Source organism: Pinus tabuliformis, chromosome 9 (assembly GCF_031772625.1).
Source record: "Pinus tabuliformis cultivar Carrire ecotype Pingquan chromosome 9, CPIR1, whole genome shotgun sequence".
NCBI lineage: Eukaryota > Viridiplantae > Streptophyta > Pinopsida > Pinales > Pinaceae > Pinus > Pinus tabuliformis.
The window spans coordinates 1,565,544,137-1,566,120,852 of NC_142307.1; the positions used below are offsets into that span (position 1 = coordinate 1,565,544,137).

The window sequence follows — 576,716 nt, forward strand, 5'->3', positions numbered from 1 at the left end:
TTCCTGAAAGCTCTATCCTCCATTAACTTCGCATCTCGTCTCACTACAATCTTCCTGCTACTAGAAATGTAGATTATGTATGCCTTTGAGGTCTCATTATATCCTATGAGGTACCCCTTTTCTATAGTTTGATCCAGTTTATTGCACTTTTCGTTTGGAATGTGACAATATGCCATGCTTCCAAATATCCTAAGATGACTTACTTCCATCTTCTTCCCCAGTGAACACACCTTCAGGCGTTCTTTTCCCCAACGCTCTATGAGGAGTTCTATTATGGATATATATCGTTGTGTTGCAAGCCTCTGCGGATAAGAATCTAAGCAAGTCTTCATCATACAACATAGCTTTTGTTGCCCCAACAATAGTTCAATTTTTCCGCTCTACTACTAGATTTTGCTCTAGGTTGTTATATGGAGTTGTCCATTCTCTTTTGATGCCCTCCTTTGCGCAGAAATATGTGAAGTCTTTGTTCATTTATTCTCCACCATTATCTAAATGCAATACCTTTATCTTTTTCCCTGTCATGTTTTCAACGAGAGCCTTAAACTCTCTGAATCGATCAAAGACCTCATCCTTGGTCTTTATGAAATAGATCTAGGATTTTCTAGAGTGATCATCAATAATGGTGACAAAGTATTCGCTACCACTAAGAGCTCTTGTGGACATTGGACCATAAATATCTGAGTGTATCAATCCAATACATATTCTTCTCTATTGTTGCTTCAGGAAAAAGTTGCTTTAGCATACTTCCCTAGTACGCATCCTCTACATAGATCACATGTTCAGTAATAAGGTCTGGAACTCCTGTAACAGTCTCTCTAAGCATCCTCAGTGCTCCATGGTGTAAGTGTCCCATTCGCCTGTGTCATAATTTATTCAGTTCCTTCTCACCATTATGACCGTTGTCTATCAGTGCCATTGGAGACTTGAGCTACAACCTATACCGTTTGTTCCTTCGAGCTCCAATTTGTCTCTTCTTCTTCCATCTTGGATGTTTGACATATACTTTCTTTCCAATGAAGTATACATCATATCCCTTGTCCTGTAACAGGGACACTGAAATCAGATTCGTTCTTAACCCAGGCACATGCAAAATGTTGTTGGGTCAGATGTTGGTCCTTGCTTCCGTCTAAAATGCTATGGTGCCTCTCCCTAGTGGAGTACATTTTGTTATGTTTCCCATATAAATTTGGAAGTCCATTTATTCTTCCTGATAGCTTGAGAAATATTCTCGCACTCCAGTCATATGGGCTGAAGCCTTGCTATCAATGTACGAAACATTTGTTGATGTTGAACTTGCTAAGCATGCGAATTCTTCTCTTAATATGGAATACAATTCGGAGACATCTTGAGTTTCCAGCTTTGTGCTATTTTTCTAACGATCTTTGACGCTATCCTGTATTCAGGAAAATATGTCCCACCAGAAAAACCTCTTTGTTGAAGCTTCTGTTGTGCTTCTCCCTTTACCACTGACAAATCTCGATCTGGCAATCTTACCTCTATGTTGACTCACTCAGAGAGGTTTCCCTCGAAAATCTAGCCCCCTGGTCTGAACTGTGCAAACCCTCTAGGGATTAGAATTGTTGCCTCTGCAAGAATTTTGAATTCCTTTCTTCCTTCAGCGTTGGGTCTTCCGACTCTGTTCTTTTTTCTTCACATGTCACTCTGATACCATGTGGAAATTCCTAAACCCGAAATCCCTACTACAACAACTAATATTACTTCTCATACTTGTTAAACCATATAAGTTATTTAATGTGTTCTACGGTAAATATCAAAGTAAATACAACTGTGGCATTCACTATTTAAAATTAATATGTCAAAACAAGAAACTGAACAAGAAAAATATACAACACAATAACAGTTATTTTTGGACAAATGTCCCCAGAAAAACCTAATGCGGGAAAACCGGTGTAGTAGATGAGGGTTTCTTTATTATTCTTCAGCAAAAATCTCATGTATAAGATACAACCAGCAAAATAAAAGAGGATTCTCTGTGAAAATTTTTACAGACACTTCTCGATGAGTTTCTGATCCAGGAGAGGACCTGCTGCCCCCTCTGTGTCTCACTGTGTTAGCCCCTGCGTAAGAACTACGCTATCCCAACGTCAAACAACCTCTCCGCTGCAGCCTTTGCATTGTCCTCCTTCTGCTTTGCGTCTTCTGCTCCTGACCTTCAAATTGATATTGATACCCTCTCTCCTTCTCACCTGCAACTCTCCCTCTAGTTCGATTTTCTCTTGTCGAACTTTGACGAGTGAGAAAATCAAACTTACTTGGGTAACTAAATATCTGTCTTTGGTGTTTTTCCAAATGCCCCTCGATGTCCTTATAATCTTCCAATCGAGAACCAACAACCCAAATTAGATTATAATCAATGACTTGAATCAGTTGGACTCAATCTTCATCTTCTTCTAGAAGTTACACCCACAATTTAGATTAATATCCATTAATTATTTTAATTTCGAAGTTTAGACTTAGGGTCCCATTAAAAATAATTAATTATTTTAATAAAACTGTCTCCGAGTGGAATTTCCCAAAACGATTTATGGGTATTCTGGAATACATATGTCTAAGCCTCCCTGCAAAATTTGACACTTAGAGTACATTTGATGCTACCAGAAATCAACACAAACTCCTAACACGAAGCCGATGACCACTTCACATTATGTTGCAAAATTGATAGTTCTACTCACGCAGCTCCATAACACAGCTCCCCAATTGAGCTATCTACGATCACTACATAAACCAAATCAAATCTACAGGCTCATAATGTTAATATTCGTCGTGCTCCACACTAACACTTCAACTCTACCCGACTCGACTCCAAGCAATGATGCTTTTCATTTATTTTCCCCAGTTGTGCCTAGTCGCAAGGTTGCAAAGGTGGACAAAGCCATCGTCCTCCAGGTGACAGAGGCTTAGATAGACAGACACAAAACTTAGAGATACGCTTACTAACACGACTGAAATTACACGATCGATATGCATATCTTCTACAAATACTTCCTCTAAGATGTCACAATCGGAGACACTAAAAGTGGCACAACGGATTATTTTGTCGGGTCCTCTCACAGGTGCCCTTATGGCGAATCTAGGAAAATGCCTCGGTGCCTGACGCTGATAACTTTTAGACTGTCAACAAGAGCTTGAGAGATCCTTACCTCTACTCACAAACCCTCGGCGCTCGGCACAAACATCAAAACTTGTCTCTTCAACGCTAAATACCAACAACGTTGAATACCCACTCACTATCGCGGCTGTTCAACCACGCTGACAAATTGGTGACATTATGGCTAGACATATCTAATGCAATCAGGGTTTTCATAACACGCAACCGAGCTAGGCCACACCTCACACCAAATCATAAAAACAAATCTACAAGTCGTCACACAAAATTCCTACGCACACTTCACAGTGATCCGGATTTAAACAGGAACGCAACAAATTACAGAGATAACCATATACACAGGGATGCAGCAGAAATAATACTTCATTTCATTAATGGAAAATACTGAAATATGCTTACAACCAGAAATGGAAATAAACCAGCTAGGGCGATGGTAGCTTATCTCTGAGAAGAGATGTGATGGCTACATGCCTCTGAACTGTGTTACAATGAGGCTCGAAGGCCTATTTATTGTGGAGAAACAATGGAAAACCCTTAACATTCCAAAACCCAACCCTAGGAGATGAAACGCCAAACTGTGGGCCCCATTTGGGGTAAATTGGTACATCAACTTCCCGGGGTCGTAACTTTGGCATATGATCTCTATTTGACGTGTACAATAGCTCATTAGAAAGATCTATCCCGGATTCCCCAAAAAACGTCGTTTAGGGCCTCAAAACAGCTCCGGAAGTTCAGGACCCGAAAAACTGCTAAAAATAGTAAGTTGTGCTACAATTAAGGAAACTGAAAATGCTGAGAAAGACAATGGTGGGGGTCCAGGTGGACTTGGCAGGTGGCCACCAATATCCACCTGGATCATTCCTCCCCCCTTAGGAAGCAATGGTCCCCATTGCGTTGAGCTCCTCCATGAGATGAGGAAACTTCTGCTGAACTTGTTCCCTGGTGAGCCACTTGCCCTGCTGAAGGAGTTGGCCTGCTTTGACAACTCGATACAGTTGGATATTCTGTTGGCGAGTGTTCTTGATCTGTGTGTCCATGATCCGATCAATTGCAGCTTGTTCCATGCAATCTGGATTTAATTCTGTGGGTTTGAGCTGTTCTGCAATGTCGGATGTGTCTAGCAATGGTGGAAAGTATGGCCGAAGGCGGTCCACATTGAACACTGGGTGCAGGCCAAGGAATGGGGGAATGCTGAGCTCAAATGCATTGTCTCCCATCGCCTTAGTAATGGTGTACGGACCATATCGTGTAGGAATTTACAGGGTAAGTTCCTCAGAAAGAACACCAAAAGGACACCGCTCACAACCAGATCACAGATCAATACACCAGTATTTTTGACGTGGTTAAAACCCTCAAAGAGGGAAACAGTCCACGGCCTGCGCCAACGTGGCTACTACAGGCAATTTATTAATCAAAGAATGAAAATTTACATAAGCTTCTCTCATGCACGGATTACCCGAACAATGACCATCCATGCGCTTTAAATAGAACTCATGGACCAATCGGGTGTCAAGCCACGGATCAAGTGTCGGTAATACCGAGGAGAGAATGAACCGTCGGATCACTACATATCGTGACCGTCGGATTGTAAGTTACAAAATGTACAACGGTAAAGAAATACACTTTACCTAACTCTATACCTAACTCTAAACTAGACCAAGTTGTACTTAACTATTTCCTATGTGTTGGAATATCCTAACATCCCCCCTTAAGAACAACTTGGGATAGGATTGAAGGATTTACAAATATGACACAATAGGAGAAGGAAGGAGGCACTAGAGCCTATCCCCCCTTAGTGACAACTTCCTGAACTCCAAGCATATATCGAAGTTTAGTGAACTTCGCCTCTGTGAGAGCCTTTGTGAAGATGTCTGCAACATGATCATCTGTTGAACAATATTGCACTTCAAGAACATGGTCATGAATGAGCTTTCTGATGAAGTGCATGTGTGGTTCAATGTGTTTGTTGCGCTGATGCTGGACTGGATCTTTGCATAGCTGAATGGCACTTTGATTATCACACCAAAGTGTGGTTGGATGCTGCTACTCAAAGCCAAACTCTGATAGGATCTGACGAAGCCACAAGGCTTCCTTACTAGCTTCCACGGCACCACGATACTCTGCTTCTGCTGACGAAAGAGAAATGGCAGCCTGTTTCTTACAAGCCCATGTAATAGGTCCTGAACCAAGAGTGAAGACATAACCGGCAGTAGACTTCCGATCATTAGGGTCACCAGCCCAATCAGAATCAGTGAAACCAACTAATAGAGGAGCTGCTTTGGCACTGTAATGAATCCCAAACTGTACTGTACCTCGAACATAACGAAGTATTCTTTTAGCTGCTTTCCAATGACTTTCACGGGGGTTTTGCATAAAACGAGCAACAAGGCCAACAGCAAAGGAAAGGTCAGGACGAGTATGGGTTAAATACAAGAGTTTTCCTACAAGTTGACGATATAAGGTAGCATCAACTTCAGGAGAAGTACAAGAGACTGAAAGTTTGACTCCAGACTGAAAGGGAGAAGGGGCTGGCTTACAGTCTTCCATGTGAAAATGACGAAGAATATCACAAGCATACTTGGACTGGGAAAGGAAAATACCCTCCTTGGATTGCAAGACTTGAAGACCGAGAAAATAGTGTAAGTGTCCTAAGCCTGTCATTTCAAATTTCTTTTTAAGGCTGGACTTCACATGGTTTATAAGGTTGGGATCACTACCGGTAAGAATAAGATCATCAACATAAAGAACAAGGATGATAAGAGAGTTGCCCACTTTCTTGGTGTAGACAGTATTGTTAGAATAACACCTAGAAAAGCCAGATTCTAAAAGAAAGCTATCCATTTTGGCATACCAAGCCCGAGGAGCTTGCTTGAGACCATAAAGGGATTTCTTAAGTCGACAAACAAGGCTGGAGTCTGTTTGTATGAAGCCAATGGGTTGTTCCATATAGATTTCTTCCTGCAAGTCCCCATGCAAGAAGGCAGATTTAACATCCATCTGATGGACTTCCCATTTTAAAGAGGCAGCAAGGGAAAGAACAAGGCGGATAGAGTTCATTTTGGCAACAGGGGAGAAGGTTTCAGTGTAGTCAATGCCTTCAACCTGTGAAAAGCCCTTAACAACAAGACGAGCTTTATGTTTATCAATTTTCCCATCTGGTCCATACTTGGTTCTGTAAACCCATTTACATCTAACAAGTTTGCGTCCCTTTGGTAGAGGAACAAGATCCCATGTATCATTTGCCAACAATGAATGATATTCTTCATTCATAGCTGCTTCCTAATGTGGATGGCCTGAAGCTTCTGCAAAAGTGTCAGGATCATGATTTACTGGAGCTTGAGCCAGTAAAGAAGAGGCTCTTTCAAACTGAGAACGTGTACGTCGCTGATCTGTAGGATCACCGGCAAGATCACCTGCTGCATCCCGAGTAGCACGGACCCATCTTGGAAGTTGAGGATCCTGAGAAGGTGGGGGAGGATTATCATCCTCACTTTCATCATCTGAAGAAGAAATGTTTTCAAAAGTAGAAGAGATAGGAAGAGGTGGCACATCCGCCGGACTAGGCTCGCAGGCCGATTTATTTTCATCAAATTTTACATCTCTTCTAATGATAACATTTTTGGACTTAAATGGAATAAGTCTATAACCTTTTACATCTTCAGAATATCCAATAAAAGTGCATTTCTCACTCTTAGGTTCTAAAGCTTTATGCTTTTCATCTGGAATATGGGCCCATGCTTCACTTCCAAAAACACGAAAGTGACTGACATCTGGTTTAATGGAACTCCAAGCTTCTTCTGGAGTGATATTCTCTAGAACCTTAGTAGGAGTGCGATTGATTATATAATTTGCACAATTAATTGCTTCGACCCAAAAACTAAGACTGAGTCCTTTAGATTGCAGCATACAATTAGCCATTTCCTTTAAGGTGCGATTTTTCCTTTCAGCTACACCATTTTGTTGTGGAGTGTATGGAACAGTATGTTGCATTTGAATTCCATTTTCGGTGCAAAAGTTGATGGATGTGTTTTTAACATATTCTCCACCATTATCAGTTCTTAGCTTAAGAATTTGATGTCCAGATTTTTTTTCAGCAAAGGCTTTGAAGGCCAAAAATGTGTTAAATACTTCGCTCTTGAGTTTTAAGAAGTATACCCAAGTGCGTTTGGAGAAATCATCAATGAAAGTTAAGAAATACTTGCAGCCAGAGAATGAAGCAACAGGAAGTGGACCACATAAATCACTGTGCACAAGTTGTAAAGGGGCTGAGGCGTGCCAAGAGGCACGTTTGTCAAAACTGTCCCGATGATGTTTTCCGAGTACACATCCGGAACAAACACCATCTCTGCAAGATACCATAGGAAGACCTGTCACCATATTTTCTTTACATAGATGCTGAAGGGAGCGATAGTTTAAGTGACCAAATCGCTCATGCCAAAGTTTGCTCACTTCATCATTATGAGCAACAAATACTGAGGAAAGATTTGATGACCCAAAGTTGTGAAACTTATACAACCTTGTGGAATCATCAGCAATACCAGTAGCTAGAATCTGTTTAGGATCTCTTAGATCCTTGATTACAACATCATGAGGTGAAAATTCAACAATTTTACCTTCACCTGAATGAGTTATCTGATATACATATAGAAGGTCGCAGGATAAGGTTGGAACACATAATACATTATTAAACTGACCATTGTCTAGATGAACAGTTCCAGTCCCGACAACATTAAGAGATCTATCATCACCAACATATATATTTTTGGTGTTACAATCATTTAAAGAAGAAAACATGGCTTGGTTTTTGGCCATGTGATAAGAGGCTCCAGAATCAATGAGCCACTCATGAGAAGGAGAGGAAGAAGATACATTTAATGCATAACCAGACTGAGATGATTGACAACGACATGCAGAAAGTGCCATTCCGGAAGTTGAAGTTGAAGTATGCTCCACATGGATGTTATGTTTCTTCATTGCGGCTTCCAAGGCTTCCATCTTCTTAAAGCATTTAGATTCTAAGTGGCCATCTCGATTACAAAAGTTACAATGTCTATCAGTCTTCTTCCATTTGTTTTTATTGGTCTTATCATTTTGCTGAAATGAACTTTCATTTTGAGGCTGAGTTGGTTTAGGACCATTCTTTTGAGGATATGACTTCTTAGGATTCTTTGAATTTGGTTGCTGCTGGGCGGCTACCGCTTTCGTGGAAGAGTTTCCAAGATTAAGAAGACCAAGGTGTAAGAGTTTTTCTTGTTCTCTTATTAAAGAATCACAAAAAGAGTCAAAGGAAGGGGCCTTGTAGTCTTTTCCTTGACAAATGAAAGCTTCCCTTGTAGAATGGAAGGTGGAAACAAATACAGAGTAGGTTGGTCCCAACTTAGTAAGGATGGAATAAATAAGGTTACTATCTTCTTTCTTAACCTTAACACCTTCCAAAAGATATCTAAGGGTCTTGAATTTGGACAAGAAATCTTCAATGCAAGAAAAATTATTAGAATCCAATGTAAGCAACTCATTTTCAAGTTGATGGGCTCTAATTTCTTTTTTAATCCCAAAAACTTTAGTGAATTTTTCCAATGCTTCATGAGGAGTCTCAAGTTCTGCAATATGGAATCTAAGATCAGGAGAAATAGACATCCCTATCAAACCACGTGCTTGATCTTGTCTATTTTCCCATTTTGCAGCCTTGCCTTCATCTTTTGGTTTCTTCTCTTGGTCTGTGACTATTCTGTAAAGACCTTTATTTCTAAGTAAATCTTCCATGTAGGCTATCCATTGGAAGTAGTTAGTGCTGTCAAGAATGACTTGGTATGGACTTTCCATTTTTTTAAAAAAACTGAAGCTGAAGATGCTGAAAGTAAGTGTTCCAATGGATAGATCTCAAAAAATTAGGCTGTTTTAAAAAACACGACTCTGAAAAAGGCTTTCGGATGAAGAAGTTATGGCTTTTTGAAAAAAAATTGTTGAAGTTGCCGGCAAAGTGCGCGAATGTGCGGGAATGAAAAAATCCGCCCCCACAAAATGGAGACTTGAACCCAAGATCTCTACTCTCTTAAAATAGCTTTGAACCAATTGATCTATACAAAAAATTTGAGAGAGAGAGAGAGAGAGAGAGAGAGAGATAGGGGGGGGGGCTTGGTTTGCGTGCTTGCCTTGAGAAAGCTCTTTTTCCCTACAAAACACAAAACACAAAACCCAACACGAATATGCAAAGAAAAACGAACCTTGCGGCTCGAAGTTAGCTTTAGCCAAAAAACTAGATATATTAAAAAAATGAACCTTGCGGCTCAAAGTTAGCTTTAGCCGAAAAACTAAATATTTTCCTCAATGTTTCTGATTTTCCGAGATCACACTAAGGTGCAGGGAAACGAGCATACGCATGAGAAAAATCCTTCTTTTCTGTTTCTAATTTGCCCAGATCGCACAGAGTCGCAGGGCAAAGAGCATACGCAGAAATGAAAGGTATAGATCCGGTTAAAAAAGGCTAAATAAACCGAAACCGAAATAAGCAGAGAGAAAATAACAGTAAACTGCAAATAAACACTGTATACCTCCCGATCTGAAAAATGACGCAGCTAGGGCTACCGGAAACCTTTTCGCGTGAAACGAAAGGGGTTCCTCACTGGAACAGATGCTCCGAACGCAACAGAACAGTCCTCTCGGCCCGAAAGCAGTCAGAAACAGCAGATCTAGGAAACGACAGTCGGATGCAGTTCTACCGGCTTCAGATTTGGATCACCAACGGACACAGCCCTCAAATAGCTCTAATACCATGTAGGAATTTACAGGGTAAGTTCCTCAGAAAGAACACCAAAAGGACACCGCTCACAACCAGATCACAGATCAATACACCAGTATTTTTGACGTGGTTAAAACCCTCAAAGAGGGAAACAGTCCACGGCCTACGCCAACGTGGCTACTACAGGCAATTTATTAATCAAAGAATGAAAATTTACATAAGCTTCTCTCATGCACGGATTACCCGAACAATGACCCTCCATGCGCTTTAAATAGAACTCATGGACCAATCGGGTGTCAAGCCACGGATCAAGTGTCGGTAATACCGAGGAGAGAATGAACCGTCGGATCACTACATATCGTGACCGTCAGATTGTAAGTTACAAAATGTACAACGGTAAAGAAACACACTTTACCTAACTCTATACCTAACTCTAAACTAAACCAAGTTGTACTTAACTATTTCCTATGTGTCGGAATATCCTAACATATCAAAGTGGTCTCAATTTCCGATAGGCTCCAGTAAGGCGTTCCTTTTGCAAATGCAACCAGACTTTGTCGCCCACCTGAAACTTGTGTGGCACCCGGTGTTGATCATGTCGTTGCTTGTACTTGGCATTTGATTTCTCAAGAATGTCATGGACCTGCTGGCGAATATGTTGGATGCGCTCAATGAAGCTGGTGGCCTTATCTGTTTCGGACTGGACATGAGCTGAATTCATGTGAGTAACTGCAAGTGGCATGGCCACATCAATGGGGCATAGTGGCTGGAATCCCAAACCCACCTAAAAAGGGCTATGGCCAGTGGAGCTGTGAAGAGCTCGGTTGTAGCTGTGCTGAACATAGGGGAGGCTCTCGTCCCATGTGCGTGGATGCTTTGAGTTATCCATGCGCAGAATGTGCACAATCATCCTGTTGACAACCTCTGTCTGGCCATCAGTTTGAGGATGGAAGGCTGTGGACTTCGTGAGTTTGGTGTCCAGCATTGACCAGAGACTGGACCAAAATGTGCTGAGAAACTGACTGTCCCAATCTGAGATGATAGACTGTGGGATCCCAAAGTGCACCCACACTCGTTCAAAGAAGAGTTTAGCAGTGGCTTCTGCTGTGATATTCTTCTTGCAGGCCATCATAATGGCCATCTTCGAGAACCTGTCGACGACCACAAAAACACAATCATTTCCATGCTTAGTGGAAGGAAGGCCTGACATGTAATCCATGGAGATGGATTCCCAAGGTCGACTAGGGGTAGGAAACGGGGTATAGAGGCCGTGCTTCTTAATGGTCGGTTTGGCAATGGCACAGGCAGTACATGATCGGATGTACTTCCCAACATCCTGTCGAAGATTCGGCCAATAGAAATAATTTTGCAGCACTGCCACTGTTTTCTCGACCCCGAAATGCCCAGCAGCCCGACTGTAGTGTGCTTCCCAAATCATCTTGGCACGCTCGCTTGAAGGAACACAAAGGTGACTGAGGTGGCATAATAGGGCATCCTGGAGGTGAAAATCTGCAACATGCCGACCCTCCAAGAGTGTCTGGTATGTGTGGCCGAATTTTGGGTCGCTTTTGTAGAGAAGTGGCCAATCAGAAGTCTCGTGCCCACAAGAGTTGAGCACGGTGGTTAGCGCCATGATCGGTGGCCGACTGAGGCAAATCTGCAACATTATTGGTGCTGCCCTTTTTATACTTGATGTTCAAGTGAAACTGTTGCAGGTATGTAGACCACTTCTGATGGTGATCATTCTGCAATTTCCCTTGGGTCTGTATGAACTGCAGAGGTCGGTGGTCTGTGTGGATGACCGTTTCCTTCCCCAAAATGTAATGCTTCCATTGTCGGCAGGCCTGTACAATGGAATACATCTCTTTATCATAAGTGGGGTACTTCCGGACTGTGTCTGAAAGTGTTTCACTGTGATATGCCACTGGATGTCCATGTTGAGTAAGGACTGCCCCAATAGCATAGTCAGAGGCATCTATCTCGACCTCAAATGGTTGTTGTAAATCTGGTAACGCGAGCACTGGTGCCGTGCAGAGGCGATCCTTCAACTCCCTGAATGCCTTCTGTTGAGATTCAGACCAAAAGAATTTTGCTTTCGCCCCGCCCTTGGTGACTTGACTCAAGGGCCAAGAAATATGAGAAAACCCCAACACAAACCTGCGGTAGAAGTTGGCAAGACCTAGAAAGCTGCGGAGCTCTGTTAGAGTGGTTGGAGAGGGCCAATCCCGAATGACTTGGATCTTGGCTAGATCGACATGCACCCCCTGTTCATCAATGATGTATCCCAGATACTGAACCTGGGTCATGCCAAAAGTGCATTTCTCCAAATTAGCACATAGCTTGTGTTGCCGCAGTGTTTGGAGAACCTGTCGGATGTGGTGGAGGTGCTCTTCCCAACTCTGGCTGAAGATCAGAATGTCATCCAAGTATACTACTACAAAGGAGTTGGTGAATGGCCGCAAGATGTCATCCATTAGCCTCATAAAGGTTGCAGGAGCATTCGTCAATCCGAAAGGCATGACCAACCATTCGAAGAGGCCCTCCTTGGATTTGAAGGCAGTCTTCCACACATCGGAGGGTTCGATTGGTACCTGGTGATATCCTGACTTCAGATCGATCTTGCTGAAATATTTCGGCCCCTTTAGTTGGTCTAGGAGGTCATCAATCCGCAGGATCGGGTACCTATTACGGACAGTGATCTTGTTCAGCGCCCGATAGTCAATACAGAGTCTCCATGTCCCATCCTTCTTCTGTACCAACACGATCGGGCTCCCACAGGGCGATGAACTCGGACGGATGTGACCTTTCTGCAGGAGCTCCTGAATCTGCCTCTTGATTTCATCGTTCTCCAGAACGGAACGCCGATAAATTGGTCCATTGGGTAGCGGCGCACCTGGGGTCAGATCGATGGAGTGCTTGACTTGACAGTGCAGAGGAACCCCTGCCGGGGAAGTGAAGATGTCTTCGTACTCCTCCAGAACCTTGTCCATCTGTAGTTGTCGTGCAGAGGGACCCCGTTTGGAGGCCGCGGCCACTGTCTTCTTCTTTCCTTGAGGGCGTATCATCAGGAAAACAAATTTCCTGGTTTTGGAAATGATCTTACTGCATTGTTTTGCAGTAATCAAAGAGATGGCGGCAGGTGGTGCTACCTCTGGTATCCTGAACAACTTATTTCCCAATGTAATAATAACAGCACGGGGCCTTGATTCATACACAGCATGTCGCTTCCACAAGTATGGTTGTCCTAGTAATACATCACAAACTTCAAGGGGAGCAATGTCACACAATACCTCATCCGTGAAGGGCTTGATGTTGTATGGAAGGTGACACTGCTGGCTCACGCGAAGATCTCGTCCTTGGTGAAGCCACCCAATGGTGTATGGTTGTGGATGTGTTGTGGTCGGTAAGCCCAACTACTTCACAACCTCTGCCGAAATGAGGTTCTTTTGACTCCCGCTATCAACAATGAACTGTATCGGGGAGCCCTTTACCCACATCTGGGAGTGGAAGAGACGCTCCTCCTCCTCTGGATCTTCGGATTCATTTTTCTGGATCTTTGCGGTAGCAACAGTGGCGCTGGGATCCGCATCAATGATCTGCTTCCCTTTTTCATACCCCTTATCGGGTTCTGACTCAGAGTCGGAACATGCATCTGATTCTGAAACCTTTAGCTCAGCCACCAGTGACTGCTTGGCCCGACACTCACTTGTGTTGTGAGTGGAGCTCTTATGGAACTCGCACCATTTTCCAGTGTCCTTTCTCGGCTTCGCGACGCTGTTCTTTGCTTGCAGCTTCGGCTGGTTGTCTTGGGCTGTCCCGCCTTGGCTTTGTCCTTTGTTCTATGGTTTAGGGGCACCTTTCCCCTGCTTTGGATTCGCAGATCCAAAGTCTCGCTTCTTTTGTTTAAACTTCTGCTCGACTTTGACGGCATATCAGTATGCTGCGCCGAGCGAGGGGATGTTTAGGAACTGTATTTCTTCCTGGATGTACTTGTGCAGGCAGCCACGGTATTTGAGTATCAAATGTTGCTCCGAATCCTTGATACCCAACTTTGTGCGAAGGGTATGGAAAAGATTGGTGAACTCCGACACGTCTTGGTCCCTTCCCTGCCGCAGCGTGGTCCACTTTATGTATTCATCCTCATAGCTTCCGACAGGGTAGTACTGCTCCTTGATGGCATCCCGGAACGAATCCCAGGTGGTGCGGCTGAAAATAGTGAGCCAGTACTTTCATCCTTCTGCTCGCAGTAGGTTTCCCACCAGTCTTTGACGTGGGGGGTTGCTTTGAGAAGAGCAAAAACAATCTTTTCCCGACTCGAAAATTCATGAACAGAAAAATAACCCTCTAACAGATTTAACCATTTATCTACGGCATCTGCGTCTATCTGACCCTCGAATATGGGGATTTCAAAATTTACTTGTACCTTAAAGGGTGTGGCATTTCCAGAGTAGCTGCTGGAAGCCGATGCGTTGCTTCTGGGTAGCCGCTGAAGGATCTGGGCAAAGTTGTCCATCATCGCGTTCCATTGTCGCTCGAGGGCTTCTTCGAGTAAGATTTTGATGGGATCTCCTGCCCCCTCGTCTTTCTTCTCGTCCGCCATGGGAGGCCGTCGGGATTTGCGAGGCTGGTCTTGCAAAGGTTCAACCAGTTCAAGCCCTAACTCCTTATATCCCGACCTTGTTGGGGACATGCAAAGAAAAACAGAGAAAAAACAGACCGCTCTGATACCACTGATCCGGATTTAAACAGGAACGCAACAAATTACAGAGATAACCATATACACAAGGATGCAGCAGAAATAATACTTCATTTCATTAATGAAAAATACTGAAATATGCTTACAACCAGAAATGGAAATAAACCAGCTAGGGCGATGGTAGCTTATCTCTGAGAAGAGATGTGATGGCTACATGCCTCTGAACTGTGTTACAATGAGGCTCGAAGGCCTATTTATTGTGGAGAAACAATGGAAAACCCTTAACATTCCAAAACCTAACCCTAGGAGATGAAACGCCAAACTGTGGGCCCCGTTTGGGGTAAATTGGTACATCAACTTCCCGGGGTCGTAACTTTGGCATATGATCTCCGTTTGACACGTACAATAGCTCATTAGAAAGATCTATCCAAGCACTATCATTGTTGGAACAGGCAACATCCCACGGATTCCCCAAAAAACGTCGTTTAGGGCCTCAAAACAGCTCCGGAAGTTCAGGACCCGAAAAACTGTTAAAAATAGTAAGTTGTGCTACAATTAAGAAAACTGAAAATGCTGAGAAAGACAATGGTGGGGGTCCAGGTGGACTTGGCAGGTGGCCACCAATATCCACCTGGATCACACAGTCACATCATGGCTTTTCACTGCTCTCCACGTACGAAGACTTGATTTTGCAACTTTTCCACGCTATCTCCATCCACATAGCAACAACAAAGGATGGGAAAACAAGCAAATACTCATCAAACTCTCTATTTCCCTCGGCCCATAAGGGGCCAAGGCCCAAGCCTTCACGGGCTTTGATACCAAGATAAATTTTGATAATTGATCAAATAATATTACATATATACATGAATTGTTGTCTCAAGATAGGTAAATTATCTTGGACACACAATCAATTTGTTGAGAAAATATCTCAACCACACACCAATCTAAAAAACAACTAGATCTAAACAACTCCTAGAGAATAAGAGTAAACTCTTGTACATTGAATAAATCACAACAAAGACAAATAAGAATTATATTTCCAAATATTGCCAATTAAATTTTTCCACATATATATATATATATATATATATATATATATTATTACATATAATAATTACAAATATAAATTATTATTATTTAAATTAAATTTTATTTTATTAATAAATACAAAATTACAATATAAAAAATTAAATCAAATCAATTTTTTTTTTTTTAAATTAAATCCATATTATTATTATAATTTAATCTAACACTTCATCTATTCATCTATACAACATCTCTTTGAACCTCTCAACATAATAAGTAATCTAACTATAATCTCCTAAACCAACCCCTTTCATATTTTTCATTATATATTACCTTTAATCCCCCTCCACATTAAAAATATAATCCCCTCCGCATTTTGAATTATCCTCCCCTCCACGTTTTGAATTAGACACAAAAAGATAACAAGTACTCTAACTACAATCTCATAATCCAACCCTCTCATATTTTTCATTATATATTACATTTAATCCTCCACTCCACATTTTGAATTAGACACCAAAATATATATATATATATAAATAATGGTATAGCGCTAATTTAAAGCTCAATGGAATTTTCTTTGAAATAGCTACACCGTCGGCAAGTTTATTTATTCTCTTATTTTCATCCTTACAAAAAGGGCTCTTAGTTTCATTTTTGTAAGTTCAATTGTATTTGAAGAATGGTTCTCTCAAAATAATAACCTGATATGAAATCATAATAAAAGTTATTTCAATACATGAAAATGTAAATTCTCAAAATAATAACCTGATATGAAATCATAATAAAAGTTATTTCAATACATGAAAATGTAAATTCCTCTTATGCAAGTAGAGATGCAAATGTTCCAATTAATTAATTCCTTTTGTTTAAGTGAAGTTGCTTGCGTTGAATTTATGCATTCGAAATTACTAATCGGTAGAGTTACCATTGTGGTGGGGAGCAACATGCCCCCTTCTCATAATCTTTTCTTTTTATTCCCGGTTTGACCTGGGATAATGTAATCTTTATGCATTGTTTGTGATAGGTTGAGAAAAGAAAAATTTAGCTAGGTTAAGGGGTAGGTATTGGTAAGAGATTTTATTGTATAAAACGGATGTTTTATATTTTTTTTTTTTAAAGAATACCAGAAGAAACAGGGTTAGGATTGGACTACAAAATCTATGAAGACTAAATCTGTCCACCTAATCATTCGAACACATACTCAAAACTAAATATTTTATATCCTTAAAAAAAATTAAAAAACAAATAACAACTAACAACCAATTATAAACTAATTCATGAAAGTATATAAAATTATTTCCAGTTTTAATCAATTTGGAATGGCCATGCGATTTTGGTAAGGATGTAGGAAAGTGCCAAGGTACATATTACTTTTAAGAAGAAAGATGTCCTAATAGTGCCAAATGAAAACTCCTTGGAGTAAAATGAAATAATCTTTTGACAAAGCATCAATCAAACATGAACCTCGTTTAATATCACAAGCAATCATGTGCCGAAAAAAATAGATGGAATAAATAATAGAATAAAAAATATTAAGTTCACAGACCATTAAGAACGCTGCCCTGGAAAATATTATACAATTAAGTTGTAATAAACTGCTCAGTAATGTAGCATTCTTATGCATATCTAAAAGATAAGCGACAACCATATGGGATGGTCTTCAATGGTGTGATATGATGAACTCCTATTTACACAGAGTCGTCTTGTGCCTCTGTGGTTTACTTGGAGGTCTTGTAGAGGTCATCAATGATGTCCTACATCAAGAAAAATAGATCAAGTTTATAAGGATTGTGTCCATATTTGTGTAGTATGATAAACATAAACATCTTCAGAAAACAATATAGATATATTTCCAGCTGCAATGGCTGTATTGCATAGAATTTCGGGGAAACAATATCTATAAAAGGTGAGGTTGAAAGCACCACAAAGAACCAGCAACAAGTACAGTAAATATTTCAACAATCTTACCTTGTAGTACTTCAGTAATTGAGGTCGCTTCAATTTAAATGTTGGAGTGATCAGGTCCCTTTCCACATCAAATGGCTTAGGTTCAAGGTGAATACCTTTCAGCATCTCGAAACCCTTGAGCTAGATTCAACATCAAAAATTCCAACAATCATGAAATTAACAGATAACTAATAAAAATGAATCAGAACTGAAAGAAAGTTCCCAAAGATGTACTTGAGCTAGATTCAACATCAAAAATTCCAACAATCATGAAATTAACAGATAACTAATAAAAATGAATCAGAACTGAAAGAAAGTTCCCAAAGATGTATTGGAAAGGGAAATTCAAAACATGAAGCGACATCATGACGGATGATTCAGAATGTGTTACCTTGTGGTTTTTCCCAGTTGCATTGAGCTCGTGTAGGATGTATTGCTTTGCCTTCTGATTTTCGCACAAAGATTCAAAATTCCCTATTACCTCATTGGTGGCAGCCCAGCTTTCAAGTGCCTTCTGATCAGGTATAACAATTGCCACAAGAAAAGATTCGAAACTATTGCCATAAACCCATATCTGAAACATGACCAAACAAGAATGAAGAGTGAACAAACATAGCTGGCAGTGCTGACAATAAAGTTTCGTTTAAGGACCAAATTAGAAAGAAAGTGCAGTGTTCCCCCTCACAATGCATGTCCATTTTGGAGATGCTATTTTCAGCATAATAATGTTCAGGAGTTTGTAAACAAGGAGATGCATAGCATCATTGAAGTTTTGCAGGTGGATCTTCTGTAAACCAGGCAGGTCTGGAAGTTGGTTCAATCTGTGAATAAGCAGACATCTGCTGTGGGCAATTTTAGTGCTGATTGCATGTTGCTTGATTTGCAAGAAACCTGAATTTCAGGCCAGCATCTTATAAAGGTGTCTTCTGGGTTCAGAACAGAGAATTCTGACGCAGATTTGGAGGAGTTTGAGCCAGAAAAACAGTCACAACACATTCAGCATCAGAATTTCTGGAAATTTCAGCCCATAATCTAAGTGATGGTTTAGAAGTATTTGTGGCATATCTAAAGGACGCATCTGCCATGGAGATTACTTTCAGATCCGTCAGGCAACATGAATGCTCTGCTATTGAAGAATATTTTGGGCATGAATTACACACCTATCCCTACAAGCAGGGAGGATCCACTTAGAGGCTATTTGCAGACCTATATCAGTTATTCATGGCAGAAGTGAGGGCAGTAACCTTTGTGCCTATTCCAGGCAGCAAACAGGTTATAGCCTATTCCTTATTCTTGGCGGCAAGCAGGTTATAATTAGCATTGTGTTGTTGAAATATCAATGTAGATCTATCCGGCATTAAAAAGGATCAAATTTTTTTAAGTGTAAATTTTTTTGACCATTTAAAATGGATTTAAGCTACTGGCAATATCATCCAACTCCATAGAAACAGAATTTAAAATACAAATTTGATTATAGAGTCTTAATTTATGTGTAAATATGATATATTTCTAATTCTTTATATAAGCTACTCATAATATCATCCAACTCCATAGAACACAAATAAAAATACAACTTTGATTATAGAGTCTTAATTTATGTGTAAATATGGTATATTTCTAATTCTTTATATACCAGTTGTTATATGAGGTGTAAATATCAAAAATATATATATATCAGGCGATCGAGTTCCAGGAAGCCTTTGGATCGATGCAGGCTAGGGTTTGAAAAACAATTCGGTGCATTATTCTATGGCCTTGCATTTTGTGGACTGAACGTAGAATTGCACGGTTTACGGCGGCTCGGCTCGGGTTTCATCAGGTCCCGTAGTGGCATTGAACTTTGCAATAAGAGATGCGGGGTTAAGATCTTGTGAAGCGCGCAACCAGACTGTTATTTATCGTGATGAGCAGCAAAAGTCGCATTGTTGTTTTGTGATAGTTATGGCAAACAGTTTTGTGAGCAATTTGGGCAGCAGTGAGAGCAGCGAGCAGCGAACAGTGAGCAGTATGAGCAGTGAACAGTGAGCAGAGCAATTTGGGCAGCAGTAAGAGCAGCGAGCAGCAAACAGTGAGCAGTGTGAAAGCAGGGAGTTTTTACGCAGCGGAAGTATTGAGCAGCAAGCAAGCAACAACAAATGCATTCAAACATGACAAAGGAACCAGAAATTTCAGAACATGTGGAGACAAATGATTTAGGACAAGTGAAAATTGCATCATCCGCCAAAGCTGGGAAGTGGGTTTGGGTCAATGCCAAACAATATCGGGGCATTTTAAAACGAAGAATAGCTCGTCTAAAATGGGAGCAAACAAGGAAGAAACTCCCTCGCAAAAAGCACCCAAACAAGTCTCCTCCACAAGCACGTGGCAACAAGAAGCCCAAAGGAAAAACCATTGATGATTTTGCCTTATATAGTCCCACATCCACACCTCTCACCTGGTCATCTGATCTTTATGTGAAAGAATTGTTAAATGCAAAACAAAGGTTGGAGGTTTTAGAAGCTAAAGGGCAGGAAATAGATCATAAAATTCATATAATAACGGCTGAGAACAAGGCGTTAGCAGAAAGCAATAAAATTTTAGAAGAACAAGTGGCATTGCTACAGGAAGCTCTCCTGATAGGGAAGACAGAATGGCAACGCATGAAGGTGGATGTGCAAAATGTAAAGAAATCTGTAGTGGAAAGTACAGAGGTGGTGAATGTGAAATCATCCCAGGATAAAGGGAAAATGATTGTCCAAATAAACAACCATGAAGAGAACGCAAGAGAAGAAATGAAAGAAGATTCCACCAAAGTTTCCAAAACTTGGGCTCAAGTTATTAGTAATTCTGCTAATAATGTTGACAACATGCAAGATAGTGAAGGCAAGGAAAGACAAAATAGGGCAGCAAACATAATTATTAAAGGGGTGAAAGACTATGGAAAAAATGAATGTACTCTTGACCTTGCAAGAGACTTCTTGAAAGACAAGTTGCTATGGCAAGGACAAATATACCAAGCATGGACGGTGGGTAAGTTTAACAGGGAGAGAGCCAGGCCCATAAAAGTCATTATGCCTAGCTCACGTGATAAATATATTATTCTAAGCAAGAAGCATCTCTTGAGGGGTTCTCGTTTTTTCCTAGAAGAAGATTTAACTGTAAAACAACAGGAGGAAAGAAGAGAAGAAATTTTAAAGGTTAGGGCAGCAAGAGATGAAGGAAAGAGAGCATGGGTTATAAAGGCAAAGCTGTGATAGCGCAATTTGGACCTCCTTCCAAAACAGAGCAACAAGATGGTAATAAAGAAGAGGCAACAAACTCTTCAACAGGAAATCAGAAAGCAAGGTCAGTACAGGAAAACAGGGACAAAGACTCAAATGTGAGTCTTGCACGTCAAAATAAATAGCAATCAAGTCATACCCAGGTTTCCTTGAGATTAGTTTGTTGGAACTGCAGAGGTTACCCATGGAGACGAGGACCTGGGTTAGGGCCTATTGCGGAAAATAGAGACATAATTTGCCTCATAGAAACACATGAGCATGAAGGGTGCAAGACACCTTTGTTTGAAGGATACTGGAAGATGGCAGTGTGGAACAAGGTAGCAGGGAATGGCAAAGGGCACGGAGGTATCATGGTTTTAGTAAGGGAGAAAGAAGGTCATCTCATTCAGTTAGAAAAAGAAGACTCAAATAAGCAATTCATTTGGTTCAAAATATCAGAAAATGGAAACCACATCAGAATTGCAGCATGCTATTTTGCGCCACAGGTCTCAAAAATCTACAAAGGTAGAGGGCTTGACCACAAAGATCCATTTGCAGCTTTAAAAGCGGATATTGCAACATATTCTCAGCTAGGTGAAGTCCTTATAGTGGGTGATTTCAATGCTAGGACTGCAAGTGAGCAAGCTAGCATCTTTGTTGTAAAGATGATTGTGACCCTATTTGGCTTACACAAGAAAGCAATCATTAGTGGGAAAGAATTTCAGAGGACAAGGGCTGCAATCTCTTTGGTGAACAATTGCTTACTCTATGTGGGGCCTTTGATTTAGTCATTTGTAATGGCTTGACTAGATGGGCAAAGTCCGGTAATTTCACTTGCAATACTTACAATGGAGCAAGTGTGGTAGATTATGTAATTTGCTCGCATGGTTTGTGTGAGAAAATGGAAGAAGTTTTGGTTGGAGATCAGCTGTGGGATTTGAAATCAGATCACAAGCCAATTTATTTATGTTTCTCTTGGATTGGAAAGAAACAATTAGAGTCAAAAATTCAGCATGTCCAACAAAATTTCCCACAGGGCAGAATTCTTTTGACCCCAGAAAATTGTAATACCTTCAAAATGACGTTAGAGAGGCTCTTTGAGAAGGAGAAAATTACAATTCACAGCCTTCATAGTCATGAATTAACACATTTAATTCAATACGCACTTGCAAAGTGCAAAAGAACAAAAATCAAGAAGTCTGAAACAAATTGCTTTCCGGTTAATGCTTGGTTTGACGAGGAATGCAAAAAGGCAAGGAGAATCTGGAAAGAGTCAAACAAGGACAACATAAAGCTCAAATCTTACAAGCATTTATTAAGCAAGAAAAAGGTTGATTTCATGGTTTCAAGGAGGGAAGAACTAATCTTCCTTGGGAAAAATAATCCCAAATTATTTTGGAAGGAGCTCCAACCGAAAAAGATACAAATTGGAAATAATATTACAGCTTCTAAATGGTTTGACTATGCAAGACAACTCTATGAGCAGGTTCCCAAGGTTGACCCTCCCCCCTTGGTCAACACGGATACTAAACTCTTCACGGTACAAGAGGTAGAGATGGGTATCAAAAAGTTGGGTGTTGGAAAAGCAAAAGACTTAGCTGAACTCCAAGCAGAATATCTAAAGTGGGGCTCAAAGATCCTTGCACCTCACATTACAAAAATCTTCAACAACATCATACAACAAGGGCTCCCCACAGATTGGACAACTAGTCTGGCAATACCTCTTTTCAAGAGCGGTGACATCAATAATCCCTCCAATTATAGGACCATCATGATAAACCCTTTGTTTGCAAAGCTATTTGGAAGCATGCTAGAAAACAAAATTAGCAAGTGGGCAGAAGAAAGAAATAAGCGTGCTAAAGGGCAAGCAGGTTTTAGACCTAAGCATTCAACAGTTGATCATTGCATAACTTTAAGGCACATCATTGAAAAAGTTTGGGAGAATAAGGAAGAAGTCTTTTGTTGCTTTGTTGATTTCAGAAAAGTGTTTGACTCGGTTCCTAGGGATAAACTTTGGCAAAGAATGGAGGAACTTGGGGTTCCTAAACATTTGAGAGCAGTTGTGCATAGGCTGTATGAAGAGGTGAAAGTCAAAATTAGAACTTTGGCAGGCATTTCTGAAAGTTTTAGAAGCGATATCGGGGTCAAGCAAGGTTGCCCACTGTCTCCTACCCTTTTTGGTTTATATATCAACAAGCTTGAGGAGTGGTTAAATTCGCAAGGGGGTGATGGTATCTATTTGTGCAAGTTTGTTATAAGGCTTCTTTTGTATGCAGATGACCTTATTCTGATTGCTAAATCGGCGCTTGGTTTGCAAGAGCACTTACTATCCCTTGAGCATTTTTGTAGAAGTGTGGGGATGCAAGTCAATATCAGCAAAATGAAAGTAGTGGTCTTCTCCTATGTCACAGGGTTCGACGAACCTGAAGGTTCAAGTTCGAAATTCGGCGAACCTGAAAAAAAAATTGAAATTCGTTCAGGTTCGCCGAACCTGAAATTCGAACCTCAAGTCAAACCTGAACGAACTCGAACCTAAACGAACCTCAACGAACCTGAACGAACCTGAAGGCGAACTTTAACGAATTTTTTAAGGTTCGATTTTTTTAATGATGCACTGAGAACTTCATTATGACAGCCATGATAGCTGTTTTATCCTACCTTCACCACTGTACTCTAGACCATCATGTTGACTGTGATCATGCAAGAGTGTATTCCATTACTACAGGATCATTGTGATCTTTCTTACACCAAGACAGTGAGATCATGTAAAGATAGTGAGGGATCCGAAGATCTTTCCATTACATATATATATATATACATTGACTGTTAAGAAATAGATCCACCGAGATGAGATACTATTCCTCACTATACTGAGGTCCTTACTGTCTCATTTATTTCGAGACTGTAATGGTTACTGTGGCTCTTTGTTATGCAGGGATTGTATCCTCCGAGAATGATCATTTCTATGGCTTTGTTATTGTGCCACAATTGTAGTATATATATGTGTGTGTGTGTGTGTGTGTGTGTGTGTGTGTGTGTGTGATTGAGACAACGTCTAACATCAATCTTATTAGGCCGAGAGAGAGGTTCTATCACTGCTGTTCTTTGTCTAGAATCTAGACTTCTACAGGAGTATCACTGAGGCCTTGATGCCAAGACTGCTATGCGAGATCCATTGACACTGTGCCTTTGTCCTAGATCTTTGCTACTCCATTCAGCTGAGATCCTCACAGGTATGTCAAGATCACTAGCTGTGCAATTGTGATATGTCTAGGTAGATTTGTATGCTAAAACAGATATGCCGAGAATGTCTAATCCTTCAATCTTTGCAACGTCCATTATACAAGGTTATTCCTGCTCCATTAGACCGAGGTCATATATATATATATATATATATATATATATTGAAAAATATGTATAGTCGAACCTAATGTCGAACCTCATTCGAACCTGATCAGAAAATTCGAATTCGAATCGAACTTAATCGTTATCGAACTCGAATTCAAACTCGAACCATGTGACATAGGTCTTCTCTAAGAAAAGAAAACATAACCAACATAAGTTCTACTTTGAAGGCAACATTCTGGAAGAAGTTGCGGAATACAAATACCTCGGAGTTGACTTCAACAAAAATCTAAGCTGGAATGGTTGTAGAAAGAAAAGAGCTTTGGGGGGTTGGAAATCATTTTATGCTTTTCAAAATAGGTGTAGAGAGGCAGAGTTATGGGACTGGGAAACCACTCAAACTCTTTTTGGGCTTCTAGTGATTCCAGTGATTCTATATGGTTGTGAACTGTGGGCTAGCAGTACTTCCGACATGCAGTGGAGACAAATTGAGAAAATTCAGAAGAGTTTGATTACAAACAAATTTAAGATTAAAAGTGCAGTGCCTTATGATATCTTGTTAAGTGAAACAGGGGCTGCTCCTATTGAAGCAATTGCTATGGTGCGAGTCATAAGTTATTTAAAAAAAATTGAGCAAATGGAAGAGGGTAGATGGCCTAAGGTTGTCTTTAATGATAGATTGTGCAAGAGCAAAAAAACTTGGATGCAACAAAATAACAAATGGTTTAGTAAATGGGATATTTGCTTGAACGCGTGCCCCATAAACAACAAAGAGATAAAAGCTTTTGTTATGGAAAAGTTCCACAAACGTACTTGGGAGAAGGAGCTAAGAAGAAAGAAAAATTACTATATTGAAGTGTTTAATCCCACTCATAATCATCAACCAAAAGCATACATAGAGGCCAATATCTCTTGGAGAGCCAAAATTCTTATTGCTCAGTTAAGGACTAATTCTCATCAACTCCGTTGTGAAACAGGGCGCTGGAAAAGGCCAAAGGAAGTGTGGGAGGAAAGGGTATGCATTTTTTGTTCTTCCGAAAAAGTGGAAACAGAAAAACATTTCATTTTACAATGTGAGGCCTTCAAAGACAACAGGGAAAGTTATGCAGATACGCTGGCAGCTAGCTCTTGGGATAATCTATTTAACGAGGGGTTTGTCGAGAAGACGGGAGCATTTATTGTGAAGCTTCACAAAAAAAGGGCCGAATACATCAAGCAGATGAAAAAGCAATCTGACCCATAGGCTATCTTTAGCCTCGTGGACGTTAAAATAATTTCTTTCTTCTTCTTTCTTCTATATTTGGATAACATATGATATTACAATTATTATTTGTTATGAGTATTATATTTTTTTCAAACCAAGGTATGATAATGTAAATGTTACTAACATGACAAAATTTTTATCATATTAGGCTATAGATGCACCTTACTATTCTGGGTGCAACCACTTCTTTGTGACCTAGATGATGATGCTATCGATGAGTTGAACTTTTCCTTAAAACGGTTATGTATACAGAGAATATTAAGATAGTCATTATAAATACTTTATTTAGCTACGGAGTTTTGAATCTTGTAATATAGTCAGTATTCATTATATTTTTATTTGCATTTATAAAAGAAAATTTATTTAAGACATATTCTTTATGCTTGCCCTAAAAAAATATATATTTATTTTATATTTAAAAAAAAAAAAAAAAAAAAATTATTATAAAGCTCATCAAAAGCGAAAAAAATGAAAATTTAAATTTTTGTATTTGCCATAGCAAGTGACGAAGTAGGCCCTCTAAGTGACAAGTCAGTCTTCCCATGAGACACACCCATTCGCAAGAAAGAGACAATAAATAAGCCTATTCTCTCTCCTCCAAATAGACATCTCAGATCACACATCTATCTATGTTCAAGCGATAAAGACAAGGAGTATTTGAAGGACGAAAATCAGAAGCAGAAAGATCATATTATAGCCCTCGCTCTATTGATCAAAGGAAGCTAAGTTCTGGATGCTTTCTTGAGGTATATCTCTCTGAGGTACAGTGCGAAGGTTCTGTGCCATAAACGTGCAAGTCGGAGGCACAACATCCGTGATATCATTATGTGGTATAGTGCGAAGGGTGTACAATTTAAACCGCAGATATGAGACACCATTTCTGTGGCATCACTCGAATTTGGAGACTGAGATAGAGGACGTGATTTGGCCCTCTTAGAGACATTATCTTAGTGATATATCTTTGAGACTAGTGTGAGTTCTGAGGCAGACTTGGAGGATGTTTCTTGACCGTGTAACAAAGTTTCTGTGCACAGAATTGTGGAGGGTTGACTTGGTCCTTGGTGGCTGGTCATCTTGTTGGTTTGTTGATTTTGATGTCCCTGGTTGCATTGATTTTCTAAGGAAAAGGTCAACTGGAATTTTCTCATTGCAATTTTTCCCAAAGTAAAATCTTGTCTCCATGAGCACTGTGATCTCTATTGCTCTATTGTTTATTTGGTTGAATTTTTGAAGTATAATTACTTAATGATCTCACTGTTGTGCTCATTAGAAGTAATTGTCATAGTTCAGAAATAAAGTACTTATATCTATTATAATAGAAAAATCAACAATCCGTAGTGGTATATATTTTTGGAGGGAAAAGAAGAAAACTAATTTCTTTAAATGGATTTTTGGCTTATCTCCTTGTAAAATTACTCAAATGTCAAGTGTAGACACCAGTTGTATGAAGAATTATGAGTATCCACTTTGCATTCTTTTGACTACATACTTTTGAGTAGGCCCTCACCAAAAAAAATTGAAAATACATGAAAAAATATGTTTTTTTTTTCATTTTTCCAGTATGGGTTCACTCAAAAGTATGAAGAGATGGTACCTGTAAGATGTGGAATTTAATTCTACATCCAATGAGTATCTACACTTGACATTTGAGTAAACCTATAAAGAGATAAGTTGAAAATACAATAAAAAAATTAATTTTCTTTCTTTTTCTTTAAAAATTCATAATTATTATTTTATTATTTTACCTAAGAGTCCCATTTTAGACCTCAAAATTGCCCTAATGGCTTCCCACTAGTTTCAAATTCATATTATGGTTTCATATGGGGTTGACCTTCATCTATGCATGGTTCCACATTATCACTTATCACTTGACTAATATTAAATTCGTGTGAAGTGATGATTGTAAATGGAGGAACAATAAATTGCTCTGGAAAGTGCCATAATATCAAGCTATCCATGGGAGAATATGTATTGACTAGCCCAATGCTTTCCATTCCAATGGGAGGTGCTGATGTTGTACTAGGAGTCCAATGGCTACAATCCTTGGGTACAATATCTTTTAATTTTCAAGAACTTTTCATCAAATTTTCTACGGAAGGAAAGGAAGTCGAATTAAGGGGTATTGCAGGGAAACCAGGAAAGATAATCAGCTCTAATGGCATGACAAAGCTTCTAAAAAAGGAGCAAAGAGGTGTAATTGCACAATTATGTTCGTTAGATGTTTCCACATTGGAATCATCTATTTCTCCAGATCTCCAAAAAGTCCTGCACAATCATTCCAAGGTATTTGAGACTCCAAAAGGTCTCCCACCTATGTGTGATCATGATCATGCTATTCATCTAATTCCAGGAAGTGTTCCTCCAAACATCAGGCCGTACAGATATCCCTATGTCCAAAAAAGTGAAATTGAACGTATGGTTGCAGAAATGCTAGAGGCTGGTATAATTCAACCGAGTCAAAGTTCTTTCTCAACTCCAGTAGTATTGGTGCACAAGAAGGATGGATCATGGCACATGTGTCCGGATTATAGGGAGCTCAACAAGCTCACTATTAAAGATAAGTTCCCCATTCCTGTTATTGATGAATTACTGGATGAATTGCATGGATCAATTTACTTCACCAAGTTGGATCTTCGTTCGGGATATCATCAAATCAGAATGAAGATTGAAGACATTCCGAAAACGACATTTAGAACTCATGAGGGTCATTATGAATTTTTGGTCATGTCTTTTGGCCTTACCAATGCACCTTCAACATTTCCAGGTTTGATGAATTCAATTTTCAAACCATTCCTTAGAAAATTTGTGTTAGTATTTTTTGATGATATACTAATCTACAGCAAGTCTTGGAAGGATCATGTTGAACATGTTGACAGGGTGCTACAACTATTGGAGGAGAAACAATTATATGCAAAAAGATCCAAATGTTTCTTTGGAGTCCAGGAGGTGGAATATTTGGGTCATATTGTATCTCATGAAGGAGTTAAGGTAGACCCTAGAAAAATTAAAGCCATTAAGGAATGGAAAATTCCCACATCCATAAAGCATCTGCGAGGATTTCTTGGGTTGACAGGGTATTATCGCAAGTTTGTTAAGAATTATGAGAGAATAGCAGCACCTCTAACAACATTATTGAAGAAAGATTCATTTTCATGGACACCGGAAGCAACAAAGGCCTTTGAACATCTTAAAGAGGCAATGTGCCAAGCACCGGTCTTAGCTACACCAGACTTCACAAAAACCTTTATTGTGGAATGTGATGCTTCAAGAAATGGAATTGGTGCTGTTCTAATGCAAGATGAAAGACCCGTTGCTTTTGAAAGTCGTCCAATCAAGGGAAAGTTTTTAAGCAAAGCTATTTATGAGAAGGAAATGTTGGCAATACTCCATGCACTTAAGAAATGGCGACCCTACCTAATGGGAAGACACTTCAAGGTAAAAACGGATCATGATAGCCTTAAATACTTTTTAGAACAAAGACTATCCTCTGAAGAGCAAGAAAAGTGGGTCACAAAGATGTTGGGTTATGACTTTGAAATCATCTAAAAAAAGGAAAGCAAAATGTGGTGGCAGATGCACTCTCAAGAAAGGATGAGGATGTGGAAGCATTGTTGTGTGCCATTTCTATTATCCAACCAGATTGGATAAACGAAGCAAGGGAGGAATGGAAGAATGACGAAGAAGTGTGGGCACTTATTCGAAAGCTACAACAAGATTCCAGTACTCCTGATACATTTAGCTGGCAAAATGATTCGTTATGGTACAAAGATCACTTATACCTCTGTAAGAATTCCCAGCTAAAACAAAAGATTCTTATGGAATTGCACACTTCTCCCTTAGGAAGGCACTCAGGATTTTTAAAAACTTACCACAGGGTTAAGAAGGAATTTTTTTGGGATGGCCTTAAATCAGATATTCAAAAGTTTGTGGCGGAATGTTTGGTTTGCCAGCAAAATAAAGTTGAAACAATTAAGACACCGGGTCTATTACAACCTCTATCCATTCCAAGCCAACGTTGGGAGGAGGTTTCAATGGATTTTATCACAGGTTTACCCAAGTCTGAGGGAAAGAGTGTCATCATGGTGGTAGTTGACAGACTTACCAAGTATGCACACTTTTGTGCATTATCACATCCATTTAAAGCCAGTACAGTTTCTACTGCATTTATGGAAACTGTTCAAAAGCTACATGGAAACCCAAAGATTATTCTAAGTGACAGAGATCCCATTTTCACTGGAAATTTTTGGACAGAATTATTTTCTTGTCTTGGTACTCAGTTAGCTCATAGCTCATCTTATCATCCTCAATCTGATGGGCAAACTGACATAGTAAACAAATGTTTGGAAGGATATCTTCGTTGCTTTGTATCTGATAAACAGACACAATGGGTCAAATGGTTGCCTCTGGCTGAATGGTGGTATAAGACTTCCTTCTATACAGCAACAAAAATGACCCCATTTATGGCACTTTATGGGTATCAACCACCATCCATCACATCATATTTAAGAGAAAATTCTAAGGTTCAGGCAGTGGAACATCACATCGAACATCAACAACAAGTCCTCCAACTCTTAAAGGATAACCTCGTGTTGGCACAAAATATAATGAAACAACAGGCAGATCAACATCGCAGTGAAAGAAGTTTTGATGTAGGTGATTGGGTATTCCTACGGCTACAACCATATAAGCAAATGTCCCTAAAGCAAGCTAAGAAGGATAATAAATTATCACCAAAGTATTATGGTCCGTACAAGGTGTTGCAAAAGATTGGTACTATGGCATACAAATTGGAGCTTCCTGCAGCTTCTTGATTGCACCCAGTTTTCCATGTTTCATGTTTAAAGAAGGTTATAGGTGACAAGCTCCCAATTCAAACAATATTGCCAGAACTTGACGAGGAAGGAAAAATTATATTGAAATCGGAAGCAGTCACAGAAACAAGAACTCGACAACTACGAAATCGATCAATTTCAGAGTATCTTATCAAGTGGAAGAACTTATCCGCTGAAGATTCCACATGGGAGGATGAGAATTTTATGCAGAAGTATCCAGAACTACTCAAGTGTTGAGGACAACACTTTTTTGAAGGAGAGGGGCATGTTGGGTCCCTATAATACTAGTGATTACCCCATTACTATTGTAGTTATACCCCTTATTTATATTGTTGTGCCCCTATTACCCCCATATTGTTATTTTTGTGCCCCATAGAATCCCTCTATTGTTATTTTTGTGGCTTTATATTATTATTGTTAGGTCGGCAGGATTTTATTGTGACTCCTTAGACTCCTATATATAGAAAGGAGGTTTTGTCATTTTTATCATCCAAGAATTGTTCATTTATGTAATGTAAAGGAGGTTGCCCCCTCGAAGAGGCTGAATTCTAAGGCGTTGATCTATCTTTTCTATCTTTTCTTGAGCTGGTTTCATAACATACTATAACCAAGATTCCATAGAATAATTTCCAACAATAACTAGCACATAAAAGCCCTTAATAATTGACCATTCCATACAATAGCCACAAAATGCAAATATTTATCAAATACAAGGTAACTTACAAGATAGAATGCATGAAAAAATCCTTTATTACTCCAAAATGACATCTCCAAAGCCAAAGAATAGCTCCATAAGCAAAAATCTTTAATAGATCGCATCTCCACAAGATACAAGATCATAATTCAGCTAGGCCAAATTCTCTAAGAGGGTTGAATTCGATCCCAACTGATGATGAAAATGATTTGAGCATATCCTCTATTTATATGAGGCTTAGGTTTCCTAATTTAGGCTGGCAAAGCCCCTAAAAACAAGTTTGATCATTGAAGGAACTTGCGTTACAAGCAAACCCATTAGCTAAAGACAAAATAAGCGTAATAGCCCACACATGTGACCCGTAGCCTCCCAAATTGTTGAAGTCATTTCGAATTAAGGCTCCAAATGCTATGCCAAAGTGTGATGAGATGTCCAAATATGTGTAGATGTCTATATGACCCAAAATTTGAGGGTTGGCCCTGAAATCCACCTCAATATATCCTATGGGGTCCCAAGTGCAATTTAGGTGCCATCAAGTGATCTATGGATCTCCAATTGTCAAATAAGGCCTCTTATTTATGAATTTTCTTTGTAATGCACTGGAAATCATTCTTGTAACCAGTTAAATATTAAGTAGTTTATTTGCTATGACAAACAACAAATAATTCACACCGCAATTATTCACAAATAAAATACCTCACGGAAATTAAAATGTTGGAAGTTGAGAAATATAGAGTGCACACAAAAAAAAATTGACACCGTTATTTTTGGACAATTATCCCCGGAAAAACCCAATGTGGGAAAAGTGGTGCAGCAGATGAGGGTTTTATTATTATGCAGCAGTGAAATTTTGAGTACAATCTATGGATGCCCAAATTGGCAATCCAATCTAAGAAAAATACTCAAAAAATTACTCCCTCCTCCACAAGCAATCCCGACTCAGTCTAGCCACTTGAATTGCCTAACTCAGACTGTTTTGCACAACTTTTGTGCAAGCCTTGAACAATCACTCACATGAACTGCTTGGATCTGCCTCGAATCTGCCTCTAACTGACTGCTACTACTCTGAAAATGATCCTCCAGCCCTCTGGAAAATTATCCCAGCTCTCAACAACTAAATCCACCTCTTGCTCTGCAAAATCGAACTGCCTCTATGAGGCTATGTGAAAGCCCCTACGTAGCCTCCTGGAGAATAAACTCGGCCCCCTCTCACTGCGTCTTTGGAACTAGAAATATTCCTCAACACTCATTGTCTCTACGCTTGACTAACTCTGCTTCTCTTCTAGCTCGAACTCCTCTTCCCTACTCAATTGTTGTTGTTGGATAGCTCGATCTACCAAAATCAATATCGAGTGTATTTTGCTCTATTAAACACACACATGGAGAAGACAACAGGGATGATAAACATTCATTGCGTTTATTATTCACTGTTCACATTCCACACCAACCCTTAGCGAATTAGGTGTCCAACATTCCCCCCCCCAATCTGAAAGGGTATATACGTGTCCAAGAAGAGCGTTGTAATACAAAAATACAACAATGCATGACAACAATAAGTTGAATGTGCTCTCTAAGATGAGAGCATAAGGTAGGAGAAATCGAGGTATGAACCTGTAGTGGTTTAAGGATGACCACCATCATTAGAACGCTTAGTGCAGTGCCTGGAACTCTTCCAAATCTGGCAAGAAGCTGAAATCTTTTGCTAGAGGAAGTGTCCCTAATGCTTTGAAGAAGGAGACCTTCAACCTAGAAAAAAAGGTGGTCTTCAACCTACGGTGGTTTAAGGAAGGCCACCAACCAAAGGCATTCTTAGGGGCTTCTATGTCTCTAGCTACAACTTTGAATCTAGGTATCATTATCTCTGGTTGTAGGCTCAAGCAGAAGGTTCAGGTTGTGGCTCAAGCTTGCTTGATGTGGCTCTGAAACTTGTAGATGACCATCATTACCCCCCTATCCGATACAAGGCGAGAAGATGAAGATAACTCAACTGCAAGACTTTTTAGTACTCATGAACAAATTCTGTGGTATGATTTAAATATCTTGTTGGTTGTTGAAGCCCATTTCCAAGAAGCAATCCATCCAAGGTGAATCTTTGTTTTTGTAGGAGGCTTGGTTTTGAAGAATCTGTTTGAAGAATGAGTATGCTGACCACAATGCTTGCACAGGTGAAGATCAAAAAAATGATCTTTCACATGGGTAACTCGGTCACAATGTTGGCAGTTCAAAATCTGTTGTTGTAGAGGAGGAGGAACAGGTGAAGTTGAATCGTCCTAAAGAAATCCAGCGCTTTGAAATTGGATTGGCTTGGAATAGTCTAGAATATGAAAGGACACATCCTTGTCATATCCAAGACCGGTTTTGTGCTTGTTGTTGACAAGCTCTTCCCAAGTTCTGATGATGGACTTGAGAAGGGCACACTGAACTTCTGCATCTTTTTGCACATTTTCTCCTGAAATGGGTACTATATCTACAATTTCTTGTTGTTGATGGGAGTCTGTCTCAATGTTCTGAACAAAAATAGGTTCAAAATGATGTCTATTCTGTTGTAGCTCTTCTTGCTAGAATTGAGATTCGAGTTGTAGAAACTCGATCTTTTCTTGAGCATCTTGTAGACATGTTTGAATGTCAGCAAGATTTGATTGTGTCTTCAACAATGGACAGAATTAGAGTGCTTAATAACTTTAATAAATTTTTAATTTGAGCCATTCAAAAAATTTCTTGCAACTCCACTCTTCTACTACGTAGTGTTTTCCAATGTTGGCAAACTTTACATATCTATACGTGCTCACAACAAATTTAGTGATAATATGAAGCTGGATAAAAAGATTATATAAAATGGATATACACCTGTGCGCATGAAAAATGTTTGTAAACATGTGTTGTGATCTTTTGAAACCAACTCTAGCTATTACAAGCTCAACAAATCATTTCAAAAAGTGCAAACATAACTGCAATCGCAAAATACAGACTAATGCTTTACTAGACACGAACTTCTGTATAAGCTTATGAAATTGGGTGCCAAACAAATTCTTACCAAAGCTAGACCTACTTCTCTAATAATCCCAACTCACTGGAGAGCTTGGATTTCATCGATTTCACGAGATACCTGTGTTCTTCATAGATGTTCTTGCGTGCTTCTGCTCAACAAATTCTTTGTCCTCGATGGAACCCAATTTGAATACCTCAATCATTTAGCAAATACCACAAAGAAGGAAAAGCAAACCCAAAGTTGTATGAGAGAGCAATGTTCTATAGACTTCTACGTTTGATGCTTGATGATGGGAGATGTCACAAGTTCGAATAGTCAACTGTGGAGAACAAAAAAGCAATTTACCAATCTTCAAATGAGGTGAATGGTCCCTTTCACAAATGCAACACATGACGTTCACTCCACATCGGCGTTAGATTGCATTATAATATATCTTGACATTAGTTAATTTTGTTGTTAGTCGCTCTTAGAATTCTATCAATTGCCACCATGATGAAGCAAATTGTATGCCACCATATCAGGATGCAACATGGAACACTAACAACGCACCAACCATAATCTATACCATCGTATATGATATGACCTTTGAAAAAAATCCAACGCATGTACGCCCACCATAATGCATATATCGCCTTCAAGAGTAAGTTAACGCAAAATGTATATAAAGTTCAAAGCATATACCATATATCCATAGCATACCGTACCAGTAGCTCTATGTAATCGACCTCCCATCACAAGAGTTTCGATCGAGTGCATAGTTCACGATATTTGACACTAAATATAATTATTATATATGCTAGGAGGAGTCTTGAACGCAAAGATTCATCACTAGTTCACAGGTAATTCATCAACGCACTGTACATATGATATATATATATTCTCTTGTAGGAGCACACACATCATTGAAACCACAATCACGTCTTGCAAATATTTGACCAGCGTACATACATTCCAACAAATATGAACCAGCTTGAATAGCAATGTTTTAACCATCGCAGAGAAGGGACTGCGTGCACCATTCAACATAGAGAAGGAAAATCACAGGTGGAAAACGTGCAGTTGGGCTAGTCAACAGTGTTTAAGAATCAACATAGAGAAGGAATAATTTGAGATATAACCAGCGTACATATCAAGAGCGACCCGCTATCAAATGCACAAAAAATAGAGACATAGGTTATAATTAATGAAACGACTAGACGGATAGTGGACGTTGCAAAGGAAGAGCATTAACAATTGCAGAGAATGCCCAAAAATGAGAAAACAGGTTTCTAACAAAGGCCAAATTAGTGGAGCGTTATGTCAAGCATACAATTAGAACACTAAAGTTTTGGCAAGTAAGATAGAGCCAACAGAGCAAAACTGAAAAATCAGTGGCTCAGATTGGAGCAGGGCCAAAATTCGTCTGCTTTGATACCATGTTAAACACACACAAGAGAAGACAGTAGGTAAGATAAACATTCATTGCATTTATTATTCGCAATAATGTACATTTATACATTTCCTTGTGACCCATGGTATTCACATACCAAGAGGTCTCTTGGACTCTGGTGATTATTCACATTCCGCACCAACCCTTAGTGGATTAATTGTCCGACATGCTCCAACCCCATCGACCTCATCTTATAATCTCTCTTTGGCTCACCAAGAACCATGATTAAATCCTCATCAACGACTAAGATCATTTTTAGTCAATCCATGTGAGTTTCTAGAGAATTCTCACCTTTCTCAATTGATTCCCATTACTTAATCGATTTCCCTAAGTTAGACCTTGGCCCTTCTCCTTTCTGTAATTCTCTAGCTATAGCTCTCTCTTCGTAGGCCTTCAGACCTTTCTCATCTAATAGGAAAGACATTCTGGCTTTCCAGATAATGTAGTTGGATGCACCTTCTAGCCTATCCTGATCTCGAAGTCCTATTGATGCCATTTTCTGCAAAACTCACAACTGGGAAATAAATAGGAATATCCTCCTCTCCTGCTTGGCTACCTGCTCTGTAATTCGCACTCCCTTTTGGAATGCGCAGTCCTTCCTGTTGGTTTTGCCTCTGAAACTGGAATTCAAGTTTCCTTCAAGACTGAACTGGAAACCCTCTAGGAAAACTCCCTTAGCGTGTGAAATTTCTCTTCCACCCAATGTTGATTCTTCAAGTACAAAACTGTCGCAAGAATAATTGCGCCTAGATCTACTCTGAGAATTCATTGATCTTCTTCACTGGAACTACTTCCCAGCTTTACCACTACCAGTTGGAACTACCACTGGGCTCTGCAAATTTTCCCTGCCACCTACACTAGAAAATCGACCCCTTTGCCCAACAGTTCGAACCACTTGGCTGGCTCTACGCAAATCTGGAGAAATTGTGTTGTTGCTCACTCTGAACTACAAATTTCTCCCTCTTCGTCTCTGAGCCACTGATCTATCAAACTTGCTCTAATACCATGTGAAATTTTCCTTGAAATGCAACAATTGGAAATTATTCTTCTAACTGGTTAATTATTAAGCAGTTTATTTGCTACAACAAACAACAAATAATTCACACTACAATTCTTCACAAATAAAATACGTTGCAAAAAATAAAATGCTGGAAAATGAGAAATATAGAGCAGACACAAAAAATATGACACTGTTATTTTTGGACAATTGTCCCCGGAAAAACCCAATGAGGGAAAATTGGAGCAGCAAATGAGGGTTTTATTTTGATACAACAGTGAAATTCTAAGTGCAATCTATGAATTCCCAAACTAGCAATCAAATCTGAGAGAAATATTGGCAAAATTACTGAGGGAATTTTACCCTCCTCCACAAACAATCCTAGCTCAGCCTTGCCACTCGAACTGGCTAATTCAGACCCCTCTGTATCGCTTTTATGCAAGCCTTGCACAGTGACTCACACGCACTACCTAGATCTACCTCGAATCTGCCTCTAACTAACTATTGTTGCTCTGGAAATGATTCTCCGACCCTCTGGAAAATTATCTTGGCTCCAGGCAACTGAATCCACCTCGTGCTCAGCAAAATCAAACTGCCTCTATGAGGCTCTACGTAGGCCCTTGTGCAGCCAACTAGAGAATGAACTCGGCCTCCTCTCATTGCCTCTCCAGAACTAGAAATCTTCCTTGACCTCACTGTCACTGCCCCTCACTGATTTTGCTTCCCCTTTGGCTCAAACTCTTCTTCCTTGCTCACTTGTTGTTTCCGGATAACTCAATCTACCAAGGAAAATCGATCTCGAGTGTATTTTTCTCCAACCCCATTAACCTCCTCTTATAACCTCTCGTTGGCTCACCAATGGCCATGATTAAATCCTCAACAATGACTAAGATCATCTCTGAGTCGATCCATGTGAGTTTCTAGAGAATTCTCACCTTTCTCAATTAATTCTCATTAATTAATCGATTTCCCTAAGTTAGACTTGGGTATTTTTAATTATCGATCAATTAATTTAATTGAGCTATCTCTAGCTAGAAATTCTAGAAACTATTTTTGGCTTATGGAGATCTCATGTGTTTTAGCCTCTTGACAAAGTTTGAGACTATACCAATTCTCTGATGCTATCCAACCATCAAAAACTAACACCCTCCAACATTAGGGTTTCCTCTGGTGTAACAAGCCCTCTTTAATATCTCAACAGGAGACCATCGTCATCTGGGCTCTGAATCAGCTCCTTCCCATTAGGTTGTGTCAAGACCATTCTGGGGCATACTAGGTCCAGTGGTGTCATCCTAAAGAATCCTAAAAACCCGGTCAAAGTTTACCAATGTCCTGGGTCCTTGAGGTACTTTATGACATGTCATCTACTAGTGCTATTAGGAGGATCGAGTCTCTCAATGTTGCACCCGATTAATCCATGTACTTCTCTAAAGGAAGTTGGTACATGTGGAGTGGGTTCCCAAGGCCTAGACTATAGTGACCAACCTAACAAAAACAACGTGGATTCTAGTGAAAGCAATCGTCCGTCAGTGAATAACACTAATAGTGCATCTAAGTGAAGTAAACCTGGATGCCAAGAGCATAAAAATTCTTCAAACAAATATACCCTTCCAAAATTAGGACCAAGTTCTCACAAAGGTGTTTTCTCCCTTGGTAGGGGTGGCTAATGGTCAACCATATTACGTGCGTCCAACCCCTAAGGGAAGTGACATTTCCTCGGTCCACCCTTCAATTGATAGGTGTTAGTGCATAAAAATGTGATAATGGATGGGAGCAGACTTCAAGGTCAAGTTCCATTGTCAAAGGGACAAGTTAATGGGGGTGTCCACATCTTGAGTGTATAGATGTGAGGAGGGAGCTTTCGTGGATGTATGAGTTACCAGCTCAGCCTGATTTCTATGCAACTAGCTTCATTTCTCTTCAACCTCTCTACGATTGGATGTTGGAGCTGCAGAGGATGTTTCTCTCAAATGGGTGGAATGCTTGTGTCTATAGAAGTGGATGGGCAAGCCATAGCCCAACTTGTGAGACACAACCAAAGTTTTTGGATGGGAATGGAGCTGTTGTGTGTTATCACATAACCTTTAGTAAAGGTTCTTTGCTTGGTCGATGGCGAGAAGTCCGCAATGGACTACTTGTATGAGGCCATGGATAGGGCCAAGGAAGTTATCCATCGATACTTTCAGGACAAGGGCGAAGAGGGATTCACTAAATGAGATGAGATATGGGGTGTGATTGATGAGCGATGGAACAACACTCTCCATCATTTGATTCATGCAACAAGGCTCTTCCTCATCCTTGCATTCTCTTATGTATGTGGATTTAGGTTTGATGCAGAGGTTATGGATGGACTTTACCAATGTATTCAGAGGGAGGTTATGGATGGACTTTACCAATGTATTCAGAGGATGGTGTTGACTTCCGCTAAACACAATGAGATTTCCAAACAGCTTGAGGTATATAGGTTGAGTTCTGGGACATTTGGGTATGATATGGCTATCCAAGACAACACCACTAGGATGCCAGGTAAGCTACAAGAACAATCTATTTCAATTCACTTTCAAATTTCATGTGTTTTCTTTTTATGACTATCTATGATTCTATTTGAAATTTTGACATTTGTTACTTCATGGAAAATTGAAATATAAGTCATAGTCTTTCCTTGGAAATTTGAATCCTTTCCATTTATTTGTTGTAGATGTTTGGTGGGAAAACTATGTTAGAAGAGTCCTACAATTGCAAAAACTTGCCATTCAAGTGCCAATTCAATCTTGCAGCTCTTCAGCATGTGAGCGCAATTGGAGTGTCCAAGAAGCGCAAAAGGTTAGAAACTTGGAAATTTTCAAATTTAAATTTAGTTTTTTTCATAAGTTCCTTAATTTAATTTATGACATATGTGGAACATCACCCTAAATCCTGATTCATCTAATGATTAATCACAAAACTCCCCTCATTCAGGTTAGATGTCCACTGCCTCAATGACATGGTATATGTGTGAAAATTTTATCTATTGTAACTACTGGAGATTATTCTTCTAACTCAAAAATTAATTCTGTAGTTTATTTGCCTACGGCAAATAACGAATAAAATCATAGCTACAATTTTCACCATAAAAATACTACGGAAAATAAAATACTGGAAATAGAAAAATTCTAGCACACACAATAAAATTGACAATTATTTTTGGACAATTGTCCCCGAAAAAACCCAACTTGGGAAAATCGGTGCAGCAGATGAGGGTTTTATTATTAATGTTCAGCAACAATTCTAAGTACAAAGATTTAGATGCCCAACTAGCAATCTAATCTGAAGAAAACAGTGGCAAAAATATTGTAATAATTTTTTCTCACCCCACAACTATTTTCTGCCTTTGAAATAGCTTCCCTGACCTCTGCATTGAAGTGCCTGCATTAGCCTCTGCGCAATCCCTATGCTGGCCCTCTAAAGATTTCGGCCTTCCTTCCTTCAACTCTTTTGAGAGCTGAAAAACTTCCTCCCAGAATGTTGTTTCTTTCCTCTTCCTCCTGCTACTCACCCTATGGCTCTATCTTCTCTGTTGAGTTGTTGCTGCTAAGAAAATCGAACTGCCCAGGACGCTGAGTATTTGCACTGGGATGATCTCCATCACCACATTGACTTTCTTTTATAATCCATTGTTGGAGCACCAACGACTAAGATTAAAACTTAATCAATGGCTAGGATCATTTCTCGGTCGAACCATGTGAGTTTCTAAATGACTCACGCCTTATCTCAATTAATACGAATTAATTAACCATATTCCCTAAGTTTAGACTTAGGATATATTTAACTCGGTTAATAATCTAATTGAGACACTTCTAGGCGGTATTTCCATAAACGATTTCGGGGTTTTGGAGATCTCGCATATTCTAGTCTCTCCACAAAATTTCGTGACTAGAACACTTCCGATGCTACAAAAACTAACACTCCCTCTTAGTGAGGAATGTGTTCTAGCGTAGCTGCTTCCTGTAGCAACACTCTGTCTCTACATCATCTTCTGTTACGCTATTGATGTATGGTTGTCGCTGCCCACCAATTACTACACAACTCTGATATAAGTTGCATCTGTGTTGCAGCCGACCCTGTCATACTGCTGCCAACACTGCATCTGCACTGCAACTCCCTCTCATATGTCGTTGCTGCAACTTCCACATCTGCAACATCCATTATAGCTTGTCTCTGCTACTGAAACAGGTTCTCCACCATACCCATTTGTTCTTTGAGATAGACAAACTTAGCTCTCCCTAGAGCTTTTGTGAGTGTATTTGCAACCTGCTCTTCTATGGGAACATACTGTAGTTGGATTGTTTTTCATGTACACAATCTCTAATGAAGTGACACCAAATATCGATGAGCTTCGACCTATCATGAAACATTGGATTCTCATAGAGCTTTATGCAACTCTGCGTATCACAATAGGCACTGGTCGCCTCCATCCTCTGCCTAAACAAGCTCACTAGTAACTTCTGAAGCCATATAGCTTCGCACATAGCTGTGATGGCTGCCATATACTCTACTTTTGCAGAGCTCAATGCTATTGACCTCGGCTTCCTGCTAAACCAAGAAACCATCCCTAATCCAACATTGAAGCAGTACCCGGAGTTACTTTTCCTGTCCACTGAACTTCCTGCCCAATATGCATCTGTGTACCCACAAAATCAAACATCATCCTCTCGAGTATATTTCAACCCATACTCAACTGTGCCACAAATGTACCTCAGAATATGCCTTGTTGTTGCCCAATGTACCCTTTTTGGTTCCACCATGAACTGACTAAGGGTATTGACTGCGAAGCAAATGTCTGGCCTAGTGTTGACCAGATACATGAGAGACCCAATGAGCTGTCTATACAAGGTGGGGTTGACATCCTTGTCATCTGATGCATCTATCTTCTTCCAGTTGGTAATCGTGGGTGTAGACATGGGTCTGCAATCTTGCATTCTGAACCTCTTCAGAATATCTGTAGCGTATCTTCCTTGTCTAAGAAATATCTCCCCATCCTTCTATCACACCTCCAATCCTAGGAAATAGTGCATCAACCCCTAATCCTTCATGTCAAATTATGTTGCCAGGTTTCTCTTTCAATCCTCTATGGGTCCTGATGATCCTGTCAAGAATAAATTATCAACATACAAAACTAGAATGAGAGGCTCATCCTCCACCATCAAATAGTAAAGGTTTGGATCTACGTCACTTTTGACGAACCCCATCTGTTATAAGTAGGTGTCAATTCTACCATACAATACTTTGGGAGCCTACTTGAGCCCATATAGAGTCTTCTTCAATTTGCACACGTGTGTACCTCTCCTGAGTCTCAAATCCCTATGTTCGTTCTATGTACATTTCCTCCTCTATCACTCCATTCAAGAAGGTTGTCTTAACGTCCATCTGGTGAATTTGCCATCCCATCTGAGCTGCTAGAGATATAACTGACCGGATAGATGTGTATCTAGGTGAATTTTCCATCCCATCTGAGCTGCTAGAGATATAACTGATCGGATAGAAGTGTATCTAGCAACTGGGGTGAAGGTTTCCTCATAATCTATCCCTTCCTTTTGTGCATACCCCTTTGCCATGAACCTAGCCTTGTACTTTTCTACATTGTCATCTGCCGCATATTTGATTTTATAGATCCACCTTGAACCTACCACTAATCTGTCTTCTGGCCTAGGCACTACCTCTGAAACATCATTCATCATGATAGAGCTATACTTTTCTACCATGGCATCTATCCACACTTGATGTTGTGCGGCCTACTAAAAGTTGGAAGGTTCTACAACCTGAGCTACCAATGCTTGGTACCTATCAGGCTGTCTGCATTGTCTCTTGTTCCTCCTACGAGTTCCAAACTCCTTTGCATCTCTTAATGTCTGATGAACCTCTCTATTGGCTCGACCACTAGTCGTGGGAGGTTCTGCCAAATCCTTCCCATCTCGTCTCTGCTACTCCATCTGCTGAGAACTCCTCGGATTTCCTGCACCTAAGGAAATCTAGTATTGGTCACAGTACTTGACCTTTTTGATTGTCCTCCTGCTTATCCTACTAGTTGCCCATGTGGCTACCCATATTGCTGGACTAAAGGAACTTCTGATGACTAATCTCGATCACCCACAGGCATATCACGAGACCTCCTGAAAGCTCAGTGCTCCATGAACTTCATTTCTTGCCTTACTACTATCTTCTTACTGCTAGGAATGTAGATTCTGATTGCCTTTGAGGTTTCATTGTACCCAACGAAAAACCCCTTCTCTACAATCTAATCCAGTTTGGTCCTTTAATTGTCTGGCACGTGACAATAAGCAACGCTGCCAAAAATTTTGAGGTGGTTGACTTTTGGCTGCTTCTCTATGAAGACACCTTCTAGCGTTTTCTTCCCCAATGCTCTATGAGGAGTCCTGTTCTAAATATACATTGTTGTGTTACATGCTTCTACCACAAAAATCTTGGTAGATCATGGTCATATAAATAGCCTTTGCGGCTCCAACAATGGTTCTATTTTTTTGCTCTGCTACACCATTCTAGTATGGATTATATGGAGTTGTCCATTCTCTCTTGATGCCTTCCTCTGCATAGAAATATGTGAAGTCTTTATCAATGTATTCTCCACCATTATCTGAGTGAAGAACCTTGATTTTCTTCCTTGACGCATTCTCCACGAGAGCTTTAAACTCTCTGAAACGATCGAAGACCTCATCCTTGGTCTTCAAGAATTAGATCCAAGTTTTCCTAGAATGATCATCAATAAAGGTGACAAAATATCCAGCACTGTTGAGAGCTCTAATGGACATTGGGCCACAAATATCTGAGTGTATAAGTCCTAACACGCCATCAGCGCTGCTGTCACTCCTTGGAAATGCCGTCTTAGCATACTTCCTAAGTACGCACCCTCTGCACACATCATCGTGTTCGGTTCCAAGTTCGAGAACACTTGTTACAATTTCTTTGAGTACCCTGAGTGATCCATGATGTAGATGTCCCATTCTCCTATGCCATAATTCATTCAACTCCTTCCCACTGCTACTATTACTACCTATTAGTGCCATTAGATAATCGATTTGTAATCGGTACAACCTGTTACTTCCAACTCCAATTTGTCTTACCTTTTTCCAGCTTGGGTGTTTGACATACACTTTCTTCCCTACGAAGTGAACAACATACCCCTTATCATGTAACTGAGATACTAAAATCAGGTTCATACCCAATCCTAGCACATGCAATACATCTGAAGCGTTGGTGCTTGCTCCTGACTCCCCCTGAAAATTCATGGCACCTCTCCCTGCTAGAGTACATTTTGTTCTATTTCCCATAGTACTCTGGAAATCCATCTGCTCCTCTTTGTAGTTAGAGAAATATTCTCTAACCCCTGTCATGTGAGCTGAAGCTCCATTGTCTATATACCAAACACCCTGTGCAGTTGATCCCGCTAAGCAAGCAAATTCGTCTTCCAATCTGGAAGACAAATCTGAAGTCTCTTGAATGTTACTTTCGTCCATGACTATATTGGAACAATTTTAGTGTGTTATTTATCTTTTCTCCCGACACGGATTCTACTCTGCAACCTACAACAAAACTCTCTGCGTCCAACCAAGATTATGCTCAGTGAAAAATCTGAGTTGCAACTCTCCTTGTGACTGTTTGAATCACTAATTTGGGTAATTCGATTTTCCTGCCTCACTTCTTCTAAAAAATCAAACTATTGCCCTAGTATCTTGAACTGCCTATTTTGGGCTCTTCGCAGTCTCCTCTAAGAATTTTGATCTATTGCTCCCTCTAAACAATGAAATTCCTTTATGCTTCTGAGCTTCCCGGCTAATCAATTAAGCTCTGATAACATGTGAAAATTTTATCTATTTCAACTACTGGAGATTATTCTTCTAACTCAAAAATTAATTCTATAGTTTATTTTCTTACGGAAAATAACAAATAAAATCAGAGCTGCAATTTTCACCATAAAAATACTGCAGAAAATAAAATACTAGAAAGAAATTCTAGCACACACAATAAAATTGACATAGATATTTTTGGACAACTATCCCTGGAAAAACCCAACTTCGAAAAACCGGTGCAGCAGATGAGGGTTTTATTATTAATGTTCAGTAGCAATTATGAGTACAATAATTTAGATGGCCAATTGGCAATCTAATCTGAAGAAAACATTGGCAAAAATATTGTGAGAATTTTTTCTCACCCCACAGTTATTTTCTTCCCCTGAAATAGCTTCCCTGACCTCTACGCTAAAGTGTCTACGTCAGCCTCTGCGTAGTCCCTATGCTAGCCCTCTGAAGATTTCAGCCTTCCTTCCTTCGGCTCTTACAGGAGCTGAAAAACTTCCTCCCAGAATGTTGTTGCTTTTCTCTTCCGCCTGCTACTCATCCTATGGCTCTATCTTTTCTGTTGAGTTGTTGCTACTAAGAAAATCGAACTGCCTGGGCATTTGAGTATTTGCACTAGGATGATCTCCATCACCACATCGACTCTCTTTTATCATGCACTGTTGGAGCACCAACGGCCAAGATTAAAACTTAATCAATGGCTAGGATCATTTCTGGGTCGATCCGTGTGAGTTTCTAGATTATTCATGCCTTATCTCAATTAATATTGATTAATTAACCATATTCCTTAAGTTTATACTCAGGAAATATTTAAAACTCGGTTAATAATCTAATTGAGACACTTTCAGGCAAAATTTCCAGAAACGATTTTTGGGTTTTGGAGATCTCATGTATTCTAGCCTCTCCACAACATTTTGTGGCTAGAATACATACGATGCTACAAAAACTAACAATATGTCTACAACAATCTTAGTTATGAGACAGAAAGATAAACAAAGTACCTGATACAGATTCCATTTCATTTGAGGCACTTGACACCACGAGTCCGTGGAGGGTGGAGACCAAGAATCTTATCATGGAGGAGGCACTCGAGTGGTTGGAGCAAGAGAATGAGCAGAGGGAGGCAAAGGAGGAGGAGGAGGATGCTCCACTTGTAGGAGAGACAGATTTAGAGCAAGGGGAGGATATTGAATTTGAGAGTGTGTCAGAGCCACAACCACTACTACAACGACCACCGCCACAGAGGCTGCCAACTAGGGGAAGAGACAGAAGGCATCCCACTTCATATTCCACATTTTCCCAAAGAGTTTCACATTTCACATCAGGTTCAGGCTCAACACATCACACCTACTGCTTCTAGAGGAAGAATGACATCAGTGACCTTGCCCGTAAAAGGGGTAGAGGGAATTGTTGAAACCTGATATTTGAGTGCATCATGATTAGCCTTGTAGGCTTTTAGTATCTAGATGCCTCATGATGATCATCTCATGAGATACACATTTTTGTTTTGATGTGATTTTCTTTGATCTTATTAAGACTTGTGACAAAGGAAGGTCAGAACAGGTATCATATTTCAGTATCAATGTTTGATGCACCACTTGACATATTATACATTTTACACAATGGTTTTATCTTCATATTTATGTGACAATGTGTTTGTTTGAAGTTGATGTTGCTTCAGAAGTTTAAAATTTTGAAAAAAAAAGAGTATTTTTTTAATTTTTTCAGTTCCCTGATAATTTCCCCAATATTGTTGATAATTAAAATTTTGGACCCCCAATGATAAATTGCTGATAACGATGAATGTAACACTTATGGAGTCTATGGGATAATTAAACTTAAGAGAAAACAACTAAAGCGTAACAAGGATTAAGGGAAATATGAGACCCTAGGTTTCAAACCCTAGATATCCTTTTTGTGAGGGAGCAAAGTCAATGGGGAGAGCTTGTTGAAAGTTTCACCCATAGGATTGTCATACAAATTTTATAAGTGGGTAATGCATGCAATACTCTTACCAAGATTCCATAGAATAATTTTCAACAATAACTAGCCCATAAAAGCACTAGATAATTAACCATTCCATACAATAGCCACAAAATAAAAATATTTATCAATCACAAGGTGTACTTACAAGATAGAATGCATGACCAAATCATTTATTGCTCCAAAATGACATCTCCAAAGCCAAAGAATAGCTCCAAAAGCAAAAATCCTCAAAATATCACAATTCCACAAGGTACAAGACCACAATTCAGTTAGGTCAAATTCTCTAACAGAGTTGAACTAGATCTCAAGTGATGATGAAAATAATTTGAGAGTATCCTATATTTATATGAGGTTTAGATCTCCTAATTTAGCTTGACAAAGCCCCTAAAAGCATGTTTGATCATTGAATGACCTTGGGTTACAAGGAAACTCATTACCTAATGACAAAATAGAGATAATAGCCCACATGTGTCAGTCATTGCCTCTTAAATTGCTAACGTCGTGCCTACTAAGGGCTCCAAATGCCATGCCAAAGTGTGATGAGGTGTCCAGATGTGTGTATGACCCAAAAATTTGAGGGTTGGCCCTCAAATCCACCTCAATATCTCTTGTGGGGTCCCAAGTGCAGTTGGGTTGCCATCAAGTGATCTCCATGGTTCTCCAATTGTCAAATAAGGCCTCCTTTTGTCCAACATTAGGGCTTCCTCTATTGCAACAAGCCCTCCATAGTCTCTCAATGAGAGACCATCCTCATCTGGGCTCTAAATTAGCTCCTACCCATCAGGTTGTGTTAAGACCAGCGTAGCGGCATACTGGGTCCAATGGTGTCATCCTAAAGAATCCTTAAAACCAGGTCAAAGTTGACTAACATCCTAGGTCCTGGAAGTCCTCTAGGATGTGTGATCTACTAGCGCTATCTGGAGGCTCCAATCTCTCAATGCTACACCTGCTTAGGCCATGTACTTATCTGAAGGGCATAGGTGTGAAAAATCGATTACTCGATACCTACTGCAGCAAACTGATTGTATTTCACCTACTTGTTAAATTAATTGAACAAGTTGCAGTTTTCTACGACAAATACTGAAATACATACACTGCAGCATACACCAAAATAAAATTACAGAAACTAAATACAGCACGGGAGAGAAATAAGCATCACACACATGTACACAGTTATTTTTGGACAAATGTCCGCCGCAAAACCCAATGCGGGAAAACCGGTGTAGCAGTTGAGAGTTTGTATTATTAAGCAGTAGTTTTATGAACACAATATTTGGATGCCTTGCTGGCTATCCAGTACAAAGAATATCATTGACATAAGAATAGTGAGAAGTACCTGACACTATCACAGGCGATCCCGACTGATCCAACCACAGAATGGTTTGCCCCTTGCTGCCTCTACGCAGTGACTGTGTCAGCCCAACATCACAGCATCTAGGGACATCGTCACTCCCTCTATTGACCGATTTGCCTCCTAGGAACTTCGATTTCCACCTCTCGGTCTCACACCCCGGCTTCTGGCTTCAAAATTTTATTCCTTCAACAAAATATAGACCTCCTCAAGGCTTTCGAGTTGCCTCTGCGTGGCCCTACGTCAACCTCTCTGGCTCTGCGCTGCCTCTGCTGGATCTCTCTCTGCCTTCTCTGCTGAGAACTTCCAGATTAGGAGAAATCTCCAACTAGAACTATCCCTGCCCCTCACTGTAAAAGATCACTTCGAATTCTGTTCCCGGCAACTCCTGTGCTTTAGAAATTCGATCTTTTGATCTCCCACTCGATGTGCTTTCCAAATGCCCATCCAGCCTCCTCTTATAATCCTTTTGTTGAGAACCAACGGCCCAGATTAGATCCTAATCAATGGCTCAAATCATTTTGGCTTGATCCTCGTCTTCTTCTATAAGTTTCACCCACAATTAGATTAAAATTTAATACCCTTTAATTATTTTAATTTCCTAAGTTTAGACTTAGGAACCCATTAAAAATAATTAATTATTTTAATAAAACAATGCTCGAGTGGAATTTCTCAAAACGATTTATGGGTATTGTGGAATGCACGTGTCCAAGCCTCCCTGCAAATTTTGAGGCTTCGAGCACGTCAGATGCTACTAGAAATCAACAATGGGTACTTATGGAGTGGGTGCATAAAGCTTGGGCTGCAGTGACCAACCTGACAAAAAGAACATGGATTCCAGTGAAAGCAACTATCTATCAGAGACTAATATCAATAATGCATCTAAGTGAACCAAACTTGGACATCAAGGGCATGATAATACTTCAAACAAGATCCTCTTCCAAAATCAAGACCAAGTTCTTGCAAAGGCGTTTTCTCCCTTGGTAGGGGTAGTTAATCGTCAACCCTATTAGATGCTTCCAGCCCCTAAGGGGAAGTGACATCTCCCTGGTCCATCATTCAATCGATAGGTGTTAGTGTATAATAATGTGGTAATGGAGGAGAGAAGATTTCATGGTCAAGTGCCATGATCAAAGGGACCAACTAATGGGGGTGTTCACATCTTGAGTGTTCAGATGTGAAGAGAGAGCATTCGTGGATGCATCAGTTACCAGTTCAACTTGAATTCTCCACCCCTCTTGTGCGCCTTTTACTTCTTTTTTATTTTTCCTTGTATTACCGCTCATAGCTCATGGGTTAGAGCTTTCTTTGTATGATGTAACAATTTTATTACCCCTTTAAGATGAGTTAGTTTATTGCTCATTAGGGTTGGGACATGCAAGGGTTCCTTTTTTATGTAATCAAGCATCATGTGCTCAGGCAATAGATGATGAACATATGAGGGAGGTAGATCTCATGCTAGGCCTTTGCCCACATACTAATCTTTATGTATCAACCATATTTTCCATTTTGATTTTCCTTCTTTTGTTACATTGTGGCCATGATATGCTTTTTCTTTTCTTTTAGCTGCATCAACGTCCCAGGGTAAAGTTTTCGATCCCTACTCAAGTTATGTAAGCATATCAGTGTCAAATCCCCAAGAACCAATGACAAGTTCTACCCGAAGAATGGAGGTATGGGGCTTGTAATGTGGAATGGGAAGTGTTAAGTATGGTAAGGGGAGAATGGGACATGCTATCTCAAACATGGTTTTCCAAGTGGTGCCCATCCTATAACCCAAAGGACCTTAAGGGAGGTCTCATTGGACTAATTTCAAAGACTAACCCCAAGTAAGGTGAGAGAACAAAATAATGGTCAAGGTTTGTCAATCTTCCAGATCACCCCATTATACATACTAAATGCCCAGAACAAGCAAGTATAAGCACCGGATTGCAAAATGATCAAAGTACCCTTTAAAAAGCAACCCACCTTCATCCAAGTGCCAATGTCGAAGGTGAGAGGTAGATGGATGATGCAAATGGCACAGGCACATGGCATATCATCGTTTAATGGTGGATGGTAGGGGCTGCTGGCTTTCTGTCTGAACAACTGGCTGTCAAATGTAGGAGAAAGTTTTCTTCCTATGGAGTTACCCATTTTGGTGGGTAACACCCCACACCTATAGAGGTCTTGGCTTTGGGTTTGGCTGATGCAAGAATATGTGACAATTATATTATATAACTTCAAAAATTCATACGAAAAAGTCAAGCTAGATTTTATCTGTTTATATTCATAATAGTTTGGATAAGTAGAAATATTGGTATTGTTCATAAGTCTTCCCATGTCATGATGAAATCTCTGAGGACACAGTGTTAAAGTCAGCGTGCAAAACGGGCATAACTCGTTATGGTTAAGTCTAATACGGGCGCTCTTCAAATTTATGAGTAATAGAACTCAGAATCCAATCCTGCTCAGATTTTATGTGTTGATTTCTGGTAGCATCAAATGTGTTCTGTCTCAAAATTTGCAGTGAGGCTTAAACACATGCATTCTCCGATACCCAAAAATCGTTTTGGGAAATTCCATCGAGAAACAATTTTATTAAAATAATTAATTATTTTTAATAGGACCCTAAGCATAAACTTAGGAAATTAAAATAATTGATGGGTATTAATCTAAACTGTGGATGTAACTTCTAGAAGAAGACGAAGATCAAGCCAAAATGATCTAAGCCATTGATTAGAAGTTAATCTGCGTTGTTGGTTGTCCAATAAAAAGATATAAGAAGAGGCTTGAGGAGCACTTGGCGAACACACGCAGAGAAGATCAAGAGTTCGATTTTCTGAAGCAGAGCAGCTACCGAAGAGATTTTCGATAGTGATTTTTTGCAGAGAGGGGCAGGGATAGTATCTAGTGAGGATTCTTTTCTTTGGCCAGAGAGTACAAGGCAGAGAGGACAAAACAATGTCCAAAGAGAGACTAACATTGGCCCACGTCGTGCTGATGCAGCAGCAATGCAGAGCCTAGAGGGAGATCGAATTTCCTGTTGAGGAAATCGAGTTTCAGACGCTGGGATCTGGGGTGTGAGACCGGGAGATCGGAAATCGAAGTTTCTAGGCAGCAGAGGATCAGAAGGAAGAGCAGCGTAGTCCCCAGTAGAGGTGACGCAGAAGTTGTGCAGGGTTGATGCCATTTTGTGTAGAGGCTAACGCAGAAGGGACACAAAAGGGACGCAGAACCTCTTTCCAGCGAGATCAGGGTCTGATTCTTCCAATGACAGGGTGAGAGCATCTCACTACGTGTTTTGTCCAGTTTTTCTCTGTATAGGATAGTCAGTTGGGCATCCAACAAATTGTACTCAGAAATTACTACTACTTAATAATAAAACCCTCATATATGTTGCACCGGGTTTCCCGCATTGGTTTTTTCCGGGGACATTTGTCCAAAAATAACTGTGTAGATGTGTTGTATCTCTTTCCTGTTCAATTTCTTGTTTCTGCTTATAATTTAAATGGTGTACACTGCAGTGTATTAGTTTTGATATTTACTATAGGAAACAGCAAGTAACTTGATTCATAAATTATCAAGTAGGAGAAACTTAATCAGTTGTTGTAGTAGAAATTTGGGCATCCAAATTTTCACATTATGTTGTAAGCTAATGAGTTTACTGCATGTCCGTATGTTGAACACGCTTCTTGCCGAAGAAATTCTCTTGGATAACTTGTAAATTATGTATAGTACAATGATCTAATATGTGCCAATTATCTAGAGATAAAGAATAGTGGCCTTAATAAATGTGAACGTATTTTAGTGCAAATGAAATTGCTTTTATCTCTTCATTTACCAACTACCAGATATTTGTGAAAATTTCTAAATCTACACATCAGAAATCCTACTGCAATCATTGGTTTATCATCTCCTACTTGTTTTTACATTCAACAAGTTATTTAATTATTTAAACATTGTTTAAAAACACTACTATAGACTACACTGACATAGATCATAAACTGAAATAGATATGAGAGAAACACACAAGGGCACCGTTATTTTTGGACAAGCGTCCCCAGAAATACCCAATGCAGGGAAACCAATGCAACAGCTCTAAGGGATTTCTATTATTAAGCAGTAGTTTTGAATACAACTCTGGATGCCCTCTCGGCTATCCAGTTACAGAGATAAAATATACTGGCAGAAACCTAAGTGAGATTACCTCACTTCACTCGGCAAAATCCCTCTGATCTGGCAACTGGACTGACTATCCCCGGCTACAACTGCACTGCCCCCTCACAGTAGCTGCATGGCCCTGCGTGGAGCACTCTAAGACTCTGCGTCAACTCTGCGCCGCCTCCTCTACCTCCTGGAGCTCTGACGTCAACCTTCTTGGTTGATCTGCTGCTCCCCGACTGAATTCAGACTTCTACAGGACAGCAACTCTTCCCCTCCGCTGGCACTGCATCAAGCAATGCATGGGCCCTCCTGGCCCAGCTTCAACCTCCCTGGTCTGTGCTGCCTCCTCTGGCTTATCTCTGCCTCTCTTTGTTGTGTATTCGAGGTCCTGGAGAAGATCCTCCAACCCCAACTATCCCTGCCTCTCTACTGCAACTCTGATCACTAGTTCAATTTTCTCAGCAAACCACGCCCCAGAAAAATCGAACTTCTTTGATCACTTGGTGTATCTCCAACTGACCCTCAAGCCTCCTCTTATACTTTTCCTGTGGATGAATCAACAACTGATATTAAGTCCCTAATCAACGACTAAAATTAAAACAGACTTGATCCTCGCCTTTTAGAAGCTTCTCACCCATATTTTTATTAATACCCATTAATATTTTTATTTTCCTAAATTTAGACTTAGGAACCCCATTAAAAATATTAATTATTTTAATAACTCATCATCCGGGTGGAATTTCTCCAAACAATTTATGGGTGTTGGAGATCTCATGTATTCTAGCCCCTCCACAAAATTTCAGAGCTAAAGCACATCCGATGCTACCCAAAATTAACACTCCCTCTTAGCGAGGAATGTGCTCTAGCAATACTTCTAACTAGAAGCATCACACTGATCTACGACATCGGAACTCTGTGTTGTTGATGCTTGGCCTGCTGCCCTTCATCCACTGCACTGCTGCAACCTGTAGTGTTGCCCATGACACTACCACTGTCACTACTACATCTGTATTGTAGCTCCCTCTCAATACGCTGCATGATTTTGCTCATAGCACTGACACTACTAACTGCTGCACTGCAACTTGGTTGCTGAGAAGTAGGCAATTAAAAAGCCACCCAAAAGCTGGCATGCTGGTCAGTCTGGATACCCCGTGATGTTGAAGCTACCTCTGCTGCTAATCTGTGTTGACCCTTTGTTGCTACTGCATTGCTGCAATATGCATTGTGCCTCCTGCACTGTTGCAACCTCCACTGCGCTGCTTCAGACTCTGGCACTCTAACTCCACCATTGTTGCTCTATCATCCTTCGCACCAAATGACTCCCGTCAATATGCTATGGTCGTTAAGGGCTCCCATAGCCGTATGTGATCCAAGAGTTTGGGCACCTCAAGCATCCTGCCCCCGTGTAGTCCTCTTGACTACAGCTCGATGTCACCCCACCTCTTCTCCAAAGGTGCATGAGCACTCATGGCACAATCCTCGTCATCATCCTCCTTGTCAGTTTTCGTTGGAGCAGCCTTCGAGTCAGAAGCCTCTTCCTTGCCCTTCTTCCGGGGGCACTGAGTTGCGAAATATCCTAGTTCACCACACCTGAAGCATCTAACCTTCGATATATCCTTTTTCTTCCTTTTTTGCGCCCATGTTGTCCCGATAATGCAAGATTAGCATCCTCCTCCTCCCTCCTTGACCCAGGCTCCTTTGCTACTACTTCCTGCCTTGGTCAACCTCATGATCTCTTCATGTCGAAGAGCTGCCCACATTTCCTCCCAACTATGAGAGAAGCTCTGCCCAAGATACTCTGGACAAATGTCTCCTAGTCTTCGGTGACTGCATTCAGGGCAATCCTGACCATGAACTCAGGATCTGGTGTAGACCCCACGGAAGTCAGCTGGTCTCAACTCCCTTGCAACCTAAGAAGGAAGGGATTGATCTCTTATCCCTTCTGCATCTAGTACTGTCTCAACTGATTCTCCAATAGCATCTTCCATTGAAAGGAAGTCCCCTGGTACAAGGTGGTCAACGTCTCCCACATCTCCCTTGTTGTTTCCTTCTTAGCAATGTGTGGGACCACATGATCTTTGACCCCGTCTATAATCATGCATTTAGCCTTCCCTTGGGCCTCCTCGTACTTCTAAAGCGGATCAGCGTCAACCAAAATAGCAACTACCTTCAAGGCATAGTCCTTGATGCGATTCTTGTGTAGGACTGCCAGGATCCTGGCCTTCTAGATGACAAAATTGGATGCTCCATCCAATTTGTCTTGATCCCTCAGTCCATTGACTTCCATCTCTGCTCAACAAATATAAGACTAGTTCTCTTCTCCCTCTCCTGTTGTTAATCTAGTCAAGACTCGTATTTGGATTTCTTCGGCGCTAGAAATCCTCTAAGGAGCAATTTCCTATAGACTCCCTCTGAGTCCTAATTTCCTTCACGAAAATCCTCCCAACAAATGCCGAATCACTCCTCTTCAATCCTCCTTTGCTACTGCAACCCAGATCTAGATTTCTTTGGCTAGAAATCTGTCAAGGCAATGACTCCCTCTACCTTGGCTTTGTCTCCACAGACATTGTTCTGCACCAATAGCAACAGCACCCACCAACTCCACTGATCGAATCTGCTCTGCTCCTCCAACTCCGACAACTGACTGATTTGAGCCTCTCAGGCTCTACGCTTACCCAGAGAGCTAACACAGTCACTGCGTGAGCTCCTCTCGGGTACTGTGTCATCCTCTATAGGTTCAAAATGATGATGCAGGCACTGCATGAGCCTCTGCGTCACATCTCTAGCTCTGCATCACTCCTTCAACTGCTCCTCTGCCTTTGAAACAACATTGTCACTCGGGACCGCTGCTTCTCTGTAGCAAATTCACTGGTTTCCTAGTTGATGTCTTCAATATCCTATGATCTGCAATTCTCTGATACCATGTGAAAACTTCTGAATCTACACATCAGATATCCTACTGCAATCACTGGTTTATCATCTCCTACTTGTTTTTAAATTCAACAAATTATTTAATTATTTAAACAATGATGAAAAAGACTACTGCAGACTACATTGACATATAAATCATAAACTAAAATAGATATGAGACAAACACACAAGGGACATCGTTATTTTTGGACAAACGCCCCTGGAAAAACCCAATGCGGGAAAACCAGTGCAGCAGCTCTGAGGGTTTTCTATTATTAAGCAGTGGTTCTGAATACAACTCTGGATGCCCTCTCGGTTATCCAATTACAGAGATAAAATATACTAGCAGAAACCTGAGTGAGATTACTTAACTTCATCCAACAAAATCCCTCTGATTCGACAACTGGACTGACTATCCCCTGCTATAACGGCGTTGCCCCTTCACAGTAGCTACGTGGGCCTGCGTGGAGCACTCTGAGACTCTTCGTCAGCTCTGCTCTGCCTCCTCTACCTCCTGGAGCTCTGACGTCAACCTTCTCGGTTGATCCTACTGCTCCCCGGCGGAATTCAGACTTCTGCAGGAGGGTAGCTCTTCGCCTGCGCTAGCACTGAGTCAAGCAATGTGTGGGCCCTCCTGGCCCAGCGTCAACCTCTCTGGTCTGCGTTCCCTCCTCTGGCTTATCTCTGCCTCTCTTTGTTGTGTATTCAGGGTCCCGGAGAAGATCCTCCAACCCAACTATCCCTGCCCCTCTGCTGCAACTCTGATCAGCGGTTCGATTTTCTCAGCAAACCACGCCTCAAAAAAATCGAACTTCTTTGATCACTTGATGTATTTCCAACTGACCCTCAAGCCTCCTCTTATACTTTTCTTGTTGATCAATCAACGGCCAAGATTAAATCTCTAATCAATGGCTAAGATTAAAACAGACTTGATCTTCACCTCTTAGAAGCTTCTCAACCATATTTTTATTAATACCCTTTAATATTTTTATTTTCTTAAGTTTACACTTAGGAATCCCATTAATATTAATTATTTTAATAACTCATCATCCGTGTGGAATTTCTCCAAATGATTTCTAGGTCTTGGAGATCTCATGTATTCTAGCCCAAATTTTGGAGCTAGAGCACATCCGATGCTACCCAAAATCAACAATATTAAACGAAGTAAAATAAACTCATGAAACCGAGGCATTCAGGTTGCCATGTTAATCCCAATGTAGCACGACTCTTATAAGACCTGCGAGTACACGCAGGTCTTGAAGGGTTCTATAGCGAGATGGGTCACTCGCATAGGACCCGCGATGTCTACCTGTACTCGTCCAAACCCACGTAGAACCTATCTAATCGTATTGAACCCGTGAAGACCAGCATGCGACCCGCATAGGGGATCCACCGTGAACCCACCCAAAATTCATATTTTTTTTTTTTTGGAGATCATATTTTTTAAGTTTTTTTTGTATTTTGACGAGTCTTATACGGGTCATTCCCGAGTCTTATACAGGTCACCGAATCAATACCCAGACGAGTCTTATATGAGTACGAGTCATGCAACATTGGTTAATGCAGAGACCATCGAAGATTTTCCTCAGATATTCCTATACAAATAAAATTCATTCTAAAATCAATTGCTGGGAGTTAGTGAAAAGAATGGATGCCATCTCCTTCCTAGTTAACATGGGCTAGAAAATAATAAGCCAATCAATCTGGACAAGTAAGTGGAATAGACCCATTATGTCAGTTTTGTCTTGTCGGCCATTGACCCAAGATTTTTTAGATTGATGCACTGTTATGCAAGCCTTGTATATTAAATTTCTTTGTTTTGACATGTGATTTCTGAAGATATCTGATTTTCACATATTTAGTTTGTGTGTGAAGGGTTGTACTTAAGGTTCTTAAATTGCAATGGATGTAACCGATATCCCATAAATGAATATGACATTGACTTTAAATAACTACAAAGACAATTGTCTTGATAGTATACAATTGTTACAATTCTATATATCAAACTTTCCAAGAAGATAAACTATGGACATTCTATGCATGTTTCCATACGAAAATTCCAGAAAAATTCTGGCACGTGTTTACCAATGATTATTGTTAACAAATTACCGATGATGTCTCCAAAAGATGATTTTGGATCAAAGATTTAATCACATACTTGTCAAACACAGAAGAATTTCTATTTTTAATTCAAAACTATGTTCACCCAAACGATGAGTAAAACAAAACTTCATTATTTTCAGACTTTTTTATTATAGGATTCTTCTAGGTTTCCATATCCATAAGACAGAAAATCTGCATACATTTAAAAGTTGCTAATCATGAAAGTGTTTCTAAAGTCATGCTGGCAGACTTACTGTACAGGGTTTATGTATGCACATTTCATAGATTCAGAAACCATTTGTAACTAGACTCGGAGAGAATTATGATCATTAACCATTGCTTTCAAAAAGCACAAACGTAAATGGGTTCTAGCAGCAGAAGATATATAGCACTATCTAACTTCCAACAAGGTCAATAGTTTCACTTCTTAGATGCTATGTCTGTTTGAAGTTTCTAAGAAAACAACATATGTTAGACCTGCATACCGAAGCAGTAGCAGAACAACGGCTGTATACATTCTCTAAATTTTCCACTGCAACGTATTCACCCTGTGAAAGTTTGAAAATATTTTTTTTCCTATCAATGATTTTCAATGATCCATTTGGTTGCCACTCGCCAATATCACCTGCACCAATCAAGACAAATTTTATTCCTGGGTTAATATTCATTGAGACACGTAAGGGCATGGATACAATGAGTCACTCATACTATCATTTAGGTGCTGTCATAATTAAAATATTCAGCCAAGGCCAACAGAAAAATGCATCTTGAGATGTTCGACTATGCTTGTTACCTGTGTGAAACCAACCATCCATAAGAACGTCACTAGTCAGATCTTCACGCTTGTGATACCCACAAAATATGGTGTTTCCCCTTATACAAATCTCTCCACGTGGTGTTCCGGAAAGTGCATCATAGCCCATCTCAGGGACCGACTTAAGCCGCACATCAATGGATGGAACAGGCACTCCAACTGTTCCAACCATGGAGAAGACATTGGCCAAGGAACTAAAACTTCCAGCACATGTTTCGGTCAAACCTGGTTATATTAAATAACAAAAAAGCACTCGTTTAATACATAGACAATTGTAAATTATACTCCAGTCAGTAATCAGTACTTCTTAACTGAAATGAGAACAATGCTTCAGCTTAAAATGTATGCTTTTTTTCTCTCAAGCACAAGCTTTATTGAAAATAATATGCCTTTTACAGATGGAATATATTACAGCCTGTGCAAGACAAGTTCGACTGAGAGTTGAAAAAGAAACATAGTGAGGACCTAATAAATTAAACCTTAATGGTAGTTCTCATGACACAAAGACAGTCAACAATAAGAAAACTGATAATTAAATATAAAGTGAGTTAATAAGTAGACAAACTCGCCATTTCCAATGAGTCTTTTTATTCTCATGAGGCAACTTTCTGCCCTGATCCACTCGTTTTGTTGAAATTTCAGCGATTTGAGTTGTCTTAAAATAAGCCAAAACCCTTGATAGGAAAGCACCATGGTCAAAGCCCTCATCAATCAGCAAAATCCTACCAGATTTGGAGAAGAATATCGGGTGGAAAGAAGTTAAGTTTTCCCACTAACTAACTTCATTAAATATTACCACACTGGAAGGTCTCACATGCTCTGACAGGCAGCGTAGTAATAGGCATTGAAGAGTCACCCAGGGGCATGAATAAATAATCCAAAGTATTTAAGAGAGGATATTCCCCTTCTATCCTTGACTGGACAGCAGCACAGTTTTACTTCCAAATCTTAGATTTGTTGTAGAACTATCTCAACTTGTGTAGAGGAAAAGGTTGTTCTTGCTTTGCATGGAATAAGTGCCCAAAAGTTTGGAATTTTTTGGCAAAAACTAGTAACAGTTATTGGTGATGTTCCCTTCATGTTTATCCTATTGCCATATCTTATCTAACATGGTGATGCTCTTACCTAATTTCATCTTATCTGATTTATTAGAGTCGGATCTTTTAGGGACTCTACTACTAGGAGAGAGTGGTGACCCCATATTGCACTTTACTCCTTAGAGGTCTTTGCCTTGGATCACTCCACAGACCGTGCACAAGGTTAATCTTCAAAGGCGTTCCAACTTCTCCAGTCAATGACCATCTCCCTGGAGCATCTTCCCCCCTTCAATACTCCTTAGATGTCTTGGTCCATCTCTAGCCACCTAGCCAGATAGTGAATCGGGACATCAAAGAGGAGATATACAGATTATATATTCATGTCACCTAGACCTTGTTACTCCTCTTTCAGCAGAGTTACTTTAGAACCTTTTGGCCACGCCATACAAGCCCAAAGGATGTGCCTTATAGCCCTGTAAAGCCATATTGATGTGTGTTATTTGTGAGAGTGACTCTTAGATCCCTGTCGCTGTGGACGGCCATGGCTACACCCAGTCTTGTTTATTTCATGATATGTCTACCTTTGTGGCATTGTATGTGAAAATTCCAAACTGGAACCCTATTCAGCTACTGATATTATTTCTCCTAATTGTTAGTTAATTAACAATTTATCTGCTACGGCGAATATCGAAATAAATACACTGCAACCTTATCAAATAAAACTGTAGAAAAATAATGCGTTGGAATCTAAGAAATGCTAGCACACACATAAAAATAACACAATTATTTTTGGGCAAAAGTCCCCGGAAAAACCCAACTTGGGAAAACCGATGCAGCCGCTGAGGGTTTTTATTATTATGCAGCAGTGAAAAATTTTGAATACAACTGGATGCCGAAATTTGGCAATCCTACAAAGAAAATTATTGGCAAAAATCTAGTGAGGAATTTTCCTCATCGTACAGGCAAACTCCCAGCACAACTTGCCTTCAGAAATTCAGCAGTCTGACCCTCTACGTTGCTCTGTGTAGCCTGCTGGACATTTATCCTCAGATTAGTCTCTGATGAAGTTGTTTTGCCTTTTCCTGATGGGAAAGATGCTTCTTCGACACTTTGGGACTCCTTCCCTGCCTCTGAAACTGAAGACATCTCTCCCTCTTAGCAAATCGATCTTGCCTCTAGAGGCTGCTACGCTGCCCCATCGTCAGCCTCTCTGTGGCTCTTCTGCCTCTCTACAAATGCACTCCCTAGATTTGGAATGCCTCATCCAACCTCATTGTCTCTACTCCTCTCTTGTTGCTTCAATCTCTAACTCTCTTTCCGACAACTGACTGCTGCTACTCTGGAAATCGATCTACCAATAAATCGAATTGCTGAAGTGTTCTCTCCATCACTACATCGATCTCCTCTTATAATCTTCTGTTGAAGCATCAACAGCCAAGATTAAAACATAATCGATGGCTAGGATCATCTCTAGATCGATCTGTGTCAGTTTGTAGTTGATTCTCACCTTGACTTAATTAACACTAATTAATTAACGATATTCCCTAAGTTTAGACTTAGGAAATATTTAAAAATTGGTTAATAATCTAATTAAGTCATTTCTAGGTGGAATTTCCAAAAACGATATATGGGTTTTGGAGATCTCATTTTTTCTAGCCTCTCCACCAAATTTTGTGGCTAGAACACTTCTGATGCTACAAAAACTAACATTGTAGACTTCCCCCTAGTGGGCAATAACTCCTTGCCTTGATGGATATTCTTATACCCTAGGATTGTCCAATTTTGGTAAAAAAGGGGAAAATATTGTTTTTATTAGAAAGTGCAGCAAAATAATATTTTATTGGAGAATGATGGCAAATTAATATTTCATTGGAGAATGCTGGCAAAACATTATTTTATTGGAAAATGGAGCAAATTATTATTTTATTAAAATGGCGACAAAAGTCACTAAGTGGAGAATGGCCCCCACCAATGAAATAATATTAAAAAGGAGTCTAGAAGGATGGAAAGAAAAGATAAAATGGGGATGGACTCATTTTGTTGATCATCTCTTGAATATTACAATTCAACTTTGATCTTCTCTTGGAGTTGTTTAGCACAAGAAGATGTTGATTTGGGGTAGCATCGGATGTGCTCTAGCCACAAAATTTGGTGGAGAGGTTGGGGCACATGAGATCTCCAATACCCAGAAAGGGTCTGGGCAAATTCTAAACAGATCAGGAGATATTAAAATAATTAATATTTTTAATGGGGTCCCTAAGTCTAAACTTAGGGAAAATAAAATATTAATGTGTATTAATATGAATCTGTGTTAAAGTGGTCCAAAACACATGTATCAAGCCAGATCTAATCTTAGCCGTTGATTAGGGACTTAATCTCGGCCGTTGAGATGTCAACATGAAAAGTATAAGAGGAGGCTTGAGGGTCATTTGAAGAGTACACCAGAGTGATCAGTGATTATATTCTCTAGAGCGGGGATTGCTAAGAGAGATAGAATCAGTGATCGGGAGAGCAGCTAAAAGGCATTGAGTACAGAGAAACATAGAAGGCAGAGATTGTGTCGGGAGAGCAGCACAACAGCCAAGGAGAGTGACGCAGAGCCAGCAAGGGCTCACGTAGGGCCAAGCAGAGGCAGCGAAGTGTTGCGCAGAACACCAGAGAGGCCAGTGTGTCCAACGCAAAGGCCCAAAAAGCTAACGCAAGGCCTCCTGGGGATGACGCAAGCCAAGAAAGGCTGACACAGGGCCAGCGTGAGACATAGAGGGGCTGACGCAGTCCAGATTGGGCAGACGTTGGGGTTGCAAAGCAGTTTTGTGCTGAGGAGCTGCCTGAAGGATTTTCTGGGGTTTCAGCCAGGAGATTTCTCTCAAACAGTGAGGTGTAGCTGCTAAGAAAATTCTCTGTTGGGTAGGCCAGTTTGGGCACCCAGATTGTACTCTGATATTGCTTAATAAGAAAACCCTCAGATAGCTGCACCGATTTTCCCGCATTGGGTTTTTTCCGGGGACATTGGTCCAAAAATAATTGTGTCATGTGGTGTGTTTGTTCTTGTTTCTTTTAGTTGTTGATCTGTAATATGTTTAGCATGCTTTGGTGTTTATTTTCAATGTTTACCTTGTAAATAACTTGTTAAATAAAAAATAACAAGTAGGTAGGAATAAATCAAAAAAAGTGCATGAAGGGTTTCTAAACTAAGTAAACTTAGAAACTTCAACATGGTATCCGAGCATGATTGCAGATCACAGGAGGACTAAAAGACATCAACCGAGCGAAGCAATAGCAGCAGAAAACAACTGTCCGGAGGTGACAGAAGCTGTTTCTAGCAACGCAGAAGCCAAGAAGTGTGACGCAGAGCCAGCCAGAGCCACGCAGTTCACAGAGAGGCAATTGTTGGAGTCTACAAGGCTGCAGAAATATTGTAGAGTGGAGTTGGTGAGGTACTGTAGTCAACAGTACCTGACAGAGCAGGGCTAGAGGAGTTGTTACCGAGGGTTTCTAGCCGAGGAACCTGGATCAGCAGTGTAATTGCACAAGACGATCAGAGTAGAGGGCATCTTGACAAGCGGCAGAAGGATTTCCAGGAGGGAAATCAGGACTTAGAGAGAGTCTAGAAGAGAACTTCAAGACGGGAACTAGAGACTCAGAGGAGTCGAACAGAGAACTTCCAGGAGGGAAGTAGAGAAGCGTCCTGGCACTACACAGAGTAAGAGACCAGGATAGACTAGACGGAGCATCGAACTTCGCAATCTGGAAGGCCAGAATCTTATTAGTGCTTGATAGGAATCGTGTCAAGAACTTCGCCTTAAAGGTTATAGCTATCCCAGCCGACCCCAATGATAACGACAAGTACGAAGAGGCGATGGCGAGGGCCAAGTGCATTATCCTTGACGGGGTCAAGGATCATGTGGTACCACATATAACCGAGAAGAAAATAGCAGTTGAGATGTGGGAGGCTCTCAAGAACTTGTACCAACATACTTTTGTGCAGAGAAGAATGCTGCTCGAGAACCAGATGAGATCGTATCTCGGAGGACTAAATGAGATCTGAGACCAGTTGACTGCTATAGGGGCGACACCGGATCAGGAACTTATGGTGAGGACAGCCCTGAATGTTGTCTCAAAAGATTGGGAAGTGTTTGTCCAGAGTATCCTGGGTAGAGGGACTCTCCCACCTTGGGACGATATGTGGGCAACTCTTCGCCAGGAAGAGATCAGACGACAGTCAAAAATAGGTAGCAGCAGCAAAGGGATCAAGGTCAAGCAGTAGGAGGAGGATGTGATCTTAACATCTGAGAGAAAGTAGGAGAAGCAGATGAAGAAAGATCTCTCCAAGATCAAGTGCTTCCATTGTGGGGAGATGGGTCATTATGCGACCCAGTGCCCAAGGAAGAAGAGTAAGGAAGAATCTTCCGAGACTAAGGCAGTGCCAGCACAAGTAGAGAAGGAAGTTTTGACAAATGATCATTGTGCCATGAGTGCACACGCACCACTTGAGCGGAAGTGTGGAGACATCGAGCTGTAGTCAAATGGACTACAGGCAGTAAGGGGCAGAATCCTTGAGGTAACCAACCTCTTGGATTAGACCTTGCTACGGGAGCCCCGACGAGGAGTAGCAAGACTGGCTGAGTGGGTAGAGACGGATGTGGATGGAGCGATAGAGAGAGCTACAGTGCAGGAGTCCCGAGAAAGCGCAGAGCTAGCAGGCTGCAGCAATGCGAGAGGCACAGGAGTGTTGCACCAGTGCAGGAAGGCACAGAGTGGTGTGCAACAATGCGAGATGCAAGGAGGTGTTGCAGCAGCGCAGAGGTCAGAGAGCGGGAGCACTTGTCGACGGAAGAGGGAGCTTCAGCATCAGTGGGTGTTTCTAGCCCAACAAGGAGGTCAGTTGGGAGATCAGTTACTTCCTTCTCAGTAACTGAGTTGCAATGTAGCAATGGACAGCACGATACAGCGTGATGAGAGGACGTGCAGTGCGGATGCAGTGCTGGGAGAAAGGACCAACAGCAACACGGATGCAGAGGGAGCTATCGTATAGATGCAGCAGTGGAAGTGGTAGAACCATGGGCAGCAGTACAATATGCAACAGTGCAGAGGATGTTGGGCAGGAAGGCCTAGCATCAGCACAAGTACCAATGCCGGATGATCAGAGTAATACTCAGTGAGGAGTATTGCTAGAGCACAATCCTCGCTAAGACAAAGTGTTGATTTGGGATAGCATCGGATGTGCTCTAGCCACAAAATTTGGTAGAGAGGTTGGGGCACATGAGATCTACAATACCCAGAAAGGGTTTGGGCAGATTCTAAACAGATCAGGAGATATTAAAATAATTAATATTCTTAATGGGGTCCCTAAGTCTAATGTGTATTAATATGAATCTGTGTTAGAGTGGTCCAAAACACATGAATCAAGCCAGATCTAATCTTAGTTATTGATTAGGGACTTAATCTCAGCCGTTGAGATGTCAACAAAAAAAGTATAAGAGGAGGCTTGAGGGTCACTTGGAGAGTACACCAGAGTGATCAGTCATTCTATTCTCTAGAGCGGGGTTTGCTAAGAGAAATAGAATCAGCGATCGGGAGAGCAGCTGAGGGGCATTGAGTACAAAGAAACAGTGAAGGCAGAGATTGTGCCGGGAGAGCAGCGCAGCAGCCAAGGAGAGTGATGCGGAGCCAGCAAGGGCTCACGCAGGGCCAAGAAAAGGCAGCCAAGTGTTGCGCAAAGCACCAGAGAGGCCAGCGTGTTTGACGCAGAGGCCCAAAAAGCTGACGTAGGGCCTCCTAGGGCTGACGCAAGCCAAGGAAGGTTGACACAGGGCCAGCGTGAAACAGAGAGGGGCTGATGCAGGCCAGATTGGGCAGACGCTGGGGTTGCATAGCAATTTTGTGCTGAGGAGCCGCCAAAAGGATTTTTTGGGGTTTCAGCCAGGAGATTTCTCTCAAACTGTGAGGTATAGCTACTAAGGAAATTCTCTATTGGGTAGGCCAGTTTCGGCACCCAAATTGTACTCTGATATTGCTTAATAAGAAAACCCTCAGATATCTGCATTGGTTTTCCCGCATTGAGTTTTTCCGGGGACATTGGTCCAAAAATAATGGTGTCATGTGGTGTGTTTATTGTTTCTTTTAGTTGCTGGTCTGTAATATGTTGAGCATGCACTGATGTTTATTTTCAGTATTTACCTTGTAAATAACTTGTTAAATAAAAAATAACAAGTAGGTGGGAATAAATGAGAAAAAGTGCATGAAGGGTTTCTAAACTAAGTAAACTTAGAAACTTCAATAGAAGAGAAATGTTGTTTAGTACAGGAGTTCCAAGCGGAATTTCCACCCTTATTTTGGAGAACTTCGAGTGTCTCCCTGTTAATTTTTCTTAGGGCTATATTGTCCTTTGCTTTGATAATTGCATTTCATTATTTCCATATTAAATTCACCCCACAACATCATAACATTATTCGGATTTACATCATTATCCAGCAACATATGCAACTATATAAAAAGAACAATATCATCATCAATGCGGTGGAACAAAAAGGAACAATAGAAGAAAAGAATTCACACATAGAGACACAAGGATTGGTCGAAGACCAAGGCAAAACCCACTATGGGGAAAACCCTTTCAGGTTCTTCTTTTTATTAGATTTCCATTGAATGATTCAGCAAAAAAGAGTACAATGATCCATATCTTCATCCATACAACTAAACAATATCCATGAAAATGATCCCAGCAAAATCAATTTAACAAGATCCAAAAGACGATTCCAACAAAAGTACTAATCAAATATCACTTCATCAAACTATGGTCAACTTCAGTCATCTACGATCAACTCTGGTCAATTGCGGCAATTCATGAAAAACAAACCCTACTTTACAACCGCAGGGAGGGCATTTTGTGTGTGCGGTTGAGAGGTTTCAACCGCACAGATGAGTCGGCCTGCATGTGGTTGCAACTGAGATTTCTCCATGACATGCCTGCAATTGAGACCCAAAACTCTAAAACAGAGATGCGAGCTTTGGACCTTGCAATTTCTCCTTCATGTGAACTAATTCTCTGCAGACTTGCCTCAAAACTATGTGAACCAAAATCAAGGAAGAGAATAGAAGAATGATCCAAGATGATTGTCTAAATGAGGGTCACTTGACTCATATTTACAGCCTTCCAAGGGAGTCCAATTTACTTTAGGACCGACCTGATCAAATATGCACATGGGCTTTAATTCAAAAATGCATTTTCTCTTGTCCAAATTGAGCGCTTCAAAGTCAAAATTGGTCCTCTCGAAAAGAGGAATATCATCCCATGGTTGGAATTTCTCACTAAGATACCAAATTAACACTCCCTCTTAGCTAGGGAGAAATTCCAAATGCATCATGTAATCATCACAACTATCCTGGCATCAAATCATATCCAATCTCAAGTATCTCCTCAACAAATGTCATCACTGCTCATCTCTATTTATCTCTTGATTATATCTACTCATATGTTGAAGATTCTCGAATCTAAAAGAGGAAGAATTTGATATCGGAGGGGAGCCTAAGCTGCCACCCTCTATACATCGAGGAGCCACTACTACCACCCAGAATCACATCCAGCAGGGAGCTCAATGCTACTACCTAGGAAACATCAGCGAGCTTAACATCAGGGAGCACATCTCAACCTGAAACCACATCAAGGTGCTTGGTCTCAAACCAGAATCACATTGGGGAGCACATCTCAACCCGGAATCCAATGACAATGAGGAAGGTCCTATTGGACACTCTCACGCCATGTCAAGCAACAGGTGAGATACCACTTACCAAGCAAGGATCACAACCATCACATGATGCAATCAATGGGCGAGATACCACTTGCTATACAAGGTAAGGATCACAACCATCCTATTGCCCGCTGATCTTCCCAACAATGACACTCAATAGTCATGTGGTAGAACACCTGCATCATAATCAACTTGGGTGAGATACCCGACTTACCAAAGGTAAGGATCACACAACCCCAAGCACTCTCTCAACCTATTGGCCAGACAAGAAGCGGTAATACCAACAAGCCTAGCTTGTGGGTATGATGTCAACTGGGGTATACTCTGCATAGACTAAGATACAGGTAGATACCCAACTTGTCAAAATAGACAAGGATCACACACACCCTATGGCAGACAGTTAGGGGAGCAACATCTACGACCCTATTGTCTAGATATCCCTCAACCACAGGAGCCTTCCATCTCAATTCCTCACCCTGGGAGCTCAGACAGGGGGAAGAGTTGGCTTAGTTTTCTTGATTAGTCCTGCTCTCTATAGATCAGAAACATATCATCGTGCTCATATCTGGTATCGGTTTGAAAAATTCACTGAAGAGTTCAGTCATCATGTCTCAATAGCAACAGTCTCCTATTCATATAGGACATCAAAACAAATATTACATTAGAAAAAAATATATATCACAAAAATGATACCTTATTCATCCTCCCTCTCACGGAGGAAGCAACCACAAACCTAAGCTTGTCTAGTACAACATCGACTGAAGATATCTCAATCCCAACTATATGAAGGATTCGATACCAATCAGATCCCACTCATTATTATCACAATGTATCCTTGTCATATCCAGAACCTGCTCAAACAACTCTCCAACAAGCTTCTTCAACCTTCCTCACAACTAGCCATGCCAACAACATCTTACTCAACCTCGGCCATGCTTAAAGCTATAGACTTCTCATCCAAAAATATCATGGTAGATCTCATACTAAAGCAACACCCAGATATACTCATCTTATTAATAACGATCCCAAAACACATCACTACATCCATGTATTCACATATCATAGGAAGAATATCTCAAACCAGAAATTGATCATCCGGTGCTTGGAGGCAATCCAATGTGTATGAAGCAGCTCAAACATGAATTGACTTTGAATATATGGACAGGCTTTCACACAGAACATCAATGCTTCAACCAACCGTGAATTTCCAAGGCAGGTCCAACAATGTGAAAGTTCCAAAACTGGAATCCTATTGCAACAACTGGAAATTATTCTTCTAATTGTTAATTAATTTTAACAATTTATTTGTTATGGCAAACACTGAATAAATCACACTTCAACCTTCACAAATAAAATATTGCGGAAATAATAACGTTGGAAACTGAGAAAATATTATCACACATACACAAAAAATTGACACCGTTATTTTTGGACAATTGTCCCCGGAAAAACCCAATGTGGGAAATCTAGTGCAACAATGAGGGTTTTTAATATTATGCAGCAATGAAATCCTAAGTAAAAACTATGGATTCCCAATTGGCACTCCAAATAACAAGAAAAACTAGGCAAAATTATATGAGGGAATTACCCTTCTTCCACAAACAATCTCGGTACAACTTCTCGTCAGAAACTCATCCTCCTGGGCCCTCTGCGCTGTTCTGCACAGATCCTGTGACGTCTAGCCTCTGAATTGCCTTTGATGAAGTCGTTATGCCTGTCTCTACTGAGGAAATCGCTTCTCTAAGTTCTAACACTCTAGACCCTCTACCCAGCCTTTAGAACTGAAAACGAATTCCTCTCCAGCTAAATCGAATTGTTTCTTTGAAGCAACTACACAGTCCTCTGTGCAACCTCACTGGGAATAACTCGGCCCCTTGCTTCTTCATCTCCGGATCTGGGAAACTTCCTCCGAATTACTATCTCTGCCCCTCACTGTGTCTGCTTCAATCTCTGGCTCTCTCAAAACTGATGTTGCTCTCTGGAATTCGATCTATCAAGGAAATCAAACTGCTGATGTTCTAGTGTGTCTTCTCCAAGTGTCCATCGACTTCCTCTTATAATCCATTGTTGGAGCACCAACGACCAAGATTAAAACTTAATCAATGGCTAGGATCATCTTGGATTCGATCCTTGTGAGTTTCTAGATGATTTGCACCTTGACTTAATTAATTTTGATTAATCAACCATATTCCCTAAGTTTCGACTTGGGAAATATTTTAAAAATCAGTTGAAAATTTCCCAAGTCATCCCAAGGTGGAATTTCTAGAAACCATTTCTGGGTTTTGGATATCTCATGTACTCTAGCCTCTTCACCAAATTTCATGGCTAGAACACATCCGATGCTACAGAAACTAACAATCCCTCTTAGCGAAGACTGTTTTTCCTCTCTAGTGTTGTTTTTCCTCTCTAGTGTTGATGTCTGGCTGCTACTTCCCACCAAATTATTGCACAATTCTGATGTTGCATCTGTGTTGTTGCTGACACTGTTGAACTACTGCCAACACTACATCTGCATTGCAACTCTCTCTCATTTGTTGTTGTTGCAACTGCAACTACTACAACTAAGAAGCATCCAAAATACTGAATCAACTATGTTAAGTATGATGCATTTGTCTCCCGAGCCTCTTACTGCTACTAGCATCTGCACTGTCACTAAAGAATCTGCGCTGCTCCCAACTCGACATTGAGCCACCTGCTCTGCTGTCAACACTGCACTGCGCTTCTCAGCGTCTAACTACTACTAGTCTACAGTTGCCACTATGGTACAGACTGCATCAACTGCCACTAATCCATTTTGCTATTGAATATTGTGGACCCCTGTAGCCAGGTAATGATCCATGAGGTGGACTCCTCAAGGACCCTTCCCAAGTCTGTAGCTCTTCTAGGGCTACAAATCCAAGTCACCCCACCTCACTCCTGGAGGTATGGATGCCAACATTGCGAAGTCCACCTCCAACCTAAAGGACATCTTATTGATTTCAATTGACGCTGCTTATTGGTCTTGCTTCTCTAACTTGTCCTTCTCCCTGATAGGACACTACGTGTTGTAGTAACTGAGCTCACCACATCTAAAGCACTTGACCTTTGACAAGTCCTTCTTCTTCCTTCTTTCCCCCCCTACCCCTAACTGGGACCCTTTGATGCGAGGACCACATTCTCCTCCTCTTTCACCACCTTTAATCTAGTGCTACTGCTACCACTGATGGAGCTCTTTAACAAAGCTTGCCTCAACTCCTCCTGTTGCAAGTTTGACCACATCCTGTCCCATTCTGGTAGCTTGTCTCTACCCAATATACTTTCGACAAAAACTTGCCACTCCTCAGAGACATTGTTTAGTGTCAACCAGACTAGCTCTTTTGGTTGAGGCACTGCCCCAACAACGGCAAGCTAATTTCGAACCTCCCAAATCCTGGTGAGGAAGGGATCTATGCCTTCCCCCTTCTGCATCCTGATGCATCCCAGCTTTTCTTCTAGGAACATCTTCCTCTGCTCGGAAGTGCCCCGATATAAGGTAGAGAGAGCATCCCACATCTCTTTCGCACCATTTTTGTGAGCTATGTGTGAGATTATATGGTCTTGGACTCCATCCAGGATCAACCGCTTCACCTTCGCCATTTCCTTCCTATATTATTTTAGTTGATCTACATCCTAGGGAACTGCAACAACACTGTCTATGTAGAGCTTCAAGCCATATTCATCCAACAGGAAGGACATCCTGACCTTCCAAATGACATAGTTGGACGAACCCTCCAATCTATCTTGATCTCTAAGCCCTGTTGTGGCCATATCAAAAAAATTGTCGAAAACCCACTCTTTCCTTTTGCTTGGTTGTTGCTCTACTAATCACACTCCCTTTTGGAATGCACTGATCTGCTAGCTGCTACTCCCAATCTATCTGGAAAAATCGAACTTCTAAGACTTGAAGTTCCTTTAGAGAAATTTTTCCTCTATTGTGTGTGGCTTTCTCTTCCACCCGACATTGATTCTGCTACTGCAAACTATTGCAAAACCCTCCGCGTCTAACCAAGGAATCTGCTCAACGAAAATCTGACCTACAGCTACTCTATCTGACAGCTGAAATCACTAACTAAGGCAACTCGACTTTTCTGCAACCTTGCAACTGACAATCAAAATTTTTCACCAACAATTCGACCTACTTGTGTAGGCACTGCACTGAGTTAAAAATAATTGATATTATTTTGTATTAATGGAGAAAATGGTTACATTGTTGTAACGTTCTCCCTAGTTTAGGATTAGTTCCTAAAGTTTAGGGCTTTGGGTGCAACTTCCTAATTTCTAGTATTGTATTTAATGATGTAATCTTTCATTTGATGAATAATAGAGTGTACGAGAGTGATCTCTCTGTTTTTGGTGAGTGTAGTCTCCAGGTGCAGGCCACACCTGAGAGCTACATCTCTTTCTTTTCAATTTTGTTCACATTTTATCTTGGTATCGGAGCTCAGATTGGGTGAGCCTGATCTTTTGTCACCTTGTGGCTGAAGTGCCTTTTTTGTAGCTAGCTTACCTGTGTGGTAGAATTGACTGTGTGGCAGAATTGCCTATGTGGCTTGAAGTGCCTTTGTGGCCGCGTGTACACAAGAGCTCTGTGCTCAATTGAGCAGGTGGACTGCAGAACACCTGGCTCGGACTCAGATATTTTTTTTTTCTGAGTGGAGAGGATATTGGCGCGCTTTTTGCGCTGACAGAAGCGCCAGGAGGAGGAATTAGCGCGGATTTTTTGGGATTAATCGCGCCAGAGCGCCAGAACGTCCAATTGGCGCGGAATTTAAGGAGGAAATCGCGCCAGCAAAAATACTCTAACCGATTTTTAATTGGCGCGGATTTTTCGCTCGGGATAGCGCCAACACAAAGAGGATTTTTCGCTCGCTGATTGAGGACGCGCCAATCTTCCTTCAAGGGGATCTGCGGGAAGCCTCAACTTCGTTTGGCGGTTTGCAAGGGGTGCAGATCGGCGAAGTTGCAGATCTATCCGGGAGAGGCAGATCGGATCAATTTTTTATCAGATCGGATCTTCGGCTGTATTGAAGACGCCGAATTTGCTCGTTGGAGCGGGATTGCCAGACACTGTAGATCGGTGGCAGAGGTGACAGATCGATCTGACAGGTATTGTTTTTTTGTTGTTGGGTAGATTCAGAATGAGTAATACGATGGAATCTTACCTTAACGAGTCTGGTAAACTCAATGGATCTAACTTCACGAATTGGAAGTTTAAGATCCAGACCTTGCTCGAGGGTGCGAATGCATGGTCCATAGTTATAGGCGATGAGCAAAAGCCGAACGGAGGGCCACAGGAGCAAGATTGGGAAAAACGAGAGAACAAGGCCAAAGTCTTGTTGAAGATGTCTGTGAAAGACAATGTTATTGCGCACATCAGAGACTGTAAAACGTCCGCGGACATCTGGACGAAAATCAAAAGTCTGTATGAGACCCAGAATACAAGCCGAGTCTTGGCACTTAAAAGCAAGCTATTTTCAATGAGGATGGACGAAAGGGAGACTGCTACTGCATTTGTTGCGCGAATTAAAGATGTGAAAGACGGATTGGGGGCCATAGGAGTGGCGGTGTCTGATGAAGATCTTGTTGCAATCACAATGAACGGGATGCGTGATGATTTTCAAACGTTCATCATTGGAGTGTCGGCAAGGGAGAAAGCGCCCTCATTTGATGATCTCACTGGGATCTTGCAGCAAGAGGAGGAGCGGCGGCAGAACTTGAACCCCCAGAGTGATGATCTTGCACTGATGGCGAAACGACGATCATCCAAAGGAAGGCAGTCACAGCAGCAAACAAAGCAGAAAGGAGGAACATCACATAAGAATCTGCATTCTCATAAAGGTATGCTTGCAAATCATTCTGAAAAGAAATGTTATTATTGTGGAAAGAAGGGTCATATACAGAGTGAATGTTATAAGAAGCAGGCTGATGATGCAAAGAGGAGGCAGGCAAATGCAAAGCATAGAGGATACTTTGTTGAAGAAGAAGACTTCAGTCATGAATTTCGACTGTTCACAGTTGACTGTGCCCTTTCAGCATCTAATGAAGATGACATTTGGTATGTCGATTCTAGAGCATCCTCTCACATGACAGGTAAAAAGGAATTTTTTGTAAGTCTTGAAGAAAGTATAAATGGATCAAAAATATATCTAGGAGATGATAGTGGATACGAGATTAAAGGTCATGGGGTGATTTCAGTTAAGTTACCAAATGGAAAAATTAGTCACCTTACAAATGTTTTATATGTACCTGGAATTAAGAAAAATCTGATATTAGTATCCATGATGGCTGATCAAGATATGCAAGTCGAATTCTTCAAGACTCATTGTGTGATAAAGGATTGCAGGAATGAAATAGTTGCAACAGGCATGCGAGTTGGAAGCCTATACAGACTGGATGCAAAAGGCATACCAAAGCAAGCCATGGTTGCAGGAGGATCGACAGCTGAACAACTCTGGCATCAGAGGTTCGGTCATTTGAATTTGCAGGACCTCATGTTATTGCAGAAGAAAGGTATGGTCGAGGGACTCCCTATCTTTCGTAATATTCAGTTAAATTGTGATGGTCGTGCCTTAGGAAAAATGCATAGAGAATAGTTTCATGTGCATGATAGGAGGAAGGAAACAGACATTTTAGAACTAGTGCACACTGATGTATGCGGACCTATGCAGACAAGGTCGCTAGGAGGAGCATATTATTTTCTGTTATTCACTGATGACTGCACTAGATATTCATGGGTTTATTTTTTGAACAAGAAAAGTCAGACTTTCCAGTGCTTTATAGAATTTAAAACCTTGGTGGAAAAGCAGATTGTTAAGAGTATAAAAATTCTCCGATCTGATCAAGGGGGAGAATACAAGCTAAAGGAATTCATGAAATTCTGCAAATCTCACGGGATTGTTCAGCAGTATACAGTGCCACACACACCACAGCAGAATGGAGTTGCAGAGCGCAAAAACAGAACCTTGGTGGAGTGCGCAAGGAGCATGTTACAAGGTAAGGGTCTGTCTAATAGCTTTTGGGCAAAGGCTATTAATACTGCTGTATATTTGAAGAACAGAAGTCCTACCAGGTATCTTGGCTTCAAAACCCCTTTTGAAGCTCTATATGGATTTAAACCAGCAGTAAACCATCTAAGAGTATTTGGGTCAAAAGCATTTGCCCATATACCCAAAGCTGATAGGAAGAAATTAGATCCTAAAGCTGTGAAATGCATCTTTGTTGGTTATGGCACAGAATTTAAAGCATATAAATTATACAATCCTGAGTCTCGTAAGACATTTGCAAGCAGGGATGTAGTGTTTCATGAACAGGTACAAGAAGGGAAAGATGACGTTGGTGATGATTGGCACATTCCATTGTTGTTGGAGGAAAGCAGCGAGGATGAAAGAGAGCAGGAGCAGAAAGAAGAGCAAAAAGAAGAACAGCAAGAAGGTGACAATGCAAGCCCAGTTTTAGCAGAAGAAAACAAAATTGAGGTAAGTCCCCTACCAAGGAGGTCAGGTAGGAAGACTCAATTACCATTAAAATTGAGAAACTATGCTTTGATGTCAAAGGTTTTGAACATTGTAGAACCCTCTAATTACAAAGAAGCTAGTCAATTTAAGGAATGGAGAGCTGCAATGAATGAAGAAATGGAATCAATTCTTAGAAATGATACTTGGGATTTAGTTGAGCTGCCTAAGAATAAAACACCCATAGGATGCAAATGGCTGTTTAAACCAAAAATGAATGCAGACGGAAGTATAGATAAGTTAAAAGCTAGGCTGGTTGCAAAAGGATATTCACAGCAGGAAGGTATAGATTTTGATGATACTTTTGCACCTGTAGCAAAGTTAAATACAATCAGAATGCTTATTGCTTTAGCTACTAAATGTAATTGGGAATTACACCAGCTTGATGTTAAATCTGCATTTTTAAATGGTGATTTAAAAGAGGAAATTTACTTAGTACAGCCAGAAGGATTTGTAAAGCAGGGGCAGGAACATCTTGTTTGCAGATTGAAAAAGGCTTTATATGGTTTAAAGCAAGCACCCAGGTCTTGGTACGAAAAGGTTGATTCTTTCTTTGTAGAGTATGGTTTCCATAGAAGTTTAAATGACCCAAATTTGTATACCAAGTACAATAATCAGGGGCAGATTATTTTGATTTCTTTGTATGTGGACGATATGATTATAACAGGAAATGTAGATGATTTAATCAAAGGAATCAAAAGGCTTATGGCACAAGTTTTTGAGATGAAGGATCTCGGAAGCCTTCACTATTGTCTGGGATTAGAAGTATGTAGAGATACTGGGCAAACTTTTCTTACCCAAGGGAAGTATGCCAGAAATCTGTTGGAAAAGTTTGGTATGGATCAGTGTAGAGCAGCAGCGACACCTTTGCAGCAGAATCTGAAATTGAGCAGTGACGATGGCACTAAGGAGGTTGATGCCACAATGTACAGACAGCTGGTTGGCAGCTTGATATATCTTACAACAACCAGACCTGACTTGGCATACTCTGTTAGTGTATTGAGCCAATTCATGTCGAAACCGCTTGAAAGTCACTGGATAGCAACAAAGAGCGTGTTGAGATATCTTTGTGGTATAATTATGGTATTTTATACACTGATGTATCTGATGTTACTCTAGCAGGTTTTTCAGACTCAGACTAGGCAGGTAACCTGGATGATTGGAGGTCCATCACAGGTTATGCATTCAACATAGGTTCCGGGGTCATAGCTTGGAGCAGCAAGAAGCAGAGTACTGTAGCCTTGTCTTCATGTGAAGCTGAGTATCAAGCATTGTGTGCAGCTATGTGTGAAGCGATCTGGTTGAGAAGGCTTCTCAAAGATGCAGGAAAAGAACAGAAGAATCCCACTTCCATCAAAAGCGACAACCAGAGCACCATTAAATTAGCATACAATCTAGTGTTTCACAAAAACACCAAACATATAGACACTCAGTTCCATTTTGTTAGAGAGAAAATACAGTCAAAAGAAATTGTTGTTGAATATTGTAAAACTTGTGACAATGTGGCTGATATTTTCACAAAGCCTCTTGCACGAGTGAAATTTGAATTGCTTAGAAAGATGCTAGGAGTCCAGGAGAACCCTTTCTCCATTAAGGGGGGGAGTAAAAAATAATTAATATTATTTTGTATTAATGGAGAAAATGGTTACATTGTTGTAACGGTCTCCCTAGTTTAGGATTAGTTCCTAAAGTTTAGGGGTTTGGGTGCAACTTCCTAATTCCTAGTATTGTATTTAATGATGTAATCTTTCATTTGATGAATAATAGAGTGTACGAGAGTGATCTCTCTGTTTTTGGTGAGTGTAGTCTCCAGGTGCAGGCCACACCTGAGAGCTACATCTCTTTCTTTTCAATTCTGTTCACATTTTATCTCACTGCCTCTGAAAATTTTGACCTGCTACTCCCTTTGAGATGCGAAATTTTCTCCTTCGCTTCTAAGCTTTCTGGCGGATCACTCACGCTCTGACACCATGTGAAAATTTCAAAACCGAAATCTTATTGCAACAATTGGAAATTATTCTTCTAATTGTTAATTAATTTTAACAATTTATTTGCTATGGCAAATATTGAATAAATCACACAGCAACCTTCACAAATAAAATACTATGGAAATAATAGCACTGGAAATCCATTATGTCTAAAATGAGAGATGCTTGCCAAATATGAAGTATACCAATATATCAAAAATCAATGTTTCTAAGTAGCTTTATCATGACTTAATAGAACGTAAGCAACTTGTCCAACACTGAGTGCATCATCTCATCATAGGTACCATAAATCATAGTTTTAAAAACTAGAACTGGTGACCGGACTGGTCCACCTAATAAACTGGGTTTCAAACCAAAACCAATCAAACCAAGACTGGTTAGATCTCAATGAACCAGTTTTAAAAAAACACAAGAAATAATTAATTTTTAATGAAGAAAACTATTGTAAGATTTAAAACCATGATTCCAAACCAATAGACACAAAATATGCAAAGTTTGATCATATATATACCATGTAAAGGTGAATATATCAAAATGGCACCAAGTGCAGTACATATCAACAACAAAATATATAATCAACGAGGCTCTAAATGGCCTCTAGAATCCAAAAACAAAGCCTACAAGCTATGGCACCACTGGCCTGCTACAAGTATACATATATGATATTAGTGATCAACATTATCACTTGAAACTTTTCATCGCGATCAAACTCAGATGGTTGAGTCTTAACTCCCAAACTTTGCAACTGCTTGAGTCACAAACTTCTTAGCTGGTTCAGTGACTTGAGTCTCAAACTTCTGAAGATGTTATGCCCTAATATGCCCTATTACTTCATTCGGTGCTCCATATGGCTTTACATGGCCTCCTATCCCAGCCAAGTGTTGCTTGAACCTGTTAATACCCCCTCCTTCAATAGGTTCTTGGCAATATTTGCAGATTATTTTGCTATCAATCATATCACAATGACCCCATGCAATATCTTGGCTTTTGGAGGCATGGTGGCTACTGCTTAGCTCAAATTCTCTATTGTTCCACTACTCCAGCGAGAACTCAACACTCTCCAAGCTCACAATGAAGCTCATTAAAACTCTAAATGAGATGTGTGAGGCACATGAGAGGGGAGACCTCCTTTTATTGGATGAGGGACCCACAAGGAAAGGTGGGGCAACAATTATAAATAGAAGTTTGCAGGCAGCGTTGAGGACCTTTTCGCTAATTTGACAAACTATACCATTGTTGCTTAAGCTGTTTAGCTAAGTCACAAAGTGTTGTTCAACACCAGAGATCTCTGAGGGGAAATCTCACCCTTTCTTCAATGGACCACAAGTGCCACCCTAGGGAGGTATTGCCATAATTTCGTGGAGGCTTGGGGAATAATTTGCAGGTGGTACAAGTTGCCTTTGCCTTAGTTTGGATGCAAGAAAGGGAGCCACGTAGTCTTGTGGGAGAGCATTTCAGTGACAAGAGCACTCAACCTCTGCAGGTCTTTCCCTTGGTCAATTTGTAGTGCATTTCCAGAGAATTTACAAGCTGGGAGAGTGTGATTTTCTTAGGTCGAAATTTCCTTGCAGTGCCCTACGCAATAGTTGTCCTGGGCTGCGCAGTTCATAATGGAAATTCATGGGGAAGCCTTGGGGAAGGATTTTGAGGTAGAATTGAGTTGGGGGTGTAAAAAGATTGATTGGGGAGGATTTCTCAATATTTTGGAGGGGTTGTAAGATTTTGTAGAATCAGATGTGTTCTAGACTTGAAATTTTGTGGAAAGGCTAAAATACATGAGATCTCCAAAACCCAAAAATTGTTTTTGGAAATTGCGCCTAGAATTGACTTAATTAGATTGTTAACCAATTTTTAAATATTTCTTAAGTCTAAACTTGGGGAATATGGTTAATTAATAAGTATTAATTAAGTCAAGGCGTGAATCATCTAGAAACTCACACAGATCGACTCCAAGATGATCCTATCCATCGATTATGTTTTAATCTTGGTCATTGGTGCTCCAACAGAGGATTATAAGAGGAGGTTGATGTGGTGATGGATAAGACACTTGAGAGGTTTGATTTCATGAGAAGATCAATTTACAAAGTAGCAGCAGTGAGTTGTCGGAGAAATACCTGAGATCGAAGCACTTAGAGAGGGGCAGAGACAGTGAAGTCGGAGGAATATTTCCAAATCCGGTGAGTGCATTTGCAAAGATCCACAAAGAGGCTGATGTTGGGGCAGTGTAGTAGCCTCTAGAGGCAATTTCTATTATGTTGGGGAAAGACAAGTTTCAATTCCAGAATTTGGACAGCGGTTCTGGAGACCAAGAGAGACATTTTCCCAGAAAGCAACAAACCAGACGGCTTGAGGAGAGGTTGATTCAGACCGTGTGCAAAAGGGATTGCGTTAGAGTGACGCAGTAGTTACACAAAAGAAGTTTGGATCACTCACTTGGAGCTGAGGTCAGAGCTCAGATGTGCTTATTGGGTGAGGAAATTTCCTCACTAGATTTTTGCCAGTATTTTCTCTGCAGGATTTCCAGTATTTGGCATCCAGATTGTACTCAGATTATTTCACTATTGCCTAATAATATAACCCTCAGATGTTGCACCTGTTTTCCCAAGTTGGGTTTTTCCGAGGACTTTTGTCCAAAAATAACTGTGTTATTTTATGTGTGTGTGCTAGCGTTTCTTCTAGAGTTTATCCTTTCGCAGTTTTATTTGTGTAGATTGCAGTGTAATTTATTCAATATTTGTTGTAGCAAACGGTAAATAAATTGCTAAATTAAATTAACAATTAGGAGAATAATTTTCCGTTGCTACAATAGGATTCCAGTGTGGAATTTTCATAGGTGCTGCAAAGACAAAATTCATACAGGCCGTAATTTTCAAGCAATGGAGGAGCTCATAGGATTTGGGGGTGATTTTGGAGCATCAAAAATAGATCAAACCCTTACTTTTTTTTTCTGGGTTTTTGGTGGAAAGCCCAAGATTAATTTGGTAGAATTTTCTAGGCATCTTTGGAGGCTCAAATAGGGGTTCCTTTCAGCGAACATGGCAAAAATTCCAAGGCTAGCACAATACCTTTTTGAGGAGTTGTTCCTTCTACATCCGGGCAACATTTTCTCACCTGGAATTGTCTAGCTTGCCTTGGCAAGACCAAGTGCACGCATTGCATGCATTGTACTCTTTATATATATAATAAAATTGTTGAATTTTAGCGCAGTTCCAGTGCAATTCTGGGTGTTTAATGGCTATCTGAAAATTCATGTTTGCATGTGTATCTTTGCTTAATATCATTGTCAATTTTCCTATTAGGAATATTACACAATCCATATTCCAAAACATATGAAACATCATGTCAAAGTAAAGCATATCTGTGATCTATCAAGAATCATGTCAAAGTAAAGCATATCTGTGATCTATCAAGAATCATGTCAAAAGGCCAAATCTTGTCAAACCCTTGCAATTGCTATCAAATATTGTCATATACTAGCTTCAATGATCAAATCAAAATAACATACTGATATGCATATTCCAGTCCCCAAAAAACACAAGTTTAGTCAACACATTCAAATTCTCTATAGTAAGTAAAATATTCAAACTTCCTTGCTCATAGGTCATTCTATTGTATGCTCCATGTTTTGTAGGATTGTCATACACCAGGTGCACTTATGATTTCGTGCATGAGACTTCAAATTTTATGACCTACGGGCATAACTGTGCACATAGGATTTCTTCCATGCAGTTGGAGGCCTATAATCGCACTCTTAAGCCTTATTCCATGCGGTTGGCGTTTAGACTAAGAGAAACCCTCTCTTTTCACACCAGAACTTTTTGTAGACCAAAAACATCAGATATCAGTCAAAAATCTTACTTCAACAATAAAGAATCTTCTACACATTTAATGCAAATGACAATAGGTGTAGGAATCTTATGAAGAGTTTCTCCCTCTTGATAGGCAGCAACTTTAGTCACCATCATTCAAGTCATCAACCTGTCTATCATAATACTTGTCATGTATCAGCGAAATGTTACATCATAAAATTAAACTATATCAGGTTCTAAAACATATCCATCATATTCAAAACATGTCAGCATCAACTTCTTCATCATCATATATGAACATGACATCAAACTTTCATCAAGGGCTAGAGTCTTATGATTGGGAAAGCTGACAAGTGTAACATCATACTTCAAAGATCATGAACACAATATCACTTACATAGCTTAGTCCATCAAGTCAGGGCATCCGGATTTACCATAGAGACCAATTTACTAAGTTAAATGAGGTCAACAAGAAGATCCTGAATATCAATCTTATTGTTACACTTCTATCATCATGGTTACCATGTTTGTTACAAACACTATCAATAGTATCAAGCTACCATATATAAGGATCAATGTGCTAACCTTCTTTATAAGATCAGGAAATCCATTATGTCTAAAATGAGAGATGCTTGCCAAATATGAAGTATACCAATATATCAAAAATCAATGTTTCTAAGTAGCTTTATCATGACTTAATAGAACGTAAGCAACTTGTCCAACACTGAGTGCATCATCTCATCATAGGTACCATAAATCATAGTTTTAAAAACTAGAACTGGTGACCGGACTGGTCCACCTAATAAACTGGGTTTCAAACCAAAACCAATCAAACCAGGACTGGTTAGATCTCAATGAACCAGTTTTAAAAAAACACAAGAAATAATTAATTTTTAATGAAGAAAACTATTTTAAGATTTAAAACCATGATTCCAAACCAATAGACACAAAATATGCAAAGTTTGATCATATATATACCATGTAAAGGTGAATATATCAAAATGGCACCAAGTGCAGTACATATCAACAACAAAATATATAATCAACGAGGCTCTAAATGGCCTCTAGAATCCAAAAACAAAGCCTACAAGCTATGGCACCACTGGCCTGCTACAAGTATACATATATGATATTAGTGATCAACATTATCACTTGAAACTTTTCATCGCGATCAAACTCAGATGGTTGAGTCTTAACTCCCAAACTTTGCAACTGCTTGAGTCACAAACTTCTTAGCTGGTTCAGTGACTTGAGTCTCAAACTTCTGAAGATGTTATGCCCTAATATGCCCTATTACTTCATTCGGTGCTCCATATGGCTTTACATGGCCTCCTATCCCAGCCAAGTGTTGCTTGAACCTGTTAATACCCCCTCCTTCAATAGGTTCTTGGCAATATTTGCAGATTATTTTGCTATCAATCATATCACAATGACCCCATGCAATATCTTGGCTTTTGGAGGCATGGTGGCTACTGCTTAGCTCAAATTCTCTATTGTTCCACTACTCCAGCGAGAACTCAACACTCTCCAAGCTCACAATGAAGCTCATTAAAACTCTAAATGAGATGTGTGAGGCACATGAGAGGGGAGACCTCCTTTTATTGGCTTGACCGGTTGTTTTTAGAAGGAAATAACCTTTATTTTCCCTCCAAACCACCTCACAAGCCTCCAAGAATGCCTCTGGTGGGTTCGCGGCCTGCTTGGCAATAAACTGGTTGGTTTGTGATGGAACCAGCTGATTTACGGGAAAACCAACCAATTTTGTCATAAATCAGTCGATTTATGCCTGGTTTGTCTTAAAAAAGGGCGAATGATGCACCGAACCAGGGTTTTTGACCAGTTTGGTTGGTTTAGCAAATGAACCGGTCAGTTTGACCGGTTTCTAGTTCAGACCAACCAATTTTTAAAACACTGCCATGAATTCAACCTACTTTCTATCATGAAGGTGAAATCCCCATCATACCTTAGGGTTTATCTTGCCATCCAATATTGCAGTTGAAACATAACAGTGAAACAATACACCATACATACCTTGTAGTGTTCAGATACATATGTATCTTCTTATTTGACATTGGCAGCGGGAGCACTTTGTCAACTTCCTTGTCATGGGCAACTGTAGCTCTTCTCTTCCTGCACTAGCCATCTTTTCATGCACCTTAGATGATCCTCAAGAAGGATCCACTTATCACATCTCATCAAAATGTTAGAAGTATCCAAGTACTAAAATATACATGCAAGAGGCCTAATCAATGATCTAAAAAAAAGTAAAGACATAGAGGAGTAACATAAATCGAGAAAGTATTTATCTTCAATGAGAGGTGATCATCTCCCTCTTGAACCAATTTTCAAGAGTCGTGACTATCCATCATCCATATAACATTGTTACCTTCAATATATTCATATACTTCACCAATAACCAAGGCCTAATTGAGACTATCCCATCTAGGGCTACAAGTGCTTGAACATCCTCACATTGATCATGCTAGGGTTTCTAGATTGCATATCTCAAATCTTTTCCATAAACCAAGGTTTCTCCCAAACCCTAATCTCATAATATTCATCAAACCCTAATAACCAAATTGTCTAGGGTTTCCTTCAAACTTTAGTATTCTTTTAGGTCTCCTCCATCTTCTCTTGCTTCCATTAATGGTGTCTTCAAGGGGTGATCTTCAATGAATTTTCTTTAGCACAACTCTGAAACCATGTTAATTTTTCTTAGGGCTATATTATTATTTGCTTCGATAATTTCATTTAATTATTTATATATTAAATTCACCCCAAAGCGTCATAACATTATTCAGATTTACATCATTATTCAACAACTTATGCAAGTATATAGAAAGAACAATATCATCATCAATGTAGTGGAGCATAAAAGAACAATAGAAGAAAAGCATTCACACATAGAAACACCAGGATTGGTCAAAGACCTGGACAAAACCCACTGTGGAGAAAACCCTTTCATGTTCTTCTTATTAGATTTTCATTGAATGATACATCAAAAGAGAATACAATGATACATATCTTCATCCATACAACTAAAGAATATCCATGAAAATGATCCCAGCAAAATCAATCTAACAAGATCCAAAAGACGATTCTAGCAAAAGCACTGATCAGATATCACTTCATTAGACTGTGGTCAACTTCAGTCATTTGCGCTCAACTTCGGCAATTGACGAAAAACAAACGAAGACGTGTCGTGAGTTCGGATGAGAGGCTTCAACTACACGGATGAGTCACCCTGCGTGTGGTTACAATTGATATTTCTCAGCGACATGCCTACGGCTGAGACCCAAAACCCTAAAACAGAGATGCGAGCATCGAACCCTGCAATTTCTCCTTCATGAGAACTAATTCTCAATAGACCTGCCTCAGACCCGTGCAAGCCAAACTCAAGGAAGAGAATAGAAGAATGATCCAAGATAATTGTCCAAATGAGGGTCACTTGATTTATATTTATAGCCTTCCAAGGGAGTCCAATTTTCTTTAGGGCCGACCTGATCAAATATGCACATGTGGGCTTTAATTCAAAAATACACTTTCCCCTGTCCAAATTGAGCACTTCAATAGTTGAAATTGGTCCTCTTGAAAAGAGGATCTTGTCCCATGGTTGCAATTTCTCACTGAGCTTCCAAATTAACACTCCCTAGTGAGGAAATTGGAATGTTCATTACGAGCACTCATAGAGCTGACAGCTAGGGTTACAAGGGCCACAACAAGGATTTCAAGGCCGAGAAAGGAAAACGGCTCACCAAGGAAGGCAGAAAAGACCACGACTAGGGCTAAGAGGGCTAACGCTAGGCCTAGAAGCCCTAAAAGGAAATTTGGAACCCATGAAAAAAATCAAATTTTGATTCAGATCTTCAAAATCCCTACAAAATGCCACAAAATCTCCTCAAAAGGATAGCATATTTCTCTTTTGCTTGAGCGTTGGCCTTGGAGAGTAGCCAGAGGCTATATCTTGCCTTCTAGGCCTAGATTTGCCTCAAAACCCTAACAATTTCTTCCAAAAGAGCTAGATGTTTCACTTGGTTGAGAGAAACCCTCACAAGATTTGAGATAGCTTAAGAATTCAACTACATAGATAAAATAAAATTTCCCAAAACCCAAATATATACAAAATTTAAAATAAACCCAACACTCCAACTACTGCAAACAAGGGTTAGAAATAATTTACAAAATATTTACACATATACAATGCTTGAAAATTTTAATTTTTGAGAAATAGATCTTGAACAAAAATGGTGGATAAATGTACTCTTCGAAAAATTGGGATATTAGCCACAAACCCTTTTGCAAAGTTAGAATTACATATAAAAATTCCTAGAGAACAAACATAGTCGGCTCTTTCCCAAAGTTTGTGAACTTGGGGCCCAAGGGCCAGTGTACCTGCAGATCTCTATAAAATTTTCTCAATTCAAATCGTTAGATCATATGATGAATCAGATCACCTAAGATAATAAACACAAAAAAAAATACCAATAGAATGTCTTATCATTGACAAATGAAATAACGAATCATATAACAATTTAGCACAATATAGGATTAGCACATAACTAGCACGTACCACAGATCAATGGAACAAGAACACCATGAACTGAACCCCAAAGTCTTTCTATTATGATATTAAAATGTTCCCAGCAGAGCAATGGCTCAATACTAGCATTACAAATTTACATCATCCAGAAAATAGCCCAAGATCCCTATATCTTGAGAATCAAAATGGTTTCTATTTATAAAGAAATACTCCAAGTGGAAAATAGCAGCTAGTTGGTTTGATCCCGTCAAAATAATCTAGACTGTTGATAATAATTTGATCATTTTTTCCTCATTCACTCCCTTTCCTCCTGGCTCCCCAACTGGACTTTCCACGCACTGGATGCATCAGGGAGATCCGGAGGCCTGGCTATAGGGGTTTGCCATAGATCAGTGGACATTCGCAATTTTTGGGGAGGCAAGGGCTTCATAGGCCTCGACATTTTTGCTCATACTATAGAGAGGGATCTTCGCATCATCAATGTCTATGGCCCTTGCTCCGATCGTGCCACCTTCTGGAGAACCCTTCTTGGATCTGAGCTCTTTCAAGCGGATAACATTATATTGGGGGGGGACTTAAATTTTTCCCTGGGTTACTGCGAATCCTGGGGGCACATGGCACAAGTCGATTCACTCTCTGATACCATCTCCTCCCTTTTGGAGGACCACCACTGGGTGGACATCCCATCTGCTCGTCTTCAGTATACCTGGTCAAATAATAGAAGTGGAGATCAGAGTTTGGCCAGGAGGCTCGATCGCTTCCTCATAAAGGAGCCTTTATATAATATTATCCCCAGAATGCGTCAATGGGTAGGATCTGGCGGATTATCCGATCACAGGCCTATCTTCCTGGAGGCAGATGGCCTCACTCACAAAATCAAGAGCCCATTCAAATTCAATGCAGCCTGGCTACAAGATCCTTCATATATTCAGCTGGTTCATGAATATTGGCAGAACAATCCCAACCGGGAAGATGAGGAACTATCAGCTGGTTTTGTTAGGAAACTCACAGAACTCAAGCAGATCACTAAAAACTGGGCACACCAGAAGAGAATCCAGGATAACCTCACACTCAATGAGGCGGAAAGGGTCATTGCTGAGTTTGAAAATTCGACAGCTGGGACCTTCACTTCACAGGAGCACAAGGATCAGTATAACCTCCTTATCGCCAAGCGCTCACAGATCTTGAAGGAAAGAGAAGAAAGCTGGAGACTGAGGAGCAGGGCCATTTGGCTCACTGAGGGAGACAACAACACCAAATTTTATCACAAATTTGCCAATGGTCGTAAAGCAATCAATACCATTTGGGAATTAAAGGATGATCGCGGCCAAACTATTACATCCCAGCAGAACTTGGCCAGGCTTGCCAATGAGCACTTTAGGGGTATATACAAGGCACCTGGAATCATAAACATATTGGAAATCATGAGAGTGGCAGAACTATTTCCTAGATATGTGGATCAGGAAATGTCGGAAGAGATACAGAAGGAGGTGACCATGGAAGAGCTGGAAGCTACACTGAAATGGTTCAAAAAGGACAAGAGCCCTGGCCCGGATGGATGGACCATTGAATTCTACATCGCCTTCTTTGATATTCTGGGCCATGACCTTTTGAACATTGTGGAGGACAGTAGGAAAAGAGGTCGGATATCATCTGCTATCAAATCCACCTTCATCGCCCTCATTCCTAAGACCGATGACCCGAACTCCTTCGATGATTTTCGCCCCATATCACTCTGCAACTGCCTCTATAAGATTATAGCTAAGATTATTGCCAACCGCCTAAAGCCCATCCTCTCTATGCACATATCATCTGAGCAATTTGCTTTCTTGCATCATAGACAGATCCATGAGGCCATTGCTACTGCTCAAGAACTCATACACTCCCTACAGATCAAGAAGCAGAAGGGAATGATTCTCAAAGTAGACCTATCCAAGGCTTTCGACAGAACAAACTGGCTGTATCTTAGATTGCTACTCACTCATCTTGGATTCCCATATGATTTCATCAAATGGACGATGAGTTGTATCACTGATGTATCTTACAGCGTATTACTCAATGGGGAAGCTACACCCTTCTTTACTTCTGAGAGAGGACTTAGGCAGGGATGTCCTCTCTCACCGCTGCTGTTTCTCCTGATTATGGAAGGGCTGAGTCGGATTATTTTATCCACCAGAGATCGGCACCAACTTACAGGCATCAAAATTGTGGACAATTTTTTCCTCACACACCTATTATTCGTTGATGATATTTTAATCTTCCTGAATGGCAGCATCGGTGACACCTCATCATTACATAACTCTTTCCTCCTATTTCAGCATGCCACTGGAATGCAGATCAACAATAATAAGTCCACTATCACATCGGTTGGATGCTCAGTTCATGAAACCACCTATGCCACACAGCGCTTTCCATTTGTCAACTTGAATCTAACCGATGGTATAAAATATCTTGGTTTTCGACTTAAACCATCTGGCTACAGAATTGCTGACTGGTTATGGCTTATTACAAAAGTGGAGAAGCGGCTTCAGGTCTGGTATCATCGATACCTCTCGCGGGCAGGCAGATTAGTACTCATCAAAGCTGTAATTGAAGCCACACCCGTCTATTGGATGGCCCTTGCTTGGATACCAAGGGGCATCCTGAACAGGCTCCAAAGCATATGTTGTAGATTCCTATGGAAAGGACACCAGCCTGGGCGACTTTTTGCTTGGGTAAAATGGGACACCATCACCAAGCCTAAAAGATGGGGTGGCTGGGGCATCAAGAGACTGGCTATTTTCTCAAAGGCATTGGCTGCCAAGCTCGGATGGCGATTACTCACATCAGACAGCCTCTGGTCACAGGTGGCATACGCAAAATATATTAAGCCTCAATCCGTATTAGATTGGATCTGCACTAGACAGGGAAATAATCACCAAATTTCCAATATCTGGAAAGCTGTCATTGACACCATACCTCTGCTACGAGAAGGAATCACATGGCGTATTAAGGAAGGGAATGCTGTTCGGGTTGGGGTCGACCCATGGGTCGGATGTGGTAACGCCCACAGATTACCTGCAGAGCTCATCCGACATCTCCATGACAGAGGAATTACTCATATCAAACACATTGGTGATCAAGCCAACTCCACCTTCCTCCAGCAGGCTTGGTTATCCGCCCGAGCAATAGACCTGCCTCAACAATGGATTAACGAATGGATGGATTATACTGCTGCTCTCACTCAAGCGCAAATCAGACTCACTGAGGGACCTGATGAGATTATCTGGGCTTATGCTAAACATGGTGTTTATACTCCAAAACTGGGATATCTCAGGCTCATGGAACCTTATAAGCCCCCAGACATTCAACCTACCTGGAAGGCGATCTGGAAGCTTAAGGCTGCACCTCGGACGAGACTTCTGATGTGGAATATCCTATTTGACAAAATACCTACTGGCTCCAACCTCATGAAGCGGTCCTTCTATGGACCTTTCCGCTGCCACCTCTGTCATGATGCTGAAGAGAGCACCGAACACTTGTTTCTTTCATGCAACTCTTCCCGAACTCTTTGGCAATCACTGTCTTCACATATCCCACTTCTGAAAGAATGGCACGGGAACAACCTTCCTGAGGCATGGTCTAACTGGTGCCTTGAGCACACAGGTAAGGCTAAAAATCTGCCTCTGCTGCCTTGTTGGGCTATCTGGATCGCCCGGAATCAGTCAATCTTCAATCTCAAAGATCCACACTGGCCCTCTATCATCCTCCATACGATCGCAGATCTCAACATGCTACCTGAAGATGACCACCCCGCCCCACCGAGAACCCTCAGCCCTGTGCCCATCGACAAAACCAAACCTTGGGCTTATTTCGATGGCTCAGCTCAAGAAGATGGATGCAGGGGGGGAGCTATACTCCATCTTAATGACAAGCATTGTTACAAACTCCAAATCAACCTTGGCAGAGGCACTAATAACTTCGCAGAGCTTTGCACAGCTAAACACATCATCCATTTTGCTATCCAAAAAAATTGCAGACACTTACAGATATTTGGAGACTCTAAACTTGTTTGTAATTGGCTCAATGATGCATCATATTGTCATGCTTTTTCTTTAAGACATATTCTTGATGAAGCAAAGAGATTGACAACTTCTTTTGAATCCTTTGTCTGCCATCACATCTACAGGGGACAAAACACCATTGCAGATCAGCTCTCCAAAGAGGCAGCGCACAGAGTAGGTGAAGATTGGTGGATCCAAGAGGAAGTTGAGGGCACTTTTTATCAGTATTATCATCGCCCTTTTGATGAACAGATGGAAAATGGGCCATAAAGCCCTTACTTTATCAGTTTTGTTTATTATAGCATGTAGATAGACACTGTTAGACAGAAGAATCAGTACATCTTTTTGTTTATATTCAGCAGATATATATCGCTCTCTGCGAAGAGCTAGCCACAATTTTGATCACAGCTAGACTTATTTTGAAATGCTCCCTGCGTGGAGATATCTTGTTTATACTCTTACCAGTTATTATGAACTCGACAGGGAACTACCTGCATATGAATATGCTTCGACATCTGCAAAATGTAATTTTCTTAATCTTAATGAAAATTACGACTTTTTCCCAGGGGAAAAAAAAATTTGATCATTTTTTAATTTTTGCCGTTGAAAATATTTATTTTGAGGAAAAATTTGAATTTCACTTGAGACTCATTTTTTATTAATCCAAAAATTAATATTTTGGATTAATTTCATCAAACATTTGACTTTGACTTAACCACCAAAGTCCTAGGGCTCAATTTTCCTTAAAATATCTATTTTTCCCTTGGTGGGGGACCTCCAAAATTTGATTTTTCTTTACCCACGTTTTTTTTCCACATGGAGAAAATTTAATTTTTCTATAATTATTTTTTACTCTAAATTAATTAATTTTTGGGCTTAGGATTTAGTATTGATTTAGCCAGAGAAATTAATTAATTGACACAAGAAGGGATTAATAATTTTTCCACCATCAAACACTTTCACCATTGTGTCTAAATATGAGGGACTATCCACTAAAATATTTTGTACATTAAATATTACAAATAATTCAACCCTCAAAGGGGAAACACACATTCGCTATAGACCCTCATGACATTAACCAATTTTGCGACACAACATGATCTAGTATAGACCAACTGATTTATAATAAAATAATTTAGCCAAATAGCTTAAATTATTCGCAAACCACTTTTAGAAAGGTTTTATATAACACCAGGATTCATCTAAGATCTTTTCAATGAATTCCAACCTAGCTTTAGGATTTAAGCTGGAGCAATAACTCTGTCGATTATCAGTGTTTAGAAACACACATAATTTGGTGAAGTTAAAAAACCTCCTAGGATGAAATTCGTCGTCAAAATCAAAGGCTTACCTAGGTGTTGTTACAAAATTAAACAGTCATACTAAAATTTACATTATAACTTGCTGAAATTGTGTTTAAATGATAGAACATATGTTGGCTGATGAATCTGAATTTTGAAAAAATTTCTTCATGTCTTCACATTCTGCTTCCTTGGACTGTTGAAAAAATGTGGTGAACAAGACCCATTGACTTTCTTTGGGATTCATTTAATTTCCTCTTTCTTGATACCTCTCAATATCTCTCTCTTTTTTAGGTAGTCATAGCAATTATTAGGGCATTTAGGCTCATAACCTTTGGCTTATGGTGGCTGTCATACATCCCATTTTTCTTTTGTAAAAAATGGCCAATCCGTGCATCAATGAAGCAATTTATATAGAAAAGAAAGAGTGGCGTACCATATCCTTGTACTACAACACTACAGCTCGTAACTCTCAAAAACTCTTCTACGTGTCTAGCCAGTGGGGCTGCTCCAGAAAGGATCAGACGAAGACAACCTCCTAGACCTTGTTTTACCTGGAACAGAAGAAATAACATTCATCATTACATAAAAGTGAATGGAAGAAAATTTCATTTTAAAAAAGTTGACACAAAGATCGAAACATACTAACCTTAGTAAAAACAAGCTTATCAAAAAGTGGTGCTGCTTCATCCTGCTTCAAACCATTCTGCATGTTCTTTAACTTGCTGTATTCAGTACACCATTGCCAACTATATTAGAATTCAAAAAATGTTGATCTCAAAGAAACAAATAATGAGCAGAACAAACAAAAGGTGCAAGCTTTTAAGTTTTCCTTTACTAGACAAGATATGGTTTTTTTATGCATAAAACACAAGGCTCTAGCAGTAACACATACTAGCTGTATGAAAAATCAAACAGCATTTTCTTTAATGCTCCGCCAGTTGATATCTTCTCATTTATACCTGCATGAACCAAAATGTCAAAAGTACATTGCATTGCACTTCTTTAATGTAAACACAAGTTTATAATTGTTTATAGAATACATTAAAAAAGGACCTGTGTATATACGATCAAACACACGAGGGACACCACATAAAATAGTTGGCTTTAACTCCATAATATCTTCCACCAAAAGCTTCACATCCTGTGGAAATAACAAACAAATTCAAGACCAAAAGAATACTACAAGATTTTATCAAATTACAATTATGAGGAGAGATGTATTTGAATAAAAGCAAACAAATCTGGTTATACATACCCCACGCCAGAAGCCTATTGATGCACTTTTAAAAATGCAATATTCCTCAATAACTCGATCAAATACATGTGCTAAGGGGAGAAAAGAAAAGTAAATGTCTGTTTCTATCACCTGCATGTGAATGAAGTTAGATATAATGTCAAAAATGTACTGTCAATACAATTATTTACAAATCATACAAGTTTTCACAAATCTACAAAATTTTCAAGATTCAGCAAGAAAAAGCAATCCAACATATAAAAATTAAATTTATACATGTTATCATAATATTAAACAGAAAATACACGTTAAAGGAATCTTCATCCTTAGAGAAAATCCATCTACAAATGTATAGTGTTCAAGATAAGCTAATTGTTTGATAGGGCATTGTCTTCAACACACTCTTTTGGGAAACAAGGTCCCACTAATATCAAAGGAGAGATATTTCAAAAGAAAATGGAGCCTCTTGAAATCGCTAAACAATGATAGCTTACAAACACATTTTTCTGCCACCCACAATAAAACGGGTTGGCTCAAGCTTCTACAGATTTGATATTTTTTTTGTATAGATGAATTTAATGTAGTTGATGAGATTTTGTTTATTGATTTTTACTTTTAACCTTCTACAATCCCTGTTACCCATCATTTTGTGGGTGATATCCCAAGGAGAAATTTTTTCTCCAAGATGGTCCTCAGCCGACAACGACGAACTAGGTCGTTGTGCCACTTCTCTACCACCTGATCCATCCATATGGTCCCTCACTCATCTGTCATGATCGCATGTTTGAAGGTGGGCCTCCCAAACCTAAAGGTATGCCTTGTCATTTGGTAATTGAGTATTGTAGCTTACTTATCATGGAAACTTTTGGGCATGAATTAATGGGGGCATTCGGCAGAAAGAGTGGGCTAGGTCTGTACCCTTGTCCCATCGACCACTTTTGGATGTTACCCTTAGACCCTAGTCTCGTGGGATCTCTTTTACTGACCTTTGGGCTCTCGGGATGGTACTTCATGGGAAACCCCGATTTTGGTTGTGTGGTCCCGCTCCCTCATCCACATACATCACTCCCCCTCCACTTATTATAACCCCATTCACAATTTCTCCCATCTGGGTCCACATTCCTCCACTAGGTCCACATAGGGTTAGTTTCCCCTTCCCCTACCCAAACCTTGGGTCAGGCCTAGAACGATGCCCCAAAGGTTGACACAACTGAAAAGAAGAGTAAAAGCATAATTGGCCACATTCAACAGGAAAATGTATCACAAAATGCAAAAGATGGTTGGGACAAACACATTTAGCACGTGAGCAAAAGCCAATGCATGAGCTCTACGCCATTCTCATGGCCATCACCCTAGTTCCTATAGGCCCTAGATGAGCCTCTTTATCATTCAAGAACCCATGATTTTCCCAACCCCTGGTGGGAAATGAACCGCCCCACCTCAAAGGGGGTATCCATTGTTGTACTTTACATACCATGCTCTTACTCCTTGAGCCCTGACCAGTTAACCAAAGAAAAATCATAAAAAACAAAAGGCATGTGAAAAAGGGTGGAAAAATCAAGGTCGGGGTAACTCATGTACCACGATTGCTCCCTCCTATACATTATATACCCAAGTGTGGGCTTCCCCTTTATTAGCTACCCTTGTACCCCGACATGTGGCCTAGGATTGCCCCTTACATTCCCTACTCCATTCATTTCTTTATCACATGCCACCTCCTTTGAAGGATGTACCTTGGACATACTATCCCCTTTAAAGGTAGAAACCACCTAATAGGGTACTTGGTTAACCCCCTTTGGAGTTTGGAGACATTAGCACATGTTAAAGCCCATTATGGAAGGGCATGCCATTATGAATTGCCCACCTGTTGTCCATAGTTTGTAAGCTCTTTAACTCAATTTCTTCAAATGACTTGTTGTACTAGAAGGCTAGGAGACGCATTGGATCTTATGCTTGTAGAGGGTCTTCATTTTGGGTTTGGTCTCCCTATACGGGGTCCTAACCCTCCAGAGGGCTACATTGGCACATGTAGGGTGTGTGTAGAGAAGCATGGGCCTCCACAGTAGTAGACAACACTCCATGGAACCCCAAAGATGTTCAGAGATTTCTCGTGATTCACCTATTGGACAAGGAAGATGCACCTGGTTCACCATGCTCAGTCGACCCCACAGTTGTACCATGCACTTAGCAAATGACCCAGGACTTGTATGCTGATGTGGCATCACTTACACCATCATCTGAGCCCTTACAAATGGTCTACAAGCATATTTGATCTACTTGGAGACCCATGAGGTTACTTGTGTGCCCCCATACCCATTAGGAGCACCATAAGTTTATAATTTGGAGAACAAGGGGCTAACCCCTTGTCCACTACTTTTGAGAGTCTTCTTCATCATTATGGCACTCATGGACTTCATCAAGCTTCTTAGAAGGCCCAACAACATGTATTATTGATCATTCGACCTCTTGAGAGGCTTATTCTTTTGTTTATGAGTTAGTTTGGTTGGCTTGTCATCAAAAGTTAGTTATTTTGCCTATTATTTTATTCTATGGGCTAATGTATGCCTAATTAGCTAAATCAAACTCGTTAGAAATGCATAAATACAAGTGATGTGAATTCATTTTAACATCATCACTTGGATTAGACTTGTATCTCTCTTGAGAATTTCGCTATCCTTCTTGGAGGACAAATTTTGGAGCATGGAATGAATTTTGATGTTTGGATTATTTTCTCTTTGTCTTGGAGCTTCTTGATTAGCAAATTCTTGATGGTTGGATATACTCTTAATACATGTAAGTACAATTTAATGTTATATTATTTTCTATTCTTGTCACATACATTGTTGCTGGGATTTCTCTATACTAGGGCTAATTCACTGCATCCATTTATGCGAAATTGTGGAAATTTGGTTTATAGATAGTGATGCTTCATGTATGGTCCATGTATTATGAATGAATGTTCCTAGAGATTCTTCTTCATTGAAATACATCTTGATAAGCCATCAATTTTGCAAAACAAAGTATAAAGTTCTTGAAGTTGCTTTTGTTGTTGCCCTAATGCTACACAAAGTTATCTTTGAGGCCTCTTTGACATAGAAATTCAATGTCCATAGTCATAATTACTCTTCTCCAAATATCCCCAAAGAATTAGGCAATAGTCCACCATAAGGTGATCACCTTAAATCTATTTTCCTTCTCCCCTCTCCTCTTATCTAGGTCTAGTCCTCTAAGTCACCTAGGGCATTAATTATTTCACAATCTAGCCATCCAAATACTTCGATTATTGGTCCACAACTGTGTTGGTGTGTCCTCAAGAAGCAATCCAAATTTCATGAGATTCCGGCAATGGAATCTTGATATATCACAAGCACTAGCTCGAAGACCAATTCTTGCCCTTGATTTCCCTTAGGCTAGAAACCTCACTGGGATCCTTGCATTGCCTTTCATTGAAAACTCATTCCTTAATCCCTTTCCCCTCTCTAATTAGGTCAAACATATCATTGGTTGCTAAATCCTATCCCCTCGACCTAACCTCCGGTCCACTTAGTCCCATGTGGTACCATGCACTATCAAGGTTAATTCTTCAAAGATCACCTGGAACCCAAGTTTCCACAAGAATTCAGGGCTTAGGGATCTCTTTATAAGACACATTCTCAAAACCTAACCGTTGAAATTCTGCCCAAGCCCTTCCTTGAAATCCTTCCATCTTGTCTTCCAAGACAAGCAAGCCACATATTTAAGCCTCTCTTGTAAATAGGTTTCCAAGATCACTCATCTTCCTATCATTGGTCCATCCATTTCGTGATCCTTATCATAATGGGTCTCTTCCCATCGATGAAAGTCCATAAAGAGCAGGGAGCCTTAGCCGAAGTGACAGTGGATTATCGCTCCATTGTTTCCCTTAGCCTAGTAGTATCCCATCAAGAATCCCCTTTTAGGACCCTTGCCAGTTTGAGCAATAACATTTTTCGGGTCATTTTTGAGGAAACGAGACATGTGTTTTGTTCCCCATACGACATATTGACATATCATTATTGGCGATTCCATTGGAAGAACGAAGCCCTAGTTGTTCATTGAACTTTAAGTTCGATGTTTGTGGGGTGAAGCAAGTATTTTTCTAGGCATATTTAAATTCACCCTGGCAACTCCTAGAAAATTTACATGTATAACCACAGTAGGGTGTCTTTATTTGATGATTTTCCTACTTTGGACATCACTAGCATGTGTGGGCACCCTAATCATGTCACAGGAAGGATGGTGCATGGGGTGCCCGTGTTTGATGGTGATCCACTCTCTACAATTGACCATGTACAAAAATTAATGCACATACTTCAAAATAGAAAGTGGGTCACCAAGATGCCCTTATGTTGTTGTTCATGAGATCTCTCCGTGGTCATAACTCATGGTTTCTTAAACATGGACCTAAGAGTATCTCATCTATTGAAGAGTTCGTTGATGCCTTTCTTAGACATTTTCAAGTACACCCGACATTAAGCATTCAAGAGGAAGCCTTCATCGAGCATCATCAAGACATTGAGGATCTAGCCGATGAGCAGGAAGACAAGTCCTCCTTGGGTCCACCTGATGAAAAGGATGATTTTGGGAACACGTGCTGGGAAGGATGAGTCTATGGAAGGGGAAGTTGACACTAACCTTACCTTTCTCAAGGATATCACTCCTGATGACTTTCTTTTTGAAAACCTTGAGTAAGGTGATCCCATTTGCCCCTTGGAAGATGTTATTGGAGATTATTTCCACATTGAAAAAGAGAAATGGGAAATTATTGGTCCTCGATTTGATTGTGCTCCCATTTACGACACCGACCAGGAAGATGAGGTTGATCTCCCCTTTCTTTCAAGTACTATTTATGATAAAATATCCATTGACACCCTTGGGAAGGAGAATTATTATTTTCCTTGCATGAAGAGGGGCAATTGGAAGCGATTGATCCTCCTTTCAAGGGAGACCCAATCTGTGATACCAAGGAAATCGATAAGGCTCCTATCTATCCTCCATATGATTTTATATTGAAATCACCTGAGCCTTCAGATTATGACTTTGGGGAAGAGAAACCTATTGGATATAGCATTCCGCCCTCCCCTTTGCCTTCTTCTCTTGGTCATCATTTTGATGAGTGATTCCCGAACCTGTTCTCATATGATCTCAAGTGACCTTGATCCCTCTCCCTTCTCTGAGTATAGGGTCAAGGAAGACCCCCTCATTGAGAATTATTTGTCTCCTTGGGCACCCCCAAAGAATCATGATCAATCTATAATCTCCCAATTTCAATGTGATCATCATGGACAGCCTACTTGTGTTTCTCCATCTCACCAGTCTCCCTTTCCTACTAATCATAACCCTGTCAAGGCCATAAGATATGAGGACCATCATGGAAATAATATGTCCAAAGTTGGCATCCATCAAAATTTTATAAGCCTAATCATTGACATCTCTATATTTTGGTTAGAAGAGAAGATCTCATGGACTAGATTACATCCTTTTCTTACCTCTTCTCACATGATCATCCATGTGTTGGAATTCTATTTTCCTGGCTCCCACCAGCCTTATCATTCGTGTCATTTTGTAGTATACCTAGGGGGGGCAATATGGGGTACAGAGGGAGGTACCCAAGGTAATAATGAGATGTAAGGATAATAAATAAATGGGCCATAGTTAAAAAATAAAGTGGTTAACCCGCATAATGTAAGGTACGACAAGTAGTTAGGAAATAATGTGATAAGCCAATAGTATTGGATATCTGGTATTGAGAGTCTCATCGTTATTACCCATGGTATTGTATGTATGAAACCTATATAGAGGCTAGAGACTCCCCATTGAGGAGGTCAAGTATTGGTTTTGTATTGACAAGCGATGGCTTGTGGAGTGATCTCCTTCCTTAAGGAGTAATTGTATGGTGTTACCCTACCTCAAGAGTTTTATTAATAAGCTAATGTAAGATTCATCAAGGGGATTGTCATTCACATATCATATAATGAGTAATGCACACAATAATGAGACCTGTTGAAATTGGCAGCGAGGGAGAAATTCCCATAGAACCCCTTCCAACACCACATATAGAGATCCCACACTTGATTAAATAAACAATTATTAATTGTTAATTGATATGATTAAATTCATTTTGGGTTAAGAGCACATTATTGAAGTCTTCATCAAGTCAGCTCAAATTCAAAGAGGGAAATATATTAAATTTCAAATTTCAAATTTGGTCATGTCAACTCACCTAAAGTCGTGACCCATTGCATGAACTACCAACTATATATTGGCATCTAAGTTTCACAACATTACAAGAAGATTCGATTATCTTCTGACGCAGATAAAACTCAGTTTTGTGGTGGATATTCGACCTCCTTCTGTGACAGACATTCGGCCTATCTCAGTGACTAAACTTGGGTCTATCTTTTGTGATTTGGACGCATCCTTATGGCATCCTGATTCCTCTGTGGCTCGCTTCACATTTCAGTGGTTCATATGACGTTCTTTGTGGCTCATGCTATTTTCTCTAAAGACTCGCATCACCATCTCTACGGCTCGCACCATATCTTTATGTAATTCTCTATACAATCTTGTAAGTCGTATTTGACTCGTATGGCTCGCTCACACATTACAGTGGCTCAGTCTTACGTCCTGTACCTAGCATTTGGTTTGTATGGCTCACTCACACAGTGGTTAACACTCTCTAACAGTAACTCATATATCTTTGTGTGGCATCGCTTCAACACTCAGTGTGTGGTTTGTAGTTGGTTCACATTCTACAATTCTCTTTATGTTATATATACTTGTGGAAACCCTCATATTACCTTTGTATGTGTTGACCACTACGTGTCAACGACCCATAGTAGTACACCCCCTTTTTTCGCAAAAGGGATAGCACTTAATCGATGTGTTCCTACCATCTAGCTATCATGTAAACCCAGTCTGCATGTGTATAATGTAAATAATCTCAGCAAATCTGTGTCGTGTATGTAATCACCTAGGTAAATCTACTTTTCTGGTGACGATCTACATTCCGGGAGGTTTTTTGTCTAATCGATCCATTCTCGAATGGTCAGCAAAGTTTTCCTTCAACCTTACCCCAAAGCCGAAATGGATTTTGTCACAGAGATCTTAGGGGAGTCCTAGTGTTATAAATCAAGTCTATATAAAAGTGATTTGGGAATAATCATTACTATTTGGTTAGGTTATTTTATTACAAATTGCTTGGTCTGTTGGATTATATTTGTGTCGTAGAGTTGGGTAGTCTGTGAGGATCTTTTACAAATGGGTTTTCTCCTTTGAGATGTAAAAAATATGAAATCACGATGTAAAGTGTCTTGAGGGTTGGAAAAATAATTTATCCCCTCATAGGCTAATTAATTAAATTTTCTGGCCAAAAATTTAATTAAAACCCTAAGCCAAAAATTTAATTAATTATAGGTCCTAGGTAAATTTAAATTTTCCAAAGGCAAAATTCGTAGGTCCTTTAAAAGTTAATTTTTAAAAGGTCTCAGGACTGAGGTAAATTAATTATATTGCTAAATTTTAAACCTTTGGTCCTTGGGGTTTAAGTCAAAGTCAATTTTTTGAGGAAATTAATTCAAAATTTTTATTTTTGAGTTAATTAAAATACATTTAATTGAAAAATTCGAATTTCCTCAAGAATTTAAAATTTCGAAGGATGAGATTAAAAGAAATTTTAATCCTCATCAACGGTCGAGATTGCTTTGCCAAGGATCACTCGAACTAGCCATTGGAAGATTTATCTTTAAATAGGAGGTCATTTGTCATTTGATCCATCCAATCTCTGGATCATGTACTAAGCTCTTAAGCTCTCTTGTATACTTTTTTGAATTAATGCAAAAGCCTTTGGGGTTTCAATGTGCTGTAATGTTCCTATTCATGAATTTAAGGTAACATTGTTTTAGTTTATGCTTAATATTATGTGAAAACTATCAATCAATAGCTCTCTTAGAATAATCTGAATACAAGTATCTTATTCAATTTTTTGGATCTAGGGTAACATTTTTTATTTTGATTGAAGTAACAGGTATCTCTATTTCTTCATAATTTTATTGTTGTTCTATTTCTCTACTCGATTTGATGGTTGATCTAGTGTTTTCAGAAGATCTCTCAGGTTCTCATTGAGCGTTTGGGGGTAGTTTTCGATTGGACCAGCCAACTCTCAACATATATTTTCTGAAGAGCCTACTTCATATAAGCCTCAGGATTTATCTAACGATAATATTTTTTCTACATGGTGTTTTTGGGCTAGTACCTCTCTAAAATTTCAAAATCTTTTAAATATTTTGTGGAAATTTTGATAGATCTGGCTATTAAGAGCCTTCGATTATAAGATTTGGGAGCGGAGTTGGACTCATACTCCTAAGATCTGATAGATCTATAAATTATTTGTATATATCTGTTGTTTATGTGTCTAGATCTGAAATTTTGTAACATAATTTTGTATTTTAACACTAGATTTTTTGGATTTTTTCTATTTTTATACATTTGGGTATTGTGTTTTTCTCTTTTCACTTGTGCAGAAATAGATCTAGGAAATCAGCCAAGAAAATCTCCAGATCTAAGCTAGATCTAGACCCTGGAGGGCAAGATCTGGGCTCAAAGATTGTTTGCATGAATAGATCTGAGAAATCATCCAAGTAAATCTTCAGATCTGAGCTAAATCTAGACCCTAGAGGGCAAGATCTGGGCTCAAAGATCGTTTGCAAGAATAGATCTAAGAAATCAGCCAAATAAATCTTCAGATCTGAGATTTTACAAATAGATTTGGGGGTTTTGAGACAGATCTAGGCCCTGGAGGGCAATATCTTATCCCAAATTTACAAGGCCAGTCATTAAATATTTTGCAATAAATCTGAAGATCTGAAGCAAAATATTTTTTTTCAAAAGAAGGGTTTCAAATTTTGTGGCTTCTAAGCCCAGATCTACCTTCTCCTAGTCCAACGCTAGTTCTATTGGGCCTAGTGCTAGCTCTCATTGGCCTTAGATTTCCTTGCTCCATTTCTGATTTGAGTATTTGATTTTCTGAAGCTAATCATTGGTGGGTTTTTGCAGAATATATGGTAAAAATTTGTGTTTCAAATATTGAAATTTTTTTCGCAACTTGGGCAAGTGATTTTCAAGGCCTAGGGCATAAGGGTTTGATCTCTAAACCATCTTTTTCCTCACTGTTTGCCACAGCATCCATATACCTTTCTAATAGTGGTGAAAAACACATCTAAGTGGTTTGAAATTAACTAAAAAATTGCTAAATACACTAATAAGTCATTTATGTTTGATGTGTATCAAGAATTTGGCCTAGATCTACATTTTGGGTCACTGTTATCTCTGAATAATTCTATTTCTAAAGTCTGCAATATAACAGTGAAAAAATTTCATGTGGATTAGCCTAAAATCAGTTCCTAAGTTGTCTAATACATTAAGGAATTAATTTCTTGAGTTGGACATTCATCATTAATCTTATTTCATGTTTTAATTGCTGGTTGTAATAAGTATATCAGATCTGATATAATTCCGGAAATCACATCACAACAGGCTAAAAAAAAAATTATAATTCATGTGGGCAAGTTGGAAAAATTTCGGTAAACTTTTTGCATAAAGATATCATTGATAGCTTACTGTTTTCATTGTCATATTGCTGCTATCATAGAGTTTTTCTTACTGTTGTCCTAAAAATTAATTTCTGAAAATTAAGTACTCTGTCATGGAATTGTGATAAAATGCATATCCTTTGTTTCATAAACTGAGTATTTTTTTGAGCATCTGTTGACATTGATATCGAATTGCAAAGTTGTTTTTGTTCTCTTTGAGCTAAATTTTATCAAGAAGATTTGAAATAAACTGGTGTTTTAACTATAGTATCTTCAAGAGTTTATTTCCTAAGTCTTCATCTAAAAAAAGGCAAGCCTTTCATTTGGGTAATTGAGGGCTTTTGTGGCATAAATGTTTTCCCATTCTCAAGTCTAACTTCATCTCATCTTCCAATGCATTTGCATATAACTTAACTTTGCATAAATAAAATTTACTTCCAAGCATAAGCTTGGTCGATAGACAGATAGATCTCCATCTATCTTTTCTTGATAAGCATGTTTTAATAGTACTTAAAATGGTGACCTTGCAATGGTCAGAGCCACAGTTCTCTGCAGCGTCAGAGGCACCGGGTATGTTAGAATATCAGGAGAGGTATCATTAGTCACACCTTAGTGTGCTTCTCTTGATCTTCTCTCTGCCAATTACTACGAAATCAGGCTCAACATAGAAAGGATTGAAGAGTTCACATTTAAGTAGGCATTTAACTAAAAGTAACCAAGATTCTTGCATCTCACATTAGTTTTAGGATCTGCATTTCATATAAAATAGTCATTCATCTAAGCAGCAGTTGCTAATCGATTACTTGGTCTTAATTTCCCTAGCAAGAATGTTGACTCCATAACGCATCGGTATCAATCGTTTAAAATCTAATCAAATCCTATAAGTCTTGCTAAATCTTAATCAAGTACTTGATCGCTTCACTGTGTCTCCCGAACTCGCTGGTTCCCAACTAGTTCTTCTTCATTCCACTTTGCCATAGGGTCTACCCCCCTTAGCCTATCGTAGGGAGACAGCTTAAACAGAGAGATTGGGGATCAGGGTGACAACCCCCAATCTGAGCGTTGTCGTGGTGCCTTGACATTCTATGCGACAACATTTTTGGCGCCGTTGCCAGAGATATTTTATTCTCGGTGCTTCAACGACATTTTATCTTCATTCTCATATCATCTTTATCATTTTTACCAGCAACAACAACATTTTTTGGCGTCGTTGCTGGGGACCGATTTATTGGGCCTTGGCTTCACGACATTCATCTTTCATCTTTCTCATCTCTCCTTCGAGCTGGCAAAGCCAACAATTCTTGGCATTGACATCAGGGAAAGAATTTTTCTGTCCTTGGTTTCTCAACATCCTTTTGATCATCTCATATTTTCTGCCATTCATTAATTGGTCAAGCGACACAACATTTCCTGGCGTCATTTGATCTTTTCATCGCCCTATCTTTCGTGATTTCTTTAATTGTTTCATCTGCGCCTTTAACACCTGGACATTTCGGTTCGTTTCTTGTTTGGGTGGCAACTCCAATTCTTTCATTTATTATTTCTCAGACAAGAAGCTCTACCCTATATCCAGTTGTTTTTGCCTTTTGGATTCTAGAGACTCATGCTCAAGGGGCGACTCCACTTCTTTCATTTCTTATAAGAATTTCTACTAGAAACTCGCTTCTTATAGATCCCTTGATTTTCTTGAGCAGGGGTCTCTCTCTATCATCCATTTGGTCCCTCATTATTCCTTCAGGCAATTCATCATGGATGATTCGTTTACCCCGTGTCATTTTACTGATGTTCTCCATGATATTCCGGAAGTGGCCATTCATAAATTGTCTTTGTTCTCGGGTGGTGATTCAGTTGTTGTTAGAAAGCATCTATGTAGGTTTACTCGTATGATACTCAGATATTGTCGTTCTCCCCAATATGATCATGAAGATGTCAAAATGTGTCTATTTGCCTTTTCTTTAGAGGGTGATGCTTTGAATTTGTTTAATAATTGTCCTAAAGATTCTTTCGCTTCTTTACAAGACATCGTCAATGCTTTTAAAGATAGATATGGTTATCAAGATAGCTCGCCTTGTGCCCCTAAAACTATGCAACATAATGAAAGTGATTTTGTGAAGGATCCAGCTGTCGATGAAAGATTTCAAGACAATTCTACATATCTGAATGTGCCATCCACTTGTGCCATTGCAGATCAAATCCATGACAGTGGGAAGACAGGGACAAGTTGTCAAATCAGTATCAACAATGAAAGGGAAAATCATAAGCAAATTATAGAAGAACTAATGCGGCTAGTAAAAAATATATAGCTTAATCAAGAAAAATTTCTAACTGATTATGTCAAGGATATACTTTATACACCCACTTGTAAAAACGTGATAAGGAGATGGAAATCATGAAAATTAAACATTCTGATCACGTAACCAACATGCAAAGACAGCATGCTAAGGAAATGGAAACCATGAAAGCTAATCATGACAAGGAAATTAATTCTATACGAAACAAATTATTAGCCCTAGAGGAAACATGACGATCATGGAATTCAATCATTCAAATCAAGTGACTGCCATGGAAGCAAGTTATCAGGAAGAAATAAGTGCGGTCTAGAACAAGTTGTCAACTATGAGATTCGATTATAATAACCAGTTAGCTACCATGCAAGCAAATCACAAGAAAGAGATAAACTATATGCAAAACTGTTTCGTGGACATGAAAGCAAAGAATGAAAAAGTAATTAAAAATGTGGAAGTTGGTCAGATATGTCTTCAGAATAAGTTATTGACCATGGAGGAAAACCATGCCAAGGAAGTCAATGCTATGAAGGTTGAACACTCTAGCCAAATGGATGCCATAACAATACAGGTAAAGAAATTTCAGCATCGGTTACAGGATTAAAAAACAAGGAAATGTCAACAGATCAGAAGCCTCCTTATCTGCTACAGCAAGCTCCATCTTATTATGAGGAGGTCATTTGTTCCATTGAAAAGTGGTTAATTGGAGGTGACCTGGATAAAATTGAAATTGATAAAAATCAGGTTGATGCTCACATGGTTAATCCACTAGTCATAGAAGATCAAGTTATAACTCATTACACCTCTGAGACTGATCCATAATTCTTGACAGAGCAGATGCAGAATGAAGAGAGACATGCCGTGCATATATTACATACTTCATCTGAGAGTTTTGAAGCAGAATGTTTCACGTCATCAGTGATACAGCCTGCGACAAAGAAAAAGCGCAAGAGAAAGAGAATGAGAAAGCAATTTGATACATCAGATGGTCACGAACAGCTTGATTTTCGGATAGGAAAAAGTCCTACCGTATGCATAATTGGACATGGCACATCTGAGAAACAACCGACAAATTTGCCTAAAAGCAGGCAAATGCTCAGTATGCACTATATTGAACGCATCTAATGTCATGGGCATCTTTGTATTGTATTTCTAACCCTATGCCCTATTATTTCAATATTTCATTTTGTAGTTAGATTTGTGTTTTTCATGTTATTAAACTAGTTAATAAATGAAGAGCTTATATATTTCCTGTGCTTAATGTTATATGATGATTTCTTGATGGATGCTACTTATGTTATATTTTGTGTTGCATGGATGCAGATTCTGGATTCTCACATTCCCCCATTGTAGCAACGTGTCCCCAAGTAGAGCCAGATGTTGACCACTACGTGTCAACAACCCATAGCAGTATACCCTCTTTTTTCGCAAAAGGGATAGCGCTTGATCAATGTGTTCTTGCCATCTAGCTATCATGTAAACCCAGTCTGCATGTGTAAAATGTAAATAATCTCAGTAGACCGGTGTCATGTATGTAATCACCTAGGTAAACCTACTTTTTTGGTGACGATCTACATTCCAGGAGGTTTTTTGTCTCACCGATCCATTCTCGGATGGTCAGCAGAGTTTTCCTTCAGCCTTACCCCAAAGCCAGAATGGATTTTGTCACAGGGATCTTAGGGGAGTCCTAGTGTTCTAGATCGAGTCTATGTAAAAGTGATTTGGGAATAATCCTAACTATGTGGTTAGGTTATTTTATTACAAATTTCTTGGTCTATTGGATTATATTTGTGTCTTAGAATTGCGTAGTCTGTGAAGGTCTTTTGCAAATGGGTTTTCCCCTTCGAGATGTAAAAATATGAAATCACGATGTAAAGTGTCTTGAGGGTTGGAAAAATAATTTATCCCCTCATAGGTTAATTAATTAAATTTTCTAGCAAAAAATTTAATTAAAATCTTAAGCCAGAAATTTAATTAATTATAGGTCCTAGGTAAATTTAAATTTTCCAAAAGCAAAATTCGTGGGTCCTTTAAAAATTAAATTTTAAAAGGTCCCACGACTGAGGTAAATTAATTATTTTGTTAAATGTTAAGCCTTTGATCCTTGGGGTTTAAGTCAGTCAAATTTTTGAGGAAATTAACTCAAAATTTTTATTTTTGAGTTAATTAAAATGCATTTAATTGAAAAATACGAATTTCCTCAAAAATTTAAAATTTCGACGGATGAGATCAAAAGAAATTTTAATCATCATCAACGGTCGAGATTTTTTTGACAAAGATCACTCGAACTAGCCGTTGGAAGATTTATCTTTAAATAGGAGATCATTTTTCAGTTGATCCATCCGATCTCTGGATCATGTACTAAGCTCTCAAGCTCTCTTGTATACTTTTTTTAATTAATGCAAAAGTTTTTCGGGTTCCAACGTGCTATAATGTTCCTCTTCATGAATTTATGGTAACATTGTTTTAATTTCTGCTTAATATTATGTGAAAACTATCAATCAATAGCTCTCTTAGAATAATCTGAATGCAGGTATCTTATTCAGTTTTTTTTTTGGTGACTAGCGGAATCGGCAACGACGATGGTATCGTACTCGCGTTACACGAGGTCGAATCCCACTGGCTGCCACTATAACCTCTAGGAGGAACTGCCCAGCCCGCAAGGATGGCCCTTGGTTAAGACGAGACTCAAACTCGTGACCTGCACAGCGGCACAGACGACTTAGCAGATTGTCCGCTGGCCACAAGACCAAATCTCTGCGGGCTATCTTATTCAATTTTTTGGATCTAGGGTAACATTTTTAATTTTGATTGAAGTAGAAAGTATCTCTATTTCTTCAGAATTTTTTGTTGTTCTATTTCTCTACTTGATTTGATGGTGATCTAGTGTTTGCAAAAGATCTCTCAGGTTCTCATTGAGCCTTTGGGGATAGTTCTCGGTTGGATCAAACAACTCTCAATACATATTTTCTGAAGAGCCTACTTCATATAAGCCTCAGGATTTATCTGAGGATAATCTTTTTTCTGCAGGGTGTTTTTGGGCTAGTACCTCTCTAAAATTTCAAAATCTTTTAAATATTTTCTGGAAATTTTGATAGATCTTGTTATTAAGAGCCTTAGATTATCAGATCTGGGAGCAAAGTTGGACTCATACTCAGATCTGATAGATCTGTAAATTATTTATATAGATTTGTAAATTATTTGTATAGATCTATTGTTAACTTGTGTAGATCTGAAATTTTGTAACATAATTTTGAATTTTAACACTTGGGTTTCTGGGATTTTCTCTATTTTTGTACATATTGGGTATTGGGTTTTTCTCTTTTCACTTGTGCAGAAATAGATCTGAGAAATCAACTAAGAAAATCTTCAGATCTAAGCTAGATCTAGACCCTGGTGGGCAAGATCTGGGCTGAAAGATTGTTTGCAGGAATAGATTTGAGAAATTAGCCAAGTAAATTTCAAACCTGAGCTAGATCTAGACCCTGGAGGGCAAGATCTAGGCTCAATGATTGTTTTCAGGAATAGATCTGAGAAATCAGCCAAGTAAATCTTCAAATTTGAGATTTTTCAAGCAAATCTGGAGGTTTTGAGACAGATCTAGGCCCTAGAGGCCAATATCTTATCCCAAATCTTTTTACAAAGCCAGCCATAAAAGATTTTGCAATAAATTTGAAGATCTGAAGCAAAATAATTCTTTTCAGAACAAGGGTTTCAAGTTTTGGAGCTCCTAAGCCTAGATCTGTCTTCTCCTAGCCCAACGCTAGTTCTATTGGGCCTAGTGCTATCTCTCATTGGCCCTAGATTCCCTTGCTCCATTTCTAATTTGAGTATTTGATTTTTTGAAGCTAATCATTGGTGAGTTTTTGCAGAAAATTTGGTAAAAAATTGTGTTTCAGATATTCAAATTTTTTTGGCAACTTGGGCAAGTGATCTTTAGGGCATAGGGCTTAAGGGTTTGATCTCTAAACCATTTTTTTCTCACTGTTTGCTACAACATTCATATACTTTTCTAATAGTGGTGAAAACACATCTAAGTGGTTTGAAATTAGCTAAAAAATTGTTAAATACATTAATAGGTCATTTATGTTTGATGTGTATCAAGAATTTGGCCTAAATCTACATTTTGGGTCACTGTTATCTGTGAATAATTCTGTTTCTGAAGTCTGAAATATAACAATGGAAAAATTTCATGTGGGTTAGCCTAAAATCAGTTCATAAGTTGTCTAATACATTAAGGAATTAATTCCTTGAGTTGGGCATTCATCATTAGGCTTATTTTATGTTTAATTGCTAGCTATAATAAGCACTGTTGATAATATCGGCGATATATCGGCGATATTCGGAAATATCGCGATATTTTCGGCAAAACGATATATCGCCGAGAAAATATCGCGATATTTTCTGTTTTGAAAATATCGGCAAATATCGGCAAATATCGGAAAATATCGGCAAAATATCGCGATATTTTGAAAATATCGGCTATATTTAAAAATTTGAAAAAATTATTTTTTATGCTTGCCGATATTTGCCGATATTTTGCCGATATTTTTGCCGATATTGTCGATAAGATATTTTCTGGACCCTCGCCGATATTTTCCCGATACCGATATTATCAACACTGATAATACGTATATCAGATCTGATATAATTCCAAAAATCACATCACAACACTCTTAAAAATTTTGATAATTCATGTGGGCAAGTTTGGAAAAATTTCGGTAAATTTTGGCATAAGAATATCATTGATAGCTTACTGTTTTCATTGTCATATCGTTGTTGTCAAAGTTTTTCTTACTGCTGTCCTAAAAATTAATTTCTGAAAATTAAGTACTCTGTCATGGAATTGTGATAAAATGCATATCCTTTGTTTCATAAACTAAGTATTTTTTTTAGCATCTGTTGACATTGACATCGAATTGCAAAGTTGTTTTTGTTCTCTTTGAGCTAAATTTTATCGAGAAAATTTGAAATAAGCTGGTGTTTTAACTATAGTATCTTCAAGAGTTTATTTTCTAAGTCTTCATCTAAAAAAAGGCGAGCCTTTCATTTGGGTAATTGAGGGCTTTTGCGGCATTAATGTTTTCCCATTCTCAAGTCTAACTCCTTCTCATCTTCCGGTGCATTTGCATATAACTTAACTTTGCATAGATAAAATTTACTTTTAAGCATAAGCTCGGTCGATAGAAAGACAGATCTCCATCCGTCTTTTCTTGAAAAGCCTGTTTTAATAGTACTTAAAACAGTGACTTTGCAGTCGTCAAAGCCACAGTTCCCTGCAGCGCCGGAGGCACCAAATATGTTAGAATTTCAGGAAAGGTATCGTTAATCACACCTTAGTGTGCTTCTCTTGATCTTCTCTCTGCTAATTACTACGAAATCAGGCTCAACACAGAAAGGATTGAAGAGTTCACATTTAAATAGGCATTTAACTAAAATTAACCAAGATTCTTGCATCTCACATTAGTTTTAGGATCTGCATTTCATATAAAATAGTCATTCATCTAAGCAGCAGTTGTTAATCGATTAGTTGGTCTTAATTTCCCTAGCAAGAATGTTGACTCCATAAGGCACTAATATCAATCGTTTAAAATCTAATCAAATCATATAAGTTTTGCTAAATCTTAATCAAGTACTTGATCACTTCACTATGTCTCCCGCACTGGTTGGTTCCCAACTAGTTCTTCTTTATTCCACTTTTTCATAGGGTCTACCCCCCTTAGCCTGTTGTAGGGAGACAGCTTAAAGGAAGAGATTTTGGATCAGGGTGACAACCCCCGATCTGAGCATTGTTGCGGTGCCTTGACATTTTGTGCGACAACAGTATGTCAGCGATAAATGACACTAGTGGAAACCTTCATGACTAAAGGATATTTATTAAAGTATCTTTCAGTGATAATGATATGTTATAACTTGATCTATATGTGTATGGCAATGAGCTATGATATGACATGACTGTAATTTATATGATGGCAGCTTGAAGGCATGGAAGTGATGCTTGATATAGAGAACAATAACCCTAACTATGATAATAACCCTTGTTGTGTTGATTTGTGGTAGCATTGGATGTGCTCTAGCCACGAAATTTGGTGGAGAGGTTGGGGCACATGAGATCTCCAATACCCAGAAAGGGTTTTGGTAGATTCTAAACATTTTAGGAGATATTAAAATAATTAATATTTTTAATGGAGTCCCTAAGTCTAAATTTAGGAAAAATATTAATGTGGATTAATATAAAACTGTGTTAGAATGGTCCAAAAGACATGGATCAAGCCAAATCTAATCTTAGCCATCGATTAGGGACTTAATCTCGGTCGTTGATATGTCAATGAGAAAAGTATAAGAGGAGGCTTGACGGTCACTTGCAGAGCATACCAGATGATCAGTGATTCTATTCTCTAGAGTGGGATTTGCTAAGAGAGATAGAATCAGTGATCAAAGTTGCAGTTGAGGCGCAGTGAGTACAGAGAGACACAGAGGAAAAGATAGTGTCGGGAGATCAGCGTAGGAGCCAGAGAGAGTGACGCAGAACCAACCAGGGCTCACGCAGGGCCACACAGAGACAGCCAGGAGCTGCGCAGTGCTTCAGAGAGGCTAGCGTCGCTGACACAGAGGGCCAAAAGGCTGGCGTAGGGCCTCCTGAGGCTGAAGCAGACCCATTCAAGGTGATGCAAGGCCAGCGCTAGGCAGAGAGAGGATGACGTAGTCCAGAAAGGCTGAGGCTGGGGTTTCTGGGGCAGATTGGAGCTGAGGAGCTGCCGGAAGGTTTATCCGGGGTTTTATCCAGGACATTTGTCTCAGACTAAGAGGTACTACTGCCAAGGGCATTCTCTGTTGGGTAACCCAGATTTGGCACCCAGATTGTACTCTGAAACTGCTTAATAAGAAAACCCTCAGATTGCTGCACCGGTTTTCCTGCATTGGGTTTTTCTGGGGACATTGGTCCAAAAATAACGGTGTCATTTTCTGTGCTTGTTTCTGTTTCCTTCATTTGATGACCTGTAATATGTTAGCATGCACTAGCGTTTATTTTCAGTATTTACATTGTGATTAACTTGTTAAGTAACGGAACAAGTAGGTAGGAATAAATCGGTAAAGTGCATGGAGGGTTTCTAACTGGTGGACTTAGAAACTTCAACATGTTGACGTTTGACAGTTGCAGTAACAGTGAACTGTGACATTGATATTTTGATATATGATGACAATGACCATGTTTACATGTTGACAATAGCCTTTGATGGCAGTATATCTTTGATTATAACACTTGACAATGATGACCTTTGATAACGACATCACTTATTTCTATGACATAAATGTTACTTCTTATATGGAAACAACCCTCCTGAGATCAGATCGTTCATTTCACAAAGATAGTTGTGAACCAACTTGGGTTGGCCCTAGGAGCTCTGATGTGATTAATGTATCTCATTCTCATTATACTTTGCATCGCAACTGCACAATTGATGAATATCTAATAGAAGAAGAATCTGGTTGGGTTTTCCCTATGGTGGGGTTTTTCCCTGATCTCAAAACTACATTTTGGTGTCTTTATTGTGCATGTTTTTCTTCTATTGTTCTTTACTATTCTGCTGCATTGTTGATGTTTATTATTCTCTACATAATTGTTAATGATGATATGATGTTATGGGGTGAATGTTATATGAAAATGTGGAAAAAGTTCATAAATGCAATTACCTACAACAGAGAGCAATCTAGACCTAAAAATTAACATGGGGTCAGAGCTGGGCAAAAGAAAAGTCACTGAGATCACCCATGTGAAGACACCAATGGATTAATTAGAGTGAATGAGACGAAGATGGCAGAGAACTAATAGAATGCTAGGGTTTGAAGGAAACCCTTGTTCTTACAATAGAGGCTAGGGTTTTTGAGAAACCCTTGGAATGGCCTTGATATGGAAAGGCCCTAGTGTGATTCAAAATTTCTTCAGGTTATGATGCGATCATTAAGAAGCCATTTTGTTATTCAAATACCTCTAATAGATTCAGAGAAACCCTAGGAGTAGGGTATGCTGCAAATTTAGAGGTAATTGATGGTTGGACTTGGTTGTCGATGAAAGATATAAAGGATTTAGGTGGTACTCAAGAGGAAGCATTTCTTTTGAAGACGGTATTGACATATGGTTAATGGACAGAGGCGACTCTTGGAGGCAAGATCAAGAGGAAGTTGAAAGCTTCCTACAAATGCTCGTTAAAGATAAGTGCTTTCAAATTTCATGTTATTTCTTTATGACACTACTCTTGTTTAGATTTATTATTCTAGACTATTGTTCATTTTTCCTGCATGAATATTTGGATGATTCTTTCACTAACTTCTGGGCTGAGGATGTGATCAAGGAAAGAAGATCCGAAGGATCATCAGGATGCAAAATAGTGCAGAAAGAGTAAGCTCCAAGAGGGAGTTTGTGCAAGAAGAGCAAACTCTAAGAAGGAGTTGGTGTACGAAAAATAAAGGAGCCACCCTCATTTCTAGAGAAGAAAGATAATCCTGCGTCATCAACACGTACATTTTCTTCATGTTTGTTTACTTTGTTATGATTGCTCTTGCTCTTGCCTTGGGGTCATCAAGTACAGTGGATAAATGTAAATTGAGATGGAGAATGATGCAAAGCCAACCCTTGATTAGATTGACACTTGAAAGATGGACAAGAGCTCAAACCTTTAAGGAAGGATCCCAGTATCTCACGTATATATCTATGGCTGAACAGGCTTCCTATTCAAAGGGAGTAGACTGTCGGGTTGAAGCAACAATCTGACGAGATGATGAAAGCAAGATGTCCTTCATGCAACAACCATTCTTGATGACAAAGATATTGCAGTGTCAAATGCTTCCGCTATATTAAATAGTGATAAGGAATATGCTATGATGAGATCCTAGCTCCTATGCATGTAAAGTTGGCATCCTCTATAATGTGTTTAGGTAAGAAGCATAGCTACCTCAAGGGATTTGAGGCTATTAGATAGAATCTCATGATTAACTGAAGAAAGTCCGATACAAAGTCTAGCAAGGCCCCTGAACTTGGCATGTTTGGAATGTTTGACATTTGGTGTAGACTCCAACCTCTCTTTAAGATTGCAAGTATGTCCTTGATATTTTGTTTTTATACGCTGACAATTTATTTTTGACATGATCAAATCATCCCCATGTTTAGTACCATAGGGATTTACCTCTGAGCCTTGATGGATTAGAAGTGTAAGGAAGCGATGATGAGGACTGTTGACACCTAATCCTCAACGGATGGGTGAACTGGAACGTGAACAGTCATCAAGAAGATGAACTGTTCCGTCTCCTTTTTGTATATAAACAATAGTTCTCTAATGAAATATATATCAGTTTTTCTTCCGCTCATTCTGGAGTTACCCTGGCCTGACATGGTATCAGAGCACAGGTCCCAGGTTCTAAAAATAGTTGTAACTCCTGCCTCTGTCCTGAGCGCTGCTCAGTCCTGAGCGCTGCTCTCTCCTGAGCGTTGCTCTCTCCTGAGCGCTGCTCTGAGTGTCATTGATTCTCTGCGCATCATTGATTGTCTGCGCCTCTGTCCTGCGTCTCAATGATGATTCTCTGCGCTCTCTGACTGCCAGAGACTGCGCATTGTTTTTATGAACATATCTTACCGTTTTAGCATCCATAAGCACTGAGCTATTCAAACGTTACACATACAATCGCCTCAATTGTTTAGCTGAAACATTGGGCGGATATCTTTGTGAAAAACGTATTGCAGGACGATCCCTTGATCTCCTCCGAACGATTACACGCCTTGTATTCCCATTCTGTCAGTGAGAAGCTCGTAGGCGGTTTGTATCTTCTGGAAGAGGGCAGCCGCGTTGGGGTCGTCGGGCCTTTTGTGGGGATGGCAAACAAGGGTTCGAGCTCTGTAGGCCTTGCGTATCTCAACCACTGAAAGCTTTGAACCCTCTCGGCCATGTCACGCCCTTGCTTTTTTTTTCACTTCAGCAGTCCATTCATTCGATGTCTTCATGAAAAACTCGAATATTTTTTGAATGTGGTTAGGAAGGCGGCTTATTAGTGAAGTATCCCATCTTCTCACTCCCTCAGTGAAGATTTTGATTTCGTCCAAAGTTCCGTGAGTATCATATAGGTCATCTATAACTGTCATCGAGGTTGAAAGTTTTGTGAAGGCGATTCTGCTACTACGAAATTCGGGCTCGAATGTGCCTAGAAACGCCCAAAAGTAAAGTTCCACGTGACGTTTCCTATAGAAATCCAGCTGCGGCAGATATGACTCTGACCACCACCTCGAGATAAGTTGCATTTCCTTCTTATGTGTACATGTTGAAGCTGGCGGAAGAAATGTAAGACCGAGCTGCTTATGGTGATTCGTTCTACGTAAGTCGTTTGATCTCTGCGTTCAAGACCGAGCTGCATGGAATGTATGATCGTTGATCTGACCTTATACTCATGTGTTAATTGCTGCCTTGAATGGTATATGATGGTCCATGTTGTTGTGCGTTACAACTGAGATTGTATGTGCGTTGATTGCATGCTGGTGTATTTACAATACATTGAAATTTTTTATGATCGCTTTATATGCGGTGTTCCTTTTATCTGAGATAGCGGTGCTGAGTTAACGCTGTCGCTGTGGCGGTGCTTTATATGTGCACTAATGCTGTATATATGTGTGCATTGTGGTTACATTAACCAGCGTTTGAGTTTTGAATGCGTAGTCTATACATATGTAATATGGTGAGGATCTTTGGAGGGATTTGAAGAAACAGTAAAGTATTTGCCCTTTTTTGAGTACAATTTCACTGTACATCAGTAGAAGTTTTTTTATCAGCAGAAATTTCTTATCAGCAGAAGTTTTTTTAGCAGAAATATTTTTTTACAGAATGCATTCAATCATCTCTATGGTCGGAATAGTTCTCACTGGCAAGGAGAACTATTCTGAATGGTCTCGGATGGTAAAACACACCCTCATCTACAATGAGTTGTGGAAAGGAGTGTGTGTCGGAGAAGAAGACAAAGACCCTGTGCAGCCTACATCAGATAAAGAACTTGTCATTTGGGAAAACAAAAACAGCAAAGCCTATGCATTGATCGCAGCATCTGTAAATGAAGAAGTAAGTCGTCATATTTCATCCTATTCCACTGCCTTTGAAGCTTTACAAAAGCTGAAAGAACTCTATGATTCACATTCTGCACTTGAAGTTGTTCAGCTCATGATTAAACTCTTCACTCTTGAACTGAAAAATAATGATCCCCTTGCTCTTGCATCTGAAATAAAGTCTATAATGCATGATATTAAATCCACTAAGGTTGAGCTGGATATCTCTCTTATTGCCTTTCTCAAAGCACTCTATCCTACCTACTCCAATTATCTTGAGTCTTTACAAGCAAATGGAAATCTTAAAGACATAACCTTTGAGTCTCTTGTGAAAAAGTTTGCTGAAAGAGAGAAAACCTTTGGAAAGAAAACAATCCCTGAATCTTCTGAAGAGACTGTTTGCCTTGCTCATAAAGAAAAGCATCCTGCTCAAGATTCTACAAGAGGAAGAGGTGGACGAAGAGGAAGAGGAAGATACTTCAGAGGCAGGGGGCAGACATTCTCAAGCAGAAAAGGCAGATCTGCATTGCATTCGCTGCAAACGAAATGGATCACATGATGCTTCTACATGCAAGCTACCATGGGACAAAATTGAGCAGAGAAGAAATCAGCAGAAAGGTAAAACTGATGACACAGACAAAGGTAAAGCACCTGAATCCGCTCACTATATTGAGGCACAATGTAACATTGGAGTAAATGAAGATTTGTTTAATGCTTCACTTGCTTCTTCGAAAAATGGTTGGTTGCTTGATTCAGGAGCAACCTGTCATATGACTCATAGGAAAGATTTTTTTGAAGATTTCACTGACAATGTTGATGGAGCAGTATACTTTGCAGATCAGTCAAAAACCAAGCCATCAGGGCTTGGCACAATCAGGCTTAAACTGCCTGGTCTTCCAGACTTTCTTCTGGATCATGTTCTATATCTCCCACAGCTCAAGAGAAACTTGTTGTCCCTGGTCCACATCCGCCAGCAAGGTCACTCCATTCATATGTTTGATGGAAAGCTTGAGGTAAGAAAGGCATCTGACCACTCACTTGTCATGAGGGGTATAGAAGAAGAAAGACTTCTTAAACTGCAAGAAACCTCTGCTCATGCACAACATTTCTCATATATTTCTCATCATCAAGAAGGTACACTTCCGTCAAGTTTATTATGGCATGCTAGATTTGGACATTTAAACTATGATAGTCTCCGCTTGTTGAAGAAAAATGGTGTTGTTGGTTTGCCTACAATTCCTAGAAAACATAAGCAATGTGATGCTTGCATTCTAGGAAAGCATAGCAAACAGTCTTTTCATGATTCACATTCAAGAGCACATAGGAAGCTTGAACTCATTCATTCAGATTTATGTGGTCCAATTCATGTTCCTTCTGCAAATGGAAATAAATATATCATGACATTTATTGATGATTACACCAGAATGTGTTGGGTTTATTTATTGAAGAACAAATCTGATGCTTTTCAAACATTCAAGAATTTTCATAAGTGGATTGAAAATGATGCACAATCTCATATTGGGTCTATTCGCACTGATAATGGAAAAGAATATACATCAAATGAATTTGAAAACTATCTTCGCCAACATGGGATCAAACATCAAACAACTGTACCTTATAATCCCCAACAGAATGGTGTAGCAGAAAGAATGAATAGAACAATCTTGAATATGGTACGATCCATGCTTTTCTTCAAAAATGTAAAGATAATGTTTTGGGATGATGTTGTTCTATGTGCTGCATATATAAAGAATAGATGTCCATCTAGTGCTATAAGAAACAAGACTCCTTATGAATTGTGGTATGGACATGTTCCTTCGGTAAAACATCTCAGGATCTTTGGTTCCACCTATTATGCGTTAATACCAAAGGTACATAGAAACAAACTTGGTGCTAGAAGTCGTAAGTGTATCTTCCTGGGGTATTCAAACACCTCTAAAGCATACCGTCTCTATGATGAAGTAAATAAAAAGTTTGTTGTATCTAGAGATGTCATTTTTCTTGAATCATCCAAATCTGACAGTGTTGTTGAGCGGCAACTTGATCGCTTGGATAGATTCACAAAAACGAAATCATTTCAAGAGTTTGAGAATCAGATTCCACATCTTGAAGGGGGGATTCCTATACTAGATCAACATATGGAATCTTCTTCTGAAGAACAATCTCCCTTGCATGAAACTCCAACACCGGATGATCCTTTAAGTGATGTAATTGATAGAATTGGGAGACTCAATCTTGATTCAGTCCCAACTCAATCAACAGAGCAGCCTGGACCATCTCAGAAAGGTCCCCCAAAGTGGCTGACAAAGACACTTGAAAGTGTTCATCCTGATGAAATTGGAAAAACAGGAACCAGAAATACAAACCGACAAGATGGAGGTGATGTAGATAACTCTAATTCACCTGTTGATATGGATGTTACTTATGATTGTGAATTGAACTTGTCTACAGATTTTGAACCAACTTCCTTCAAAGAAGCTTCTTCTCATGATGAATGGAAAGAAGCGATGCAGAAGGAGTATGATGCCCTCATAAAGAATGGCACTTGGAAGCTGGTTGATCCTCCATTTGGAACCAAACCAATTGGCTGCAAGTGGGTCTACAAGAACAAGTACAAAGCTGATGGCTCACTTGACAAGCACAAAGCTAGGCTTGTGGCAAAAGGTTTTGCACAGAAGGAAGGGGTCGATTATGAGGAAACTTTTTCCCCCACAGCAAAATGGGCCACCATCCGGACACTCTTTGCACTAGCTGCTCAGAACGGTTGGAAAGTCCATCAAATGGATGTAAAAACTGCATTCTTGAATGGAGATCTAAAAGAGAATGTTTTTATGTCCCAGCCTGAAGGATTTGCTGTGAAAGGTCATGAACACAAAGTATGCAAACTTGTGAAGTCCTTGTATGGCCTCGAACAAGCACCACGAGCCTGGTATGAAAAACTAACTGAGCATCTTCTGAAACTCAACTTCAAACATTTTGATCTTGATGATGCAACTTTATTTGTCAAGAAAGTTGGCAAAACAGTTGTATATCTTGTGGTATATGTAGATGATCTTTTAATGACAGGGAACAATGAAAGCTATATTGCATCCATAAAGAAAGAATTAGGAAAAAGTTTTGAAATGACTGATTTGGGCTATGTTCATTACTATCTTGGCATTGAAGTAACCCAACATCCAAAATCCATATTTCTTTCTCAAAAGAAATACATTGGAGATTTGTTAAACAGATTTGGAATGACAGAGTGCAATCCTCTTTCTACTCCAATGGAACAAAACTTGAAGCTCACATCTATTGAAGGAAAGGAATTTGAGGATGCAACAAAGTATAGACAGCTTGTAGGAAGTCTCATCTACCTCACTACTACCAGACCATACATTTCATTTGCTGTTGGAATCCTCTCCAGGTTTATGCAAAAGCCTTGTGAGGGACATTGGTCTGCTGCAAAACGAGTTCTAAGGTACTTGAAGGGAACTCAAGACCTTGGAATCAAGTATACACAGGTGGACGACTTCAACTTGATTGGATACTCTGATTCAGACTTCGATGGAGACAAAGAAACTGGGGTATCTACTTCAGGATATGCTATGAGTCTTGGATCAGGAGCTGTCTCCTGGATATCACGCAAACAATCAGTACCAGCAGATTCCACAACAGAAGCAGAATACGTGGCAGCAGCTGAAGCAACGAAAGAAATTGTGTGGCTCAGGAAAATTCTTGAAGATTTGCAGGTAAAACAAATACAATCAACTCCACTCATGATTGATAACACCTCTGCAATAAAGTTGGCCAAGAACCCAAAGTTTCATGATCGTACTAAGCACATCAATACTAAATATCATCTGATCCGACATCATGTTGAGGCCAAAACAATCCATCTCCGTCATTGTTCCACAAACGAGCAAATTGCAGACATCTTCACCAAAGCGCTTGGAAGAGAAAAGCTTGAAAGATTCAGAACGATGCTTGGACTCACCAACATCCCTTCAGATTAAGGGGGGGAATGTTGACACCTAATCCTCAACGGATGGGTGAATTGGAACGTGAACAGTCATCAAGAAGATGAATTGTTCCGTCTCCTTTTTGTATATAAACAATAGTTCTCTAATGAAATATATATCAGTTTTTCTTCCACTCATTCTGGAGTTACCCTGGCCTGACAAGGACTTCCTTGTTAAAGGAAGTATGCTATCAAAAACTTTGGCATGGTGATTTACACTAAAGCAGTTGAGAGAGACTCCTCTTCAGATTTAGATTTCATGATGAGCTGGCAGCTAGATGGATACTTGTTCTGCATTATGTACTCTGAGCCAGATAGAGCCTATACATGTATATTGGATCGTTGCCAAACATGTGTTGAGACAACTATTAATCATGGATTGAGATACACTGTTGGACTCTATGGATACACAGATGTTGATGGATTGGATATGTTATCAACAGGAAGAGCACATCAGGGTGTTGTAGCTTAGGGTCTACCATGATTTCTTGGATGAGCCAAAAACAAAAGTTTGTTGATTTGAGTACGGCAGAGGCAGAGCATATTGTTGCTAGCATGGCTAGGTGTGAAGCAGTGCGATTGAGAAGGCTCTTTGGAGAGTTGTTTTGAGGGTGTGCTGGCCACAACTATGATATATTGCAATATTAAGAGTGGGATATGACTTTCAGAGAATATCATGTTTAAGAATTGGTCCAAGCATATTGAGATTAGATGTCACTATATCCAGGATATGGTATAGCGAGGAGCAATAAGGCTCCAACTCATCTCCTGATGAGAAAATAGCTGACATTTTTACCAAGCCTTTGTCGAAAGGGAAGTTCTTGGTCTTCAGAGAGCATCTTGGACTAGTAGATGTGACCCTTCCGGGAAACACTGACAGCTGATCAAGAACACTAACTTATGCTCTTCCCCCCTGTTTGAGCTCCCAGGGAGAGGAATTGAGCTAGAGAGCTCCTGGGGTTGAGGGAACTCTGGACAATAGGATAGGGTGTGATACTTATCCCTTGCAGTAAGTGTATCTCGCCTATTGTCATTGTAGGCCGTGTGTGTGATCCTTGTTATATAAGACAAGTGGATATCTCCCCCTACCATCAAGTCTAGAACATGACAAAGTATACCCTAATATGCATCCTCCCCACAAGCTGGGCTTGTTAGGATTTCCACCCATTTGGCCAATGGCTGAGGAGACTTGAGATAGGGTGTGATCCTTACCATTTATGGCAAGTAGTATCTCGCTCAAGTGATGGGATGCACGTGTTCTACCACATGACTATTGAGGGGCAAGGTGGGAAGACCAATGGACAATAGGATAGAGTGTGATCCTTACCTCTCATGGTAAGTAGCATCTCACCTATTGTCACAGGTCAATAGGATAGAGTGTAATCCCTACCTCTCATGGTAAGTAGTATCTCACCTATTGACATTGGATATAGGGTGGCAGACGTATCTCCCCTATAATGATTCTTGGATGCTACAATACAAATGACAGAAATTCCAAGTAAAGATCAGTGAAGCAACATCAAAAGGTAAAAGAAATCATATACCTATAGTGAATCAAGAAATTGCCACAAGCATGATAAAAGAAAATCATATTACAAGAACTCATTATCAACATTCAAATCATAAGAGAAAATATCTTAACCAGTCAATGAGCCAACATCACTCAAAACAGAAACAAGTGACTTATCTTCTAAAAAATATTGAGGTCAACACAATTAAGTCTCATGATAACAATTCATCGTGGAAGTGCAACATTCAACAAAGGATTGAATTAAGATCATTAAATCCTTTTTCAATTTGACAATTTTGTTTTAGCACTCAAAGGTTCATATCATCTCATATCATCAATTATAACATCTCCAAGAATTGAGAAAAATGCAAAGAATTACAAGAAAAAGAAGAATATATCAAGCTTTTTCATCAATATGCTTTGAGGACAAAGCTTTTTTAAAGGGGAAGGCAATGTTATGAACATAAATATAAATAAGAAACTATATAAATAATAATAACTCATAACTAAATAATAGCATATAATTAATGAAAGGACATGTCCCAACTAAAAAACGTGGCTCTTAATGAAAGGGCACTCCCACCTAGTTATATATATAAGGCCCTCATTTGCAATATCATATCTACTTATACATTTATATATTATTTATTTATCCTAATGGATATATTTATTTTCCAAATATTTTGGGATTTTTAATTCGTGAGTCAGGTTTGGCTGTCACATCCTGCCTTAGGGAAGTCCCCCTTCAATTGGAGAAGACCCAACCTAAAGTGTGAAGAGGGTTGATGATGTGGCATTGCCCTCCCTCTTAGTTTCCCACAAGCTAGTACCAATCTTGTGGAATTTAATCTAAAGGTGCTAGCTTGTGAGGTAACAACGAGCACAAATATGTTCTTAGGTTTTGGAATTATGTGCTGATTAGCATGCCCACTACAATATGAAGTTCACAAATGCCCAAGACAAACTAATAAATTATGAATCCGATCATATTTTTTTGATACACTATGCCACTACATACAAATTAACAATTAACATTGCAATAAAGCAAACATGCCCAATTATAACGGGTCTAATTTTCATATCTATAAACATGAATCATCCAAATAATTCACCCACATGCCAAAGACAAATCATGTACTAGAGAGGGATAAATTCATGAGCTATGTTTCTATTCAATTTCCATGTAACAATGGTAGTCTAGACACAACTCATATCTAGGAACAAAACATCGATGAAATAGGAAACTACCAACTCACTAGAATCTTTGCAAATTCACTAGGATTTTGAAAAATTAAAGACCGCCATGATTTCTACTTAATCACTTTTTATTCGATTTATGACTACATGTGTTAGTAGAAGACTCCTAGTGGGGAAAAAATACCTATTTACCTCTTTAAATGTATTAGAAAGCAAATGATCAATTGCGGCAATTTCTGCAATGATGTTTTCATTCGTTAACATAACACCTTTAGGTTCTCCTGTTGTTCCACTCGTATACATAATTGTGCAAATATCACTCTTCTTGGGTGGTGAAGGGACACATCTTGTCTTCTTTCCCTGTGTACAAAGAAGCAAATCAAACAGTTTATTGACTGCAACAGAAAATTTGTGGTATATTAAAATATAATAAATGTTACGATAAAATGTGTTTATTAAGATCTCAAAAATAAATTATTTCAAGGGTTTAAAAGCAACAGTTGTTTAGGGCATTCTTTAGCATAGTTTCAAAATCAAATCTTCAGGTAACTCATGATACTGATCTCGACATAAGAATAGCAACATAGTTTAGTAATATTATTCAATCATAAAAAATTTAGTAATACTCTTCAATGACATAAATTCACATTTTCATTTCGTGTATTTCTAAGGGTGGGGATACATTAAACATATAGGTGAGGATACAAATCCCCAAGCTATCCTCAATTCAGATATTTGGAGAATGATAATCCTTCAAGATCTAACAATGAGTTAGTTCTTTGATTTCGTTTCCTGATATAAATTGTCTCTAATTTGGAGACGAGAATGAATACAAATATAAAAGGAAAAGGAATCGAACCACCACAATGAAAAATAAAATGCGACGAGATTAACAAAAAAGAAATGATTAAAACATACAAATAGGGCAAATTTATGGGAAAAGTTAGCTTAAAATTCAATATATGGGAATTTCATAACCCAAAAGGTGGAACTTCGCGCACATAATATTCTGTATAGGGAAATGTTATTTAAAGGAGACCATGAATGTTGAGTTTTATAAGAAACCTAACAAACACTTTCAAAGGATTTTTGCTTCTATAGGGTGCTAAAATATCCAATATTCCCTTGGTGGAGGACCTCCAAAAATTAATTCTTTTAAGACCCACGAATTTTCCACTTGGAGAATTTAATTTTCCTATCAATTTAATTTTGACTCTAAATTAATTAATTTTTTGGCTTAGGATTTTAATTTTTTTTGCCAGAAAAATTAATTAATTGACACTTGAGGGGATTAATATTTTTTCCACCCTCTAACATGTTAGCCTTGGTGTCTAAATACAAGGGACCATGCACTAAAATATCTTTTACATAAGATTTTTACAATCTCAACTCTCAAATGGAGAATACCCATTCGGCTTAGACCCTCAAATCACATACCCAATTCTGCGACATAATATGATCTAGTAGACCAAGTGATTTGTAATAAAATAATTTAATCAATTAGCTTAAATTATTGTCAAATCGTTTTTACATAAGACTCTACTAAAACACTAGGATTCACCTAAGACTTTGACCACAAATTCCACCCTAGCTTTGGCGTGAGGTTGGAGGGAAAAACTTTGTCTACCATCAGTGTTTATAAACACAAATGAGTCAGTGAAACGAAAAACCTCCTAGGATGAAATTATTGCCAAAATAATTGGCTTACCTAGGTTGTTACATACATCATGGTCTTACTATCATCATTTACATTAAAAATTTGCAGAATGGGTTTACAACAACTGTGTTGATAGTTGATGATCTCGATCCTTTGAAAAAAATATGGTACATCTGCTTCCTCAGAACCTTGACGAAATGAATGCAATAGAGTCCTCCTACTCATAATGGCACATGAGGGACTTCATTTGGCCTTCCAACAACACTTCTAGTTATCTTTCTATCATTTCGACCCACTTGAGAGGCTAATTATACTTATTATGGAGCTATTTGGTGAGCCTGTCACAAAGAGTATTATTATTTTGCACATTATTTTATTATAGGGGCATCATTAAGCTAAATTAGGCTATTCAAACCTCTTAGAGGATTGTATAAATATAAAAGAGGTGTTCTCTGTTAAAATTTCTGAATCTACACATCAGAAATCCTACTGCAATCATCGGTTTACCATCTCCTACTTGTTTTTACATTCAACAAGTTGTTTAATTATTTAAACAGCGATGAAAACACTATTGCAGACTATACATACATACAGATCATGAACTGAAAATAGAACGAGACAAATACACAAGGGACGCAATTATTTTTGAACAATCATCCCCGGAAATACCCAATGCGGGAAAACCGGTGCAGCATATAGAGGTTTTGCATTATTAAGCAGATTTATGAATACAACTAGGGTGCCAAATCTAGCTCACCCAACAGAGAATAAACCCGGCTAGCACCTGGATGAACAAACCCCACAGGTGACTACGTTGTTCCCAGTGCTGGGCAGCGATAGCTATGCCAAGCTCTATGCTAGAACTGTGTCACCTCCTCTAGGAGCTACTCATTGCGTCACTGAGACCCCTTAGCCTCCACTGCGTCACTGCATCTTCACGTCACAAAGACACTGCATTACTGTGGCACTGCGTAAGAGCTCTCCCTCTGCACTATCTCTCCTGGTGATGCTCTACCTCTCTACTATGTATTCTCAGCCTTGGAATGACGTCCCTCTGCCAAATTGCCCCTCTCACTACAACTCAGATCACCTATTCGATTTTCTCAGCAAACCACGCCCCAGAAAAATCAAACTCATTGATCTCTCAAGTGTATCTCCAACTGACCCTCAAGCCTCCTCTTATACTTTTTCTGTTGATGAATCAACGGTCGAAATTAAGTCCTTCATCAATGGCTAAGATTAAAACAAACTTGATCTTCATCATTTAGAAGTTTCTCACCCATATTCTTATTAATACCCATTAATATTTTCAATTTCCTAAGTTTAGACTTAGGAACCCATTAAAAATATTAATTATTTTAATAACTCCTCATCTTGGTGGAATTTCTCCAAACAATTTTTGGATTCTGGAGATCTCATGTATTCTAGCCCGTCCACAAAATTTCGAAGCTAGAGCACATCCAATGCTACCCAAAATCAACATTCTCTCTCATTCATCATCACTTGGATTTAGCATATATATTTCTAAAAAATTTGGACCTGCAATTTGTGGAATGATTTGGATGATTAAATGCATTTTGATGTGGAATATTTTCGCTATCTCTCTTGGAACTTCTATTTTGCAAATGTGATGGATGGGATGGATGGGTATACTCTCTTGTCATGTAAGTGTTCTTTTCATGAGATTTTTTTTGTATGATTTATGTCTAATGTATGGAACGTTATGCTTTGATTTTGCTTGTGCCCTCAAAATTAATGTGAATTTATGACACTTGTAATCTTGGCTCGTTGCATATGTTATTCATCTTGGCAAGAAGAATGAATTTTCCGAGGGGTAGGTTTTGCACCTTTTACCTTGAGACTCCATCAAATCTTGCATATCAAAGTATAAAAGTCTAAAGTTGCCATGTAGTTGCATCCATTAGTAGTGAAGTTGCTTCTTTAGGCTTCCTCGAAGAGCGAAGTTCATAAATCTTGATCATTTTGGCTACAATCTTCCCAATAGCCAGACACTGGTCCTAGATACTTGGTGATCACAATAACTTAACAAAATATCTTTTTTTTTGTTGTAGCAAGAGCCAAACCTTCTATTTCATTAATTCAGAATATGGTTACATTATGTACACAAAATTGTCCGATAACAAGAACTATGGACAAACAGTCCCTTACAAAAAGCCAAAACCTTACATCCAACCTCAGGTTAAACCCAACCCGCGGGAGCCATCTTATGAGTTTATGATGGTTATCCCCTGCCTCAAAAACCGCGCCAAAGGGAGATTAAATCCTTCCGGCCCCACAAAACAATCTGCTTCTTCCCAACCGTTGATCCGGGCGCTTGGATCCAACGACCAGGAACCATATTGCTCCACCCCAATTAACCAAACGATAGTCAGCGATGAAGGGTGGTAATCATAACAACCCTCTGCCACGTGTTGATTCCTCAATGGAATCGCATCCAAAAAAGTGAAACCACTTACCATGCTAGCTGCGCGCGATCACCGGAAAACCACCATGGCGCGGTTTTCCACCCGAACACGGCCCGGATAACAACTCTGCTGACTGTAGGAACAAATCTCCCGCTTCTCCTGATCTTACCATGGACCCCAAGACTGCTCTGATGCAGAAAAGCACCATCTTGAATCCAACCTAAAATCATGGGAACCCAAAAAAGGTACTTTATGGGAAAAGCGGCCAAACTAAGAGGCAGAGGAAACTCTAGCAAGGAAAACTCCATTCGTGCTCGACACCCTCCCACGATTTCGATCCACTTCATTGTCCTCTGCAGCTTGTTCATCACAGAGTGCCTTTAAACGGTTCTGGGGCATTTCCTGCCACTTCTTCTCCATCCTGCAATCCGCATTGTTCACACCTTGGTTGGCCAGAATGTCCGCAAGCTTATTAGCATTTCGGCGCACATGATTGAAACTAACAGTACGAAGTCCCTGAAGGTGTGCTTGAATTCTTTGATAGACCTGAATTAGTCTCCAATGATTTGAGACTTTCTCCGGTTTAGTGCCACGGCTAATTCTTTTTACAAAGTTGATGGTTATTTCAGAGTCTGCTTCTATAATGACATTTGAGCTGCGGTGAAGAATCAGAATCTCTAGACATTGCTCTAGAGCCATTAATTCTGCCATATTATTGGTGGATTTACCTAAATGGCTGTGGAAGATTAAGATGATTCTGCCTTCTTCATTTCTTAAAACTCTGCCAAAACCAGCTATTCCCGGATTGCCTTTAGAGGCCCCATCAATATTGAATTTCAGATAGTTTTTCGGAGGGGGGTGCTAGAAATCCTTCTCTATATACTTGGCAATGTTCTTTTTTTCGAGCCCTTGGGGAATAATCTCTTGCAATCCCAGAAGCCTGAGAGACCTCAGTTCCATCTTTGATGGAGTATTCTTTGGGATATTGCGAACTGTGGAGCTGACTGTCTCCCTGATCTGTTTCAAAATTAACTCATAAAGCCTCTGAGTGTTGGATTTTTCATTCTTGAAAATTCGTTTATTCCTTTCTTTCCACACATTCCAGATAATGAATCCTGGCGTGAGGGCCCAGGCCAAATTAAGTGATTCATTCTCCGAAAAGATCCTTCTCCATTTATTTAGGGTATTAGTGATGCTTCCTCTGTCCCTGTCTGTTTGTTGGAAGATGTTGGAAAAAGAATCCCATAGCCAGGTGGTGTAAGAGCAGCATAGTCTCCTCTTGCTCCTCACAAAGTTGGCATCTGGAAGGACCCAAAACACCCCTTTTTATTATATTGTCCCAAGTCAAGATTTTCTTATGATGAACCAGCCACATGAAAAGCTTGATCTTCATCCACCCTTGGTATTTCCAGAGTTGCTGCCAGGTTTTTCCTGGAACACTGGACTCTAGCCCAAGGATGATACTCTTTGCCTCCTTTAGATTAAAGGTACCTTTATTGTTGTTGCCCCATCTCAATTGATCCTGCCCCTCTGTAACCAAGATCATCCTTTGTTTTAGTAAGCTTCTCAGTGCCTCTGCTTCTATTGTTATGGGGTTGTCATCTCTGCAGTCAATGTTTCTCCAGCTTCTCCACTTTCCCTGTATATGAGAGATATCCCAGAAATCCTTTACTTTGTTTAACCCTTGGGCATCGGTTACCTGTTTGAGACTTAAAAAGTCCTCTTTTAACAACACTGGTTCTTGTTGCCATTTGTCCTCCCAAAAGAGTGCTAGATCACCTTCTTTGATTTCCCAAAAGCTGTGTTGTTGCACTATGCTTCTATTATCCCAGGCCCCGTTCCAGATGTGAGAGCCCTTTATGTTTCCTGACATTTGTATGAGATCCTTTGTGTGCCAAGAGTTGGCATATTTCTCTTTCCAGATCCTTGCCCAATGGGCATTTGGCTCTTGCACCCAGTGCCACCAAAGCTTGGCTCCTAGTGCTTTACTAAGAATCTCCTGATCATCTAAACCAAGACCCCCATGGCTCTTGGGTTTGCATATTTTATCCCAGGAAACCAGGGCCCATTTCTTCCTGGTTTCCTCCTTCCCCCACAGGAAATCTCTTTGAATATTCCTGAACTTCTCTAAGACTCCTTTGGGAGCTGGAAGGACTGATAACATGAAAACCGGGATGGATTGCAGAACAACCTTTGTCAAAACTAGCCTACCGGCCAAGTTTAAGGCTCTGAAGGTCCATTTTTTAACTTTATCCTGCATCTTATTTAGGACCGGTTCCCAGATACTTTTGAGCATTGGTCTGGCCGTGAGAGGAACTCCCAAATATTTTGAGGGGAGGGAGTCCCTTTGGAAGCCAAGGATTCTTGAGATATTTCTTTGAATAGCAATGTTAGTGTTTAAGAAGAAAATTTTTTATTTTGAAAGATTAACTTCCATACCTGTTGCCATTGCAAAAACCTTAAGGATTTGATTGTAGGCTGAAGCTTCTTTGACTGTGGGGATTCCTTGCAGCATGGTGTCATCTACAAATTGTTGGTGCGTCAGAGTCTGACCATTCTCAGTAACTTGAAGGCCCTTAATTTTGCCCATGGCTTTGGCCTGCTTGATAGACCTCCCAAGTCCTTCCATCATAAGGATGAAGAGAAAGGGAGAGAGTGGGTCTCCCTGTCGAAGGCCTCTGGAAGGAATGAAGATCTCTGAGGGAGAGCCATTGACCAAAATTGAAAAGCTGGAAGTAGTCACCAGAGCCATCACCCATCTGACCCAATTGTGATCGAACCCAAAGGCCGTGAGTACCTTCTTGATGTAAACCCAATTGACTTTGTCATAAGCTTTGGCGATATCCAGTTGCATGATCATCCCCGCCTGCTTTTTGCTTGTGAGAGAGTGAACCACCTCATGGGCTTGAATGATGTTATTCAAAATTTGTCTGCCCTCCACATAACCTGATTGCTCCTCCAACACCAATGAAGGAAGGAGAGGTTTGAGTCTGTTAGCCACTACCTTGGATATTATCTTGTATACTACATTGCATAAAGCTATGGGTCTGTACTTATCTGCTGTTTGAGCTAAGTCCTATTTGGGAATCAGGGATATGAAGGAGGTATTTAGAGCTTTTAGGATAGTTTTACTACCCCTTGAATCCTCTACAACATTTAAAATATCCAGTTTGACTATATCCCAACATGCTTTGAAGAAATCCACATTAAAACCATCTGGGCCTGGTGCTTTGCCATTCTGCATTTCTTTGAGTACCTCGCTGACCTCCTCTTCAGTAACTGGTCTATTTAGGTTAATATTGTCCTCTCTAGACACCAACATAGGGATATATCTTGTAATTTCCTTTATTGATTGCTCCCTGTGTGGATTGTTTTCTCGTGAAATGTCTCGGAAATGCTGAACCAGCACCGCTTCAATATCCTTATGTGTGTTCTGAAACTCCCCCTTCTTATCCTTTATCCCCGAAATTCTGTTGAATGCTCTATTTGCCATAGTGGATCTATGGAAAAATCTTGTGTTACACTCTCCTTCTTTGAGCCATTGTACTCTGGACTTTTGCCTCCAAAATATTTCCTCTTGTTTGCATAGGTTTTCCCATTCATGATGAAGTTTATCAGCCTGCTCATTTTTGTCTTTGTTAAAGCCATCTTGGATCAATTCCTGGTTGAGTTCCTGAATTTTGGTTTCCACTGATTTTTTGTCCACAAAAATGTTACCGAAATCCTTCTTATTCCATTCTTTGAGTCTAAACTTAATGTGCTTTAGTCTTTTATGAAGGAGAAACATTTTAGATCCTTGACACTGCAAGTCCTCAATCCACCATTTTTTGATATTACTCAAGAAATCCGGGTGGGAGAGCCAGATATTTTCGAATCTGAAGGGTCTATTTCTGGGAGATTCCAAACCCTTGATTTCCAATTGAATCGGCCAGTGATCTGAACCTCCAAAGGGAAGAATTTTTGTTGTGATTTCATTATTTATAAACATAAGTTCCTCTGATATCATGAACCTATCTAACCTAGAGGCCACATGTGCTTCTCCTCCTCTCTTGTTTTTCCAAGTAAAAAGGCCATTGTCCGAGTCTGAGTCAACCAGTTTCATACTCTATGAACGATTGAAACTCTGATGAGTCTTTGTTTAGCGCTCTGGTTCCTCCTTTCTTTTCCGAAAGAGATTTGATCATATTAAAATCCCCTCCAATGATCCAAGGAATACTAGCTTGTCTGTTTCTGAGATCAATGAGGGATTCTAGCAATATGAGTTTATCCTCTATTCTTTGAGGACCATAAACATTAGTGACTAGGAAGGTTTCAGAAACCCCTACTGGTTGAATGACTATTGATAAGTAATTTCTGGATGCCTCTACATCTATTACGCTGATTTTTTGGGGGTTCCAAAGAGTAAGAATACCCCCAGCTGTGTTTTCCACTTTAACTTCTAAAAACTCAAATCTATTGAGCCATTTGTTGTGGATTAATTTTATTTTCTGGATGGAACACTTCGTTTCCTGGATGAAGATCATATCCAACATGTCTTGTTTCATTCTAAAACTGAGCATTCTTTGCTTTCTTTTACTACCTAAACCTCTTATATTCCAAGATGTAAACTTCATAATTAAAGATTTGTGAAGGAGTAACTAGACAAGTCTTTCATCTTACCTGAGTCTATCATCAGCTTTCCACACTCCATCAATAGCTCCTTCTGCTTTTTTCTGCCCCTTTTCTTGCCTGCATTTCTAGTAGCTAATCCTGGATTTGATTTCATTGTTTTCACCCCTCTGCACTCCTGCACATCGATTATTTTTCCTTTATCTGACCTCTTTTCCTGAGTTTTCCACAGAAACAACTGTTGTATTCTATTGCATTCATCTTGAGGTATTGAATCTATCCCCACCATGGTTCCCTGCTGCAGAAATCCTTCCAGATCTAGGTGTTCTTTATCTAGAATTTCATGAAGTTCATGATCCTCCAGATCTGTTTCACTCTGGGTCATTTCCTGGTCCATCTCTAGCTCTATTTCATTCATCATGGTTTCTTCCTTATCATTAGTAATTTGTACTGGAGTGTAGTTTTCCTCTTTCTCCTTTTCGTTAGGGCCTTCCTCCATAGCTTGGTCTTCATTTGGCATGTCTTCAATCTCTACCAGAGCTTGGAATTTATTCTGACTGTTCTTTTGCCCTTCATTATGTTGTTGCTTTGGTTCTTTTTTACCTCCTTTTCCTCTGCTTGCTACTTTCTGAAAGCTTTCTGTGTCCTTCTTTGCATTCTGTTTACCTTTGTCTTTTGCTTTACTGAGAGGGCAGTCTCTGATCAAGTGTCCATGTTCGTGGCATTTACGGCATCTAAACAGAATATGCTCATAGTCCACCGTTTGCACCCATTCCTCATCTAAAACTTCCAAGATAACTTCGTCTGGAAGAGCTCCTGAAAGATCCATCTCCACACAAATCCTTGCATAGGAAGTATATTTACCCCTTCTGGTGGCTTCCAAGGCTTTGACAAAACGACCTAGTTTGTTGCCTATTGCCGCAAGTGATTCATTTTGCCAATAATCCAGAGGTAGAGAATAGAGCCTTACCCATACAGGAACTGAGGTGAAAGTCTCCCGCTCTGGAACGAAGTTCATCACCAAGGACGCATATAGAGTCCAGCTACTGCAAAAAAGTAGGGTCCTCCTTCGAGTATTCTATCTTTGTCTTCAATGTTTGTGAACACCATGGTGAAGAATCCCTTCGACCCAAGATGCAGATCGATGCTGGCCTTGGGTTTCCAGTGATATTTGATCCATGTCTGCAAAGCCTTTTCAGTGGGCCATAATCCCATGAATTTGCAAATTATGGCGTAAGTCTCCATATGTTCCCTGTGCTCCTACAGTGCAGGATTATTTAAAACTACTCTCGGAGTGATTTTCGTTCTGGGTCTACACGGTCCCTTTTGTTTTTCTTCCTTTTTTCCCTGGTTTTTGTCTTCTTCCTCCTTGTCTTTTGTGCTGCTCTTTTCCTTGGACTCTGCACCATCTGTCTCCTTTTCCTTATTTCTGCTTTCTTTCTCCACTGAACCTCTGACATTACCCAGATGTGACTTGCCTCTGCTGGCCACTGCATCTTTGTAGGAGGGAGTGGAGCTCCCTCCTCTGCGGACCTCCATTAGGGTTAGACTCTGAGATTATCAGAAACAATGCGCGTTTTCCCCAGTAATTGATCTTACTCAAAAAGACCTCTTTAACCCATGCTAAAAAAATAGAAAAACATTACTAGTCGAAAATATCATAACTTAACGAAATATCATTCTTTCACCTCTTTTCTTCTTCTTTTTTTCGTCCCTTAAGGATAAGAAGATTTTCTAGGGGCTTGGTTTGAAATTTTAGGGAGGAGGAAATTTTGGATTTCGTCTAGACAAGTTTCTTCATTTATGTCTCCCCTAGGCATCCTCGAGTTTTAAACGAATTTCGACGGTGGAATTTCAAAAAAAATGATGCCCTAGCTATCACACCAAGAGGGAATTCTTGAAGTTGCTTTAACTTGGGGATATCTTGAAGGTTTGCACTTTGTAGTTCATCACTCAAAACCTATTCTCTTAACTAAAGGTGATCATTGGATAAGCATTTACCATGGTATATCTCTCAACCCTTGGTTTCATATAGTATTTCTCTCGAGGATTTTTTCGTGGAAAGTCACCCTAGCTTCTCCCAAAGCTCATACTTTAATTGAACCTCTCCATTGAATGAGCCATCCTTGCCTCACTTTGAACCCTAGTATAAACACATCAATCACAAGTGAGGGATCTTGGAAGTTTTGATCTAAGGCATTCATCGTTATTGAATATTCCTTAGCTTGAGGTCATCCTTCATAGGTATTTCGTGGGGAGCCTTTCAAATTTCTTCAAGCATTTGAACCATTAATTGACCCTCTCCTTTGAATGGGCCTTGGAAATCATGTTATACCTTGCCATTGATCGTATCATTCAAGTGATTTCCCCCATACCGAGACTCCTCCCATCAGTGAAAGTTTGTAAACAACAGGGGGCATTGACTGAGGTGACAGTGGGTCTTTGTCCCATTGTTGCCATTTGGCCTAGCAGTTATACGTTAGGTACTCCTCCTAGGGCCCTTGCTAGATTGAGCAGTAACACTTCTTATTATGTTCTTTCTCATCAAACAATTACCAAAACCATGAATATCACAAAAAGGCAATGAACACAAGATATAGGCTCCAAGCCAGGGCCAAACCCCTCCAAGGGGAAAACTCAAAAAGAACTACTTCTCTTCTTATAGAATCAATTCAATGTCCAACAAAATCTCCCACAGGGCATAATTCTTTTGACCCCAGCAAATTGTAATACCTTCAAAATGATGCTAGAGAGGCTCTTCGAGAAGGAGAAAATTACAATTCACAGCCTTCATAGTCATGAATTAACACATTTAATTCAATGCGCACTTGTAAAGTGCAAAAGAGCAAAAATTAAGAAGTCTGAAACAAATTGCTTTCCGGTTAATGCTTGGTTTGACGAGGAATGCAAAAAGGCAAGGAGAATGTGGAAAGAGTCAAACAAGGATAACATAACGCTCAAAGCTTACAAGCAGTGATTAAGCAAGAAAAAGGCCGATTTCATGGTTTCAAGGACGGAAGAACTAATCTTCCTTGGGAAAAATATTCCCAAATTATTTTGGAAGGAGCTCCAACCGAAAAAGATACAAATTGGAAATAATATTATAGCTTCTAAACGGTTTGACTATGCAAGACAACTCTATGAGCAGCTTCCCAAGGTTGACTCTCCCCCCTTAGTCAACACTGATACTGAACTCTTCACGGTACAAGAGGTAGAGATGGGTATCAAGAAGTTGGCTGTTGGAAAAGCAAAATACTTAGCTAAACTCCAAGCAGAATATCTAAAGTGGGGCTCAAAGATTCTTGCACCTCACATTACAAAAATCTTCAACAACATCATACAACAAGGGCTCCCCACAGATTAGACAACTAGTCTGGCAATACCTCTTTTCAAGAGAGGTGACGTCAATAATCCCTCCAATTATAAGACCATCATGATAAACCCTTTGTTTGCAAAGTTATTTGGAAGCACGCTAGAAAACAAAATTAGCAAGTGGGCAGAAGAAAGAGATAAACGTGCTAAAGGGAAAGCAGGTTTTAGACCTAAACATTCCACAGTTGATCATTGTATAACTTTAAGGCACATCATTGAAAAAGTTTGGGAGAAAAAGGAAGAAGTCTTTTGTTGCTTTGTTGATTTTAGAAAAGCGTTTGACTCAGTTCCTAGGGATAAGCTTTGGCACAGAATGGAGGAACTTGGGGTTCCTAAACATTTGAGAGAAATTGTGCATAGGCTGTATGAAGTGGTGAAAATCAAAATTAGAACTTCAGCAAGCATTTCTAACAGTTTTAGAAGTGATATCGGGGTCAAGCAAGGTTGCCAATTGTCTTCTACCCTTTTTGGTTTATATATCGACAAGCTTGAGGAGTCGTTAACTTCACAAGGGGGTGATGGTATCTATTTGGGCATGTTTGTTATAAGGCTTCTTTTGTATGCAAATGACCTTATTCTGATTGCTAAATCGGCTCTTGGTTTGCAAGAGCACTTACTATCCCTTGAGCACTTTTGTAGAAGTGTGGTATGCAAGTCAATATCAGCAAAACAAAAGTAGTGGTTTTCTCTAAGTAAAGAAAACATAACCAGCATAAGTTCTACTTTGAAGGCAACATTCTGGAAGAAGTTGCGATTACAAATACCTCAGAATTAACTTCAACAAAAATCTAAGCTGGAATGGTTGTAGAAAGAAAAGAACTTTGGGAGGTTGGAAAGCATTTTATGCTTTTCAAAATAAGTGTAGAGAGGCAGAGTTATGGGATTGGAAAACCATTCAAACATTTTTTGGGCTTCTAGTGATTCCGATGATTCTCTATGGTTGTGAACTATGGGCCAGCAGTACATCCGACATGCAGTGGAGACAAATTGAGAAAAATTAGAAGCGTTTGATTACAAACAAATTTAAGATTAAGAGTGCAATTACTTATGCTATCTTGTTAAGTGAAACAAGGACTACTCCTATTGAAGCAATTCCTATGGTGTGAGCCATAAGGTATTTAAAAAAAATTGAGCAAATGGAAGAGGGTAGATGGCCTAAGGTTGTCTTTAATGATAGATTGTGCAAGAGCAAAAAAACTTGGATGCAGCAAAATAACAAATGGTTTAGTAAATGGGGTATTTGCTTGAACGCGTGTCCCATAAACAGCAAAGAGATAAAAGCTTTTGTTATGGAAAAGTTCCACAAGCGTACTTGGGAATCTGGGATAAAGAGCTAGGAAGAAAGAAAATGTACTATATTGAAGTGTTTAATCCCACTCATAGTCATCAACCAAAGGCATACATAGAGGCCAATATCGCTTGGAGAGCCAAAATTCTTATTGCTCAGTTAAAGACTAATTCCCATCAACTCTGTTGTAAAACAGGGTGCTGGAAAATGCCAAAGGAAGTGTGGGAGGAAAGAGTATGTATTTTTTGTTCTTCCAGAAAAGTGGAAACAGGAAAACATTTCATTTTAGAATGTGAGGCCTTCAAAGAAGCTGGGAGCATTTATTTTGAAGCTTCACAGAAAAAGGGTCAAATACATCAAGCAGATGAAGAAGCAATCTGTCCCATAGGCTATCTTTAGCCTCGTGGATGTTAAAATGATTTCTTTCTTTCTTCTTTCTTTCTATGCAGAATCCAAGGATTACACCCTAAATCCTTGGCAATTCAGGACACTCTCCGAATATTCTCTAGTAGCAAGTTTACACCCTAAATCCTTGGCAATTCAGGACGCTCTCCGAATATTCTCTAGTAGCAAGTTTACACCCTAAATCCTTGACAATGCAAGACACTCTACAAACATTTTCTAGTAGGCCGTTGGGAATAAATCTACTGGCGTTATTTTTGATGAGGAGGCAGCCCTTGCGCACAAATCTACTGGCATTATTTTTTATGAGGATGATTAGCTTGTACTCTTCTATATATTTGGATGCAATTAACATCTGTCTACTCTATTTTGCATCACATTCTATGCCATTTTCTTCCTGTGGCTGTTTCAAACCCCCTTTGTAGCTTCTTTTTAAAGTCGGATTTTTCTTTTCTACGCTCCTATTGCTTTGGTTATCTGCCTATGTATTCGAGGCAGAACAATCTACTTCAATATTTGTGGACTCATTTCTATGGACTAATACTTGCATTATAAAACATATGGGCCACTAGCATTGTGTATCTCATTCTGGACACCTAATCTAGTTCATTGCATCAACCACTGCATTTGCAACTAAAGCAAGCTGATTCTCTCAAACGTCAATACTTTCAACCATTTTTAAGAAGAGCAACGAACAAATTGCATCAAAATAATAATGTATACATATACAAGATACTAATAGAAATTAAAAGACATTTTGCAGACAAGAGACTGAAAATCGAAAGATAGAATCATATTGTACCAATGTTCTGTGCTTCTTGTTATACGCACGTTTTGAAACAATTGAATTGAAAAGTCTCTTAGAGTAAACTGAAATTCTGAAATTCCTTGCATATGTATTGGACCATAATAATAAGAGGACTCGTATTTTCCATTAGGAAAAAAATAGAAAATGCTTTTTGGAGGAGAGTCAGAGCAAATTAAAACATTGATAACTATGGAAATCTAACAAAATAAACGAAACTGTGAACATAATTGTTGATTAAATGTCACAACAACCACAATAAATAACCTGCTGGATGCAATAATAATATACAGAGACTAGTGCAGAAGAAAATACAGAAAAGTCTGAGGGTCGAGCATGAATACTATATAGTATATACATGCAAGAAAGATGGACCAGTAGTATTTCCTTCGCAAATGTTCTGGATATATATGGGTTGCTTTAGTTTATTGTCCTAAAGGATGGCACGGTCTGTTTCTCACATTCGAATGAACTCATGGACTGAAAATGCTCAAAACATCTTCTTAAAGAAAAACATAAGACTATGAGTTCAACTTGGCTTTACAAGGAAACATAAATTTGTATATAATTGTTCATTAAAAACAACAAAACCCTCAACTAATTCCCGGCCTTAGCCTAGTATCTATAGCACCATCCTAAGGTACAATAACTCCTACATATTGCAACGTGTTAATAACAATCATCTACATCAAATAAAACCACAGAAGCCTCCAACACATGCAAATAATGGAGAGGACAAGCAGCATTACTTGGAAAAGTCGACTAGCCAAAAAGTGAGTCATCCGTTATAGATACTAGTCTAGGAATTTCATTGTCCATTGATGGGAATGTTAAGTTGATACCAGAAATAAGAATTCATGCCAAGAGTATGCTTTCACTCCAAGACTATCAGCTGCTTCTTTATGGCCATCTGTTATGTTACCAAAGCTTACTAAAGCTGCAAAAGGATTTACCCATCAGACATTCATCACTCTAAAATGCTCCAGGTTAATTTCAAACTTCATAAAGGAGCACAAAGAACATTTTTTGCTTACTCTTTAAATATCCTGTACACCTCGGCAAACAATTCAGCACCTGAAATTCAGCAATTTTTGGAGAATATTAAGAGATATAACCAACATATTCTCCAATAACATACGCAATTCATGCATACTAAATCTTTTCTTGTATGTAACATTTGGGATACATGCATGTTGAGTTTGAATCCTTGAGATGCAACAATTTTTATTTAATGTACTAATCTGATTATTAAAATGTTTAAAACAATTCTTTCGCCACGGGGAATTTGACTAATTAGTCGAGTCTAGTGGGTGGTGATATCCGCCCACCAGGATTCAAGTCCTCCAAAGGATGTGGAATATTTGGCCCTCTGAAAGAGCAGGAGACATAGTTCTGGGCCTAGTGCCAATGACTATTCCTTGACATAGTTCAGGAGACATAGTTCCTTGGCATTGTTTTTTCAACGAGGGGACTGTTAGAAGGTTGGGCCAGCTCATCATCAATTTGAATAAGAAAAGTATTGAATTGCAAAAGGTGAAACGCAGAGAGACTGGTAGTCTCATAGACTATTTTTAGTCCCGTGGACCTTAAAATATCATTTCATTCATCCTCGGCATTGAATAAGCACAACTGGTTAATAGTTCCTCCAATTCTGCCTCAGCATTGAATATGCAGCACTAAATAAAAAGTTAATGGGAAGCATCCCCGAAAGTTTCGAACAGAAATTCTTTCAAAAATAATTTGACCCCCTTTTTACGTTTATATCAAAAAAATTGACACTTAATACAGAAAAGTGATGATTCAATAATCTCATATTCAAATATCAGTGTTTATGACACACCCACTGCAAATATCATAGCATGTATCGAACGTCAAGTACATTGTAATTTAGCATATCCAAGACAAAGATGGATCATCTACGATTTATATTTAGAGTTCGAGTAGCAAGAAACCAGAATACAAAATCAAATGTAGTTATCAAGAAACTCTTTCAAAACATTGTCACCAAATTATCATCCTTTCACTTTATACGATTCTCAAACTTTGGTATCTACTAGCAAAAAGCATGGGTCAAGTATTTTAGCTTCAACATCCTATTCTTCTAAATTCTTTGTGTTACCTCTCAAGTTCTCTCTCAAAGTGCAGAAATCTCAATCACCAGGTGAGACCCCAAGGGAAACTTGAAAAGACACGTGACCCACTATGACCTTGCTAGTGCTTTCCCTCTCTTGGTTGGTTGGAGTCACCTAAGGAAGCCTCCCATAGCCATTTTTATAGGAGTTGGGCTTAAAAAGTGGGTACTTAGGCCGAGGTGACAGTGGGCCTTTGTCATGTGTGTGCCAGCCTAGTAGGTTGTACAGATCTTCAGCAACTCTGCTAAAAGGAGCAGTAACAAGGACAATCGGCATTTCCAGCCGCTTCTCAGGATATTTTATTAATTTTTCTCAGAGAAAAAAAATGATGTAAGGATTTCTATACTTTCCTGAATAATATTTCATTGTAAAAGAAATTGAAGGGAAAAGGCTATAAAAGGAGGAGCTCTCCTCACTTGCACATTAGAGATTCAAGTGAAAAACATTTCCCTTCAAGGACAAGGGTATTGTAAATGTACAAGTTCAAAGGAAAAGCTTAGTGAATTATATTAGTTCTTGCTTGAGCATAGATCATATTGATGGTATGGATGCCATATCAAATTCTGATGGAAGATATCTCTATCTTCATATTCATTACATACCGTCATCAAATATTCTGGATGCTAGAGGGAGACATTGTGGAGAGGTACTCATGCACTCCTTATCCCTCACTGTAATTAATTGTTTCTCAATTACAATTAAGGTTGTTGTTCACTCTCATTTGATCATTTTTGCTGTTCTCTTTGCTTTAATAATTCCATCAAACATTGGTTGGTTTTGAGTTGGTAAATGACAAAGCATATTAATGAGCTTATCATGTAGATTTTTGCATCAATATGGTTGAGCTGAGTGATGATGTTTATGTATAACAGAACTTGCTGACTTTTTCTTCACATTACAAACTTCTTCACAATGTTACTTGGGAGCGGGAGCGGGAGTGGGAAGTGGGAGCGAAAACGGGAGCGGGAGCGACCATTTTCAGAAGCTCCCGATTTGGGAGCGAATCCGGGAGCGATTTTTTAAAAATATATATATTTTTTATATTTTTTAATTTTTGATACATATATGTCAACAAAAACATGTAGAATGATGAATTAGACATAAAAAACATAAAAAAACATAGATTGATCATTGAACCATATCACATCAATCATCTAGAAATTATAATCGTCATCAACCATGTCCACAAGTTAGTAAAATACATATTACAACTGCAACATATTGAGTCTTGTAAATCATGATTCATCAAATTCAATCTTAAAGTTTCAACTTCAAGCTTTCAGAATTGAAAATTCAATAACATTTATCATCATTGATCACCAAAGTTGTACTTGTAAGCTAATTTTAACTATTACAAGAAGTAATATCGAAGATATTTCTAAGTCCTAACTTCTAACTGTTAACATGATATGAAATGTTAAAAATTTATAAAATGAAACATGAATAATGAGATGAAATGAAACAACTTTAGTCTTTCACAAAGCATCCTATTCATAATTCACAATCATTACCAATGAGTTATAATTGCCAAGGCCCAACTTCAAACTTCAAATTTTCATTGTCACAGTGATATAATGTTTACAAAAAATATCATTATGATATGAAAGAGTCAAGAGTCAAGAGTCAAGGACTCAAAACTCAACAGTTATGAAAACTAAAGTCTAATAGAAACTAAAAAAGACAAGTAAACTGTAAATCTACATGTGGCCCTTGCCACGAGAGTCTCCAGGAGTATAAGCAGGTCGTGGTGGTCTTCTAGGAGTCTCCTGCACAGACCGACGACCAGAACTAGAACCTCCACGCGAGGGTGTAGATGGAGGTGGCGACAGCAAAGGAACAAGACTCGGACCTCGAGCACTGCTACTGGATGGTGGAGGTGGAGGTGGAGGTGGCATGCCTGCTGCTTCATTTTCATCCCTTACAAGTTCCTCTTCTAGTTCTTTAATATCTACAATGCCATCCTCCAAATTGTCATCCTCTGGGTGATTGTCCCAAATTTTATATGTGGGATCCTCATTAGCCCGATCACAGTAATGACTCAACAACCTCAAGTTGTAGTGCACATAAACCAAGCTTTTTGCTCGGTTTTCATTGAGTCTGTTTCTTTTCACATTATGTATATAACTGTAGGTTCTCCAACACCTCTCTGCAGAAGAAGAATTTACAACCTGTGAAAGAACTTTTTTTGCCAATTTTGGCAAAAGTCCGTGGCCGCCATATGTTTCCCACCATGTGAGAGGTTCAAATTTATCTTTGTCGTCCATTGCATGGAAGTTACCATACAAACCAGTGCCACTGAAGTATCTGCCTATTTCAAGGCGCACAGCTGCACATTCCTCCCTGTCAGGTACCAACTTTTCTAATGCTTCCAAATATCCTTTAGTTACCTCTGGATCTAAATGGGGTTTGGTCCTAACCCCACCCCCTGCTGTAGGTTGGCCCAACCAAGATGTAGAGTAGTATTTTGGCGTAAGGATATATGCCAAGCAATGTAGTGGAAGGTTAAGCCTATTCCACCATTCACACACACAATCATGAATCAGTTTGTACAAGTTGGGATCTCTATTATGAACAATGTCTTTTATTTCCCCCAACATGGTATCCATTTGCTCATACACCTCGCTAATCACTGGTTTGTCTGTATCTGCAAACCGAATCATGTGATAAATTGGCTTGGTGAAATCCAATACCTGCCTCACACTTGTCCAAAACTGCCCATCAAGAGCGGCCTCCTCCACCATTTCAAAACCTGCCATGTCAGCTACATTCGTAGCCCTTTCCTTTAACACCTGCCAATGTGGACTTGATACCATGCTAGCTAATGCCTCTCTTACCTTCAAAAGGCGCCTGAAGGTGAGGTAATAGCTACCAAATCTAGTCTTCGCAATCTTCAGCAACTCCAATCTCGAGTGACTGCGGAAAAGGCCATGGGTATTGCTATGATTTGTAATAAATTTTATCATTTGTTTGCCTTTCTTGTACAAATCACCAATCCATTGGTATTGTTCATTTTTGTTTTTGACAATATCATGCAACAGAAGGTTCAATGTGTGAACCAAACATCCAGACCAAAATATGTTGGGGTATTTATCCTCAATAATTGCTCCCGCTGCCTTACAATTAGGAGCATTATCAGTGATGACTTGGATGACATTGTATGGGCCAATACGCTCAATTGTTTCAAGTAATGCTTCTGCAATGTTGATGGCGGTCTTGAACTTGTCTGAGTAATCATGTGCAGCTAGAAAGATGGGACCACTAACAGACACAGCAAGAACACTTATCAATGGCTTGCCTTTTACATTTTTCCATCCATCAGATACAATGGACACCCCATGGTCAGTCCAAGAACTTGTCATTTTATTCAAAGAATGTGATATTTTTGCTTTTTCATGATCAAGGCCAACGATTCTTGCCTTGTCATACCCAGGGCTCTTGTATCCTTTAGGGGCATCATTTATGGCAGAAACCATTTCGTGCCAATAAGGTGAGCGTAGAACATTGAATGGTATCCCACATGCATAGAGAAACCTGTAAACTTTTGAATCCACATCATTCCTACACCCCTCATCAAGGAAATCTGATATGGTTCTAGGCCTTAAAGATGATGACCCTGTGCCTCCATGTCCATATCCACTTCCTTGGGAGGATGCTGAAGGAGTTCTTTGTGATTGTGAGCTTGGTTCAAAGAAACCCCTTGATTTTTTTGTTCTGTATTGGGCTTCCTCCTCTTCCCTTATGTATTTGGCTCTATCCGCTGTTGACACCGCTGTACAAGTTTTGATTCCTATTTGTTTCTCTCCATCCCATGGCCTTTTCCCGCAGAGGTGTCTTCTAGCACGGGTGTATGAACCTGTGTAATCAGTGTTGCAATGGGGGCAATGAAATTTAGTGGTTTCACCCCCTCTCCCTGTTTCAGCCCTGTGAACATATTTCCACAATGGAGTTTGGTCTTGTTTAGTTTTTTGAGGGTCATGTTCACCCTCCTCCAGCTCCTCCTCATCGAGGTTTTCACCCATTTGACTTTCTCCGGCTTCTTCATCCCCCTCTTCAGTTTGGGGCCCCCTCCGTTTCCTACTCTCCAGCACCATAATAACCATAAAAGGGACCAGGAAGAGGAAAATGCCAATAAATATAGCCAGGTCGATGGTGTTTGATGTTTGTAGGGTTTTGATTCTTGAATCTGCAAATTAATTTAATTTATTGGGATTAATTAATTTAATTTATTAACTTAATTTAAATACATGATTTTTAAACTCAAACAGTTAAATTAAATTAACTAAATTACTATATAACCAGCTAAACTAAATCACTAAGTTACTTACCTCTGCAGGCTTGCTCCTCGCTCCTTGGCACTTGCTCCTCGCTCCTCAGCACTTGCTCCTCGCTCCTTTGCTCTTGCTCCAGCTCCAAACTCAAGCTCAATGAAGTTAGAATGAATTCTTTTTGGCCCATTGGGCTTTTAAAACCCAAAAAAAAATTTAAATTTTTTTTATTTTTCGGGTCCGCGGATTTTTTTTCCGCCGAACCACTCCCGGCCGGCTCGAATTGCTCCCGGAGCGATTTTTAATGCTCGGGAGCGCCAGAGCGATCGCTCCCTAACAGACCAGGGAGCGCAAATTTTTTTAAGGGAGCGCGCTCCCGAGCCGCTCCCCCCCCCGGAGCGCGATTCAGGAGCGGGTTCGGGGGGGGGCGCTCCCCCGCAACATAGCTTCTTCATCAAGTAATGCTTTGACTCTATTTGCGCAAAGCACAAGGCACTCGGTCTTCTTGTCTTCTCACTCTTTATTTAAAGAAGGTCATTAAACATAGAAATCACTAATCTGCTTTTCATCTCTGTACTAATAGACAGATTAATGATTTGATGTAGGGAAACCCCCCCTTGTGTTGGAGGAGAGCTGGCCTAAAGTGAACGGAGATTCTATTGAAGTGATAGCAAGTAGAACTTTCAAAACTTCCAAGAAGTTGTCCTAGGCTTTCTACTTGGAAAATTGGATTTATCTTGTGTGTATATCTTGGACGTACCAACTAATGTGAGGTCATTGGTGCAACAAAGACATCAACAGAAAAATGGAAAACAAGAAATAAAGATGTCATAACAAGGCTTCCCAAAAACAACAAGAGCAAATGCACCTACAAACACATCTTCATTGCCGATGTTGAAATGTAGCCACAAATTGCCATCTTGGAGAGGTTACTATATTGTTAATATAAGAGATGGAAATGCATCCTTTTGTTGATTGCCATCTTCCAAGTTACCTGACACATCCTAAACCCTCATGTCTCACGAATCTAGCATGTAGGACACATGCATGTTTGGAAAGTGTCCTATTCACAAGAGACGTGCCAAACATGTGTCCGACACATGCCCTCAGTGTGTCCCGCAATTCAGACACCTACCCCTTTAAAAAGCCAGAGAATAGATGCAAACATGTGATGGTCATTTTCAAAAACCATAACTTTCAAACTATGATTCTAGTGAAATAAATTATTGCCTACAACTTCTAAATAGTTTTCCTGATTCTCAAACACAAAGGCATACTGAAACTAGGTAGATATTGAGCCTCTCCAATCAGAATTGATAACCAATGATAGCTTCCTGAAACATGCCCAGTAATTAGGCTCAGGTGTTGTTTTTGTTGAAATTTTTTAAGTTGAAAGAGATAAGACCTCCTTCGGGCGAGGAGGGAAAAATATATTTTTCGTTACTTCTACTCCAAGCCAAAAAGTTCTTTGCACATTCTGTATCTAGGTTGGAAATAAAAACAAAAACCTTTGATGTTGGTCAAAATCCAGGGATTCCTTCAACTACTGAATGACCTTTCAAGTTTCAACAGCAGAGGCAAGACAAAGTTGCATGTTCATTCCTATAGTTAAGCTTAGCAACAAATTTTTACTATTGTAATCTGTCCTAGAAAGATACATATCAGAAGGAGCTATGGTACAAAAGCCCTCGAGTCTCAACTTCTATTAGCTAATCGATCATGGTAAATTCTAACTTGGGATAATTTGACTGGGAAGGACATCAAGGAATCCCTCTATATTTCATTTTGGTTTTTGTAATTCACTAATATTTTGTTGTTTTTAATGTATATATAGAAAATGTGTCTATGTCCTACTTTCGAGGTCGTCGCATCTCATGTTGGACACATATTTTTGTGTCCTCCATGTCTCATGTCATCGTGTCAAGTGATTTCAGGTATTTTTAATATACACTTCATGAACTAGAGTGTTCAACCACTTTCTCTAAGCATGATGTGTTTGACAACCCTCTGGATCTTGATGGTCAACAAAATCAAGAGGAAAACTGTTTATGTAAACATGAAGGCACATCTATCGCAAGCATGACAGAGCATCAAGGAGGAATCATCTTGAAGCAATTTCTAACAAGAAGTTAGTTTTTTGGTATGTGTACACTACATGACAAGCATACCATTTGAAAGCTTGGAGCAAGTTGGATACTCTACCAGAAGCCACCACTAGCATTTTGAGCAATATATCTTGAAGAATTAAACAAGATGGGCAAGCCACTATGATATTCCTGCTTAGCAACTATTGCCGGTGAGAATACAATTTTGTTCAATTTTTTTATAGTTTTAGATCTCAAACTTAGGAGAAGTGGGTTGGAGGACCCCACTCTCAATTTTTGGCCAAGGAAGGCATTCACATAGGGAAAAAGAGGAAAATCAAACACTTAGTGGGTTGTGGGGGCAACCCAAGGGGGAAATATGTACCCCTTGGACAATTCATGCTTTTCGATGAAGGGGTTCGATGCATGGGTCCCACATGTGGAGGAGGCAGCCCAAGGATAAATAGAGGAAGCACACATCATTTTGGGACTTTTTGACACTTAGACAAACTCACTCACCTAGCATGCTTGAGTTGTTGAGCCAAGTCTGCAAGTGTTGTTCAGCACAAGAGGTTTCCAAGGAGAAATCTCAACTCTTCTTCGGTGAACTCCGAGTGCCATCCTAAGAGAGCCACTATTGTCTGGTGGGGTTGTTCTAGGGTGATTTTTCAAGAAAATTTGTGGCTATTTGGAGCAATGAGGGCACAGAAAAGAGCTACGCTTTCCTAGGGAAAGCGAGTGACATTACAACTATATTTCTAGGCTTTGAGGGGTCATCACTAAGGTGGATTAGCAACTATTTTGTAGGGTTTTGTAGGGTCTTTGGAGAGGCCACACTTTAGGCCAAATTTCTTTCTTCTAGGCAGTGCAAAGGTGTCTTGTCTAGGAACCTACGTAGTCCTTGGTGGAGGCTGCTCATTGTGGAGGTTTGGTCAGTGATTTGGGAGTTGGTTGGGGAATTTGAGGAGAAATTTAAGGGGAAATATTTAGCATTTTTGGGAGGCAGAAGTAGCAGCATTTCCAAGTGGGTCGAATTAACAGAGGAGACAACGTTTGATAGCCTCTTAAAGGCCCTAAATGACTTGGCCAAAGGGCAGAAGGAGATGTTGGAAGAAATCAAGCAGCAGAATCGAGACAAGGGCATGCATCGAGAATTCCTGTTTGGGGAAACTTTGGGGGCTTCCCACCAGTACGACCACCATTCACCAATGACTCACCCACATGCTTTCAGTGGGCCGACCAAGACCACTCTGCCCACGTTTTTTCCCTCAGGACCAGGTGAGCAGGGTGGGCAGGATGAGATGCCCATGGGAGACTATTTCCGGGAGTGGCAGTCTATGGGGGATGATTTTCGAGCTACACTCTCCTTCAGAGATTTCTGCCAGCTCAAGCAAAATGATAAGGACAAGGGCATAAAGGGTTCTCGCGTGCAGAACATGCAGCTACAATGCACCATAGGGAGGACGTACATCCACAAATTTGATGAGTCTTCCACATGCACAGCCACGGTTTGGGTAGAGAATCTGGACACATATTTCCAGCTCAGCCAAAAGACAGAGGTGGAGGCCATCAAGATGGCTACTTTACACATGGAGGGAGAAGCCCACAATTGGTGGTTCCAACTTCCACGAGCTAACTACGCTTGGACATGCAAGCATAACTTCTTACGAGGATTTCGCACGGAGGTTTGTGCATCGTTTTGACAAGATGGACTCAGAGGCACACTTTAGACTCTAGAGAGCTCACACAGCTCAAACAGATCAACACCCTCGAGCATTACATATTAGAGTTTCTGAGGGTAATCGTGATGGTGCCAGACCTATCCGAGGCTAGGAGGGTCTACACTTTTGTAGAGGGTTTGCTTGAGCCTTTACGTGGGTTGGTGAGATCTTGCACACTAACCATACTACAAGAGGCCATGACTTGTACCTGAGATTTGCAAGACGCAATTCCCAAGACTAGTGCATCGATTCCACCATGAGCTCCTTTTCCTCTTAGGGGTCATCACACCAAGACCCCACCACCGAGAGCCAACCAAGGGCATGGACAGTTGGATGAGGAGACTAGGGGAGATCTTCGGAGGAGGAAGCTATGCTTCACCTGCAAGGAAACTTGGGCACCAGGCCATAGATGCAACATGGGCAAGGCACATTACATTGAGGTCTTCTCTGATAGTGACCAGGAGGATGACGTAGAGTAGGAGGTAGATGGGGGTGATAGTGAGCCACATGTAGCAAGGGGGCCACCTCCACCTCCACCACCTTGGGGAGCACCTTTCACACCTCCCGGGGGAGTGCTTGCTTCATTGCGTGGGGTTCCCAAACTTTGGACCCTCAGGATCCGAGGCACAATTCAAGGATAGAGTGTCTCAGTTTTGGTAGATAATGGGCCTACCCACACCTTCATTTATGCATAGATGGTACAGCGGAGGGGCATTACTACATAGTACTTTCAGGGGTTTTTGTCCTTGTGTCAGGGAATAGGACCATGCAGTGCACCCGATATGTCCCCTCTTTGACAGTGACCATGGGGAATTACTCAGTGACCAACCAATTTTTCGTTGTGGATGTGTCGAACACCAACGTGGTAATGGGTGTCCAGTGGTTCTACTCTCTTGGGTGAGTATCCGCATACCAGATGGAGGCCGACTTGAGGCATGGGGACATCAAGTGGGCGGTGGAGTTGAGGATTTCAGAGGTTCCAGATATTCAAGCCATCTTAGACAAGTACCCTATAGTGTTTGGGTACATCCCACCAGGACGACCACCTGACAAAGCGTTTGCGCACACCATTGAGCTAGAGCCAAGGGTCCAGGCAGTAATCACAACCCCTTACAAACATCCCAAGGCCTACCAAGATGAGATTGAGCGATCCATTCAGGAGTTGTTGGCATTGGGGCACATCAGGCCCGGTACCAGCCCCTCATTTCATTAGTTGTCCTGGTGAAGAAGAAGGATGGTATGCTGAAGATGTGCATTGATTATGGGGCCCTCAATAAGAAGACTTTGAAGAAAGGTTACCCCATTCCCCAGATACATGAGTTGATGGACGAGCTTAGAGGATCCAAGTACTTTTGTAAGATAGATCTATGTTCAGGGTACCACCAAATTCGAGTGAGGGATCAGGATATCCCCATGATCCAAAATGGATTTTGAATAGACTCCTAAGTCTAAGTGTTCCTCAGTGAGGAAAATGAAAGTCCAAGGAAGTTCCTAGAACTAGCCCCATTACAGAGATTGTCTCATTCTGAATCTACTGCAACTTGAATGGGCAAAAACTGACTTAGGATGCAGAAGTTATCACAAAATGAAGTTGCCCTTTTCCTTTGGAAAAAGAGGCAAAATCCCCTAAGAATGGGTCCTAAAAACCCTCTAAGTCTTCAAAATCTTCAAAAATATTCAAAACTAGCGCAAAAGGAGAACCTTCAAAAAAGGCGGAAAACACTATTGGGACCCAAAAATATGAAGAAATAGTGGAAATAAGGCCTATCAGAGGCTTAAACCAACAATGAACAGGAGTCGTCGGATCTGGCCGATCAATGGTCCAGATCCGATTGGAAAATCGCAATCAGCGGTGGCAGGCGGAGGATATCGGAGCAACACAGAGGAGCGGCTATATATATATATATATATATATATATATATATATATATATAGCCAGATACATATGCGATGCGATGGCCGGACTCGACAGAAATATGAACCAGATTTAAAATATTTTGAGTTCTGTCAATGACGGTTTTCTATGTATTTTCGCATATTTCGTTTAATAAACAAAAAGCGAAGGGATGCGTTGATGCGATGAAACCGGACCCGAAGGGGTTTATAAATACTACTGCATATTATTTCAAGTCCGTCTAAAGCCATTTCAAGGGATTTTCCATTGTTTTAATGTATTTTTAAAATACAAATGGAAGCCACATAATGGCCATTGCGACTTGCGATAAGCGATTTCAGCCGGACCCAATAGTGTTATAAAGCAAAATTAAGGACTTCTGAAGTTCGAAAAACAGTGATTTGGCAAAAATTTCCCGTGTTTTACAGTGTTTCTCTGTGTAAACAGAGAACACTATTTTTGGGGATTTCAAAGGCCGATGGTCCCTTCCATTACAACACAGGTGGCCACCATCCCTAAAAGGCGTTAACAATGATTATTTAACGCTCAGAGAGAGGATTTGACCAAACCAAGGCTGGAAGATAGAGAGCCCGAGAGGGAAACTGAACAGGCAGCGCCGATTGGCTTTAAAGCCACAAACTGACAGAGAACAAAGGAGGAAGAGGGGGTGATTACTAAAACAAAGAATAAGTGAAGCCAAAGCAAGAAGCTAAGGCAAAAAGAGGTAGTGTAGAAGCAAAAATAGCAGCCGAGGGAGTCACTTGGGAGTCAAGTGAAAAGCCAAGAGAGCTGTAAACTGATAGAGAGCAGAAAGAGCCAAAGAGCCAGAGCCAGAGCCAAGAGCCAGAGCCAGAGAGCCAAAGCCAAGAGCCAGAGCCAAAGAGCCAAAGCCAGAGCCAAGAGCCAGGGGATAAAATGGTGTCTGAACCCATTGTTTCTGTGTAAAAATAGCAGGAGTTCAGCCAAGAGCTTGTAAAAAGGACTTATACCATAATCCCAGAGAGCCTAGTTGAGTTGACTAGAGCTCACGGAGACGTAGCCCAAGAGTTTTGGGTGAACTCCTAATTAAATTGATGTCTTATGTGTTTTTTTTACTGCTACATTATTTACTGATATATTTATTTATATATCAGTTCAAGCACATTTAAATATCAACACAAACAACAGATTTTAAAGCATATAATCAGTTTAAAACAAATACCAGCATACGCTATATTGTCAAGCATATTATCAATTCCGCATTGGTTAATCAAAAAGACTTGGGAATATTCAAGCTTTGGAAGTGGGAGAGGTTCTTGTAAGTTAGACAAGAAGCCTAAGAGCCCCATTTTCAGATCACCCCAAGATAGCATTCAAATGTCACTACGACCACTTCGAGTTCTTGGTTATGCCCTTTGGGCTAACCAATGCTCCTGCCACCTTCCAGTCTTGCATGAACCACGTGTTCCGCAAGCAGTTGCGCAAATTTGTGTTGGTGTTCTTCGATGATATCTTGATCTACAATAGGACATGGGAGGAGCACCTACAGCACCTAGAGGAGGTGCTTAGTATTTTGGAGGGGCAATAGTTCTATGCGAAGTTGTCCAAGTGTGAGTTTGGGTTGACGAAGATGCTCTACTTGGGGCATATTATTGGAGAGGATGGAGTGTGGGTGCATGAGGAGAAGATCAGAGCCATCTGGGATTGGCCAGTTCCCCAGAATGTGACTAAGCTGAGGGGATTTGTGGGCATCTACACGTATTACAGGAAGTTCCTTAAGGGCTTCTCACAGCTAGCGCCCCCCTCACAAATTTGACCAAGAAGGGGGGGTTTGCAAGGACAGACAAGGCACAATCTGCATTTAAGCACTTTAAGGAGGTGATGAGTAGTTGTCCAGTGTTGGCGCTACCTGATTTTACACAACTTTTCACCTTGGAGTGTGATGCATCAAGTGAAGGCATTGGCGTTGTTTTGTCATAGGGAGGCCACCCGATAGCTTTCGAGAGTCAGAAGCTCCTTAGTTACAAGTGGTTGTACTCGATCTATAACAAGGAGATGCTGGCCATCATGCATGCATTGGCCAAATTCTGACAGTACTTGGTGGGAAACACCTTCAAAGTGAACACTAATCACAACAGTCTTCACCACTTTCTGGGGCAGAAGGGCCTCAATGATAGATAGCCAAAGTAGGGTCAACAAGATCCAGGCCTCCGACTTTTGACATAGAGTATGTCAAAGGAAAGCATAACGTGGTGGCAAATGCCCTATCCAGGAGGCCAACGACACTTTCATTCATAAGCATCTGCCTGGATTGGAAGGCAAAGTTGTTGGTAGAATACTCCAAGGATCAGCGGGCATGTGAGATCTTGCAGGGTACCCATGGAGATGAGTGTTACAAGGTGATGGTTGATGTCATTTACTACAAGGGTCGCATATTCTTGGTACCTAGCTCGCAGTTGAGGGAGAAGATTCTCCATGCAGCGCATGATTCACCATTATTAAGGCACCAGGGGTTCCGAAAGACTTACAGGGCAGTCAGAGAGCATTTCACAAGGAAGGGTCTCAAGGGGGATATGTTGAGGCATGTGTAGGAATGTGAGGCTTGCCAAAGGAACAAGGGGGAGTTGACCCATCCTGTCAGGTTACTGCAGCCGGTCCCCATTCTGAAGGGGAAATGGGAGAGCATCTCAATGGACTTCATAACAGGACTGCCCATGGTGCAGGGTTGTGACTACATATACGTGGTGGTGGACAGATTGACGAAGTATGCCCATTTATTCGCTATCCCCACAAAGTACTCTACTTCACAAGTTGTCGAGCCGTTTTTCAGGGAGGTTTTCTGTTTGCATGATCTCCCCAAGACCATAGTCAATGACAGGGACAACCATTTTATGGGGGAATTCTGGTAGGAGCTCTTTAGGTTGGTGGGCACTGAGCTCACTCCCAGTACCAGCTACCATCCTCAAACGGATGGGTAGACTAAGATACACAACAAGTGGTTGGAGGGATATTTGAGGAACTATGTGACAGGGCAGGAACGAGCTTGGATGAGATGGTTGCACTTGGGAGAGTATTGCTACAACACAACCTACCATATGACCATCGGTGTGTCCCCCTTTCGTGCTTTATATGTGTATGATGCTTTGTCTTTTGCTAGCCTTGTTTTTGGAGACAATCAGGCCCCAAAGGCCAAGGATTGGATTCAGGAGAGCCAAGACATACTTAAGGCCCTCAAAGACAACCTTCAGACCACCTAGAATCAACAGAAAATGTACGTAGACAAACACAAGGTCGAGAGGCACTTTGAGGTGGGAGACTTCGTGTTTTTGCGTCTCCAACCATATAGACAGTCCACGTTGAAGCAAAAGGGGGCCGAGAAGCTATAGCCACGTTTTTATGGGCCCTACAGGGTGGTCAGGCAGATTGGAGAGGTGGCATATGAGTTGGAGCTTCCACCTGGGAGCAAGGTTCATAATGTTTTTCATGTCTCATGCCTCAAAAAGGTATTGGGACAGCATGTGACAGCAACCACTGAGCTACCCCCATTGGACGATGAAGGACATTTAGTACTTGAGACGGAGGCCATTCTGGACACGAGTGAGAGAATGTTGATGAGCAGGACTATCAAAGAGCATTTGATATGGTGGAAGAATTTGCCAGATGAGAATGCAACATGGGAGCACATATTACAACATCTAGCATTGCAGTTGCTTAGGGACAAGCAACATTTGGGAGGGGAAGACTGCGATATTCCGCTTAGCAACCATTGCTAGATGAGAATACATTTTTTTGTTCAATTTTTTATAGTTTTGGATCTCCAACTTAGGAGAAGTGGGTTGGAGGACCCCACTCTTAATTTTAGGCTAAGGAAGGCATTTAGATAGGGACACAGAGGCAAATTGAATACTTAGTGGGTTGCGGGGACCACCCAAGGGGGAAATATGCACCCCTTGGGAAATTTGTGCTTTTTGGATGAAGGAGTTCGATGCACGGGTCCCACACGTGGAGGAGGCAGCCCAAGGATAAATAGAGAAAGCACACATCATTTTGGGATATTTTGACACTTAGACAAATTCACTCACCTAGCACACTTGAGTTCTTGAGCCAACTCTGCAAGTGTTGTTTGGCACAAGAGGTTTCCAAGGAGAAATCTCAACTCTTCTTCAGTGGACTCCGAGTGCCATCCTAGGAAAGCCATTATTGTGTGGTGGAGTTGTTCCACAGGTGATTTTCAGGCAAATTCGTGGCTATCTGGAGCAGTGAGGATGTAGAAAAGAGCTACGATTTCTTGGGGAAAGCGAGTGACATTGCAGTTATCTTTCTGGGCTTTCAGGGGTCATCACTAAGGTGAATTAGCAACAATTTTGCAGAGTTTTGTCGGGTCTTTGAAGAGGCCACACTTCAAGCCGAATTTCTTTCTTCAAGGCAGCACAGAGGTGTCGTGTATGGGGGCCTGTGCAGTTCTTGGTGGAGGTTTCTCATTGCAAAGCTTGGGCTAGTGATTTGGGACTTGAGTTGGTTGGGGCATCTGAGGAGAAACTTAAGCGGAAATATTCAACATTTTTGGGAGGCAGAAGTAGCAACACTTCTAGGTGGGTCAAATTACCCAGCAGTTGGAGGAGGACACTAAAATTGGGGGTAATTTCGAGGTTCTGAACTAGGTCAAACCCTTTCTGGGTTTTGGTGGGTTATTTCAGAGGAGTCTGAGGTTAATTTCCTGGAATTTTCTAAGCACCAGAATTGGGTCAAGCAGCATTTCTACTTCAGCCAGTAGTGCAATTTATTGTTTTACTATAGCAGCGCAAAACTTAGAGAGGATTGAAGCTACAACACCCGGACATTCATCTTTTCCACTTGGGACTTGTTTAGCTTGCCTTGGGAAAGCCTAGGTGCACTCATTTCATGCTTATATGTACCCCTATTGATTTATAATAAAATGGCTCAGCTGGTGCATTTCTGGACATTTAATTTTGTGTGGGTTTGTGTATTGCATGTACCATTGTATGCTTTGTTCATCACTGTTGATTTTTCGTTAAGAATATTACAGCTTCAAGGAGAAAAAACCATTGTGGAAGTTTCAAGGCTTGAGTCATTAGTATTTTTTCAATGGTACATCATGAAGAGTTCAACAAGCATGGGAAAGAATTAGGAGGACAAACCATTGTGGTTACAAGACTTGGGTAGGGAAGCGTGTCACAAATTTGACAACCATAATCAACGTTGGTATAGATATCAACATGTTATCTATGGTCAACCAAGGGGAGAGTATGGTGAAATCCATATGAAGGCAACCTCCCCAAAGGACATATACTTCAAAAGGCAAGCATCTAAGAGATGCAAGGGAAGAACGAAAGAAATCTTAGCATATGACTATGAGGTATTCTTCAAGATGCAAACCTCTAAGAGAGGCAAACCTAAAGTGAAGGCAAATCAAGTTATGACGCAAACCCAAAATTAAAAAAAAAATAATAGGTTAGGCATACTTCAAGAGGCAAATGTGAAGAATGAAGAAAACTTTACCAAATGATGCAAACTACATAGATTAGGCAAACTTCCAAAAGGAAATCTCGAAGGAGATAGATTTCAAGGGGAGGCATAGTCTATGAAGGAAAAAATAAGCAAAGGTAGACATCAGTGAGGCAAACTTCATCTTGTAAAATTTGATGAAACTTTTAATGATCTAAACCCCCCCCCCCCCCCCCCCTTCCCCCGCCCCCTAAAGGGAGGTTTGATCCAAATTTGAATCGTAGAATTGAAAAGGCCAAAGGCATGTTTTGGGTAAAGGCCAGGAATAAGGTGGAGTCCTAGAGTTTAGATAAGGTGAGTGTACATGAAGAAATTAGCCAACAACAAGAATGACCAAGTTTTCATTGACAAGGAGCTTTTTCATGTCGACAACCTCTGTAGGTCTACGTTGACGACCTTTGAAAGTTGACATTGACGATCTTTGCAAGTATACGAAAATAATCATGTGGGTTTGTCAACCACAATTAAGTGAGCCACTTCCTGATTGCCATGCTACAGACCTATAAACTCTCTTAGAGTCACATGTCATATGTAGAACACACGAACGCGCCCATCAGACAATACAAGGAAAAACACATGTCAAGAGGTCGTGCTTTAAGATCGGTGTGTCACTATCACAAGAAGGGAAAAAGGAAAATTAGCATAACCCCATCTTTGAGAGATATTTATTAAAGGGGGAAATGTGAGATGAATGCAAGGTGTTCCCTAGACAATGTTGGTAAATTCATTGGACTAAACAACAAAAGCAAATACCATCAATTGTTATCACACAAACTCACACATATAGAGATAAATTATGAAAGCTTGAGTGCGATCCGAGCGTAACTTAAAGGGAGGCCACTGTCACCTCACCAACCATCTTTGACTTCAAGTTGGCTATCCGCCAACTCAAAGGGTGTTTCCTTAAGTTAAGATTGTTGGGTTTTAAGGCAATAAAGCTCAAGGTGATATGCAGAATAAACCTAGCAAAATGCTTTTAGAATGTTAGTTTTTTTATGGTTGGGCAGCGTTGGACAGGCATTCTAGTCCCGACTTTGGTCAGAGAGGCTTAAAAACACAAGAACTCTAGAACCTAGAAATGTTTTCAAGAGAAAACACCTAGAGATGCCTTAATTAAGTTAATTAGTCAATAATTAAATTTTTCAAAAGTCTAACTTAGGAAAAATGGTTAATTAACAGGAATTAATTGAGAAAGGTGAGATTTCTCTAGAAATTCACAGGGATTAACTTAGAGATGATCTTAGTTGTTGATGAGAATTTAACCATGGCCATTGGTGAGCCAACGAGAGATTATAAGAGAAATTCAATGGGGTTGGAGCAAGATACACCAGTGATCAAGGCAGATTGAATTTCTCAGAGCGCAGAGCTCAACTAAAGAAGAATTTGAGCAAGTGATCAAGTGTTAATGGTTGAGGGAGCAACACAATGACTTGTTGATTTGGGGTAGCATCATGTGTGCTCTAGCCACGAAATTTGGTGGAGAGGTTGGGGCACAAGAGATCTCCAATACCCAGAAAGGGTTTGGGCAGATTCTAAACAGATCAGGAGATATTAAAATAATTAATATTTCTAATGGAGTCCCTAAGTCTAAACTTAGGGAAAATAAAATATTAATGTGTATTAATATGAATCTGTGTTAGAATGGTCCAAAAGACATGGATCAAGCCAGATCTAATCTTAATCGTTGATTAGGGACTTAATCTCGGCCGTTGAGATGTCAATAGAAAAAATATAAGAGGAGGCTTGAGGGGCACTTGGAGAACACACTGAGGGAGACCAGTCAGGTCAATTTCTGGAGCGGGGTTTGCTAAGAAATTGAACCAGTGGTTTGGAGAGCAGTCAGGAGGCAGCAAGTATGGAACAGAGAGATAGGAGATCAGCACAGAAGAGGTAGACGCAAAGCCATAGGAAGCCACGCAAAATCCTAGAGAGGTTGCGTAGAGCCTTAGTAGGTTGACACAAAGGGTTTCAAGCTATAGCAGAGGTCAGTAGGGCCTATGTTGGGCTTAGGAAAGTGTTGGAAGTTTGTCTATCTGTTGGTAAGCCAATTTGGCGCCCTGTTGTACAAGAAAATTGTTGAATAATAAAATCCTTCCTTGTTGCATTGGTTATCCCACATTGGGTTTTTCCGGGGACATTAGTCCAAAATCACTGTGTCAATGTGTGCATATTTTGTTTCTGTATTACGATGTGATGTCTGCAGCAGTATTTATTTTAATGTTTGTTGAAGTAATTTCATGAATAACTTATGATGAAATAAGTAGGAAAAGTAAATCAGTCGCTGCAGTGATAGAATTTTCACATGACTGAGCGAGTAGCAGAGCACCAGTGGTTGGGAGGCCGAATTATTTCTACAAAGAAGCCACGTAGCTTGTGCAAGGAGGCAAAAACCCCAGTTCGAAGTGCAAGAAAGAGATCGTTTCAGTTGCAAGAGGTCATGAGATCACCTGGAAGGCAAAGCAAGTCACTTCCAGGGCCAAAAGAAGCTAGAATGGCTCATCCAGAGCCAAATCACAAGTAGTACGAATTATTTGGGCCAAGCAGTCCGCATTTCCAGCCAGTGCGAGTTGTCGGGAGGAAGTGCAAGCAGGGCCAAAGGGGCTGAGTTTGGTTGCAGAAATGAGGAATTTCCTCCAAATAATTTTGGTGATATATTTTGCTAGAGGATAGCCAGATTGGCATCCATATATTGGACTCAAAATTTCACTGTTGCATAATATTAAAACCCTCATCTACTGCACTAGATTTCCCGCATTGGGTTTTTCCGAGAAGAATTGTCCAAAATTAACGATGTCATATTTTTGTGTGTGCGCTCTATATTTTTCAGTTTCCAATATTTTATTTCCATGGCGTATTTTATTTGTGAAGAACTACAGTGTGAATTATTTGTTGTTTGTCGTAGAAAATAAACTACTTAATAATTAACAAGCTAGAAAAATAATTTCCAGTTGTTGCATTTCAAGGAAAATTTATGGTATGTAAGCGTGTTCAAGACAGATCAATGGCTCAGAGATGAAGAGAAATTTTGGAGCTTCAAAGGGAATCTCTAAGGAGAATTTTAGGGTCGGCACAGAGGGCCAACCAGGCAATGCGAATTGTTGGGTAGAGGTCGATTTTTAGTTGCAGGTGGCAGAAAAGTTTGAATTTGTCCAATAGCAGTTCCAGCAGCTAGTGGTGAAGCCGAGAAGCAGTCCCATTGAATCAAAGAAGGTGAATTCACAGGGCGGATCTAGGTGCAGTTAATTTTGCAACAATTTTAAAGTTCCAGAATTAGTGTTGGATGGAACAGAAATTGTACACACTGAGGGATTTTTCTTAGAGGGTTTCTAGTTTCAGTGTTGAAGGAAACCTGAAATTTCCAGTTGCAGCGACAAAACCAGCAGGCAGGACTGCACATTCTAGAAAGGAGTGTGAATTGCAGAGCACCTAGCCAAGCAAGTGAGAAGGATATTCTTGTGTATTTCATATTTTTTTAGTTTCACAGATTTTGCAGCTTTCTAGAGATGGTCGTACGAGATTGCCAGAGGAGGTCGTATGAGTTAGCTAGGATGGAGATCTATGCAATAGACCGACTTCCAGTTGTTGGAGACAACTTTTGAAGAAAGTACGAATTGTCTAGTGTGAGTTGCAAAGAAAAAAAGGGTCCCAACCAACAACCAACCTCAAAAGGAGATAGTGAGGCACCAGAGGCAAGAGGAGGAGATGCTTGATACCTATGTATATCACGTTGGGCAAGATCCAATGTAGATGCAACAAGGAGATCAATTAGATCTGTTCTAGATTGTTGTTGTAGGACCATCACCTTTGCTATAGGGGCCCATAGTATCATAACAACAAGTTCAGTGTTAATAGGTGCAGTCAGTTATTCTGATGACAATTGCACAACTAGTTGCAGTCAGAACTCAAGAGACGATTGTAGAACTAATTGTAGTGACACAGGCAATGAGAATTGCCCAGTTGCATTATGCAAGTGCAATTCCAACTAGAATATTCCCAGCACAAAGATTCGCAGTCTAGTTTCCAAAGCAGGAGGACAGTGTGAGTTTTCAGGAGGGCGCAGGGAGATTTCCCACATGGAGATTGAGACTCAAAATGAGTCTTGCTTTAGAGGGAGCAAGCCTATGGAAGCTAGTTCTTTAGGATCTGAGGAGATCAGACTCATCATTGAAGTAGTTGCAGCAGCACCATAGAGATAGCAGAAAAGTAGTAGTAACATGTAACAGCCCATCTTGAATCATAAGCTCTATATGAATATTAGCATGCATACGAGACATGCATATGATAGCTACATATGCATGTATCGCATGCACTGCACTAGTATATGTACTAAATAAGTATGAAAAGTCTAAGTATAGGGTAATGAATTAATTATTAAAGTACTGAGTGAATACCTAACCCATAAGAAGGTATTGAATATATTGTGAGGTACCTATTATATATGCCACCATCATAACATATAACTAGTTTATTGTTAAAAAAAAAATGCCTTATGCAAATAAAAGAGAATCATAATATGATATATTTACTATTTTAATTAGGAGAGTTTATATATTAACTAAAAAGAAGGATTATATTGAATTTATTAAAACTCGGTAGGCTTCTCTGCGGCGTTACGAGGGTTCTCTGCGGCGTTGCGAGGGTTTCGAATGGCGTTAACAGGACGCACCAGAACCTCTAGCTACCTGGGATCGAAGGGCCTGATTCCAGCCCTTTCAGAGCACGAAGAAAGACTGAAGGCCGCGCTTAAATGGCAGACCAAAAAACCCAGGCAGCAACCGATGGTTTCGCTGCACGAAGGAGAAATGATCTGGTCGAAAGCGGTTGTGTCCGTCCGGATACTGGCTTCGGCCCTGCATTTCGATGAGATCTGGATGGTCAGAGTTAAGATAACTTTCAAAGCCGTCGACTCAGTGCATACCGCCGAAGGAGCAGTGAACGCCAAGAATACCTACCCGAAATCGAGATCCAGATCTACAGAATTGGTCACGCCGCCACGGATCAGGCCTCCTTCTACGGCGGATCGGTCCTCGGCGGCAGATCCATCATTCTCTTGGCCATGGACAAACCCCCTTTACTTGACCCAGGGTTTCTCACGCAGTCCGCAGTGGGCTAGCCATTCAACAGGGCATGGAATGGAAGCTACAGAACAACAACGGCCAGATCCGCTCACAAATATACAGAAACAACCCGATATTGAGCTATTAACCGAGCACAAGGGTAAGGAGACAACGATCTGGACGGTAATAAGCGCGGATGTCCCAGATCTATCATGGCTGCCACTTGAAACACCACGGATGTATCCAGGAACAGAAAGAAAGGCCGTTAACGCAGAAGGGGGACATGCAAACCCCAGATCCGCCATCGACCCACCAGATCCGGAGAACAAACAGACAAATCAGGGCTGGGTTAAGGCAGATCCGACAGATCTGAAACAAATATTCATCAGATCGGTAGACGGCAAACACTACTGTGTTCAATCCAAGGAAGGGATGGATGTTCTGGAATTAAAAAAACAGATCCAGAATAAATTGGGCATTCCGATATCATACCAAAATCTTTTATTTTCAGGACATTGCATGCAGGACCTACACACCCTCCAGCATTATGGAGTTGCTAATGATTCAACCATCATCCTCAACTTGAGACTTCGAGGAGGATGCAAGGGAACTACCTCAAAAAATACTGGTTCTTTTCGTGATGCAGTCAAAGGAAAAGATCCACTGCAACACAGACCAGCACCCACAGCAGAGCTTCCAGGGCCCTATATTGTGGAACAGAGGCCAGAATCACCCATGCTCACTGTATCAATGCCTGAGGTAACAGATCTGTACATGGATTTAACGCACAATGCTGTTATATGCAGATTTAATGGCTATTGGCCCAAAGCTGATGCACTGCATCAATGGGTATTTTCTTCATGGACACCCAAATGTGAAATATATCTATGCCCTAAGGGCTTCTTCATAGTGAGATTCAGCACAGAACTGGAACGAGACAGCATCATTAACCAAGGGCCTTGGTTTTGGGGCAATGCTGGTCTCTTTATCACTCCCTGGTTCTCGGACTTTGATGCCAATAAAATGGTAGTATCGACAATGCCAGTTTGGGTAAGGCTTCATAACCTCCCACTGCATTTCTGGCATCGGAAAGCACTAACAGCCATTGGGAATTCCATAGGAAAACATCTTAAAATAGATGAGGACAGAGCCAACCGGGGAATCTTCACATATGCCAGAATATGTGTCGAGGTGGATCTAAGTCAAGGGCTTCCAGATCACATCACAATAAACTTCAACAATTCACTGTGGACGCAACAACTTGATTACGAGAACACGGCATTCAGATGTCGCAGCTGCCTGCAGACAGGGCACCTACAATATGCATGTCCTCTGTCTAGTAAGGAGCCTAAAGGAAACAAGAAGCAGCAGAAGAAACCAAAAGGTTGGCAGCACACTGAACCATTGGAGGAGGAAGCACTGAACACGGAACCCACAGATTTACAAGGAAGTCAGGAAAAAACGATGGAGGAAAACAACGAAGAACCCAAATTGGAGCCAACCAACTCGGAACGGCAGCAAGATCTTCAGCTGGAAATAAGCGGAGCCAAAAGAGCACACAGCCCCGAAGGATCTGACTCGGACAAAGAACAACCAGTGTATGCAGGGGAAAATCAGCTTGCTTTAATCGTCCCCACTCCCAACGTGGGAGTCTGGCGCAAAGTAGAGAAGAAAAAAGGAAGGAAAATATAGGCCTGTAGACACAACTTTATCATTTCTGTTGTATTCCTGTACTTACAGGAACAATTTTTGTCCTTTTGTGTTTATTTCTGTTTGCTGCCTGTTATCACAGGAACAGCCATATGCATATGCGTCAAGCATCTACAAAATGTAATTTTATCAATATGAATAAAATTACGACTTTTTCCTAGGGGAAAAAAAAAAAACTAAAAAGAAACATGATATATATTATATTAACTAAAAGGGAATATATATATATAAAAGGATGAAGGATAAAAACTTCAATAAGTTATATAAATTTATAAGCTTTTAATTAGGTTAATAAACTTTAAACAAAAGGATTGTAAATTATAAATTATCAAATATCTCATGGATTGTAAATTATTTAAGTTAGTTGTCACTTGAACTAAAAATCAAAATTATGACGGTCAACTCTTAAATGTGACCACCTCGAGAATTCATAAAAGACCCTTCTGGGTGCCAGGTATCGAGGGAGAAAATACTGGAAACCCTTTTATATTGAGAAACGCTGAGACGGTGGAAAGGAGAAGGCAATGATTTTGAACATATAAGGAGAAGGGTTACAACATAGAAGGGGGAGGGAAACAGTGAAGGAGATTGGGAACTGAAGACTAAGTTGTTGAGCTGAAAGATTGGAATTGAGAAACGGAGATCTGAGCAATTGTTCTTGAAACCTTTGGGCATGGGGGTCAGAGTACTTCGATTACGAAGTATTTTGGAGTTGGGTACCAAGGATTGTACCCAGTTTGGCTGGGAGGTTTCGGTCATTTGGTAACAAGAGAAAAATTGGGAATGAGGACAGCCTGGGATCGACATCAAATTCAAAGAAAAAAAACCAAGTATTTTCCTAAATTTCACTGTCAACAGAACTAGAAGAAATTTCATAAATTTTTGTACTTAGAGATCTCACATAGCAACAGTATGAGTAGATTAGAGTTCAGAATTGCAGGTTTGGGAAAGGTCCAAGGAGGATAGCATCAGACAGGGTTTCCTCATGGATCATTGACTTTGCTACGAGGGGCCACACTACCTAGTAGCAGATGGATCAGTGTCAGCATAGCCTAGTCAGATCTTGAGGGACAATTGCAGAATTAGTTACAGCTAGTTTTTGAGGGGCGCAAAACCAATTAGGGTGTAGATAGATAATCAGTAGACAGTGCAGAGGCTAGTTGCAGTTAGAGAGGATTATAAGAGGAGATCGATGTGATGATAGAGAATACATTTGAGGAGTTCGATTTTCCTTGGCAAATATATTTCCTAGGTAGCACCAGTCAGTTGCCAGAGAGAGAACAAAAAATCGAAGCAGTGAGTGAGGGGCAAGGGCAGAGTGCTCTGGAGGAAGCTTTTCCAGAACAGGAGAGACAACAGCAAGAGCGTCGAGTTTTCCCAGTGAGGTAGTACAGAGGACTGTGCAGTTGCTTCAAAGAGGGCAGTTCGATTTGCTAGGGAGAAAATTCATTCTCAGTTCCAGTTGTCGAGCAAAGGTTTTAGAGGATCGGAGAGACGATTTCCTCAACAGCGAAAGGTAGAATGAATTCATTAGAGGCCAGTCAGAGGCTAAACGAGATAGATGTTGCGCGATGCAGCGTAGAGGCTTCAAGAGGCTGAGTTCTCTGTAGGCAAGTTGTGTCGGGATTGCTAGGGGAGGAAGGGTAATTCCCTTCAATAATTTTGCCCAAATATTCTTACTGTGGATTACCAATTTCAGGCATCCAGATTGTACTCAGATTTTCACTGCTGCATAATAATAAAAACCCTCACTGTTGCACCGGTTTTCCCAAGTTGGAATTTTCAAGGACATTCGTCCAAAAATAATTGTCTCATATTTTATGTGTGTGTGCTAGTATTTTCTCAGTTCCAGCGTTATTATTTCTGTAGTATTTTATTTGTGAACGTTGCAATGTGTTTATTTCGATATTTTTCATAGCAAATAAATTGTTAAATTAATTAAAAATTAGAAGATATAATACCGGTTTCTGCAATAGGATTCCCTATTAGAATTTTCACATGGTATCAGAGTGCAGTTAATCAACCAAGAGCTTAGAGGCGAAAGAAGGAATTTTTGTGTTTAGTAAGAGCACAGGCCAAAATTCCCAGGAGCAGCGTAGTCCTTTGCCAAGCAGGCTGAAATTCCCAAGAGCAACCTAGTCCTTTTCCAGACAGGACGAGTTACTTGAGGAAGTTCGATTTTTCTGAGCAAAGAAGCTGAAAAATTCGATTTTCAAGATCAAGTAATTCCAAAGGAAGAGGGAGTAGCTCAGATTCTTTCGTTGGGCAGATTTCAAGCTGACACGGAGGGTTTTTCAGCAGTCCGCTAGAGCAGAACCATCGTCGGGTGGAAGAGAGAAAATCACACACATAAGAGGGAAAATTTTCCTTGTGGAACTTCGAGCCTCAGAAGTTCAAATTTCCAGTTGCAAATTGACAGTAGCAACTAGCAGAGCCATAAATTCCAGAAGGGAGGGAGAATAGCAGAGTAGCAATCGAGCACAGGGAAAGAGAGAGTTTTCGACATTATCAGAGATGGCCACTGCTGGGCTTAGAGACCAGGATAGGTTGGATGGAGCTTCCAACTATGTCATCTAGAAGGCTAGGATGTCCTTCCTTCTAGATGAATATGGCCTGAAAGCCTACATTATTAATGTAGTGGCAGTTCCCGAAGATGCAGATCAGTAGAAAGAATACAAGAAGGAGATGTCGCGGGCAAAGCGGTTGATCCTAGATGGAGTCAAGGATCATATAGTCACACATATAGCTGGGAAAGGTACTGCCAAACAGATGGTCTCTCCACGTTATACCAAGGATCTTTTGAGCAACAGTGATGGTTCCCTCGCCCATCGAGTTTTTCGTAAGAAAACTCATACGGAGCAGTATCTTCATGCCAATTCCCACCATTTCCCGGCTCAAAAGATGGGTGTCCTCAATACCCTTGCTACTCGGGCCCTAAGAATCTCCGACAAAAAGAGCTTTGAGAAAGAAAAATCCCATCTGCTTGATGTCTTTGTTGAGAATGGTTATAGTAGATACTTGGGTCAGAGGGCTTTTCTTAAGGCTTCCAAGAATTCTCTGACTAAAAGGGAACCTAAGGAACGAATTCCAGGTGTCCTTCTTCCGTATGTTCAAGGGACCACTGATAGAATTGGAAGGATTCTCAGGAAGCATAGTATCCCTGTGACCTTCAGGCCCCTGAACACCATTCGTGAGTCCCTAAGATCTGTAAAGGATCCTATCGACCCTAAGGATATGAAAGGTGTTTATTTGATCCCTTGTTCCTGTGGGACCCCCTATATTGGAGAGACTGGTCGCTCCATTAATCAAAGGATTAGCGAACACGCTGCGGACCTTAAACATAGGAGAGCTAAGTCTTCCGCTTTAGCTGAACATGCTGAGAAAACCAATCATCATGTTTGTATTGAGGAGGCTAGTGTTATTGCTAGGGTTTCGCATTTCCATCATCGTAAATTTAGGGAAGCGCTTGAGATTGAAAAAAGGCCTTGCAATCTTAATAGAGACGATGGCTGGAAAGTTAGTAGATGTTGGGTCCCTGCTCTCTCTTCCTAGTTGGTTTCCGCCCTCCTCCTTAGGGTTAATTTCCTTTATTTATTATTTTATTTATTATTTTTATTTATTATTATTTATTTAATATTAACTTATTTATTTTAAATGATTTATGTTTTATTGATTTATTTTTATTGATTCGTTCTATTATTCCTTTATATTTTTTGAGTCTTTTTAACTAATTTATTATTTTTTATTCTTATTTTATTTATTTATTCATTCTATTATTACCATTTTTAACTAATTTTCTATCTAACCTAACCTCTTAATTATTAATTTTATTTATTTATTTTGTTTTTATTTTATTTATTTATTCGTTTTATTATTTTTATTTTCTGAGACTTTTTAACTAATTTTTTCTAACTAACCTATTTATTTTATTCTTATTACCATTTTTAACTAATTTTTATTTTTATTTTTATTTTATTTTGACTTATTTTTCTAACTAACCTAACCTCTGTGGTTTTCTTCCATTTTATTATTAATTAATTGATAATTTTTAATAATATTTATAGGCTTTTAATTTTTAGGTCCTTTGTTTTTTGATTTGATTATTTTATTTTTATTCATTTTAATTTATTTTGAGTATTTTATTATTTTATTATTATTATTATTATTATTTTTATGTTTTTCATAGTAACTAATTTATTTATTGATTTATTTACTTATTTATTTTTAATTTAATTTTCATTTACCTATTTATTAGTTTTATTTTGAATATTTTTAACTAATTTTTTCCTAACTGACCTAACCTCGTTTTGACATTTGTTAGGTCTTTAATGCATCTATTCATTATTATTTTATAATTTTTAATAATATTTTTAAATAATATTATTTTATATATTGCTTTTAGTCCATTATTTAACTAATTTCTAATTTTTATTAATATTTGTGAACTAAGTACCCTTCAATATTATGTTTTAGTCCTAATTCTTACTAACTAAGCTAATAAAATATTTTTGACCCCGGTCCTAGAGTCAAACTAGCCGTTGGTCAGGAGGCTCCGTTCTGCCTATTTAACTTGTTTAGCTGGATCTGTTTCTTCAACTTGTCCTAACGATGAACCACACTTGTTGGTTCGAAACGCGTCGACAAATGGTATTCCATGTGATTTTCGCCAAAAAATCTCTCTAAAAAAAAAAAAAATCAACAAGATGTTTCTTAAGGAGAAGGTAAGACTCATCCGAATGCAGAAAGGGGAAGGCATAAACCCCTTCCTTACGAAGATTCGAGAGGTTTGAGACCCGCTGTCAGCTGTTGGGGCAGCACCTCAACCCACAAAGCTGCTGCAATTGGCACTCAATAGCATCTCGAAGGATTGGCAGGTCTTTGTCCAAAGAATATTGGGTAGATATAGGCTAACAGACTAGGATAGAATGTGGGCCAATTTGCAGCAAGAGGAGTTGAGATGAGATTTGTTAAAGAACTCCATCAGTGGCAGCAGCAGGAAATCGAAGACAATGAAGGAGGAGGAGAATGTAGCCCTCGCATCAAAGGGTCCCAGTTAGGGACAAAGGGAGCAAAGAAAGAAGAAGGACCTATCAAAGGTCAAGTTCTTCGAGTGCGGTGAGCCCGGTCACTACGATACCCAGTGTCGTCTAAGGAAGAAGGGCAAGGAGGAGAAGCAGGACGAGTAAGCAGCTTCAGCAGAGATTGATAGGCTTTCCTCCAGGCTAGAGGAAGACTTCTCTATGTTTGTCGATATGCCTCCAGGGGTGAGGTGGGGTGACTTGGTGTTGTTGCCCCAGAGCACTACAGATTGGGCAAAATCCTTGAGGAATCCACCTCATGGATCATTACCTTGTTATAGGGGCCCACAGTATTTAGTAGCAAGATGGATCAGTAGCATGCGATGCAATCAGAGATCGAGTGATAGTTGCAGAGACTAGTGGTAGTCAGATGCTAGGGAGCGAAATGCAGAGTTGGCAGCAGTGTCGTTCACACAGAGCAAAGCTAGCAACAATGCAGATTCTTTAGTGACAGTGCAGACGCTAGTAGCAGTCACAGACTCGAGAGACAAATGCATCATTTCGAACACAGTTGGTTCAATATTTTGGATGCTTTTCAGTCGTGAATATTGCAGTTGCAGGAGCTACAGACGAGAGGGAGTTGCAATGCAGATGTAGTGTTGGCAACAGTATGGCAACATCAACACCAGCACAGATGCAACGTATATCAGAGTTGCGCAGTGGTTGGTGGGCAATATGGCCAGACATCAGCAGCATGACAGGAGATGATGAAGAGATAGTGTATTGTAGCATGGAATGCAACACTAGAACACATTCCTCGCTAAGAGGGAGTGTTAGTTTTTGTAGCATTGGATGTGTTCTAGCCATGAAATTTGGTGGAGAGGCTAGAATACATGAGATCTCCAAAACCTATAATTCGTTTTTGGAAATTCCGCCTAGAAATGACTTAATTAGATTATTAACCATTTTTTAAATATTTTCTAAGTCTAAACTTAGGGAATATGGTTAATTAATCAGTATTAATTAAGTGCAGGCAAGAATCTTCTAGAAACTCACATGGACCGATCCAGAGATGGTCCTTGCCATCCATTATGTTTTAATCTTGGTCGTTGGTACTCCAACAGAGGATTATAAGAGGAGGTCGATGTGGTGATGGAGAATACATTTGAGCAATTTGATTTCCTTGGCAGATCGATTTCTTGAGTAGCAGCAGTCAGTTGCCGAAGAGAGCCAAAAATTGAAGTAGTGAGTGAGGGGCAAGAACAGTGATTCGGAGGAAGTTGTTCTAGATCCGGACAGGTAGCAGCAAGAGGTTCGAGTTTTCCCAGTGAGGCAGCGCAAAGGACTGCGCAATTGCTTCAGAGAGGGCAGTTCGATTTCTTGGGGAGAAAATTCATTCTCAGTTCCAATGGTTGAGCAGAGGTTCTAGAGGGTCGGAGAGACGATTTCCTTAGCAGCAGAATATAAAACGACTTCATCAGAGACCATTTATAGGCTAGACGTCATAGAGGTTGCGCCAGTGCAGCACAGAGGCTTCAGGATGCCGAGTTCTCTGTAAGCAGGTTCTGTCGGGATTGCTTGGGGAGGAAGGGCAATTTCCTTCGATAATTTTGCCCAAATTTTCTTTTTGTGGATTGCCAGTTTCAGGCATCCAGATTGTACTCAGATTTTCACTGCTACATAATAATAAAAACCAGTGATGCGAAAATCACGATTTTATCGTATTATCGTGATTTTTTAAAAACAATGATATAATCGCCCGATTTTTACGTGTATTTTTTTTTTTTTGCGATTTTTTGCGATTTTCGTTTTTATCGCGATTCGATATGGTTTTTATCGTCGGGCCAGTGGGCAGCGGTTATATAAACCCAAGAAAAAAAAAATCATTTCATCAGACAACGACAACGGTGGATTGGGAGTGACCTAGGAGAAAAACCTTGCTCGAATGGGTGCTAATTGGAGGAGAAAACGACTCAAAACCCCCTGTGGATTGAGAGCTGAGAAGAGGATCAATTTTCTCCAGCAAACTGGTACCGACAGCAAATTTATGTGTTTTGTTTTGGTTTTTTTTGTTTTTGGTTGGGTTTGAATAACCCATTGGTTTATCAAATATTTTTGAGTTGATGTGATGGTGTTTTTGTTTGTTAAATTATCAAAAATTCAATGTGTTTTGTCATGTTACTCATGTATGTAAATTTTTTTAATTTTTGTAACTTGCAATCCTTATTTTGCCATAGGTTCACCATTCAACTTCAAAGTTCAAACTTCATCTTACAAATTTAAAACTCAAGAGTTCAACCAAGTTACAAACATCCCAAGGAAATTGGACCCTCTGTGGGAATTTGGTGAACCTGATGGAGGGTTTCATAGATTAAATTTGTCTTGCAAGTTGTGTGGACAACATATGTCAGGGGGTTTATAGATTGAAATATCACCTTGCACAAATTCCTGGATTTGATGTAGGGCCTTGCTCAAATACAAATCCGGAATTCATCCAAAGAGCCATGAGATCATTGGAAAATTTAGATCACAATAGAGAGGCCAAAGCAAAAATGAAGAAGCAACTAGCAAAGAGGGTGTTAGGCTCAGGTGAACAAGGAAGTGGCACTGGTTCTACTTCAGCATCAATATCTACAACCAACCCGGTAGCTACCTCATCATTTTTTCTTCCTAGAACCACGCCTGGTTCACAACCATCTATCACTTCAATGCTTAAAAAAACTGAGAAAGAACAAGCTGACAAGTTGTTGGCCAAATTTTTCCTTTGGAGTGATATTCCTTTCAGTGTTGCAAGGAATAATCCATTTTTCCAGCCTGTTGTTGATGCTATTGCAACTGTTGGCCCATGGTACAAAATCCCTTCTTATGATGACTTTAGAGGCCCAATTCTTCAAAATGAAAAGGTTGATTGCACCAAAAGATTTGAAGAGTTTAGGGCATCATGGGCACAAACAGGATGCATTGTGATGTCAGATGGTTGGACCGGCCAAAAGGGGAGAACCCTTATAAACTTCTTGGTTAGTTGTCCCAAGGGCACAATGTTTATGAAATCTATTGATGCATCTTCACATATCAAAAATGCAAAAACTTTATGTGATTTGTTGGATGTGTTTATTTTGGAGGTGGGTAAAGAACATGTTATCCAAGTCATAACGGACAATGCTGCAAATTATGTTGTTGCTGGCAAGATGCTTATGGAGAGGCATCCTACTTTATTTTGGACACCTTGTGTTGCACATTGTATTGATTTGATGTTGGAGGACATAGGGAAATTTTCCTTTGTCAAAAATATTGAGTCATCAAAAAGCATTACAAAATTTATATATAATCATACATCTGTGCTCAACTTAATGAGAAAATTCACCAACAACAAAGAGTTGGTGCGCCACGCCATTACATGGTTTGCCACCAGTTTCATATCTCTTCAATCCCTCTTGAATTCTATGTGGGATGTGAAGGGTATGTTTCTTTCAGATGAGTGGCGTGCTTTGACAATGACGCGCAAACTAAAGGGAGAGGCCATATGCAAATTAGTTTCATACCAAGAAGACTTTTGGGCGGGAGTGCAGGAGGTGTGCACCGTTACTGAACCTTTGATAAAGGTTCTTCAATTAGTTGATGGTGAGAAGCCCGCAATGGGCTATTTGTATGATGGCTTGGACAAGGCCAAATAATCCATTTGGGCCTACTATGATGATAAGGAAGATGAGGGGTTTTAGAGACAACTCCTCCTATGGGAAGTGATTGATGAACAATGGAACAACACACACCATCGTCCCATTCATGCTACAAGGATCTACCAGAACCCCACATTTTCTTAACCATGTGGGTTTGTATTTGATGCTGAGATCATGGATGGATTCTTAATCTGTGTTCAGAGGATAGTGTGATCTCCAGCAGAACGTACAGAAATCTCCAGAGAAATTGAGACATACAAGATGGCAGGTGGCACATTTGGCTTTGACATGGCTGTGACTGATAAGACGACTAAAATGCCAGGTATTTTTTAGTTTGTTTCAAATTCCATTGTCTCTTCAAGTTCATAACTTCATACTTTGCTTCAACTTTCAAATTTCATTTTTTTTCTTATGTTTATCTAAAATTTTATTTGTAATTTTGTTGTAGATGCATGGTGGAGAATGTATGGTGCCAGGGTACCCCTTCTGCAAAAGCTTGCCATTCGAATCCTCAGGATGCGAGCGCAACTGGAGTGTATTTGAAAAAATACACAACAAGAAGCGCAACAGGTTAAACTTAAAATATTGCAAATTTCCAAATAATTTTTTGAATCCATTAAACAATATTTTTTTTATAATTATTATTTCATGATCTTTGTACAAGTTGGACTCCCAGCGACTTAATGACATGCTCTACGTCTACTACAATCTTCGATTGTGAGTGAGACAACTTGAGAGGATACCTAATATGGAGGCCATCTCATTGGATGGGATTCACACCACTGCTACATGGAGGTTTGAGGCCGAGAGGCCTTTCATGGAGTCTGCCAATGATTGGTTAGAGCAGGTGGTAGCAGAGGGGGAGGAGGAGGAGGAGGAGGAGGTGACACCACCTACCCGGGCTACCCCTGCCACCAGTAGAGGACATGGTCTACCTCCTATAGCTCCTAGTTCTTCATCTTCTAGAGCACAGCAGAGTCCACTGCCAACTCCACCGGCATCTACATGTAGAGGGAAAGGGAAAGCTATTGCATTTTCTAGCAAGAGGGGCAGAAGAAATCAGTAGTATTAGACTTTAGTTATTTGGTTCATTTCATTGTATATGACATTATGACTCGTGATATGAGATACATTATTATATTTTTTGTTGATATTTTGAGGCTCAGTTCGGACTCAGGAGTCAGGACTTACTATTCAGGACATGATTCACTATTATGTGTGATGTAGCACTAGAAATGATATTAAACATCTTATATATTAGTTCTTTTATCATATTTACGTGTCAATGTATTTATTTTATGTTGTAGATGATTTAGATATTAAAAAAATTGAAAAAAAATGAATATTTTTGTATTTTACAATTTTTTCCTAATTATTTCCCGATTTTTTCCCCTCGCTGATAATATCCCGATAACGATAACTGCAACATTGATAAAAACCCTAACTGTTGCACCGGTTTTCCCAAGTTGGGTTTTTCCGGGAACATTTGTCCAAAAATAATTGTCTCATATTTTATGTGTGTGTGCTAGTATTTTCTCAGTTCCAATGCTATTATTTCTGCAGTATTTTACTTGTGAAGGTCGCAGTGTGTTTATTTCGATATTGTCGTAGCAACTAAACTGTTAAATATATTAACAATTAGCCTACTAGGAGAAATAATATCGGTTGTTGCAATAGGATTCCATATTGGAATTTTCACAATTGATGGGGTTGGAGGAAGATACACCAGTGATCAAGGCAGATCGAATTTCTCAGAGAGCAAAGTTCAACTAGACAAGAATTCGAGCCAGTGATCAAGTGTCAGTGACTAAGGGAGAAACAGAGTCATTTCCAGCAGAGTTTCTCAACAACAAGGTAGCATTAGTTGGGAGGCCGAATTATTTCTACAAAGAGGCCGAGCAACCAGTGCAAGCAGCTAGAAACCCCAATTTGAAGTGCCGGAAAGAGATCATATCAATTGCAGGAGGTCGGGAGATCACCCAAAATGCAAAGAGAGTCACTTCCAGGGCTAAGGGGAGGTAGGACAATCATCCAAAGCCGACACACAGGTAGTACGAACTATTTGGGCCAAGCAGTGCGCATTTTTGGCCAATGCAAGTTGTTGGGAGGAAGTGCGAGCAGGGCCAAAGGGGCCAAGCTTGGTTGAAGAAAGGAGGAATTTCCTCAAAATAATTTTGGCAGTATATTTCACTGAAGGATTGCCATATTGGCATCCATAGATTGTACTCAGAATTTCACTATTCCATAATAATAAAACCCTCATCTGCTGCACCGATTTTCCCGCATTGGGCTTTTCTCGGGACTATTGTCCAAAAATAATGGTGTCATATTTTTGTGTGTGTGCTCTATATTTTTAGTTTCCAACATTTTATTTCCACAATGTATTTCATTTGTGAAGAATTGCAATGTGAATTATTCGTTTGTCGTAGAAAATAAACTTCTTAATAATTAAGCAGCTAGAAGAATAATTTCCAGTTGCTACATTTCAAAGAAAATTTCACATAGAAAATGAAAGATGATGAGAGGATTGGACACTAGTGTCTTTTCATTAGGCAATGGGGTCAACCAAGTCTTTCTTGAGAAGGTAATGAATGTATAAAAGTGATGACTAATATTATTCACTACTAACCTTAGAGGATCCTCCTATACGGTGATAACGAGAGTTGTTCATTACTAACCCTAATATATTCTCCTATGACATTTACACAATTGAATACAACTTCAAGGGAAGGTTCTCCACTAGAACTCTTCCTATGGTTTGCACGATAGGATCAATCCAAGAACAATAAAAGGAGAATGCGCCTGCACCTCTAGATAAGCATCCTTGCACTTAATACACCCAACAAATAAATCCACAAAAGTTCAAGAGATTATTTACTCAAGAAATTGGTGCTCATCCATAAGCCAGAGCCATGAAACATCAAAGAAATCGCAAAATTTCTGACTTGTTAACGGATTTCTTGTTAGTTTTTGTAGCATCGGATGTGTTCTAGTCTTGAAATTTTGTGGAGAGGCTAGAATCCATGAAATCTCCAAAACCCAAAAATCGTTTCTGGAAATTCCACCTAGAAATGACTCAATTAAATTATTAACCAATTTTTAAATATTTCTTAAGTCTAAACTTAGGGAATATGGTTAATTAATCAGAATTAATTAATTCAAGGCATGAATGATCTAGAAACTCATACGGATTGACTTCAAGTTAATCCTAGCCATCGATTAAGATTTAACCTTGGTCGTTGGAGTCCCAACAGAGGATTATAAGAAGAAATCCATGGGCACTTGGAGAAGACACTTGAGCAATTCGATTTCATGAGCAAATCGATTTCCTAAGTAGCAGTGGTGTTAAATTTTGCAACTACGGTCAAACTCCACCTTGGACAGCTAATATGATGCAGCTGGTATTTTTATTGGATTCCTCTCTTCGAGAGGTGTAGGATTGATCTAAAGATCATCTCATTCAGACATGTATAAATGGAATTATGAATTTATTTTGTTTATGGACAAATTGTCAAGGTCGATCAACAAACTAATCTAGGTTCAGAAGCCCAAAAGTCGCGTCTATTCATCCTCAACGTTTGCATATAAATAAAAGGTGCCTTTACCTCATTTGGACATCACTCATCTTTTACACATCTCTCTCTCCTCATCTGATTGGGTACAAATTTCTGGGCAACTTCTCTCTCCACACGTGGAAAGGAAAGGACACCAATTTTGGACGTTGACCAGCGTTGACCGAATTTCACGAAGGGTTTGACCAGCATTGACTTGTTTGACTGTGTTTTTGTTGGGGAAAATTTTGTATGGGCAGGCCGCATTTTTGGGCACAAAAATCAAGGCAATGCGCACTGCTTGACCAATGTTGACTGCAGAAGGGGTTGACTCAGTGTGGAAAAAGTCAGCGAAAAGTCAGGATTAAATCCCAAAAACTCGTTTTTTTTCAGCAAAACGATTAAATCGGCCTATTTTGTAGACTTTTTCATTGCCAAAAAAATCGTGATTTAATCGAATTAATCTCAATTTTATCAGGAGTCGATCGAAAAAGTCTGCCATCTTGAGAGTTGAGACTTAGACAACACTCAAGATTCAAGAGTTGATTCACTATTTTGATATGTGATGTAGCACTAGACTTCATATACATATTATATATTAGCTTCCTTTACATGTTTATGTGGAAATGCATATATTTGATGTTGTGGATACTCTAGATGCTAAAAAAAATAAAAATAAATGAATATTTTTGAGTTTTTTCAATTTTGCCGACTTTTTAAAAAAACTCCCAACTTTAACGAGTTTTTCAACTTTTGGACCCTTGCCGATTTAATCTGACTTCGACTTTTTCCACATTGGTTTGACTGCAGCGTTGACCTTCGTTGACCAAGTTTGACTGAGATTTTCAAGACTGTTTTGGGTCGATTCGGATTACGGTTGGAAGCCGAATTGATTGGGTTTGACCAAGTTGTTTTGAAGGATAGATTCTACCCTGTTGACCAGCATTGACTTTCTGGTTAGGGCTTCCTGCGACTATTGTTTGACTAGACAGATTTCACTTTGATTGGGCAAGTGAATATTACATATTGTACTCTTTCTCTCTGCTGAACTTTCGAAGAAGAATCAGAAGAATTGATCAAATGGTTTCCCCACATTGGGGTTTGTCCCTAGCTGGCGCCATATCTTGTGTCCTCTTGTCTTGGCTTGCCTTCTACTATTTTATTTATGTTTTATCTGCATTTACTATTGTGTTAATGTGATTGCTAATATGGAAATTGATGTTGGGCTAATAAGAAAATTGAAGTAAATTGCTCTTAAGCATAGAACATACCATTGTTATCTAAAATTAACATGGTACCAAAGTTAAGGTGAAGACAAAGCCCAACCAAGAGTGAAAAGAGCAATCACTGAGATTTGTTGGACAATGTCAAGAGTCAATGGCCTCCACATCCTACTTCAAATCTGATGACAAGCTTCATGACAACTCTTATTATCATGCATGAAAGATGTCTCTTGATTTGACTTTAGAAGAGCAAGATGTTATGGACTATATGCTAGGAAAGATTACTAAACCTCCTTCTAATGCACTGGTTGTTGCTAATGCAAAGTACAAGAAGGGTGAAGTCAAAGCAAAGAAGATCATCAAGGATTCTATTCATAAGCATTTAGTTGCTTACGTCTCCGATTTGAACACATCAAAGGAGATATATGACAGGTTGGTTGGCATGTTCAAAGCTAGCAATGCAAACCATGTTCTCTATCTCAAGAACAAGCTGAAGGATATAAAAAATGGAAGAGGTGAAGACACTCAATCCTACTTCATGAGGATTGCTAAGATCAAAAATGATCTTCTTTTGATTGGAGAAGCTATTGCTAATAGGGAGCTCACTCTCATTGCCCTTGGAGGACTCCCTCGTGAATGGCTCGTGTTCAACACTACTATTGTTAACAACAACAGGATTCCAAGTTTTGAAGAATTGTTGACTAGATGTTCTCAAGAAGAAACAAGGATGATGGAACGAGATATGCCTTCAAATAGGAATGATCCTACTGCATTCTTCGCTCATGCTAAAAAGAAGAACAATGCAGGGTCAAAGAAGCAATGTCAAGGAAGATCGGGTTTCAAGAATGGAAGGAATGGAAGATGCTTCATTTGCAACAAGTTTGGCCACTATGCTAGGGAGTGTCCTAATAGAAGGGATACACCTCATGATGATGACAACCACAACAACTACAATTTCAGGGACAACAACAATCAAAGGAATGGCAGATTCAAACACAGAGGAAAAAGGAATGCTCCCGCTACTCAACATGGAAATGGTCGCCCTCCCAAGAGATCAAGAAACCCCAGGTATGATGAATCTAATGTTGTTGATAAGAAGCAAAAAGAATTTTATCTTATAGTTGCCCTCTCTACTGCATCTCCTCCAGACACATTGGGAAATTGATTGATTGATAGTGGTGCCTCAAGGAACTTCACTGGGCATAAGGAAGCTCTTTCAAATCTGATTGAAAAGGATACAAATTTGGAAATTATCCTTGGGGACAATACTACCTATCCTGTGAAGGGAGTTGGGAATGTTACTCTTCAATTGAATCAAGGTAATACCATTCATCTACAAGAAGTACTATATGTACCCGATCTAAAGAAGAACCTGGTATCTATCTCGGCAATGGAGGACAAAAGATTCAAGGTGGCATTCATCAATGGAAAGATACATTTGTGGAATAAAAATTTCAAAGATGCATTTACACTTGGATTCAGGGTTGATAGCCTATAACAAGTTGGAGGAAGTCCACTGGGAGCTATGTCTTGCAACACATCTCTTCAATCCGAATTATGGCACCGGAGGTTTGCCCATCTACATTACAAGGCTCTACCCACTGTGAGGAAGATGGTGACAGGTATGCCCGAATTTAAAGTAGAACATGAAAGTGTTTGTAAGGGTTGTGCCAAAGGAAAGCATACAAGGGGACCATTCCCCTCCAATGATAGCAAGACTACCGACATATTGCAATTGGTTCATTCTAATCTATCTGGTATGATGCCTGTCAACTCTTTGGGAGGATATTTATATTATGTTATCTTTATGGATGATTTCTCTTGCAAAACTTGGATTTATATCTTGAAGAAGAATGATGAAGTATTCACATGGTTTCGTTCTTTCAAAGCTCTGGTCAAAAATCAAATCGGGAAGAAGATCAAAATATTGAGGACCAATAATGGAACAGAATATGAATCAAATGAGTTCAATGACTATTGTAGAGAAGCTAGCATTAAGAGGGAGACTACTTCTGCATATACTCCCAAGCAAAAAGGTGTTGTTGAAAGGAAGAACCGTTCTATTATAGAAGCCACTTGTGCCATGCTTCATGATCAAAGCCCTCCAAAGTTTCTATGGGCCGAAGCTGCAAACATTGTCATGTATGTTCAAAATAGATGCCCTCATCAAGCGCTGGACTCCAAAACTCCCAAAGAAGTTTTCAGTAAGAAACTTGATGTTTCTCACTATAGAATTTTTGGTAGTCCCGTATATTTTTATGTGCCGAAAGAAACGCGAAGCAAATTGGATGCTTTTGGGAAGAAAGGAACATTTGTGGGCTACAGTGAAACTTCTAAGGCATATAGAATCTATGTGCCTGGTCAACGAGAAGTGGAGATAAATCATGATATCACCTTCGATGAGGATGTTACCCTTGGGAAGATTAGTAACCTTCCTATTCCAAGGAAGGACAAAGAAGTAGATTCAGGAAAGCAGGGAGAACTGCAGGATGAGCCGATGCCCAATGCTGAAGGACCAATGGATCCCATTGATCCACCCCCTCATGAGCCCTCCTCCTCAAAAAGGAGACCCTCATGGCTTAGGGAAACTCTCGAAGATGTCGAGAGACATGTTGCACCAAGAGGGACATTTCATGAAAGTAAGAAGTCGAATAGGTACCAAGGGTACTTAACTTCCATGAGCACCATTGGTTAATCTGAGCCTTGCACATTTGAAGAAGTTGCAAAGCACCAAGTTTGGAAGGATGCTATAAACGAAAAGTATGAGTCGATTATGACAAATGATGTTTGGGATGTGGTCCTTAGACCCAAGGAAAAATCTGTTGTCACCTCGAAATCGCTCTACAAGATCAAGCACGACGTTGATAGAAGTGTTGAAAAGTTCAAAGCTAGATTTGTTGCTCGAGGCTTCTCTCAAAAGGAAGGTGTGGACTACGATGAGATATTTGCACCTATTACTCGATATACCACCATCCGTTCGATTATAGCCCTTGTTGCCTCGCAAGGATGGAATGTATGCAGGTTCAAAGTTTAAGATCATCAGACACATCTATGCAAGTTGAACAAAGCCCTCTATGGGTTGAAGCAAGCTCCCTGAGCTTGGTATGAGAGGATCAACAACTATCGGATGAAGTTGGGATTTACAAGAGTGAAGCAAATCCAAACCTTTATTCTAAGGTTGAGAATGATAGACCTCTCATCTTGGTACTTTATGTGAACGGTCTCTTTCTGACTAGTGCAGACCCTCTTATTCATCAATGTAAGAGGGAGTTGGCTTCCAAATTTGAGATGAAGGACCTAGGATTGATGTGTTATTTCCTAGGGTTGGAGGTCTCGCAAAAGCTAGGTGAGATTTTCCTTTCACAAGGAAAATACATTGTGAAGCTACATGAAAGATTTGGGATGGTGGACTGCAAGTCCGTGACTACTCCGATGGAACTTAACTTCAAGAAGTTATGCAAAAGTGTTGTTGGGCCCGATTTGAGAAATCCTTCTGAGTATTGTCAACTCGTAAGGGCCCTGATGTTCTTGGTGAACTCCCATCCAGACATATGTTTTGCAGTGAATACATTGAGTTAGTTTTTGGTCAAGCCTCATCACATACACTAGATTGTTGCCAAGAATCTCTTGAGATATCTCCGGGGCACAATCACCTACGGACTAAGATACACTGTCGGGAATGTAAGGCTCCATGGTTATTATGATGTTGATTGGGCTGGCAGTGTTGTGGATCGTAAAAGCACATCTGGATGTTGCTTCTCTCTAGGGTCTGCTTCGATATCCTGGATGAGCTAGAAGCAGAAGTCGGTTGCTTTGAGCAACGCTGAGGTTGAATACATTGTTGCTAGTAAGGCCTCCCGTGAAGTTGTTTGGTTGAAGAAGCTCTTTAGTGAGATGTTTGGACATGTGTTGGATACCACCATGATCTATTGCGACAACCAAAGTGGGATTCGTCTTTCTGAGAATCTCATGTTTCATGATCGCTCCAAGCATATTGATATTAGTTACCACTTTATCCGAGATATGATACAACGGGGAGCAATAAGGCTTAGTCATATTAGGACTGATGATCAGGTCACAGATATTCTTACAAAGCCCCTAGGGAAGGTCAAATTCTTAACCTTCCGTGAACTCTTCGAGTCGTGGAGAGACCCTCTTATGAGGGTCGGTATGAGATGGATGTTGAACTCTGGAGAGACCCTCTTATGAGGGTCCGTATGAAATGGATGTTGAACTCTGGGAGCTCCAGGGGGCTTGGAGTACTTCTTGGAGCAATGAGGGACCATAGGGTGAGTGGTTCACCATCCCTTAGTGGTGCGCGATGTACAAGGTGAGTGGTTCACCTTCCCTTGTGATACCTCATGTTGAGATATGCATAGGATGAGTGGTTCACCTTCTCCTATGGCATATGAGCAGGATGAGTGGTTCACCTTCTCTTGTCGGTACATCCTACCCATGTAGTCTGGGACTCATGGGAAGTACCTCTCATCTGGCCAATGAGTAGGGAAATGAGGATAGTGACAATAGTACTATCGATGGACGCATCGTGTACTACTGTATTCCCTATGCTAATATGTTTGATATTAATCTGGGACCAAAGGAGACTAACGTTGGATCAGTGGAGAGTAGTATGATGCACTCTCGATTATTGGAGACTAACTTCAGGCTAGTGGAGAATGGCATGATACATTCTTGATCAATTCTTCTTCATTATTTCTTCATGGTTCAGCAGAGCAGAACAAAGCAGAGATGACAAGGATGGTACTGATTGTCAGATGGTTTGGCAGGTGGAGTTCTTCCTAGTTGAGAGGGAGAGTTAAATTTGGAAACTAGGGCCAAACTCCACCTTGGATAGATCATATGATGCAACTGATATTTTTATTGGATTCCTCCCTTCAAGAAGTGTAAGATTGATCTAAAGATCATCTCATTCTGACATGTACAAATAGAATTATGAATCTATTTTTTATATGGACAAATTGTCAAGGTCAGCCAGCAAATTACTGTGGGCTCAACATTTGCATATAACTAGAAGGTGCCTTTGCCTCATTTGGACATCACTCATCTTCTCACACATCTCTCTCTTCTCGTCTAATTGGGTACGGATTTCTGGGCAACTTTTCTCTCCACACGTGCAATGGAAAGGACATCAATTTACTGTTTTGGACGTTGACCAGTGTTTACCGAATTTCAGGAAGGGTTTGACCATCACTGACTTGTTTGACTGCATTTTTGTTGGAGAAAATTCTGTTTGGGAAGGCCACATTTTTGGGCACAGATATCGAGGCAATTCGTACTGTTTGACCAGCGTTGAATGCAGAAGGGTTTGAATGTAGTGTTGACCAAGTTTGACTGAGTTTTCCAAGACTATTTTGGGCTTATTTGGATGATTGTTGGAGGCCAAGTTGACTAGGTTTGACCAAGTTGTTTCGAAGGATAAATTCTACCCTATTGACCAGCAATGACTTTCTGGTTAAGGCTTCCTGTGGTCGTTGTTTGACTGGACAGATTTCACTTTGATTGGGCAAGTGAATATTACATATTTTACTCTTTTTCTCTGTTGAACTTTCGAGGAATAATAAGAAGAATTGATCTAAGGGTTTCCCCCTCGCTGGCACCATATCTTGTGTCCTCTTGCCTTGGCTTGTCTTCTACTGTTTTATTTATGTTCTATCTGCATTTACTGTCATGTTAATGTGATTGCTAATCTGGAAAATGATATTGGGCTAATAAGAAAATTGAATTAAATTGCTCTTAAGCATAGAACATACCATTGTTATCTAAAATTAACAACAATATCTGGATAGAGAGCTGTGAGATTGAAGTAGTGAGAGAGGGGCAAGGGCAGTGAAGCCGAAGGAAGGATTCCAATTCCGATGAGTGCATTCGCAAAGAGGCAAGTGAGCCACAGTGAGGCTGACGCAGAGCAGTGCAGTAGCCTCTAGAGGCAATTTCAAATCTGTTAGGGAAAAGCAGAGTTTTAGTGCCAGAAGCTGGGCAGAGGTTCTAGAGGCGTGAAGAGACATTTTCCCAGACAACAACAAACCAAACGACTTGAGGAGAAGTTGGTTCGAGCTGAGTGCATAAGTGATTGCGCTAGGGTGACATAGTAGCTACGCAAAGCCAGTTTAGATGACTCAATTTGAGTTGACGTCAGAGCCCAGATTTTCCTAGTGAGTAAGGAAATTCCTCACTAGATTTTCTTGTTAGTTTTTCTCTGTAGGATTGTTAGTTTTGGCATCGAGTTGTACTCGGATTATTTCACTACTACATAATAAAATAAAACGCTCACTATTTTTTCCCAAGTTCGGTTTTCTGGGGACATTGGTTCAAAAATAACTGTGATAAATTTATGTGTGCGCTAGCATTTCTTCCAACATTTATTCTTCCGCAGTTTTATTTATGTAGATTGCAGTGTGATTTATTCAATATTTGTCATAGCAAACGACAAATAAATTGTTAAATTAAATTAAGAATTAGGAGAGTAATTTCCATATGCTATAATAGGATTCCAGTTTTCGGAATTTTCACATGGTATCAGAGCGCAGTTGATCAGTCAGAGAGCTCATTAGCGAAGACAGACGAAGTTTCGTTATTTAGTGTCGGTAGCAGATCGAAACCCCAGAGGCAACGCAATTACTTTTTCGGAGAGGCCCAGTTTCTTGAGGAGTTTCAATTTTTCTGAGTGAGGGACTCTCTCCAAATCGAGGGATTCCAAAGACAGAGGAAGAAGCCCAGTATTTTCGCAGAGCAGATCTCTAGCTGGATGCAGTAGTTTTGCAACAGTTTGCTAGAGCAGAGCTAGCGTCGGGTGGAAGGAAGAAGAGCACACGCTGAGGGAAAAATTTTCTCAGGGAACTTCTAATCTCAAGAAGTTCAATTTTTTCCTTGCAAATCAACAGTTGTTGTGAGCAGATTTTCTCACTCCATAAGGGAGTGCGATAGCCTAGCAACAGTTGAGTAGAAGGGAAGAGGATATTTTCAACATTTGTTGAGATGGCCACTGCTGGACTTCATGACCAAGATAGGTTCGATGGTGCTTCCAATTATGTCATCTGGAAGTCTAGGATATCCTTCCTTCTGGATGAATATGGCTTGAAGCCATATATTGATGCAGTGGTAGCAGTGCCCCACAATGCAGATCAGGTGAAGGAGTACAGAAAGGAGATGGTGCAGGCGAAGAGGTTAATCCTAGACGGAGTCTAGGATTACATTGCTTCACACATCGCTGGCAAAGGAACTACCAGAAAGATGTGGGAAACTCTCTCCATGCTACACCAAGGCACTTTCGAGCAGCCGAAGATGTACTTGGAAGAGAAGTTGAGATGCATCATGATGCAGAAGGGGGAAGGCATAAACCCCTTCCTCACCAGGATTCAGGAGGTCCGATACGAATTGTCAGTTGTTGGGGCAACAACTCAACCCATAGAGCTAGTGCGATTGGCACTAAACAGTGTGTCTCTGAGGAGTGGAAGGTATTCCTCCAAAGGATTTTGGGCAAAGAAACCTTACCAAGTTGGGAAAGGATATGGGCTAATTTGCAGCAGGAGGAGTTGAGTCAAGCTCTTTTAAAGAGCTCCATCAGTGGCAGCAGCGACAAACATAAACAAGTGAAAGAGAAGAAGAATGTGGTCCTCACATCGAAGGGTCCCAGTCAAGGGCAGGGGGTGCAGCGGAAGAAGAAGGACCTATCAAACGTCAAGTGCTTCAGGTGTGGCGAGTTTGGCCACTACAATACCCAGTGTCCTCTCAGGAAGAAGGGAAAAGAGGAGAAGCAAGACCAGGCAGCAGCTCATGCCGAGATTTATAAGTTGTCCTTCAAGTTGGAGTAAGACTTCGCTATGATCATCGACATACCTACAAGAGTGAGGTGGGGTGATTTGGAGTTATAGCCCCAGAGCACTACAAATGGGCAGGATCCTTGAGGAATCCACCTCTTGGATCAATACCTTGCTACAGGGGCCCACAGTGTTCAGTAGCAGGATGGATCAGTGGCAATTGACGCAATCAGTACCAGAGTGACAGGGGCAGACTAGTAGCAGTCAGAGGCTGGGGAGCACAGTGCAGTGTTGACAATAGAGCAGGAGGCATAGTGCAGAGTTGGCAGCAGTGCAGATTCTTCAGTGATAGTGCAAATGATAGTAGCAATCAGAGACTCGCGAGACAGATGCATCACACTAAACACAGTTGATTCAGTATTTTGGATGTTTTTCAGTTGCAAATGTTGCAGTTGTAGCAGCAAAGGATGAGGAGTTGCAGCGCAGATGCATTGTTGGCAGCATCAACAGCAGCGCAGATGCAACGTATATCAGAGTTGCGTAGTGGTTGGTGTGCAGTATGGCCAGACATCAGCAGTGTGACAAGAGATGATGCAGAGACAAAGTGTTGCGACAAGGTGAGCAGCAACACTAGAACACATTCCTCGTTAAGAGAGAGTGTTAGTTTTTGTAACATTGGATGTTTAAAGTCTTGAAATTTTGTGGAGAGGCTAGAATACATGAGATCTCCAAAACACAAAAATCCTTTCTGGGAATTCTGCCTAGAAATGACTTAATTAGATTATTAACCAGTTTTTAAATATTTCCTAAGTTCAAATTTAGAGAATATGGTTAATTAATCAGAATTAATTAATTCAAGGCGTGAATGATCTAGAAACTCACATAGATCGACTTCAAGTAAATCCTAGCCATCGATTAAGATTTAATCTTGGTCGTTAGAGTCCCAACAAAAGATTATAAGAAAAAAGTTGATGGGCACTTGGAGAAGACACTTGACCAGTTTGATTTCATGAGCAAATCGATTTCCTGAGTAGCAGCAGTCAGTTGCCAGAGAGAGAGCTAGTGAGATCGAAGCAGTCAGAGAGGGTCGGGGACAGTGAAGCTGGAGGAAGGATTCCAGTTCTAGTGAGTGCATTTGCAGAGAGGCAAGTGAGCCATAGTGAGGCTAGCTCAGAGCAGCGCGGTAGCCTCTAGAGGAAATTTTGAATCTGCTAGGGAAAAGCAGAGTTTCAGTGCCAGAAGTTAGGCATAGGTTCCGAAGGCCTGGAGAGACATTTTCCCAAACAACGACAGACCAGACAACTTGAGGAGAAGTTGGTTTGAGTTGAGAGTAGAGTTGACTGCGCTAGGGTGAAGCAATAGCTGTGCAAAGCCAGTTTGGACGGCTCAATTTGAGCTTGAGGTCAGAGCCTGGATTTGCCCGGGGAGTGAGAAAATTCCTCACTAGATTTTTCTTGTTAGTTTTTCGCTGTAGGATTGCCAGTTTTGGCATCCCATTTTACTCATATTATTTCACTGCTGCATAATAAAATAAAACCCTCACTGCTGCATCGGTTTTCCCAAGTTGGGTTTTTCCAAGGACATTGGTCCTAAAATAACTGTGTTAATTTATGTGTGTGCTAGCATTTCTTCCAGCGTTTATTATTCTGCAGTTTTATTTGTGTAGATTGCGGTGTGATTTATTTAGTATTTGCCGTAGCAAACAACAAATAAATTGTTAAATTAAATTAACAATTAGGAGAATAATTTCCATTTGCTGTAATAGGATACCGGTTTTCGGAATTTTCACATTTCCCCCCCATTTTAACAATTAGAAAATGAGAGGAACTGCATCTCTAATTGTAAACAAGATGCTCAACCTCATTTACATTAAAAGATTGAATTTTTTAGCTAAAAGCCCTTAATCTAGCCTATGGAGGGGTAAAAGGCCCTCTTCTCTAATTGTTCATCTGAAATATACAATTTGGGCTTTTTAAAGCCACTTTACAAAATCAAGCGGCACAAGCTGTCAAAGTGACCTATCTCCATAAATGAGGGGAATAAGGAGGGCTTCATCACAACATACAACCTCCAAAGGTGCTTGAAAGGTTCTCGAAAATGGATAGATGCCTGCAAACTTTTCAAGGGGTACCAATCACGATAATCCAAACCCCTTCCAAGCCATTATGTGGGCATATAGGTTGTACCGTCCAGCCTTCATATGCTCTTTAACGATCTGTTTGCTCCATAAAGTATGCACACCCAATTTTAAAATGTCATCCAAGGTTAGCAAATGGGCTTCAAATTTCATGATGAGCCTTCAAAGATGCCAGCAAGTGGTGAGCTCCCCTAATATACAGTGATATTAGGCCTCAAACAAGTCTGACCTCTCCCTTATATGCCCATTAAAGTTGGCTCCATTTAGTAGTTCAGGTCATCCCTAACATACACATACACACACACACATATATATATATATATCACTCTTATCCATCACAGTGCACTCTGTTTTTCAAGGTGGGAGTGGTCCACAGCTCTGAAACAAGGCTTACGGCCTGATTTTCCAACTGTATTGAATCTGTGCATTTAGCACCAGAATCAAGGTCGCCAGCAGGCATTGGATGCACCCTTGGGTCACTTATCAGGTCCGATACGGCACTGCTTTAATACGCTTGTAACTCCCTTCTCTCGGCTTCACCACAACCAAACTCACACAAAGAGTAGTTTTCCGACTGTATTTAAGCTGCACACTTAACACCAGAATCAAGGTCACCAGCAGGTGTTGGAAGCATCCTTGGGTCACTTATCAGGTCCAATATGGCAATGCTTTGATACGCTTGTATCTCCCTTCTCTCAGCTGCGCTACAACCAAACTCACACATGCAGTAGGCCTCCACATCAGTTTCATTCCTTAGATGTAAATTTGCCCAATTAAGCGTTCATTCATCCTTCGCATCAACAATGCACCAGTTTCCTGAATTTTGGGTATAAATTTAGAACATGGAAATTGCATTTACATCTGCAATCCAAATGGTAATCGCTCATGTATCGATGCCGAGACTTTATTTCTTACATAACCATGACTTCCTTTAAGTCAACAATAGGCCAATAGTCAGAATCGCAGAACCGTCTCCTTGTTTTATGACGTCGGACATTTGTGGCAATGATCTTCTCGTTGTAAGCACACATGCATGCATTGATTAACCATGCAGGCTTTCCCAAAGTGAACAAGGGAGCTCTTCTAATCATCACGAATACGCACGCTTTTCTTCCGAATTCAAGTTCACAAAATCGATAGTTTGGCAGTTCCCAAATAAATTCCATAAATATGGTCGAAAGCAATTTAACAAAGCTTAAATCACCCAGCGGCAAGTAACCAAAATGTTAGAAGGGATGGCAGTCCAATCATGAAAGCCAATGCAGATAAAATTTCATAAGCTGACTAAAATTGGGTACGTAAGCCTCTCTTTATTAACAATGCATACGCATGACGAGTTGCTAATCCAAAACTCCAGTATAATTATAAGTGCATTGCTGTCCCTAGCATTCATGGCAGGTTCTTCACTGCAACCCCTGGAAATCACACCCTGGATTGCAAACATCAGAGCCATTGAGAGGATGACAGGATTCTTTCTCATAACTGCAATCGCTTCACAGTGCTATTCCTCTGCAAAAAACTTAACAACATGGTCAACCGACGGACTTCTGCCTTGAAACTCTCAGAGCACCTATATCATAGAGTTTGCTGCTTCATTTGATAATTTCATAATTCTGCATCTCAATTACTTCAACTCTGCTACTTTCCTGGCTACGAAATTGCAAATAAGCAATCACACAGGCCTTCCAAGTATCCTTTGGATAACAGTGTCATTGTCAAACATTTCCCTATTACAAATTGGTGGATAACAGTGCATTGAGGAATTTTTAACTCGCTCACTGGATACAGATCATAATTAGCATTTATTAATATGACACTATCTTTTAATTAGGATTTGTTAACTGTAAAATTATGGTTTTGTTCAAAGATAAAGTTTGATTTATGTTACATAGTAACATACTCATCATTGCATTTGTCCTAGTACCTTTAAATAACTATATTCAACCAAAAACATACAAGCGCTACACTAATACAATGCACAACTTTATTCGCGAGTTATGAAGAGACCAAAATCTTTCAAAACTACAAACTAAAGGAGGTTGAAATTATTGCATACTGCAGGTATCTTGCTCTCTTGTACAAAAACCAGTGAAACTTCAGCATGGCAAATAATGAACTCAATAGCGTCCGCACCTACAGTCACAGATAGAATGGTAACCGTTCATCAGAATGGTTATTTCATTATTTAAAGGAAAACGGTTTAATATGGATCATTTTCGTAACCTCTCTATCCATATAGAGCTAAAAATAGACAACACTAAATGAATATTCGGAAAGTAAAAAGATGAAGAAACTGTACAAAATAATGTAAAAGGAAGCACAAAAATTGGGATGCAGAGACTTTTTGTTAAAATATCAGTTAATGTAACTCAAAGATTGCAGAAAGGAGAGGAGAGCAAAGGCAATGAGGGAAAAAGCAATCAGTGAGGGCTTATGTTCACTTCAGAAAATCAACGCCTTAAAAAGTAATTGTCATTCATGTGACTGTACACCACAGTGGTATATATTTAAAGCACATTAGGAAGAAATATGTGCATATAGAGCTAGAGAAGAATTAAATCTTCTAAACAATGGGTTTTTGTTATGGTCTTGCATAAGAAATCCATTGTCAACAGAAAATTCATCATAAGAAAAGAAAATCTATTACTGATCAATGATGGCCATATTGCTCACTTACTACTCTAGAGCCTATACATTTAATAACTGTTGTACTACGTATATAATAACACTATTGTTAATGACTACTATATATTAAATGGCAGTTACCTATACATAAAAACCAGCTGTACTAGACCTGTAATTCCAAGCCAAACTACATAAATAGTATGTCATACTACAACCAATGCTACGCTGATCTACTCTGAAGTAGGTTACCAAGAAAATTTTATGATAGGTCAACCGGGATAAATTGCAATATAACTTCAAATGCAATACATTTCAATACTTGCCAATTCGGGAAACTGTGTATAGACTCTTATCCCCTAACTTGTAGGGATAACTAGAGGATTTTTTCACTTCTGATTTTCATCACAATCAGTACTTCCACAGATGAGATCTATTGTTTTCCGGGACATTTGGCCAGAGATGCTCCCTACATTTATTCAACTGACCCTCATAATCAAATTTTTATGAATATTGTACCATGCATTGCTATATCTTATGTTTTGCTCACATTTGATTATATTGCTCCTTATATCTATCATGAACGTGATGATAAAAAATGCAACTTGATAATGGCTCATAACACTCTAAAGTCATGTCTCCTATTTAGTTTTACTTGGGTGGGTTCATATTCTCCAACATATAAGTGTTGCCACTCTTGGCTTGAGTTGCACTATTATAGGCCCACGAAAGTGCAGCGAGTCCATATCCCAAATCATAATTAACACTTCATTTTCCCTATTATTCCATACACATATTCCACTGTCTTGTTCATGGTTGCATTGTCAAATGTCATAGTAAGGTTCATACCTCATAGTCCCATAAAAAAACCCTCATCTTAATTGCTCAAGATCAATGGAACCAATGAAACTCAAGAGTGTAGGAATTTATAGGGTAAGTTCCTCAGACAGAACACCAAAGGACACCGCTCACAAACAGATCACAGATCAATACACCAGTGTTGTTGACGTGGTTAAAACCCTCAAAGAGGGAAACAGTCCACGGCCTGAGCCAACGCGGCCACTTCAGGGAATTTATTAATAAAAGAATGAAAATTTACATAAGCTTCTCTCATGAACGGTTACCCTACAAATGACCCTCCATGCACTTTAAATAGAGATCATGGACCAATCGGGTGTTAAGCCACGGATCAAGTGTCAGTAATACCGATGAGAGAATGAACAGTCTGATCACTACATATCGTGACCGTCGGATTGTAAGTTACAAAAGTACATAGTAAAGAAACACACTTTACCTAACTCTACACTTGACCAAGTTATACTTAACTATTTCCTATGTGTCGGAATATCCTAACAAAGAGCCAAATAACAAAGCTTGAACTATGCCATATCACTGTGAAGTCAATGCCCAAAGTCCCATGTTTGAAAATGCAGATCTAAAAGAAAAGGGAAAGATCAAGAATCAAGAAAAAGACAATAGAAGGAGCAGTAAGAAATAGTGTCAAGGAAATGGTAGCTCAATGCAAAAAAGTGAACCCTCATTTTTTAAGGCACTCATGTTGATGAACATCTTTAAAAAACCTTTCTTGGCTATGCAAGTCAACTCACGAAAATACCAACCTAATCATAACATCCATTACTACACATACCCTTGCTTAATGTTTGTTACAACAAAATCTAGCAGCTCAATGGAAAGCCTCACTAGGCAAACCTAGGTCATATGGCCACAAAGAGATCAACCAGCATTATCACCTTAGTGGCCTCTCTCCTGTTGTTTTGTGGTTGGATGTTACCCACACAAGGGAGGCTTCACTAGCAAGACTTAGAGGTTGGATTACTTAGGGTTTCCAAGCCTAATGGGTCTCTAAAAATCTTGCAAATACAATCACCTAGAATGATCTTCAATAAAGGAAGGCTCAAGGGTGATATGAGTTTAATGGTTATGGAAGAAGGTACTGGCCAAGCCTTGGAGGCCAAGCTTTACAAAAGTTTAGACACACTTTCCACCAACCCCAATAAACTAAATGAAGACTATTATAAGTTAGAGTTTTAACGATATGCTGATTCATAACATGCAATAGCATATAACAATGAGAAAATAGCATCTAAAGAACGAGATCAACGAAGGCCTTATGCTATTGAATAAAGTAAGCAAGGGATACACAAACAAGTAATTTTTAATCGCTAAAGATGCACAAAACAACATAAAATACCTAAACTTCAACACTTTTTATTGGAAAAATATGCAATAAATGATAGATTTTTCCCTTTTAACATTAATAAATGGAAACTTTACCTATAGGACAACAACTTATAGGTGCAAAATGCTAGTAAACGCATATTTAGACAAAACCCTAACCCTAGCTACTACAAAATAAAGGAAAAATGAAAATTTAAGTTAATTGACACACACTAGTGCCTTCATTCAATTGAGCAATGGAATCAATTAGGGTAACGTCAAGATATGAGGACCCTGGATAGAGAGGTGGCAAACAGTTCACTTCACTTAGAAACCCTGGCAACATTCTTGTTAGGAGATTTAAGTAAAAGGATACAAGAAAACTAGTTCCTTTGATGGATTCTTGATGAAAATTTTTGCATAAATACATAGAAACAATAATTCATTAAAAGATATTGCACTTTTTAATATGGCATACGACAAAACCTAGTTTCAGAAATTTCATGCATAATGGATGAAAAATAGCATTAAAATTACACCATTCAAACAAGAATCACTTCATCAATCCATAACAAAGCCTCTTTACCTATGTTGCACAAAATGCCTTCTTGGGCAGTGTACCAATATTGGAAACATACCAGTATAGTGTAACTCAGCGGAAACTTCCTCGAAACACCATTGGTTGTACCATATGGCATTTCGTGATTCGAAAACGTTGTATGGTACAACCGGCGCCATTTTGGGGTCGTTTTGACAGAAAACGCATCGTTTCAATGAGTTAAGTGGTTGTTTCAAGCCCACTCAAGCAACCAAGAAGGGTGTGGGTCCCTTCTATAACTAAAAAACGCTTAATTAAACATTTTTCATAAAGTTTATTTCACTCCTAAGCTAATTTCATTAAAAAAAATTACACTTAGAGCTCTTTCTTATTGCTCTTGATATTAGTGGTGATCAAGTGGAACTAGCAGTACTAATAGAATTGCCTCTTTCGATGAACAAGCATCTTGTTACATTTTTGTTGATGAGGATGAGGATTGTTTTGTTAGATTTTAAGCCTCTGTGGAAGTTTTTTGTAGTGTCAAGATCCGGATTATCCACAGTTTCTAGTTCATTCTGCCAACGTTTCAAACCCCAAAGGGGGTCCATCATCAAGACATATCAGATAGAATATGAGTGAAAGATTATTGAGAGAAGAGAACCTTGCGACCTGGATATAAATAAACAAAAACCCTAATTTTATAAAGGCCAACACATGATTCCTTATTTTTATTAATTATTATATTATTTTATTTATTATTTCTATATAATAATTTTACTTATTTATAAAAGTTTTATAAAAACTTTAATTAATCATTTAATTATTCATTATTACTTTAGGTTTAATTATTTAATCATGAACAAATAAGTTAATTTATTTTAGTTTATTAATTTTGAACTTCATTTATTAACTAATTAATTCTTTTTATTTTTACTTAATTAATTACTTAATTTAAATTAATTTATAAATTATTTCTGCCTACCTTTAATTAATCAATCATCAATTAATTAATTAATTAATTAATCGATTTATTAATTTCTAATTATTAATATATTTTTATTTATAAATTAAATGTTAATTCAATTTAATTTTAAAAATTGACTAATAAATTACTTAATTAATTTATAAATTGTATTTGCCTTCCTTTAATTAATCAATTATCAATTAATTAATTAATTAATTTATCTAATTAATCGATTTATTAATTTCAAATTATTTTATTTATATTTTTTATTTATAAATTAATTGTTAATTCAATTTAATTTGATTTTAAAAAATTTTGACTAATTAATATAATACAATTTTTTTTTTTGGATTTTAATTAATTAAAAACAATTAAAATTGATAAAGAAATTAATTTATAATACTAAAGTTCTAATTTTTATTTTATTATATTAATTTATAATTTCAATTTCTATGATTAATTGATTAAATTAAATTAATTTATTTTGATAAATTATTCCTTATTGAATTTAATTAAAAACAATAATTCAGATTTCTTTAATGTCATATAATTCTAAAAAAAAAAATATTTTTTATTTTCATATAATTCTAAAATTCCTTATTTTGATTAATATTTATTAGAGTTTTACTATCATAATCAAAGTTATTTTTGGTTATTATTAATAATTTGAGAAGATATGTTTAATTTTATATTTTTATTTATTTTATTTTAGAATTAATTAAATTAAATTAAATTAAATTAATTAAATTTATTTGTTTTAATTTATTAAAGACCCCTTATGCTCCGGAGGGGCTTATTTGCTTGATGAGAGGAAGCCAATTTCCACTGATTTCACTCCCATTGTCCCTATTGAGGTTCTGAGGAAATTTTATAATTTCAATGGCCTCTCTGATTTTTCTTCTATGATAGTTGTCTTCTCTTGCAATTACCTTGGCGTCTTCCAAACACACATGATGCTTGGTTTTGGACGAGTACTCTGCAAGGGCTGATGTACGGGATCTTTCATTCTTTATGTCGGCGGCATGCTCTTTAAGTCTTATTTTCAGAGACCGACCTGTTTCCCCAATATAACTCTTGCCACATGAGCAATCGATCTTGTACACTCCCTTGAGTTGTTGTCGATCAATGTTATCCTTAACCGACCTCATCATTTGCCTTATTGTTCCACATGTTGTAAATTGAGTGTCTATGTTTTCCTTCCTTAAAATTTTTGCAATCTTATCTGTAATCCCTTGGATGAATGGAAGGTAAACTCTCCCTTGATTTTCTTGCTTGTCTCCAGGGGTACGCTCAGAGAGGGGCCTATCCTGAGCCCTCCTTATAGCTCAGAGAGGGCCCTATCCTGAGCCCTCCTTATTATTTATAAATAAAATATAAATAATTTGAAATTAATAAATCGATTAATTAATAAATTTATTAATTAATTAATTAATCAATTAATTAATTAATTGATAATTGATTAATTAAAGGAAGGCAAATACAATTTATAAATTAATTAAGTAATTTATTAGTCAATTTTTAAAATTAAATTGAATTAACATTTAATTTATAAATAAAAATATATTAATAATTAGAAATTAATAAATCGATAAATTAGATTAATTAATTAATCAATTAATCAATTAATTAATTAATTAATTGATGATTGATTAATTAAAGGTAGGCAGAAATAATTTATAAATTAATTTAAATTAAGTAATTAATTAAGTAAAAATAAAAAGAATTAATTAGTTAATAAATGAAGTTCAAAATTAATAAAATAAAATAAATTAACTTATTTGTTCATGATTAAATAATTAAACCTAAACTAATAATGAGTAATTAAAATTTTTATAAAACTTTTATAAATAAGTAAAATTATTATATAGAAATAATAAATAAAATAATATAATAATTAATAAAAATAAGGAATCATGTGTCGGCCTTTATAAAATTAGGGTTCTTGTTTATTTATATCCAAGTCGCAAGGTTCTCTTCTCTCAATAATCTTTCACTCATATTCTATCTGATTTGTCCTGATAATGGACCCCCTTTGTGGTTTGAAACGTTGGCAGAATGAACTAGAAACTGTGGATAATCCGGATCTTGACACTACAGGATGAGGATTGTTATGATTACTAAATATGTAGTCAATATTTGTCTTTAGTTCATGTTTTATATTAATTTTAGCATATAAACTCTCATGTATAAAGGCTTATTTTGGAACCTTCGATGTACAACCTCATCTATAAAGGCTAATTTTGGATTTTTGCATCGTGTAATCATCAGTGAGAATTAATAAAGACTTGGTTTTCCTTCAAAAATGTCATTTATGTGTCTCATTCTTTCTTTTCTTGCAAGATGATGTGTTAGTAACTTATTTGTTATATATATGACATTTCGCTGAACGTTTCAAGTGACGTTTACATTTTCCGAGGGTGACATTTCAATTTGTACCAATTTCAGAAACTTCTAGATGTTTTGGAATTTTGTGCAACTTAGATCTCCATGCAATACATATCCTCCCAAGACAATTCACAATTTACTTAGCCATTTCATCCAAGAGAAAGAAGAAAGAAATAGTGTGCACTCCTTTAAGGGAAGAATGATGAGAGTGTGTGACAATGATCCAAAGGAAATTGACTCCCCTCTATTTATATGAGGCTAACCAAGTCAATTTTCCTTAATTTACAATTTAAAGCCCTAAAAGGTTGCTCAAATCAATCAACAACACTATGAGGTCACAAGTCAACCTAAATATAGCTTTAGAAAATGATAAATCATAACAAAATGACATAAATTTTCCATATGTGTAGAAGGATTATCTTTCCAACATAAAATCATCCTCCATAAATGAGCATCTCCATCAAGCAAGGTGATAAAATAGGTCCAAGAGTGCTCCTCACTCCAAGTTACCTCATCAAAGTGAATGGGTCCATTTCAAAGTAACATTTCCTCATCCATGACAACATCATCAAGAAGCCCCGCATCACCTTCTTGTTACTTTCATGGGTGATGTGGCAACCCTAGGACATGGCGTTAGAACCAAAAGGGAGTGTGTCAACCCTCCCAAAGTGTCTCAAGTGGTCTCATCATAATCTGGGCTCATGAATAAAGCGATGTCCATAAATTAGGTGTAAGGTTAGCCTAGGGGCATCCTAGGTCCTCTAGGGCACATCATCAATCAATCTAATGCCCTAACTTATTAGTTTAGCATTTCAGCATCTTGAGGTGTAGAAGGGGCCATACATCCATGTGGAGGTTCCTCAAAGTCAATCATCGATCTCTAAAGAGTAAACGTTGGCGCTGTAATGTCATAAATCCTCTCATAGCTAGGCTAGATGTCCTCTTCAATGTGTTGGAAAGGTGTCAAGCCATCCCACAAGTGATATCCAATGTATCTGTGAGAAACCACCTGAAACCATAGTATTCAAAACCGGTCGCTCTGAACCAAAAACCGGTCAAACCAGCGGATTCATTGGCTAAACCGACTGGACCAGTAGAAAAAACGCTTTTGTCACCCTCCCTCTATAGGAAAATCAAGAGATAAATGTAGTTAAATTATTTTCCTTAACTTGATAATTACTTGTGATAGGTGTTGGCCTTTTTATTACTTTATTAGATCTTTGTTCATCAAGCAATTACCAAAAACAATGGACATCACAAGGTACACAAGATATAGGCTCTAAGCCAGGGAAAAACCCCTCCAAGGGGAAAACACAGAAAATGCTTCTCTTCTTCTTTAGAATCTGCTTACAAAAGAGACTTCCAAAACCCAAAGACCAAAGCCAACAAACCCTCCAAGCCCCAAGTTAGCCCCCAGCAAGATCGGTTTCAACGCAACTTAAAACTTCAATACTGCAACAGACTTTCGGCCCCTGCAATTTCGGCCATATATATTTCTTTTAACTTGTGTATATTTTTGTTTTATTTTATTTATTTTCCATTAATTGTTTTTATTTTAGTTTATTTTATTTCCATTAATTATTTTTATTTATTAAATGATCTTGTCTCGATTAGGGTCTTGACTCCTTTTTATAATTTTTTACTTCCCTCCTTGTTTGGAGTTTGAATTTGTTTTTTTATTCTTGTTATTTTTTTTATTATAATAATATTTGATTTTAATAAATTACTTTAAATGTTATTTTTCAAAAACTAGCCATTTAATATAGTTGTTACTTAATAATATTTTTTTAATATATTAATAAATTAATATCATAATTTAAATATTATTATTCAAATATAGTTGTTACCCGAAATTATGGTCTCTACATTGCTCTCTATTTAAGCCTTTTCCATGGTCTGCCTCTTCATCTGGTCCTCATGATGAACCACACTGGTTGGTTCGAAACACGTTGGCCAAAAATTTCTCTTATGTCATTTCTACCGAAAGACGTTTCTTAAATCTTTGACAAACTGTTAGTTTTTGTAGCATCGGATGGTGTTCTAGTCTCAACAGTGGTAAGAGAGGCTAAGAAACACTAGGACTCCAAAACCCAGAAAATTTTTCAAGAAAATCCACCTAGAAATGCTTTAATTAAGTTAATTAATCAGTGATTAAATTTTTCCTAAGTCTAACTTAGGGAAAATGATTAATTAACAACAATTAATTGAGGAAGGTGAGATTTCTCTAGAAACTCACACAGATCGACTAGGAAATGATATCAACCATTGATTAAGATTTAATCTTGGTCGTTGGAGTCCCAACTGGAGATTATAAGAAGAGGTCGATGGGTAGATGGAGGAATATAATAGCGATCGATTTCCTTAGGCAGTGTGATTTCTCCAAAGAGCAGCAACAGTTGTTGGAAGAGTTCAAGCCGAGAAGGGAAGCATAGACAAAGAGGGGCAGAGACAGTGAATCCGGAGGAAGTTTTCCAGATCCAAAGAGTAGCTTGCAAAGAGGCAAAAATGGCCACAGAGATGTTGACGCAGGGGTTGCATTAAAGTCTCTAGAGGGCAATTCGATGTCGCTGGAGGGAAAGCTCATTTTCAGTTCCAGAGGCGGAGAATATTTTCCAAAGTGCCGAAGAGACAGTTTCTCAGTCAGTCGCAGACGAGATGGTTTGAGGAGCAATTGTTCCAAGCAATGTGTATTCCAGTTCTACGTTAGGGTGACACAAGGTCTGCGCAGGCCAGTTTGGACGGCTCGCTTAGAGCTGCTTGTCAGAGCCCAAACTGCCAGTGGGGTGAGGAAAATTCCTCATAATATTTTAGCCAGTATTTTTCTCTATAGGATTGCCAAATTTCAGCATCTAGTTGTACTCATAATTTCTCACTATTGCTTAATAATAAAAACCCCCAACTATTGCACTGGTTTTTCCCACATTGGGTTTTTCCGAGGACTTTTGTCCAAAAAAGTGTGTGCGCCAATATTTTCTCAGTTTCGAGTTTATCTTCGCAACATTTTCATTTGTGAAGATTGCAGTGTGATTAATTCGTTGTTGCCATAGCAATAAACTGCATAATAAATTATCAATTAGAAGAATTAATTATAGTTGTTGCAATAGAATTTCAATAGTGAAATTTTCACATCTTATCAGAGCAATTTTGATTAGACGAGGAAGCTTAGAAGTGAACGCAAAAATTCGTTGTTCAGAGGGAGCAGCAAAACGAATTTCTGGGGCTGCACAGAGCCTAGGCCAGACAATGCGAATTGTTGGGCAATTCAATTTTTCGGTGCAGGTTTGGCAAAAAATTTCAGCTTGCTTGAGTGAGTGATTCCAGCAGGAAAACGAGACAGCAACTCAGTAATTTTTGCTGAGCGGATTCCTTGTTTGGGCACAGAAGGATTTTGCAGTAGTTGCTAAAGCAAAATCCAAATTTCTCTCAGAGGGTTTCTAGTCTAGAAATCCAAATTTTGAGTTGCTGCAAGCATATTGTCTCACTCCAAAAGGGAGCACGAATAGCAGATTCAACGACCAAGCAGGGGGAAGAGGGATATTTTCGGTCCAGATTCAGAGATGGCCACAACTGGGCTTAGAGATCAAGATAGGTTGGAAGGAGCCTCCAACTATGTCATTTGGAAGGCTAGGATGTCCTTCTTACCTTAGTCACCAGATTCGCCGAATTTCAACCATTAAATTCGAAATTCGGCGAATTTCAATGACAAACGAACATATTCGTTCGAGTTCGCCGAATTTAATGGCGAACTCGAATTTCAAGCCGAATTCGATTTTTTTCGAACAAAATCGCCTGACATTCGTTGAAATTCGCATTAAATTCGCCTACAGTTTGATTAAATTCGTTTTTTTCACGCGTTTTACGCTTTAGGTTGCGGCCCGGGGGTTTTACAGTTCGATTAAATTCGTTTTCGAGCCCAGCTTTGGACGTGGTGTGATAGCCTTTGGTGCTTAACTATAAAGGGTACCGTCGTAATACGAATTTACAATGCAACTCAACTGTCCACGATACGTCGATGTGAGCTTAGTGCTACTGGTGGTTTTTGCTGCACTTATTCGTCCGTGAAAAGCATTTCCCATTTCATACTATGGTCCTTGTATAAAATATAAAATGTGGTTAACCATTTTCATTTAAATGAGAGTTTTGAGAACGTTTGTAATTTCATAGAATATATTATAATACAATATATCTTAAAATATGTTTTAGTATAATAAATTTTCATTAAGATCCAAATGGTTTATTTTATTTTTATTAATTTTCTTATATTTATTTTATAAGAAGATAAAATATATTGCAGTTGTTTTATTTAGGTGATTTTTTAGGATTTACCAAAAATAATAATATAAACCTATTTTGAATAGGTACTAAAACCTACAGGGTGTCAGTAAGTTGTAACCACAAAAAGCTTAATTCGATAGATTCAAATTGCTCATTGTTGTGTGTTAACTCTTAGCTTTTTTTTTTAATTTGAGTTTGGAAACCTTGTATCACCCATATTGGACAATGAAAATTCTTTAAAACTGTTTTTGTATATTTTTTTATGCCAATCTATCTTTAAAAGATTGAATTATTTTAAGATTCAGATGTATTTTATTTTTTGAACAGCTATGAATGGTTGCTCATAGGACTTGCTGGTAGCTGCCATACCATTTCTCATATGCATATCTATCTTTAATATACATTTTTTTTTCGAATTTCTATATGTCGAATTTTATGTCGAATTTTATCGACAAAATTTTAGTTGCCGAACTTTATTCGAATTTCATGGTCGCCGAACTCGAACTCGAACTCGAACCTGGTGACTAAGCTTCTTACAAGATGAATTTGGCCTAATGACCTATGCAAAAAATGTTGTGACAATACCGAACAATGCAAATCAACTGAAGGAATAAAGGATAGAGATGGCTAAAGCGAAGCAGATGATCTTGGATGGAGTGCGAGACCATATAGTCTCGCATGGATTGACCAAGAATACGACCAAGGAGATGTGGGATGCTCTCCCATCTATATCAGTATCCTTCCAAGCAGCGGAAGATGTTCCTGCAAGAGAAGTTGAGAAACATCAAGCTGCAAAAGGGTGAAGGCATAGATCCCTTCCTCACCAGAATTCAGGAAATCTGGGATCAGCTTGCAGTTGTTGGGGAGGCGCCTCAACCCACAAAGCTTGTATGTTTGGCCCTGAATAGTGTCTCAAAGGAGTGGCAAGTCTTTTTCCAAAGCATCTTGGGACAAGACACATTACCTAGGTCGGACAAGATGTGGTCAACCCTGCAATAGGAGGAGATGAGGCGAGCTTTAGTGAAGAGCTCCATCCGTGGAAGAAACAGTAAGGGTTCGAAGGGTGCAAAGGAAGAGGAGAAAGTGGCTCTTGCATCAAAGGGTCCCAGTCAAGGACAAGGGCAGAAGAAGAACAAGGACTTATCTAAAGTCAAGTGCTTCAGGTGTGGCGAGTCTGGCCACTACAATACCCAATTTTCTCTTAGGAAAAAGGACAAGCAGGAGAAGCAGGACCAAGCGGTAACATCCGCAAAGATAGACAAGTTGTCCTCCAGGATGGAGGAAGATTTTGCCTGTTCGCAGCTATACCTTCAAGAGTGAGGTGGGGCGATATGGAGTTATAGTCCTAGAGTTGCGCAGATTTGGGCAGGATCCATTGAGGTGTCTTCCTCATGGATCACTACCTTGCTACAGGGGCCCATAGTATTCAGTAGTAGTATGGATCAATGTCATTTGTTGCAATCAGATTCCAAAGTGACAATTGCAAAATAGTTGCAGTCAGGTGCTAAGGAGTGCAGAGCAGAGTTAACGGCAAAGTAGGAGGCTCAGTAGTAGAGTCAGTAGCAGTGCAGATTCCCAGTGGAGAGTGCAGAGGCTAGAAGCAGTCAGATGCAGGATGAGACATGGATGATTCAATGTTTTGGATGCTTCTCAGTTGCAATAGTTGTAGTAGCAGCAACAACAATAAAGAGGGAGTCCCAGTGCAGATGCAAAGTTGGCAGCAATATAGCAGTGTCAACAGCAGCATAGATGCAGCATTAGAGTATTGTAGTGGTTGGTGGGCAGTGGCAGATAGTCACATAGGCCAGACATCAGCAGCGTCCAAAGGGTGATGCAGAGAGAGGGTGTTGGAGTAGTTCAGCGCTAGAACACCTTCCTTGCTAAGAGGGAGTGTTAGTTTTTGTAGCATCGGATAGTGTTCTAGTCTCAACAGTTGTAAGAGCAGCTAAGAAACACTAGGACTCCAGAACCCAAATAAGGTTTCAGGAAAATCCACTTAGAAATGCCTTAATTAAGTTAATTAATCAGTAATTAAATTTTTCCTAACTCTAACTTGAGGAAAATGATTAATTAATAACAATTAATTGTAGAAGGTGATATTTCTCTAGAAACTCACATGGATCGACTAGGAAATGGTCTCAACCATTGATTAAGATTTAATCTTGGCCATTGGGAGTCCCAACTGGAGATTATAACAAGAGGTCGATGGGTAGATGGAGGAATATACTAGAGATCAATTTCCTCAGGCAGTTCTATTTCTCCAAAGAGTAGCAGCAGTTGTCAAAAGAGTTCGAGTCAGAGAAGGTAAGCAAAGAAAGGGGTGGAAACAGCGAGTCTAGAGGAAGTTTTCTAGATACAGATAGTAGCTTGTGGAGAGGCAGAAATAGCTACGGAGAAGCTGACGCAGGGGCTACACAGAAGTCTCTAGAGGGCAATTCAATTTTGTTGGAGAGAAGCTCGTTTTCAATTCCAGAGGCTGGGAAGATTTTCCAGAGAGCGAGACAGACTATTTCTTAGTTAGCAGCAAACAGGACAGCTTGAGGAGAAGTTGTTCCAGGAAGTGCGTATTCCAGTTCTGTGCTAGGGTGATGAAGGCTCTGCACAGGCCAGTTTAGACGGCTCACTTGGAGTTGTCAGTCAGAGCCTAGATTGCCAGTGGGGTGAGGAAAATTCGTCATAATATTTTTGCCAATATTTTTCTCTGTAGGATTGCCAGAATTTCTCATTGTTGCTTAATAATAAAAACCCTCAGTTGATGCACCGGTTTTTCCCACATTGGGTTTTTTCGAGGACTTTTGTCCAAAAATAACAATGTTATTTTTTTGTGTGTGCCAGTATTTTCTCAGTTTCCAGTTTATGTTCCGCAGTGTTTTTATTGGTGAAGATTACGGTGTGATTAATTCATTGTTGTTGTAGCAATAAACTGCATAATTAAATTTCAGTTAGAAAAATTAAGTCTAGTGGTTGCAATAGAATTTCAGTACTGAGATTTTCACAACTTTGACTTTTACTCCTCTTCTTCGTCCTCCAGCTACCCTTTCTTCTTCTTCACTATTGCAGATCAAACTTGTGTGAGATGAGTGTCCAAATGAGTCGAGCTACTCTCTTTTATATAGCCTTTCTTGAGGGTCAAATTCCTCCCTTTAGGCCAACTTGATCTGCTCCTTGGGCCGACTTGGTCTTGGGCTTATCCATGGCTTTTTCTTGACAAAATAAATATTTTTCTTTATTACAATGAGTCCAAATGGGACTATGACACATGACCAATATTATTCTTTATCCTAGAAAGACCTAGAATACCTAAAAGCACGAAGAACATGCTTTTGACTCAAACTTAAGAATGAAACCCGCACTCCAAAAATAAAATATACTTTATTTTTCTTTCTTTTTATTTCTTTATAAAGAATATATAATGTCATGATTACAATTACATCACAATGAAGATTGAACCTAGTTACAATTTTCAACGCCCTTGTCGTTTTTTGGGTCAAACCGGTCGGTTCACTATCACGCCGGTCATGGACCCATTAGACATGTTTTTTTAGGCTTTTGAAGTGGTTTTGAGGTAAACTAAGGGTTGTTTCCCTCCAAAAATAACACCTCCAAGCCAATAAAAAGAGGTCCCTCCTCTCATTTGCCTCACACATCTCATTTGGAGATTTTGTGAGCTTCATTGGGAGCTTGGAGAGTGTTGAGTTTTTGCTGGACTAGTCATCTTGGAGACTTGGAGTTGGACTTTGAGCTATTTTGGAGTTGTTAGTGGAGTGGGCATCTTAAAGAAGAGGCTAAGGGAGCTAGTTTGCATTTCCAGGTAAGGATTTTCACTTGAAAAAATCTGTATTTCATTGTTGTCCATGTATTTAATTTTTCATGTGTTTTATGCTATCAAATTTCAAGTTCAACTTTTAGTTTTCAAATCTTAAATTTTGTAGGCTAAATATGCCCCATTTTTTTCCCAAATTTATCTTAGGTTTTCCATTTTACTTGGCTGCAATTTCTTTTTAATTTGTAGATTTCTTTCAATTGCAAATTTCAAATATTTCTAGTCAACGTGCCTCCAAAACCAAAGGACACTGCATGGGCTCATTGTGATGTAATTGATGGAAAAATGATATGCAAATTTTGTAATAAATCTATTGGAGGGGGGCTATTCTCGGGTTGAAACAACACTTCATTGGAATAAGAGACGAAGTAAAGCCATGTGATGCACCAAAGGAAATGATAGGTGATGTTAGGACAAAATAATTTGCCAAGTTGGAGAATAAGGCTAGGGAGAAAAGGCTATCCAGGAAGAAATCGCAAGGAAGAAGGAAATTTTGCAAGCCATGAAAGATGGTGGGTATGATGATTTTGAGATTCAAGACTCCTCTTCTATCCCTTCCACCAATGACCCCTTCCACTATGTTCCTCCCGTTCTTGGTTCTTATCAAGAAGGCCAACAATCTAAAGGAAAAAAGAGGATGAACATCCAAAGCTATTTCTCAACCTCTGCCACCACTGCCTCTACTAATCCTAGTTCCTCCCAACCAAGTCTAACTCAACGCCAAACCACTTTGGATGACCATTGGAAAAAGCAATGCAAATAATCTTTTTTTTAATACATTGCTAGATGGTGGTATGATGCAGATATCCCATTTAACGTTGCTCTCTCACCTTATTACCAAACTATGTGGGACTTTGCTATAGTTGCAGGAAAGGGCTTCAAAGGCCCTAGTGTGCATGACTTGAGGGGAGCTCTTTTGCAAAAAGAGATTTGTTCCATTGCTGAGTATTTCGCTGAGTATAGAGGGTCATGGCTTAAGACAAGTTGTTCCATCATCTAAGATGGATGGACCGATGGAAAGAACCACACTATCATTAATTTCCTTGTTTCTTGCCCTCAAGGAACCATGTTTTTGAGATTAGTTGATGCATCTGATAAGGTGAAGGATGCAAACTTTCTATTTGAACTTTTGGATGAGATTATTCAGGCAGTTGGGGAGCAAAACGTTGTGCAGGTCATCACAGATAATGCCTCAAACTATGTTATTGCTGGAAAGATGTTAGAGTCCAAATATGAGACCATATTTTGGACTCCATGTGTTGCACATTGCATAGACCTCATGCTTGAGGACATAGGCAAAGTGGAGTGGGTAAAAAACATTGTAGAGCATGCTAAGTGCATCACAAAATAGATCTACAACCACTCATGGGTATTGAACCTAATGAGGATAAACATTGTTGGCAAAGAGCTTGTTAGGCCTACAATTACGAGATTTCCAACTCACTTCCTTACGTTGCAATCTCTCAAATTTCAACAAAAAAACTTGTAGAAAATGTTTTCTTCTGATGAATGGACTTCACCTCGGTGGGCTTGTAGACAAGATGGAAAAGACACCAAAAAGAAAGTTTTTGACATTTATTTTTGGATAAAGTCTATAGAACTTGTGAAAATTATTGAGCCCCTTCTTAAGGTTCTACGGATGGAGGATGGGGAAAAATTGCCCATGGGCTACATCTATGAGGCTGTGGATTAGGCAAAGGAGCAGATACAGGCAACTTACAATGATAACTTAGCTAAATATGGGCGTATTTGGGAGATCATTAATAACATGGAAAAATCAACTCCATCATCCTATACATGCAACTGGTTATTTTTTGAACCCAAAGTATCATTATAAAGCTCAGCTAGGAGATTTGTAGGTTGGGTAGGTTAGAGATGGATTGTATGAAATACCAATTGGAAAAACATAGACAACCTACTCTTTTCAATATGGCAACGGTACCTTTTGCAAAAACTTGGCAATGATGGCAAGAGATGTGGATCAATCAAGTAAGCAATTCCAATTTGTTTTTCTTTTAAAGTTCAATTGTTTACAAATTAACAATTCAAATTGTCTGTAAATACATGTACATAAGTAATGAAATGAACTAAGTTACTAATTAATACCTTTTTCTTTGCAGCACATTGGTGTGATCCATTCGGCAGCCAATGTTCTCAATTGCAAAAGTTTGCAGTTAGAGACCTCAGCAAAACTTGCAATGCTTCAAGTTGTGAGCGCAATTGGTCTGTTTTTGTGCACATACACACGAAGAAGAAAAACCATTTGGAACAAAAACAGTTATATGATCTTGTCTTCGTGCAATACAACCTTCGACTAAGGCACAACCAATTGATGAATAGAAGACTTGATATAGATCCCATTGTGTTGGACGATATTGATCTTGTGAAAATTTCTAAAATGGAAATCTTACTGCAGTGATTAACATGATTTCTTCTACCTATTACCTTAGAAATAAGTTATCTTTTGTATTCTTACAACAAACATCAAAACATATTCTACTGCAGTCTTCACAATTAAAACATTACAGAAAGTAAATGTAAGTAAAATGTTGGCACATATACAAACACAATGACACAGTTATTTTTAGACAATTGTCCCCAAGAAAACCCAATGTGGGAAAATCGTTGCAGCAAATGAGGCTTTATTATTCTTCAACAAAAATCAACATGTACAAATTACACCCAACAGTGTAGAACAAGGCTTTCTAAGAAATATTTACAGACATTCCTGAACAAGTATTTGACCCGAAAGAGAGGTTCCTCCACCCTCTGCGTCTCTCTGGCTTGCCCAGCGTCACTTTTTCTGGCCTCTGGACTGGCCTGCGCAATGCCTGCATCACTCAAGCCAACGCTGCCTCTCCCAGCGTCAACCTGCCCAACATTGTCCTTTCTACTACTCTGTATCTTCGTCCCAGTGTCCCTGACTAATGTTGAACCATCTATGTCTCTCCTCCACCTGCAACTCTCCCTCTGAATCAAATTTCTCTTGCCGAACTTCGACCAATGAGAAAATTGATTTTAGTTGGGCAACTGAGTATCTGCCTGGTGTATTTTCCAAATGACCCTCAAGGCCCTTCTTATATCTTCCTGATGGGCAACCAACGACATAGATTAAATCATAATCAAAGGCTTAGATCGTTTTGGCTTGATCTGTGGCTTTTTCTAGAAGTTTCACCCCTGATAATTATTTTAATAAAATCACTTCTGGGTGGAATTTCCCAAAATGCTTTCTGGGTTCTTTGCAATACATGTGTTTAAGTCTCCCTCCAAAAGTTGAGGCCTAGAGCACATTCGATGCTACCCAAAATCACCACTCCCTATTAGCAAGGAATGTGCTCTAGAAATATACTGCTACTGGATATTGCTCTGACTCTAAAGCATCGTCCTCTGCTCTGCTAATATCTGACATACTGTCCACCAACTACTGCATTGTTGCTGCAATTGTACTACTGCCTTTGATACTGCCACTACTAATGCTACATCTGTACTACAGCTCCCTCTGAATTGTTGCATTTGTTGTTCTTGGCACTGCCACTACCAATCGTCCCTGCACTACAACCTGTTGCTGCTACTAAAACGAATTTTCAACCATACCCAATTGTTCTCTGAACTGAGTAAACTTAGCTCTTCCGAGAGCCTTCGTGAGTATATCGGCCACTTGTTCTCCTGTGGAACATAGTGTAGTTGTACTGCCCCATGCTAAACACAGTGTCTGATAAAGTGACAACAGATATCTATATGTTTCGACCGATTATGAAATACTGGATTCTCAGAGAGCTTGATGCAACTTTGATTATCACAGTAAACCTTGGTCATCTCTATGCTTTTTCTTAATAGGCTCACAAGCAATTTTCTAAGCCATTTGGTTTCGCACGTAGACGTGCTAGCTGCCATATATTCGGCTTCTACTGAACTCGGTGCTACCGATTTCTGCTTCCTGTTGCACCAAGATATCATCCCTGATCCAACACTGAAGCAGTACCTTAAGCTACTTTTTCGATCTACTAAATTACCTGCCCAATCTGCATCGATGAACCCATTCAAGCTAATATCCTCCCCTCTAGAGTACTTCAACCCATATCCGACTGTTCCACGTACATACCTAAGTATGTGTCTTGTTGCTGCCAGATGCACCCTTTTTGGTTCCACCATGAACTGACTAAGAGTGTTGACAGCAAAACAAATGTCTGTTCTAGTGTTGACCAGATACATAAGTGACCCAATGCGTTGTCTGTACAAGATGGGATCTACTTCTTTATCCTCTGATGCATCTATTTTCTTCTAGTTGGTGATCATGGGAATAGCCATGGATCAGCAATCCTGCATTTTGAATCTCTTCAGAACCTCTGCAGCATACCATCCTTGTCCAAGGAAGATCTCCCCATTCTTTTGCCAAACTTCCAACCCCATAAAATAATGCATCAATCCCAAGTCCTTCGTGTCCAATTCGACTTCAAGATTCTTCTTGCAGTCCTAGATGAGCCTAGATGATCCAGATAGGAACAAGTCGTCTACATATTTACCAAAATAAGTGGCTCATTCTCTACTAGTAAATAGTAGAGATTCATATCAGCATCACTCTTGACAAATCCCCACTGCTGCAAGTAACTATCAATTCGACCATACCATGCTCTAGGTGTCTGCTTGAGCCTGTACATGGCTTTCTTTAACCTGCAAACATGAGACTTTTTCTCATGAGTTTCGAAGCCTTCGGGTTGTTCTATATACACCTCTTCTTCAATCACTAAGTTCAAAAATGTTGTCTTGACATCCATCTAGTGAATCTCCCATCACATTTCAGTTGTTAGGGATATAACAGATCTAATAGAGGTGTAACAAGCAACTGCGGTGAAGGTCTCTTCATAGGCTATCCCTTCTTTCTGAGCATACCCCTTTTCTACGAACCTTGCCTTGTACTTCTCTATGTTGTTGTCTGCAGCATACTTGATCATTTAGATCCATCATGGTCCTACAACTGATTTATTTTTTGGTCTAGGTAATACTTCCCAGACATCATTTGTCATGATGGAGTTGTACTCTTCCACCATGGCATCCACCCATACTTGGTGTTGAACAGCTTCTTGAAAGCTAAAGGGTTCTCCAACCTCAGCTACCAATACTTGGTATCTATTTGGTTGTCCATCCTACCTCTTCTTGGCTCTAGAAGATCCAACAAACTCCTTTGCGTCCCTCAATGTCTGCCGCACCTCTCTGCTCGTTCTACCACTAGTGGTGGGAGGCTCAACCAACTCTTCCGCCTAATCCTGTTGTTCCGTCTGTTGAGAAGCATCTGCATTTCTTCCCTCTGAGGAAATACTTGTACTAGTCATTGTACTCGACCCAAGTGTATGCTTGTTTATTTTTGGTAGCATCGGATGTGCTGTAGCCATGAAAATTGGTCAAGAGGCTAAGGCACATGAGATCTCCCAGACCCATAAATCGTTTGGGGAAATTCCACCCAGATGGAGAGATTAAAATAATTAATATTTTTAATGGGGTTCCTAAGTATAAACTTAGGAAAATTAAAATATTAATGTGTATTAATATAAAATGGGTGAGAAAGTTTAAATAACGAGGATCAAACCAGATCTAATCTTAGCTGTTGATTAGGGACTTAATCTCGGTCGTTGAATCATCAACATGAAAAGTATAAGAGGAGGCTTGAGGATCAGTTGGAGACACACTAAGTTGATCAGTGAATTCGATTTTTGGGGCGGGGTTTGCTGAGAAATTGAGTTAGTGATCTGTTGCAACAAAGGGCAGTTCGACAGAAAGCCGAGAATACATAGCACATAGGCAGAGGGAGTGCCAGAGAGACAAAGAAGAGGCAGCCTGGACTGACGCAGAGGTAGCCAGAATCAAGGCAGAGGCTTGGAGGGCCAACACTAAGGACGCAGGAGGTCGAGAAGTTGACGCAAGCAAACGTAGAGGCTAGCAAAGTTGACACTGGGTAGAAAGAGTTACGTTGTGGTGTTTTCGTGGGGCAGATTGAGAGATGAGAGGCATACGCAGAGCCATAGAGGGTGACACGGATCCAGAGAGAAGCTTGGAGCAGCGTTCGCTGTCTAACTGAAGAACAGTCTAAGTCACTGTGGGGCTCATCATCCGATTGTTGATCAACCGAAATATCTATCTCCGAATAGAGGTATTACTGTCGAGGGCATTCTCTATTGGGTGAGCCATTTTTGGCGCCCTAATTGTATTCAGAAAACGGCATAATAATAAAACCTTCATTTGTTGCACCGGTTTTCCCGCATTGGGTTTTTCTGGGGGCAATTGTCCAAAAATAATGGTGTCCCTTGTGTTATCTCAGTTTATTTCAATTGTTGATCTGTATGTTTGTGAAGGATGTAATTGTGTTTATTTCAATGTTTATATTATTAAATAACTTGTTAATGTAAATTACAAGTAGGAGATAATAAACCAGATATTGCAGTAGGGGTTTCTGATGTGTTAGATTCAAAAATTTTCACATGTTATCAGAGAGAATGCAGATCACAGGAGGACGAAAGACACCAGCAGAAATCTGAAAATTTGCAGCAGAAGCAGCTATCCTAAGAGACAACGTTGTTCCAAAGCAGAAGCAGCAAGAGAAGAAGTGACACAGAGCCTGCATCATCATTTCAAGCCAAGGGAAATGGCCAGCGCAAAGGCAAAGAGAGGCAGAAGAGGCTCACGAAGAGCCACGTCATCCTGCTCAGCTAGGTAGGACTGACGCAATTCGCCGGAGGAGCAGATTCACCCTTTGCCGAGATTGCGCAAAGCCTAAAAGGCTCAGTTTTTTAGTTGTTGGGGCTTGGGGAGCTATGTGTAGATTATGATTTGAGGAGCTGGTGGGACGTTGTTTCTATCGGTGCAGAACAGTGTCTAAGGAGACGGAACCAAGGTAGTGGGAATTACTACCTCGACGGATTTCTAACCAAGAAATCTAGATCCAAGTTGCAGCAGGCAAAGGAGGATTGGAGAGGAGTGCTTCGACAGCTGGCCAGAGGATTTCCAGGAGGGAAATCAAGACTCAGAGGGAGATTTCCAAGAGGGGAGTCGAGACTAAGAGGGAGTCTAGAAGAGGAGTTGAAAAGGCAGTGAACGAACTGAGGGATCAAGATAGGTTGGACGACGCTTCCAACTTTGTCATCTGGAAGGCCAGGATCCTGGTAGTCCTAGATCAACATCGCATCAAGGACTATACATTGAAAGTACTGGCTATCCCAGTTGACGTAGCTGAGAACGAGAAGTATGAGGAGGCGATGGCAAGGGCGAAGTGCATGATCCTAGACGGGGTCAAAGATCATGTCATACCACATATTGCTGAGAAGAACATAGCAAAGGAGATGCGGGACACCCTGGCCTCCTTATACCAGGGATCTTCCATGCAGAGGAAGATGCAATTGGAGAACCTGTTGAGGACATATCAAATGAATAAGGGAGAGTAAATAGATCAATTCCTTCTCAGGTTGCAGGAGATTCGTGACCAGCTTACTTCCATGGGGTCTATACTGAATCCAGAGTTCATGGTCAGGACTGCCCTAAATGCAGTCTTCAAGGAGTGGGAGACATTTATCCAAGGTATTTTGGGCAGGGCAATTCTTCCCATTTGGGAGGAGATGTGGGCAGCTCTTCGACAGGAAGAGCTCAAGAGATTGACCAAGGCAGGGAGTAGTCGTAAGGGAGTCAGAGTCAAGAAGGAGGAGGAGGAGGATGCAATTCTCGTAGCTGCGGGACAGCAAGGACTACAAAAGAAGAAAAAGAAGGACATCTCCAAGGTCAAGTGCTTCAATTGTGGGGAGATGGGATATTATTCATCTCAGTAACCCAAGAGGAAAGGCAAGGGAGAAGCTTTTGGTTCAAAGGCAACTCCAGCTAAGGCGGAGAAGGATGTCGAGACTGATGACAATTGTGCCATGAGTGCTCATGTGCCTCTAGAGAAGAGGTGGGGAGACATCGAGTTGTAGTTAGGACTACATGCTAGGGGCAGGATCCTTGAGGTGCCCAAAGTCTTGGATCACATCCGGCTAAGGGAGCCCTTAACGACAGTAGCATGATGACAGGGGTTGGGTGGAGCAAAGTGTGATGGAGTAGCGTGGCAGTGCTAGAGTGCCGCAATCTGAGGCAGCGCAGTGGAGGTTACAGCAATGCGAGAGGCACAGAGATGTTTTCAGCGGTGCAGTGGAGGTTGCAGCAGTGCGAGAGGCACAGAGGTGTTTCAGTAGCGGAGTGGCAGCAAAAGGAGCATAGGATAGCAGTTGAGGTAGCTTCAACTTTAAAAGGCTTCCAGACTAACAAGGATGTCATTGATTGGGTGAAGTTAGTTACTTACTTCTCAGTAACTAAGTTGCAGTGAAGCAGTTAGCAGTGGCAGTGCTACGGGCAGCATGGGAAGCATTTTGAGAGGAGTTGCAGTACAAATGTAGCAATGGCAGTGGCAGTGTCATCGGCAGTAGTACAAGAAGCAACAATGCAATGAATGTGAGGCAGCAAGCCAAGCATCAGCATAGGTACCGGTGCGAAGGATCAATGTGATGTTTCCATGGTGAAGCATTACTAGAGCACATTCTTTGCTAAGAGGGAGTGTTGATTTTTGGTAGCATTGGAGGTGCTCTAGCCATGAAAATTGGTGGAGAGGTTAAGAAAAATGAGATATCCAAGACCCAAAAATCATTTGGGGAAATTCCACCTGGATCGAGAGATATTAGAATAATTTATATTTTTAATGGGGTTCCTAAATATAAACATAGGAAAATTAAAATATTAATGTGTATTAATATTAAATAGGTGGGAAAGTTCTAAATAACGAGGATCAAGCCAGATCTAATCTTAGCCGTTGATTAGGAATTTAATCTCGATCGTTGAATCGTCAACAGGAAAAGTATAAGAGGAGGTTTGAACATCAATTGGAGACACACCAAGTTGATCAGTGAATTTGATTTTCTGGGCTAGGGTTTGCTGAGAAATCGAGTTCGTGATCTATTGCAGCAAAGGGCAGTTCGACAGAAGGTCGAGAATACATAGCAGAGAGGCAAAGAGAGTGTTAGAGAGACAGCGCAGAGGCAGCCTGGGCTGACGCAGAGGCAACCAGAGCTGACGCAGAGGCTTGGAGGGCCAGTGCTGAGGACACAGGAGGTCAAGAAGCTGACACAAGCATACGCAGACGCTAGCAAAGCTGACGCTGGGCAAAAACAACGGTGTTGTGGTGTTTCCGTGGGGCGATTGAGAGTTGAGAGGCAGACGCAAAGCCATAGAGGGTGAAGTAGTCCTTGGAGGGTGACGCAGTTCCAGAGAGAAGCTTCGAGCAGCTTTCGTTGTCTAGTTGAGGAACAGTCCAAGTCACTGTGGGGCTCATCAGCCGGTTGCAGATTAGCCAAAATATCTATCTCCGAAGAGAGGTACTATTGTCGAGGGAATTCTTTGTTGGGTGAGCCATTTCTGGCGCCCCAGTTGTATTCAGAAAACTGCATAATAATAAAACCCTCATCTGCTGCAACGGTTTTCCCGCATTGGGTTTTTTCGGGACAGTTGTCCAAGAATAGGTGCCCCTTGTGTTGTCTCAATTTATTTCAGTTGTTGATCTGTATGTTTGTGAACGCTGCAATTGTGCTTACTTCGATGTTTATATTATTAAATAACTTGTTAATGTAAATAACAAGTAGGAGATAATAAAACAGGTATCGCAGTATGGGTTTCTGATGTGTTAGATTCAGAAATTTTGACAATGCTCTCCTATCCGTCCTTCTTGCTGCCCCTACTGCTCTTGGACTAACGGAACATCTCCTGACTGATCTTTTGCAGGCATTTCACGAGATTTCCTGAAAGCTCTATCTTCCATGAACTTTGCATCCCGTCTTACTACAATCTTCTTGCTGCCTGGAATGTAGATTCTATATGCCTTTGAGGTCTTTTTGTATCCTACGAGATACCCCTTCTCTGCAATCTGATCCATCTTGTTGTGATTCTCGTCTAGAATGTGGCAATAAGCCACGCTCCTGAATATCCTGAGATGACTGACTTCCGGCTTCTTCCTTGTGAATACTCCTTCGAGCGTTCTCTTCCCCAATGCTCTATGAGGAGTTCTATTCTAGATATATATTGTCGTGTTGCAAGCTTCTGCCCATAGATACTTAGGTAGATCCTAATCATACAACATGGCTTTGGCTGCCCCAATAATAGTTCGGTTCTTCTATTCTGCCACTCCATTTTGCTTCGGATTATATGGAGTTGTCCACTCTTTTTTATGCCCTCCTTTGCACAGAAATCTGTGAAATCCTTGTTTGTATATTCTCCACCATTATCTTAACACAATACCTTTATCTTTATCCCTGTCATATCTTCAACAAGAGCCTTAAACTCTCAGAAACGATCAAACTCTCATCCTTGGTCTTTAATAAATAGATCCAAGTCTTTTTGGAGTGATCATTGATAAAAGTGATGAAATATTTGCCACCACTAAGAGCCCTTGTGGACATACGACCACAGATATCTGAGTGTATTAATCCTAATACATCTTTTGCTCTATTGTTAATTCTACAAAAAGTTGCTTTAGCGTACTTTCCTAGCACACATCCTCTGCACAAGTCATCATGTTCACTACTTAGGATTGGTACCCCTGTAACAGTCTCTCTGAGCATCCTCAGTGCTCCATGGTGTAAGTGCCCCATTCGCCTGTGCCATAATTCATTTCGCTCCTTCTCACCATTATAGTTGTTGCCTATCAGTGCCATTGGCGATTCGAGCTGCAACCTATACAACTTGTTGCTTCAAACCCCAATTTTCTTTTTCTTCTTCCAGCTTGGATGCTTAACGTATACTTTCTTCCCGATGAAGTATACATCATATCCCTTGTCCTGTAACTGGGACACTGAAATTAAATTCATTCCTAATCCTGGCACATGCAGAACATTGGTGGCTCAAATGTTGGTCCCTGCTTCTGTCTGAAAAGTTATGGTGCCTCTCCCTACTGGAGTACATTTCGTTATGTTTCCCATAGTTATTTGGAAGTCCATTTGTTCTTCTTGATAGCTCGAGAAATGTTCTCGTACTCCAGTCATATGAGCTGAAGCCCCGCTATCAATGTACCAAACATCTGTTGATGCTGAATTAGCTAGGCATGTGAATTCTTCATCTAATCTGGTAGATAAATCTGAGACACTTTGAGTATCCATATTGTGCCAATTTCTGACGCTAACCTATCCCAGCAACTGTTGTAGGAAAAACTGTGTCCCACCTGAAATAATCCTCCTTGCTGAATCTTCTGTTGTAGGAAAAACAACGTCCCACCTAAAATAATCCTCCTTGTTGAACCTTTTGTTGTGTTGTCCCTTCTACCACTAATAAATTTCGATTGGAAAAGACTTACCTCTCTATCAGCTCACTCAGAGAGAGTTTTCCTACGAAATCCAATAACTTTGGTTTGAACTGCAAAATCCTCTGGGAGATTCAAATTTCTACCCTTGCAAGAATTTCGAATTCCCTTCTTTTCTCAGCATTGGATCCTCTGGCTTCTCTCTTCTACTTCCCTGTAGCTCTGATACCATGTGAAAATTTCTAAAATGGAAATCTTAAATCAATGATTAATATGATTTCTTCTACTTATTACCTCAGAAATAAGTTATCTGTTGTATTCTTACGGCAAACATCAAAATATATTCTACTGCAGTCTTCACAATTAAAACATTGCAGAAAGTAAATGTAGGTAAAATGTCGACACATATACAAACACAATGACATAGTTATTTTTGGACAACTGTCCCCGGAAAAACCCAATGCGGGAAAACCGGTGCAGCAAATGAGGGTTTTATGAAAATTTCTAAATCTTTACAAAAAAAAATCCTACTGCAGTAACTGGTTTAGCATCTCCTACTTGTTATTACATTCAACAAGTTATTTAATTTATAAACAGTGATGAAAAACACTGCTGCAACTACACTGACATACAGATCATAAACTGAAACAATATATGAGACAAACACACAAGGGACACTGTTAGTTTTGGACAACACGTCCCCAAAAAAACCCAATGCAGGAAAACTGGTGCAGCAGATAGAGGGTTTGTATTATTAAGCAAGCAGAATCTTAGTACACCAGGTTTCCTCTCACACTGGATAACCTTTCAGAGAAATCACGACAGCAAGAAATACATACAAGGGTTTACTTCGTTCTCCAAGTCACAACTGATCCACTGAGTGGCCTGACTCCAGCGAACATTGCGAAATCCCAACGCAATCACTGCTTGGGCTAGCGTCTTGCCTCTAAGAGACTACGTCACCCCTTCCGCTAGATCGATTCGCTGGAGGAAGGTTGTTGTTCAACCCTCCTGGCTCAGAAACTCGCTTCTCCAGCAAAATCTCAAACTACTGACAAATACTCTGCACTGCCACTGCAAGAGACCCTCCTGGCCTGTGTCAACACTACGTGAACCCCTTCCTTGGCTGCGTAGGCCTCTGCGCTGCCTCTCTAATGCTACTATTACCTCTCTGCCACGTACTCTTTGGCTCGAAACTACTTTCCGATCCAAATCTCTATTGCTACCCCTCTCACTGGCCTACGCAGCCTCTCTAATGCTACTATTACCTCTCTGCCATGTACTCTTTGGCTCGAAACTACTTTCCGATCCAAATCTCTATTGCTACCCCTCTCACTGCAACTCAAAACACTTGTTCGATTTTCTCAGCAAACCACGCCCCAGAAAAATCAAACTAAATGATCACTCTGTATTTCTCCAACTGACCCTCAAGGCTCCTCTTATACTTTCTTGTTGATGAATCAACGGGCAAGATTAAGTCCCTAATCAACAACTAAGATTAAAACAGACTTGATCCTCGTCTCTTAGAAGCTTCTCACCCATATTTTTATTAATACCCATTAATATTTTTATTTTCCTAAGTTTAAACTTAGGAACCCCGTTAAAAATATTAATTATTCTAACTCACAATCCGGGTGGAATTTCTCCAAATGATTTCTCGGCCTTGGAGATCTTATGTATTCTAGCCCCTCCACAAAATTTCGGAGATAGAGCACATCCAATGCTACCCAAAATCAACAGGTTTTGTTATTCTTCAGCAAAAATCAACATGTACAAATTACACCCAGCAATATAGAACAAGGCTTTCTGAGAAATATTTACAGACGTTCTTGAACAAGAATCTGGCCCGAGAGAGAGGTTCCTCCACCCTCAGCATTTCTCTGGCTTGCCTAGTGTCACTTTTTTGGCCTCTGAACTGGCCTGTGTAATGCCTGCATCAATCAAGCCAACGCTGCCTCTCCCAGTGTCAACTTGCCCAGTGTTGTCCCTTCTACTACGCTGCGTCTTCATCCTTGTCTCCCTGACTGATGTTGAATCCTCTCTGTCTCTCCTCCACCTACAACTCTCTCTGAATCGATTTTCTCTTACCGAACTTCGACCAGTGAGAAAATCGATTTTACTTGGGCAACTGAGTATTTGTCTGGCATATTTTACAAATGACCCTCAAGCCCCTTCTTATATCTTCCTGTTGGGCAGCCAACGGCCTAGATTAAATCATAATCAAAGGCTCATATCGTTTTGGCTTGATCCGTGGCTTTTTCTAGAAGTTTCACCCTTGATTAGATTAATGCCCATTAATATTTTAGTTTTCCTAAGTTTAGACTTAGGGACTACATTAAAAATATTAATTATTTTAATAAAATCACTTCTGGGTGGAATTTCCCAAAACGATTTCTGGGTTCTTTGGAATACATGTGCTCAAGCCTCCTTGCAAAATTTGAGGCCTAGAGCACATCCGATGCTACTCCAAATCAACATATCCAACATCTGAATGGGTGGAGGACACTAAAGATCCTAAGTTTGATGTTGATTTTGATATTGAAATGGCGTTGGGAGGGTTGATCCCAATAGAGATCTAGTAGGGCCATCAAAACCAGAATTAGTAGCGAGATCAAGCAAAGGCAAACAACTAATGGAAGGCACTCGTCATGCAGTTCGACCAACTCGTGCTTCCATTGGATCTAGTTCTATTGTTATTCGTGCTACTCTTGAGATTGCAGATAACGGTGAGGCATCCTCAAATTCTGTTCCAAATGATGTTTATGTAGCTCCTGTTGATGATCATGTCCCTAATAGCGGTGATAAGTTTGATCTTGATGAGGAATAATCATGTAGATCACTGATATGTACTTGTATACTTGTAGTCTTATAGTAGGCCAATGGCCCCATTGCTTGTAGCATTGTTTATGGACTTCTAGGCCATTTAGAGCCTCATTGCTTATGTATCTTGTCGATCATATGTATTGCACTCAATTCCATTTTCATATATTCACCTTTACATGATATATGATAAGCAAACTATGAATATTTTGTCTCTATTGGTTTGGAATCATGGTTTTAAATCTTAAAAGTAGTTCTTTTTCATTAAAAAATAATGATTTCATGTATTTTTCTAAAAATAAGTTCATTGAGATCTGACCAGTCCCGATTTGACCGGTTTCGGTTGGAAACCCAATTTATTAGGCGGGTTGGTTTGGTCACCTGCTCCAGTTTTGAATACAATGCTTGATACATATGCTCAATATCAAGTGATATCAACACCATTAGGTAAAAAAACCATTAAAGTATTATAGTGGACCATATTCAATGGTAGGGGCACAAAATACTTCACACAATCCTTGCCTTCAAATGTCTTTCTAGCTAATGATTTGTAAGCAAGTCACCACACTTGTGTTAGGGATGATTATGCAATTAGCCCTACTAGGTATTTCCATCCCCCAAGGGGAGAGAGTTTCTAGCCAAGCCCATAAATCTATGAGTGCATGTGACAAATTTGGTAACGAAGTGCGAAAGGCTTCAAGGCAAATGCCATATGTGATATCCCCACTAAATAAATTTTGTTAAATATTTCCCTATTTTGCAATTTTAACATTTTGGTGTGGAGGAACTTAGGAAAAGTGGGTTAGGAAGGCCCCACTTGAATTTTGGGAAAAAGGGACTACACACATTGGAGACAAAGGAAAAATTAATTTGATGGTGGAAAGTGGGAGCCACCCGAAAAGGGGAATTCAAACCACTTAGGAAATTCAAACTAGAGGGAAAGGAGGGAAAGGAAGGGGATTGAATTGGTGGATCCCACAAGGAGAGTAGGGACAACAAGTATAAATAGAATCGGTAGGGCCCCACTTTGGGACTTTTTGCCATTTTCACGACTGAAGTTGAGTTTTCTTGAGTCGTTCAACCAAATCAACCAGTGTCGTTTAGCACAATCAATTTCTAGGTGGGAATTCCACCTCTACCTTCACTGAACTTCGAGTGTCACCCTACGAGAGTCAAGAGGAGTATTCTCAAAGTTATTCCGGAGCAAACTACAGAGCATATTAACCAGTTCTATGTGTGGCTAGGGCGCGAAAGGAAATCCACACCACCTGTTTCAGGCAACTTCAGTGGGTGCTAGATTCTGGGCTTTTGTGGAGTTGTTGCCTTTGGCTAAAGCTAAAGTTTTGAGGTGGTTTTCAAGGTTGCACTTGAGGGGATCTCTCAGGAAGAACTTTTGCAATTCTGGTGGGGCACAAAAGTCTCCAAGCTGGGTTTGCACAGGAGTTGGAAGAGCAGAGCTAGAGGAGTGATAGGTGTTGGAGAAAAGATTTCATTTTCGGAGAATTTTTGCAAGAGATATTGGAGGCATTCTGAAAGGAGTTTTGGGTACCTACCAGTAGATTCATTTCCAACAGTGTGTATTTCTAGCATAAGGATCAGCTCGCACTTTTGAGGGATCTCAGGAGTGGTTGGAGAGAGCCCAAACCCTTTGTGGGTTTTTATGGCTTTGGTGGGAAGAGAATCCTATTAATTTGGTGGAATTTTATGAGCATTCTAGAGGACCAAAACACTTGTTTCTTACCAGCTAACAGCATAAACTCTTCCATAGCAGGGTGCAGTTCTTATGGAAGGCTTTCCGACATAGCGAGCCTTGTATTCACACCTGGGTCTTTGCCATATCTTGCAGTAGCAAACGCAGGTTCCATTCTTATCATTGATGTATTGAAATTTTCTAGATTAATACAATGGCTCAGATATTTGGTCCCATTTTCTATGTTTATTGATCGTATCCTATGTATTTAGTATTTGTTTGTTGTTACCTAGTTCATGTGTTCGATATTTATTGTTATTTCCTAGTTTGGGATATTACAATGGTATCAAAGCATGTTCTTGTCTAGCTATGGGCACATGGGCAGGTGATGTCACGCCCCTTTGGTGGAGTACTCTATTACAAAGGTAGGAACAGGAGTGGTAGAGGGGGTCGAGGCAGAGGACATAGGCCAGATCCCTTTTCCGATATGGATGTAGATAATACCAGGGAAGGTGACATTTGGGTGCAAAACCACATGGAAAACCAAGGAGGTAATGAGCAGCCTAGGTAGGATGGTCAGAATTAAGCCTTGGACGAGCTATTGAGGTTGAACCAAGAGATAACACAACAAGACTAGCGAATGATGGATATGATGCAGCAGTTGGCGGGCCTGCAAGTACAAAACCAACAAGGACACAACCATAATGGAGAAGGGGGTTCCCGAGCAGGATTTGGAAGCCACATGCATGACCGTGTATATCAGCAACCCCACACTCCTATATGTGGTTAGACTAGTCGTCTCGACTCCCACCATGCCTCAATTCATGGACGAGCCAGAGAGAGAGAACCAAACCCCATTGCAGATTTGGTGAACTCAATTGAGACACAGAGTGATTATGAGTGACTAGACCCTAGGATTTTAAGGACCATATCATTTGGGGAATTTATCCAGCTCATGGAGAGGCGTAAAACCAGGGCTGGGACATCTTATAGAGGGGGACAATAGAGTTAGGATGTGCAAAAGATAGCAGGGAAGATCACACTTCCCAACTATGACGAATCAGCTAGGAGTTCGACTAGAGAATGGGTTCAGATGTGCGGGAGACTGATGTTATTCGTCTTGCCACCTTACATTTGGAGGGAGATGCGCATGAGTGGTGGTACCATGGACTGATTACGCTGGGGCATATTCATATCACCTCTTACACAGAGTTCACCAAGAGGCTCATTAAGAGGTTTGATAGGAAGGACCCAGAGATACACTTCAAGGAATTGGCATAGTTGGGACAGACGAGCAGTCTTGATGCATACATAACAGAGTTCCAAAGATTAGCCATGATGGTTGCAAATATTTCGGAGGCACGACTGATTATGTTGTTTGTTGAGGGGTTAGCTAACCCATTGCATGGGTGGGTGAGGGCTTACAAGCCCGTGTCATTGGTAGGTGTTATCTCTAAGGCCAGGGACATGATGGGCGCAGTCCCTAAGACCAGATCACTAGTACCCACTAGACTCATTGTTCCCAGAGCGATAGCAACACCAGACCACCGCAGAGGGAGATGATTGTGTGTGGCCAGCTTGATGATAAGACTAGGAGAGTCCTCTGGAGGAGGAAGATATGTTTCACATTCCAAGAGTCGTGGGCACCGAGGCACAGGTGCATCAAGGGCAAGGCCCATTACATAAAGGTGTTCTCAGACAATAAGTCGGAGGATGAGGCTGAGCAATAGACAAATGGAGGAGACTGCAAGCCACAGCTATGGGAGGAGGCCTACCTCCCCCTCCTCGAGGAGGCCTACCTCGACCTGCTGGAAGAGTTATTGCTTCACTTAAGGCAGTCCCAAAGTCCCTGAAATTGAGGATTAGGGAACAATGCAGGGACAACATGTGTCTTTGTAGTCGATATTCCGGACACCAATGTGGTGATGGGTGTTCAGTGGCTATATTCCCTTGGGCGTGTCACCAAAGATTGGAGGAAATTGGAGATGGAATTACGGGGCCATATGGGCATCTAGTTGTCCTAAGAGGCATGCACTTGTACCCCCCACAAACAGTATCAATGTATAGGATGGAGGTTAACATACGACATGGAGACATAGAGTGCGCAGTGAAGCTTAGGATTTCAGAGGTAGGGACTTAAGGATGACATGCACATTTAGATATTCAGGTGTTACTAGAGAGGTATCCGATGGATTTGGAGACATTCCTCCAAGCCGTCCACCAGATAGGGGGTTTGAGCACATGATTGAGCTAGAGTAGGGGTTCCACGCAGTCACATCCCAAGGGTTACAGGGATGAGATAAAGTGGGCTATACAAGGGTTGTTGGTTTTGGGCCACATCAGGCTGAGTTCCAATCCCTACACTTACTGGTGAAGAAGAAGGATGGGACTCTACTTATGTGCATAATAGTTGGGTGGACCCAAGGATTGGGGGCAGACCCAAAGATGGTGGGTGGACCTACTCATGGTTTTGTGCATGGGTTTTGCACATGGTTTTGGGCATGATGGTTTTCTGCCCATGGTATTTTTTAGATCCGATCAAGGGAACTATGATTATGTTCTAATCCAAGCTTAATGGATTGGGGTTTATGAATCTTTCGACATGTATATATATGTATTGTAACATTGAAAGGAATATAATGAAAAATCAATTTGGTAGTCCCGGTTTTGGGATACTAGGGAAAATATCTATGTATATTTGTTTTTTGTTCTCACCATTGTTTATTTTTATGTTTGAGGAATTCGTTTGCAAGTAATTTTTGTACAAGGTTAAAACCAACAGTGCTTACTGAGAACAATTCTACCAGCTTGTCATAGATGTCTTTTGACTTCTCCAATTTTGCTACATAAGGGATGAGAGAATATTTGATTGATTCTATAAGGATTCTTTGAGCCCTTATCTCCCCCTTCATATACTTCACTAGAGCTTGAGCTTATTCCTTTAGTGGTTCAGTTATTGAACCCTTAACATGTCCAATGACTTCATTTTCTATGAGGATCAAATTTGTCCTCTTCTTCCATGCAAGAAAATTTGATGACCCAACCAATTTATTGCTCTCCTTGCAGAATGAAGTCATTTTGATAGTAGATTCAGTCATAGATATAAGGATACTTACTTTTCAAGTGAAGATGCTCCTTTGATGGTGATATCTTCAACTTGATGTCTTCTTGATTTTGATGATGATGTTTGCTTCCTTGAAGATGACAATGCTTCTTCTAGAGATGTCCTTCTTCAAATATGTTTGTGATGTGATCCTTTCTTCAGAGAGAGGAAGATCACCTTGATTCTTTTGATGATGACGGCAATGCTTCTTCTTTGATGTAGAGACTTCAAGATGCTTCAATGTGTAATCCTTCTTTCTTTGAGTGGAGGTGGGGTCCTTGAGATCTTCTTTTCCTTGAGATGATGATTGTAAAATGTTTGAGCTTCCTAAGAATGCTTCAAGTATGGAACCCTTCTTTTTGTTAGGCACATACATGGCGAAGGAAGAATATGAAGGATAAGCATGAGATTGCATATATTATTGACAAGATATACATTTATAGTACATTGTAGTGACCGTTGGATTCCATATTCCAAGGTCTCTTAGACTCCGGTGGCTGTTCACATTCCACACCAACCCATAGAGGATTAGGTGTCCAACATTCCCCCCCTTAATTCGAAGGGGTATGTATGAGTCCAAGAAGAGAGATGTAATACAAAATGTGCAAAAGTGCATGGCAGCACTAGGCTGAATGTGCTCTCTCAAATGTTGGTATAAGGGGGGTGGTTTAAGGATGACCACCAACACTGGAACGAATAGTGTAGTTCCTGGCACTCTTCCAAGTCTGGAAAGAAGCTGAAATCTTCTACAAGAGGAAGTGTCCCTAATGCTTTGGAGAGGGAGACCTTCGACCTGAAAAAAGGAGGTCTAGAACCTGCAATGGTTTAAGGATGACCACCAACTCTGGAATGCTTAATGCAATTCCTGGAACTCTTCCAAAACTGGCAAGAAGCTGAAGTATTTTGCTAGAGGAAGTGTCCCCAATTCTTTGAAGAGATGTCTCAACCCCGCATATATGATTTAAGGTTGATCAACATCCGAAGGCATGCTCAGCGGCATCTTTGTCTCTGGCTCCAACTCTGAATCTGATATGGCAAGTTGTGGCATAGGCTCGCTTGATGTGGCTTTGAAACTTGTAGATGACCATCACTTCCCCCCCCTATCAGATATAAGGTGAAAAGATGGCGAAAACTCAACTGCAAGACTTTTCAATACTCGAGAACAAATCATATTGTATGAGCGAAATATCTTCTTGGCTGTTGAAGCCCATTGCCAAGAAGCGATCCATCCAAGATGAATCTTTGTTCTTGAAGGAGGCTTGTTTCTAAAGCATCCGTGTGAAGAATGAGTGGTTTTATGACAGTGCTCACATCGATGAAGATCAAAACAGTGATCTTTCATATGGCCAACTCGGTCACAGTGTTGGCGTTTAACAACTTTTGGCTGCGAATGTGGAGGAGTAGAATCTGGAATAGGTGAAAGTGAACAATCATGAAGGAATCCAGCACTCTAAAACTGGATGGGATTTGAGTAATCTAGAATGTGAAAGGATGCATCCTTATCATATCCAAGAACTGTTCTGTGTTTGTTGTTGACAAGCTCTTCCCAAGGTTTGATGATTGGCTTGGGAAGTGCAGAATGAATTTCTTCACGTGCATGCAAATCTGCTCTTTCAATGACTTGATTAGTTTTCGACAGATGATGGGAGTCTTACTCAATCTGAAAGAGAGGTTTATCTTGAAAATATACAAGTTTAGAATCATAACTACGCTTCTGTTGAAGCTCATCTAGTTGGAACTGAGATTCTTGTTGCAATAAATCAATCTTTTCTTGTGCATTTTGCAAAGAGTTTCTAATATCGAAAAGATTGGCCTTGCTGATATTTACCGTTCCATTGACAGTGGAATGTATCAAGGTATTTAATAAATCTAATACATCACAAATTAGACCCAGTTTTGGGACTTCAACACACAAACTCAATGTTCCAATCACTGAGCATCAATCATTATAATGCACTTCACACGGTGTTTGAACGTAGGTTCCAATGTTCAATATATAACATAACCAACTATAACCCAACCAACATTTAATATTTAAATCTTAAGCATTCACAAAGCCGCATTCATTATAGTTTAACGCACATATAATTTCACATACTAGAGTTCTTTCAACGCATTATACACCATCCTTTAACTAAGGTAGCAAAGAGCACGAACATGTGAGGCTTCAACCATACGCAACAAACTAGCATACCAAACTAGCATATACTTTGAACCAATGTACCAAACCAGTTCACGGGTGTATCTTTCCACCATACTATCACTAAAATGAACCACTCGAAAGAAGAAACATACTTAGAGCAAGCTAATATGGTGGTTTCATGTTGCACTCAATGACGGAAAGTCTTCAACGACCATAAATGGAACAAACCTTCAATGCAGCAACCAAACTCTCCTTTCAATACAACAACCAACCAAATGATCTTTTCAATATATTAACAAGGGCTCTTTAATAGAACGACCCTTTCGATGCTTCTCCATTCATCACAAGCGCACACAGAGATGGAGGCATTCCCACACATCCAATTTAAGGCAGGTCCCAACCTACAACATGATCACCATTTTCAAACACACCAACGCACCTTCTTTACATTCAATGTATCGCAAAACTAATTTGACGTCTAGTATTCCAGGAGTTCAAACTTTACATGCACATAAATTTTAACACATGACCATACCATACCAATGCATACCCATCATAAATTCAACCCAGAGTGCTCACGGTCTTCAATTCAATGTTGCATACACAGTCAACCCTAAATGCAGAGAGGGTACGTTACAAAATATTATTTCAATGCTTCCAATAGCGCAGAGAATGCTTATAATTTCATCGTTGGACGTAAATGGAGGTGGTGAATAGGAGCTACAAACTCAACGAGACTTACAATAGCCTCACAATATTTGCACTTATCCCTTCCGTGATGCTTATACTTTTCTTCTCCCCGCGTTTGGTATTTGGTGCAATTTACAATGCAATAATCTATGAAATCCACCACCACAATGCCAACTATGCGGCCTTGAACATTCATAATTGAAGAACGATGAGACCAGTGTTGCATTGCACACCTTCGTTGTGATTCAACGCGGAAGGAGATTCAATACATCGATCTAGCATTCAATACAATGCCAAACTTTCTCAAATATTACATGTGACCGTGATATGAGTGTTCCCTTGTTGTTTAGGGATCGATTTGTAGGCTAGATTCGACCATATAAGTTCATTGGGATAGGCTGCAAATGGTTCAATGGAGCAGAGCGATGGCAATCATTAGTGTGGTCGATGTTTCAATGATCCATGTCAAGGTTGTGCAAGGAGCACCCAGTTGAGACCACACAATTCGGCAAGCAAAAGAGAGAATGACAGGTCATAATGAAAACATTCCAGTCTGTAAAGAATATGAATGGCCCATGACAACACAATCAAGTACCCAACAAGAAAATCTATCTGATAGAGGGGCATTTTTGAGGTAAAGAGGAGTAACTCACGGTGAAGGAAACGTTAATGTGTTACACATAGAATGCCATTTAAGGATCAATCATGTTAGACCAGATAAGAATAGATAGAGTAGTGTCCAGAATGGCAAAGCTACACTTCTGCAATGGGAGAGAGCATTTCTGGAATCCACTGGAACGAGGGGGGCTATGCGTTCAAGCAGCGGTTAACGTTATTGGTGCAAAGAGCGTTAGAGTAGGCACAGATTCAAGCGCTCTATAAAGTAGCAGTTCTGATAAGCAAAAATAACACGTATAGAGAGACCACAAAGAAACTGGCTCAAATTGGAGCAAGGCAGGAGAACGCCATCTTTGATACCATGTTAGGCACATACATGGCGAAGGCAGAATATGAAGGATAAGCATGAGATTGCATATATTATTGACATGATATACATTTATAGTACATTGGGGTGACCGTTGGATTCCATATTCCAAGCCCTCTTCGACTCCAGTGGTTGTTCACATTCAACACCAACCCATAGAGGATTAGGTGTCCAACACTTTGGATGAGCTAGGGTTTTCTATGATATTCCTGAGTTCCTTCCTTGATACTCCTTAGATTGCTCGTCCCTTATGAATCCCTCCTTGATGGTTCAATGTCTTCTTTGATGCCTTGACCTTTTCTTGATATTATTTTTGATGGTCCTGTCTTTCTTTGTCTTGCCACCTTACCTCTAATACCATGTTGAGAAATCTAGGAGCAGCTGGATTAGGTGATTTCTCTTACTTTGATAATTGCTTCTGAAGTATAATATTTAACTTGATTAAATTCTTCTTTTTCTTAATTATAATTAGTGTTATTATCATCAAACAACTACCAAAACAATAAAGAACAATGACACAAAATGACACAAGATGTAGGCGATCAGTCTGTGCCAAAACCTCTCCTCTTAAGAGGAAAACTCAAATGGATTCTTCTCTTCTTATAGAACTTCAAATGACGAATTCCAAGACATATGACACTTGACCAAAGCCCCTCCAAGACCAAGTAAAACTTTTCCTTTGAAGAACTTTCTTCTAGCAAAGTTAACCCAAGTCAATCCATCTTCACAATTGCTACAACTCTCTGCTTCAACCTCAACTTCGGACCTGCAATTTGTGAAAATTCTATCACTGCAACAACTAATTTATTTTACCTACTTATTTCCCAATAAGTTGTTTACGAAACCCTTCAATAAACATTAAAATAAATTCTGCAGCAGATCTCACACCATAATACAAAAACAAATACATGTACAAGAATCAGACACATCAACACAGATATTTTTGGACAATTGTCCCCGGAAAAACCCAATGTGGGAAAACTGGTGTAGCAGAGGAGGATTTTTATTATTCAACAATTCTTTAGTACAACTGGGTGCCAAGCTGGCTTACCCAACAAAGAAAAACTCTCCAGCACTTCTCCCGGTTTCAACATCAGGCTTGCTGGCCTCTGCGCAACTCCCAGACCCTCTACGTCAGCTCCTGCATCTCCGCGTCAGCACTAGGCCCCTCTGTATCACCCACGCAGGCCCTCCAGTGACTGCGCAGTTCTGTTGCCTCTGCGTCTGGCTGAGAGACTCTGCATATGCCTCTTTAACCTCTGCACTGAGGCTCTGGTGCTGTTCCTGACTCTCTATTCCGTACCCGTTGCCTCTTGCTGCTCTCCAGACCACTAGTTCAAATTTCTCAGCTAACCCCTCTCCAGAAATCGAATTGACTAGTCTCCCTCAGTGTGTTCTCCAACTGAGCCTCAAGCCTCTTCTTATAATTTTCCTGTTGGTCCTTCAACGGCCGAGATTAAATCTCTAATCAACAGCTAAGATTAGATTTGGCTTGATCCATGACTTTTGGAACTTTCTAACCCAATTTTATATTAATACCCATTAATATTTTATTTTTCCTAAGTTTAGACTTACGAACACCATTAAAAATATTAATTATTATAATACCTCTCAAACTAGTTACAATCTATCCAAACCATTTCTAGGGCTTGGAGATCTCATGTGCTTTAGCCTCTCCACCAATTTTCATGGCTAGAGCACATCCGATGCTGCCCCAAATCAACACTCCCTCTTAGCGAGGACTGTGCTCTAGTAATACTCCATACTGAGTATCACTCTGACTATATGACAACGGTACCTGCGCTGATGCTAGGCCTCCCTACCCAACATCCTCTACACTGCTGCATCCTGTACTGTTACCCATGGCTCTGCCTCTGCCACTGTTGTATCCGTACGGTAGTTCCCTTTGCAATCGTGCTGATGTTGCTCCTTTCTCCCAACACTGCAACTCCCTCTACATCCGTGTTGTTGTTGGTCCTTCCCAACACTGCATCTGCACTGTAACCTTTTCTAATCATGCTGCATCGTGCTACTGCTAACTGCTACTGCACTGCAACATCATCCCCCATTTCTGCTACTGAAATGGATTCTTTATCATCCCCATCTTTTCTCTGAAATAATCAAACTTCGTTCTTCCAAGGGCCTTGGTGAAGATGTCTGCCACTTGTTCTCTTGTACGAGTGTAGCTCAACTGTACAGCTCCTCGTTAGACACAGTCTCTGACAAACTGACACCGGATATCAATATGCTTTGACCGATCGTGAAACACTGGATTCTCAGAGAGCTTGATGCAACTCTGATTATCACTCATGATCTTGGTCACCTCCATCTTTCTTCTGAATAGGTTCATAAGCAGTTTTCTAAGCCATATGGCCTCGCACGAAGTTGTGTTTGCAGCTATATATTATGCCTTAGCTAAGCTCATCGCTAAGGACTTTTGTTTCCTACTGCACTAGGAGGTCATTCCTAATCCAATGTTGAAACAGTACCCAGAGGTACTTTTCTGATCTACTGAACTTCCATCCCAATCTGCATCAGTGAATCCACTCAATATGATATCCTTACTACTAATGTACAAAAGTCCATAATCAATTGTTCCCTGTATATATCTGAGAACATGTTTGGTTGCTACCTAGTGCGCCCTCTTCAGCTCCACCGTGCACTCACTGAGGGTGTTAACAGCGTAACAAATCTCTAGCCTGGTATTGACCAAATACATCAGGGACCCTATGAGTTGCCTATATAAGGTGGGATCAACATCCTTGTCTTCTGATGCATCAATTTTCTTCCAGTTGGTGATCATTGGAGTAGCCACGGGTCTACAATCGTCCATCTTGAATCTTTTCAGAATTTCTGTAGCATATCTCCTTTGTCCAAGGAAGATCTCCCCCTTTTGCTGCCAAACTTCCAACCCTAGGAAATAATGCATCCATCCCAAATCCTTCATGTCAAATTATGTGGCTAGATTCCTCTTACAGTCCCTGATGATGAGCCTGGATGATCCTGTCAGGAAGAGATCATCCACATATAATAATAGGATTAGAGGCTTATTCTCTACAACCAGATAGTAGAGATTTGGATCTGTGTCACTCTTAACAAATCCATCTTCTGCAAGTAGCCATCAGTTCGACCATACCATGCTCTAGGTCCCTGTTTCAAGCCATACAAGGCTTTCTTCAATCTACATACATGAGACTTCTTCTCATGTGTCTCAAAGCCTTCCGGTTGTTCAATGTATACCTCTTCTATCACCTCGTTCAGAAATGTCGTTTTGACATCCATCTGATGAATCTCCCATCCCATCTATGCTGCAAGAGATATCACGATTCTAATAGATGTATACCTGGCTACTGAGGCGAAGGTCTCTTCGTAGTCAATTCCTTCCTTCTGAGCATACCCTTAGCCACAAACCTGGATTTGTATTTTTCCACATTGCTATCTACAGTGTATTTAATCTTGTAGATCCATCTCTAACCTACCATCGATCTGTCTTGAGGCCTTAGCACTACCTCCCAGACATCGTTCACCATTATGGAGTTGTACTCCTCTACCATCGCATCCACCCAAACCTAATGTTGAGCAACCTCCTAAAAACTGGCAGGCTCCCCATCCTGAGCTACTAATGCCTGATATCTATCTGGTTGTTTTTGCTCCCTCTTATTGTTCCTTGGTGCACCGATGAAATCCTCTGCATCTCGCAGAATTTGATGAAGTTCCCTATTCATTCTTCCTTTGCCAACAAGTGCTTCTATTAGCTCCTCCTCCTCCTGTGATTCTTCCTGATCCGAGGAAGAATTCTTTAATTCTGTTGGTTGAACGGCTCCTCTTTTGACTGCTCCTCGGAAGGCATTTCTCGAGATTTTCTGAAAGCTCTGTCCTCCATGAACTTCACATCTCGTCGAACTACTACCTTCCTGCTCCCTGGAAGATAGATTTTGTATGCCTTAGCGTTCTCGCTATATCCCACTAGATATCCTTTTTCTGCAGTTTGATCCAACTTCTTCCTCTTTTCCTTGGGTATGCGGCAATATGCTAAGCTCCCAAATATCCTGAAATGACTGACTTCAGGCGTCTTCCCTGTGAAGACTTTCTCTAGAGTAATCTTGCCCAATGCCCGATGAGGAGTTCTATTCTGAACATAGATTGTTGTGTTGCATGCTTCTGCCCACAGGAATTTTGGCATATCCTGATCATACATCATGGCCCTAGCTGCTTCTACAATAGTCCTATTCTTCCTTTCTGCTACTCCATTCTGCTCCAGATTGTAAGGTGTTGTCCACTCTCTTCTAATGCCCCCCTTAGCGCAATAATCAGTGAAGTCCTTATCTACATACTCTCCACCATTATCTCAGCGCAAAACTTTTATTTTCTTCCCAATCAGATTCTCCACCAGAGCCTTGAACTCTTTGAATTGCCAAAAAACCTTGTCCTTGGTTTTCATAAAATAAATCCAAGTTTTCTTTGAGTGGTCATCAATGAAGGTGAGGAAGTACTCAGCACCACTAAGAGCTTTAATGGATATAGGTCCGCAGATATCTAAGTGTATCAATCCTAGTACACTCTTGGCCCTGTTTTTACTTCTAGGAAATCCTGCTTTGGGATACTTTCCCAAAGCACATCCTTTGCATACATCATCTCATTTTGTACTAAGATCCAGAATTCTTGTTACAGTGTTCCTGAGAATTCTCAAAGCCCCATGGTGCAAATGTCCCATTCTTTTGTGCCATAGTTCGTTCATCCTTGCCTCCATGACTGCCTATTAGTGCCATTGGTGATTCTAGTTGTAGTCTGTACAGCTTGTTACTTCTGATTCCGATTTGCACTTTCTTTTTCCAGCTCGGGTGTTTCACGTATACTTTCTCTTTGATGAAGAAAACGTCATAGCCTTTGCCTTGCGATTGCGACATGGAAAGTAAGTTCATCCCCAATCTTGGTACATGCAACACATTGATAGCACAGAACCGCTCTCCCGTTTCTGTTTGAAAAACTACTGTACCCTTCCCTAATGGAGTACACTTTGCCTCATTCCCCATGGTGATCTGAAAATTCATCCTTTCCTCCTGATAATCTGAGAAACATTCCCGGATTCCCGTCATATGCCAAGAGGCTCCACTTTCTATATACCATACCTTTGATGAAGTAGAGCTAGTCACAGAAGCCACTTCTTCTTCCAGCCTGGAAGCCAACATAGAGAAACCGAAATTATTGTCTCTTGTGCAATTTTCTGAAAATTTGCGCGAGTCTCTCGACGTAGATGCCTCTGCATCATGGTCTCGACCCATAATTGATTTTCCCTTCCTCTCTCTGATTACTTGATCTGATACCATGTGAAAATTTTATCACTGCAACAACTAATTTATTTTACCTACTTATTTACCAATAAGTTATTTACGAAACACTTCAGTAAACATTAAAATAAATTTTGTTGCAGATATCACACCATAATACAGAAACAAATACATGCACAAGAATAAGACACATCAAGATTCAACATAGATATTTTTGGACAAATGGCCTGGGAAAAACCCAATGCGAGAAAACCGGTGCAGCAGAGGAGGATTTTTTTTATTTACCAATTCCTCAGTACAACTGGGTGCCAAATTGGCTTACCCAACAGAGAAAAATTCTCCAGCACTTCTCCCAGTCTCAACGTCAGGCTTGCTCGCCTCTGCACGAATCCTAGACCCTCTGTGTCAACTCTTACGTCTTTGTGTCAGCACTAGGCCCCTCTGCGCCACCCACGCAGGCCCTCTAGTGACTGCACAGTTTTGTTGCCTGAGAGACTCTGCGTCTACCTCTCTAACCTCTGCGCTACTCCTCTGGTGTTATTCCTGACTGTCTATTCCGTACTCGCTGCCTCTTGCTGCTCTCTAGACCACTAGTTCGAATTTCTCAGCTAACCCCGCTCCAGAAATCAAACTGACTGGTCTCCCTCAGTGCGTTCTCCAACTGACCCTCAAGCCTCCTCTTATACTTTTCTCGTTGGTCCATCAATGGCCGAGATTAAATCTCCAATCAACGACTAAGATTACATTTGGCTTGATCCATGACTTTTGGAACCTTCTAACCCAGTTTTATATTAATACCCATTAATATTTTATTTTTCCTAAGTTTAGATTTAGGAACTCCATTAAAAATATTAATTATTTTAATATCTCTCAAACCATGTACAATCTATCCAAACCATTTCTGGTTCTTGGAGATCTCATGTGCTTTAGCTTCTCCACCAATTTTCATGGCTAGAGCACATCTGATGCTACCCAAAATCAACACAACTGGGACTGCACCTTTCAACTACTACAGAAACCCTAGTTTCTACATGTGTGGAAGAATAAGGTGTTTTGACCCTCTTTTTCTCCTTCACTTGGGATGGCTTCTTCTCCTAGGAAACTTGGCTTGCAATGGAGGCTTCTTGAGAGACAAATCTTGGCTTCCTTGGGTGACTGTAATTCGGTACTTCTGCAACAGAAAGTAGTTCTAAATATCTTGCATGTTTGAGTTGAATGGCCCAAAAACAATCCTTAAACCTTCACTTTCCTCTTCCTTAGATTCTCCTTCCCTTCACTAGGTATCCTTTCTCTTCTTGTGCTTCCACAAACTTGATTGATGTCCTTTGCAAATGAGGTCGAATATTATATATAATCTTCTTGTTGCATCTTGTAGGCCAACTTGACACTGTCCTTAGGCCAACTTATCTCTTGTGAAGGCCGACTTGTTGCTTGTACATTAACTAGGTCTTGGAGGGACTTTGACTTTATTTTTTAGTCAAATAATTTTCTTTACAATACGTAACATGCCCAAGAGGGTCTTCCATTCATGACAATGACTCAATTGACTTGTAGACTCAATGACAAGCACAAAAAGTACTGAATGGGTGCTTGAACTATGAAAAAAAATTCCCTTGAGCATGAAATCCATGCCTCAAGAATGACAATAATAAATTTATTTTTCTCTTTACAACAAATACATAAAATCTTGATTACATATCTCATTATGAAGACCGAACATAGTTACATATTTCAACAGGGAGGAGTCCCAGTAAGTGAGGAGGTCACTTAAGATAAGTATTATGAGGTTAGGGTACAAGGTGACACAAAGAGACCTTCTACAAGAAAGTCACAATATAGGTTCAAGCTCCAATAAGAGGCAATTCACTTTCATGATAGAGGCCTATTTGATGAGGCACGATACCTAGGGTTTGAGTGACGAATTGAGTGTTGGTGTAACCAAAGATCAAGGCTAGGAGAAAAGGTTTCCAACAATACATATCGGCAAGTCCAAGGCTCATGAAACCTTCGCATAAGCCCCTAAGTTGAAGCAAAACTAGACTAGAGTACCCCTTAGGACAAACAACTAGGGCAAGAAAATTTATGCACAAGATTGAAGTGGATGCCCACCAAGAGCATAGATTTTGTGGCAGATGTAACCCCCTTGATGTTTAGGCTCTCTAATCCCACAAGCTCACCTTGCCTAGCAATTCACACCAAGCCCTAGTTAGTAAGGTTGGCCTTGAAGGGGTCGAATTAGAGAAATATAAATTATGGATAAAAGTAAGTGTGATCCACAAAAAGATGGACCAGTCCCTTGTCCTTTGGGAGTATGGAGTCTATGATGTGATAAATCAATGAAAATGTTTACAAGGAGGCCGAAAATTTGATGCCCAAGCAACAAACCTCAAGCCTATGCAATGAATAATGGATTTTTCATGGGAGAGCTACCAAGAGTTTACCAATAGGAAATAAATTCACATGTTATGTATGAGTAATGCATGGAATCGATCATCTAGATATCAATTCAATATGTCTTCAACAAATTAGGGCACAATTCACATAGCCTAGAATCAAAAAAATTCCACCCATTAGACGTCAACATAAATATTCAACAATTAGGTACACTTACAAGATAACATGCAAATATTCCATCCATAGATCCAAAGAATAGCTCCAAAAATAAGCAAATCATCTCCAAATATCAAAATGCATTCATAGATCCCAAGTTCTCCTCAAGAAAAAAGGTCGAAATCAACTAAGGACGCCAGAAATACCAAGTGTGTGATGATCCATGATACAATAGATCCCATGTCTATTTATGTGAGGGATCCGAATTTCTATTTTAGACTACAAGCCCCCCTAAAATTATAAAATTATGTATTATAACATGCTAGGTTACAAGCCGACATAGTAGCTAATGAAATAAACTCAATATAACCCACATGTGTGAGCCGAAATAAACAATGTGCTAACATCATGCATGCTTAAGCCCTCCTGGGGATAGTGTTGAGGGTAAAGGGTGCCATTTGACGTGTAGAGGCCCTCTAAAATCAAATCCTAGGGGTTGGCCCCTAGATCACTGTCAATCTCCCCCTGTGGACCCCAATTTTCATCTTGGGGCACAAAAGTGGTCTCATGGGTCTCCAAGTGGTCAAAATGCCTGTCTTTGCTCCAATGTTGAAGACTCTCAAGGTGGTGCTAACCCTCCCATGTTTGACTGTGTGAGACCATCCTCCTAGAGAACTTGGATTTAACTGCCAACCATCATAAAATGCTAAGCTAGTTAGCGCCATACCTAGTCCAAGTGCATCATCCCATAAAAGACATCAATGTAGGACAAAGTGTTGGAACGTTGTGGGCGTTGGAGGTTCCTATGGCTACATGTGATGCTCTGCTACAACTCAGAAACCCATGGCTTCCAAAGCCTCACTTGTGGGTGTTGTTGTCGCACAGATTGCCACGACAACGCTCAGACCGGGGGCTGTCACTCTGATCCCCGATCTCTTCGTTTAAGCCTGTCTCCCACGGCTAAGGGGGGTAGACCCTATAGGAAAATGGATGACCAACTGTAAATCAGTTGGTTTGGGAGACACGAAAGGAAACAAGCACTAAAAAGATTTTATTGAATTAATAGACCAGTGCCTTGTGGATTTAATGTTTAAACGATTAATTATCAGATGCTGCAGAAATATAAACCATGTAGAGCAATCATTTATCATCAAATAACTCAATTAATTTTTTATCAAATGCGAGAAAATGCTTAAATGATACTCCAGCAGTTAAAATTTCGAAAGATAAAGTGCTTTAAACAATCACGTAAAATATTAACCAGAGATCACATTCATGCAGTTAATCTTCAGATGAACATTAAATCATATTAAACATTAATTCCCACATCAAAATTTTAGCCTCAGCATAAAAGATGAAACCTAAAAATTCCCGAGCCAAGACTGAAATTGGCAAAAATTTTCCCAAAATATTTTTATATTTTTCAAAGAAAATTAAAGACTAAATCAAAAAATCTATATAAAACTAAACTAAAAGAAACATTTTTATTTTTTTATTTTTTTATTTTTTATATTTCTTTTAAATAAAAATCAAAACAAATAAAATGAAAATGAAAATCCAAATTTAATTTCTTTTTATTTTTTTAACTTTTTCTAGATTTTTATTTTTTTATTTATTTAAATGAAAAACAAAATAACTGAGAACCTACATCTAAATTTAAAATAAAGATTAAATCTAAAACTATAAAATAATCAAAATTATGATCTATATAAAAAAGACTCTTTTTAAATTTTTTATTTTTTATAATTTTTATGATTTTAAAATTTAAAAATTTTTTATGATTTTTTTTTTTAACTTTATAATTTTTATGAATTTTAATTTTTTGAACCCAAAATGAAACAAAGCCCCCTAAAAAAGAAAAATAAAATCTAAATTAATCTAATCTAAGGTCTAACAAAAATAAAAGGAACTTTTTAAATCTTTTTATGAATGACTTTAAAATTTAAATGAAACAAAAATTAGAATCTAATCAAAATATAACTAAAAGAAAAGTTACATTTAAGCTAACCTAAATCAAATAAACCTAAAGAAGAAACTTAAAATCGAATTTTTCTTTTTTGATTTTTATTACAATGTAAAAATTTAAATTTAAATCTAAATTACAAAAAAAAAAAAAAAACAAACAAAAACGTAAAACTTAAATAAAAATGATGAAAATCAACCTACGCTTGATTCCTAACCATATCAAAAAATGAAAATCGAATTTTTGTTTTAATTTTTTATAAAGCCAAAAACAAAAAAAACAAAAAAATTATAATCCTATCAAAAATACGTTACCTTCACTTACGCATAGCAGAACAACAAAACCGTTTGCGTGAGTTTTGATATTCGACGGCCAGCAGAGCAGATGGGACAATGAAGCCCGATCCACACAGCGCGCAGGGGTTTGCAGAGTTTGGAGAAAGCAAGGGGCCACGGCTTTTTCCTTTTTTGATTTAAATTTTAATAAACCTGGCCCGTAAAAATAAAACGTGACTTCTTACAGTGTGATTGCAGGCTCCTTCGATGGCAGATGGAGAAACTCTCAAGTTTGCAGCTTCCAGTAACGTTTAATGGTGACACAGTACGCAGATCTTGAAGAATTTATCCAGCGCTCTTCAAACAAAACTTGAAACGTTACCCACGCAAAGCCTCGATAGCTTCTGCGTTAATCAGGTGCAGGCCCACGACATTTGACAACTGTTTTTTTTTTTTTTTTTTTTTTTTTTTAATGGCGGAAGGCGAGGAGAACGTTGACGGCTAGATTAGGCGTAGGTACAGCGGTGGAGCGATGATAAAAAAAAACTGGAAGGCAGCATGAAAGGATTTTGATTTGCAGGTTTTGTAACTGCCGGATCAGAGGAGCCACGCAGAGGACAGGTGCTGAATGAAAAACGTGTTGCAGAAACCAATGATTGGGCAAGAAAACCACAGGAGAAACTGGGATGAAGGCTGAGTGGCGGAGTAAAAAAATGATTGCAGGGATTGACACGTTGAGAGCTGAAAAAAACGCAGAGAGAAAGGATGATACAGCAGAAGAGGGATATGTGTGCAACGAACAGGCAGCTGGCCAAGCGGCAAGGGCTTTGCCCAGGTCACAAAAAATTTCGAGAAATTTCTTCTTGCAAAACAATCGAAACCCTCCAGATCTGAAAACAACTGATATTTGAAACCCTTGGAGAACAAAACAGCTTGGATAAACCCTTGGAAATCTCCAAAAAAACCCTGCAACCTGTAATGAAAAGACACCCAAAAATAACATGCGCAAGGATAAAAACCTAAAACCCAGCTAATTTTTTTTTACAGTATTTACAGATTTTCGAGTCTTTATCAGCCAGATTTGTCAATAATCCACAGTAATATTTTCAGAGTATAAGTTTAATGTAAAACGCTTCAGAAAACCCTGCATGCATTCATAAAAAATATTTCGAATGATAAGCCCGGGATCAAGAACTGGCTGGGCTCTTTCAGAAAACACAACCCGGGAGTTGGCTGGTTCAACCGAGAACTTCCCCTAACGCCCGGTAATCTGAAAAAAGGGTTTCCTGCACAGCTTAAAATCAACCATCAACATAGAAGGAAAAAACAATAGTGAAACCCCAATCAAATGGAGATACCTGCCACTATATTTCAGAATCTAAACTATCATTCAAACCCCAAAGATCAGACAAGATACCTGTGCCTAGATCAATCTTCATTAAACTATCATTAATGGCTGAAAATAAAATTATGCAGAAAAAATAGAACAATCTTACAGCATTTTCAGAAGAGTAACACCACCAAGATTTTTAACCCCAAAGTCTTCTTTATTGCACAAAAAATGACTACAAGAGAGCTTTATTTAGCACAAGACTCACAGATCGAATGTGTTCTCAAATGACCCCTAGCATCCTATTTAAAGGAAAATTTCCCAACAGCTAGTTCGAGTGATCCACGCCAAAATGATCTCGACCGTCGATGAGAATCAAGATATCTATTAATCTCATCCGTCGAATTTTTAATGCATTAAAAATTTGAAATTCTGCAGTTATTTACTCAAAATATTATTATTTTATTTTTTTTTGAGTTTTTACTTTATTTTATTATTTTTTGTTTTTATTTATTTATTTATTTAATTTATTTTATAAATTTTATTATTTTTTATTTTATTTTTCAGTTTTTTTTTTAATTTTTTAATTTTTAATTTATTTTTAAATGGATCCTCGAACTTAGCCTTTGGAAAAATCACCTAAGACCTAGGACTTAGGACTTATGAGGGGATTAAAACATTTTCTAACCCTCAAGACACTTTACATCATGACTTTTACAACTTTACATCTCAAGGGGGAGAACCCCATTTGACATAGACCCTCATAGACCACCCAGTTCTGCGACACAACTATAATCTAGCAGATTAACACACTAGGATTCTCCTAAGATTCTAATGACAAAATCCATTCCGGCTTTGGGGTTAGGCTGAAGGAAAACTCTGCCGATCATAGATCGGTGAGACAAAAAACCTTCCGGAACATAGATTATCACTAGGAAATTAGGTCCACCTAGGCAATTTACGTACATGACTCAACTCTGCTAAGATTATTTACAATTCACACATGCAAACTGGGTTTACAGCATAATATGATCAAGCCATCGATGACTGTTGAATGGCACAGACACGTCAATCAAGCGCTATCCCTTTTGCGAAAAAAGGGGTGTACTGCTATGGGTAGTTGACACGTAGTGGTCAACATCTGGCTTCACTTGGGGACACGTTGCTGCACTGTAGGAATGTGAGAGTCCAGAATCTGCATCCACGCAACACACAATAAAACATAAGTAGCGTCCATCCAAAAATCATCATATAACATTAAGCACAGGAAAGATATAAGCTCTTCTTTTGTTAACTATCTAGTAACATGAAAAGTAAATATATTCCTAAAACAGAAATGAAAATGCTGAAAATCAAGGAGTAGGGTTAGAAATACAATACAAAGGATGCTCCATGGCATCAGATGTGTTCAATATAGTGTATACTGAGCATTTGCCTGCTTTCATGCAAATCTGTCGGCTGCTTGTCGGATGTGCCATGTCCAATTCTGCAGATGGTAGGACTTTTTCCCATCCGAAAATCAAGCTGCTCGCGGCCATCTGATGCATCAAATCTTCTTCTCATTTTCTTTCTCTTGCGTTTTTTCTTCGTGGCAGGCTGTATTATTGATGACGTGGAACTTTCTGTTTCAAAGCTCTTAGATGAAGTATGTAAGATATGTGTGACATGTATTTCTTCATTCTGCATCTGCCCTGCCAAGGATGATGGACCAATCTCACAGGTGCCATGAGTTATAACTTGATCTTCAATGACTGGTGGATTAACCGTGTGAGTATCAATCTGATTATTAATTTCCCTTTCATCCAGGCAAATGTCAATGGAACAAAGAACCTCATAACAAGATGGAGCTTGCTGTAACAGATAAAGAGGCTTCTGATCTTTTGACATTCCTCGGTTTCTTTCATCTTCCGATTGCTGTTGAAATTTTTGAAACTGTATTTTAATGGCATCCATCTAACTAGAGTGTTCAACCTTTATAGCACTAATTTCCCTGGCATGGTTTTCTTCCATATATTTTATTACTTTATCGTTCTTTTCCTTTATGGTCATCAAGCAATACTGCATAGAGTTTATCTCTTCCTTATGATTTGCTTGCATGTTTGTCATATTTTCCTCTAAGCCTGATAACTTGCTTTGCATAAAACTAATTTTTGTGTCATGATTAGTTTTCATGGCCTCAATTTCCTTAGCATGCTGATTTTGCATAATTTCCATCTCCTTATTACGTTTTTCCAGGTGGGTGCATAAAGTTCTCACATCATTAGCGTAATTAGTTTGATTAATCTCCATATTTTTTACCAGCCGCATTAGCTCTTGTATAATTTGCTTCTGATCTTACTTTTCATTGTCAACACTGTTTTTACAATTTGTCCCTACTTTTCCACTATCATAGATTTGATCTACAATGGTACAGGTGGATGGCACATTCTGATATGAAGAATTGTCTTGGAATCTTTCATTAACAGCTGGACCTTTTACAAGATTACTTTCATTCTGTTGCACAATTTTAGGGGCACAAAGCGAGCTATCTGGATCACCATATCTATCTTTAAAAGCATCGACAATGTCTTGTAAAGAAGTGAAAGAATCTTCAGGACAATTATTAAACCAGTTCAAAGCATCACCCTTTAAAGAATGGACAAATAGACGCATCTTGACATCTTCATGATTATATTGAAGAAGTCTACAATATATGATCATTACACAAGTAAACCTGTTTAAATATTGACTAACAGCGACTGAATCACCACTTGAGAACAAAAATAATTTAGAAATGACCTCTTTCAGAAAATCATGGAGATTATCAGTAAAATGACATGGTTTAAATGAATAATCCATGATGAATAACTAGGGAACAAATGGATGATAGAACAAGATCTCTGCTCAAGAAAATCAATAGATGAAAGAAGTGGAGTTGCCACTTGAACAATGAATCTAATTCTAAGATCCAAAAAGCAACCAACAAGTAGATATAAGGGAGGCTTCTTGTCTGGGAAAAATAAGAAAATGGAGTCGCCACCCAAACAAGAAACAAATCGAAAAGAAGTTGCTGATATGACGAAAGATAAGGCGACGAAAAGATCCAACTGATGCCAAAAATAATGTTGAATCTGCCAGCTCAAATGAGAGATGAGAAAGATAAAAGATTGATAAGAAGTCGTTGAAACACCGAGAACAAAATGGTCCCCGGCAACGTCGCCAAAAAATGTTGTCGCACAGATTGCCACGACAACGCTCAGGCCAGGGGCTGTCACTCTAATCCCCGATCTCTCCGTTTAAGCCTGTCTCCCATGGCTAAGGGGGGTAGACCCTATAGGAAAATGGATGACCAACTGTGAATCAGTTGGTTTGGGAGACACGAAAGGAAACCGGCACTAAAAAGATTTTATTGAATTAATAGACCAATGCCTTGTGGATTTAATGTTTAAATGATTAATTATCAGATGCTGCAGAAATATAAACCATGTAGAGCAATCATTTATCATCAAATAACTCAATTAATTTTTTATCAAATGCGAGAAAATGCTTAAACGATACTCTAGCAGTTAAACTTTCAAAAGATAAAGTGCTTTAAACAATCACGTAAAATATTAACCACAGATCACATTCATGCAGTTAATCTTCAGATGAACATTAAATCATATTAAACATTAATTCCCACATCAAAATTTTAGCCTCAGCATAAAAGATGAAACCTAAAAATTCCCGAGCCAAGACTGAAATTGGAAAAAAATTTCCCAAAATATTTTTATATTTTTCAAAGAAAATTAAAGACTAAATCAAAAAATCTATATAAAACTAAAATAAAAGAAACATTTTTATTTTTATTTTTTTATTTTTTATTTTTCTTTTAGATAAAAATCAAAACAAATAAAATGAAAATGAAAATCCAAATTTAATTTCTTTTTTTTTAACTTTTTCTAGATTTTTATTTTTTTATTTATTAAATGAAAAACAAAATAACTGAGAACCTACATCTAAATTTAAAATAAGGATTAAATCTAAAACTATAAAATAATCAAAATTATGATCTATATAAAAAAGACTCTTTTTAAATTTTTTATTTTTTATAATTTTTATGATTTTAAAATTTAAAAAAATTTTATGATTTTTTTTTTTAACTTTATAATTTTTATGAATTTTAATTTTTTGAACCCAAAATGAAACAAAGCCCCCTAAAAAAGAAAAATAAAATCTAAATTAATCTAATCTAAGGTCTAATAAAAATAAAAGGAACTTTTTAAATCTTTTTATGAACGACTTTAAAATTTAAATGAAACAAAAATTAGAATCTAATCAAAATATAACTAAAAGAAAAGTTACATTTAAGCTAACCTAAATCAAATAAACCTAAAGAAGAAACTTAAAATCGAATTTTTCTTTTTTGATTTTTATTACAATGTAAAAATTTAAATTTAAATCTAAATTAAAGAAACAAAAAAAAAAAAAAAAAAAAGTAAAACTTAAATAAAAATGATGAAAATCAACCTACGCTTGATTCCTAACCATATCAAAAAATGAAAATCGAATTTTTGTTTTAATTTTTTATAAAGCCAAAAACAAACAAAAAAAAAAAAAAATTATAATCCTATCAAAAATACGTTACCTTCACTTACGCATAGCAGAACAGCAAAACCGTTTGCGTGAGTTTTGATATTCGACGGCCAGCAGAGCAGATGGGACGATGAAGCCCGATCCACGCAGCACGCAGGGGTTTGCAGAGTTTGGAGAAAGCAAGGGGCCACGACTTTTTCCTTTTTTGATTTAAATTTTAATAAACCTGGCCCGTAAAAATAAAACGTGACTTCTTACAGTGTGATTGCAGGCTCCTTCGATGGCAGATGGAGAAATTCTCAAGTTTGCAGCTTCCAGCAACGTTTAATGGTGACACAGTACGCAGATCTTGAAGAATTTATCCAGCGCTCTTCAAAAAAAACTTGAAACGTTACCCACGCAAAGCCTCGATAGCTTCTGCGTTAATCAGGTGCAGGCCCACGATATTTGACAACGTTTTTTTTTTTTTTCTTTTGATGGCGGAAGGCGAGGAGAACGTTGACGGCTGGATTAGGCGTAGGTACAGCGGTGGAGCGATGATAAAAAACTGGAAGGCAGCGTGAAAGGATTTTGATTTGCAGGCTTTGTAACTGCCGGATCAGAGGAGCCACGCAGAGGACAGGTGCTGAATGAAAAACGTGTTGCAGAAACCAATGATTGGGCAAGAAAACCACAGGAGAAACTGGGATGAAGGCTGAGTGGCGGAGTAAAAAAATGATTGCAGGGATTGACACATTAAGAGCTGGAAAAAACACAGAGAGAAAGGATGATACGGCAGAAGAGGGATATGTGTGCAGCGAACAGGAAGCTGGCCAAGCAGCAAGGGCTTTGCCCAGGTCACAAAAGATTTCGAGAAATTTCTTCCTGCAAAACAATCGAAACCCTCCAGATCTGAAAACAACTGATATTTGAAACCCTTGGACAACAAAACAGCTTGGATAAACCCTTGGAAATCTCCAAAAAAAACCCTGCAACCTGTAATGAAAAGACACCCAAAAATAATATGCGCAAGGATAAAAACCTAAAACCCAGCTAATTTTTTTTTACAGTATTTACAGATTTTCGACTCTTTATCAGCCAGATTTGTCAATAATCCACAGTGATATTTTCAGAGTATAAGTTTAATGTAAAACGCTTCAGAAAACCCTGCATGCATTCATAAAAAATATTTCGAATGATAAGCCTGGGATCAAGAACTGGCTGGGCTCTTTCAGAAAACACAACTCGGGAGTTGGCTGGTTCAACCGAGAACTTCCCCTAACGCCCAGTAATCTGAAAAAAAGGATTTCCTGCACAGCTTAAAATCAATCATCAACATAGAAGGAGAAAACAATAGTGAAACCCCGATCAAATGGAGATACCTGCCACTATATTTCAGAATCTAAACTATCATTCAAACCCCAAAGATCAGACAAGATACCTGTGCCTAGATCAATCTTCATTAAGCTATCATTAATGGCTGAAAATAAAATTATGCAGAAAAAATAGAACAATCTTACAGCGTTTTCAAAAGAGTAACACCAGCAAGATTTTTAACCCCAAAGTCTTCTTTATTGCACAAAAAATGACTACAAGAGAGCTTTATTTAGCACAAGACTCAGATCAAATGTGTTCTCAAATGACCCCTAGCACCCTATTTAAAGGAAAATTTCCCAACAGCGAGTTCGAGTGATTCACGTCAAAATGATCTCGACCGTCGATGAAGATCAAGATATCTCTTAATCTCATCCGTCGAATTTTTAATGCATTAAAAAATTGAAATTCTGCATTTATTTACTCAAAATATTATTATTTTATTTTTTTTGAGTTTTTACTTTATTTTATTATTTTTTATTTTTATTTATTTATTTATTTAATTTATTTTATAAATTTTATTATTTTTTATTTTATTTTTCAGTTATTTTTTAATTTTTTTTAATTTTTATTTATTTTTAAATGGATCCTTGAACTTAGCCTTTGGAAAAATCACCTAGGACCTAGGACTTAGGACTTATGAGGGGATTAAAACATTTTCTAACCCTCAAGACACTTTACATCATGACTTTTACAACTTTACATCTCAAGGGGGAGAACCCCATTTGACATAGACCCTCATAAACCACCCAGTTCTGCGACACAACTATAATCTAGCAGAGTAACACACTAGGATTCTCCTAAGATTTTAATGACAAAATCCATTCCAGCTTTGGGGTTAGGCTGAAGGAAAACTCTACCGATCATAGATCGGTGAGACAAAAAACCTTCCGGAACGTAGATTATCACTAGGAAATTAGGTCCACCTAGGCAATTTACATACATGACTCAGCTCTGCTAAGATTATTTACAATTCACACATGCAGACTGGGTTTACAACATAATATGATCAAGCTGTCGATGACTGTTGAATGACACGGACACGTCAATCAAGCGCTATCCCTTTTGCGAAAAAGCGGGTGTACTTCTATGGGTAGTTGACACGTAGTGGTCAACCATGTGTCAATATGTTCCTCTAAAAGACTTGGGCCCCAATTAAGTTTTCTAAGTCATGATGAAACCACCTGACAATTACACACAATATCTAGTGCTAGGATCTACATCATCAGGTACATTTAATCATTTACGCATTTAAGTGAGCCAAGCTTGCAAATAATGGGCAATATGACACTTCAAACAAGTTTTCCTTCCAATATATAGGCTTTTAACTCGTTATAGTGTTACCTTCCTAGGTAGAAGTGGCTAATAGACCACCCTACTAGGTGTTTCCAGCCCCTAAGGGGAGTGACAGTAGCTTGATCCACCCTTCAATTGATAGGTGCCATGTGGTGGAATGAAGGTGAAATACTTCATGGCAAAGTGCCATGATCAAAGGAATCAACTATGATGGGCTCCTCATCCAGAGTGTATAGATGTGGGGAGGGAGCAATCATGGATACATGAGTGACCAACTCAGACTTTGTTTTTCCACCCCTATTGTGCGCTTTTTACTTTTTCTTGATTAGTTTTCTTTGTAACACTGCTCATAGCTCAAGGGTTAGAGCTTGTGTATGATGTAAAAAATAATTGGCCCTTTAAGGGTGAGGCAGCTCATTTCCCACCAAGGTTTAGGGCATGCAAGGGTTCCTCCTCATAATATGAAGAGCAACATGTGCCCAAGAACCAAGTGATGGCCATAATGAGTGATGCGGAGCTCATGTTGGGATTTTGCCCACATGCTAATGTGTAAGTCCCAACCATATTTTGCATTTTCATCTTCCTTTGTTTTTAATTGTGGACATCATATGCTTTTTGTTATTCTTTTAGCTACATCAACCTCCGAGGGCCAAGTTCCAAGGCCCTACCCAAGTATGAGGATGTATGGTGCCAAATTCCAGAGAACCAATGACCAGGTTACCCCAAGAATAGAGATGGAAAATGGGCCTCGTAATGTAAGATGGAAAGCGGTATGTATGAATAGGGAGAGATAGGACTACGCTATATCAATTAGGGTCTTCCAAGTAGTGCTCTTCCTATACCCATTGGGCCATCAGGGGAAATCCCACTAGACTAGGATGAAATATTAACCTCCTATTTAACATGAGGGAACAAAATGACTGTAATATTCATAATGGAAATATCAAGTGAATAACAAAAGCATGTATCACGACCAACGACCAAAATTTCAACATACACACAATATATCAGAACACACAAGGAAATACACCAATTCTCTGAGCCATTTTATTATTTCTAAGCATAATGGAATACATATAAAAAGGAATAGAGAAACTTCGAGTTGTAATTGTGATTCCCAAGTGTTGGAAAAGTCTCCAATTCTTTGCGCTGACCCATAAATTTATTGCTTCTGTTGTTGGAAAGGAAATAGGAAATCAACGCTTAGATGTGCTCAGAAAATTCTAGAAAATTAGTTGGTGTCTTTTGTCAACTCAACAAGCCCAACAAAACCCAGAAAGGATTTCACCCCAATCCAACAATTCTGAACACCGACAAGATAGTGTGAATGACCCAGACTCTCATCTTGTATGCACTACAGAGAAAATGTTGTAGGGTGTGTTGCACTTAATTTGTCACAAGTCTGAGGAAACAGTAGGACATAAAATCTCAAAGTTCAGAATCATTAGCGAACTAGTTATTGTGTCATTGTAAAACCCAAATTCTGCAAGTTGTAATGTAACGATCGTTTAATTATGTAACAAAATGGGTAAGCCTATGATGTTGGCGACGAATTTCATCCTAGGAGGTTTTTGGTTTTACCGCACTATATGTGTTTCTAAACACAAATCATCGACAGAGATTTTCCCTCTAACTTAAACCCCAAAGCTAGAGTGGAATCCATTGACAAAACCTTAGATGAATCCTAGTGTTTTTAGTCGAGTCTATTGTAAAAGTGATTTGGAAATAATTTAAACTATTTGGTCAAATTATTTTATCATAGATCACTTGGTCTAATAGATCATATTGTGTCGCAGAATTGGGTAATTATTTGAGGGTCTATAACAAGTCGGTATTACCCCTTTGAGAGTTGAATTTGTAATTATCTAATGTAAAAAATATTTTAGTGCATGGTCTCTTGCAATCAGACACCATGGCTAAAATATTTGACAGTGGAAAAATAATTAATCCCCTGGTGTTAATTAATTAATTTTTCTAGTAAAAATAAAATTAAATCTTAAGCAAAGAAATTAATTAATTTAGAGTCAAAATTAATTTTAGAAAAATTAATTTATCCAAGTGGAAAATGACCAAAAAATCGTGGGTCAAAAAGAAGTTAATTTCTGGAGGTCACCCACCAAGGCAAAAATGGATTTTTTAAGAAAAATTAAGCCCTTGGACCTTGGTGGTTAAGTCAAAATCAAATTTTTTAGGAAAGTAATCCTAAAAAATAATTTTTGGATTAATAAAATATGGATTTTATGAGAAATTTGAAAATTCTTCAAAAATAAATATTTTCGATGGCAGAGATTAAAAGATGATCAAGTATTTATCAACAAAATTAATTAATTTTTCTGGAAAAAATAAAATTAAATCTTAAGCAAAGAAATTAATTAATTTAGAGTCAAAAAATTAATTTTAGAGAAACTAATTTTTCCAAGTGGAAAATAACCAAAAAAAATCGTGGGTCAAAAAGAAATTAATTTTTTGAGGTCCCCCACCAAGGCAAAAATGAATTTTTTAAGAAAAATTAAGCCCTTGGACCTTGGTGATTAAATCACAGTTAAATTTTTTAGGAAATTAGTCCTAAAAAATAATTTTTGGATTAATAAAAAATGGATTTTATGATAAATTTGAAAATCCTTCAAAAATAAATATTTTCGATGGCAGAGATTAAAAGATGATAAAGTATTTATCAACAGTCGAGATTACTTTGACGGGGATCAAGTCAATTAGTCATTATTTTCCACTTGGAGGATTTATCTATAAATTTGAAGTCATTTTGCTTCTCAAGTCATGATGAAAACTCTGACTCTGGTCTATGTAATTTTGTAAATCTGGTGTTGTTCCATTAATCTACTAGGAACGTTTGAAATATCATAATAAAAGACTTTGGGGTTCAATTCATGGTGTTCTTTGCCCGATGATCTGTGGTATTTGTTGCTTATCTACTTTCCTATATTGTGCTTAAAATTTTATAAGCTTGCTTATTCATTATATGGTGATAAGAACATTCTATTGGGAGCTTTTGCATCTATCTTAAGTGATCTTATTCGCCATATGTCTAACAAGTTTGCTTGAAGAAATATATATAGAAATTGTAGGTGCACCAACCCTTGGGCTCCAAGTTCACAAACTTTGGAAAAGAGCCAATCTTGTTTGGGCTCTGGGTATTTTATTTGATTTTCTTACTTCGCTAAGGCTATGGGCGATACCATAAATTTCGAAACACATTTGATCTATTGTCATTATTCATCATTTAAAAAAATATTTTCTCAAAAATATTTTATTTCCACATGCATTGTATATTTGTATATATCTTGTAGACAATTTGTAAAATAATTTTGTGAATATATTTCTAACCCTTATTTTGCAGTTATTGGGGTTTGGGGTTAATTTTCAAATTTTGTATATATTAGGGTTTTGGATATTTTATTTTAATTTGTGGAGATGAGATCCAAGTTATTTCAAGAAGATTTGTTGGGGTTTTGAGCTAGATCTAGGCCCTTGACGGTAAGATCTAGTCTCCAAAAATTTTGCAGGCCCAACATTCAAGATTTTCTAGTAACTTGAGCGATTATTAAAGATCTGAAGCAAAATAATATTTTTGTGAAGGTTTGCATATTTTTTAGGGCCTTTTCAGGCCCAGCATCAACCCTTCCTAACCCCATCGTTTTCCTCTCTAGCCTAGCTGCAACCCTAAAAGGGCCACAATCCCCTTGGTCTACCCCTCTCATGAGGCAAAGAGGCCTCGACCACCTTTCTAGCTGTACGACAACCCTTTTAGGGCTTATCATGGGCCTTTTAGGCCTAGTTGCAGGGCTTAACGACGTCTTTCCTTGCCTCAGCTTGCCTTTCCTTAGGCCGCAAGCCTCTCGACCCCTCCTTATCCCCTTGCCGCTACCCTTTGTGGCTTTACCCTTGGCCGCAGTCCCTTAGGCGCTATTCTCCCTAGGCCGCAACCCTCTTAGGGCTTGCAGTAGGCCTTTAGGGCCTCCTTATCCTTGTTGTAAGCCTCATTAGGCCTATGCATCGCTAGCCGCAGGCCTAATAGGCCTTGTTTCCTTCCTTCCAGCCCTCATTCCAGCCCTCACCTTACTTCATTTGCCTCTCTCAGTCATCTGTTGGTGATCATTTGATTTATGAGCTAATATTGGGTGTTTTCCAGAGGTATTGGTCATATTTTGTATTGTTGCAGGAAGGCTCTCCATTGGAAAAAATTTGGACAAGGTCTCCTCCTAGTCATATTCTAAGCATAGGGCCTATTGGTTTGCCTCCTAAACTCTTTCTATCCTCACTGTTTTTCTACAGCAGTTTGATATTTTCCTAACAGTTGCAAAATTCTTCATAAAATTGGCATAAATTTACAAACAAGTTCCCTAACATATTAATGAATCACTTGCATACTTGGGCATTCATTGTTTGGGCAAATTTCATACATTTTTATGACTGTCATCTCTGTTGTGAATGTATAATAAAGTCAGATATCTAACAGTGACATTAGCATCATAAGAAGGCCTAACACATCAAGAATTTAGTGATTGAAAAGGCGGTTTGATGGTGGGATAGTTCATTTGCATTTTGCATGCACATACATCTCTTCTTTGCATACTAAAAGTGCTCTAACTCACTGTTGTCATAAAATTTACTTGTTGCTCATTGGATGTGATTGAAATATAAGCAACATAAAGCTTTTCATTTGGTTATGCTCTATTGCTCATTGTGGAAAGGGTTTGTTTACATTGTTAAATGTGCTATCGTGAACAAGATTGCTAGCATCTAATACATTGTTGTTTCTTTTGAGTTGTTTAAGTTTCATGGTTTTGATATTTACACAAATAAGCTCATTCTCTAAAGCACATTAGTCTCATAATCCAATAATCCTGTTGAATGGTGCCTTAGGTGAATAAATCTAGGAATCTATTGGATATTGGTGTCTCTTTCTCTCTTACACATTGGCATTACAGATCTAAGTGTTCCTAACTTGAGGACTTGCTAATCTAATTGAATATCTCTTGAATAATTGGCAAGATTCTAATTGTATAAGAACATTGATTGTCTCTTTTAAGTAATTATCAATGGCATCTTGTATTGCCTCATCGACTAATTGTTCTAAGTGGATAAGTGCTCTAATTATCATATCTATTGTGAATTACAATTCTATATTAGTAAATCATTGTGAAAAGCATTCGTCTTGTTGAATACATCTTCGTTATCTCTTGTATCTTGTTGGCATTTTTAAAATTGGCACATAATTCTTGTGGTTGAGATTGTCCCTTATTTACCATTGTTAAGTACTTATTGTCATAGCTAAAGATAAATCATAATTAAGTACTTAAAGCAACATTAAACAATCTCGCATTAAGAAGCACTCAACTCATCTTGCATTGACATCCTAGGACTAGCCTTGCATTAATAATTTACCTCCAAGTGTAAGCTTGGTTGATAGAGAGATAGGAACACCCTTTCATCTTTGCTTAGGCTCTCTAATATTTTAAACGATGACCCTACAGTCATCAGAGCCATGGTCTCTGCAGCACTAGAGGCATCGGGTACGTTAAATATCAAGGAGAGGGATCATTAACCAAGCCTTTGCTTGCTTCACACTGACTTCTCTCTGCCACTTACTTTAGAGACTAGGCTCAATATAGATAAAGATCAAGGGATACACTTAGTTAGGCATTTAATTAAATAAACCAAGATCTTGAATCTCACCTAAGTCTGTTAAGTTTTCTTAGGGCTATATTGTCCTCGCTTTGATAATTGCATTTCTTCATTTACACATTAAATTCACCCCATAACATCATAACATTATTCAAATTCACATCATTATTCAGCAACATATGCAACTATGTAAAAAGAACAATATCATCATCATCAATGCAACGGAACATAAAGGAACAATAGAAGAAAAGAATTCACACATAGGGACAATAGGATTAGTCGGAGACCAGGGAAAAACCCACTACGAGGAAAACCCTTTCAAATTCTTCTTCTTATTAAATTGTCATTGAATGATTCAGCAAAAGAGAGTACAATGATCCATATCTTCATCCATACAACTATCTAGCAAAAATCAACTAAACAATATCCATGAGATGAACCCAACCATGCTCATACTCAAAAACCCTGATTCAAAAGCCTGTAATGAACTGTCATTGTCTGTGGTCAACTGTCGAACACTACGGTCAACGAGCGAAAACTTCGAACAACTAAAAAACCAAACACTAGTTTCCAGTCGCATGGAGGACGTGTTCTGTGTGCGACTTGTTACCCACCATTTTGTGGGTGATATCCCTAGGAGAAAAAATAAATTCCAAGATGGTCCTCAGCAGGCAGCCAACAACCCCTTGTAGCCACCAACTAGCTCGGTGTGCCATTTTCTTCACCACCTGAGGCAGTCATGTGGTCCCTCACCCATCTGTCATGATTGTATGTTTGAAAGTAGGCCTCTCGAACCTAAAGGTATGCCTTGTCATTTGGTAATTGAGTGTTTTAGTTTTTCTTATCATTGACACTTCTGGGCATGGATTAATGGGGGGATTTGGTGAGAAGAATGGGCTAGGTCTGTGCTCATGTCCCCTAGACCTCTTTTGTATATTAACCTTGGATTCTAGTCCTGTGGGATCTCTCTCACTGGCCATTTGGCTTTAGGCATAGTATTTCATGGGAAACCCTGATTTTGGTTGCGTGGTCCCGCTCCCTCATCCACATATATTGCCCCCTTTCCTCTCATTATAATCCCCTTCATCATTTCTCCCACCTCAGTCCACATTCCTCCACTGGGTCTACATAGGGATAGCTTTCACCTTCCCCTTGCCCACACCTTGGGTCACGCCTGGAATGATGCCTCGGAGGTTGATGCAGCTAAAAAGAAAAGTAAAATCATAATTAGCCACATTCGACGGAAAAATGTACCACAAAATGCAAAGGATGGCCGGGGCAAACACATTTAGCACATGGGAAAAATCCAATACATGATCTCTACCCCAGCATCATGGTCGTCACCCTGGTTCCTCCAAGTTCTATGAGTCTCCTTCATCATACAGAAACCCATGATTGTCCCAACCCCTGGTGGGCAATGAACCACACTACTTTAAAAGGGGGTATCCACTGTTATATCTCACACATCATGCTCTCATCCCTTGAACCCCGAGTAGTTAATTAAAGAAAAATCATAAAAAGGCAAAAGGCATATAAAGAATGATGGAAAAATCAAGGTCGGGGCACCTCATGTAGCACGATTTCTCCCTCCTATACATTATATACCCAAGTGTGGGCATCCCTTCTACTAGCTACCTTTGTAACCTAGTCTGTGGCCCAAGGTTGCGCCTTCTTATTCCCTACTCCATTCACATCTTTATCACATACCACCACCTTTTAAAGGATGTACCTTGGACATATTATACCCTTTAAGAGTAGAAACCACCTAATGGGATACTTGGTTAACCCCATTTGGATTTTGGAGACATTACGACATGCCAAAGCCCATTATGGAAGGGAAAGCCATTATGAAGTCCCCACTTGTGGTCCATGGTTTGTAAGCTCTATTACTCGATTTCTTTGATGAATTGTTGTACTGGATCTTATGCAGGATTGCAGGTGGTCTCCATTTTGGGTTTGGTCTCACTATACGAGGTCCTACCCCTCCAAAGGGCTACATTGGTACATGTAGGGTGTGCCTTGAGAGCCATGGGCCTCCACGGCAATAGACAACACTCCATGGATCCCCAGAGATGTTCAGAAATTGGCTCGAGGTCTATCTATTGAACGAGGAAGATGCACTTGGTTTACCTTTGCCTAGCCAACCCCACAAATGTACCATGCACTTAGCAACTGACCCAGGACTTGTAGGATGATGTGGCATCACCTACACCATCATCTAAGCCCTTACAGATGATCTACATGCATCTTCAACTCATTTGTAGACCCATGAGGTTATTATTGTGCCCCCACACCTACTCGGAGCACCACAAGTTTATTGGAGAATGGGGGGCCACCCCCTTGTCCATCACTTTTGAGGGTCCTATTCTTCATTATCGCACCTATGGACCTCATCAGGCCTCTTGGAGGGCCCTACGACATGTATTGTATATCATTTGACCACTTAAGATGTTTATTATTTCATCTATGAGCTAGTGTGGTGGGCTTGTCACGAAAAGTTAGGTTATTAGAACATTAATTTATTTTTTGGGCTTATGTAGGCCAAAGAGACTAATTTGAACTCCTAATTAGTGCATAAATACAAGTGAGATGAGTTCATTTTCTCATCATCACTTTGGATTGGATCACTGTTCTCTTTAGAGAATTTCGTACTTTTTCTTGGATGAAGAATTGGAGCATGGATGAATTTTGATGTTTGGATTGGAGTATTTTATCTTGGAGCTTCTTTATTGTCAAAGTATTGATGGTTAGATATGCTCTATTACATGTAAGTACACACTTTTAATTCTATTCTTGTTTTACTTTTGTCATGTGCATTGAATGGGATTTTTGCTATAATAGGGCTAATTGTTGCATTGCATAATTTCAAATTTGTGGAATTATTGTTTCTATATAGCATCTCTCAATGTTTGGGCCATGTATGTGAATGAAATCTCCTAGGGATAATTCCACTGGTGAATTTATCTTGATAAGCCATCTCTTTTTCCAAGCAAAGTATAAAAGCTTTGAGGTCTCTTCCTCTTGCCCTAAAGGCTACGCAAAGTAGTCCTTATGGCCTCCTTGAATGAAATACAAGTTCCTTTCTCATTATTCTCCTTGACTCCATTCTCCCGAAGGGATTAAGGCACTAGTCCTCCAATAGGTGATCATTCAAAGAATACCTTTCCGTCACCTTTCCCTCTCTCTTCTAGGGCTAGCCAAGTTGGGTCACCTAAGGCATCATTTGCCCGACAAAATAGCCCATGAAAAAGTTCGATCTCCTAGCCTCTACTGCGTTGGTGTATCCTCAAGGCCTCCTCCAAATTTGAAGCCATTCCGACAGTGGAGTTATGAGATAACCCACGCCCTAGCTCCGAGATCAAACTTTGCCCTAGTGTTCGCTAGGCTAGTGCCTCGTAGGATCAATTTGACACCTTTAAGTGGAAATTGTTGTTTTGATCCTTTCCCCTTCCTTGTCTAGGTTGAGATCATCATTGGTTGCTAGATTCTCTCTCCTTAACCTAGGCTAGGTCCACTTGGTCCCGTGTGGTCCCACACCTTTTAAAAGTCAAATCTTCAAGAACCATTCGGGAAGTCAACACCAATAAGGATTTTAGCATTGGGAAACTCCTTTACAAGGCATATTCCTCTAACCTAACCATCACATCCTCACGTCCTTATCCTAGAAATCTTTGTACCTTGTGTAACAAGTGAGTAAGCTCTATTCTTAACCCCCTTCTAGGAAAAGGATCATTAAGGTCACTTCACATCCATTGGTTGATTCATCATTCACAAGTGACTTTCTATATATTAGGTCTCCTCCCATCGGTGAAAGTCTGTAAAGAGTAGGGAGTCCTAGCTGAGGTGACAGTGGGCTACGCCTCCATCATTGCCCTTTGATCTAGCAGTTCTCCCTTTAGGAATCCCTTTTATGCCCCTTCTAGTTTGAGCAGTAACACAACTAAAAGACTTCAGTCGCACGAATGAGCCGGCCAGCGAGCGACTGCAGCCGATATCTCTCTGTGACATGCCTGCAACTTAGGCCCAAAAACCCTAAAACAAAGATGCGAGCTTTGAAACCCTACAATTTCACCTTTATGCGAACCCATTCCTCAGCGGATCTACCTCAGACCTGTGCAAGCCAAAAACAAGAAAGAGAATAGAATAATGTCTCACGATGATGTCCAAATGAGGTAGAGGTCACTTGTATTTATAGCCTTCCAAGGATGTCCAATTTACTTTAGGGATGACCTGATCAAATATGCACATTTGGGCTAATAATTCAAAATATACTTTCCCTTGTCCAAATTTGATGATATTTAGGTTGATTTCCGTCCTCTCGAAAAGAGAAATTCAATGCAATCATCATCTCCATCAAATGAGTTGTCCAAAGTGGAATTGGCCCTAGTTGTCAATTTTAACGAAGTCATAGAATTTGCATAGCATATAGGATAGTTAAGCATTTAAGTAGCAGTTGATCCATTCATTTGGTCCTTAATTGATATAAAGCAAGTGGGACTCCATAAGGCACTAGCCTCATTAATAATTCAATCTAGTTTCGTAGCTTGCTAAAATCAACCAAGTGGCTAAGCCATTCAATCATGTCTCTCGGACTTGTTGGGTGCCAACTTGTCCTTCATCTTCACATTCCATAGGGACTACCCCCCATAGCCTGTTGTTGGGAGACAGCTAGAACGGAGAGGTCATGGATTAGAGTGACAGCCCCCGACGAAGTCATTGTCGCACCATGCTTGTACAATCTGAGCGACAATAGGGTGCTCCCCAAAATTCCCCACAAACCCCCTCAATCCCCCTGCAAAATTCCTCGTTTGAAATTCCCTTGTTTTTCAAGCCCTTACCTCCCCAAATCTCCTCGTATCTTAGCCCCTGCACAAGCTCTACTAGTGACCCCTCCACAAGCCTAATTTGATGCAACTTGGCCCTCTAAAATACCCAACAATTAGCCTTGCAAAATCCTTTGAAAATGTTTTCCTCGAGATAGACGTTTCTCCTGCAAAATCCCGGATCAACCAACCCCTCACCTTCAATGAATTTATGCCCCCACGTGTTTCCCTCTATGCCCAGGTAAATGCGCATTGTTGAATTGAAGCATTGGTCGAACTGCTCGGAAGAAGCCTGAAAAAGTCTCATTCCTCCCTACTAGGGAGACACTCGAGGTTCTTCAAAGAAGGGGTTGGATTCTCGCTTGGATTCTCCCTTGGTGAATCTTTATAATAGCTCTCCCAAGTGACCTTGATCCGTCACAAAGATAATAGTTAGAATTTTGTGCAAGGGCATCAAAATATTACTCCTTTGCAAAATTTAGCCAATCTATCACACCCATAGACTCCATCATCCCAAGGACTAGGCACTAGCCTTGTCAAATTGGTGATAACATACAATTTCATCCCCAAACTCAAATTTGCTCCCTATTTTCTGATTTTGGCCCTCTTAAGGATAAGCAGCCAACCTAGGGCATAGTGCGAATTAGCCTAGAAGAGGAATTTTGGTTGGTGGAGGGATTCGACATTAAGAGACATTTTGGTTGCCTCAGAATCAATCTTCCTTACTGGCTAATTTTTCCATTTCAAGCCCTAATTCTCTTGCCCTAGGAAAACCCTAGTTTGTGTAGAGCTTCAACTTGACGAATTTTTGAAGGTTTCTTATACCATTTGTTTGCTAATATTTATTGTTGGAAACATTTTCTTGGTGTATTGATCCTAGGATATCCCTTTAGGCTTGTTATACCTCAAGCCCTAGGTCAATTGTGCATTTACTTGGCCTTATTAGAGGATGTGAGTTGCCTTTCTTTCCTTGATTGAGCCTTGTACTTAAGAAGAGTCATCCTCTATCCTTTAGCGTGACCGTGAACTTTGAACTTAGCATCTCTTCCACGGGTAGTGGCTGTGGTGATAGTGGGTCACACCTCATAGTTGTCACTTGGCCTAGTGCTTGCCTTGTAGAGCACCCCTCCACAAGAACTGCTAGACTTTGAGGCAACAAGCTTGAAAACTTGAAATCTCTTTTTACACTTGCAAAATGTATAAAGATGAAAGGGCGGCTAGGATTTTAGTAGGCTGAAATCTTGTAAGTTACTTTTGATTGCCTATCAAAATGTTTCATATAGAATGTCCAAATTCCATTTGAGTAGAGACCAATGTTACCAGACTCGGAATCGGCAATAAATCGGCGAGGCAAAAGAGCGAAGAGTTTTAATCGGATCGGGGAAAAATCGGGAAAAAATCGGTGAATTCAATAAATAAAGATATATACATATTGAATTAAAAAAAACATTGTTCATTCATATTCAACAAAGCCATGTCCAGACTCCAAACAATGCATAATATCAATAGATGTCCCAAATATCATGAATGAATAAGTATCTCATATATGTTATGAGTCCAAACATGATCCAAAGTACTAAGTCCTAAGTCCTTACCAGTGACTACATGAACCAGAAGCATCTGCTTCTGAAAGTTTATAAAATACTGCATACGAATCAGTAAAACGCAGTAACTGAAATCTCTTGATTGCTGCTGAAATGATACAATAATGGTTTGCCACTGAAATCTTTGACATAGCACACGTTGAAGCTACACTGGAGCACACTGCACACTATGCCTCTATTACACTACGACTCTATTACCTTCTTGATGTATGAGTTGCGGGCCTGAGAAGTGAGAAGTAAGTTACAGACCAACGTTTAATTTTTAACGTAACTAAACCACACAGCGAAAAATGCGGGATCCCTAAAAGTTAAAACCCGTGCTTGCCGAGTTGACGGTTGAAAATCACCTCAGTCACCTAAATCGAAATTAATCGGTGAGTCGCAAGTCAAACTCGGGTTGACCACAAGTCAAACTCAGTCAACGCAAGTTTGACTCGCCCAGAGTTGAATCAGATCGTTTGAGGGAAGAGCAGAGTTTGACTCGTGATTAATCGCGAGTGATCGAAGATTCATGTGTCACTGGTAGAGACCATAGATAACAAAGAGCCTAAAAGACATTTAGAGTTGTCAACAGTAACTTTCTGGGTTGATAAAAGTAGGGCACTGATATTGGCTCCACCATGGTTCAAGTCTCTTCAATGAGATGCTTATGCTTGTGCTCATGCTTGTGGATGTGTCAGTGCACATAATAGTGTCTGGGACCAAGTGCAAGTTGTGGGCATCTCTGCCAGAATAGATACTCCCCACTCATGGCCTCTTAGCCAAAGATTCCAATTTGAATGTTGTTGGTTGCAACTTGCTGTCTTTCAAAGATGGGGTAAGGCATGCTAACCACAGTGTGATTTGTGGAATCCAGTCACATGAGGAAAAAAGATATTTAAACAACATTTCAATATTGAACACTTCTATGTAACCACTGACATAAACCTCTGAAGATGTGCACAAGCAACCTTCTCAAGCGAAGGAACTAATCACATATGTTTTGCCAGAATGCATTTTCATACCACCAACCTTCTACACATTTATTCACAATTTGTAGTTACAACTTGCAGAAATAAAAACATAGGTAGGCACAAAAACAAATGTAATCTTTCATACTGAACTATAGCATTGTTCTATGTAGAAACTAAAAATTCTTACCAAGAGTGTCATAGAGCGGAACACAATAAATCCCATGGCTGTTGCAAGCCTGTAAAATAGCCCCAGAAACATCAGATCATGCAAAATCTGGAATGTAAGGGAGTTTTGCTACATCAGATACTGTAACAAATTGTTTATCCTTTCAGCCAAATCTACTAATTAAAAAACTGAAATTTCTCTTTAAAATAGACCAAAATAAAGAAACTTGACTTGTAACATATAATGTGCATGGCCAAATTAGCTTTATTAACTTGGTTTGCAATTTTTATGGGATAGAGATTTAACTGGTGACAAGAGGGTGTCTCAAATGGAAAAAAGTGCAAGCAAGCTCTAATCAATGCTTGAATTATAGGACCTGTGAAAAAATTATTATTCAGATAGCAGTAAAATTTCCACTTTACTCCACAGTATTGCTTTGTCATTGTAGATTCATACCTCCATGCTGATAATCCATTCGGAAGAGTTAATGCCATAAATACCACAACGGCCTCCCTGACAATGCAACATTTGAATCAGACATGCTATATGTCTACAATAATACGATTTATAAATAATCGAAAATCACAAATCCACAAATAACATTGGAGAGGCAGAACCATAGGCAGGGGAACTTAAATTTGCCCCAGATATAGATTACTTCTCATAGATTCTAAAAAATAATGCACTGAAGCCATGCCTTTACAAGTTATCGGATAGGAAAGGGGTAACTTGACCTTAAGGAGGGGCAGAGCCATGTAAAAGAAATGAAAGAATAAGGAAAATTAATCTTATAACCGCTTGTGACTATTGCAATAACCATAAACCAAGGACTTATGTCGATACAAACATAAGTGGGTGGGGGATACTAACATAAAACAAGGACTTATGTCTATACAAGTAACCAAAAAGGAAACCCCACATGCAGCACTCTACAATACAAGGATGTACAAGTGCCATACTAGTGTTTATCCAACCCCTAAAACGAAATGGCCCCACAAGCATGATTCTCCTATGGTCCAATGCCCCTCCAACAAGACAATGCATTCCCCAACAAGATATCAATCCAACACTCATCTTTCATGATGGAATCCAAGTGTCCTCTAACTATGTGCCATTGTGCTCTCATTTGCCTAATGCTCCTCTTACATGTGTCAATGTGATTATCATGTTCCAATGCTTTTCCTCAACATATGTCTAGGTTTAGAACTAGGCTCCACGAAGTATGATCCTCATGTTGATTTGGTGTAGCATCAGATGTGCTCTAGCCATGAAAATTGGTGGAAACGCTAAAGCACATGAGATCTCCAAGACCTAGAAATGGTTTGGACAAATTGTTCCCGGTTTGGGAGATATTAAAATAATTAATATTTTTAATGGAGTTCCTAAGTCTAAACTTAGGAAAAATAAAATATTAATGGGTATTAAAATATAACTAGGTTAGAAGGTTCCAAAAGTCATGGATCAAGCCAAATCTAATCTTAGCCGTAGGTAAAAGATTTAATCTTGATTGTTGATGGACGAACGAGAAAAGTATAAGAAGATGCTTGAGGGTCAGTTGGAGAACACACCAGAGTGATCAGTCATTCATTTCGCTACAGTGGGGTTGCTAAGCAAAGTTGAATTAGTGATCAGCAGCAAGAAGCAGTGAATACATCGCAGAGAGGCAGTGTTGGTACTAGAGAAACAGCGCAAAGCCCGGAGAGGTTGACGCAAAGGCAGTTAGGTGCTACACAGAGGCAGATGGGTGTTGCGCAGAGCGAGGAAAGGCCAGCGTGGGTGACACAAAGGGTCTGAGGGCTGATGCAGAGGTTTCAGTAGCCGCGCAAAGGCTAGCAGAGCTGATGCAGGGCCAGGAGGCAGCGCTAGGAAGATTTTCGTGGGGCAGACTGGGTGTTGGTGAGTCGGGAAGGGTGACGCAGTCCCTATCAGAGTGACGCAAAGCAGTGGAATCGTTCATCTGGTGATTGGTCAGCCAGAATATCTATCTTCGAGGAGAGGTACTACTACCGAGGGCATTTTCTGTTGGGCGAGCCATTTCTGGCACCCCGGTTGTATTCTAAAAACTACATAATAATAAAATCCTCTGAATAGTTGCACAGTTTTCCCGCATTGGGTTTTTCCGGGGACATTGGTCCAAAAATAACAGTGTCACTTGTGTGCTTGTTTTCTTTCAGTTGATGATCTGTAGATGTTGATATTGTACTTATGTTTATTTTCAGTATTTACATGATAAATAACTTGTTAAGTAATTAAACAAGTAGGTGAGATAGACCAGATAGTACAGGAAGAATTTCTAACGTTAGAGTTAGAAATTCCAACATGGTATCAAAGCGTGGTTGCAGATCACAGGATAACTGAAGGCATCAGCTAACAGAGCAGTAGCAGCAAATTCAGTTGTCCCAAGTGACAGAGCTGATCCATGCAGAAGGTGATAGAGGAAGGAGTGGCGTAGAGAGACTGCGTCATCATTCTGGGCCAAAGAAAGGCAACGCAAAGAGACTGTGTCATCATTCTAGGCCAAAGAAAGGAAACGCAGAGGCTAAGGGAGGCAAAATCAGGCTCATGCAGAGGCTAGGAGGGTTGACGCAATTGACTAGGGGAGTTGATCTGCAGGTGTCGGTATTTCGCAAAGCCAAGTGGCTCAATCCTTCAGTTGTTCGGGTATAGGAGGCTACAGGTAATTTGCAGAGCGAAGCTACTGGGTTACTGTGGTCAGAACCAGTGTTGAAAATATCAGTATCGACAAAATATCGGCGAGGGTCCAGAAAACATCTTATCGGCAATATCGGCAAAAATATCAGCAAAATATCCGCAAATATCGGCAAGCATAAAAAAATAATTTTTTCAAATTTTTAAACATAGCCGATATTTTCAAAATATCGCGATATTTTGTCGATATTTGTCGATATTTGCTGATATTTTGAAAATATCGTGATATTTTCTCGGCGATATATCGTTTTGTCGAAAATATCGCAATATTTTCGAATATCGCCGATATATCACTGATATTATCAATAGTGGTCAGAACAATACCTAACAAGGGAAGACCAAGGACGAGGAATTTCCAGAAGGGAAATCAGGACTCGGAGGGAGTTGAACCAAAAACTTGCAGACGGGAAGTTGAGAGACCCTGCAGGAGTCGAATAGAGGACTTCCAGGAGGGAAGTTAAGAGACTCGGAGGAGTCGACAAAAGAGTAGCATAATGGCCGTGAATGGTCTGAGAGATCAGGATAGGTTGGACGGAGCATCCAACTTCGTGGTTTGGAAGGCCAAGATCTCATCCATTCTAGACAGACATTGCATCAAGGACTTCGACTTGAAAACAATAGCGATCCCAATTGACCCAGCTGGAAATGAGAAGTACGAGGAGACAATGGCTAGGGCGAAGTGCATCATCCTTGATGGGATCAAGGATCATCTGGTGCCGCATATTGCCGAGAAGGACACGGCAAATGAGATGTGGGATGCCCTGAAGAAATTGTACCAGCATACTTCCGTGGAGAGGAAGATGTTACTTAAAAATCAGTTGCGGTCATACCAGATGCAGAAGGGAGAGCAGATAGATGTCTTCCTCGGTCGATTGAAGGATATTTGTGACCACCTAACTTCCATTGGGGCCACACCGGATCAGGAATTGATGGTGAGGACCGCATTGAACGCAGTCTCAGAGGATTGGGAGGTATTTGTCCTGAGCATAATGGGCAGGACGAGCCTTCCGGATTGGAAGGAACTATGGGCGAACTATGGGCGGCTCTTCATCAGGAAGAGATCATACGAGTGACCAAGGTGGGGGATAGCAGCAAAGGGGTCAGAATCAAGGAGGAAGAAGAGGATGCGTCTCTAGCATCTCCAGGAAAGCAGGAGAAGAGAAAGAAGGACCTCTCCAAGGTCAAGTGCTTCCATTGTGGGGAACTAGGTCATTTTGTGAACCAGTGTCCCATGAAGAAGAGTAAGGGAGAGGCTTCTGAGACCAAGGAAGTGTCAGCTAGGCCATAGAAAGAAGTCGAGAAAGATGAGGATTGTGCCATGAGTGCTCATGTGCCACTTGAGAAGAAGTGGGGAGACATCGAGCTGTAGTCAGACGGACTACAGACGATGAGGGGCAAGATCCTTGAGGTACCCAACCTCTTGGATTATACCTTGTTGTGGGAACCCCAAAGAGGAGTAGCAGGACTAACGGATGTCGGTAGAGACGGATGTAGATGCAGCGACAGAGAGTGCTACAGTGCAGGAGTCCCAGGACAGTGCGAGACTAGCAGGCTACAACAGTGCGAGAGGCGCGGGAGTGTTGCACCAGTGCAAGATGGCACAGAGAGGTGTGCAATGGTGTGAGATGCAAGGAGTTATTGCAGCAGTGCATAGGTCAGTAGAGGTAGCACTTGTTAGCGATAGAGGGAGCTTCAACATCGACGGTGTTTCTAGCCTGACAGGGATGTCAGAAGTTGGGTTGATCAGTTACTTACTTCTTAGTAACTGAATTGCAGTGCAGCAGTTAGTACTGGCAGTGCTATGGGCAGCACGATGCATAATGATGAGAGAGGATGCAGCTATGGGAGGATTGACCAGCGACAGCACGAATGCAGAGGGAGTTATCGTAGGGATGCAACAATGGCAGTGGCAGGGCCATGGGCAACAGTACAGGATGCAGCAGTGTAGAGGATGTTGGGCAGGGAGGCCTAGCATCAACACAGAGACTGGTGCTGAATAATCAGGGTGGTACTCAGTATGGAGTATTACTAGAGCACAGTCTTCGCTAAGAGGGAGTGTTGATTTGGGGTAGCATCAGATGTGCTCTAGCCATGAAAATTGGTGGAGAGGCTAAAGCACGAGAGATCTCCAAGACCCAGAAATGGTTTGGACAAATTGTACCCGGTTTGGCAGATATTAAAATAATTAATATTTTTAATGGAGTTCCTAAGTCTAAACTTAGGAAAAATAAAATATTAATGGGTATAATATAAAACTGGGTTAGAAGGTTCCAAAAGTCATGGATCAAGCCAAATCTAATCTTAGTCGTTAATTAGAGATTTAATCTCAGTCGTTGACGGACCAACGAGAAAAGTATAAGAGGAGGCTTGAGGATCAGTCGGAGAACACACCAGAGTGATCGGTCATTTGATTTTCTAGAGAGGGGTTTGCTAAGTGAAATTGAATCAGTGATTAGCAGCGAGGGGCAATGAATACATAGCAGAGAGGCAGAGTTGGTACCAGAGAGACAGCGTAGAGCCCAGAGATGTTGACGCAAAGGCAGTTGGGTACTACATAGAGGCAGTTGGGAGCTGCGCAAAGCCAGGAAAGGCCAACGTGGGTGACGCAAAGCGTCTGAGAGATGACGCAGAGGCTTTAGTAGCTGCGCAGAGGCTAGCAGAGCTGACGCAAGGCCAAGAGGCAGTGCTGGGAAGATTTTCGTGGGGCAAACTGGGTGCTAGTGAGTCGGGAAAGGTGACGCAGTCCCTATCAGAGTAATGCAGAGCAATGGAAGTTGAAATTGCTGCTGTGGGATCATTCATCTGGTGATTGATCAACCGGAATATTTGTCTCCAAGGAGAGGTACTACTGCCGAGGGCATTCTCTGTTGGGTGAGCCATTTCTGGCACCCTGGTTATATTCTGAAAACTGCATAATAATAAAACCCTCTGAATAGCTGCACCGGTTTTCCCGCATTGGGTTTTTCGGGGGACATTGGTCCAAAAATAGCAGAGTCACTTGTGTGCTTGTTTTCTTTCAATTGATGAATTGTAGATGTTGATACTGTACTTGTGTTTATTTTCAGTATTTACATGGTAAATAACTTGTTAAGTAATTAAACAAGCAAATGAGATAAACCAAATAGTACAGGAAGAATTTCTAACGAGTTAGAGTTAGAAATTCCAACACCTCAATCCAAGCATCCTCAACACAAATGTCCAACCTCCAAGTTGTATATCACATGGTTCCATTCTCCATGAAATATGCTCCTCAACCCAAGTGTCCCCAAGTCAAGTATCCATCCTCCAAGGTGTATATTACATGGTCCCAAGTTCTTGGGGCCAAGTGCCCTCCAAGCGTTTAGTGCTCCTTCTCCTAGGTAGTTAGCTCTCCTAATTAGGCAAGTGACTACCACATTTTTTGCACCCAAGGGGTTAGTCACCATGCCAATTAGGATAATAACCTCTTAGGTAAGAGCACCATGCTAGCACTCTCACTAATGTCAAGCATCCATCCAAACTAAGCCATCCATGTGTTCACAATTTCTAAAGAGCTAGGAGACATAGCACTATCCTAGCAAGGAGAAAACACTTTTGGAATAACCCTAAAAACTAACATGTGGTGTATTACCCAATTGAAACCTATCTATTCCTATTAGGTTTGTCACACATCATATGGCATGAGGCTCCACATGTGATTTTTATCACAATCAATATGTTTGTAGCATGGCACATATGGATTTTGATGGGTTGGGGGTGTATTTGCAAAGGAGACTATTTTTTACTTATTGGATGATGATGGTTTACATTTTGGTTGCCTTCATGTGTACATGGTCATGCTTGATGGATAACCCTCTCGGTATACTTGCTCATCATCATTTGGAGATTGTTCTACGGTGGGTTAGCTCTTGTATTGGTGTTACATGAAGAGATGCTTGGCTTGGTATGTGACAACCTTTGTAGATAGAACGTAGAAGCATCTTAACGGTAAATTGGTAGTGCCCTAAGTTAATGACCTTTCGAAAATATTGAGCACGTCCCTTCTTTTTCATCACATTTTTTCATTTGAGGCTTGTGGTTATGACTTTGCATGTGTATTCCAAAATTGTAGAAGTACTAGTTGATTTTGTTATGCTAAGCCTAAATTTGTTTTAAACTATTTGTTTTAGATGCCTCTAAATGTTGAACAATGGATCTGTGTTATCCAAAGCATCCTTCGAAGGGCCTCTCCCACCCCAAACTGAACTCCAAATGAGAGCATCCAAGATGTGCCCCTAAATCGAGAGAGTGCCCTGAGGCTCCCTAGTGAACTCAATGCCACTGTGAGAGTTTGGAAGACAGAATGAAGGTTGTCATCTACTACAACAAATAGTTAGAAAGCTAAAGAGGTAAACCCAAAGCACATTCTGTTAGGCTTTTGTATATCCTTGCATGGTTTGCCTGTGGATTTTTCCTCTACTCCTACTCATTCCCATTCCTTCTTCTCCCTCATTTCATTACAAGTTTTCAACTAAGACTTGAGGAATGATCTTCTTGTGGTTTACGGTTCCATTTTTTACTGTCATGGTGTTGGTCGTGTTGAAGAATCTAGGGCATGGGGTTAATGAGATTCTTCTTAGCTTGATAACTATTTGTGAGGTATTTAACATTTAGCTTATTAGCATTTCTTTAATGTTAGTGTGTCTTCATTAATTCATCAAATAGCTACCATAATCAAGAGACAAGGACACAAAAAGTTGGCTTTCTTTCTAAGGCCAAAACCTCTCCCTCTTGGAGAGGAAAACCCGCACAAAATTCTTCTTATAGAGATTCCAATTGACGAACACCAAGACCATGACCCTTGATTTTTTGAGCGACTCCAAGACCAAGACACCAATCCTCTTCTTCGTGTGAGATCATCACTACTACTGCACCTTCACTGAGATATTATAGCTGCCAAAAGTTTACTGAGATCTTCATTATTTCTATCAAGATCATGAGTATGGCGAAACAGAGTGTGAAAAATTCTGAATCTAACACATCAGAAACCCCTACTGCCATTTATGGTTTACTATCTCCTACTTGTTCTTTACATTAACAAGTTATTTAATTACATAAACATCGAATTAAACACAAATGCGGCCTTCATGAATATACAAATCACGCATTGAAGTAAACAAAAACAATAACACAAGGGACACCGTTATTTTTGGACAATCGTCCCCTGAAAAACCCAATGCGAGAAAACCATTGCAGCATATAGAGGGTTTGTATTATTAAGCAGATTTTGTGAATACACCTACAATGCCAGAAATGCCTCACCCAACAGAGAATATCCTTGGCAATAGTACCTCTATCTAGAGACAGATATTCTGGAAAATTAGCAACCGAATGATCAAACCCCGCAGCGACTCTCGTTGTTCCTTGTGCTGAACAGCAAAAGCTGCGCCAAGCACTGCTCGGGAACTGAGTCACTCCTTTAGGAGATGCATCACCCTATCCCAACTCAGAATTTGTTGATCTGCTCACAGTCTGCCCCACAGAATCTCCCCAGTGTTGCCTCTGAAGCCCTCTACGACTTTTGCATCAACCTCTACGACTTCTACGTTAGCCTCTACAGCCCTCTGCATCCTCTGCATTAGCTCCTACGGCCTTTGCGTCAGCCCTTCTACGGCTTGCGTTATCTCTCCGGCACTTCACTGCCTCTCTGTTATGTATTCTTCAGCCTTGGATGGAAATCCCTTGCTAAACTGCCCCTCACTGCAACTAATCACTAACTCGATTTCCTCAGCAAACCTCGCCCCATAAATCGAATTTTTTATCTTTCTTGGTGTGTCTCCAGTTGACCCTCAAGCATCCTCTTATACTTTTCTTGTTGACGATTCAACAGTCGAGATTAAGTCCCAAATCAACGGCTAAGATTAGAATTGCCTTGATCCTCGTCTCTTAGAACTTTCTCACCCATATTATATTAATACACATTAATATTTTAATTTTCCTAACTTTAGACTTAGGAACTCGTTAAAAATATTTATTATTTTAATATCTCTTCATCCAGGTGGAATTTCTCCAAACACTTTCTAGGTCTTGGAAATCTCATGTGCCTTTGCCTCTACACCAAATTTCATCTCTAGAGCACATACGATGCTACCCAAAATCAACACTCCTATTAGCAAGGAATGTGCTCTAGCAACACTTTACCATAGAAGTATCACACTGATCTTCCGCATCGGTCCTCTATGCTGATGCTTGGCTTACTGCCTCACATCCACTGCACTACTACTTCCTTGCTACTTCCTGAACTGCTACCCATGACACTGCCATTGCCATTGTTACATCTGTACTGCAGCTCCCTCTCAAAATGTTGCCTCGTGCTGCTCATAGCACTGCCACTGCTAACTGTTTCACTGCAACTTGGTTACCGAGAAGTAAGTAACAGAATTCACCCAAATACTGACATCCTGGTCAGTCTGAAAGCCTCGTGATGTTGAAGCCGCCTCTACTGCTATCATGTGCTCCCTCTGCTGCCACTATGTTGCTACAACCTCTTCTGTCCCTCTCGCATTGCTGCAACGTCCACTGCGCTGCTACAGGTTTCAGCACTCTAGCACCGCCTTGCCGCTCCACCACACCTTGCTCCACTCTACACGTGTTAATTTTAGGTATGTTCTATGCTTAGAGCAATTTATTTCAATTTTCACAATTAGCTCCATATCTTTTCCAGATTAGCAATCACATCAGCATTAAAGTAAAATGCAGATAGAACATAAACATAGATCACAAAACACAAGCCAAGACAAGAGGACACAAGATGTGGCACTAGCCAGGGACAAACCCCGATGTGGGGAAACCCTTGATCAATTCTTCTTATATGTTCTTCAATAGTTCAGCAGAGAGAGAGAGAGATAGTATGTTTACAACAGATTTCAACACTTTGACTTATCTAGATAAGAGCATAGATCATCTCTAAGAAGATGATACATGAGATCAGTTGAAGACATGCTGCTTCAACTAATTCTCCAAGGTGACTCCTTCACCTATCGTTGTGTTGCATTTCATCATCATGCTACACCTCACCGCGCTGCACCATGCTGCACCCATCATCACTATGCTGCATCTCATCACGCTTCATTAATCATGACTGTACCCATCACTGTACTGCATTATGTGCCATTGTTGCACCATGTTGCCATCCTGACCTATGTGTTGGTTGCACCTTGCTTGCTTGTTGTCCCTTGCTTGCTTGTTGTCCCTAGCATGCTTGTTGTTGCATGCTAGTTGTCCCTTGCATGCTAGTTGTAACATTGCATGCTTGGTGTATTTGCTGCTAAGTACCATACAACTGTCCCAATGTTAGTTAGTTGTCCCTTGCATGTTGCTCTCCTTCGAAGACAGATGCTCCGACTGTTTTGGCAGTTCCGTTGTTCCCAGCAGTGCCCGCAGTCCCGGCAGTTTCGGCTTTTCCGGCAGTTCCGGCTTTTCCGGCTTTTCCGGCAGTTCCAGCTTTTCCGGCAGTTTCGGCTTTTCCGGCAATTCCGTCTTTTCCGACAGTTCCAGTTTTTCTGGCAATTCCGGCTTTTCCAGCTTTTCTGGAAGTTCTGGCTTTTCTGGCATTTCCGACAGTTCCGACTTTTCCCGCTTTTCCTGCTTTTCCCGCTTTTCTGCCCTCTAGATCAGGGCAACGTTATTCCTTAGGATCTCTCCTCCTACTAAAACCCAAAGACAAGTAGAGAGAGGAAGAGATCCCAAGTGTGTTGAAATGACTTGAAGGCCACTTCTATTTATACTAAAACGTTGAGCACATGTGGGGTTTATTTGGTTGTTGGCCGACCTTGATGAATTGTCTTATAACGCAAATAAATTCATAACTCCATGAATACTTATCGAAATTGGATGATCTTTAAATCAATCCCACACTTCTCGATGAGAGGGATCCAAGAAAAATATCAGCTGCCATAAATAAGATGACCCACATGGAGTTTGGCCCTAGTTGCCAATTTTAACATGTCATCATGCTACTGTCGTTAAGGGCTCCCGTAGCTGTATGTCACCTCTTTTCTAGAGGCACATGAGCACTCATGGCACAATCGTCATGACTCTCAACATCCTTCTCCGCCTTTGCCTGAGCAGCCTTTGAGTCGAAAGCTTCTCCCTTGCCTTTCTTCCTAGGCCACTGAAATGCATAATGTGCCAGCTCCCCACAGTTGAAGCACTTGACCTTGGAGATATCTTTCTTCTTCCTCTTTTGAACCCCCTGCTGTCCCACAGATGCTAGAGTTGCATCCTCCTCCTCCTCTTTCTTGATTCGAACCCCCTTACCACTACTCGCTGCCTTAGTAAATCTCCTGAGTTCTTCCTGTCGAAGAGATGCCCATATCTCCTCCCAACTAGGGAGAGTTGCTTTGCCCAAACTGCTTTGGGAAAATGTCTCCCAGTCCTCGGAGACCACAATTAGAGCAGTCTTGACCATGAATTTTGGATCCGTTGTAGACCCCAAGGAAGTAAGTTGGTCGTGAATTCCTTGCAACCTATGAAGGAACGGATCGATCTCCTCTCCTTTCTGCATCTGAGATGACTTCAGCTGATTTTCCAATAACATCTTCCGCTACACGGAAGAGCCCTAGTATAAGGTGGTCAACATCTACCACATTTCCCTTGTTGTGTTCTTCTCTGCAATATGTGGTATGACGTAATCCTTGACCCCATCTAGAATCATGCATTTTGCCTTTGCCTCAGCGAACTCATACTTCTCATTTGCATTAGGGTCAACTGGGACAGCTACAATTCTCAAGGCATAGTCCTTGATGCGATGTTTATCCAGGATTGCCAGGATCCTGGCCTTCCAGATGACAAAATTGGAAGCCCCGTCCAATCTGTTCTTATCCCTCAATCCGTTCACTGCCATCTCTACTCTTCTTCTTTAGACTCCCTCTGAGTCTCAACTTCCATACTCGAAATCCTCCGACCAACTGTCGAATCACTCCTCTCCAATCCTCCTTTCTCGCTGCAACCCGGATCTAGATTTCTTGGCTAGAAATTTGTCGAGGTAGTGCTTCCCTCTACCTTGGTTCAGTCTCCTTAGACATTGTTCTACACCGACAAAAACAGTGTCCAACTAGCTCATCAAATCAAAATTTGCTCAACTCCCTTAGTGTCGGCAACTGAAAACTCTGAGCTCTTCTGGCTCTGCGCAATCACAATGAGAGCTGGATCAGCTCCTCCTGGCCACTGCGTCAATCCTTCCTCGCTGAGAAAGATGACTTGGCACTATGTAAGCCTGATCTACTCCCCTCTGCCTCTAAGCTGGCCTAGATAGCTAACGCAGCTACTGCGTGGGCTCCTCCCAGCTACTGCGTCACTTTTACTTGGCTCAAAGTGCTGATGCAAGCACTGCGTGAGCATCTGTGTCACCTTCTCTGCACTGTGTCACTCCTTTTGCGACTCTAGCTCTAGAATAGCATTGTCTCTCGGGACAGATGCTTCTCTGCTGCAAATTCTCTGATTTTCTCACTTGGTGTCTTCAGTCACCTCTAATCCGCAATCGCTCTAATACCATGTGAAAATTTCTGAATTTAACACATCAGAAACCCCTACTGCAATTTCTGGTTTACTATCTCCTACTTGTTCTTTACATAAACAAGTTATTTAATTGCATAAACATCGAAGTAAACACAAATTCAAGCTTCACAGATATACAGATCATGCACTAAAGTAAACAAAAACAATAACACAAGGGACACCGTTACTTTTGGGCAATTGTACCCGGAAAAACCCAATGTGGGAAAACAGGTGCAGCAAATAGAGGGTTTGTATTATTAATCAAATTTCGTGAATACAACTAGGGTGCCAAAAATGGCTCACCCAACAGAGAATATCCTTGGCAATAGTACCTCTATCCAGAGACAAATATTCTAGAAAATCAGCAACCAGATGATCAAACCCCACAACGACTCTCGTTGTTCCTTGTACTAGACAGCGAAAGCTGCTCCAAGCACTGCTCTAGAACTGTGTCACTCCTTCAGGAGCTGTGTCACCCTATCCCGGGTCAGAATCTGTTGATCTGCTCCCAGTCTGCCCCACAGAATCTCCCCAACACTGCCTCTGAAGCTCTCTACGACTTCTGTGTCAGCCTCTATGGCTTCTACTTTAGCCTCTACAGCCCTCTGCGTCCTCTGTGTCAGCTCCTACAACCTCTGCGTCAGTCCTTCTACAGCCTGCGCTGTCTCTCCCGGCACTTCACTCCCTCTCTGCTATGTATTCTTCGGCCTCAGATAGAAATCCCTTGCTGAACTGCCCCACACTACAACCGATCACTAACTCAATTTCCTCAGCAAACCTCGCCCAAGAAAATTGAATTCTATCTCTCTTAGTGTGTTTCCAACTGACCCTCAAGCCTCCTCTTATACTTTTCCTATCGGCAATTCAACGGCTAAGATTAAGTCCCTAATCAACGACTAAAATTAGAACTGGCTTGATCCTCGTCTCTTAGAAATTTCTCATCCATATTATATTAATACACATTAATATTTTAATTTTCCTAAGTTTAGACTTAGAAACTCATTAAAAATATTAACTATTTTAATATCTCTTTATCCGGGTGGAATTTCTCCAAACGATTTCTGGGTCTTGGAGATCTCATGTGCCTTAGCATCTCCACCAAATTTCGTGGCTAGAGCACATCCGATGCTACCCAAAATCAACACAGAGATATCCTTATCACAAGTATCCCTAGACCTATGACTTTGATTTTTCTTCCTACGTTTCATCATTATACATATGCTGCTCCTGAGACAGAGTATACACCGAGATACAGTGAGATCATCATGATCCTCTTCATCGAGACTGAGTGTTCTTGTAGGATTATTGAGGTCATCATAATTATGTCGAGACTAAGAGTATGCTACAATGAGATCACCGAAATTCATTGTGACTGTGTTGCGATTACAACTACGTTCAGAATGTCGAGAGTATGTCATACAGCTACCTCGAGACTATTACTGAGATGTTACGTGATGTTACTTTATTATGCATACGCTGAGATCTTATATCACAGGTGTGCCGAGATTATGTTACAGGAACTTCGATTATGAAGAGAGTGCACTATGAGATTACAATGACTGCGATTTGTGCTGTGTTGAGATTACCGTGATGATAGAAATGCCAAGACAATGTTTCCTCCTTCATCGAGATAGAGTATCCATCATATTCCAAGATGCTATACTTCGTTGTACTCATCGAGACTTATCGAGGAGTTCAATCATCTTGTCGTTCTGTGGTGACCCTTAGTCGTATATATATATATATATATATATATATATATATATATATATATATAATGATCATGTCTTCCATATCAAGTCGACATTACAGTAGATCATTCTAACACTTCGTTTGAGCCAACTTGACATTACTTTTATTTTATTTGCAAGCCGACATGACAGTGTTTTGCTTTGTTTTGCTTGTTTCCTTCTTCAATAGGATTGTGTTGTTTTTGGAGGGCTAATATAGACACTAGGTAGCTTTATATACATTACAAATATGCTCAAGGAGAGCTCTTTAACATGATTTTGACTCTTTGACTTTCCTAGACCTATGTAATGAGCAAGAAACTCATTCATATAATTTACAAAAATAATATTTCTTTTCTTTACAAGTACAAAGATCAAAATTACATGTATAAAGACCGAACCTAGGTACATTTTCTTCAACAGGTCGATAATAGGAAGACAGAAAAGAAGAGGATAATGATAATTACCATAATCATAATGACCAACTATATGAAGATGATGAATGTTTGGAGGGGGATGAAAGTAGCGATGAAGGTGGAAAAACTTTATTCACACGATCTCGATCTCGATCAGCATATTGTGTCATTGCAAAACCATTCTGCAAATTTGTAATGTAAATGATGCTAGTAAGACCATGTATGTATATAACAACCTAAGTAAGCCTATTATTTTGGTGAAAATCTCATCCTGGGAGGTTTTCGTCTCACAGATTCATGTGCTTCTAAACACGGATGATCGAGAGGGTTTTTCCCTTCAACCTCACCCCAAAGCTAGGGTGGAATTTGTCGTCAAAGTCTTAGGTGAGTCCTAGTGTTTTAGTTGAGTCTTATGTAAAAGTGGTTTGGGAATAATTTAAGATAGTTAGCTAAATTATTTTATTACAAATCACTTGTTCTACTGGATCATGTTGTGTCACAGAATTGGGTGTGTAATTTGAGGGTGTATACCGAATGGGTGTTCCCCCTTTTAAGGTTGAAAATGTAATCATCTTATGTAAAAAATATTTGAGTGCATGGTCCCTCATATTTAGACACCACAGCTAAAATATTAGAGGTTGGAAAAAATATTTAATCTCCTCAAGTGTCGATTAATTAATTTTTCTGGCAAAAATTAAATTTATCCTAAACCAGAAAATTAATTAATTAGAGTCAAATTTAGAGTCTTAGAGAAATTAAACTCTCCAAGAGGAAAAATTCGTGGGTATCAATGAAATTAATTTTTTAAGATCCCCCACCAAGGGAATATTGGAAATTTCAAAAAAAATTGGACCCTTGGGCCTTGGTCAATAAGTCAAAGTCATTTTTTTAGGAAATTAGCTCCAAATAATTATTTTTTGAGCTAATAAAAAATGGGTTAAATGAGAAATTCGAAAATTCATCAAAAAAAAAATATTTTCAACAATGGAGATTAAAAAATGATCAAATATTTTTCCACGACCAAGAATATTTTGACAGTGATCAAGCCAACTAGCCGTTATTTTTCCACTTTGAGGATTTATCTATGAATTAAGAGTCATTTGTGTCTCAAGCCATTAGGTTTTGACTTTGTAGCTTTGAAAAGTTGATGTAAAGTATTGTCCACTAGGAACGTAGAAAGAATCATAATAAAGAATTTCGGGTGCATTTCATGGTGTCTGATCTGATGATTTGTGGTACGCGTTAGGTACGGACATTCCTATATTGTGCATTATAAATATTTTGATCATTATTTAATTGTAGGTGATAGGAACATTCTATTAGTAAGTTGTGGGCTTATCTTCGGTGATTCGATTCACTAGCTGTTCTAACAATTTGTTCTTCAGAAATATATAGTGTTTGCAAGTTCCCCAGCCCTTGGATTCCAAGTTCACAACTTTGGATAGAGGTTGACTATGTTTGGACTCTAATTATTTTTATGGTGTTCTAACTTCGCTAAGGCTGTGATTTATTATTTATCTTTCGAAATACATTTAGCCACTACTAAAGATTTATAAAATTCCAAAAAAAATTCAAGCATTTTACATGTATATTTTGTAAATATAATTTGTATAATACACTTGTAAATTATTTTATTTTTCTAATCTTGGTTTTGCAGCTAGGGTTTTTGCGGTTTGAATTAATTTTGAATTTTTGTATATATTGGGATTTTGGGTATTTTTATTTTCATTTGTGCAGGTGAGATCAAGTGAGAACAAATGGATTAGAATTAGATCTAGGCCCTTGAGGGTAAGATCTAGTCTCCAAAAATTTTGCAGGGCCAGCTCCTGAAGAGAAATTTGCAGTGAATTACAAAGCTGGAGCAAATTTACTTTTTGAGCAAGGGTATCGGCATTTTCAGGCCTCCCAAGCCCATCTTCAACCTCCTTTGGCCCTGTCACCCTTTTCTCCCCCTGCGTCAGCCTCTTTGAGGTTGGTCGTAAGTTCTAAGGACCTCGGCCTTCCCTCCTTGCCTTTGTCGTGGCCTTGAAAGGCCTTCGTCCCCCTTCCTCTCCCTCTGCCTCCCCTTTCTCGACGCCCTTATCCCTCTGTTTACCCTCCTTCCCTCATCCACTCTTCCTCCTCTCCTCCTCGACCCTCTCTCCCTTCTCTTTCCCCTCCTATCCCCTAGCCGCAGTTCCCCAAGCGCTTGTGGCAAACCTTTTAGGCCTCCAAACCCTAGGCCATAGGCTCTAGGGCCTTTCCCAAGCCCCCTACCTCCTCTTATTCCTAACCGTAGCCCTTGTGGGGCTCTTTTCTTTCACAGTAAGCCTATCTGGCCTTTTCCCTTGAGCCACTAGGCCTTATAGGCCCTTTCTAGCACAACACTAACCCTATTGGGCCTAGTGCTAGACCCTCCTAGCCCTAATTTGCTCTCTGCCCATATCTGAAATTTTTGAACTAAAGATTGGTGGGTTTTGTAGGGAGAAATTTGCTCAAAGTTGGTGTTTTCAAGTGCCAAGTGCTTTGGAGAAATTTTTGGCAACCTGGGCAAGCATGCTTCAAGGCCTTGTGCCTAGGGTTTTCTCTCTAAACCCTCAGTTTGTCACTGTTTTGCTACAGCTCTCTGAATCATTCATAACAGTGGTGAAATTCATGATTAAATGCCCTAAAAATCACTTCTAAATAGTCTAAATTCACTAATAATTTCATAGTACACTAGTGTTCTGCCTACTTGGGTTTTGAATTCTGAACTTAGATCTACTTGTTAGCTTAATGAAATATCTATGCACAACCAGATAGATCAGATCTGATATAAGCTGTAAAAAACACTTTAAGAGGCATAAACATTGATTAATGTGATATCCAGCACATTGTCTTAACATTCAAGTATCTTCGGCATCAATTTTTTGGCATAACTCTTCGTCTTATGGCGACTGGTATCTTTGCATAAAGTGTATGATCTGATCTGGTGTTTTCTGAATAACACATCTCAAGAGGGCTAAAAGTTCATCATTTCACATTGGCAAAGTTATTTTATCAATTGGCAAGTCATTACACAGCTTATTGGTTTCATATGCTTGATAACTTCTTGGTTTATTTGTTGTTGTCCTAAAGATTAATAGTGTTCATCTCATTAATGTTGCTAAGTGCTATTGTGAAGAATATTGTCTTAGCATTGGTTATTTGAAGGTTAACATTTGTTTGTTTACTTGTAAGCTCATCCATAGTCTCTAAGGAATCGTTAATTTTGCACTAAGTAACCACTCACACATCATAACTCTAATCTTGTTGAATTGTTTAAGTTACTTTGAGCATTGAAGTTTCATTGATCTAATTGGCTTAAGCATCTAATCGAACATTGCTAAGGAATCATTGTGTTGTCCATCTTAAGCATTGGCATATTGAAAATTAATTGAGCATCTCTTAGTTTTGGGCATTAAGATCTAATTGGCGTTTTGGTTGAAGCATTATTGAGAAATTTGTTGGATAATTGCTCTAGGTTGAGTTCATAATCTTGTGCTCTTTCACAATCTTAAGAAGGTTTGGTGATTTTATTGTCTATCTTAAGCAATTGGCATCTTAACTTTTGTTGACTGTTATTGTCAGTGTCTAAAGAGCATAAACTTGGCATTATCTTAGATAATTATTGTGGCATAAGATTATTGATAATTATCATTGGAATATCTTCAAAAATTGGCATCTTGTTTTGATAATCATTGGCAAATTTTTAAGTGAATAATTCCTCCTAATCAAGCATCTTGTGGATTTGACATTGGCACTTAAATATTTGGCACACCCTTGGTAATAAGATTGCCTTTTCATTTATTGATAAGCACTATTAAAGATTAATCATAACTTAAGTACTTAAGCAACTAAACAATCTTAATCCAAGACTCATATTCTTTACATAAGCATCCTAGGCCTAGTTGCATTAACAATTTACCTCCAAGCATAAGCCTTGTTGATAGACCCCCAAAGCCACCCTTTCTCAACTAGCTTAAGGGATTCAACACCTTTCTAGTGGTTAACACAGTGACCTTGCAGTCATCAGAGCCACAGTCTCTAGAACGCAGAGGCACTGGGTGGTTGGAACACATGAGGAGGTATCATTAATCAAGCCTCTACTTGCTTCCCGTTAGCTTCCATCCCACAACGTACTCCAAAGATTGGTCTCAAAACAGTTAAGAGGGGTGTTCCATTTAGACTAGGCATATAACTTAAAAGTAACCAATATGTGTAATATTCCTAATGGAAATATACAATGATAAACAAAGCAGACATAACCAAAGACACACAGAAAAACACTCGAGCATCAAAACACCATTTTAAAGCCAAAACTATGCTGCTAAGCCATTTTATTAATAAATGGGAGGGTACAATGAGGTGTTGGAAAAAGTGCACCTGAGCTTGCTCAATGAAAGCTAGCTAAGCCGAAACGAATAATAAGAAGTCCCCCTCAAAAATGTCGATGCTCTGTCTCCTGGCTTTATGTTGCAGTGTTGATAATATCGGTATCGGGAAAATATCGGCGAGGGTCCAGAAAATATCTTATCGGCAATATCGGCAAAAATATCGGCAAAATATCGGCAAATATCGGCAAGCATAAAAAATAATTTTTTCAAATTTTTAAATATAGCCGATATTTTGCCGATATTTTCAAAATATCGCGATATTTTGCCGATATTTTCCGATATTTGCCGATATTTGCCGATATTTTCAAAACAGAAAATATCGCGATATTTTCTCGGCGATATATCGTTTTGCCGAAAATATCGCGATATTTCCGAATATCGCCGATATATCGCCGATATTATCAACAGTGTGTTGAACTACCTAGAAATACGTTGTTGGCTGAAATTAATCTCCAATGCTCAGAAAATTCTAGGAAATTAATCTCGGCCTCTCCACCAATAACCCAAAAAAACCCACGAAGGAATTGGCCAATGCTTGACTTTAGAAATTCGGCCCTATTTCCCCTAGCTCCTCTAACTACTGGCTGAATTGGGACCCTTGTTTGACCCCTCAAATCTGCCCAGAAAATTCTAGTAATTTGGGATTGTGATCCTTGCCCAAAACCCAAAAAGAGTTTCCCTTGGTTCCAACCTTCAAAAATTGACCCTTCACAGCTTGGCCCTCCAATTTTGAATTTTGTTGTTGTGACTGGCCCTCTCAATCTTTGCTTTCCCAACTCCAGCAATCCTCCTCAAATGGCCCACCAAATGATCTCCCAGCACCCCAATTCCAAACTCCCTCAGATAGTGTTGCCCCAAAGAGTCTCACTCCAATGACTAGGCAATCATGGAGGAGACGACGTAGTCTAGTGTGTGATGAAGAGTGAGTTGCGTGTAAGATGGCCCTCTTGTATGTAGCTGCCCTCTATACTCCTAAAAATCGACCCTCCTGCTGGTAGTGTGAAAAGGCAAGGTGAAACTCCCTCCTTGGGCTAGCACTCGAAGTCCACCAAAGCAAAGGTTGAGATCTCTGCTCGGAGACACTCATGTGCTAAACAACACTGCAGAATTGGCTTCAGCTCAAGCGTGCTATGTCAAAAACACAATTTCTGAAATAGATGAATGAATACAAAAATGAGTGCCTCTTGCTCTATTTATCAAAGAGCCTCCAAGATGCCCACGTGGGCCCCGCTCGACTTTTCTCTCACCAACTTCGCTCCAATGAGAGCGTACTCCACATGTGGGTCGTAATTCTCCATGGGGTGGCCCCCACGCTCAACTAGAGCCGCAATATTTACCTTCCTTCTTCATGTTTGGGCCCCCACTTAATCCCAAAATTCATATGGGACCTCTAAACCCGCATCTCCTAAGTGCAAACATGAAATAAAACAAAATTGGGCAAGATTGATATTTCCCTTAGCAATATTGCTAAGCAGGAATATCAGTCCTCCCCACCAAAACATTTCTTGTCCTCAAGCAACTTCCGAACAAGCGCTCTCTCCAAGCTGGCCCAATTACTACTGCGAGCAATATTGAGGTCCCAATTATGCCACTGAACCACTCCTGATCCCTATGCTGACCTATCATAAAGAAGTCCCAATGGCAGATCTAGGTGACCTCCCTTGGTAGCAGCCATCTCACCCCTAATGGTCATTGATTTGTCTAGTGTTGCGATGCCTGGGTCCCATGCTAGCCATAGAAGGGTGCCACCATGTTGTCGTTGCGCCACTCTAACTCTCACAGACTGCCCATAGAGCATACATTGTACCCTCCTCTCCTGGAACCCGAAGGTGGAATACTGATAAAGGCGAGACACATCCTACCCAAACATCTCCATGTCGCCAAAGTCTACCCATCTAAATCTAACTCCGAACCAGTGTAGCAACAGAGAAAGCCTGCCTCACCATCCGATGAAGGCCTCTGCGTACCCCCATGTGCCAACCCAAGAGTGAACTAGACCACTCTCTGCCATGACTCTGACCATCACGAGATAGAGTGATCTATCAATCACTTGAATCCCTGCATTCCATAGTTGGACCTACTGCAACATAGATCTGACAACTACAGGAATCCATCTGTGCCTCATCTCTAGTCCCTGCATGTGATCAATATATAGGCTCCATATATCGTGGGCTAATCTGATGCATGCTAATCTTCCCTATACCTACCACTGTGTAGTACCGATGATCGTTGGAAGCTAGGGAAAGGGTTCGATTTTCAGTTGCAGGTTGAGAGAAAAGTTGAATTGCCCTAGATAGTGATTCCAACACTCAGAGGGAGCAACAACAGCTCAAATTTTCGTTGAGTAGATTTGTTGTTGGATGCAGAGGATTTTGCAGAAGCAAAACCAGCGTCGAGTAGAAGAGAAAAGCACACACAGCAAAGGGTTTTGCAAACATGACCGTACAATATTTCCAAAGGAGGTTTTGCGAGTTAGCCAGAATGCATATCTGGGCGACAATTCGACTTCCATTGGCCGGAAATAAGCGCTGGAGGAAGTGCGAGTTGTCTAGTATGGGCTGCAAAGTGAATAAGTGTCCCAAAAAGGAATCAAGCTCAAAAGGAGATAGTGGGGCAACAAATCCAGGTGGAGGAGTATGAAACTTCAGTGTGTCGAATGGGCAGGGTCCAGCGCAGTTGGAACAAGGAGATCAATTAGATCAATTCCATATTGTTGCAATGGCACCATCACCTTTGCTACAGGAGCCCATAGTATCATACTAGAAGGTTTGGTGTCAGCAGATGACAACTGCAAATCTAGTTGCAGCTAGTACACGTGAGACAGTTGCAGAGCTAGATGCAGTGACACAAGCAGTGCGAATTTCCCAGTTGCAGCATTCAGGTGCAATTCCAACAAGAATATTCCGAGTGCAGAACTTCGTTGTATAGTTTCCAGTGCAAGAGGATAGTGCAAGTTTCCAAGAGGGGGCAGAGAGATTTCCTATAGGGAGATAGAGACTCAGAGGGAGTCTAGCTTCAGAGGGAGCAGCCCTATCGAAGCTAGTACTTCAAAATCTAGGGAGATTAGACTCATTATTGCAGCAGAAGCATTAGCATAGCAATAGCGGCAGTAGTATGAGTAGATCAGAGTTCAGCATGTATGTAGCTATACCTCCAGGAGTGAGGTGGGGTGATTTGTTGTTTTAGCCCTAGAGAGCTATAGAGATTGGGCAAGGTCCTTGAGGAGTTCACCTCATGGATCATTACCTGGCTACAAGGGGCCCACAGTATTTAGTAGCAAGATGGATCAGTGGCAGGTGATGTAGTGAGTACCAGAGTGACAGTGGCAGACTAATAGCAGTCAGATGCTGAGGAGCGCAATGCAGTGTTAACAACATAGCAAGTGGCTCAGTGCAGAGTTGACAGCAGCGCAAAGTCTTTAGTGACAGTGCATATGCTAGTAGCAATCATAGACTCGGGAGACAAATGCATCATACTGAACATAGATAATTCAGTATTTTGGATGCTTTTCAATTTCAATAGTTGCAGTTGCGGAAGCAATAGCTAAGAGGTAGTTGCAGTTGCGGCAGCAATAGCTGAGAGGTAGTTGCAGTGCAGATGAAAAGTTCGCAACAATATGGCAGTGTCAACAGCAACACAGACGCAGCATCAGATTTATGCAGTGGTTGGTGGGCAGTATGGCCAGACATCAACAACGTGACAGGAGGTGATACAGAGACAAGGTGTTGTGGCAAGATGTGCAGCACTAGAGAGAACACAATCCTCATTAAGAGGGAGTGTTGGTTTCTGTAGCATCAGACGTCTTCTAGCCACGAAATTTGGTGGAGAGGCTAGAATGCATGAGATCTCCGAAACCCAGAAATCGTTTATGGAAATTCCACCTAGAGATTGCTTAATTAAATTAGTAACCAATTTTTAAATATTTCCTAAGTCTAAACTTAGGGAATATGGTTAATTAATCATAATTAATTAAGTCAAGGTAATAATAGTTTAGAAACTCACACTGATCGATCCAAAAATGATTTGAGCCATCGATTAAGACTTAATCTTGGTCATTGGAGTCCCAATAGAAAGATATAAGAAGGGATCGATGTGGTTATGGATAACACACCAACAATTCGATTTCCTTGGCAAATCGATTTCCAAAGAGCAACAGTAGTTTCGGAGAGACAAAGGTCAAAGCAAAGACAGTGAGAGGCAGGGACAGTGATCCGGAGGAAGTTTTCCAGATCCAGAGAGGTAGCAACAAAGAGGCCGAGTTATTCCCAGTGAAGCAACGCAGAGGACTGTGTAGTTGCTTCAGAAGAGAAACTCGATTTAGCTAGAGGAAAAATCGTTTTCAATTCCAAAGGCCGGACAGAGGTTCCAGAGTGTCGGACAAGTGATTTCCTCAGCAAAGACAGGCATAACAACTTCATCAAAGGTAGTTCAGAGGCTAGACGTTAAAGGGCCTACGCAAGCACTGCACAAAGGCTGACGTAGAGGTTCCAGAAGGATGAGTTTTCTAAAGGAAAGTTGTGTCGAGGTTTCCCTTGGAGGAAGGGTAATTCCCTTACATATTTTTGCCAAGATTTTCTTGTTGTTTGGATTTCCCATTGGGCATCCATAGATTGTACTCAAAATTCACTGTTCCATAATAATAAAAACCCTCAATGGCTACACCAGTTTTCCCACATTGGATTTTTCCAGGTGTTGATTTTTGGTAGCATCAGATGTGCTCTAGCCATGAAAATTGGTGGAGAAGCTAAGGCGCATGAGATCTCCAAGACCCAAAAATCGTTTTGAGAAATTCCACCTTGATGAGTTATTAAAATAATTAATATTTTTAATGGGTCCCTAACTCTAAACTTAGGAAAATAAAAATATCAATGAGCATTAATAAAAATAAGGGTGAGAAGCTTCTAAGAGACAAGGATCAAGTCTGTTTTAATCTTAGCCGTTGATTAGAGACTTAATCTCGATCGTTGATTCATCAACGGGAAAAGTATAAGAGAAGACTTGAGGATCATTTGGAGGCACACCGGCAGATACTTAGTATCTCAAGGAAAATCAATTTTCAAGAGAGGAGATTGATTTCAGATGGAGAGTTGGAGGGTGGAAGAAGAGGAGGGCATCAACACACGCTGTGTTCAAGGAGGAGGTGATGCAAAGACAATGAGAGACAGCACAGAGAGAGACGCAGTCCAGAGGAGAGATGTAGCCCTCACGCAGGATGACGCAGAGGGACGCAGAGCTACTCAGAACCACGTTGAGCCATGCAGAGTGACGCATAGGTGACGTAGGAGTGGGAGAAGGGTCTCCAGATTGTCAGAAAGTTGCAAAGGGAAAGTCTCAGATGTTTTCTTTCTGTTTCTCTGTAAAATCATTCCTTGTAAAAGCAATTGCTACTGAAGATTAATAAAACCCTCATCTGCTGCACCAATTTTCCCGGATTGGGTTTTTCCGAGGACAATTGTCCAAAAACAACTGTGTTGATGTGATTGGTTCTTGGGCATGTATTTGTCTGTGTAATTATGTGATAACTGTGGTAGAAATTATTTTAAAATTTGTTTAAGGGATTTCGTAACTAACTTATTGTGAATAATAAGTAGGTGAAATAAATCAATTGTTGCAGTAGAATTTCAGTTTAGAAATTTTCACATGGTATCAGAGCAAAGATCCGGCAACAGGAGAGAAAAATCAACTATGGGTCAAGAGCATGATGCAGAGGCATCAACTCAAAGGGACTCACGCAGATTTCCAGAAGAATGCACAAGGGACATGAATCACGATTATTCTATGTTAGCTTCCAGATTGGAAGAAGAAGTTGCTTGCCTAGCAAGCTCTGCCTCCTCCGAGGTTTGGTAAATAGACAGTGGAGCTTCCTGGCATATGACAGGAATTCGAGAATGTTTTTTAGATTATCAGGAAGAAAGAATGAATTTTCAGATCACCATGGGAAATAAGGCAAAGTGTACCCCAATAGGAAGAAGTATTGATAATTGTAGTCTTTCAAACTGAAACAAGAGAGCGACTTTGAGCAACCAATGTGCTACATGTGCCAGGATTGGGGATGAATTTACTCTGCGTATCTCAACTTCAAAACAAAGGTTATGACGTTTTCTTCATTAAGGAGAAAGTATATGTCAAACACTCGAGTTGGAAAAGGAAGGTCCAGATTGGAATCAGAAGTAACAGGTTGTACAAATTACAACTAGAATCAACAATGGCACTGATAAGCAACAATGGAGACAAAGATTTGAATGAACTATGGCACAGGAGGATGGGACACTTACACCATGGGGCTCTGAGAATCCTTAACAAAACAATATGAGGAAGTTCAGAACTAAGTACCGAATGAGATGATATATGCAGAGGATGCGCTCTAGGCAAGTATGCCAAAACAACATTTTCCAGAAGTAACAATAGAGCTAAGAGTGTGCTAGGATTGATACACTCAGACATCTGCGGATCGATGTCCACAAAAGCTCTTAGTGGTGTCGAATACGTCGTGACCTTCATCGATGACCATTCCAGGAAGACTTGGATCTACTTTCTAAAAACCAAGGATGAGGTTTTTGGTCGATTCAAAGAGTTCAAAGCTCTAGTGGAGAATCTGACAGGAAAGAAGATATAAGTGTTGCGCTCAAACAATGGTGGAGAGTATGTTGACAAGGACTTCACCGATTTTTGCACTAAGGAAGGCATCAGAAGAGAGTGGACAGCTCCATACAGTCCGAAGCAGAATGGGGTAGCAGAAAGGAAAAATAGGACTATTGTGGAAGCAGCTAGGGCAATGTTGTATGATCAGGATATGCCCAAATTCTTGTGGGCAGAAGCATGCAGCACGATAGTTTATGTCCAGAACAGGACTCCACACAAGGCATTGGGCAAAATCACTCCGGAAAGGGTCTTCACCGGGAAGACACCTAAAGTCAGTCATTTCAAGATATTTGGGAGTTTAGCGTATTGTCGTGTACCCGAGGAAAAGAGAAAGGAATTAGATCAAACTGCTGAGAAAGGATATCTAGTGGGATATAGTGAGAATGCTAAGGCATATAGAATATATCTCCCAGGGAGTAGGAAGGTAGTAGTTTGGTGAGATGTAAAGTTCATGGAGGAAAGAGCTTTCAGGAAATCCCGAGAAATGCATTTCGAGGAGCAATCGAAAGACGAGTCGTTGGTCCAACCACTTCGACCAGCAGAAACTAGTACCAAAAATTCTCCTAAAGAAAAAGCTTCAGAACAGGAGGAATCTCAGGAAGAAGAAGAGCTGATAGATGTGCCCACTTCCAGTGGAAGAAAGAGTCGAGAGCTCCGACAGATTCTACGAGATATAAAGGACTTCATTGGTGCACCCAGGAATAATAAAAGGGAGCAAAGACAACCAGACAAATACCAGGCCTTAGTAGCTCAGGTTGGGGAACCTTCTAGTTTTCAGGAGGCTGTTCAGCATCAAGTATGGGTAGATGTTATGGTGGAGGAGTACAGCTCTATTATGGTCAATGATGTCTGGGAAGTGGTACCTAGGCCTCAGGACAGGTCAGTGGTAGGTTCGAAATGGATCTACAAGCTCAAATATGTTGCAGACAGCAGTGTGGAGAAATACAAAGCCAGGTTTGTGGATAAGGGGTATGCTTAGAAGGAAAGGATAGACTACGAAGAAACCTTCACCCCAGTAGCCAGGTATACTTCGATTAGAACCGTGATATCTCTTGCGGCACAGATGGGGTGGGAGATTCATCAAATGGATGTCAAGACGACATTCTTGAACGAGGTAATAAAAGAGGAAGTATACATTGAATAGCCAGAGGGTTTTGAGACACATAAGAAGAAATGTCATGTATGCAGATTAAAGAAAGCCTTGTATGGGCTTAAACATGCACCTAGAACATGGTATCGTCGAATTGATGGTTACTTGCAGAAGATGGGGTTCGTCAAGAATGACACAGAACCTAATATCTATTATCTTGTCGTGGAGAATGAGCCTCTAATCTTAGTGTTATATGTGGATGATATTTTCCTGACAGGATCATCCAGGCTCATCAAAGATTGCAAGAAGAACCTAGCCACAGAATTTGACATGAAGGATTTGGGGCAGATGCATTATTTCCTGGGGTTGGAAGTTTGGCAGCAGAAGGGTGAGATCTTCCTTGGACAAGGGAGATATGCTACAGAGACCTTGAAGAGATTCAGGATGCAGGATTGTAGACCTATGGCTACTCCAATGATCACCAACTGGAAGAAGATTGATGCATCAAAAGGTAAAGACGTTGATCCCACCTTGTACAGGCAGCTTATAGGGTCCCTGATGTATCTGGTCAATACCAGCCCAGACATTTGTTATGTTGTCAACACCCTCAGTCAGTTCATGGTGGAACCCAAGAGGGCGCACTAGGCAGCAGCCAAACATGTTCTCGGGTGTATACAAGGAACAGTCGAGCATGGACTATTGTACACCCAAGGCAATTACATCAAGTTGAATGGGTTCACTGACGCAGATTGGGCTGGAGGTTCAGTAGATCGGAAAAGTACAACTGGGTATTGTTTCAAGTTTCAACATTGGATCAGGAATGACCTCCTGGTGTAGTAGGGAACATAAATCTGTAGACCTAAGCTCAGTTGAAGCAGAATATATGGCAGCTAGCACAGCTTCGTGCGAAGCCATATGGCTTAGGAAACCGCTTGTGAATCTATTCAGGAGAAGGACGGAAGCGACCAGGATCTTATGTGATAATCAGAGTTGCATCAAGCTCTCTGAGAATCCAGTTTTTCATTATCGGTCGAAGCACATTGATATTAGGTGTCACTTTGTCAGAGACTGTGTCCAACGAGGATCAGTACAGTTGAGGTACACTCCTACAGGAGAACACGTGGCAGACATCCTCACCAAGGCTCTAGGGAGAACAAAGTTTGTTTATTTTAGAGAGAATATGGGGATGGTGAAGAATCCATTTCAATAGCAGAAATGGATAAGCGTTGGGAGTTGTAGTGCAGTAGTTAGCAATGGCAGGGCTATGGGCAGCATGATGCAACATGTTGAGAGGGAGCTGCAGTACAAATGTGGCAGTGGCAGTGGCAGTGGAAGTGGCATTGGCAACAGTATAGGAATCAACAGTGCAGGGAATGTGAGGCAGCAGGCCAAGCATCAGCACAAGTACCGATGCGAAAGATCAGTGTGATGTTTTCTATGGTGAAGCATTACTAGAGCACATTCCTCGCTAAGAAGGAGTGTTGATATTTGGTAGCATTGGATGTGCTATAGCCATGAAAATTAGTGGTGAGGATAAGGCATATGAGATCTCCAAGACCCAAAAATCGTTTTGAGAAATTCCACCTGGATGAGGAGTTATTAAAATAATTAATATTTTTAATGGGTTCCTAAGTCTAAACTTAAGAAAATAAAAATATTAATGAACATTAATAAAGATAAGGGTGAGAAGCTTCTAAGAGACGAGGATCAAGTCTGTTTTAATCTTAGTCATTGATTAGAGACTTAATCTCAACCGTTGATTCATCAACAAGAAAAGTATAAGAGAAGACTTGAGGATAATTTGGAGACACACCGAGAGATACTCAGTGTCTCAAGGAAAATTGATTCTCAAGAGAGGAGATCGATTTCAGAGGGAGAGTTGCAGGGTGGAGGAAGAGGAGGGCATCAACAGCAGGTTATGCCTGAGGAGGAGGTGACGCAGAGACAGTGAGAGACAGCGCAGAGAGAGACGTAGTCCAAAGGAGAGACGTAGCCCTCACGCAAGCTGACACATAGGGACGCAAAGCTATGAGCCACGCAGAGTGACGCAAAGGTGATGCGGGAGTGGGAGAAGGGTCTTTAGATTGTCAGAAAGTTGCAAAGGGAAAGTCTCAGGTGTTTTCTTTCGGTTTCTCTGTAAAATCATTCTTTGTAAAAGCAATTTCTACTGAAGATTAATAAAACCCTCATCTCCTACACCGGTTTTCCCGCATTAGGTTTTTCAGGGACAATAGTCCAAAAACAACTATGTTGATATGATTGGTTCTTGTGCATGTATTTTTCTCTGTGTAATTATGAGATAACTGCAGTAGAATTTATTTTAATATTTGTTGAAGGGATTTCGTAAATAACTTATTGAAGAATAAGTAGGTGAAATAAATCAGTTGTTGTCGTAGAATTTCAGTTTAGAAATTTTCACACCAGGCACTTTTGTTTAAAAATAACATTGTCATTTTTATGTGCGCTAGAATTTTCTCAGTTTCCAACACTATTTTCTTCTGTAGTATTTATTTGTGAAAATCACAGTGTGAGTTATTTGGTATTTGACGTAGCAAACTATAAATAAATTGTTAAATAAATTAACAATTAGGAAAATAATTTCTAGTTGTTGTGATAGAATGAAATTTTCATAGAAAATTAGGTATAATGAGCTGAGAGGAGTAATGTATGTGGTGCCAGAAAGCGGGACCACGCCGCCAAAATCGAGATTTCCCATGTAGTGCGAAACTTAAAGCTAGTATCCAATAAAGAAGATCCCACGGGACTAGGATACAATCTTAACCACCAAGTTGGACAAAGGGGACAAGAGTACAGACCAAGCCCATTCTTTCTGTTGAATTCCCCCATTAATCCATGTCCAGATGTGTCCATGATAAGCAAGCAAAAATAGCCAATTACATAATGCAAGCTATACCTTCGGGGTTGGAAGGCCCACCTTCAAACATACAATCATAACAGATGAGCGAGGTCACATAATGGTTGGCTCAAGTGGCAAATATAGTGACACATCGAGCTATCTGGTGGCTGCAAGGGGTTGTTGGCTACCGACTGCAGACAATATAGGAGAAAATTTTCTCCTATGGGTGTCACCCACTGGTGGTGAGTAATAGTCTCGAAGAGAAGTTTCTCCACCAACAAGCCCTCAAAATTTTTGCAACAATCACCTTAAAGTGGCACATGTGGCTCCTCATCGGTGGATGTCCCATCACAAAAGCATAAAAATATCAACACTATGATCTCGAAGACGTAACCATTGTTCAAGATGTATGCTAACAACTATATCCCAGTAGTGAGGAGTCAACTAACTAACAATAACATCAATGCATGTGCAAAAGGCCAACAAATTGTATGAGGGAAGGGAATGGTCCATCACTCAAGTAAACAATAATATAAAATGTTAAGTGACTCAACATATGTGCCCACAAGGGTGAGTACCATATTAAGGAAAGTACTCCACATCATCAAAGACCAATGCTACTACCAAACATCCCCACATAAGCTATGGTGCTTATGGACTACGCCTTCAATCAAGTCAACTCATGTCAAAACTAGCCATGTGAGGGATAGAATCATCTTAAACAATGTGTAAAAGGCAAGCACTAAAGGAAAATATGAGTAAATAATATCAAGGTGCTAATAGTAATAACCTGCCAACTAAGCCTAAGAGTGCTAGGATGTCCTACCTCTAGGAAACATGATCACCTCATCTTATCAAAATATCTAACAAGGTGAGGACTCAACCAACATCATACCATGTGCATAAGGTGAGATGCTCTCCATAGATGATGAGACTATAAACTAAGTGTATCACCCTAACACAAAAACATAAAATGTGATGTATGACACTCCATGACCAAGCTAAGATATCTCCATAATAAACCACTAAATGGCCCAATATGCTCTAACGGTTGTACAAATAAGTGTGCAAACAACATCTTTCCTCTGGACACCCCACACCTATTGTTGGTGGTGAACAACAATGCCATAAGGAAAGTGCCAAGTAAAACATGTGAATCCATCACAATGCCCCAATAATAGTCAAGTGCTCCATTAGTAATGTCCTACAAGTATCACAAGTGTGATGAAAATCATAAGTGAATCTGCTTTATGATGAAAATCACAATCTTCATGATGAAAGTCATGAGTGAGAGGCCTCATACAATATGAGGGCTAATATTTCCCATGAAAAGAGAAATATTTCCACTTCACTTCGCCAACTAGACTAGCTATCTTTTGAGCAAAATTGACAATAAGTGCTCCATTAGTAATGTCCTACAAGTATCACAAGTGTGATGAAAATCATAAGTGAATCTACTTTATGATGAAAATCACAATCTTCATGATGAACGTCATGAGTGAGAGGCCTCATACAATATGAGGGCTAATATTTCCCATGAAAAGAGAAATATTTCCACTTCACTTCGCCAACTAGACTAGCTATCTTTTGAGCAAAATTGACAATGATTGTAAGTTGAGGAAGCTTAATTGACTTGGATCTTAGGTTCGATATTGGAAGCTAGTTGAAAGGAAGGATCCACTAAAGAGATTAGGAAGAATTTAAGATATGTTTGAATGCGAGGAACCAAACCAAAAGTGAAAACACAAAGAGTATCTTAATAACCCCTTAACTCAAGTTGGATGTGGGGTTATTCAAAGTCCTTGGTGAACCATTGCACTGTTTATATAGGAATTTTCTTGAGTTGCAACCATTATTCCTACACAAGGATATTAGACATGGAATGGACCAAGCGTCAAATAAACCAAAATGAAGAACTAGTCAAATAAGAACAAAAATCTAGGTTGAAGGACCATAATCTAGATAGTTTTCATTCATTGTGCCTCAGTGGGCCCGACAGGTTGAGAGGCGATCCAAATTTGAACCAATCGGTTCAAAATGGAACTGTCACCCCTCATGTCAGTAGGGGTACATAGAAATTTTTGCAGTATCTATCACCACTATTGTAAGCCCAAAGTCACAAGGCAAAAGCAATGTAAAAACCATGTGAGGCCCTGTATTAGGTATCCTAGGCATTGTGTCTTGTCATTAAGTCTATATTTTGTTGTTTTGGTCGAGCCATGGTTGGTCCCTTAAAGTTCACTTCAGGTTCCTTTTGTCCTATACAATATTGGAGGGCCTTAGGTGAGCTTTCTTGAGGACTCATGGTTTTGCAAGACCCTACTTTTGTAGGGATGACCACCAATGCCTAGGCCAATCCAACCCGCATCAAGGTGCATCCATGTTTTTACCACATGTTTATGGTCTACGAAGTTTGTAGGTGGCCTTGGATTTGGTGTAGTATCTCTCAAAAATCTCTCATGCATGGTAGTCTCATTTTTCACAAATTTCACGTTTCTCGAGGTCGTACATGGTTCCTAATGAAAAGTGGTCTTGGTAGTCAAAAAGTCAACATGGTATTAAAATGTTCAATTTGATGAGAGGAGTCCATGCAAAGTTGAATTTTTCCAATTAGAGGTGTCAGTAGCTATTTACAACTTGGTCAAACTTGGTCAACAAGTCAAGTTGGTTTCCAAGTGGCAAAACAAGGCAGTGTTGGGTAGAATGATGCATGCATTACATCAAAAGTGGTCTACTCAACGAGAGGAACAAAACCTATGTCCAAATACTCAAGGGAGTTAAAGATCATCCACTTGGGCGTGATGACACGGCAGGACAATTTTCTAGGTGGCATAATAGGGGAATATTTTGTTAGAATTTGACATGTAATATGCCAAAATTGGTCTACAAAATGAGAGGAACAAACCCATGTCTCAGTTTCTCTAAATTCCCATGGGCATCAGAAATCCAACACAAGGCATTATGACGTGGCAGATAGTGATGATGTGGGAACGCAAGGCATAATTTGGTCAAACGAAGCAAGACCCAAATGAAATGAAGCCGAGTTACAGCAAACTAATGTGGAAAAATTGGAAAATTCATCAAGTCGTTGGAGAACTAGAAAAAGGTGGTCAAGTTCAAGTTAGTAAAAGAAAAATTCAATTCAAACTAACCGTTAGAGGGTCTAACTAGCCATTGGAGACTTCATGGACCAAGTCGTTGAGTAATTAACCAAGAAAATAGTTGTTAGAATACAAATTATTCCTCGAAATGACAAATTTGAATTTCCTCCAAGGCAAATAAGTGGAACGTTGAGCTACTATTATGTATTATTTTTCTTTTTGACCATACCATACCATTAGCAAAGGTGGACCAAATTTGGAAATTTGAACCAAGTTGACCCCCTAAAGGGTGAATTAAAAATTATATTGTAATATTTTATGAATTATTTACTAAGTCTCCAACTCGTGGATGACTAATAAAATATTTTCTTAACTCGTCAAAACTAGTCGTTAGATAGTCATTACAATTTTTTCTATAAAGGCTAGCCTGCCCACGTTGTATCGTTGTTGTCATTTGGGATCGGTTCCATCATTAACAAAGAATCAAATTTTTACAAACCATTGTCTATTCTATATACATTGTGTGAAGCGAATTTTATTTTCACATTATTTCTTGTTATATGATAATAAGGAATGTTACACTAAGGTTAACAAATCTTGCTATCGAGGGGCTACATAATCATGTGGAAATGGAAAACTAGGTGCCACCCCACTTTGTCAATTTGTTTTGCAGGTGGATTGATCCAAGCAACTGGTCTGTCCAAAGGGGAGCTTTGACTTGTAGAGGATCTTGAATTCATTTCACACAAGATCTAAGATTAGAGATTCCACGTTAAGAGTGGCCACTCCTAAGTGTGTTTGAAGATTATCAAGGAAGTTAAAATAGTGGGGGCGATTTATTCTCAAGACCAAACTCACTCCCATGAGTCATCAAGCCATGCCATATCTACCTATGAAAGTGTTTATTTCGCACTCCAACAAGGGTGAGATAAACTAAGGCATAGGTGTGACCCAAAAACCACCTCTTTTTCAAAAAGTTCTAAAACTTTTACTTTTCAACATTTAGTTTAGGAAATAATAGCTTGCTACTTTTTATTTGTTTTACTTATTTAGCAAGCATCTCCTTGGTAAAATTTGATTAAATTGATACATCTAACCAAGGATAGGTACAAATAACTATTTTTGTCCATTTTATGCTTATACCTAATTGATTTGTTTTGTAAATATAGACATTTGTTGGCTGTAATACACAAGATCAGTAGCAAAAAAAACAAAGGTTTAAGTTATCCAAGTAACATTTTCACCAATCCTTTTTGCATTTGCTATATTGCACTTAACCTCAACATTTTCTATCATTTAGAGTAAATTTTAGGTAATTTCCAGCCATATTAAAAGGCCAAATCAAAATCTGGAAATTATTGGGTGAGTTTACCCAAAAGGGATTCACTCAAAATTCTGAAAAGTAATTTCCAGTTTTCTGAAAACTTACTTTTCAGCTATTTTAGGTTGATGGGAGGCCCCAAAAGCCTCCAAAAGCCTCAACAGTGACCCTCATAGATTTCCACCCCTATAGGTGCAATCTGGAAGTGTTTGGGCACTTGTATGGTGGTTGTTGAGGCTAAATAGGTTGTTGTCCCTACATTTTTTGTAGAATTTACAATGTGATACATAGGACAGCATGTTGTTTCGACCTGTAACTTTCCAACCAGTAGCCTAAATTGAAAATTAATTGCATATTTGGTTAGAATGTTTTCTATAGACCAAAATTCACTAGTTCCACTCCGTATCTCCTGTATTTTGGTACTGATAAAACCCCATGTTTAGTTTTCTGCTGCACAGTGACATCTTTTACAGTTAGACAATTCCAAGAAATTAACACCTCCACTCCAAGTGACCCCATTAAGGCACTGATTTTATTTGGGATTGTTTGAGGTAGTCTTCGAGATTCCTCCCTTGGCAATTTTGGAGGTTGTTGTACTTAAACAACGGGGGCATGGGCTGAGGTGACAATGGGCCCTTGCCCTGCGTGTGCCCATCTAGCAGGTTGCTAGCACCTTAGCAACCCTACTAATCGAATCCGTCACAAGAACCAACCTCCCAGCTTGATTGGTAACTGGACTGACCCCCTATAATGCAAATTAGTATCAACTAGTTCTGATCTGGTCCAAATGTTCCTGATAACGTTGTGCCAGCATTACATCCTTGTACTCTAATGGGTAGTGCACTTGTGAATGCCAACCTCAAAATCATCCCAATTTTTAATCAAATATTGGTCGGTTGTTGCAAGGTGTGTTGTATTCCACGATGTGAAGGCCTACTCTTCTAATGTGAACTCCAACAATAAGGATCCTTCAATTGTTGCTCAAAGTAGATTGATTTTTCAAGTAAGATTCCACACTGTGAAGCCAAAAGACAATTTGTCCCCATTTAGGGCTCCATCAAACCTACGGACAAAGATATTTGAGTCTAGAATGGAACACTTTTAAACAGTGGCAATATATGTGGGAATATTATAAGTGGTTGCAGCCAATGTTGCAATGACTATTGTCGAGGCTCTTGTTGTGTGGTTGTTGGCCTTGCTAGCAGTGTTGAATAGCCAAGGATTTCTGCAAAGAGATGTTGCCCCTACTTTTGATTTGTCAAGGGTCGATTGATGGTTAAGTCTAAATATTCTTTGAAGTTGCTTGAGGATTTGCAGGGAACCACAACGGGACAAGGAATGCTAGAATATGTTATTTTGCAATCGAAAATAGTAATCCATCAATGATGGGTGCAATATGGACCAAATAATGGAAAACCACAGGTTTCTGATGTTTCGATGAATTTGATTATCAGAATAAACAAAAAAATAGAGTATGGTTGGCAAATCAAAAGAATAGACAAAAAAACCAATGGAATGGACAACAAACAACAGTTCAGATACCGGTGAACAAGACAGAAAACTACAAAAAAATCTACAAAAATAAACTATGGAAAAGTAAAAATAGGGTGGGAAGCCAAAGAAAATGTATCACCTACATGCCAATGGATTAAACAAAAATTGGCGATGTTAATGTGCTTGCAAATTCCTTGAACCACTTGGACAAAGCTCAAACGATAATCTCGGGTGTAGAGAATCCCTAACAAGGCCGAAATTGTAGAGACCTATTCTTAAGGCTTTTAATCTGTTATAACCAAAAAACGCACCCCTTAGGGCAAAGCTTTCACAAGGAGGTACTAATTTCAAGTGTAACTCAGAAAAGTTGCCACTATCTGTGAAAATTCTATCGCTGCAACAACTGATTTATTTTTCCTACTTATTTCATCATAAGTTATTCATGAAATTACTTCAACAAACATTAAAATAAGTATTGCTGCAGATATCACACCGTAATACAGAAACAAACATATGCACACATTGACATAGTTATTTTGGACTAATGTCCCCAAAAAAACCCAATGTGGGAAAATCGGTGCAACAAGGGAGGATTTTATTATTCAGCAATTTTCTTGTACAACAGGGTGCCAAACTGGCTTACCCACAGATAGACAAACTTCCAGCACTTTTCTAAACCCAGCATAGGCCCTACTGACCTCTGCTACAGCCTGAAACCCTCTGTGTCAGCCTACTGAGGCTCTGCGCAGCCTCTCTGGGCTTCTGCATCACTCTTGCAACCTCTACGTGGATGACGCAGGCCCTTCTAGCTCTGCGCAGTCTTTGTTGCCTCTGCGTGGCTTCCTTTGGCTCTGCGTCTGCCTCTTCTGCACTGATTTCCCATCTCTCTGTTTCGTACTTGCTGCCTCCTAACTGCTCTCCAGACCACTGGTTCAATTTCTCAGCAAACCCCGCTCCAAAAATTGAACTGACTAGTCTCCCTCAGTATATTCTCCAAGTGCCCCTCAAGCCTCCTCTTATACTTTTTCTGTTGACATCTCAACGGCCGAGATTAAGTCCCTAATCAACCGCTAAGATTAGATCTGACTTGATCCATGTCTTTTGGACCATTCTAACACAGATTCATATTAATACACATTAATATTTTATATTCCCTACATTTAGACTTAGGGACTCCATTAAAAATATTAATTATTTTAATATCTCCTGATCTGTTTAGAATCTTCTCAGACCCTTTCTGGGTATTGGAGATCTTATGTGCCCCAATCTCTCCACCAAATTTCGTGGCTAGAGCACATCCAATGCTACCCTAAAGCAACACTCCCTCTTAGCAAGGACTGTGCTCTAGCAATATTCCTTATTGAGTTTTACTCTGATCATCCGCCATCGATACCTCTACTGATGCTAGGCCTTCCTGCCCAACATCCTCTGCACTGCTGCCCATGACTCTGCCACTGCCACTGTTGCATATGTACGAAAGCTCCCTCTGTATCTGTGTTGCTTCTGGTCCTTTCTCCCAACACTGCATCTGCATAGCAACTTCCTCTCCATTTGTGCTGTTGTTGGTCCTTTCTCCCAACACTGCATCTGCGCTGCAACTCCCTCTTCATTCGTGCTGCTAACACACTACTTCTGAAAGGGGTTCTTTACCATCCCCATCTTTTCCCTGTAGTAGTCAAATTTTGACTTTCCAAGGGCCTTGGTGAGGATATCTGCCACTTGTTCCCCTGTAGGAGTGTAGCTCAACTGTACAGCTCCTCGTTGGACACAATCTCTGACAAAGTGGCACCGGATATCAATATGCTTTGACCTATCATGAAATACTGGATTCTCGGAGAGTTTGATGCAACTCTGATTATCACACATGATCCTGGTCGCCTCCATATTTCTTTTGAATAGGTTTACCAACAATTTTCTAAGCCATATGGCCTCACACGAAGTTGTGCTTGCTGCCATATATTTTGCCTCAGACGAGCTCAGAGCCACGGACTTTTGTTTCCTACTGCACCAGGAGGTTATTCCTGATCCAATGTTGAAATAGTACCCAGAGGTACTTTTCCGATCCACTGAACTTCCTGCCCAATCTGCATCAGTGATTCCACTCAACTTGATATCCTTCCCTTTGTTGTACAAGAGCCCATAATCAATTGTTCCCTATAAATACCTGAGAACGTGCTTGGTTTATACCCAGTGAGCCCTCTTTGGTTCCACCATGAACTGACTAAGGGGGTTGATAGCGTAGCAAACATCTGGCCTGGTATTGACTAGATACATCAGGGACCCTATGAGCTGTCTATATAGGGTGGGATCGACATCCTTGTCTTTTGATGCATCAGTCTTCTTCCAGTTGGTGATCATTGGCGTAGCCATAGGTTTACAATGTCCCATCCTGAACCTTTTCAAGATTTCTGTAGCATACCTTCCTTGCCCAAGGACGATTTCTCCTTTCTCCTGCCAAACTTCCAACCTTAGGAAATAGTGGATTCGTCCCAGATCCTTCATATCGAACTCTGTGGCTAGATTTTTCTCGCAGTCTTCAATGAGTCTGGATGATCCTGTCAGGCAAAGATCATCCACATATAATACTAAGATAAGTGGCTCGCTCTCTACGACCAGGTAGTAGAGATTCGGATCCGCGTCACTCTTGACAAACCCCATCTTCTGCAAGTAGCCATCTATTCAACCATAACACGCTCTTAGTGCCTACTTCAGCCCATACAAGGCTTTCTTCACTCTGCATACATGAGACTTCTTCTCATGAGTTTCAAAGCCCTCTGGTTGTTCAATGTATACTTCTTCTTCTATTACCCCGTTCAGAAATGTCGTCTTGACATCCATCTGATGGATCTCCCATCCCATCTAGGCTGCAAGAGATATCACAGTCCTAATAGATGTATACCTGGCTACCGGGGCGAAGGTTTCCTCATAGTCAATCCCTTCCTTTTGAGCATACCCCTTAGCCACAAACCTGGCCTTGTATTTTTCAATACTGTCGTCCGTAGCATATTTGATCTTGTAGATCCATCTTGAACCTACCACAGATCTGTCTTGAGGCCTTGACACCACCTCCCAGACATCATTTACCATTATGGAGTTATACTCCTCCACTATCGCATCTAGCCATACCTGATGCTGAGATGCCTCCTTGAAGCTGGCAGGCTCTCCATCCTGAGCTACTAACGCCCGATACCTATCTAGCTATTTTCGCTCCCTTTTAATGTTCCTTGGCTCTCTGATGAAATTTTCTGCATCACGCAAAATCTGACAAAGTTCCCTGCTGGTTCTTCCTCTGCCAACAGGTGCTTCTGTTTGCTCCTCTTCCTCATCCTGAGAATCTTCCTAATCTAAGGAAGGATTCTTCACTTCCGTTGGTTGAAGAGGCATGACCAACGAATCCACTTTTGACTGCTCCTTGGAAGGCATTTCGCGAGATCTTCTGAAAGCTCTGTCCTCCATGAACGTTACATCTCGTAGTACTACTACCTTCCTGCTCTCTAGAAGATAGATCCTATATGCCTTAGCGTTCTCGCTATATCTTGCCAGATACCCCTTTTCTGCAGTCTGATCCAGCTCCTTCCTCTTTTCTTCGGGTATGCGACAATATGCCAAACTCCCAAATATCCTAAAACGACTGACTTCAGGTGTCTTCCCAGTGAAGACTTTCTCTTGAGTAATCTTGCCCAACCTTCGATGAGGAGTCCTGTTCTGAAAATAGACAGTTGTGTTGCATGCTTCTGCCCACATGAATTTTGGCATATCCTGATCATACAACATGGCCCTAGCTGCTTCTACAATAGTTCTGTTTTTCCTTTCTGCCACCCCATTCTGCTCCTGATTGTAGGGAGGTGTCCACTCTTTTCTGATGCCCTCCTTAGCGCAATAATCAGTGAAGTCCTTATCGACATATTCTCCACCATTATCTAAGCGCAAGACTTTTATTTTCTTATCTGTCAGATTCTCCACTAGAGCCTTGAACTCCTTGAATCAACAGAAAACCTCATCCTTGGTTTTCAAAAAATAGATCCAAGTTTTCCTCGAGTGGTCATCAATGAAGGTAAGGAAATACTCGGCACCGCTAAGAGCTTTGACGGACATAGGTCCGTAGATATCTGAGTGTATCAATCCTAGTACACTCTTGGCCCTATGGTTGCTCCTAGGAAATGTCGCCTTGGCATACTTTCCTAGAGCACATCCCCTACATACATCATCTCGTTCTGTACTCAGATCTAGAACTCCTATTACAGTGCTCTTGAGAATTCTCAAAGCTCCATGGTACAAATGACCCATCCTTCTGTGCCATAGTTCGTTCAAGTCTTTGTCCTCGTGACTGCCTATTAGTGCCATTGGAGATTCTAGTTGTAATCTGTACAAACGATTACTTTTGATCCCAATCTGCACTTTCTTTTTCCAGCTCGGGTGTTTGACGTATACCTTTTCCTTGATGAAGTAGACGTCATAGCCCTTGCCTTGTAGTTGTGACAGGGAAAGTAAGTTCATCCCCAATCCTGGCACATGCAACACATTTGTGGCACGGAACCGCTCTCCTGATTCCGTCTGAAAAACTATGGTACCCTTTCCTATTAGAGTACACTTTGCCTTGTTCCCCATGGTGATCTGAAAGTTCATCTTCTCTTCTCGATATTTTGAGAAACACTCCCTGATTCCTGTCATATGCCACGAGGCTCCACTGTCTATATACCATGTTGATGATGATGCAGCGCTAGTCATGCACACCACTTCTTCTTCCAACCTGGAAGCCAACATAGAGAAATCGAAATCTCTCTCTCTTGTGCAATCTTCTGAAAATCTGAGTGAGTCCCCTGAGGTGGATGCCTTTGCATCGTGGTCTCGACCCATAACTGATTTTCCCTTTCTGTCTCTGATTACTTGCTCTGATACCATGTGAAAATTCTAGCACTGCAGCAACTAATTTATTTTTCCTACTTATTTCATCATAAGTTATTCATGAAATTACTTCAACAAACATTAAAATAAGTATTGTTGCAGATATCACACCATAATACAGAAACAAACATATGCACACATTAATACAATTATTTTGGACTAATGTCCCCGGAAAAACCCAATGTGGGAAAACGAGTGCAGCAAGAGAGGATTTTATTATTCAACAATTTTCTTGTACAACAGGGTGCCAAACTGGCTTACCCACAGATAGACAAACTTCCAGCACTTTTCTAAACCCGGGGTAGGCCCTACTGACCTCTGCTACAGCCTGAAACCCTCTGTGCCAGCCTACTGAGGCTCCACGCAGCCTCTCTGGGCTTCTGCGTCACTCCTGCAACCTCTGCGTGGATGATGCAAGCCCTTCTGGCTCTGCGCAGTCTCTACTGCCTCTGCGTGGCTTCCTCTGGCTTTGCGTCTGCCTCTTCTGCAATGATCTCTCGTCTCTATGTTCCATACTTGTTGCCTCCTAACTGCTCTCCAGACCACTGTATCAATTTCTCAGCAAACCCCGCTCTAGAAATTGAACTAACTAGTCTCCCTCAGTATATTCTTCAAGTGCCCCTCAAGCCTCCTCTTATACTTTTTCTGTTGACATTTCAACGGCCGAGATTAAGCCCCTAATCAATGGCTAAGATTAGATCCGGCTTGATCCATGTCTTTTGGACCATTCTAACACAGATTCATATTAATACACATTAATATTTTATTTTCCCTACGTTTAGACTTAGGGACTCCATTAAAAATATTAATTATTTTAATATCTCCTGATCTGTTTAGAATCTGCCCAAACCCTTTCTGGGTATTGGAGATATTATGTGCCCCAACCTCTCCACCAAATTCCGTGGCTAGAGCACATCGGATGATACCCAAAATCAACACTATCACCTCACAACGACTTCTTTCACTATAGGTTGGGTAATCCAACACAATGGGGGCTTCCCTCGTAGCTATTAGCAACTAAGCTCTATAAAGCAAGAAGCCTAAGGTGGTCTAGGTTTCTACTCACTTTTTTTTTGTAAACTTGGTAGTATTTTCTCTATTAATATTATCAGACCACAAACATGTCTTTAACAGTAAGTGTCGGTGGCCTCAACCTGCCCATAGGAAACCAGGTTGGCCACCTGTCTGCATGAAATGATGTCCAAAATTTAAATAAGTCTTTCTCCACCATCCAGGCAACATCTGTTGTTTTATCTATTATTAACTTCAACTTAGAAAAGTAAAGGCTAACCGACATATAACAAAATTCTAACTAGAAACTTGTTTCATTCATCCGAGGAGTCCACTGGGGCTGGGGATTTTGCACTGGACCCCGGATCTCGCTTCTCTTCATATCCTGTAGACTTTTCTCTATCCTATTCAGTGCGAGATTGTTTTGGTACACTTGTATCTGAACTGCAACGATCTCTCTATGAAGATCCTTCATGTTGGGCTCCGTTGTTTTGGCCTCCTCATGTACCTCCTGTTCCTTGTATAATGTCATTGCTCGGGCTATTATGTTCTTCATAACCCAGTATTGCTGGATTGTTTGCCGAAACAGTGTATGTCGGCCTCTGGTGTTCCCCGAATCTTTCACCATAGCTTCCCATTCTTCTATCTCTATGTCCTGATTGGTTATGCTGTCATTAAGTTCCCTCTCCCACTCTGCAATTTGAGCTCTTACCTCCGGCAGATTGCCAGCCATGTATGCGCTGATGATAGTCTGCATGTGCTCCTTTCCAGACTTTCTACCTCTTTTGGTAGGACCTCTGCTGGGAGTTGCATAACCCCCCTCCTCGTGGTCCTTTTCCATGTCTTCCCTGTTCCTCTGGTTCCTCTTTTAACCACCTCTTTTCCCTTTTTTTCCATATTGTCTTCGCCCCTACGTCGTTTTTCTTTACCCGAGCAGCTCTCCAAAGTCAGCTTTCTTGCTGAAGCACGATGCAGGGTTCAGGCCTCTAGGTTGTGCTGCACCCTGATTATTTTAATACCTAAAACATTAACAAAAGAAATTTCATTATCTGTCTAGATGCATTTACACAGAGTGATCGTAATTTTCTTTGCACTGGGATTGGCCACTCACTCTGGGCCTGGCAACTTGGGTTTGCCCTCCTTCTCCCCCAGTTTCCCCCCTACCTGCTCTTGAAATAACAGGCTTCGGCCTCCCAGTTCCTCTCCTCTCTGTTTGATCCCTCCCCAGCGAACCAAAGCGTGCAGGTCAGCCTTTGCAATTCTGCAGGAGTCCCAAATTTGGGTTCCCTTATCAATATTCAAGGTCACATTTGAGTTTCCCGTCCAGGACTCTCTCCTCTCCGGTATCCTCGCCCGAATTTCGCCCCTGGTTATCCCTCGAATCCCGCAACCAACAGTCGAGTTCAGGTTCGAATCAAGCCAAGCTAGCCATAGCCTTGCTTCTTTGGCCATTGTGATTCCAGCCTCCCTACCTCTGATAATTATCTCTTCCTTTCCATGCCTCAGGTACCACCTGGCTAGAACTGCAGGCTTCCTACGCTCTCCATTAAAGAAATCCCAATTGTCATCCCATCTTGCCTCATTCCCTCTCTTCTCATCTACCCAGAGATACACTATAAATTTACCGAACCCCCTCACTCCAACAGCATTCCAGGCATAGACTCTCCATTCGACTGGGTTAGAATCCCGGACAACCCAGGTTTCGACTCGTTTTGAGTCTTGACTTCCCTCAACCCCCTCCCCGAAATCCTCTGAAATAATCATTTATGCAATTCTATCAAGAAAGGCAAGTGGAGTAACATACCATTGTTTTGCAATGAAGCTCGTTATTCTCCCAACATCCTCTAGCCTGCGTCCACCACCTTCCGCTTCTCGTTCTTTCGCCTTCTCCCTTTGCATGCAACTACCTCCTCTCTCGTCTACCTTTGCCTCTTGTTGTTTTGTCCAGTTGCCCCACCTTACATCCATCTGTCCCCCCACGTGCCCTCTTCCTCCTCTCGCCGCCCATTCTTTCATTCCATTTCCTCGAAATGAGGTTCCCCTGACCCTTCCATTACTGCCTCCCATTACTTCACTCGTGCCTCCTGCTGCTCCTGTCGTGGGTTTCTTTCTGCCATCGTGCCACTTGCCATCTCTATTCTACCCGACCCTCTCGCTTGCCCCCAATCCTTCGTCGCTCTCTTCCATCCTCGGCCACACCTGTCCTTTCTCGGTGTTGTCCTCTGCCCCTGCCCTGTCCCGCGTGCTACCCCACCTGCCATCTCGTCCTCCCACATCCCAATGCCCTGTCTGTCCTTGGGCCCAAGTGGTTGGCTTCTAACGCCTCTACCTCCCATCCCCTCTGGCCCACCTCTTTTGGCGTCTCCCCTTCTTCCCTACCATACCCCGATCGGGGGTAGGTTACTATTCACTTGAATCAACTATGGTTTAAGATTATTAATCAAGTTGATTCTTTATGGCTAAAAGTTCAGATCTGATTTTAATGTTCAATAGAAGCGAGTTTGGAGGGGTTGTGAAGTATTTCTTCTTAATTTTAATAACTTGGTTTCCAGATCTTAAAAATAGCTTCATATTGTTCTTTACGTTGTACGAAAGATGAATACATTTGCAACAACAGCGAAATAGATTACAGCAGTTTGTTTAGCCTTGAATTTATATGTGAATTGAAGTGAATCTAAGGCCTAAACACATGTAGATTTAGAAAATTACAACCACTTACTAAATCTCAAAATTACTTTCACAAAATGGCCACTAAAGATGATCTAATTACCCTAATTACATGCAACATTTTTGGGATAGCGTGGTATATTTTCACAGAAAATAATTTCCAGACCAAAATAAGGGGATCTATCATACAATCTAGGGTTTCCTAGGCTGAATTTGTTAAGTGTAAGCTAAATTTTTTTTCTAGATCTAGTTAAAATATAAAAGAAACAAAGATGAAATATGATTTTTAATTGACAAGAAGAAGCAACTAGTGCCTAGCTACCAAATCGGGCATATGAGATCAACTAAGGCTCTTCTTGGAAGCTCAAGGTGGACTAAAAGATGATTAGAATTTAAATATCCAAACCATAGCAGCCCCTTAGTGGTTAAACCAGTCAGAACTAGTCAACATTCGTTCTTGCTTCCTAGTCAGCAGTCTTATACTCCTTATGCGAGTATTTTCTTTTGTTGAGCTTCATCGCATTGTAGTACATGCCTTTGAGCATGTTATTGGTGAAAGAGATTCTTTCATACTTGATCATGTCATAGAACTATTCCCATGACTCAATAATGTACATATGATAACATGACTAAACTTCGATGCATACATACCTCATCTTGATTCTCCTTTGATCATCTTAGCTTCATTTGGTTGTCCTTGGTGTGGCCCTTCTTGCTTCATCTTAGCTTTCCTGCATATCATCATTTTCTTGAATCCCATGAATGGGACTTCCCAATGAGACATCTGCTTATTCATGAATCTTCTTTTTGAAGATTCCATCATAGGATCTAGAAGACCCTTACCCTGCAAATGTTTCTTTCCTTTTGATGATGGAGGTCTTCTAAGATTCCTAATCATGATCAATTTTATTTCATCATGGATGAGGTCCTATACTAGGTATGCTCCTTCTACATGAATATCTTGAGCTATATCTACCACGCTCCTATATTCTAGAAGATATTTCTAACCATGCATTTTGTTCTCATTATAAATGCTATTTCTACATGAATATCTAGAACTTTATGTACTATATGCTTCTAGATACCAGATGATGTTTTCTAGCCATGCAATTTCATTTTATTTCTACATGCTCCTATCCTACTCAAAACCTAGAAAGAAGACTTGAAGTAAAGAGTTTGACTTAGTCATAGTAGAGATCCGGAGGATCTTTCTTCTTTTGCTTCTTTTCTTCTTCTTTCACCTCTTGAGTCATGTGAGCTTCTTCCCTCTTTCTTTTGTTATTGTTGTCCTTCTTAAGCTTGGGACAATTCTTTTTGTAGTGTCCATATTCTTGGCATCCATAGCATTGGATTTTGGACATGTCTTTGTTGTTTGTTCTCTATAGACCAAATTTGACAAAGTTTACCTTTCTCTTGGCCATGGTAGAAAATGCTTGCTCCTTTGATCCCACATCTTCCTTTGCTTTGAGTCGTGCTTCCTCTGTTATTCATAGAGACCACATTTCACTCAGTGTAGTTGCTTCTTTCTTGGCATATATGTTAGATGTGGAGTTGCCCCAGTCCTCAGGTAGAGTATTGAGTACTACAGTTGTCATTTCTCTGTCAGACATGACTTCCCCAAGATCTTAAAGTTGATCTCTTATCTTAGAGATCTTCATGAAGTAGGGAGCTATTCCTTCCTTTGATATCTTCATCTTGTATAATTAATTCGTTAGAGATATCACTTCCCTAGCAGTGGATACTGAGAATAGATCTACAAGCTTATTATAAATTTCTTTTGGTGTCTCAAATTTGGAGACATAAGGATTGAGAGAGTCTTTGATGGATTCTATTAGAATCCTTTGAGCTCTTGTCTCATCCTTATTATACTTGGCTAAGGCTTGAGTTTTTTCCTTAGCAGGAATAGTAACATTCCCTTTGATGTGTTCTAGGAGTTCATTCTCCTTGAGAAGTCAATTAGTCATCTTCTTCCATGCAAGAAAGTTATTGGTACCTACCAATTTGTTGCTTTCCTTGCAAAAAGACATTGATCTATATTCAAAAGGGGACATATACTTACTTGATATATTTTTTGGATGTAGTGGATTTGCTTTCTCCTTGAAGACTTGATGGCTTGCCTTTCTAGGATCTTGATGTTCTTCAAGTTGCCTTCTCCAAGTGTACTTTCTTCAAGTAGACTTGATTGATGGCTTGGCTTATGGTGTAGGTCCCTTCTTGATCTTCTCTTCCTTGTAGGTGCCTTTATGTATGGCTCTTCTCCTTGCTTTGTAGTCTTCCTTGATGAATGATAGATGGTAGGTCTTCTTTTCCTTGAGTAGATTTGGCTTGATGTTTCAACCTTGTAGATGCCTTTCCTTGATGAGTGTTCTTGAGTTTCCCTTTTCCTTGATGTGTCACCTTACCTCTGATACCATGTTGAAGAATCTAGGGCAATTAGGTGTAGTGTGATTCTTCTTGACTTGATAACAATTTGTGGAGTCTTTTTACTTTTCTTGTTAGCTTAATCTTCTTCTTCTTATTAATGCATGTGTGTGTACTTTTCTTGTTAGCTTAATCTTCTTCTTATTAATGCATGTGTGTGTACTTCATCAAACTGCTATAAAAAACATAAGAACAAGAACACAAGATGTTGGTTCTCTGCCAGGGCCAAAACCTCTCTTCTCTTGAGAGGAAAACCCTTTAGTAAGTTTCTCTTATTGAAGCTTATTATTGATCAATGCCAAACCCTAGACCCTTGACTAGAATGTCCTCCAAGCACAAGTCAAGTCCTTTCTCCTTTCTACACTTTGTTCCCTGGCACTTCCTTCTTCTAGCACTTTGTTCCCCGGCACTTCGTCCTCCTCCTTCCAGCACTTTGTTCTTCTTTCAATTGTTGGTAAACCTTGTTGCACTTGCTCTAGAAGAGGTACTTATTCTTGGTCTATGATGAGACTCCTTATTCGTGATGATCCCTTCCTTCCTCTTGACCAAATGAGCTTCTTCCTTGAGATGTAAGTACAGACTTAGTATGACTGTCCTACAGCCCTAATTCCTCGCACGTGTGGTGGTTTACTTGATGTTGTAGGCTCTTTTCTCCTTCGCTTGAGTGCCCTTCTTCTTCGCTTGATTGGGAGGCCTTATAGGCCTAGTTTACTAGCCCCAAATAGTGAGATATATCAGTTGTGAGTTGTTGTTGTCATAACCACAGAGACAACCCTCCTTTTCTCGCACGTGTGGTTGTAGCTTTCCCTAGAAACAGTCTTCTTAAGCTCGGTTGTATACCCTTCTTCTTTGCTGCACTTGGAGATCCTTTCTTGTCCTTCGTTCACCCTTTACTTGCCTCCTTCTCTTCACTAATTTCAAAGATATGAGTGTGTTCTATTTAGAGGAGTGGACAGCCTCTATATATAGAGGATTGTCCCTCCTTTAGGCCGACTTGAGGCCGAGTAGAGGACAGTAGGCCGACTCGACATATTTAATCATCATTTTGCTGCTTGAAGGATGTCGTTGCAAGGAGGAGACTTTGACTTTGCTTGGAGGTATTCCTTTGACTCTAATACAATTATATACATGGTGTAACATGTCCTTAAGGTCTTCAACATTTTCTTTTGACTTCTTGACTCACCTATAGCACTTAAGATGTGCTAGACCTATTTCAATGAACAATAAACTCATTGACATATAAAATAATATTTCTTTTCTTGATAAGTACAAATATCAAAAGTACATTTATGAAGACCGAGCCTAGTTACATTTCCTTCAACACTAACTAGGGAGATATGGTCAACAATTCAATAAAATATAAAGTGATTATGCCACATACACAACAGTGTCCAAAAAGGAGAGAGGAAGTGGTCAAAGAGCCCCAGTGTTCCTCCTCAAACCAAGGTAACCACCTCAACAACCAAACCGACCCATCAAAGAGATGAAACAACCTACAAATGTGGCACATAGGAGCTCTCCAAGGTGGATGGCTCTCTTAGATGCTCCAACAAGCTTTGATGGTGAGTCTCCAAGCCATAACAACCTCCATGGTCCACGCTAGTGACCTCCTCTATCAACAAATGCAAGTCTCACAAAGCCCATTGTATGTGCTACAATTCTCAAGGAAAGATCAAATTGCTCAAGGCAAGGTGCTCCTCAAAAGTGATGATAATTGCATCCAAATATGTGTCAAGGGGTGGTGAACATCACATGACATCTTCTAATAGTTCAATGAATCTTTTAATTTTTATCCCTTTCTAACTTGACCACGGTGTCAACATCACTAACCTTAATTACATGTGAAAACCCCTAAGACAAGATGTATTGCCTAGACTTTGAAGTGTTGGTGATGAGATGAATGTGGTAGTAGTGAAAAGGTGTTTTCATGAGTTGAATCTCATAGTCAAGTAGGATGAGTGAAAAGGTCTCCCCCTTAGCTTTCAAGAGCTAAGAGTCATCATTTAATGTTCCACATGTGTACCCTTAGAGGGAGCACTTAAGCAAATGTGTTACCATTCCTTGAGCCTCTTTTTCATACCACCCCTTTCTTCTCTTTTAATATTATTTACATGGTACCTTCTTTCATTTTTTTTGTATTTGAGAATGTGACTTGGGGATATTGGGCCTTATGGCAAGGTGGCATGGCTCACGCATATATTATAACTTTAGCAACTTCATCCTTGAGCATTATTGCTCTTTGTTTCATTTTTTATTTAGGCCTTTTGCATACAAGAGACTTTTATTTTGGACCTTGCTACATGACATAGGATAAATCAATCATGAAGGGGGGAGTGATGAACGTGTATGGAGATGGTAATGAAATGGGAAAATGACATGAAACACCTACTAGGTTGCTAGAAATACAACTTTACTCATAAGGTGACACACATATCTATAAGTAAATTATGAATACACCATAGTACAACCTAGTAAGAGAACAATCTAGTGTTATGAGCCATTATAGAATACACTAATTATCACCATGTTCCATGACCCACATCTAAAAAACATCATCAAGTGTGACAGAGAGTGTAAGACACAATTAGGTACAATCTCCATCAAATATCTATCATCAAAGGATCAACGTAACAAATGCTAGGAACATCTCTGTCAAATATCCATGGTTAACCATAATCTCATGTGCGGAACTGCTGATTGTGATAAAAATCACACTTCAATCAATCCTCTAGTTATCCCTACAAATCAGAGGATAATAGAACTAATTGATATAGGCACAAAACAACAAAGTGAATACTCACATACCAGCGTCGAAAATCCCAGGAGAACAAGTATGCCAAGTAGAAACGAGATTATCATAATGTATACATTTAGTACACTCTTCATTCTGTTATTTATTTAATAAGTACAAAATTGGTGGAGAATGATCACCTTTGACCAAGTCTCATAGGGTTACAATGCACACAAATATACGAGTGATAAAGTGCAACCAATCCCCCTATGAATTATATACAATGAGATAGGGTAAGTACAAAAGATAAATGCAAAAACGCATATTACAAATATAATACATAGTCGAACTAAGTCTACTCCAGTACTTGAGGGACTAAGTCCCATCGAGTTATGGCTAGTGGTATAGTCTTGCAACCTAACATTTGGTTGATGACATATTAAGCCTTGTAGAAATCCTATGCCAACAATGGGCACTGAAACTTATTACCGTAATACTTACATCTAGCAGTGCAAATCTGTGTTTATTATAAAGCGTTGGAACTAATGTTTCAAAGTTTAGTTACGTTATGCTTGCAGAGTGGCAAGGTGCCCAGTTCCCTCTATGGTATGTTGCCAGCATCGCAACAAGTGCTTGGTAACACGAGGGCAATGCACGTTAAGAAAAATGTTATGGAAGAAAGGGAATATGAAGTTGTAATCTGCAGGAGATGGGGTGGAATTTGTTGCAGAAAACTTGAAATTGACATGAGAAAGAGATAATTATGGAACTCCTTTAAAAAAAAACTCACAAAACATCTGGGCTCAAATTTGCTACGACCATAGAAATGTGTCGTACTCATGTCAGTAACAGTAGCAAACAACAACATTCACCCTCAATAACAAATAAAATGATTAATCAAGTCAATCAGGAATGGACAATCAATTTCTATTCTATATATACTCACTGGACCAACATCAGAGCTCCTTATAGCTGATCCAATTTCGATTGATCTTTCATATGCTTCCTGATATGTCAACCATACATATTTTCCTGCCTGCACAAGGACATGAATTCCAATATCTTATAACCAGAAATATTTTTCATCACCTGAGAAATCACTAAATACATAAAGAGGAATAGCTCACAGAAATGAAAGATATCTATATTAATGTCCTCAAGAGTCAAAATACCAAAATAGGTCAAACGGACTAGAAAGTACAGTTGTTTCTAGCCCAGGGGCCGCAAGAAGTATCCCCTACAAGGAAACAAAACACATAATAAAACCCACACAGATTACCTTTCCATTTTCAATATCACGTCGACCAAGCATTCGATTGTGCGGATACTTTTGGGCAGATTGGCTGCAAGATAATTGCAAAAAAAATATCTGAGATACCAACCAGTCATTATCAAGTTTACTGCTAACTAATAGGAATGACTAGCATGCTGAGGAATACTGTTAAAACAGAGAAGCAATGACTGAAGCGAGACTTGGCTCTAAATTTTTATAAAGGATACGAGTAATATAAACCAAATACAGATAGTTTTGATGTTATGAGAAAAAATCTTGTAAACCTTTGTTCTTTTCTACAAAATCGACATTCTTTCCCCTCAAAAATTCACTCTTACATTACAGAAATATGCCCTTTACAGTTAAGGCCTTTGGTTCACTAATCATTTATTCTACATATAGGCTCAAGAATAAAATAGGAACTTTCTATTCTATACCAGGTAGATGAACTGTAGTCCTTTTCAGTCACTGTTATCCCAGATAAAAGGCTACAAATATGGCAACCAATCATGCTATCATGACTCATGTATGACCAAACAGAAAGCATCAGCTAATTATGAGGATATTAAGAATTATTTTGATTAGATGTAAACTCGTGAGTGATGATATTAAGAATTATTTTGATTAGATGTAAACTCATGAGGATGTTAATTTGACAGCTTAGTGACAAATTCCAACCATGGGACTAGATTCCTCTTTTCGAGAGGACCAATTTTGACTATTGAAGCGCTCAATTTGGACAAGGGAAAGTGTACTTATGAAGAAAAGCCCACATATGCACATTTGGACAGGTCGGCCCTAACAGGAAATTGGTCACCCTTGGAAGCCTATAAATACAAGTGACCTCAAGCTCATTTGGATATCACCAAGCATATTCTTCTCTTCTTCATTGATTGGTTCGCACAGGTCTGAGGTTAGGTCGACGAAATATGTTTGCGAAGGTCCAAAATTACGGGGTCCGAAGCTCGCACGTGTTTCTAGGGTTTTGGGTTACAATCACTGGTTTGACAAAAGAAATCTTCGGCTGCAATCGTTGGCTTGCAAGCTCAAGGGAGCAACTGAAAGTTCTCAGTCGCTCGCATATGTTCTCCCTGCGACTGGAAAATAGGGCTAAAATTTGACAATTGACCATAGCTGACCGTAGTTGACCGCATACAGGAAAAGTTGTCCCTGGTCTATATTGACATTCGAAACATATTTTTGAACATTGTTGAGATACTTTTGTTGGATGATATTGTATTGGGCTCATTGTACTCTCCACTGATCATTTTATGACAATCTAGTAGAAGAAGAATTTCAAGGGGTTTTCCCCCTTGTGGGGTTTTCCCCCTTGTGGGGTTTTCCCCTAGTCTTTGACCAAATCTGGTGTCTCTTGTTGATGTGTTGATTGTCTCTTTTGTTATTGCATTTATTGTTCAATCTTCAATTACTATTGATGATTGGAAAGATTAATTGGTATTGAAAAGATTGTTAATTGAAGTATTGAATTGGGCTAAAGTAATTGATACAACATAGAACAATCTAAAAAACTAACAAAGGAGAAATTAACTAAGAAACGAGCATTCTACAGTTCAAGACTATGCTTGCAAGAATTTATTTCCATCACTATAATATTTTAGATTATATTACAATCAAGATTTGTCTACTTAACAACCCAAAATACAAATTAAATGTTATTGATCGTTGTTTCTCGCACACACACACACACAACACATTCTACATAGGACGGGAAAGTCTAAACAAACAAGCATACTCACCTCACAATCAAACAACCATTATGCCAGTAGGAGACACCACTCCCTTGTGGCTTCCCCCATTGGCCGTATCATGGTATGTTCGGACTTACATGGTGTCAAGGACCAGCCCTCACAACCAATGTGGGATAACTCACAAGAGGAGAAGAAAGACACAGACACACATAGGCCCACACCTGCTCAAAACATCGCACATAGGAGGGGAAGGCAAAGCAAGCAAGCATACTCACCCCACAACTAATCAATCATTATGTCGGTAAGATACACCACTCTTTTGTGCCTACCCCCCTTGGCATAAGGATTATGGTATTTTGAGACTTGTATGTTGTCACAGACCAACCCTCACAACCAATATGAGATAACACAAGAGAGAAGAGGAAATTTTATAGTCACAGGAGTGGAGAGAGTTTCTTCCTTGCTATAATACTTTTATTTATACTGCAATTACATATTGCCAAGTCATTGCGATATCAGCCCAAAATGCCAATAAAGTATTTTCAAGAATAAGTTGTCAATTGGGTAACCAAACGATGTTGACTAAAGTTTTCAACAACAAAAAGCAATAGATAAGGCTTAGGCATGGTTGGATTGCTTATATGGGCAATGGAAAGATTTGACTTTCAATGGCCAGCTTTGTCCTATTTATGAGCTTTAAGATGTGACTAGTTTGGTTCATTGATTATTCAAACTATGATATCTTTCGGCCAATCTACCAATACACCCCCCTCTTCACTCTGCAAGCTAAATGTTTTCCATTTTGAGTCAAAGGGAGCAGTTAGGTATGCATAAACAACAAAAAGAAGGATTGTGTCAGCCCTAAATGAGGGATATATACCATGCACTATGTGCTTTTATATAATTTATCTATGTTGCCAGGAAACGTGGGTTCGGGGACGGGTACGGGTGCGGGGATGGGGACAGGTACGTCATTTTTCGAAACAGGGTGCGTGGGTTCGTCGGGGGTATATATATATATATATATATATATATATATATATATATATATTATAATATATATGAAGTTGTATATTTTTCAACTTTAAACAAGAGAACTAAAATATTTATGATTTAAACTTTAAATATTTAAACATGCACATCATTGAACATTCAACATTCACAATGAAATTTCAAAATTTCTAGTTAGATATCAAGTGCAAATTGGAGTTTACATATTAATAAGAATCATGATATATGTCCATCGTCATACTACATTCAAAATTTGTCTTAAGGCATCTCCAAACAAGAACTGGGAAATTTTAAAATACTAAAATAAAAGTATCTAATAGTGAACAATGGCTTCCTCAAGCGATGTCATCAACATCACTTAGATCTTTAGTTAGCATGCTCTCGAGGTAGGGATCACTCTCATCTTGAGGTTCTTGCTCATCCATAGCAATTGGAGGTAGCTCAATAAGGCGAACTGGTTGTATCTCCTCATCCACACACATAGCATCATTTTTGTATTGGTCCCATCTCTTGAAAGGACCCTCGTATCCAGGGTCTTTTCGAGATATGAGACGAAGTGTGCTATGAACATACACTAAGTTCTTTGCCTTCTTTGAGCCCAACATATTTCTCTTTACTAAATGGATAAAGGCATAAGTACTCCAATTCCTCTCGCAAGATGAGGAACTAGCTACCTAAAATATTAGGGGAAGCCCATTAAATTAATTACAAAATAAAATATAAAAACTAAAATGAACCCCAAAGAACACAAGAGAACCTGATTTTGGGGTTCCAAGTACCCATCATCAGGCTTCTCCGTACCCGTCAAGACAAAAGAACCCAATTTTTTTTAATGAAGAACCCGGTTCTTATGGGTTCTTCTCAGAAGCACCCGAACCCGAATCTGGTACTTGGGGACGAGAACCCGGGACGGGTTCGAGAACCCCACCCCCGGGTTCGGGAACCCATGCAACGTAGTAATTTATAGATGCAATTCCTAATTTATGAGCCACAAAATTTACTTTTATGCATAAATCTGCCCTAGAAACCCTAGCAGCTAACCCTAGACGTCTAGGAATGGGAGAAAGAATATGGATTTTAACAATATTTATAAATGATCAACACACCAATGATTAGTGCCTTATCTTAGTATGGTTTAATGGAGTCTTTTATACCTAAAATTCAAGGGAAAGTCTTTGATGGAGTAAGGGGGATCGATAGGGCATCCATTTTCAAACCCTAACTATTATTCTTGTGAGGGGAGAAATTAAATATACGGAATGCACATTCAAAGTTTCTCTATAAGCCTTAAATAACACAATTTACATGCAATAATGTAGCAAGATTCCAATAATAATTAAGCATTAAGTCATGGCCCAATAATAATTAAGCATTAAGTCATGGCCCAAATAGAAACCCTGCTTCATAAATTCAACATTCAAACTATCAATGATAAAGCATTAAATTTACAAAATCCTCCATAAAGGCACTTCTTTCAATCCTAGAATAACATCTCCATGCAAAAATCCATTCCTCAAGAAAGTCGCACCACAAAAATATCACATATTGCCCATAGTAGTGAAAAGGACTAGCTCACACTCTCCTAAGGAGGAAAAGAATAGAGTGTGTGATGATGATATGAAAAGAGTGGAGGAGTCTCTATTTATATGAGACTTAACTCCCTCACTTTTGCAACTATACAAGTAAGAAGCCCTAGTTACAAGTTTACCTTGAGTGTTCTCCAAGAGAGAGGTTACAAGCCAACCTCATAGCTCAAAAACATAACATAAAGTGCCATAATTACCCACATGTATGGGAGAAAGACCTCCCCCACTATCACATCACCTCCACAATGACCTCTAAATGTCACAAGTGTGAAGTGGGCTAATGAATGCTCCATACTCCAAAATGTAGCTCTAAAATCATGGGCATACCTCCAAAGTGCATCCATTGTTGATTTGGGGTAGCATCGGATGTGCTCTTGCCATGAAAATTGGTGGAGAGGCTAAAGCACATGAGATCTCCAAGACCTAGAAATGGTTTGGGTAGATTCTAACCGGTTTGGAAGATATTAAAATAATTAATATTTTTAATGGAGTTCCTAAGTCTAAACTTAGGAAAAATAGAATATTAATGGGTATTAATATAAAATTGAATTAGAAGGGTCCCAAAGTCATGGATCAAGCCAAATCTAATCGTAGTTGTTGATCAGAGATTTAATCTCGGCCGTTGATAGACCAACGAGAAAAGTATAAGAGGAGGCTTGAGGGTCAGTTGGAGAACGCACTGAGGGAGACCAGTCAGTTCGATTTCTGGAGAGGGGTTAGCTGAGAAATTCGAACTGGTGGTCTAGAGAGCAACAGGAGGCAGCAAGTACAAAACGGAGAGTCAGGAGCAGCACCAGAAGACCAGCACAGAGGTTGGAGAGGCAGACGCAGAGGTTGGAGAGGCGGCAGTAGACGGCGCAATCACTGGAGGGCCTGTGTGGGTGATGCAGAGAGGCCCAGTGTTGACGTAGAGAGGCAGGGGCCGACACAAAGTGTCTGGGAGTTACGCAGAGGTCAGCCAGGCTGACGCTGAGATTGGGAGAAGTGCTAGAGAATTTTTCTCTCTGTTGGGTAAGCCAGTTTGGCACCCTGTTGTACTAAAGAATTGTTGAATAATAAAAATCCTCCCTTGCTGCAACGATTTTTCCAGGGACTGTTGTCGAAAATATTTGTGTTGATGTGTTGATTCTTGTGCATGTGTTTGTTTCTGTATTATGGCATGATATCTGCAATAGAATTTATTTTAATGTTTATTAAAGGAATTTCATAAATAACTTATTGGAAAATAAGTAGGTAAAGTAAATCAGTTGCTGCAGTGAATTTTCACATCCTTGCCAAGACGTCATCTCCATGGTGCCAAATGTCACCCTCTAAAGGGAAACAAGGGTGATGTGGCACTCTCATACTTGAGCATTGGGGCTCAAAAGTGATGTGCAAGCCCTCCCCTATCATCACAAGGATAACAATCATCATCCAAGCTCTAGAGCAAGTGACATCCATCAAACAGTGTCAAAGCTAGCCTAGGGTCATCTTGGGTCCATTGGGCACATCATCGATATTTATGACATCAAGCTTCACGGGTTTAACATTTCAGCATTTTGGGGTACCTTGAAGTGTCAAGTACCATGTGGGGTCATCAAGTAGCCCAACACTCTACTTTCGATAGGCAACACTACAACAACAATGTCATATCTACTCTCTGAGATATGTAAAACAACCTCTGGAATGTTATTGCGAAGGAGGATATCATGTCTCCAAAGACCTCTGCTGCTATAATAATACCTATTGACAAAACCCTCTCAAGATCAAGTGAAAAGCACCAATCATTAGAGACAATAACCATAAATATATCATAGTGGACAAGACCTAATGTTGTGGGCACAATAATACTTCACACAAAGTTCACCTTCATATGTCTAACTAGATCAAGTCCCACAAACAAGTTATCTCCCTATGTTAGGGATGGATGGATGGATAACCCTATCAGGTGTTTCCGGCCCCCAAGGGGAAGAGACATGTCCCAAGTTAGCTCATCATTCCATAGGTGTGCATGAAAATGGTAGCAATAGAGTGAGAGTGACTTCAAGGCAAAGTGCCATGGCCAAGTGAGAAATAATGGAGGTCCAACATTTTGAGTGTATAGACATAAGGAGGGAGAATCGTGGAGGCATGAGTTACCCCTTTCCTCGGCCTACTTTTTCCACCCCTCTGGTGCACCTTTTACTTCTTTATGATTTTCTTTGATTTGGGTGCATAGCTTAGGAGCCCAAGCTTTGTTTTTGAGATTTTCCATTTAATACCCCTTAATGATGAGTCAATTTATCACTCATCAGGGTTGGGACAATACAAGAGTTCCTTTTAATAGATGAAGCATTATATGCTTAAGGAATTGGGTGACACTAATGAGGGGGGTAGAGCTCATGTTAGGCTTTTGTCCACACGTTAATCAAATGTCCTAACCATATTTTGCATTTTGTCTTTTTCTTTCATTGTGGCTTTCTTATGCTTCTACCTTTCTTTTAGCTACATCAACTTCCAAGGAAAAAATTTGCGGACCAGATTCAAGGATCAGGATGAAAGGGTGCCAATCCCCATAACCAATGACCACCAACCTGAAGAATAAAGATGAAACAATGGGAAAGATAAAAAGTGGTAAGTATGGAATATCATGGGCACATTATTTCAATTATAGCCTACCCAGTAATGCCCTTACTTAAACCCTAAGGCCTCACAAGAGATCCCACTAGACTAGAGTCAAAGACTAGCCTCCCACTTGAAGTGAGGAAACAAAAATACAGGAAAGATCAGTCAATCATCCAGTTTTCCCCTTGATCCATATTAGTATTCTGTAATATCCCTTACCAGAGATATCCCTCAAATACAAGAAAACTCCAACTAGAGAAATAACAATAGTGCAACATATAATAATGTATACATAGAAAATAAGCAGATACTCGAGAAATGCAGAGAGAAATGCTAAGCCATTTTATTATACTGAGTAATGGAAAGAGTACAAGAGGTGATCAGAAGGATAGCACCTCGACTTGCACAAGGCAAGTGAAGAAATACACTCAGAATGGTAAGGAAATGGCCTCTCTCTGAACTGCGTCCAAACTGCCAGAGAACTGTTATGTTGCTGCGACTGCTGAAATCAAATGAGAATTTGGGGTTGTTCCCCTCCTCAGAAAATGTTGAAACTCTGGAATCAGCCTCTGCTCAATAAACCCAGAAAAGCCCAAAAAGCTTTTCTAAAATTGCTGACCCCAAAAATCACCCTCTTGGGGATCTACGCAATCCCTCAAGGCTCTGCGCTGCCCCTGAAGAGAAACCTCCAAAACTCTGCCCGAAACTCTGCCAAGATCCTCCAATATGCAAGGGTTGATCCCTTGCTCAATCTCCCAGCGCAAATCCTCCACAAAAACCCAATCCGAAGCTCCTACCCAAAAGAACTACATCCTCCCCTCTCAAGTCTGCGCAGTCATCAAAATACTCAGCTCCTCCTCACTCCAGAAATCGCTCATCCTGCAAAATACTGATGGAACTACCTTGCCCGAGCAGGCACTCAAAGTCCCCCGGGACTAAGGGTGAGATCTCCGAACAGAGACACTCGATGCACTAAACAGTGCTGCAGACAGGCTAAACAACCAGCGTGCTCTAAGTCGAAGTGACTAGCTCAAATGCAACATAATCGAATGATCAAAATGAGAAGGCTCCTCTCTCCTTTATAGCGTTGGCCTCTCTCAAAACCCTAAGGCCCACCTCCTCCAACATAGCCTCTCTCTTGCCACGTGTTCCTTCTCCATCTGCGCAGTCCCTCCAAGTGTCTGCATGGGCCCCTTCTCTATGTGGTCCTTGGGCCCCCTTGGCTCCCCTTTTTAAGTTACACCGTTGTGCTACTAGGGAGTGGCTTTATTCACGAAGTGAGTTATGTCCCCCTTCCTCACTATTTTTTTATTTATAACTAACTATAGAAGGCAAAATTGAGCAAAATCGAATATTCCAATTAGCCATGGCTAATTAGGAATATTACATATTCCCATAATTAAGTAAAATCACATGATTACAAAATGGTTAAAGCACTTGCCTATGGATGACCCACCTATCCTTCAAAAAGCAATGTCGGATGGGAGAGAGAACTCTGACTGGAGTAAGAAGTGGAGGTTCTTGGCATCATGCTATGTGCTAATCATACAGGGCTATTGGCTGGCTGGTTTTCCAAGGAGGAGAAAATTTTCTCCGATGGGTTACCCACTTTTTGATGGATGATAGTTACATACTCACTCACTTCTAAATCTTTCTATTATAATAATCCTTCTTGGTTCACCTACTAACCCATTGTAAGAAGAAGAAGCACAATTGACAATGGGTTTGTAATATGCATAGGGTTCATTCTTATCAAAATTTTCCTCACAACCTTCTAGGCAACTATATGCAATAAGATGGATCCTGAGGGAAAGAGACTACCTCGAGAGTAGCTTGGGAGGAAAAGCCATGGCCTTCTCTAAGATTTGTAAGAACATTTCTATAGTGTATCAGTGCAGTAGCAAAACTTTGAACCTAGTGAATCTCTTATGAATTCTCTTTTGGTTCCTTAAGTTTTGTTTTTACCCTTCAAGTTGAGACTTAACACCATTTGATATTATATAATTTGGTAGGTAAGTAAACCCCACACTAGTTGTTGGCACTTTTAATAGAAGAACCTCCCATGTCATGTGTGATGATTACCAAAAGATTGTACAACCAAATTTATTTAAGCTAAATTTGTATATTAGTTGGGAAAATTGTAAAAATTAGGCCTTGAAGCAACAAAGAAACTAGACTGATAATGGACTTTGAACATCTAGAGTCTTCAAGTTTTTACTTAATATTTTGATCCTAAAATGGTAATATGAAACTCAAATTCATTCCTACCATATTTGCAATGGCAACTAATTTGGTGAGGTAGAACCAACTATACAACCTAAGTGGGCCTAATAGTTAAGAACATGTGTTTCCTTCTTGAAGTTCACAGGTTTGATTCAAAGAGGGTAGGGTAAGTGCACCTCCATAGACTAAGTCAAATCATTGTGCGGATGGGTCCTCATATATCAATTTGACATCTACCTAGGCTCTCACATTAAATTAGACTATTGTTGTTGTTGTTGTTGGTGGTGGTGGTGTTGTTTGAACACATAAACTTTGAACCTTGGGTAACATAAAAGTTTACAGTAAAAAAGGCCACACAAGTTTTGGACTGTTCAAAGTTTTGCATTGACAAGAAAGAATACAATTATTTCACACATTGTTTTTGAAGCTAGGATTCTATAAATATGTGCCATGACCTTTAAGTTTCATTAGTACGATGGTTTGTAGGTTGGTATAATCAAGAAACCTTAAAAGACCCTTTAAAATAGATCTATGAAAATGGATATTCAATGCCTTGCCTCTGGAAGCCAAGGGACTATAAGAATGACTTTTTATTTTCATTATTTTAGTATGAAGGTCTATAGATGGGTATAATCTAACCTTTAAACAGATTTGAGAAATGGGAAACTGGATAGTAAACTTGAAATCACATAAGGAATGTACACCTACCATTAAAGTGTAGTTTAAAGCATGGTTTTGAAACTAAAAGCACAAAGAGAAATCTAATATGTAAACAAAAACATTAAAAGATTAATATAAATATGAGTTTGGGAACCCACTTTTGAAGGGCATATTAACCCATGAACCTAGTTGTTATGTCTAGACTCTAAATAGCTATCCTAAGTTACAAACCATAAATTAAGTTATATTTATGTTGTACAAATTAGGTTCTATAAACTAACTTGTTTGTTAATCTTTTAAAACAAAAGTAAGAAATCGATATCATGATTGGCATACACTGTGCTTCAATCTGGTTGTATATGGGTTTTGTTTTTTCAAATATATGCATTGCACTCTCGGTAAAGTTGGATACATTGTGCTTCAGTATGGTTCTATAGGGGTTTTGTGTTTTCAAATCTATGCATTACATTTCTGGTAAAGTTAAGGGTGTCTCAAAAATCTACAAACAAACTTTTCTTCTCAAATCAATGTTGATTTCTCCATGATTAAAACTCATAATTTTTATTTTTATTTTTAGTCATTCAGATGTTGCCTTTCAAATGGGTTCTCTACTCAACTAACGAGTCAACCACTTTCTACCTAATGATACAACTGACCAATCAAACACCTTCTACGTCGTAATACAATTGACTAATCAAACACCTTTTACTTAATGATATGGACTAATCAACATCCTTTTAAGAAATTGTATTTATTTTAAGTTGATATTCACCATATTTATAGTTTACTCTCATCAAATTGAATTTTAAAATTAAAAGTTGAAGAGAGACCAGTTTAAAATGATTAATGATGTTTAAAAGATAGAAATTGAGATCTTATTAAGCTTTAGAAAAGTTTTTTCAACATTTACATTCATGAAAGACGAGTGTACATATTGGGTAATAAATTGAAGGATTCTCTAAATTGAAACTTAATAATTGAATAGAATCAATGAATGCAAGGGAAGCATGCTTTGGTAGTAAGCTTCTTATTAGGTATGTTTCAGTTTAACAAACGTTTTGCTAGGACCATCTACTTATTATTATACATTGAATGGCTCAATAAAGATTTGTAAATCTTGTATTTGAGTCCAACTGAATAGATCTTAGGATTGGAGTCGAATTAAGTAGTTAAGTAATAAAAGTTGGTTTTTTTTAAATAAATTTTATTTATGAAAATTTGCAAAAGCACCCCACCTAGTTATGCACTTTGAATGGCTCAATAGAAAACTTATGCCTTCCTTTGAGTTAACTTGAGTTGGAAGACCATTGTCTTGGATTTTAGTCAAAATAAGTAAATTAAAGTTAATTAATAGAAGTTATTTACAAAAGTGTGCACAAGTAAGTGTCGCTTTACACTAACGGTTCTCGAAGTTATTTATAAAAGTTTGCACAAGTGTCTTGGCCTACCATACACCACATGGTCTCCACTTAATCAACCTGTGTCATAGCACTTCATGGGATATTAAATCAACCTATGTCATAGCACTTCATGGGATATTAAAGAATATCTCTAACCTCACTAGATATTGATAAAAACCTCCCAAATTTCTTTTGTTGAAACCTCTTCCCCCCTACCTCCGGAATACATCTTTCTAATTAAAAAAACCCTTACTGATCCCTACTTTTACATAATATCCCGTTTATACCCCTAATACCTATAAGCTCCCTACCCCACATCTTCCCCAATATTTACAATATATAAACTCTATTTTCATAATTTAAAACCTCTTTTTAATGCATATAAAATTAAAAGCAAATAATATAGATTCGTGATTAGAAAAAGTGATGATCTCTAAAGATGATTAGCATTTAATTTGAGATTTACTATATCATAATATAAGGTAACACTAGAAATCTTGTAGCTGGGGTTCATGGCCTACTTCCCCAAAGGGGTAGCAACTCGGTCTACAACCATTATAAGCACTATAGACACAAACACCTAACAGACCTCCCATTGTTGGCCAGGAGACCAAATAAATTTAGCTTATTAATGCCCATTAGCTTACAGCCCCTCACATATTGAAAGCATATATATTTATTGAAATTGTCAAACATTTTTATATATATTTTTACCAAAATCAAAAGATACACTTCTTAAATTGTATTTTTTCTTTATTTAAATTATCTTTTTAATTATATAAATAGATTCAATATTCTACAAAAATCTCTAATACACTTAAATTATACCAATTACATTTTTTAAACTTGCAATTTCAATGAGAAAATATAACCATTAAACATTTAAAAAAAACAAAAACAATGTAACAAGGTATATTGATTTTATTTCGCTAAAGAAAAGAAACGCCAGCTAAAGTGCATAGAGGAATCTCGAACATGACCTTATCATTGGCGTAAAGTTTAAACCACGTGACCAAGCAATTTGCTCTGAAGAAAACCTCCTAGAATCTATCAAAACTTTGCAGATTCCAACGCGCTGGGTCATTAAACCTATAAGTAGGCTTAAAATCATAACTAACAAAACTGATTCGGAAAAGCACGCATTGTGGAATAACGTATAATGGTCTAATTAATGCTAAATTCTACTACAAATTTTGGTTCAGCCGTTTTATCTTATCGCGCTTAAGATTCATACAGCGAAGAATTGGTTTACATTCTTTCTTTTTCTGGAAAGGAAAGCTTCCATGGACACATACATTTTGTTATAATTTCTCTCAAAAACTGAATCAACTAAATAAAGAATCGGCATATCAAGGCGATGACGGACTTAAACACCTTGAATTTAACTTTAAAAAAAATGTCAGGTGAGAAATGAGAAGCACCTGAAAATGTCCCAGCAGGACTCGATCCCTTGCGGCAGAGGTGCGAAGCCATCCTTCGCTAAAATGTTTCGGTAAACAGGGCCGACTGAAGGCTCGCCAATCTGCGCTTTCTTTCCCTCTTCGATCTTCACCACAAAATTCTGAGTCTCCTCCATACTTCAAGAAGCGATCTCCCTGCTCCTTCGCGTCTACTATCTATTAAATTTTTGCTTAGAAATTGTGGAGCCACGGGAACACTATCCGTATTTCGGGACAAAGTAAGACTACCGAACGAGGGTGGATTACACGTCGCGGGACTTGATAGACGAAAAGACGGGCAAAATTCTCATTTATTTATATTCATGTGAACTTGTTGGTTGTTTGTTGGAAGCATTGATTGTTGAAGGCTCTGATTGTGTCGTTGTTGGTTGAGCGTTGGAAGCATTGATCAATGTTTTCGCATTAAAGAACGTACCTGTTTTACAGTAAGTAGGACGTTGACAAACGCCACCGATGATACAGACGTGATCAGGACATGGAATTTCGTAAAATAATGTATCAGAGACGTCGGGACTGGGTAACCATCGAACGAGTATATTCGACGAAATTATGTTTTATCCCAGGGTTTTATGTATTACGACAGCCCACCTGGCCATTTCTTTATTTTATCTCGTTCCATGGGGTAACCGGATCGTAAATGCGTGGTTGAAAATTAATTTTCATCAATTGAGAGGTGAATCAGGGCGCAGGAAAAGGTCCAAAGAAGTGTGGGAAAAAAGGTATGCATTTTTTTGTTCTTCAAGATAAATGGAAATAGAAAAACATTTTATTTTAGAATGTGAGGCCTTCCAAACATCAAAGGCAACAAGGAAAGTTATGAAGATAAGCTAGCAGCAAGCTCTTGCTACCAAGATAAGTTATGAAGATAAGCTCTTGGGATAATCTATTTAAATTTAGAGAGGAATTTATCGAAAAATTAGGAGCATTTATTGTGAAGTTTCACAAAAAAAACCAAATACATCAAACAGATAAGAAACAATCTATTCCATAGCCTATCTTTAATCCATAACCTATCTTTAAACATGTCTATTCGCTAGCCTATCTTTAATCCATAGCCTATCTTTAAAGATGTAAACATGGTCATCGCGTTAATGCAGTGTGAGTATCAAGGTTTTTACGATTTATATATTACCACGAAAGCGAAAGAGATGTATCATTAGTTTTTCAGATGAATTATTATTATCATTAGTTATCTTATTTTATATATGATTAAATATTTAAATCCGGATAAATTTAAATGTGTTAAAACTATAATCAAAATAAAATATTTACGCCTTACAAAAAGTTAAAAGTTATTTATATATTTAAATTTATACTCATTTTAATTTTTCAAAAAATTTTAAAAATATTATAAAATAAATAATTTATTTTTTATTTGAATTTAAAATTTAAAATTAAAATTGATACCAAAGTTAATCTACGGAGTATTTCCGCGGGGCGGCTTTCCAAGAATTCAACATCTTATCTGAACGCTAGCTGTGGGCCCATTGGAAAAACAAAGTTTCGGATGCGTCTGATAGCTTCTGCGGCATTAGCCAATCTATTATTAAACCATCAACCTACCCCAACGAGTGCATTTTAGGGGTTTGGCATAAGGCACAAGGGTGGTTATTGGGACGCCTTGGTAGGTTGCGTTGGGGGAGCGATGGGCTGTGCCCCCCGTTGGTGGGGTCGGCAAAAGCAGGACCACCACTGGCAGGTGTAGAAGGTTCCTTAACTTTGGGAGCGTAGAGAAATAGTAATGTTGCCTTGGAAGTCGGAAAGGGTGCAAGGAGGTGGAATCCATTCAACAGCGGAAACAATGTTACAACCACCCGTTTTGATAGCAAACATGTGAGTTTTCAACAGTTAATCTCTGGAGTAATTTGGAGAAAAGGAAAGGAACTTACTCGAGATGCAACACAAAGAAACGACTTGGAAAAAGTCATGTCACAGTATGCAGACCATGATGCAATGGGGAGTGGTGGATGGGTGCCGTTGCACTACGTGGCGTTGGGACATGTGCGACAAGGTTATGCAACGTTATGGCAAGGCATGGGACGGAGTGATGTCGAGGCATCTAAGGAGTTAAAAACTTAATAGAGAAGGTTGGTGTAAATGACTTCGCACGTCAGGGTAAAATGATTTTGCAGTGGGCCAATGATGTGGATATTGAAGTAGAGAGACGTGGATGCTATTTGTCATATAGTAAATAAAATGTCAAAAAGGAATTATTTTAATTTTTATAAAGTTAAATATGGTATATAACACAGATTGTTTTTCTATGTGAATTTTGTATTTAATTTTTTTCTCGTGAATTCCTACAATAAACGCTTTTAGTTTTTTGACAAACCTCTCACTACATAAATTATCCCAAGAGCTAGCTGTCAGAATATCTTCTTTGAAGTCCTTACATTCTAAAATGAAATACTTTTCTGTTTCCCCAAAATACATATTCTTTATTCCCACGCTTCTTTTGGTTTTTTTCGTGAAAAGAATTAAACTCTTCAATATAATACTTTATCTTTTTATTCCCACACTTCCTTTTGCCTTTTCCACCGTGATGATTATGAAAGGAATTAAACTCTTTAATATAGTACTTTATCTTTGTTAATAGTTCCTTATCCCAAAACAAAACACTGTAAGAGTCTCCCCATAAACGAAAATTTTTCTTGTTGATGATTATGAGAAAAATTAAACTCTTCAATATAGAAGAAAGAAAGAAAGAATTAAACTCTAAGCCTAAGGCCTCACAAATTGCCTATGGGACAGATTGCTTCTTCATCTGCATGATGTATTAGGCCCTTTTTTCTATGAAGCTTCACAATAAATGCTCTCAGCTTCTCGACAAACCCCTCACTAAATAGATTATCCCAAGAGCTAGCTGCCACCATATCTGCATAACTTGACAAACCCCTCACTAAATAGATTATCCCAAGAGCTAGCTGCCACCATATCTGCATAACTTTCTTTATTCTCTTTGAAGGCCTCACATTCTAAAATGAAATGTTTTTATGTTTCCACTTTTCCAGAAAAACAAAAAATGCATACTCTTTCCTCCCATACTTCTTTTGGCCTTTTCCAAAGCCCTGTTTCACAACAGAGTTGATGAGAATTAGTCCTTAACTAAGCAATGAAAATTTTGGCTCTCCAAGAAATATTTGCCTCTATGTGTGCTTTTGGTTGATGACTATGAGTGGGATTAAACACTTCAATATAGTATTTTTTCTTTCTCTCTAGCTCCTTATCCCAAGTACGGTCGTTGAACTTATCCATAACAAAAGCTTTTATCTCCTTAACTAAGCAATGAAAATTTTGGCTCTCCAAGAAATATTTGCCTCTATGTGTGCTTTTGGTTGATGACTATGAGTGGGATTAAACACTTCAATATAGTACTTTTTCTTTCTCTCTAGCTCCTTATCCCAAGTACGGTTGTTGAACTTATCCATAACAAAAGCTTTTATCTCTTTTTTGTTTATGGGACATTTATTCAAGCCAATACCCCATTTACTAAACCATTTGTTATTTCGCTGCATCCAAGTTTTTTTTCTATTGCACAATTTGTCATTAAAGACAACATTAGGCCATCTACTCTCTTCCATTTGGTCAATTTTTTTAAATACCTTATGACTCGCACCATAGCAATTGCTTCAATATGAGCAGCCCCTGTTTCACTTAACAAGATAACATAAGGAACTGCACTTTTAATCTTGTATTTGTTTGTAATCAAACGCTTCTCAATTTTCTCAATTTGTGTCCACCCCATGTCAGATGTACTCCTAGCCCATAGTTCACAACCATAGAGAATCATTAGAAGCCCAAAAAGAGTTTGAGTGGTTTTCCAGTCCCATAACTTTGCGTCTCTACACCTATTTTGAAAAGCATAAAATGTTTTCCAACCCCCCAAAATTCTTTTCTTTCTACAACCATCCCAACATAGATTTTTTTTTTAAGTCAATTGGAGGTATTTGTAATCCGCAACTTCTTCCAAAATGTTGCTTTCAAAGTAGAACTTACGCTAATTATGTTTTTTTAGAGAAAACACTACTTTTGTTTTGCTAATATTGACTTGCATCCCCACACTTCCATAAAAATGCTTAAGGAAATAAGGTCATCTGCATACAAAAAAAGCCTTATAACAAACTTGCCCAAATAAATACATCACCCCTTGTGAATTTAACCATTCCTCAAGCTTGTCAATATATAAACCAAAAAAATAGTAGATAATGGACAACCTTCACTGACCCAGATATGGCTTTTAATCTCCTAACCTTTTTAGAGAAAAAAAATATTTATATAAAAAATAATAAAAACCAAAAACTACAATTATGCAAATTATAAAATTATAAAAAATATATATATATAATAATAAAAAGACGGAAAACTCTGAATGAAAAATGATTTTCATAAAGGATAAACAAAAAGAGCGGCGAAGTATTTGACTCCATCAATCGATAAGAACACAAATTCAGGTTAAAAAAAAAAAACCAGTTTAACTCTCCCTTACCTTTTTCCGTAAAAATTATTCGTCATTGAAAATAATAGAAGAGAATTACAATTATACAAATTAAAAGTGGTAAAGAATGTCATAATAAGAAGATTAAAGACTGAATGAAAAATTCTACCCATGAACCATGAAAAAAACCTCCGAAGTATTTGCCTCTGTCTATCCGGAATAACTTTAAAAAAGAACAAAACTATTTACAAAATACCGTTACGGTGAGACTCCACTAACTCTGAGTGAATGTACATAGCTCCAATATGTAATAATGGCTGAAAATAAATCTGCCAAACCAATACCATTTCGTTTAGGCTTTTCAATTGGTGTCATTGATTCATTATATTTATGAATGAGTTCTTTAGCATTGCTTTCCTCATCTCTCTGCTATTATTTTGTTAATGACTGATTCCTTTAACATTGTTTTCGACATTTAGATACGTTCTGCAAGTGTTATATAAAAATTTAACTCGGGAACATGGATTTTATAATAAGCAGAGATTACAGAAAATTTAACTAACCCAGATTAATTAAAATGCTTCTGGGTGATTCGATTCGACTAGACGCTCAAGATCACGGATCATAAACCAGACTCGGAAAGCAGTTTGATTTAAGAACCTCTCACAATCAATAAAATCCTCGAAGAATCCAAACGCGTGGCTATATTAAATCAGTAAGTAGTTTCAAATTATAATTATAATTATAATTAGCTTCATCCGTTCGGAAAAACAGTAAGTAGTTTTAAATTATAACTATAATTAGCTTATATTTTCGGAAAAGCAAGCGTGTCTAATTAATTCCAATACCGCTAAACTCTACTCCAAATTTAGTTTCAGCTGTTTTATGTTATTACGCTTACGATTTACACGCTGAAGAATTGGTTTACCGTCATTTTATTAAATGAGAAACCTTCAATGGATTCATACATTTTTCTATAGTTTCTATCAAGAATCAAGTCAACTAAATAAAGAATCGGCCTATAGACACGATATCAAGCTTAAGCACCCTAACTTAGCGTTTTTTTAACAGAAATGGGCCGCAGTCCGCGGGGTAAATCAGAAGCACCTGAGAAGGTCCCAGCAGCACTCGATCCCTTCCGGCAGAGGCGCGAATCCATCCTTTGCTAATATGTTTCGGTAAGCAGGGCCGACTGAAGGCTTGCCGTTCTGCTCTTCCTTTCCCTCTTCGATCTTCACCAAAAAATTCTCAATCATCTCCATATTTCAAGAAGCAATTCTTTCCCCGTTCCTTCGCGTCTATTGCCTGTTAAATTTTTGCACAAAAATTGCGGAGGCCAAAGAAATCTCGGCTACAGAACGCACTTCGTCATTCGGACATTGCGAACTAACAAAATTTCAGTCGGAAGCATTCATTATTAAAGTTTTCCCCATCCATATGCAGAGACCACTCCTTTCGTTTTAATGAGCTGCATCTCACGCATTTAGTTACACCGGGACGAGAACATGGATTTTCGTGCAAGCTCGCCGCTGCAAAGTTAGTTGAGCATTTATGTGGAGTACAGTTCAAATTCTATATTTTAGAAAGGAATTGGAAAGTTAGTTGAGCATGTGGAGTAAATTTTAAATTTTTTTACTGTGATTATTTAGATTTTTTGGTGTTTAAATTTTGTTGAAAATTTTGAGGTGAGATTTTGATTTGTGTTATTTAAATATATAAAGATTTACCATTTTGAAAAAATTTATATAAAAGTTATTTATCAAATTTATAATTTCAGTAAATTTTTACTGAATTATAAATTCTTACTGAATTTTAGAAAAATTAGAGAAAAACCAAAAAAAAAAGCTAAAAAATCTTAAAAAACAACTATTTTTTAAAAATCAACTACTACCGGTCATCGCCATCAAATTTCGGACTCCGGCGAATGTGAATCCAGCCACGTTATACCATCAAATTTCGGACTCCGGCGAACGTGAATCCAGCCACGTTATACCTTGTGTGTCGTACGTCAGCGCTTTAAATGTGAATTTATTGTACATTTAAGTTGTAGTTGGGGATTTAAGGGCGCTGTTACTGTATCTATTTTTAAAGTTAAAAATAATAATCTCTATCGTTTCCTTACCTTTAGCGGATGGAGGCAAGGTAGGAATTTCAAATTTAAATCTTTAAATAACTTTAATACAAATAATCATTTTAACCCAGTATGTTGACGGTACAATTTCACCCGGACAATTTGCTTATCAAATCCAATCCCATCCCATCGCGAGAAAGAGATCAAACATTTACTTAGTTTAACTGTTTTTACATTCACTAATAGAAATGGCAACCCATTTCACCAACTCTAAAACGGCGCACTTTAATAGTAGTAACCAAAGATTACACCAACTCTACAACGGTGCACTTTAAAGGGCATTCATATTACCTTGTTCCACGTAACCTCCTCCAAAGTTTAGAAGACCTCAAACAAAAAGTATTGTTCAAACTATGACTTCAATTATTTGGATCCTCAAATGCCATATTACACTCTAAGACTGCAATTTATGTTGGTTAAGATAGCAAGTTCTCTTTGATATGATTTCCATATTCGAATTTCCATAATCGAAGAGGGCATGATATGAAAAGCCTCTTATCCCACGTCCTCTACGATAGTGATTATTATTAGCATCTTTAAAAACATCTTGATGGAGTTGTATAACTTGCTTATAAGTGTTTGTTGTGTACGATAAGTTTAGAAAAATTTAGAAACATTATGATGGATATGTAGAGTTGGTTTGTAATTATGATAATTATAAAATGGAAATTTACTACAATTTTTTGAACTATAAAATAGATATTCATTATAATTAGTTGAATCATGAAATGAATATCCATTATTATTCTCATAACTATGAAATAGATAGGAGTGGAACTATGAAAGAATTTATGTATGGAGTAATAGGGTATAGGCCCCATGTTTGTATCATGTGTGTCAAAGATGTGAAACATCAACGTACTGTTTGGAATGCATCCTAAAAGCATGATACGTGTTCTAGGCATGTCTCAACATGTTTAACTCACAAGAAAGAGACCCATTAATCTTTCGAAAACAAATTTTTACACCTTTTTTTTTATCATTTTTATCTGTAAGAAGGAGCCTTGAGGTCAATTAGTGTGCAACTAAAGGGTAAATTCAAGATTTGAAGCAATTCCAAGTGCTTTCTAAGTGGATTTGGAAACCAAAATTCTTATTTTTTCGGATGGTAATGTTATTTTAGCTCATTCCATAAAAATCATGGCTCAATGAGCAAAGGCAACTGGAAAATGTTAAAAGAACGGGAGGAATGTCACTATTGGTGTTTCCCCCCTTCATTTCTCTCTCTCTCTCTCTTGCAAGTGGCATAGCAATTGCAATAACAAATGCTGAAAAAAACTATGTTGTAGCAAGACAACATGCTTTAGAAAAAAAATATTCATTGTGGAAGTATGTAACAACACAACTTGAGGGCCCGAGGAAATGTTCTTTGGACATGTAATTTTTACAACATCCAGTATAAGAGCACTTAATACAAAATTAAGGGCCATCTTTTTCCCTTGAAAGAGGACTTAGAACATGTAAAGAAGTGAGTGCATCCAAACGAAAATAAATGGAAAGAAAGGATAATATTGGCTTGGGAATGTGGCAATATAAATTAGGAAAACCAAAGTGAGGATCTACTTTCATTCTCGAGGAAGAAATATAGCATATTTAGGAGTGGAACTACAATTCAACCAACGAGAAAGAGGCTAGCTCCAAGTGACATTCCAATGTGAGGATCTTCTTCCATTCTCGAGGAAGCAATTTAGCATATTTGGGAGTGGAACTACAATTCAACCAACGAGAAAGAGGCTAGCTCCAAGTAGTGGTCCAATGGATGAGACATTTCAATGAGAGAGGCGAGACAAGGTTAATATTACCATTAGGTTCTTTTCTATCTCAACTTCATTTCATTTAATGTTGCACAATATATTGTGTTCACTAAGATGTGTTGAGCTCTATTTTAATATCCTCCAAATGGGTGTGTGACTCCTAGTTCAAAGAAGCTCATAACCACATCATCAGTTAAATCAAAAGAGGAGGTGGATAAAATCCTAGACCCTATTAAATCATCATGGCCCCTCATCCAATGCTGGATAGATGGATGGATGCAACATGTCATCCATTCATTAATTTCATGGTGTATTTCCTATATGGATCAATATTCTTAAAAGTAGTGGATACTTTTGGAAAATACAAGGATGCATAATATATGGGTGATTTGTTCATTAAAGTTATTGAAGATGTAGGTGTTGATTCTTGTTTGGAAATTGTTGCAAATAATGCACTTGTTTGCAAGGCTTTTGTCATAATTATGGAAGCTAAATATCCACAAGTATTTTGGACACCTTGCATTGCTCATTCTTTGAACGCAATACTCTAATCTATTGCTTAATTTGACATGGATGGGAAGTCTTATTAATGATGCATGTCATATCCACAATTTTGTACAAAACTATACCAATGCCCTCACAATCTATAAAGAGTACACACATCTATCATTTTGAAGAGTTCAAATACTTGGGTTGTCTACTCATTCATCCAGCTTAAGAGGTTGAGGGAGGTCAATACCACTCTTAAGGCCGCTATGGATATTTTAGAGTTTTGGTCTTTTCCATAAAAGGAAAATCAAACTTCTTCAAAAAGACCAAGGTTAGAGTGTTAAATGATGGTTGGTGGGAGAGGGAATATCTTACCATTAATATTGTGAACCTTATCAATTCTTTGTTGCAATTTGCAAAAATAAATTGACCCGTTTGAGGAGATGTTTATGTGGGATGGTATTACATGATTAATTATGTGAAGACTATTATTTTACAAAAAGAATACATCAAGTATGGGACATCCATAGAGACCTTATTCACCACTATACAAGATATTCTTATCAATAGGTGGGATAAGAATCATATTCCTATGTGTTACTTGACTCACTCATTAAATCCCAAATACTACAATAATGATTGGCTCAATGGAAGCCCTTCATGCAAATTCATTTTTCACATGGAAGGAAGGAAGCATTTAGAAGGATATGTCATGATAGAGCATCTCTTAATGAAATGGAGCAAGGCTTTGTATGACTTTATGTTAGCATAGGGAGATTTGGAGCAGGGAAAATTATAGGGGCAAAATTTTGCTAATTGGCTATTTTTTGGACATTTTTTTGACAAAAATATTCACCCATTTGGTTTAAAAAACGCCTATTTTTTACATATATATGATTAAATGGACAATATTCGCCAAAAATTTACTAATTTTAATAGTAAATTACATGTTTTATTTTTTAATATTCACCCACATTCTATATGTATAACATTTCAAACCAAAATATCATCCATAATACTATAAATATGCATAATATTTGAATCCTTAAGAAATACCTTGATTTGGAGGCTATGATGTGCCCAAATACAAAGGTTTAATAAGCCTTATGCTTGGTGGGCAACTCATGGGGAAACATGCCATATTCTACAACATTTAGCCATGAGGATCCTCTCTCGAGTTATTTCATCGTCTTTTTGCAAGAGGAATTGGATCACTTATGATAAATTGTGCAGTTTGAAGAAGAGAAAGCTTGAGCAATCCAAGGCAAAGCCAATGGTGCATGTGCATTCCATCCTCCATCTTATCTACAAGCAGGGGAAGGAGTGCTTGAAGGGAAAGAAAAATATGTGGGATGTGTTTCGTAATGATAGGGGTTTGGACAACAACATTGAGTTGGTATTAGCCAACTTGTATCTTAATGAACTAGTGCTAGAGCTAGTGACTCTTGATGATAGTGATCCTCTTGAGGAGTCGTCCTCCACACTAATGGATGTAGAGATTGGATTGGATATAGAGGAGAAGGAGGAGGATGGAGGAGAGATTAGGAGTAATGGTTATGATTTGATGAATATGACATGGAGAGTGCATGGAGGGGGACAATTATCAATCACAAGCTATGAGATTAGATTCTTCTATTTACGGTTCTAGTATCTACGCTATTTTGTATTTTTTGTTAGCATTCCCACCTATAATATCATGACTCAATATCCATGTAATACATTTTGGCTTTCATGACTTTATGAGAAAATTATAGTTTATGGTTCTAATTTCTTGTGCATTTGTCATTTGATCATCATTGATGCAATAACTAGTTATATCATATGTGATGAGTCAATATTTTGTAAGTGTTCTACTTTCTAAAAAAAAAAATATGCTTATAACACATATTTCATTAAATTTGGAATTATACAATGGATCTAGAATTTCAAAATAACCAAAAAACTCAATTCTAGTTTTGCACCTATAATAATTTTTTTCCAAATTTAATGAAATATGTTTTTTATAGTCCATTTTTGTATTTGTAATTTGTAATTATACACACACACACACATGTCCTATGTGTTCTATTTCCACAGTCGATTTGTCCCATGTTGAACACTTATTGTCAGGTACCTATAATACTAGTGCATTCCCCTTATTGTTATTGTTAGTGTAGCCCCCTATTATTATTGTTGTGCCCCGTAGAAGCTCACTATTGTTATTGTGGTGCCCTTACATTATTATTGTTATGTAGGCTCAGATTGTATTGTGACCCCTGAGACTCTATACATACCAAGGAGGTCTTATCATCTGTATAATCTAAGAATTGTTCATTTATATAATGTAAAGGAGGTTTCCCCCTTGAAGAGAATATTTTTTAAGTTGTTTATCTATCTTTTATTCTGTTTTTTGAGTTGGTTGCATAACATTTGGTATCAGAGCTTTGGATTCTCGGGTTTTGCTTCTTCAAACAGGTTATCTTGGAATTTTTGCTATAATTTTTTTTCTATGAGGCTTCAGAATCTGAAATTGGAACCACGTTGAGCCAAAATATACATTTAAATTTGTGTATGAATTCCATATCTTGGTTCGCTATATTTTTGGAGATATGATCTGAGGAAGTTAGGGTTTTTGCAGGTTCCAGAATTCTATCTAAAACAGGGGACCTAGGGAAAATCGTCATGACTTTCTCTCTGAGCATCAGATTTAAATTTTGTAATAAGTGACTGAAAGTGCACGAACTTTAGTTTTTTGGGTATCATTTTTAGGGTAGAAGGTTGAAACAGTAACACGTGGCATTTTGTACAAGTTCGCTCTACTGAACCAGTCTTTAATCAGGTCATCATGGGAGATTGGGCATAACTCTTTCTTGAAGAATCCAATCTTGGTTTGACTTATGGTATTGGAAAGAAGACTTAGAGAGATACCACAGGACGAAAATTCTGAATTTGGATATCCAAAATTATAGAGATACAATAGTTTCAATATCAAGCTCCTAAAAAGCAAGGAAAATGTGTGTATTTTTTTAAAATGTTGCATAACTTTTGTTTTTAAAATCAGTTTGAAGTGATTCAAAGGGCATAGTGAAGTATAGATATCATTGTTTGATTCCAAAATTCCTTGAAGCAAAAAAATGGACACATCTACTAAGCAACCAAAAATATCTACCATGATGCATGAAGAAGAGGAAGAAATGCAACATGATATATCAAAATTACATAACCAAGTGCAACAAATTTCGCTCTCGCAAAGAGTAACCAAAAATTGTAGAAATTCTGACTATAGATTAACCTGATAATGCAATATAACTAAAGCAAAATACTTTAATCTACTTCTACAATCAAACTTGCGAAAGCTTAATAGATTTGAGCAAGATCAAGCGGAACACATATAACCAGAAGAAGAATCAATGCACATGAAACACAGAAGAATACTCATGGGAAAGCCTCAGCTAAAAACCCCACTATCTGTATTATCATACAAGTTGGAAATATCTCAGAATTACACAAAGCTTTAGCTCTCACAGCTAGCCAGCTCTTAGTACAATCCTCACATATGCTCACAGGCAAAATAGACTTCTCATAAGTCCTCCACACTGCCCTCCAAGCTCCTATTTCCTAGCACAATTTTTCCTGGGTGATCCTACTATTACCATGTGTAACACTGATCACTCACATTGATCTCACACCCTGTAAAATTGCGCAATCCTCAAGGAATGAATTCCTTCTGCATGCATGAGTTTTCCTTATAGGAAAATTTATGCAATTGATAGTACAATGTCCTTGTCTTTAATCTCAACTAGGTCTTTCTCAGAATAGACATGCATGAGTTAATGATGAGAGAATCTTCAATTATCTTGAGTACACTAGTTGGATGCATGCATGCATTAACTGACTAAACTCACAATTAGTTCCTCAAACAGTTTGGAACTAATCTAACTAGACTTAACTCAGTAAACTGAGCTAACTAATTACAACTCAACCTTATCTCCTTAATTAAGGGATAATCTCCTTAATTTAAGGGATAAATGTTGCATGACTTCACAAAGACTTCTAACTTGAATTTTCTCCAACTAATTAACTCAAGATGAATTAATTAATTATTTTTCAAGAAGCTGGTGAGACTAAATTCGAATTTTAATTCAAGGACAAATTAAAATTGGAATATTATTGTTGCCACATTTCAACACTCCCTCTCAACAAAAAAGGGATTATCTGCCACCCTAATCCTATCTATATGGAACTTGAATTTACACTTTGACAATGCCTTTGTCAAAATGTCAACATATTGCTCCTCTGTCGAAATATACTACAGCAAGATGATCCTCCTCGCTACATAGTCCTTGAGATGATGATACCGGATGTCGATGTGATTGGACCTATCATGAAATACTGGATTCTCATAGAGTTTTATACAACTCTAATTATCATAATAGATCACAGTTGGATCCATCCTCTGATCAAACAAACCAACTAGGATATTCCGCATCTAGATGGCCTCACATGCTGCCTGACTTGCAGCCATGTATTTAGCCTTTACCGAGCTGAGTGCAACCGACCTCTGTTTCCTATTGTACCAAGAAACTGCAGCTGACCCAAGGTTGAAAATCCCTCCTGATGTGCTCTTTCGATCTGATGGACTCCCTGCCCAATTTGCATCAGTGAAGCCTTGTAGCTTCACTTTCTTTATCCGTTTGTACCATAATCTATACTGAGATGTGCCTCTGAGGTATCTCAATACATGCTTTGCCGCCTTCCAAAACATCTTGGTAGGCTGAACCATAGCTTGACTCAGCTGGTTCACCGCATAGCACAAATCTGGTCATGTGTTCTGTCAGGCCAGGAGTAACTCCAGACTTGGCAAAAAAACTGATTCGTTTATTTCATTAGGTAGCTATTGTTATATACATGAATGTGACTGATCAGTTCATCTTCTTGATGACTGTTCACATTCCAAATTCACCCAATCGCAGAGGATTAGGTGTCAACATTCCCCCCCTTAATCTGAAGGGATGTTGGTGAGTCCAAGCATCGTTCTGAATCTTTCAAGCTTTTCTCTTCCAAGCGCTTTGGTGAAGATGTCTGCAATTTGCTCATTTGTGGAACAATGACGGAGATGGATTGTTTTGGCCTCAACATGATGTCGGATCAGATGATATTTAGTATTGATGTGCTTTGTACGATCATGGAACCTTGGGTTCTTGGCCAAATTTATTGCAGAGGTGTTGTCAATCATGAGTGGAGTTGATTGTACTTGTTTTACCTGCAAATCTTCAAGAATTTTCCTGAGCCACACAATTTCTTTTGTTGCTTCAGCTGCTGCCACGTATTCTGCTTCTGTTGTGGAATCTGTTGGAACTGATTGTTTGTGTGATCTCCAAGAGACAGCTCTTGATCCAAGACTCATAGCATATCCTGAAGTAGATACTCCAGTTTCTTTGTCTCCATCGAAGTTTGAATCAGAGTATCCAATCAAGCTGAAGTCATCCACCTGTGTATACTTGATTCCAAGGTCTTGAGTTCCCTTCAAGTACCTTAGAACTCTTTTTGCAGCAGACCAATGTCCCTCACAAGGCTTTTGCATGAACCTGGAGAGGATTCCAACAGTAAATGAAATGTCTGGTCTGGTAGTAGTGAGGTAGATGAGACTTCCGACAAGCTGTCTATACTTTGTTGCATCCTCAAATTCCTTTCCTTCAATAGATGTGAGCTTTAAGTTTTGTTCCATTGGAGTAGAAAGAGGATTGCACTCTGTCATGCCAAATCTGTTTAACAAATCTCCAATGTATTTCTTTTGAGAAAGAAATATGGATTTTGGATGTTGGGTTACTTCAATGCCAAGATAGTAATGAACATAGCCTAAATCAGTCATTTCAAAACTTTTTCCTAATTCTTTCTTTATGGATGCAATATAGATTTCATTGTTCCCTGTCATTAAAAGATCATCTACAATACCACAAGATATACAACTGTTTTGCCAACTTTCTTGACAAATAAAGTTGCATCATCAAGATCAAAATGATTGAAGTTGAGTTTCAGAAGATGCTCAGTTAGTTTTTCATACCAGGCTCGTGTGCTTGTTTGAGGCCATACAAGGACTTTACAAGTTTGCATACTTTATGTTCATGTCCTTTCACAGCAAATCCTTCAGGCTGGGACATAAAAACATTCTCTTTTAGATCTCCATTCAAGAATGCAGTTTTTACATCCATTTGATGGACTTTCCAACCGTTCTGAGCAGCTAGTGCAAAGAGTGTCCGGATGGTGGCCCATTTTGCTGTGGGGGCAAAAGTTTCCTCATAATCGACCCCTTCCTTCTGTGCAAAGCCTTTTGCCACAAGCCTAGCTTTGTGCTTGTCAAGTGAGCCATCATCTTTGTATTTGTTCTTGTAGACCCACTTGCAGCCAATTGGTTTTGTTCCAAATGGGGGATCAACCAGCTTCCAAGTGCCATTCTTTATGAGGGCATCATACTCCTTTTTCATTGCTTCTTTCCATTCATCATGAGAAGCAGCTTCTTTGAAGGAAGTTGGTTCAAAATCTGTAGACAAGTTCAATTCACAATCATAAGTAACATCCATATCAACAGGTGAATTAGAGTCATCTACATCACCTCCATTTTGTCCGTTTGAATTTCTGGTTCCTGTTTTTCCAATTTCATCAGGATGAACACTTTCAAGTGTCTTTGTCAGCCACTTTGGGGGACCTTTCTGAGATGGTCCAGGCTGCTTTGTTGATTGAGTTGGGATTGAATCAAGATTGAGTCTCCCAATTCTATCAATTACATCACTTAAAGCATCATTCGTTGTTGGAGTTTCATGCAGGGGAGATTGTTCTTCAGAAGAAGATTCCACATGTTGATCTAGTATAGGAATCCCCCCTTCAAGATGTGGAATCTGATTATCAAATTCTTGAAATGATTTTGTTTTTGCGAATCTATCCAAGCGATCAAGTTGCCGCTCAACAACATTGTCAGATTTGGATGATTCCAGAAAAATGACATCTCTAGATACAACAAACTTTTTATTTACTTCATCATAGAGACGGTATGCTTTAGAGGTGTTTGAATACCCCAGGAAGATACACTTACGACTTCTAGCACCAAGTTTGTTTCTATTTACCTTTGGTATCAAAGCATAACAGGTGGAACCAAAGATCCTGAGATGTTTTATCGAAGGAACATGTCCATACCACAATTCATAAGGAGTCTTGTTTCTTATAGCATTAGATGGACATCTATTCTTTATATATGCAGCACATAGAACAGCATCAGCCCAAAACATTATCTTTACATTTTTGAAGAAAAGCATGGATCGTACCATATTCAAAATTGTTCTATTCATTCTTTCTGCTACACCATTCTGTTGGGGATTATAAGGTACAGTTGTTTGATGTTTGATCCCATGTTGGCAAAGATAGTTTTCAAATTCATTTGATGTATATTCTTTTCCATTATCAGTGCGAATAGACCCAATATGAGATTGTGCATCATTTTCAATCCATTTATTAAAATTCTTGAATGTTTGAAAAGCATCAGATTTGTTCTTCAATAAATAAACCCAACACATTCTGGTGTAATCATCAATAAATGTCATGATATATTTATTTCCATTTGCAGAAGGAACATGCATTGGACCACATAAATCTGAATGAATGAGTTCAAGCTTCCTATGTGCTCTTGAATGTGAATCATGAAAAGACTGTTTGCTATGCTTTCCTAGAATGCAAGCATCACATTGCTTATGTTTCCTAGGAATTGTAGGCAAACCAGCAACACCATTTTTCTTCAATAAGCGGAGACTGTCATAGTTTAAATGTCCAAATCTAGCATGCCATAATAAACTTGATGGAAGTGTACCTTCTTCATGATGAGAAATATATGAGAAATGTTGTGCATGAGTAGAGGTTCCTTGCAGTTTGAGAAGCCTTTCTTCTTCTATTCCCCTCATGACAAGTGAGTGGTCAGATGCTTTTCTTACCTCAATCTTGCCATCAAACATATGAATGGAGTGACCTTGCTGGCGGATGTGGACCAAGGACAGCAAGTTTCTCTTGAGCTGTGGGAGATATAGAACATGATCCAGAAGAAAGTCTGGAAGACCAGGCAGTTTAAGCCTGATTGTGCCAAGCCCTGATGGCTTGATTTTTGACTGATCTGCAAAGTATACTGCTCCATCAACATTGTCAGTGAAATCTTCAAAAAAATCTTTCCTATGAGTCATATGACAGGTTGCTCCTGAATCAAGTAACCAATCATTTTTCGAAGAAGCAAGTGAAGCATTAAACAAATCTTCATTTACTCCAATGTTACATTGTGCCTCAATATAGTGAGCGGATTCAGGTTGTTACACAGTAATTTGTCACTGTCTCCTTGTCAGTCTCCCTACTGTATCATGAATTCAAAATAACCATGCTCATGCTCTCTAAACTGGCCAAATGACCCACTTTGCCAAAGTTTTTGCTATCAGCGCGACTTTTGGCAAAATAACCGCGCTGATGGGTGCTCCATAACAGACCAAATGCGCTGTCAGCGCGGAAGAACACGTGTTTCCCGCGCTGATCGAATTTCATGAGCCGGCGCGTTTGTTATTCATATCTGGTCGCGCTGACATGACCTTCCCTGTTATTCAGCTGCGATGTCAGCGCTCCACTGCAGTTATAGACCCGCGCTGATCCAGTTTGGGCGAGTTTGTTCTAACAGCCGGCCTTCCAGATGACTCTAGACCTGGTTTTTGGCCTTGTGAGTGTCACCCTCCCTTCTATGGCATGTATGTTCGTCATTCGAGCCACCTTCCTTGGAAGTAAGCTTATCCTCCCACCATTTGTGGAGACTCCTTCTCCTATTTAAGCCTCTACCATTGCCATGAGCAGCTAGTTTTTGAGTTTTGAAGTTTGGATAGTGTGGAATTCATAGTGCTTAGAGTGTTGCTGTTAATAGGTAGTTGGTGTGACAAGTGTGGATTTGCTAGAGGAAGCTTAAGGAAGGTTGTGAGTATTGCTTGTGTGAGAGAGAGCTTTTGTTTTGGGAGAATCTACCTCCAAGGGTGAATGCTTAAGAGACTTGCGGGCTGGACCCTCTAGAGAAGGACTCAGCGTCAGAACTTTGGTTGTAGCTTTCTCTGTTATTGATTAATAATAGATGACTACTGTTATGGTTCCATTCTCATTTGTCTTTGTAATGGTTAATGTGAATTACATCCTTTCTGACTGATGTATAATTGCTTTTATTAGATTTCACGCTCGTGTTTGTCTTTCTCTTCGTGTGTGCAGGTATCCATTCACGGAGATCGTGGAGGATCGTGACCGGCCAGAGCGAAGGAGCGAGAGCAGCATCTCTTCATCAAACAATAGCGTTGGAATCCAAGTAGGTGTTCATTGCCTCTCTTTTAATTGCAATTAGGAACTTGCACAGTAGCATTGATTGATTGTTGCTAGACCCATTCTTGGCTAGTAGGGATCGCCTCTATCCGTAGAGGGGATTTACCTCTCCAACAATTTGGCGACTCCACTGGGGAGCTGGCCTTTGTCTCTTTTTGTTCATTCTTGTTTTGAGTTTGATTGTTACTCTCTTTTCAAAGATTGGGGATTAGTTCTATGTTTTTAGACTTCCTAGTTTAGTCTGGGAGGTGTCTTAATTCTTTAAAGAGTTCTTGCCTTGGTTTGGGAGCTTTTGGCTTGATTCTGCCTGTTTGTTAGCCTCAGCGCGGTTTATATCAAAACAATCGCGCTGACAGCGCATAGCTGTTTCATTGACTTCGTGGTCATCGTGTAATTACGCCTAACAGTCGCGACGATCCTGGAAAATCGGATCAGCGCGGAAAAGACGTGTATAGTCGCGATGTCAGCGCCACTTGGTAGCTTTTTACCCGCGCTGACCTTGGGTTGCTAGCTTAATTCCCGCGACGACTATGTTTTTCTGGGATCAACGGTGGTGGTCTGTGTAAAATTTGCGCTGACATCTCGGGTGGTCTGTGTAAAAATTGTGCTGACATAGTGATCAGCGCGGGTTCTCAGTGTATAACTTGCGTTGATTCCTAAAAAGTTGTTTTTATAAATTTATCTCCTGAATTCATCAATCTTTCTCATCCCCTGTTGTTTCTTGTCTCTCATTAGCTTGTTTTGATTGCTTTTGGTTAAGGGACTCTCTCTCTTTGATTTCATTCGAGTGAGTCTTGTGTTTTTAGACCATGTGACCTAGCACTTTAGAAGTTTCATCGAGAAACCATTTGCTTAGGTTACTTGTCTATTCAAGGTTCATCCACAACCCGCGTATTGATTTGCTTGAGGCTTTTTCACCGCTTGTCGCTGGTTGATTTTTAGTGTCGATTATTGAACCACTTTTTATGTTGATTCGATTTCTTCACTACCAAGCATAGATCACAATTGTTTGGATCGATCAGTTCACACTTGCTTGGTTGTTTAGGTGATTGTTATTGAACCAGTCTTCGTATTGTTTCGATTACTTCTCACTACCCGGACACGGATTACAGTTGTTTGGGGTCAACCGGTTCTTTTCACATTTGTCTGTTATTATTTCTCGGAAACTCATTTTAAGTGCATTGTGCCATTGGAAAAAGAAATCAAACTAGTATCTTTTGCATTCAATAGTTAATGGGAAAAAGAGCATTTCATTGATTTGTGTTCTCAAAAGAAAAGTTTCATTCCTTTGCCATTAGCTGCATTAGATTGTTTGATTGATTGAGTTCATTTTGTTTGGTTGAAAACTCTTAACCCTCTCATAGTTAGAATTCATCGAACGAAATGATATTCTTTGGCATGTAGTTTGCATCTAGGTAATTGTGAGAGATCACACGATAAGGCCTGAAACCGAAACTTAATTCAAGATCAACCATAAAATAAACTGAATAAATCTAAAAACGCATTGGAACTTAACGCAAACATCTAGAGGTCTAGGTTAGAGACGTGTTCCGGCGTCTTTAAACATAGTCACTATTGTTTCACATTACGGTTGGGTGATTCCTCCTTCTGTGACTCGATAGTGGTCTAACACGGACTTCGCTCCCACGTACCGTCGCGTATATAGGGAGACCCCACTAGGATTTTATCCTTGATCCGTAGGAAGCCGAGTCTGTCGCCCTGCGAACCGTAACGCACCGAACACAGCATTCGGGAAGATTGACTGCAGTACGGAAAGTCCTTGGTTCTCATACGATTGCCAAGGTTTATAAGCAGTTTTACGGATTGCTTGGTAAACCCTTTGCCTAGAATCCCCAGAGCAGTCACTTTTGATCCTTTTCAGACTCCCTAAAAGAAAAGGTGCCAGTGAGCGTCTTGTCACTTCGTGCTCATTAAACATTCGAAGGAGACTAGAGTCATCTTTTCGTCCTTTTCTCGACTCTTGAAACATGAAAAGGTCAAGTTTAGTTCCTGTGTCTTAAAAATTTATTCGGCCACGATAACATTACCTGGTTAGATCTTGTGTGCATTAGCTCGAGTAGGTTTCTTTTTGTTTGCCATGACAACTTTTCCAGGGTTCACCAACCCAAGTTCCCCTCTTGACGGGAATCCTGGTCATTTCCCTCCTCTCGGGAATGTTGGTGCTCCTTATATGGCAACGTTATCCCTTCCGGGGTTAACTGTCAGGTTGCCTGTTTGGTTGTTTTCAACCTCTTTGGTCCCTGCCGTGTCGGCTGTTAGTCTATCAGTCCCTCCACCTGAACAACATCATGTTGATCCTAAGGTGGACCTCTCTCCTTCGACGCCGACTTCTACGTCCTCATCTTCTACTTCGCCTGGTGAAGGCCTCGTTCCGAGTAACCAGGTGGCTAAGAAGAAGAAGAAGAAGACCAAGAAGAGGAAGTCTCCTAAGGGAGAGGCTACAAGTATAACTGCTACTCCTTCGAGTACACCTGAAGTCGGGCCCCCTTCCGCTCCTCCGCGCAAGGTTAAGTTTCCTTGTCGATTATGCAAGGAGGACCATCTTCTTCGCGATTGTCCTGGCATTCCCAGGGTACTAGAAGTATGGTCTCGCGATCCGGCCCACCCCTCATCGTCCTCTGAAGCTCACGGCGATGCTACCTTATCAGTTGGGAATGGTAAGGGGAAAGGGAAGATTCGAATCCCCTGTAGACTTTGTGAAGGCAACCATCCCCTTCACCTTTGTCCACTCATGGATAAAGCCTCGAGTGTCTTGGAAAGTCTCCCAGCTCCCTCACCCCAACTCCCCGTTGGATATCAACGTCTTTCTGCAGCTGCAGATCGTCCGCCTCCCGACAATGAGATTGGTTCACATTCTTCTCGTGTCCAGGCCCCTCTTCCCGAACCCGGCTGTGTCCAGCCTATTCCAGACCAACCATTGGTCGGAAAGAGTGTTGACTCGAGTCCGCCGCTCGCTCACTCTGTTCCGGAAGAGAATCATGCCCACGTTCTTCTCATCTCTTCAGATTCTCCGGAGTCCCGCAATGACTCTCCTAACCCAGCTGCTCCCGAAGGTTCTCCTTCGGTTCCTTTAGCACATGGGGGCAATCATACGATTCCCCCACCAAGTGGTCTGGTCGCTTCCTTTGATTGGAATCACCTGATCGCCGGTCGCCTTCCATCCCATATGCCTTTCCAGATCACAGTCCATGCTTGTGCTATGGCAGTACCTGGCACTGTTTTGGATGAAGGGGCGTCTGTCAGTCTTATGCCGTACACTACTTGGCAAGCCTTAGGTTCCCCGCAGCTTGGACCAGTCACTCAGAATCTGTTGGCTTTCGACGGAGGAGCCTGTCCATCTCTAGGAGTTCTCCCGAAGTTCCCTATTACTTTGGGAGGAAAAACCGTCTATATAGACGTCTTGGTTACCCAAGGTGTTTTAGACTTTAGTCTTCTCCTTGGTCGCGACTATGTTTACGCCATGGGGGCACTTGTTTCTTCGCTTTTCCGTGTGGTTTGCTTTCCACACGATGGAAGAATTGTGACTATCGATCAATTGTCGTTCGTTAGTCCCCCAATGCCTCCTGCGCAGTTGTCGCCCCCTCCTAGTTTTTATCCACCAGTTGTATCTGCCCCACCGCAGATCAACTACGTGGCCACCTGCCCTGTGCCTGTATCCAGTGATGACACCGTCGTGCATAGTGTCCTGGAGGCATTAGGTCCTGACTTCCAAGATGTGGTCCTTCCACCAGGAATAACACTCTTGGAAGCACCGACTTCCTATTCATTATGAGGCAGTCTGGTCGGAGCATAGTTCACTTTCCTATGTCAAGCTCCCTAAAAAATGAAACTAGGTTTGGTTGGAGCATAGTTCTTTTCCTATGTCAAGCTCCTTAAAAAATGAACCTAAGCTTGGTCGGAGCATAGTTCCTTGTCTTGTGTCAAGCTCGTTAAAAAATGAAACAAGGGTTATGAGGATAGTTCTTTTATTGTGTCAACCTCATTAAAAAATGAAACACCTCCATTTCCAAATCGAGTCTTTTGATTAAGATCTCGTAAAATACAAGTCGAGTCTTTCCTAGATTTCGAGAGTGAACCTTCATTCCATCCACTTTGTTGAATGCAATGAAGGTTGGGGGGCATGTACCTTGATTTGCGTTATTATGCTGGGGGCATGCGAACTTATAACAAGCATAGTTTTTCGTTTCAAGCTTGTGTAAACATGAAACCGAATCCAAGCAGAGTTCTCCATGGTTCAAGCTTGTGTAAAAATGAACCCATACCCGATTTACATCTTCTGATTGCCATTTTTATCTGCTGAATTCTGCTAGATGAGCCTTGGTTGTTTCATTCCATTGCTATCATCTCTTTGGCCGATCATATGCTCTCACTTGGTTGTTTATCCTTTCCTGAGGAACCGCAGCGATGAGTGGTTTTATTAGCCAGCCTCTTGACCATTACATGTTTTGAGCAGTTCCACCATTGCCGGAACCAGTTGCTACCCTTTATACCACTCGTTCCTCTAGGATGAGTCGCCTTTAAGCTCTTTTCTGACTCGTAAAATATGAAAAGATTGCTGAGTATTTTTCCCTTTTTGACTCGTTAAAGAGAATAAAAATGGAGGTCTGCTTTCAGCTCTTTTCCGACCGTTTAAAGAAGAAAAGATAGCCGAGTCTCCCTCTCAACTCATTAAAAGGAACGAGAGGCGGTCGCCTTTAAAGCTCTTTTTTCGACCGTTTAAACTAAAAAGATTGCCGGGTCTTTGTCGTTTCGAACTCGTAATTGGCTCCAAAACGACGTACTTCTGACGGCTTTTTTACTTTTTCGGGTCGAAGTCACTATTCACGAAAAGTACTCCTCGATCATACTGGTCGGGCGGTTCTTTCGGGCATTGTTTTATACTTTTTCGGGCTCGAGAGACACAACTTTACGAAAAAGGACCCCCCTGGAGTTTTCTTTCCTGCTGTCTTTTCAGACTCTCTAAACAGGAAAAGACGCCGAGTTCTTCCTTTGTCAGACTCTTTAAAACTTAATGACATCGGACATCGTCGAAATGACGCTTTCCAAGCATATGCTATCCCCGTCAAGCTTGTCCTCCAAAAATAATCGGGGTACCTGCTAGAAATGGTGGGGAAATGGAACTGTAATAATTGTCGTATCGGCAGTATGTCGCTCTTGAACATGGCACTAGTCTGCATTCGTGTCTGGGTGGGGATTTCTCATCTTGTTTTACACTAGCCTCCGTGGGTTTGGGTTATCCTATTTGACCTCTCATCTTCTCATTGCCTTGTCACCATGACCTCTGCTCATTTGATGTCAGATACTGCCAAATCCGCTGTCGTGCCGCTAATATGTTCAAGAGAAGTTGGCCTCTGCAAGCTTACCACCTCCCTCTGATGTCTCACACAAAACATTTTATCCTTCTCTGTCTCGTGTCGATGATGTGGGAAACATTATGGCCCACCTTCGATCAAGGTTACTTCCTGTCGACTCCAGCTCATTATCCAGGAAAGTGGCCTAGAGACTCCCTTCAGGTGCCTTAGAGCCTGCATGCCTCAATGGCAGGTTCTTCGTGTTCGACGTGAGGATTTCATCATTGGCCTCTGATCGGATGATTCTGCGAGTGTTCGACACCAACTCATTGATTCACACGCCGCGGATTGTACCTATACGTACCTTGAGGACCATTGTCATTATTGGTGGTCCCTCTCGCGTCTGTTAACAGTTTTCATCATTGACTGGTAATCAGACGATGTTCATGCATGTTCGACTTCAGCTCATGTATTCACATGCTTGGACTTGTACTTTGTTCGGGTTGGGATGGAGCGCAAGACCCTGGTTTTTGTCTATTACGAACCAGGCTGCGATTTTGTGGATTATTATTACATGACTCATTGATGGATGGCTGCGCCCATACCTTCTTATCATCATGGTCTTTTCAGCTGGGTGGCTGCGTCCATACCACAGACCTTCTTCGTATGTCTTTTGGATGGCTGCGCCCATGCCTAGACTACATGTAATCGAGATATCAGTTGTACATACGTGCAGGTCCTTCCTAGTGGTGTTCCAGTTCAGCAGTTTTGTAAAGCATTTCACCCCTCCCACTCTCTCGGGCTTCAAGCTTTAGGGGGCAATCTGTTACACAGTAATTTGTCACTGTCTCCTTGTCAGTCTCCCTACTGTATCATGAATTCAAAATAACCATGCTCATGCTCTCTAAACTGGCCAAATGACCCACTTTGCCAAAGTTTTTGCTATCAGCGCGACTTTTGGCAAAATAACCGCGCTGATGGGCGCCCCATAACAGACCAAATGCGCTGTCAGCGCGGAAGAACACGTGTTTCCCGCGCTGATCGAATTTCATGAGCCGGCGCGTTTGTTATTCATATCTGGTCGCGCTGACATGACCTTCCCTGTTATTCAGCTGCGATGTCAGCGCTCCAGTGCAGTTATAGACCCGCGCTGATCCAGTTTGGGCGAGTTTGTTCTAACAGCCGGCCTTCTAGATGACTCTAGACCTGGTTGTTGGCCTTGTGAGTGTCGCCCTCCCTTCTATGGCATGTCTGTTCGTCATTTGAGCCAACTTCCTTGGAAGTAAGCTTATCCTCCCACCATTTGTGGAGACTCCTTCTCCTATTTAAGCCTCTACCATTGCCATGAGCAGCTAGTTTTTGAGTTTTGGAGTTTGGATAGTGTGGAATTCATAGTGCTTAGAGTGCTGTTGTTAATAGGTAGTTGGTGTGACAAGTGTGGATTTGCTAGAGGAAGCTTAAGGAAGGTTGTGAGTATTGCTTGTGTGAGAGAGAGCTTTTGTTTTGGGAGAATCTACCTCCAAGGGTGAATGCTTAAGAGACTTGCTGGCTGGACCCTCTAGAGAAGGACTCAGCGTCAGAACTTTGGTTGTACCTTTCTCTGTTATTGATTAATAATAGATGACTACTGTTATGGTTCCATTCTCATTTGTCTTTGTAATGGTTAATGTGAATTACATCCTTTCTGACTGATGTATAATTGCTTTTATTAGATTTCACACTCGTGTTTGTCTTTCTCTTCGTGTGTGCAGGTATCCATTCACGGAGATCGTGGAGGATCGTGACCGGCCAGAGCGAAGGAGCGAGAGCGGCATCTCTTCATCAAACAATAGCGTTGGAATCCAAGTAGGTGTTCATTGCCTCTCTTTTAATTGCAATTAGGAACTTGCACAGTAGCATTGATTGATTGTTGCTAGACCCATTCTGGGCTAGTAGGGATCGCCTCTATCCGTAGAGGGGATTTACCTCTCCAACACAGGTGCTTTACCTTTGTCTGTATCATCAGTTTTACCTTTCTGCTGGTTTCTTTTCTGCTCAATTTTGTCCCATGGTAGCTTGCATGTAGAAGCATCATGTGATCCATTTCGTTTGCAGCGAATGCAATGCAGATCTGCTTTTTCTGCTTGATAATATCTGCCCCCCCTGCCTCTGAAGTATCTTCCTCTTCCTCTTCGTCCACCTCTTCCTCTTGTAGAATCTTGAGCAGGATGCTTTTCTTTATGAGCAAGGCAAACAGTCTCTTCAGAAGATTCAGGGACTGTCTTCTTTCCGAAGGCTTTCTCTCTTTCAGCAAACTTTTTCACAAGAGAGTCAAAGGTTATATCTTTAAGATTTCCATTTGCTTGTAAAGACTCAAGATAATTGGAGTAAGTAGGATAGAGTGCCTTGAGAAAAGCAATAAGAGGGATATCCAGCTCAACCTTAGTGGATTTGATATCATGCATTATGGATTTTACTTCAGATGCAAGAGCAAGAGGATCATTATTTTTCAGTTCAAGAGTGAAGTGTTTAATCATGAGCTGAACAACTTCAAGTGCAGAATGTGAGTCATAGAGTTCTTTGAGCTTTTGTAAAGCTTCAAAGGTAGTTGAATATGATGAAATATGGCGACTTACTTCTTCATTTACAGATGCTGCGATTAATGCATATGCTTTGTTGTTCTTGTTATCCCAAATGACGAGCTCTTTGTCTGATGTAGGTTGCACTGGGTCATTGTCTCCTTCTCCGACACACACTCCTTTCCACAGCTCATTGAAGATGAGCGTGTGTTTTATCATCCGGGACCATTCAGGATAGTTCTCCTTGCCAGTGAGAACTATTCCTACCATAGAGATGATTGAATGCATTCTGTAAAAAATTACTTCTGCTGCTGATCAAAGACTTAAGATTAACTGAATACTTATTACAATGATGCAAACTCGGTTTCACCTTATACTTATTACAATGATACAACAAAATCGATGTCGCAATTATCGACTGCAGCTCCTAGTTATAGGACTGAATCTTTCCATACACTGCCGGAAACGATGACAGCCAAGTCCAAACTGATGTAAAAGGAAAATGTTATAACACTCCACGGTTTATGCACAATATAACTCAGTCCATGGTTTATACAGTCCACAGTTATAACTCAGGCCACAGTTTATATACAATATACAGTCCAAGGTTATAACTCAGTCCACGGTTTATGCATAATTCATCTCAGTCCACGGTTTATGCACAATTCAACTCAGTCCATGGTTTATGCACAATTCAACTCAGTCCACGGTTTATGCACAATTCAACTCAGTCCACGGTTTATATACAATATACAGTCCAAGGTTATAACTTAGTTCACGGTTTATGCACAATATATGGAAAGATTGTCGTTTCCACAGTTTACATACCATCGCCCTCAGCCGCTTCAAATCTTTACGCAGCTACAGCTCGACCATGGTTTATGCATATTGAAACACCATCGCTCTCATCCGCTTCAAGTCTTCACGCAGCTACAGCTCGACCATGGTTTATGCATATTGAAACACCATTGCCTGGACGAGAACGGGATATACACGGGCCAGTTCACAACCTTTGCTTTCTTCGGCTTTGTACGAGCACTGGGGGAATCCTCACTCAGAGTGGCGAAAAAAATGTTTGTCACAACTGTGAGGTATTTTGCAAGGAAACCGAAGCTCACGACCCTCTTACCGTTACAGGACAGAGGCAGGCACCAACGCATACCATGTCAGGACAGAGGCAGGCACCAACGCATACCATGTCAGGACAGAGGCAGTGGCAGCAGGTCAGACTTGAGGGGATATGGCAGACAGAGGAGTTACAAGGGGCACAAAGGCTAAAAAAAGGGCTGGCTCTGATACCATGTCAGGCCAGGAGTAACTCCAGGCTTGACATGGTATCAGAGCCAACCCTTTTTGTGAACCCACAAGTTGTTTGTACACAGTAGCCTCTCCTACTTCTCCTGAAGTATCATCCTCCTTTCGCCAATTACTTGCTAGAGGAGTTTGCATGGGTTTACACTTCTCCATGTGGAATCTCCTGAGTATCTCATTGGCATATTTGCCCTGAGACACAAAAAATTCCCCATCCTTCTGCCATACTTCTATGCCAAAGAAGTGATGCATAAGGCCCATGTCTTTCATCTCGAATTCTCTTGCAAGGTCCTCCTTGCAAGACATGTTCAACTGATCATCACTTGTCAATATGAGATCATCAACATAAAGTACAATGATCAACTACTTACCTTTCACCATGATGTGGTACAAGTTCGCATCCACTTCACTCTTTGTGAAGCCCAACCCGGTGAAGTAGTTGTCTATCCTGGTGTACCAAGCATGAGGTGCTTGCTTCAGCCCGTACAAAGCTCTCTTGAGTCGGCACACATGCGACTCACGATCGAAGGCCTCAAAACCTTCTGGATTCTCTATGTACACCTCTTCTTCAATCTTGCCATTGAGGAATGTTGCCTTCACATCCATCTGATGGATCTTCCAACCCATGTGTGCTGATAGTGCCAACATCGATTTGATAGATGAGTACCTTGCAACAGGAGCAAAATTCTCATCATAGTCAACCCCCTCGACCTGTGAAAAACCACGGGCAACGAATATTGCCTTATGTTTCTCCACACTACCATCAGTAGCTTGCTTTACCTTGTAAAGCCAATGGGAACTCACAACTGACTTGTTCTCCAGTCTCAGAACAACGTCCCAAACACTGTTACGAACTATGGAGTCATACTACTCCACCATAGCATCAACCCAAATCGGCTACTGCATTGCTTCCTCAAAGGAAGATGGCTCGGTCTCAACACATTCCCCAACAAGGGCCATGTATCCAGTGTACCTCTCAGGTGACTTCCTCTCTCTGCGTTGAGAAGATGGTTCTCCCACATTCTCTCTCGCATCCAACAACAATCTGTCAGCTTCTCTTGTGCGCTTCCGTCCATCTCTAGAAGACTCTGCTTGAGTGGATGTCTCCACTCTTGGATCCTCTACATGTGGCTGCTCTGCATCAGTCTGAGACTCCTCCTCCTTAGGAACCAACAGTTCCTCCACAGCATGTAGTTGGAGCTCCCTCTCAATGGAAACTCGCATGGCCTTCTACTCATCAAACTTGAGATCTCTGCAAACCACTGTCCTCCGACTGGTAGGCAAATACACCCGATAGTTGTGGGGTGTATCAGTGTAACCCACAAGTATCCCCAACTCTGTTGTCGGCTCAAGCTTCTTCCGTGCATCCTTTATCACATGGAAATATACCGATGAGCCAAAGACCCTGAAGTGACCCACATCTAGTCTCTTACTGGAGAAAGCTTCCTCTGGTGTCTTCATCCCAAGTATGTGATGCGGGCTTCTATTCTGCAAATAGACCGTTGTGTTGCATGCCTCAGCCCACAAATGAAGTGGTAGGCCTTGGTTGTGCAGCATCACCCGTGATGCCCCTACAATCGTTTTTTTCTTCCTCTTGGCCACCGCATTCCATTGTGGGTTATGAGGTGCCGTCTACTCTCGTTTAATTCCTTCCGCTGCACATAAGTCCTTAAACTCTTGAGAGACATATTCTCCACCGTTTTCGCTTCTAAAGGCATTGATCTTATTCCCTGACTCTTTCTCAACCAAAGCTTTGAACTCACAAAACTTTGAGAAGGTTTGGTCCTTCTTCTGCATGAAATAAATCCAGCGTTTACGAGAAAAATCATCAATGAAAATCACATAATACCTTTGCTTCGTTGTGGATGTCGTCGAGAATGGTCCACACAAATCAGTATGAACTCACTCTAAGATCGCTTTTGCTTGACTGTCTTGGTCATGAAAGGAAAACTTGGCGTACTTTCCCAAGGTACAACCTTTGCATGTGTCAACTTGCTCAAGTTTACCTTTGGGAAGTCCTGTAGAGATCTGTTGCATTATCTTCAAGGCCCCATGATGCAAATGGTCCAACTGCCTGTGTCATAACTCGCCAATGTCTTGGATTTTCACCAATTTTTCTTTCGAACTCAATGCTGCACAATCATCTACCTCTAGTTTATAGAGATTCTTCACCCGAATCCCAATCCTCTTGGTCTGACCCGTGGCTATGTGTCTTAGGAATGCCTTTCCTTTACTGAAGACAACATCGTAGCCTTTGTCCTCCAACATCGCGACCGATACCAAGTTCTTCTTCAGTCCAGGCACATACTTCACATCAGTCAAGGTGAAAGGAGCTCCATGCTCCCTCTGAAAAGCAACCGTGCCTTCTCCTAAAACACAGTACTTTCCGTCATCACCCATATCTATGCACATCTTGAGGTCTTTCTCCTCTAAGGTACTGAATAAACTCTTATCACCGGTCATGTGGAATGAGGCTCCACTGTCAAGATACAAAACATAACCCGCCATAGATGAAACCATGCATGTGATGAGGGTAAAGTCCAATTCGAACTGAGAGGCTAATGCCTCACCTTCCGATCCTTTCGAGGATCCCTTCTTGGACTTCTTCGATGGGCAATTAGTTGCATAATGTCCCATCTCATGACAATTAAAGCATCTCACTTTAAACTTGTCGACCTTCTTCCCTCCATGAGAAGAATTCGATTTGGAATGGGAAGCCTTCCCCTTCCCTTTCCTTGCCTTAATTGCTAAGGCCAGATTTTCTTCATCATCATTCTTTGATGAAGAATCATCTCTTGTGCTCCTCCTGATCTCCTCCTGCATGAGATCTGACCATAGTCATTCCCAATCTGGCAGTTTCTCCCTTCCATTCACAGAGTCCTGGTAACTATTCCAACTTTTAGGAAGGTTGAGGAGAGCGAGGCTCACCATATCATCATCAACAGTAGTTATTCCCACACTACCAAGCACATCTCTGCAGGTGGTGAGTTTGTTCAGATATGTGGAAATAGTATCACCCTTCTCCATCTTGATTTTCCGAAGCTTATCCTTGAGCGCTAATTTCCTCTGGTCAGTATTGTTCTGGTAGAGGTCCTTCAATGTCTTCCACATGGAAAACGAAGTATCCTTCCCATGGAGACTCGAGACAATATGGTCTCGAACTCCCTCCAGGATGATCTACCTCGCCTTCGCTACACACTTCTTCCACGTAGCCAACTCTTGTGCATTAGCTGCAGCTGGCTTTTGGATTTCTTGATCAATGAAATCCTTCAAACCATTGTCTTCTAATACATCTTCCATTCTATCTTTACATGTTATGTAATTCGAGTTGCCTTCTAAGTCATACTCGAGTCTCAAGCCATAGAACAACATTGACCAACCTGAAGTATGAGATGAATTCGATTTGTACCTGCAACCCCAAACTTCAAACTTCGAATTCTCTTCTCAGTATACTGTTCACAGCTCTGATAACCTTTGCTCTGATACCATGTAGAAATTCTGACTGTAGATTAACTTGATAATGCAATATAACTAAAGCAAAATACTTTAATCTACTTCTACAATCAAACTTGCGGAAGCTTAATAGATTTGAGCAAGATCAAGCGGAACACATATAACCAGAAGAAGAATCAATGCACATGAAACACAGAAGAATACTCAGGGGAAAGCCTCAGCTAAAAACCCCACTATTTGTATTATCATACAAGTTGGAAATATCTCAAAATTACACAAATATTTAGCTCTCAGTACAATCCTCACAGATGCTCACAAGCAAAATAGACTTCTCATAAGTCCTCCACACTACCCTCCAAGCTCCTATTTCCTAGCGCAGTTTTTCCTGGGTGATCCTACTGTTACCATGTGTAACACTAATCACTCACACTGATCTCACACCCTGTAAAATTGCGCAATCCTCAAGGAATGAATTCCTTTTGCATGCATGAGTTTTCCTTATAGGAAAATTTATGCAACTGATAGTACAATGTCCTTGTCTTTAATCTCAACTGGGTCTTTCTCAGAATAGACATGCATGAGTTAATGATGAGAGAATCTTCAGTTATCTGGAGTACACTAGTTGGATGCATGCATGCATTAACTAACTGAACTCACAATTAGTTCCTCAAACAGTTTGGAACTAATCTAACTGGACTTAACTCAGTAAACTGAGCTAACTAATTACAACTCAAATACAACTCAACCTTATCTCCTTAATTAAGGGATAATCTCCTTAATTTAAGGGATAAATGTTGCATGACTTCACAAAGACTTCTAACTTGAATTTCTCCAACTAATTAACTCAAGATGAATTAATTAATTATTTTTCAAGTAGCTGGTGAGATTAAATTCGAATTTTAATTCAAGGACAAGTTAAAATTGGAATATTCTTGTTGCCACATTTCAACAAAAATGAAATGGAAGCTAAGATGGATGGTGCATACATGGAAGGTTTGAAGGATGGGTTAAAAGCAGACATGGAAGCTAAGATGGATGGTTTGAAAGCAGACATGGAAGGTTTGAAGGAAGGTTTGACAAAGTTGCTACAAGAAATGCTTCCTAATATCGAAAAGGTATTCCATGAAACTCATGATGAGAACAAAAGGAATGTTAATCATGATTTTAGAGACTCTAACTTTGGATTAAAGACCAACCACATTCCAAAGATCGATATAAGGAAGTTTGATGGCAAGGATATGGTAACATGGATACTACAGATGGAGCAATATTTTGATCTACATGATGTGCAACACACATAAAAGGTACACAATTCATCTTTATTTTTAAAACCCAATCAGATTGTATGGTATCAATGGCTTTGTTCTCATAAACCACTTGTCACTTGGTCAATTTTTACGGAGGAAATGATAGCACATTATGAGGATATAAAGAGCAACACCTTCTTTATCCAAGTGATAAATATCAAACAAAAGGGTTCAGTGGTAGAGCATATTGAGGACTTCCAAAAATTGAATATCAAGGTAACTGATATTCCAGAGGATCATAGGGTTGATGTCTTCATAGGGACTTTTAAGGATAGTATCCAACATAAGGTTCTCCTTTGGGAACTAAATTCACTGGAGAAGGCATTCAAGGTGGCAAGAAAAGTTCAAAGAAAAATTATGGCAACAAAGAAGTCTACCACTCACAACTATAAAGATGGAAGTGTTGTTTCTCCTAGCCTTCCATAACCTACAAGGTTGAAGCCACAACAATTGTAGGAAAAAATATCAAAAGGGCTTTCTCATAGTTGTGATAGAAAATACACTAAAGGTCGTAAGTGTGCTGAGATGAAACTATTCTACATAGATTGCGAAGAGGAGGAACAAAATGAACAAGAAACATCAAAAGAGGAGGATATACACCAGGAACCAACCCCAGAGAAAGAAGAAATGAATCTGACCATATATTGTAATGCATTGGCAGGAATTACCACTTCTCAAACTCTCAAGATAAAAGGATATATCGAGAAGAAAAAGGTAACAGTGCTTACTAATTTGGGTAGTACCCATAATTTTATTCATTGTAAGATAGCCAAGGAATTGAATTTCTTCTTATATCCAACACCAAAGTGCCAAGTTATGGTTGCAAGTGGAGGAACTATAAATTGCTCTGGAAAGTGCCATAATATCAAGCTAACCATGGGGGAATATATTGAATAGTCCAATTCTTTCCTTTCCAATGGGTGGTGTTGATGTTGTATTAGGAGTCCAATGGTTACAATCTTTTGGGATGATAACTTTTAATTTTCAAGAACTTTTCTTGAAAAAATATTTGGGACAAAAAGGAAGTTGAATTAAAGGGTATCTCAAGGAAACCAGGAAAGATAATTAGCTCTAATGGCATGACAAAGCTTTTGAAGAAAGAACAACAGGGCGTAATTGTACAATTATTCTCACTGGAGGTTCAAACATCGAAATCATCTATTTCTCCAGATCTCCAAAAATTCTTGAACAATCATTCCAAGGTATTTTAGACTCCCAAAAGGCTTCCCACCTATTTGTGATCATGATCATGTTATTCATTTGTCTCCAGGATGTTTGCCTCCAAACATCATACCTTACAGATATCCTTATGCCAAAAGAGTGAAATTGAATGTATGGTTGTAGAAATGCTAGAGGCTGGTATAATTCAACCTAATCAAAGTTATTTCTCTACTCCAGTAGTATTGGTGCACAAAAAGGATTGATCATGGCACATGTGTCCATATTATAGGGAGCTTAACAAGCTCACTACTAAAGATAAATTTCTCATTCCTGTCATTGATGAATTCTTGGATGAATTACATGGAGCAATTTACTTCACCAATTTGATATTCGTTTAGGATACCATCAACTTAGAATGAAGACTAAAGACATTTTGAAAACAATATTCAAAACTCATGGGGGTCATTATGGATTTTTGGCCATGCCTTTTGGCCTTACTAATGCACATTCCACATTTCAAGGTTCGATGAATTCCATTTTCAAACTCTTCCGTAGAAAATTTGTGTTAGTATTTTTTTATGATATACTAATCTATAACAAGTCTTGGAAGGATCATGTTCAATGTGTCGACATGGTGCTCAAACTATTGGAGGAGAAACAATTATATGAAAAAACCTCTAAATGTTTCTTTGGAGTAAAGGAGGTGTGTTGTTGGGAAAAGTGTCTACTCAGAACGCCCCTATCCCACTAAGGTGTGACAGTTCCTTAGCAACAAACAAGGAAAACTACTTTCGTATTCTTCTTTATGAACTGTAAATGAAGAGGAATAGGATGAACTAACCTGTGTCTTGCGCTAGTCCTTTTGATCCAATCTCTCTTCTCTTTGACAGCTTCCAGCTACCTTCTCCCTTACTTGCCCAACTTCACCAAGTTCCTGCAAGATCACAGAAGAGGAAAACTACACAAAGACATAGGTTTACATTCATAAATAGCTTAGGATCAGATTTAAGCTAAACATGCAAATATAACAAAACATCATTGATACACAAGCATGTAGGAGAAACTCAAATAGTTTTATTGATATAACAAGAAGATCCAAGAGGAGATACAACCAAGTGAGTCCCGATCCAGCATCAACCTCCCAGCAAAGGAATCCCTTCTTCACCTCCAACAAAGCATAAATCACCCAATGCACTGATCTCAATCTCAAAACCAACAACAATTCTCTGCAAAGTACAAAATTCCAGCCTCTGGATCTCTGGGATGAGGGATCCATATATAGATGTATGCAAAGAAGATGAGTCAGCTTATGATTTGACTTGTGGCCTCTCTCTGTCAGTTCTTGCTTCCACTTGGAGGCTGAGAGCCTCTTACTCATCCTTGGTCGAACTCAGTGAGGCAAGTGTCATGGGGGAAGATTCTGGAAGCTTCCATTGTCTTTCCACCTCGCGGAATGGAACTGCCATTTGTCATTTCCCACTCAGTGCACCCTGGTAGTGCATTTAGGTGCGTTGCAACGCACCTAGCTAGTGTACTTGGGTGCTATGCAACGCAGGTAGCTAGTGGAGCAGCTGAAATGATCCTGATTTGACTGTTTCTGAGCAGTTTCTGGTGGAGAACTTCTGGGAGAAGCTGTAATTGGTTGACCTTGTTCCTATAGGGGTAGGAACAACACTTTTAGGGACTTAGGATCCCTTGGTTTATGGACATTTCATGCTTAGAGCTGTAAGGCACAAAAATGTCTATAACAATGTGGAACATTTGGGTCATATTGTATCTCATGAGGGTGTTAAGGTAGACCCTAATAGAATTAAGACCATTAATGAATGGAAAATCCCCACAACCATAAAACATCATTGAGGATTCCTTGGGTTGACAGGGTATTATCGCAAATTTGTTAAGAATTATGGGAGAATAGCAACACCTCTAACAACATTACTAAAGAAAGATGCAATTTCTTGGACTCCAGAAGCAACTAAGTCCTTTGAAAATATTAAAGAGGAAATGTGTCAAACAACGGTCTTAGCAACGTCAAACTTAACAAAAACCTTTGTTGTGGAATGTGATGCCTCAAGAAATGGAATTGGTGTTGTTTTAATGCAAGAAGGAAGACCCATTTCTTTTGAAAGTCGTCTAATCAAAGGAAAGTATTTACACAAACCTATTTATGAGAAGGAAATGTTGGCAATACTACATGCACTAAAGAAATGGAGACCTTACCTAATGGGAAGACACTTCAAGGTAAAAACAGATCATGATAGTCTTAAATACTTTTTGGAACAAAGATTATCTTCAGAAGAGCAGCAAAAATGGGTCACAAAGATGTTGGGTTATGACTTTGAAATCATCTACAAAAAAGGGAAGCAAAATGTTGTTGCAGATGCACTCTCAAGAAAGGATGAGGATGTGGAAGCATTGCTTTGTGCCATTTCTATTATCCAACTTGATTGGATAACTGAAGCAAGGGATGAATGGAAGAATGACGAAGAGGTGTGGACACTCATTCAAAATTTGCAACAAGATCCCAGTACATCTGATACATTTAGCTAGAAAAATTATTCATTATGGTACAAAGGTCGCTTATATATTTGTAAGAATTCCCAACTCAAGCAAAATATTCTTTTGGAATTGAAAAAAACCCCCTCAGGAGGGAACTCAGGATTTTAAAAAACTTACCACAGGGTTAAGAAGGATTTTTTTTGGGAGAACCTTAAATCTGATGTTAGTTTATGGCAGAATGTTTGGTTTGCCAACAAAATAAATTTGAGACAATTAAGACTCCGAGTCTATTACAACCTTTATTCATTCCAAGTCAACGTTAGGAGGAGGTCTCAATGGATTTTATCACAGGTTTACCCAAGTCCAAAGGAAAGAGTGTCATCAAGGTGGTAGTTGATAAACTTACCAAGTATGCAAACTTTTGTGCATTATCTCATCCTTTTAAAGCCAATACAGTTGCTATTGCGTTTATGGAAACAATTCAAAAGCTACATGTAAACCCAAAGATTACTGTAAGTGACAAATTTCCCATTTTCACTAGAAATTTTTGGATAGAATTATTTTCTTGTCTTGGTACTCAATTAACTTATAGCTCATCTTATCATCCTCAATTTGACAGGAAAACTAAGATAGTGAATAAATGTTTGTTATGATATCTTTGTTGCTTTGTATCTGATAAACAAACACAATGGGTCAAGTGGTTACCTCTAGTTTAATGGCGGTATAACACTTCCTTCCATACTATAGCAAAAATGACCCCATTTATGACACTTTATGGATATCATTCACCATCCATCACATCATGTTTAAGAGAAAATTATAAGGTTCAAGCAGTGGAAGATGACATCGAGCATCAACAACAAGTTCTCCAACTCTTAAAGGATAACCCCACTCAGGTGCAAAATCAAATGAAACAACAAACATATCAACATCGTAGTGAAAGAAGTTTTGATGTAGGCGACTGGGTATTTTTACAGCTATAACCATTCAAACAAATGTCCCTTAAGAAATATAAGAAGGATAATAAATTATCACTCAAGTAATATGGTCCTTACAAGGTGTTGCAAAAGATTGGTACAATGGAATACAAAATTGAGATGCCTGCATCTTCCTAACTACACCCAATTTTCCACATTTCATGCTTAAAGAAGGTTCTTGGTGACAAACTCTTAGTTCAAATAGTGTTGTCAGAACTTAATGAAGAAGGAAAAATCATATTTGAGCCTAAAGCAATCACGGAAACAAGAACCCAACAAATACAAAAACAATTAATTTCATAGTATCTCATTAAGTGGAAGAACTTACCTGTTGAAGATTCCACGTGGGAGGATGAGAATTTTATACATAAGCATCCAGAACTACTCAAGCATTGAGGGAAAATCTTTTTTGAAGGAGAGGGGAATGTAGGTCCCTATAATATTAGAGTATTCTCCTTATTGTTATTGTTAGTGTAACCCCCTATTGTTATTGTTTTGCCCATGTATCCCCCATGTTGTTATTATTGTGCCCCATAGAAGCCCACTATTGTTATCGTGGTGTCCTTACATTATTACTGTTATGTAGGCTCTAATTATATTATGACCCCTTAGACTCTTATATATACCAAGGAGGTCTTAACATTTGTATTATCTAAAAATTGTTCATTTATGTAATGTAAAGGAGGTTTCCCCCTCAAAGAGGATAATTTTTAAGTCGTTGATCTATCTTTTCTTCTGTTTTGTGAGTTGGTTGCATAACACTTGTATTTTTATGTCCTTCATGTTTCGGGTATTGTGTCATGTGACTTAGATTATACACAATGATTTCCCATTAGGCTATGATTTGTACAAACCATTTCACGATTCCAAAAATTCTAGGGAAGCTACACATGGCATGTATACATATATTAGTCTTTGAAGGTAGTAAACACTTCATAAATTAGTGGTCAATTGGTAGTGAGGACAACCATCAATAGTTGGATCCACAAATGTGGATTAACTCATTGTTGTTATTCAAGAAAGTTCATGCCACTTGAAATAACTCATTAGCGGTCCATAGGGGCGTAGAGTTCCACTCCTACCAAGTCCATTGGGTCTAAGGCCATGAACTTGTTTCCCTGTGTCTAAGGAAAATAAGCTCTTAGCCATTCAAAATCATTGTTAGGTCTCACTCAAAGACGAAAGCCCAGTTTTGGCCTAGATAGTATCTAAAAAAAACATGTATCTCTTATGCTCATTATCTAGGCCACGTGGGATTCACTCAATGAACCTCTGACCTATCACGTCCATTCATGGCATATTAAACAATACCCTTAATTTGACTACATACTACAAAATACCCCTAAAAATCACATTATTTAACCCCCTACCAATACGAACCCATTACAGCTTCCCAATTTAAAAAACCCCTACTTCCATTAGATATTGTAGGTATCCATTTTTTCATTAACATTTTTTATACCCATTTATATTTTATCATTAATTTTGAGCTTCATTTTTTATAACTGCCAATATAAACACCCTTTAACCCCTATATATCCCCCAATATATTATGCCATTTTTTCCTCAATATAAATACCCCAAAATGAACCCACGTGGTATGGTATTGCTCCCCAAGTGAAGCCCACGTGATTTAGGCTACCTCCAACGAGTCATGTGCCTTTTAGTAGCACAAAACATAAATCCCATACATGAGACCAAATACTACTCTTAATGCAATTTAACATTTTTCCATAAGGGAAATCATGTATAGCTATATTTGTGGCTATTAATAATGGTTATTTAAAAAAAATCCATGCTTTTAGTTTTTCCAAAACAAAAAAAAACACTTCAACAATGATATATTGTTCAATTCATTGTTTTAAATCAATGAGCAATATGGAGCGTCTTTCTAGTTATTAATCATAATTCGCAATCCAAAGGCAAAAGGGAATGTTGAAATTAATTCAAGTGGTTAGTTTAATTAAAATATGTTTTTTCTTCGATGCACCATAAATATAAATAATTCAGAGAAGAACCATTGAATAAGCACTTGAATAATTAATCTAATATCAATAAAGTAAATTGCTTACTTGCAAACATAATTCTATGGCATCCAATACTTAATTTAATGAACTAAATATGAATAGAATAATATTCCTTAACTAAAAAAACAATGCCATATTAATCAATACTTAGTTTAAAAAACTAAGTGTCAATGGAATAAAACTCCTAACCTACAAATATGATGTCATGTTAATGACTTCTTAAGCACTTCCTAACAATCACGTAGGTGCTCAACTTAATTCTCATAAAAAAAATTATAAGTTCTCATAAGAACATTGTATATAACAAGGCCGCATAGCTAGCATTCCCTGCCACTTGTTTTGATTATTGAATTTTAAAGTTAGCAAATTAGATGTGTTTTAATGTATAGGATAAATAAAACAGATTTTATTAATCAATAAAAAATTTACGACACAAAATCCTTGCAAACAAAATATTTCCAAAGGTTTACAACTTTACAGGTCGATGGAAGTGCAGAGGATAACAAAAAGCCATTTTATGGTTTTATTGGAATTGTTGTAATGAACCTTGACTAAGAGAAGGAAGGAAATTGAAGCTATCATAGATGGTCTAGTTCATGGAGCCTAAGGTTGCAACATTATTAGCACGTTTGAGGCACTATCATTGAAATCCTTTGAAACTGTGATATTGTATGTTATTTCTAATATCAGTTTTCTAGTTTCTACTTCATTTGTAGAAGAAGGTACCTGAAGTTCTCTTTGTAATGTGCATAAGTTTTCTGTATGCACACAAAATTTACCAATGATGTCAGACATTAAGCACCTTGATCTCCTATCACCCAACACACACACAACATAAAGAAAATTGCTTCATAGTACTAAAATTGCAACCCAACAAGAGGCATAAAATAAATTGCTTCATAGTACTGAAATTGCAACCCAACGCGTCGCATAATATAGTACTAAAATTGCAAGTGGACAAGGATTACCGCTACGCTAGTTTCCCTTGTTGTAAAAAAGGACTACTACTAAACCAATTATCTTTGTTTTATGTGAAAATGCTAGTAATTTTAATTCTACTTTCTTCCAAGAAAGGATAAAAACTAAAAGGGACATACCATTGTCAACATTCCTTCACATAGAGTGCTAACTGAAGTCAAAATATAAGCCTCAATCTGCAAAAATAATGCTCCCATGTTGTCCAGAATGCTCAAAAATCCATGTCTAAGCTCTTGTTGCATTAAAAAGGACCTTTAAATAGACAAGATACACCACTTTAAAATTCTGCATTGATAAGCTCATTCAACAATACTGCTCATGGCCTAATGATTAGGCGTTGTAATGGTCATTAGTCATCTGAGCAGAGTTTGTTGGAAAGACTTACCTCTAGAAAACTCTCTCCTTTTCCTTTATTCAACATCCTTTGTTACACAAGTTTAATCACTAATTACTTGTGCTATAAATTAATTTCCCATTTAAAAAGGCAATACATGGTATTATGTGTTTCTAAATCCACCACTAGTTTGCAATATTATCCCATGTAGAGACGTTCAATTCATTAATATCAACTACCACTTGAATTTGACATATTATTAGGGAATTTATGACAAATATGCTTGATTAATAATGGTATCAATCCAAACGTACAAAGGATGTAGTGGCAATGAGATTTTAATTTCCCTTGAAAGAAGTGCTTATGTGGGATCTATTTACAAAAAAGGCGTGACATTAGTCATCTAAGAAGGGTTTGTTGGAGCATTGTAAGTCAAGTTAATGAAATAATAAATGTTTTCTAGGAAAAGAAATCTGAAATCGAACAGACCGTGCGAGACTTGGCCATAGGATTATGAGTAAAGAAGAATTGACAAACAAATGCATTGTGTTGAAATGAAGTTGTTGCACGACAAACAAAAAATAAAAATAAAAATATAATCCCCATAGAGCTCAATACTCCAGTCAGTATTTATCCCATCCATGAAATTGATCGAATCTCATCTCGAGCAACCTATCAATATGGTTGAAATGTCACTGGTACAAAATCATTGCAAAAGATATGAACTAAGCTGGAGTGAGCAAGACAACCTCCTGCCAACAAAGAAGCATGTTAATACAATCTTATGATGATTACTCAATAAGAGGGAGAGCCCAATAGTCAATTAGATTTAGGAAAATTAAGGCAATTTATTTAAAAAAATAAAATAAATTAGTTTCCAAATGTCAACTTTAGCAAATATGATTTAATTTTTAGTCAAAAGTGAAACTAATTGACAGTGAAAAAATATCAAAAAAGTAATACCTACCCTGCAAAAAAGATAATAATAATTCAAAAAAACTAATATTAATCCAGATTTTCAAATCTATTTTTCTATTATTCACATTATCGAAAAAGTTAAGAGATAAAGGAAAAAAACACAATAGGTTAAAGTCATATAAGGAAATCGATACTCACAGATTTGCGCTCCTAAGAAGACAAGGATGGGGATTTTTGAGAGGAGCTTCGAGGTCTAGGGTTTAGTGCTGCAATCTTGCAGGCTCAGCAACAGTTCTGGAAGCACACAGAGACAGATTAGTGGATCTACTTTACAGAGGTCGAGGTCTGACCCGACAAATGGTAAAAGGGGGGTCCACTGGGACCCCATCCTTCAAGCAAGTCGTAATGCAGAAACAGAAAGCGCAGGAAGGATTTAAAATCACTGGTTATGGAGAGCGCACGGAAAACAGCGGAACCAACAAAGAAAGGACAAATCAGTTGCAAAAAGAATCAAGAAACAACCCAAAAATGAAAGAAAAAGTAAACAATGGACAGGAGAATAACGACAAAAGAGCAGATGCAAGCCAAAGAGACACAGTACCAATAATTATCCAAACAGAGGGCGAAGAGGAACATGGGGCAGAGAAGCACCCTCAAGAGGAAGAGGAGAAAGCAAAGGCCTCAAATCCCAGCTCCAACAAGGCAACGCAAGGAGCATGCAAATCGAAAAAAATCGAAACCCTCCGAGTGGTCTTCTCAGATCCAGACATTCAAGCTTATAGAGACCACATGACGGAACATGCAATAATATGCAAGTTCATGGGACTGTGGCCAACGAAACGAGTGCTCTGTCAATGGATCAAGCAACATTGGAAACCTAAAGGTGATGTTAAACTACACCTTGGGGCAAAAGGTTTTTTTACTGTCGTTTTTATGAACTTAGAGGACAAGGATAGAGTCTTCGATGGAGGTCCATACTTCTTTGCCTCAGCAAGACTCTATATGAGATCCTGGAAAGCAATCTTTGTGCCCGAAAAAGAAACCTTCACACAGGTTCCTGTGTGGATTCGCCTATTCTCCCTTCCAATAGAATATTGGGGACTAGCAACGCTTAAGCAAATAGGAGATCGTCTCGGAACCTTCATCAAAGTTTCAAAAGCAACGATGCAACGTAGATATACTTCCTGTGCAAGAATATGTGTGGAGATGGATGTCTCAGGAGCCCTGCATGAAGGCCTATGGCTGGAATTCAGAGACGAGGACTATTATCAAGCCATAGATTATGAGCAAATCCCCTTCCGATGCAGAAGGTGTCATGAACACGGACACCTTGTCAGAGAATGCCCTTTAAACAGAACAGGGGAAGAGCACAAACCAGAGCAAGCAGCAAAGAGCAAAGAGGCCTTCACAAAGCCAAAAACAAGACAAAGAGCTAACAGAAAAAGAATGTACAGAGCAGAGGCAGTCCCAGGCATCACCAACAACACCTTCAGCATTCTGGAAACCGATACAGATTCAGAAGGAACAAACAGGGAAACAAAACTTAATGAAGAACCAAAAGACAAGCAAGGACACAAAACAAAGGAAGGGGAGGAAAATATAGTAAGAACAGAAATCCAAATGCAAGAGTTAGAAGACGAGCGCGATGACGATACTGATATGCTAACCAGCGATGGGGGTAGTGAGGAGATGGAGCTCAATGAAGTTCTAGAAAAGGAAGGGGTGAACCTCCCAGATATGGAAAAAAATTGGAGAACTCAAGGACTGGAAAATATTCCGGAAGAAGAAATAAGGAAGATCAGTGATCTCTTCATCGCAAGACAAAAGGCGGAACTAGACAGGAAAAACAGGAGATTAGGAATAGCAAAAGGCACAGGAAATCATTCAAAGAGCATCTCTCTCAATCCAACAGGTCGGAAGCAAACAAAGAGAAGAGGCCAAAGAAAAAATGGGGAGGTATTGCATGACTTGGGGATTCTAATGATAAACTCAGGCAAAAATGAAGGCCCTAAATGCCTTCCCGTCTTACCAATAATATATCTAGTTATAAATGAAAATCATTTCATGGAATGCAAGAGGTCTCAATAGCCAGGCCAAACAAAGACTTCTTAAGAGAAAGTTCCAGAAAGAAAAACCAGATATTATGTTCATACATGAAACCAAATGTGCCATTAATCAAATGGAGAACATCAGCAAAAGGCTGGGTAAACCTATAGAATGTATAGACGTAGCCAGTCAAGGATGGTTTTAGCGCTTGAGATTTCACCCTAGGCTGAGGAAGGTAAACCTTCAAGGCTACATCAAACCATTTCACCTCGTAGCTAGCCCTACGAGGTATGAGAAGGCTCTCTCGGGTCAGATTCGATAGATCTTTCAATATGATTAGGCTGACCAATTAAGAATAAGGATTTTAGGCTAGTAAATTGATAGGGGGTTTGGATTTAATGATTTTTGGGGTTTTTTAATGGAATGACGGGGCTTTTCTGGGCTACATGGGCAAAATCACAGCTTCAAACAGAGAAATATAATGACTACACAGGTTATCAACTGAGGCAAGGTAGGCATGCAATTTAACACCAAATCTGGTTTCAAATGGGATGGCAAGACCGGTGAGGAGCTAAGGAGGGCAAATAATACTTCGAATCCTCCTTAAACAGAAGAAAACATAGAATTGAACAAACTTATAGGAGGAGCATATAATACTATGAATTCCTACCTAATCACTTCATTTGCTCAAATAGATATGATCATGAGGTGAATGAAACACAAAGGGAAAAAACTTATGCTAAATCAACATACCACATGAATCTCAGCAAACAGAGCTGTGAAATTCCATTAAATTCTCTGCAGAAAACTGTACAATGAAGCTCTGCTACGCTAGCAGCTCCCAGCGCTCAGAAAAAACTCTCCCTCCTCACTCACTCTCTCCCAACTTTTTTTATTACAAAATCATTATTTTTATAAACTATTCTAAAACAAAACAACAGATTGACCCACAATCTGGGCGCTGTTTGAAACTGAAATTACAAAAATTAACCTAAAAGCGTTACATCCATTCCATAAACAGAACAGTGTTCCCCTAAATCTGCTGATGATTAGGAGACAAAATCTGGAGCAAAATCTCATGAAATCAAGATTAAGTATCGAAATAGCAAATGTGTTTCTCTTGAAATCAAAAACTCCTGCGCTGTCTCACTTGAATTCCATTAATAGAACATGTAATAACTATCCCCTCATAAATCTCTAACCAAAAAGCCTAACAATTGGAGCGCAGACTCTTATGCATCTGGTAACAGGTGTTTGCAGGTGGCTGAAGTGAAGGGCAGGTGTCAATCCCATTTGCTGAAGCTACAGGCAATCCAATCTTGCATGCCACTTTGCAAACTGCGCCCCAAATCTCTGGAAATGCGCTGGCCATTCAAATAAGGAAATCTGAAGTCTTAAATAAGAAATTGAATCCTATTCTTCTGCCTATGATTGATATTCTGTGGCGTAAATGAGGGCCGGATCTAGTGCCTTGGCGTGGTTCCCTGTTTTACATTGGTCATTTAACCGCACCCCATCCATGTATTCCAAAACAAGAACTTTTTCTGCTGACCGGATGACTTCAGGAATAAGTACATCAACATAATTAGCAACGGAACTATCACTCTGCCTGCTTCGATAATTAAGGTTCCTGGCAACCTTTCATGTATTTTCAGCTTCTGTGTTGAAGTCGAGTTCTTTGGGTGCTTCATTACACCATTCATCAATCACTGGACTAAAATCATATTGTGGTTCTGCCCAGGCTATCCATTCAACAATTGTCCTAGCATTCTTCAAATCTTGAAGAATGACATCCTTGATGCCCTTATGCTGAACCTTTACAACCACATCCCGTCCATCCTTCAAACGACTTCGATGAACTTGGGCTATCGAAGCTGTGGCAAGAGGTGTTTCATCAAAATCCGTAAATATTTCACTTTTGGGCTTTCCCAACTCTTTCTCTATGGTCTGGTAAACCTCTGATAATGGACGAGGTGAAAGAGAGTCTTGTAACTGCTTGAGCAGCTGTATATAAACATCGGGAAGAACATCTGCACGGGTAGAGAGATACTGGCCTAATTTCACCCATAATCCTTCTAATTCAATCATGGCACTAAGAAGGCGATTAGCATTCCGTTCATGAGCTCTCTCCCATAGATCATCCCGTTTATCCACAGTAATCCATTCGTCCTTCTTCTGGATTGTCTTGTAATCCAAATATATTGTCAAGGCAACTGTAAATATTTTCAAACGCCTTCTGAAGTTGCTTCCCTGTCCCATTGACAAGAAGGGGATATGCACTTGCTTCCCTTTCCTTTGACTAGTTCCATCCAGTAGAATCCTCGTTTAAAGGACAAAATATATAACAATGGAGATGACTCCCACTCCAAAGACTATCTGTAACCTCCCCAAATAAAGGAATGATATAATATTAAATGCATTAACCTCATGGCAATTGTTCTCTTCTCACTTTACCGTGTAAATAACAAACATCGCTTGTCCATCTAAACATGAATGTGGTTTCTCCTTTCAATGGGCTTCAGGCTATCTGGCAGAGCATCTTATCACAATAATGGAAATCAACCCCTGGATGGAACAACGCTTGAAGAATGCCGAGAAGAAAAACGAATATGGGATTATTAAGTTAAAGCAACCATGTAGAGATATTGCTGCTTTACTCTGATGCCACCGCCACCATCAAACTTATCTACAATATATAGATACTCTGTTTCTCCATTTTGTAGATGATCAATTACAGGGAAACCATTATGACTATTGCTCTGTAGCATTGCAACTACATCTCCAACCTTAACGACACGTGGAAAATATGCAACCTTTTGATTTACACAAGCTTCTTTGGCAATCATATTGCGCATATACTGTTTTGGCCTCGATTCGAGCAATGGGATACCTCTCAGCCGAGCTTGCTCTTCATAAAATCCTCCATTAAAAACATCACCAACAGCCTTAGATATGAGAAGAACTAGCATAATCAGGGGCAAAAGCTGCAGATTGTTTGTGATTTCGACCATAATGACACAAAAAGACACGGTCATTCTCATGGATCCTCCAAGAAAAGACGCAGCTCCAGAGACACTTATTGCTGTCCTGACCTTTGAAAACATTATGCTTAATGCAAATGCCATAGTAATCAGAGATAATGTGAAAGAATAAACAAGTAGAAAAGTTACTTTTGTATCTGATACAGCAAAGATTCCAGTGACTTTGGCCATCAAAACCAAGATCAGAGAGGTGAAAGCACCCATTGCGGCATATGTCAGCAACCAACTCGTCCAATAGACAGATTCACGCAATCCCATAACTAAAATACAGTCCTTTATCAGGTCCTCTTCTGTACCAAAACTCCTTGGTGCAAGAACTGGTGTCTCATACTCATTTCCAAACTGGTGAATAACTTGATGGATGAATTCATCACTAAAGCATTTCCTCTTGGAACATAGGCAAGCTACAAATTTATAAATGCATGAAAAATGCATAAGAAGCACTGGATAAAAATCCTCATAAAAGCTCTGAGGGTAAAAAAGTTCAGTATCACAATAAAACACTTTGATTGGAGACACACTATTCAGAGCCAAGGACATGGAAAATGTTTCTTTCACATCTAAGCCACCCAATAAACATTTCCCACACATATAAGAAAAGTGAATTAAACTTTGCCCAAATTAAGTGTAAAGCAAATGATTTTCAACTGTTGTAACATGTCTCATAACTGCAAAATAACCATTGTCTCTGTTGGGATTTCGCTTATGTAGGTTCTCGCAAACACTCTGACTCCCTGACACAACAGGCTGACATAAAGCATCCACCTTTGGTTGCCATGGGGTAGCAGGAATGTTGGTTTCCGGTTGAATAAGTTTCAAAAGAACGAGAAGTCCAATAATGTATACTTTCAAACATTAAAGCGGAAAGAAATGGATTTGAGGGTAGACCATTTTGTGGCCAAGTTGTTCCTCTTTGATAATTATTGCTGCTCTAAGGAGCTGCAAAGCTTCGAAATGAATGACTGGATGTGCCACTGTAGAAAACCTCTGTACCATGATAATTGAAACCATATGAAGATAAAACTTGACCAAATTCATCAACAGTAGAGTCTGATGTATGTTTTGCTTTCTTTTGTTTTTGCAGGGATAGAAGTTTGAAGTTTGCTGCTGTCTTTTGAAAAGCTGGAGATAAATTACACAAATTTAAACAACACATTAATGATTTCTTCTTCAAAACCCCGTTTTGAAGAATAATCTATCTCTGACATGAGACGGAGTCTAACAGATGGGAAGGAGGCATAGTTACTCTTTGGGACACCAGAGTAGTAGGCATCCTCTCAATGGAAGCTACACGATCGTTCGTCACCACAGAAGTTCAAATGATAGGTAATTCTGAAACTTACCTATGCATAAATGTTTATGGACCGCAAAGATTAGAAGATAAATTTTCTTTTCTTAATTCTCTCATGAGTTTAAAGCTTAGACACCCCACCTCAAAGATAATCATGGGAGGGGATTTTAACATGATAACCTCTCTCCTGGAGAAGAAAGGAGGAATCAGAAGGCTCAATAAAGATACAGAACTCTTTGCTGAATTCATTGAATCTGCCAAACTAGTAGACATCCTTCCCAAAAATGGTTCCTACACTTGGAACAACAGGAGAGGAGGAGATAAGCTGATTGCCTCTCGTCTGGATAGATTTCTGATCTCGGAAAGCATTTTACTCGAAGGAATAACAGTGGACTCTGACATTCTTCCCAGTGGAGGATCAGATCACTGGCCAATCTCTTTGGAGGCAGCCTTCCTAGGGACCCCTAGAAACAAGCCCTTCAGATTCGAAAAGTTCTGGTTAACTCACCCCAACTTTGCACATTTGCTGAAGAAATGGTGGTGTGAACCATTGGATATCAGAGGAACCAAAATGTTCAAGCTCCAAAGCAAATTAAAACACATCAAAAACAGAATTAAAGATTGGAATGCAGCCGAATTTGGGAACATCTTCCAGGAAAAGACCATCATAGAAGGCAAGTTAAATCAAATTCATAAAGAATGGGCTTCAGGGAACTGCAGTGAAGACTCAAGGGAACAGGAGAAGGCATTGATGCAACAATGGCAACTCTGTTGTCAGCAGGAAGAGACACTTTGGAAACAAAAATCAAGGATCCAATGGCTAAAGGAGGGAGAACAAAATACCAAGTTTTTCCATAGATCCACGCTGGACTACAGGGGGGCAAACAAAATTCTTCGGCTCAACAATGAAGCAGGGGAAACTCTTCAAAATCACAAGGAAATATCAACTTTGCTCACCAGGCACTTCAAGCATATAGCTCAGGAAACGCAGGAAGAAAGATCAGAGGCCATAGAGGAACTAACCCAAGCTATACCCCACATCATAACTTCTGAGCAAAACTCAGCTCTGCTAAGAGAGGTTTCGATGGAGGAGGTGGAAGACGCTGTCAAAAGTATGCCAAATGATAAGGCACCTGGGCCTGATGGTTTTACCATAAATTTCTACAAAGCTTGCTGGGCTACTATTAAAACAGAGGTATGGGAAGTTGTAGAAGACTCTAGACGCTCCGGCTCCATTCTCAAATCCCTGAACTCCACCTTCCTAGCTCTAATTCCTAAGGAAGAAGAAGCCAATTCCCCGGAAAAATTTAGACCTATAGCTTTATGTAATGTGATATATAAAATCATATCTAAAGTTATAGCCAACAGACTTAAGCCTATTCTTCCTTACTTAATCTCGGAAGAGCAGTCAGGCTACATGGAGGGCAGACAAATTTTAGACAACATCCTTTTAGCTCAGGAGATGGTTCATACCCTGCAGACAAGGAAATTACCAGGCATGCTGATGCAGCTAGATCTCTCCAAAGCTTTCGACAAAGTCAACTGGAATTATCTGGAGGCCATTCTGAATGCTTTTGGCTTTGACAAGCAATGGACCAAATGGATCCTTGCTCTGATTAAATCCACCAATTTTTCCATATTGGTCAATGGCTCCCCCTCTGAACCCTTCTCCCCCTCTCGAGGCATCAGGCAAGGAGACCCTCTCTCCCCATTCCTTTTTGTGATCCTTATGGAAGGGCTTAGCAGGCTCATTCACAAAGCAAGAGAGGAAGGAAAAATCAAAGGCTTACATCCTCTCCCCTCCATACCTGCAACAACGCACCAGCAGTTTGTAGATGACACAATGCTGCATGGCACTCCAACTGTGAAAGAAGCCAGGGCTTTCAAGAACATTCTAAACCTCTTCAGCAAAGCTTCAGGTATGGAGATAACCATGCCAAATCTACTATTTTCTTCTTTAATACTCGTCTAGCCATTCAGAACCATCTATCCAACATTCTTGGCTTTAGAAAAGGCAATCTACCCTCTAAGTATCTGGGAGCCCCGCTCACGACTAAACCTTGGCAAAAAATTCATTGGGAAAAAATCTTAGCGAAAATGGAGAAAAGATGTAAGCATTGGACTCATAGGGCTCTTAATTTTGTTGGAAGATTGGTCCTCACTAAAGCAATACTGCAAGCCATTCCGCAGTATCTGCTTTCCATCATGCCAGCTCCTAGTGGAATCCTACAGAGAATTAGAGCTATTCAAAGATCCTTTCTGTGGAGTGGCAATGCTGAGAAAAAGAAATGGGTACTGGTGTCCTGGAACAAATTATGCAAATTGAAAGCAGCAGGGGGCTTAAATTTAGTAGATCCCTACACCATCAATATGAAATGCGGAGCCAAGCTGTGGTGGCGTTGGCTGAAGGAAACCAATCTGCCCTGGGCCAGACACTGGAAGGAGAAATACACTCCCGACTGCAACGAACATGACTTAATAAGGTTACAGGATATGCCTGAGGGTTCTCCAATATGGAATTTAGCTAGAAGGAATCGCAACTTAGTTCAAGACCATAGTTTCTGGGAAATCCGCAATGGGGAAACTGCCCTCTTCTGGGAAGATGCTTGGCAGAAACTCCCAAAGCTGGAAAAACCAAAGCTCGAAGATTTTAAAAGAGAATGCTAGAACAGGGGAAAGTTCACCGTCCACCACTACTGGAGTCATAGCAGCAGCGACCAAGAATGGAGAGAATGGACACTCCATGACACTGAAAACCCAATTGAGGAAAACAATAATACAAGGGATCTACTAAACCATTTAAACAAAAGAAAAATCAGAAAGACCACAGAAAGCGACATGCTGATATGGGGTATGAAAGGGAGTGGTAATTTCACTCTCAAAGAGGCCAGAGAGCAGCTAGAACATTCAGAGTAGGTGGAGGTTATGCAATGGAGTAACAAGGTCTGGGATCCCATGTTTTGGCCTAAAATAAAAACCTTTCTCTGGCTCCTAATGCGGCGAAAAACTCTCACCTGGGAGAACCTGCGCAAAAAAGGTTTCGAGGGCCCTTCCAAATGCCCTTTGTGCAATCAAGCTGAAGAAACTATGAACCATCTATTCAACACCTGTGAATGGGCTGATCACCTTTGGCGAGGGATGGAAACTATAATGCAACAAACCAACAGAGATAGGGAATCCATTCAAAATACTATTATGAATTGGCCAAGCGAGTACTCTAACAACTTAAGAATCAACAGTATATGGAAAGTCCTGCCCGGCTTCATAACTTGGACCATATGGAAAGAAAGAAATAGAAGAATTTTTCAACATGAGCACAGGAACATAGAACACTCGCAAATTACCTTAACCCAAAACATTCGTCAATTAATCTTGGTAAAATGCAGAGCCGATCCTGACAACCAAGCTTCGGCCGAGGACCAGAGAATTCTGAACGCCTTCAACCTGATCAACGAACAAAACCTGGGATCCACTGAGCGCCAGCAAAACCTAAACACTGTGCCAAAGGGTTGGAGTCGTCCGCCGGAAGGGTTTCTAAAGCTAAATTTTGACGGTGCCTCGAGAGGCAATCCTGGCCCGGCAGGCATTGGAGGAATCATCTGGAATCATGAAGGGGAAATTCTTCACATTTACAGTAAAGCTCTAGGGGAAGGTACCAATAATGAAATGGAATTTGTAGCCATGGAAAAAGGACTAAGGATTCTCAGAATGAACCAAACAAGCAACGCAGTGATTGAAGGAGATTCAGAGGTAGCCATAACTGTGGCCAGGAAAATCTACGGGGGAACGCCAGCCAGTAGGGTCACAAAACATTGGCGACTGTCCAAGGTCACAGACAATATTGCCAAACTGTTAGGAGAAATGAAAGGCCTCATCTTTCAGGCGGTAAGGCGAAATGCCAATTCGGTTGCTGACCACCTGGCAAATCATGGGATTGAACACCCCAACACAATGTGGGACAGCTGTTGGCAGCATATTGACAACCCACAGTTAAGAGAAAAGTGCATGCAACTCTCCGGGTTAGATATGGTGACGGCAGAGGAGTCCGACCGGAGGGTCGAATAACTCAGCGCCATAATTGCTTAGACAGGCTGACTAGACACGCTCCATTAATTTCCAGCAGACCTCGAAGGACAAGCGGGATGAGGGCAACTATGACAGAAGCAGGTGACAAATATTTTTGCAGTTTCATGATCTGTGGTGATATGAGCCGCCGAAACATAATAAGGAAGAGGGACACTTGGCAAAATATGGAGCAAGCAGGGAGCGGTGACCATAAGGGGATACAATTATTCCATAACCCAACCAAAATTCCATCACGCAGCAATTATGGTGATCTGACGTGCAAGTTGCACAGAGATAAGCGATCACACACCGGTAATCTCCCCGGAATTCGTTATTTAACCACTATCAAAGGCCAAAGGAAAAACATTGTTTCAGCGTGTAGCAAGACAAAACCTCCTCACTCTGCAGACAGAGCTCAGGATAACGCTAGGAGAGTTAGAAATACAATGGCAGGGGAGGGCAGCCACAATAAGTCTGCCAACAACGACCTTCGACAAGCGAGAGAGATGTATGAGACGCGAACCTCGCAAAGGAACAAGCGTAAGATTATCGACTTAGAAGCCATAGTCCAGGAAGAGGAAATCAAGCTTTCTGACCAGCAAATTGGGAAAGAAGTAGATTGGATCCAGGACCCTGGAACACTCAGCACTCGCGCCACTCAATTTGTCAGAACTCAAGCTGAGAGCTGGCGTATGAAGACCCTTCTTGCGAAAGCAATGGATATTCAGGGTGAACACGCGGAGCAGCTGCGAAAGCTTCAGCAGTTCACAGAAGCCATGACGCATGATCATATGGCGGTCGTGGAGAGCAGTGAATTCAAGCTAAGTGCGTTGCACCAACAGGTCGACACCATTGACAAGAAACTCACGGTCCTGATTAAACTTTTACGACAAGTCATCGAGCAAGACAACAAGCCTTCAGACATGCAGAAGGGAGATCCGACTGGAGACCAGCAGGGCAATCCTCCCAAGCCAGGACAGGTCAACATGTCAAGGTCTGCACTGGTCCTGGAGATGTTTAAACGTATCTGACTATGAAGTCTCTCAGACTCCTCGTCCTCGGCGGACTTCCCTTTTGTCTCGCGACTTGCTATCCTCGCTTCCCTCTTCTTAGCGGGTTGATTTGCTCACTGTCCAGGTTTCCTCTGTTTATGTCTTTTTGTTAGTTCTAGTCCTCTGCCGCCCTGTGTGGTGTGCTGGCTTTCAGTTTTCTGTTACTCTGTCTTCTCTAGTTTTCAGTTACTCTGTTCTCTTCTGGTCTCCTGTGGTAAGGCCTGCTGTTTAGCGGCCCGTACTCTGCTAAAGCAGAAGTTTTGTACTATATTTTCATTTTGTTAATATCAAACGCTGACTTACACACACAAAAAAAGTCATATAAGGAAATCATTAACTAATAAAGAAAAATGCGTTCAATTGAATTTTTCTCCTTCCTAGAAGCGAGATAATAAGAAAGATGGAGAGCAAGAAAAAAGAGATCATACATTGGAAACTCGGAACTTGTTTTTGGATTGCACCATTTTTATTTAAATTACTAATTTTTCTCTCATATACATTTAATTTAGAAGTTGCTAATTTCTCCTTGTTATAGAAAATTACATAATATATTTATTTAATTTGAAAATGGCTAATTTCTCTGTGTTAGACTAATTTAATTAGTTGGTAGAAAATCACATCATATATTTTTATTTACAAAAAGTTATGTGAATTTATAATAGTTTAATTTTACAATAAATATATATTTTTAATGAAAAAGTTTAATGGAAAAAAATAAACCATTTATTAAATTAACTTTTTACCATTAAAATTAAATTATAAAGTTGTAAACTTCCTTCATTTTATTGATTAAAAAAATTATAAATAGAATAAGAATATTTAAAAGTGCCGTTTAGAAACTTTCACACAACATTGTTGACTTTTATTTAAAAAACAAACCAAAAGTTATTGTCACTTGCCTGATCTTTTCATTATGATGTGACCAATTTTACATATTTTTATTTGGACAAATGTTCATTGATATAACCAATATTACGATCTTATGATCTTTTTATGTTGTCATGATTTGTTCGTTTACTTTCTTAATATCGATGTTTAACCTAGAGCTTATTTACCTCCTTAATTTATATATTCTACAAAGACTAATTGATTAATTACTTTGTGGCAAATTTACTTGTTGTATATAAGTACTAACTTTATATATCTTTACCTCCTCAATTTATATATTCTACAAAGACTAATTGATTATTTACTTTGTGGCATATTTACTTGTTGTATATAAGTACTAACTTTATATATCTTTACCTCCTCAATTTATATATTCTACAAAGACTAATTGATTATTTACTTTGTGGCATATTTACTTGTTGTATATAAGTACTAACTTTATATCTCTTTTCATCCTGATGTGACCAATTTACATATTTTTATGAGGACAAATGTTCGTTGATATAACCAATATTATGATCTTATGATCTTTTTATGTTGTTATGATTTATTCGTTTACTTTCTTAATTTCTATGTTTAACCTAGAGCTTATTTACCTCCTCAATTTATATATTCTTAAGAGACTAATTGACTAATTACTTTGTGGCATATTTACGTGTATATAAATGATGTGATACGTATTAACTTTATATCTCTTATGACATTGATAATATTCCATTCTTCCATTTTTCAAATTAATTGGCCCCTCATATATATATATATAACTTTATATCTCTTGTGATAATATTCCATTTTTTTATTTTTCAAATTAATTGGCCTCTCATATATATATAGATTTATCTTTTTTTTGGTAGGTAAGTACTCACGGGGATTTGAACTAGCGACCTATCGCAAGGAGTGCCTTAACAGTGCACCCATTCACCGTCAATCCAAAGCCCCAAGGGCTATATATATGGATTTATCATTTTTATTATATTTAACTATATATTATGAGAAATTTGACATTAATTTAGTAGTTTGTACATGTATTAGGTGATTCATACATTGATGATTTTGTAAAATTGTAATAAGTTGTTTAGGTTATTTATTATAGATAAAAAGATTCATAAACATAAAGATTAAAGTAGATGGTCAATGCCTTTCCATTTTTTAGTTAAAATATAGAATTAGTTAAATATAGATCAAAGATTGATGCCGAAGCAAGGAAGACAAATGCATCTATGGGATTGTCTTCGATGCCAAGCCATAATATCCTTGATGAATTCAAATTCAACATTAAAGAATCATTGGTGTTTGTCCTTGGTGGCTTTAAGGGAGGAAGGAAGGTGTGTGTGTGTGTGTGTGTTTCTTGATTCACTGATATTAAGAAGTTTAAATGAATTTCGAGGGCTAACATAAGAAAGGGGAGAAACACAACTTAAGGTGATATAATTTTAATAGATTATTAAAAAAAAAATAGTAAGGACGTCTTTAACAACATGCTATAAGTAAAGGATTTCCACACAAATAATCCTTTATGTGGTCATCAAACAAAGAGGTTGCAAATCTTCCTAATCACCTTCTTACTCTCATTTTCATGAGGTATCCAAATTCGAGGTAAAGTGGCATCTCGCGAGGTGGAGCTATTTGCAATACATCTCCTATAGGTCACTTATGTTACTAGTGGGGAATTTTCTAGAAAAACTTGTGTTCATTGATAACATGGCCTTTAACATTTATTCCAAATGGAATGACTTCCAATTGTTCCTCCTATAAATAGATAAATTAACATAAAGTGCTTATTGACTAAATTTGGAAAACCATGTCTACACTTGTATACTTACCTTAATTAAAACCTCTATTGTTTCATGATATTCACACATCATTTTGAATTCATGTCTCGTGCAAAATCTAACATTGTCATTTGGTTTTATACACTTCAATTCATGTGTTTGTATAGAATGTGGTTTAGTTATAATTTAAAAGTTACATGATGTAGTTGTTACAACAAAATCTAGCACCTAGTGCAAAGCTTCAAGTCTAGGTGATATGGACAATATGTAACACATGTGAGTGTCACCATTGTCACATCAATATCTACTCCCCTCTCTTTAGTGAAGGGGGTAATCCAACACAAGGGAAGCTTCCCTAGTATGACTTAGGGATCAAATAACTGAAGGATCTTAAGCTAATTACCCCACTAAGGATCCTATAACATAGATCCATCAAATAAAGGTATGGCAAATAACGACTTGAGGTGGATGACATAATAAATTCTAGATTTGGGTTCAAGGGATTTATGGGTAATATAAAGGCTATGGCTGGTCTACATAGTCTCAAATAGGTTTCTCGAACAAACCAAACCAAGAAAATACTCAAGGTTTCTATAAACTAGGGTTTTAAAACAATAAATTGCATCAAAACAATAATTTATAATAGAAAATTTAGCCATGAAAATTGTGCATAAGCTATGTGAAATGAAGGTTAAAATAGAGAGCAAACTAGATACAAAGTTACAACAAATTTTGACAAGTAATAATGCATAAAATAACATATATAACCTTATGTCAACCCTAGAGAAAGGTTAAAAATGCATGGAAAACTTTAATTTTGCATCTGTAGTGTTCTTTTACACAATGTCTAACCTCATGGAATACATCAACAAGTCATTAAATGCTTAAAATATAAGTTTTGTTGTAATTTAATCCTAATTTACCATTAAATAAAAAGGATTTTTTTTTTTTTTTGTAAGAATGTTACAAGAGTGATATACTGTGCCTTTTCAATCTAGGGCATATGGATTCTAGGATACAAACTATTCTACGGGTTCATTGGAGTGATAGAAAATCCAAAAACATAGGGAAAATATGCTAAATTACCCTAGGGTTGGAGTTTTAGGTTTTCAATTTTCTAGATGATTTAGGGAAAGAAAAACTTATTTCTATTCCCCAAATATTTGGAGGAAGGGTTTAGCTCAACAAGTGACAACGAAGCAAATACCAAATAAACTAACTTAACACAAAAAAATTATCCCATGGAACATCATAACAATATAAAGCAAATAAGTTAACCTACTTCAACATGTGACAACCAAGATCCACCTTAAGCATCCATGAAAAAGAGATCACATCATATCATGAATCCACACAATAGAAGTTATTCAACTAGTCCTTCATAGTAGACAAGACAAAAGAATCACCAAACAAGAGAAGTTATGATCCAGGTGTCACATTCCATCTAAGAGACAAATTGAATCCCTATATATATGTGGGTGATCAATCCATTTTACCTCTAATTTGATTTAAAAACATATAAAATCAAGTTATCCATGATACAACGTGGATAGACCATCAATTTGATCCCCAAATATAGCCAAAATAATGAAATTAAACCTCTATTAGGCTGTTGAAATTTCTAAGTCTAATTGTTAGAAATCCTTCCTGTACTTTCTGATTTATCTCTTCCTACTTGTTCGTTAATTAACAACTTATTTACCATGTAAATATTGAAAATAAATACAAGTACAGTCTCAACACATACAGATCATCAACTGAAGGAAAAGAAAGCACACAAGTGACACCATTATTTTTGGACTAATGTCCCCGGAAAAACCCAATGCGGGAAAACTGATGCAGCTATCTGAGGGTTTTATTATTAAGCAGTTTCAGAATACAATCTAGGTGCCAGAAATGGCTCACCCAACAGAGAATTCCCTTGGCATTAGTACCTCTCAGTCGGAGACAGATATCAGCCCCAATCTGCCCCATGAAATCTCCCAGCATCAACCTCTAAGGTCTGCGTCAACCTCTCTGGCCCAACGTCTACCTAGCATCAGCCTCTCTGGCCCAGTGTCAACCTCTTGGGGATCTGCGTCAACCCTCTCCTAGCTTCTGCGTTGATGCTCCCGGTACTATCTCTGCCTCTGTGCTACTGCATTCACTACCCCTTAGCTGCAACTCTGATCACTCCTTTGATTCCCTTAGCAAGCTGTGCCCCAAAAAATCAAATTCTTGATCAACTCGGTGTGTTCTCCAAGTGACCCTCAAGCCTCCTCTTATACTTTTCTCATTAACAATTCAACAGCCGAGATTAAGTCCCTAATCAACGGCTAAGATTATATATGGCTTGATCCATGACTTTTGGACCATTCTAACTCAATTTTATATTAATTCACATTAATATTTTATTTTCCCTAAGTTTAGAATTAGGGATTCCATTAAAAATATTAATTATTTTAATATCTCCCAAATTGATTAGACTCTGCCCAAACCATTTTTTGGTATTGGATATCTCATGTGATTTAGCCTCTCCACCAATTTTCGTGGCTAGAGTACATCTGATGCTACCTCAAATCAACACTCCCTCTTTGCGAGGATTGTGCTCTAGTAATACTCCTCACTAAGCATCACTCAGATCATCCAACATTGGTTCCTATGCTGATGCTAGGCCTGTTGCCCAACATCCTCTGCACTGCTGCATCATGTACTGCTACCCATGGCCCTGCCACTGCCACTGCTGCATTTGTACGATAACTCCCTCTACATCCGTGCTGTTGCCCATGGCCCTGCCACTGCCATTGTTGCATCTGCACTGTAACCCTTCTAATCATGCGGCATCGCGATGCCCATATAATTGCCACTGCTAACTGCTGCACTGCAACTCCTCCCATCATGCTACATTGTGCTGCCCACAGCATTGTCATTGCTAACTGTTGCACTGCAACTCAGTTACTAAGAAGTAAGTAACTGATCTCCCAATTCTGACATCTCTGTCAGGCTAGAAACACTTTCGATGTTGAAGCTCCCTCTGTCACTGAGAAGTTCTCCCTCTTTGATCTCTGCACTACTACAACAACTCTGTGTATCTCGCCCTGCTTCCTCACGTTGTCCAAGGACTCCTGCACTGTATCTCCCTCTCTCGCTCCATCCACATCCGTCTCTACTGCCATCCACCAGTCCTGCTATTCCTCTTCGGGTCTCCCGTAGCAAAGGTATAATCCAAGAGGTTGGGTAGCTCAATGTCTCCCCACTTCTTCTCAAGTGGCGTATGAGCACTCATGGCGTAGTCATCATCTGTCTCCATTTCTTTCTCCGCCATTACTGGCGCAACTTTGGTCTCAAAATCCTCCCCCTTGCTCTTCTTCCTCAAACACTGGCTCGCATAGTGACCCAGTTCCCCACAATGGAAGCATTTGACCTTGGAGAGGTCCTTCTTCTTTCGTTTCTCCTGCTTTCCCTCAGATGCTAGGGAAGCATCCTCCTCTTCCTCCTTCTTGATTTTGACCCCTTTGCCACTTCTTCCTGCCTTGGTTAGCCTTCTGATCTCTTCTTGACGAAGAGTCACCCACAGTTCCTCCCAATCTGGAAGGGTTGACCTACCCAGTATGCTCTAGACAAATACCTCCCAATCCTCTGAGATTGCGTTTAATGTGGTCCTCACCATCATCTCCTCATCCAGTGTGGCCCCCATGGAAGTCAATTGATCCTGGATCTCCTTCAATCGATCGAGGAAGGTCTCGATCTGTTCTCCCTTCTGCATCTGGTATGACTGCAACTGCTTTTCTAGTAGCATCTTCCTCTGCATGGAAGTATGCTGATACAATTTCATCAGGGCTTCCCACATCGCATTTGTTGTGTCCTTTTCAGCAATATGTGGTACTACATGGTCCTTGAATCTTTCAAGGATGATGCTCTTTGCCCTCGCCATTCCCTCCTGGTACTTTTCGTTCTCATCGTGGTTAACTGGATCGCTATCATGTTCATGGCGAAGTGCTTGAGACGATTCCTGTCTAGAATAGACAAGATCATGGCCTTCCAGACTATGAAGTTTGAGGCTCCATTCAGTCTGTCCTGATCTCTTACCCCGTTCACTGCTCCTCTTTTGACTCTTCCGAGTCTCTCTACTTCCCCCCTGTAAGCTCTCAGTGTGACTCCCTTTGAGCATTGATTTCCCTCCTAGAAACCCCTCTGCGATGTCGAGATGCCCCCACTCTGATCGTTAGTGCAGTTGCACCACTGATCCAGATTTCTTGGCAAGAAATCCTCGACAACAACTCCCTCCTCCTTGGTCTTGCCCTGTTAGGTACCCTACCAACTTCACTCCAAACTTACCCGCAGCTTCCTATGCCCTAGCAAACTGAAGGTTAGAGCATCTAGGCTCTACGCAATCCCGGCACTAGCAAAATCCGCACCTCCTGGCCACATGAGTCAATCCTTCCTCACTGAGAAAGATGATCGGGCACTACAAAGGTCAGGTCTTCTCCTCTCTGCCACTGCGTTGATCCTCTTCCCGACTCGAACTAATGACATAGGCACTGCATCACCCCTTCCTTGCTGCTTTTCCGCTAGGAACAACTTCTATCCCTCAGGACAACTATTTCTGTTGTTGCTGCTTTGCTCAGATGATGCCCTCAATTATCCTATGATCTACAACCACCCTTAGATACCATGTTGGAATTTCTAAGTCTAACTGTTAGAAATCCTTCCTGTACTTTCTGATTTATCTCTTCTTACTTGTTCTGTTAATTAACAAGTTATTTACCATGTAAATACTGAAAATAAATACAAGTACAGTCTCAACACATACAAATCATCAACTGAAGGAAAAACAAGCACACAAGTGACACTATTATTTTTTGACTAATGTCCCCGGAAAAACCCAATGCGAGAAAACCGGTGCAGCTATCTGAGGGTTTTATTATTAAGTAGTTTCAGAATACAATCTAGGTGCTAGAAATGGCTCACCCAATAGAGAATGCCCTCGGTAGTAGTACCTATCAGTTGGAGACAGATACCAAACCCAATCTGCCCCATGAAATCTCCCAGCGTCAACCTCTAGGGTCTGCGTCAACCTTTCTGGCCCAACGTCTGCCCAGTGTCAGCCTCTTTGGCCCAGCGTTAGCCTCTCGGGGCTCTGCGTCAGCCTCCGGAGGCTCTGCGTGGCCTCTGGCTGCTTCTGTGTGGCCTCTAGCTGGCTATGCGTCAACCCTCTCCCAGATTTTGGGCTGATGATCCTGGTACTGTCTCTTCCTCTCTGCTACTGCATTCACTACCCCTTAGCTGCAACTCTGATCACTCCTGCAAGCCCTGCCCCAGAAAATTGAATTCTTGATCAACTCGGTGTGTTCTCCAAGTGACCCTCAAGCCTCCTGTTATACTTTTCTCGTTGACAATTCAACGACTGAGATTAAGTCCCTAATCAACGGCTAAGATTAGATCTGGCTTGATCCATGACTTTTGGACCATTCTAGCTCAGTTTTATATTAATTCACATTAATATTTTATTTTCCCTAAGTTTAGACTTAGGGATTCCATTAAAAATATTAATTATTTTAATGTCTCCCAAACTAGTTAGATTCTGCCCAAACCATTTCTAGGCATTGGAGATCTCATGTGATTTAGCCTCTCCACCAATTTTCGTGGCTAGAACGCATCCGATGCTACCCCAAATCAATATAGGCCACATGTGTGAACAAAATCTCCTCCAATTGGTGATTCCATGTTTAAAATTCATGTTTCTCCATGAAATGTTGTAAAAAATGACTCTAAATGGATGGGGTTACTTCTCATCAAATTAGACCTCTCAAACCCCAACATCACCCTCCAAAAAGGCCCTCAGTATTTGTTAATTTTGGCAACTTAGGGACAAATTCCCTCCTTTGGACAATATTCCTCTTCAAGGAAGACCCATACTATCCCTTGGAAGAATTTAATTTGGTTAAGGAAAAACATGTTTTAATATGGAAACCCTCATGTGCACAAAAAGGGCAGGTTGGCCCAAAAGAGAAATTGGACACCCTTGGAAGCATATAAATACAAGTGACGTCAACCTCATTTGGACATCATCATCATCATCATAATTCATTCTTCTTTCTTTGGTTTGATTCACACAGGTCTGAGGTAGTTCACGGAGACTGGTTCGTATAGGTCCACAATTGTAGGGCCTGAAGCTCGCATGTGTGATTAGGGTTTTTGGTTCCCATTTGCAAGGATGCTACAGGTAAGTTTTAGTTGCAACTGCAGACATAGAGGTTCATGAGTGTTGTTGGAGAGTTTAGTCGCACACACATGTATATCTCCGTGCGATTGGAACCTAGGGTTTGATTTTTACAATTGATCGCAAAGTTCGACAGTTGACCACATATATTGACAGTTGGTCATAGGTTTTTATTATTAACATTGTTGGGTTCATCTCTTGGATGTTGTTTAGTTAATTTTGATGGATAGTTTTGTGGTTGAAGATATGAATGATTGTACTCTTTCTCTTTCAAAACATTAAATGACAATCTAATAAGAAGAAGAATTTGAAAGGGCTTTCCTCCTTGTGGGTTTTTTCCTTGGTCTCCGACCAATCATGTTGTCTCTATGTGTGAATGTTTTTCTTCTATTGCTCATTTATGTTCGACTGCATTGATGATGATATTGTTCTTTATATATAATTTCATTTGTTGTTGAATAATGTTGTAACGAAGAATAATGTTATAATGTTGTGGGGTGAATTCAATATGTAAATGATGAAATGCAATTATCTAAAGAAAATAACAATATAGCTCGAAGAAATTTAGCATGATATCAGAGCTGGGCTGAAGAAAAGTCATTGAGATTACCCCTGAGAAGACACCATTGATGGAAGCAAGAGAATATGGAGGACACCTGAAAGAATATGTTATCACTTAGAACCATAGTTCATGTATGTAATGTTGTCCACAAGTTTCATATAAAGGTTTTCAGTTTTGTGAATAGGTTTATATGTGTGTGTCATTTTGAAATTTGAATTTCAAAAGGTATTGATGTAAGTTCGTGTAAGAAAAAAATCATTAGATACCCTCCATCATTGTCAGTTAAGACATGTCATGTCATTAGTACTTTGCGCAGTTTCGCAGCGCATGTTTGTTTGGTCAATTTAGCTGCGCAATGATGTTTCCGTCTTTTCGCAGCGTACTGTTTATCAGCCATTTCGTAGCGCGTCTTGTTAAATTTGAACTATCCGCGCTACGAAATCGGGGTTTCAGGGTTTTTGTAGCGCTTGTTCTTGGAATGTCAAATCCAGGAGGGGTGAGTCATAGGTCCGTTCATGTTTGTCAGTTGATGTCATCTCCAGGTCATGATAAATCATCATTCCGCCATAAGGTCCAGAGTCATGCATATGAATGTCAGCTTAAGGGATTTTACGAGGTATGGTTATGTCATAATGAGTTTTCATAATGTGTAAACATGTTTGCTGTATGAGAAGCCCAAGTTCTTATTTAAAGGGATCATTGCAAGCGAGCCTGCACTCCAAAGTCGAGATTGTTTTCGCGCTGTAGCTGCCATTAGTTCCCTGTGTGAAAATATTCGAAGCAAGATGAAAAAGAGGGAACATCGATCCGGTAAGTGCTTGAGGACAGAGCCGGAGGGGCTTGATGTTACACTCAGGGATGAAGGTGTAGCAAGAGCCTTTCGAAATGCTGGTTGCTGGAGGTTCTGCGAGAAATTGAAGGGAGGACATGCAGAGGTAACGAAGGCTTTCGCATTGAATTTTACTGGATTGAATTCAAAGGTGTCAATGTTAGAATTTCCTGTGTCTCCTGAAGCCATTTCCATTGTCACTGAAATTCCGAGGGGAGGTCAAGAATGGTTCAAAAACTTTAAATTCGACATGAGTCCCTGTAAAGAGTTTTTGAAGGAACCGTATGCAAATAAGGACCTCACCAAAGCGGTGCCAAGGAGTTACATAAAAGAACATTATGCTACGCTCCTCACATGCATCCAGAAATACCTAACATGCGAGGGAAGGTACAATAAAGTTTACTCCTACCACTTCAAACTTTTGTTGCATTTCACAGGTAAGGCTTCAATAGATATACCTTTTTATTTGTTCAGAAGCATTAGTAAAATGTGTGATAAAATCCAGTTAAAGAAAGATGGTTGTGAAACATCCTTGTTTCATCATGGTTTAGTAAAGTTGCTGGTGTTGGATGGTTTACAAAAGATTGGCAGAGATTGGGATTCATTTGTGTTTATGGCCGGCTTTCCAAGCAAAATAGGCCTCACTCCATTGCCTGTGAGGGAAAGGGAAGAAAGGAGTGAAGAACCCACTCTGGCTGAGCTCAGAAAAGAGGTGACAGACCAAAAGAAGCCTAAAACCAAATTAAGGAAATCAGAGAAGTCTGTGGCAGCAAAAGAGACACCTAAATCATCAATAAAGGAAACTCCTAAGTCATCATCTAAGGAGACACCTCAATCATCAAAGCAGAAGATCCAGAAAAATAAGGATGAAGCTAAACCAAGTGAAGTTGAAAAGATTTCAAGGGTGAAAACCAGAGGTCAGCTAAACAAGGAGAAGGGTAAGTCAATTACTGTGGAAGAAAGCCCTATTTCAAAAGGCAGTTTAAATGACTTACTTGAAGCCATTGAACTTGAGCAAGATCAGCCAATACAGATTGAACCAATAGAGTTTGAGCAAGATCACCCAGTGCAGCCAATGCATATTGACCTCACTCAATCTTCACCCGAAAGTACTAAAAAACCAAGAGCTTCAAAAAGATTGAAATTTGAAGAGCCTAGTAAAGAATATGCTTTCAAGCCACGTAGACCAGTCACAAGAAGACAAATGAAAGAAGTGGAGAAAGCGCAGAAAGAGAAGGCACCTTTAGAAGTGCCTAGTACAGATGTACTTGAGGTTTTGACCAGAACAGTTCAAGCAGCCAAAAGTAAAAACAAGGGTAATAGGGTTATCATCAGTCAAGGTGGAAATGTCATTTCTATCAAGCAACAAGCAGGAACAACACAAGAAGAAATACCTCAGATTAAAAATGTTTCTAAGGAAAGGGCAGTAAGATATGCAAATTATAAAAAGGCTGTAATAAAAGGCAGAACAAGTCTAATGAGCCAAACTGACTCAGTGTCTGATGCATATTTGTGGACGGTGCCAGCTCTGAAGCAGGCAAAAATCATGAAACAAATGAACACAAGATTAAGAGCAGAAAACAAGGCTTTAAAGGAAGAAGTTAGCAGTTTAAAGAGGAAGCTAGGCAAACTAGCTGATTAATCCAAGGGGAAATTTGCTTTTCAAGTTTTGATAAATTTTGGCTGTCATCATTTTGAAACTTTTTGGAGCCCTTACACCTGTACAAAATAGCTGAAGAAATCACGGAGTTAAGTCATCAGTGCTTTAAGATTCATATGCTTTGTTTTGATTACCTACAGCAGTTTCGTAGCGCGCTACGAAACTGCTGTAGATGACTGTTTATGTGAAAAAATGAAATTGATGCTGAGGTCAGCAAATCTTAAAAGGGATGACTCGAGGCCAGCATGGAGATTATACAAAGCTATTCAGATATTCAAAAGGTGACAGGTGTGAGTATTTAAGGAAAAAGTGAAATTTTTGTCTTTTGTTAAAGTCTTCCTAAAGTTACTTTATAGCCGAATTATTAGGGTTCTGGTAGGGTTACCGAAATTTTGAGTGGTACACCTGTTCAGTTCACAAAGTGTCCAGATCATAAGGCATATTGAATTATGCGTGGTTATTAGAAGAATTAAATGGCTTGGAGCATAGTCTTTTAATGCATGAAAACTAATGGGAGGCAGAGACCGTGAAAATAGGGCACAGATCCTTATCAGTTGATGAGTCATCCACATATCAAGTATCCGAAGCTGCTCATTCAGTGAATGTTCCTCCAGCATGTCTTGGCTATTACTGAAGTAATACAGGTGTCAAATTTCAAGAAAGCATCAATGCACACGAGGAGATAGACTTAGAGTTTCAATGGGAATGGGACTCTATGTTTTCACAGCGCAATACCTTTGTAATTAATTAGTTTGTTTAGATATGGATAAGGTAATTAATGATAGGATTTCGAGCTCCCTTCATGCTTGTTGAGGAGTCTCAGGTAGTTGTATTTTTGGTTTTCCTATATATAGAAATGACTCTGATGTAAAAAAGGTTGGAGATTTTATACAAAAACAGAGTTTTTTGGGCCAATGTAAAGACTTATTACAGTAATAGTAAAACAGTGGTTGTTTCTTCTCAAGATTCTCAATGGATTATATTGTTCAAATGTGATAGTGTTTTATTTTCTTAATGTTCTTTTACAGCCTTGTTATAGCACAATCACTCAGAATTCATATCTTATGCTCTGACTTCCTGTGTGTTTGGCAAGCTGTGGTTTTTGTGAAGTATGTTTGAACATTTAATGCAAAGAGCCTTGACTTCCATGAAATGACAGTGCTTTTGTTTACTAAAGGTGTGAGACTCCATAGCCCAATGAAGACTAATTTGATATGTGTCCAACCAGCTTTATTTTCATAAGTGTGTGAAGAGTTAGCCATCTGTTGTTGTGATTGATTCCTATCAAAAGTCTGTGAGAGAGCCCTCTCTGACTAGGAAGGCTAATTCCTAGTCTAAAGTCTGGTTGAAAGAGTTACATAAAATCTTACTTGGTTGCAGCCCTTAGCACTGATTTTGTGATAACAGAATACTAGGGTTTGAAGGAAACCATATGCAATCTAGTTATTAGGGTTTTATGGATATCATGATGTTAAGGCTTGTAAGAAAGCCTAAAATATGATAAAATCTTGAGTTTTTAAATCTTGAAACCTTAGCATCATCAATGAGAATTTTCTCTAGCACTAGTGACATATTTAAGTGAAACCCTAGATGGGATAGTCTCAATTAGGCCCAGTTGTTGATGAGATCGATGGAATAATTAAAGGCAACATTGTTACATGGATAATGGATATAACTAACTCTTGAAGACTAGTTCAAGAGGGAGTTCATCACCTCTTGTTAAAGATAAGTACCCTTTAGGATGATGTTATTTCTTTGTGATACTCTTCTTGTTTTAACTTATCATTTTGACTATTGCTTCTCTCATATTTGAGCATGTGAATACTTATAACCTCTAAGATGAGATGTGATAAGAAGATCCTTCTTGAGAATCATATAAGGTGTAGGAAAAGAAAGCTAGTGCAGGAAGAGAAGAGTTGGTGTTGGAAAAGGAAAGAAGTACCTGAATAAAGTTTTTTAAAGTTTTCAAAGTAGCATCCGGAAATTTCAATATGCAAATACTACAACTTTCAATAAAAAATAAGAGCAACAAGTTGCAAAGGTATCTGAATATTACAAGGTATGTATAATGTATTGTTTCAATGTTATGATTTAGTTTCAATATTAGAAGACAAGTTGAGCCCTAAGGTATTATGAGAATATCACCTTCATCAATGACTCACACACATATGAAAGTAAGTTTTATTTATGGTACATATGATATATTGGTGCACTTGATATTTTACAAGTATCTTACAGTTTAGACATGATGGATTTCTTGATTTTATGAAGCAAGATAGATACATTTTATTTATTTATTTATTCTTTTTGTTGTTGTTGTTGTTATTGTATATATGGTGACTTGGTACTATTGTTAATGCTTGGTAAGCCTTGACTTGATCATTTCAGCTGGTATATGACAATATTTGGTAAAAGTTGCAAGGGTTTTGACAAAGATTTGACTTATTGGCTTGATTTAATATATATGAGAAGTATTGGAATTTTGACATGGTGATTGACGATTCATAGATATGTTTTGGCTTATGGATTGGTTGAATTTACCGTGATAACAAGTTAGGGTTTTTTATTCAATACTTGATAATGGTGATTTGCCTTGATGTGAAATGACAATGTTATGTGGGCATAGTGACTTTTAGTGACTAATATTGGTATTCAATATTGACTATGTATTGCCATCATTAGCACTTGACACATCGATTGAAGTGTAAATTGTTATGGTTCACTATGCAGTGATCTCACATTGAATGCATAAAACTTATATCTTATCCTTGGTGTATGCATTCACATCTAGGGACATAAATGACGATCATGAGGATGGCTATTTCTTGGTAAATAAAAAGTTGTTGACATGATAATAGATAGAGTTGTAACCTAGTATTTGGGTGTGAGTTATTCCTAACATCTAGTCCGAAGATTTTGTCACAATGATTGTCTAGTCAATTTAACGTCTTAAATTGCTCTACATAAATTATCAATCCGGGTATCGTAAACTGATGAAGTGTGGTGCACCATATGTGCTTAGTTAACCTTTTTCTTACTTCGTTGTTTTATAGATTTTATTTTGTTTTGGGGTTTTGTTTTTGTTGATCTCCTAAAGTGTCTAATGCAAATGGAAATCCTATTCTAAGGTCTTAAGAATACTTTTAAAGGTCAAGCATGGATGTAGATTTCAAGACAAGGTTTATGTCCCTAATGGTAACTTCCAAAACTTAGCACTTCAAAAGATCTCAAAACATGTTATTGATGGAATTAGTACTTAAACAAAAGTGTAAATATGCAGCTACTTCAATCAAACAAAAGATGAAATACTGATCATGAAATCACTGTCTCTGTTGCTTGTCTAAATACGGAAATAGAAGTTAAGCTATTGCACTCAATCAAATCAAAAACTGCAAACTAATAAAAGTAAAATCAAATCAACAATCTGATATCTAATTGCAGAAAAGTAAAACTAAAATCAAATCACAACATTCATAATCTGATTCCTCGCTAGTTAGTCTAGCTATGGCTTTCGGAGATAATCGTCAATGAAATGAGCAATCTGATATTTAATTGCAGAAAAGTAAAACTAAAATCAAATCAAAACATTCATAATCCGATTCCTTGCTAGTTAGTCTAGCTATGGCTTTCGGAGATAATCGTCAATGACATGAGCAATCTGATATCTAATTGCAGAAAAGTAAAACTAAAATCAAATCACAACGTTCATAATACGATTCCTCGCCAGTTAGTCTAGCTATGGCTTTCGGAGATAATCGTCAATGATATGAGGAATTTGATATCTAAACTAACTGACAAAGCAAATAAATAAGACTGAAATCAAAGCATAATTGAAATTGAAAAGTAAAAAAAGAAAAAAAGAAAAAAAAAAAAGTCAACAGAGAGGCAAATCTCATGTCACTATTTGATGCAAAAACATGTAAAGAAAAACTAATATACAATCAACCGGTTGAACACACTTACATGAATTAAAATTGCATGAATGGAAAATCTAATCTATCAAACTTGAAAGCAATCAAATGACATAATGAAATCAAAGCAAAATTACAAAATGAAATCTACTCTACCTTACATTCTAATATGCTCCATGACATCTACTTCACATCTCCTTCCATGTTGAGAACATCAAAGCTTTATTCAAATTCTTCAAAATTACAAAGTACAACAAAGCTCTCCAAAGCTTTCCAAAGCCATCTCACAAGCTAACAAGCTTAAGAACTAACAAGCTAAGACTCACAAGCTAAGCTCTAAACTCTAAGCTAACAAATGAAGGAGAAAGATCTCATATTTATACAAAAAGATGAGAAGCCATCTCATTAATGAGAGTCCATGAATCTCTCCCTCTACCTCTAGAGTCCTAATCAAAGTAGGAACTGATAAGACACATGTCTTCTTAGAGATTCAATACAATTAGAAGATGTGACACATATCCTCATGATCCCATGATTCTTTCCACTCAAATTCGAATTTGGCCTTAGAGTGCCACATAAGGGTCTTCTAGAAGTCTCCTTTTGACCTACACATGTCAACAATCTCAACCCACTTGTTAGGTATAAGCATATGCACATTATTTTCTAATTTTTAACCACAAATTCACTTAAAAAGGCTAAGAATTAATAAAGTTTGGAAAAACATAAATGTGGCCCAATGATAATGAAAGTGGGATGAATGTAGTGACATATTAGTGAAATGGAGGTGATATAATGGACATAATAGTGAAAGTGTAATGGAAATGAATGACATTTTCAAGACCCAACAATGATATTGGCAGAAACTTTTATGGCTTTGATATTAGTTTTGATTTGGCATCTAAGGCTTGGTACACTGACTTAGTTGATTTGATTGCGTAGTATTGATTTTTGTGAGGCTGAGTATATTGGTTTGATTAGTATAATGTTTGTAGGTAGCATTGTATGGTTTGAAGCAAGCTTTTTGAGCCTGGCATGCCTGCATTGAAAGTTACCTAATGAAGCCTAGAAGATGTGCTGATTCTAACCTCTACTTCAAAAGTGGCCCAAGGTATGTTTTTGATTTTGGTTTTATATGTTGATGATCTATTATTGACAAGTAATGAGCCTCTCATGATCAAAGTAAGAGGGAGTTGGCTTCTGATATTTGAAATGAAGAATTTTGGCATGATGAATTACTTTATGAAGTTTGGAAAAGAAAATATATATCGTGAATCTATTGAAGATTTTTTGGAAAGTGGAAATGCAAATCCTTAGACACTCTAATTGAATTACAAAAAGTTATGAAAAATATATTTTTGAACCTGACTTGGCAATGGACAATTGATTAAGGCATTGATGTTCCTTGTGAACACCCATCTAGACATATTTTTTGCAGAGAACAACCTGATTGAATTCATGATTGAGCCGCTTCATTCACATTGGGTTGCCACTAAACACACTTTGAGATAAATAGCACAGGACAATAAATCTTGGTTTGAGATATATTACAAGAGATGTATGACTGGATGGATGCATAAATGATGACATAAATAACACATTTGGGTATCATTTTAGCTTTGTATCTACCATGGAATTTTGATGAGTTGGAAATAGAAGTTCGGAACTTTAAGCATGACCAAGGTTGGGTACATTATTTCTAGCATGGCTAGTTGTGGGGCAGTTTGGTTGAGGAATCCATTTGGAGAGTTGTTTGAGTAGATTTTAGATATGACAATGATACATTGCAACAATAAAGAATGGGATCTGATTGGCAGAAAATCCCATATATTGATGAGACTAAGATATATTCATGCATTGAGACAATGTTGCTATATGAGACAAGCTTAGGCTTGCGGTTGATACCTTCGTGGGAGGGAGGATGAATAAGGTATCCTTTTGTGACATGTATTTATTCTAACGTAATATTTCATGTAATGTCCTGCATGAATAGGAAAACAAAGGATTGTTTCTATTGATAATGCATGAGGAATTATGATTGAACTTTTTAGTAAGAAAGTAATGAATATGAGCACGTTGACATGTTTCTAATCTACAGAGAGCAAGGCTGATTGAGGACACTAATTCGACACTTACCCCATGTTTGAGCTCCCGGGGTGAGGAATCAAGATGTATGGCTCCTGGGGTTGAGGGATCTCTAGACAATGGGGTATCATCCCTATATGTCACCCATAGGGTGGAAGATGTTTCTCCCCTATCTTGGTCTACCAGAGTATACCCTAGTTTGCATCATACCCAAAAATTGTGCTTGTTGGTATTGTCACTCCCCATTTGGCCAACAGGTTGAGAGATATCTTGGGGGTGTGTGATCCTTACCTTTTGTAAGTTGGGTATTTCACCCAAGTTGATTATGATGCATGTGTTCTACCACATGACTCTTGAGGTTCATTGTTCAGAAGATCAACAAGGAATAGGATGGATGAGACATTGTACCTCGCCTATTGTTCGACACAGGGTGGAAGATGTATGCTTCCCTATGAGATGACTTGGGGCGAGAGTGTCCCATAGGACCTTCCCCATTGTCATAGACATGAGGTGAGAGTTTCCCATAGGACATTCCTCATTGTCATTGGATTCTGGGTTGAGATGTACTCCCCGATGTGGTTCTAGGTTGAGCAGGGCTCCTTGATGATAAGCTCTATGATGTTTCCCGGGTGGTAGCATTGGGATCCTTGCTGGTAGTGATTTTGGGTGGTAGTAGTGGCTCCGTTATGGATAGAGGGTGGTAGCTTTGGATCCCCTCTGTGTCTAATTATTCTTATTTCAGATTTGAGAGTGTTCAACATATTAGTAGAGGTACAAAGGCAAGCAAAGATAAGAAAGAATGAGAAGATATGAGCAGAGATGAACAAAGACAACTTTTGATGATGATGAAATACTTGTGATAAGACATTTGTTGTAGTCGGTAATTTCTCTCGAGCTTAGAGGGATTGTTAATTTTGGCAGCTCAGGGACAAATTCCCTCCTTTAGACAATCTTCCTCTTGAAGGAATACCCCTACTAGCCCTTGGAAGAATTCAATTTGGTGAAGGAAAAATATATTTTAATATCGAAACCCCCATGTGCACAAAAAGGACTGATCAACCCAAAACAGAAATTAGACACACTTGGAAGCCTATAAATACAAGTGACCTCAACCTCATTTGGACATCATCATCATCATCATCATCCATTCTTATTTATTTGGTTTGGCTCACATAAGTTTGAGTTAGTTCGCAGAGGTTGGTTCGTACATGTATGAAATTGCAGGGTTTGAAGCTCACATGTGTGATTAGGGTTTTTGGTTCCCAACCGCAAGAATGCTACAAGACATTTTCAGTTGCAACTGCATACATATAGGCTCATGAGTGTGGTTGGAGGTTTTCAGTCGCACACACATCTCTCTCTCTCTCTCTTTGCGGTTGGAACCTAGGGTTTGATTTTTACATTTGATCGTAGAGTTCGATAGTTGACTGCAGATATTGAAAGTTGACCGCATGCTTCTAAATCAGGGTTTTGATTATTAACATTGTTGGGTTCGTCTCTTAGATGTTGTTTAGTTGATTTTGCTGGATAGTTTGTGGTTGAAGATATGGATCATGTTACTCTCTCTTTGTTGAAACATTCAATGACAACCTAATAAGAAGAAGAATTTGAAGGGTTTTCCCCCTTGTGGGGTTTTTCCCTAGTCTCCAACCATTCCTAGTGTCTCTATGTGTGAATTATTTTCTTATATTATTCCTTTATGTTTCACTACATTGATGATGATATTGTTCTTTCTATATAATTTCATATGTTGTTGAATAATGTTATGATGTTGTGGGGTGAATTCAATATGTAAATGATGAACTGCAATTATCTAAAGCAAAGAAAAATATAGCCTGATGAAAATTAAAAGTATCATCAAATGTAATATATGGGTGACATCATCAATTTTGGCATGGCATCATCATAGAAGAAGGTGTGGAATCCCCTCCAAATGGGTCCTAGAAATCACCATCATCAACAATCATTAAGAGAAGAGTAATTTCCCTCAAGGAGGTATAATGTCAATGTGGGGATATCCTATGATCTCTTTGGTAAGCCCTATTTCCAAGCAATATCCAAGACTAGATCATTAATATCCAAGGTATTGAGGCTAAGGGAGGGTCTCATCAACTATGCTAAGTCAACCTCCATGTTAATGCCCCTCAAAAAGTGACTAACATCATTTATCAAAGTGCTCTACGCCATCTTCAAAGTGGTTGGTCATCATATTTGAAGTGATATAGATACATCAGATTATCCCTCAAGGGATCCTAACTACTCAAGGAATTAAGTTAGATCGACGTCTAGCACATACTCAAGGAATCAAGTGAGATCAACATCATGGGTACAATAATCATAATAGTATCAAGGTGGACCATATTTAATGTTAAACCCATAAAAGTAATTTACATAACTGTCATCTTCAAATGTATTATTATCTTATGATTGCATACAAGTTACAAAACTTAGGCATGGAAGGGTTGTCACATGACCCTATTAGGTCCTTCCAACCCTAAGGGGAGGAACATTTCCTAGGTTGACCCTTTGAAATGATAAGAATAAGTGATAGGTATTAAGGTTTGTGGTTTACTTTATGAAAGGTGTCATATTCTAATTCTAGGCTATGTAAAACCTTCATCCATGTGCACATTTGTAGAAGGAGAATTTAGCTACTTGAGTTACCTTCCCTCACATTTGTTTTTCCAAGCCCTCTTATTTTCCTTTTTCCTGAGTTAATATGGCTCATTTAACAACCTTCAACAATTTATGATGTAATAATGATGCTATAATCCCCCTCTAATGATGGGAAATTTATTGCTTCGTTAGGGTCAAGATGTTCTTTGAGAGTTCCTTTTACTTTTCTAGGTGTGATATACATGGATACTATTGGGGATGAGTGGCTATCGAAAAGGGACTACAACTCAAGCTATAATTGGGTTTTGATTTATTTACATTCCCTTCCTTTCTTTTGCATTTTGACATATGGTTTATTCTTTTTCTTTTCTTACAGTTGGGTCATGTCCTCAAGTATTTGCAACCCCTTATTCTCATATGACAAGGTATATAGGAAAGAAATATGAGTGAATGACAACAACCAATCAAAAAGTGGGGGGAATGATGACAAATGTTTGATTTATTTACATTCCCTTCCATTCTTTTGCATTTTGACATATGGTTTATTCTTTTTCTTTTCTTATAGTTATGTCATGTCCTCGAGTATTTCCAACCCCTTATTCTCATATGACGAGGTATATAGGAAACCAATATGAGCAAATGACAACAACCAATCAAAAAGTGGGGGGAATGATGAAAAATGTTAAGTATGAACAACATGAAACACTATCATCATTAGATCATCCTCTTTGTGCCCTTCCTAGATAGTGAAAGAAAGACGCTAAGGAATGTAACACTAGATTAGGGGCAAATGATAACCACCAAAGTGAATTAAGAGAACAAGTACATAACCAAATGCATACTATAATCCAATTTCAACTTGTGATTTATACTAGAATGCCTTAAACATTAAATGAAATCACTTGAATGTAAAAATGGTTAATTTACCTCATAATAGATGACTCATGTTCATCATATGAATAGGCTAGACCAATGAATGTACTAAATGGAGAATGAGTGAGAGGCATTTGAGCCTGACTGTCTGTGGATCATGGTAGGGATTATATTTTTTCCTAGGGTTATGCATGCATATGGATGGGTAACATATGGCTCCAAATCAGGGACATGTTCATGTCCTTGAATGAAGAGTGCATGATAATATCAATAATCCTTAGTGCTTACAAACCTATAACCTGCATCACTCTAACATTTTTTGAATCCTACAAATGAAACTATTAGTAACATAGTAGTAAAGTGATATCATCAAATAGGAAAAATTAAAAAGAATAAATATAAAAAATATAAACTGAACTATCATTTCTTTTTTATTTTTAAAATAAACAAGTGAATACCTATGCAATGAAATCAACATGATAAAAGAAAGGAAGGATAAAAAATCAATATGCATAACCACAACCTTCTATAAACTAATATAACATATTAAAATCAATCAAGTATATTCACAAAACCAATGTAACCAGCTCAACATCTTATCAAAATCAAGAACTTTACCCTTATAATTGATTATTAAAACAAAACAAAGATATGTCAAGTATAAGGTAATCACAAACTAAAATAAATATTACACAATGATTAAGGATGAGATGAAATTCATGAGGATGGGTTGCGGTGGGGTTAAAATAAAATAATGTTGGCTCATCCTTGCTCCAAGCAAGTTTTCATGACGCCAATCTATCATCTCCGAAGTGTTATCCATATTGCCCAATAAATAACATTTTTGGCCTCCTTGGATATCATCATCGAAAACTTAGGAAGGGATTAGAAGGAAACTTGAAAGAACGTTAAAGTTTCTCAATTCAAATGGGAATGGAAAGGAGAGGATGAATTTAGATATTGAATCGGAGATTTGTTGAATCTTTTTCCATAACTCAAAATCAACAACAACCTATAAATTGAAAACATTTGTGTCCCATATTTGTTTCAACCCCAAACATATAATTTATAGTTGTATCTATAGTGATAATTTGAGGATAACATGTTGGAAGAGGTGGTTGAAAAGTGTTATTTTCAAAACCCTAATGCCCTTCATAAATATAAGACTTTGATGTTGTCTTTTTACACATAGATATTCATATAAATCTAAGTACAATGATAACTGAAAATCACCATGAGAAGAACATAATGGTAGTTGAAACAAATTTGTGATCATATCCTCTTCATGTTTCCTAAGATAATCACTACTTGTGTAAGGCTTGAAGTGATCATGAGCATTTTCCAAAATTGTAACTGTAAAAGTTGTTGTCCCAATATTTTTCTAGCTTCATCATCAATATCATAAATTATATCTCTATTGAAAAAACAATAAATTATATCCCACTTATGCTTTCTAACATATAAAATATCACAAACATCTTCATTTTTCAAAGATTCTTCCTCATGATCTTCCATTTCAACAATTTCAAAAGATGTATCATGGAAATTAAAAACTTCAAAAGGGAAACAACTTACCTCACTCATGTCTATATGGGAAAGAGTGGTTCCATTTATAGGATCTTCCTCATGGACATGATCTTCAAATTGATTTTCCTCAATGTGCTTCTCTTAGTCTTGATTTAGAAGGGCTTCTTATTCTTTTTCTTGGTAGCTTTCTTCATTGATTTCTTCTCCATACTCTTCAATGGCATCTTCACCATATCCAAAAAAAAAACTCTTCCTTTTCTTGGTGTTAATCCCTATATAATACCCATGTTAACCAAAAAAACCCTTATTAATCCCTAGATATTAAGTGATTACATTTCTATTCTTATATCATTATGTAGGGTAGAACCCCTCATGGTCTCATTTTATTATAATTGTATCATTTGTCTCCTATTTATATACTAAGCATACCTAGTCTCAAGATCATCAAATATTGTATTTTTCATTGCATTTATTGTACAAGGAGGCTTCCCCTTAAAGTGGACTGTAATTATTGGTTTCTGATCATTTTTAAGGTGCAAGGATCACAACATTTGGAATAAGAGATATTGATCTTAGGGTTTAGTTGCTTCAAACAAGCCATCGTTGAATTTTTGCTATAATTTTTTTTTTTTAATTAATTAATTAATATACATACATACATACATACATACATATACATACCTATATCTATCTATCTATCTATCTATATATATATATATATATATATATATATATATATATATAGGTTTCATATGCTGAAACTTGGAGAAGATTGAGAATACATCCTGGGAAATATATGGTTCAAGTTTCAGATCTTCGTTTGCTATATTTTTAGAGATATGGTCCAAGGAGGTTAGGGTTTCTGAATGCTCCTAAATTTTACCTCAAACAAGATAGTTCAACTTTTGCATTATAATTCTTTTTCTATGCAGCTTAAGACCATGAAATTTTGACCACATTAAGAGGAACCATGTCAAACATCTACTCCAAGTTTCTAAACTTGGTTCATTATAGTTTCAGAGATATGTTCCAAGGAATTTAGGGTTTTTGTATGCTCCATAATTTAGCCTCAAACAGACTCTGAAATGTTTAGGAATTTTAGGAGACATATAGAAGTATCTTAGGTACATGTACCAAAATTATATTTCAAGAATTGGACAAGTGTAACGTTATACAAGTTTTCTCGTGGGAAGAGGCCAAATAATTTCTACAAGTTTTGGGAAAGTTACTATAACTTTTAGTTGGCACATTAGATTTAATTCACACTCTTGGAATTGCAAAAACTGCATATCAGAGTATTGGAAAACAAATTTTTAGATCCATAAGGCTTCAAATCTCAGAGATATATCAATAAAGATTCAGTCATTATGATATTATCTGTCATTAGGTAGATAACTTACTGTTTACCTAAAAATTCATTAGAAGATCTCCTATTTTTTTGGTTGTAATAAACAAGAGGGTCATTATTATTTTCCAACAAGCCTCCTAAGAATGCTACTACACCATTTAAATCTATTGAATTCTCATCCTTGACTCATGAAAAAAGTGAAGACTTCAAATTTAGGTTTTCTCAATTAGAGAAGTAATTTAATGAAATGGATGGTGGTATGTTGAACAAGGTGGATTTCTCAGGTTCTCAGGAAAATCTTAAAAGAGGAATGGAAAAGAAGATGAATGAAAACAAGGAAGGAATAGAATAGAATATGAATGAAAATAAGGAAGGAATAGAAAGGAATATGAATGAAAATAAGGAAGGAATAAAGAGGAATATTAATGAAAGCAAGGTAGGAATAGAAAAGAAGATGAATGAAAATAATGAAGAAATCCATGATTGCCATGGGAAATATTCTCTTTGAGAAGTTTCCTAAAAGGGATATAGAGATCTAGGGAAATCATGAACATAAGGAGAACCATGTTGTTGAGAATCAATCTTATATGGGAAGTATGCTATCACAATTAGAGAGAACAAATTTTGAATTGCGAAATTGTAATCATGATTTTTCAATCCAAGATCCACATCATCAAGGTTTCAAGTCAACAACAAGGAACTACCACTACATTATGAAGATTGATATGAGGAAATTTGATGGTAATGATCTTGTAATATAGATATTTTGGATGGAGCAATACTTTGATCTACACCAAGTGGCATTCTTACAAAAGGTAAATATTGCATCCATGTTTTTAGAACAAGACGAACATGTATGGAATCAATGGCTTTGCGAAAGGAAAAAGGATTTCGTTATATCTTGATCCATTTTTACAGGGGAATTGATAACACAATATGGGGATGTTAAGAGCAACATGTTCTTTAGCCAATTGGTAAATCTTCGACAAATGGGTCCTATTACATAACACATTCAACAATTCTAAAAGTTGAGTCTTAGAGTAAAGAATATTTCAAAGGATCACTTGTTCGACTTATTTATGGGTACTTTAAAGGAAATCATTCAACATGAGGTGCGTCTCTTTGAAGTTAAATCTATAAATAATGCTTAGGAAAGTCAAAAGTAAAAATATGGCCACTAGAGAATTGGTCACTAATAACTACAAATAAAATCAATCTCTCTTTCCTAAACCATCAAGGTTGACACCTCAACAAATGAATGAAAGAAGAGCAAAGGGACTATGTTTCAACTATGACAAAAAGTATAGTAAAGGGCATACATGCAGTGAGAAGAAATTATTCTACATAGACTATGAAGACGAAGAAGATCAAGAAGTGGAAACTTCACAAGATCTAAAGCTGGAAGAAACTACTCCAACAATCTATTGTCATGCATTGGTTGGCATCAATACTACAAAAACCCTCAAGGTAGAAGGATATATCAAAAGGAAGAAGGTAAGAATATTGATTGAGTCAGGTAGTACTAATAACTTCATCAATTGTAAATTGGAAAATGTTCTTAATTTCTCTGTATATCCAACACTACAATTTCAAGTGATGATTGCAAATGGTGGTACCATAAATTGTTCATGCAAGTGAAATAAGATTAAGTTGAATATGTGGGAGTATTTATTGGTTAGTCCCATGATTGCAATCCAAATCAGTGGTGTTGATGTTGTATTAGGGATCCAATGTTTACAATCATTGGGAACAATGGTCCTTAATTTCCAATATATTTTCATAATATTTTTCTTAGAAGGAAAGGAAATTGAGCTTAGAGGTATATAAGGGAAACCCAGTAAAGTGATAATCTCTAATAGCATGGAAAAGTTACTAAAAATGGGATGCAAGGTGTAGTTGCACAATTGTGTTCATTAGATGTTCAAACATCTTTATCGTTCTAGTAGATCTTCAAAATGTTATCAATAATCATGCTAAAGTATTTGGAGAAACACCTAAGGGTCTTCCACCTATCCGAGAACATGGCCATGCTATTCATTCACAACCTGTAAGTGTACCACCTAGAATTAGTCCTTACATATATACACATGCACAAAAGAGTGATATTGATCATATGGTTCAAGAAATGTTAAAGGTGGGCATCATTCAAGCTATCAAAAGTGATTTATCTCCACCAGTGGTGATGGTTATAAAAAATTATGGTTTTTCCATATGTGTACAAACTACAAACAACTCAACAAAATGACAATCAAAGATAAGTTTCCTATTATTGTCATTGATGAATTGTTAAATGAATTGCATGGAGTTGGATCTTCGTTATGGATATCATCAAATTAGAATGAGGCAATAATATATTCTGAAAACAACCTTTGTAACACATGAAGGTCATTGTGAGTTTTTGGTTATGCCATTTGGACTTACAAATACACTTTTAACATTTCAAAGCTTGATGAATTTTATTTTTCAAACCCTTCCTTAGAAAAATTGTACTATTATTTTTTAATGATATATTAATTTACAACAAATCGTGGGAAGAGCATGCACAACATGTTAACAAAGTATTGACACTATTGGAAGATAAACAACTATATGTAAAGCCTTCCAATGTGCCTTTGGGGTTCAAGAAGTGGAATATTTGGGCCAGATTGTATCACACGATGGTGTCAAGGTGAATCTAACAAAATCAAAGTATGAGGGAATGACCAATCCAAAATACCTTGAATAAACTCAAAGGATTCTTAGTATTGACATGATATTACCACAAATTTGTAAGAATTAGGGCCAAATAGTAGCACCTATTAAAAATTTATTGAATAAGGAAGCATTTTCTTGGACTAAAGAAGCAACCAAAGCATTTGAAGAACTTAAAGAGGCTATGTACAACTCCCATATTGGTGGCACCTGACTTCAAAAAAATATTTATTTTGGAGTGTGTTGCATTAGGCCATGGCATTGGTGCAGTTTGCTGCAAGAAGGAACACCCCTTGTGTTTGAAAGTAGCAAACTTAAAGGAAATAACTTAATTAGACCCATTTATGAAAAATAAATGTTATCCATAATACATGCGGTTAAGAAATGACATCCATACCTAATAGGAAGACACTTCAAAGTAAAACTAGATCATGATAGTTTGAAGTACTTCTTCGAGCAAAGAATATGTTCAAAAGAGCAACAAAAATGGGTCACAAAGATGTTGGATTATGGCTTTGAAATTATGTACAAAAGGGGAAAACTGACCTTGTGGCACATGCAATCTCAAGGAAAGATGAAGACACAAATGGTTTATTATGCGCTATTTCCATTCTAAAATCTCACTGAGTGGAAGAAGCAAGGATATAATGGAAACGAGATGAGAAGATATGTAAGAGCATTCAAAAGTTAGAAGAATACCTTGATGTAATAGAAAAATTTACATGGAAAAATGATTTTTTTTATGGTGTCAAGATTGCTTATACTTATGTAAGAATTTTAATTCAAATAGAAGGTCCTATTGGAATTGCACACTTCTCCTATAGGAGGACATTTAGGGTTCTTGAAGACATACCATAGGATCAAGAAATATTTTTTTTAGGAGGTATTAAAGCAAATGTGAAAAAATTTGTGGTGAAATATATGGTATGCCAACAAAATAAAGGAGAGACTATCAAGACCTCAGGGCTCCTTCAACCATTAGCCATACCAAACTAGCACTGGGAAGAAGTTTCAGTGGATTTTATTACAGGTTTATGAAAATCTGAATGAAAGAGTGTCATTATGGTAGTGGTAGATTGAATGAACAAGTATGTTCACTTTTTCTCTCTTTCTCTTCCTCTTAAATCAAGTACTGTGGCAGAAGCATTCATGGAAATAATCCAAAAGCTACATGGAATACCAAAGATTATTGTAAGTGATAGAGATCCAATTTTCACTGGAAATTTTTGGACTAAATTATTTTCTTGTTTGGGTACTCAATTGGTTCACAACTCATCTTACCATCCTCAATATAATGGGAAAACTGAGATTGTGAATAAATGTTTAGAAGGATATCTATGTTTCTTTGCATCTGATAAACAGACAAAATGGGTTAAATGGTTTCCCTTGGTAGAATGGTGGTACAACACATCCTTCCATACTTCATAAAAAATGTCACTATTTATGGAACTTTATGGATATCATCCTCCATCCATCACATCACCCTTGAAAGGGACCATAAAGGATTAAGGAGTAGAAGACCACATCCAAAACCAACAAGAGTCTCTTGAAATTATTGAATGGCAACTTGGTTATGGCACAAAATAGGATGAAATAACAAGCATATCAACATCACAATGAAAGGGAATTTGAAGTGGGGGATTATGTATTGTGAAACTACAACCATATAAACAAATGTCCCTCAAGCAACAAAATAAGGACAATAAATTAGCTCCAATATATTATGGCCCTTATAAGGTGTTACAAAGGATTGGAAGTATGGCTTACAAATTAGAGTTGCCTCCACATTCATATGTACATCCAGTCTTATGTGTTTCTTGCTTAAATAAGGTCATTGATGATAAGATCCAAGTCCAAACTCTTATACTAGAGATAAATGAATAAGGGAAAATAATACTAGAAGCTTAAATAATTTTGGAAACAAGGACTAAGAAACTAAAAAAATGAGCAATTAGTGAGTACCTCATGAAATGGAAGAACCTACCAGTGGAAGAAATGACATGGGAGATGAGTGTTTTATGTAGAAACACCCACAAATAGTCAAGTGTTGAGGACACCACTTCTTTAAAGGGGAGGGGCATGTTAAGCCCTATATAAGCCCCATGTTAACCTAAACCCCCTTATCAATCCCTAGATATTGAGTGATTACATTTCTATTGTTATATTTTTTTTGTAGGCTAGAACCCCTCGTCGTCCTTTTATTATAATTGTATCCTTTGTCTCATATATATATATATATACACTAAGGAGACCTACTCTTAGGATCGCTAAATATTGTATTGTTCATTGTATTTATTGTATATGGAGGTTTCCCCTTCAAAGTGGATTGTAATTATTGGTTTCTTATCATTTTTAAGGAGCAAGGATCATAACACTTAGCAATCTTCCTCGTGAATTCTTCGTGGTTTTCAATGGTAGTTGCTTCTTTTTCCATTCTTTTAAGAAAATCTTAACAAATATCTTTGTACCCTAAAAAATTCAAGCAACAACTTTTGACAAAATCATCAATGAATTTTTTTCTATAAAAGTTACGCCCCTTAGATCACGAGATTTTACCCAATCCTTTCATTGGTCAAATATAGATATGATCCTAAACTTTGTGCACTGCTATATTCTTATTTTGTATATTTAAGAATGTCATAAAGTTAGGGATTTTTGATGGGTGACCATCAAATTTTGGACAATTATCAAGACATTCTTTAGGATTTTTGTTTGGATACCTAGGGAACCATTACATATCAAATACCTTGAATTTATCGTGAAAATTCCCTGAAAGGCTATAAGGTATACCTATTGAAGGAAGCTTGAAGCATACATTTCATATTTAAGGGAGGACTCAACTCTTCCCAACAATGAAACCAAAATTTTATAGAAAAATCGATCACCTGGTGTAAAGCCTCACTAGTTGACCTAGAAAATGTGCAACACATAGGAGTGTCTCCAGTGTCACCTTATCAAATATGCCCCTATATTTAGCAAAAGAGACAATCCTAGACAAAGGGAGGTTTAATCCTTGGTAGGGTTTAGTGATGAATTATCCCAAGGAAATTAAACTAATTGGCACATTAGGATCCTATAACATAGATCCATCAGATAAAGGAATGAAAAATTAGTGTTTGAGATGGATGAAGGAACAAATTTTAGATTTTGGTTCAAGGGAGTTATGGGTAAATGTAAAGGCTATGGTATGCCTAAGGATTCTCAAATAGGCTTTTAGAACAAACCAAATTAAGAAAATAATCACTACTACTATAAACTAAGGTTTTGAATAAACAAATTACAAGAAAACAATAGTTTATGAAAACAAAAAAAATAGTCGTCAAAATTATGAATAAGCTATCTAAAATGAAGGCTAAATTAGAAAGCAATATAGGGAAAAAGTTACAAAAACTTATGGCAGTTAATAATGAGTAAAATAACAAATAAAACTTTGATGTCAACGCTAGAAATGTTGTGTTACTCACCACCAGTGGGTGACCCCTATAGGAGAAATTTTCTCCTAATATTTGTCTTCAGCTGACAACCAACAACCCCTTGCAGTCACCTGATAGCTATGATGTGCTACCATTCTCTGCCACCTAAGTGTTGAAGTTTCTAAGTCTACCAGTTAGAAACCCTCCATGCACTTTACTGATTTATTCTTACCTACTTGTTTTGTTACTTAACAATTTATTTACAAAGTAAATGCTGAAAATAAACACTAGTGCATGCTTAACATATTACAAATAATCAATTGAAGGAAACATAAACAAGCACACAAAATGGCACCATTATTTTTGGACCAATGTCCTCGGAAAAACCCAATGCGGGAAAACCGTGCAGCTATCTAAGGGTTTTCTTATTAAGCAATTTCAGAGTACAATCTGGGTGCCAAATCCAGCTTAACCAACAAAGAATGCCCTTGGTATTAGTACCTCTCAGTCTGAGATAGATGTCTTGGATGAAACCCCCGATAAACCCTTCGACAACTCCTCAGCTCCAATCTGCCCTAGAAACCCCAACATCTGCCTTTCTGGACTGTGTCAACCTCTCTCTGCCCAGCGCTAGCCCTGCGTCACCTTGAATGGGCCCACGTCAGCCTCAGGAGGCCCGCATTAGCCTTCTGGCCCTCTGTGTCAACAACGCTGGCCTCTCTGAAGCACTGCATAGCTCCTGGCTGCCTCTGCGTGGCCTTGCGTGAGCCCTGGCTGCTACTGCATCACTCTCTCTAGCTCCTGCGCTGATCTCTCGACACTATCTCTACCTCTCTATCTGTCTGTACTCACTACTCCTCAGTTGCAACTCCAATCATTGATTCTATCTCTCTTAGCAAACCCCACTCTAGAGAATAGAATCACTGATCGTTTGCTATACTCTCCAAGTGACCCTCAAGCCTCCTCTTATACTTTTCTCGTTGACATATCAACGACTGAGATTAAGTCCCTAATCAATGGATAAGATTAGATCTGGCTTGATCCATGTCTTTTGGACCATTCTAACACAATTTGATACTAATCCACTTTAATATTTTAATTTCCCTAAGTTTAGACTTAGGGACTCTATTAAAAATATTAATTATTTTAATATCTCCCTAACTGTTTAGAATCTACGCAAACCCTTTCTGGTATGGGAGATCTCATGTGCCCTAATCTCTCCACCAAATTTCGTGGCTAGAGTACATCCGATGCCACCCCAAATCAACACTCCCTCTTAGCGAGGACTGTGCTCTAGTAATACTCCTCACTGAGTATCACCCTGATCATCCAGCATCGGCCCCTGTGTTGAGGCTAGGCTTGCTGCCCATCATCCTCTGCACTGCTACATCTTGTACTGTTACCCATGGCCTTGCCACTGCCACTTTTGCATCCGTACTGCAACTCCCTTTGCATTAGTGTTGTTGTTGGTCCTTTCTCCCAACACTGCATCTGCACTGCAACTCCTCTCATCATGCTGCATCGTGCTGCCCACTACTGCACTGCAACTTAGTTAATGAGAAGTAAGTAACTGATCTCCCAACTCTGTCCTCTCTATTGGGCTAGAGATCCTCCTGATGTTGAAGCTCCCTCTGTCGCTGACAAGTGCTCCCTCTCTGACCTCTGCACTGCTGCAACAACTCCCTACATCTTGCACCATTGCACACCTCTCTGTGCCATCCTGCACTAGTGTAACACTCCCGTGCCTCTAGCACTGTTGTATCCGTCTAGCCTATCTTGGGACTCCTACATTGTAACTCTCTTTGCTGCTCCATCTGCATCCATCTCTACCCACATCAGCCAGTCCTGCTACTCATCTTCGGGGCTCTCGTAGCAAGGTCTAATCCAAGAGGCTGGGTACCTCGAGGATCTTGCCCCTCATTGCCTATAGTCCTCCTGACTATAGCTCGATGTCTCCCCACTTCTGCTCAAGTGGTGCGTGTGCACTCATGGCATAGTCTTCGTATGTCTCCACTTCCTTCTCTACCCTTGCTGGCGCTTCCTTAGTCTCGGAAGACTCTCCCTTACTCTTCTTCCTTGGACACTGGTTGGCATAATGACCCAGCTCCCCACAGTGGAAGCACTTGATCTTGGAGAGATCCTTCTTCTTTCGCTTTTCTTTCTTTCCCTCAAATGCTAGGGAAACATCTTCCTCCTCTTCCTTTTTGACTCTGAACCCCTTACTGCTACTTCCCACCTTTGTCTACTGACTAATCTCTTATTGCCGAAGAGCTACCCACATCTCATCCCAAGATGGAAGTGTCCCTCTGCCCCGTATACTTTGGACAAATACTTCTTAGCCTTCTGAGACTGCATTCAGGGCTGTCCTCACCATCAATTCCTGATCCGGCATGGCTTCTATGGAAGTCAACTGATCTCGGATCTCATTCAGTCCTCCGAGGAAGGTGTCAATCTATTCTCCCTTATTCATCTAATATGACCTCAATTGATTTTCTAGTAACATCCTTCTCTGTATAGAAGTATGCTGGTACAATTTCTTTAGGGCCTCCCACATCTCATTTGCCATTTCCTTCTCAGTAATGTGTGGTACTACATGGTCCTTGACCCTGTCAAGGATGATGCTTTTGGCCCTCACCATTGCCTCCTCGTACTTGTTGTTCTTAGCTGGGTTACCTGGGATAGCTATCATCTTCAAGGTGAAGTGCTTGACACGATTTCTGTCAAGTACGGATAAGATTCTGGCCTTCCAGACTGCGAAGTTTGACGCTCCATCCAATCTGTCTAGGTATCTTACTCCATGTAGTTCCATGATGCTCTTCTACTTCCCTCGTGGAAGTTCTCGATGTGACACCCTATGAGTCTCGATTTCCCTCCTAGAAATCCTTCTGTCGATGTTGAGATGCCCCTTACTCTAATCGGCTGTGCAATCACACCACTGATCCGGATTTCTTATCTAGAAACCCTCGGTAGAAACTCCCTCCTCTTGGCCTTGCCCTGTCAAGTACTGTTTTGACTAAAGTACCTCACTAGTTCTACTCTGAAATTTTCCTATAGCCTCCTAAACCCCAGCAACCTGAAGGTGAAAGCTCCTAGACTCTACGCAATCCTGGCACCAACAACCTGATCTTCTCATCCAAATGCATCATCCCTCCTAGCTTCTGTGTGGCTCTGTGTGAGTCTCCCTTTGCCTCCCTTAGCCTCTGCACTGCCTTTTCCTGGCTCACCCTTGATGACGTAGGCACTGTGTCACCCTTCCCTTGTTGCTGCTTTGCTAGAAACAACTTTTGTCACTCGGGACAACTATTTTATGCTACTATTGCTCCGCTCAGCTGACGTCCTCAGTTCTCCCGTGATCTGCAACCACGCTCTGATACCATGTTGAAGTTTCTAAGTCTACCAGTTAGAAATCCTCCATGCACTTTACTGATTTATTCCCACCTACTTGTCCTGTTACTTAACAAGTTATTTACAATGTAAATACTGAAAATAAACATTAGTGCATACTCAACATATTAAAGATCATCAACTGAAGGAAACAGAAACCAGCACACAAAATGACACCGTTATTTTGGACCAATGTCATCGGAAAAACCCAATGTGGGAAAATCGGTGCAGCTATCTGAGGGTTTTCTTATTAAGCAATTTCAAAGTACAATATGGGTGCCAAATCCGGCTTATCCAACAGAGAATGCCCTTGGAAGTAGTACCTCTCAGTCTGAGACAGATGTCCTGGCTGAAACCCCGGATAAATCCTCCGATAGTTCCTCAGCTCCAATCTGCCCTAGAAACCTCAGCGTCTGGCTTTCTGGAATGCATCAGCCTCTCTTTGCCCAGCGTTGGCCTCTCTGAGGCACTGCACAGCTCCCGGCTGCCTCTACGTGGCCCTGTGTGAGTCTTGGTTGCTACTGCGCCACTCTCTCTGGCTCATGCGCTAATCTCCCGGCCCTATCTCTACCTCTTTGCCTCTCTATACTCACTACCCTCAGCTACAACTCCGATCACTGATTCTATCTCTCTTAGCAAACCCCGCTCTAGAGAATAGAATGACTGATCATCTGGTGTACTCTCCAAGTGACCCTCAAGCCTCCTCTTATACTTTTCTCGTTGACATATCAACGGCTGAGATTAAGTCCCTAATCAATGGCTAAGATTAGATTTGGCTTGATCCATATCTCTTGGACCATTCTAACAGAGTTTCATATTAATCCACATTAATATTTTAATTTCCCTAAGTTTAGACTTAGGGACTCCATTAAAAATATTAATTATTTTAATATCTCCCTAACTGTTTAGAATCTTCCCAAACCCATTCTAGGTATTGGAGATCTCATGTGCCCTAACCTCTCCACCAAATTTCGTGGCTAAAGTGCATCTGATGCTACCCCAAATAAACACTCCCTCTTAGCGAGGAGTGTTATGTAGTAATACTCCTCACTGAGTATCACCCTGATCATTCGGCATCGGTCCCTGTGCTAATGTTAGGCTTGCTTCCCATCATCCTTTGCACTGCTGCATCCTATACTGCTACCCATGGCCCTACCACTTCCACTACTGCATCCGTACTGCAACTCCCTCTGCATCCGTGCTTCTACTGGTCCTTTCTCCCAACATTGCATCTGCACTGCAACACCTCTCATCATGCTATATCATGCTGCCGACTGCTGCACTGCAACTCAGTTACTGAGAAGTAAGTAACTAATCTCCCAACTCTGTCCTCTCTGTTGGGCTAGAGACTCTCTTGATGCTGAAGCTCCCTCTGTCGCTGACAAGTGCTCCCTCTCTGACCTCTGCGCTGTTGCAATGACTCCTTGGATCTTGCATCATTGCACACCTCTCTGTGCCATCATGTACTAGTGCAACACTCCCGTGCCTCTAGCACTACTGTAGCCTGCTAGCCTCGCGCTGTCTCAGGACTCCTGCACTGTAGCTCTCTCTGCTACTGCATCCGAATCCATCTCTACCCACATCAGAAAGTCCTTCTACTCCTCTTCGAGGGTCCCATAGCAAGGTCTTATCCAAGAGGCTGGGTACCTCGAGGATCCTGCCCCTCATTGCCTATAGTCCACGTGACTACAATTCGATGTCTTCCCACTTCCGCTAAAGTGGTGCGTGTGCACTCATGGCATAGTCATCTTTTGTGTCCACTTCCTTCTCTGCCTTTGTTGGTGCTGCCTTAGTATCAGAAGACTCTCCCTTACTCTTCTTCCTTGGACACTGGGTGGCATAATGACCCAGCTCCCCATAGTGGAAGCACTTGATCTTGGAGAGATCCTTCTTCTTCCGCTTTTCTTGCCTTCCCTTGGATGCTAGGGAAACATCTTCCTCCTCTTCATTTTTTACTCTGAACCACTTACTGCTGCTTCCCGCCTTTGTCTGCTGTCTGATCTATTCTTGGCAAAGAGTTGCCCACATCTCATCCCAAGGTGGAAGTGTCCCTCTGCCCAGTATACTTTTGGAAAAATACCTCCAGCATGGATTCTATGGAAGTCAACTGATCTCGGATCTCATTCAGTCCTCCGAGGAAGGTGTCAATCAATTCTCCCTTCTTCATTTGATATGACCTCAGTTGATTTTCTAGTAACATCCTTCTCTGCATAGAAGTATGCTGGTACAATTTCTTTAGGGCCCCCCACATCTCATTTATCATTTCATTCTCAGCAATGTGTGGTACTACATGGTCCTTGACCCCGTCATGGAAGATGCTCTTGGACCTCACCATTGCCTCCTCGTACTTATCGTTCTCAGCTGGGTCGACTAGGATAGCTATTGTCTTCAAGGCGAAGTGCTCAACACGATTTATGTCAAGTACAAAAAATATTTTGGCCTTTCAGACTTTGAAGTTTGACGCTCCGTCCAGTCTGTCCTGGTCTCTTACTCCATGTAGTGCCATGATGCTCTTCTACTTCCCTCGTGGAAGTTCTCGATGTGACACCCTATGAGTCTCGATTTCCCTCCTAGAAATCCTTTTGCCCATGTCGAAATTCCCCCTACTTTGATCGTCTGTGCAACCGCACCACTGATCCAAATTTCTCGGCTAGAAACCCTCGGTAGAAACTCCCTCCTCTTGGCCTTTCCCTGTCAGGTACTGTTTTGACTACAATACCTCACTAGCTCCACTCTGCAATTTTCCCATAGCCTCTTAAACCCCAGCAACCTGAAAGTGAGAGCTCCTAGACTCTACGCAATGCTGGCACCATCAACCTGACCTTCTCATCCAACTGCGTCAGCCCTCCTAGCTTCTGTGTGGCTCTGCATGAGTCTCCCTTTGCCTCCCTTAGCCTCTGCGCTGCCTTTTCCTGGCTCACCCTTGATGACGTAGGCACTGTGTCACCCTTCCCTTGTTGTTGCTTTGCTAGAAACAACTTTTGTCACTTGAGAGAACTATTTTCTGCTGATATTGCTCTGCTTAGTTGATGTCCTCAGTTCTCCCGTGATCCGCAACCACGCTCTGATACCATGTTGAAGTTTCTAAATCTACTAGTTAGAAACCCTCCATGCACTTTCCTGATTTATTCCTACCTACTTGTTTCATTACTTAACATATTATTTACAATCTAAACACTAGTGCATGCTCAACATGTTAAAGATCATCAACTGAAGGAAACAAAAACAAGCACACAAAATGACATCGTTATTTTTGGACAAATGTCCTCGGAAAAACCCAATGCGGGAAAACCAGTGCAACTATCTAAGGGTTTTCTTATTAAGCAATTTCAGAGTACAATTTGGGTGCCAAATCTGGCTTACCAACAAAGAATGCCCTTGGCAGTAGTACCTCTCAGTCTAAGACAAATGTCCTGGCTGAAACCCCGGATAAACCCTCCGACAGCTCCTCAACTCCAATCTACCCCAGAAACCCCAACGTCTGCCTTTCTGGACTGCGTTAGCCTCTCTCTGCCTAGTGCTGGCCTTGTGTCACCCTGAATGGGCCTGCATCAGCCTTAGGAGGCCCTATGTTAGCCTTTTGGCCCTCTGCGTTAGCAACGCTGGCCTCTCTGAAGCACTGCGCAGCTCCTGGATGCCTCTACGTGGCCCTGCGTGAGCGCTGGCTGCTATTGCACCACTCTCTCTGGCTCATGAGCATGATCTCTCGGCCCTATCTCTACCTCTCTACCTCTCTATACTCACTGCCCCTCAGCTGCAACTCCGATCACTTATTCTATCTCTCTTAGCGAACCCCGCTCTAGAGAATAGAATGACTGATCATCTCGTGTACTCTCCAAGTGACCCTTAAGCCTCCTCTTATACTTTTCTTGTTGACATATCAATAGCCGAGATTAAGTCCCTAATCAACGGCTAAGATTAGATCTGGCTTGATCCATGTCTTTTGGACCATTCTAACACAGTTTTATATTAATCCACATTAATATTTTAATTTCCCTAAGTTTAGACTTAGGGACTCCATTAAAAATATTAATTATTTTAATATCTCCCTAATTGTTTAGAATCTGCCCAAACCCTTTCTGGGTATTAGAGATCTCATGTGCCCTAACCTCTCCACCAAATTTCATGGCTAGAGCACATCCGATGCTACCCCAAATCAACACTAAGCTAGTTGTTGTGTACCCTCGCTCGTCCTTCATGATCGTATGTTTGGAGGTGGGCTATCGAATCCCGAAGGTATGATTTTCATTATGTAATTGGGGATTTATGCTTGATTTTATTAGGCACACTTGGGCATGGATTTCTAGGAGACTTGGAATAAGGAAGGGCTTCAACAATACTCTTGTTCCCTTGCCTCATCTTGGTGGTTAATCTTGTATCATATTCCCATGTGATCTCCTTTATTGGCTACTAGCTTTACGAGTGGCACTATGTGGGAAACCTTGATTTTGGTTGTGTGGTATTGCTTCCTGATACCATATATCTCACTCCCCTCCACTCATTAAAATCCCTTTCCATATTTTTCCCATCCGCGTCCACATTTGTCCATTGGGTCCACAAGGTGCTAGCCTCCCCTTCCCCTTGTCCACATCTTGGGTCGACCTTGGAATGATGCCCCAGAGGTTGATGCAACTAAAAGGAAAGATAAAAGCATAATATGGCCACATACAACATGAAATGTACCACAAAATGAAGAAGATGGTTGGGACAATAAAATTTAGCACATTGGAAAAAGTGGAACATGAAATCAACCACCTATCATTATGTCCATCACCTTTGCTCCTAGGGATCTTATGAGTACCCCCTACATCATTAAGGAGCCCATAAATGTCGGAACCCTTGGTGGGTGATGAATTTCCCCAACTTAAGGGGTTAATCACTGTTATATTTTACACATCATGCTCTTATCCCCTTAAGCCTCGAGCAGTAAAATGAAGAAAAATCAATAAAAGGCAAAAGGAAAATGGAGAAAGGTAGAAAAACAAAGGTCTAGGTAATTCATGTACCACGATTTCTCCCTCCTTATATTCATACAACCAAGGTGTGGTAATCCTCCATCATAGCTACCCTTGTACTGTGGCATGTGGCTTGGAGCCTTCCCTTTGTCCCCACTCTGTCCCATCATCATTTCAAAATATACCTGCCACTTGATGGGTGTACCTTGGACCTATGATTCTCTTAGAGGTTGAAACCACATAATAGGGTCCTTCATTAACCTCTCTTGCCAATGAAGGTATGTTGGATTTGTGGGGCCTGACCCAGGTTCAATGTTAGTTGGTCAAACAAATCCCTGCACTACCGGCCCTTTTGGCATCAGCTTGCGAAGCGCGGACCGAAATCTCACCCGAAGCAGTATGGGGGGATGCTGGAACCAAGTTTCTACACCCTGAGATGGTCGTGATGTCGGTTTATACCCTCTGCCCCTACTTTCACACAGGTCCCTAAGCCTTAGGGTTCTGTCAGTTTACCCTTTATTCCACCCCTCAGTACCTCCGCGAAGGTGTACGATTGACCTTCGTGTAGCCCTAACCTGTGGTCCAGGTATTTTCGCGCAACTATGACAATGTATTGTATAGGTTCCCAAGTTATCTCAAGTGTTTTACTTATCTTATTAATCAATCATAGTTAGCGCCACGTAAACTGATATCCTTACTTACGTTCAATTAACCGATACAATCACATATATTCGTGCATCAAATAAACATTGTAAATTAAACCCAAAATGCAATATAATCAGATGCATTAACAAGAACTAAATACACAGTAATTGCAGAATACTTCTCTTTATTGATATCTTCCAGTTTAATACAGACTCTATCCGCCCTGCGCACACAGCTGTAGGGGTCCGCGCACTCAGCTGCAGACTTCCACCCTAGGCCTCTACACACTCAGTTGCAGAGCCTCTACCTATGCTAAGACCCAAAACACTTAGACTTCTCTACCAAAACTCCAATGCTTCACTCTTCACTACTCACTACTTAGAGCTTACTTACTTAGCTCCTTTTTATACAATCCCATGGTCCGTGGACCATGGGTAGATCTTTACAGCTGACTTGATACTTTACAAAATAAAGGCGGACAACCCTTTGTGACTCTTGACACCTTCGTGCTCCGCAACCACAAAATGCAGAGACATTACAACTTTATTACAAACTTATCCCAAAACATGGGCTTTTAACCCCAAAACTACTCTTGGGGGAACTCATTGCCAACATGCCCCCAGCACAAACATGGTGACTCACCCTCGTGTATGACAGCAACCTCGTCGGTGCACTGTGCGGCCGCCTTCTTCACTTCTTCAACCAACTGCTCTGTCGCTGGTCCTGAACTATCAGCTTAAAGCTTCTGCTGAGTCGCTTGCAGATTAGCAAGCTTGCCTTCAATAGAGGCTGTGACCGAATAAGCTTCATCCAACCAGGGCTTCAAGTGTACCTTCAGCACTGCGTCTTTGTGTTGCATTGCATCTACGTGCTCCTTCAATGTTTTGGCCTCCTGCAGCTTCTCTAGTCTCTGTGTGAGAGTGACGGTGCACGTTATACCTTTTACTTCGTCATAGCACTGTTGCAGTTCTTGTGCCTCTATCTCCAGTTGCTGTACATTAGGATCCTCCTGCAGGCTCGTCAGGACCTCAAATGATTGTTCAAAAAGTCGTGTGCAGTCTGCTACTGCATTATCTACCGCCGCTATCGCCTCTGTGACAGTGGTTGTACGCTGCTCCTTTACTTCCGGCGGAGTTGAAGGTTGGGCCTTCAACTGTAAATCTGGAATCTGTAGGTTCAAATCTAGCTAAACCTTAGCTAACTATGTGCAAGCATCACGCACCCCTGTAGCAAGCTTGCGAATTTGCACCTCGACTAGTTCTCCCTCGGGAATGGCCAACTCTGGGACCATTCAGTATGCCTCTTCAATGACTTGAACTATGAGTTTGTTTTAGTCAGTTACCTCGATCACGAAGGTGATGGAAGAGTCTCGCTGTAGGGCCAATTGCACATTATTATTATGTTGTTCATTGATCACCTGCACAACATGCTGTTCGCGTGTCCTCAGCTCCGCGATCACTCAATCCTGCAGGAGGTGGAGCGCCTTGTGAGGGAGCACTGCCAAGTTCAACCCCACTCCCTTGAGGACGTTGACAATGGGCCTGTCAGCTTTGTTTTCTGTAGTCAGTGCTCCATCTGGTAGCACTATCGCTCGGGGGTCCTTTGCACGCAGCATCTCGGCAGCTTCTGAAGTACCGATAGTGAGGCTGGTGGACACTGTGCCAGCCTGTAATGCGCGGATCTATAACTCATGCATACCCATATGGATGGCCCCTAATAGTTATTGTTGCTGCTGCTCGAACTGCTGCAGTACCTCTGTGGTGACATCCCGCACCGTTTCTCCAGTCATTCAAATCTTCCTCTGTTAGGGTGATTGGGTCCAGCGATGTCTTACTGGCCTTGGATATCTTCCGCGGCCCCACTTTTTCATGTGCTCATGGAAGTTTGATGCGGTGTGACACCGTTTGTGGGTCCGCTCCATGCTGCTCTGTTTTCTCATCCATCTCTTCCTTTGTTTTGGGTGAAGGAAACCTCGCACCTTTGTTAGAGCCACACTCTGTTTTCCCTGTCTACTTATCTGCCTGCTGGGTGGCATCGCGCTTTGCCCGAGCCTTGTCAGCGACCTCCTTCTTCCTTTCCTCAACCAGATGCACCATCTTGAGCTTGGCCTCCTCCTTTTTACACTACGCGGCAGACGTGCTTGACCCCACTGCCAAGTCTGAGGCAGTGCGCCACTTTGCCGGCCAACGACCAAGAACTGCACCAATCACATCGTCCATCACCAAGTAAGGCAAACCTTGCCACGTCTGCTTAGGGTCCTTCCGTGCCCTGATTGATACGCGTTGAAAGTTTACCTTGAACTCTGCGTACTTCTGTAGTTTGACAAACATAGTAGGTGAAAATCGTGGTTTGCGATTGATAGCCATGCGTATGTTCATTTCCATCAAGATCCAGAAGATCTTGCTATCCTTGATGCGCTGAGCATCCTTGGTCGCCCATAGCGAAGCGTACTTTGCTGCTTCTAGCAAGTCTGACGCGACCGAGGGGAATTTACTATCTTCCAGCAACTCCCAGCCTACCAGTACAATGGACAGCAAGAGCCACGCATAGTGGAAGGTCTTGCTGAGCTCTTGTACCTCACGGTAGTTCGCAAGGAGCTCACCACAAAGATAACGCATCGAATTAAATTGGACTCCTTTGGTGCTTTGGGCTGCAAGAGTAACGACAGGTGCCGACACTTCATCTACGTGACACTTCCGCATAACTTTTCCTGCCAGTATCTGTGTGGCCACCTTGACCGCAGGGTCATAGATACTCGAGATGGCATAGTTGTGAGACTTATTCACGAGCTTGAATTTCTCTTTCATGGCCTCTACGAGGGCCTAATCGCCACGTTTTTCGTCAAACATCATGGCCGGATTCTCTCCTGTATAGGGCACCAAATGATCCTATGGATCAACCTGTCGATGATGGGTATCGGCTCCTCCAGCCACAGACACCCATTGTGCACCAAGCATAGAAACTGTTTGATGACCAATACTGTAATGGGTGTGTGATTATAGTGCGACACCCATAGTAGGTTGAGCAGACCTACCTTGTCTACTCCCCTGAGCCACTTCCATGGTTCCAATGCAGTCATCCCGGTGGTTGTGTGAAAAACGCGGCGCATTAGCTATTCTTTCACCAAGTGTGGGAAATTCTCATGGTCAGCTAAGTCCTAATCTTCCATTTTCAACAATGGAACCCACCTCAAGCATGGTCCTTTAAAGACAATCTCGTCCAGCAGAAGAGGTATGTGTAAGGAAACCTTGCTTTCGTCAATGTCCTTTGGCACCTTGGTCTTTCCCTTGCACGGAGGGATGTACTCGGGCAACTTAGTGATAGGGTCAGAACCCTAGACTTCAACTTCCTCCACTTCCACCCCCAAATCCTTATCATCCATCAGGATGTCCTCAATTTCTTCCTCCTTCGGCTCTAAGTTAATGATTTTTCCCTTTTCTTGTGCAGTGGGCTTGTCCTTCTGTGTGTTTCTTCTGGGCGACGCACGCATCGGTATCACAGTCTGCTTGCCCTTCTTATCCTTCGTACTCTCCTTGGTCGGGGTAGGCTTCGGTCTAGGTGTTCATGGTGACTTGGGGACTTCAGCTAATACCTCGGCAACCTCTGGAGCAGCTCCCTCTGCCTCCATAACAACCTCCGGCACAGCCCCCTTGGTTGTCACTGCTTCGACGTCCATAGCTTTGGATCCTGAGATAAAATCACAGATGTGCAGGGGGATTCTAGAAATTGATCAAACAATAGGCAGTGAAGCAATGCTTCGAAGAATGCGCGGGTCATGCACGTCTGAGAGCTCACCAACTCAATGTTCAAAATGCCAAGTGTTTTTCGTTGGGCATCCACCTGTAATTTATAGGCCAATTTGAATTCAAATCCGACCGTTCCCCCCACATTCGGTTCATTAATTCCAAATTGGCAGCAGATTTCCAAGGATCTAACCCATAAAGTTTGTCTTAAATGCTAGCCACCCGCTCCATTTGGCCGCATTCTTATCGTTAAATCATGAACAATGACTTTAATGGTCACTTTCAGGCTGACCTGCACGATTTTTCCTTAACTAGCGCAGCTCTCTTCGCGCTATCACGAACCCTATGAAATTTCCTTGTTCCACAAAATCCTCCAATCACACAGTTCCCCAACCCGGGTAGTGTAGTTTATCGTGCAGTTACTAACTCTTGTATAAATACATGAGACTTAGTCTCATTGTAAACCATCATCACTTGGATTTTCGGCCTATGAAGAGAATTCAGACCTGCGATTTGTGGAATGTTTAAGAGTTTTATGAATGGATTTTGATGTTTGGATTTTTTCGCTCTCTCTCTTGGATTTCATGGTTTTTAATGTGCCCTACTTGATGATTTTTTTTCTAAACATTGAAACTATTAGGAAATTTTGAATGTGTTACTCATAGATAATGAATGAATGAATATTCCTAGGGGAATTAATGTATTTTATTCCTTAAAACTCCATTAACAAGTGTCATTAAAGTATAATATCTAGAAGTATTTTGTTTTTGATTCTATTAAGGGTAGCGAGATTTCTTCTAGGTCTCCTTGAAGAGTGAGGTGTCTATATTGAGGTCTTCCATGACTTCTAACTTCCCAATGGCCAAGCACTAATTGGTTATCACATCTCACTCGAAAATGATACTTCTTTTCACCTTTATTCTTCATCTCTTTAAGGGTAAGGACGCCTCTCTAGGGTTTGGTGAAATTTCTGTTAAACACACATGGATAGGAAAACAATAGGAAAGATAAATCAGTGAGTGTAATTTTTATTAACAAAAGATGTACATTTATAGTACAATAGGTGACTCTTGGGATTCAGATCCCAAGGTCTCTTGGACTGCTTTGTCCATTCAACTTCCACGCTAACCCTTTAGGATTAGGTGTCCAACATTCCCCCCTTAATCCAAAGGGTTATGTATGAGTCCAAGAAGAGAGCTGTAATACAAAATGTGCAAAGAATGCATGGAAGCACTAGGCTGAATGTGCTCTATGAAATGTTGGTATAAAAAGGGCGGTGGTTTAAGGATGACCACCAACACTGGAACGCTTAGTGCAGTTCCCGGAACTCTTCCAAAACTGGCAAGAAACTGAAGTTTTCTGCTAGAGGAAGTGATCCTATTGTTTCAAAGAGGGAAACCTTCAACCATAAAAGGGAGGTCTCACCCCGCATAAAAGGTAAAACTTCAACCTGAAAAGGGAAGTCTCAACCTGTGATGGTTTAAGGATAACCAACAACTCTGGAATGCTTAATGCAATTCCTGGAACTCTTCCAAAACTGGCAAGAAGCTGGTGCCTTCTGCTAGAGGAAGTGTTCTCAATCTGTGATCACGGGCATCTTTGTCTCTGGCTGCAACTCTGAAACTGGTGTGGCAGGTTGTGGCTCAGGCTCGCTTGATGTGACTTTGAAGCTTGTAGATGACCATCATTTCCCCCCCTGTCAGATACAAGGTGAGAAGATGGAGAAAACTCAACTGCAAGACTGTTCAGTACTCTGGAACAAGTTCTGACATGTGTTTGGAATATCTTCTTGGCTGTTGATGCCCATTGCCAAGAAGCGATCCATCCAAGATGAATCTTTGTTCTTGCAGGACGTTTGTTTTTGAAGCACCTGTGTGAAGAATGGCTGGTTTTATGACAGTGCTCACATGGATGAAGATCAAAACAGTGATCTTTCATATGGCCAACTCGATCACAGTGTTGGCATTTCACGATCTGTTGTTTTTGTTGCTGTGGAAGAGGGGCAGAATCTGGAACAGCTGAAGGTGAGCTGCCATGAGAAGCAGGTGAACTGTCATAAATGAATCCAGCACTCTGAAACTGAATGGGCTTGGCATAGTCTGGAATATGAAAGGACAAGTCCTTGTCATATCCAAGACCAGTTCTGTGCTTGTTGTGGACAAGCTGTTCCCAAGGTCTGATGATGGGCTTGGGAAGTGCAGAATGAGTTTCTGCATCTGCATGTACGACTGTTGCTTTATTGGAATGAACGGTAACATTAATGACTTGCTGCTGATGGGTGGTTGTATCAATGTTCTGAACAAAAACAGGTTCAGAATGGTGTCTATTTTGATGTAGCTCTTCTTGCTGTAGCTGTGATTCAATCTGTAAAAAATCAATCTTTTCCTGTGCACTATATAAGCATGTCTGAATTTCTGAGAGAGATCTTTTGCTGATTTGTAATGTGTCATCAACAGTAGATTGTATAAGAGTTTTCATGAACTCTAATACTTCACTGATTCTGGCCATTTATGCGTTAAAAACTGATCAAAACTACTACTTAATGCAGAAAAGTAGTACCCACTCACAGTACACAGCAATATTCTTTATAAATGTCAGCAAATGATCAGTGTGCAATATAAAGGATTACAATCAGCTCACCAAAAACTTTATGCAGCAGTGGAATCAAGAAATCAATGCACTATAATGAGTTTTAAATACAACAACTGGGGCAGCAGCAACTGCAAACTTGTTTGGATCCTTCACTTTCAAATCAGCGTCAGCAACAAATCAAAAAACTCAATAGCTGGCAATTTCACAACTGTACCATTGCATGCGGAAGCTTATCTTTCATGTGATTCAAAATCATTCACCATTGATTTCTTACTTTCATTAAAAGCCATCATATATGGAATTATCTCAATTCCAATATCTACTCATCAATAGGAAAATTCATAACTTCTTAAACCCAATGACTCAAATCATTCAGATGCTCATCAACCAAATAAATATCATTCATATATGACCAAAATTTAATGAAACAATGTAACCAGCTTCATCAATCCAGCTAACATCCCTCATCTCATCTAAGTGAGCCAACAAGTTGTTTGCATCACACTTGATGTTTGCAGGCCTTATATAACCTTATAGCCAAATGAGCAGACAGGCATCCAGAAAACAGATTCGAAACAAACTTGAGAATCCTATCTGCATGTGGGTGTCAAACAAAAGAGTCGAATGAAACCAGAAGCGTTTCCCCAGTAGCATTCTGAAAAACTTTTGGCCAACCTTGGACCGATTCACAAAATTCCTCAATACACCCCTTGCTAAGTTATGTATTTGCTTCACAACATTCTCACTAATATTCTCAGTCTCCATTGATAGCCATTTCACTCTAGTGCATATATCCAAACAAATTCAGATGAATACTGTGAAGGTAATTAGTGAAAGAGTGGTTACTAAATTATGGAAAACCTACTCGAACGAGAAATTCAATGAAACACTAGAAACATAGTCTCTTTGGATTACATTAACTTTCCTTTGAATTCTTCTCATGACTTTTGAATTTATTTATGCACTGCACTCTTTATTACATGTTGCCGCTCATAGTTACCTTCCATGCGATGAATGAGGAAAACATCAAAGGTCGCCGGTTCGAGTGTCCTCAGTTCTTTATTTACTAAAATTCTCTCGTCTGTCAAAGGCCGCCTTGAGATCAAAGTTGACGGTGATAGCCTCAAAAATTACATAATCGACAACATTAACGAGTTTGAAACCCTTCAAAAGGAATTGGCGGTGGCGTTTAGTGGAGTCCCTGATGCGGCAAAGTTGGTGATAAAAGCTCTGGACAGCTATGATTTCGCAGAGTGCGGCTTGACCCACATAGAGGAGAAGAGGCCCCAAATTTCTATAAACAGAAAATGTCGCATCTTACTCTTAGATCCTCTCTTCCTCGTTTTTCGTAACGATGATAGTCGTGTTGTTCAGTCGGATGTCAAGGATTCGGCCCGGAAGATTGCAGGAAACCCAAACCAATGCGAAGACAGTCGTAGTCAGGATAATTACTTCACTGGTTCAAAGCTTCGATGTGGGACGAAGACAGTGATACTTTGATCACAAATTAGAACAATAATCCAATTGTAGAAATTCATTGTCACCCAATACAGAATCTATCAAGCCTTCGTTGTGGTTTTGAAATGCTTCATAACAAATACCGATCCGTAGAATGCGCTATTCACTGCCAGAACAAAGCTTGGTTTTCAAGAAGTTGTGCGCAGAACAGAGTTTAGTCTTCAAAGAAATATGTTGCCTCACATAAAGAAACCTAACAAATAAATAACGCGGACTGCATTGGCAAAGAATTTAAATTCTAGACAGAATTCTGAGCAAGAGCGTGGCTGGAAAACAAATTCCAAACTGAAATCTGAGCAAGAGCGTTAATTCCAGAATGAAATATGAGCAACATCCCAGCGAAAACGTACACAGTGACAGAGATGTCAGTGTCAAGCCCAGAGCAAGAGCGTTAATTCCAGAATGAAATATGAGCAACAACGTCACAGTGACAGAGATGTCAGTGTCAAGCCCAGAGCAAGAGCGTTAATTCCAGAATGAAATATGAGCAACAGCGTCCCAGCAAAAACGTACACAGTGACAGAGATGTCAGTGTCAAGCCCAGAGCAGCGCAGGACAAAGCAGCGATATTCAATTACTACCATATCCCAGGCAGAGGCAGAGCAATGCAGAACAGAGACGTTATATATGGCAGAGGCAGCATATTAGGAGCGCTGGAAAAGAATATGGACTGACATGCACATAATAGGCCACAGAAAAACAAGTGGCTCTGATACCATGTTAAACACACATGGATAGGAAAACAATAGGAAAGATAAATCAGTGAGTGTAATTTTTATTAACAAAAGATGTACATTTATAGTACAATAGGTGACTCTTGGGATTCAGATCCCAAGGTCTCTTGGACTGCTTTGTCCATTCAACTTCCACGCTAACCCTTTAGGATTAGGTGTCCAACAATTTCAACAGAGGAGGAGATTTTAAATTTTCGTTTGGATGAGATTCATCCTTAGTGTCTCCTCTAGGAATCCTCAAGTTTTGAAAGAATTCTGATAGTGGAATCTCCCTAGCTTTCACACCAAGAGGAAACATTGGAAACTAATCCTTCAAATTGGGGATTTATTTGAAGGAATGTGTTCTAGTACTTGTTGAAGTAAACAATTTATTGCCTTTTCTCTCGTCTATCTTGACCTTGGATGTGTATATATCTCATCATATATCTCAAACCTAGGTCTTGTGTAGGCTCTTTTCCAAGTGGTTTTTTCATGAAAGTCTTAGAAGCTTTTCCCAAAACCCACACATTGTTGAACCTTTCCATTGAATGAGACACCTTTCATCACTCCAAGCCTATCATAGACATATATATCACAAGTGCGGAATACTAGGACTCCTCCTGTCAGTGAAAATATGAGAAGAGAAGGGGACTTAGGCTATGGTGACAGTGGGCCTTTGTCCGAGGGTGTTGTTGTGCCCTCTAGCTTCTGCCTCTTTATAGGGATTTCTAGTTGGTGTAGCAACATTTTTGGCGTCAATTTCGAGGACACGAGACATCTCTCCTGTTCCTATGCAACATCATTGACATATCCTTTTGGTGACTCTATTTGAAAAACGATGCCCTAGTTCTTCATTAAACTTGAAAGTTAATGCTTGTAGGGTGAAGCAAGCATTTCTCATGGCACTTCAAGTTTAGCATGGTGACTCCATATCTAGAATATTATGAAAATTTGCATGGAAATAAATGGATCATTGGAGAGGCCTACTTTATATGTTTAAATATGATGATCCTTGATCCCATAATCATGATGTTAGTAGGATCCATGGGGAGTTTGATACCCCTCTAAATTAATCTCTTGGGAGCCATAAAATTAAGGGGCCTTCCTAATGCCATGAAAGATGGTTGTGGTTCTTCCCAAGATATGAAGATAGTAGTCCACCTTTTTCTTTCCTCGATGATCAAGATAATGCAATTGTGGATGTGTATGAGAAATCTAGCTCCTTATGCCATGATGGGGATATGACTGAGCTTGTTATTCATCGAAAATTTATGAGCTTGGTCGTTGGGTTCTCCATATCCTTGTTGCAAGAAAGGTTGCACGGGTTGGATTCCTCTTTTCTTTCCTCATCCATGATCATTGATGCATGGTCCTCAAATATTCCTAGCCCCCACCCTTACCAGTCATTGAGCAATTTTGCAATGGAAAAAGTGATATTTGGATCCACTGCCTCATAATGGTTCATAAGGGAAAGTGCTTTTATATTGATATAATAATATGTTGGTTGCATTGGTTGTATGAGTATACTTAGAATTTACATATTATAGCCATGCATGTTAGAGTAGAATGAGTAGGATGCATTGCATACTGATTTTTTCATTAGAATTTAATATCATGTTATGTTCTCATACTAGATCAAGTTCTTTTTATTAAACTTGCATTTTTTTAAGAATATATTTTATTTTTTGTTTGGCTTTATTGTTGTAAAAAAGAATGGGCGATCAAAATACGTCTTCAACACATGCTGCCCTATTTGCTTGCTTTTTATGTGCCAATAACAGGTCTACGATCCTAAGATATTGTTCGTGTTCTATTGACTTCCCCGTTCGAGTACATGGTTCGTGCACTTTAGTGAGAGCTCATGGCCTAGCTGAAGCCAGATGTTACCCACCACCATTGGGTGAACCCTATAGGAGAAAATCTCTCCTAAGATTTGTCTTCAACTGACAACCATCAACCCCCTATAGCCATGTGATAGTTATGATGTGTTACTATTCTCTTCCAGCTGAGCTATTTGTTATGCACCCTCGCTCATCCGTCTTGATCGTATGTTTGAAGGTGGGACATCCAATCCCAAAGGTATGATTTTTCATTTCGTAATTGGGTGTTTATGCTTGTTTCTCTTGGGCGCACTTGGGCATGGATTACTGGGAGACTTGGGATAAGGAAGGGCTTTGATTGTACTCTTGTTCCCTTACCTTAGCTTGGGGGTTATTCTTATTACCTAGTCTCGTGCGATCTCCTTTATTGGCTACTAGTTTTAGGAGTGGCGCTACGTGGGAAACCCTAATTTTGGTTGTGTGGTCCCACTTCCCAATATAATATATATCACTCCCCTCCGTTCCTTATAATCTCTTTCCACATTTTCCCTATCTAGGTCCACATTTTTCCATTGGGTCCACAAGGTGCTAGCATCCCCTTCCCCTTGTCCACACCTTGGGTCGGGCCCATAACGATGCCCCAAAGTTTAATGCAGCTAAAAAGAAAGATAAAAGCATAATATGTCCACATACAAAACTAAATGTACCACAAAATGCAAAATATGGCTAAGACAATAAAATTTAGCACGTGGGAAAAAGCCAAACATGAACTCTACCTCCTATCATTATCGCCATCACCTTGGTTCCAAGGGCCCCTATGATTGCTCCCTACCTCGTTAAGGAACCCATGAATGTCCCAACTCCTGGTGGGTGATGAACTGCCCCACCTTAAGGGGGTAATCATTGCTATATATTACACATCATGCTCTCATCCCCTTCAACCCCTAGCAATAAAAGGCAAAATAAATCAATAAAAGGTAAAAGGAAAATTGAGAAGGGTGGAAAAACAAACTTTCAGGGTAACTCATGTACCACGATTTCTCCCTTCTTACATTCATACACCCATGGTGTGGGCCTCCTTCATCATAGCTACCCTTATGCCATGACATGTGTCTTAGAGTCTTCCCTTTGTCCCAACTTTGTTCCAACATCATTTCACATGACACCTACCACTTGATGGGTGTACCTTGGACCCGTCATTCCCTTAGAGGTTGAAACCACCTAATAGGGTCCTTCATTAACATCTATTTCCAACAAAGGTAACACCAAGGAATGTCTAAAGCCCCAAATTTGGAAGGGAAACCCACTACCAAGTGTCCACTTCTGCCCTTTATTAACAAGATTATTACTCAATTGGACTAATGAATCGTTGTATTGGAAGCTGAGGAGACACATTGGATCATATACAAGATTGCAGTGGGTATTCATCTTGGAATTAGCCTCGCTATATGAGATCCAAGCCCTCAAGAGGATCAAAATGGCATTTGTAGGGTGAGCATTGAGAGCCATGGGCCTCTAACCATGCAAAGCATTGATTTCCATAACATGGGCTTCTTCAACACCACCACTTGCTTGTTCATGCACTGATTATTCAGAGATGATGATGCACTTGGACCACGTTGCTGAACTAGCACACATTGCACCTGTCACTTGGCAGTTGATCTAGGGCCTAGAGGAGGCAATGTCTTTGCTAGGCAGACCTGAGAGGGACTGTGTCATCTTCTAGCCCTCATTGATGGAGCATCGACTTGATTATGAGCTACTTAGAGACCCATGAGATCCATTTGGATCCCAAAGATCCCAAATAGGGGTTTGGAGATGTCTTGTAGTATTTGGAGGGCATCTCCCACATCATCATCAATTTTGAGGCCCTTTCCCACAATTTGAGCACAAGTGGCATCAACATTAGCATTGGAGAGCACCTTGCATGGGTGACATTAGCTAAAAGGAGAAATAAATAATGATTAATGTTTAAGCTATCTTGGTTGGCTTGTAACCAAGGGTTTTTTACATTATTTTGACACTTTAGGGGCTTGTTCATTAGAAATTTGAACTACCGACTCTTGTATAAATACATGAGACTTAGTCTCATTGTAAACCATCATCACTTGGATTTTTTCGTATGAAGAGAATTCAAACTTGCAATTTATGGAATGTTTAGGCCTTTTATGAATGAATTTTGATGTTTGGATATTTTCACTATCTCTCTTGGAGCTTCTTTTGGGCATTGTGATGGATGGATATATTCTTCATTGTATTGTAAGTGTTATTTAATGCTATATTTCCAATTTATGATTAATGTCTGATGCATGGAATGTTGTCTCATGGTTTGTAATGTGCCCTAATTGATGAAATTTTTCTAAACATTGAAAATATTAGGAATTTTGCATGTGTTACTCATAGATAACGATTGAATTAATTCTCCTAGGGGAATTAAAGTATTTTATTCCCTGAAACTCCATTAACAAGTGTCATTGAAGTATAAATATCTAGAATTATTTTGTTGTTTCTTCCATTAAGGGTAGCGAAATTTCTTCTAGGTATTCTTAAAGAATGATGTGTCTATGTTGAGGTCTTTCATGACTCCTAACTTCCCAATGGCTAGGTACTTGTCTTAAATCCTTGGTGATCACATCTCACTAAAAAATCATACTTCTTTTCACCTTTATTCTTTGTCCCTTTAAAGGAGAAAAAGACATCTTTAGGGATTTACGCGGGTTCCAGTAGAGGGGGATATTTTAAATTTCGTTTGGATGAGATTCTTCCTTACCATCTCCTCTATGCATTCTCAAGTTTTGAAAGAATTCCTATGGTGGAATCTCCATAAAATGGATGCCCTAGATTTCACACCAAGAGGGAACCCTGGAAGCTAATCCTTCAACTTGGGGATTTATTTGAAGGCGTGTATTTCGGTACTTGTTGAAGTTAATAATTTATTGGCTTTTCTCCCATATACCTTGACCTTGGATGTGTCCATATCTCATCATATATCTCAAATCTAGGTTTTGTGTACACTCGTTTACAAGGGGTTTTATTGGAAGTAATGCTTCCATGTCATGTGTCATGTGATTTACAAGGTGTCATTACGAGTCCCGGAGTGTCAATCTAGAAGATATTGTTTCCTATGTATGAGTTGTTGTTGTGTCATGTCCCAGTTGTAGATCCACTTGTTAGGATCTAGACTCGTCAAAGTCGTTGACTTATATCTTATATATATGTAATTGTTTTGATTAATAAAATATGTGTGATTTGTGTTGTGTGTAATATCTCACTCTAGTTTTTCTAATATGGTTTCATAGCAAGTACTGGCTTAACTCATTCATGGGAGGGCTAAGAAGATGTGAGAGAGCCTTAAATTTTATTCCTCTGTAAATAAATAGGGTAAGAGATTGTGCTGCGTGGAGTGTTTGTTGGGCAAATTTTATGTTTATGTGTAGATCTATTCACATTGTTTGAGCTAAAATGGATTTCAGGGTGAATTATGATGGTTTTACAGATTTGTGTGATTGTTTTTACATCTGTATGCAACAAACAAATAACCTCCAAAAATATTCCTCTCTCTTTCCACGAGCCACCGTGAATAAGAAGACGGAGGTCACATTCTTGGAGCTATGCATAGACCTGCACATACGAAAGTTTCCAATACAAAGGGTCCTACATGATAAAACATGGAAACAATATTTGCATCAGTTACTAATATTAGGGAGAGCTCGACCAAACTCCATGGATAATGGCGAAGTGAATAGAAGCATAGAAAATGGTATGATGTATTTTTTCTGGAAAGTAATCCTCCAAATCAAATTCGCCTAAGTCGAGAAACACATGCAGTCCCATATGTTGCAGAAAATGGTAAAGGATGTTGACCAACGAATTCTTCACATTAGGGCTGCCAAATTGTCATTGTTGTCATGGGAGATATATCTGTGCAGAAGATGACATAATTGTTGAGTTTAATGGTTGCTTGTCGCTAATATAGGGTCATTCTTGCATATTGGTGATAAGTCCCTGATTCTTTGTGGCATATAGTTCTGGATCTTTTGATTCATTTCGCTGAACCAGGGAGTGGTGTGAAAGCTCGTGGATAGCCATAGCCACAACTAGAAAATGACAAGTTTGATTTAAAAACATTATACTCTTGATTTTTTTTTAAAGAAAGCCACATGAACTGGCCACATTTCTTTATAAGGTTTAAAAATTATTTTTGAGCTTTAAAACTTTAAGGTTATTTTAATAATGGGGTTGAGACATATTTTATTGGTGATAGGAGTTTAAAAAAAGGGTGGTTGGTAGAAAGTTTAGTGGTGAAAAGGAGTTGTTGGTAAAAAAAATCAAATGTAGAACCGCAAAGAACAAATCAACTATTCAACAAACTAATGTGTCTTGTTGTGCTCCAAGAGAATTAGTTATAGGTAGTTATTAATAAGGTCAAGCTGGTGTGACCAATTGTGCTCTGGGAATGTCAGTACAAGTTATTTTATACAAGGTCAAGTTGTAGAAATGTCTGCTGAAGACATTATGTACCTAGAATGTTATCCTTGCTAACTGATGAAGGCTGCGGAGGGTCATGGATTCAACAGATGGTGGTAGTTCCATAGGATGGTTCAGTATTGAGACTGACTCGTTGTGCTCCGAGAGTTCAAGAAGTGTCAATTCTGCAAAGTACATCAACTATGCTCTCAAGCGGTTATGTCTTAAATGAATCAAGTGGGAAGCTCGAAAGTGTGGTGAAGAAAAGAGCAGAAACCGTAAGATTTTAGAGTGGATATGAGTGCTAGTGATGACCATATCAGACAAATGTGACAGAGATTCATTTATTTTTGTAATGCGTATTCTATATTTGTTACATGTATGCATTAAGGGAGGGTGTTGGAAGTAATGTTTCCATGTCATGTGTCATGTGATTTACAGGTTTCCATTATGAGTCCAAAGGTGTCAATCTAGAATATGTTGTTTCCTATGTATGAGTTGTTGTGTCATGTTCCAGTTGTAGATCCATTTTCTTAGGATCTAGACGAGTCGAAGTGAATGACTTGTATCATATATATATGTAATTGTTGAGATCAATAAAATATGAGTGTGATTTGTGTTGTGTGTAATTTTTCTCTTTGTTTTTTTCTAATAGGTTTTTCGTGGAAAGTATTACAAGCTTCTCCCAAATCTCACACATTGTTGAACCTTTCCACTGAATGAGCCACCTTGCCTCACTCCAAGCCTTTCATAGACATATCTATCACAAGTGAGGAATATTGGGACTCCTCTTGTCAGTGAAAATATGAGAAGAGAAGGGGACTTAGGCTGTGGTGACAGTGGGTCTCTGTCCCAAGGTGTTGTTGTGCCCTCTAGATCTTGCTTCTTGATGTGAAAATTCCTTGAAACACAACAACTGGAATTAATTCTCCTAACTGGTTATTCAATTTATTAATTTTTTGATTAATATCAAATTAATCACACTACAATTTCTTCATAAAATAAAACAAACATTGTGAAAATACAAAATATTGGAAATTGAGAAATGCCAACGCACACAAAAAATTTATGACACCATTATTTTTGGACTAATATCCCCGGAAAAGCCCATTGTGGGAAAATCGGTGCAATAGTGAGGGTTTTTATTATTAAGCATCAAAAAAAATTATGAGTACAATAAAATGTCACCAAACTGGCGATTCTATCTAAGATAAATATTGTAAAAAATATATTGAGGGATTTTACCCTCTCTCCAAGAAATCCCGACACTTGAATGCCTCTGAAAAGCTAGTTTTCCAAACCCTATACATAAGCCCTGCATCACCTCTACACAGAACCTTTGACGTTCAGCCTGAAACTACTATCAATCAAGTCGTCCTACCTACTATTGGTTGGGAAAATGTCTCTCCAGCACTCTAGAAAATTGTCTCGACTTATGGAACTAAAAACAACCTTCCCTTTAGCTAAATCAAACTGCCTATCTCGAGGCTCTGCGCAAGCCCTATGTAGCCTCTTGGATACTAATTTAGGATTCCTCTTTCTAACTCTCCAAAACTAGAAACTCCTTTGGAATACTGTTACGCTGCCCCTCTACCACCTACTACTCGATCATTGGTTCGATCTCACTATTGAATCACCTGCCACTGGGAAATAAAACTGCCTTGATCACTAAGTATTTGCACTGGTGTGGGCTCCATCTACCCATCGGCCTCTTCTTATAATCTTCAGAGTGGACCCCAATGACTAATATTAAAACTTAATCGACGACTAAGATAATCTCCAAGTCGATCCATGTGAGTTTCTAGAGAATTATCACCTTTCTCAATTAATTACTATTAATTAACCAATTTTCTTAATTTAGACTTAGGATAAATTTAAATGATGGTCGATTAATTTAATTGAGCTATCTGTAATTTGAATTTCCAGAAATGATTTTTGGGTTTTAGAGAACTCCTGTGTTTTATCCTCTCCACCAAGTTTTGAGACTAGAACACCATCTGATGATACAAAAACTAACAATCCCTCTTAACAAGGAAGGTGTTCTCTCCAAACTTTGTCTATGTAACATCCTACAACCACGCTGCAGATGTCTGATAACTGTAGCTGCCTGACATTGTCCACCAACCACTGCACTAACTCTGATTCATTTTCCACTGACTGTAGTTGAACCAAACTTTTTCATCTATGTTGCTGTTGACACAACACTTTACATCTTGTACTACTACCAACTCTGCATCTGCACTACAACCCAATTAATACACCCTCTCAACTATTGTTGTTGCTACTGCAACTACTGCAACTGAGAAGCATCTAAAATATTGAATCAACTGTGTCTCTATGCTTCAACTATCTCTTGAGTCTCTAGCTACTACTAGTATTTGCACTATCCACTAATAAATCTACGTTGTTGTTGACTCTGCTGCTAAGCTTCCTGCTCTACTATCAACACAGCTCTGCGCTCCTCAACATCTAACTGCTGCTAAGCTTCTTGCTCTACTATCAACACAGCTCTCTGCTCCTTAACATCTAACTGCTACTAGTCTGCAACTATCAATCTGGAACATATTGCACCAACTGACACCGATCCTCCTATTATTGAGTACTGTGGGCCCTTGTAGCAAGGTAATGATCCACGAGGAAATAACATATGATGCAAGCACCATCCAATGCTTGTCTCACTAGACCCTGCCCAAATCTTTATGCAACTCAGGGACTAGAGCTCCATATTGCCCCACCTCACTCCTAGAGGCATAACTGCAAACATGGTGTTGTCACTCCTAAGGATAGCCTCTGGTTTGATAGGAGACCAGTGCTTAGGACATCTTAATTAGTGTTGTCAAATTTGTCTTAAGGACTTCTATCACCATATTTTACTACATATAAATCAAATAAGATTGATTCAGGGCCATTCATAAAGATACAATGTATGAACCAACACACAAGCAAGAATACACAAGAAAATATCCTCGATTAGTGGTGGCCAAATCAGATTGAGAGTTTGCAGCAAATCAGTGATTAAAACAGATATAATTGTAGAAAACAATAGAGGAGAAATCCATCATACAGAGGTTAAATGTTAAGAATTTTGTGTATCTAGATTTAGAGAGAAACAATATTAATGAGATGCTTATGGAATGCTAAGATACATGGAGCTCTTTTTAAATACTTTATTTCCACATCAATACAGGCATTTTCCATCAATAACTTGATTTAGATGAATCTTCATCTAATGAGAAATATGTCTAGCTGCTACGTGACATGAAATATGAGAAACATATTTACCATATATGAAAAAACAAGGGGAGATGAACATATTGCAATCCAATAAGTTGGGATCACAAGAAACCTCACATTAATTTTATGAGAAATGTGCATACATCAAGATTCATAACATTGCCTTCATGAAAATAGGAAAAGTCCCTTTCCAAGAGTTCTTTCCAAAAATTTTGATCCTTATTTAAGTGTTTCTTCCCTCTTTTTATAAGGAGAGGGAGAGCTTCAACAACAGTTACAAAATATCTTGGCTGAGCTCCAGTTGTCTAATCGACTAGTTGTCTCAATGTGCGAAGGCTCAACTGCCCAAATCATTGCAACATATTTGATTCCTTTCTTTAAAATACACAAAATCACAAAAATAACAAAATGGAACAACTGAATGATGACCGAGAAAATATCTTAACCGAGCTTTAGCTCTCTGATTGACTAGCCGTCTCGACGTGTGAAGGCTCAACCACCTATTGTACTATTCAAAAACCTCTATTTTAATATATTATAAAATTTCCTATGAAATTTATTATATTAAAATAGGGACCCCTCAATTTTAGAAAGCATGTGGTTTTATTTAAAAAAAATTGTTAATAAAATCCTATAATCAAAGTTTAATACTTAGGCTTAATTAAAACCCAAGTATTAAACCTTGATGATCCAAAAAACCAAATTTTAATAGCCCCCGAGACCAAAACTATACTTAGGCTTCAAAAAACCTTAAGCATTAAACAATATGGGTTATTTCATTCTATTCTGCGCCAAGGTGAGGTTATCCTTTAAGAGTTGGAGAACTTGTTGCTGATGTTCGATGGGATCTTCCATTGCTTGAACCTTATAATTTTCTCTTAAATATGATTTGATGGAAGGTGGATGATATCCATAAAGTGCCATAAATAGGGTCATTTTTGTTGTAGTATGGAAGGAAGTGTTGTACCACCATTCAGCCAGAGGCAACCATTTGACCCATTGTGTTTGTTTATCAGATACAAAGCAATGAAGATATATTTCCAAACATTTGTTTACTATCTTAGTTTGTCCATCAGATTGAGGATGATAAGATGAGCTATGAGCTAACTGAGTACCAAGACAAGAAAATAATTCTGTCCAAAAATTTCCAGTGAAAATGTGATCTCTGTCTCTTACAATAATCTTTGGGTTTCCATGTAGCTTTTGAATTGTTTCCATAAATGCAGTAGAAACCGTACTCGCTTCAAATGGATGAGATAATGCACAAAAGTGTGCATGCTTGGTAAGTCTGTCAATTACCACCATGATAACACTCTTTCCTTCAGACTTGGGTAAACCTGTGATAAAATCCATTGAAACCTCCTCCCAACGTTGGCTTGGAATGGATAAAGGTTGTAATAGTCCTGGGGTCTTAATTTTTTCAACTTTATTTTGTTAGCAAACCAAACATTTTGCCACAAACTTTTGTATATCCGATTTAAGGCCATCTAAAAAAAATCCTTCTTAACCCTGTGGTAGGCTTTTAGGAATCCCGAGTGCCCTCCTAAGGGAGAGGTGTGCAATTCCCTAAGAATCTTTTGTTTGAGTTGTGAATTCTTATCTAGGTATAACTGATCCTTGTACCATAACGAATCATTTTTCCAGCTAAATGTATCAGATGTAGTGGGATCTTGTTGTATATTTTGAATGAGTGCCCACACTTCCTCTTCATTCTTCCATTCATCCACTGCTTTGTTTATCCAATCTGGTTGGATAATAGAAATGACGCAAAGAAATGCTTCCACATCCTCGTCCTTTCTTGAGAGTGCATTTGCCACAAAATTTTGCTTCCTTTTTTTGTAGATGATTTCAAAGTCATAACCCAACATCTTTGTGACCCTTTTTGCTACACTTCTGAAGATAATATTTGTTCTAGAAAGTATTTAAGACTATCATGATTTGTTTTTACGTTGAAGTGTCTTCCCATTAGGTAGAGTCGCCATTTCTTAAGTGCATGCAGTATTGCCAACACTTCCTTCTCATAAATAGCTTTGTGTAAATACTTTCCTTTGATTGGACGACTTTCGAAAGCAATGGGCCTTTCTTCTTGCACTAAAACAACACCAATTCCATTTCCCGAGGCATCATATTCCATAATTAAGGTTTTTGTGAAGTCCGGTGTAGCTAATACTAGTGCTTGGCACATTGCCTCTTTAAGATATTCAAAGGCCTTCATTGCTTCTGGAGTCCATGAAAATGCATCTTTCTTCAATAATGTTGTTAGAGGTGATGCTCTTCTCCCATAATTCTTAACAAACTTGCGATAATACCCCGTCAACCCGAGAAATCCTTGTAGATGCTTTATGGATGTGGGGATTTTCCATTCCTTAATGGTTTTAATTTTTCTAGGGTCTACCTTAACACCTTCATGAGATACAATATGACCCAGATATTCCACCTCTTGTACTCCAAAGAAACATTTGGAGATTTTTTCATATATTTTTTTCTCCTCCAATAGTTTGAGCACCATGTCAACATGTTGGACATGATCCTTCCAAGACTTGCCGTAGATTAGTATATCATCAAAAAATACTAAAACAAATTTTCTAAGGAAGGGTTTGAAAATGGAATTCATCAAACCTTGAAATGTAGAAGGTGCATTAGTAAGGCCAAAAGGCATGACCAAAAATTCATAATGACCCTCATGAGTTCTAAATGTTGTTTTTGGAATGTCTTTGGTGTTCATTCTGATTTAATGATATCTTGAACGAAGATACAACTTGGTGAAGTAAATTGATCCATGCAATTCATCCAATAATTCATCAATGGTAGGAATGGAAAATTTATCTTTAATAGTGAGCTTGTTGAGCTCCCTATAATCTGGACACATGCACCATGATCCATCCTTGTTGTGAACCAATACTACTAGAGCAGAGAAAGAAATTTGACTAGGTTGAATTATACCAGCCTCTAGCATTTCTGCAACCATATGTTCAATTTCACTCTTTTGGACATAGGGATATCTGTAAGGCCTGATGTTTGGAGGAACACTTCTTGGAATCAAATTAATAGCATGATCATGATCACGAATAGGTGGGAGGCCTTTGGGAGTCTCAAATACCTTGGAATGATTGTCCAAGACTTTTTGGAGATATGGAGAAATGGATGATTTCGATGTGGGAACCTCTAGTGAACATAATTGTGCAATTATGCCTCATTGTTATTTCTTTAAAATCTTTGTCATTCTGTTAGATCTGATTATCTTTCCCAGTTTCCTTGTGATACCCCTTAATTCAACTTCCTTTCCTTCTGAAGAGAATTTCATGAAATGTTCTTGAAAATTAAAATCTATTGTACCCAAGGATTGTAGCCATTGGACTCCTAGTACAACATCAGCACCACCCATTGGAATAGAAAGCATTGGGATATTCAATACATATTCTCCCATGGATAGCTTGATATTATGGCACTTTCCTGAGCAATTTATGGTTCCTCCACTTGCAACCATCACTTGACACTCTGGTGCTGGATATAGGAAGCAATTCAATTCCTTGGCTATCTTACAATGAATAAAATTATGGGTACTTCCTGAATCAATCAACACTATTACCTTTTTCTTCTTGATATGCCCTTCTATCTTGATAGTTTGAGGAGTGGTAATTGCAGCCAATGCATTACAAGATATGGTCGGATTCATTTATTCTTTTTCTAGGGTTTTTTCCTGTTGTATATCCTCTTCTTTTGACGTTTCTTGTTCCTTTTCTTCCTCCTCTTCACAATCTATGTAAAATAATCTCTTCTTGGCACACTTATGACCTTTAATGTATTTGTTATCACAACTGTAACAAAGCCCTTTTGCTCCTTTTTCTTCCAATTTTTGTGGTGTCAACCTTGTAGGTTGTGGATGGCAAGGGGCAGAAACACTTCCATATTTATGATTGTGAGTGAGCTTCCTTGTTGCCATAATTTTTCTTCCATTTTTCTTGCCAACCTGAATGCCTTCTCCAATGAATCTGGTTCCCAAAGGCGAACCTCGTGTTGGATGTTATCTTTTAAAGTCCCTATGAACACATCAATCCTATGCTCCTCTAGAATATCTTTTACCCTTATATTCAATATTTGGAAGTCTTGAACGTGCTCCATCATTGAACCATTTTGTTTGAGATTTATCAATTGGCTAAAAAAAGTGTTGCTTTTTGTACTTTCATAATGTGCTATCATTTCATCCATAAAAATAGCCCAAGTGACAATTTGTTTATGAGAGCAAAACCATCGATACCATACAAACTAATTTGGTTCCAAATATAAAGTTGCAATGCGTACCTTTTGTGTGTTTTTCACATTATGGAGATTGAAAAATTGCTCCATCTGTAGTATCCATGTTCTGGGATCCTTGCCATCAAACTTCCTCATATCGATCTTTGGAACATCGTGGTTCTTCGATCCAACGTTAGATTATATGAAATCATGATTAACATTTATTTTGTTCTCATAATGAGTTTCCTTTACTACCCTTTCACCATTAGTAAGCATTTCTTGTATAAACTTTGTCAAATATGTCTTCAAATCTTCCATGCCTTTCTTTAAATCATCCACCTTAGCTTCCACGCCGTTCATCTTAGCTTCCACATCATTCATCTTAGCTTCTATGCCTTTCTTTAAACCATCCATCTTAGCTTCTGTTACTTTTTGTGTGAGTGAAATTTGTTGCACTTGGTCTCGTAATTTTGATATATCATGTTGCATTTATTCCTCTTCTTCATGAGTCATTCTAGATCTTTCAGGTTACTTATTAGGCGTTTCCATTTTCTTTCTTCGAGGCATCAATTACCGATAATAATGCTTCACTATGCCCTTTGAATAACTTCAAACTAATTTTTCAAACCAAGCTTATGCAAAAAATAAAAAAAAAACCTACACACTTTGTTTCACTTTGTAGGAGCTCGAGAATATGATGGATCTCTTTAATTGTGGATCTCCAAGGTCTGAAATTTCTTCCTGCGATAACCCTGTGAGTAATATTTCTAACCCCGCAAGTCTGATCAAGATTGGATTCTCCAATGTGTTGGTTGATAAAAGGTGTCTTTTAAAACTCGTAATTGCCCCACATTAATCATCAACCCGGCAAGTCCTTTTATTCCAAGAGTGCACACAATATGTGCATGCTATGAATCCAGAAAGTAATGTTTCTTAAAATGAAGTATAAACCTTTGATACAAGAGTAAACGAATGCATTTATAAAACTCAAATTGCAACTGTTAAAGGAAATATTACATCTAGGCATTAAGACTTAATCCTCTGCTGAAATCGTAATCAAATCTCACGCAAGGAATTAAATTAACAATAGCATCCGCTCAGAGCATAGTCGCAATAACCAATCTCTTCTTAGCTGATTCAATCTAAATCACACTCAATCCCAATTAAGAATTCCAAATGGAAATGAATCATGTCAACCAAGAGTTCAATAGCGATAACCAAACTCTTACAGCTGATTAAATCAATAAAATTCATTGTATTAACAGCTAAATAATTTAATCTACAATAAGCGCAAATAGAATCAAATGACAGTTCTGTAAAACATGTAAAGAAAATGTACTACTTCAATACACGAAAGTGGTAAATAATAAATAAGATAAACTCACAGAAAATGGGAAAATTATCAAACCAATCAAACTTGCAAGAATCAGAAATATATAACACAAGGGAGCAGTTTAATCCACCAGAGGCCGGGTCCTTAGCCACCAGCAAATACTGCTGAGCTACTTCAGAGAATACGAATGAACATCAACTTCAATTATATATTAATCATTGAACTTAAGTAGCATTACAATACGGTCGTGTTCTCCAATAGCACGAGTCTATAAATTAAAATTACAATTTGAAATAACAGAGATCGATCCCCTTTCCTCCTACAATCTTTTGCTTTTATAGTCAGAAAGAGGTAAAACATAAATGTGATAACTGAATGCTATCTTCAAACACCCTTCACATTTAGTGCTAAACCTCCTGATTCGTCCTCCGAACTGACCGCAACTGACGCGCCCCATTCTTCCTTTGTTGGTTTATGCTATTCCTTCGCTAGGGCACAACAACTGTTCCTTTCATCGTTTCTCTGCATAAAAAGAAATGAAAGTTAGTTATGATGGCTAAATCTTAACTGAGAGTAGTTCATCCTTTTCTTATCATAATCCATCAATATATTAGCGTATCGGGATATGAAAGAGATAAGAAAAGAGGAAAAAGGTGATGGAATTGAGAGTAAATACATACCCATTTTGTAACTCAACATACTCCCCTGCTTACCCTGTTTCATGTCCTCATGAAAAGCAAGTAGTTCTTATAAGAGCAGGCTGGAGAGAAAGCGTCAAAATTTGGTCTAAAACCATGATGTTGAGCCAAGAGTGCAAAGGCGGGCCCTTCCTTTCCTTCAGGCAATTCGTAGTTAGCCCGATAACCTTCAGGGGGATACCAAATGATGGGGCTCTGGAACTGACATCCCAACCAATAAGGTCCTTCTCTCAAAATAAGATTTCTATAGGTGACCAAACGGGCCGCAGCTGCTTTAAAATTTCTATAATTAAATGGTTCCCTATCTTGCACACTGCTAGTGGAGATCATCCATCTAAGCTTAGATGCAGTCAGAGATATTTCTTGAATGGAGAGGAAATATGATACTCCTTTTTGTACAATCTCCTTATGTATGGGCCCTAATGTTTTAATCACCCCTTCTCGTTTCATTAGACTCTTATGGTTGGCAAACATTTGTAAGGGGTGCTTAGGTTCACTTCTCATCCAAAGATGTAATCCATGTTCCTGTCTTTGAAATGCATTATAAGATTTAAACCATTTGAGTTGGTTAACTGCAAATGAAATAAAGGCCTGGAATTGAACATCTCCTACAAAAGGGTTAGGGTTCTTTTCCACCTCGTTCTCTAATATAAAATTGTGCAGATAAAACTCACAAAGAAGCCTTTGGACCTTTACACCATGTTGCTTGCAGCAATTTATAAAATCTTCAATTGTTCTTAATTCAATTGGTTTACCAGCTCTTACGGCTTTGATTTTCAATAACAGGTATCGTTCTAATAAAAACAAGGCATAATTGGTGGCGGGAGACCTGCATGCCAGGACATCCAAATACAGTGAGCAGATGGTGTTTGTCTGACTTATGACTCTGTCTAGTTTGAGCTTGATCTTCTCCATTTTTTCTTCCGCCTTTCTGCATCTGTCAAAAGTCTTGCTCTTTGTTACATTCATTTCCTGAAGTTGTTTCTGCAGCTCTTGATATTTCTGCCAGGAAACGGTTTCTTGTTCAAATCGTTCTAACGGTAGCCGAGCTTGTGCCAACTCTTCCTGAAGATTCAATATAATGGGGTCATGGTGTGTCATGATGTCTATCTATATTTCTTTATTGTGGGAGGTCTAAACCTCTGTCTGAGTGCCCATGCTATAAGAGGGTACATCTTCTGTCTGTACCTCTTTGTTATGGGAGGTCCAAAGCTCTGTCTGAGTAGCTATGTCTACTAAATCTACATGTTGTTCCTCTTGAGTGATGACTGTTTGAGTAGGTATGGGCTCAGTTTGAGTTCCTGTAGCCCTATCTTCATATAATTCCATTTTCACGGCCACATTTACTACCTCAGGGGTATTGTTCAGAACCTTTCCCATTATGATTTCTTTTATTTTTCTTCGGAGCCTCTTGACCATCTTGCAAAGCTTCTGGTGTTCTTTTCTTAGCTTCTTCAATTTCGTTCTGGCTCCATACCTTTTCGGAGGAGTAATTGGTCTGTTGATAGTCTCGTTAATAGATTCTATCTCTAAAGAGCCTGGTTGTTCACCCTGGCTTTGTTCCAATAAGACCGTGTCTCCAGATTGATTATTAGATTCCCGAATAATCTCTGTCTCTGCTTCTTCTTCTTGGCCTATGTTTTTTGGGTCTAGACCTTCATGGCTGTTTTCCACTGGGAGCGTGTCACCAGATTGGTTCTCTAATTCCTGAATAGCCTCTGTATCTGTTTCCGCTTCGCGGTTTGTATCTTTTGAGGGAGACAGAATTCTGGTATAGCCAGAATTCCCAAGAGATTGGGTTTCTCCTAAGTTAAGATTGAGCAGTCCTTCAGGCTGCATGTAGACATTCATGTTGGCCAAGACCTGGGCCATCCCTGTCTCAAAATCGTGCAACAGATCATCTTGAGAGTTCATATTTGGTGTTGAAGGGGGTCCCACTTCGTTTCTTCATTCATCGTCAAAATGCCCTGCTCCTTCCTCAGGTTCAGTTTCAGGGTTATCTTGTCCTCCTGACTCTAGTTGCAAGTCTTGCTCATTTACTGGGCTGGATAATTCTATGGGTTGGCTAGCGCTACCTTGAGGATTTTCAGATGCTCCCTATTTTGACTTCAACCTTGTAGATCATCTGCGTTTGTGAGGTATGCTTCCTAAAAGGGCAGTCCTCTTTCTTTTTGGAACAGGGTTAGGTGCTGGCAAGTTTTCACCTCTTTCGAGGGCCAATATGAGATCATCCTAGGTTGATTGTTGTTGGGCAAGGTTATGACTAACTATTAACCTGATCAGACAATGGTGGCTAACTACTGTTTCTGTGTGTTGAGACTGTCTCAGCCTCTTGGCAGTGTCATGTAGTAATGAATTCAACAATGTAGGCAAATTAACAGAGCATTTTTGTTTTAAAACTGCTAAAATTTTGAGTTGTCGCGGCCTTACCATGTCTTTACGCCCATCACAGGTAATATAGTTCTGGACAATTCATGCCAATTCTCCCCATGGCTCTCCGAGAGAAGATGGTTGAATGCCTTTGCCCTTCTTGATTAGCTCCTGTCCTTCGTCCCTAAAAGCCTCCATAGCGTCATGCAGCTTTAATTGCTTGCCAGCCCATACTGGTCCTTCTGCCGGCAACCCAGACACTTCTGCTATCACAACATCTGTTACAGTGATTTTTCTGCCTCTTACCAAGGATTGTCCATTTTGTAGATGCCATAAAAATTCGATGGTGATTTCCTCATTGGGGGGTTGAAATCTTGTAAAATATGATGTCAATCCTGCGCGAGCTAGAATTTCCCTGGCTTCATCGGAGACAACCAGTGTTAAAGGCTCTCGGCACAAAGTTCTTCCTCCCATGATGCTTGAATTCTGCAAATAATTAGTGTAGTGGGGAAAGCACAACAACGAACAGAGTCGAGAGATGGAACAACAAATGGTTGTAATGGCTCTATCAAGTGATTCTTTATAACATAAATACTGTTATCGAGGACTGTTATAATGCCACACGCTCTATGATCATGGGATGTCATATTGTTCTACAAAATCAAATGAAAGATGACATCGCATGCATAATTATACTGGAGGTCGTCTCCCCCTCTCGAAATGATAGGTCGCCTACGACAGAAGGAATGAAAGGATGACACGTTGGCGGCGAAGTACAGGGGTGATGGATTGGGTAATGAAAGTGGCAAGGTACGTATAATAATGAAAGGATCATAAAGGATATTGGAGTAATGAAAACAAGGCATGTAACGAGAATTATCAATAAGTGATAAGATGTTGTGAGGTGATGCAATAAAGAAAAAGGACAACATACGTAGGAGATAATACTTTACCACCATTATTCCACTTAAAACTATTGTGATTGATTTTAAAAGATTAACTCATGCATAAAGGTTCAAGGTAAGTTAGGGACATAATCTCTCCGTAGAAAAAAATAGAAACATAAGAAGAGGGCATTATAATAATTATTGATGTAGCAAATAAAACTTCAATACCATAAGCAGAGCTTCTGTTGCCTGCAGGCATCGATAGCCTCGACAGAGTTGCTTTCTAACCCTTGGGAACCATGGTCCTCTATGTATATTTGGGGAAGTGCATTATGATATCCATAGTAGAGACCAATGTGCTCGCATGGTAACCAAATGAACACATTGCCATTCACTAGGAAGTAGCGAAAGTGGTGAGGCTGGCTCGTGATGAGACGTTCTGTTCCATGGACTTTGTTTCTTGATGCATCCATTGGATCATATCCCTGGTGTGGTGGCCATAGTGGGAATGCCACTTCGCTCCTTCCTTATGATCATGGTAGGCTGGCTCGTGATGAGACCCCCTATCCTCCATCTGTGGAAAAAAATCATAAAATTGTTAGTGAATTATTTTATATATATATATATATATATATATATATATATATATAATTTTTTATTTTTTAAACACTCCCCGTTTTATATATAGAGGGTGGCTCAGTACTCCTTAAGAGTAGGGATGGCGGAAGAAGTTTGAACATATCAATAGAAAAAAATATACCCATAATCTTACTGATAATAAACAAAGAGAGTTATATGGGACAGGGGAGAACCAACATGGTACAGATAATCAATCAGTTTGATTTATAGTGGAAATGAGGACAGTGAAGTGATATAGATAATTGTGTCCTTTCTTTTTCGATCATCACAAAGCAATCTTGTTAAAGATGATAATATTCAAGATATTTGCCTGTTTCAGTAGACTCCATACTTGTTGTCCTTAAATATGTATTGTACTTTTATGCCAAAAATAGGATCATAAAGAGTGAACTGGGATGGCCTAAGAATGATCATGCAAGGGGGAGAAAGCATGTTCTCAAAAATACTCACAAGGTATTGTTCCCTGAGGGGAACAACAAAAGAAAACACACAAAAAAGTGTTGTTCCCTATAAGGAATAACAACTGTTCCCTGTAGGGAACAACAAAGAAAAACACACATGAAAAGTGATGTTCCCTGTAGGGAACATCAAGAAAAAAACACGCAAAAAGTGTTGTTCCCTATAGGGAACGACAAAGAGAAAATACACGCAAAAAGTGTTGTTCCCTGTAGGGAACAACAAAGCAAAAAATACATGCAAAAAGTGTTGTTCCCTATAGGGAACAATAGCTATTCCTTGTAGGGAACAACAAAGCAAAATACACACGAAAAGTGCTATTCCTATAGGGAACAACAACTGTTCCCTGTAGGGAACAACAAAGAAAAATGCACACGAAAATTGTTGTTCCCTATAGGGAACATCAAAGAAAAATAGGAAAAAACAATAAACAATCATCTCTATTGTTATAAGAAAATTCAATCAAATATGAATAAAATAGAAAAGTAATTTTATGTACAAGTTTCAAAAATGAATTTTTCACTGGACTGGTGCTATTGAAGAGTTGCCCTCTTCAGCGAGAATTTGTATCGTAGAATCTTCGCGTATCCGCTGGAAAAAGGATTCCCTTGTAAGCGGTTTGTGGTAGAGGCATACTCGATTCCCATTTCCTTTAAAAGAGTAGCTAGACCCATCAATGGTGGCTAATGTAAGGGTGCCATTATCGTGCACCTCTTTTATCTCGTAGGGACCTAACCGTCTAGTCTGGAGTTTGCCCGGGAAATCCTGGAACCTAGAATCGTACAGAAGTGCCCAGTCACCTTCACAGAATATATTTTTCTTGATGAGGGCAGCATGCCATTTTTCTCTTTGTTGTTTAATCAGTGCAGTATGTTGAAGAGATGATATCCAGATTTCATCCAATTCATTGATTTGATGTATTCTGTTAACCCGTGCTTCATTCAAATCCAGCCCTACTTCTTGGGCTATCCTTAATGCTTGAATTTCAAATTCTATGGGGAAGATAGGTTCTTTGCCAAACACTAGCTGATATGGGGAGTATCCTATTATACAGTGTTTGAATTTGTTAATAGCATAGATTATAGCTAGAAACTCTCTCTCGGTCACGGTGTAATTCAACCCAGCAGGAGTTAATTTTTTTTTGATGTAGTATACCGCATAGGGTTTCTTGTCTTCCTCTTGGCCGAGAACTGCTCCAATGGCTGTATCTGATGCATCAGATGAAATCTGGAATGGTAAATCCTAGTTCAGGCCCCGCAGTACTGGGGCTGTTGATGCTAGCCATTTTAATTCTACAAAGGCAATGTCACATTTGTCACTCCATATAAAATTGATATTTCCTATCAAAGCATATAATGGTGCAACAATTTGGGAGAAGTTTTTATGAATCTTCGATAATATCCAGAAAATCCCAAAAAACTACGTACCTCAGTTTGAGTGCAGGGCGTAGGTAGTAAGAGGATTACTTGGATTTTTGCTGGATCTACCTGAATTCTAGCTGCTGAGATGTAATGACCCAAGATCAGGCCTTCGGTCATCATCATGTGGCATTTTTCGTGGCTTAAGCAGAGCCTAGTACCAATGCATCTTTCCAAGATTTTCTTCAGTGTCTGTAATGCCAGCTCGAAGTCATCTCCATAGGGTGTAAAATCATTCATGTACACCTTTAATCCCTCATTTATCAAGTCTGCGAAAATACTGAGTATGGCTCTCTGGAATGTAGCAGGTGCATTGCATAGTCCGAAAGTTAATACCCTGTAAGAAAACGTTCCCCAGGGGCAGGTGAAGGTAGTCTTATCTTGGTCTTTAGGGGCAATTTGGATTTGGTTGTAGCCACTGAAGCCGTCCATGAAAGAGAATAATTTTTTACTTGCCAATGTTTCTAGAACCTGGTCGATAAACGGAATGGGAAAATGATCTTTTTACATTTCTTTGTTAAGCTCTCTGTAATCAACACATATATGGCATTTCCCATTCTTTTTAGGAACCACAACTAATGGAGAAACCCATTTGCTATCAGATATAGGATAGATGAAATTTACATCTAACAGTTTCTGTAGTTCGTCTTTAACAACATCTTTTAGGTGAGGGTTTAATCTTCGCTGAGGTTGTCGAATGGGTCTCGCATCTTTTTCAGTGTAGATGTGGTGCATACATAATTGGGGGTCAATCCCTTTCATATCTGGGTAATCCCAAGCGAAAGCCCCTTTATATTTCCTAAGGAGTTGGATAAGCCTCTGCTGCTGGTCATCAGTCAGGTTTTTGTTAATGTTTAGGACTTTCCCTGGCTCAATTTCAATGGGTTTGCTATTATAAACAGTTGTTGTTGGTATTGTTTGGTCATTGATATCTTTTAAAGGATCTTCTTCAATTTTGTTATCCAGGGCTGCTTCAATCATGTGACATTTTAGATTAGATACGGCAACTGGGTGGTTAATGTAAGTGTTAATAATGTCATCTTCTATTTGATTCTTAAATTCAAGAGCTTTTTGTTAAAGTTAGTGGTGATCGAATATTTTCGGTTAAATATGTTACAGGTTGCTTCCTAGTTTTTATTATAGTTAGGCTTGGCTGAGCTGGAGGATATAAAGCTAGGTTCTTCACATTATTTCCTCTGGCTATAGTCATACTGCCTGTTCGAAAGCTTATATAAGCATCTGTGGTCGCTAGCCAAGGTCTTCCTAATATTAGAGGATGTCCATCTAGCCGGTTTCTAGGATTAATAATCAAGAAATCTGCTGGGTACTCCCAAGAATCTACAGACACCATTACATCCTGTAATGTCCCTTCTGGTTTAATAATTGATCAGTCAGCAAGTTCCAGCAAGGTCGTAGTTGGATCTAAGGCTATGATGCCAAGTCTCTGACAGGTTGTTGTTGTGAGAATATTAATGGCTGCCCCTAGATCGACTAATGCATTGGGAAAGGAACATCCATTTATTTGCACTGTGACTATAGGGTTTCCTGGGTCCTCATATTTCACCGGTATCTCTCTGCCTAATAATAAATTAGACAAAGTTCTGACTACGTGGATAGTTGGTGTTACTTTTATTTTCCTCATAGGCTTTTTGGTACATAATTCCTTAATGGTTTTTGCATAGATTGGAATGTCTTGAATAGCCTGGAGGAGGGGTATTTTTACACAAATATTTTTTAATTCTCCCAGGAGATCGAAATTGGGATGTTCTATTGGGCGAGGTATAATCATTCTTTCTGGGAATGGTGGAGAAGAGGTAATAGTTTGTTCGAGGCTTTTCTATTTGACTGTATTCTCCCTTTGAGGTGTTTGTTCTACAGGTAGTGGTCCTTCCAATTATATATTTTTATCCTCCTCTGACTCGATTATTTGTCCAGACCTCAATTTGAGTTCATTACACTCTCTCAACTCAGTTTCCGGATCCATACCTTCAATAATTTGCACCGACTGGACTGGTATGTTGTTAGGATTCGGGTTGGGCTGGGCTGGGAGCTGTGGTCGTAGATTGGGTTGAGGATTCTGTTGCAACGTGTAAGGTGCTGGTAGTGTAGGTTGAGGCAGGGGGATTGTTCCTGCTGGCTGGTTCGTAGGTCTTTGCCAGCTTGATTGCCAGTTTTGGTTTTGTGAAGTGGAGGGGGACCATTGAGATGGATATGGATTGTTCTACCAGAATGGTGGAAAATAAGAGGAATTTGGCCAACTATTGTTTGGATTTGACTGATTGGACCAAGGTGGCATAGAAATTTTTTATGGTGGCCAATTAGGAAAATGTGGTTGGTTCTGCCATGTAGCCCCTGTGTATTGCTGAGAATTATATTGTGAAGGCTGAAAGGATGAAGATGGGTCGGTAGGAATACCTATTTGTCGTGCTTGCCATTGGCGACGCTGATTTAACAGGTAGACTAGTTCTGCTTCTTCCTCTGCCGCTTTGAAGACCGCTTTTAATCATGGGAGCAATGGGAAATTTTCTGTTGCATGTTCTTTAGTGCATATGGCACAGGTCTGTACCATATCCAGTGGGCATTCTTTATGACTAATTTTCTTCCTACATCGAGGGAAAAAGATAACCAGGTTCTGTTCTGCTTCAACCTGCTTCTGCTTGGCTTGCATGATGTCTAATTATGTTGTCAAGGTTCCCAGGATATCCGTTTTGAAATCTTCCAACAGGTTGCTGATTTCAGTACGAGTGATGCTTCCACTAGAGATTTTATTGTCCTTGGTGATCATATCACGTTCAACCGGTTTCAGTGTTGTACTGCCCCTCGAGCACCTGATACACAAATCAATAATGTTAGCATATTCTTCTTGATAGATATCACCTTTACCCATGATATTTAATGTCTCTATCCACTGGTCTTTCATCCCCTTAATCATCATGGTTTTTAGCACATTATCAGGCAGATTTGCGTAGGGAGACCTTTGAAGGTTATATTGGAAATGCTCCACATACTCTTCCAAAGTTTCACTAGGCCTTGCTACCGTTTGGAATATATCATCTTTTAGTTCTCTAGATCTGCAATAATCTTGATAATTTTTAAGGGAGGCAGTTTTCATTTGGTCCCAATCATTTATGGTGCTCCCACCCAGTCCCATAAACCAACGCAGGGTTGCTCCCTTTAAAGTGGAGGGAAACAAATTTAGTTTCTGGGGGTCGGTGGTGTAATCATAACCCTGACATAGGACATCAAATTCAAACAAGAACGCATTTGGATCTTCTGAAGTGAGTTCATGAAAGGTGGGAATATTTTGTAGAGGGATAACTTTCATGGGGGAGTTGACAACTGTGTCAACAATAGGATACTGTAATGTAGAGGTCTGGGGTGTTTGTGGATTATTGGCCATTTGATCAAAGATATGCCAGTACCCTTCTGGGATCTCTAGAGCTAGAGAGTTATCCCTAGGATGTCTAGAAGAGGCAGGAATGATCCTAACAACACTCCCTTGATCTGGGACACTAAGTGTCCTCTACTCAATTACTACCTCAGGGGATCTTGGTTCCTCGAATTCCCTTGTTTCTCCTTCTCCTTCACGAATGTTGCAAGAATTCCCTTCTTGTGAGGGAATTGGTCGTGAATTTTCAATATCTTGAAAACTTTGCTCAGTCCCTTCAGTTTTATTGTGGACCTCAGCGTAGGCTATAGATGGTGAGCTTGTGGCCTGAAGGGAGATAGTAGGTTGTCTAGAAGCAACAGTTTGGGAACCTACTGATGGCTGAGATTCAACTTTTCTTAAGATGTCGTCGATAAAAGTTGATCGCCCAAGGGTCACCGGTCCCTTAGATTTTTCTTATTTGGGGTGTGTGATTGTATTGTTTTTCGGTCTTTGCTTCTTAGCAATTCATGAAAAAATTCAAATTTTTATTTCTATCTTAAATTCCTAGCAATTCTGTTGGAAAGAGGGTGGGGGAGCAGGCATTTTACTTGATTTTTATGCAGGTTCTTACCTTCCATTTTTAATACCCAGTTCTCTCTCAACAGAGAAACATTAAACACCTACTTCACTTTTCTGTAATTGTGCTGAAAAGCGGGCGGAGGAGCAAGCACTTTACTTCCTTATTATGTAGGTTCTTACCTTCCATTTTCAATACCCAATTCTTCCCCAACAACAATTATCAGATATACATCACTCTTTGTAAAATGGTGACACTCTCCCCCGCAACGGCGCCAAAATGTTGGTTGATAAAAGGTGTCTTTTAAAACTCCTAATTACCCCACATTAATCATCAACACGGGCAAGTCCTTTTATTCCAAGAGTGTATACAATATGTGCATGCTATGAATCTAGAGAGTAATGTTTCTTAAAATGAAGTATAAACCTTTGATACAAGAGTAAATGGATGCATTTATAAAACCGAAATTGCAACTATTAAAGGAAATATTACATCTAGGCATCAAGACTTAATCCTCTACTGAATTCGTAATCAAATCTCACACAATCAATTCAATTAACAATAGCATTAGCCGAGAGCATAGTAGCAATAACCAATCTCTTCTTAGCTGATTCAATCTAAATCACACTCAATCCCAATTAAGCAATCCAAATGGAAATGATGTCAATCGAGAGTTCAATAGCGATAACCAAACTCTTACAGCTGATTAAATCAATAAGATTCATTGTCTTAACAACTAAATAATTTAATCTACAATAAGCGTAAATAGAATCAAATGACAGTGCTGTAAAACATGTAAAGAAAATGTATTACTTCAATACAGGAAAGCGGTAAATAAAAAATAAGATAAACTCACAGAAAATGGGAAAATGATCAAACCAATCAAACTTGCGAGAATCAGAAATATATAACACAAGGGAGTAGTTTAATCCACCAGAGGCCGAGCCCTTAGCCACCTGCGAATACTGTTGAGCTACTTGAGAGAATACGAATGAACAACAACGTCAATTATATATTAATAATTGAACTTAAGTAGCATTACAATACGGTCGTGTTCTCCAACAGCACGAGTCTGTAATTAAAATTACAATTTGAAATAACAGAGATCGATCCCCTTTCCTCCTACAATCTTTTGTTTTTATAGTCAGAAAGAGGTAAAAGGTAAATACAATCCCTCAGGATCTCCCGATCTTGAGGGATTCACAACTGAATGCTATCTTCAGACACCCTTCACATTTAACGTTGATCCTCCTGATTCGTCCTCTGAACTGACCACAACCGACGCACCCCATTCTTCCTTTGTTGGTTTATGTTGTTCCATCGCTAGGGAACAACGACTGTTCCTTTCATCGTTTCTCTGCATAAAAAGAAATAAAAGTTAGTTACGATGACTAAATCTTAACTGGGAGTAGTTCATCCATTTCTTATCATAATCCATCAATATATTAGCGTATCAAGATATGAAAGAGATAAGAAAAGAGGAAAAAGGTGATGGAATTAAGAGTAAATACATACCCATTTCATAACTCAACACAATGAAGAGTTATGCAAATCTCCCACGATTACCTGCGTATAGTCTGGTTTAGTAGAGCGGACTTGTACGACGTGCTGCGGGTCACTGTTTCAACCTTAGGTTATGAAAATGATACCGAAAAAAAATACAGTCCGTCCTCTTTCTGTAACTTCTTATGAAAATTCAATTTGATGCTCAAAGCGAAAGTTATGAAAAGTTTCCCAAGGTCACCTGTTTGGAATGTAATTTTGGGGTTTGCAAAACCCTAACTTCCTCATATTATATCTCCCAAAATATAGCGAGACAAGGTTTAAAATTAGGGCCCGAGGTTCAACGAGATTTCATCTCAAATGGTTTTTTTGTTTTTTGTTTTCGCTTCTGAAATGTCGCAAAAACAAAGTTTTAGCGAAAATGCCACGATGACCTATTTGGAGCAGCGAAACCCTAGAATCCAAAGCTCTGATACCAAATGTTATGAAACTAGCTCACAAAAAGATAGAAAAGATAGATCAATGCCTTAGAAATAAGCCTCTTCAAGGGGGCAACCTCCTTTACATTACACAAATGAATAATTCTTAGATGATTCAAATGACAAAACCTCCTTTCTATATATAGGAGTCTAAGGTGTCACAATATAACCAATGCCGACCTAACAATAATACTATAAAGGCACAAAAATAATAATAGTGGGATTCTATGGGGCACAATAATAACAATATGGGGACAATAGGGGCACAACAATAACAATAAGGGATACAATGACAATAGTAATGGGAGAATCACTAGTATTATAGGGACCTAACAATTCCTCTCCATGATGGTTGTGATCGGAATTTATTACGCGCTACAATTTTCCTGATTTGCTGCAAAACGTGAATTGTTTCTAATGAAATTCGCTTATCAGTCTCATTTATTTTCAGCTTATCGATTCTTGTTTTCCATGTTCAGGTTCATGACAGAAGAGGACAGTTATGTTGATAAGAAACATTTCAATTCAAACAGACATACCAGCATCCAGATAATCTGATGGAACAAAGAAAGTTGATGAAGGCAACAAATCACACTCAGATATTTCTACCAAAAACTGTTTTCCTTTAAGCGTATTGAGGGGATTTGTTTAAATGCCTCAATGCTCTGCACAATAGATTCAATTGTTTTATGCTATTTAAGCTCACTTGTTGTATGAAATAAAGTTCTGGAATTTTATGAAGAAAGGCTTACGAAAGCTCACACTACTGTACTTTCATACTTTTCTCAATAGAACGACTGGAACATTGTTTTAGGACTTTTCATAAAGAATTTTGAGAAGTTGCATTTTTGTACTCCCAAAGTCATCTTTGTTAGGGCTAAACTGCTGCTATTTCTTTTATGAGATGACCAACGTGAATCTGGTATTTCTATCGTTGTACCTCTGATTTTTTCATAAGTAAATAGTGAATTTATCTTTTAAGATTTCTTATTACATGATATTTATAGAACAATGTTACATGTATTCATTTATGATCATACTGCCATTGATATTTTTTACATGTTAAGAAATTTTCTTTGATATTCTAAATGCGATAAGAGTTATACACATTATTTTGATTAACTATTTAATCAAAGTAATCATCTTGAAATATTTTTATTTCCATTGGTGTTTGAGCAATCTTTATTGTCATTTACTAAGGAAAATCATTATAGATCGAATCCAGACAAAAGTTAAAAAATTCCAGGTTATAGAGTATATTAATGCATATGTTTTCCATTTAATTCATTACTGCAAATCCATCTATTTCACTTCACTATAAGCATTACACATTCATTCAATAACCTTTCATTGGGAAATTGGTCTCATTATCCCTAGTCGGAGCCACTACCTAAACGAAAAAGGAGTTGTCTTAAGATTCGGACCGGGTGGTTTTCCCCCTGTGTTGACGCAACGATTTTTGAGGCCTCATCACCGCCCAAATCATTGCAACAGATTTGATTCCTTTATTTAAAATATACAAAATCACAAAAATATCAAAACAAAAAAACTGAATGATGGCCAAGAAAATATCTCCATGCCGTGCTTGTGATTACCTCCGATCATGCCATGTCTTTTCCATGATGTTCTTATTCAATTACTCGGTCGGTTCACCTGTCATTTTCGCCTTAACTGCTTGAATTCCCCACTTTTTAGAGTTGGGAGCAATCACCTGTGATGGCCTTAGTGGTGTTCTGTAACATAGCTGCCGACTCATCCATCTTTTAACACTTATGCGTTACACTATCAGAGCCCAATATGTCAGAGTTGCAACTCATCGAAAATTCATTTGCAAAAGCCTTCTGAAATTGTAAAGTTCTGATGCCACCAGGCTCCTTTTGTTTAGCCCCTTTCTGCATTTCTCATCATAGGACCGAGGGTTGTGGCCTTCCGCTTAGCCTTAAGGTGCTAGGGCATTTTTCTCCTGCCGGGGGCCATTTTTCTTTGTTAAGTGCTTAGCGCCCTTGGTTCTTTAAGTCTTAATGACCATGCGCCAGCCAATATCAGAGCCCCCTTATCAAAAGTTTCCAATTTTAAACTATTATAAAGTGTCGACATCCTCAACCTCCGATATGTGATCTCTGATATGACATCATCACTCCATGTGGCACCTCGTGAGTGGTTACATGTGTCACTCAAATTTGTCCCCTTAGGCCCCTAAAAATGCCAAAATTTCCTTCAACGTGTCCTGTCATATTGCCACATCATGCTAACGTCGGATGCTAGTGTAGCTTTATCAGAACCAATCATGTGTTGCCATGTGTCCTGCCAGAGAAGAGAGAAAATGGCCCATCCACCTTTGATTTTGCAATGAAATCCTTTGTTAATCTTTATAGGCGTTCCCCAACGGTTTTTAACACTATCGACACATTATGCATATCAAAACTTTTTAAAGGTTGTCATCTTAAGAAGTTTTGATCCTTCAATTCGCTGACCTTCCGATATGCCGCTACTTCGATATGTAGGATCTCCGATATGTGATGTTTGATATTGCGATGCGCTAATATGCTGGACCTCCAATATGCGCTCTCTCATATTTTGGACCTTCGATATTGCGATCTCTGATATTCATTCTTTCCTAAGGCTTCAAATCCTTGAAACTTCGACATACCATATCTTTTGACCCAGGAGTCCATTTTTGGACTTCCACTTATCATTGGAAAGCTTGTTCAAAGAAATAGAGAGAGTCTGATTTAGGCTTTAAGTCCTTCTGCTTCTTGGAAAATGATTGCAAACTTCTCTGCTCATTTACTATTTGGACGACTGAAAACACATTTTGTAGTAAGTGACAACATTGGCTCCAATTGGGGACAATTCCTTGCTGGAAAGGTGTTGAGAACCTATAGACTAGTATCCTTCACCATTGGGCATGGAGTCAAAAATATAATGAACCTCTAAAACCAAAAAACCTCCATGGAACTTTATTTGCTGGGAGTCCTTTTTTCATAATACTAAAATGAAGAAGTACGAACTCTAAAAACTGGAAATTAAACACTCACAAAGTGAGCTTATTATATACAACTCCTACTTATGCATAGGGCTCAATTCACCCAATTGAGGTCAACCTTCCAATCATAATGGCCCATTATCTCAGTACTAGACCGTATGCCATTGTTCTCTTGAAAGTCAACAACTAAAACAAGCATGCACCACTGCCGCTAAACTGATATTTGATGCTCAACTCTTTTAATCTCCTCCATGAACCTTTTAATTGGGCTTGGAATTGATATATAATGTTGCGGGCCAAAGAAAGAGGCCATGTAGTCGGCTACTGGATCATAGAACTAATGAGAAAAAATTATGGATGTCTCCCTCTCTTGAATAGTATCTCGACAGGAATATTTCTGCAATAGGCAGCCACAGACACTACCTGGATTTACAACTTTGGGCTCCTGTTAGAGAAGTTGTTGTTGGGAGTCTTCTTCCCACTTGCTAGTAAGAAAATCCCTTTGAAATTCTACAACAACCTCATCCTCCTCTGAATCATATGAATGATAGATTGGAGAATATTTATCGACTTTAACACTAGCTTCTTGAACTTGTTCTCCATTTGAAGGATGTGGATTGTAAAATGGAGCATATTTATTAATCTCTCGATGGGCCTCCTCTTTTTTGTGCAACTTCCCATGACTAGGACTGTTGTATTCCTGCATTTCTCACCATCCCATCAGAGTCATATGAATCATAAGAAGGATAATCATCAAATTCGGCAGAATAAGGTCTCTTAGGGTTTATTTGCAGCTTGATAATGTCTCCTTCTTCCCTTTTTTGATCATTGGGTGATGATTCTTGATGCAAGTATATGTTTTCTTGGAGTTGAGCCCCACAAACATCTTCAACAGGATCATTAACCTCATAAATATTTTCAACATTAAAATGTGCACAACAATATTCAAATAGAGCACCCAGTGGATATAATATTTTGCAAAAAAGATTAAATGCTATGTGAAAGCTCTTTAAGGAAAATATGCTGCCATGAGGTATTGTTCTATACCAAACTCTAGCATATTCATCTAAAGAATACATGAACAATTTCATTTTCACATCTTCGGAAATAATACCCTATTGTTCCATGCATTCATGAAAATCCTTGAGGCACTGGTCCGACCTTCTATCTATGTTTCCACTTAATCTAGGTAAATAGGTATACCATTCATGAACTTAAGGGGCATGACGGGGATAACTAGTAATAGAAGAAAAATCCAGTGGGGAAAATTTGTTGGCCCAGAATGCAGGAAGGGCCATTTTGAAAACCCCTTTAGGTGAGTGATCTTAAGTTCAATTGTTGTTGTTTAGCATCAAATCGAGTATGAGGCATCTTGAAAGCTAGGATGAGCAAATAAGGATATAGACAATGGAGTCGCCAGGGTGTTTACAATAAGATTCAAACATTGGAGTCGCCAATATTTTTACAATAAGATTCAAAGAATGGAGTTTCCATGATGTTTACAATAAGATTCAAACAATGGAGTCACAAAGGTGAGAGATCTTCAACCCACACTTCCTTTGCTCACCTGACAGAGGGAATGTAAAAATTATCATACCTAGGGAAAAATATTCTGATTCGTTCCCCGACAACGGCGCCAGAAAGATGTTGTCACTCCTAGGGACAACCTCTGGGTTGATAGGACACTAGTGCCTAGGACATCTTAATTAGTGTTGTCAAATTTGTCTTAAGGACTTCTAGCACCATAGTTTTTTACATATAAATCAAATAAGATTGATTCAGAACCATTCATAAAGATACAATGTATGAACCAACACCCATAGATGAATACACAGGAAAAGATCCTCGATCAGTGGTGGAAAAATCAGATTGAGAGTTTGCAGCAAATCAAGTGTTAAGACTGATATAATTGTAGAAGACAATAGAGCAGAAATTCATCATATAAAGCTTAAGCATTAATAATTATGTGTATCTAGATTTAGAGAGAAATGGGAGTAAGGAAATGCTTATGGAATGCTAAGATACATGGAGCACTTTTTAAATACTTTATTTCCACATCAATATAAGAATTTTCCATCAATAACTTTATCTAATGAATCTACATCTAATGAGAAGTATGTCTAGCAGCTACGTGACATGAAATATGAGAATAATATTTAACATATATGAAAACACAAGAGGACATGAACATATTGCAATCCAATAAGTTGGAATCACCAGAAATCTCGCATTAATTTTCTGAGAAATGTGCATACATCAAGATTCATAACACTGCCTTCATGAAAACAGGAAAAGGCCCTTTCCAAGAGTTCTTTCCAAAAATTCTAAACCTTCTTTAAGTGTTTCTTCCCTCTTTTTATAAGGAGAGGGAGAGCTTGAAAAACAGTTACAAAATATCTTAGCTGAGCTCCAGCTGTCTAATCGACTAGTTGTCTTAGCGTGCGAAGGCTCAGCCACCCAAATCATTGCAACAAATTTGATTCATTTCTTTAAAATACACAAAATCACAATTATAAAAAAATGGAACAACTGAATGACGACTGAGAAAAATATCTTATCCGAGCTCTGTCTGTCTAATCAACTAGCCGTCTCGGCGTGTGAAGGCTCAGCCACCCAAATCATTGCAACAAATTTGATTCATTTCTTTAAAATACACAAAATCACAAAAATATAAAAACGGAACAACCGAATGATGACCGAGAAAATATCTCCATGTCGTGCCTGTGATTTCCTCCGATCATGCCACGTCTTTGCCATGATGTTCTTCTTCAACTACTCGGTCGGTTCACCTATCATTTTTGCCTTAACTGCTTGAATTCCCCACTTTCTGGAGTTGGGAGCAATCACATGTTATGGACTTAGTGGTGTTCTGTAATATAGTTGCTGACTCATCCATATTTTAACACTTCTGCGTTACAATATCAGAGCCCAATATGTCAGAGTTGCAACTCATCAGAACTTCATTTGCAAAAGCCTTCTGAAATCGTAAAGTTCCGATGCCACCAGGCTCCTTTTGTTTAGCCCCTTTCTGCATTTCTCATCATAAGACCGAGGGTTGTGGCCTGCCGCTTAGCCTTAAGGTACTAGGGTGTTTTTCTCCTTCCGGGGACATTTTTCTTTGTTAAGTGCTTAATGCCCTTGGTCCTTTAAGTCATAATTATTGTGCGCCAACTTAATATCGAAGCCCCCTTATCGGAATTTTCCAATTGCAAACCGTTATAAATTTTCGAGATCCTCAACCTCCGATATGTGATCTCCGATATGATGTCATCACTCCATGTGGCACCTTGTGAATGGTGACACAGGTCACCTAGATTTGTCCCCTTAGGCCCCTCAAAATTTGAAAACTGCCATCCATGTGTCATGTTGTACCGTGACATCATGCTGACGTTGGATGTCGTTGTAGCTTTATCGGAACCAATCATGTGATGCCATGTGTCTTGCTAGAGGAGAGAGAAAAGAGCCCATCCAACTTTTTTTTTGTGATGAAATCCTTTGTTAATCTTTATCGACATTCCCCCGTAGTTTTTAACACTATCGGCACATTATGCATATCACAACTTTTTAAAGGTTGTCACCTTAAGAAGTTTCGATCCTCCGATTCGCTAACCTTTTGATGTGCCATTGATCCGATATGCAGGACCTCCGATATGTGATCTCTGATATTGCAATGCGCGAATATGCTGGACCTTCGATATGCACTCTCGGATATTTTGGACCTCCGATATTGCGATATTTGATATTCCTTCTTTCTTAAGGCTTAAAATCCTTGAAACTTCAACATACCATATCTTTTGATCCAGAAGTCCATTTTTGGAGTTCCACATATCGTTGGAAATATTGTTCAGAGCACTTTCCAATGGACAGGGTCTGATTTAGGCTTCGAGTCCTTCTGCTACTTGGAAAATGACTGTAAACTTCTCTTCTCATTTACTCTTTGGACGAGTGAAAACACATTTTGCAGTAAGTGTTAACACATGGTGAAATATTCCTACAACCTACAGCTCTATTTTATGGATGTTGCCACCTAACCTAATTCTCCTGCTTTTTCTTATTCCTTTAAGGACACTGAGTACTGTAGTGGCCAAACTCGCCACACCTGAAGCAATTGATTTTAGATAGATCTTCTTATTCTTTTCTTCTTGAGCCTTGTCCCTAACTGGGACATTTTGTTTTCCCTTTCAATGCAAGGGCCACCTTGTCTTCTTCCTTCACACCCTTCGATACCTTACTTCTACTGTCATTGATGGAGATCTTCATTAGATATCACCTCATCTCTTCTTGTTGTAGGTCTAACCACATTCTGTACCACCCTGGTAGTGTATCTTGTCCCAAAATACCTTGTACAAATATTTCCAACTCCTCGAAGACATTGTTCAGGGTCAAACACACAAGTTTTGTATCTGGAGGCACTTCTCCTATGGTTGGAAACTCATCCTGTATATCTGGAAGTCTGGTGAGAATGGGATCATTTCCTTCACACTTCTGCATTCTAATATTCTGTATCTTCTCCTCCAGGAACATATTCCACTACTTGGAAAGATTCTGATATAACCATGCAAGAGCATCCCACATCTCCTTGGTTGTATTCTTTCTAGATATGTGTTAGACTATATGGTCCTAGACCCCATCTAGAATCATCCGATTCACTTTGACCATCTCTTTCCTCAAAGTTGCTAACTTCTATTGGTTTATAGGTTCTACCACAACGTTATCTGCATAGGTGTTCAGACCCTACTCATCTAGGATAAAGGAAATCATGGCCTTCCATATGATATAGTTGGAAGCATCGCCCAATCTGTCATGATATTTAAGCTCGATTGTGGCTATTTCTACAAAAACTTGACCTGCAATGGAAATCTCCCTCTTTATTCTGCTCGGTTGCTAGCTCTACTATTTTCACTCCCTTTCGGAGTGAGAAAAACTGACTCTGCTACTGCTTGTTGTAGTTGGAAACTTTTGATTTCTAAAGCTATAAATCCACTGAGAGAAACTTTCACTATGTGTGCACTTTCTCTTCCACCCAACATTGATTCTGCTCTAGCAACTTGCTGCAAAAACCTTCTATGCCCAAACAAGAAATATTCCCTGCGAAAATCTAAGTTGTTGTTCCCTCTACCTGATGGAATCGCTTCCCTAGACAAATTGAACTTTCCTGCAATTGCAACTTGAAAATCAAACCTTGCCTAACAATTGACACTACCTAGTTACGCACTGCGCAACCCTAGAAAAATTGCCCTGTTGCTCCCACTTAATAGTGAAAATTTCCCTTTTTTGCCTCTAAGCCTCATGCCTGTCAAATATCCTTTTATACCATGTAAAAATTCCTTGAAACACAACAATTGGAATTAATTCTCCTGACTGATTATTTAGTTTATTAATTTTCTGATTAATATCGAATTAATCACACTGCAATTTCTTCATAAAATAAAACAAACGTTGTGGAAATAAAAAATACTTGAAACTAAGAAATGCCAGCGCACACAAAAAGTATGACACCGTTATTTTTGGACAAATGTCCTCGGAAAAACCCAATGTGGGAAAGTCGGTGCAATAGTGAGGGTTTTTATTATTATGCAGTAGAAGAATTTCCGAGTACAATAAAGTGTTGCCAAACTGGTGATTCTATCTAAGAGAAATGATGGCTAAAATATACTGAGGGATTTTACCCTCTCTCCAAGAAATCCCGACACTTGACTGCCTCTGAAAAGATATCCGTCCAAACTCTCTACCCAAGCCCCATGTCACTTCTATGCAGACCCTCTCATGCTTAGCCCATAATTGCTGCCATTCAAGTCGTCCTACTTGGTGCTAATTGGGAAAATTTCTCTTCAGCACTCTAGAAAATCCTCCAGGCCTCTAGAACTAAAAATGACCTTCCCTTCAACCAAATCGAACTGCCTATTTTGAGGCTCTGTGCAACCCCTACACAACCTCCTGGAGAATAAATTCGACTTCCTCTTTCTAACTCTCTGGAACTAGAAATTCCTCCAGAATACTGCTATGTAGCCCCTTTGCCACCTGCTACTAGATCATTGGCTCGATCTCACTACTGTATCACCTACCACTGGGAAATTAAACAACCTTGATCACTAAGTATTTGCACCTATGTGTGCTCTATCTACCCATCAACCTCTTTTTGAAATCTCCAGTTGGGACTCCAACGACCAAGATTAGAACTTAATCGATGGCTGATATCATCCCCAAGTCGATCCGTGTGAGTTTCTATAGAATTCTCACCTTTCTCAATTAATTACTATTAATTAACTAGTTTTCCTAAGTCAAACTTAGAGGAAAAATTTAAATGATGGTCCATTAATTTACTTGAGCTATCTCTAGGTGGAACTTCTAGAACAGATTTCTAGGTTTTGGAGAACTCTTATGTTTTAGCGTCTCCACCAAGTTTTGAGACTAGAATACCATTCGATGATACAAAATCTAACACTTTACAGGGCCTGATAGTTTGTGCAACAACATGTTGAAAATAGTAGCTTGAATAGGTACTTCTACATTAGCAGTTCCTAGGATGTGGAAGTGCTTGAGCAACACCCTTCAAGTGATGACACTTTATAAAGTGATTTTCTAAAGTGTACTTTTTATAATTAATGATTATAAAGTGAAAGTGTCTTTATTTTATAATTTTGGGTCACATAAAGTGATTTAAGTGATCTCAACAAGTGACTAAATCAGGTTTGTCAATCTCATGGACCAATATCTAATATTAAACATTGAAGATCTTAGGTTTGTTTATAACTTTTTAAAGAGACATAAAAATATATTTATGGCGGTGAAGGCACACATTAATGACTTCATTATGAGAATGTAATGGAGAGAGAGAGATTAGTGAAGCTAGGGAAATTGTGGGAGAAAGAGTAGGGAGTGACAACATGAATCCTAAGACATTTGGTCAAATTATTACAACACCATACAACAATAAATACAACTAGTCATATGCCGAAAAATTGCATGAATTTCAAGGTAGATTTGATAAAGATTTTGAGGTGAGATTTATGTATTTTATGTATTTTTTTGTACCATTGATAAAACATTTCAAGCACAGAACTCGAGGCAATGAGTGAAACCATCCATACAAAATTTGGATACAGTTTTTGAGGAGAAACAATTCAATGGAAAGCAAGGTGGTTTGCTTAGATTTCAAGGTAGAATTGTGAGATAAGTATAGTGGTTTAATGCTAATTTTTTTTTTTCTAGAACTTCATTAAATTTTATGAGAGCTTAATAAAAATTTCTCTCTTGCGTACTAGTTTTCCCTTAGGTTTTTTTTTAATTTTTAATTTTTAATTTTTAATTTTTTTTATTTTTTTTTGGTGGGGTGGTGGGGGGGCTTTGCCAAAAATTTACTTGTCTATTTTGTGCTTTTCTTATTTGTTTCTATTCAAAATTTGAGTTACATATTAATGTGTTTCATTTTATGATTTATGCTTATGCACTTTATATATGAGAAACATATGTGGGTTGGGCATTAAATTGAGTAAAAACTAATTGAAATCTGAAACCAGGGTGGTTCTGAGAATTTCTACATGATACCGAACCAAAACTGAATGGGAAGAAACTAGAGACGAAACATGAAAGTAGATAGACATATGGTTTTGTAGAGGTTTGTTGGGTTTTACTTTGAAAGTGAAGGGAAGAGTACTATTGGTCAATTTACTGTTGATCAGTTGGGCAGGTCATGGTTACTAGGTTGAGATATGAGGATATGTTGGATGGGGCAACTAATTTTAGTCGTTGGAAAGAGAGGATAATGTTATTGTTGGCGGAGCAAGAGTTGTGGGACATTGTTGAGAAGCCTATAGTTGTTCCTATGGACCTAGTACTTTTAGTTGAACACAAGAAGAATAATGTTAAAGCTAAGTGTATTATTCTTAATTCAATTAAATACCATGTTGTTCCTCATGTTACAGGTAAGGCTAATGGTTTTGATATGTTGGAAGCCTTAACTAAATTATACCAAAGTTCCAATGAAAACAAGAAGATGGTATTATGGGAAAAAATGAGAAGTACCAAGATGTCTGAAACTGACATAGTTGCATCATACCTCACCAAGATCACACAGATCAGAGATGACTTGGCAGTAATGGGGGAAACTATTTGGAGTTTAGAGTTAGTGAGATCAACCCTTGAGTGTTTATGTCTTTGTTGATGGGACTATTGCACAGGAAAATCTTCCTAGTTGGGAAATATTATGGGATGATTTCATACAAGAAGAGATAAGGAAAGTTTCCAAAGATGTAGGCCAACATGATGGAGATGATGAGGATAATGTTGCTCTTACTGTAAAGGGAAATGGTAAGGTTAAGGGAAGTAGGGTATCTAATTTTGGGAAGGACATGACCAAAGTGAAATGCTTTGCATGTCACAATATTGATCAATATGCAAGCTAGTGTCCATACAAGAAGAAGAAGAAAGAGACACTGGAAACAACAGTAGCATCAATCGTATTCATGACGTTGCTGAGAGATTTGAGAAAGAGTTTTCTCTTTTCATCTGTATTTCAGGCAGTGATATTGTTGTGTATGAGGACAATGGGTTATGAATAGTAGATAATGGAACATCTAGTGAAATAATGAGGATGAGGTTAGTGTTCCGCAATTTTTTAGAGGAAAATTCATATTGCAATGTGACTTGTGGTACTAGTACCATGCATGCAGTAAAGGGGGTTGGATGTGTCAGATTTCAGCTAGAGTCTGGAGGGATTCTAGAAGTGGTACACATGCTATTTTTTCTAGAGATGATGGTAAACTTGCTCTCATTATTAGATTTAGAGGATGACGGATATAAATTTTTGTTCCAAGATAGACAGGTTTTTTTATGTTCAGAGGGAGTGACCTTGGATGCAACAATACTGTTTGGAATCAAACAAGGGTAGTCTTATAGGTTGTTGGGATAACCTATGGTTGGATCTAAGGATATCTTGGATTCAATGTTAGTGGCATATAGTGTTGGGTGAGAGTATTTGTCCATATTTATCAACAAACTTAGTTGGTATGAGACGACATTGAAGGATGAGGAGGACAAGTTAACAGATCTGAGTAAAGTGTAGGTAGTAGGAGGATCTTTCAATTCAAAGGTAGAAAATATAGCAGTAGGAGTGACGGATCTAGGAAGAGGTTCTTCTCAAACTACCATTCTCGCTATGAGGGAGTGTTAAAAATTGTAGCTTAGACATGTACCCTTGTATTAGCAACGCCTAGTTTTTATAATTTTATTTTATAAAGTGTATTTTTTTATAATTAATGATTATAAAGTGAAAGTGACTCTATATTACAAAGTTGGGTCACTTAAGTGATTTACGTGATCTCAATGAGAGATTAAGTCACGCCCGTCAATCTTGTGGACCAAGATATAATATTAACCATTGAATATCTTAGGGTAAGTTACAACTATTTTAATGAGACATAAAAATATATTTATTGGGGTGAAGGCACACACTGATGACTTAATTATGGGAATTTAATGAAGTGAGTGAGAGAGAGATTCATGAAGCTGAACAAATCATGGGAGAAAGAACAGGTAGTGAGGGCATGAATAAGAAGACATTTATTCAACATTTATTGCAGCATGGTACATCAATAAATACATCCAATCATATGATAAAAAATCTCATGGATTTCAAGGTAGATTTAGCAAATATTTCGAGGTGAGGTTTATGTGTATTTTTTATTGTTTTGTACCATTCATAAAACATTTTAGGCACATAAATTGAGGAAGTGAGTGTATCCAACCAAACAAAATTTGGTACAATTTTCAAGGAGAAACAATGCAGTGGAAAGTGAGGTGGTTTGGATAAAATTTCGAGGCTGAATTGTGAGATAAGTATAGTGGTTTAACGTTGAAAAATATTATGTTGTAACTTCATTAAATTTTCTAAGAACTTAATAAAATTTCTCTCTTGCATACTTGTTTTCCCTTCGAGGTTATTTTCAGGGGCTTTGCCCAATATGTACTATGTCTATTTTATGGTTTTCCTATTTGTTTCTATTCAACATTTGAGTAAAATATTCACATGCTTTAGTTTATGAGTTATGTTTATATATGAGAAACATAAGTGGGTTGGGCATTAAATAGAGTGAAACTCATTGAAATCTGAAACCAGGTTGGGTTTAAAGAATTCTACAAGAAAATGGCTGAAAATGCATGGAAAAAATTTAAATTTTCTTATCTAATGAAGTTTTACATAATGTCTAACCTTAGGGCATGCATCAACAAGTCATTAAATTTTGAAACTATTATGTTTTGCTCCAATTCAACCCTAATTTAACATGAAATAAAAATAGAAACGATTTTTTTTATAAAGAATGCCAGAAGAAAGATGGACTAGTGTCTTCTCAATATAAGGCATATGGAGTTTAGGATACAAACAAATATAGGGTTTCATTGGAGTGATTCTAAATCCAAACAAACTAGGGGGGATAAACTAACTTGCATTAGAGTTTGAGATTTAGGTTCTCAAATTTTTGGATGATTAAAGGGAAAAAAACCTATCTCTATTTCTCAAATACTTGGAGGAAGGGTTTAGTGCAATAAGGGACAATGAAGCAAATATCAAATAGATTAACTTAGCATAAGAACATTAATCCCAAGGAACATAATATTAACATAGCCCTCTGACAATGTTACCCTCTTAAAAGGCTTTTGACATCATCAAATGTAACATGTCGGTGTTGTCATCAATCTGGGGCATGATGTCATCATAGTAGAAGTTGCACAATCTCCTCCAAAAGGGGCCCAAGTGATCATCACCATCAGCCATCACCAAGATAAGAGCAACATCTATCAAGAATGTATAATGTTATCATGGGAGGATCATGACATCTCTTTGATACACCTAATATCCAAGCAATGTCCAAGCCTAGGTTATCAACATCCAAGGTCGTGATGCCCAGGGAGGGTCTCATCAAATGTGCCAAGTCAACCTCAAGGTCAATGCCCCTCAAAAAGTACTCAACGTCCTCTGTCAGGTGCTATACATCATCATTAAATTGTTTGGACATCATATTTGAAGTAATGAAGAAGTATCATAACATACCTCAAGGGATCCTACTTTCACCTGGAAGAATCATCTAGCACATACTCAAGGAATTGAGTGAGATCAACTTCATGGGTACAAGAACCATAAGGGCATAAAAGGTGGACCATATTTAATGTGAAATACATCAAAATACTTCATGCAAGTATCATATTCAAATGTCTTACTAGCTTATGAGTGTATGCAGGTTACCAGAGTTAGGTATAGGAGGGTTATCACATGAGCCTATTAGGTTCTTCTTATCCTAGGGGGAGGAACAATAGGTTGACCCTTTCAAATGATAGGCACAAGTGATAGTGGTTATGAAATATGTCAAAGTCTTACACTAGGTTATATAAAACCATAATCCATGAGTGCCTTGCTAGAGGGATTATTTAGTTGCTCGAGTTACCTTCCCTTACCTTTGTTTTCCCAAGCCCCCTTATTTTTCTTTTTCCTTACTTAGTATGGCTTATTTAACAAGATTAATTAATTCATTTTGTAATAATGATGCTATAATCCCCATTTAATGATGGATATTTTATCACTTCATGAGAGTTGAGATGTTCTTTGATATTTCCTTTTACTTTCATAGGTGTGGTATAAATGGATACTCTTGGGGATGAGTGGCTATATAAGAGGGGGTAGAGCACTCAAGCTATAATTTTCTTATGATTTATTTACATCCATTTGCATTGTTTTTCATTTTTACATTTGAATTGTGCTTTTTCTTTTCTTACAACTACATCAAACTTTGGTATTTCCAAACCCTTCTTCTTATAGGATGAGGTATACAAGGAACCAATATGAGGGACTAACAACAACCAATCAAAAGATGGGATAACAAAATGAGGGGGATGATGAAAAGTGTTAAGTATGAATAACATGAAATGTTACTATCATCAGAGCCTCTTATTTGTGCCCCTCTTAAATAGTGAAATAAAGATCCTAAGTAAGTTCAGACTGAACTAGGGGCAAATGATAACCACTAAGGCGAAAAAAGGTAACAAGTATATAAAAAAGAATTCTACTATCCAATTCCAACCTATGATAGACAAATTAGTTTGACCAAAGTAAAAAAAAAAAGATCGGATGAATTTTTGTTTGTCACATACGAACATTAAAATAAACGGTAAATGTTTTTGGCCAAATCTTTTTAAAAGTTTGGCCGAAAACCTATCCATATTTTTTGTCGGCTGCAAAATTGAAACGACCTGACCCTCCAAAAAACTCTTTCGGCCAAATGCTATAAATAAATTCGGCCGAAACATTATTTTCGCACTCACATTCCTCATTTGGGCTGAATTTTTAAAGTAAGTCTTTTGGGCTGAATTTTAAAAGTGAGTTTTTTCGACTGAATTTTTAAAGTGAGTTTTTTGGGCTGAATTTTGAAAGTAATTCTTTTGGGCTGAATTTTGAAAGTAATTTTTCTGGGTTGAATTTTTAAAGTTAGCCTTTTGGGCTGAATTTTGAAAGTAATTCTTTTGGGCTGAATTTTGAAAGTAATTCTTTTGGGCTGAATTTTGAAAGTAAGTTTTTTGGGCTGGATTTTGAAAGTGAGCTTTTTGCGCTGAAATTTGAAAGATAATTTTTTTTGCTAGATTTTGAAAATGAGTTTCTTTTGCTAGATTTTGAAATTGATTTTTTTGAGTTTGATTTTAAAAATCTACATAGATTGAATTATCATGGAAAATAAAAGAAATTGCAAGAGAAAACATGATAAAATAAGAGACATTAAGGTTCGTAGAGAATACTTGAGAAACTATTACAAAAGAAAGAATGAAGAACGCTTAAATATTGAAAGGGAAAATCAATCTCAACAAGAAGTTCAAGCAGGTATGTAATGTAAATATTATAAATGATATTTAAAATTTAATATTGTATTATGAAATTTAATTTTTATTTAATTAACTAATTTGAAAAATATTTTGCAATGTATATAGAGAGAGGCTTTCCTCATAACATTGATGATGAGATTGAAAATGTTGAAAGACAAAGTGAAAAATATAATGAACCAATGATTGATGATGTGGTTAAAGATGTTGAAAGAGATTCAAGTGAAGAAGTTGAATCACCATTAGGTATGTATATATATGTCATGGTATTATTGAAATTATCCATATAATTTATTAGTTTCAATTTCATTCATATATATATAATTTAATTATTTAATTTATATTTATACCTATTTACATTAAATTCTCATATGTACAAATGAAATCAATATCGATGATAAAATGTTAGAAAAAGTTGACACTGGCACATATGGAGATAAAGAAGCTGACCATATTATATGATATCGTGTTAAGCTCATTATTGATAAGTTATTCAAAGATGAAAATGTGATAGTTCAAGCTCAAATTTTGAGAGGTCTCTTAACATCAAAGAAATTAAAAGAAGCTACAACACTATTGGGTATTCGAAAATCAACGAAAAATAAAAAGGTGAAGGAAAATGTGATTCAAAATATAAATAGTGCTCTAAAATCAACTGGAAAATCTAGAAAGAAAAGTGATATAGATGTGCGTAGAGAAACACAAATGGCAGTGGTTTTATCAAGTACTAAAGAAAATCGTTTGGTAAAATATATGGAATTAGGGACCTCATGAAAAACATTGCACAAACATAGGAAATTTCGATTGCAAATAGATGTAAATGATGAGCTCGCTTGTTGGACAGTCATTTGTAGGCAACCATACAAAGATAGACTTGGAGAAGATGTTAAAAAAATGATATATGAATATTGGATGAAAAAATCACGCGTTTCACCAAAAGTAAGGGATGTGATGCGGTGAAGAATAACATGAAATTAGTAAGAAGAACATGCAAAACATATCTTGGGCACCACTCAGATATAGTTGTTTAGTAAGTTCATAGAAGAGAATCATGGAATTAATGTCTCAATTAGTACTTATGTGCAACAAGAACCATGGTATGTTAAACTTATCACTGCACATGACACTTATTGTTGTCGTTATCATGTGGAATTTCAATTATATTTTGACACCTTAATTAATTTTGGTAAAACATTTTGGAGAATTTCACCTCCTCCATCCACTATTCATGATTTCATATCGGAAACTATATGTGGAAGAGAAAATCATGAATTATTTTACCAAAAGAAATGTGTTGGTGGTAAAAAATGTGATCATTGTGGAAATTTGACTTTGTTTCATGACAAATATCCTATTGTTATGAAGGATCAATCACTGTTCAACATAACAGTGAAATGGAAGAGATATGAATATATCCATACATCGGTTGGTTCAAATAGTAGTGCAAGTTCTAGAAGGATTTATTTACAAGAAGAAGAATTTTCTGTGATAGATTTTTTGAAGAAGTTTGAGACAAATTTATAAATACACCAAGCATTCTCATAGAGATAAATGGCAGAACTTGCAATTCAAAAAATCCGGTGAAATTGTTCCACCACAGACCAATTTGTTAATAGTTGATATTGCAGAAAATAACACATTTGTTGCACAAAATAAAATACAGAGTGAATATTATCATTCTGACCAAGTCTCTATGCTTGTCCATGTTCTATATAGACATGCTGAACAAAATGTTAATCATATAGAAAGCACCAGTGAGAATCGACATGTTATTAAAGAATATCACTTTTATATCAACAATGATCATACACATAATACACATTTTGTACAACATCTCTTGCTAAGATTTATGACTCATTGAAAGGTCGTGGAATAAAATTCAATGAACATTGGATATGGTCAGATGGATGCGCATGTCAATTCAAATCTTCACGATCATTATTTTGGTTGTGTCATCTTCATATGAAAACCAACATTAAACATTGTTGGAATTTCTTTGAGACTGGTCATGGAAAAGGAGAACATAATGGTGCACAGGTGTGTTTAAAATGAGCACTTCAAAGATATCAAATGGACCACTCTGTGAACTGAATTGTCTCAGCTGAACAAGTTGTTCAATGGTGCATTGTTGCACTAAGCCATGAGACTAACCCATCAAGGGAGGTACGCAAGTATGTACATATATACATTAACTTGTATATATTTTTAATATATGATATATTTTTGATTAATTTTATAATTTTAAACATTTAAAAATAATATAGTTTAAATAATTGATCGATGATTATCTTTGATATATAAATTGTATTTCAAATAACATATTTAAATTCTTGTTTGAATTTACTATAGTTTTTTTTGGCATATTGGAGTCCAAGATGTAGATAGATCAATTACATATGAAGTTGAAAAAATAAAAGGGACTCAAAAAATGCATTCAATTAAAACAAAAGAGTATTGAAATACACTTGCATATGATAAAAGGAAATAATATTGTTTTTGTCTTGTTTCCATAGAGGACACACAATTCAATGATGTTTGTGAAAACAATATGTACGCAAAAGATTGACAACATACAAAACTTAATACAAAGGGGAAAATGTCGGTTGCAAGCTTCGAAAAGATGGAATCAAAAGAGACTATAGTGTCATATGAAGGTGATCGAGTTTCTGATCTTGTTAGAGAAGGCAACATTTCAATTTATTTCAAAGGTTATATATGTGTGTGTGTGTGTGCGTGTTTTATGTTTTTAAAATCACGGTGTATAAGTATTTAGATAATAGTTAAATTATAGATCTAAACAGATAATAAAATCAAGTCCATGTTGATAACTAATTTCTTGTTAATTATGATTTGAATTTACACTTGTTTTATTGTGCAGGATATGTTTGTTCTATAGTTGCATCCATTAACAACATAGAAAATGTCAAGTATTATTTGATGCAGTGCACTGAACGAAAGATGAAGTTACTGGAGGGCTATGAGGATAATGATTTTATATATGAAAGAGGGTTTATTATACTAAAAGATCATTTTTTCCAAGAAACTCATCAAACTGAGAGTAATGTTTACTTTCTAGACTATCAACCCGATGCCATAAGTTGTCAATATAGTCACTTGGTCTATGAAACACACATAAAGTTAATAGAAGTTCAATATAAAAAAAATTGAAAGGTAAAAATTGGAGAATGTCAAAAGCTAACCATGAACAGATCATTGAGGATGGCATTCCATTAGAATTTTTTTAATTGGACTTCCCAATAATATCTTCTCCTTGTATTCATCTTTGAGAACTTAGAGTTCAATTACATAGTCAATCTTTCTTTTTGTGCACTCTTAAGTTGTCCATTCTAGCTAGTTCTAAGTGTTACAAAATTGTTTTCATTAATATGGCATGACTTTATTATTGAGTTAAAAAGAAATTCAAAGATACCAAATACTACTATAAGGTAAGGATGTAGCATATCACACTTTTCTTATTCATTGTTGATTGTACATCTATCATGTTTGAATTGCATTTTTCTTTTTTATGGACCATCATTTTATCTTTTCAAATATTTTATTGTTGTCTTAGTACCATATTTTATAATGCAATTTTATAGTCTGTTTGCATGAAAAACTTTATATTAAAAGTTAACTATCAACCGACATACATAGTAGCCTTTCTATACATGAATGCAAAATGTACATACCATATTTTATAATGCCATTTTAAGTTATGATTGTTTTAGAAATCTACACCATTATAATATTAATTCAAATGAAAAATGTACCATGTTTTGTAATTTGCAATTTTACTATTCATTAAATAACTTGACTAAACAACTTTAAACAAAACCTAAGAATCATCTACTAACGTTATAAGAAAGATCATGCAAAATGTACCAACCAAATGCAAATTTACTTTCATTGCTACATATTCATGAACTTAAATATGTAAAACCTTTAAACATCAAACCATGCATCATGCAAATTGTACCATGTTTTATAATGCAATTTTATAAAATGTTTGCATGAACAACTTTATATTAAAAGTTAGCTATCAACCAACATCCATAGTAGCCCTTCTATACAAGATGATGATATATTCATGAATGTAAAATGTATATCATGTTTTATAATGCACTTTTAAGTTATGATTGTTTTAGACATCTACACCAAATTATAAGATTCATTCAAATGCAAATTGTACCATGTTTTGTAATTTGCAATTTTACTAGATTTATTTTAAATAACTTGACAAAATAACTTTAAACAAAACCCAAGAATCATTTACTGACATTATAATAATGATCATGCAAAATGTACCAACTAAATGCAAACTTACTTTCATTGCCACATATTCATGAACTTAAATATGTAAAACTTTTAAGTATCAAACCATGCATCATGCAAATTGTACCATGTTTTATAATGCAATTTTATAAAATGTTTGCATGAATGACTTTATATATTAAAAGTTAACTATCAGGGTCCACATCCATAATAGACCTTCTATACAAGATGATGATCTATTCATGAATGCAAAATGTATACCATATTTTATAGTTCAATTTTAAGTTATGATTGTTTTAGACATCTACACCATTACAAGATTTATTCAAATTCAAAATGTACTATGTTTGTAATTTGCAATTTTGACAAAAAAACTTTGAACAGAAACTAAGACTCATCTACTAACATTATAAGAATCATAATGCAAAATGTAACAACTAAATTCAAATTTACTTTCATTGCTACATATTCATGAACTTAAATATGTAAATCCTTTAAGCATCAAACCATGCATCATGCAAATGGTACCATGTTTTATAATGCAACTTTATAGAATGTTTGCATGAACAACTTTATATATTAAAAGTTAACTATCAAGGTCTACATCCATAATAGCCCTTATATACAAGATGATGATCTATTCATGAATGCAAAATGTATACCATATTTTATAATGCAATTTTAAGTTATGATTGTTTTAGACATCTACATCATTATAAGATTCATTCAAATGCAAAATGTATTATGTTTTGTAATTTGCAATTTTATTATTCATTAACTTGAAAAATAACTTTGAACAAAACCTAAGGATCATCTACTAACATTATAAAACTGATCATGTAAAATGTACCAACTAAATGCAAATTTACTTTCATTGCTTCATATTCATGAACTTAAATATATAAAATCTTTAAGCATCAAACCATGCATCATGCAAATTGTACCATGTTTTATAATGAATAATTATAAGAATCATCATGCAAAATGTACATTAACTCCAAAATTAACATGTATTAAATATAATAAAGGGTTCTATTTAAAATATGTCCAAAATTTATATCATTATAAAAATAAATATATAATAAAAAGTTGTCAAATAAAAATATGCATCAAAGAGATCAATTCATAATAAAGAGTTTTACTTTAAATATGTCCAAAATTTATATCGTGATAAAAGTAAATATAATATAAAAACACTGTCAAGTAAAATGTTGCATCAAAGAGAATCTTGCTGAAATATATTGTGGGATAAGGTCCCTAGGGTCAGTTTTAGGGTTAGTTAACCCAAGTTTTGTATAAATTTTTGTAAAAGATGTAAAGTCTCCGTGAAATGTGGATGCGGAGTGCGTAGGTAGATAGGAGTCAAAGGGGTCTTGGCCCGTTGTTTGTGTCGATTTTAAGATTCTCCCATGGTCTGCAGACCATGGTATTGTATGGAAGAAAGCTATAAATAATTGAGTCATAGCGAGTCTTAGGATAAGTTAGAACGAAGAATTTTGAACTTTGAATGGTTTTTGTTGTTTTGGGCAAGTTATAAGGTAGGAAGGCTCTGCTTCCTGTACTTAGGTGAGAAGGGGAAGGATTCTGTAGCTAAGTGCGCAAGAGGCCTTGGTAAGTACGTAGTTGAGTGCGTGTACGCCTGCAGCTAAGTGCGCAGGGTAGAAGAGTCTGTAATCTGAATATTGAAGATCAATAAAGACGGATTTTGAAGAATTATTTTTCAATCCTGTTGACACCTAATCCGAAACGGATGAGGTGAAGCCGGACAGTCATCTAGAAGATGAACTGATCCGTTTTGTATTTGTATAAATAAAGTACTAGCTAATGAATAATACATCAATCAGTGTTTTCTCTCATTCAATTGCTGGAGTTACCCTGGCCTGACATGGTATCAGAGCTCAGGTCCCAGTCCCTCAAATAGTAGTAACTCCTGTCTTAAGAGCAGCTCTGGCGTGATTCCCTGGCTCTGCCTCTGCCTTTGCCTGAATCCGCTGCCCCTCTGACCAGAATTCTCTGCGCTGCCTCTGACTGCCCTGCGCTCTCTGACACTGACCTCTCATGAGACTGCGCCCTCTGTATTTGAATAAACGTTTGTATCTCTGCGCTTGAATCTAATGAATGCATCCGTTGTGGAGGAATGGTGATTGAAACCGGTGCCACTGTGGAGGAACGTTGAAGCCTGAAGCTTGCTCGTTGAAGCCTGAAGCTCTGCGGATTAAACACGACCTGGATTGCTGTGACATGATGTATTGAAGCTGCGGCCTGCGTTTTTATTGCTGTGACATGCTGTATTGAACTTTGGTCCACGGGAACGCTTCAGTCCTTGCAAAAGATGGTGGGTGTACCAATATTCCCGTCGCCTATGGTAAATCAAATCGCACAGTTCTTCATTTAATCTCCCATACATATATATATTGCGTCTCCATTGACCTCCGTCTCTGCATAATCGAGGTTATATTATAGTTGAAGAAATATTCGTGCAAAGTTCATGCGGAACCTGTTTGAAGACTGAAATGGGTGACTGCGTTTTTTTAATGCTGGCTGCGTATTTTAATGACCACTGCGTTTTGATGCCATCTTCATGACTGTGTTAATGGTGCCTTCATGACTGCGTTAATGGTGTGTTAATGGTGACTGCGTTTCTAATGAAAGACTGCGTTTTTAATGGTTGACTGCGTATTGATGCAAGAAGACTGAGTTGATGTATTTTAATGGTTGACAGAGCTATACTACAGCGTGTTTGTGGTGCATAACGCAGCCTTGGAGCAGTCTTGTGTTGAAGAAAATGGTGCGGTCAATGGTCACGTCCACTCCTTTTTTTAAACACCATGCGTATGCGTATATGTTCACTGTGTTGTGAATATATTGGTGGTATATGGTGAATATATTGGCGACTGCATTTTTTTTGTTGAACTGTGATATATTGAGCGCCCTCGTTTTTTTGTTGATATATTGATATATGTAAAGCAGTGAGCACCCTCTTTTTGTTGAGCAGTGATATATGTAAGCAGTCATATATATATGAGCGCCATTTTTTTTTGTTGAGATATTGATATATGTAAGCAGTGAGCACCCTAGTTTTGTTGAACAGTGATATATATATGAGCAGTGATATATATATGCTATGGAATGTTAGAAGAAAATAAAATGCATAAGGCAATCATATAAGGATTTTTTTTTCTCTCAACAGAAGTTTTTGGCAGAGATATTTTTTTCAGAAGGATTTTGTTTACAGAAGTTTTTGGCAGAGATATCTTTTTTTACAGAATGCATAAGGCTATGACATAAAAATTTTTTCCAGCAGAAGTCTTGCTGTGGCATAAGTATTTTTTTTTCTATCAGCAGAAGTTTTTTGTTACAGTATGCCTTCAAGAGAAAGAAGAAGATACTTCAGAGGCAGGGGGGGCAGACACCCTCAAGAAGAAAAGGCAGACTTACATTGCATTCGCTGCAAACAAAATGGATCTCATGATGCTTCTACATGCAAGCTACCATGGGAAAAGATTGAGCAGAGAAGAAATCAGCAGAAAGGTAAAATTAATGACTCAGACAAAGGTAAAGCACCTGAATCCGCTCACTATATTGAGGCACAATGTAACATTGGAGTAAATGAAGATCTGTTTAATGCTTCACTTACTTCTTCGGAAAATGACTGGTTGCTTGATTCAGGAGCAACCTGTCATATGACTCATAGGAAAGAATTTTTTGAAGATTTCACTGATAATGTTGATGGAGCAGTATACTTTGCAGATCAGTCAAAAATCAAGCCATCAGGGCTTGGCACAGTCAGGCTTAAACTGCCTGGTCTTCCAGACTTTCTTCTGGATCATGTTCTATATCTCCCACAACTGAAGAGAAACTTGCTGTCCCTGGTCCACATCCGCCAGCAAGGTCACTCCATTCACATGTTTGATGGCAAGCTTGAGGTAAGAAAGGCATCTGACCACTCACTTGTCATGAGGGGTATAGAAGAAGAAAGACTCCTTAAACTGCAAGGAACCTCTGCTCATGCACAACATTTCTCATATATTTCTCATCATGAAGAAGGTGCACTTCCATCAAGTTTATTATGGCATGCTAGATTTGGACATTTAAACTATGATAGTCTCCGCTTGTTGAAGAAAAATGGTGTTGCTGGTTTGCCTACAATTCCTAGAAAACATAAACAATGTGATGCTTGCATTCTAGGAAAGCATAGCAAACAGTCTTTTCATGATTCACATTCAAGAGCACATAGGAAGCTTGAACTTATTCATTCAGATTTATGTGGTCCAATGCCTGTTCCTTCTGCAAATGGAAATAAGTATATCATGACATTTATTGATGATTACACCAGAATGTGTTGGGTTTACTTATTGAAGAACAAATCTGATGCTTTTCAAACATTTAAGAATTTTCATAAGTGGATTGAAAATGATGCACAATCTCATATTGGGTCTATTCGCACTGATAATGGAAAAGAATATACATCAAATGAATTTGAACACTATCTTCGCCAACATGGGATTAAACATCAAACAACTGTACCTTATAATCCTCAACAGAATGGTGTAGCTGAAAGAATGAACATAACAATTTTGAATATGGTACGATCCATGCTTTTCTTCAAAAATGTAAAGACAATGTTTTGGGCTGATGCTGTTCTATGTGCTGCATATATAAAGAATAGATTTCCATCTAGTGCTATAAGAAAAAAGACTCCTTATGAATTGTGGTATGGACATGTTCCTTCGGTAAAACATCTCAGGATATTTGGTTCCACCTGTTATGCTTTAATACCAAAGGTACATAGAAACAAACTTGGTGCTAGAAGTCGTAAGTGTATCTTCCTGGGGTATTCAAACACATCTAAAGCATACCGCCTTTATGATGAAGTAAATAAAAAGTTTGTTTTATCTAGAGATGTCATTTTTCTTGAATCATCCAAATCTGACAGTGTTGTTGAGCGGCAACTTGATCGCTTGGATAGATTCACAAAACCGAAATCATTCCAAGAGTTTGATAATCAGATTCCACATCTTGAAGGGGGGATTCCCATACTAGATCAACATGTGGAATCTTCTTCTGAAGAACAATCTCCCCTGCATGACACTCCAACAACGGATGATGCTTTAAGTGATGTAATTGATAGAATTGGGAGACTCAATCTTGATTCAGACCCAACTCCATCAACAGAACAGCCTGGACCATCTCAGAAAGGTCCCCCAAAGTGGCTGACAAAGACACTTGAAAGTGTTCATCCTGATGAAATTGGAAAAACAGGAACCATAAATTCAAACCGACAAGATGGAGGTGATGTAGATAACTCTAATTCACCTGTTGATATGGATGTTACTTATGATTGTGAATTGAACTTGTCTACAGATTTTGAACCAACTTCCTTCAAAGAAGCTGCTTCTCATGATGAATGGAAAGAAGCGATGCAGAAGGAGTATGATGCCCTCATAAAGAATGGCACTTGGAAGCTGGTTGATCCTCCATTTGGAACCAAACCAATTGGCTGCAAGTGGGTCTACAAGAACAAGTACAAAGCTGATGGCTCACTTGACAAGCACAAAGCTAGGCTTGTGGCAAAAGGTTTTGCACAGAAGGAAGGGGTCGATTATGAGGAAACTTTTGCTCCCACAGCAAAATGGGCCACCATCCGGACACTCTTTGCACTAGCTGCTCAGAACGGTTGGAAAGTCCATCAAATGGATGTAAAAACTGCATTCTTGAATGGAGATCTAAAAGAGAATGTTTTTATGTCCCAGCCTGAAGGATTTGCTGTGAAAGGACATGAACACAAAGTATGCAAACTTGTGAAGTCCTTGTATGGCCTCAAACAAGCACCACGAGCCTGGTATGAAAAACTAACTGAGCATCTTCTGAAACTCAACTTCAATCATTTTGATCTTGATGATGCAACTTTATTTGTCAAGAAAGTTGGCAAAACAGTTGTATATCTTGTGGTATATGTAGATGATCTTTTAATGACAGGGAACAATGAAAGCTATATTGCATCCATAAAGAAAGAATTAGGAAATTTTTTTGAAATGACTGATTTGGGCTATGTTCATTACTATCTTGGCATTGAAGTAACCCAACATCCAAAGTCCATATTTCTTTCTCAAAAGAAATACATTGGAGATTTGTTATACAGATTTGGCATGACAGAGTGCAATCCCCTTTCTACTCCAATGGAACAAAACTTGAAGCTCACATCCACTGAAGGAAAGGAATTTGAGGATGCAACAAAGTATAGACAGCTTGTAGGAAGTCTCATCTACCTCACTACTACCAGACCAGACATTTCATTTGCTGTTGGAATCCTCTCCAGGTTTATGCAAAAGCCTTGTGAGGGACATTGGTCTGCTGCAAAAAGAGTTCTAAGGTACTTGAAGGGAACTCAAGACCTTGGAATCAAGTATACACAGGTGGACGACTTCAACTTGATTGGATACTCTGATTCAGACTTCGATGGAGACAAAGAAACTGGGGTATCTACTTCAGTATATGCTATGAGTCTTGGATCAGGAGCTATCTCCTGGAGATCACGCAAACAATCAGTACCAGCAGATTCCACAACAGAAGCAGAATACGTGGCAGCAGCTGAAGCAACGAAAGAAATTGTGTGGCTCAGGAAAATTCTTGAAGATTTGCAAGTAAAACAAATACAATCTACTCCACTCATGATTGATAACACATCTGCAATAAAGTTGGCCAAGAACCCAAAGTTCCATGATCGTACTAAGCACATCAATACTAAATATCATCTGATCCGACATCATGTTGAGGCCAAAACAATCCATCTCCGTCATTGTTCCACAAACGAGCAAATTGCAGACATCTTCACCAAAGCGCTTGGAAGAGAAAAGCTTGAAAGATTCAGAATGATGCTTGGACTCACCAACATCCCTTCAGATTAAGGGGGGGAATGTTGACACCTAATCCGAAACGGATGAGGTGAAGCCGGACAGTCATCTAGAAGATGAACTGATCCGTTTTGTATTTGTATAAATAAAGTACTAGCTAATGAATAATACATCAATCAATGTTTTCTCTCATTCAATTGCTGGAGTTACCCTGGCCTGACAAATCCGAACATTTTTGTTATGTTATGTTTTGTCGCTTATAATGTGTTTTCTATAGAATAATGAACGCATGTTGTGTAGAACCATTGAATCTGTCTTATTTATGCATGATTTAAGTAGTTATCTAGTTTCACGAAGATAAGAGTTATTTATGTCATGTTTTATGATGAATTGAATAGATCTATGCGAAGTGAGATCTAGGGTTGTTTGTTAACACACGAAAATGGATAAATTATCTAGTTAAGGTCCACAAAGACTGATCTAAGACCTTCGTAGAGGTATAGAAACCATTTTCATAAAGTTGCAGCAGTGAGCCCTAGAAGACTACCGATCTGTGTGAAGGTAGATCTGAGCTATAGAAGCTTGAGAACCACTTATCACATGTACTTGGATGCAGAAACTGGGTTCTAGCATCCCCCAATACTGCTTCGGGTGAGACTACAACCTGTTGTTTCCAAAAGGGCCAACAATTAGGGTTTTGTTGGTTGGCACGAACAACTCTGAACCTGGGTCAGGCCCCCTTAAGGCAACAAATGGTTCCGTTGTTAGGACTGGGATCTATCTAAGAGATGTGTGATAAATGGTTTCCTACGAAGAAAGAGTTGGATAAGTTGATTGAGTCAGAAATCTCACGCGTTTGCGGCTCAGGAGAATAGGATCCCTAAATTATCTAAGGAGCAGTGGTTGCAGAGATTTTTGTATACAGATGAGGCCGACACATTCTTTTGTTTCTTCCTTGAATAACTATATGAGTGGTTGTCTAAATTAGCTGATAGTCAAGTGACGTGGAGGCTTGAAGACCCCATAGTGTGGACTCCTGAATTGGTGCAATGTTTGGAAGCATCAGGAAGCAATATCGTGCGGGCTGTGGATCACTGGGTAGTTTTGTGACTTTTTTTGAGATTGATAGAAATATCAGCTATATCAAAGCAGAGCGAAGGATCCTTAAAGGACCGCAAGGTAAGTATTTGAACTCTCTGAAGACTTGGATTAAAATGTTGTTATGTGAAAAGAGGGTTATGTAGTTACCTTGATGTTTGGGGCTACATGAAGTGGGATATTATTTAGAAGAAATGAAGGATCTAGCCCAGAATATAGTCCGCTCATTGAACCCCCTTCAAGTGACGATGAAGGGACGGTGCTGACTACACCACGAAGTGCAGTTTAGTTAATAACTCAGGGTATTCCGAGGATATCTCATCCATCCACTCCACCTCCACCTCCACCTCCACTTCTACCTCATACACCTTCACCTACGCCTCCACCTCCACCCCCACCATTCAACATGGCAAACACAATGAAGATGCCAATTTTTAAAGGAACAGGGACTGAAGATCTAGAAAAATTTTGGTTTGTTGCAGATGTTGTTTGGACAACACAATAGATCACAAACGATAATATTAATAAATCACATTTGGTTACAACTTTACAAGATCGTGCATTAACATGGTATATCAAGTATTGCACTGATAACCCCAACGCGTTGTTGGAAAATACCCAGCTAGCTTTGAACAAGGAGTTCAGTAAGCCTAAGTCAGAGGCACGGTTAGTAATCAAATTTAAGTAAATCTGATAGAAGGTCGATGAGACACCTTGGGACTTTGATCAGAGGTTGAAATTCCTGATCAGGCATGCTAATATGCAAATCTCAGATACCCAGCATTGCGACTGGTTTATAGCATCGATCTTGCCACATTTAAGAATACCTTTGTCACAACAGAAAATAGCAATGCAAGTAGAGGCCTTGGATATTGCGATGAGTTTGGATTCCTCACCTATTCAAGATAAGAACCTTGGGGTGCAACAGATTCACTACTAGCTGAAAAGTCTGCACTTGGAGTTGCAGAGCTTGAAGAAAGGAAGGGAATCTCAGAGAGAGGTGCGCTCTGAGATCTGGTTTCTAAAATGTAAGAGTCATGGACATGATAAGGATAATTGCCCGGTCTTTAAGAATTATACTATAGGGGGAGGGCCCGTGCACTTGAAACCAGAGAATAATGTTGGGATAAGCGCAGGAGCTACGCTATTTGTCAGGTTACCTGATAACATGATACTGATAACTGCCATCTATTGCATAAGTTTGTAGAGACCCTACATCAGTTATTTTGAAATTTTTGTAAGTTAGTAAGGCACAATGAACGCCATTGTAGAAGTTATGAGCTAATAATGGATAGGACCCCTACCTATAGAATGCAGGCAGAGAACCAGTCTTAGGATCAGGGCATAGGAGTAGCATGTGAAGGATTCCAAGGCCGAGGACGAGGAAGAGGCGTTGGACTAGGTTGGGGGCATGGGCAGGTCATCTGCTATAATTTTGGCAAAGCAAGGCACTTCGCGTGGGATTGTACAAAGCCCACGCATCCCTCATGTTAGTATTTTCAACAATTTGACCATGCCATAGAGGAATGTATGGTTATTATGGAAAAGATGCAAGAGAAGAAGGTGCAACCCCAACAACCTATGTAGAACATTTACATGATGAGGGTTGAGCCCTATGAATAAGATCGAAACGTCAATATTGTGTTGAGAAGTGGTATGACGACTAGTGCAGATAAAGGTAAGCATCTTGAGGATGAAGGATGGGTACACAAGGCTGATGAGAAGGAAGTCGAAGTTGATCTGAATTAAAACGTTGGAGACTAATGAGTCGTAGGAGGTAGATCCTTCAATACTAGCTACTTTTTTGAAGACTTGTATGAAGTTGTTGCATGATTAGAAAGCAGTCGAAGGATTGCAAGACTCAATAGATAAATGCACCAATAAGGAAAAGACTCCTACTGAACAACACACAGAAAGGAAGATTGGTAAGCATAAGGCCTTAACAGGGCACGAGATGAGGCTAACCGCGCAGATAGGTGACTATGAAATGGGCCAAGTAATCTTGGATATAGGGTTTGATGTGAATGCCTTGCCTAAGCAGACATGGTAAAGGAATGGGAGACCTGTGCTGTAGTGGTTTGCTATTCAGTTGTGCATGGAAAATCAACAGAATATTATTCTGATGGGGTGCTTATATGGTGTAATGATGGACATTGAGGGTGCGAGTGCATTGACTGACTTTGAGGTTATTGAAATAGTGGATGATAGTAACCCATACCCGGCGTTGTTAGGAATTGAATGGGCTATTGATATGAACGGGGTATTCAATTTGAAGAAGCATAAGATGTCATTTGAAAAGAAGTCGCTCAGTGTTGTAGAGCCACTAGACCCTGTAGAAGGAGCACATTATACTGAAACTGTGAGAAACTACGTAGAAAGCGACGATGATCTCGATCAATTATACAAGATAAAAGTGTGAGATGAGGATTTGATCCATCCTACAACTGATGGATGAATTGCGTGGGGTAGAGATGGCTCCTTCACCTCAGATTCAGATGAAGAACTTGAACATTGGTAGAATAGGCTGCACGAAGTATCTACGCTTCGCTATAATATGATGACCAAGTTGCTGAGGTGTGTCTCGACTCAGGTAATGAATCTTACTCACTATGATGGTTTGACTGATGTGGAACTGTTTCTAGATGAATTTGAAAGCGAAGTACCAAAATAACATTGATTCTAGGCACTGGAATTAGCGCTGTGTGCTACGCCTGCTCGTTGGTGGGGTATGCACAAGGAAAGCTTTGCTAGATGGAGAGAATACAAAAGAATGATGAAGTTAAGGTTTGGCTATGCTAATACTAAGAATACATAAGAATGATGAAGTTAAGGTTTGGTTATGCTAATAGTAGAATGACAGAAAAATACAGCGGGAAGGATGATCTGTGCGATCATTTAGCACGATGGACTAAGGCTTGGGGGATAGAACCACAACCATAATAGGTGCCTATTTTCTATCATACGCTAGATACAATACTAATGAATTGGTATTTGGAGACAGAGCTTCGCCATGGAATGACTGAATGAGACATTTTGAGGGAGATTTTTCTATTAACGTTCAACTTCGAGGATGGGTTTGATAGCATTGATGAGGCGCTATAAGAAATTAAAGCAGCTATATTCAGAACGCCGAAGGAACTGGTAGAATGGACTCAGCCTGATTGGAGTACAAATTTGTGCCATGCACTGGAATGTTATAATGTGACTACAGAAGAAGAGGATGATCTATGGAATATTACCATTCATGAAACTGAAGGACCGTGCACGGTCGAAATACTGAAGGTGGTGAACCTAGATATATCAGAGCCTTTGAAAACTCGATAGGTAAACATTGGATCTGAAGAAGAACCTAAGTTCTCAAAAATAGGAGACTATTGGGATGAAGACATGGTGGATAAGGTAGCTGAGATGCTACGAGAGTACCAGGACTTATTTCCAAAGAAGTTTTTAGATTTGAAAGGGATTGTCGGAGATTTAGGTGTTATGAAGATTACATTGAAGCCGGATGCAAAGCCTATTAAGAAATGACTTTATCGATTGAATCCCAAGTATAAGGAGAAAGTGCGCCTGGAACTGGATAAAATGTTGGAAGCTGGTATTATTGAGCCCATGGAAGAATCAGATTGGGTGAGTCCTATGGTGGTCCAAGAAAATAAAGAGAAGGACAAGATCCGCATATGTGTAGATCTGCGAAAGCTGAATGATGCTTGTATGCATGATCCATTTTCGACAACGTTTACTGATGAAGTATTAGAAAATGTTGGTGGACAAGAGGCGTATTCATTTACTGATGGGTTTTCAGGTTATCATCAAATAAAGATCGTGCTGGAGATTGAAGCAAAAGAACCTTTGCGACTAAGTGGGGTTGCCTTCAATATACAGTTATGCCATTCGGATTAAAGAACGTGCATGCAATATTTTCCTGGGTAGTGATCACAGTGTTCAAGGAGTTCATTCATAAGTTCTTGGAGGTATATTTTGATGATTAGACTGTGTTTGGGTTAGTGAAGCGCCATGTTGCGAGTCTGCGCCTCATGCTGGATACGTGTCAAAGGTATCAGATCGCGCTAAACCTGAAGAAGTGTATATTTTGTGTACCTTTTGCAATTTTGCTCGGCCATGTTGTCTCTAAGCAAGGATTGATGCTAGACCCTACGAAGATCACTATAATTGTGAACTTCGAAGCCCCTAGGAATGTGAAATAATTGCATGCAACATTGAGACACACTGGGTACTACAGGAAGTTTATCAAGTTGTATGCTCAAATAACCGCGTCGATGGAGAAATTATTAAAGAAGGATGCTATGTTTTTCTGGGACGAAGACTGTCAGTGCAGCTTGGATGTCTTGAAGGAGAAAATGATGACCGCACCTATTTTGGTGTTTCCAGACTGGAAAAAGGAGTTCGTGTGCATGTCGATGCTTCCTGCATTGCGTTAGGAGCAATATTAACACAAACAGGTGAGGGAGAGATTGATCATTTGATAGCTTTTGCGAGCAGGAATTTATCCAAAGCTAAGAAGAATTACCCCACCACAGAGCGCGAAGGGTTGGTGATGGTCTACGCGCTATAGAAGTTTAGACATTATTTGTTAGGTGGACACTTTAAAATGTATACAGATCACTCTGCGCTGAAGTACTTGGTCAATAAGCCTATGTTAGGGGGGAAGATATGTCGATGGTTACTATTGTTCCAGGAGTATGAATTTGAAGTGATTGTGAAACCTAGAAGGATGAATGCAGGCCTAGACCATCTATCCAGGATTGAAACAGGTGAGGAACCAGGCAGTCTGGAGGAAGGACTGCCAGACGCGCAACTCTTTGCGGTGCATGTCATGGATGATCATTTTGCTGATATCATCCAGTTCTTAACAACGGGAACAACTACGGAAGGTTATTCCACTAAACAAAAGAAGGAGTTAGTAGTTTGTGCTGCAGACTTTTCGGTAATTTCGGGTCATTTGTATAAGATGGGGTCAGATGAGATATTGCGAAGGTATGTTTCGGAGTTTAATGCACTAGTATTGTAGTTGAAGCCCATGGAGGAGTGGAAGGCAGTCACTATGCAAGGAAAGTGACCGCGCCAAATATTTTGCACACTGGGTTATGGTGGCCAACATTACACAAGGATTCTAAGGCATATTGCAAGGCATGCGATGCTTGCTAAAGGGCAGGGCAGCCTTCATGAAGGGATGAATTGCCTTTAAATCCCCAAGTTTCATTGCAGGTATTTGAGAAATGGGCCATTGACTTACAAGCCCCATACAACCACCGATAAAGAATATGGGAGCGCTATATATTATTATGAAATCAGAGTATTTAACCAGATGGGTAGAAGCACAATCAATGAAGGATTGTATAGCGACGATTTCTATGAAGCTTCTATTCGAATATGTCTTAACAAGGTTTGGATGCCCTAAAAATTTGATGAGTGATAGGGGTACACATTTCTTTAATGAGGCAATTAGCGCGATGTTGGAAGAATTTAAGGTGTATCATCAGAAGAGCTATCACCCACAAGCGAATGGAACAGTGGAAGCTTTTAATAAAATTTTGGAGCAAACATTATGCAACACATAGAGGAATGACTAGGACATGCACGTGCCTATTGTATTATGGGTTTATTTGATGATCTGCAAGAAGTTGACAGGACATAAACCATTCAGGTTGGTCTATGTAATTGAAGCAATAATGCCAATGGAGTATATTGTACCAAGCTTACGAATTGCAGCCTTAACTGAGATGGAGGACCGTGAGACCTTGGAGGAATGGCTCGCACAACTCATGGAGTTAGAAGAAGACCACTTCCTTACAGGATTTCACAAGCAAGTGTAAAAGGAACGCGAGAAGGCATGGCATTATCGACATATTAAGCTGTGCACATTCAAGGTAGATGATTTGGTGTTGTTATATGACAGAAAGTTCACGAAGTTTCCAGGAAAATTTCAAATGCACTGGTTGGGGTTGTATGATATTAAGGAGATCACGAATGGTGGTGTAGTTCATCTCACGAAGCTGAACAGGGAACCATTCCCTGGAAAAATGAACGGAAGTAGGTTGAAGCTGTACACAGGGGATCCTGTCCTTGCGCCATGACTATATGGCAACAGGATAGTCTTATTTATCCAGGCAGTTGCAAGGGATTGTGGGACTATAAACTATGCTGCCCGACTAGGTGAAGAACGAGGTAGAAAGGCTGCACGATGGATGATAGGGGTACGACAGTTGAAGCTGCGCTGGATGAGCTGCGCCGTGGAGGATGGTGCCACACAGGTGGGTCCAACAGTAGCCGTTGAAGTTACTATTCATGATTTGATGGCAAAAAATCAGTTAAGAGGAGCAGGTAGGCATTATTTATGGCGAAAATCTTTGGATATCTGCCGCCAAGAATGCATTTATTATCAGATTTTGGGGGGAACATTTGGATTTGAATTCAAAATTTCTTATAAATTACGTGTGTTGATCCAACAAATAACACTTTTCATTTTGAGAGTTGGTTGGGCACTTTGTTGTCTGAAGCTTATGAATCATGAGTTTTGGGAAGAGTTCATGACGCATCCCTCTTTTGCAAACTACTCTGTAGCAGCCCGAGAGATCTTCATTGACTAAATGACTGTTATCAACCCTACCAAAGCCATAAGTTCAGACGCTGTTGTTTCTGACGCACCAAGCCCTTAATTTTCAAGTATGGAAGCATGAACCCTTGTGCATATTGCATCGAGGTCACTGAGGCCAAATAAATCTGCCATAAAAGAGAAGCAACCAACCGCAAAAGAGAAGCAATCAGTCGCAAAAGAGAAGCAGAAGAAGTCAGTGCCAGTGAGAATAATCATTGTGGAAGAATTTGGAGGTGCGCCAAAAGGAGAAAAAGGACAAACAACCAGAGACAGTGGTTGATTTGGAGGAGGAGGAATACCAAGGCATATAGGAGTTAGATGTCGAAGAGGTTGAGCCTATCTCACAGCTCCCCGAGTATATCCCTCCACAGAAGGGAAAGACCAAGGTTACCAAAGACCCCGACTCCGGGAAATTCACCGTTTTGACACCCCTGTTGCCTGAATAGGTGGTATTTGAAGGTCCTACATTAGTGCGCATTCCAGTGATAAAAATGGAGGATTGGGACCTCGTGAACCACGAGAGGTTCCCGCATTTGGCGACCCACAAATATATGATGAAGATATACTATGAAGAGACGAGAGTTACGCAGTTGGAGCCCATGAAGTGGGTTAGAGGTGTTGAGTAGGTGGGGCTGCTGCACATGCTCTGCGTGCCGCATTATCATAGATCGATAATCAACATGGTGTGTTTGTGTGAGCTCCTCACGTGGGTACACGATGGGTGTCTATGGATGGGGGAGCCCATCTCGATCATGGACATGTTAATTCACTGAATCACGGAGTTGCCTTACAAAGGTGCGGACCCTGCCAAGGAGTTTGGAGGGAAAACGGGGGAAAAAGAATTGGTGGAAAAGATGAAGGAAGAGTATGGGCTTGTCAAGAAGTCGTGTGGATATTCTATACGCTCTATTCAGGACCAGGCGGTGCAGTTCACCACCAAAATTATTGCAGGAAAAATTATGAGGAAGCTCCGCGTGGACGAAGTTTTGACGCTAGTAGTATCACTAGCAGCACAGTGTGCAAAGGGCGTCTAATATAATTGGTCAAAGTATCTATGAAAGGAGTTCCTTGCAAACTGTCAAGAAGCCTAGGAGGAAAGCAAGACGTTTCATTATGCTTGGATTTTATTATCTATTGTTTTAGTGGCTTGGAGGTTGCCGGAGGACAGTCAATTCCCCACATACAAGGAAGATTTACCTGAGGCAATGCGGTTCACCTCATTGTGGTCAACAAAGGATCCGATAAGGATCAAGGAGTCCAAAATTTTCTAGATTTTGGTATAGATGGACCTTCATATGGTGATCAGTGAAAGGCCAAGGTTGTCCCCAACGTTGTTCACGCAGTTGATGACCTGTGCGAAGTTCAAGGCCGATTTCCACAATATGTCAATTAGAGCACGAAAGGACCCACAACACATATGGCACAAGTTTCCCTATTTTGTATCTTTGACGAATGTGTAGGGGATCGTGGGGTATTGGCCAGCAAAGTGGCATGCGCCCATGGGGCTTGATGTGGGAACAAGCAAAGGTGCTGAGATCTCTTTTGCACAGAAGTGAAAGGACATAACTCAGAAGGCCGCATGCCTTGGCTGAGTAGAAGAAGAAGGAAGCTGCTAAGGCAGAAACAAAACGTCAGGTTGCAAAGGAAGGCAAAAAATCGGCCTTACAACACACAAATGAGCCAGAGATGTTAGCACACGAAGGAGGTGGTGGTGTGGAGCAATGCACTCCTTTCACCTTGAAGTGGTGTGGGCAGGAGTAGATTGTTGGACAAAGGAAGAAGCATAAGTATGATAAGCAGACACATATCGATCCAATGGTGCTGATTGAAGGTGATCTCGATGAGATCGGTGACAAGGTAAGAGACACAATGACTGAAGTGTTGCAACAGTATGAGAAACACTAAATGGAGACACTGGGTAGTGTCCAAAAGGATCTATGTGAGCTGTAGATCTAGGCTAACAGGATTCAAGCGGGCATCGGGCGAGCGAGCCTGACATAGGGAAGTGGCAGATCTGGAATGAACTCTAGACCTCAGAGTCATACCCTTTCCAGAGGGGTTTGTGCACATAGATTTCGATGATGATCACATTGTGATAAACACAATGAAGGACATGGGGATGAATTTGGCCGCGCTGCTACTCTGGACCCTCCATGCGCTGCATCAGGGGGTTTCAGATGAGTTGAAGATCAGAAAGCAGCGCGCCCTCACCATCATAACTGAGTTTAAGGTTAACAATGAACAAATGTTTACGGAGAAAACTTAGGCATTGAAGGAAAAGGAGGAGCTGCAGACACGACATTAGAGCCTGGAGACAATGATAGAACATGCCTGCAGAATAGTACCATAACTGAACATCCTTGAGGATGCTGAAACCTCAACAAAATTAAGAAAATTGGCTGCTTCAGTACGTGCATCAAGGGAGGAAGTCAATAGGGTGAATTTTGATTTCCAGATGAAGATAACAGAGCTACAATTGAAGTTGCAGCCAACGACTCTGCCAGAGGTATGTGAGAAATGCGCATCAACCATCAAGGAGAATATGAGCACGTTGGATGCCATAGTTAATGACTGCATAATGATGTTCGATGCAGCAATGGAGTTATGGATGAATTTGGAGGAGGACCAGATGCTGCCGAAACTGAACACCGATGTTCAAGAGACACAACGACAGTATGATGAGGTCCGAGTGACTACACACACTTTGGCACCAGCGCAACGCCTCACGAAGTTAGAAGAGGGAAAGCAGTTGCAAGCACAAGTGGAAGAATTGCAGAGGAAATAGGCCCTGCTACAGGCTAGATTATAGCCATGGCTAGAGGAATCTTGTCAACTTACTTTGTCACCTGAGGAAAAGCTGAAGGTGCTACAACAGACATAGAGGACAATGTGCCTAGCAGTGGAGGGTCCAACAATAGAAAATTGGTCAAAGAATTGCAACAGGCTGCGGCACAGGGCACTCCTGAATTTGCAGTGTACAGGTTGAGCTTGGGGGTCAGCGCAGCAAGCTCCAGGTGCCAATTGAGTGACTCGAGGGGGAGTCATGATCTCTGTTTTGGGGACCTGTTGGGATAAGGTCCCTAGGGTCAGTTTTGGGGTTAGTTAACCCAAGTTTTGTATAAATTTTTGTAAAAGATGTAAAGTCTCTGTGAAATGTGGATGCGGAGTGCACAGGTAGATAAGAGTCAAAGGGGTCTTAGCCCCTTGTTTGGGTTGGTTTTAAGATTCTCCCATGGTCCGCAGACCATGGTATTATATGGAAGAAAGCTATAAATAGTTGAGTCATAGCGAGTCTTAGGATAACTTAGAATGAAGAATTGTGAACTTTGAATGGTTTTTGTTGTTTTGGGCAAGTGCTAAGGCAGGAAGGCTCTGCTTCCTATACTTAGGCAAGAAGGGGAAGGCTCCTGTAGCTGAGTGCGCAGGAGGCCTTGGTAATTCCACAGCTAAGTGCGTGGACCCCTACAGTTGAGTGCGCAGGGTATACGAGTCTGTAATCTGAATATTGAAGATCAATAAAGACGGATTTTGAAGAATTAATGTGCAATTTGAACATTTTTGTTATGTTATGTTTTGTCACTTATAATGTGTTTTCTATAGAATAATGGATGAATGCTGCATAGAACCATTGAATCTATCTTATTTATGCATGATTTAAGTAGTTATCTAGTTTCGCGAAGATAAGAGTTATTTATGCTATGTTTTCTGATGAATTGAATAGATCTATACGAAGTGAGATCTAGGGTTGTTTATTAATGCGTGAAAATGGATAAATTGTCTATTTAAGGTCTGCAAAAATTGATTTTAGACCTTCGAAAAGGTATAAAATCCATTTTCATAGAGTTTCAGCAGTGAGCCCTAGAAGACTACCGATCTGCGTGAAGGTAGATCTGAGCTATATAATCTTGAGAACCACTTATCACATGTCCCTGGATGCATAAACCTAGTTCTAGCATCCCCCAATACTGCTTCGGGTGAGGCTGTAGCATGTTCTATTCAGGTTGTTGCCGAAAGGGCCAACAGTTAGGGTTTTATTGGTTGGCGCGAACAACTCTGAACCTGGGTCAAGCCCCCTTAAGGCAACATACATAATCTATCAACATCCTCATGCTATCATAAGAATCATGGGTGCCCTGCACAATATGTGTAATTACATATATACATAATATTATGCACTTTAAAAATAAATTTTAATGTTTTAAAATTAAATGGGAATGTAATCATCAAAACAAAATTATAAACAGTTTCAAATTCCATGCAATACCTCATGGTGTTCCCCCTCCATTGAGCCCTCGTGGTGTTCGCCATGCATTGCATCCTCATGGATAATGTGTACAATACATGTACATGTATATATATTAAAATTTTAAAATTGCACTTGAAAATGCATAAACTCACAATATTAAAAAAGAAAAAGTATCAACTTCAAATTGTCTAGACAATTCAATCCCTGTAACCAACTCAAGTTTCAAATTCCATGTAATACCTCGTGGTGTCCCCCCTACATTTCTCCCTCATGGATGCCTTGTACAATACATGTACATGTATATATTAAAAATTTAAAATTGCACATGAAAATGCATAAACTCGCAATATTAAAAATAAATTAAACCACTTTTCAAATTGTTTAGATGATCCTATCCCCATTGTTGACTCCATCGCTAAAGTCCCTGGAGAACGGAAACTGTCTCCACAAACCTAAAATTCGAAAATTTTAAAACTGTAAGATAGAGATCTCATTTTTTAATGAAACTTGCTTCAATTTATAACAAAACAAAAGTGAAATATTCAATACTTGTGACAAGCGAATATTTGACACATCTCCTAATAGGGAGGAAGAGGGTGGCGCTATGTCGAAAATGTTGGACGAAATCAGAATCTGTTAACATTTAATTATATATGTAATTATTTCTTTTAAAAATATGTCCTCACGATACCGATATAATAAAAGTAGAATAATAGTATCAACATGAACTCTTAAAAAAAACTAACATCTCTCAGCATATCTTAATTGGAACCTGAACTTGGGACCATGATATTATCAAAAATTTTGTTCAACAAACGAGTTAACTGCAAATGGTGAACATATGATACATTTGTGTTAGATTATATCTGAAAAAATTAACAAAATGTATGTGAATTGACATTAACACATACATTACATTACATTAAAATATCCACCCTAACCATTAACACATACCGATCACATGCCCTCTTCCTCATGACCAATTAGGTCTTTCCAACCATCATGACAACCCTTTGCATATGCTTTAACCTCCTCAATATTCATATTATCTATCTCCTCATCTGTTTTATATACAAAATTAGCTCGTGCATTAACTTGTGCTCTTTTTCGATTAAGATCGACATCAATTCCAGTTAATGTAGTCTAGATGTTGTCTATAATGGCATCCCTTCCTTCTCGACCAATTTGAGAAGTGGCATCCATCTCCAACCACAAAGTTACCAGACGAGGAGGTTGACGTACCAAAGGTGGTGGAGGGCGAGGCAATTTAGTATCCCGTAATGCACCCTTACGTTCATATATCCGACCTCTCCCAATACCATAAAATTTAGATGGAAGGTCATTATAATCAGGTCTCATACCCAAAAAGAATTATGCATAAAATAATTTTGCAAAATAAATTGGAACCTTGTCATTCCATGACAACTTTCCATACGCTGCAAGGAACCTATCATACAAATGGCCGAGTATTTCAGGGTGCTTGAAATATTGCACCTTGAGCATCTTTCTTTTTGACCCTTCTTTGAAATTAAACATAGATTTTGCATGTGATTTTGTAACCCTTTAAGTTACTTCCACCCGTTTATCGGGATCCATTACTGCTTCCTTTCTACGCCTCATCTTATGTATAAAGAAATTAGTGGTTGGCCCAAACTTCTTGTAAATATCAATAAATGAGCTTAGAGAGTGCATAACTATTTCTAAACTTTGTCAACTCTTTGAAGGGAGGTCCAAACTCCCAAGGTATTTCCTTAATTTTGAATAATGACCTATGCACCTCAGGAACATATATTGTGGGAGGTTTATTTCCCAAGGAAGCTCATCAGCAATATCAAATGAATAGGTGGTAATTGGTGTATGATCTTCTTCATGAATTACCCTGCTTCTCTTACGTTTACTTCAATCAACATTTTCACCCCCTGCATCAATATAATTACATAAATATAAAAACATGTGAACAAATGTATTTATGCACATGAAAGATAGACATGTACACGTATATGCACATACAATTCATTTACATGTACAAATTTGTTTTAACATAATTTTTATTATTATATAATTTACCAAAATGATGAGGATCATGATGATCCAAATGAGATTGATGACCACCCGTAGATGGTTGAGCACCATAATTCCCAAATACATGAGTTGATTGAGCTTGTTGACCATCGAGAAAATGTTGACCACCCTCACATGACTACATATTGGGAGAAGCTTTAAAAAAATAGAAATTATAATAAATTAACGAAGTTAAATTGACAAAAATCAATTCAATATATATGTATGTACATATGATTCTACCTATTTATCATTTAAGTAAATTCACATAAACATATATATACCATACCACGATGATGTGAACGATGGCCCTCCATTGATTGAGTAGATACTCTCTTCGACCTAGTTTGAGATGCTCCTAAAAAATATGAAATTTATTATAAATTAATAAAGCTAAATTGAAAAAAAAATCAATTTCATATGTATGTACATATGATTATATTCAAATATCATTTAAAAACTTGCACATAAAAATATATATAACACGATCATGATGTAATGAATGATGGACCTCCCTCGAATCATTTGATAATCTCCGTGATCCATGACCTCCCCCTCTAGTCGATCCATGAGACTTAATTGAAGCTTGCCTCAAAGAATCAAGTGGAAAATGCTCATGTGATGAACCAAGCCCTCGATCCATATCACACACACACACACACACACACACACACACACATATATATAAAGTTACCTTATGCATTTAAAAATATTTAAAATTGCTATTTAAAAAGATCAAGAATTCAGAAAATTAATGTAACCCTTGAAGTTACCTCATGCATTTAATTGATGTAACCTTTGAAGTTACATCATGCATTTAAAAATCTTAAAATTGCTATTTAAAAAGATCAAGAAGTCAGAAAATTAATGTAATTATCTAAGAGTTTCTTCAAAATTATTTGGTGTAAAGTTTTCATTTAAAATATACTCAAGAATAAAAACACAAATGTTGAAGTGTACATTTTGAAAATTAAATACAAAATTTTCTAAAATAGGTCAAGTTCACGAAGTTGTACTTACATAGTGGGGGCACACTTAGTATAGAATAGAAAAAAAACACATTGTCATTTAAAAAAACACATTTATAACTGAAAAAAACACACATATTAAAGATATCTTTCAATTTCCATAAATAAATTTTGATGGAAGGATTCTTAACACCAATTCATATTTCACACACAAATCTTGAATTGGCATTGCCCCATACAATAGATCACTACACATCCTATTAACATTTGCATAATGTCTTATGCTAAATTATTGAAATTGACTACAATATTTTTTGCTTCTCCCTGTTGTTGTTTTAACCTCTCCTTTTTGACTTGGTACATGCCTTTCTTGCACACAAGTTCAGAATTGGTGAAGACTACAATTCCATTGGATCCATACTCCCTAGTTGTTCCTAAGCCTTCTATCAATGCAATATAATATGCTTCATTGTTTGTTGTTCTTCCAGGTACATTCCTTTTCCTTTGGAGGATTTTGTTCATCGCAATATTGCATAGAACATAAGTAATCACTGCTTGCCTTGGATTGGGATAATAAGATACTTCTATGCATAATGTCCATTTTTAAACCATGTTTAATGGGTTTTCCAATCCTTGTGAAAAACAAATTCAATAAAATGAATAATATATTTATTTATTGCAAATTCCTTAGTTGCTGGGAGATAGATGAAAAGTAAATATCTATTGTGATTGAATGATGGAATACTACAAGGATTTAACCTATAATTTTATATATGACAATTGGATATGATGATTAACACCAACAAAGAAATATGGCAAGGTCAAAACATGATGAAGAAGAAATCATTATAAGGACTTCTGTGGGTGCATCGAGTTTGGTATGTAAAATGGGTTGTTGGGACTTCTTTCCCAAGGTTTCCTTAGATGCATATAAGATTGTAATGTGTATATGTTGAGTCATATTTGATTTTCTAGTGTTGATAGTTCTATATATAGAAGCATACTTGTTATAGGAAAAGATATAAAGTGTGATATATTACCTCCTAAGGGGTAAATACTTGAAGAGCCACCCCAAAGGGGTATGTTATTGAAATAATTGGAATTTCTTTACTTACATGGGCAGTGTTATTGAAACAATTGGAATTTCTTTACTTACATACTTAGATATGATGTTCATGTCCACTTGAATATTTAATCAAAATAGGAGGCAATCAAATTTTATTAAGGAATGGAAGCTCAATGCTCTAATCTCCTTCTTAAAATTTAATTGGAAAGGAAATGTACCATTCTGAAAATTAATTTGTCAATTCAATGATTAGAGAAGTGATATATGACTTTGAGTGCGGGGATGAATGGATGTGTATGTCAAACGTATTTTTTTGCACACGTAGTTGCTTTTGGATGTGAAGAATTTGATGATTTTTATATCAGCAACGATTTCAACAACTATGTTTAATGATTTAATGGCAATTAGTGGACTCCAAGGGAGCTCAAATTTCATACACTTAAGATAATGGCGGTAGTAGTACAAAGAAAGATTTAGATGACCATGAATAGAGAAGTCTTGAAACACAAGTATGATGTCAATTATGCACTAAACTTATGAATAGAACAAAAAAATAGCAAGAACAAAGGGTGGACATTGTTGTGTTACGCCAAGACAATTTAGTCCTTAGGCCCAAATGTGAGGATAGCAGCCAAGAATCGGTCTTGGCTTGGTGATTATAATTTAGGGTATTCATTAATAAGTCTAAGCCATGTTGGAAACATTAACAAAATAATTTATAAGACGGATTATGAAAGAATATATTCACGACTGCATTGAAAATAATATAATAAACTGTATTATTTTTTATCATTGTTACAACACTTAAAAAAGAAGAGACCGACGAACTTTCTGTGTGTTCGAAAATAATATGTATACAGTTAATAATAAAGTTAAAATATAGGAGACTATAAATTGATTCAATGAAAGCAAGAAGAAGAGTAAATACCTACAAACTATTAATTGGAATTTGTAAATTAGTGAACTGTAATGACCATTATCATGTTATTTCAACAAGTAACCATTTAACAGACCATAAAAACATTTTTTATGAGCATTTGAAAGAAATAATAAAATTAACTTGCGTGAAGCCCTAAATATATTTTTCCAAGTATACAGAATGCAAGTCGATAAGTTATAGTGCTTGTTAAGTTGTTCAAGAGAAATTTTTTTACCGAATGCATACTCTCTGACCAAAATACAACAATGGTCTTCCAAATTGAATTAATTCAAGAAAGACACTACAGGCCGAAAAATGACCAATGATCTTCCAAATTGAATTAATTCAAGAAAGAGACTACAGGCTGAAAAAATGACTTGCTATAAAATAGATAAACATATATATATATACAGGTATTAATATTATAGGTTTATTTGGGATTATCATGGAAACTAATGACTTTTCTCTTGTTATTATATAAATCTTGTTCTAAGTAAACAATACATTGTAACACAGTTTTAGGATCATGTTCTATTGTTATCCTTTGGAATTTATACATGTGATCGATAGTTTCATCAAGAAATTATAAATTATGATGTCAAGAATTTATTGATTTCAGGAACCAGGTTTATATAAAATCACTGTTTAAATGTATATATGACAGATTATTTACACTGAGGGTGCATATAGACTTGTTATCATTGGAATTCCTCCCTTTGTTTACTCTGCATAAGTTGATGGGAAAGACTTACAATGACGAATATAATGATGATTTTGTCTCTTTCAATTAGACGATTGTATTCTTATTATAAATGATTATTCCCAAATTTATTGACCTTATAATGAATTTATTGACATATATGAGAAGTTTTTTGACATCATATAGCATCCCAATGCATATGGTAATATTCTGCATTTCGGGTTGCTTGCCTTTCCCTTTCTCTTCAGTAATTTTAATTGTAAACTTATTTTGCAAAGGTTTTTCAACATCTCCTTCCATTTTATATAAACAAAATTTATATCTAAAAACTTCCCAAGGATATTCATACTCATCTCACTGTTTGATAAAAAATTCTTGAGACTATCCCTAACTTAATAATCTCAATCTAACTAGAGACTTCTGATTCTAGTTGATAGATATGTATGAAATAATGGCATGATATATATATATATAAACATGATTTCTAGTTGATAGATATTATTAAATATTAAAAAGAAGGTAGAGAAAGAAATATAGTTTGAGGATCATCTTCTATGTTCTCCTTCAAAATTTATACATGTGAACGATAGTTTCATCAAGAAATTATAAATTATGATGTTAGGAATTTACTGATTTTAGGAACCGAGTTTATATAAAATCACTGTTTAAATGCATATCTGACATATTATTTACACTGAGGGTGCATGCATATTTTTTATCATTGGCATTCCTCCCTTTGGTTACTCTACACAAGTTGATGTGGGCAACACTTGCAATGACGAATATAATGATGTTTTTGTCTTTTTCAATAGGAATATTGCATTCTTATTATAAAGGATGATTCTTAGACTTCCTAGCCTTATAATTAATTTATTGACATATATGAGAAGTTGTTTGACATCATATAGCATCCCATTGAATATGGTAATATTTTGCATTTCAGGTTGCTTGACTTTCCCTTTCTCTTCAGTAATTTTACTTGAAAACTTATTTTGCAAAGTTTTTCCAATATCTCCTTCCACTTTATATAAACAAAATGTATATCTAAAAATTTCCCAAGGATATTCATACTCATCTCATAGTTAGATAAATAATTCTTGAGACTATCCTTGACTTAATAATCCTGAGATAATAATTCTTTTCATTTTCTGTAATTCCCCATGCCTGGAAGAGAAAAGGCAAGAGAAAGAATTGGGACAAAGCCCAAGTTACTTTACGAAGTCTTTTATTAACGCCTCAAACAGATAGTGGGAGATAATAGGGAGAGAACATAACACCATAGGCATAACTTGAGACTTTTCGGGAAATTAAGATAGAATAAGGATAAGTCGTGGAGTGCTAAACAGGAAACACTTTTGGGGTCTTTAATAAAGTGGGCCTTTTAAGTTATGTGTTAAGGCCTAAATCTACCTCATGCTAAGAAAGGTAGGATCTAGGGTAACATCATACCACGCTTAACCTAGTAGCTAGCCCTACCAGGTCGGGAGAGGGCTCTCTCCTTGTCAATCTCAGAAAATATGGCCAATGAAAGCTTGAGATGACTGATGTAATGACTGACTTTAGGTTAGGTATGTGTACAGGGGTGTTTGATTGAATTTGATGATGTTTTGTTGGCTCAAATGTGAAAGGCAGATTTGGGTCTGGGGAATGAGGCTTAGTTTTGTAGAGATCTCTATGGGGCAAGGTAGGCAAGTGATTTGGTATTTCAAATTGAGTGATATGTAGAGGTTTTAGACAGATGAGGAGTTGAAAAGGGCATGAAAAACTCAGGGATCCTTTTCAAACAACTGAAAACATAGATAACTAAGCAAACCCTAGGTAGAGCACTGCACTTTCAATGTATTCTAACTTTATCCTTGTTTGATTTAGTTAAGATGAAATAAAGAGAGATATGGCATACATGATGAAATAAAGAGAGATATGGCATACATAAAACACATGTAGACTTACAATTACAGAAGAAAACACAATACCAAATCAAGATGCCACATGAATCCCATAAAGTGCTGCAAACCACTGGTCTATTCCTTAGCCAAACTGCTGAAATGAGTATACAATGAAGCTCCAAGCTTTCCCAAAAGTCCAACAATGCTAATGATTGAAAAATTACAAGATATAGGCAACCAAAAACTCATCCTAGCCTCTAGGTTCCGAGTTCATAAGATTAGGAGCTGTTTCAACAAAATCTAAATTGAGAACTAAAAAGTAGGCAGTGGAAAAGCGTGCCTCTAAAAACTAGGAAACTGATTCATTCAGTTGCAAACTAACTTTTGATGGATGAATCTACCTCTATGAGTGAAAATTTAACATAATTACATCAAAATCCATCATGTCACATTAAATTAAATCATGAGTTAGACAATTAGAAGGAAAAAAGTCAAACTGTGAAAAAACTAGGTGAAAAACAAAGTTTTTGACCAAAAATGAGCAAAATTCCTCCAATGCACTGCGCTGATTTCCCTATGCGTAGCGTCTTTTTGTAGCTGATTTTGGAGGCCTTCCCGGTGTCCAAATTTTCTCCAAGTGGGCTTGTTGGAAAGGTATGCCTGTCTAATTTCCAGAATTAGTAGAATTTTTAAATTTGCCCTCCATTTCCCCCCCCAAAACTGAGTTCTCCCAAGAGTGCTTCCTGTGTGTCAAAAAAGGGGTAGAAAGGTCATTTTTGGGGTGACAAATCCAAATATGCTGAGTTTTCCTCAAAAGTATGTCTCCATCAAAAGCGAGCGCCAGGTGGCACAGCACATTGGGCAGAAAAGTCTGTTTTTTAAGGCAAAAATTCAAAAATTACAAAAAGTGTCCCAAATTTTTTGAAATTTGGGCTGAGTGTCCTCCATTAAGTGCTATGTTGGGCCAAGGAAGCCTCGACCAAGATCTAAAGTTTATCTTGCTCTTTTTGCCTCCTTGATGCCTTCTTCAACTTGGCCTTCAAGTTCCTGATTCTTGCTTGGCACACCATATTTCTTGACAAGTAGTGATATGCCATGTTTCTCAACATATTTTTCTCGTTGATGGCCTTCTCCAACATCCTCTCCAAGTGGATATTTGTCCTCTCCAACCAAGACTCACGATCAGCATTGATTTCTTGTTCAAGTGTTGTGAACTTGACCTTCCTCCTTTTGGCAGCTTGCCGGTTTTCTCGTATGTTTCTTAGCTCCATTATGGTCTGTTGATCCTCTAGCTGTTTGTTTCTTTGCTCCAGATATTTGACTATCCACTTGGCTCTTTGTAGGTTGAGAGACAAATGTTGAATGTCAGCTTGTTGCTCCTAGATGATCTCTCTAAGCTTTGAGCTTTGTGAGCCCAAATCAATGTCATCATCCTGAATAAGAATAAAATCTGTCTCCTGCCCTCCTGAAGGCCCCTCATCCTGTAATGGCTGCTTGCCCTTGTCCTGTACCTACTCTGCTGATGGAGGAAGCGAGACCCCTTCCACCCCGGGTGGAGATAATACTCGCTTTGCTACTGCAAACAACCTTCTAGTGCCCTTTTGGTAGGTGACATATACTGGCACACACTAGCGGTCTGTGTCTCATGAAGCTCCTGTTGATGTGAAGGTCCACCTGTCTCATGAAAGGCTGCTAGAGGTACTTGAGGAGCAGTGAAGACCTCATGTGAAATGAAATCCTCCCATGAGATGTTTTGTAAACCAAGCTGATGCATGACCACAATCTTGATTAGTGAAAAATGATATATGTTGTTATACTGCTGCTGAGGAGTCCTCTTGTGCACTAAGGTGGTCATATTTTCAATGTTCTGGCATTAAAGTAGGGGAGGTTCATCATTCTCACCCTAGTGAAGTACATCAACAATCTAATATGGTAGGCATACAGGTGAGAAAACCGGCCCTCACAGCTGAAATACTTAATTATGAGTTTCATCAAGGAAGCATATGAGTCTTTCAGATACTAGAAGGGAAAAAATCTGTTGAGATGTCTCAAATAGCCAGCCTTGATGTAAGGCTCATAATGCTGTCTGTCAATCTGCTGCCTCTTATTCCACTGCTCACCGACATTGGGAATTCCAGTTGCTAAATAGACTCTGGTGTCAAGGTGAATGTCACACCAGCTAGAGTGACTTGGCCATTTTGAAGATGGAGAACAAACAACCGGTCCAACTCATGATGGTACTAGACTCTCTCTACCATCTCACAGAACTGATAACAGGATTGGTGTTGAAAACATGTGACATCAAGAGGACAGGCCTACAGCTCGGCAAGTGAAGTAGGCTCCTCTCTTATATGTTTTCTACCCCTGTGAGGTCTTCTTGGTGCATGCATTTCTCTAGGAGAATCACTGTGTGTCTCCTCATCTTAGTCATAGGAGGGATCAGACTCCATTTTTGCTAATGTGTGAGTTTTCTTGATGAGTATGAAGAGATTTATGGTGTTTTTAGTTTTTGGCTACCAAGGATGAGAATGAATGAGGGATTGTGGAGGGAGAGGGTATGAGGAGTTTTGGGAGTGTTATTGACAAGTTTTTTGGGAAATAGGGGGTTTAGGGAATAGTTTGTAGGCTTAGGGACAACAATTAGGGTTTAGGAATTTGTAACTAGGGTTTGGGATAGTGGGAATTAGGGATATGGGTTTAGTGAATTTAGGGATATGGGAGTTAGGGAATGAGTTGATGAAACTTGGAAAATAAATGAAGGAATCAAGGAGTGAGGGAATGATAGAGTGGAATTGGTAGCAAAAACACAAATGCAAACCCTAGGCAATTGTTTTTGAGAAAAAATTGCCTTGAGTTTTATCTCACTAAGCCACCATAAATTTTAAGAAAAACTCATTCACTAGCAAGGGAAGAAGGCTTGACTTACTTGCACACCATAGGATTGAGCAAATTTGGAAATTTGAGAGAGTTTATGGGTGAAATCGGGCTTTGCAGCTCTATGCCCTGCGCCACAAACCCAATGCGCCGCGCTTGCTCCACGCGTCACACCAGTGTATTTTTTGCACTGTGGAGGGCGGCCCAATGCGCCACGCCTCTGAACTTGCACAGTTTTGCTGCAAACTTGTTCCCTTTCTCCAACACGACCTTCTCTTGCTCAATCTTTCTCCTTGAATGCAAATGAGCTCTTTGAACATGACCAATGAGTTACATACAAGAGATTTTGATTTTCACTCATAAAACCCACTTTTATAATGTTTGCATTGTGACTTACTTTTTAAACTTTATTTTTGGGCAGTTTGCTTCATTTTTGCCTTTGATGAACTTAATGATTTGATTTTTTGTTTTCCTTGTAGGGGATGGAGTTTCTGAAGCTTGGCTAGATGACCAGGGCTGCCACTAAAGTTATTTACATATGAAAGAACTGGAATTACATCAAATTTATACATAAAAACATAAAATACTTTGTTTTTCCTCAAAATAGGGTTTTGAGGAAAAATCAATCACTGAGTGAGTGGTTATGGAAATTATTGTTGCTGGAACTTTATTAGACCTCCCCATGTGCCTGCTGACCATCACTGAGCATTTTGAGATATTATTGACGAAGACCCTAGACCTAATGAGACCTAAAACCCTAAAAATGACTTTTACAGATTTAAAGACAAAAATTGACTGCAGATGATCTAGATGAATGAAAACAGGCCAGCACATGAGGGAAAATATATAATAAGCCACTATCGTCAGATGATCCATGACCCTAATGGAATGTAGCTGATCGGGTGAGACACCTAACATGCAATGCAACAAGAGAATTTGATCTCTGACGGAGGGATGAAGATATCGACACTAACATTGGCTCCAATGGGGATGGTAGCTTCTTGGAGGTGCTAAGAAATAAAGATCTCTGGGAAAGCAGGCAATGCCTTTGTCCATTGGGCTATGGAGTCAATAACTTCGACAAACCAAAACCAAACTCTTGACTCAATTTCAGGACTGAAATCTAACTCAAAACTGACTCAATTTCAAGACTAAAATCGACTGAAAGACCTGACTCAAACAAACCAAACCAAAACTGAAATCAAACCTTAGTTTTATAGCCTTCACCTCGGGCCCCAAACTGAAAGAATGATGACATCACACACTTGCAATGAAATTAAACAAACCAGTATGTATAGTGATACATATGATAGCAGAAAACATTTCAAAAATAGTACCGTTTGAGTAGCCGACCGTTGACCGGCCCACTTGGACAATCTTCTCCATTCATTTCTTTAAGAAGGAAAGCATTTTGGCCCTAATATGCAGCAATTCTGAAAGGTCCTTTCCAAAGATTCTCAAATTTTCCATGCTTACCTTTATCTTCGTTTCTTGCATCCCATTTCAGCACTACATCTTCTATTTGAAACTTGTCCACCTTTTCCTTTCGGTCATATATCTTCTTGATTCTCTCTTGCAACTTGAAAGTGTTCTGAAAAACCTCCTCTAGTATGCTGTAAATGGATCATTTGATTGATTCTTCGTTGCAAATGATCATCCTCGTTGCCAGCTTCCTGCAGAAGTTTAACCACCGGGACTGCGAGAGAGGTCGGGAATACAGTGTCAACAACATACACGAGCTCGAAAGGGGACATGCCTATAGATTTATTTTGACTTACTCTGTCTGCCCAAAGTGCATTAACCAGCTTTTTGTGCCAACTCTTCTTGTTCGTTTCCAACAGCTTTTTGATAATATTGACCAAGGATTTATTTGAGGATTCCGCCAATCCATTGCCTTGTGGATAATATGCAGTTGAGTGCCCCAAAGTAATTTGATATTTATTACAAAAATCAATCATTCTTTTATATTTAAAAGCTGTTGCATTATCAGTGATTAGCTTGTTTGGACAGCCAAAACGAGACAAAATATTGTTTTCAAGAAATGAAATGATTACTGAATCAGTGGCCTGCCTAGTGGGAATCGCCTCAATCCATTTGGTAAAGTAATCTGTCGCTATGAGGATCCACTTATGCTGCGCTGAAGAAGTAGGATGAATCTCGCCAATGAAGTCCAAACCCCACTACTGAAAAGGAGCACTTACTTCGATCGGCTTGAGCAGTAAAGGCTGCAATCTTCTTCTACCTTGGAAAATCTGACATTCGTGGCAGCTTGTAATAGTTTTTTACACATCAGCAAAGAGAGTTGGCCAATAATATCCCGCTCTCAAAATTTTGTTGGTTGTTGTCTTCCAGAAAATATGACCTCCACAATCTCCCTTGTGAAAGTCTTCCATAACCTGTTTTGCCTCTTCTTCAACTAAACAATTGAGCAAGACACCACCGGGATCTTTCCAATAGAGTGCATTGTTCATGATACAAAACTTGGCAGCCTTTAATTTCAGGGTCCTACTTTTATTCTTAGCCATTCTAGGTGGTGGTGACAGATTTTGGAGCACATACACAATGTCTGAATACCAAGGAGAAAGAAGAAAAATTTCTGATACCTGAGCAGGCGAACTTTCTTCATCTTCCTCGGACATAGCAGCAATGAGATTAATGTCCAAGGCATGCAAATTTGACTCAGCCATTAGTTTGGCCAGCCCCTATCCTTTGATGAGCTTTGTTGGTTTGATCTCCACGTCATATTCCAACAAGGCAGCAATCCATTTGCCTCTTCTCCCTTCTGGATCTGTTTGCACCAAGACATCTTTAACCGCAGCATTAGGGACATAAGCAAGGATGTGGGAATGCATAATATAAACTCGAAAATATTTCAATGCCTTTACCAAAGCAAGAGCTTGCTTTTCAATAATATTATACTTTAAAGTTGCATCTCTTATCGTTCTGCTGAAAAAAGCAATTGGTTTCTCGAGCTGGTCCCTTTTTTGCATCAAGACCGCTGCCATAGTATGATCCGAGGCAAATGAAAACAAAATGAAATCTTGAGTATAGTCCGGGCTGATCAAAACCGGAGCTGAAGAAAGGGCCAATTTCACTAAATTGAAAGACTTTATTGCTTCCTCGGTCCACTTCACTACACTATCTTTCTTGAGCATGTTTGTGATTTCCCTTAAATGTTCTGCAAAATTGGGTACAAAATGATGTAAGAAATTCATCTTATCGTTGAATGATTGGATCTCCTTTTTATTTCAGGGAAAATCAATTTTCTGAATGGCTTCTACTCGAGCTGGATCGATGCGGATGCCATCCTTTGATATAATATGACCCAGAAGCTTGCCTTCATCCATGGCAAATAGACTCTTCTTTGGATTGAGAGATATACCATATTTTCTACACTGCTGAAATACAATCTTCAAATGATAAAGGTGCTCTTCATCTAAATTAGAAAAAATTGTCAAGCCATCAAGATAAGCAACTAAAAAGACATCTTTTTCATTAGCAAATGCGATATCCATGGCCCGCTAAAAGGTCGCACCGGCATTCTTCAATCTGAAAGGCATCTTGGCATAATGAAAAGTTCCTCGCGGAGTAGTGAACGTTGTTTTATCTTTGTCATCCTCATGGACCAGAATTTGGTTATAACCAGAATAACCATCAAGTAGCGACATGCGAGATGCTCCAACTACTCGCTGAAGTATGTGATCCATCTTGGGCAATGGATAGTTATCTTTCAAAGATACTTTATTCAGATTTCTAAAATCAATACATAATCGAATCTCACCTGTTTTCTTGCGCACGGGCACCAAATTTGAAATCCAATCTGAAAATCTTATGGGGATGATTATACCATCTTTGTACAATCAATTCACTTCCTTCTCTATTGAGGGCAGCAGCTTTGGATTTATTCTTCTTAACTTCTGTCGAAAGGGCTTTTGATTTGGCTTGATCGGGATTATATGCTGAATTATGCTCGTATCATATGCCTTCAAATCTGAATAATCCCATGCAAATACATCAGTAAATGAAGATAATAAACTGATATACTTTGATTTTACCTGTGGAGGCAATGCCTTTGATAACTTGACCATTCTAGGATTTTCTGCTGATCCAATGTTCACATCCTCAACTCCTTTCTCGGTGGGTAGCAAGCTCGGTTTTCGGGCTACATCATCTTGATCGAACAACTCCTCTAAAGGTATTAGACCTATAGGAATGATATTGTCTTTGAGATGCAAAACTTCCATCTGATTGACTTCTATTCTTGCTTCACCATCGTCATACTCCCCATCAATAGAAGTGTCTTTGAACTTACCTTCATTTTGCAGAAATTCATCAATCTCTTTATCATCTTGAAACAGCTGCCAATACCTTTGGTTATCGGGGACAACTGGGCGATGTTTCACATGAATTTCAAACTTATTGTTTGAATTCAACGGAATTTTCAAATTACTTGCTGCGGTTGCGAGTAAATCTGCAATAACATTCTGAACACAAGGGACACATGTCAAAGTATAATCTAAAAATAATCTCAAGATGTCTAATACCACATTGCGGTAGGCCCACATTCGAGGATGCTTAGCTTGGTATTCCCATTTTACTTGCTTGATAACCAACTTGGAGTCGCCATAGACTGAAATTCGTTTAGCATTTAACTTTCTAAGGATTTTCAAACCAGCAATTAAAGCCTCATATTTAGCCTCATTATTTGAACAGTCAAAATCCAATTTATACGAATAGACCCTTACATTGCTTGGCACTTTGTTTGGGGAGAAAACAGGGCTGCGTATCCAGATGCCAATTCCAGCACCTTCTCTTCCTACTGCGCCATCAAAATCCATGCTCCACAAGCCAGCTTCGTCCTCTTCCAAATGCTGAAATTTTGTTTGTTATTTTACTTTTCCCTGCTGTCCATCATTATTTTGCTACTATCGGAAGGCTGAATGCTCAACGGTACTATCAAGCCTTTGTCTTTCTTGCTTCAAGACTTCTCTGAAATTTTCAGTGATCTCTGGAATGTCTTCTACTTCAACTACTTGGCTATTTACATCATTAAAGCTATTGGAATATAGAACAAATGATTCTAAATCAGTATGTACATAATTGATTGGATGATTTACCGGTTTCTCCTTGTTAGTGATCATGTACTTCATCTTTTTCTCCTGGTATAATTTCCTCATTTGATCGAACACAAGAATAGTAGCATAGGAGAAATCAAGCTGCAATGTCCCTTTAAGTTTTTCTCCCCAAGATCTGGAAAGAAGCATGCCAAATCTAGGAGGAATATCCGCCACAACCACATCCATCAAAACATTTTTCGCTAGAATCTGATCCAAACTAACCACCAAATCTTTAATAATACCAATGCATCTTACTCTACCAGAATCAAAAGAATAAAGGTCATGATATTTTCTAGTGATATCCAAACCCAATTTCTCCATGATTGCCTTAGGCATGAGATTATGAGAGGCTCTGGAATCAAACATAGCGTTGTGTAACACATAGTCATGCACCCTAAGGCTAATGTAAAAAGTAGCTACATCACTATCTTGAGATTGACCCTCCAATGTCGGACCAAAGATCAACTCAGGTTGATCATCCTCCATGTTTACCATATCAGATAATGGATCTAAATTCAAAATTTTAGACACTTGACCTTTATAGCTGCTATTCTTCATCAACTCAGTCAAAGGAATAGATACTTTTAACTTAGCAATTTCATTTTCTAAGTTAAAAACTAATGTTTTCTCTACCTCTTTAGCTGAAACATCCTTCTTTTCAGTTTTCTCCTTTGATATATTTGGCTGATTTGCTCTTTCATTTGTTGATGGTATTTTGCTGATGGTAGGATCAACTGTCTCTTTTCCCTTTTTCTGCACAACGGGTGGATCATTCTTTGGTGCAGTCGCCTCCTTCCTTTTCTGAATTGGATTAATGGGTACATCTCTACTCCTGAGTGAATATTGTCACTGCTGGGCTGTCAAAGCATTCATGTAACCCCTCTGATACTCATCAGACTCTTCTTCAAGAGCTATTTCATTTGCCAAGATGAAATTTTCATCCCTTTGTATAGCTGGGCTCTCTGAATACTCCTCATCTTCAGTGATAAAAATTGGCATATCATCAGGTGTAAAGAAATGATTCTCCTCTCCAATTACATTCTCCTCATCATCTGATTCCGGACCATGTACAAAATTCTGCTGTAAGGGTGTCTTTACCTATTGCTGTGCTGCTTGGTCTTGTGCTCGTTGCTCTCTTTGCTTGATTATGAATTGAGGTTGCTGCTGGCCATGAAAGTTAGGATTTTTGACTTGTGTTTCAGGCTTATCAGCAATTGTGAGCCTATCAAACATCTTCTCAAGCTTACGGAGCACTTGATCTGAAGTGGAAGTCTCTTCTTTTATCGTTACCTTCTTTTCAGCCTTTGTTCTAGCTCTCTTGGCAAGCAAATTTGCTTCAACGCTGACTGCAATTTTCTGCATGTCTTCCAAAGTGGTCGGATCTCTTTCTCTTAATTGATAGGCCATATCAGGATTGAAACCATCCGGAAACTTGATCAAAGCCAGCCCCATAGGTGGCTTTATATCAGCGGGAATTGCATTGTAAACAGTATTGAATCTAACACAATAATCTTGGACACTCTCCCCAACATTCCTTTTGATGTTTTCATATTCGAAAATAATTTGAAGAGGGTTCTTCTTTACCTCCTAGCGATCCAAAAACAGTCTTTGAAGTGCCTCCAATGAGTTGATTGTTCTAGCCGGAAATGCTCTAAATCACTTTCTGACCTCGCCTCCAAAAGTTTGCACAAACAATCTCATTGTTACATTTTCTGCATTGATCTCCTGGAGATCAAAGAAATCTTCCATCCTATCCACATGTTGCTAAGCTGTGATACCTTGAGGAGTACCGTCAAAGAATGGAATTTTTCTTTGATAATCAGCGGGCATGTCATCCAAGTTTTGAGGCAACACAAGCGGTGCATATCGGGCAGACATTGCTCTAGGTGGATTTATGACTGGTCTTGGGGATGTAGGAGGAGTTGCTCTAGTTGATGTATGAGGTGTAGATGGAGGTGAAGAAATTTTTTATGTTTGAGGGGTAGAAGGAGTGGATGGAGGTGACAACACTGTCAATTTCTGATCGGAGATGGAAGGCTGCACGGGAATGGTAGGAATAAAAGGAGGTTCGGTAGGAATTTTTGAACTAGAAGCGATAGTAGATGACCCAAGAGTTGCAGATGTAGACTCTAAGAATTCAGGAATGTTTGTAGCCACAATGGTAGTTTGAAGTCTCAAAATATAATCGTCAATTGATCTATTGGCCTTTTCAGTTTCAAGATCTTTGACAAACTCTGGATTTAGGGCAGTAGAACCAACAACACTTTTGGACTTGGTCTCAAATAGCGACAGCTCAAACTGTTCGTCAAACTCAAGATCTTCAAGATACTAAAAAACGACAAGATGTGAACGAGATTTGAACACAGGAATCACAGAACTTTCTCGATGAAGGATTCTTGGAATAAGATTTGGATTTTCATACACAGGAGGTGGATCAGGATCAGGATTTTCTCTGGTGTGTCGTCTGGAAGCCAGTGTGTTGAATTATTCCCAAAAATCAAACGGAAAAAATCAACTTATTCAGCCTATCAAATTCTAAACTCATCATCCAAAATTCTAGAATTATCTGATGTACTGGGGCAATTTGCAAGTCAGATGTTTCGTTTATAAGACTAGACCGGAGATTGATTGAAGAAGCTTTTATCTACTTATGCACTCGCAAAGCAATGTGCAGTTCAAAGGCTACCTGGCATAACTTTAGGCTCCATTTGTAGTTTATAAAACGAATAACACTAACAAGCAAACAATCTTACTTCCCCAGTACGGTTGCCACTATGTTAGGGCCTAAATCTACCTCAGGCTGAGAAAGGTAGGATCTAGGGTAACATCATACTACGCTTAACCTGGTAGCTAGCCCTACCAGGTCAGGAGAGGGCTCTCTCCTTGTCAATCTCAGGAAAGATGGCCAATGAAAGCTTGAGATGACTGATGTAATCACTGACATTAGGCTAGGTATGTGTACAGAGGTGTTTGATTGAATTTGATGATGTTTTGTTGGCTCAAATGTGAAAGGCAGATTTGGGTCTGGGGAATGAGGCTTAGTTTTGTAGAGATCTCTATGGGGCAAGGTAGGCAAGTGATTTGGTATTTCAAATTGAGTGATATGTAGAGGTTTTAGACAGATGAGGAGTTGAAAAGGGCATGAAAAACTCAGGGATCCTTTTCAAACAGTTGAAAACATAGATAACTAAGCAAACCCTAGGTAGAGCACTGCACTTTCAATGTATTCTACCTTTATCCTTGTTTGATTTAGTTAAGATGAAATAAAGAGAGATATGGCATACATAAAACACATGTAGACTTAAAATTACAGAAGAAAACACAATACCAAAGCAAGATGCCACATGAATCCCATAAAGTGCTGTAAACCACTGGTCTATTCCTTAGCCAAACTGCTGAAATGAGTATACAATGAAGCTCCAAGCTTTCCCAAAAGTCCAACCATGCTAATGACTAAAAAATTACAAGATATAGGCAACTAAAAACTCATCCTAGCCTCTAGGGGTTGAGCTCATAATATTAGTAGCTGTTCCAACAAAATATAAACTGAGAACTAAAAGTAGGAAGTGGAACAACTTGCCTCTAAAAATTAGGAAACTGATTCATTCAGTTACAAACTAACTTTTGATGGATGAATCTACCTCTATGAGTGAAAATTTAACATAATTACATCAAAATCCATCATGTCACATTAAATTACATCATGAGTTTGAAAATTAGAAGGAAAAAAGTCAAACTGTGAAAAAACTAGGCGAAAAACAGAGTTTTTGACCAAAAATGAGCAAAATTCCTCCAATGCGCCGTGCTGATTTCCCTATGCGTAGTGCCTTTTTGCAGCTGATTTTGGAGGCCTTCCTGGTGTCCAAATTTTCTCCAAGTGGGCTTGTTGGAAAGGTCTACCTGTCTACTTTCTAGCACAAGTGGAATTTTTTAATTTGGCCTCAACTTTCCCCTCCAAAACTGAGTTCTCCCAAGACTTCTTCCTGTGTGTCAAAAAAGGGGCAGAAAGGTTATTTTTGGGGTGTTTTTGACCTTTTTGGAAGCCCAAAACCTGTCAAAATTTCTTGGCCATTTGTGAGCATGCATATTTTTTCATGCAAATTCCAAATATGCTGAGTTTTCCTCAAAAGGTTGTCTCCATCAAAAGCGAGGGCAGGTGGTGCGTCGCATTAGGCAGAAAATTCTGTTTTTTAAGGCAAAAATTCAAAAATTACAAAAAGTGTCCCAAATTTTTTGAAATTTGGGCTGAGTGTCCTCCATTAGGTGCTATGCTGGGCCAAGGAAGCCTTGGCCAAGATCTAAAGTTTATCTTTCTCTTTTTTCCTCCTTGATGCCTTCTTCAACTTGGCCTTCAAGTTCCTGATTCTTGCTTGGCACACCATATTTCTTGAAAAGTAGTGATATGCCATGTTTCTCAACATATTTTTCTCATTGATGGCCTTCTCCAGCATCCTCTCCAAGTGGATATTTGTCCTCTCCAACCAAGACTCACGATCAACATTGATTTCTTGTTCAAGTGTTGTGAACTTGACCTTCCTCCTTTTGGCAGTTTGTTGGTTTTCTCGTATGTTTCTTAGCTCCATTATGGTTTGCTGATCCGCTAGCTATTTGTTTCTTTACTCTAGATATTTTACTATCCCCTTGGATCTTTGTAGGTTGAGAGACAAATGCTGAATGTCAGCTTGTTTCTCCTGGATGATCTCTCTAAGCTTTGAGCTTTGTGAGCCCAAATCGGTGTCATCATCATGAATAAGAATAAAATCTGTATCCTGCCCTCCTGAAGGCCCCTCATCCTATAATGGCCACTTTCCCTTGTCTTGTACCTGCTCTGCTGATGGAGGAAGCAAGACCCCTTCCACCCCGGGTGGAGATAATACTCGCTTTGTTGCTGCAAACAACCTTCTAGTGCCCTTTTGGTAGGTGACATATACTGGCACACTAGCGGTTTGTGTCTCATGAAGCTCCTACTGATGTGAAGGTCCACCTATCTCATGAAAAGCTATTGGAGGTACTTGAGGAGCGGTGAAGACCTCATGTGAAATGAAATCCTCCCATGAGATGTTCTGTAAACCAAGCTGATGCATGACCACAATCTTGATTAGTGCAAAATGATATATGTTGTTATACTGCTGCTGAGGAGTCTTCTTGTGCACTAAGGTGGTCATCTTTTCAATGTTCTGGCAAATAAAGTAGGGGAGGTTCATCATTCTCACCCTAGTGAAGTGCATCAACAATCTGATATGGTAGGCATACAAGCAAGAAAACTGGCCCTCACAGCTGAAATACTTAATTATGAGTTTCATCAAGGGAGCATATGAGTCTTTCAGATACCAGAAGGGAAAAAATCTGTTGAGATGTCTCAAATAGCCAGCCTTGATGTAAGGCTCATAATGTTCTCTGTCAATCTGCTGCCTCTTATTCCACTGCTCACCGACATTGGGAATGCCAGTTGCTAGAGAAATAGACTCCGGTGTCAAGGTGAATGTCACACCTGCTAGAGTGACTTGGCCATTTTGAAGATGGAGCACAAACAACCTGGCCAACTCATGATGGTACTGGACTCTCTCTACCATCTCACAGAACTGATAACAGGATTGGTGTTGAAAACATGTGACAGCAAGAGGACAGGCCTATAGCTCGACAAGTGAAGTAGGCTTCTCTCGTATATGTTTGCCACCCTTGTGAGGTCTTCTTGGTGCATGAATTTCTCTGGGAGAATCATTGTGTGTCTCCTCATCTCGGTCATTGGAGGGATCAGACTCCATTTTTGCTAATGTGTGAGTTTTCTTGATGAGTATGAAGAGATTTATGGTGTTTTTAATTTTATGCTACCAAGGATGAGAATGAATGAGGGATTGTGGAGGGAGAGGGTATGAGGAGTTTTGGGAGTGTTATTGATAAGTTTTTTGGGACATAGGGGGTTTAGGGAACAGTTTGTAGGCTTAGGGACAACAATTAGGGTTTAGGAATTTGTAACTAGGGTTTGGGATAGTGGGAGTTAGGGATATGGGTTTAGTGAATTTAGGGATATGGGAGTTAGGGAATGAGTTGATGAAACTTGGAAAATAAATGAAGGAATCAAGGAGTGAGGGAATGATGGAGTGGACTTGGTAGCAAAAACACAAATGAAAACCCTAAGAAATTGTTTTTGAGCAAAAATTGCAAGGAGGTAGGGTTTGAGTTTTATCTCACTAAACCACCATAAATTTTAAGAAAAACTCATTCACTAGCAAGGGAAGAAGGCTTGACTTACTTGCACACCATAGGATTGAGCAAATTTGGAAATTTGAGAGAGTTTATGGGAGAAATCAGGCTTTGTAGCTCTATGTGCCACGCCACAAACCCAACACGCCGCCCCTGCTCTATGCGTTGCGCCAGTGTATTTTTTGCACTGTGGAGGGCGGCCCAATGCGCCGCACCGTTGAACTTGCACAGTTTTGCTGCAAACTTGTTCCCTTTCTCCAACACGACCTTCTCTTGCTCAATCTTTCTCCTTTGAATGCAAATGAGCTCTTTGAACATGACCAATGAGTTATATACAAGAGATTTTGATTTTTCACCCATAAAACCCTCTTTTATAATGTTTGCATTGTGACTTACTTTTTAAACTCTGTTTTTGGGCAGTTGCTTCATTTTTTCCTTCGATGAACTGGATGATTTGATTTTTTGTTTGCCTTGCAGGGGATGGAGTTGCTGAAGCTTGGCTAGGTGACCAGGGTTGCCACTAAAGTTATTTACATATGAAAGAACTGAAATTACATCAAAATCAATCACTGAGTGAGTGGTTATGGAAATTATTGTTGCTGGAACTTTATTAGACCTCCCCATGTGCCTGTTGACCATCACTGAGCATTTTGAGACCTTATTGACGAAAACCCTAGACCTAATGAGACCTAAAACCCTAAAAATGACTTTTACATATTTAAAGACAAAAATTGACTGCAGATGATCTAGATGAATGAAAATAGGCCATCACATGAGGGAAAATATATAATAAGCCACTACCGTCAGATGATCCATGACCCTAAGGGAATGCAGCTGATCGGGTGAGACACCTAACATGCAATGCAACAAAAGAATTTGATCTCTGACGGAGGGATGAAGATACTGACACTAACATTATGGATGCCAGACATTTCATTATATCAAATAGCCAGGCCTTTTAAGTTACGAATGCTAGATATTTGAGTGTATCAAATAGCCGAGCCTTTTAAGTTATGAATGCCAGACCTTTGAGTGTATCAAATAGACAGGCCTTTTAAGTTACGAATGTTGAACCTTTTAAGCTATGATTATTAGAAACAAATTAACAAAATAATTTATAAGACGAATTTTTGAAAAGACTATATCCATGACTGTATTGCAAATAATATAATAAACTGTATTATTTTTTATCATTGTTACAATATTGAAAAAAAGAGATCGACAATACCTGTATACATTATTTTTTCTCCTCTTATTGACTAAAAGAAAGTGAGGGAGGCATAAGTGTCAACATACCTAGTTTTTAGCTGTTGTGTAGTGGCTCAGATGAGGAGGCTAACAAAATTCCTCCAACGAAAACGAGGTGCAAGAACTTCCTTGGAGCCAATCAATCCTACAAAAAATAGCAAAAAATTAATATCTGCTCCGAAAAAACCAACAAAAACCAACAAAGAAATGTGGAAAAAAAAACAATGAATCACGATCATGCACAGACATGGACATACACGATTTCCTTGCAAATTCGATGAGTGACCCAAACAGCCGCAAATCCGACAGGTGACCCGAAGAACTACAAACCACTCCAGTGCACTGAACAACTGCAAACCAACGAACGAGAAAAACACAGAAAATCATGCAACGACCTCAGGGTTGTCATATATATAGAAGTTTTTTTGGCTGAAAAATTTGTTTGACCGAATTGTTTGTTCTATTGAATTGTTTTTTCGGCCAAAAAAATTTGTTGTCGATTTTTTCACCTCCGACAAAAAATCCGTTAAATGGTCGACGTTAATCTAAACGAACAATTGTTCGAACGAATGTTCATATAATATTTTGGTTGAATAAATTTAAATAATTCGGCCGATTTTTTTTCGTTAGGCCAAAAAATTATGATTATGAATTTTTCGGGGGAAACTCTCACAAAAGTGTGAACCCAACTTCACATTTTCACCCAACATTTAAATGTAACAATGGTTAATGTACCTTATAACATATGACCCACCTTCATCGAATGGATAAGCTAGAACAATGAATGTACTGAATGGAGAATGGGTGATAGGAATTTGTGGCCAACTAACTATGGATCATGGTTGAGGTTGTTAGTTGGTAAGTTGCATCATAGGAGAAATTTTTTCTCCCTACATTACAAAAGACTTTGTTAATATTTTAATATTTAAATAACCATTCATTGATATTATTTCCAAATGGTCTATTAAACTTCCTTCCTATGCCCATGCCAATTTTTCATGCATTACCATAGTCTTCTAAACCTCTTTTAGTTAATTATTCACCATGACATAGTGGTCATGATCCTTAAAATGTGTTGAGAAATGATTTCCATCCATCTCATGGAACATATCCATGCATGACATTGACCATAAAACATTTATAATATCAAATTTAATGACCCCTTTAGATAATTTTTTTTTGATATCTCTCCTTTTCGTCACAACAAAGGCATTTCTAGCACCATGCCCCAAATAAAAGAAAAAGTGATCTTAAAATCCCAGTAATTTGACTTTGTCTATGCATAATCACGGTACTTGTATGTCATTATCCTTGATGTCTCCACCTCATAATCCATATTTCTACTTTTCATATCCATAATGACAATTTACCTATTGTAACAACTAGAACAATCCCCCTGAATTACTCTTGGTATCTTGTTACCTAGAAGAAAATGAGAGTCCCACCTAATAAAAAATCTTGTGATTCAACTTCCAAAACCTAATTGAATTTCCCTAAGTTGAGATCAACTTTCTATGACCCCTGAGACCCTTTAAGAAGGATTCTCAACCTGACTAAGCATTATTACTCAACCCACAGATACAGGGGAGCACTAATTGTTAGTCTAGTTATAAAGAGGAGCACTAATGGTTAATCTAGTGGCTCAATCCCTACATAGTCAGTGATAATATTGACCTAGGAATGTATAGGCTCCAAACTCTAGAGGGAGAAATTCATATTCTCCCAGTAAATGGCTAAATATTGAAAAAGTATTTTGCATAATAGCCATAACTTCCATAATCTGTACATAAATACATTTTCTTTCATGTTCAATTTTCCAAATTTTCCTTCTTGCCTCCATTTATTTTTATTTTTTATCACCCTAGTTTACTTTTTATATCTAAATAATTCCTCTCTCGATAATGGATTTCATGGAGTTTCTTTAACAAGAGGTCTCTTTACTAGGCTGCTCATTTTAGGTACGACATAGGTTAGATCCGTTTCCGCAAAATCTAGCAGGCTTTGGAGAGGGAAATCCTACAAGGCATAAACTAGACCAAGAACCAACAATGGGGTAGTGGCCCATTGTCACCACAACCAAAACCCCCTACTCTTTACGACTTTTCATCGATGGGAGGAGTCCCGGTAGGAAAAATATCACTTATAATAGGCACTCTAGATTTGAGGTGTGAAATGATCTCACTAGGAACTCTTCAAGAAAGACACAATTTAGGTTCAAGGCTTCATAATAAAGCAATTCAATTTCTACGAGGATACCTATAAATAAGGGCACAATACCTAGGGCTTGATAATTTGACAAGTGTTGGAGAAACCAAAGGTTAAGGTTAGGAGAAAATGTTTCTTAAAATGTATACCAACAATGCCAAGGCTCATGAAACCTTCAAGGAATCCCGTAAGTTGAAGGAATAAGAATTAGGGTTTCCTTCTCGGGCTATCAACTAGGGAAAGGAAATTTACGGATAAATTTGAAGTGGATGCCCACCAAAAGGATAGATTTTGTGGCAAATGCTATCCTCTTTATGTTTAGGCTCTCCAACCACCAAAATTCCTCTTGCCTAGGGATTCACACCAAGCCCTAGTTTACTAACTTAGCCTTGAAAGGGTTGAATTTGAGAGAGAAAAAAGATGGATAAAATTTGTGAATGATTACTAAAAATTTGGACTAGTGCCTTGTCCCTTTGGAATATGGAGTCTAGGGTGATGAAAATTAGCAAAATTTGTTCCTAAGGAGGCCCAAATTTAATGCCCTATGAATCAAATTTCAAGTATTTACCCTCTCAATGGAAAAATGGAGTTTTTATGTGAGAGCTACTAGGATATCATCACTAGGACAATTCATCACATGTTATGTATGAGTAATGCATGCAACATTCATATAGATAGAATTAAGATTGATCTTCAATAAAATTAGGGCACAAAGTTAGCATAACTTAGAATCAATAATTCCATACACTAGACATCAAGAAATAGTTATTCAACAATAGAGTGGACATACAAATAACATGCAAGATTTCCATCCATTAGACCAAAGAATAACTCCAAAGAATATCCAAAATCAGCTTCAAACATCAAAATGCGTCCGAATATCTCCAAAATTCCACAAGAAATCAAATGTGAGTTCCTTTAAGGAGGCCAAGATTCCAATGTGTGATTATGATTTGATTCAAATGAGACTCTACTCTATTTATACGGGGAGGTATAAATTCTATTTGGCCTATGAGCCCCTAAACAATCATAAAATAATGTGCAACAAAAGCCTAGGTCACAAGCTGACCTAGTAACCTTTGTGAAATTGGATTTATCTCCATAAATGCAAGTCGAAAGGATGATGTCATGCTAGCGTAGGCTTGCTTAGTGAAATTGTTGAGCTCCTAAAGTGCCATGACAAGTGTATAGGTTCTCTAAAATTATAATCTAGGGGTTGGCCCCTAGATCTCTCTAAAGTCATCCTATAGACCACAAATGTGGGTATGGGGCACAAAACTAGGTCTCAGGGGTCTCCAAGTGGTGAATGAGCTTGATTCTACTCCAATGTGGAGGGTATTGAATATGGTGCTAGCCCTCCCATGTCTCAAGGCATGAGACAAACCTCGTATGGGCCATGGATAAATTACCAAACCATGTGATCACTACGAAGTCGATTGGGGGCATGTTGGTCCAAGTGCATCATCCCATGAATAATAAATCAAATGCAGGAACATTAAGGGTGTTGAAGGTTCCCATGGTTGTGAATGATGCTCTACAACTATCAAGATTCCTTGGATCTCAATGCATCACCTATGGGTGTCAATATGTCCCTATAGAGGACCTGGACCCCAATTAATGTTCCTAGGCCTATAAATGGAACCACTTGTCAATTACACACAACATATAGTGCTGCAACTTTCACCATCAGGTACATTAATCATTATTGCTTTTAAGTGAACCAAGCTTGAGAGAAATGGGCAAGTTAACACTTTATATAAGCTTTTCTTCCAAAATTGGGACCTTGGTCATGTAATGATGTTACCTCCCAAGGTAGGAGTGGTTAATCGATGATCCTATTAGGTGTTCTCAATCCCCAAGGGAAAGCGACATGTCCTTGGTCCACCCTTCAATTGATAGATGCAATGTGAATCATGATGGAATAGAGGGTCAAAGAATTCATGGCCAAGTGCCATGGTCAAAGGGACTGGATATGATGGAATACCTCATCTTGGGTATGTGAGGAGGGAGAAATCGAGGATGCATGGGTTAAGTCAACCTTTTTTTTTCCATCCCTCTATATGTATTTTACTTTTTCTTGATTCTTCTTTCTATTAATACCCATAGCTTGAGGAAAAGGAGCTTGATTTGTATGATATATAACAGTTATTACCCCCTTTGGGATGGGGTAGTTCATTGCCCATTAGGGGTTGGGACTTGCAAGGGTTCCTTTTCTTTTATGAGATAGGGAAACATTGGCCTAGGAATTGGTTAATGGAAATATGAGAGAGGTAGAGCTCATGCTTGGCTTTTTCCCATGTGCTAATTTGTAAGTCCTTACTATATTTTGCATTTTGAATTTTCTTTTCATTTTCTTGTGGCCATGATATGCTATTTCTTTTTCTTTTAGCTGCATCAACTTCCTAGGGTGCGTTTCCAGGCCCTACCCAGGTATGAGGATGTGTGGGTGCCAAATACTAATGAACCAATTGTCAATTGAACCCGAATAAGGGAGGTGGAATAGGGGCTTATAATATAAGATGGAAAGTGGTAAGTAAGGAATGAGGATAGATGTGGCTACACTATCTCAATCATGGATTCCCATCTAGTGTCCCTTCTTAAATCCATGGGCCATTAGGGGAGGTCCCACTGGAATAGGATTGAAAATTAACATCCCATTTAAGGTGAGGGAACAATACTATGATCAAGACCCTTCATTCTTCCAAGTTACCCCACAATCCATGTCAAAATGCCCAAATAAAAACAAGAATAAGCGTTGAATTTTCTAAGTGCAATATAGGCTAGCACAATATTTATGAAATAGTAATAATTACTTTTGATGTTGATCTTATTTTCAATTATTCCAATATATCATTAAGCAATTATACTTAAAAAATTCAATCATACAATAACAATAGAACAATAGAGATCACAATGCACAAAAGAAGACAAGATTTACCCTAGGAAAACCCACCAAGGGGAAAAACCTAGCAACCTTTTCAACAGAGAAATTTGTATGTTCAACAAGAGGCACACCTAGACCTATGGTAAAACTTGGTCAACCCTCCAAGTCAAGCCTCCCAATCTAATCCATAATTTTTCTCTAACTAATCTTATACATAATCCCCCCCTATAATTTTAGTTTATGTAGCATCGGATGTGTTCTAGCCACGAAATTAGTGGAGGGGATAGAATGCATGAGATCTCCAAAACCTAGAAATCGTTAATGGAAATTCCACCTAAAGATGACCTAATTAGATTATTAGCCTATCTTTTAATGTTTCCTAAGTGTAAACTTAGGAAAACTGGTTAATTAATCATAATTAATTAAGTCAAGGTGATAATGCTCTAGAAACTCACACAGATTGATCCATAAATTATCTGAGTCATTGATTAATATGTAATCTTATCCGTTGGAGTCCCAACATGAAGATATAAGAAGGGATCAAGGTGATGATGGAGAATACACTTCAGCAGTTTGATTTCCTTAGTAGATTGATTTCTAGAGAGTAGCAGTAGTTGTTAGAGAACCATAGATCGAAGTAGAGAGAGTGAGGGTTAGGGACAATGATCCAAAGGAAGTATTCCAGATCTAGAGAGGCATTAGCAAGGAGGTTGAGTTATTCCCAATGAAGCAGCGCATATGATTATGAAGTTGCTTCAGAAGAGCAATTCAATTTAGCTGGAGGAAAAATCGGTTTTAGTTCCAGAGGCTGGGCAGAGGTTCCAAAGTGATTTCCTCAATAGAGACAAGCATAACAACTTCATTTAGAGGCAATTCAAAGGCTAGATTTCATAGGGCTTATGTAAGCACTATGCAGAGACTGACACAGAGGGTCCAAGATGACAAGTTTTCTAAAGGGAAGTTGTGCCAGGGCCGCTTGTGGAAGAAGAGTAATTCCCTTAGATAAATTTTCCATATTTTCTTGTTGTTTGGATTACTAGTTGGGAATCCATAAATTGTACTCATATTTCACGGTTTCATAATAATAAAACCCTCATCTACTACATTGATTTTCCCAAGTTGGGTTTTTCCAGGGGCATTTTTCCAAAAATAACAATGTCATTTTTATGTGTGTGTGCTATAATTTTCTCAGTTTCCAGCGCTATTTTCTTCTGCAGTTTATTTGTTAAAATTGCACTAGACAATTATTCATTTTTTATATGGGAAAATAAACTGTTAAATTAAATTATCAATTAGAAGAATAATTTCTAGTTTCTACAATAGATGAAATTTTCACATGGTATTAGAGCATGAGTGATCAGTCGGGAAGCTTAGAAGCGGAGGAAATAATTTTGCTTCTCAGAGGGACCAACAAGCTGAAATTATTAGAGGTAGTGCAGTGCTCAGATAGGTAGGTCAAATTGCTGGGACAAGAATTCGATTTCAGTTGCAGGTTGCGGCAAAGTCGAGTTTCCCAGGTTAGTGATTCCAGAAGTCAACGGAAGCAACAACAACTTAGATTTTCACTGAGAAGATTCCTTGGTTGGATGTAGAGGATTTTGCAACATCAGAACCAACGTCAAGTGGAAGAGAAAAACACACACAACAGAGGGAAAATTAATCTCAGGGAAATTCAAGTCTCAGAAGTCCTATTTTTCCAGGTAGATTGGCAGTAGCCGCTAGAAGATTTGTGCATTCCAGGAGGGAGTGCGAGTAGTAGAGCAACATCCAAGCAGAGGGAAAGAGAGAGTTTTCAAATTGATTCATAAATGGACACAACAAGGCTTAGAGATTAGGATAGCTTGGATGGAGCTTCCGAATATGTCATATGGAAGACTAGGATGTCCTTCCTTCAAGATGAATATTGCTTGAAAGCCTACATAGATAATGTGGTGGTAGTTCCCTAGGATGCAAATCAGCTCAAAGAATACATGAAGGAGATGGAAAGGGTGAAGCGTTTAACCTTGGATGGAGTTAGAGATCATATAGTATCACATTTTGTAGACAAAGGTACAACCAGATAAATGTGGGTAGCTATCTCCATGATATATCAAGGTAAATGTGGGTAACTATATCCATGATATATCAAGGTAAATGTGGGTAACTATATCCATGATATATCAAGGTAATTCGAAGCAATGGAAGGTTTTCCTAGAAGAAAAGCTGAGAGCATAAGGATGTGAAAGGGGGAAGGCATAGATCCCTTCCACACTAGGATTTAGGAGGTTCGAGATCAACTTGTAGTTGTTGGAGCAAAACCTTAACCATCAGACCTAGTGTGATTGGTGCTAAACAATGTCTCAAAGGATTGGCAAGTGTTTGTCCAAAGTATATTGGGCAGAGACACTTTGTCAAGATGGTAATGGATGTGGGCTAATTTGTAGCAGGAGGAATTTAGGCGAGCTCTGATAAAGAGCTCCATCAACGAAAACAACAACAACGAATTGAAGGGTGTGAAGGAGGAGGAGAATGTGGCCCTTGCATCGAAGGGTCCTAGTCAGGAGCAAGGGGAACAAAAGAAGAAGAAGAAGGAACTATCTAAGGTCAAGTACTTCAAGTGTGTTAAGTTTGGCCATTACAATACCCAATATCCTCTCAAGAAGAAGGACAAGCAGGAGAACCAAGACTAGGCAACAACACATAGTGAGAGAGATAGGCTATCCTCCAAGTTGGAGGAATATTTTGCATTGTTCGCAGATATACCTCTATGAGTGAGGTGGGGAGACTTGGTGTTGTAGCCCCAGATAGTTACAAAGATTGGGCAGGATCCTTAAAGAGTACACCTCATGTACCATTACCTGTCTACGTGGGGCCCACATTATTCAGTAGCACGATGGATCAGTGGTAGTTGATGAAATCAATACCATAGTGATAGTTGCATACCAGTAGTAGTTAGATGTCGAGGAGTGTAGTGCAGTGTTAACAATAGAGAAAGTGGCTCAGTGCAGAGTTGGCAGCATCGCAAAGCCTTCAATGATAGTGCAGATGCTAGTAGCAGTTAGAGACTTGGGAGACATATGCATCATACTTAACACAAATGATTCAATATTTTGGATGCTTCTCAGTTGTAATAGTTACAGTTTCAACAACAACAAATGAGAGGTAGTTGTAGTGTATATGCAAATTTGACAGTAGTATGGCAGTTCCAGTAGTAGCACAAATGTAGTGTCATATTTGTGCAGTGGTTGATGGGCAGTATGACCAAACATTAGTAGTGTAACAAAGGAGGTGATACAGATACAAGGTTTTGTGGCAGGATCTGCAACACTAAAGAGAACATAGTCCTCACTAAGAGGGAGTTTTAATTTCTATAACATCGGATGTGTTATAGCCACATAATTTGGTGGAGAGGAGAGGCTAGAATGCATGAGATCTCCAAAACCTAGAAATAGTTTCTAGAAATTCCACCTAGATATGACTTAATTAGATTACTAACTTATTTTTTAATGTTTCCTACTTGTAAACTTAGTAAAATTGGTTAATTAATCAGAATTAATTAAGTCAAGGTGAGAATTATCTAGAAACTCACATGGATTGATCCAGAAATGATTTAAGCCATTGATTAACATTTAATCTTAGTTGTTGGAGTCCCAATAGGAAGATATAAGAACAGATCAATGTGGTGATGGAGAATACACTTCAACAGTTTGATTTCCTTGGGAAATCGCTTTCCAGAGAGTAGCAACAGTTTCCGAAGAGCAATAAATCGAAGCAGAGACAGTGAGGAGTAGAGACAGTGATCTCAAGGAATTTTTCCATATTTGGAGAGGCAGAAGCAAGGAGGCCGAGTTATTCCCAGTGAAGTAATGCATAGGATTGCATAGTTGCTTCAAAATAAAAATATTATTTAGCTAGAGGAAAAAATGTTTCCATTCCAGAGTGCCAAAGAAACGATTTCCTTAGTAGAGACATGTAGAACAACTTCATCAGAGGATATTTAGAGGCTATATGTCATAGGGCCAGTGAAAGGACTGCTAGAGACTGATGCAAAGGGTCCAGGAGGACAAGTTTTCTGAAGGGAAGTTGTGTCAGGGTTGCTTGTGGAATAAGGGTAATTCCCTTAGATAATTTTGGCCATATTTTCTCACTGTTTGGATTTCCAGTCGGGCATCCATAGATTGTACTCAGATTTCACTACTGCATAATAATAAAATCCTCATCTATTGCACCGAAAGTTAGGTTTTTCCGGGGACATTTATTCAAAAATAACGGTGTCATTTTTATGTGTGTGTGTGTGCTAGAAATTTCTCAGTTTCCAGCATTATTTTCTTCCGCATTTTATTTGTGAAAATTGTAGTAGAGAATTATTCGTTGTTTGTATGGGAAAATAATTTGTTAAATTAAATTAACAATTATAAGAATAATTTCATGTTGCTACAATAGAATAAATTTTCACGTACAATAGAACTGCCTAGAAAAATTGTGATCTAGAAGAGAGAGTCTCCACACACGCGAGCTTGAGAGAGAGAGAGAGCTAATTCATATTTTTTTTTTGTCCTCCTTGTCCTTCTTGATCTTCATTGAGATACCCAAAAAATGTCTTCTTGAGGAAGTGTGAATTGGTGGAGGAAGAATGAGGTCGAGTTGCCTTTATATAATGATATGCTGGGTCCAATGGGTGTGGCATTTGCCTTGGAATGACTTGACTTGGAGGGAGGCTGACTTGATAAATTTGGAGCCAAAAATTACAATTTAAAATTTCAATTTTTCTTCTTTTAAAATTTGCAATGGGACTTTGACTCGAAATAATTTTTCTTTTGACTCTAGTTTTTAAAATATGCTTTACAATAATCAATGCAAGTACATCAAGAGGCCAAATATACATTACAGAGACTAACCATAGTTACAAATTCAACACTCCCTCTTAACTAGGGAGGTATTCATAATGACTCTCATAGTTGTTCTCAATCTAAAGAAAAGGTTATATCAAATCATCATCAACATCATCATATACTATTATCATTTTCTAGTGGCAATATCTATGGTGGTACCAAACCCATGGCATTGTCATCAACATATTAGGAATCTCTACTTTAGAATGATCAATCCTCAAATCCCAAGGCCTATTCCTAGGCCAACATGTTGAGATGTCAACTAAAAGCACTCACTCATCCTTTTTGATGAGCACTCTGGGCCAAGACCTCACTCAACCCTCCCTGTTTTGTGATCGGATTGTAGATGTTGAAGGACCTCGCTACACCCTACCTAGTGTGTGATCGGGTCTAGATTCAAAAAACCTCACCCACCCTTCCCTAGTGTGTGACCGGGTCCAAGAATTCACTACACTCTTCTTGGTGTGTGATCAGGTCCAAATATGGACATACCTCACTACACCCTTTCCTGGTGTGTGACCAGGTCTAGACCTTAGTCAACCCTTCATGGTGAGTAATCAAGCCTCCTCCAAGAGGCACTCAGTCAACCCTACCTAGTGAGCACTCTAGGTCTCTTGGACCATTCCCCCCTTTGGGAGAATTTCCATCCATTCTAGTATCAAATTAACACTCCCTCTCAACGAGGGGGGTAATCTCCACAAGCCCCAACTTGTCTCTAAAGTACATGAACGTCTCCCTAGGAAATAAATTTGTTAGAACATCAATAGTCTGCTCATCGATGGATGTAGTGGTACTTGATCTTAAGATGTTAAAGAGAGATTCCATATAGGCTGGCAGAATTTTATGCTAGTGGAAAAACCTGTGAACAATTTATGAAACCAACGTTTCGGACTAGCTAGGTGAGTCCATCATCAGGGCAATGAGATCTGTATTTTGATCTTAAGATGCTTCATCCTATCATGGAACACAAGATTCTCTAAAATCTTCGCAAAACTTTGATTATCACAGTATATTTCCATTGGTTCCAACTCTTGTTCGAACAATCCTATAAGCAAATTCTAAAGCCACGTGACTTATATACATGCTTCATTTGCTGCAATATATTATTCTTTTTTCGCGCTGAGTTGATAGATATTTGCTCCCTACTTGGCTGAGATATCATAGCGGAGCCAAATCTAAAGCATACCCCTGAAGTGCTCTTCCTATCATCAACACTTCTTACCCAATTAGCATTTGTATATCCCCAAAATTGTACATCCTTGTTTGCAACATATCTCAAACCATAGTTCATAGTACCACATAGATATCTCAGAATGTGCTTTGCTGCAATCTAATGCTTGTGCCTCGGTTCAACCTGGAGCTGGCTCAAGGTGTTCACAACAAAGCAGATGTCTGACCTAGTGTTAACCAAATACATCAACAAGCCAATCAATAGTTGGTACATTGATGGATCTACCAAACTAGATTCAAAGCCTCTTAACTTCTTCAAGTTAGTCACCATGGGAGTATCCATGGATTTACAATCCATCATACCAAAATTTTGAAGTATCTCAATAATATATTTTCCTTAACCAAGAAATATTTCACTAGGTTTCCGCCATACTTCCAGTCCCAAGAAATAATGCATCAACCCAAGATCCTTCATGCCAAATTAAGAAGCCAACTACTTCTTACATTGAAAAATAAGAGGCACAACACCTGTGAGAAACAAATCTTCAACATAAAGTAATAGGATCACAAGTGCATTCTTCACAACCCTAAAGTAAAGGTTTGGATCGACCTCACTCTTTGTAAATCCCAATCTCGTCAAATAGTGTCAATTAAAACATACCAAGCTCTTGGAGCTTTCTTGAGTCCATACAGGTCATTCTTTAACCTGCAAACATGATATTCCTTTCCATGTACCTCAAAACATTGAGGTTTCTCTATTTACGCCTCTTTCTCAATCACACCATTGAGGAAAGTAGTCTTCACATCCATGTGATGTAAGTTTCATCCCAATGAAGCAACAAGAGAAATAATGGATATAATGGAGGTCAACCTGGAAACTAGAGCAAAGGTCTCATCATAATCTTCTCCCTCTTTCTGGGAGAACCCTCCAACCATGAATCACGCCTTGTATTTGTTAACTCTTCCATCTGTAACATGCTTGATCTTGTATATCCAATTGGAAGTCACTATTGAATTTCCTTTTGGCCTTGGCACAATCTCCCAGACATCATTCTTCATTATAGATTGATAATATTCATTCATGGCCTCCTCCCACACTTGGTAGTTGGTTGCTTCTTCATTAGTGGAAGGCTTTGCATGAATTAGGTTATTCATGAGAGATGCATAGCTAGAAATCCTTTTAGGTTTCTTGATTTCTCTACAAGTTTCATCAGGAGTTGCACGTATGTTTTCTTCTTCTAATGTAGATATAAGCCATGTTGGTTTTTTTCCTAATCTCTGGAACAACAACCATTTTTAGTGGTTCATGAGGTTCTTCTAGCTCTACATGACCTTCTATATAACTCAAATTCTCTTCCTTTGATGCTTCAAGCTTTACTTCATCATAAGAATCCATGGAAACTTCCTTGGACTTCCAATAAGAAAATTTCTCATTGAAGGTGACATCCCAATTGACCTCAATCCTTCATTGTTATGGAATGTAGACTCTATAGGCCTTTGATGATTCACTGTAACCAATAAATATGACTTTCTTTCCTAAAGGTTCAAGCTTGTTCCTTTATCCTTAGGAAAATGAATGTAAACGAGGAAACCAAAGATTCTCTTGTATCCAACCTTTGGCTTTATTGTAGATAATGCTTCTTTAGGGGTCTTATCTTCCAGAATTCGATGAGAACTTCTATTTTGAATATATACAACTACCAGTGATGCTTCTCCCCATAAGAGCAATGAAAAATATTGATCATGCATCATAGCCTTGGTAGATTCTTCAGTGGACTTCTTCTTTCGTTTTGCTACATCATTTTGTTATGGATTATAGGGGACATAAATTGCCTCTTAATCCCATATTTCTTGCATAAAGAAATGAGATCTTTCTAGATGTATTCTCCTCCATTATCAGATCTCAAAACCTTGATCTTCTTACCTGTCAAGTTCTCCACTCCAGCTTTAAATTTCTGAAACCTTGTGAATAATTCATCATTGGTATTCATGAGATAAATACATGTCTTATGAGAGAAGTCATCGATAATGTCACATAGTACAACGAAATTCCAAACGATTTTACGAGAAATGGACCACGCACATTAGAGTGTATCAAATCTAAAACTTCTTTAGATCTCTTGTCACTACTTGGAAATGGTTTTTTGATATTATTTCCAAGTTCATAAACTTTGCAAATACCTTCATGACATATTTGCAATTGTAATATTCCAAATAGAAAAATACAGTAGATAACCAAAGAAAGAACTAACCACAACTATAGAATTTAGAAATGCACAACCATACAGATTAAACACTGGAATATGAGCAAAAGTTCTGAGCCATTATATTCATATGGGTCAAGATGAGTACAACCAATGAGAGTAGAGGAACCTGGGCTTGCTACTGTAAGCTATGCCAAGAACCTAGGTGTGAATACAATTCTTAAATGCTAGAAAGATCCCTCAGGAAGAATTGTGCATGCCCATGAAGAATTACGCATGCCCAGGAAGAATTACTGCTTGTTGTTGGAAGGAAACTGGAGAAACTGCTATGTAAAGTGCCTAGAATGAGATGAAATTGGTTTAGCAACCTCCTCGCAAGAACCCTAGAAAAATCCAGAAATATCTCACAAACCCAAGTGGTGGAAATAGTCCCAGAGTGAATTGCACGCTCCTCCAATAATTTATGCTGCTCGTTGTTGGTTGGAACTAGGAATTTTTCCCTCAAAAGCAATCATTAAATTATGAAAAATTTATCATAGCCTCCTCTAACCAAACCCACAAAAACTGAGAAAGAGTTTGGGCTAAATCCACAAGTCACTAGTGACCCAAAATTTGCATGTTGCTCCCACTAGTTTGCTAGTGAAGCTACAAAAATAAGTCTACTGCAAAATGGCCCCGAACTCCCTCAAGAAATCCTCCCCAACTCTTGTGAAAATTTTCTCCCAATATCCAAGTGATTTCTAGCTCCCCAAACCTCCAAAACACCCGCTCTCAACAAGTACAGAAAAGTTGCTAGTAGACCCCTGCATAGGCCCTAGATAGACAAATTTGACCCTCCAATTGGTAGCGCTCTCAACCTTGAAAATCTCCAAGGGAAAACTCGTCCACCTTGTGGGAGGTTCTCTACAAAATATCCAACCCAAACTCCCTTGTTTCTTGGCTCTCCTCACCCACCCAAATTTTCTTCTGCGCCCTAGGAGAAGCACACACCAACTAAAGAATTACCTGCAAATTGGCACCTCAGTTGCCTAGAACAAAATTCCAATTACTCTCCTAGGGTAATGCTCAAATTTCATTGAATGTAGAGGTGCAATTCTTGCTTGGGAATTCCTTGTGTTGAATAACACTAGTTTACTTGGCTAAAAAACTCAAGGAAAATTGTGTTCAGAAGTAAATTTGTCAAAATATGCAAATGAAAGCCTCTTCTCCTTATTTATAATTGTTGGCCTCCTTCTCTCCCTTGGTGGCCCCCACTCTTCCTCTCCCCTAATTCACACCCCCTCTTCTTTTCTCTCTACTCCAAGAGTGTGAGTTCCCTTCTTGGGCCAATTTCTCTCTCTTGTGGGCCCCACATTCCACTAAAGCTGCAATTTCCATTTTTTCCTCCTAAGTCCCAATTTCAATATTGCCTTCTCTTCCAAAGATTATCTCTAATGCAAAAAATAAAAATTGGGAATATTCCAGTCCTCCCTACCAAAATTTTCCTTTCCTCAAGAAATTCTTGAATAAGCATCCCCTCTGGCCACTAATCACCACTATTGTTATATGGAATTTGAATCTACGGATAAACACCATTTCCCTAGGTGGGTAGCTACACCTAGGACAACAAAAAGAAAATAGGTTAACCTTTTCCTATAGTAGATAGATGAGATGAAGGAACTTGTAGTCTTTCGCTTCCTTGATCTATTTTGCATCGCTCCCGTCATTCCCACTTGAACTAAACCCACTCAAAAGGTACCTGTATCAAGAGAAATAGAAACAAGAAATGATCAAAGCATACATGATCTATCTACTATAAACCAATGGAATCGAAGACATTGAAACACATAATCATCATAGATATGAACAATAATATGAGAAAAGGAATAAACTCTTTATTAATGTAGAAGGAAGAGTATCACCCAATACAGTTCGATCATGTGCCACTCCTCCAGCTTCAGTCCAACCCTCGCCACATCAAAAGCACACCATTCCAACAACATAACATTGCTTAACATGAACTCAATTATCAAACCAACAGAATTTCCTTACAAAATTCAGATTCTAGCCCCCTGATCACTATGATGAGTGCTCAATTTATAGGAAATGGAGGTGGTTTTGTCATAAATGAGGGTATTGAATGGCTTTCCAAACTTGGAGTTAGTTTCCATGGAGCAAGGGATGAGAGGATAGGAGGTTAATGGATCCTTAGCCTATTCAATTTCGAGCTCATAGGAGGAGATAAGAGATGGGATCATTCTACAATCATCTAGAATCAAGGAATATTCCTAGAACCCTGTGCAAATTTCGCTCAATCTTGCCCAACGCAAGTCAAAGAGGGCATAAGTGCACTATAGTGTAGGCCAGAATGGGCCTGCATTCTCTATAATGCATTTATCCCTGACCAAGGCTGCGTTGGTGTCCCAAGGAGGAATTTCAGCAAGGATTTAGGCCAGGAAACTTTCATAGAAGGAATCATTCAATGTGATGACTTGTCTATGGAATATAAAAACTGAATTAGGGTTTGACGAGCCCTAATTTTATTGATCTGAATGTCGGGAGTGATGTGCCCAAATAGACCTGTAACAATTTCCCCCTAAAGCATGAAGTCGAAAATGATAATGTCGAGTGAGATGATTTATGATGTGATGGAGAGGATCTGAAGTGGACGGTGACCTCCATCGATTACAACACATAATATCATGATATTTTTAAAATTTTCATGAATTGCTGAGGGAAGGCATACCCATACTCAGCATATAAAATTTTCATTACATGTACATAGATAGTATCTACAGATATAGACCCATGATAGGATGACAATCTGTGTAAAGCCATTGTGCAGATGATTTAGTACTCTCCTGAATTCACAACCTGGATGGATGAAACTAGATTCGGGGTCTTCTATCTCATCCAATTGTTCGCTCAAGTACGAGTCTAACCATGTGAATATGTTAGCTAAAGACGAACATGGGAAGACACCGTCGGATTACCAGCCAATGATGTAAGCTGTTAACAAATGAGAGAGAGATAAATGATAATGATAATGATTCTCAAGGTACGACAGTAGATTCTGCATGGTGTGAATAGATGTTTTGATGTTGAACACCATACAAAGTCTTTTGGTCGAAGGCCAGTGATGTCAACCTATCGCCGAAAGCGAGAAACTTGCCATTGATGTATGCAAGCCTCAAGGTACTGGAAGGGTGTTTCTAAGTAAACTTCTTGGATAATGTGCTGATGTCGACAAGACGCGACTCATCACAGGAGGGCCTTGATGAAACCCCCATTAATGACACGAAACTAGCGTAATAATTTTGGAGACAGAATGTGACTGATGACACAAGGTTTAGGAATGGTGGTCATGAAAATGAAGGTTTATGAGTATTGCAAAGGATGCATTTTTTACTGAGTGAATTCTCTTGAACATGTCGATGACACTAAATGAATTGGCAGCATTGACTGAAAACCAAAGTGATGGATGGTGTGATAGACCATAGGTATGATAACCATCAAGTAGATAACCCAACCCAAATAGTCACAGAGATGAAGTGAAAGTGTCATGTTCAAGAGCGACTTTCTACCATAAAGTGATTTATCCCTTTTCCCCAGTCATTGTTGACCAATACCTCTTTATTTTTTAACAAGCTTGGGGAGGATAACATATGCTTGTAGTATAATTCCACCGTTCGGGTGAATCCATTGCTATGTGATGTTTTAACGAGCCTAGCGAAGGTGAAACTCAGTCTTGTCATGATGGATAAGTTTGTCGCTATTTGATGTTTTAACGAGTTTAATGACATTGAGAATTTGATCTTTTTCATGTTTAGAGAGTTTGAAAAGGGACAAAAAGAAAACTCCACAAGTTCTTTTTCTTAAATTTGTCTCTCAAATTTGAAAAAGCATGAAATAATACAAGAGAGAACCTATTGATCATGTTCGATCAACGCATTCCTTTTTCGTAAGTAATCTATCTCAGTCCGGAAAGGGTTAAACTTATACTGAGTAGATTACGTTTCCAATCCATTTACGAACTGAAACAGAAAAGCGCTCGACAATCTTTTCATATTCGAGAGTATGAAAAGAGCTTAAAGAGGACTCCATGGGGGTTCCTTTTTTGATGTTTAACAGAGCTCGAAAAAAAGATAAAATTATGCTCTGTGGTCTAAAATACAATTCACGATCGTGCACGTCAAATTCACTATATCAGCTGTAAATATGTTCAAAGAAACACCAAACGGATTAAACATACCTGTTTCATTGGTAAAAATAGGTAAAAACTATAGTTTATTCATTAAATGAACATGAAATAAACATAAAACAAGAATTTACCAAGTCATTTTTACCATTTGATATTTACCATTCAGTTTTGTGCTCTGAACCAGTTTTTACCTTGAACTTCAGCAGCTGATTGCGAGAGATTCTGTGGATCATTTTACGTGCCTTGAGGGCCAGGTAGGATACCTTTTCTCTTCCATTTAAGTCCATTCTTTTGGAATTTTAGGCAATATTTTTAGGGTTTTGGCGTCCCTAGGGAAAATATACCTTGCCGTGGGATCAACGCAACCTAACACATCGAAAACTGCATTGCAATGCACCAAAACAAAAGGGTACCTACTCTGCAACGCGCTGTCTCATTGCCTTGGTTGTGCTAGGCACAATTGAGAAATTTGTTTCTCATGTTTTACCCAAAAACTCTTCAATTTTTTGGATGAAATGGATCCTAACTAAGCTTATGGTTTGATTTCAGGCTTTGATTAGATCATAATGACTATTAATTGGCGTGAAAGAGAACATGAAGAACAAGATATGGTTGCCTTAAATGATCCAGGTATTGTTGAGGCCCTCAAAGACTGTGGGTTACTCAAATACTTCAGGTTGTCCAACATGAGGCAATAACTAGAACTATTACAGTTCCTAGTTCATTCATGGGATCCAGTGGATCAAGCTTTTCACATAGGGGGCAAAGTGCTTCCTATATTGATCGATTATGTTTACTTCTTATAGGATTGTTGAGACATGGTGCCCCCATATCTCTTTCAGGTTTTCCCGTGGGGGTGAATCAGTGAGGGACTACATTCGATTGTTTTGTTGGCTAGGTACACAGCCTAGCAAGGATGGGAAGATCAACATCAGGGATGTTGATGATTTTCCCTTGCGAACAATCCTTTTCACTATCACAAAGTTGGTGGGTAGTGCGACACTTCATCTGGCGAACAGATCATATATGCAGTTTGCGCTTGAGTGCCTTGAGCCAACTACATTCAATTGGTGTGAGGCAGTTCTCTCTTCAATGAAAGAGCAGCTGACCAAAGTAAAGAGTGGTAAGATGAAGAATTTTAGCTATGGTTCGATCTTGATCACCTTTACCTTAGAGAGAATTCCATTGATGCAACCTCAACATGTGTCACTGAGTTTGACTGGTCCTAGAGATCCACAGATGCAGAGATGGGTTGAGTTGATGGCTCGACATGTTGGTCAATCATCAATCTCATTTCCTCCTGCATTTTTTAGTTGGCTCAGTTGACAACACATTATCATCGAGGAGCATCCATATGCAGGGATGGACTTTCGTGGAGATCCAGATTTGAGGTTACCAGTGGGTGCTCAATGGGGTGCTATAGGTAAATTGTTTTGACCAAGTGTTTTTAATTTTTTAAGTTTCTACATGTTTTTGTGTTTTTTATGTTTCCAAGACTAAACTAAAAATGTTCTCATGCATGCAGATGTTGGTACTATTTGACCAATGGAACATCAACAGGAGGCGGGTGAACCAGCGCGGAGAAATTTCAGAAGAACAGCTCTATAGGATTTGGATTTGACCGAGGCATTGGTAGAGTTATAGGATCATATAGAGGGGTTAACCCTCAGTATTCCGGATGTTTGGATTGAGGAGTTACCGATGAGGCTACAACGCCATACTATTGGTGTACCTAGCCATTGGATGAGGCTATTTCACATGATAGCTCAATTTGTGACCTATTATCGTGAGCATCATTAGGTCTACTCAGGATGTTTTTCGATATGCATTTTGAGTTTTGAGGTCAGATGACCAACATGTCTTGGACACAAATTTTGTAAAAACTTTAAAAATCTATCTATTTTTTACTTTCAATGTTTTTATATGGTTATGTCTTATCCTATTCAACTATTGATGTGAATTGAAAATTTCCTTTTTACATGTGTCATAAATGTCTATTTAACACATAGTTCGCTAAAGAATTAGTCAATGTGTTAAAGTTCCTAGAAATGTGTTGATATTGCATGTAATCAAAATGTCTTTCCAAGAGACAAACTCTAAGGAACATACGATAAATATTTGGATTTCAGACGGTATAAATATTTGTAAGTTGTAGTACAACAAGTTATGAGTCTAGCCTAATGATGATTCAGCAAATGGCAAGCAAAATGGCATCAGGTAGGAGTTTGAACAATGCACTATACTCAACGATATTGTTCGTAGAACAACCGATACAAATCCCTTGAAAACTCACTAACTCACCACTTGGAGCGAATATGGCCCATGCTGCAGAAGATATGTTCTGCATACTACGACTAGCACCATTGACATAACCAACAAATGGTTCCAAAGATTCTGACATCTGCAGCAAATGCAAAGTGGATTACTGAACCACATAAAAACTCTAAAAGTCACATTGTAACACACTCAAATGTAATCAAAACATATATACAATGTTTATTACTACGCAAAATCAAGCATAGTAACGTTTCAAATACAACCCGTTTCAGGGCTGTGACAATGGAATTCCATCATAATCAACTAACTCATAAGTGCCTTTTTCCAAAAAACGCTTGACAATATAGGGGCCCATCCATAATGGTTCAAATTTCCATGCTCCTAGTTTATCATCTCCCTGATCATAAAGAAAGACAAGGTCTCCTTCTGAGAAAATGCGAGGCTTGACATTTCGGTCATATTGCGCCTTTATTTGTTTCTTATGTGCTTCGTTAGCCAATGCGGCTTCATGACATGTTTCATCTAGATGGATGAGTTCTAAGAAACGTGCTTCTTCTTTAGAAGTGTCAGGTAACAGGTCAATTGTGAGTTTTAATGATGAAATTTCACATTGTACGGGCAAGATTGCCTCCAGACCATACACCAATTGAAAAGGTGTGAATCCAGTTGCATTTCTCACCGAGGTTCGGTAAGCCCACAAAGACGAGTACAGGATTAAATTCCAGTTTCGTTTATGAAATCCTATCATTCGTTGGAGCATTCGCTTAAGGATTTTGTTGATAGCTTCAACTTGTCCATTAGCTTGCGGATAATAAGGAGTAGAACTATCATGTGAAAGTCCTAACTTGGCAGTCAATTCAGTCATCATATGGTTGCGAAAATGTGAACCATGATCTGTAACTATAGCTTGTGGTACACCAAACCGTGCAACCACATGGTTGAAGAAAAAAAGAGCAGCCATCTCACCGCTGTTGTTTAATGTAGGCATGGCCTCAGCCCATTTCGTAAAATAGTCCACGACGACAATAATATACCCATGCCCCCCGACCGAGGTAGGGTTACATGTCATAAAATCAATGCCCCATTTTGCAAATGGTCCAATAGTGACGATAGGATGCAGTGGTGTAGGTGGTAATCGGGTTTTTCATTAAAAAATCTGGCATGCATGACAACTTCTGACATCAATAATGCAATAATTGAATATAGTTGCCTAGAAGTAACTAACATAGAGAATCTTCTGTGCAGTAGCATAACTAGATAAATGTCCACCACAAGCACCATAATAGCAATCATTCAAAAATTTCTTGGTTTCCTCATGAGTGAGGAACCTCCATAAAATCGTATCGATACCACGACGATAAAAGGTGTCACCAATGATTAGAGAATCTTTAGCTTGGTATCGAATACGTCGCTATTGTGAGCGAGAGGTATCGGGCTGAAATTTTGGGTCTGGAGATAGATCAGTATATATCCATATGTTATAGATATATTTGGGCACTGCAACCCCAATCACATATGTCCATAAGCCAAGGGATTCTAAGTCCCTAAAAGTGTTGTTTCATACCCTAAAGGAACAAGGTCAGCTGATTACATCATCTCCCAGAAGTTTTCCATGAAAAACCACTCAAAACTGGTCAAAGCAGGACCATACAAACTACCCTGTGCTAAAGGTGCGATGCATCTCACCTGCTACATGTAAAAAGTGCGATGCATACTGGAAATCCCTTCTATAGGGTGCGATGAGCAAGAGCAGACAAATGAAACAAGCAGTTTGCTAGGTGGAAACCCAAAGAATCTTCTAGAAACTGCTCATTTGACACTTGCCTCTCTGAGTTCGCCTATGGATGAGTAAGAGATCTAAAATCTCCATGTGGAACTAAGAACTATTAGAGAGATGACACTAATCAAAATCCCAGAAGCTGACTCACCCCCTTACAAATATCTATAAATGGATCCCTCATCCAATAGATCCAGAGGTTGGAATTTGGTAATTTGCAAAGAGGTGCTGTTGGTTTCTCTTTGAAGACATTGTTGGGTGATATTACTTTGTGTGAGGTGAAGAGGGCTTTCAAGCTGGGAGGATGGCACTGGGTCAGACCAAGTGGTTGTAATCCTCTCTTCTACGAATTTTACTAATAAAGCTATTCGAGTTTTCCTCCATATTCTTGTGTATTTCTGAACATTGTGTTGATATATGCATTTGTATGATCAATATATATCTGATCCTATATTGTTTACAGTGAAAGATCTCTATGCTTTGATGGTATTATGCTACTGTGAATCTACAGGTGCTCTTTGAAACGAGACAAGTAAGGAAGCAGTGGTGAGATTCTGTCAAAGGGGAAAGGAAACAAGCAAGGAGCCAAGTGGAAAACTAAGGTTGGTACTCTTTGCTTCTTTCTCATCTCTCTCTCATAAAGGAAAAACAAGTGACTTTAATCTGTTTGTTTCTAAGATAGCTACCCGTCTTAGTGGGACTAGCAGCTCTGAATAGACACTATATTTCCCGATAACAAAATGGCGACTCCACTGGGGAGCGATTAGTTTGATTGCTTGTCTCTATTTGTTTGATTCATAAACCATGGATGGAGCCTGAAGTCAAGCTAGCTAGCCTTCGAACTGCATTTTCTATGCAAGTGCAAAGTAGATAAACGCTGCTTCAGTCAATCTCTGGGTTTGTTTATGAACTGAACAATTGAATTGCAAACATCCTATGTGCCCTAGAGGTAGCTTGAGTAACCTCATTAGATAGCCCTATACTTTGTAGTTACTGACTATCATTTGCTCGGCCTAAATCCTTGAACTAAACTGGAAACTGTGACCAAAAACCAACTTAAAGTCTCGTTCATTGACCATCGCACCCTCTCCTTTAGGAAATCTGGATGAATCACACCTCCCGTGTGTAGTAGGTGGGATGCATCCCTGTTTCCCTGTGTTACAGGTGCGATGATCATACAAGACTAGATTTGTCTCCAGATTTTGGTTTTTCCTTCACTCTCTTCAGTTTTATTCAAGAGTTTTTGTTGTGTGTGATCAGTAGACCACTGTTGAAACCCCCTTCTTTGCATCATCCAACCTCTATTGTACAAAGAATTGTGAATGTTTTTTATGTATTGTGTGCCATTTACAGTTCTCTTTTAAAAAATAGTAACTTAATCGGACTGTCCTCTTTTGATTTGGAAGTGTCGCAAGTGTCATTTTCAGTCAAAGAAAAGAATCCTACTATTCTTGATAGTCGATTGTACTGTTACTCTTGTATTTGATCTGAATTAGTAGTATTTCAAGTGTTGAAATCAATTTTCAATTCAAAATCATAAAGTGTCGTCTTGTCTCCTTTTCGTTTTTGAAAAGAAAATCGTTAGTACTGTCGTTTTGAAAGAAGAAGTAATTCAGATTTGTATTTAGCATTCTTTTTGTCATTCACACATTAAGAAAGCGGAAAACAAATACATGCACGTGCATTTGCATTTAGACTGCTTGTAGATTTTGATTTAGGACAGTGCATCTAGTGTGTGCTCTATGCTCTATGTTGAAAGGATTTCATTTCTCTTTCCTTAGTAGCTAGGATTTTCATTGCAAAAATAAGATTGAACGACTGTTTATCATGTTAGATTGCATTTTAGGAATTGTATATCTACATCACGCAGTGAACCTGAAAGGCAAATTTCTTAAGAAAGATTAACTGTAAAATAAATTTAATGAACATAAAAATGCTTTGGAACCTAACGTACAACATCTAGAAGTCTAGGCTAGAGACGTATTCCGGCGTCGTAAAGCCTGATAACTGTCGCTTTCACCGTAGGTTGGGTGATTCCTCCTCTTTGAGACGACAAGTGCCAGTATGGACTTGTGCTCCCATGTACCATCGAGTATATATTAGGAGACCAAAATAGGCTATATCTTTTATCCTTAGGAAGCCATGTCTGCCGCCCTATCGATCGCAATGCACTAAACACAACATTCAGGAAGATTGACTGTCGTACCGTAAAAAGTATTCTGCAGTTTTTTGATTGGTTTGGTAATTCCTCTCTCTAGATTTCCAGAGTAGTCTCTTTCGTTCCTTTTCAGACTCCTTAAAGGAAAAGGTCCATCTGAGCACTTGTCACTTCAGGCTCATTAAAAATCGAAGGTGACTAGAGTCATCTTTAGCTTTTTCTCGACTCTTAAAAAGTGAAAAAGCAAGTTGTGTCAAAGCATCTAAAATTCATTTAATACGGAATAACATTTTCCCCTCTTATTTTGAGTTAATCAAATAAACCATAATCGTGGAAGAAAGTCAATCAAAACCTCGTCGTTTGTAGAGACTGATGAGTCAACCATCTTTGACTCTGGAAACCAAACCATTCCGGGTCAAGCAAACTCGTTTAACTGGGTCAAAGTCTCCTGGTTTGTTTGAAACTTGTGTTTCAACATCCTCTGAGACTCTAGTTACTCCAACCATTTCTGGTATCCCTGCCTCTACAGAAGAAGTTCTGCAGTTACAAGAGGACATTAGAACTGATCCTAGTGTAACAGTAAACACTTCTATTCCTAAACTAGCTCCATCCAGGGTTGATTCGGAAGGTGTTACCCCTCCAACATCTATCGATGCAGAATCTATACCTTCTTCGGCACCAGAAATATTTTACGGACCTGAGAGTCTACCTCTTCCACCTGGATTGATTGCTATAGAAGATATTACGGAGGATCTTCCATCCAATACTCCATCGCATTTTGGGACTGAGATCCACCTATATCCTTCTATTTCAGAAGTTAATATCCCTTCATCGCAAGTTCCTGTAGAAGCACTGGGAAGTCTTTTGGATAGACTTGATATGTCTATACAACCATTGACATCTAGGATTATCTCATCCGATACAGCGGTAGCAGAACCTCCTGCCACCACTTCGATGATGTTCGCTGGTATACCATCTGTCCCAACTAGCTCTCAATCGCTAGAAGGAGTCCACCCAGGGACTGTTTCAACAGTATGGTCTGTTCCCGTTTGTTCATCTGGAATAGTATCTGGAATCTCTTATGTTGAATCTCAACAAATTGATCCTTCACAACAATATCAATTTGGGCAGTCTGGTCTCCAAAGGCCAATCATTCCTTTGAGCACTGGATTGCCGCCATATGGGGGGCACTACACCCTTTCATTGTTCCCTCCGGGAGAACAACCATATGTGAGTTCACAATCGAATTCAGGTCAATTTTGGATCACTTCCAGCGGTTGGGTGCCAATACTGTCTCACAACCAAGAGTTGTATACTCAATGCAACCGAGTCTACTTATGTCGAATATCCCCACTACACTAGCTATTCTGACAGTGTTGCAAGTACAAGCATTTCCTGTTACATGCCAACCTCAAGTTTCTCAGGTGGCTGTACAACAGCCTCTTGTCTCATCGACACAACCGTAATCGCTAGTTAGTGGCTCCTTAACTGGAGCGACTCAGGCTCAAACGGGTACTATTACCCCTCATCTTGGTCAAATGTCCAGTATTGGGCAACAACAAATGGTTTCACAACCATGGCTGGTGCAATATCAACAACCGTAATTCCAACAAGCTTACCAAGGACCTGAGCAGCAAAACTTTGCAGGTAATGGGCAGTCGTATATTCAAAACGGTTATAACCAATCGTCTCAAATTGGTTATGCCCAACCACCTTATCAAAGTTATCAACATCAAATGCATTATGTTGGTATGCAAAGACCAACTGCTCAGGCGATCCCATCTTATCCTGGGTACGCTTTGCCAAACCTGAATCAACAGTTTCCCTTCGTGGCGACTCTAGAGTTACCAGATCTAAATCGGCTAACGAACAATCCAATCGCTTATGCCCCTTGGTGGTTGGCGATTCCTCATAAACTTCCATCAGATATTCCTAAATTTAATGGAAATCTAGGTGAAGACCCGTCGAATCATGTGATGACCTTTCATCTGTGGTGTTCATCCAACACTCTCAATGATGATTCGATTCGGCTTCACCTTTTTCAGCGAACGTTAACTGGTTCGGCAGCAAAATGGTACATCGAATTGCCTAGAGCTTCATTTGATAACTTCAGCACCCTTGCCACAACCTTTTTAACCCATTTTCAATTACCAATAAGGTATGAAACAGGAACAGAGCTTCTTACCAATTTCAAGCAAACGACGGCCACTCACATATCCGATCATATTCATGAATGGCGACATCATCGTAGAATGGTAAAAACATATGTCCCTGATCAGCTACTAGCTGAATGGTTTATTAAGTCTTTGTTACCTTCTATAACAGAAGATGTGGCGAAGGGAGGGGTTGTCACTGAAGAGCAGGTGATTGCTCGTGCGCAATATCTAGACTTGATCTATACTCAGTCTGGCACGCTCTATGACAAAATCCTTGATGCTCCAAGACTAGAATTTTTTGTTCCTCCTCCTCCTAAATCAAACAAAGACTCTCATGCTGGCGATGGCATGATAGGTACGACGAGCACGAAATTGACAAAGGCTACATCTAAGAAAGCCTGTAAGATTTCTGATCAAAATGCAAATGAAGAAATTCTAGCCTCGGAGGTTAATGCCGTGTCAACTGACAAAGGCAAAGAACCGAAGCAACTAGGAGGCAAGAAGAAAGGGAAGAGCAAAAAGAAGAAACAGGATGATTCGTCTCCTGAAAAATCTTCTGCAAACCCTTCTCGACAAAATAAAACTACTTAGCCATGCCTCATATGCGATGAGGATCATTGGATGAGAGATTGTCCATATAAAGCTGAAGTTAAGAAATTCTTTAAGAATTCAAAAACCTCAGCAGTATTGACTAATTTATTTCCAAACCCAGGAATAAATCTGGTTGCTAGTGACAATGCTTCCCCACCCCAAGTCCTTATGCTGTCCATTTCAAAACAGCAAAATGATGCTTTAATATCAACAAGGAATAAAGATTACGGGAATCCACAGTTGTCGAACAACAAGGCTACTGATCAACCTAGTAGTTCGACAACAACTTCGACTGAAGTTGTGCCACCCATCATTCCTGAGCTAACGATAAAGCTGCCAAAGGGAGTAGTACACAAATCGACATTTAATCCTCGTGCCAGAGCGGCACAGAATTATAATATAGTAGAGGACCTAGCCCAATCGCCGTCCGCTATGTCGACACTTGAAGTACTGCAAAATTGCCCCTCCCAAAAGCAAGCTCTATTATCAGCAATAGGTGGGATTGACCCAGCAGATTCCAATCTTGTGGCCTTTAATCATAAAGGATATGAACCTCAGTTACCAGCTCAACTCGCTTTCCTCATTCAAGTGAAAGCCCTCAACAAAACTGTTCATCGAACAATTATTGATGAGGGGGCATCTACATGTATTATGTCAATGAGTTGCTGGAAAACTTTAGGCTCACCACCCTTGTCGCGATCGTCGATGACGTTAAAATAATTTGATGGACGAACATACACTCCATACAGGATTTTAAGTAACTTGCAAGTCGAACTGGGGGGAAAAACAATAGAAATTGATGTGGAAGTTATCGATGGAAACCTCGATTACAACATCCTACTGGGAAGGCCCTGGATTTATGCTATGGCTACCATTGTGTTGACATACTTCAGAAAGATTGCATTTCCCTTCCAAGGGGGAATTACAATCGTTGACCAACAGACATTCCTCCCCAACAATTCGCAAGTTATGGGAAGCATTCCGATGATCCACGGAAGCTCTCAGTCACTTCAAAATATCAGAGTAGGCCTACTAAAAGACCCTACATTGATGGGTACTTTTTCCCTACCGCCTCCAAACAACCTGGTGGAAGTGGCAACGGTGGGAACCTGCAATATGGTATCTTCCATTCAGAAGATGTCTGAAAACGATATTAGCATGGATCGTCACCAGGTGTTGCCTCCAAGCCCAATAGAAATATTGTAGCAATCAATGTTCTCGGCATGGGAGGCAAACCCCAATGAATGCTCATCAAGTGTTTGGGTAGATAGGTCTAAGGAGTATGGTACCTCTTCAGATCCTTGGTTGCATGTACATTCTACAGACGAAGGAATTGTTCAGTCAATGAACATACAGGGGGCACCATGGGAAGATTACCACCATCGTTCCCATCTTCCGGATTACAACGAAGATTACTCCAACGACCTTAATCATCCATCAGTTTTTGATTTTCTATCAAATACTATAAATACGGTGGATTCCGAGCGAAATCTGTCCAATATTGAAGAAACTATCGCCATAAATATCTCGACAAAACTAGATGTTGTAGAAAATATTCATGTTGGCAAATCTTGTTCTTCTTTAGAACTGGAAATATATTACGCTCTCTTTCGCAAGTTCAGAGATGTCTTTGCATGGTCATATGAAGAAATTCCAGGCATTGACTCGAGCATAGTTGAACACGAAATTAAGATGTATCCAGATGTCAAACCGGTAAGACAATGGCTTCGCCAGGTGCACCCGAAGAAAGCCGCTGCCATCAAGGTAGAAGTTGAAAAACTTCTCCGGGCTGGTTTTATTTACCCGGTTCCTTTAACTGATTGGGTATCGAACATTGTTCCTGTGTTGAAAAAGCAAGGAATAATTAGAGTGTGCGTCGATTACATGGATGTAAATCAAGCTTGTCTAAAGGATAACTACCCTACGCCCTTCATCGACCAGATAATTGATGAATGCATCGGATGCGAAATCTTTTCGTTTATGGATAGATTTTCCGGGTATAATCAAATAAATATCCGCCCACAGGACCAGTCAAAGACTGCATTTATTTGTCTGTGGGGCACATTCGCATACCGTAAGCTACCTTTCGGTTTAAAGAACGCAGGGGCAACTTTTTAGAGGGCAATGAATTATGCCTTCCATGACATCAAGAACATCGTTCAACCATACCTCGACGATCTTCTGGCTCACTTACGAAAGCGGACCAATCATCCGCAGCATTTGAGAGAAATATTTCTACGTTGCTGACACTACAAAATAAGACTCAATCCACACAAATGTGTGTTTTGCGTCGGTTCTGGTCGTTTACTTGGCTTTGTAGTTTCAAAGGACGGAATTCGTCTCAACTCATGCAAGGTTTAGGCGATCATTGATTTGCCTCCACCTTCAAATTTGCTTCAGATTCAGAAACTCTAAGGGAAAGCAAACTTTCTGAGGAGGTTCATTCCAAATTACGCCGAACTTGCTAAAGGTTATACACGTCTTTTGAAAAAAGAAGTACCCTTCAACTGGGATCAGGTCGTGCAAGCTTCCTTTGATGCTCTAAAGGAATCCCTAATAAAAGCATCATTAATGTACGCTCCTGATTATCAAAGAGACCCTAACTATATCTGGCTGAAGCAGATACAACCATCGCAATGGTTTTAGTTCAAGAAGACAATGGAATCGAACATCCTATTTATTATTTAAGTCAAAACTTAAATGATACAAAAAGAAAATACTCATATGTTGAAAAGCTAGCTCTCGCAGCTGTTCAAGCAATACAAAGATTTCGACACTATGTTCTCTTTCGAAAAACTACCGTTTTGTCAGATTGCAACCCCATGACATACATTTTGTCGCGAAAATTGCTTGGGGGCAAATATTCAAAATGGATAACAATTTTGCAAGAGTTTGATCTAGAATTTGTAAAATCCAAATCAAAGAAAGATTTAGTATTTGCAGAGTTACTATGTGATTTCCCATCATCGTCCAACGATTCAACATCCAAAGCAACAATTGTGGATGAAACTTTGTTTTTGATATCTTCAAGCGATCCATGGTATGGAGATAATATCATTTATCTCCAAACCCAAACATATAGGTCTAATACCTCTCGCTTAGAACAGCGATGTACTCGATACCAAGCAAAAGACTACATGATCGTCAGTGATAAACTATACTGTCGTGGTGTCAATACTGTTATGTGAAGGTGCCTCACCCATGAGGAGGTCGAAAAAGTCCTGAATGATTGTCATTTAGGCGCATGTGGGGGGCACCAATTTGGTTATGCTACGGCACAAAAGATTTTACGAGCAAGATACTTCTGGCCAACAATGTTCAAAGATTGCATAACCGCAGTCAGAAGTTGCCATGCTTGTCAAATCTTTGACCGCAAAACCAGAATACCACCCGCACCTCTGCAGCCAGTAGTTGCTGTTGGGCCATTCGCCAAATGGGGCATATATTTCATGCAATGTAACCCCACCTTAGCCGGGGGGCATGGGTATATCATAGTCGCAGTTGACTATTTTACGAAATGGGCCGAGGCGCTGCCTACATTAAACAACAGCGGCGAAACGGCCACTCTTTTCTTTTTCAATCATGTAGTCGCCAGGTTCAACGTTCTGAAAGCTATAGTAACAAATCATGGATCTCATTTCCGCAATCACATGATGGTTGAACTGGCCGCCAAATTGGGACTATCCCATGACAGCTCTACTCCGTATTATCCGCAAGCGAACGGGCAAGTTGAAGTGATCAACAAAGTCCTGAAACGCATGCTGCAAAGGATGATTGGAGTCCATAAACGGAGTTGGCACCTAATCATGTACTCAGCCTTGTGGGCATACCGGAAATCGGTGAGAAATGTGACCGGGTTTACACCCTTTCAACTGGTGTATGGCTTGGAAGCGATCTTACCAGTTCAGTGTGAGATTTCGTCTCTCAAGCTCGCAGTTGACCTCCTCCCCAAAACTTTAGAGGAAGAAGCTTGTTTCTTAGAATTAATCCAACTGGATGAAACTCGTCGTGACGCTGCCTTGGCTAACGAAGCGCATAAGAAATGAGTCAAAGCGCAATTTGACAAGAATGTCAAACCCCGCGTTTTCTCAGAAGGTGACCTGGTCTTGCTCTATGATCAGGAATCCGATAAATTGGGAGCAGGTAAGTTCAAGTCTTTATGGATGGGTCCCTATATTGTTAAGTGTGTATTAGCAAAAGGAGCCTACGAGCTAGTAGATTATGATGGGATTCCACTGTCGCAACCATGAAACGGGTTGTACCTTAAGCGTTACTATGCTTGAATCAGCATGGTAACCTCTTCATATGTTTTTGTTACATTTTTGTTTTCGTTAAGAGTGATCGTTTTGGTTAGGTAATCCACTTTTTCATTTTGTTGCAGATGTCGAACCCATTGGAATCATTTGTTGGGTATGCCGATGAGGCGAGTCGTAGTACGCGGAACCTATCTTCTGCAGCTTGGGCCATCTTTGATCCAAGCGGCGAGTTAGTAAGTTTCAGAGGGGTGTGTATTGGTCAATCAACGAACAACATCGCTGAATATAGCACGTTGATAGAACTCCTCTCTGATGCCATCGCGCATGGCATACGCCAACTTGTCGTCAGGCTAGACTCACAGCTCGTCATTCTACAACTTACAGGCATCTATTCCGTTCGAAATCTAGCCATCTATCGTATGTTCCTAAGGGTCAAGATTTTGGAAAGGCAGTTCGATTCTATTCAATATCAACATATTTCTAGAAACTTAAACACATTAACCAATTCATTAGAAAATTATGTGTTAGATAGACATTTGCAACATTTGTAAAAGAAAAGCATTTTATCAATAAACTGCATCAGGATAATATAACTTAACCAAAATAAAGCTCCGAAAATCAAATATATATATATATATATATATATATATATATATATATATATATATATATATATATAGATATAACTATTTATAGTTTGTACATAGTGTTCTGTGTCCAGGAAAAAATTGGTCATATGACCCAAAAACTCAAAATGCAAGGGGGCACCCTAGTCTAATGGTGCTCATGATAACTAGTCACCGCTTGTGCAATCATGCGTAAGAGCCTGGTCCATCGGCTCGGCATGCCAGTGGTATGGCACTGTAATCTTAGAGGAAGCTCATCGGTCCTCACATCCGGAATACCAAGGGTGAGACCCTCGATCTGATCCTGCAACACTGCAAGGGTCTCGGATACATCCAGGTCGCGAAGAATGGCCCTCCCTACAGCCTCTCCTGCTGGAACAACAACTGCTCCTCTCAGACGTGCTGCTGGTCGCACTGGCCCAATATCTGCATAATCACATGAGTTTTGATTAGTCTTGATAAAAATTAAAAAAAAACACGAGAGCATTATGAAAACAATAAACAGAGATGTGGTAAGAGATTTTTACCTATGACACCCCACTGTTCGCCAGCCGGAAACACCAAATCCAGGTCACCCCGGAAATCCATCCCAGCATATGGATACTTGGCATAAACCATCTGCTGACGGTTGAACCACTCAAAGAAGGCATCAGAGAATGAAACCTGTGGTTGACCAACATGTCTAGCCATAAGGTCGACCCATCTCTGCATCTGTGGCTCAGCTGGTGGTGGTAGGCCAAGTGAAATGTACTGTGGCTGCATCAGTGGGATCTTCTCCAAGGCGAAAGCAGTCAGAATAGAACCATAGCCAAAGTTCTTTGATCTTCCGTTTTTCACCTTGGTGAGTTGTTCTTTGATAACTGGAAGTACTGCATCACACCAGTTGAATACCTTGGGTTTGAGGCATTCCAAGGCGTACTGCATATAGGACCTATTAGCCAAGTGAAGGGCCGCGCTGCTAGCCAATCTAGCAAAGGTGAATAAAATAGTCCTCAAAGGCCGGTCGGTGACATCTCAGATGCTGATCTTACCATCCCTGCTCGGCTGAGATCCTTCCCTACAATATCGGCGAATATAATCCCTCACGAATTCACCCCCACGGGCAGAACCTGAAAGTGAGAGGGGGGCATCACGCCTCGATAAACCGGTCAAAAAGTAGATGTCCTCAACAGTAATGGGGATGGATTTTCCTCTTATTTGGAACACTTGGTTGGTAGGATCCCATGCATCGAGGAAATATTGCAACAAATTGATTTGTTGCCTCATGCTAGAAATGTGGAAGAACTTGAGCAAGCCATAGTTCTGCAATGCAGTTACCGTACCCGGATCATGTAGGGAAACCATGTCCTCTTCTTCATGCTTGCGTTCACGCCATGTAATGACCATTTTGCTCCAATGAATCTCTGAAAAACAAACAAGAGAAGAATTAGGGTCCTGATTTGGCAAAAAACAGGCAAAATTTCCATGAAAAATCAGTGCAAAAGTTTTCCTCCTTGCGCCCATCGCACCCTGGCTAAGTACACAGTGTGATGCATACATTCTGGCTAGTGGATAGCTTAAGATGCATCGCACCTTTCGATATACACTAGGTGCGATGGGGGCAGAACGAAATGTTCAAACCCCAGGGGCCCAGAAAAGTAGGAAAACATGCTCAGAATTCAAAAAGGAAAGAATGCAATTGAAGAGCTCAGGTTTAGCTCCTACCTGGTCCAGACAACACTGAAAATCGTCCACAGAATCTCCCAGAATCAGCTGGTGAAAATCAAAGGGGGAAACACCTCCAGAGCTCCAACAGTCACAACTTCGAATGAAATGGTAAAATGAGGGGTAAAAAAATATTTTTAAGTTACTTTTCACGTAACTTAAGTAGGTTATTAGATTTTTAACTCATTTTTTAAGCATACGTCCTCATTTCTAATCAGTTTGATGGAGCAATTGAACAGGTAGTATGACCGTCGAAAGAACATAGTGTCAACGGTGAATCAAATATCAATGACCATTATCATGAGCAGTTTTACGTGAAGTTCAAGCTTGTTAAAAATTAAACCTAGCAATGATCAGATGTTCCACCAGAGTTTAAGCTCATTAAAAAATGAACCCACCTCTGGTAAATAACCTTTGTGAATGCATTTTCATTAGCTTCTGAGCCTTGGTCGTGTTCTTACCATCACCTCCACTCTGTTGTTGCCGGTCATTCGCCTCCATGTGATTGTTTACCCCTTTTGAGGAACAGCTGCGACCGAGCGATCCTATTAGGCACCTTTTTACACTGCCATGATTGGAAAGTTCCAAACCTTACCTGGAACCAGCTGCTATATGAAAACATCACTCGTTCCTCAAAAAACGAGTCTCCTTTAAGCTCTTTTCATCTGAATCGTAAAATATGAAAAGATTTCCGAGTGATTGGCCTCTCCACCTCATTAAAGTGATTGGAAGTGCTATCCCTCCTCTAGATTTTAATCTTTTTGGACCTGAGGGATTATTACACAAAAAGATCGAGCGTTTGTCTTGTTCGGCTCATTAAAACTGTCGAAAAGGCATCCCTTTCGCATTGTTTTATACTTTTTCAGACTTAAGGGATTATGTTACGAAAAAGGAATATTGGTGTCTTCTTTCTGTCTCTTTTCAGACTCTCTAAAATTGAAAAGAACTAAGTTATCCTTGTCGTTAAACTCGTTAAAACAATAGCGACAAACTTGTCCATTCAGACAAGAGCGAGTTTCACTGTCACTAGGCTCGTTAAAACATAGCAACGGGTTTGCCCGAAGGGCAAATTATAGAACAAGCATATGTTATTCTCCTCAAGCTTGACAAAAATAAAGAGGTACTGGTCAGAAATGACTGGGGAAAATTGGGAAGAAAACTTGAAGAAACTTTATTGGTAGCAGGTCGCTCTTGAACATGACACTTTCACTCCATCACCATGATTGAGTCGGGTTGGGTTATTCCGTTCACCGGTCATATCACCATTGGTCCACTGTACCATCCACTTTTGGGGTTAACACTACCAATCCATTTCAGTGTCGCCGATATGTTCAAGAGAAGTTGCTCAGAGAATTCACCTACCCAGCTTGTGTCTCATCCGCTACAATACCTTCATGCTTCATTCTCTCATGACCGCCACCCTGAACCTTGTATCATCAGATTGTAGAAATTTTGAATAATCTGACACTTATTCACAGAGATTATCCCGATTATACACTATTGCGGAATACATGCATAATACATAACCTCCTCTACGTTGATCATCAATTTAGCAGCATTAAAAACAATGAAACATCAATCGCATGCACACATTAACACAGTATGTAACCCAGGGAAAGCATACAGTTGAAAACCCCACACTATATGTATATTATAATGATTGAGAACATGTAACAATACATAGTACAATACTCCTCACAAGTACTCAGTACTATCTCCACCTGTTACACACAAACTACCTCAGATCTAATGCCTCAAATCTCCTCCACTGTTTGCCTGCCTCCACTACGCAATCCTAAAAGAGAATAATGATGAATGGCTGAAGAAAACTCGTATTTCCTTGGCTGAACCATGCAATCTTCATTGGCATTACTCAATCCCACTGATTATGCAAGATCTCATGCACAACTATAGTCACAATTGATAGCAATCTCAACCTCTAACACCTGTCTCCACTGAACTGTCCATGCACTGAGTTAACTGATGTATTCTTTAGTTGCTTTATGAGTTAATAATTAGTGAATTAATTTAACAATTGATTCACATCACTCATCACTAGTCTATTTGCAGTTAGACTAAATACAACTACTTTAACCAAGTCAAACTGAACACAACTCCATCAACTCCACAATCAACTCCACTGAAACTCAACCACATGAGTTCTAACTGAATTCCTGCATGCAATAGCTCAACTGACCCACAAGAAAAACGTATTTCCTTCTGACAGCTGCATGTGCCACATCTGTAGCTCAAACTGAAGTGCTCCAAGAGGATAAGATAATGTTTATAGTCCAAATATTATTATGAGCTAATAATATTCGATTGTTCTATTTTTAGCCTAGCAGTCTAAAAATAGAAATCGCCCATATGTCTAAAAATAGAAGTCCATCTATTTTTACCAACATGACCAGTCATCCACAAATAGAATCCTGCAACTCATAGACCATGATCCATATGTCTAAAAATAGACATAGTTTAACAATATACTTTGCGCCAAAAATAGCCTGCGGGGCCACTTAGTGAAGGCGACTTCTTTCCACTAAGCTCCATCATCTTGTTGCATTCTCAACACTCCCTCTCAACAAGATATGGATTATCAACAACCCGTATCCTACCTCGGTGGTATTCGAATTTGCTCCTGGTGAGTGCCTTCGTCAAGATATCAGCATCCTGATCCTCCGTTGGAATGTATGAAAGTAACATGATTCTCCACTGCACACAATCTCTGATATGATGGTACCTGATGTCAATGTGCTTGGATCTATCATGAAATAATGGATTAGCCGAGAGTTTAATGCAACTTTGGTTATCACAATAAATCACTGTAGGCTCCAAGTATGAACCGAACAACCCGACCAGGATCTTCCTCATCCATATAGCCTCGCATGCAGCCAAACTTGCTGCCATATACTCGGCCTCTGCTGAACTGAGTGCCACGGATCTCTGCTTCCTGCTGTACCAAGAAACTGTTGTCGACCCGATACTGAAGACCCCTCCAGATGTGCTCTTTTTGTCCGTTGGGCTCCCTGCCCAATCTGCATCCGTGAAGCCACATAGCTTCACCTCATCCTCCTATCTGTACCACAATCCATATCCTGATGTGCCTCTGAGATAATGCAATACATGCTTGCCTGCCTTCCAGAAGAGCTTGGTTGGCTTAACCATAGCTTGTGAAAGCTGGTTAACAGCATAGCATATATCGGGTCGTGTATTGACCAGATACATAAGCGACCCCACCAACTGTCGATAAACAATGGCATCCACTACTTCTGCTGAAGTAGCATCCTCCTTCCTCCAACCTCCAGGAAGAGGAGTATCAACAGGCTTGCATCCATGCATGTTGAACTTCTCCAGTATCTCCCGAGCATACTTACCCTGAGAAACAAATAGTCCATCACTGCACTGCCAAATTTCCAATCCCAGGAAATAATGAAGGAGGCCCAAGTCCTTCATCTCAAACTCCTTAGCAAGATCATCCTTGCATGAAATTATCAATAGCTCATCACCTGTTAGAATCAAATCATCTACATAAAGTACAATGATAAGCAACTTACCCTCCACCACAATTTGGTATAGGTTAGGATCCGCCTCACTCTTGGAGAATCCAAGTCCAGTGAAATAACTGTCTATCCGTGTGTACCAAGCACGTGGTGCTTGTTTCAACCCATACAATGCTCTCTTGAGCCTACACACATGCGACTCGCTGCTGAAGATCTCGAAACCTTCGGGCTGCTCTATGTACACCTCCTCCTCAATGACTCCGTTGAGGAACGCAATCTTCACATCCATCTGATGAATGTGCCACCCCATCTACGCTGAGAGACCAAGAATCGTCCCTATGGAAGAATACCTTGCGACAAGTGCAAAGGTCTCCTCATAATCGATCCCCTCTATCTGTGAAAAGCCTCGGGCAACAAATCTTGCCTCGTACTTCTCCACACTTCTGTCAGTTGCCTGCTTAACTTTGTAGATCCATCTCGAACCCACCATTGATTTCCCTTCCGGTCTTGGGACAATCTCCCATGCACTGTTTCTAACAATCGAATCATACTCTTCCACCATGGCATCTACCCATGCGGGATCCTCCACAGCTTCCTCGAAAGAGGATGGCTCAGTCACAACACATTTGCTCACAAGAGCCATGTATCTAGTGTACCGATCAGGTGACTGTCTCTGTCTATGTTGAGCTGTAGGTGGTCCTACAACCTTCTCTGCATCTTGAGCCAATCGCTCAGCTTCTGTCAAGCACTTTCACCCTCTAATGGTTGGCGCTGCATGAGTGGTCTCTTCCACTCCATGAACTTCGTCCTGTGGCTGATCCACGTCCTGAAGCTCATCCTTAGGAACTAATATCTCCTCATCTGCATGCAAGTGTGGCTCCCTCTCAAGCGAACACTTCATGGCTTTCTCCTCCTGAAATTTTATATCCCGTCGCAAAACAGTCTTGTCACTATTTGGAAAATACACACGATAGTTGTGGGGCGTATCAGTGTACCCCACAAATATCCCAACCTCTGCGGTCGGCTCCAGCTTCTTCCTGGCATCCTTCGTCGCATGCATGTAAACGTTAGAACCAAAAATCCTCAAATGCGAAATATCAGGTCTCTTACCAGAATAAGCCTCCTCGGGTGTACTCATGCCAAGTATCCTGTGAGGACAACGGTTCTGCACATATACTGCAGTATTTCATGCTTCCGCCCACAAGTGAAGGGGTAGGCTCTGATCATGCAACATCGCCCGTGTAGCACCCACGATCGTTCTTTTCTTCCACTCAGCAACCCCGTTCTACTGTGGGTTATGGGGAGCTATGATCTCTCTTCGAATCCCTTCTGCACTGCAGAAATCCTTGAACTCGCCAGAGATGTATTCACCACCATTGTCACTCCTAAGAGCCTTCACCTTCTTCCCTGAATCCTTCTTGACCAGTGCTTTGAACTCACAGAACTTTGAGTATGTCTTGCTCTTCTTCTGCATGAAGAAGATCCAGCACTTTTGAGGGAAATCATCAACAAAGATCACATAATACCTGTGCTTTTCTGTCGAAGCTACTGAGAAAGGTCCACACACGTCTATGTGAATTCTCTCAAGGATCGTCGTGGCGCGACTATCCTTCTCGTGAAAGGTGGCTTTCACAAAATTTCCCAAAGTACACCCCTTGCACTGATCTGACTGCGCAAGAGTGCCTTTAGGAAGCCGAGTAGTGATCTGCTGCAGTATCTTCAAGGCTCCATGGTGAAGGTGACCCAATCTCCTGTGCCACAACTTGCCATCATCCCGGCTCACCAATCCTTCTACCTTGCATGCCATTACTGTGCAGCCATCTGCATGCATCTGATAAAGGTTCCTGACTCGAACCCCTATCTTCCGGGTTTCTCCAGTTGTCTTACTGCGCAAGAAAGCCTTTCCCTCGCTGAAAACAACATCATATCCCTTGTCTTCTAACATCGCCATAGAGATAAGATTCTTCTTCAATCCTTGAAAATGCATCACTTCCTTCAATACGAAGGGTTTACCAGACTCCCTCTCAAAGGAAATGGTACCGATACCGGTCGCACTGTATCTACCATCATCGCCCATCTCGATGTGCACTCCAAGACCTTTCTCCTCCAGATCAGAAAACAAATCTCGATCTCCTGTCATGTGAAAAGACGCACCACTATCCAAGAACCATACCGATCCCATCACACTTGATACCAAGCACACGATCAACAAAAAATCAAGCTCAAACTACGAGGCTAAGGCCTCTCCTGCTGCATATCCAGCAACTTGCTTGTTCTTCTTCTTCTGTGGACAATTAGTGGCATAGTGTCCGTGCTGGTGACAGTGAAAGCACTTCACCTTGGACATGTCCTACTTCTTGCCTTTCGCACCGAAATGAGAAGCTTTCTTGTTCTTCCCCTTCTTTGCTTTGGTAGCCAAAGAGTAATTTTCTTCATTACGTCCCTTTGATGAAGATCCGTCCTTGGTATTCTGCCTGATCTCCTCCTGCACAAGATCTGACCAAAGTCTCTCCCATCCTGGCAATTTCTCCCGACCATTGACAGAGTCCTGATAGGAATGCCAACTGTTCGGAAGACCAAGGAGAGCCAAGCTCACCAAGTCCTCATCATCGACAGTCACCCCCACACTTCCCAGCTCATCCCTGCATTGAGTGAACTTCGTGAGATACTTGGCCATACTGTCTCCCTTCTGGCATTTAATGTTTCTGAGTTTATCCTTGAGCGCCAACTTCCTCTGATCGCTCTTACTTTGGAATAGATCTATCAATGCTTTCCACATCAAGTATGGAGAAGCCTTTCCATGCAGGCTGGACACAATGTGATCCTTCACGCCCTCTAATAGAATCCTTCGACACTTTGTTGTCTTCTTACGCCAAGCATCAACTTGCGCAGTATCAGTAGGATTTGGGACCTCAGCCTCTATGAAATCCTTCAGCCCATTATCATCTAACACCGCCTCCATCCTGTCCTTCCATGCAATATAATTCGAGCTGCCCTCAAGAGCATACTCCAATCGCAATGCGTTGAAAGACATTGCAACGTTGACACCAAGAAAACACTGCTGCAAATTCGAATTCCACCAGCTCAAAACTCAACCGCCTCTGATCTAAAATTCGTGAGAACAAATTATTTCTCGTACAAAGATTGACTATATGGGCTTTTACTGAATATCTCACCTTCCAAAGGAAGGATGAATCCAGAGGCTACCTAGCCCGATTACATACTCTGCTTGAAGAAATAAAATGTAAACACTTTCTGAATAATAGATCTGATTATCAACTGCTCTGATACCATGTAGAAATTTTGAATAATTTGACACTTATTCACAGATATTATCCCGATTATACACTATTGCGGAATACATGCATAATACATAACCTCCTCTACGTTGATCATCAATTTAGCAGCATTAAAAACAATGAAACATCAATCGCATGCACACATTAACACAGTATGTAACCAGGGGAAAGCATACAAATGAAAACCCCACACTATATGTATATTATAATGATTGAGAACATGTAACAATACATAGTACAATACTCCTCACAAGTACTCAGTACTATCTCCACCTGTTACACACAAACTAGCTCAGATCTGATGCCTCAAATCTCCTCCACTGTTTGCCTGCCTCCACTGCGCAATCCTGCAAGAGAATAATGATGAATGGCTGAAGAAAACTCGTATTTCCTTGGCTGAACCACACAATCCTCATTGGAATTACTCAATCCCACTGATTGTGCAAGATCTCATGCACAACTATAGTCACAACTGATAGCAATCTCAACCTCTAACACCTGTCTCCATTGAACTGTCCATGCACTGAGTTAACTGATGTATTCTTTAGTTGCTTTATGAGTTAATAATTAGTGAATTAATTTAACAATTAATTCACATCACTCATCACTAGTCTATTTGCAGTTAGACTAAATACAACTAGTTTAACCAAGTCAAACTGAACACAACTCCATCAACTCCACAATCAACTCCACCGAAACTCAACCACATGAGTTCTAACTGAAATCCTGCATGCAATAGCTCAACTGACCCACAAGAAGAATGTATTTCCTTCTGACAAATGCATGTGCCACATCTGTAGCTCAAATTGAAGTGCTCCAAGAGGATAAGATAATGTTTATAGTCCAAATATTATTATGAGCTAATAATATTCTACTGTTCTATTTTTAGCCTGGCAGTCTAAAAATAGAAACTGCCCATATGTCTAAAAATAAAATTCCATCTATTTTTACCAACATGACCAATCATCCACAAATAGCATCCTGCAACTCATAGACCATGATCCATATGTATAAAATAGACATAGTCTAAAAATAGACTTTGCGCCAAAATAGCCTGCGGGCCCACTTAGTGAAGGCGACTTCTTTCCACTAAGCTCCATCATCTTGTTGCATTCTCAACACAGATCATTTTCACCTCTACAAAATCATTTGCTCCGTTTCGTGTCATAGATGTGGGATCCATTAATGCCTTCCTATGACGGGTCACTTCTTGTCGACATCAGCTCATTATCCAAGAAGCCGACCTAGGGACAACCCTTCCAGTACTTTGAAGCTTGCATGCCTCAATGGCAAGTTTCTCACTTCCGGCGACAGGTTTACACTAATGGCCTTCGACCGAAAGACTTTGCGTGGTGTTCAACATCAACTCATGTATTCACACCACGTGAATTGTACTGTAGTACCTTGAGGGTCATCATCATCATCGATGATTCCTCTCACGCCTGTTAACAGTTTACATCATTGATTGGTAATCAGGCGATGTCTTTCCATGTTCGACATCAGAACATATTTTCACATGGATTGAATTGTACTTTTGAGCAGAGATTGAACGAGTTTTGAAGACCCCGGATCTAGTTTCATCCATCCGGGCTGCGATATAATCAGAAAAATAAAGACATCAAATGTACATCATTACTGCACAGATAATCATCCAAACTAAGGGATGATGGCTCTACCAGAATCATCAGTCTGCACACAGACGGTTGTTTGTCCTATGTACATGAAAATGAATTTATCAAGCTGAGCATGGGAATTCCTGCCTCAGCTAGATCATGAAAATATTATGAAGATAATGTATTGTATTGTATCTTATTACAGGTCACCTTCTAGTGCGAAAAACCTCGGATCCTCATTATAAAGCATTTCACCTGACATCAAAACATTTACGACCTCATGCTTTAGGGGGCAACTGTTATAGACATATTTTGGCACTGCAAACCCAATCACATATGTCCATAAGCCAAGGGCTTCTAGGTACCTAAAAGTGTTTTTTCATACCCTAAAGGAACAAGGTCAGCTGATTACATCATCTCCCAGAAGTTTTCCATGAAAAACCACTCAGAACTGGTCAAAGCAGGACCATACAGACTACCCAGTGCTAAAGGTGCGATGCATCTCACCTGCCAGATGCAAAAAGTGCGATGCATACTGGAAAGCCCTTCTATAGGGTGCGATGAGTGAGAGAAGACAAATGGCACAAGCAGTTTGCTAGGTGGAAACCCAGAGAATCTTCTAGAAACTGCTCATTTGACACTTGCCTCTCTGAGTTCGCCCAGGGATGAGTAAGAGATCTAAAATCTCCATGTGGAACTAAGAACTATTAGAGAGATGAAACTAATCAAAATCCCAGAAGCTAACTCACCCCCTGCAAATATCTATAAATGGATCCCTCATCCAAGAGATCCAGAGGTTGGAATTTGGTAATTTGCAAAGAGGTGTTGTTGGTTTCTCTTTGAAGACATTGTTGGGTGATCTTGCTTTGTGTGAGGTGAAGAGGGCTTTCAAGCTGGGAGGATGGCACTGGGTCAGACTAAGTGGTTGTAATCCTCTCTTCTACGACTTCTACTAATAAAGCTATTTGAGTTTTCCTCTATATTCTTGTGTATTTCTGAATATTGTGTTGATATATGCATTTGTATGGTCAATATATATCTGATCCTATATTGTTTACAGTGAAATATCTCTATGCTTTGATGGTATTATGCTGCTGTGAATCTACAGGTGCTCTTTGAAACGGGATAAGTAAGGAAGCATTGGTGAGATTTTGTCAAAGGGAAAAGGAAACAAGCAAGGAGCCAAGCGGAAGACTAAGGTTGGTACTCTTTGCTTCTTTCTCATATCTCTCTCGTAAAGGAAAAATAAGTGACTTTAATATGTTTGTTTCTAAGATAGCTACCCATCTTAGTGGGAATAGTAGCTCCGAATAGACACTAGATTTCCCGATAACACCATACCACGGGTCAGATGACAAAATAAAAAACAGAGACTCATATGGAATTGATGGTTCCATTGTTGAATTGATATCGGTAGAGGGAAGGTGGCAAAGAAGCTCGAAAAAGACTATAGGTTTCTTTGATTTGGATTTGATGAATTCCAAATCAAACTCCTGCAAAATGATGATCCATTTCGAATATTTCCCCCAGCAATTGACGTGACAAGATGTAGGTCATAGGGTTGCAATCCGAAATGACATTGGTCTTTCGGAGCAAGATATAGTGGTGAAATCTCTGTACAACTTGAACAACAGCCAAAGCTAACTTTTCGACATAAGAGTATTTAACTTCCATATCATTGAGATTGCAACTCAAATAATATATCAGATTTTCAGTCCCATCTTCTTCTTGGACTAAAACCAGAAATGGTTGTATCTGCAGTGGAAAGATACAGGAAATAGTCGTTTTAATAATTAGGGGCATACATTAATGATGCTCGAATAAGGGTATCTTTGAGAGCATCAAAGGAATCTTGCGCAACCTGGTCCCAATGGAAGGGTATCACCTTTTTCAAAAGACGAGTAAATCCTTTAGCCATTTCAGCATAATTGGAATGAACCTCCTTAGAAAGTTAACCTTCCCTTGGAGTATCTGTAACTGCAGTAAATTGGAAGGTGGAGGCAGATCAAGAATTGCCTTAACCTTCAAAGGGTTGAATCAAATTCCTTCTTTAGACACTACGAAACCAAGCAAATGATGAGAACCAACACGAAACACACATTTATGTGGATTGAGTTGGATTTTGTAGTGTCAGCACTGTAAAAAGATAGCTCTCAAATGTTGCGGGTGATCAACCTGTTTCCGTGAATGAGCAAGTAAATCATCTAGATAGGGTTGAACAATGTGTTTGATGTCATGGAAGGCATAATTAATTTCCCTCTGAAAAGTTACCCCAGCGTTCTTCAAAGCAAAAGGGAGTTTTCTATATGTGAATGTGCCCCAGGGACAAATAAAAGTAGTTTTATATTAGTCTTCTAGGCGGATATTGATCTAATTAGAGCTGTAAAGTCCATTTATAAATGAGAATATTTCACATTCGGCACAATCATGAATTATCTGGTCCATAAAGGGAGTGGGAAAGTTGTCTTTTGGACAATCATTATTAACATCCCTATAATCAACGTTCCTTGTTTCTTCATGATAGGAACAAGATTGGAAACCCAATCGGTAAGAGGAACAAGGTATATGAAACCAACATGCAAAAGTTTTTCAATTTCTGCTTTTATGGCAGTAGCCTTGGATGAATAGGATGGAGGTGCTGGCGTACTCGTTTGACATCAAGATACATTTTAATTTGATGTTCAACTATACTAGAATCAATACCTGGCATTTCCTCATATGACTAGGCAAATATATCGCGGAATTCACAAAAAGGGCACGGTAAGTTTCAAGTTCCGATGGAGAACAAGATTTGCCAACATAGATGTTCTCTACAATTATAGGTTTGGTCGAAATGTCAATAGAAATGGTTTCTTCGATATTTGATAAATTTCATTCGGAATTGATTGTGTCTATAAATAAAAATTTCAAAAGGAAATCAACAATTGAAAGGTGACTTGGTTCATTTGGAATATCTTCTATGTGATCTAGAAGATGGGATCGATTATGATAATCTGCCCATGGTTCTTCTTCTGTCATCATTGATTGGATGATTCCTTCATCAGTAGAAAATGTACGTGAAAAAGGATTAGAGGAGTACCATATTCTAATGAATGATCAACCCATACAATTAGTGATTATTGAATTGGGTTTGCCGCACAAGCCAAAAAAATTGATTGCTATGCAAGCTCAATGGGGCTTAGCGACATAGTTTCATTATGCATATCATCTTCAGAATTATTGGAAATCTTCCATGAATTAGATGAAGTGGAAGACATCATGCTACAAGTCTCAACTTTTGTAACTTCTGCCATTTGTGATGGTGACAGTAGTGAAAAAGTACCATTAGGGAAGAATCTTTGAAGAGACCTACTCCAACATTTTGAAGAGATATTGGGGTTCATGAACTAATGGAATTCTTCCATTAGCCTGTGAACTAGAGGCAACGAAGCCGAGTTGATAAATTATTGTGATTCTGCATTATGAGGGAAAGTGATCATATGAAAGTATGTCGAAACCACAGTAGCCATAGCATAAACCCAAGGTCTTCCTAGCAAAATGTTGTAGTCAAGGGGTCCGTCAATGAAATCAATTTCAACAATTACAATTTCCCCCCCTAGTTCTATCTGCAGGTTACTTAAAATTCCACAAGGTGTATTAGTGCGACCGTCAAAATAATTTAACATTGTAGGTGATCGTGACAAAGGCCAGGAGCCAAGTGTTTTCCAGCAACTCATTGACATGATATAAGTAGATGCACCCTCATCAACAATGGTTCAGTGAACGAGTTTATTCAAAGCCTTTACTTGGATCAAGAATGCTAACTAAGCTAGTAATTGTGGTGTATAACCCGCATGGTTAAAAACCACAAGATTGGAATCCGTTGGATCAATTCCACCAATTGCTGACAATAAAGCCTACTTTTGGGAGGGACAGTTTTGAAGCACCTCAAGCATCGACATAGCAGAAGGTGACTGAGCCAAATCTTCTACTATGTTATAATTTTGTTCTGCTCGAGCTCAAGGGTTGAATGTAGATTTATGTACAACTCCCTTAGGTAGTTTTATTTTTAACTTTGATGGGTGGTGGAATAGGATCAGATGCAGTCGAAGTTGAAGTATTTTGTTGATCTGTAGCCTGGTTATTTGACGACAACAATGGATTACCGTAATCTTTACTTCGTGTAGTCACCAAAACATCAATATTAGGCTTAGAGGCAGATAGAATAAGCACTTGTGAAGTGGAAGCATGATCTGTAGCAACCAAATGAGTCTCTGGATTCGAAAAAGGGTCTGTCAACACAACGGATGCAATAGAAGTTTTGAGACTTCAGAGCAGTGAGGACAGTCTCACGTAAAATACTCCTCATTACAGATTAAACATGGATAACAAGGTTTCCTAGTCGGAGAAGAGGAATCAGATGATTTCTCTTGAGGGGGAGGATTTTGTTTCTTTTTATCTTTCCCCTTCTTCTTGCTTCCAAGTTTCTTTTCATTCTTACCTTTGTCAAATGACACGAAAATTATTTCGGAGGCAGGAGAATTATCAGATGCAGTAGAAGTTTGATTGGAAATAGCAAGTGTTTGACTAGATGGTCTACCTGCTATTTGTGTGCTTGAAGAACCAATCACACTGTCACCGACATGAGAGTCCTTACTAGATGGAGGTGGTGGAACAATAAAATTTGGTCTGGGTGCATTTGGAATTTTTTCATAGAGTGTGCCAGACTGAGTGTAATTCAATTCTAAGTATTGGGCATGAGAAATTACTTGCTCTTCAGTAACAACTCCTCCTTTAGCCACATCCTTGGTGATAGATGGAAACAAGGATTTTATAAACCACTCATCTAAAATTTGATCAGGAACGTAAGTTTTGACCATTCTATGACGGCAACCCCACTCATGAATATGATCAGAAATGTGAGTAGCAGTAGTCTGTTTAAAGTTGGTCAACAGTTCCGTTCCAGTTTCATATCTGATGGGTAACTGGAAGTGGGTTAAAAATGTGGTGGCTAAGGATGTAAAGTTGTCAAATGAAGCTCATGGTAATTCAATATACCACTTTGCAGTTAGACCAGTAAGTGTTCGCTGGAAAAGACGTAGTCTAACTGAATCATCATTTAGGGAGTTGGATGAACACCATAAATGAAAAGTCATAACATGGTTGGATGGATCTTCTCCATGGTTTCCATTGAACTTTGGAATATCAGAAGGAAATTTATGAGGAATCACTGACCACCAAGGTGCATAAAGAATTGGATCATTGGTAAGTCGATTTAAATCTGGTAATTCAAGTGTTGCAACAAAAGGCAACTGTCAGTTTAGGTCAGGTTGAGCGTAACCAGGGTAAGATGGAATTTCCTGGGCAATAGGCCTTTGCATACCAACATAAGGAATTTGTTGCTAGTAACCTTGATAGGGGTAAATTTGTTGAGCAAATCCAGTATAAGGTGGTTGTTCGGCACCAGGATAAATTTGTTGTTGACCAAACCCAACATAGGGTTGTTGACCAGGACCTGGGTAAACTTGCTGTTGACCAAACCTAGCATGGGATTGTTGACCAAGTCCAGGATAAGTTTGGTATTGTTAGAATTGTTGTTGTTGATATTGTGGCTACCATGGTTGTTGATTTAACAATTGTTGCCCACCAATGTAAGTTTGACCAGGTTGTGAATAAATTAAACTAGTATAAGTATGAGTCATTCTAGTAAATGGTAAACTGGCCTGAGGTTGTTGGATTCTAGGTACAAACAGTTGTTGTAAAACGGCCTGAGAAGACTGAATCTGTAAACCTGAAACTTGGGGTCAGAGGTTGAAGGACCAACTTGCAAAGGTTAAGATACAACTAATTGAGCTTGCTACTATGGTAAAGTTGTAGCGACGGGCGTAGTAGGTATGGATGGAACATATTTCATTGGTTGTGATGGATACACAAGCCTTGGTTGAACGGGAATTCTAGGTTTCCATTGATAAATAGTCATTCCAGGCTGACCTAAAGACGATGACATACTACCATATGGTTGCCCCCTAGAAAATGGAGGATAAGGAGATTGTGCATATTGTTCTCCATATGGAGGTAATCCAGTGTAAAGTGGATACATTGGACGGTAACCAAATGGACCAGCTTGATATTGACTTGATGGATCAAATTGTTAAGTATCCGTAAGTGAAGAATTAGGTAAAATTCTCGTGGACGACACGGGTGAAGACCATGGACTAGAAGCAACACTTGAGTGAGTTCCAGATAAAGATTGGTAACCCGGTGGGATGAACGGAACACAATACAAATGTGACTCAGGTGTTGTGGTCAACATCGAAGAAGTAGCAACAATAGATTGTATCGTAGTTGTAACAGATGGTACAGTCTGGGATGTTGATTCAACCATAGTCAAATGACCCAATAAATGCCTTAATGAATAAATGGGAGTCTGAAAATAAACATGATCAAAAGGAGCAGTAAAATGAGAAGTATGAGGATAAATATAAAGCCCAGGTCCAAAGCGAGTTGGAGTTCTAGGTGTTTCTTCTTCAGGTTCCTCTTCAATTGAAATAAAATTATAGGTGGAAGGATTTCACCGTCAGGTCCATAATAGATTTCTAGTGTTTGACTCTGCGGTAAAGGGGAAGTCTCAATAGTTACAAATGTTTGAGGGTAAACCGGTCGATTGTCTTTCGGTACGGGAACAACTTCTGATTGTTCAACTTCAAGATCCAAGTGTTCTGGTAAAAGAAAAATAGGTTCATGTTGAGCTTCTTGAACAACTTCTGGTTCAGAAGTAACTTCTAGTTGAACTGTGATAGGTTCAGGATCAACTTCTGGTTGAACAGATTTAGGTTCAGAAGTAATTTCTTGTTGAACAACTTTGGGTTGAGAATCAACTTCTTGTTGGACAACTTGGGTTACCGTTTCACTAAGTTCACTTTTAGTGTCCTCAGGTAATTGTAAAGGTTCCACTTTAGTAATAGATGTACCAGTAATTGTAGGAGTAACTGGGGTCACAGTACTTACCGGTATAGGTGACTCTGGTAATTCAGATGAAGAACCAGAAGTTTGTGATGTACTGGATTCAGTTAAACGAGACTGCTTTTTCCAGCTAGGTGTAGCTTCAGGGGGTAAAGGTCTTTTACTCACTGTCATTCGCGAACGACAGGGTAAAGGTTGATGTTCCTCTATGATTTCTGATTGATTTCATTACAAAAAGAAATAAAAAAAGAGAGGGTAATCTAGGAAAAAGGATTACCAAGCAACTGTGAACTGCAATATATTGCCTCGGTAAATCAAGTACTTAACATATGTGCAAGAAATCTCCCCGAATTTCGTGTTTGGTGTATCACAGTGTACAAGGCGACCGACTCGGTTACCTAAGGATGGATAACAACTTAATGTAGTCCTCACATATATACCCGAAAGTATGTGGAGGCCCAATCCGTGTTAGCGTTGTCTAATGTGAAGCCGCATAATGAGAGCATTCCTTTATACATTCCATACTATAACACTGCCCTATATACCCGAAGGTATGTGGATGAGCTAAAATATACTTATGCACGTGGAATGAGTTATCACACTTGGAATGTGTCGCAGAAAATTAATGACAGCTACTATGTTTTACGACGCCAGAACACGTCTCTAGCCTAGAACCTTTAAATTTTATTCATTAGGTGACAATGCTCCATTAGGTTATTTGAGATAACTTTTAAGTTGATCTTGTTTAATAGTTTGTCTTTTAGGTTCAACACGTGATGTCTTTGAAATTCCTAGAATGCAACTATGATGAGAAACATTCTTTTCATTTTTCTTGAACAATGAAAACCTTAACTACAACGGATAGAGCAATCAGAATGTTTGATCAAAGAGCAAAGAGCACATCTAATGAAAATTTCCCTATACTATTCCTACAAGCACACAGAAACCTCTAAATGCATAATGCAAGTTTTTCTTTTCGTTTCCCTTAATGTTTAGATGAACAAAAGGAAACTAAATGCACATAGAATCAATCAATACTTTTGACAAGAAACGAAGAATTTATGACAGTTCCTTTTTTGAAAGAAATGAAGAATTTACGACACTTCCTTTTAATAAAATATTAATCGACTATAAGCTAACTTTGACAATGAATTGATAATGATAAAGAAATCATTTAAGAAAAACTAAACAATCAAGGCCAAAGTAGGGCTAAGAGGAGAAATACAACTTGATTTTAGAACCTCAAGAAATATTGATCTTTCAGCAAGCAAAAATAGAAGCAACTTTGGAAAAATCAAGCCAAAGGTGTGTTTTTTAGCCTAAGAGGAATCAACGTAGGCCAGAGTGGGAGACAGTGTACTATAGTGCATTGTCTCTAAGCTAGGGGCTTCTTTGCAGTGCACTGTGTTAGGACTAACACTGTGCTAGTGCCAAAGATTCAAATCAAGAGACATTCAAGCACAATTTTTGACCCAAAAAACTTTAAAAAGACTGAAATAAGATCAATAAATGTTGGGTTGTGTTATATTCTTTCCACAACTAGCCCACGTAGTTAACCGGGGAGTTAGAGGGGGGGCGGAGCCCCACTTCATTGCGCCGATTGTGTAGCGGGGGGGGTCACAGTGGGTTTGAGGTGTACTCGTAACCCCACTTTGAAAATTTTGGTTTTGGACCCTATGTTAGGTTGGGTGGACCCACCTATGGTTTTGTGCATGATTTTCACACATGTTTTTTGGACGCGATGGTTTTCAGTCCATGGTATTGGACGCGATAGTTTTTCGGTCCATGGTATTGGATGCTTCGGCATGTGTAAATATGTATTATAACATTGAAAGGAACATAATGAAAAATAAATCTGGTAGTCCCGGTTTTTGGATCCAGGGGAAAATCTCTGTGTATATGTGTTTTATGTGTTATGCTCTCGCATTGTTTATTTTCTATGTTTTAGAATTCGTATGCAGGTAATTTCTGTACGGGGTTAAAACCTACATTTGGTATCAGAGCAATTTTGGCTTCAAGGGGATGCCTTTGTTGCTGAGGGGTTTCGCTTGAGCCTGTGGTAGACCCTGTTCAGTGGGAGATGGTAAAAGAAGATGGAAAGCAGGGGAAAGATAGAGATTGAGAAATTTAATGGTTAGAGTTTTGAGTTGTGGAAACTCAAGATGGAGGATTTGTTGGTGGATAAAGATCAGTGGATCACGGTAAATCCAGGTACTAAACCAACGAGAGTGTCTGATGAAGAATGGAAGAAGTTGGATCAGAAGGCAAAGAACACAATACGATTGTGTGTCTCAGATTTAGTATTGTTGAATGTATCAGGGGAGGCTACGGCGAAGGCTTTGTGGGACAAGTTAGGGACTTTGTACAAATCTAAGTCTCTGGTGAATAAACTGTTCCTACGGAAAAAGTTGTATAACCTGAGGATGAAAGATGGAGACTCGGTGGCAGAGCATCTGAACAGATTTAATACTATGGTAAGTCAGTTAGCATCTGTTGGTATTAAAATTTCAGATGAAAATAAGTGCATCATTTTGTTTTGTTCTCTACCAGATTCGTGGGATAGTCTGGTTATTGCAATAGGTAGCAATGCAACTGCCTTGCAGTTTGATGAAATAGTCTTATCCTTGCTGACGGAGGAGATGAGATGGAAAAATATGGAGAGCCAGAATGGTGATGCCTTGTCTGTACGAGGACGGTCCCAGAACAGAAACAAAAATAAGTCATTGAGTGGGAGATATAAATCTAGAGGGAGATCTAAATCTCCAGGAAAACCTATAAAGGTGGTGTGTTGGAAATACGAAAAGGAAGGGCAATACAAAAGGGACTGTAAATCTAAAGCTCTCGATAAAGGAAAGGGATCTGATGATGCTCCTTATACAGAGGTGAAAACCACCTCAAATGAAGGTGGGGATGTGTACTTGGCTTCTTCAAGTACACATGTAGATCATGAGGCATGGTTGATTGACTCAGGTGCATCCTTTCACTTCACTCCCCATAGAGAGTGGTTCTGCAAGTATGAGAAATACGATGGTGGTGATGTCTTCTTAGGGGATGATAGGAAGGCTAGAATCATTGGTCATGGAAAAGTAAAGTTGAAGTTGCAAGGTGGAAGGGTTAGAACACTTCCGGGTGTTCTGCATATTCCTGCATTGGCCAGAAATCTGATTTCTGTAAGCAAGCTGGATGATGCAGGTGTAAAAACAGTGTTCGAGAAGGATACCTGCAAAATGGTTCGGGGAGCACTGGTATTGATGCGGGGAGTTTGAATTGGAACTCTGTACAAGCTACAAGGTAGCACTGTTATTAATGGGTGCAACAGTTCTGTGGTTCCTGAAATTGGAGCAGAAAATCTAGTGGTCTCTGGAGAGAAGACCATGTTGTGGCATCAAAGGCTTGGGCATATTGGAGAGAAGGGCCTTCAGATACTTCATGGTAAAGGTATGGTATAAGGTATGAGTAATAGCTCTATGGATTTTGATTTCTGTGAAAATTGTGTATATGGGAAGCAGAATCGGGTGAATTTCCCCTCTGGTAGTAAGAGGGAAAAACAGATATTATAACTTGTGCATAGTGATGTGTTTGGACCTGTGAAGGTTCCGTCACTGGGTAAGTCTATGTACTATGTATCATTTATAGATGACTTCTCAAGGAATACATGGATATATTTCCTTAAGAAGAAATTTGAAGCCTTTGACAGGTTTAAAGAATTTAAGGCTCTCGTGAAAAATTAGACAGAGAAGAAGATAAAGGTGCCGAGGACAGATAATGGTGGAGAGTTTTGCAGCAAGGAATTTTAAGAATTCTGTAAGAAGTGTGGTATAGCATGAGATAAGACTAATCCATATACACCTCATCGAAATGGAGTTGCAGAAAGAATGAATAAGACGTTGATGGAAAGGGAAATAAGCATGCTTAGTGGTGCCAGGTTAGGACAGGAATTTTGGGCAGAGATGGTGGATATTGCATGTTACCTGGTCAACATGTCACCTTCATCAGCGTTGGAGGATAAGACTCCACAAGAGGTATGGACTGGTAAGAAACCCTCTCTTTCACATCTGAGGGTATTTGGATGTGATGCATATGTACATGTTGCAAAGGAGAAATGAACCAAGTTGGATAGTAAATCTGAAAAGTGCATCATTATTGGGTATAAGGATGGTTTAAAAGGTTATAAGCTTTGGAACCCAATCACATGGAAGGTTGTACATAGCCGAGATGTGGTGTTCAGAGAGGTAAAAGATGTTATTAAACATGAAGTCCAACCAAAGGAACCTGAGAAGATAGATTTTGAGCTTAAGGAGGAAGAATCACACTCTACAGCAGAGGAGGAATCAGAAGATGAATTGCCACAAACTCCAGGTGTGAGAAGATCAGTTCAAGAAAGAAGGCAGCCAAAAAGGTATAGTCCATCTGCTTTCTATTCAAATTTTGCTTTATCTATTACCGACGATGATCCCAGAACTGTGAAGGAAGCAGTAGATTCAGAGGATGGAAAACTCTGGAAAGAGACCATGGTTGATGAAATGGCATCTTTGCACAAAAATGAGGCTTGGTATCTGGTGGAGTTGCCGGCTGGAAGGAAACCCATTGACAGCAAATGGGTGTTCAAGAAGAAGAAAAATGCAGGCGGTAAGGTGGAGAAATACAAAGCTCGGTTGGTAGCAAAAGGTTATTCCCAGGTGCCGGGAATTGATTTTGGTGATATTTTTTCTCCTGTTGCCAAGGTAACTTCTATTAGATTACTTTTATCTGTTGGTGCTGCTTTTGATTTTGAGGTAGAACAGATGGATGTGAAGACAACATTACTTCACGGGGATTTGGAAGAGGAAATATACATGAAGCAACCTGAAGGCTTTGCGATGAATGGTAAGAAAGAACTGGTATGCAAGTTAAAGAAGTCTCTGTATGGGTTAAAACAGTCACCAAGGATGTGGTATCAGAAATTTGATACATTTATACGGGGACTTGGCTTCACCAGACGCAAAGCAGATCACTGTGTGTATTTTAAATTAATTGGTGACCGTGTTATTTATCTGGTCTTGTATGTAGATGATATGTTGCTGGTTGGAAATGACAAAGAAATTATCCAGGATTTAAAAGAGATCATGCAAAGAGGAATCTCTAGTTAAACCAGAGGAAGTATGTCGAGACAATACTGTAGAGGTTTAATATGCAGGGTAGTAAACCAGTGAAGGTTCCTATTCCTGTAGGTGTGAGGTTATTTGTTGAACAATGTCTGAAGACACAAGAAGAGGAAGAGGACATGTCCCGTGTACCATATGCAAGTGCAGTCGGTAGCTTGATGTATGCAATGGTCTGTACTAGACCAGACATTGCATATGCAATGGAAGTATTGAGCAGGTTTATGTCAAAACCAGGGAAGGAGCACTGGACAGTAGTGAAGCGGGTTTTTAGGTATTTGCGTGGCACTATTGATTATGGTTTGTGCTACCAAGGAAGATCAGGATTAGACAGAGTGTTGGATATTCGTGTCTTTGTTGATGCAGACTGGGCTGGAGATCTGGATCAGAGAAGATCTACAAGTGGGTATGTGTTTAAACTATTTGGAGGTGCAGTCAGTTGGATGAGTAAGAAACAATCTGTAGTGGCACTATCAACTACAGAGGCAGAATACATGGCAGGAACTCATGCAATCAAGGAAGCAGTTTGGTTGTAGATATTGTGTTCAAGTATGGGGTTAGTACAGGGAGCTATAAGGATAGACTGTGACAACCAAAGTGCAATTTTATTGGCAAAGAACCCTGCATATCACTCAAAGACAAAGCACATTGATGTTCAGTATCACTTTGTAAGGGATATGATAGAAGACAAAAAGGTGTTGCTGGTAAAGGTGGACACTTTGAATAATACTGCAGATGCATTGAAAAAATCTGTGAGCTCTAAGAAGTTCTCTTGGTGTAGAGAGACAATGGGCGTTTCAGGGCTGGAAAAATGACTAAGCTCTCTTGTGGCCCCCTGTGTAAAGAAAACAACAAGTGGGAGAATGTTGGGTTGTGTTATATTCTTTCCACGACTAGCCCACGTAGTTAATCGGGGGGTTGGGGGGCGGGGGGCGCGCGGAGCCCCACTTCGTTGTGTCGATTGTGTAGCGAGGGGGGGGGGGGGGGGGATCATAGGGGGTTTGAGGTGTACCCGTAACCCCACTTTATGGGGTTTGGGGCAGTGCCTCAGAAAATTTTGGTTTTGGACCCTATGTTAGGTTGGGTGGACCCACCTATGGTTTTGTGCATGATTTTCGCACATGCTTTTTGGACGCGATGGTTTTCGGTCCATGGTATTGGACGTGATGGTTTTTCAGTCCATGGTATTGGATGCTTCAACATGTATAAATATGTATTATAACATTGAAAGGAACATAATGAAAAATAAAGCTGGTAGTCCTGGTTTTGGGATCCAGGGGAAAATCTCTGTGTATATGTGTTTTATGTGTTATGCTCTCGCATTGTTTATTTTTTGTGTTTTAGAATTTGTATGCAGGTAATTTTTGTACGGGGTTAAAACCTACAATAAAGTCAAGCAAAGTCTACTAGGGTGTAATATGATGAGGGTAAGCCACCAGGAATGATAGTCGATCCCCAGTATGGTTGCCAATTTGTTATATGGAATTTGCATCTACGGATAAACACATTTTCCCTAGGTGGGTAGCTACACCTAGAACAAGGATAATTTTAGGGGCGAATGTTCGCCCTTTGGCGAAATTAAGGGGTTTTAAATTTTTAGTGGGCGAATATTTTGTATCATAGTACATTTTTACAAATCACCTCAAATAGCCCACCTTATTTTAAGGGAGAGGGTAAAAAAGGTAAATTTAGCCCTTGAAATTAGGAGTTACACCCTTCCATTCACCCATTTTCAAGAATAGGTTTTATTTAAGTGAATCCATTCGCCCATTTTCAAGAATAGGTTTTATTTAAGTGAATCCTATGGGCCAAATACCATATTTATAAAAGAGGTATGGTAAATTAATAAAAATATAAATAAATGAGAGGTATGGTAAATAAATAAAACATTTTTTATATTTACTCCATAAGTCACTTGGTGTAAACAAATAAAAATATAAGTAAAGTGGAGGTACGGTAAATAAATAAAACGTCTTTTTATACTTACTCAAAAGGTATGGTAAATAAATAAAAATATAAATAAACTAGACGTATGGTAAATAAATAAAACCTCTTTTTATATTTAGTCCATAACCCTCGTTATATTTATGAAGGCTCAAGAAAGAGGTTTTATTTAAGTGAATCCTATGGGCCAAATACCATATTTGTAACAGAGGTATGGTAAATTAATAAAAATATAAATAAACTAGAGGTATGGTAAACAAATAAAACATTTTTTTATATTTACTCCATAAGTCACCTTATATTTACGAACACTCAAGAAATGGGTTATATTTAGGTGAAACCTATGGGAAAAATACTATGGGACAAATACCATGGACTAGATTGCTATTAATACCATGCAAAAAACCATTATTAACCCTAATATTAGAATTAATAAAAATAAAAATGGCACATGGTATTGACCCATGGTATTCACCAAAATGGCACATGGTATTGACCCATGGTATTCACCTGGAATGTGGCCTATTTAAATGGGGGAATTAAACCAGCATAGATCCATTTTTACTCTTCTCTAAGAGTTCACAATGCTAAGATTCACTAGGACTTTACAAAGTTTTATTATTTAGTGAAAGACTCGCCAAGATCTTACAAGATTTTATAATTGAGTAAAATATTCGCCATGCCTGGTGAGATATTCGCCAAAAAATTATATATACATATTATATTATTGATAAAATCGCCTTCCATTTTTCCTATATACCATGGAGATTCGCCCATTTATTATATTTATAAATTTAGGGGGGGTTCTTAAAATTTTCCCTGACCTAGAACAACAGAAAGAAAGTAGCTTAACCTTTTCCTATAGTATATAGATGAGATGAAGGAACTTACTTGTAGTCTTTCACTTCCTTGATCTCTTTTGAATCGCTCATGTCGCTCCCACTTGAACTAAACCCGCTCAAAAGGTACCTGTATCAAGAGAAACAAAAACATGAAACGATCAAAGCATACATGATCTATCTACTATAAACCAATGGAATCGAAGACATTGAAACAAATAATCATCATAGATATGAACAATAATATGAGAAAAGGAATAAACTCTTTATTAATGTAAAAGGAAGAGTATCACCCAATACAGTTAGATCCCGTGCCACTCCTCCAGCTTCATTCCAACCCTTGCCACATCAAAAGCACACCAATCTAGTAGCATAACATTGCTTGACATGAACTCAATTCTCAAACCAACAGAATTTCCTTAAAAACTTCAGATTCTAGCCCCCTGATCGCTATGATGAGTGCTAAATTTATAGGAAATGGAGGTGGTTTTGTCATAAATGAGGGTATTGAATGGCTTTCCAAACTTGGAGTTAGTTTCCATGGAGCAAGGGATGAGAGGATAGGAGGTTAATGGATCCTTAGCCTACACAATTTCAAGCTCATAGGAGGAGATAAGAGATGGGATCCTTCTAGAATCATCTAGAATCAAGGAATATTCCCAAAACCCTATGCAAATTTCACTCAATCTCGCCCAACACAGGTCAAAGAGGGCCTAAGTGCACTGTAGTGTAGGCCAGAATGGGCCTACCTACTCTGCAACAAATTTACCCCTGACCAAGGCTGCGCTAGTGTCCCAAGGAGGCATTTCATCAAGGCTTCAGGCCATGAAACTTTCATAGAAGGAAGAATTCAATGTGATGACTTGTCTAGGGCATGTAACAACTGAATTAGGGTTTGGTGGGCCCTAATTGTGCTGATCTGAATGTCGGGAGTGATGTGCCCAAATAGACCTGTAACAACTATCACCACCAGTAATACCAGGGTCACAAATGTGCCACTAAGTCATCCCTGATCTTTGCACTATTTGGTCATGTAGGAATCACTTGGTACCCAGATCCCAAGCCATCTTGATCACCGTGAAGCACCCCTTTCTCCGCTCACTGTCCAGCCAGGTATATGTACAAGAAGTTTACTACATACTATCAATAAGTAGAGCATCATGATAATGTTGGACTCTTCCTAGCTCCCCACGAAGCTTCCCTACCGAGTATTCCACCTCCTGCACTCCAAGAGTAAACTTCTGAAGATACAACCCAATCCCCATGGGGACTGAAGTCTCTCTTACATGGGCTTCCTCTGATATCCTCATGTTGACCAACCTACCATGTTGATGAAATCCTCCATGCCATCATCGAGTCACAAAATTCTAATGGAAGATCTGAATGATCTCCCCCTGTGGCAGCTAACTCATCCCTAAAGGTCACTGAGTTGTCAAGTACTGTGATACCCGAGTCCCATGCTAGTCTCAAAATGGTGTTAACATGTTGTCATTGTGCCACTCTGGCTCTAATAGGTTGTACATTATGGGAACACTCTATCCTCTTTCCCTAAAACCTGGTGGCGAAATATCAACGAAGACTAAGCTCATCCTTCCTAGGTATCTCTATGATGTCAATATCTACCCATTCATTGTTAATTCCAATCTTGAGTCACAACTGGACACCCATGCCTTGCCAAACAATGGAGGCCTTAGTGATCCCCCATGTATCAACCCCAAAGTGAGCTAGATCACCCTTGGATATGGTCCTTCTCCTCACAAAATGAAGTGGTCTATCGGCCAACTAAATCCCTGGATCCCATAACCAGATCTGTCATGGTGTAGTCCTATTGAATACTAAAATACACATGCCCCACATATCTTCTCCCTCCATGTAATCGGTATATAGAATTCACACAACATGAATCGATATAGTGCATGTAAAACTTCCCTTGTGCCTGCAAGGCCCCACCATTGGACCTGCTATCCTATCTCTTGGAAACTCACCCTGATACTACTTGGAGACTAAACATTTACCCGTAAGAAAGGTCAAATTTCTACTATATGTGTTCCCATGACACCTCAGAGCGCCTCACCAAAAATGTGTCATGCATCCCCTTAAGTGTGAACTAAAGGGTGGAACATACACTACCTTTGTAGCAAGCCATGCACTCCCGAAACCTGTACCTATCAACTCGTGCCCTGACCTAATTCCACCATCGAGGAGTCCCTACCGTGGTGCATTGAGTCCCATCCAAATATATTTGGTGATCTCCCTACCCCTTGTTGTTAGTTCCCAGAGGGTCAAAGGAAAACAACCAAATCATTTGTGCCTACAAGTGACATAGAGGAACATGCATGTAAGTCCCCATGGATACCATCAAGTGTCACTCATCTACGTCCTTGCCGATCCTGGGTGAACTACACCCAAAGGTATGCCTAATTTCACTATCCATCAGTATCCTAGTAGGCAATTCTCCAAGAACCCACTGTTCCACACCATATGCCACTGCATACCATCAAGTATCCATGTACTCCTCTGCACCACTAGATAGCCCATGCTATTGTTGTACCATCATGTATCTTGTTTGTGTCAATGTACTCGACACTCCCCACAGGTACTCAGTGTGATGTGAGTGACTTATCCTATTCCACGGCACAATCCAACACACTACAACACACCACCATGTATCTCCATACCCACCTGTAAACCATTGCTCAATTCTATACACTCATACACCCCACTAGATGCCATGGCCTAAAGCTGAGACAATACACATCGGTTCACATCCTACCGACATCACCACCTCCACTGTCGCATCACCATACTCTTTGATGCATGGATTCTCCCTCCAAATCCTCCCTATGGGACCCAAGAAGTGAATCTCCCTATGTACCAGTATTGATGCCACCATTGCTTTGCTACTATATGTCCCCTGTGCACCATTTTGGGTATGTGTTATATTATTTACATGACTAAAAATAGGCATCATAAATTGCACTAGGCATAGCGGGGGGGCGGGGTCACAAAGGAGGCAAAAACCCCCCCGCATGGGGTCCGAGGTAATGCCCTAAGAAGTTTTTTTCTATGCGAACTCAATAATAGTTGGTTAGACCCAAGATGGTGGGTGGACCTACCCATGGTTTTTTGCATGGGTTTTGCACATGGTTTTGGGCATGATGATTTTCTACCCATGGTATTTTGTAGATCTAGTCAAGGGAACTATGGTTATGTTCTAATCCACGGTTAATGAATTGGGGTTTATGAATACTTCGGCGTGTATATTTATGTATTGTAAAATTTAAAGGAATATAATGAAAATCAATCTAGTAGTCCCAATTTTGGGATCCAGAGGAAAATCTGTGTATATTTTTTATGTTCTCGCCATTGCTTATTTTTCTATTTGAAGAATTCGTTTGCAACTAATTTCTATAGAGAGTTAAAACCTACACACCATATAGTTGTGGATAATCCCCAACCCCATACAAGGCACTATCTGGTCGCCTGCGAATTCCACCTCCTCCGAAAATATCCTGCCAAAGTGTGTGGATCATCCTGTCATCGCACGCACAACCAACACACCTAGATGACCCATGGATTCCCCTCACAAAATGACTGGCCACTGGTGTTGACTATAAATCCCCTAGTGAATGTGTGCGCTAAAGCATTGGGTCGACTATGCCATTGATGTCATAGTCAATTTTCACATTTGGTAATTGGTAAGTAGTCCCACCTAGATCCTAATGCCAACTTGGGCCTCTAGTATCCCCGATGCCTGAACACGCCTGCTGAATCTCACTCTGGTATATGATCAACTCCATATGGCTAGCCCACTCCATTGGGTATCAACTCAAAATCTCTCTCCATCCAACCCCAAGGGAAGGATCGAAAGTACAAACTCCCATACATGGAGCTAGCACCCCATCCTGGAAATGACGCCCCATATGCGACTCATGTTGTCTCATCTCATTGATCTGGTCATCACTTAACATCTGTCTAGGTGTCGTGGTCTCTCTCTCACCAATGTGCACAGGAAGCATACTAGTGTTAAAGCCCCATCTATGTATGTTTGAAGAGGGCTGCTCCGATGCTCCAATGTGCACTCTAGCTGTACCTTTAGAGAATCCAATCGTTCCCCAATGTGAGTCAATTTGGCTGCTGACTTGGCACAAACCATTGTCATGCCCTCCAACTCCTCGTTTTGCTGCATAATGGCCTCTCGCACTGGTGTGGCCTTCCTTTTCAATGCTAGAAGGTCGGCCTAGAACTGATGAAACTCCTGTGGGAAACCATCATCTAATCCCACTGTATCTCATGACACCTCATCAATGGTGGATACCTTAGAGTCTCCTAGCACCTCATCAATGGTGGATACCTCAGAGTCTCCTAGCACCTCATCAATGGTGTATATGTCTCCTGGAATCTCACCAAATTTTTGTGTGATGCTATCACCTAAAAACTCAGACATGGCCCCATACACCTCATCAATGGATACCTCAACCAACGATGGCACCACCTCAATGGTGGACACCTCTATGTCCTCTGGCACCTCGTCAATGGATGGCCCTATGGGTGTGTTCTAGACTCTCTCCCCCAAGGTTTCAATCGATGCTATCAAAGGAATCTCCAACAAGGGTGACTCCTGCATCACACTGGGTATATCTATGTGCTCCTCATAACCCCACGTGCCCTCAACCTCATGATAAACCTCCACCTCATGCTCCTGATATCTAAATCTAGGTCTCCACTAGTAAAAGATCCTCCTTGTCTCACCCTCTAACTGTCCTTGCCTTGCCTGCTCATTTTGAGGAGATATGGAGCCCCGATTCTGTCAAATTTCCCCACATGGTGTAGATGGATGCACCCCCACATCCTACACACCTATGGTTTCTCTGTTGGAAGGATGAGGATGGATATGGTTTGAAACCTTCCTCAATTTGGCCAACCTCTCATCCTTCTAGTGGATTCCACCCCAAAATTCTTGCATACTGGATCTTCCTTGAGCCATGGCTTTGTCTATGGTTTCACCTGTCACTATGCATACATGCCCAAATCTTCCATGATCTTGCAAGACACCCCACAGTTGACCAAGGTCATGCTATGATAACATTGTAATATTCCAAACAGAAAAATATAGTAGATAACCGATGCAAAGAACTAGCAACATCTATACAATTCAAATATTCACAACCATACACATTAAACACTGAGATGAGCAAATATTTTGAGCCATTATATTAATATGGGTAAAATTTTTGAGTACAACCAATGAGAGTAGACGAACTTGGGCTTGCTATTGCAAGATATGAAAATAACCTAGGTGTGGAGCTCAAATGCTGGAAAGATCCCCCAGGAAGAACTGCACATGCTCAAGAAGAACTGTTAGCTGCTGTTGGAAGAAAACTGGAGAAACTGCTCTGTAAAGTGCCCAAAATGAGATGATACTGGGTGAGTGGCCTCCTCACAAGAATCCCAGAAAAAAGCAGAAATATCTCACGAACCCAAGTAGTGGAAATGGTCCCAGAGTGAATTGTGCCCTCCTTCAATAATTTATATTGTTGTATGATGGATGGAACTAAGAATTTTTCCCTTAGAAGTGCTCAGAAAATTCTGAAAAATTAATCCAAGTCTCCTCTCACCAAACCCACAAAAGCCTAGAAAGGGTTTGGGCTAAATCTACAGGTTACCAGTGACCCAAAATTTGTGTGTTACTCTCACCAGTTTGCCAGTGAAGCTACAAAAATCAGATTTTTGCAAAATGGCCCCAAACTCCCTCAACAAATCCTCCCCAACTCCTATGAATTTCTCTCCCAATCTCCAAGTAATTTCCAGCTCCCAAAGCCTCCAAAACATCTACTCTCAACAAGTACACAAAAGCTACCAGTACACCCCCATGCAGGCTTTGGATAGGAAAATTCGACCCTCCAATTGGCAACACTCTCAGCCTTGTAAACATCCAAGGCAAAACTCATCCTCCTTATGGGAGCTTCTTTGCAAACTCTCCAGCCCAAAATCCCTTATTTTTTGTCTCTTCTCACCCACCTGAATCTTTTTCTGTGCCCTAGGATAAGCATGCACCCGCTGAAGAATTACCTACAAATTGGCACCTCAATTGCCCAAAACAAAATCCCAATTAATCTCCTAGGGTGACAGTCTAATTTCACCAAAGGTAGAGGTGGAATTACAACTTGAGAATTTGTTGTGCTAAACAACAATGGTTTACTTGGCTAAACAACTCAAGGAAACTTGTGTTCATAAGTAAATTTGTCAAAATATGAAAATGGAGGCCTCTTCTCCTTATTTATAATTGATGGCTTCCTTCTCTCCCTCGGTGCCACCCACTCTTTCACTCTCTTGTGGGCTCCACGTTCACTAGAGTTGTAATTTCCCTTTTTCACTCCTAACTCCCAATGTCGAAATTGACCCCTCTTCCAAAAATTGTCTCTAATGCGGAAAATCATTACAATAATTCAAGGACACCTGAAACTATTTGACACAATTAAGGTAATGCTCTATAATGAAGGTGACCATATCTTCTTTGCAATAGCTCACTTGGATTGATTTCATCTTGTACTAAGGCTTGGGCTGTTTGACTCACAAGTCTATACAATCTTCCTTCACGAATCAAAATAAACCTAACATCATCTATACTAGAGCCCTTAGACTATACATGTATTTTTCCATCCATAAAATCTAATCTATCTACTTTATCTTCTAAACATGAAATAGAGACATGATTCTTTTTTAAACCTATTACATATAGAACATTGTTGAGATGCACATTTTTACTAGATTCTAGCTCTATGGATGCCTTTCCAACTCCTTTGATTGTATAGTTATGGTTGTCTCCAAGCTCTACCATTTGGGACAACCTCTTTTCCATCATGCTAGAGAGATTGCCATGATCTCTAGTCATATGTCTTGATGCACAACTATCTATTAACCACATGTCATCATCATCTGCAATAGAACCTGCTAGAGCATAAAAGTAAAAGAAGTATTTGTCACCTTTGGGCTTCTTTGGGTGTTCATCTTCAACATTGGTTGTAGAAGCATGTTGTTTTCCCTTTCTCTTCTTGTCGTTAGCAATTTTAGGACAATCTTTCTTAAAGTTTCCAAATTTATGACAACCATAACATTGAATCTTTGACATGTCCTTATTCCTTTAAGGAGCAGGAGATATTTTTCCTAACTTCTTGTGTTGAGAGCCAAACCTTTCCTTTGTTCTTGAAGTGGGTTGCAAGTGCTTGAGAATCTTCTTCCTTCTTATCTCTTGACATAAGCCTTGATTCTTCTTGACCACAAGAGGTCCATAGTTGTTCAAATGAAGGACCTTCCTTCCAACTACTTATACCTTCTACAAATGGATGCCATGATCTACGTTTACCATTGAGTGTTGTAGTCACAAGTTCATTCTCAGAGATAGTTTCTCCAATTATTTGAATTTAGTCCTTTATTTGAGAAATCCTTATGAAATATGAAGCTACAGTATCATCATTCGTCATCGTTACATCACAAAGTTCATTCTTTAGGCTCATGGCTCGACCAACATTCTTCACAGTGAATATATTGGTTAGGGCATCATAAATCTCCTTGGAAATACCAAGTTTTTCAATATAGGGAGTGAGATGATCTCTTATGGAGTCCACAATAAGACTGATGGTAGTAATGTCATCTTCCTTAAACTTTTCCTTTTTTACAGTATCTGTTGGTTCTACAACTTTCCCTATCACAATATCCAAAACTTTGTTCCTTTGCAAGAATAAGATCAATTCTAAGTTTCCAAACTCTAAATTTTCAGGATCCTTCCAACTTGTTCTCATATTTCATAGAGGAAGCTACGTATGCGAGTCAACAAGAAGGACTTCAACAATAGAATCTCAAAGTTGGGTTTCTTCAAAGGTTATCTCAGTGTTCATTCCTTCACTAAAGCTCTGAAACCATGTTGATTTTTCTAAGTGCAATATAGACTAGCAATATATATTTCTAAAATACTAATAATTAATTTTTATGTCCTTCTTTTGAATTATTCCAATCTATCATTAAGAAATTATACTTCAGAAATTCAACCATACAAGAACAATAGAATAGTAGAGATCACAATGCATAAAAGAAGACAAGATTTACCTTGGGAAATCCCACCATAGGAAAAAAACCCAACAAACTTTTTAATAGAGAAATTATTTTGTTCAACAATAGACACACATAAACCTATGGTCAAACATGGTCAACCCATCAAAGTCAAGCCTCCCAATCTAATCCAAAAATTTCCTTTGCATGATTTGATCTAGAATTTTGGCCCCTGTAACTTCCCAAAAAAACTATGAGCCAGAAGAGAGAGAATATATCCACATGTGTGAGGTTGAGAGAGAGAGAGAGAGAGAGAGAGAGAATTTGTCTTCCTTTTTGTCCTTCTTATCCTTCTTGATCTTCATTGAGATGCCCAAAAAATGTCTTCTTGAGGAAATGCAAATTGGTGGAGGAAGATTGAGGTTGAGATGCCTTTACATAGTGATTTCTTGGCTCAAATGGGTGTGTCCTTTGCCTTGGGCCAACTTGACTTGGAGGGAGGCCGACTTGAAAAATTTGGAGCCAAAATTTACAATTTCAAAATTTAATTTTTCTTCTTTTAAAAATCGCAGTGGGACTTGACTCGAAATCAATTTTCTTTTTACTCTAGAATTTAAAATATGTTTTACAATAATCAATACAAGTACATCAAGTGGCTAAATATACATTATGAACACTAATCATAGCTACAAATTCAATAAGCACCCGATTGCAAAATGAATAAAATACCTTTTGATAAAATACCACCTTCCAACACGTGCTCTTGAAAAATGGTCAAGGAGACATATGAATGATGCATGTGGTGAAGATATGAATGGCATGTCACATTGGCTACAAGGTGGCTCTTAGGGGTTGTTAGCTAGAAGAAATGAATAGGAGAAAAATTTCTTCAAGGGTCACCCACTTTTGGTGGGTAACAAGACCATGAATTTGTGTGTGACATCCAGATTCACTAGTTCATGATAATCACAATAAAAAATATTTCCTATGGATAATATGATGACTACCAATTGAATCAAACTCTATGAATAGTGAGAATTATGGGTGAACACTAGCCTATTTACTAATCTAGTCAAAAGGCCTCAAATTAATCATCTTTTAAGATCTTAACTATGTCCTTATTATGATATGAGGAGTTATGCTTGAGAAGAGATACAAAGGAGGCATATCTATTACAAGCAATCTTTAAAGTTTCTACAAAGAATCATCCTATCTATCATTCAAGATCCCTCATCCGCCTTGCGGCCAATCGATCCCAGTAATAAAAATAAAAATAAAAAATTGTCAATGTATAGAAAATGTAAAGGATTGAGAAAGGCTTCCTTAGTAGTTGGTTTTGTCCTTTGAGATAATTCCAATTTAATTAATTATGTGAGAGCAAATAAAATGTTTTGTTGTTTTAAAAGTTTTTGGATGGCCAATGTTATGAGCAAATTAAGGCACGTGCTTAAACTTTATTAATACTAAATATTTAGAAAGGGTTGATTCTTTACCTTTGAACAATAATTTGATTTAAAAGTGTGTGGAAAGGCATAAATTTAAGAGGTTATGATTTTCTAAATATTCAAACCGAATTTTTAGTTAATCATAAGAAAAACATGCAAGTAAACAATGTTTACAACCCAACAAAATATATTTAATCTTATGAAGATAGTTGACAATTTATAAATTTAGAGGATCTTATAAAGACAAACAATCCAATAAAATAATCTCTAAAATAGATTATAACTTCAGAGAGGGTATAAGATAGACTAATATTCAGTTTTCTCTTACCCAGTTTTCTTCATAAAAACTTAAATACATGTAGAACAACAAAATGAAGTGAAAACATAAGAAAACTCACAAATTGACAAGATGTTTGAAGCAAATCTAGAATCCTTTCATTAATTTGAAGCCATTTCAGTTTGATACATATATGCTTTAGAAAACTCATCCAAGGGTTCAACCCTTAATACATCGAATTGCTATTTATTTATACAAAATATTTGGATTCTAGAAACATCTAACTCATCACAAAAATAGTACACAAATGTAGGAATGCTTAAATTGTTGAGATTGTTGGCACTATCTTCAAGGAAATTGTTGATGACTTGACCCCAAAATGTGTTGTCTTGTTGTCTGTCTGTTGGAGATAAAAAATTTACTAAACAGTATCCCATAATTGATCCCACCTTTCATCATTGGGTATAGAACTATTTATTAGCTTTATATAAACTTCATCTATTTCTTGAAAGTTGGCTTGTTAATGAAAATGTGCTTGATTTCAAGTTTTTTAGTTAAATCAAACTCCAAGGCTTCAATGAAAGCTTTACCTGTGACATGTCCATTAATACTTGCAAACTTGGATGTATTTGTTGCAATAATGTAAATTTTTTCACAGTAATCTTCCAAGTTGATTAATCTATTATTGGGTGCCACTAACCCTAGAAATCCTCTTTGATTAAGAAAATTAAATTTAGTATGAAATCTATGGACATCATTTTCGAGAGCTTGACACTTAGTTTCCAACTGAGTCATTAAATTCCTTTTTTGTAATGCCTTCTTGATTTCTAGGATGGTCTCTGTTCTATCTGCGATCTAAATTTGCTCTAACTCTGACCTAGCCTTTCAGTTCAACACTTTGATCATGGAAGTAGCCTCAGCTAGTTTTTGTCCCAATGTTGTTTTGACTTGTTCAATGGATGTTTGGCACCTGTCAATTAAATCTTCTTGTTCAAAAATAATATGAATGGATTGCCAAATCTTAGTTATGGCATGATTTATTTCCACCCAAATTCTTTCCTTGGCTTGGTCCAAGGTGTGCGCCATTAGTGACTAATTTTCTAATTGATCAATCTTCTTGGAAAGTTGGTGAGATTTCTGCATATCCTCCACCAAGAGGGTATCATGTTTTATCTTTTGTGTGTCTATATTCTTTATTTTTTGTTGGAGCTTATAATTTTCTTGTCTTTGAAGAGACAGGTCTTGCACAACTTTGTTAAAATCATCTGGTGTTGATGTTGAATCCCCTGTTGTCCCTACAATTGTAATTGGTATGGTTGTTACTGAAGCTATAGTCAATTGCGCAACCCTTCTTTTTCCTTAAGTATATTCTCTATATGTTCCCCCATCTCCTTTATCTATATATTTTTCTCAATGATCAATTTGAGCATGTCTTTTTTAAGTTGTTCACTTTCTTCTATCTCTCTTATTTGTGGATCCTCTGTAGAAGGTAACTTCAGTTGTTCCTAAGTGCTGCTATGTTTGCATTCTTCTTCTTGAGAATCTCCTCTATTGCTTTGACATCACTAGAATCATAACCGAGCTTGATCACCAAATCTTCCAATCTTTTGATTTTGGTGTCCTTTGCTAATGAATAACTTTTTTCCAATTTTAATTGTGTCTGGAAATTGATGAGAGATGTCCTTAACTTTGAAATTTCTATAGTAGTATTTGTCATGGTGGAGAATTATTTCTCCAGACTGCCTATGCATATCTATTTGATCAATGGGATGCATTTTCTTTGCATCAAATGAGAATATAGTCTTCCTATAATTTGTAGGGGTTTTTGGAGATGGTACTTGAGCCCGTAAGAACGAAATTTTTATCCTTCCTTTCTCACTATCAAATGTTGTTAACAACCTATGTTGGGATGTAGAAGTATGCTTCCAAAACTGAGCATAGGTTTTGTCTTTGAGTTTTTCATTTTTCTACTTAATTTGCAAAAACTTACTGAAGATATTGGGATCATCTTGTTCACCCAATTTCGTTGACTGTGATTTTTTTGAAGGATTTTGTGAGGCCTAGGAGGATGGGGTATCAGAGAAGAGTTCATCTGACCCTATGGAAAATTGTAAACCAATCATAACAATATTTTGATGTTCTGAATGGTGATATCTTTAAGATGTGTCCTTTTTTTTGTTTTTTTTTTTGTTTGTTTTTTGTTTGTTTCTTTGTTTGTTTGTTTGTTTGTTTGTTTGTTTTTTGTTTTGTTTTGTTTTGTTTTGTTTTGTTTTGTTTTGTTTTTTTTTTTTTTTGTTTGTTTGTTTGTTTGTTTGTTTTTGTTTGTTTTTGTTTTTTGTTTGTTTGTTTGTTTGTTTGTTTGTTTGTTTTGTTATTTTTGTTTGTTTGTTTGTTTTGTTATTTATTTATTTTTTTTTTATTTTTTTTTTCCTGCTGAATGATGAATTCTTGGGCACTTATTTCTGTACATGTTGGAGATGAAGTTTCTTCCCTTTACCTTTTTCCCTGTTTATCTTGAGGTACTGGAGTATGGAGGGTGGCTGTAGATAAAATCTTCTCTTCTGCTTCTTGTAGTGTATTTTCCTCCCACTGGTCTTGATTCATAAACTTCTCGATCTCTAGTATGGGGGTATGATTATAAGGTGTGGTTTTGAGTTCCACCCCTAAATAAGAAATTATGTTGAATGGATCATATGACCAGGTGAAATTGGGCTGGAAATTGAATTGCTTGAGGATTAAGTCTACCTTATCTCCTACTATTATGGTATTACATATGAATGGTCCCACTCGAGTCTTGATCTTAAATTGTGATTTTATTTTACCTAAGAGAAAATGGATTTCATCCATATTGATCATCTGCCTTATGTATTCCAGAGAGAAAATCCTCATTGGAACATATTTAGGCATCTTGTAGGGAGAAAGCTCACTTACATATACCCTTATCTATGTATAATTCTAGTATAGATACCAGTCTCCAGTTTTTATCTGATCACTCAGGTGAAAAACCCTTTTAATCTATGAACTGATCCTTGGCTCACTCTGACTGCTAAGAAACCATGCAACTGTATGAACAAAATTGTCTATGAAGTCTGCAAATTTAAACTCTATTGAGTTTTTTCTCACTAATGAAGTCCACTGTATCACTGATTGATTAATGCCTTGATCATCTTATTTATGTAGAGTTATGGGAAACTTATCTCCTTGTTGAAAAAGAAACATGTAGACTAGTACATATGCATATTTAAACATGCCTTTAGTGGTAATCTTCATCATTTGTTCATGCATATTATCAGCCAGGAATTGACTAAAATTAAACATGAATGTTGGCTTGTGTTCATTAGAGAAAATAGATAGAAAGCCTAGAATAGGCTCATCTACCCACTGGTCTGATTGATACCCTAAAAGGAAAGAAACTAAAGCAATGATCTGTTTGGATTTCTCTGGGAACATAGAAGCTAGATAAGGGGGATTTTTCTTGGGAAGCTGAGAATCTTCTGGAAGGAAAATTTCGAAGATCTGGGCTCTCTGAGGAAAAGTGAGCTTATGATATAAATCCATAAGAAAAGTTGCAGAAAAATTCCTGAGGGAGTCATTTTCAAGAATAAGCAACATTTGGTTTATGGTTTCAGGTGTAATTGAGATCATAATGTCTCCATTCTGGGCCACAATGGTTCTTTGCAGTGGATTGTATCTAGCTTGACACCACATGAAAAGATTAGGGAAATAGTGTGTCTGTGGGAAAATGAACATAGGCAACAGGGATTTCGAAAGGTTAATCTCA

The 576,716-nt window shown here is 39.2% G+C and overlaps 2 protein-coding genes across 4 annotated transcripts; both read right to left on the minus strand.

The window, feature by feature from the left end:
• Positions 1–17,087: 17,087 nt before the first annotated feature.
• Positions 17,088–322,847, minus strand: LOC149154613 (putative CoA ligase CCL6). 3 transcript variants are annotated; one of them, XM_089440150.1, is made up of 19 exons: positions 322,484–322,847; positions 304,316–304,379; positions 303,983–304,072; positions 254,488–254,544; positions 254,053–254,101; positions 184,778–184,854; positions 136,004–136,043; positions 135,812–135,906; positions 120,604–120,771; positions 90,750–90,860; positions 90,548–90,635; positions 90,387–90,453; positions 90,141–90,216; positions 89,928–90,045; positions 57,473–57,718; positions 57,165–57,304; positions 17,936–18,118; positions 17,566–17,685; positions 17,088–17,351 (listed from the first exon to the last, which is right to left on the minus strand). In XM_089440150.1, exons 1-19 carry the CDS (start codon positions 322,636–322,638, stop codon positions 17,316–17,318), a joined length of 1,980 nt encoding a protein of 659 aa, XP_089296276.1. In that variant the 5' UTR covers positions 322,639–322,847; the 3' UTR covers positions 17,088–17,315. The 3 variants fall into 3 exon arrangements, with proteins under 3 accessions (XP_089296276.1, XP_089296275.1, XP_089296277.1); XM_089440149.1 differs by lacking the exon at positions 322,484–322,847 and adding an exon at positions 316,903–317,210; XM_089440151.1 differs by lacking the exons at positions 120,604–120,771; positions 322,484–322,847 and adding an exon at positions 316,903–317,210.
• A 38,782-nt stretch (positions 322,848–361,629) lies between these two features.
• On the minus strand, positions 361,630–362,247 carry LOC149154614 (uncharacterized). Its single transcript, XM_089444175.1, has one exon. It carries the CDS (start codon positions 362,245–362,247, stop codon positions 361,630–361,632), a length of 618 nt encoding a protein of 205 aa, XP_089300301.1.
• Between the last annotated feature and the right edge of the window lie 214,469 nt (positions 362,248–576,716).

Coding starts and splice junctions, on each gene's coding strand:
- LOC149154613 (XM_089440150.1), bottom strand. CDS start 322,638: ATGGAGATGATTGAGAATTTTTTGGTGAAGATCGAAGAGGGAAAGGAA. Junction 254,102..254,487: donor AATGGATTATCAGCATGGAG/GTATGAATCTAC, acceptor GCTATTTTACAG/GCTTGCAACAGCCATGGGAT. Junction 18,119..57,164: donor GTTGTTCTGCTACTGCTTCG/GTATGCAGGTCT, acceptor GTCATGTTTCAG/ATATGGGTTTATGGCAATAG.
- LOC149154614 (XM_089444175.1), bottom strand. CDS start 362,247: ATGGGACAGGGAAGCAACTTCAGAAGGCGTTTGAAAATATTTACAGTT.